The 404,267-nt window shown below is 33.5% G+C and overlaps 38 protein-coding genes, 1 long non-coding RNA gene, 6 other non-coding genes and 2 pseudogenes across 61 annotated transcripts; 20 read left to right on the top strand and 27 right to left on the bottom strand.

The window, feature by feature from the left end:
- Positions 1-12,620: 12,620 nt before the first annotated feature.
- Positions 12,621-16,585, top strand: LOC144852188 (uncharacterized). The gene is made up of 5 exons (XM_078709937.1): positions 12,621-13,482; positions 13,983-14,066; positions 14,402-14,524; positions 14,931-15,114; positions 15,678-16,585. Exons 1-5 carry the CDS (start codon positions 12,999-13,001, stop codon positions 15,682-15,684), a joined length of 882 nt encoding a protein of 293 aa, XP_078566063.1. The 5' UTR covers positions 12,621-12,998; the 3' UTR covers positions 15,685-16,585.
- Positions 16,586-39,576: 22,991 nt separating this feature from the next.
- Positions 39,577-42,056, bottom strand: LOC144852384 (uncharacterized). The gene is made up of 6 exons (XM_078710170.1): positions 42,012-42,056; positions 41,548-41,640; positions 41,310-41,376; positions 40,817-40,918; positions 40,225-40,404; positions 39,577-40,066 (listed from the first exon to the last, which is right to left on the bottom strand). The coding sequence occupies exons 3-6, from the start codon at positions 41,310-41,312 to the stop codon at positions 39,962-39,964; spliced, it is 390 nt and encodes a 129-aa protein (XP_078566296.1). The 5' UTR covers positions 41,313-41,376; positions 41,548-41,640; positions 42,012-42,056; the 3' UTR covers positions 39,577-39,961.
- A 999-nt stretch (positions 42,057-43,055) lies between these two features.
- LOC144851698 (uncharacterized) lies at positions 43,056-50,295 on the bottom strand. 2 transcript variants are annotated; one of them, XM_078709288.1, is made up of 8 exons: positions 50,063-50,295; positions 48,628-48,643; positions 48,032-48,127; positions 47,631-47,685; positions 47,210-47,314; positions 46,049-46,228; positions 45,510-45,731; positions 43,056-45,007 (listed from the first exon to the last, which is right to left on the bottom strand). In XM_078709288.1, the coding sequence occupies exons 1-8, from the start codon at positions 50,121-50,123 to the stop codon at positions 44,882-44,884; spliced, it is 861 nt and encodes a 286-aa protein (XP_078565414.1). In that variant the 5' UTR covers positions 50,124-50,295; the 3' UTR covers positions 43,056-44,881. The 2 variants fall into 2 exon arrangements, with proteins under 2 accessions (XP_078565414.1, XP_078565413.1); XM_078709287.1 differs by having other exon boundaries at positions 43,056-45,010.
- Positions 50,296-51,347: 1,052 nt separating this feature from the next.
- Trnal-uag (transfer RNA leucine (anticodon UAG)) lies at positions 51,348-51,429 on the bottom strand. The gene has a single exon. It is a non-coding gene; the product is annotated as a tRNA-Leu (tRNA).
- A 1,368-nt stretch (positions 51,430-52,797) lies between these two features.
- On the bottom strand, positions 52,798-57,772 carry LOC144852069 (uncharacterized protein C19orf47-like). The gene is made up of 7 exons (XM_078709763.1): positions 57,646-57,772; positions 57,102-57,304; positions 56,802-56,880; positions 56,368-56,484; positions 56,022-56,183; positions 55,008-55,087; positions 52,798-54,887 (listed from the first exon to the last, which is right to left on the bottom strand). Exons 1-7 carry the CDS (start codon positions 57,656-57,658, stop codon positions 53,967-53,969), a joined length of 1,575 nt encoding a protein of 524 aa, XP_078565889.1. The 5' UTR covers positions 57,659-57,772; the 3' UTR covers positions 52,798-53,966.
- Positions 57,773-57,838: 66 nt separating this feature from the next.
- LOC144853014 (tyrosyl-DNA phosphodiesterase 1-like) lies at positions 57,839-62,792 on the top strand. The gene is made up of 14 exons (XM_078711070.1): positions 57,839-57,934; positions 58,317-58,695; positions 58,824-59,036; positions 59,324-59,423; positions 59,815-59,946; positions 60,185-60,277; positions 60,448-60,621; positions 60,756-60,834; positions 60,990-61,160; positions 61,268-61,383; positions 61,496-61,603; positions 61,703-61,805; positions 62,144-62,252; positions 62,495-62,792. Exons 1-14 carry the CDS (start codon positions 57,890-57,892, stop codon positions 62,566-62,568), a joined length of 1,896 nt encoding a protein of 631 aa, XP_078567196.1. The 5' UTR covers positions 57,839-57,889; the 3' UTR covers positions 62,569-62,792.
- A 3,159-nt stretch (positions 62,793-65,951) lies between these two features.
- Positions 65,952-83,629, top strand: LOC144851861 (cell division cycle-associated protein 4-like). Its single transcript, XM_078709509.1, has 2 exons — positions 65,952-66,410; positions 79,042-83,629. The coding sequence occupies exons 1-2, from the start codon at positions 66,322-66,324 to the stop codon at positions 79,856-79,858; spliced, it is 906 nt and encodes a 301-aa protein (XP_078565635.1). The 5' UTR covers positions 65,952-66,321; the 3' UTR covers positions 79,859-83,629.
- Positions 83,630-91,181: 7,552 nt separating this feature from the next.
- LOC144852052 (uncharacterized) lies at positions 91,182-110,203 on the bottom strand. Of its 2 annotated transcripts, XM_078709745.1 has the most exons (8): positions 110,033-110,203; positions 103,728-105,417; positions 103,127-103,269; positions 102,420-102,549; positions 99,605-99,757; positions 97,898-97,958; positions 97,652-97,723; positions 91,182-93,882 (listed from the first exon to the last, which is right to left on the bottom strand). In XM_078709745.1, exons 2-8 carry the CDS (start codon positions 105,408-105,410, stop codon positions 93,635-93,637), a joined length of 2,490 nt encoding a protein of 829 aa, XP_078565871.1. In that variant the 5' UTR covers positions 105,411-105,417; positions 110,033-110,203; the 3' UTR covers positions 91,182-93,634. The 2 variants fall into 2 exon arrangements, with proteins under 2 accessions (XP_078565871.1, XP_078565872.1); XM_078709746.1 differs by lacking the exon at positions 97,652-97,723.
- Positions 110,204-110,888: 685 nt separating this feature from the next.
- On the top strand, positions 110,889-112,478 carry LOC144852348 (uncharacterized). Its single transcript, XM_078710132.1, has 3 exons — positions 110,889-110,958; positions 111,080-111,171; positions 111,315-112,478. Exons 1-3 carry the CDS (start codon positions 110,889-110,891, stop codon positions 112,476-112,478), a joined length of 1,326 nt encoding a protein of 441 aa, XP_078566258.1.
- A 743-nt stretch (positions 112,479-113,221) lies between these two features.
- LOC144852050 (poly [ADP-ribose] polymerase tankyrase-like) lies at positions 113,222-146,730 on the bottom strand. 2 transcript variants are annotated; one of them, XM_078709742.1, is made up of 46 exons: positions 146,521-146,730; positions 140,480-140,524; positions 139,963-140,143; positions 139,281-139,550; positions 138,745-138,984; positions 136,790-136,985; positions 136,040-136,336; positions 135,491-135,575; positions 134,917-135,036; positions 134,420-134,539; positions 134,088-134,168; positions 133,622-133,785; positions 133,192-133,301; positions 132,791-132,876; positions 132,364-132,520; positions 131,644-131,852; positions 131,168-131,392; positions 130,600-130,641; positions 130,065-130,358; positions 129,533-129,700; positions 129,075-129,204; positions 128,359-128,540; positions 127,928-128,010; positions 127,358-127,470; positions 127,034-127,265; positions 126,472-126,631; positions 126,198-126,274; positions 125,727-125,991; positions 125,169-125,327; positions 124,683-124,800; positions 124,355-124,472; positions 123,677-123,941; positions 123,395-123,542; positions 122,851-123,126; positions 122,327-122,586; positions 121,948-122,129; positions 121,581-121,686; positions 120,870-121,039; positions 120,572-120,719; positions 119,990-120,193; positions 119,630-119,807; positions 119,038-119,145; positions 118,503-118,702; positions 117,493-117,582; positions 116,977-117,112; positions 113,222-116,431 (listed from the first exon to the last, which is right to left on the bottom strand). In XM_078709742.1, exons 2-46 carry the CDS (start codon positions 140,513-140,515, stop codon positions 116,301-116,303), a joined length of 7,320 nt encoding a protein of 2,439 aa, XP_078565868.1. In that variant the 5' UTR covers positions 140,516-140,524; positions 146,521-146,730; the 3' UTR covers positions 113,222-116,300. The 2 variants fall into 2 exon arrangements, with proteins under 2 accessions (XP_078565868.1, XP_078565869.1); XM_078709743.1 differs by lacking the exon at positions 146,521-146,730 and adding an exon at positions 144,386-144,439.
- A 353-nt stretch (positions 146,731-147,083) lies between these two features.
- Positions 147,084-154,341, top strand: LOC144852051 (S1 RNA-binding domain-containing protein 1-like). Its single transcript, XM_078709744.1, has 18 exons — positions 147,084-147,191; positions 147,539-148,102; positions 148,227-148,344; positions 148,587-148,722; positions 148,870-148,966; positions 149,344-149,485; positions 149,701-149,906; positions 150,122-150,279; positions 150,383-150,473; positions 150,708-150,815; positions 151,262-151,353; positions 151,482-151,564; positions 151,826-151,932; positions 152,319-152,489; positions 152,828-152,965; positions 153,115-153,200; positions 153,789-153,887; positions 154,020-154,341. Exons 2-18 carry the CDS (start codon positions 147,552-147,554, stop codon positions 154,289-154,291), a joined length of 2,655 nt encoding a protein of 884 aa, XP_078565870.1. The 5' UTR covers positions 147,084-147,191; positions 147,539-147,551; the 3' UTR covers positions 154,292-154,341.
- Positions 154,342-154,685: 344 nt separating this feature from the next.
- Positions 154,686-155,233, bottom strand: LOC144852750 (histone H2A). The gene has a single exon (XM_078710711.1). The coding sequence runs from the start codon at positions 155,231-155,233 to the stop codon at positions 154,856-154,858; it is 378 nt and encodes a 125-aa protein (XP_078566837.1). The 3' UTR covers positions 154,686-154,855.
- Positions 155,234-156,483: 1,250 nt separating this feature from the next.
- Positions 156,484-156,978, bottom strand: LOC144852706 (histone H2B, gonadal). The gene has a single exon (XM_078710660.1). The coding sequence runs from the start codon at positions 156,959-156,961 to the stop codon at positions 156,593-156,595; it is 369 nt and encodes a 122-aa protein (XP_078566786.1). The 5' UTR covers positions 156,962-156,978; the 3' UTR covers positions 156,484-156,592.
- Positions 156,979-157,969: 991 nt separating this feature from the next.
- LOC144851535 (histone H3) lies at positions 157,970-158,828 on the bottom strand. Its single transcript, XM_078709049.1, has one exon. It carries the CDS (start codon positions 158,806-158,808, stop codon positions 158,398-158,400), a length of 411 nt encoding a protein of 136 aa, XP_078565175.1. The 5' UTR covers positions 158,809-158,828; the 3' UTR covers positions 157,970-158,397.
- Positions 158,829-160,555: 1,727 nt separating this feature from the next.
- Positions 160,556-160,952, bottom strand: LOC144851784 (histone H4). The gene has a single exon (XM_078709394.1). It carries the CDS (start codon positions 160,897-160,899, stop codon positions 160,588-160,590), a length of 312 nt encoding a protein of 103 aa, XP_078565520.1. The 5' UTR covers positions 160,900-160,952; the 3' UTR covers positions 160,556-160,587.
- Positions 160,953-162,650: 1,698 nt separating this feature from the next.
- LOC144852704 (late histone H1-like) lies at positions 162,651-163,457 on the bottom strand. Its single transcript, XM_078710658.1, has one exon. The coding sequence runs from the start codon at positions 163,362-163,364 to the stop codon at positions 162,783-162,785; it is 582 nt and encodes a 193-aa protein (XP_078566784.1). The 5' UTR covers positions 163,365-163,457; the 3' UTR covers positions 162,651-162,782.
- A 2,042-nt stretch (positions 163,458-165,499) lies between these two features.
- Positions 165,500-165,992, bottom strand: LOC144852705 (histone H2A). Its single transcript, XM_078710659.1, has one exon. The coding sequence runs from the start codon at positions 165,969-165,971 to the stop codon at positions 165,594-165,596; it is 378 nt and encodes a 125-aa protein (XP_078566785.1). The 5' UTR covers positions 165,972-165,992; the 3' UTR covers positions 165,500-165,593.
- A 5,973-nt stretch (positions 165,993-171,965) lies between these two features.
- On the bottom strand, positions 171,966-172,559 carry LOC144852349 (uncharacterized). Its single transcript, XM_078710133.1, has one exon. It carries the CDS (start codon positions 172,557-172,559, stop codon positions 171,966-171,968), a length of 594 nt encoding a protein of 197 aa, XP_078566259.1.
- An 848-nt stretch (positions 172,560-173,407) lies between these two features.
- Positions 173,408-177,630, top strand: LOC144851880 (cornifelin homolog). The gene is made up of 5 exons (XM_078709531.1): positions 173,408-173,558; positions 175,018-175,077; positions 175,373-175,430; positions 175,738-175,877; positions 176,613-177,630. The coding sequence occupies exons 2-5, from the start codon at positions 175,018-175,020 to the stop codon at positions 176,715-176,717; spliced, it is 363 nt and encodes a 120-aa protein (XP_078565657.1). The 5' UTR covers positions 173,408-173,558; the 3' UTR covers positions 176,718-177,630.
- Positions 177,631-181,446: 3,816 nt separating this feature from the next.
- Positions 181,447-181,848, bottom strand: LOC144851962 (histone H2A-like; annotated as a pseudogene).
- A 2,768-nt stretch (positions 181,849-184,616) lies between these two features.
- On the bottom strand, positions 184,617-192,904 carry LOC144852761 (uncharacterized). The gene is made up of 16 exons (XM_078710727.1): positions 192,810-192,904; positions 192,371-192,705; positions 191,924-192,134; positions 191,429-191,519; positions 191,200-191,282; positions 190,370-190,509; positions 189,854-189,953; positions 189,546-189,658; positions 188,987-189,139; positions 188,435-188,542; positions 187,913-188,035; positions 187,360-187,488; positions 185,880-186,048; positions 185,389-185,727; positions 185,014-185,273; positions 184,617-184,903 (listed from the first exon to the last, which is right to left on the bottom strand). The coding sequence occupies exons 2-16, from the start codon at positions 192,671-192,673 to the stop codon at positions 184,619-184,621; spliced, it is 2,607 nt and encodes an 868-aa protein (XP_078566853.1). The 5' UTR covers positions 192,674-192,705; positions 192,810-192,904; the 3' UTR covers positions 184,617-184,618.
- Positions 188,185-188,261, bottom strand: LOC144853065 (small nucleolar RNA snR61/Z1/Z11). Its single transcript, XR_013614382.1, has one exon. It is a non-coding gene; the product is annotated as a small nucleolar RNA snR61/Z1/Z11 (small nucleolar RNA).
- On the bottom strand, positions 188,859-188,935 carry LOC144853062 (small nucleolar RNA snR61/Z1/Z11). The gene has a single exon (XR_013614379.1). It is a non-coding gene; the product is annotated as a small nucleolar RNA snR61/Z1/Z11 (small nucleolar RNA).
- LOC144853066 (small nucleolar RNA snR61/Z1/Z11) lies at positions 189,387-189,463 on the bottom strand. The gene has a single exon (XR_013614383.1). It is a non-coding gene; the product is annotated as a small nucleolar RNA snR61/Z1/Z11 (small nucleolar RNA).
- LOC144853063 (small nucleolar RNA snR61/Z1/Z11) lies at positions 190,900-190,976 on the bottom strand. Its single transcript, XR_013614380.1, has one exon. It is a non-coding gene; the product is annotated as a small nucleolar RNA snR61/Z1/Z11 (small nucleolar RNA).
- Positions 191,660-191,736, bottom strand: LOC144853064 (small nucleolar RNA snR61/Z1/Z11). Its single transcript, XR_013614381.1, has one exon. It is a non-coding gene; the product is annotated as a small nucleolar RNA snR61/Z1/Z11 (small nucleolar RNA).
- A 98-nt stretch (positions 192,905-193,002) lies between the features above and the next one.
- On the top strand, positions 193,003-195,014 carry LOC144852056 (dynein regulatory complex protein 8-like). Its single transcript, XM_078709749.1, has 4 exons — positions 193,003-193,163; positions 193,617-193,854; positions 194,386-194,495; positions 194,652-195,014. Exons 1-4 carry the CDS (start codon positions 193,130-193,132, stop codon positions 194,765-194,767), a joined length of 498 nt encoding a protein of 165 aa, XP_078565875.1. The 5' UTR covers positions 193,003-193,129; the 3' UTR covers positions 194,768-195,014.
- Positions 195,015-195,135: 121 nt separating this feature from the next.
- On the bottom strand, positions 195,136-200,920 carry LOC144852054 (delta(3,5)-Delta(2,4)-dienoyl-CoA isomerase, mitochondrial-like). Its single transcript, XM_078709748.1, has 8 exons — positions 200,819-200,920; positions 198,779-198,941; positions 198,370-198,458; positions 197,968-198,092; positions 197,085-197,198; positions 196,657-196,799; positions 196,005-196,155; positions 195,136-195,573 (listed from the first exon to the last, which is right to left on the bottom strand). The coding sequence occupies exons 1-8, from the start codon at positions 200,859-200,861 to the stop codon at positions 195,478-195,480; spliced, it is 924 nt and encodes a 307-aa protein (XP_078565874.1). The 5' UTR covers positions 200,862-200,920; the 3' UTR covers positions 195,136-195,477.
- Positions 200,921-200,972: 52 nt separating this feature from the next.
- On the top strand, positions 200,973-202,589 carry LOC144852053 (retinol dehydrogenase 14-like). Its single transcript, XM_078709747.1, has one exon. It carries the CDS (start codon positions 201,065-201,067, stop codon positions 202,043-202,045), a length of 981 nt encoding a protein of 326 aa, XP_078565873.1. The 5' UTR covers positions 200,973-201,064; the 3' UTR covers positions 202,046-202,589.
- A 3,710-nt stretch (positions 202,590-206,299) lies between these two features.
- LOC144851818 (retinol dehydrogenase 12 pseudogene) lies at positions 206,300-207,406 on the top strand (annotated as a pseudogene).
- Positions 207,407-210,130: 2,724 nt separating this feature from the next.
- LOC144851732 (small ribosomal subunit protein uS14) lies at positions 210,131-211,504 on the top strand. The gene is made up of 3 exons (XM_078709327.1): positions 210,131-210,270; positions 210,986-211,085; positions 211,280-211,504. The coding sequence occupies exons 1-3, from the start codon at positions 210,209-210,211 to the stop codon at positions 211,286-211,288; spliced, it is 171 nt and encodes a 56-aa protein (XP_078565453.1). The 5' UTR covers positions 210,131-210,208; the 3' UTR covers positions 211,289-211,504.
- Positions 211,505-212,193: 689 nt separating this feature from the next.
- Positions 212,194-235,315, top strand: LOC144852848 (bifunctional glutamate/proline--tRNA ligase-like). The gene is made up of 31 exons (XM_078710868.1): positions 212,194-212,334; positions 212,869-212,953; positions 213,118-213,214; positions 213,789-213,945; positions 214,351-214,490; positions 214,943-215,031; positions 215,203-215,329; positions 215,945-216,137; positions 216,742-216,913; positions 217,063-217,296; positions 217,588-217,672; positions 217,939-218,109; positions 218,918-219,054; positions 219,259-219,313; positions 219,638-219,790; positions 221,213-221,325; positions 221,785-221,869; positions 222,231-222,419; positions 224,004-224,267; positions 224,407-224,676; positions 225,207-225,416; positions 225,668-225,740; positions 225,884-225,963; positions 226,144-226,401; positions 226,667-226,738; positions 227,132-227,257; positions 227,662-227,835; positions 232,814-232,974; positions 233,358-233,436; positions 233,556-233,620; positions 234,071-235,315. Exons 1-31 carry the CDS (start codon positions 212,292-212,294, stop codon positions 234,225-234,227), a joined length of 4,314 nt encoding a protein of 1,437 aa, XP_078566994.1. The 5' UTR covers positions 212,194-212,291; the 3' UTR covers positions 234,228-235,315.
- A 437-nt stretch (positions 235,316-235,752) lies between these two features.
- LOC144852350 (organic solute transporter subunit alpha-like) lies at positions 235,753-239,282 on the bottom strand. Its single transcript, XM_078710134.1, has 8 exons — positions 239,106-239,282; positions 238,535-238,651; positions 237,954-238,114; positions 237,701-237,774; positions 237,327-237,485; positions 237,052-237,163; positions 236,436-236,688; positions 235,753-235,952 (listed from the first exon to the last, which is right to left on the bottom strand). The coding sequence occupies exons 2-8, from the start codon at positions 238,638-238,640 to the stop codon at positions 235,753-235,755; spliced, it is 1,065 nt and encodes a 354-aa protein (XP_078566260.1). The 5' UTR covers positions 238,641-238,651; positions 239,106-239,282.
- A 741-nt stretch (positions 239,283-240,023) lies between these two features.
- Positions 240,024-244,878, bottom strand: LOC144852614 (2-Hydroxyacid oxidase 2-like). Of its 2 annotated transcripts, none has more exons than XM_078710527.1 (9): positions 244,740-244,878; positions 243,087-243,315; positions 242,512-242,666; positions 241,863-242,130; positions 241,503-241,627; positions 241,138-241,229; positions 240,643-240,804; positions 240,482-240,551; positions 240,024-240,162 (listed from the first exon to the last, which is right to left on the bottom strand). In XM_078710527.1, the coding sequence occupies exons 2-9, from the start codon at positions 243,221-243,223 to the stop codon at positions 240,101-240,103; spliced, it is 1,071 nt and encodes a 356-aa protein (XP_078566653.1). In that variant the 5' UTR covers positions 243,224-243,315; positions 244,740-244,878; the 3' UTR covers positions 240,024-240,100. The 2 variants fall into 2 exon arrangements, with proteins under 2 accessions (XP_078566653.1, XP_078566652.1); XM_078710526.1 differs by lacking the exon at positions 244,740-244,878 and adding an exon at positions 243,990-244,113.
- On the top strand, positions 244,785-261,948 carry LOC144852588 (serine/threonine-protein phosphatase 4 regulatory subunit 3-B-like). The gene is made up of 16 exons (XM_078710485.1): positions 244,785-244,926; positions 245,440-245,495; positions 246,437-246,535; positions 246,794-247,417; positions 248,140-248,283; positions 248,894-248,938; positions 249,643-249,765; positions 250,293-250,347; positions 250,733-250,809; positions 251,635-251,740; positions 254,024-254,182; positions 255,110-255,279; positions 255,590-255,735; positions 257,137-257,303; positions 257,727-257,941; positions 258,288-261,948. Exons 1-16 carry the CDS (start codon positions 244,785-244,787, stop codon positions 258,375-258,377), a joined length of 2,418 nt encoding a protein of 805 aa, XP_078566611.1. The 3' UTR covers positions 258,378-261,948.
- A 320-nt stretch (positions 261,949-262,268) lies between these two features.
- Positions 262,269-268,618, bottom strand: LOC144852606 (uncharacterized). 3 transcript variants are annotated; one of them, XM_078710516.1, is made up of 11 exons: positions 268,508-268,618; positions 268,012-268,076; positions 267,717-267,821; positions 267,112-267,317; positions 266,396-266,534; positions 265,784-265,858; positions 264,893-264,997; positions 264,356-264,509; positions 264,204-264,319; positions 263,574-263,757; positions 262,269-263,189 (listed from the first exon to the last, which is right to left on the bottom strand). In XM_078710516.1, the coding sequence occupies exons 1-11, from the start codon at positions 268,605-268,607 to the stop codon at positions 263,086-263,088; spliced, it is 1,353 nt and encodes a 450-aa protein (XP_078566642.1). In that variant the 5' UTR covers positions 268,608-268,618; the 3' UTR covers positions 262,269-263,085. The 3 variants fall into 3 exon arrangements, with proteins under 3 accessions (XP_078566642.1, XP_078566641.1, XP_078566643.1); XM_078710515.1 differs by having other exon boundaries at positions 264,204-264,509; XM_078710517.1 differs by lacking the exon at positions 265,784-265,858 and having other exon boundaries at positions 264,204-264,509.
- A 273-nt stretch (positions 268,619-268,891) lies between these two features.
- On the top strand, positions 268,892-332,753 carry LOC144852618 (CDK-activating kinase assembly factor MAT1-like). Of its 5 annotated transcripts, none has more exons than XM_078710533.1 (9): positions 268,892-269,097; positions 269,436-269,588; positions 269,819-269,892; positions 270,431-270,534; positions 270,969-271,109; positions 271,263-271,373; positions 271,716-271,843; positions 272,344-272,491; positions 332,709-332,753. In XM_078710533.1, exons 1-8 carry the CDS (start codon positions 268,997-268,999, stop codon positions 272,489-272,491), a joined length of 960 nt encoding a protein of 319 aa, XP_078566659.1. In that variant the 5' UTR covers positions 268,892-268,996; the 3' UTR covers positions 332,709-332,753. The 5 variants fall into 5 exon arrangements, with proteins under 5 accessions (XP_078566659.1, XP_078566658.1, XP_078566656.1 ...); XM_078710532.1 differs by lacking the exon at positions 332,709-332,753 and adding an exon at positions 311,258-311,423; XM_078710530.1 differs by lacking the exon at positions 332,709-332,753 and adding an exon at positions 292,557-292,585.
- LOC144852611 (fork head domain transcription factor slp1-like) lies at positions 312,455-314,710 on the top strand. The gene has a single exon (XM_078710523.1). The coding sequence runs from the start codon at positions 312,834-312,836 to the stop codon at positions 314,040-314,042; it is 1,209 nt and encodes a 402-aa protein (XP_078566649.1). The 5' UTR covers positions 312,455-312,833; the 3' UTR covers positions 314,043-314,710.
- A 974-nt stretch (positions 332,754-333,727) lies between the features above and the next one.
- Positions 333,728-337,310, bottom strand: LOC144852620 (uridine diphosphate glucose pyrophosphatase NUDT22-like). 3 transcript variants are annotated; one of them, XM_078710537.1, is made up of 5 exons: positions 337,024-337,310; positions 336,012-336,507; positions 335,443-335,651; positions 334,912-335,005; positions 333,728-334,407 (listed from the first exon to the last, which is right to left on the bottom strand). In XM_078710537.1, the coding sequence occupies exons 2-5, from the start codon at positions 336,474-336,476 to the stop codon at positions 334,315-334,317; spliced, it is 861 nt and encodes a 286-aa protein (XP_078566663.1). In that variant the 5' UTR covers positions 336,477-336,507; positions 337,024-337,310; the 3' UTR covers positions 333,728-334,314. The 3 variants fall into 3 exon arrangements, with proteins under 3 accessions (XP_078566663.1, XP_078566665.1, XP_078566664.1); XM_078710539.1 differs by having other exon boundaries at positions 336,012-336,537; XM_078710538.1 differs by having other exon boundaries at positions 336,012-336,532; positions 337,020-337,310.
- A 91-nt stretch (positions 337,311-337,401) lies between these two features.
- On the top strand, positions 337,402-340,313 carry LOC144852623 (radial spoke head protein 9 homolog). The gene is made up of 5 exons (XM_078710543.1): positions 337,402-337,745; positions 338,215-338,380; positions 338,711-338,840; positions 339,210-339,356; positions 339,800-340,313. Exons 1-5 carry the CDS (start codon positions 337,519-337,521, stop codon positions 339,961-339,963), a joined length of 834 nt encoding a protein of 277 aa, XP_078566669.1. The 5' UTR covers positions 337,402-337,518; the 3' UTR covers positions 339,964-340,313.
- Positions 340,314-340,413: 100 nt separating this feature from the next.
- LOC144852631 (large ribosomal subunit protein mL66-like) lies at positions 340,414-342,278 on the bottom strand. Its single transcript, XM_078710553.1, has 5 exons — positions 342,093-342,278; positions 341,733-341,764; positions 341,494-341,598; positions 341,190-341,313; positions 340,414-340,922 (listed from the first exon to the last, which is right to left on the bottom strand). Exons 1-5 carry the CDS (start codon positions 342,253-342,255, stop codon positions 340,834-340,836), a joined length of 513 nt encoding a protein of 170 aa, XP_078566679.1. The 5' UTR covers positions 342,256-342,278; the 3' UTR covers positions 340,414-340,833.
- A 58-nt stretch (positions 342,279-342,336) lies between these two features.
- Positions 342,337-353,950, top strand: LOC144852603 (ectonucleoside triphosphate diphosphohydrolase 5-like). Of its 2 annotated transcripts, none has more exons than XM_078710512.1 (11): positions 342,337-342,429; positions 342,953-343,341; positions 345,024-345,103; positions 345,626-345,769; positions 347,824-347,941; positions 348,089-348,260; positions 348,603-348,685; positions 349,797-350,066; positions 350,952-351,005; positions 351,312-351,418; positions 351,835-353,950. In XM_078710512.1, the coding sequence occupies exons 2-11, from the start codon at positions 342,960-342,962 to the stop codon at positions 351,913-351,915; spliced, it is 1,491 nt and encodes a 496-aa protein (XP_078566638.1). In that variant the 5' UTR covers positions 342,337-342,429; positions 342,953-342,959; the 3' UTR covers positions 351,916-353,950. The 2 variants fall into 2 exon arrangements, with proteins under 2 accessions (XP_078566638.1, XP_078566637.1); XM_078710511.1 differs by lacking the exon at positions 342,337-342,429 and adding an exon at positions 342,546-342,762.
- Positions 353,951-354,513: 563 nt separating this feature from the next.
- On the top strand, positions 354,514-359,393 carry LOC144852613 (2-Hydroxyacid oxidase 2-like). The gene is made up of 8 exons (XM_078710525.1): positions 354,514-354,712; positions 355,640-355,791; positions 356,397-356,664; positions 357,158-357,297; positions 357,677-357,768; positions 358,255-358,416; positions 358,620-358,689; positions 359,148-359,393. Exons 1-8 carry the CDS (start codon positions 354,564-354,566, stop codon positions 359,216-359,218), a joined length of 1,104 nt encoding a protein of 367 aa, XP_078566651.1. The 5' UTR covers positions 354,514-354,563; the 3' UTR covers positions 359,219-359,393.
- Positions 359,394-359,848: 455 nt separating this feature from the next.
- Positions 359,849-362,999, top strand: LOC144851741 (uncharacterized). The gene is made up of 2 exons (XR_013614219.1): positions 359,849-360,021; positions 361,547-362,999. It is a non-coding gene; the product is annotated as an uncharacterized LOC144851741 (long non-coding RNA).
- Positions 363,000-363,584: 585 nt separating this feature from the next.
- On the bottom strand, positions 363,585-374,330 carry LOC144852026 (placenta-specific gene 8 protein-like). 3 transcript variants are annotated; one of them, XM_078709705.1, is made up of 6 exons: positions 374,210-374,314; positions 366,147-366,197; positions 365,821-365,880; positions 365,449-365,506; positions 365,068-365,207; positions 363,585-364,693 (listed from the first exon to the last, which is right to left on the bottom strand). In XM_078709705.1, the coding sequence occupies exons 2-6, from the start codon at positions 366,159-366,161 to the stop codon at positions 364,589-364,591; spliced, it is 378 nt and encodes a 125-aa protein (XP_078565831.1). In that variant the 5' UTR covers positions 366,162-366,197; positions 374,210-374,314; the 3' UTR covers positions 363,585-364,588. The 3 variants fall into 3 exon arrangements, with proteins under 3 accessions (XP_078565831.1, XP_078565832.1, XP_078565830.1); XM_078709706.1 differs by lacking the exon at positions 366,147-366,197 and having other exon boundaries at positions 374,210-374,330; XM_078709704.1 differs by lacking the exon at positions 374,210-374,314 and having other exon boundaries at positions 366,147-366,300.
- Positions 374,331-379,570: 5,240 nt separating this feature from the next.
- LOC144852586 (mitogen-activated protein kinase kinase kinase 10-like) lies at positions 379,571-398,995 on the top strand. Of its 2 annotated transcripts, none has more exons than XM_078710481.1 (10): positions 379,571-380,775; positions 387,360-387,540; positions 388,991-389,139; positions 390,700-390,875; positions 391,382-391,604; positions 392,424-392,546; positions 392,906-393,103; positions 393,520-394,305; positions 394,560-394,667; positions 394,799-398,995. In XM_078710481.1, the coding sequence occupies exons 1-10, from the start codon at positions 380,031-380,033 to the stop codon at positions 395,029-395,031; spliced, it is 2,922 nt and encodes a 973-aa protein (XP_078566607.1). In that variant the 5' UTR covers positions 379,571-380,030; the 3' UTR covers positions 395,032-398,995. The 2 variants fall into 2 exon arrangements, with proteins under 2 accessions (XP_078566607.1, XP_078566609.1); XM_078710483.1 differs by having other exon boundaries at positions 394,566-394,667.
- Positions 398,996-399,721: 726 nt separating this feature from the next.
- Positions 399,722-404,034, top strand: LOC144851674 (tubulin--tyrosine ligase-like). The gene is made up of 8 exons (XM_078709253.1): positions 399,722-399,893; positions 400,155-400,643; positions 400,911-401,046; positions 401,503-401,635; positions 401,742-401,809; positions 402,231-402,324; positions 402,744-402,862; positions 403,655-404,034. Exons 1-8 carry the CDS (start codon positions 399,728-399,730, stop codon positions 403,758-403,760), a joined length of 1,311 nt encoding a protein of 436 aa, XP_078565379.1. The 5' UTR covers positions 399,722-399,727; the 3' UTR covers positions 403,761-404,034.
- Positions 404,035-404,267: the final 233 nt, after the last annotated feature.

Here is a 404,267-nt window from a genome sequence, read left to right on the forward strand (position 1 = left end):
AAGAAATAAAATAAGCAAAAAGCTAAATCAAATATTCTATGAATAAGCCTACAACTTCCGAAATAAAGGTAAAACGAAAATAACTTGTTTAATCAACTTTTTGACATAAGACAATTCTAATGCCAACACTTTCTTTCAAATTTTTGACTGCGATGAATTTAGATTCAGTTTCTAGATGTTTTTAAATGTTTTCTTTTATGAATACAGTGAAGATACCATGATATATGGCGATAATGATGATAATATTGCGGACATACAAATAGGTCGATGACAATAAAGATAATAAATATAAATGATCAGATGGAATTATATTCGTTGCCTACGTCAAACATAACACTTACTAATAACCAGCTATTCAATTACTGATCCGGGTTTATCCATGATGGTATTGGCAATATTCATTACTTTGTATTAGTAAATGCATTTCATGGTTATCGTTATCAGTAAATACGTTTTGGAATTTAGAAAGTATAAGTAATGGTAATAATATATAGTAATGATAATAAGGCCAACTGACGTATGTATGTCAAATATAAAAGCATTATGTATAGGCCTATGCCTATGTTGAAATAAAGCTCTGTCATGTGTGATGTTCCCAATTATGGTAGTGATATGCCCCAATAATGTTAGTGATATGACATCATCGAGTCCACATAAAGTTTGATAGTGCAGACATAGCTTAAGAAAGAAATTCCGGGGGTAAAGTAACACATTTTGAAAGACTTTAATCATTAATAAACAACACAGTTTAATAATCTATAGATATTTAGGACCTCTGATTTACAATAAGTCGTGTCACGTCAAACAATTGATTTTTTTTTTTTTTACGGAAGTATGAAATTGGATATATCAGGAAAGAGTGAAAGTATCACTCTTCACTGGTTATATTTTCCTTATGAATCGTTACATACTTACATTTAAACAGTCCTACTATATGCAGTGTGAAAAGTAACCTAGTAACGATACTCATCTTTCTGGAAAAAATGGAAATTTAATTTTTAAAAAAACTACATATTTTTAATCTTATCTGAATATAGTTCTAAATTCAGATTCTAAAATAGATCAACACATGGTTGTTCTTCCCCATTTCTATAAGCATTTGAAAATACTTTCCTTCTTGCACGTGAACAGGAAACCAGAGACATATTCGTGGTCTGTTGGGTCTGTTAGGCCTACATTTAGATTTAATGATTTTTTTAAAATTTTTCCAATGAACAGTGACGATTTGCGTTTCATAAATTGAGCAATGTACTTAAATGCATTGACTATTTTTTGTACCATTAGAGTCAAATCTGTACAAGCTACTATACGGTCTCAGAGCATGGATTCTCAGAGTATAATACAATACACTTGGAACATTATTAAGCCTAACCTGACGAGTGTAATCTCTTTCATCTTTTTTATTTCAAAGAGTGGTGTTACTTCCATACCCGAGGTATATAGGGCTAGCACATAGTAAATACTGCAGTATGATATATCGTAAATGCATATACCGTGTATGCCTATATCGTACGAACATTTCCATGCTGTCCCCACGATAGGCTACAGGCGAAAGTATTAACCCTGTCAATGACAATTAGTACATAACTATATAAAAAAAATGTCTTACCTTCTGTGTCCCGTATGTAAGAATGATCAAATTCGTATCTTTACCACCAAGACCTTGAATCTTGATACTTAGTTCAAGTGTTTCAGGTATTAACGTGCTTACGTTGCGGTTTATATTAGATTATTACACTCGAAAACTGGTATAATTAATGCAAATAACCTTTCGCATAAAATTCAGTAACTGGTATACGAGTTCAGATTTTAGTAAAAGTGTAATATCCTTCTTGAGAAATGTAGTTGTAGCTCGCCGATGCATTCAGACAAAAATTATTTTTATTGTTTACGTACACCCAACCGTAGCTTATATTACTTCATTTTCTAAGAAATATGAGTGTAATGAATTGGAAAAGACCGGAACACTTTTGTACCGATTTGATGACGTCATACCATGCAGTATAAAGTGTATGTTGGAAAACGAAACAGTTACCGACGTAATGTAGCCTATTTATATGATTTACGGATCTTGAATATGTTTTAATGTCGTCACGTTTAAGTTGTGTTTTCAGCGGGTGTGGTGCGGGTTCATCCGAGCGTAAATCGAAAAAACTGAAAACAATGACGCAACTTAAAAACAAATTAATTAGTGTCATATCCGGGTAGGCCCTGTAACGCCAAATGAAGTGACATTGCCAAATGAGGTGCGCGTGGTCTGTATCGCACAAGGCTAGGTCACTTAATTTGGCAGCACGTTTCTGGCGAGCTAATCGTGTTATTAAATATTGATATTATTTATTTCCAAATAAACACAAACTGAAAATGATTAACCTGAGTATTTCTAACCTAATAATCTTCATTCATTGTATGAAATTAAACCATTATAACTGAAACATACGACGAAAATTTACGATTTTAGTGTAAAAAACGAAAGGTACTGCCATCGAAAAATAATAGAAAACTCGACATGCATGATGGGAAGCCTACCGACCCCTTTCTAAGCAACTGGAAAAGAAGACTACTCGTTTTAGCGCCAAAGGGGAGGTATATTCAGAGCGTCATTTCGACGATCGAGCATTCTCTACTTTCTATTAGAGCATGACGGATTAATGAATATTCATTAATCCATGATCAGTACTATGGAGCGCCAATCATTCTTTTTTCTAGCAACCTAAAGAGCCATAATGTATCTTTATTCGGTCTTTTGATTGGTTACTATTTTTATTGCAGACACGTTGTTTCAATTTATTTAGAGATTTTGCTCCTGTTAAGAGTGTTAGGCCTAGGGCCTCCCTATTGTATATTGTAATCCTACAGCAGTAGGCTAAGTTAGAGAGGAAAGTTCGAGCTTGTGTCTGATTCTGTCATCATTATTGTTATTTATGGTCCACCTTATTTGTGTAAGTGAAATTTAAAAAGAAGAGTGAAGGTTTCGGTCTAGGCCTAGCTAGGCTAGGCTAGGCTAGGACCTAGAGGTAGGCTAGCCTAGGCCTAGTACTAGGCCTAGCTAGGAGTTAGAGCCTAGAGGGCCTACTTACTAGCCTAGCCTAGGCCCAGCTAGGCTTCTAGACCTAGCCTAGGCCCTAGCCTCAGACTAATGCTAGCCTAGCTAGGCCTAGGCTAGGCCTACCTAGGCCTAGGCTAAGCCGTAGCCGATGCCTAAACTAAAGTCTAGCCTAGGGCCTAGTAGTAGGCTAGTGGTACTAGCCTAGGAGGTGTAGACTAGCCTAACTAAGCTAGCCTAGGCCTATGCATGTTCCTAGAGTTTAGGGCGTTAGGAGATAAGCTAGGCCTAGCCTAGGCCTACTGTAGATTAGCCTAGCCCTACTAGGCTAGAGAGCTAGGCCTAGCCTACTAGCTACTACTAGGCCTACTACTCGTACTACTACTACTACTACTACTACTACTACTACTACTACTACTACTAGGACCTATACTATAATAGGCCTACTACTAGGCTAGGCCTAGTAGCCTAGTACTACTACTAGTTATCCTAGGCCTAGCTCCTCCTCCTATTCTATGTGTCTATGTCCTAGCCTAGGGAAGGCATTCAAGCTAGTAGTACTACTAGTAGTAGTAGTAGGGAGGCCTACCTCTAACCTAATAATAGGGCCTAGTCTAGGATTAAATTCACTAAATTCAAACTTCTGTTCATATTTTATTACACTGTGCTCTAGTGGACCCAATTTGGCACCAGTGGAGCATAATGATATTATAATAGGAATACATTCACTAAATTCAAACCTCTGTTCATATTTTAATACACTGTGCTCTAGTGGACCCAATTTGGTACCAGTGGAGCATAGTAATATAAGATAGGAATACATTCACTAAATTCAAACCTCTGTTCATATTTTAATACACTGTGCTCTAGTGGTTCCAATTTGGTACCAGTGGAGCATAGTGATATAACATAGGAATACATTCACTAAATTCAAACCTCTGTTCATATTTTAATACACTGTGCTCTAGTGGACCCAATTTGGTACCAGTAGAGCATAGTAATATAACATAGGAATACATTCACAAAATTCAAACCTCTGTTCATATTTTAATACACTGTGCTTTAGTGGACCCAATTTGGTACCAGTGGAGCATAGTGATATAACATAGGAATACATTCACTAAATTCAAACCTCTGTTCATATTTTAATACACTGTGCTTTAGTGGACCCAATTTGGCACCAGTGGAGCATAGTGATATAACATAGGAATACATTCACTAAATTCAAACCTCTGTTCATATTTTAATACACTGTGCTCTAGTGGACCCAATTTGGCACCAGTGGAGCATAGTGGTATAACATAGGAATACATTTACTAAATTCTAACTTCTGTTCATATTTTAATACACTGTGCTCTAGTGGACCCAATTTGGCACCAGTGGACCATAGTGATATAAGATAGGAATACATTCACTAAATTCAAACCTCTGTTCATATTTTAATACACTGTGCTCTAGTGGACCTAATTTGGTACCAGTGGAGCATAGTGATATAACATAGGAATACATTCACTAAATTCTAACTTTTGTTCATATTTTAATACATTGTGCTCTAGTGGACCCAATTTGGCACCAGTAGAGCATAGTAATATAAGATAGGAATACATTCACTAAATTCAAACCTCTGTTTATATTTTAATACACTGTGCTCTAGTGGTTCCAATTTGGCACCAGTGGAGCATAGTGATATAAGATAGGAATACATTCACTAAATTCAAACCTCTGTTCATATTTCAATACACTGTGCTCTAGTGGACCCAATTTGGCACCAGTGGAGCATAGTGATATAAGATAGGAATACATTCACTAAATTCAAACCTCTGTTCATATTTTAATACACTGTGCTCTAGTGGACCCAATTTGGTACCAGTGGAGCATAGTGATATAACATAGGAATACATTCACAAAATTCAAACCTCTGTTCATATTTTAATACACTGTGCTCTAGTGGACCCAATTTGGTACCAGTGGAGCATAGTGATATAACATAGGAATACATTCACAAAATTCAAACCTCTGTTCATATTTTAATACACTGTGCTCTAGTGGACCCAATTTGGCACCAGTGGAGCATAGTGATATAAGATAGGAATACATTCACTAAATTCAAACCTCTGTTCATATTTTAATACACTGTGCTCTAGTGGTTCCAATTTGGCACCAGTGGAGCATAGTGATATAACATAGGAATACATTCACTAAATTCAAACCTCTGTTCATATTTTAATACACTGTGCTCTAGTGGACCCAATTTGGCACCAGTGGAGCATAGTGATATAACATAGGAATACATTCACTAAATTCAAACCTCTGTTCATATTTTAATACACTGTGCTCTAGTGGACCCAATTTGGTACCAGTGGAGCATAGTGATAAAACATAGGAATACATTCACTAAATTCAAACCTCTGTTCATATTTTAATACACTGTGCTCTAGTGGACCCAATTTGGCACCAGTGGAGCATAGTGATATAAGATAGGAATACATTCACCAAATTCAAACCTCTGTTCATATTTTAATACACTGTGCTCTAGTGGACCCAATTTGGTACCAGTGGAGCATAGTGATATAACATAGGAATACATTCACAAAATTCAAACCTCTGTTCATATTTTAATACACTGTGCTCTAGTGGACCCAATTTGGCACCAGTGGAGCATAGTGATATAAGATAGGAATACATTCAATAAATTCAAACCTCTGTTGGTATTTTAATACACTGTGCTCTAGTGGACCCAATTTGGCACCAGTGGAGCATAGTGATATAAGATAGGAATACATTCACTAAATTCAAACCTCTGTTCATATTTTAATACACTGTGCTCTAGTGGACCCAATTTGGTACCAGTGGAGCATAGTGATATAACATAGGAATACATTCACAAAATTCAAACCTCTGTTCATATTTTAATACACTGTGCTCTAGTGGACCCAATTTGGCACCAGTGGAGCATAGTGATATAAGATAGGAATACATTCACCAAATTCAAACCTCTGTTCATATTTTAATACACTGTGCTCTAGTGGACCCAATTTGGTACCAGTGGAGCATAGTGATATAACATAGGAATACATTCACAAAATTCAAACCTCTGTTCATATTTTAATACACTGTGCTCTAGTGGACCCAATTTGGCACCAGTGGAGCATAGTGATATAAGATAGGAATACATTCACCAAATTCAAACCTCTGTTCATATTTTAATACACTGTGCTCTAGTGGACCCAATTTGGTACCAGTGGAGCATAGTGATATAACATAGGAATACATTCACAAAATTCAAACCTCTGTTCATATTTTAATACACTGTGCTCTAGTGGACCCAATTTGGCACCAGTGGAGCATAGTGATATAAGATAGGAATACATTCACTAAATTCAAACCTCTGTTGGTATTTTAATACACTGTGCTCTAGTGGACCCAATTTGGCACCAGTGGAGCATAGTGATATAACATAGGAATACAATCACTAAATTCTTACTTTTGTTCATATTTTAATACACTGTGCTATAGAATTTTGTCTAAAATGTCTTGGCCGCCTAACAAACTGGACAGAGGGTTTTCTGTGAAGACTCCATCATTCAAAGCAAAGTATAAGAGATCAAAAAGAAAACCCATTCTTTGTCGAAAGGTCACAAAAGTCTTAAAGTCTGCTGGTTTTCAGGCAGACATCAATGCAGCAAGCACAGAAAGTACTGTTAATGCCACATCAGAGGGAATTCCAGGTATGAAGTGCACTTTATTTTGCAAAATCCATTCAAACTAATTTTTTATACTGTTTATTTATTATTGTTTTTCAAATATGAACAGCAATCAAAAATGTTTATAAAATAAATAAATGTAAAACAAACTAATTAACAGTATGTTCTTTTCCTCTCATCTGCAGTCATTTATCTTTTTTAGCAAACATAACATCTAACATCTAAAATTAAAGTACTAGTATAATTTATCAATTGTACTGAAATGATAAATTAATACAAAAGTTTGTGTGGAGTTTAGTGCTGTATCAATATATATTGTATAATATTTTGTTCATTTATAGAGATGCCTACACAAAACGTTCCAGTTGAAGGATGTGAACCAACTACTGTACCACTACCAGATGACTTAACAGAAACTGTACCAAAGTTTCCAATAAATGTCAGTAGTTGAATTGTTTATTAATACATTAAGTATCAGTTGCCTTAATAGTATGCATGTTGCCCTCCAATCAATTTTGAAAAATATTAAAATTAAAAAACTATGGTACGCTTTCATATTCAATATTAAAAAGAAAAAAACAATAGAAATGGCTTTTCACATTTATAACAGTCCTCTGTTATTTACAGCTACGAAATAGTTATCACGAAGCATTGTGTGATAACAATGGCATCTCTGTGCTTGGATCGATGTTTAAAGTATCAATTATACAAGATTTCAATATTAAGACAAGAAAATTGAAAGTGAGTATACACATTAACATTTTAAATATTACTTTAATTATTTATTTATTCTGTTTCTTATATTTTCCACATATTTTAAAGTTTCTTATTGGGTTATTTATTTTGTCTTATTCAGATGTTGTACAATAGGTAGGTAAATTTGTGCATTAATCCTTGCTTGCAATTGAGCATTTTTTAAGTGACAAAAAATATCATATATAAATATAATATATTAATAATAATAATAATAAAATACTTTATTTTCACACGGAAACACTTGAATCACCCAAGGATGTTTAAGTACTGAAAATTAACAAAACGAATAAAAGAGGAAAATAAACATAAACTAGAGGGTACTGTAAAATTCCCCTACATAAAATGTCCCCAGAAAATATATATATTTTTTAAAATTTGTTTTTATTATTTCTAAGTGTAAAATAGGCTAACTGCACACTACAAAGTTTTGGATGAGAGTTTGGTGTATCCAGCCTCTCACAGTTGAGATCGCTAGTTCAACTCCTGCAGAGGATCTTATTTTTTTCATCATCCTTATTATTTTTTTTTTTAATATTTGACTATTATTATTCATTCATTATTATAATTATTCTTTATTATAATTAATAATATTTTATTTTAAATTTTTCTTTTTTACTATAAGGCTAGGTTTGGTGAGAATCAGATAAAAACTGTGGTCTCTAGGCAGTAAAATAGTTTTTGTTAGTTTTGACCTTGACCTGTGACCTTTCCCCCTCAAAATCGAACTCGTTCAAGCTTTTGGGGCATAGATCATTTGGCCAAATTTGGCCAGATTCGGATGAAAACTGGCCTCCAGGCTGTTCACAAACAGACCCACACACACACAAACATGAAAATATAACCTCCTTGGCGGAGGTAAAAAGGGTAAACTAAACTCCACCGGACACCAACCCGGTATTTTTAAACAATGTTTCGGGATAGCAATTGAAACAAGATTCATGTAGTTAAACTTAATTCTAAAATATGTACATTAGAAATACGTTAAGATTAGTTACGGCCATGAAATGATAGACTATTTTTCTTATATTCAGTTTTTGCTTTAGGAATATTAAAATTTCTACTATTTTCTTGTCTAGTGTTATAGTTATTTTCTGTGATATGGAAACGGTCAGAAAGATAAAAAGAAACATTAAAATTAAAGATTTTATACATAATTATTGCTTCTGTATTGTACATTCTTTTTTTAAGATTTAATACGTTAGGTTTTGCGAGGCTTGTGTGCTAGATTCATATCGTGAAGACCTAGTAATAATCTTGGCAGCACAGTTTTGAAGGATTTTGCAAGTTTCTCAAAACATTTTTTACTCAAAGCATTGCCCCAAACAACACTACAATAGTCAAAATGTGGAGCTATTAGTGTTTTATATAGGTTACATTGAATTTTTTGATTAACAACCATGTTTGCCTTTCTTAAATAATATAAACTTGGTAAAACCTTTGCCTTTACATGATTTAAATGATTTTCCCATGTGAAGTTTTCATCAATTATCACCCCAAGGTGTTTACAGCATTTTATTCTGTTAATTGTCTTTCATTTATTTTGTTACTAATTGCATAAAGGGTTGAATCATCATTAAAGAAGATAAAGATAAATTAATAATTGTTTCTGCAGCCAAACAGTCATGCATTAGTAACTAGACGAGTTCTGAATTTTACTGATGGTTGCAAATGGGTATATTCGTGCTCTTGCAATAAAGCATGCAGTCAGTTCACCTCAACTCTAGAAACAGACATTAATGAGACACACTCAGGTAAATGACATTATTTTAATTCTTTTAATGATTTAAAAGTTTTAGTGAGTAAATTTTACTTTTTAACACTTCTCCCATGCTATGACAAACCAAAACTGACAATATAAACTGACAAATAAACCAAATTCAGTATGCATCCCAAGTATCACATATATAATATACATGAATCAACATTTCAAAGTTTATGATAAATTGGAGTATATTTAGCTATTTTAAATTTATGTTATACGAGTAGTAAAAATAATTCTGATGAAATTCTATTCTTTGTTCTATACATACATGTCATTTGATATCTGCAGAACACCTAATTTGTGATGAATTCAGAATCTAGTTGATTATTTAACTCATTATTTATTATAGTTTCTTTTAATTATTATTTATTTCAGATTTTTTAAAATTACAATCACAATGTCTACATTTGGTAATTGTAGTAGCATATGTATCTAAATTGGATATTATGAATAATATTTTTCCTGAGGATGCATTAAAAGGTAATTTTTCTAACCAGAAATACATACAGATAAACTTTATTTCATTCTGGGCAGGAAATGATCTGATTGCAGTTCAAGATACAATAATGATGATGATAACTTAAATAATTTATTATTTGTCTTTTATTTTAATAAAAACCAATTTGTTCTACTACTAATACACATTCAAAAAAAGATAATAATATTTATTAATAATAATTATAATTATTTAACTTTGTATTCTAATAGACTTATTCAATGATGATCATACTTACGCTGATTGCTCATCTAAGGTAAAATCTTTGTTAAAATCATTAGTGATTCTTAGTACGATGTAATGTTATTTCATCTCCATTGATTATTTGTTTAGCTTCAAATACAATATGTATAACCACAACATCCGGTATTTAACCATCTACATTTTACTATTCATATGCTATGTCCTAAATCACCTTTCACTGTAATGTGTTTTATTTTATAGAATTTGTGTACTATTTACAAATGGTCATTATGTGTGTGTAAAGTTATTTTATTAGAAACTTTTTTTTTCTTTAAGGAAAATCATATCTATAAGTTGCAAGACAATTGCATTTGTCTCTATGATGAGACAACAATAACATATGGCGTTCTAATGGTTAAAAACAAGGCTTTTTGGTGCTCTATCTGCCATTCAACATATTGCTCACATGTGAGGTACATAAACACTTACAAAGAAACACCATACTTTGATTTACCCGATGAACTCCATGATATCTTTAATCAATTTCGAACCATCCACCAATCAAATTATAAAACACCTGTTTCCATATCAAAACTGATAATTCCTTTCAAGCGGACTGCAGAAATGGCACATAACTTTTCAAGTTTGCATGACAGAATGTTGTCGGTTAGTGTGTTACAACCAAGAGCGTATTGCCAAAAATGTTCTGCTGAAATTGGTGAATATATACCGGTTAATAAACTCTGCCCTGTCTTAGCTTCTCAAAAGATCTACTATGTCAAGGGTAAGTTAATGTTTTTAAAAAGGTTTGTCGACCTTACATAGTGTTTGTTATGTTCCACCTTACAGTCTTGTTACTTATTATGCCCCACCCCAGGAAAACTAATTCTGAAAGGGCATAATTATTGCTTTCACCATAGTCAATAGATTGACCATGCTTTCACTTAGTCAGTGTTGGTACTCTATTGTTTTGGTAAACAAATGTGGGTTCATATTTGTGGTTGAAACCTCTATACATTTATTTATTTATTTTTTTATTTTCCTACTTCGTCTGTTTCCTCATGCTCCATAAACTTGCATTAAAATAAGAATGGTTTAACTGTCATCCTTTCTACAAAAGCATACAATCAACATTTCTTAACTAGCGTTTATGTAACCTGATTAAATACATGAAGAAATTCCTTTTTTCACTTTGCTCATTCACTTACTAGAACAGCATACACTTACTTTATTGTACTTTACAAAATACTTATTACATTATATTTGTTTCTTATAGTAAACTCATGGAAATGTAAATCATGTTCAGAAATAAACTTATATGATGGACTTTGTGATGGACTTTTGAATATGGGCACCTACATAGTATCACACGAAATATTAAGAACTTATCTTCATGGATTTTTACACGGGAAGTAAGTTATTAATCCAATTTTTCGTACGCTGTATTGACTGTTATGGGGTATGTACAAACACACAAATACAAAACAGATTTCTTGTCCAAAACCTGGAAATTGTAATGCTCAGAGGTTGTGCCAACAAATTCAACTTGGTAGAACAAATTAGTTCCAACTCGGCCCAAAACCATCTCGGCCAAAATCAAGTTGGCCCCACGTCAAATCTGCCCCACGTCAAGTCGGCCTCAGGTCAGCTCGGCCCCACGTCAACTCGGCCTCAAGTCAACTCGACCTCAAGTCAACTCTGCCAAAAACTAATCGGTCAACTTGGCCCCCTAAAAGAAGAGCGAATTGATAAAATCATAAAATAATTTTAAATACATTATATATTTTTTATAAACATTTTTATTTTACTGTAGTAATCTAAGGCCTACTAGGCCTTTAATATCTAAGAATATTTCGAATCATTCTGTGAACATCCTTCTTGTATCAAAATATAGCGCCGGCCTATAGTTAAAAATTTTATGACTTGGGGCCGACTTGACGTTGGCTAAGACAGTTTAGGGCCGAGTTTACCAGCACCTGGTAGAACGAGTACTTGTACTGTACATGCACTTGTAAGTACAACCAAATTCATCAAGTAGACCAAGATTCCTTAAACAATAACGCTTGGTTTTTAACCTTTTATCAATATCAATGTTTATCTCCTAAATGTTATTAGAATCACTATATTTTGAAATGATTTAATTACAATATTTCATATTCATACTTTTTTGATTTTCCAGAAGAACTCTGTTTGCTTTTTACATGAATTTAAAGGAAGTGCACCTTGACTATGGGCATGCTGAATTTCCCAACCTATTATCGTACAATAAATTGAAAAATGCATGGTATAGTTATATGAACCTATTGGACATCAACTATACTGATGGATTTTGCTGTGAAATATGTGGCAGCAATCCAGACACTGTCATTTGCGATGGCACTTCTTTGGCATTCACAAAAAAAATGCTAAACACTTTGATACAACCTGAAGAAGATGGGAAACTTTTCCATGGGAGATAAGTATTAATTAATAAAATAATGTGTTTATTTATGGTATAACACAAAACAGTAATGTAACATAATGGTACAATGACATCTAATATCTAATGAAAATACTTTGAATCATGGATTTTTTTTTTTAGTTTAGTCATTTTTAATTGTTAAAGACAATTTTTGATATTTTGTAAATAATGTATATATAAATATCTTTCTTTAAAAACATTGAACCAGGTCATTCCTTGTCTTAAATGAACGTTTTAACTTTCCTATATAAACCTCTATTATTGATCGCATGAAGAAAAGAATAACCATAAGTGAAAATGTATTGCAATATAATGTTGAGGTAGAATCATCGCAGTACACATGAGAAGGAAAAATTACTTAACTGTAAAACTCTATAATATGCCAGTAGTCTGTATTATGCTTGCAATTTATAAGTCTATTTTTTTATCCGATTACTTTTTTCAGAGAAATTGTTCTTGTGGACAGTATCAAGACTCGGAAGCTGCTGAGGCAGTACTCCAAAGGCAAACCGTTTGCAGAGTTTCAAACTTTATTAACCAACTTGAAAGATGGCACACCTGAAATTTCTAATTTCTTACAAGAGATCAACATGGAAAACAATGTTGCTCCTTTGGGGTACAAAAAACTAATTGCTTCTTTGGGATCAGACTCCCCAGTGTGCACAATAATTCCACATGTCCAGACATTTCAAGAAGCCCTAACACAGTCGATTAACGGTATTGACATTAGAACTGATCCAAAATTATGGAAATCGGTTCAGGTTAACTCACCTGTTCTTTTTGATATTTTATGTAAAGATGACAACCTTCACCCTCTTCCGGATTATATGAAAGGTTTGCTAAAATTGTTATTGAAGAAATCAGTAGAACCATTTCAAGATAAAGAATCACCCAGTGAATTAGCAGTAATTGAGAAAGATAAAATTGCCTGTTTTCCTTCCCTTCCATCATTGCGAGGCAGAGGAAGATACTCGGCAGATAAAGCAGTGACAGGAACAAAGGAAAGATGCAAGAAGGACTTTAAAGGCCACCCCTCGCTTCTACCGGGGATTTTTACAATCTTCTGCAGTCATGGTAATTATATTGTAGATCTGTTATTTTCATCCAACTGTTTATACTGCTGATATTACATTTATTATTTCCTTGTGAAATTAACAAATATGTTGTATTACTGTATGTATTATGTTTGGATAATTTTTGTTTTTGTTTGGTGCATTTAAATTATCGATTATAATATATAAGAATAAAACCGACAATAGTAGAAAACAACAATAATCAATGAATTGAATAACCATAAATTGTTTAAAAAATACAATACTTATTTCTTTTAGGTCCTTATTTATAACACCTTTTAGATTTTTTAATATCAATTATTGTTTCCAAAGAGAATTGTAATCAAGAAGTTGAACCCTGCTGCACTTCATTCTCATAATAAAAATTATATATATAATTGTATCTTGTTTTAAATGAATATGTTTTTGACAATTAACATGCTACCATGGAATTATGATCATCTTACCACATGTTTTTAAATTAATTGTTTTTAAATAACTTTTGTATTTGTTATGTTTTAGGTATTTGTTATGGCTTCGAGGTCATGAATAATCACGAATCTGTAAATATACCCTTTACCATCTTTCGTACAAGATTTTCAAAAGGTAACTTGTTAATATTTTGATATTTCAAATTTTACCTTGTGTTTTGTACATTTAGTAGGGCTGAAAAAAAAACAAACTTGTCATACATATACCCTGGTAAATAGAAGTAGGAAATTCCATTCATCATCACAATACATACGTTTGAATATACAAAAGTATTCTACTGTGGGCAACCATAGACTGCGACTATCACATTCGGCGCCACCCCTATTCGGCACAAATTGTTTAACCTTAATTTGTTATAGTTTGTTTTTCTTTTGCTGTGAATTTTGTTTTGTTGTATTCCTTTTTTGTGTACTGTTATCTTTTCACTGCATAATTATTTTTTCCAACAGCTCCTAATGTAATCGTGTACGATTTTGCGTGTTCTCTGCACAAGTATTGTTTACGACGGGATCCTGTTTTCTTTAAACATACAAAGTTTTTCGTTGATCGTTTTCACTGGTACAATCACAAAGGTAATATGTAAAATGTATATGTATAATATTAAAAACCCCTTGCCACCTATTGTTACAGAAAATTATGATGTAATTTATGATTATACGTATAACAACAGCGTTATACAACAATTAAAATTGAAATTTACACAACAAAATCCAGTCTTTATAGTGTCATATTTATTTAAAAAGTAAAATTAATTTTTTGGTGTAAATTTCAATATTAATTGTAGTGTACAAAATAAAAGTATTGACACCGAAGAAACACTGATACTTGTATTTTGGTTGTAGTTTTGCCACATGTTACAGTTCAGAGTACAGTCACTCTTTTACTAATCCCAATTTAATTTAAACGTAACACCTAATGTCTATAAATAATAAAAAAAACATAATAAAATTCCAATTTTCATTTATTTTATTTTCTCAGCTTGCTCCCATGGATACAACTTAGATTTGTATCCACAATATACATCACTCAATACACAGATAAACGAGCAAGCAAATGCAGGTTTAAAGCGTATAAAGGACATGCTGTCATACATGACGCAGGATCACTTCATGTCGCATTGCAGATTATTTTTGTATAACAAGAATATAAACAAGCAGGACAGGTAATTAGGTGAAATATTTGCTATATTGTGCAGCAATAAGAATAAGTCAAATTTACTACATATACACTTCAGGTCAAGGGTCAACATAACACAAAAATGGAATGTGTACGCATAAAAATGTGTTTGCAAGCATGTGTCAAACTTCAAAATTGCTCAAAATCAACTTTTAGGCAAGTTAGAGCATGGTTTAGGACATTTTGAGCATTTCAACATTTTTAGCCACATAGTAATGCAAAAAGTCCGTTTTTAGAGTTAATTTTTGTACTTTTCCATGAATTGTAAATGTCAAGTAACTACACAATTGCACATGAAACTTAGAAATGTGTGCACTCTCCAAAGGGCAATTTAGTGCAAATTTTTGTGTAAAAACATAGGGCTACCCAATCTGATTTTTTCCACTTTTATCATAGATTGTCACATTTTCAAACAATATCTTATGGGCTATTAAACACCATTGTTATTTTGATGAAGGCAACGTTTAAAAATTTCACCTACAGCATATATTTAAATATTTTGCAGGAATTAAAGGTGATCTCTGTCTTTTTTTTAATTTCTGTTTATAGCTGCTGAAATATAGATTTGAATGCATGAAAAAATGAAGAGACCACCAAGAAGAGTTCATGAATCATTAAATTTTAATAATTAACGATGTATTGTTCCAAAAAACATGAAAATAAAGATTAAAATCAGACTTTGAATAGGTATTTTGCAGTTTTAGTAGAAAAACAAAATAAGGTATTGTTTTCATTTATAAGATAACATATAAATGGTTAAATTCAACCAAAAATCCATTGACTGGCAGCCAATTTGACCATTTTATGCTTTAAATTACAGTAACTATTATGTAACATTAAAATGGCATATTCAACAACAAAAATTATTTTTCAGGGGACAATACATCTTTAACTAATTAAATTAAATTTAAAATTGGAGCTGTATGCATTGATAATATTATTTGTAAATATAAAAATATGTAATTACTATTCTATTTAAAACACTGCAATTTTAAATTTGTTAAATGTGGTTTAGTTACATTTTAGTATTCTGATTTTAGCCCTATTTTAAATGATATAACACACTGATATTATAATTGTTTGTTTGAGCTTGTCAAATTGAGTTTGCAATGGTAAAGTAATGTTGATAGGAGGATTTTTTTTTAAACCAATACATTATACAACAACATAAACGTTGTTATATTTTATGTAAAATGTATCTTTTTGTTTAATGTTTTATAGATATTTTTAGATATGTGATATATAGAGATGAACGATTTTGTAATTGTTTTAAATATTAACAGTTTAAAAAATGTACAAATTCATAAACACATTGACAATGTAAGCAAGGAATTGTTTAAAATGATGATAAAGGATGATTTTTGTCAATCATTCATATACCATAACATTAACAGAATGTGCAGATAAACTCTTAAAATACAATAAACAATAAAAGAAACTCTTGTAAATAAATATGTATTTAGAAGTGGAATAAAGTGTTTCAGAAATAGTACCTTATCATAATGAAGTATCCATGTGGTTGTTTGCGTCTGTTATATAGGTGTGTGTGGGTACGTGAAATTTTGGGACTACTGCTGTATATAGTCAGGCTATGCATGACAACTACTGTAAATTATTATTATGTAGCGCCTTGTTACAATCGCTACTATGTAGAAAACGCCAGCTAATGTCGAAACAACCGTTAAAAATCCACACCAGCTAATGTAGAAACGGTCAACAGCTTATGTAGTAACGAAAATTGCCTCCCAGCTTATGTAGTTACTATCGCCAGCTAATGTAGAAAATGTTCTGTATTTTACAAAAATGTCTAAATCATGTGAAAATGCACCGATCTTTACTTAGTTATCAGCCTTTCCACCTCTCGTAAGTAACCAACTTTCTAAAACGACCACACACCGTAAGCAACCATCTCTATTTAAGAGACCGCTTCTCATAATCGACCACCTCTCGCAAGGAATCACCTCCTCTCATAAAGGACCGCTTCTCATAATCGACCACCTCTCGTAGGCGACCACCTCTCTTAACGACCACACCTCTCGTTAGTGACCACTTCAATTAAGGGACCACGACCTCTTTCTCTCTATCAAAGGACCGCTTCTCATAATCGACCATCTCCCATCACAACGACCTCTCGCAAGTGACCACCTCTAATGAACGACCAACTTCTCTGTTAAGGGAGCGCTTCTCGTCAGCGACGACGTACTCTTTTACAGGAACACGTCTCTTAACGTCCACACCCCTCGTCAGTGACGACTCTTTTAAAGGACCACCTCTCTTAACGGCCACACCTCTTGTTAGTGACTACCTCCTTTAAAGGATCACCGCCTCTATTAAGGGACTGCTCCTCATAATCTACCATCTCCCATCACAACGAGAGATAGTGGATTATGAGAAGCGGTCCTTTAATAGAGAGAGAAAGAGGTCGTGGTCCACCATTAAACGAGGTGATCTCTTACGAGAGGTGGTCGATTATGAGAAGCGGTCCCTTAATAGAGATGGTTGCTTACGATGTGTGGTCGTTTCACTTTTTGTAAAATATATAACATTTTCTACATTAGCTGACGATAGTAACTGCATAAGCTGGGAGGCAATTTTCGTTACTACATGTAAGCTGTTATCCGTTTCTACATTAGCTGGTGTTTATTTATATTTACTGCATAAGCTGTTGGTGTTTCTACATTAGCTGGAGATTTTACTACATTAGCGGTGGATTGTTCTACATTAACGGTTGTTTCGACATTAGCTGGCGTTTTCTACATTAGCGGCTGTAACACGCCTTCATAGTAATGTTTTTTAGTGTGTAATACATCACAAATAGGTTTGCGAATATTTACAATTATGGATGGGTGGGGCTTGTGATACTTCTGTATCACCATAAAACTGCTGTTGTAATAATTTATAATAATATGTTACTACCTATACTACCTATTTGCGAAATGGTCCGCTTTTTGGTTAAGGTTTATAAAAAAAGAAACATATATTCAAATCTTCAAGGAACTTTTTCATTATAAAATATCTTATCATATCATATTATAAGATAGTAATGGTAACAAATTAATGACAGAAGTATTAATTACTTAAAATTATACAACTGGAAATGATGTTGCATTATGTAAAATAAATAAATCAAAAAATCACATATTCGTAGTTACGTACATACACATGTTGGATTATAATGGTACCTGGATATTAAATATTGCAACATGGAAAGCGGTTGATGAGAAACATTCGCTTGTAGTTTTTTCAAAAAAATCTTCTCTTTTGTATATACATGCAATTACCTTAGTTATGGAGCAATTATTAGCAAAATACTATGTTGGAATAGCCTACAGAAAGGTTGTATATGTTTTGTACAAATACACTTTATTGCCAATGGATAATTCTTCTCTCGTGATGAACTTGAAATTTTATTTTATAATAATTAATACTAATAGCGCGCTTTTGCATTATATCCCAAAGAGAGGTAAATTTACTTTCGATGGAAACATTATGATGGGTCGCTAATGTTTAAACAACCATAATGTTGAGATTGAGGCTGACATAGAACGAAATGTTGGGAAAAAGTAGAATGATTTTTATTTTAATTGTATTTGGGTAACGGATGGTACGACATGGCCTGAGATACGTAGGTTGTGTAGCCTTAAATCGGCAAAAACAAAATTAAAATTTCCTTAAGACAATAACAAAAATGTTTTAATTTAGTAATGTTAACTATAATCTTTGTACTACTTTACGCAAAAACGAAAATAACAGTGCCTTAACCGCATTGGGTTTACTTAAATCGTAGCTCCGTCAGAAAAATGAGTTGAAATTTTAAGTTCGTTCATAGATGTGCATTCGTGAAACAGCAGAAGTATAAAACGCTTAAATATTGCCAACAAATTGAATATTTTTATTTATATAGATAATAAAACATATATTAAACATACTTACCTATTCTTATAACTTTTTGTTAACGAAAAATATTTTTATTTTATGTTTTTATTTAATGTTTTTTTTTTCCACGATTAAATTATCACCCTTTCCAGGTTTATTGAAGATATTGTTCAACATTCTTGGAATTTGTTTATAAAAATGATGGTCAGAAAGCATTTTGAAGGGTAGAACATGCTTACATTATTAAATTTTGAAAATATTTTAATTAGACCAATTAAATCGCAATTATTAATTAAAAATGTAACGAGGGCGCTGTTCATACATTAAAAGAATAGGCATATTCTGTGTGGTGATATTCCGCTCGAGGTGACATTAAAATACAATTAACATGTCGTTATCTTAACTTTTAGTATAGAATATCATTATCTGAAACATATTTCTCATCAGTGAAATAAAATATTAACAGAAATTAGAATTTATTGAATGTATTCCTATGTTATATCACTATGCTCCACTGGTGCCAAATTGGGTCCACTAGAGCACAGTGTATTAAAATATGAACAGAGGTTTGAATTTAGTGAATGTATTCCTATCTTATATCACTAAGCTCCACTGGTACCAAATTGGGTCCACTAGAGCACAGTGTATTAAAATATGAACAGAGGTTTGAATTTAGTGAATGTATTCCTATGTTATATCACTATGCTCCACTGGTACCAAATTGGAACCACTAGAGCACAGTGTATTAAAATATGAACAGAGGTTTGAATTTAGTGAATGTATTCCTATCTTATATCACTATGCCCCACTGGTGCCAAATTGGGTCCACTAAAGCACAGTGTATTAAAATATGAACAGAGGTTTGAATTTAGTGAATGTATTCCTATCTTATATCACTATGCTCCACTGGTACCAAATTGGGTCCACTAGAGCACAGTGTATTAACATTTGAACAGAGGTTTGAATTTAGTGATTGTATTCCTATGTTTTATCACTATGCTCCACTGGTGCCAAATTGGGTCCACTAGAGCACAGTGTATTAAAATATGAACAGAGGTTTGAATTTAGTGAATGTATTCCTATCTTATATCACTATGCTCCACTGGTACCAAATTGGGTCCACTAGAGCACAGTGTATTAAAATATGAACAGAGGTTTGAATTTAGTGAATGTATTCCTATGTTATATCACTATGCTTCACTGGTGCCAAATTGGGTCCACTAGAGCACAGTGTATTAAAATATGAACAGAGGTTTGAATTTAGTGAATGTATTCCTATGTTATATCACTATGCTCCACTGGTGCCAAATTGGGTCCACTAGAGCACAGTGTATTAAAATATGAACAGAGGTTTGAATTTAGTGAATGTATTCCTATCTTATATCACTATGCTCCACTGGTGCCTAATTGGGTCCACTAGAGCACAGTGTATTAAAATATGAACAGAGGTTTGAATTTAGTGAATGTATTCCTATCTTATATCAATATGCTCCACTGGTACCAAATTGGGTCCACTAGAGCACAGTGTATTAAAATACCAACAGAGGTTTGAATTTTGTGAATGTATTCCTATGTTATATCACTATGCTCCACTGGTACCAAATTGGGTCCACTAGAGCACAGTGTATTAAAATATGAACAGAGGTTTGAATTTAGTGAATGTATTCCTATCTTATATCACTATGCTCCACTGGTACCAAATTGGGTCCACCAGAGCACAGTGTATTAAAATATGAACAGAGGTTTGAATTTAGTGAATGTATTCCTATCTTATATCACTATGCTCCACTGGTACCAAATTGGGTCCACTAGAGCACAGTGTATTAAAATATGAACAGAGGTTTGAATTTAGTGAATGTATTCCTATCTTATATCACTATGCTCCACTGGTACCAAATTGGGTCCACTAGAGCACAGTGTATTAAAATATGAACAGAGGTTTGAATTTGGTGAATGTATTCCTATGTTATATCACTATGCTCCACTGGTACCAAATTGGAACCACTAGAGCACAGTGTATTAAAATATGAACAGAGGTTTGAATTTGGTGAATGTATTCCTATGTTATATCACTATGCTCCACTGGTACCAAATTGGAACCACTAGAGCACAGTGTATTAAAATATGAACAGAGGTTTGAATTTGGTGAATGTATTCCTATCTTATATCACTATGCTCCACTGGTACCAAATTGGAACCACTAGAGCACAGTGTATTAAAATATGAACAGAGGTTTGAATTTTGTGAATGTATTCCTATCTTATATCACTACCACTGGTACCAAATTGGGTCCACTAGAGCACAGTGTATTAAAATATGAACAGAGGTTTGAATTTAGTGAATGTATTCCTATCTTATATCACTATGCTCCACTGGTACCAAATTAGGTCCACTAGAGCACAGTGTATTAAAATACGAACAGAGGTTTGAATTTAGTGATTGTATTCCTATGTTTTATCACTATGCTCCACTGGTGCCAAATTGGGTCCACTAGAGCACAGTGTATTAAAATATGAACAGAGGTTTGAATTTTGTGAATGTATTCCTATGTTATATCACTATGCTCCACTGGTACCAAATTGGGTCCACTAGAGCACAGTGTATTAAAATATGAACAGAGGTTTGAATTTAGTGAATGTATTCCTATCTTATATCACTATGCTCCACTGGTGCCAAATTGGGTCCACCAGAGCACAGTGTATTAAAATATGAACAGAGGTTTGAATTTAGTGAATGTATTCCTATCTTATATCACTATGCTCCACTGGTACCAAATTGGGTCCACTAGAGCACAGTGTATTAAAATATGAACAGAGGTTTGAATTTAGTGAATGTATTCCTATCTTATATCACTATGCTCCACTGGTACCAAATTGGGTCCACTAGAGCACAGTGTATTAAAATATGAACAGAGGTTTGAATTTGGTGAATGTATTCCTATGTTATATCACTATGCTCCACTGGTACCAAATTGGAACCACTAGAGCACAGTGTATTAAAATATGAACAGAGGTTTGAATTTGGTGAATGTATTCCTATGTTATATCACTATGCTCCACTGGTACCAAATTGGAACCACTAGAGCACAGTGTATTAAAATATGAACAGAGGTTTGAATTTGGTGAATGTATTCCTATCTTATATCACTATGCTCCACTGGTACCAAATTGGAACCACTAGAGCACAGTGTATTAAAATATGAACAGAGGTTTGAATTTTGTGAATGTATTCCTATCTTATATCACTATGCTCCACTGGTACCAAATTGGGTCCACTAGAGCACAGTGTATTAAAATATGAACAGAGGTTTGAATTTAGTGAATGTATTCCTATCTTATATCACTATGCTCCACTGGTACCAAATTGGGTCCACTAGAGCACAGTGTATTAAAATACGAACAGAGGTTTGAATTTAGTGATTGTATTCCTATGTTATATCACTATGCTCCACTGGTGCCTAATTGGGTCCACTAGAGCACAGTGTATTAAAATACGAACAGAGGTTTGAATTTAGTGATTGTATTCCTATGTTATATCACTATGCTCCACTGGTGCCTAATTGGGTCCACTAGAGCACAGTGTATTACAATATTAAATAAAGTATTTTATGCACACTCTTATTAAATGAAAGCAATACAAAAACAAAGTAATTCAATTTACTTTAGTATTTTAACTGTATGTTTATTGCATTGATATAGTTTAGAACAGCTGAACAGTACTGTACAGTAAAATATTATTAAAATAATAAAAGAAATACTTGAATTATATTTGAAAATGTAACATGTTTATATTGTGCACAGCATAAGATGTTGACACAAAGATGATAGAGAATTTAATCATGAGAATATGTTGAATAATTGTACATCAAAAGTGGTTTTTCATTTAAAAAAATATGGAATAAATAACATTTTTTACTGTATGTATGAAAGAACTATGACTAAACTAAACTAATAACAATAAATATATATGTAATACAGCAGCAATATATAAAATAACATGCAAAACAATATGTTATACAGAAACTAATATAAAATTTTATATTTTAACAAACTAAAGCCATTAAATTAGTCTAACAGATTTACTATTTCATTTCCTGAGATAATCATGTAGAAAAGTATTGCAACATGATTTATATTGAGTTATAACACACCTGATTTTATACTTGGTTATTACACATCACATGTAATTTTAAAAAACATGGAATAAATAACATTTTTTACTGTATGTATGAAAGAACTATGACTAAACTAAACTAATAACAATAAATATATATGTACTACAGCAATATATAAAATAACATGCAAAACAATATGTTATACAGAAACTACTATAAAAGTTTATATTTTAACAAACTAAAGCCATTGAATTAGTCTAACAGATTTACTATTTCATTTCCTGAGATAATCATGTAGAAAAGTACTGCAACATGATTTATATTGAGTTATAACACAAATGATTTTATACTTGGTTATTACACATCACATGTAATTTTAAAAAACATGGAATAAATAACATTTTTTACTGTATGTATGAAAGAACTATGACTAAACTAAACTAATAACAATAAATATATATGTACTACAGCAATATATAAAATAACATGCAAAACAATGTTATACAGAAACTACTATAAAAGTTTATATTTTAACAAACTAAAGCCATTGAATTAGTCTAACAGATTTACTATTTCATTTCCTGAGATAATCATGTAGAAAAGTATTGCAGCATGATTTATTTTGAGTTATAATACACCTAATTTTATACTTGGTTATTACACATCACATGTAATATAAAATTAGCCCTACCTAATGAAAAAGTGATACCTAATACAGTAGTGATCATTTCACATTCAGGTTTAAGCCTATTTTTGTTATGAAATTGCATTGATTGATCAACTTGTTGTGCACGCCATTTGTAACTGGTCTACTCCGTGTCTAAAATTGGAGCACTGCTGTTTTGAATGGCCTAGATGCCAAGCCTAGTATTCGCTAATGATTTTACTATGAATAAATTTCACTCAATGAAAGTAGATTAAAATATAAAAGTATACTAATCATTTTTAACATCAAAACTTCACAACAAAGCTTTATAAATAAAAAAACATCCCTGTAGATAACAATAAGTTCTTTGGTTCACCTAGAAATGACATTGCAACATGATTTATATTGAGTTATAACACACCTGATTTTATACTTGGTTATTACACATCACATGTAATTTTAAAACACATGGAATAAATAACATTTTTTACTGTATGTATGAAAGAACTATGACTAAACTAAACTAATAACAATAAATATATATGTACTACAGCAATATATAAAATAACATGCAAAACAATGTTATACAGAAACTACTATAAAAGTTTATATTTTAACAAACTAAAGCCATTGAATTAGTCTAACAGATTTACTATTTCATTTCCTGAGATAATCATGTAGAAAAGTATTGCAACATGATTTATATTGAGTTATATCACACCTGATTTTATACTTGGTTATTACACATCACATGTAATATAAAATTAGCCCTACCTAATGAAAAAGTGATACCTAATACAGTAGTGATCATTTCACATTCAGGTTTAAGCCGATTTTTGTTATGAAATTGCATTGATTGATCAACTTGTTGTGTACGCCATTTGTAACTGGTCTACTCCGTGTCTAAAATTAGAGCACTGCTGTTTTGAATGGCCTAGATTCCAAGCCTAGTATTCGCTAATGATTTTACTATGGATAAATTTCACTCAATGAAAGTAGATTAAAATATAAAAGTATACTAAATATTTTTAAAATCAAAACTTCACAACAAAGCTTTATAAATAAAAAAACATCCCTGTAGATAACAATAAGTTCTTTGGTTCACCTAGAAATGACATTGCAACATGATTTATATTGAGTTATAACACACCTGATTTTATACTTGGTTATTACACATCACATGTAATTTTAAAAAACATGGAATAAATAACATTTTTTACTGTATGTATGAAAGAACTATGACTAAACTAAACTAATAACAATAAATATATATGTACTACAGCAATATATAAAATAACATGCAAAACAATATGTTATACAGAAACTACTATAAAAGTTTATATTTTAACAAACTAAAGCCATTGAATTAGTCTAACAGATTTACTATTTCATTTCCTGAGATAATCATGTAGAAAAGTATTGCAACATGATTTATATTGAGTTAAAACACACCTGATTTTATACTTGGTTATTACACATCACATGTAATTTAAAATTAGCCCTAACCTAATGAAAAAGTGATACCTAATACAGTAGTGATCATTTCACATTCAGGTTTAAGCCTATTTTTGTTATGAAATTGCATTGATTGATCAACTTGTTGTGCACGCCATTTGTAACTGGTCTACTCCGTGTCTAAAATTGGAGCACTGCTGTTTTGAATGGCCTAGATTCCAAGCCTAGTATTCGTTAATGATTTTACTATGGATAAATGTCATTCAATAAAAGTAGATTAAAATATAAAAGTATACTAAATATTTTTAACACCAAAAAACATCAAAACAAAGTTTTACAAATAAAAAAAACATCCCTGTAGATAACAATAAGTTCTTTGGTTCACCTAGAAATGACATTATCGATATCTTGCAACACAAATATCACATTCCCATTCAGTAGATGGAGTTTCAATGGTGGTGGTACAAGTATTTTGGTGGAACCACCGGCCACACACATCACATCCAATCCATGTGTCATCTGTCCCCAGACATGGTTCCGCATCACATTGTGCTTGGGTTCCCTTTTTGCCATATCCTAATAATTTCTTTAGGACCCATACCCTCATTGTGGTTGCCATATCTGGTGTGGTTAAAGAGGGATGCACCCCTTCACAAATGAAGTAAGCATTCTGAAATAAGATAAAAAAAAAAGATTAGTTCTATATAACAGTACATAATGTTTGTTGACATTCAGCTGGTCCGTTTTTCTAAAATGTCTAGTATGTCAACATTGGTTTACTACGGAATACAGTACTTTACTTGTAATGTTAGTCAATAAATAGCATATATTTTTATACATATAAAATGTTAGCCTTATTCCAATATAAGTTAACGCTGCAACCTATGTCTGCAAGAGAAATATTTCATTATATATAAGCCTGATATTTGCTCTCTTAATCAAAGAAACAAATTATTTAGCACATGCAGACACGGAAGAAAATTCTTATTAAGATATCAAGGTTAATAATTAAAGACACCTATAGATAAATAGAACGGGCGAATATACAAATTCTCTGTCGCTTGTATATATTAACTATAAACATTCTCTTCGTGAGTATTGTACTTCTAAATACTTTACTCAGAGCCTAACACCTGAAGATTGAGGAGGTATTTCATCTCTCTCATGAAACAGTCTGTAGTGTTAATAACTATGTTGAATGTATAGTTGTTATCTTGTTTAATTTAAATTTGTAACAATCTTCCAAGCAAAATGGTTTTCTGTGTTTTAAAGATAATAATTGTATCTTATAATTTACAGATGTTCACTATATATCTAAATTTTAAAAACCTAGTACGTACCAACATGACGAACGAACCACAGCTGTGGCCATCAGTTTGTTTGCATGTATTAATGCAAACTTTTTTCCATGGGCCACCTAGTTCCCCCGTCTCTGAAAAGCGTTTTTCCATGTAGTTGCTGAAATGGGATAAAAATATTACATATTATTTTAAATAACTGTGTAACGTTTAATTGTATGTAAATTATAAACAAAAACATCATGTTATATCAGAAGATTGGTTGAGATATTAATATATTGTTGGCATAATTATTCAACATATTTCAAAACTCTAAGGAAAATAAACTACCTGAAGTACTGGATATGTGCATCATTATTCCCATGTAGGGAATCCAGTACAGCAACTGATTTCGAAGGCACATGTGCCACAAGTAAAATCCAATGTTGTGGCACATGGATCGGAACCATAATCCAATCAAACTTAGACAGGACAACCTGTATACATTGAAAAAATGTATGTGTGTATAAGTAAGTATAATAGTGACATTGTACATTGATTGAAATTCTAATTACAGGTAATTTGCTGCACATTTTAAGCTTTTCACATGGAAAATAAAGAGAGTAAATGGGTTGAACAAAGATAAACTTAATTTACTGGTGACCTGTTCTCTAAAATGATCACTTTGAATGGAACATTGATTCTTCAATCACAAACATTAAAACAAAAAATGATACATGAACAACAAATAAGCTGAACCATATAATTATATATAATATATAAATCCAAAGGCAAATTAATGAAAAAATGACAATGCTGTGGGTATCAGTGGCTGGATCTCAATAGAGATACAAAAAAAAAAAGCGAAAAGCTAAATCAAAATGATAAGTAAAACAGCCAGAAAAATTAGCAGAGCTTTCGAGGCCTTCATCAGTGCAAGTGAAGGAATTTGGATATATATAATAATAATAATAATAATAATAAAATGTAAAAGAAATAAAAAATCATTTATTTGCAGTTGATTATATATTGTTAACATGACAAATAGATTTTAACAATGTATAATGGGCCACTAAGTCCAAATAATATTATTGTTATTCTAATCCTATCCTATGTCACAGAATTTAATCACAAAGTTTTCAGCAAATTTGCATTTAGAGTCATTCATTCATTCATTCATTCATTCATTCTTTATTTAGCCTTTAAAATCGAAAAAAAACAGGTGGAAATTTAAGGAGGCAAAGATAAGCAAAAGCAGTTAAAATCGCTGTAGCTCACAGGCTTGCTTATCCATGCTTAGACAGAGACATAACATTTTGTAGGCCTTAATAGTGATAACAACCATGAATGTACACACAAAAATATTCAATGTATTCTTGAATTAAAAATAATAATAATAATAAGCTGATGGAGATGGATGGACATTTTAACTAATATATACAGAATAATCAAAAAGAGAAAAACTAAATTGTAACTGACCATTGTTTAAAAAGAATAAACAATTCAATTTCGGTAGGTACAAAAAGCAAATAACTGTGAAACAATACCTTCTTTGCGAACCACGGTGTAATGTGTGGGTTATTCCACCTCGAGGCAATGTGTGTGGGCAACACGAACACATGCCCCGTATCGTGCAAGTTTCTTTGGAAGGCAATTAAGCCCAGATAGGCATTTATGATCTATAGAAATAAATAGTAAATGTTAAATATCCTTAAAAAAGATCCTGAGCGGGAATTTAAACAAGAATCTCAACTGTGTAAGGATATATAACCAAAAATAGCCTAATAACACTCGAGGGGAAATAATATGTAGGGGAATTATTTATTATTAGTTTTTGAAAATTATTTATTATTAGTTTTTGAAAATTATTTATTATTAGTTTTTGAAAATTCTTAGAAAATGAGTGCAGTGAATTGGCTGCTGTAGACAGGTGATTATTTGTGGTGTAAAAAAAAAAAAAATTAATAATGCTTTTTGGCATGTATTTATTAATTTAAGAAATAGCACATTTTTACCGCATCATTAATCCACCGTGGACTAATCAGTGTCATCAAATCTTGACTGTTGATACTAAATTTTGGCAATTTCAGCCACTCATTTTCTTTTAGTTTATTAATGCTTTCCTTTAGCTGATTGATTTCAGTATTTCTTGTTCGTAAAAAGCCAGTTAATACTGATATATCTGTAGAAAGAAAATAATAAATAATCCAATGTTGTTATTAAGTTCAATATCGGGGCTCGATTTTTTATTAACCTGGCACGTAATAAAAACTGCACTGCCTACTCAGGCTACCTTTACCTGGTTGGAACAAAAGTAACATAGCCTATAACAAATAATTAATAAACATAAGTAGGTAAGTAGCCAATAATTTGAAAATTAAAATAGCCATTAATTGCTCAAATACACAGTACAAACAAGTTGAGTCCTGCCTGCTTAAAGGAAAACTTAATAATGCCAAATGAACTATTTCACAGGGATTTCATTGGTTGGTTCAATCTGAATAAGATTTGATTTGATTTTATTCGTTTTCAACATAAGATTAGAAGACAATATGAATACAACAATTTACAAGCAAATAAATTAAAAAAGAAACCAAGGATAGCCCATAAAGTGGAAAGAAAAATCAACTTAATTTCAATGGGGTCCTTTAAACAGCATAGACTTACAGCATTACCCTAGAATATAGTATTTGTTATATTGGCATTGTATAGTATTTGTTATATTGGCATAAACAAAGTTTGTATAAGTTAGTTAAGTTACCTCAATAACATAATTGTTAACCTACCTAGCGTCAAGTTTGTTTGAAACTGTGTTGATTTTTTATTGTCTTCATTTTGTTTTTCTTTCTCATTCATGTTTTCTTCTTCATCTTCTTCCTTAATATCATTATTTTCTTCATCTTGTTCTTGCTTGTCATTATTCTTTTCTTCATCTTGTCCTTCATTTATTTCATTCTTGTCCTATAAAACAAATGTTTCATTTACATAATACATTTCCACACAATAAACAATAACATTTTGTTATTAGAAAACTGTAAATCATCCTCAGAAATTGTAAATTAAGCGCTTGCTAATGTTGTGTTTTAATGAGGATAATATAGTGTTGTATTAAGTAAAACAATAGGATATAATGTTATTGATCATTAAAATACTTATTTATAATTTATTTGGTTTAAAAAATTGAATTATTCTTTGGGGACCTTGTTCGTTTAAACAAAATTTATAATAAATATGACCCTCTTTTAAAAATAAGTCTTTTGTATTTTTTTCATTTTAATTTAATCCTAAGAGGAATAATACTTTTAAAATGTCTAGAACAAAAATGAATTTATATTAACATAAAATATTATTAAATACCTTAATTATACTAGCCTTAAAATGATCAATGATAGAGATCATTTCTTGCTTGCAAAGGTATTGTCCATCTATTGAAAACAAATATTGATGGTTTTAATTAAGGTTATGAAAGAATTGGCATAGTGTTTCAATACCTATCTAATAATTAGATTGGGATTTGGATTATTTAATATAATATAGTATGTGGAGGCCTAAATAAGTTGGGAAGGTATAAATAGTAAACCCTATTCTTTCATTGAGTTTTTAGGGATAGGGTGGGTTACATTAACTGTTAGTGTATTGGGTTACTATTACGGGATATCTTCTGGTAATAAATCCCACGAATAGAACACGAAATTGGGTTGACTTTGGGGGGTGGAACTAATACCCAGGGAAACCTGGTTCAGGAAAAAATGATTGATAAAGCATTTCATGTAAAAACTCAACTGAATTGGCTATTATGAGAGGCCTATATTCAGACCTATACCAGGGGATATGCATGTTTGTGAAATCAGAATCACTGGGTGGGATTAAACCCGAAGTGGGATTATACCTGAGGATAAGAAAGTAAGTAAATTTATTGTCATTTATAAATATATAAAAAACATTTACATTGAAATGAATTTCGACTAACAAGAAATAAATAGAACTTAAACTACTGTATATATATATGGTACTACTAAAATTAATCTAACCCACCCCACCCCCCCGTGAATTTAACTTTATATAATATAAACATACGTCCTCTTAAAAAAAAAACAACCATGTTTATCTAGATAATAGAATATTGGTTGATGAACAATCATATGTCATACTGAAATATTTTAAATTGAAAATTGTTGACTTGAATGTCATTTTGTGTACAGTTTTTGTGATTTTAATGGGTTATTATTTATTATAGACTACCTAATAGGATGGGTTACTATATTATCATTATTACATTATTTCAGGGCCTTCACAGGAAGTAAATCAACTACACAATTTATTTAAGGTAAAACTAAAATAATATAAGGTTGAAATGATGTTCAGAAAATTCATTTATTAAGTGACTTACCTTTATTAGGCTGGCAGGGTGACATAAACGGTACATTTATTGGCCACCATGATGGCTTGTTTTCAAAGAGGTAAAAAGTTTGACCTAACAGTGGAGCTAAAGTGAAATAATTAAATCATGTTATATTATATTTATATACTGTTATAAAAGAGAAACAATAAATGAACTAAAAATTCCCATTATATGCCATTTACAAATGTAATGTTTACTACAACATTTATTACAAAACTCAGACTGTGGGTAGGCCACCCTGTATGTTGATGCTGGTAAACTCATTATCTCCTTAAGGTTGTCTAATCTAACTAAACAATTGCTTTTTATAATGACCTTTAATAGGGCAATAAATTTTGGGTTTGGGACAGATAAATCTCCAGACCATCCTTGTGCGCATTCTTTAAGTAAGCTCATATGACTAATTGATTTTAATCTCTTGTTTTCCATTGTATGGAAACAAATTTATTTGGCTTAGGAATGGATTTTAATTCACAATTTATGGTTCAGATACACCCATAAAATATGTTCTGAAATAACATTTTTTTCTAAGAGATGAACAAATAAAAGTTTGAATGGCCAATTGCCTCGCATTTTTATACAGTAGCAAACTTCTTAGTGGTATGATATAGGATTCTTTTTAACACATACCATATAGTATGCACATACAAATATGGTGGCATTCTAGTTCAACCAGATTTTATCTTGAATTTTTAAGGCTCAAATAGGTCAAATTACAAACTGTAAACTTTTGTTAAAAATCATAATTATGCATGATGACATTTGAATAAATTTTAAAAACTGGAATTACAATTTGAAACCCACAATATATAACCCAACCTCTACTGTATTTTACATTTTAATTTGTATTATTCATTAATCTATGAAATTTGTATTCTTCTTTTCAAATTTCAGTAACATACCAGTTGTCCTGACAACTCGAACAATCATCCCACGTAATCTCATAACAGATAGGTTCGTTGTGTCCTCTTCTTCTATAAGCTCTTTTATAGTTAAAAATTCGTTGTCTGTTGTTATAACTATGAAAAAAAATATGAACTAAGTAAGTACAGTATGATTCAAATCCACAAAATGGGTTCTGTGGAGAGAGTAGCTCTTCCAGCTGCACCCATAGACCAGGTGATGTTCAGGGATCCTCTATGAAATCTGATTATATTAAATAAAAAGATATATTGATAAAATTCTTTTTTTTTTAATTTATGGGTTTAAATTATAACATAAAAGCATATCAGTATCTATCTTGTATTATCTTATATTTAAATATATAATTTTATTGCGATGTATCTTGTATCATATTTAAATATTTTATTACTTTATTTATTTTATTGTAAATTGCAAATAGGCCCTACTCTTAAAACACAATTAAACATTATTATTAACATTAGTTACCATCAAGGAAATAAAGTAAAGAATTCCATTTTCTAAAAAGTATAAATATTTCTTCCCAATGTCAAAGGACTAAATACTAGTAACAATTCGAGTTTGGTCTATATATTTAAACATTTTAGATGTCCCACATTCATTTTTACCTGGCTTGCTGTGAGTGGTAATAGCAGGCTGCTCTATTAAACATTCATTCATAGCCATTTCAATTTGTGCCTGTATTTCTGGCTGTTTAAAAACTGTGCAAATTTGTGGTGTGCCTGTGATAATAAATACAAAACATGGTCACTGCAAATAAAGCAGTTATTATTTACAGTTAATTAAATACTGGATGTTATGCAACCAAATGCACCTCCAAGCTGCTATACTAGTAACAATGTTTTTCTTTAGTAATTAATATGCAAATATTCAATCTTAGTGTACCCCCAGTACCACCAACCTTGTAACAAGGGACAAACTCACATTTTTTTTTACAATACTATTTATAGTAAATGTCCATAAATGTAGTGCTTAAATCCAATTTCCATAACAGGTAATTTGATTAAATAAAATGTTTTATGGGATTACTCTGGGAATTCTTAATGTAACACAAAACAATATACATCTGTAGTTCTACTGAAAAATATTATGTGTTTTTTATGTTAAATCAAGACTTACCAGCAAATTGAAGTTTACCATCAAAAAATGCTACAGAAGCCAAAGGAAACTGAGTTGACAATGCATTTGTCTAAAAAAATAATAGTTGTGTTTTGTGTCACATTAATTCATAAAAATACCAAATCTAGGAAGCTAAATTAAACAAAATTATGAATAACTGTATAGGATTCAAATGCTTTTTTAACAGACAATAGTTGTTATCAAGAAGAGGCTACTAATGATGTGCATATGGGAGGTCGATGGTGAGGAATGACTGATTACTAAGGATGTGGGCTGTAAGAATAGGTAACAAGAGCTAGCAACAGGTAGAATCCATGACAAATGTTAATAGCTGTAAAAGGAGAAAGTAATAATAATAATAATAAATGTAAACTTGTATAGCGCCGGTGTCCCCCACCCATGTGGATTGGAATGAAAACAGGAAAAGGTTATCAACCCAAAGGTAAAGAGTTTTACACTATAGCTTATTATAATAAATGTGTATAATCACGAATTAATAGATGCTTACTATACAACTTTACAATAAAATTTACTTACAAAAAACAAGAAGATCGACGTTTCGGAACCATCATGGAACCATTTTCAAGATCAAGTGATCAAATTATACAAAAACAACAAACACCAATGGGTGACAGGAAATACTAATTAATTGGTTAATTAACATCAAAGAAGGCCTACAATACTAAGAAATTAAAGATGTATTGCCCCTTGAAACACAAAAAATGAAGGTCAAAATTTTCTAAATTTAAATTGGCCATATCAAAGTAATATTAAAGTTATTCACTTTAAGTCGAAAATTCGAGCCAAAAACAACAAGTTTACATAATTAAAAGGTAAATTAATTTGATTGCATTTCGTCTGGAAAATCGTCGCGAGCAAAAGTAAACAAAGATTTCAAACCACGAGTATGCATGATGCTAATTAGGATTGTTTACAACTCGTCATGGTTGAGAAGGTGTTTTCACATAGATCGCGAGGAAGTTTTATGATTATGCATACAGAGTAGCCAAACAAGCGTGTTGCATTATGAGATATGTTTTGATCGAAAACTTTGACTGGAAGTCAAAGTTATTTTTTGAACAAAAAAACGTCTGTATTTCAGTTAAATTACTAATTTTTGGTGAAAGTAAATAACTATTTATTACTTTTTTTTTGAAATCTTTTTTTTTTTTTTTTTTAATTAGTCAAAGGGACAATACATCTTTAAGTGTGCCGCTGTTCTAAAAGCGTCTGTTCAATAAAGTTATTATTTATTATAAGTATTAAGCTCCTCCTTCTTAATTAATCAACACTATTTAGCTTTGACTGAATCGGTTTGTTTATTAAGTGTACTGTAGGCTTCAGTTGTTTGATCCAAAACATTTCCTTAATTAAACAATCAAATTTGGATTTGCACTCAGACAATATCCTGAAAATAATGATTAAAAGTTTCAATAGGACTTATATTATGTTGCTTTAAATGCTCTCCTATGGTGCCTTTTACTGTGTTCATCTATACGTTGATAAAGGTGCCGACAAGTATAGCCAACACAGCTTGCATTACACAAACCACATTGAAATTTATATACAACGCATTGCTGATTTACAATCATAGATTTTCTTTCCTTAGATTTAAGAATTTCACCTAACTTTCTACTAGTAAAAACTGGCATAATATTATTGTTTAACTTGCAACTAATTTGTTTGAGTTGTTTTGTCACAGTATTATAATCCTTATATATTCTATTTTAGACACATAAATAGAGTGCACTGTAGTTTCTTAAACCATGGTGAAATTACAAATTACAAAAAGTCTATTTTCACTGTTAGTGTTAATCATATTTTAAGAACTGTTATGTGGCGGCCGCTAATAAATTATCTGACCGCCAGCCACTTTCAATACACCAAACCCTAACCCAAGCACAATTAAGCCCTCTACCAATCAATATAAAGTGATATGTTTAGAGTGTTAGAATTGCATTTTCACCAATACAATCATACTTTTAGAGCGATTTTGCCATTAAAATTTTTGAAAATCTAAGTTTAAAAAATCATGTTGACATTGTATTTACCGCGCCATCATATGTCAACGCAAATATACTTGTTGCCACGCATGGAATAAAGTCAGATAATTATATGTCGTCCACCAGATTTAAGTGGCCGCGCGCCCACGGAATTAATTATAATTATCTGGCAGCCACGTGGCCTTCGGGTAACAGCTCTTAAAATATAATTACTAGCCTAGGTCTAGTTAGTGGCCCAAACAGGCTTCAATACAAATTGATTAATTGTGCAAATGAATGATCATCATGGCAATATAACTTTATTCACAATAGGCCTAGTAGGCTAGGCCTTAGGCGCCCTAGCCCTACAATGGCATTAAATTATTGGTGCAATACACATTTGGTGCAGTTATTAGCCTAGGCTTATATAGGCCTAGTAGGCCCTCTAGGCCTAGTTAGGCCTACCTTAGGCCTGGCCTACCTAGCCTAGGCCTAGGCTAGTACTAGAAACTAGCCCTACTAGGCTACGTAACTAGGCCTCTACTAGGCTAGAGCTAGGCCTAGCCTAGGCTAGGGGCCTAATTAAATGGGAAGTCCTCTCTATAATAAGGCCTAGGCAGGTAGCCTATTTCCCTACCTTAACGTGTAATCTTTTGAGAGATTTACGAGTGTTTCTCTTTACCCTCGGCATGTTGACCAAAAAAAAAACAACCTCTTTCAACGAAAGTCACGAGGCCTCAATGTTTGGAGACGGGGAGGAGGCACGGAGGGAAGAAGAATGTCGGAGAGAAGAGATTAAAACTGTTTAGAAGTTTTGACCAATCATACAACAGAACAGTTTTACACTTATGACTCCCTAGCTTCTCAAATATACCAACTTCAAGAGCTATTGTAAAAAACGATGACAGTTTTAACAATATTTATAATAGAAAATTCCACAAGTTGACACGCCTTAATTTGGATAGAAGTTATAAATGCACTCATTTTAAATGGATAGAGATGTGTATAAGTTTAATTAATTGATTAGAAATTTAAAAAAATAGGATCCGTTCATAAAGGCATAAATGGCGCTCCGTAAAAGTAGAGAATGCTCGATCGTCGAAATGACGCTCTGAATATACCTCCAAAGGGAAGTGTCTGAAGTCACGTCTGCATGTTATGCGGACATGGTCTGCGACAATTTGCTTTAGTGCTAAAACGTTGATTGTTTGAGTTATGGGACGCCATTTCTGCATTATTTCCTAGTAATATTTTGATTTGACGTTCCTTTCGTCGGTACATTATTCCCGTTACTATTTTGTTCGTTTTTATGAATTTCTATGTTTATGTTTTCAAATTAAAATGATTATTCGTTGAATATGAATGTATCCCGTTATTCTATTGATTATATTGTATATATTTTTTTGTTTAACATTGCTTAACTATACAGTTTCCTATCCTTTTAGTTTCATTTTTAATCAATTCCGTTTTTTTTAAATGTATAATGTTATTTATGTTTTTTATTTATAAGTTCTTTAAGAATATGAGTTACATGATCACATTTATTTCACTTATTATACCTACAGTATAACACTATATTTACTTTGATGTCTGAAACATTAAAACATAAATTCGGAATAATGGCGAACCTAAGTCGCAAATTGTTAGATATTTGAATTTCATCATCTCATTTGTTACACGTGTGTGTGTGACCTATAATAAATAAATAAGGGATGGCAGGCTACAGGTAGGCCTCTTCGAGGGGAAATTCATCAAATTGTTTCATCAAAACAATAACTCATAAGGTTGGAAACATTTAGAACATAAATAGATAATGAAACCAAATTTTGAGATATTGCGTTGTTCTCTTTTGTTATCAATCTTTTCATGTCACGTACCGTAATAGAAGGTAACAGTTGAACATGCATATCACAATAAATAAATAATGGTAATTAACTAATTAATTCACCAATCCTAATGTCATTTTCATCAAGTTTTAACAATCTTTGATGTCGGAAACATTCCCAATAATAGAGACTAATTTTGCAATATGTTAGATATTTTATTCAGCTGGTACTTTTTACCTTGATATCGGGAACATTTGAACATAAATTCGCAATAATGGATCATAATTGTGCAATGAAGTCGTGTCATCTTGTTCATATGATGTGGGAAAAAACTTTGGATGAGATATGGGGTGAGCGAAATTCTAAGCAAGCTAAATACATGATACTTATTTTGAGGTTGGAAAAAAGCACGTGAATTCGCAAATAATTGAACCTAATTTTGCAATGAAGTCGTCATCTCATTTGTTCATATCGATGTGAGAAAATGTTTGGACGGGAATGTGGTGAGCGAAATTCTAAGCAAGCTAAATACATGAGTTATTTTAAGGTTGGGAACACAACGTGAATTCGCAAACAATTGAACGTAATTTTGCAATAAAGTCGTTTGTTCAGATCATATTACAATGTGGGAAAAAAGTTTGGATGGGAATGGGGCGTTGAGCGAAATTCTAAGCAAGTATTACTTCGAAGTCGGGGGAACAACCTTAAATTCGCAATAATGCAATGGAACCTAATTTTGTTTGTTCATACGATGTTGGAAACACGTTTGGAGGGGTGGACGAAATTCTAGGAAGCTAAATACAGTTAGTTATAACACTAATTATTCTGAGGTCGGGAATATTAGAATTTATACTTAAATGGAACCTAATTTTGCAATGGAGATTGCATGCGTTATTTTCATCTCGGTTGTTCGTTCCATCAATTATACGTCGTACATAATGTGGAACATGCATGCACTGTTATACTTTGTGGGGTGATGAGAGTGGGATGCTACTGTAATCAAGTTAATATATTATTTATTGACATACAGTAATTTAATTAGCTATATCGATGGAATAGTAGATTAGGCCTATATTTACACATTTGCAGCCTTCACTATTTATAGAATAAATCAGCATTAAATAAGCCAGTGGGTAAATTTTTATGGAATTCATTTAAAAGCAATATGCTATATAACATTGAATCACGGTGAAACATATAACAATAAAGAAACAAGTATAGAAAAATGGGTAGCTTTAAGAAATACTATTATGCTAATATAATTTCTAATTTGCTACGATTATCAGAAAAGGAATTCACTGTGATACGAGTTACAGGTGGCACTGATCTGATTTTATTTCCTGTCATCTTGTATATAAATTACATTGTATAATCCGGGTTGTAAAATGAAAACAAACAAATGAAAATCTCACAAATTCTTTATGTGTAAAATATTTTAAAACGAGATATAGATGGTAATGATGATCATTGTCAAGTGTATAGAAAAATATGAACATTAATGAAATAGGATGTAATACGGAATTGATAAATGTAAAAATGTTACTGATGAATTGTAACGACATTGGGAATTAACAAATGTGTTAAATAATATGTTTGCGCCACAAAAGAGAGAAAAAAAGCTATCGATGGAATGGTGGGTACGAAATCCATGATAATTTAGCTACTTAGCTGAAATAAATTCGACGGGAACCTGATTTCACAAGAGGACCTCTTATATGAGTTTGTGAGGACTCCGTTTATAGAGGACATCTTAATATCTGTTCTAAAAACTCCTTAATATCAGTTCCAGAATTAACCTTAATATCAGTTCTTTTCTAATGAAGAATCTGGGCAATTTACAATCAAGCAACAACACCACATAATTCTACGTGAATTCTACTGTACGTGAACTAGCCTGATTACGGTATATAGGCCTACAGTATTAGCTTCAGAATAAATTACGACGCATTCTACAGATATTAAAAAAAATGAAAATATTAAATTGGCTTCGTCGAAATGTTGTACCTTGATAGACAGACCCCCAAGCACAGGTAAATCCTCAGATTCTGCTTGATCACAGACAATCTGCACTGCAGCACAACTAAAAAGCAATAAAAAGATTTTGGCACACAAGGCGTATCATATAATTTGCGGACCATGACCGAAGCACTTCCGCTTCGATCTATTCGACGAAAATCAAAAAAGGATAACTATTTTCTGCTTTATATTTAATTTAATGTAATGGTGATCTAATAACAGGCGTAACAACACATAATACATATTGTAGTTTAATACTGGCTTAAATACAATTGTTTTATATAAACTGTATTTAAAAAAATGACAATAGAACTTCATTTTGCAATAGTACCTAATTTGGCGCCTTAGACGCCAAATTAAGTGCGGTACCTCATTTGGCAGCGGTACCTCATTTGGCGTGACAGGCCCTATTTATTTTCTCCATGAATAGACACAGGGCTATAACTTACCGCAAGACCAACATCATGGTCTCGCTCAACACCAATCCCAGAATTAAAAACAAGTTTAATATGTATTTTGTAACTAATTTTTCCAATTAATTACGAACAGATGACTGAACCACCGGTTGCTATGCAGCAGATATGGAATTAACTGCTGAAATGCTTGTCGGATTATATAGGATTAAAACAAGTCCTGTTGCCATACTGGTACAGATATAGGAATTTAATTTATTTTCCCTAAATGGTTGTTTGTTGACGAGTGAGGGGGCGATCATGAAGGAAAACAATACCTAACAGCATTACTATATACAAAGTAACCGCAATAAAACAAATAAATGAAATTATAACATGTTATATTTACAGTTCTTTTTTAATGTTTCTTATGATTGGGAATAAACAAAAAAAAAGAATTTTAATTTTTCAGTTTTAGAAAGATTTGTAATAAATACCTAAAGTAACAAAATATCATACATTTGCCATTCTTGTCGTTGTTCTCATTCCTATCAAATATCACATTTCTCTTCTTCGTTGTTGGAGTAAATACTCAATTGGAAAATTCCAAATGTTATCATGTATTTGTAAAAAAGTTGTATACAACAGTCAACAATCCAGTTGCAGTAAATCAAAAATCTTGTCATCGACACGTGTGTGACAAAAGTTTACCACTTCGGAACGCCCATCAAAGTAATGTTTAAACCACCAGACAAAATATAATTGTGACAAATTTTTATTAGCAAGAAAGTTACGTGTTAATCACTTTTATTTATCCTCAACCTCTTCCTCAAATTGTAGGCCTACATTGGTGTTTTCGGCTGTAAATTCGTGGACGATGGGCTCAGGTTTCGTCTTGCGTCGTTTTGCCAACTGTAATGAAGAAATCCGAGACACATTGAAAACATAATTTTAATTCAACTTTTACAATCACGATAGAAGGCATCAAATCACAGAATTTGATGATTCAAGACTGTGCCAAACGTGTAAATTATATTGCATTTCTTTTTATAAAGTTAAAATACACTTACAAGATACCAAATTGCAAATGCAAAAATCGCAATAGCAACAAGCGATGCCAACACCATTATTGTAACACTGTGGATCATGTCGTGCCAGTTCTCTTTCCAGTCTTTGGTGACAGTCAGAGAACCTGAAACGGATATCATTTGATCGTCTTTGTACAAGAACTCATATCGGCCTTCATCCACCTGTAATGCAAAGTGAAAATACTTGATTTAGGTGTCTTATTTTCAACAATTGTTGATACTGTATTGTACAACTTTTCAGGCTCAGCTAAAGCTCTGTCTACACTATCAAACTTTATGTGACAAAAAAATGTGATTTGCCCATGATGATGTCATATCACTACCATATTTGGGCATATCACTACCATATTTGGGCACATCAATACCATATTTGGCCACATCACTACCATATTTGGGCACATCACACAAGTTAGATAGTGTAGACAGAGCTTAAGTAAAGCTAGTTAGGCCTAAGTCCTCTTGATTTCTTTGGTTGAAAATAAAGATTTCTTTTGCGTCATTAATGATGGAGGAAACTCAAGATTTTCTTTATTGAAGTAATTACATCTAATCTAAAAATAGTATACATACATACCTCTTTTATCATCGCTTCCTTAGCTTTGGTATCATCTTCATTGAAATAATCAAAACGTAATAAAAAAGATATGGTCAGGATCGAGTCTTGATGAACTTCAACCTAAATACAAAATAATAATGGATATTATAGTAAGTATCTTAATATCTTAAAATAGAACTTTCTGTATAATGGTCGGCATGAATCATTTTGGGATGTTGGATTTCATAAAAGTTTGTTAAACGAGAAAGAAATGTCAATAGAGTAAATCTGGTTTCAGTAAAGCTCTGTCTACCCTATCAAACTAGTTTGACAAAAAAGTGAGATGTGGCCAAATATGGTAGACCTAAACAAAAAGTTCTTCTTCTTCTGCATAAAGTATAAATTGTTGAGCTTGGTATTCCATATTTTTAAAACCTCTCTTTTTATTCATTACATAATGAATAATATCTTGTAAAAATAAAATTGAATTCCTAAACAAGCCAGAATTTCTTAAACTCTCTATTGCCCTTACCATTAGTTCATTTATCTCTGTTTCACTCGAAAAACTGTATTTCGTTTTAATATCATCTGATAGTGATCTGAAATTTAAAAACCAAAGATAAAGAAAATTTATTAAATAGAAACAAACATGGCTTGTATACTGCACGGCATTTTGAACATATTTTGAACATTGTATTAACATTCTGGATGGATGCAACACCTTCACTGTGTAAATAAAAGGTAAAATATAAACAAAAATATTACCGTACGTTTTAAACTCTCCGTCTGTAACCAATTCACCAGGATCATCTGCATACGAATTTAAACGAAATACTAACTCAGTGTCGACAAAAGTTCTCCCTCTGCAAGAAACATTATCAAGAATAACAACATTGTTTTTAAATGAATAGCAGAATCTAAAATTAAAGTCTAAAAATATAGGTCATTAATTTACAAATCAAAAGTTTGATTAAATCATATATTAACATAAAGCTCTGTCTACTGTACACTATCAGACTAGTTTGACAAAAAAGTGGCCAAATATGGTAGTGCTATGCCCAAATATGGTAGTGATATGCCCAAATATGGTAGTGATATGACATCATCATGTCCATATATGAGCACATTAAATCTTGTTGTCACAACGTTTAATAGTGTAGACAGAGCTTAAGACATATTGTCAAATACATAGTTTTAAATATAGATTACTGTATAAATATTCAAAAGAACTTACGAATTTGCTGTTGTGAGAACGGCAATCAGTTTGACATGAAAAAGAAACAAGGAAGTTCGATTAACGACAAGTTATGCTTAGTAAATAAAATATTGTATAGCCTTTGTACTAAATGTGTGTGATTTTATACAATCAAGTTTAGGCCCATAAAGCTTTTATTCAGATAAAACTAACGTCATAATAGGAAATACTTTCTCAATAATATTCTGCTATGAAAATACATCAGAAATAAATAATTATTGTAAATATATATTTTCTGACTATATTATTAATCATATGAATTATTATTAATGTATTTTATATAATTATTTCTACGTCTTAAAGATAAATAATTAGAATTAGAAACAATCGTATTCTATCATAGGCCTAGCAAACGCGTTGTCATGTCACCATTGCAATGGCCACACTCCTGACCCTCACCTGTACCCCTCCCAATTGAGGCCTAGGCCTAAGCGTATCCAAAACATAAAAGTACATACCTGTTGTGTAGCTAATGCAAATAGAGAACAACATAGATAATAACATTCCTCTGCAACTCATCATTTTCGAACGTTTACTACTGTCATGCAAAATGTGAAGGGAAACAACAAAACAACCTACTGTACTATCATTTTTGATGGTATCGCCTTGGCAAAGACGAGCTGAAGGTGTGCATGAGTGGATAACCTAAATGAGGCTTAAATATTTCACTGACTTTTAAGAATAGTGCTTTTTGTTGTGCTAATTCTTTTGTTTACTTACGTCAGTGAACTATGTGTACTGCACTAATCCTCACCCCTTGCTCTGTCATGATCTTAGTACACCTTTCATTTCATTTCATTTATTTCGTCTCACATACTTATAACAAAAAATAACAAACAATAGAGAGAGACAGGATTCCCAAAATCCTCATCTTGGACCAGTGGCCATATTCACCATTCACACTTAGGCTAAGGGAAACACTTACAATTTAAAAAATCTCCTATCTAAGTTAATAAAATTTAAGTGAAATACTTAAATATTTTTTGAGTTAAGTGAAATACTTGTATTTAAGGGAAATATCTTTCAAATATCTATTGTTAAATACGGCCACTGGTCCATATACACACCAATGGAAATAAGCTCTTATTACTCGGGCTATCCTGGGCAATCTTGTATAAATTCTTCTTTAAAATGTCAGTAATACAGTTTTTCATGGAGGAAATTTCCTCCATTGTTTTTAAATGATGTTTTTGAGGAAAATGGTTCCTCTAGGCCTATAAATAACTAGAAATTACGACATTTTCGTTTCAGGTTCTAATAAATTGCCATACAGCCTGCAAGTCTACGTTTTTTTATTTAATTCTGAAAAGGCAAAACGAAATAATTACTTTTTTTGCACTCACAAAATTGTTAAAAATATGTTTTATTAAAATCTATTTTAAACGACCAATAAAAATATGCAATGCTGATTCATCTCAATATATGCTATGTTTTGACAACAACAACAAAGCGACGAGACTCAACAAATCTCTTTTTGACAAGTTTTGAATATTTTTAAAAACTAGATACAGTATCTTTGTACACATTTTTTAACCTATAATACAGGGGCCTGGCCAGCAGTAGTTACGGTTGTTTTAGGACACACCCATTGATTATTTACTAGATTTATTATATACAATTTAACTTCTTTTAAAAAAAACATACCACCAAATGACCCACTTGATTGGCTAGATTCGTAACTGATATTTCATAACTGAACATAGTAGTTGGTGTGTACCATCCCTCATGGTACACCATTGACTTCCCTCACCCACATCTTCTCTACCATTACCACCAACAATTACATTAAATAAATATCTAGAATATCTTATAACTTGATATTACTTGTTTATGCAATATAATATAATATTTATACAGTATTAACAGTCAAGGTGTTTAAAATATTTTATATTTAAAAATTAAATTCGAATAATATGTTTTGCTCTACAGTCAGTTATTTACCATTAAAATTATCTACAAATATATAAATAAACACATTTATAATATGCATCATCATGTACTTATTGCTATTCGTAACGCTACGTCATACTGAAGGTTTGGTAGGCTAGGCGCGCCTCCTACGCCCATCAAATACGCATGCGCGTGTATTTATAAATAAATAAATGAGTAAATAAAAGCTATATAATTTCCTTTTACAGATATGTTACAAATACTATTTGTAAGTAAGACATTTAAAATTGAAACGTGTTACTGAAATGTACTTGTAGCGTCAAAGGCCAGTGTATGCCGTGTTCATACAGTTCCATTACGTTTCATTTTGGCTTCAATACAATTCATAAACAAGTTCACATTATTTTTTCATCATTTATTGTATTTTGATCCGAAAGCTCTTGTATTCCCTGATTTCTAAATGTTCTTGATACTAAATGAACACTACGTCTCTTACCGTACCAGTAATACTGATCACTCCCTCTGTTCTTCATCGCATGTTTACACCAAATCCAATCCGCCGTGTGCTTAAAAATTCCATTACATTAGTATCCACATGTATTTAAATAGTACGACGTCAAAGAAAACAAAGAAAATGGTGCAAAGAACCTTAACCAAAAGGTTTTTTAAAAATCAATCCGCAATGTGAATCCTTCCTGTTTCCGCGTTTCTTTTAATTTACGTTATGCATTCAATCATGGGCCTGCTAACAGTTGATAATGACATACGTTTATTTTGTTTAATAAAATTCATTTGTTGTGTCAATAATTCAGTATGGCATGCGCCGTATGAGGAGATTTCATCCATTAACAAGTGAATGTTAAACACATATTACTGAGCCTCAACTCTCGCATTTTGCCGAACAAGTAATCAAGTAGCCCCAAGTTGTTCTCGACACGTCACGTTCTTTATTAGCTGTATTATAAAAACTCATCTGAAAATTTAGGTGGCACTGAATACTCGGAATACACAAGTTTGGCAAACATTGAGTTCTCTTCTTTCTCAAAACCTTTGTTTTCTGTTCCACCGTTAGCCTGCGACGTTTCCTGCTGAAATGGAAGATAAAATGGCAATGTTAACACGTATCATTCGATGACTATGGACTGGGTCAATGATAGATCGAATTGAAACTAAACTGGAGAGGTCTATCTTGTCTTTCGCACTGTCAATTACCATCGACGTTATCGTCATTATCATTATAATGTCAAAAATCTATTTATCTTATTCTATGAATATTGGAGGAACAATTCATGACAGTTGTAATAGTATGATTAAAACATGTTAATGTACTTCCACAATCCAACCTACATCAGCGTTGGCGCAAATTGATATTTTAGGATATTGTAGGTTGTTTTTGTGGAAGTTTCTATTGTTAATTTCCTAGTGACATTTTTTGTTTTGTATAATTTGTATAGGGATGTAGGCCTACTATCCGAAATAAAGGAAATAGGCCTAAATAAATTAATTGTTTTCATTGTCGTCTTAGTTTTTATGGTCTCACATACACACAATAATTTAATCATATCCATAAAAACAATAATAGCTCACATTTATTCCCTCCATTTCTATATTATCCTTTTTTTCTGGTAGTCCACCATTCGATTGCGCATGCCCATTCATTTCGACAGTGGTTGTGAGATTATTTTCTGCCTCTTCTGACGTCATTTCCGGTGAGAAAGGGCTACCAGACGTAATAACTCTACTCGTGCGCGGGGTTTCGTTTAAAATGTATCGTCCTTCAGTGGCCGGTCGTCGTTTTCCCCATCGACACTGAAAGTTAAGATTTCAAAAATATAAGTATACTGTAACTGCGTCCTGGATTTGAAAGTAAGCCTATAGGCCTACTGGATCTAAAGCTCTGTCTACACAATTAATCTTTATGTGACAACAAATGTGATGTGCCCATATGGACATGATGATGTCATATCACTACCATATTTTGGTATATCACTACCACATTTGGGCACATCACACTTTATTTGTCAAACTAGTTTGATAGTGTAGATAGAGCTTTATAGCAAAATGATCTGTTAAAACAAATTCTCCTTCCATGTTTTGTACTGCAACAGTACTGTATTTGCACTTACCGTATAATAAACGGCTATGGCAAATATTGATATACTGACAATGGCAACGATGCAGGCGTAGAGTATTTGATGACCTATTTCGTACCACGTTTCTTTCCAAGATTCTTTCGTATTAAGGCTTTCAGTATCACTTTTAAAAACGATGGTATTATACAAGAATACGTACTCGCCAAGACCAATCTGAAAAAAAAACCATATTTATACATATTTATACATCATTAATTTGTCATATTTAAATGCTTAATTTATTTGTTGGAAAACGTACGCCCTGTTCGAGTCACCCCACATAGGCTACAGGCTACCTGTGACGTTTTACATCAATGCAGTGACTTTCTATCCATAGTTCATATAGTACTCGAGTAAAAAATAACCACCGTACTATTAGTAAGCACCCGTCCTCATATTTATAATACTGTAATATTACTATTATATAATATTATATTATCTTGAATATGACTCCATTACTACAATGGAACAACCCAACAGCAAAAGACTAAATCATTTGCGAGGGTCATTCTCTGCTATCATACATTTTTGTTCCTATAGCCTTGTCCACACTATCAAACTTTATGTGACAAAATGTGATGTGCCTATATGTGGACATGATGATGTCATATCACTACCATATTTAAGCATATCACTACCATATTTGGGCACATCACACTTTTTTGTCAAACTAGTTTGATAGTGTAGATAGAGCTTTAACTTGTTTTATTGATCTTCTCTACTTTGTTTATAGCAATAAATATTACATTACATGAGATTTATTTTTTAATATTTCGCCACTCTGCTAATTGTCAGACTATATACCATGATGTTTGCAACACTGATGTTTTCATATATTTCACGGAATTTCGGTATCTTTGATGGTAACATCACATTGAATCAGAACGTGTGAATTGTAACCATAATCAATGTGTAAATTGTCTGCTTGGCATTGTGGACACTAAAGTCCCTTTGAATCGAAAATCGATTGTTATCACGCGTTTACCTGTAGAGATTTTCTAATGTGGGAAAATAATGATAATTGTTAAATAAGTTGAATATATACAGTACCACAATGTAGAGTGTGTTAATACTGATATTTTTAGAGTGGTACATTAGCTCAGTGCCTAGTAAGCCCAGGTTCAACTCCTAGCTATTGAATGGTGAAATACTTACTACTAATTCCATATTATCTCGAACAGCTAACGAATACGTGTCATCTATATTCGTTACTAGATTGTAAGAAGTTTTCACTGTTTCCCATCTTGAGTCGGGTGAAATCTGAAGAAAAGCAATATATTATGATTATGTTGGTGTTGTTTCATGATAGTGATGATATGGTAATGTTGATTAATTACAATGCTGGTGAGTTAGTGTTGGTGACGATGTGGTCAGCTCTGATGGTTGTACTGACCAATGCTTTGTACATGGATGTTGGTCATTATGCTGGTGATTAGTGTTGAGGACGACGTGGTCACGGTGGTTATTGTAGTGTTGATGACAGGTCATGGTGGCAGCTGTTGGTTGTACTGACCAATGCTTAATTCTTTAGACATGTTGTTGGTTATTGGTGGTGATAAGGATAACATACACTTACTTTAGTGTCCTCTATAGTTGCGTTGAACGTTTTCATTATATGTGAAATAACAGACCTGAACGATAAAATTAAATTGTTATTTATGTCTAACAATTGGTTATTTTATAGTACATTTTAGGAACATTTAAGAACATTATCTCAGTATTATCTCTCACCTAATAAAAAAAAATACATATATGATGCATAAGTTGCTTGTCTCTCTCTCGCACGCAAAGGCAATGCGTATGTCAACTTCAGTCAATGACGGCCTGATGTTCTCAATCGAGAACGGCTAATAAACTACTACATCCTACAGGACGAGGATCCTTACCACTCAACTAATGCTTTAACCGCCAGACACAGTCATGTATCTAGGCGGCAGACCTACTGTATACTAAGTATACAATGAGTATGGTACTCACGATCGAAACCCTGCCTCATCGTCCACCATGGTTGGTTCGGCTGCAACGTACTCTTGGTTCAGATTGAATTCAAACGTCGTCCTCACATTCTTGTAACTGTAGAAATGATGCAACAATTATTCTTTGCCAAATGTATATATTGTCTAGTATCTGCCTCAGACGTATTGGCTTATGCCTCTCCTCTGGTTAAGGTGGGCACTGGACGAGAAAAGCCCTTGGTCAATGTTGGGACCAGCCAAAGGTGCTTTAAACAGTCCTGGCTTAGTCATCATTCAGATGAATGTAAGAATAATTGACATTGTCGTTTACGACAGAAGTCGGCCATATACATATACATTGTTTTAAAATTGTATATGTATTGTAAACTGATATGTTCTGATTTTTATTTTTATATTAATCAGACCAATAAAATATGAATTGAATTATCAGAAGTTCATCATTTCATATCAACCATTGACCATGATTTTACGGTAACAAAATCAACTTTGACACTGAAAATTTTTGTTGAAAATTTAAACTTTAATGTTTGTTATATTTTTGTTGACCATGCATTTATATAATTGTATATTTATTTAAAATTTCCCAAATTCACTTACTCTGTTTGTGCCGTTGCTACAATATTGAAGAATACATAAAATAAAAACAAAATAACATTTAGTTTATCACAATATTTTGACAGAATATAGTCCATATTTATTACATTAACTATTGTTTGACATTTTAATAGCCTAGACGTCGTGTGTTAAGAAAAGAGAAAATGAATAAACAAAATAATAAATATATTCATTAAAAACATATTGACGTATTATTTATAGTTACGATATATTCATTGCTATTGTGTTTACGTATTCACGTCAAATTCTGATAGCTGCCTTTATTCATAATGCCTGTCGTGTTTGCAAAATAATACAAGTTCTTTATCTATTATTACCAACTGGTACCGAACTAACCCACATTCTTTGTGGTTTTTTATTTAAAATTTTACTTTTAATGAACTCATCAACCGTATGAGAAATAATAAAAGGTCGGAATACCGAACAGAATTCGTTATACTAGACATCATTGTGTAGAGGAATATTTTTTTTTTATGACGCATATCCGCGGAACATTTAGACAATACTAATTGATTAGTCAATAAGGGAATACATACATTATAATACCAAAATTGTATTCTAATTGTAATATTAATTGTATATGTTTAGGGAATATAAATGCTACAATAAGAAACAGTAATGAATAACTTAATAATATAATGATGTTGCATTTTGTAATTGGCCTCCATTACTCTTACAGAGAAGATAAGATAATATACTCAAGTTCTGAATCTCGATGCTTTTACTCGTTTAACAGAAATATTCATCTACCCACAGAGATACAAGAAGAAGAAGAAGAAGAAGAAGAAGAAGAAGAAGAAGAAGAAGAAGAAGAAGAAGAAGAAGAAGAAGAAGAAGAAGAAGAAGAAGAAGAAGAAGCAGAAGAACAATTACTTCTAGGAGATCCCTTCGAGACTAAACACATGTCTTAACAGGGTGTACCTTTAATAGGGGTTGCCCATAGCGTTACTATATTACCCCTGTGTCCTGAATTATAGGGCTCTCAGCAGAAGAACAACTAGTAATAGTTAGGGTTAACAGGTTAACACTAACAGGGTGTTCCTTTAATAAGGGTTGCCATATAGCGTTAATATTACCCCTGATGTCCTACAAGGTTGTCCCGTGAAGGTGTGTCCCAAAATGAGGTTCTATACTGTTACTGTATGCACAGACACCTATCATTAGGGTAGTTAATTTAATTAATGGGCTCTGGTGGTCCTTCTATTGATCCTATCGGTCTGAGGCCTTTGGGAAATGGTACCTATTATGGTACACGATTTTAAACGAATTTACCTGAACCAGTACCGTAACTTACACCAGAACCAAGAACAAGTTTCATGTTTTTTGCAAATCATGACGCAAATACATTGAAGGATTACAATATGATGGATAACTAATACTAATGTGAGATCAATGTCACAACAAGCCTACAATTTACCTGTACCAACACCCCAAATTATCGTAACGAGAGCAACGGTTGCCGTACAAATAGAAACCATCACGACAGTCTTATATATCCCACTTCACAAAGATCTTCATCTTCAGAAATTTCTTCGAATGTAAAATGAATTTCACATTTCTTATATAATCATTCGATCATAAGTATTGTTCTTTGGTACATACACAACTAAGCATTCTGACTGTATCTCGCGTACTATTGTCTCGTCGCCCTCGAACTCTATGCTTCACTAGCGATATTAAATGGCTACTAAACATAATAGATTTACTCAACAATATAAAAGACTGTACAGTGGTGGTGGTAGTCAGCTTATTGTGAATGAACAGCTCCTAATGAAAGTTACTAATCAAACAAGTTGTAGGCGATAGAGGCAATTATTTTTTTAGAGAGTTTAAACAAGATACGTCAATATAGCAAATAAACAAAATAACCCAACAGATCACAGGCATATAAATCATAGAGTTTACACCACATGTATATATCATACAACCAATTTATTTATTTTAGTCGGAGTGTCATCCGCAAACCTTCTATTTAATGTATACAGTAATTGAATTAAACCATTTTTTACCTCCGCCAAGGAGGTATATGTCATCGATCGCGTGTGTTTGTTTGTCTGTTTGTTTGTTTGTTTGTTTATTTATCAAAAAGTAATTAAAAGATCTTTACCAAAATGAATATACAGATAGATATGTGGTCAAGGACCATTCCATTAAATTTGGGACCATTTTTCCCCCTATTTGTGGACAATTTTGAGTGATATGTCATATTGAGTCCAGTGCAACGATCTGTATAAATCTATTGTATATTGTATTGTATAGTACGTTGTTCGTATTTATGTATTATAATTAACACTGTGGCGATGTCTCTATTGTGAAATGAATGTAAATTATTTCTAGTCTGATATTTTTCTTTTCATTTAGTCATGCGTCTGCAGATCCATATTCTTTTATTGTACCTAGTATTTAATTTAAAGAATTGGATATACTTAAAATTGGCTTAATACTAAATAGCATATAACCTTTAGAAGGCTAGGATGATTTTGTTGTTACAATATTGAATGTTAAGTAAAAAAAAAACATTTATAAATTATAGGCTATTTCAGGTAAATAAAAAAAACCTTTTTTTTATTATATAAGTAAAAAAACATTTTTAAGAAAAATTATAAAAGAAAATGTCAAAAAAAAAGAATTAAAAAATATAATAATTTACATACATTTAAAGAAAGGAAAAAAATATTTTGTATTAGTAAATAAAAAATATTTGGCAGCGGTGGGATTCGAACCCACGCCATCGAAATGACTGGTGCCTAAAACCAGCGCCTTAGACCGCTCGGCCACGCTACCTTGTTGGGAATGTTATGGTTCTACTTTACGGCAATCTTGCTGAACAAAATATTTTGTATTTTCAGTTTATTATTTTGCGATTTTACTGTATTATTATACAAATTATCCTTGTTTAATGTCTGTAAAATTGTGTGTTACTTTATATAGCTGTTCTATATACGAAAACAAGATAGAAAACATGCTTTTCCTCGCCTACGCAAGCTTTTTCCTGTTTGTTATCTGGCGAATACCGGTCAGTGTGGCTGTGAGCGCGGTGCATTTGAATTACTAGATTAGAGTTTAGGCCTAGGACTATTCGGTAACGGGACGATTCGGCCCTGAGACGATTCGGCCCGGGACGATTCGGCCCTGGGACGATTCGGCCCGGGACTATTCGGCCCGGGACGATTCGGCCCTGAGACGATTCGGCACACTTACATTTATCGGCTTTGATAAGCATTTATAAGCATAAAATAAGCTTTTTTCCCCAAACTTTATTTTCAGAGAGACTATGGGGTAGCACTACTAGGGATAAAGATGCAATAAAGCAAACATTTTGAAAACATTGTCGAAAATAATCATTTTTTAGTCACGCGAACGATGTAAACAAGTTACGCCCTCTGTTGGCCGCTTGGCGAATGCACGAAATAAACAAGGTTTTCGAAGTAATAAATTGAATATAAAATTACGTTTTTTTAGTAATTTATTATATATATTATATCAACTTTGTCAATATCAATAAAATACGGATTGTTAAACACCTTTAAAAACTTGATAAATAAAAAAAAAATGAATATGAATTTGGTCTAAAGTGAGACGTTTCGGCCCACAAAGTGGGATGTTTCGGCCCAAAAGTGGGCCGAATCGTCCCACCAAAAGTGGGCCGAATAGTCCCGGGCCGAATCGTCTCAGGGCCGAATCGTCCCTGAACCGACTATTCAGGCCGGGTTAGAGTAGACTTTTAGCAGACGAAGTTCTAATATATTATTAAATATACAGTACTGTTATTATTCTATTGCCCATACCTTAGATTGGACGTAGGTTTGCATCTACTGTGGTTGTTACAATAGTTTATTAGGCCTCTACAGAGAACCAATAAAGTTCATGACAATAAATTATGGATGACTCACTCCCTCAACAAGTAAATTGGTTTTCAAATTTCTAAGATCTTTACATAAAGATATAGTCAAATTTTATGATGATACCGTAGGCCTAAATTAACTTTAAATTAAAATAATGTATTACTTTTTTACAATCGATATGTTTATCAAGAATAAATTAAATGCACCAAGTACTGCACAAGTTCCAAGAAACTAGACTAGATGATTAGAAAGAAATACATTTCTCTTATTTATTACATAAAATGAAATAAACACACACTGAAATAACTTGAGATTGCAATAATATATTTTGTATTTCACAATTTAAATCTTAAAATCTTACTCATGTTGTTTTCAATTCATGTCATGTTTTTATCCAACTTTATTTTATGTTTTGAAAAAAAAATGTTGTGTTCTTGTAGGACCATTCCTTAATTTGTTTGTTAGTCACCTCCTCTATAGGACTCAACTCCTCAACTGTTTGCACTATCAAACTTTATGTGACAATGTGATGTGCCCATAATGGACATGATGACATCATATCACTACCATATTTGGGCCTATCACTACCATATTTGGACATATCACTACCATATTTTGCATCACCTTTTTTGTCAAACTAGTTTGATAGTGTAGACAGAGCTTTAACTAGAAATGTAAAAACAGGAATTTATTTAATAACATTATTGGAGGTACTGTTAAATATTATATGGTAACTTTGAATACTTTAGATAGCCTATTAAATGGATCAATTGTATATTACAAGGAATGTTTGCATGGCAGACAGTAGGTAAACTCACTGGGAAATAGTAAACACAGTAGACCTACAACATCGATGATTTGTGAAATAGACATCTGAGCAAATAAGGTTTTAAATACTTGTTTAAACACTGCACATTAAAACAAAAATAATAACGATGCCAATATCATTGAGGTCGAGAGACAAAGAAGATATTTAGAGGCAGATTTAGGGGAAGTGCTCTCTCTATTGATATTACGTTTTAGCACTCTCCTGTTTAAAAAACTATTCGCAATAGTATTACATCCTTGCATAAAATAATACATATAATACATTCTATTGTAAACACCTCAGACATCAAAATAAAACCTTTACTATTACAACTTTAAATAGACAAATTTTCAAAGGAAAATTCAAAATATAAAAAGCGTAAAAATTAGACACAATGTAGAAATTATGTGTCAGGCCAGCCTTGACCAAAGTGGTTTATAACTTACTGGGGAAAAAGCATAAACTCATTTAAAATCTAAAAACTGAATCTATAAAATTTTGCCTGATAAGAAGTTAAAAGTAAAAGTACATTTCATATGCTACAATTAATTCCACAAAGTATGTACAGTATTTAATAAGTTAAAACATTAAGTACAGTATTACACACCAATGATTACTTGTGACAAGAAATTATACCATTATCAATCAAATAAATAATGGAATTTATTTTACTCTGATGAACCTAGTCGGCTAAAGACATTTTTTACTGCAGAGTTGGAAACAGTTCTTGTAAGGTTTAAATTTTTCATTCGCTTTGCACTTAATTTAGCTGATTTTAGGCCTGCCTTTTTCTGGTTGATCATGACTGTAACAGATGGAGTGGTTGAGCTAGCCTCGGCTTTCTGGAGCCCTAGCCTTTCCTTGACACTTGGGCTAGCTGCAGTTGCCTTTGCTGGCATACCTAAACGTACATGCATTCCCGACTGTCCTAGACTTCCTCTCGTAACTGTGCTACCACCGGTGGTTGCCTTTGCCCCGAGTCGAGCTAACATGGCCGTTGACTTGCCTAGTTTATTATTCGGGATGCGAACCGTTACTGTTTGTTCAGTTGATTTGAGTTGTGTCCCAAGCCTCTTGACTACACCACTGCCTTTTTTGATACCTAAACCTTGCTTAACACCAATGCTTCTTTTAAGACCAGACTTAGAGGTAGGCACATTTTGACTTGTACTGGAGACTTCTTGTTTTTGTTGCCCTAACCGATCTTTAATGTTCATTTTCAAGTTCATCTGGTCCATCTTTGATGTGTTTGATGTCGACGTAACTGGAGGTTGGATTCTCTTCGGGGTAACCTTAGCCCCAAGGCGAGAAGAGACACCAGAAGTTCCGGTCTGGAGTACCTTAGCCCCAAGACGTGAAGTAATGCCAGGAGTTCCAGTCTGGAGTACCTTAGCCCCAAGACGAGAAGCGACACCAGGTGATGATGTTGCTACCACTTTGGTTCTTGCCACTCTGGTGATGATCTTTCCGGTGCTGTTTGGTGGTGATCTTAACACTCCTTCATACTCACAAACTGAATCAGAAGTTTCTGACAATGAACGGACCTTTTTCTTTCCACCGAGTCTTTTGAAGACAGAATTTGGACTTTCCTGTAAAATCAATATTTTGGTAAAAAATAGATCATACATTCAATAAAATAAACAGTGTTATTCCTTTCTTTATAATTAATATATACAAATCAAAATATCAAACAATCATTCTAAACTTACCATTTTTTTAATTGGCGAAGTTTTTTGTTTGCTTTCATCTCCAAGTCGGTCAAACACTGTCTTTTTACCCTGTACAACAGCTAATTAAAAAATTATGAAAATTTATTTTTTAATTTCATTATGAGATATAAACATTAAATTAGAACGTTAAGAAGAGAAAAATTGGCCATAATATACCTATATTTCCAAAGAGCGTGTTTATCTTTCAATACTTTATGTACCGGTAAAGATTATAGAGAATTGTCAGAAGAGTCCGCTATATTTTAGCAGAAAAGATGTGGATGGGTTACACTTAGAATGAAATTGGCTATGAACTCAATTTTTCATGGTAATTTTGAAGTGTACTTTCCAATTTCTGTTCCACAATATCAATTTTGTAATCCTGCTTTATTTTCTATATCAAGAGGGAGGGTAAATATTACTAAAATGGTTTTGTTATTCGTTTGCCTAAGTTATACCACTCACTATGTAAAGTTGATGGATCTGTTGATATTTTTTTTGATTCACTTGCTTGTTTCCGTCACAAGGTTTTGTCTAATGTCAGTAATATTTAAATGTTGTCTTGTTATCTGTTGATTTTTGCTTGTATATATTATATTATATTTTATAACTAATGGTTAATGGTGACGTTTGGTCACTGTCGGGTGATGATGAAATAAAATTAAAAAAATAAAAATATTGAGATGACCCAATCATTTGGATGCATTGATTTGTAAAGCCTTGTCTACACTATCAAACTTTATGTGACAAAAAAATGTGATGTGCCCATATATGGACATGATGGGTCAACCGGCTCAGCTACAGTGATTAAGTTCACTTAGGTTGACTCTGGTCTCCCCAATTTCAGTTTTTTGTTTATGTATATACTGAAATAAATAATGTAATGAAATGGAAATGATGTCATATCACTACCATATTTAAGCATATCACTACCATATTTAAGCATATCACACATTTTTTGTCAAACTAGTTTGATAGTGTTGACAGAGCTTAAAAGAAAGTTAAGTACCATACCTTGTGCTCTCTGGTCTTCTAGTATCTTTTTAGTCTTGGCAGTAGTACCCTCTGGCATATTTATGATGTATTTGCCTTCTTGTTCCGGTGTAACACGTCGAACCTTCTTCATTGGCACAACTTCAACAGACTGAGGCATTGCTACAGCATTTTTCTTGGCACCTATAAACAAACAAAAATCTGTTCATACAATTCTAAACCACCCAATTATATACTACACATTAATTAATCTATAAGATCACATAGGGTAAAAAAGAGACAGAAATTGCAGATCTGTTTGGTGGTAACACTAACCCTTCCTCAGTGCAATGCTATTAACTAATCAGGTTGTCATTCATCTACCTACCTAATGCAGGCACAGCCCCCAGTCTTGCCGCCATTCCCGTCGACACCTTTACCTTGCAGTCACCTCCATCCATTACACCTTGTTTACGCATGTAATGTTCAAGCATTCGACTACCAGCTTCAATTAAGAAAACAAGTGAAAAGTTTTTTAACCAGTTTTTAGTCTCAAATAGGCATCTAACTGTGTTCCACTGTTCTATTGTTCACAGTAACACATGTGTAAATGTTAAGAGGGTGTAACAGTTGTTTTAATAGACTTATGTATTTTAGGTCATTGACTAATTCAATCATTATGTAAGTGAGAATCATTCTTTTGTTCGAATTGTGACACTTTATAAAACCACTTTGTTGACTAAAAACTAGGAAGATTGAATAAAAAGATAATATTATATAAAATCACAACAGTATTTTGAAAATATAGTTATTATTTCGTACCAGTTGTCTGTCTTTTCACCTCCACTTTTCCGTCATCTGAAACTGGCATGGCTGATACAGCTGGCTTATCACGTTCATACTGCATTGAAGAACAAAATAACAAAAACATATATTTATTTTTCATCCTAATTCAGAAAGAGGATTTATTGGAAAATATTTAATTCCTAAACCATACATTAGATGCTAATGACAAAGAATCTAAAAAGTTTATTAGCCTTTCACTTCTTAGTTAATGGTTTCTTTTTTTACTTGAAGTTAGGCCAACACCAGTTTTCTACCCGCAGAAGGTTTTTTTATTACCTGTGCATGATACGTTTTACAGTATTTCAAGATGGATATGATATCTCCCATAACATTGATACCCATTTCTTTAAGATATTCTTTCGTTATATCTAAAAGCATTGTTTTCTGTATACGGTTATCAATAAACGTGACTGCGTATGTTGTCGCTGCTCCAGCCGGTACGCCAGCACTTGTGAAAAACTTTATCCATTCCGACATTTCTAAAAAAGAAAATTAAATATAAGTTGGAGTGAAAGTTTGATGTAGACATTCATTCAATTTAAAAGAAAATCTATCTAGGCCTAGCTACACAAAGCCTCTAAATAACCATTTTAGCTCTGGCCTAGGCTAGCTACTCCTTTCCTACTCTACACGGCGGTGAGATAGGCTTCACTTGCTTGTATTTAAGAGTCGAGTCTACTAGCTAGGCTAGGCCTAGCCTGGTGTACGCCGGTACTGGCCTATTTCTTTATGCGTTTATTATGATGGATTTCAAACTTTACAGCATAAAAATAATAAATTGTAGAACTTAAATATAAATATGTATTCAAAATAGACTTACCGTTTGACGCCATGGTTTATGTAGCTAAAATACAGTGATTTTAAAAAAATTCCTAGCTAGTAGCCTAGATAGCCTAGCCTAAAAACAACGACGCGCACACATCATCACCAAAATCAACCAATACAAAATTAAGAAAGTATGTGAGCGCCCTCTATATTTTCTACAAAACCAAAACATTTTTTTGACAAAACAAAAAACCCAACAATATGTACGTTTTGCAATAAATAAAGTTTTGAGAGGAAAAATGCAAACTGCCGATGAAAAATATGCAGCCGAATTACAACGAAAGGTTACAATTGAACTTGAGTTTCTGCTAAACAGTATTGGATTCAATTCGAAAGATTTTTTAGGCATTCAATTGACTTGAAAATGTGCTCTGTTTCCCTAGGCCAGACTGTTGAGTGACAGTGCTGCAGCAGCACTGTAGGCTACATAAAATTGCTGCGGCCACCAGGTTTTAACTTCTGGGGCACCAATAAAATAAAAATAAAATATTTATTTAATTTTTTTTGTATAAAGTGATAACTCATCCAATAATTATTTAGAATAGTTAGGCTGAGTTTCAACCTTCTGGTAAAAAAAATAAATTTACAAATCAATTATTATTATTAATTACAATTTTAGATTCTATATTAATTATATATAAAAGTGATTTTCAATATTATTTTCAGTTTGATGAACAAGATAGGAGGCAGAGGGAGATGGAGGACCGAGACACCAAACTAGCGCTATCATTGTCACTGGGTCACGATATTTCTGGGTCATCAGAAGATGAAAATGATCAACATTCAACCAGTAAAAAAAAGAAACCAACAAAATCTAATTGCAATGATCAGGCCTCCTCTAGTCAATCTATTTTACACGGCACTTACAAAATTCCAAAAACAAAAAACAAAGCAAATGCAGAATCAAAAACGTCTCCTAACGATGAGAAATCGGACAATTTGCGAAAGAGTATGAAGGTTAAGCATGACCCACGCCCTCGTTGCGAATATGGACGAAAATGTTATCGTAAAAATGCAGTCCACCAACAGGAATTTTATCATTCAGGTGAAGCACCAACAACCAATTGTTTTGAAGAAAAAAACTTAAATTTAAAGCATTGATGTATTAATTTACAACCAACGACTAACCAGTATTTTACACTGACAATAGATTTAGTACTTTTCTATTTTTAGAATCTGATAGTGATGAAGGATCCAGCCATACAAAAGCAAAGAAAAGAAAGATGAACATGGATGATAGTGGACAATCGGTGAAGAAGAAAAAGGGATCTGAGAGTGCAAGAAATGTAATTGATGCATTACAAGTAACAGCGCCATTCTCATTTCTCATGACAAAGGTCACAGGAATTTCCTCAAAATTTAACAATGAAGCTGTGGATATTTCAGGTACTATGTGTAATGTATTCTCACTTGGTTTCCATCTGGTCTGGTTGTTTCCCGAACTCTGTAAAGTATATTTCAACAGTTTATAGTTGAACATGGGTCAGTGGCGTAACGGATGAGCGCTCACTGGCTAAACCCAGGAGCCCCAGAGCTTAGGGTGCCCCAGCGCATGAGGAGCCCCAATGCACTACCGAGCGTTCGAGGGCCCCTTAGGTGCTAAACCAGTGCCATTTTCCCCCTACGTTATGCCATTCCCAATCCAGCTGAGATACCTGATCTCTTTCTTTCAGAAATATTATCACCAGCTATGGGAGAGCTTGAAGCGTCAGCACAATTTAATTACTGCCATGACATCCCTTGGCTTATGCGACAATATCATCCCAAATTCAGGTAAATATGCAGTTGACAACCCAGACGAAAAAGCAGGCTTGTAATAACATTCCTCCAATGCCAGCCACTTGTAGACATCAGTAAGAATTCATCAGTGAGTGAGTGGCCGAGCAGTTAAGACAGTGGAAACGTAATTACATAGCCATAACGTCGGCAAGGGTTTGAGGCTCACACGCTCTATGCTTCTTGTGGTAGAACGAGTCTTCTTTGTTAAGGACTATAATCTGTGGGTCCAGTGTTACACATCTAGATCATGTGCACTTTAAAGAACCTAGTAAATCTTTCGAGACGAAGAAAGAAAGGAATAATAACAAACAAGCCCCTTGGCATAATACCATCAGACTATCTGCAATCTAGTAGAGCAATAAAACTAATGTTTGTCTTTCTCTAGGTCTAAGCCTCTGCTATTGGTACATGGCGAGAAGCAAGATAGCAAAAATGAACTTCATGAGGAGGCTTCGGCATACCCTAATATCCGATTATGCCAGGCTAGGCTGGAGATAATGTATGGTACCCATCATAGGTCAGTCACATATACTCCCTGTTTGTTTTGTACATAAAGCTCTGTCTACACTATCAAACTTTATGTGACAAAAAATGTGATGTACCCATATATGGACATGATGATGTCATATCACTAACATATTTAAGCCTATCACTACCATATTTGGGCACATCACACTTTGATGGTGTAGACAGACCTTTATAATTAATGCTAAACATATTAATTTATTAATATTTAAAATATATTTTTATTTTAGTAAAATGATGATTCTATTGTACCAAGATGGACTGCGGGTTGTGATCCATACAGCGAATCTAGTTGAATCCGATTGGCACCAGAAGTCTCAAGGGTATGGTTGAAGTATATAACGCCATAATGTATACTTTGTGAAATTCAATGAAAATGTTGACATTTTGATATGGCAATGTCTTTTCCTCAAGCTCTGTCTACACATCAAACTTTAGCATGGCAATGTTTTGTACTTGGGTCTTGAAATATTAGACTTATTTTCTGTTGCAGAGTATGGATTAGTCCACTTTTCCCAAAACTAAAACATGACACCCCTACTCCACAAATGGGAAACTCCACGACTAACTTCAAAGTTGACCTGCTAGAGTACATCGCAGCCTACAAATCAAAGGGGTTAACACAGTGGCAGGAGCATGTCTTACAACATGACATGACAGAGGCCAGGTACGTTTATTAATTTAATGATAGAATATTGAGTTCTCTATTATTTAATTTCTAAGTAATGGCTGACACGCTATTTGCGATACACAGGTAATAAAAACATACAAAATTAAATTGTTGTGTTCTTTTGTCAAAAGGGTTTATATCATTGCATCTGTACCAGGCCGACATCAAGGTGAAAGCAAGACAAAATGGGGACATATGAAATTCAGAAAAGTAAGAAAAATGAAAACTATTATCAACTAGTCTCCCTAAATACGAAACGCTCCCAAAACCCAAAATTTCCTTGGAAGCTCCCAAATTCTTTCCTACAAATGTAAAATTCAATTTACATCCTTTATAATTATGCTACATTTTTTTCTTTGTTGAAGCTGTTAAAAGAACATGCTAACACAGAAGCAAAGAACTGGTCTGTGGTTGGCCAATTCTCCAGTGTAGGCTCCTTAGGTCCAGATAAGAACAAATGGTTATGTAGTGAATGGTTAGAGAGCCTAAGTACAACACCAAAGGGAACAACGTCGAATCCATCACTTCTAAAACTGGTAAGTTACACAAGCATGTACAGAATTGAGAAAATAAATTGAATAAAACTTTTTACAGTCGCTCGAGTTCAGTAGGCCTATGCCTCAAATTTTTATTTTTATCATAGATTTTTCCATCAGTAGACAATGTTCGTGTGAGTTTAGAAGGTTACCCCGCAGGTGCGTCGATACCGTACAGTTCAAGGACGGCCATCAAACAGCAATATTTTAATACTTTTTTACAGTAAGTATGGTACTTTCCATTCAAATTTAAACGGCTAACTTAATAAAATGTGTTTAGGCCAAAGTTATGATGTCTTTCTGAATATTCCAATTTCAAACTTTTTTGTATCCAGTCAGTGGTCTTCCTCTGTTAGAGGACGTTCTAGAGCAAGTCCACATATCAAGACCTATGCCAGAGTTTCTCCTGACCAGTCCAAGATCTCTTGGTTTCTGGTGACGAGGTAAATTTATGCATTATATTTTAATTATCATTATATTCCAATCAACTATGGTAATTCATTGACATGTAATTTCTATTTTTTTGTGATTTTTATTCCTAGTGCCAATATGTCAAAAGCTGCGTGGGGAGCTTTGGAAAAGAAAGATACTCAGTTGATGATTCGATCTTATGAAATTGGTGTTCTGTTTTTACCTAAGAATTTTGTAAGGTTTTTTTCCAATTTATTGTTATAAATGGTCTTAAGCCTTGTCTACTACAAACAAAAAAATGTGATTTGCCTATATATGGACATGATGATGTCATATCACTACCATATTTGGGAATATCAATACCATATTTGAGCACATGTATTTGATATGATATATGTATATCATTTTAAAAAATTTTAGTTTCTGAAACTGATACAACAATACAATTCTGGAATGATTTTGCATTTACCAATTAAAAATTTACTTTTAAACCTAAAAATGTTAATCTAATGATAATTATTAAGAACAAATTAGAATTCGAAATTACTTCATTTTGTTTATTCTATTTTTAGAATCAAAACGGCAGTGGCCACTTCTCAGTTGATGACACTGAAAGTAGTCAACACTGTCTACACTTTCCACTCCCTTGGGATCTACCACTGAAGCCATATCAACCAAACGGTAATAAAACGTCTTATCTATATTGAAAATTATCGATGATTAAAATGAAAATACATACGTTTAATATCTGGTTTATTTTTGTGGTTTTTAGACATTTTAATTCATGGTAGAGTTGTCTGGCGTTGAACATTTTCTTAAAGTCAAAATTTCTACGCCAGCTTATAGAAAAATCTTAGTACTATACTAACTATGATTTAAATCATTTATTATTATTATTTATGTAAATGATTTTTTTTCTATAGATTCTCCATGGATATGGGATATTGCCCATGCTGAGAAACCAGATTCCCATGGAAATGCATGGATTCCATCATAACACAATAATGTTTTATCCAACCAATGAAAAACTTCGTACAATGAGCCTACAGTACTCTACTTCCAACACCTTTTAAGATTACAATACATAAAGAAACAAATGATTCTTAGAGGGTCATGTTGGACCGGAACTGAGTAAAAACTCGAGCCTCAACAAGTTTTAGAGAAAGTTTTGTTAAAGAAAACTGAAAGTAACAGAATAAAAATTATCTTCTTGGCAGCGTATCAATTTTTGTTTTTGAGGTTTTTTTGAACAAATGCTACATAACTTATGTAGCTTAATATTTTTAATAAAGTTGTTCGTTGGCATATACATTGTGTAGAATCATCAACAGAAAAAGTCTGCTATAACTCACAAATTGTCGCTGATGGCGAGCAATTACCACTAGAGTAAGAGGAGAGTGATTATATTTACATAAAATGCAAAATGGACAGAATAACCGAAATTAATTTCACACAGTTATCAGTGTTAATTATCATAAAAATATTGGGAAAAGCGCTGAATGTGTTGCATGTAATGTGGCATACTGTCAAGTGGCTTACCAAAATGGAAAATACATTAAAATCGTGAAGCTGACACGTGACACATCTGATCATGACGTGTCACGGGTGGGGGTTGTAATTGGTCCTTTCAAAATCCGCTCCTCGATACAGTTTAAAAATAATTTGTATGTAGGCTCTCGTGTAGGTTATGGTAATGTTGTAATTAACAAGGCCAACAGCCATTAAGTCGGGTGCTACAATGCATAGTGATACCGGACCGACAGACAGACAGACCGACCGACATAGTGAACTATAGAGTCGCGTCCACGCGACTAAAAAGATAAGGAATGTACTCTACAATAATATAGAGAAACAAGATAGCACAGTAAAGTACTATAAATATATAAAAGTATCTAAGGCCTAACGTCACGTGTATACTGCATGACGTCATCAACGTACCGTCACATTATTATGTCATCAACTAGCGCGTAGAATACTACGTAACGTCGACGACAATGACGTCACTTCTGCATTAGCTATTATATCTCGAAGAAGCCAAAGAAGCAGACAGCGTGTTACGTAGATGTTAAATAATATCAATTTAAGTATACGCCCCCGCATAAAGATAATTAAGATGCCTGGGAATGGAGGAGGATAAAGACAATGTGCAATGAAGCGTGCAAGAAATACAACATTCATAAATGATCATACTTGAGCCATGAGGGTAAAATTACTAGTTTTATCAACTCTTTTACGATTTTCGGATTCGATTTAAAACAGTTTTAATTACCGATTTGTACATTTAGTTTTAACACGATCTTTATACATGTATAATCATGTTTGAACATGTTAACAGTTTAATGCCTGATCATTCAATGTGTCACAAAAACAAACAAAAACATTCTTCTAAAATGTCGGAAAAAATCCTCAATTTGACTTTGTGAATTTGTTTTTATCTACGTAATGTAACTATTTTGTAAATTAACTTTTTGTATTATGGGTAAAACTTTTCGTTCCAAAGTAAGTTGAAAGGAGAGAGTCAATAAATAAATAAATAAAAATCGACAATCATAATCATAATGGCCAATTTCGGTGAATTAAATGTTTATTTGAACCTTTTTTTTTACTGGTATTAAAGCACGCAGTTTTATCGCTAAAGTTGGGCGGAATCAACTAACCCGGGTAAGTTTAAAGCCCTGAATATTCAGCAGCGTAAATGTTTCCCGAAATGCTTTCTAAAAATCCAAACGCAAATGGACACAATATTTTATTTACTTGTTCATAACAAATATCTACAAAGATGACATTGCATCAACTGGAAATCGCACATTTTGTTTTCAAAACATACACGGCCACCGGGTACGTAGGCTACTACATCTGCTACTTTTCAGTTTTACTCCAAAAAATGAAATTCTTTGTTATTATTATAAAATGGTCAGATTTTTTATTACAGCGAATTACAAAAGGGCTTTGTTAGCTATATCTAAAGCATAAGCTCTCACAAAATGATAGAATTCATAGTTTCTTTGTCCTAACATACTTGAATCAAAGCCAACATAAATATTCCTTATAAAAAAAAGACACAGATTAAGTTCAGGCACTTTGCGTTACCATTTACACAGCGCCCTCTTACAATTATTGATCGGTTTATAAAGTTCACACACGTATACAGCATTTTTCGTGGAATTTTTTTTTCTGTGATTGATTCCGGGATATTCCTTATTAATGTGCGACATTTAATTGTTGCCTGCAATCAACTTGAGGATGAATTATTTCAATTTTATTTAAAAAATATTGGCGAATAAAAAGTGTTATGACTATAAATGTAATGAATTTCACGTCCATTTGGTTAAACTTTGGAAGCATTAAGTTGAGATATTGAATCAAATAGAGCGTAACTTTATCAAACTGATATTCGCTTGCTCCGACTGCGAAATAATTTTTATTGGGAAAGATTTCACATCAAATTCTAAAATTAAAAGGTTTATATCGGATATACAGTACGAAGTCCTATATCAATATGTAGGCCTACGTACTTTTTTTAAAGGTTAGTCTGTAGCGAGGGTTATCATCGTTTTTGTGGAATCTATACGTCATAGGATATTTTTAAGTTTCTGCTTATCTTTCCTATGCATGAATTTAAAAACATCAAGTATTATGTGTGACACACGTACCTTCTGTTCGAGGCATCATATGGATAGGAGATAACTTAATAATTTTTTTTTAATTAAAGATTCACTTGCGCAGAAAAGGAACGCGCAAAATTGTATTTTAAAAATTGTAAAAATTAACTAAAGACCCTGGTTTACTTTTAACTTTTTAAATTACTGGATTTTCCGATCCAATTTTTGGTTAAAGAGAGTATACGTCCAGTACCTATATGTAACATTAAAATAGTATATAATATTAATTTGTTATCGCCTTTAAAAAAATTATAAGTATCATTCATATTGTGTGCTATGTTATGTTTAACCCCTCCACCCCTCCCTCCCCCCAATTCTGTCATGGCATCGGGAGCATATCTCGTCATCTTTTCACAAAGTCGGCTAACTACAAAAATAATAGTAGGCCTAAACATTTTACAATTAAAATCGTCATCAATTATTACCATCGTCAAAGTATTCTCAATAACGTTAAACGTCATTTAAAAGTTTTACTTTTATTATAATATACAATATTGTGGGATTACTGTACCATACTTATTATTGTACAACCCTTGACCTTAATATTACCAGCTCGCTTTGTTCACGTGCACACTTTCCTTATTAGGTACCGGTAGCCTTGATTTTACGTCACGACTTGCCACACGCTTCCATGATTGGTTGAGTAACCAACTAAATAAACTACTGAAGCGTATAGTTAGCAAGCTTTCCGTTTTTAGGGCTGCTTTGTATATACATTTCGTTTTGAAATATTGGCGTAACGATTCAGATATAATATCAATTCTTATGTTTATGTCGGGTTGCAGAAAATTATTTGATTTGTTGGGATTTTATGAGCAAAGCTTTGTTATCGTTTTCCCGACGTTGCTACTACTGAGATATCCAATCAAGTCGATTCATTGCCGACTTACTTGACAATTGCTGCTGGAACTGTGATCGAAAAAAACTGACGCGTGAAGGAGAGGGTATTTTCCCCTGAAATTTTAATAAACATTTTCTGCTGATGACAGTGACTGTAATTTCCATGGTGTTTGAAAGAAGGTAGAACCAAAGATAGTCTTTGGTAGAAACCTACCGCCATGTAGTTTGAGATCAGCATCCAAGTTGACATGCTTCTACCGTTGTCTTACCAAGAAATGAACTTTGATGTAGAAGTTCCTTCTACCCGTGTCTCGTTCAACCATTGTGGTCAAAAAAGGTAAGGACACCCGACTTAATAGCTTGATACCCCTATCCTATTTAGTAAGTAGTCAACCTATATTAAGATCGGTATATTGGTCTTAAGAATGGAATGGTTCCTACTTTTAAATCAGGGAATAAATATCTCCCTACCTAAATCGTTTATTTACAGATTATTATTATTATTTAATAACCATTCCTACATATTTATATTTCTGATTTAATACATTGTGTTAATAGTTCATTTATAAACGTTTTAGTTTTTTGTTTGAGATTTAAATTTTGATTGGTTTGTCAAAAAGACATTTCTAAATTCATTTACTACTACTTGTACAATACAAACGAGATGAATAATTATGTAAACTGTATAACAGTAATAATTAAGATTTGAGCAATTTTTATTTAGTTAGGTGTTCTTACCACCAGTAAATGCAACATATACTTCAATATGTAGATGTTCAATTTTAAAAATAAAATTTTACTGGATTTTTATGACTTCAATTTAAAAATCAAACATATTGATTATATTATATTCTCATTCTTGTCTGAAAAACGTGAATTTAATCTTTAAAAATTAATTCAAATAGCCGCTTGCAGTTAAACTACAGTGGGCTGCTGTTTACTCCAATACCTTAGATAATGGCTGACCTTATAATAACTGTATTCTTTACAGTAGTATTTTGTACTGTATTTACAAGGGCATAGCTATTGTCTGCCAGCAAACACACTCAACTGACCTTTAGGCCTTAAACTTTCTAGTGTCACCGAATCTAATGTGGTCAAGGCAGTCACATTTTTATACTGTAGTATAATTTTAAAATATTTATTGGAAAAATTGATATTAAAGTTGACAATTGGTATGGACATAACTACTTAGTAGATAACACTGTCTATGGTATGATACAATATATCGGACTGTAAGTGATGTCTAAAGCTTGGTTCTTACTGGAAACGCAATGTAAGGACGTAGACGCAACGCAAGCATTGCATTACGTCCTTGCATTGCGTCCCTAGTGGGAACCCAGCTAAAGAGCCCAAATTTCTGATGCCAAGAAAAAATTGATTAATAATAATAATATTTTTAAATAATCGGTTATTTGCCCGTAAATATAAGAAAGACAGATAAATTACATGAGCTTAAGGAAATGCTCATCCGACATCCAGACCCTCTCTTCTTTACTCCTCCCCTATATTACCTGCATTCTAAAAAACCCACAAATTTATCTGATACTTATAAAATATTGTTTTCTAATATTGTTTTTTATTTATTACAGTTCAAAATAAATAATTTATTTTGTGAATTTTGTAAAGTCTCTTATTGTCTTGTTATTTCAGCCTATTTGTTCTATAAATACATGACCTAGGGGTCATGGTTATATTGTTCATCAAGTTCAAAGTTCAATAATAGATTTTAGGTTATTAACAATGATATTGACAGTAGTACAATGACGGTTTTCCTAGAATATCTTATCTTAATTATTTAATCCAAATACTATGGGCAATTATACTGTACTTTGATTATACCATGGAGTAAAGATATTATTATACAGTGTGTAGCACCTATGTTGTACTCTAGTTTCCTCTATGGTTTTATCATGGTCATATATCCTACATTAACTCTAAAAATACAAAACATATTAAGGATATTAAAGCATATTTTTTCCTGGTACAGTAGCAGGTTTTAAGTGAAAACTAGCAAGTTACTGCACACGCTGCAGTCACTTACAAATTTGCTTAAAATGTTAGTATTGTTAACACATTCCCAAAACTCAGATTGTCTAATACTAATAGTAATGCATCTATCTTTAAAGTAAGTTGATCCATAAATTGTCCCCGCTTTTTTGGGTGGGTATACAGTACAGTAGAACTATCCTTTGGGACACCCCTATTAATTTACAAAGTTGAGCTCTCTGTGTAAATTGACTTTTAAGAGGACAATTTCAGTGAAAGAATATGTATACATATTTTTTAACCCCTATTCCCGAAAATCAGAGAAACCTCTATTAAGGGGCCACCTACTAAGGGGACAATTTGCTGGGTCCCAACCCTCTAATCAGTTCTACTGCAAGTACATAAACATCAGGAAGTGCTTATAATGTTTTAGTAATTTTAATCAATTTGATCAATTGGAAAAGGAGGTTAATCGCTCTCCCCCACCCCCAAAAAAGAAATACCACCCTAGACTTAGTACTGTTGTTGTCTCAATAAAAACTGTTTATTCATTGTACAGTCTAAACCACTTCCATAGTTCCACTGTATGCCATGTGTGTACACCCACTGTTACCTGCCTGTGACTCATCTTGGATTTTTTAACGTTGTGTAATTTTAAGCAAAACAATACACAAACAACCGACGAACAATAAATGCCTGTCATGGTATTATTAATATCTGTATACTCAATTTCAATTGAAAACTTTAGGAAACCCCCTTTACTTTGTGTTAAACTTGTTTTGTACTGTTACTAAGCTTTGTCAAGAAAACATATAGCACAGTAAATAAAATTAATTGTAGTATTTAGGTGGAGCTACATTTATTACTACTATACTATACATTGTAGTTTGTAGTATTTAGGTGGAGCTACTTTTATTACTACTATACTATACATTGTAGTTTGTAGTATTTAGGTGGAGCTACATTTATTACTACTATACTATACATTGTAGTTTGTAGTATTTAGGTGGAGCTACTTTTATTACTACTATACTATACATTGTAGTTTGTAGTATTTAGGTGGAGCTACATTTATTACTACTATACTATACATTGTAGTTTGTAGTATTTAGGTGGAGCTACTTTTATTACTACTATACTATACATTGTAGTTTGTAGTATTTAGGTGGAGCTACATTTATTACTACTATACTATACATTGTAGTTTGTAGTATTTAGGTGGAGCTACATTTATTACTACTATACTATACATTGTAGTTTGTAGTATTTAGGTGGAGCTACATTTATTACTACTATACTATACATTGTAGTTTGTAGTATTTAGGTGGAGCTACATTTATTACTACTATACTATACATTGTAGTTTGTAGTTTTTAGGTGGAGCTACATTTATTACTACTATACTATACATTGTAGTTTAACAAGTCATTATTCTGAATTATTTACGTTGTTAAATTATTAATTTATTTTATCCTGATTTTATTTATCCCTACTACACAGAATAAAAACCAATTTTTACAATAAATCATTGTCCATATTATTAATTGACTTTAAGAATATCAATAAAATACATACTTGTCGATGCTATCACTATTAAATGTAATTAAAAACAGTGTATACACTACATTGCGATTTAACTGTAGATTTTCACTAATTTCATTAGGAAATTAATGTGTTGCTCTTCGTAGATTACCTATAATAGGTGTAAGCTCTGTCTACACTATCAAACTTTATGTGACAAAAAAATGTGATGTGCCCATATATGGACATGATGATGTCAAATTACTACCAAATTTGGGCATATCACTGCCATATTTAGGCACATCATATTTTTATTGTCAAACTAGTTTGATAGTGTAGCTGAGCTTAAATGAGGTTGGTCAAACTTCTGACTAAAGCTGCATTCACACTTAGAAACAGAACTGAAGACGGCGCTGTTCAATTCGTCATTCTTCACACTTTGTTTGATAGTGTAGACAGAGCTTTAGCCTGTTTACACTATCAAACTTTATGTGACAAAAATATGTTATGTGCCTATATATGGACATGATGATGTCATATCAGAACCATATTTAGGCATATCACTGCCATATTTAGGTAGTGTGATAGTGTAGACAGAGCTTTAGCATGTTTATTTTTATAATTATGCACACATAATTGTCAGCTGCGTTTATAGTATATGTCTTAAGCTTCGGGTCATCAAAATCTACAGACTACCCTGGATATTAAATATCTACTGGTTGCATTTTATTCAGCGTTATTAGGTGCATTTTGATGGATAATAATTATGAAGTGTAGCACACAAGTACAGTACTTTAATTTGTCTGGCTCTGATACTTGTACATGTGTACTACATACACACCATTAAACCAGTTCAAACAGATACAGAGAGAGGGTTAGCGTACTTCTGACCAATAATGTACATGTTTAGTATAGCAACTGAATTGATACAGTACAGGCACTTCAAAACATATTATTGCTTTATACTGTAGTATAATTGTTAATTTCAATGCATGGCGCAATTTGAATGCCTTTTGGGCAGAAAATGAAAAGTGCATTATAGTATAATTTTGTTACGGTGTTTGTTGGTATTGAGAAGCCAGCTACAACAAGTACTTCAATTAAGAACACAGAGGGCGCAGATTATCAATGCATGAACAAAATTAAATTAATTAAATGAATAAGTAAGCACATTTATATATTAAAAATACATGGGGTACAGTGTGAAGTTCTTGAAGTTCTTAAAGCTATGCACTAACTAGCAGGGGTAGATCCAGAGGATAGTGCTAGGGGAGCACAGTCCCTATTTTTACAACTATGACATTGTGACTACTTTTTGATATACAGTAGGTTTAACAGCCTATATTATTATACATGTTAGTGAACTCCCATTTAAAAATCCCGGATCCTCCCTTGGATGGTTACACTAAATGTTAATTCATCTACAATAAAATTTTCATAAATTTTGTAGTGTATTTTGAGAATTTGAAAACAATAACTTGTGACCCTTTTGATGTGTCATTGTTGTTACTCAATAATACGCAATACAGTAATACTAGTGCCTAGATATAAGTCACAAAGAGATAGTGATAGAGTCATGGTCTATTAATAGAAACATGTGGATACCCCACCCTGATGCAATTGATAAAACATTCGATAGAAATGATACAGCGATACAAAAACAAGTTTTTACAGTTTAAAATCAAAGTTCAATTTTTAAAATTAAAATTGATACTGTATACGGTAATACAGTGATAAGTACATTATGGGAGAAACTTCAGTACCTAAAAAATGTCCCCTTAATAGAGGTTTCTTCCTTAATAGAGGTTGGTTGTTGTGTGTACGTTAAAGAGTCCAGGGCTATCCAATCGGGTTTGAACAATACCATGAAAGTCCCAGTGGTCTAATGGTTAGAACATCTGCATATCAAGCAGAAGGTTCCGGGTTCAAATCTTGGTTGGGGTGACTTTTTTTCATTCTCACAGATTTCCTCATCTTATCGTTTTAAATTAATTAAAACATTTTTAGTATATCACCTATTGTTAGATACAATACCATGGTAACTGTTAACGCCATGTATGTCTATGATGACGTATCTATTTATTATTTACATATTTCATTGCGTTATACTTCGTTTTGAAATTGATTACTGACGTTGTTCTGTAATCTCTGTTTAAGAATCTATTTTATATTCAAAAGAAAATATCAATATTACTGCCTTTAATACACATATTATACGTTTTATGACTGCATATTAAACATGTAAAAGTACATATTTATTATGACTGTAAATCACATTCAGTCAATAACAATAAACACTACAGTTGTTACTTATATCATTATGATTATAAATATATATACCCGGTAGGCCTATACATAATGAAATCATAATTTGGTTTGTATTATTATTTATAGTTTGCTGGTTTGCCATAGAAAGTTTGCTGACAAAAGACTAAAGTGTCCTGTTTGCATATATTAGTGAGCCTGTAGTAGACGATGATTCATCAATCTTTGAATCGGATAGGCCAGCCCTTCCAATGTCATGTTTCTTGACTCCCATTTGGTTTTTGTGCATGCATTCTACATTCAATGGTAAACACCAAAAAGGGACAGACAGGGGGTGGATTTATTTATTTTTGTGTGTGGGGAGGAGGTGTCAAGATTGTTTTCCGTCTACAACCAAGGCCGTAACGAGAGGTTAAAAACACACAAGGCAAAGATGCTTTAAATATAATTATTAATATAAAATACAGCGAGCTGTGCGGGGGATTGTGGTGGGTGGTGAAAACTGACTACTCCTCCCATCGCCATCCTGTTCTCTATACTGTAGTTTCTGGATCCAGACTTGAAAGTTTACTTAAAAGTTAGAGGTAGAATTAGAGACAAAACAGAGAAGAAAAATGAAGAAACTTTAAGTAAACATTAGTTCGTGCTAATCACTGGCCTGTTTAATTCTTATGTGCAAATAAACACTCCTTATCTTCTGCGATTTCTTTGCTTATAATTAAATTTTAATTGTAATTGCATAGAACTGTCAGTAAAACAATAATTTGTGCTGATTAAAAGGAATGATATGGGGTGGGAGATTGTGTAATCACGTTTGATTATTTGCCCAAGCGTAACACTGCTTGGCTTCTGGCTTCCTTTAATTTTTGGCTGGATTTATAAAATAGTAGTCACACTTCTGTACTTCCCAAAAAAATCTCAAAAAACCAGTGGAGGCTTTGTTTGCAGTTGTCGCAAGCAAGTAGCGTACATTCAAAACAGTTTACAGGAAATTGGCCACGTCAGAAAAAAAACAAGTTACTATCTTTTTAAACCACCACAAAATCATAATAATTTTAAATAAATAAAACATTATTCATTCATAATATTTTAATTTATTAAACATCATTATTTTGTTATTAATTTTTAATGTCAAATATTTTAAGTTAATTGCGTTTTAAGTGAAAAGGTTGCGATTTCAAATAATCTTATTATATGAGTAACATTATTTTGTTTTTGCATGGCCTACAGACAGGATACTTTGAGCCATGCCAATACGACTTCCCATATTAGGATAAATCACAATTCAGTGCTAAAACTCTCGCATTGCAGTTTTTGGTTATCTGTCTAGAAAGTTTTTCTATTATTATCGGTAGTTAAAATCATTGAGAGATACCACATGAGTTATTTTACCAGAATCTGTGTGCATAGAAACATTTGCACCTCACTGGAGTTCTATGGGTCGACTTATAGTTTTAAGAAGGCAAGTACACATTTAACTTCCTTTTATAATATTTCAAAACTGTATGTACTTCATTATACATCCTATTCATAAACTTTAACATGAGTCATAATTCAGCGAAATACAGTAATTTTATTTTATTTCTGCAAAACGTTTAACACTATAATTTCTGTTACAGCAATTTATGAATATGTTTTGAGAAATTAATTTCTAATCAATTTGATGTTTTTAAATAAAAAATATTGTTTTAATATTTCCGTTTATTTGTAAAATCAATTATTATCAATTATTTTTTGTATCATTGAATAATATTTTGTTGGCATCATACCTTATATTGTTTGTAACTTTTTATAAAAGTCATGTTTAATATTATACTTGCGTTCTTGAACCTGGTTTACAATGCTACTGTACATTGTATAGGACTGAAATTTCAAACTAAACAGTTGACTATAGATAAATTATGCTTTTATGGCACACTGGCAAAGTGGCCATCTTCAATATGTTCAGGTGTTTGGTTCATACTTTATATTTATTAGACATGTAATCCTAATGACCCCTGTTTTACAATGCTACTGTGTTTCTGCATATAGGACTTCACTTCAAATTATACATCATGACACAGTAGCAAAGTGACCATCCTCAATATGTGTATGTCTTTGGTTCATACAAAATATTATTCAAAAATTTGTGATGAAAAAATAATATCAAATTTTTTTGTTATTTATGAAATTAAATCAAAGTGTGGAAATGCTATAAAAGTTTAAAGTATTTATTCAATTAATTGTCGTCTTATTGGCAATTTTGTAAGGATGATCACCCTGAAATTCTATAAATCATGGTCAATTGTAGATCTATTAAACATTAAATTTTTCCAGTTGTGTGGATTAATATTTCCCACTGGAAGTTGTACTAACTATCTATAGAGTTGACTTGCTCAGTCAAGCATGTCATCTTTTTCAGAGTTTTAGCCACTGTGAATAAAACTCTTACACGTAAACAAAGAATAAGACAATGAAACACTGAGGTTTTAAAAGATTTCTTTTGTAAAAGTAATTGTAATATGTTTCCTGTTTTTAAAATTTCCTTTTATGTACAAAGGAATTGTGTAAACTTATGAATTAAGTTTTTTTATCATTTAATTTTTCATCATCTAAATTTTGAATCAGTTATCCATCCCTCTCCCCCTCTAAAACATTCCTGAACATTTTTTTTACTTAGCTCCCTGATGCAAAGCTGCTTTGTAGTAATTAAAAACAATTGTCATAATAATAGTATTATATTTATATAAACCAATAGAGACAGGATAAGGCTAACCATGTGTCCTTAATAAGTATTTGAATTCAACACGCCATTTTGATTTGGGATCTGAAAAAGCTCCTTCCCCACCTCCTACCTGTAGCACCCCATAGATTTCCCCATTGAAGGTATAACAACTATTTTTATTAATGTTTATATTTACAGTAATTTGTTTCTTTTATAATTCAAATTGCAACTTTTACGATTTAATGAATACAACATGTTGGATGTGAGTAACACATTAATGATGGTTATAAAGGAAGGAATTATTAAGTCATTTAATAAACGGGTCATACGTCAAACTAATACACGTTGTCTAAACGTGGCGCTCTTCCCGTGTTATGGACACGGGTAGCTGAGAATCGGTAATAGCTCGCACCTGAATTTACGCATTAAAAAACAACCTGGTCATCGTGAAATTAGTAAGATTTGTTAATTGCATTAGGTGAGTCAGGACTTGTTTCGGTATGTAAATGTTAAGAACAACAACAGCTGTAAAACACTTTAACGTTTAAGCCCGTTACCTTTGTTGGTTTTACAGAAGTTGGTTGACTACTGTGTAATGATCTTGAATTTGTAGATACTAGCTATGGTCACATGTCTTTAATAATGTCCAATGCATTTGATTTTAAAAAGTCAACATCTATCAATTTCTTTTTCTTTTATTGTGTATGGTATTTGTATTGAAACATTATGGTGTTTATCTTCATCACAAACAATAATAACATTTTACACATAGGCCTACAGCCTATAAAAACAAACTTTTAAAAAGATACGGTACGGTACTCTGGTTTGATCACCCCTGTTAAATAATGGTATTAACCGCTTCCTCCCCTGTTGTTAAATGGAAGAAACTTAACAAAAATTACACATTTTTCATGACCATCACGATTGTCAAGTTATTTTCAAATAATAGATAATAAAAACTAAATATTTTTTTTCTAAAAAAGGCATTTTTATCTTTTTTAGTACAGTACTTTATGGTTGTCTAATTTGGTTTTTTTTAAATTACTGTATAGTGCAAAATATTTTGATAATGAAAGTAAATAAAGTAGTTTTTTAAATTGGTTATTCAATTAAGTATTTCATAGGAAGTTATTATTTGTTTTATACAAGATATGAAAAGTTTATAAATATGTTTTCAAATGTTGGTGTACTGTATGGTTAATGGTTTTAAATTTATATAGCTCAAAATACAAATAGTCTCTATGCGCTGTTTAGCATAAGTGTAAAAATGAAAAAGTTGAAAATAAACCAGGAAAAAGCCTAATAAACCGAATAAATAATGTATTGTTAATAAATGTATTGTTTGCAATATACAGTAGAGGAATAAAATAGCAGTTTTTTCAAAACTATGAACTGTATTGAGGAGATTAACATACCCGATACATTATTTCAAATTACTAAAATGTATAATATAAGTTATTAATTTCTGTTATTACACTCTAGGCAAAATAGACGCCCTGATCCTTTAGGCCTTATTTTTCCAAGTGTATATTGACAATGAAAATATTGACAGCCTCTGTTATTTTATTATGACAAGTTATGAGTACGTCTAAAGGTATTCAAGTACTTTGCAGTAGGATCATAGAAATAGAACAATTAGTACTACTGTAGGCCTATAAACACTAACAATGGATGGGCCATAAGGCACCACAAGGATGTTTGTACAATGCTACGTGACAATAGACAAGCTTTTCCTGGTTAGATAGATAGTAGGAATTTTGTTTCCTTTTATTATTAAATTATATTAATTATCAATAACTGTACAGTACGTTAAACTGCAGAGAGTTCTTGCTATAAATTTAAATAAATTCAGTAAAAAGTATAAAATATTTTCATGGTGTAAGTCGGTGATTTGTTTATAATAATTATTGTGTTTTGCCAGGGTTTCCCTAATTTAACGGCAAATCATAGTTTTGCGTAGTTTTTATTTATTTCCGTAGTATTTATCTCCATTTCCTTGCGTTCGTAATTCGGCCGAATTTCTGTGTGTATTTCTGTAGAGTTTTTCACAGATTAAGAAGTCTTTAAATATTGATTAGAATCTTAATTAGCATTTAATTAATGTAATGACAAATGTAGACATCTTAATTAGGTTGATACAATCTGATAGAATTATAAACATTACACGACTTAAGTACTTGTAACAAATGTAGTTGCATACATCATTACAAAGATAGGGTGTTACAAATGTGTTGAGGTATGGAGCCAGCCAGGTTGTTGTGACCTAGTGTTTTAGCAGCATTGGTGTAATATTTGGGATTCCTAACTGCTAAGTCAAACATGTACATTGTGAATGAGCTCACAGCGGACGACTGCAAGTGTATTGGATGTTGTACCCTGTTACTCGCAAATTACTCACATCTCTCAAACCAACATTACATAACTGTATTAATTAGATAACATTGTATTTTATACTCTGTTACTCAAATTTCTCAAACATACATTACATAACTGCATTAATTATATAACATTGTTTAATCGCTGATTAAATGCATCACTTTTCAAGGAGTGCTTTTTCACTGATACTAAAGTGAGCCCAGGTTAGGATTTTAATTTCCATGTTCTTCCTGTTATTATGAAAATACAATAAGAGTATATATTATTTTAAAACTCTTCCTTTTATATTCAAAGCATGACAATTTTATTTAATGTTGATTGGTGATAAAAGAATATATTTTTCATACCCTGGACTTTTTAATGTTGCTGTGGATATCATTTCCTTCTATCCCCATCCTTCCTTAATTCCAACAATATTTCATAATGGCATTTTAAAATTTAAACCTATTAATGATTATATTTATTTGGTCACCCTCACAGGAGTAAGAGAATAAGGAGCTCAAACTGATACTGTACTCACTCCAATTTTTCATAATGGCATTTTAAAATTTAAACATATTAATGATTATTTATTTGGTCAAAGCTCACAGGAGTAAGAGAATAAGGAGCTAAAACTGATACTGTACTCACTCCAATTTTTCATAATGGCATTTTAAAATTTAAACCTATTATTAATTATTTATTTGGTCACCGCTCACAGGAGTAAGAGAATAAGGAGTCCAAACTGATTTCGTACTCACTCCCTAAATGCTGTAAAGGTGTTAATTGTAGTTATTTCAATGGTTTTTATTGTTATTAATTAGCATAATTGTTTTGATCATAAACAATAAACAATCATTAATTCATATGGATATAAAGGGCAAATATGTTTCTTTTGTCAATACAGTAAAATAATTCCTTACAAGGAACAATATTCTTAAGCTCTGTCTGGACACTATCAATCTAGTTTGACAAAAAAAAATGTGATGTGTCCAAATATGGAAGTGATATTCCCAAATATGGTAGTGATATGACATCATCATGTCCATATATGGGCACATCACATTTTTTTGTCACATAATGTTTGATAGTGTGGACAGAGCTTTATACAGATTTGTTAAAAAAATAAGCAATAAATGCGTATACTTAATTACAGTATGTATAACACTGTAATCTATAGAGTACTGTACCAGTAGACACAGTGCATACAGAATCTAGTGTATCTAAACGTACTGTAGTTACTTTGAATTATTCTTATTCAGTGCATTAGTAATAAGGTAGGTCGTAGATTGAGGTCAAGGCCCGAGCGCTCTGCTGTGTACCTAGTCTGTGCTCAATGTGCCATACAATTCACAGTGTTAAAATTTATTTTATACATCTTTTAAACGGAATTACAATCTGATGATAATTTTATACAGTTTTTTAGGTGATAAACAATATTACATACTTGTAATAAATCAACTATTTTAATGCATTGTTGCTGGACTATTTATTTCAATTTTATTTTGGTGACATTAATGATATCAGAAATTCAGACAGATATGGTTTAATAGTTTTTTTTTATGAAGGCTCACCAAAAAAAAAATGAAATGATATGTAGAACAAGTGGTCTATAACTTTTAATATAATAATCGTAATAACTTTTATTTCATAAACAAACAAGCTTTATGCTCTAGCTGTGTTTATGATACCAGCATAATAATTCACATTCAACCATTTTATTTGCCTGCAAATCTACTGTATTATAGCAGGGAATGGCTTAGTTTCATACGGCAATTCTTAAGTATATAAAAGATCTGATTTAAAATGTCAACAAAATTAGGTATTTATTTAGTATTTTTCGAATTATTAATATACTAATAATTTAATATTATTAATTTTTCATTTAGTACCGACAATGCATTCATTCAAGAATGAAAATTATTTTGATTTTTTTTTTAATTTGGTAATTTATTCGTAACTCTCTGAAAATCGAAAGTTGTATACACCCCTTTCGGCTAGAAAACACACAACCTGTTCGTCAACCACTGCGTTTTGTATGGTGTGCAGCCCAAGGTGATGTGAAAGGGGCACTGTATTAGTAATAAGAGTTATCATTTTTACGACTAATTATTTTTCTTCTTTTTTCTTACAGTTCAATGCCTGTCCTAGTGAATCCCAGATTAAAACGCAAATTCATTGAAGTAGACGAAATAGAAGGACGCGATGGAATCCATTATTGCGTCCAACGTCAGTCTGTTCTTAACATTTCAATATGCAAATTACAAATGAGCCGTGCTCTGATCGAGCCATGTTTGCGACGTTCTGTTCTTATATGTAATACGTTACGACAAATTGAAAAAGAACTCCGATCAGAGGGTAAATTCCACGACTGTAAAAGGCTCACAAATTTAATCGCTGCAAACCAGACTGGAAAGGAAGAAGAGGATGAAGCGAACCCAGAACCTCGAATGGGCGAGGACGGGTTATGTCATATCGTGAAGAAAGACGCAATCGGTGCCCTCAACTTATGCAAACGAACTGAAAACGTGTGTGCTTCTGACATACTAGATAACAGGACTTTGCCGACGTTAAAGTCGAACAACACTCATGGTGGTGCTCACCAACCAAATACTATACATAAACCTCAGAGAATATTCACTGACTCTCCTTCGTTGAAGGCTCACGACTTTAGCTGCGACATTCTAATGAATCCCGCTGACCAACTCTCACCGGACGATTTCTTCCGTGATATTGACATCACGCAATATGATTATGACATTACGGCGTCCGTTATACCGAACTCAAAATCTGTGACTCCAATGTGTACCGCCGACGACTTGTTAAAATCTGTGTGTTTAGACTTAAGTCCGTACAGTTTAGAATCGCCAACGACGCAAGGACTCTGTCGGACAGATCTCACAGACGAACTCGACCAGATAATGCATGTGCTTGTGGACGTGGGAATGTAAACGAATCCAAACTTGTTTTGTCTACCTAAAAACAAAAATCTATCTTTCTTATTCAAGACAATGAGGTTTTTATATGTCTTTTGGTATTCCGTCTAATTTCGTAAAAAATACATATTGTAAAATAATGTAAATATAATAGAGAAATTAAAAATAAGATATATAATATTTTTTATCTTTGTAAGTTTATACTTTCCCTTGAATAGAACAATAAGAATTTTGTAAAAAAAGAGGGTGGGTGGGGGCTCATACTTGTGAAAAATTTATACTTGAATAGGCTAGATATGTTTGTATCTCATCTAATGCCAAAATTCTTAGAACAATTTTAAAATTATTTAAAACAAATGAAAAAACTATTTTGTGATTTTTAACTATAAATATAGCAAAACTTAAAGATTATCCAAACAAAAGTATTTATGTAATTTATTCAGAAAACACATTCAATAATGATAAGTAAAAAATAAGTCAGTATGGCTGGGTCATGCTAATAAATTATGTATGCATAATTAATGAATATTTATTTAATTTTAAAACTTTTTAAGAATCAAATTTAGATTGGAGAAGATGAAAAATTTTAGACCCAAATATATATGATCTGTAAATTCAAATTTTAAAAGTTATTTATTTTACTAGTCTATTTCGTGCCTAGCTTTACAATCTCTCCTTCTCTCATTTTATCAATAATGAATATTTGATGAATTTATCATCGGTGCTCCTGTGAATCAATTAATGTATGTTGTACAAAAAAGTAGAATTTCGTACAGTACAGTATTAATATTCCTCATTTACGAATGATTTGAGTTTCAATATATAAACATAATAACCAGGCCTTGTCACCCGATTCTCTGTACTGTATCTCATTATATGTCACATGTGATACATATGTGACAAATTTGCCTATGATCTCACAAAACACTTGTTTAATAGCAAGTACTTGGTAAAATAGGATGTCTATAATTAAGAGAGTAACTGTATATGTTAAAAACCAAATCTAATTAATATCAATATTATTTAAATCTTTTTTTTTCATGAGCACTGCAGTTTAAACGCCTGTTAATGACTCTTATCAAATTGCTGCATATCTTTACAAATCAAAGATTATTTACAATTGTGATAAATTGAAATTAAGTGTAATACTCTCTCCTTAAAAAGCTGCGGAAACAGATTTATGCATTTTAAAATTAAATATAGGAGACAATCAATTTGATAATTAAGCTATTTATGTATTTATTTAAAGTGAAATGCATATTCATGATATTTATTCATTCATGAATATTCATGAATGTTTCATATGCATATTCTAAATGTATTAATTTATACTACTGTCTATGATACTGATTGTCTCATCCAATATTTTTCACAACATGCATATTCATATATTATGCTTTGATATTGATTTTAATATTTTGATATTTATTTGCTAATGTAGTAAGTTGTTATAGATACAGCTAACATTTTATAAGCTTTTTATACTGTACTTGTAAATGTAACATAGGATAAACAAAAGAAAACTTGTTATGCTATTCTGCATAGTAGACGTGTATGTTTTTTTTCTGCCTAAAAAAGCTGAACTCAATAAAAAACAATTTTTTTGCACAAAAACAATCACGTTTTACAATCAAAACACTTAAAAACAAGCTGCATTTTAATAATAATTTGTCATTTTTGGTATTTAATGTTGCACTAAGTGTACTAGGTTCTGCATTTGTCATTTATGAATTATACACTCATGTAGCATAACACATAATCATGGCAATTGTTTCTGTTTAAAATGTTTTTTTATCCAGACTGTTCTAAATGAAAAATGTCTAAACCGTTTCCATGTACTGTGTGTATTAAAAAAAAGTACTGTAAAACAGGCTATCGTATAAATTATTAAATCACAATTTTATTTATTAAACTTATGTTAAATGTAATCATAATTTTTTTTATAGAAATAATTATGGATGTCAGTTAATACTGAATTTTAACAGTGTTAACTGGTTTACAATCAATATGATTACGTCTGCAAAAAGACATCGTAAAATAAATTATACTTTTGGCCTTTGACCTTTAAAATGAGAATTAGAGAATGAACGTCCAATAAAGTGAGACGGTCTGATTCCTTAATTTATGCAATTTCAAAATTTATGTGAAAAAAAGATTTTTATTTATTATTTACTCCGAATAAGGTGTGCAAAATATCCCCCCTCCCAGAATCACCCATAAATATTGGGCAAATTGTGTATTTTTATATTTATATCTTTCTAATGAATTGAATAGAGAGAAAAAAAGTGTTTAGGTACAGTATGTGTTTTTTCTGTATGTGCAAAAATGGTAATGATTTTGACAAACACCATTTATACATTAATTTTAATATTATTTGCACACAATATCACATATTTGTTCATTTCTATTAGTTTATAACTTATAATAATATTTATTTTGTTACTTTTTGTACATAGAAATTATCACATAACCAAAGTAACGTTATGTAATATTTATATTGTGATTTTATAGCTCGCATTCTAACTCATCCGATTGTTAATTTTCAAATGAAATTCTTAGTTACAATGAAAATAAATTAAACAGAGTGTGTAAAATCTGTATAACATTAACGCGATAATTCACCGAGGGAAGAGAGATAAATACCGTAAGTAAGATTATGCGAATAATTAAACACGATTCACCATGACTACCAATATTTGTTTCTACACAACTATGCCGAGAAGCAGCATAGTTGTAAAGAGATATTCATATTTATATTAATTCTATTTGTAAGAGAATTAGATTTTGAAAAAATATATATTTAAAATTAATTAGGACATTCTGAAGGCCTGAAATATTATTTAAGAATATGATTATTGTTAAAAGAGTTATTGTAATTAAGTAATTCTTCAATAATTCAACTTTCGAACTGTGCTGTTGTTTTAATATTAATATCAATGTATGTAGGTTTTTATTTATATGACTCCTCCCTCATTCCTGTGTTTAATTTATTCAAAGACTGCTACTATTGTACTGGGCACATTACATTGATCCTGCCTGTGTGTTAGTTGCAATGATAATGAATTTCCAATTTATCATGGGTCAACTCATTTATCACGGGTCAGTGCATTCGTCGCGGGTCAGTGATTGGGGAAAGAAATCAATAATTATTCAAACTGATAGGATTGTTTAACATACAATAAATATTTTTAACAATCTGCAATATATTAATTAACATAAATTTTCCTATAAATTTTAAAGGAAAATTTACAGTGCTGCAAAAATAATTGATGAACAGTTTTTAAAACTAGATAATTTTGTTTGAGATACATAAAAATGATATTTTAAAATTGGCAATGACTGACTGACAATATTATGTATACTTTGTTTTAATAGTGATTTGTTATAAGTACTGTGTAAACCTAAATTATCATAATAAGAATCTTCCAAATTATATTTATAAAAATGTGTGTCAATGTAATTATGAGGGCGAAATTAAAGCCTCATAAAAATAGAAAATTAATAAGAGTATTATAAAGCTGAAAATGGTTCTGTATCTCAGGTGTTCAAAGACATTTGGAAGTTGGGTTAGGCGCCACCTTTTCTAAGCGTTATCACCTCCCTATTGGCCCAAACACTTTCGTTCTGTCCTCTTTCATGTACTTTTTAATACAATTGTATGTTCTTGCCAAAAAATGTGTATTGTTTCAACATTTATTTGGCAGAAAATGTAAACAATTAATTTTTTAGTACTTTTATTTAATTATCCCAAAATGACTTCAATTTGTATATGTTGTATATTTTGTTTAAATTTCAGAATAAATGAAAAAATAAAAATATTATTATTTGTTGCTGTGTATTATATTTTATAGTCAAAGTTGTTGTTATGGTTACACAAATCCTTATTAAGCTCTGTCTACACTATCAAACTAGTTTGACAAAAAAGGTCTGGTGTGCCCAAATGTGGTAGTGATATGACATCATCATGTCGATATATGGGCACATCACATTTTTTTGTCACATAAAGTTTGATAGTTTAGACACAGCTTTACAATTTTTGGGAAATACCAAAGACTTTCGAGCTTCAACCTCTTTCTATCTTTAGGCAGATGAAGATAAGCTAATGTCAGATGATTAATTTATACAATCTAACATATTCCTAATCAGTGGCGTATCATGGATTTCACACATTAGAAGCTGTTGTGTAACTGGGTCTAGAAATAGTGAATTAAGTGCTGAACTAATGTTCTATCTTTTGCATTATAATTTTTGCAAATTTTGGTGGAGCCGGGGTGATTGCCTCCTACCACTAGATCCACCTATGCTAATTCACACATAGTAACAACCATACTGTACAAAAAAAACCTTATAAAGCTCTGTCTACACTATCAAACTTTATGGCAAAAAAAAGTGTGATGTGCCCAAATATGGTAGTGATGATGTCATATCACTACCATATTTGGGCATATCACACTATTTTTGTCAAACTAGTTTGATAGTACAGACACGAGCTTAATACAGTACTACCTAACATCACAGATTTGACAATAGTTTTCATATTATGAACACGGTCTCACACTTTACTTTGTAAGGCATTGTATGGTACAATAACTAATATTATTACCCACATGATATTGTATTGTAATTTGTGCTTTTGTTTGAATTCATTCAGCCTGAATGTGTGATCTTTTGAAAACAGAAAGTTTAGATAACTAACATTCAATCAACAATACAAAAAATTAAAATCATTGAAGGTCATGTAGTAGACTACAAGTCTTTATAATTCTATTTTAAACGTTTAGAAGATTATAAGGAGCTTACAACTGACTACAAAAGTTATTCTTTTCGGCATTTTACTTTGCCCCATTGTTCAGTTTCTGACCTGATCACAGCAGTAGGCGTCAGTCTGAATTCGTTTTTGCCTCAGGAAGTTAAGATGCTTTCCAACCAAAACACAATTATTATTGAACAATTCAATTAACTTCAACATGATTTTAATTCCACTGTCTACACTATCAAACCTTATGTGACAATGTGATGTGCCCATATATGGACATGATGATGTCATATCACTAACAAATTTGGGAATATCACTACCATATTTGAGAAGATCACACTTTTTTTGTCAAACTTGTTTGATAGTGTAGACAGAGATTTAAGCCTTGTTTGATTATTATGTATTGGCTGTCAGTGAGTTTATTGATATAACAATTATTATTATGATTATAATATGTAACAAAATGTATACTTACAGTATCATTCCATTCAACTTTTATTTCAACATAAAGAACACATTTTGGTAATTTTTGGATTTTAAAAATAAATGAATAATTGTTTTATCATGTAATTTTTTTTTTAAATAGCTTCTTGAGCGTTTTCAGATTTTGGAAGAAGGTGGAGGGGAAGGGGGCTTTACAAAAAAATAGACATTGGGACTCTCATATTTTATTTTCCGGCCTTAAGCTCTGTCTACAATATCAAACTTTATGTGACAAAAAATGTGATGTGCCCATACATGGACATATCACCACCATATTTGGGCACATCACACTTTTTTTTGTCAAACTCAGTTTGATAGTGTAGATAGAGCTTAACGACAGTGTATTCTGGTTGTTCATATTTTCACACGGGATAACTAAACTAAACTAAATGTTAATCTATATAATGTGCTCAAACACATGTGAATTTACTAATTGTATAACCACCTACGGTTAATTTTTTTTTTTTCAAATGCGAGGAGGATAGTGAATACTGAATACCAGACCACTTCATGTTTGTTTAAAATTCAGATATGACTTAATTATTCAAAGTATAGGTTTATATTCATTAAACTATGATTAGGTTTTAATTCCTTGTATAATGTACAAGTGCATATTATACGTATAAAACAGTGCAAGTAGACGGACTTGCTTCGCATTGTGATCTAACTGATTTCCATAACAAACGATTTTGTGCTCGTGGCGTGAACAATGGTTGTGAAATGTGTGTGCTAGACCACATCTGCCATTCACTGCCATACTCAATTTCATGCTTTACAAAAGGTTCCTATTATAGATTAATACTATTTGATTCTGACTATCACCCTTTTTGACTGGTGGAAGCTATTAAGCAGATTATACATTGATTTACATGACTTTATATTAATTTTATTAAATATATATTGTCAGGGTCATTTAATGTCACATAATAGTTATTCACTTTGACCAAAAACTGGATTGGAAAAATTATTTACCTGAAAAAATATAATTTAAAGCAAAAGAAAATTAAATAATTGTCTGTCAGACAATGAGTTTTTGGTTAAAATTATTGTTTATAAGTGAAATGATTATTGTTTTTTTTTTTCTACAGAAGTGAATAACTTTATTAAAAATGCAAAATGGCCTGTTAAAAGTTTGATTTTATTAATCTTCATTTTTCATCATTTGGGGGACAATACATCTTTAATGTTTTATTTTTTTATATCATTTTCTCCTTCAATTATCCCTATTATTAATATGGAATCAATTAATTATTCTAAAAATATAGCGTAAATTGATACATTTTATTTATATTAACATAATCGCTTAGTGCTTTGGCGTGTCTCGCAGGTTAAAATGTGTAAATAAAGTTGCATTTATAGAAATAGAGCCTGACAATAATAAAACATCAATATTTGATAGATCATGGATTTTTTTTTTTAAATGTCTTTAGGCACATGTGGCCAAGGATTACCAATAGTAAATTAATCACTGTCCTATCAGATAGATGGTACAGTAATCCCCCTGAATAGGGACTATTTTGTGAACCAAATTCACCAGGGTAAACCCCTTTATGCATGTTTTTTACCTTTTATTTTCTAAAAAACTGGACCATATGTAACAGGTGCTACATCTATAACTGATATGTTTTTATCCTGTATGAATATGTTTTGAAATAAATAAAATAAATAAATATATAAAATTATATTTCTCGTAAAATTTCTACCTAAACTATTGATTATTATATTATATTCTATATTATATTATTATTATAAATCAGTGGTGGCTATAATGTAATGATATAAAATAGTATTTATAAAGTGCATATATTTACTACTGTAGGTAGTCTATACACTTTACCATAGTTGTTGGTTACTGTCTATCCAAACAGCTGGTTACACTACCAGCAAATTGAATATCTTTACCTTTAAAAGCCGATTCTGATTTAGAGAGAAATCTGCTAACAAAGTGTTATTTTATTGTCCTAGTATATTGTTACTTTGTGTATTTTTTTTATTAAATATATGAAATACAATTTTGTCTCTACCCAATTGTTGCTGATACACTAGAACGCAATTTGTTTTTGTTGGTTCTTTATGGAGTACAATGACTCCTTCCTTACAAATATTTTCCAAATTTTATTAGGTCTTTATTTTATACTGCAATGATTGTAACTTATTGTAGTACATGGACATTATTTCTAAAAGTATAAAAGCCAAACTTCAAAGCTGGTGTATTATAACTTGAGGAATTTTGACCAACACAGATATGATCAGGGGTGGGAGAAGGCTCTAAAAATATATGACATTATGCTTCGTCCACTCTACCCTTCACCATTCACTCTCTCTCACCTTTAAAGCTTGGGGGGGGGGGGGGTATGTATTTATATTGTATTGTCTGTTTATGAGGATATCTTTGCCTTTGATGGCATCAGTAGCTAATAAAATTGAATATATATTTGGTTATTAGGTTTTCAGTAAGTTACTAAATTTGAAAATTCAGGTTTCTAAAACGCTACACTATCAAACTAGTTTGACAAAGAAGTGTGATGTGCCCAAATATGGTAGTATACCCAAATATTTTTAATTTTTTTTATTTGGTAATCAAGGTTAAAAAACAATAATATATAATACATAGAAAATAGAAAAACAATGGTAGTGGTATGGTAGTGATATGACATTATCATTTCCATATATATATATATTCACATTTTGTTGTCACATAAAGTTTGATAGTGTAGACAAGGCTTTATAGAAAGACAACATCCTTCCTATTTAATACCCCTCCTAACTTAGCAGTTACCCTACAGGGTCCCCCATCTTTACAATGATTGATGTTACCTCTTTCTATGGCTATCAGCAGCCTGGTTCAAGGTTATCATTGTGACATCCTGCAGTTCACATCACGGAAATAGAACGTACACAGATATAATGAGTAGGGCAGCTACACAGAGAAATGTTGTCCCAGAGTTAAGGCTCTGTCTACACTATCAACAAAATGTGATGTGCCCATATATGGACATGATGATGTCATATCACAGAGCTTTAGAAAAGGGGGAAAGAGTGGTTAGTGGTTTAAAGGATGAACCTTAGGAGACTATTACAGTTAGTAGAACCTCTGTTGGGAAATAAAACTCAATAAATGAGTAGGGCTACACAGAGAAAGGTTGTCTGGAGTTAGACTGGATATTCCGAGGAGCAAACATAGTTGGGGAGATCAGCCTTTCAGTTAGTTTATTGCTGGACCTAGGCTCTCGAACCACCTACCTTTGAACATTAAACAAACATCATGATTGAGCACCTTTAAGTCAATACTCAAAACTCACATTTTCTGATATTTTTGGCCCGTGCCATGAGCAATGACTGTTGGAATGGCGCTATATAAATTGAACGATTGATTGATTGATAGAAAAAAAAGGGGGAAGAGTGGTTAGTGGTTTGATGGATGAACCTTAGGAAACTGCTAACATAAGGCACAACCTCTATTGTGGGAACCTCTATTGTGGGAACATCATCTCGACCAAAAAAAAGTGTCCCTTATATAGGACGTCTTTATGTCATTTACAGGGGAGTCACAATGGAGAGTTCTGTCATAACTTGGACAGAGAGGGACTTCCAAACCATTTGCTTGTTCTAAAAAAAACCAAAATAGCGGATAGATAATCAGTTATTTCAGGAAAGAGGATGCTATCAGGGAGGTTTTCACCTCCCTGGTGCTATAAACGATAATGAATATCATTTTAAACCGTCTATGGTGTTAAAAAATCATGTGATAACAATAAAAGGTAAACCAATATTTTAAACAATACAACTTCTAATATAATGCCATAATATTATTCAGTAATTAGTTTAGCAAGGTGTTAACATTATTACTCAAATGGCAGAAGTGGGTCACAGTTCATATCTCAATATCGAGGTTAGGCTGACAGTTCATATAATGTCCATATGTCCAGATTAATTGATCTATTATTTATACTCTATATTGTCCTGTTTTCTGTTAAAACCAATTCACAACTAACAAATATTATTGAAATTAAGATACCAATCTTGACAAATATGTAACAATCATATCTTACAATTACAATAAACACAGAAGATTAATATGAAACATCATTTATACATAGTTTCAGCCTTTTATACAACTCTTATTTGTAACAAATTCTCAGCCCTTCTGTCAACTAAAAATGTTTAAAAAAAATCTAGGTTCTAAAAATTCATAAACAAAAGTAAGCATGAGGGCGTGTGTGTTGGACGCTGGATTATCAATCGTGAGGTCGTGGTTCGAATCCAATTCTCGCAGCATTGCTTATATCCTTAGGCACGGCACTTTACTTACATTTTCCTCTCCCCAACCAGATGTATTAAATGGGTACCCTGTTAGATCAAGACACAACTTTGCGCTGATTTCAAGCTGCATTATGGGAGTATGTTTCCATACGTGTTTGAGGCAAAAAATGGCCGGGGTAATAATGCCTGTGGTATTATCATATCGGAAAAATTAAAACTGGATATTTAATTTGTTTAGAATGGTCACATGAAAAACGTTTAAAGAACGCAACCAGCGTTTTTGCAGTTGTTTACTACACCAGTGTAGGAAGTAACAGCTACTACAGCATACCTTGAGTTGTTTTTAAGCAGCCTAATTTATGACATAAGTTGCGAGAGTTGAATACTTTGGCGGGAGGAAGGAAAAGTCAGAAATCATTAATCAGCGTTCCAATTACTCACTGTTAACTTCAACCTTGCAAAACATTACAAAAATACACCCTTATAGGAAGGATGTTAGTGTTACAACAACAGAAACAATCTTAAACACTGAAAAGCCCAACGTAATCTACTAAACAAATAACTTATCCAAGAAAAAATTAATTGTCAATGACAGCATGAGAAAAACCTATGCATCTGAACGGGCCTTGCTACGATGAGCAAGAATTTGGTAGCGACACACATAGGCTTATCATGAGATGAATCCTGGTACTGCCACATACAGGACTTGAACAACTCTAGCAAGCAGGTAACTACCAAGCTATACTCCACCAAAGGCAAATAAAACAAATTAATTACAAAATACAATTCCCTAAACAAGCTTATTGGAACATAACGTTTGGCTGGCCAGGAATTTGCACAAGTAGTGTTAAGCGAACGTAGAGTGCTGTATTGTGTAGGAAAATTGGGTGGGAACCGACGACGCAACAGTGCTGCAAACATCGCTACATGAAATCAAATCAGTTTGATTTCACACAACGCAAGGCAAAAGAACACTGGAAAACATAGTACAGCGTGTACTCAAAAGTATGCGGGGTGAACCAGGTCAAAGTCTACAGCAACTAACGTATGTCGCGTTGGTTACGTTGCGGTGCGTGCTAGTAGTGGGAACCACATTATAGCGACACAGGCTCACCATTTCCCGAGATGTATCTGGTACTGCCACATACAGGACTTGGATCAAATAGCAACCTGGGGTAACCACCAAGCTGTATTCCGCAAAAGGCAAATAAAACAAATTAATTACGACTTACAATTCACTTAATAAAACAACAAATTTAGTCACTGGAGAATGAGATAAGAAGGATGGAGTGAAAAATAGCTTTGGGCTGGCCAGGAATTTGTGTGTGAAATCATATTAATAATATCGTATGAATACCCACATATATTTTTTTCTTTATTTCTTGTTCAATTACACAGAAAAAAAAGTGTACAATAAACATATTTTCTTTATATATCTCTCTTTCACCAGCATGAATACAAGAACATTGTATGAAAAAATTGATATTACCGTATATATGCTAAAATGAACCCGTTTGACAAACAAACTTTATTTCGCAACTTGATTTGACTAAATATAGTGATCAATTTTCATAATTTTATAGAATAAAAAGAAAAAAATGAAAAAGGATTTGAACATGGGTTCTTTCACCTACAGGGTAAGTGTCAACCCATTAGACCAGAGTCATACTGTAATACAGTAATCCAAGAAAATGTTTTTAATTAGACGCAGTGTTTAATTTTAGATATTAAGTTACCATCTTCTTGTTGAAAATCATCTGCTCATTTTTCACAAGAATATTACCTTTAAAAAAAAATCTTGTAAATTTAAACTCTCCTCAATTTTCAGAGATCATACATGTTTAGTGAAACTAATTTAATAAATAGCATATATTAACTAAAATTCCCCGCTTTCCACGCAAAAATAATTTATTTATATCTACAAATCTTGGAACAGTTAATGTAAAAAGACCAATTTACACAGACAAGCCGTAACGGTAAGCGGGAACGGTAGCTTGTCCCACATAGAATCTGTATCTATCCTCAGCGGAAAACCGCTGTCTGCTTCGCGTTCTGTAAATGGTCAAAGGAATAACATAAATTCTATATTTTTATTACCGTTTCCGCTCGTCTGTGTAAATTGGCCTTTAGTCTATATATATATATACTTATAATTATACTCTAGATTACAATAACAATACACATTGACAAACAATTAGAACATTTTATATAACATTACACTGAAAAAGAAAAACATTATGAATAGTTATACAACAACAATGGTGAATTAAATTTATATTATTATGAATTAAGTGAATAACATTATCACTAAACCAAAAAAAAGTAAATAACAAATTTGAATTTTTTAGTGCAATGTTTGTTACATGTGTGGTAGTTTTTAGATAACAGTGACAGTATTGTCCACATGGTTATAAATGAAATGCGAGGGAAAAAGAATAGACACAAAAAATGTTTAATGATTCTAATAAATATACACTGAATGTATTTGTTAATGAAGACAATGACAGGAAACAAATGTTTTAATTTGACAGTGGCAGATCCAGGATTTTAAAATAGGCAGGGCCTAAAAGTAGTAAACTTAATTTTGATGTCCTATCTTTTGCATTACAATTTGTGAAATTTAGAGGGAATCTGCCTCTGTTTGAAATAGTTATGAAGTGGTATTTAAAAAAATATGTATTGTCCTCCAGACCATGAATGAATATTATTATTATTAAACATTAATCAATTTGCATTTTTAATAAAGTTATTCACAACATCTATGATTTTGACAAAATAAATGGTTAAATCCAACCAAAAACCCATTGTCTGACAGACAATTTGACTATTTTTCTTTAAATTACAGTTTTTTTTAGCAAATAAAAAATATTTTCGATCCAATTTTTGGTCAAAGTGAATAACTATTAGGTGAAATTAAAATGGCATATTCAACAAAATTTTGGGGTTTTTTTCAATTATTTTTTCAGGTGGAATCTATAGTTGTCATTATTGTTGAAATTATGAAATAAACTACTGGTTTTTAATGATTATGAAATTATTTAATTTTGTGAAGAAGCTATTAAGTACAGTAAAATATATAGGTGTAATGTGAAAAAATATATTAATATTGATCTTTAGAATTAACAGATCTTATTATGCTAGAATAAAATTTCAAAATGTCTATTTAGTACGCAATAATTAAATCTATATATACCTAATTGGTAAAGAATATGTTCTTATATATATATTACAAGTATTAAATAAAATGCTTAATTTGTACTAACATTTTTAAACAATATACAATAATAAATTTATTTAATAGGAAAAAAGGAGTTGCTATTTTTAAATGGTAAAAGTTAACTTAAGTAAAAGTGACCAATAGATCTAAATCTCACAGATCGGCCGAGAGTATCCCGGATTTTGAATCACGACTACCGGGTACAGCAACTTTCTGAAGAATTCATCTCTACATGATAGATATAGAATAAACCAGAATTGAATTGATTGCATAACAAATTTATTGTTATTCTTCTTGTGACTATGCCAAAATTAATTGACAAAATCGGTGTACTTTTTTTTTTCACAGTTTTTTTTGTTTCGACATAAAATAATACACACATTGCAGTGCTTGTCTGCAATTGTGAACAGCGTTTATATGAAATAGAAAGAATTCTGAGACGTCTCAGTAAATTTTCAATACAACACGGAAACATGAACGCGAGAATGTAATCAATTAAGACTGCAAATATCATACATAGTATGTGTAAAATTACAGCAATAAAAATAAATATATTTTATTTGAAAAAGAGACTGATTTGTTTCTAGGACAAAAAAACTAAGGGATCGTAGAAATTGAGAAAAATGTCAACTAAGGATCAGTGTGGCACCGCCTAGCTTACGAGGTCACAAAAAAGCCAAATACTGTCCAACTAGTTAAGTGTTCCACTAGATCTGCCATCAATTTAGTGGTAGATCAACTGGTGTGTAGTGTCGGTTTTCTGGTGATGTTTTTCGTTAATTTTCAGAACACAAACTGATTACCAAAATGGACCAGGTATTCTACGATAATTTTTTTTCAATAAGGGACATGACCATATTTGTAGAGTCACCCTTTTTTTTTTTGAGTTGTGTTTTAGTCATGAATCATTATGTTTGGGTTTAACTTCTTTCTGCGAACGGCTCCACCCTATATTTGTGGCAAACTCCAAGACTATTGGTAGTTAGTATGTAACAAGTAAATATGATGGGCTGTAGTTAAATAATGGAATACAAGATATATAATAATGTGCATTTGTGGAATAGTGACATCATCATGAATCGTCTGTGACTGGGTGCATTGGAAACATTAACACCTTTGAGTGCATGAACGAAAGCTGTGCTAAGTTACTAAGTACATTGTTAGCCTCCTCACTTAGATGCTCATCTTTCTTAGGCTGTGCAACCATAGAGCTCTGCATGTTCTTCAAGATGTTGTCCAGGGGTTTTATACTGCTCGTACCTGGAGGCGGTGCCAATGGTGTAGACATTTCCAGGCCTAGAAACTCACTGTCTAATCCACCTACAAAATAAAAAATATTTTACACATAACAAATAAATAAAAGTAGTAGACAAAAAACCTGAAACGTCAGCAAGGATTATTTCATCCTTTATATTTAAACATGTAAAATAAATTCTAATATTTTTTGTAAAGGCTGGTTACTATTAAGATGTACCACAACGACGTACGCTCAAAGGAATTCGACCAATCACGGTATGGACGACAATCGCTGGTCATATTGGTCAATTTACTTGCTTGGGACAAAGCTGTAAAGTTTACAGAATAAATCTATGTAACTTATCACTTAATGTCTAGCGATTTCGCATGAAGGCGTCAAACATTTAGCGTGGCGTCTTTTACTAGATTTACACTATTATCTGCATATCATTTCCTGTATGGAAAAAGCAAGGTCCCAGCTGTGAACGTCTATCAACTTGTTATCAACATCTAACAAGCGATTAATTTCATTTCACAATCATTTGAACATGAAATATGTTGATGACACTTGCATATTATGTTGATAAGAATTAAACATCATGTTGTTATGATTAAATAACTCATCCATTGGGACATCCCTATTCAGGGGACACAGTGCGATTTAGGGGATAGGCCTCCTTCAATTCAGGGGACACTCCGATTCAAGGGGACACTCTGATTCAGGGGATAGGCCTACTTCAATTCAGGGGACACTCTGATTCAGCGGACACTCCGATTCAGGGGATAGGCCTACTTCAATTCAGGGGACACTCCAATTCAGGGGATAGGCCTACTACAATTCAGGGGACACTCCGATACAGGGGATAGGCCTACTTCAATTCAGGGGACACTTCGATTCAGGGGATAGGCCTACTTCAATTCAAGAGACACTCCGATTCAGGGGACACTCCGATTCAGGGGACACTCCGATTCAGGGGACACTCCGATTCAGGGGATAGGCCTACTTCAATTCAGGGGACACTCCGATTCAGGGGATAGGCCTACTACAATTCAGGGGACACTCCGATTCAGGGGATAGGCCTACTTCAATTCAGGGGACACTCCGATTCAGGGGATAGGCCTACTTCGATTCAGGGGATAGGTCTACTTCAATTCAGGGAACACTCCGATTCAGGGGATAGGCCTACTACAATTCAGGGGACACTCCGATTCAGGGGATAGGCCTACTTCAATTCAGGGGACACTCTGATTCAGGGGATAGGTCTACTCCAATTCAGGGGACACTCCGATTCAGGGGGATAGGCCTACTACAATTCAGGGGACACTCCAATTCAGGGGGATAGGCCTACTACAATTCAGGGGACGCTCCAATTCAGGAGACACTCCTTTCAGAGGACACTCCAATTATGAGAACACTTCTATTCAGGGACACGTTGTTGGGTCTCAATGCTGTCCCTTTAATACAGGTTCTATCATATTATGTTTGATACACTTTTTTTGTGATAAAAAATGAATCAATTTAAGATCTTTTGATAACAATTAATCATCTTATTGATAACAATAATTATGAATTAAATATCATAATGTCGATAATACTTAAATATCTTGTTACTAAACTTGACACAAGATTAGTTGCATATACAAACTGATACACTTTACATAAACTATCAAAACTAAAAACATAAAATCAAAACTTAAAATCTGTCAATCACAGAAGTAAAATTAAAAGAAACGATTGGAATTGTTTGTTACATAACCGTCTTACCCCTGCTGTACCTCCTTGATATAATTTCATTCTTTTAATTTGATAAAAGGTGATTCACCCTCCGGTTACATGATGAAGCATATTAAGCAATCTAAACATAATATCTGACCTTGAATATGTATTACTGTATATTGTTTTTGATCTAGATCTCTACACCCAAATAAGTCTCAACAGACAAAAAAAAGACATGCACTTTATAATATACACAGCTTAAAGCTCTGTCTACACTATTAAACTTTATGTGAAAAAGAATGCGATGTGCCCATATATGGAAATGATGATGTCATCACTACCATATTTAAGCATATCACTACCATATTTGGACACATCACACTATTTTTGTCGCTAGTTTGATAGTGTAGACAGAGCTTTCAGTAAATGAACTAATTGTCATGTGACATAGGTACTAATGCACTATACGTACAAAATATAGCGTACCAGTATCTCTAAAAGGAAAGGGTGGAAAAATTGTGTTTGACCACAATTATGATAAATGCTACCAAAGATAATTTTTAGATTATAACGTCATTCAAAAGGAAAAGAAAGGTGTAAAAAACTGTAATTATCAAATTGTTAACTTAAATTAATGAAACAATAAATCTTGTGTAAAGAATTTAAATAATGTTGCATGCAAAAGTAAGAAAAAAAAAAAAAAAAAAATGTTTTTAATCATGATGTATTTGCACAGTATACACTGTACAATTGCAGTGAATTATAATGACCATTGTTTTTTTATCATAAAAATGAACTTCTGTATTGAACTTTGTGGTGAACTGGAGGAACTACCAACATACGGTGGAACCCTTCCTTTAGGAAAACTCTATTCAGGGGATATCCTATTAAGGGGACACTTTCCCGAGAAACAAACAACAGTTTTATGTTTTAAAACTACAGCTAACTCCTTATTAAGGGACACTTCATTGGGTCTTAAAATATAGGAATCTACTGCATACACAATCTTTTATTATATCTACCTCAAACCTCCCAACTCTCCCGATAATTTTATCATCTCCCGCTCTCCGACTAAAATACAATCTTCCTGACATTTCATTTTTCCAAGTTGGGAGGTGTGCCACCTTCTCACACAACTCAAATCATAGAGGCATCCCGATTTTTTTTAAGCATTAACACACGCTCAAGCACGGTAGTCGAGTGAATAATTTACCGGTATTTGCTTTATTTCGTGTTTGTTCGACCCCTTAAACTTGACGTTGTGTAACAGTGTACTTGGCACAAACAAATCTTGAAATTGGAAACATCCTGGTAAGTTGAATTCATTTCCTTTTATATTTTGATGGGTGTGAATATAATTGCAATACAATCTGGTCTAATCAATGCTATTTTTACTATTTTAAGCTCCGTCTACACTATCTTTATGTGACAAAAAAATGTGATATATACGGACATGATGATGTCATATCTCTACCATATGTGGGTATATGATTACCATATTTGGGCACACTTTTTTTGTCAAACTAGTTTGAGAGTGTAGACAGAGCTTTATATTTGTTTTAAGCTTTTCAAAAAAACCCTTCTACATTCTGTACTTATCACTAAAATATTATAGTTATTATAGTAAAAAAATGTTAGTTTTTGTAACAACTCGAAATTCATTTTTAAAAAAATGATCAATATGAATAATGTTGATGAATAATGCAAGAACATTTACAATTAATTTTCAACAAAATTGTTGGAAAAGTTCTGGACATAAAAGTTACGGTAATTTGTATTCATTTAGTGAAAATGTTTTAGATAAAAAATAGATACATTTTTAAACAGTTGGTTAGTTACAAAATATAAAACAAATCTTTAACATCATCTCTATACTACCAAAGACAAAATTCACGACCATATTGATTAGATGAATTCTAAATATCAAAGAAAGAAGCATGAACAAACTATCATAAGTTATATATTCAGAAAAAAACTATAAAATTATTTAACAAAACAATGTAGAAGAAAAAAAAAAGATGAAAAAACCAAAACCATAAATTGAATTGAAAATTGTTAAATATGAAACCAATATCATGCTAAACAAAAGCAACAGTTTAAAAAAAAGATGAGGGCAGTATCAAGTTTGACCTTTACCTGTAAATGACCTTTTGCTTTTGAACGAGGACTTTGTCTCTATGACAAAGAAATCCAAGTTTAAACTGTTAGCTAAAATAAGTAGAAACAATTTTAAATGAATACATTTGCAATCACTTAAAAATCATTTTAAACAAAAAAAAAAGGTTTTGCACAGAAAATTAAATATTTCTTGTAAAACAATGACAAAATTAATTAGTATTATAGTCAACAATCTATGCATATTAATTAGTTAGATGTACCTACCATCTAATGGATTAGTTAAACCACTCCCAGACCAATCAAATTCAAGCTTGGTAGAAGATTCCTACAGAAATTAAACAGAAGAATGTTACAATGACATGAATAAGGATATTAATCATTTGATTAAGTAGCCTATAAAATGTTTATTGCTATTACTGAGGTACTTTATCTATACTGGGATAACTTACTAAAATCAAAACCTATTAAGCTCTGTCTACACTATCAAACTTTATGTGACAAAAAAATGTGATGTGCCCATATATAGACATGATGATGTCCTATCACTACCATATTTAGGCATATCACTACCATCATGGGCACAAATCACACTTTTTTTGTCAAACTAGTTTGATAGTGTAGACAGAGCTTTAGAATCAGAACACTCGCTTAAACTGGACACTCGCTTAAACAGGACACTCGCTTAAACTGGACACTCGCTTAAACAGGACACTCGCTTAAACTGGACACTCGCTTAAATAGGACACTCGCTTAAACTGGACACTCGCTTAAACAGGACACTCGCTTAAACTGGACACTCGCTTAAACAGGACACTCGCTTAAACAGGACACTCGCTTAAACTGGACACTCGCTTAAACTGGACACTCGCTTAAACAGGACACTCGCTTAAACAGGACACTCGCTTAAACAGGACACTCGCTTAAACAAGACACTCACTTAAACCAGACACTTATTTAAACAGGACACTCTCTCATTCAAAAAGGACACTCATTCAAAAAGGACAATCACTTAAACCGGACACTAACTTAAACAGGACATTCGCTTAAACAGGACACTCAGTCAAACAGGACACTTATTCAAACAGGACACTTGCTTTAAAAAATCAGACACTCAACTAAATTTGCAAACAAGATCCAAGCATAATTCCACCCCTTAATTTCGTACCCAGAACACCTTGGATTATACATCACAAGTTCTACAAACTTGTCTTGAGATTCGCACATTGTATACACAAGGTCAGATATGTGTCATTTGACCTTTAGACTAAGGTGTACGTTACAGATAATTCTTGTTCAATACAGAAGATATCCCAGAATCCCTTTTAATTTCTACTGTATTGCAGCACTGTACTTTACTTTTCACACTTTATCATTTTACAACTACACATGCATAGTTCCTACCATCTATCAACACAAAAGATTTTGTTCAATTGCACGTTAGTTAGAGATAACGATACTAGGACAACTACGGTTTCTGCTGTGTAAAACGAGGTGTCTCCTCTCGTTAGTCGCATCACGTCGAAATTAATTATGCATTTCCCTATGGTGTCGATGCCTGGCTGTCCTGGGATCATGTCCGATTCGCTAACAAATCCAAAGTCACATTATGCTATTTTGTTTATCAGTAAAAAAGCTAAATTATGCAATGTCTGATGAGAATGGGGCTGATTAAGCATAATTTAAATGTCTAACGTTTATTAATTTTTAACAGAAAACATTACTTGGGCTAGAAAAAAACACAACACCAGAAAAACAATGCATACGTTACATTCATGTCAAAGTGACACCCCTCCTTTGGGACACCCTTATTCAGGGAACACCTCTATTAAGGGGACACTTTCTCATGAAATGAACAAGGGGCAATATATGTTTTAACACTATGGCTAACCACTATTCAGGGGACACCACTATTAGGACCGATTGTTGAGCCCTAATGGTGTCTCTTTAATAGGGTTCAGTGTCTAGGCTCACCTCATCTGGAATAGCAGCAGGTTTACTGGTAGAGACAAGTGGTTCCTCTGGGACAGGCTCCTGTGGTTTTTCAAGTTTCTCTCCTGCTTTACTTGGAATCAACAGGCCTAAATCTGATGCAAAGATTGGCGTTGGTCTCTTCTTGGAAGACAGCTGAAATAATATAGTTTGAATGTTATAAATTAATGTTTGAAAAAATCCTGTCAGCATTCAAATAGTTTCTCTTTGTAAAATTGGCACAGTTTCACAGCAATTGAGTTTTTAATGCAAAACGAGGCTCCACACAGACTGGTGTGTGACGTCCCTATGTAGACTTGCGCATTTAAAAATTGTTTTTGGAAAATAGATAATTACTATAAAGTACCGAAAACACTAGCATCAAATAACTTAAAAGTATTATAGTTTGACAATATAACAATTTTAGTCGAGTAACAAAATTGTCATGTGTAATTTTGTAGTCTGAGTCTGAGTACAGCCTGGTCAATCAACACATATAGTAGTCAAGCAATACAAACTGTACAACACACTTGGATATATATATAGATATTAGAACATTCATTTGCAATGGTGCCTTGCTGTATATTAACACTACTGTTGGCCTTGCCTAAGTGTCACTCCTACCACCATATATGGTGTGGCTCAGGTCAGAGGTTATTAATACAGTTACACTAGTTAATGAGTTATTAATACACCTCATTGATCACCACAATTATGATTTTCTTGAAATATTTGATGAATTATGAATGTTTTTTTTTTCTAATTCATGTATAATTTCCTGTATTTAAATATATTCATGCATTCTGCTATAATACTATGAATCATAAATTTTAAAATATCATACTTTAAGTTACAGTAAACATTAAAAATGAAAAACTAGGTCAACGTTTTAAAGGTCACACTGTGCATAGTCGTCTAGGTTAGTTATTGTGATACAATTTGAACATACTGTACTATGAAAGGACGAATTCATGATTTACATTTTAGGGTTTTTCCGTAACAAGGCTGTCCTCTGAATAGTGATTGGTCGTAATATTAAGTATATTGCATGTTATTACTTTCAAGAGAAAGAGACCACCTGAATAGGGTTGTCCCAAAAGCGGGATTCTACTGTATTTGTAAAATTATTAATACTGTATTATAGAGTGTGAATATATATCAAACAGCAGGTTGTAAGAATAGTATATACAAGTGATCATGGAATTGCTACTTGGCTATGACAATGAGCCAGGCACTAGGCTTATTACGGTTTAACTCCCTAAGGTCCCACAGGACAGACATATCCAATAAGCAGATGTGTGAGGATCAGAGATAACCAATACAAGGGAAGTTCACATTCATCTAGCTTTCCATAACTCATTATCCAGTAGCAAATTGTCATTTGAAATAGAGGGCAGCAGATAAGTTTCAAACATTTATTAAAGCTCTGTCTACACTACCAAACTTTATGCGACAAAAAATGTGATGTGCCCATATATGGACATAATGATGTCATATCACTTCCATATTTGGGCACATCACACTTTTTTGTAAAACTAGTTTGATAGTGTAGACAGAGCATTAGTGTAGACAGAGCATTAGGACAAGTTCATATACATTATCTGTCTATATCGTTAATACAGTAATATTCAAAGTGGGTGAAAACGGCCATTTGCTATAGAGGGCAGTAGAGTAAATTTCTTACAAATGAATAAGGGATCATGTTAAAGACCCCTTCCCTGCAATTTTGGACGTTTTTTGGAAAATAATACATATATATCACTTTAAAAACATTAAACCATGTCATTCCTTGTCTTAAATGTACGTTTTATGGTAAATTATGATAAAAAGTGAGAAACAATGCACTACCTAAGTAGCTCGCGGCGATCGACCTCTCGTGGACGGTCTTAGGCCTAGCCTAGCTAGGCTTAGTTTTGTAGGCCTAGCTGGTAAACATCGGTAACGTACGAACATCGTACGCTAGCTATATACCTAGCCTGACGTTGTATAGTTGCTGCATTAATTGTCTTTCTATTTTTGCCAGACTCCGTTGATACAAGTTGGGGAAAACCCGGTATTTTCACTGAAAAGTTAGGAGTCTTCCATTTGTTTTTGCCTCACGATCGATCGAAAAGTGGGCGAATTACAGGTGAAAAACAAAAATATCAATCCGCGCGCAATGCATTTTGGGATTTATAGCGGGCCGCTATAATTATTAGAATCGACTTATTTTTCACATTTTTAACCGTTTAAAGACGAAAAAAATTATCGCAATAGGACAATATAGTATTATTTTTACATTAAATATAGTTTGTGATGTTAAATTAGATCTAAAAAACGTAGGGAAGGGGGCTTTAAATCTTCTAGCCAAGAAAAAAAAGAATCTTCTTTAATCTGGTATAGGTATGGTTAGGGACAAAGTCAGAATCATTCTACTGCAGTTACTGCAGTAAATAAATTTTGTACTGCAACAATGTATGATTCTAGTATATTTTAATGCAGAAGTTCATGGGGCTGTCACTTTATTAATGTGTATGATAGTGATTCTCACTGCACCAGAATAAAGAAGACTGTATTAGGTAAATACTTTTTATAAAAGACCAGAAGTATTGGTCTTTAAAACAAACAGACAAAAAGATTGATAATGCTACAAGACAATCGTATAACATTAAGCTGAGATTTTGCATAAACTAAGCATAGTACTGTCAATTGTAAGGAAGAACAACCAAAAACCAAAAAAGCCCACCATTAAATAGAGAAACTCAAACATATTAGCTTAAGTATACAGAATAAGTATAGATAAAAATAAAATAGCAGGCTTATTGTTAGTTATACTTACAATGTTTCTTGTATCTATGGCCAGGGCGGTAAGTAACTGCTTGTTATTACTCGAGTCTGCCCATTGGTATGTAAGTGCGTTTGTTTTCTCCATATTCTGGAGTTGATCCCATATATTTATAGCTGCAAGGCTGAAAGATAAAACCCAGCATTTAAAGTTCATTAGGATACATTACACACCTTGTACCATAGAGAAATAAGTTTACAAACACCTTGAAAGCATAGATGCATGTCATCTATTATAGAGGGCTGGAAAAAGCATGATGTACAAGTGCAATCAGAGGTACTTAATTGAATAATTGCTTGAAATTGCTAAAAAAATAAAAGCTTATTGTACCTAAAGCTCTGTCTACACTATCAAACTTTATGTGACAAAAAAATGTGATGTGCCTATATATGGAAACAATGATGGCATATCATTACCATATTTGTGCACATCACACTTTTTTTGGTCAAACTAGTTTGATAATGTAGACAGTACTACTACTAATTAATAGTAATATTATGTAAACCTTATATAGGACTTAATGCTCACAGTCTCTATATGCTTCACCTTACTACACTGGTCACTGTATTAAACAATGTATATACTACAGTACAATGTCTACTACAGCATATGTGCAAATAAATTGGAAATATATACTTATATGATGTATTACCCAGTTACAATAGCTAACAGGTGTAACTGTGTGTTTTATAATTAATTACCCTGTCTTGTTCCTTTTAAGCTCATCATTTGTTTCCTTTTTAATGACATCAAGCAGAAGGTTGATTGTGTTGTCTGTGTCGACGTCGCCATTGTTACACGGAAAACAAAAACGGAAAACCTGTTCCAACTTGTTTCCAGACACCTAAAAGAAAAAAGTTTTTAAAAATAATATTTATGCTCCGTCCAACAAAGAAATGTAATTTCAATTATCATATTATTGTTATTGAATACATTACATTTGCATTAAAATAATAATACAGGTATTGCATCTACTATAAATGAATTTTTATGAAAATACAATTATATAGCATGTTTTAATTCATATTTTATTATTATTTCATATGATAACACTGTCACTAATATTGATTTGCAGTTGCAATTGTAGAGAGTAATTATTGACTTTTTGCTGTGGAGTTCTGTAAATGTTGCAGTGTTAAACAAACTGTTTCTTAATGAAATTATTTGCACAGTGGCGATTGTTTTGTACAAATGGGAATTGAAGATATCATAGTAGTGTAGATAGAGGTATTGACTAAAAATGTAAACATCAAAAATAATATTTTGTAGTACTCTTATTATAATAGTATTAATTTTCTATACCTTGGGTATTTCTGCTACTTTTGGTTCACTTGGTGTGGTGCTAAACTTTCCAAAATCATCTGAAGTTTTGTTACTGGTTGAAAAACTGCCAAAATCTCCAAATTCGTCATCCTTTGGTTCCTTCTTTGATGATTCTTGAAATGTACCAAACTCCCCAAATCCAGTACTCTTTTTTGGGTCATTTTGAGAAAATGCACTGAATTCAGATGTGTTTGATTCTTGGAAGGTTCCAAATTCTCCAAAACCATCATCTTCAGTCTTAGATGTCTGTTGGAATGATTTGAAGCCTTCACCAAAATCGTCATCATCTTTCCTCTTTTCTTCATCAAACTCTTGCTTGTTAAAGTTTCCAAAATTACCAAAATCATCTGAAGAATTTGTTTTGGACTCAAATTTGCCAAAATCATTTGCTTGTTGTTTAAAATTGTCTTTCGACAATGGTGGTGGTTTTGAATCAAAATCACCAAAATCATCTGAATTATCTGCAGATTTTACATCAAAATCACCAAAATCATCTGATTTATCTGCCGGTTTAGAATCAAAATCACCAAAATCATCTGATTTATCTGCAGATTTTGAATCAAAATCACCAAAATCATCCGATTTAATTACTGGTCTCGAGTCAATTGCACCAAAATCACAATCTTTATCTTCAGAAACATTTTCAGATACAGTGTTCTGTTTTTTATGTAAAACAGTTTCAGATATATTATTTCTAATCGGTGATGTGAAATTTGCAAAATCATCATCTTGAAATTGAGCGTTAGCTTTTGTTAAACTTTGAGATTCATTGTCTTTCTGACTAGAAGTGGAACCTACTGGTGTTTTGTCATTCAGACCATCAGATGATTCTTGGTCAGTTTTACCACTCCTTTCTGAGTCAAAGTCTTCAAAACCATCATCGTGGTGACCATCATCACTCAAGGTATCAATTTGGAATGCATTGCTTTTGGGAACTATTCTATCTTTCTCTAAGGTCATTGCACTTTCAGAGTTATTTACATTTTCCAACTTATCGTCGCTTGATTCTTTTAATCGTGTATCAAAATCAATTTCTTTAGAGTTTTTAATTGGATTAAATGTTTTTGAGTTTTGATTATCACATTGTTCGTCTTTCCCCCTGGAAGGATCTTCCTCATCTGGAGAATTTCCAGAAGCTGCACCAGATGTAAAGGCACTGAAATCAGAAAAGTCATCATCCATACTGGATATTGACGTACTGTCTTTTGAAATGGCATCTTTGCCATCATTTGAGCTGTGAAATTCAGAAAATAAATCAAGTTTTTGTTTTGTACCATCTATTGTTTCAAATTGATTATGTTTATTTTGCCAATCATCTGGGTTAGACGAGTTTCCATTTGTCAGTTGAGTTTTATCAGTTTCTTCAGTAAAAGTATTAGAGGACCTATTTCCATTAGAGGCATCAGCAAAGTCACCAAAATCATCACCATTTTTTTCAAAAGAACCAAATTGGTCTCCATTTCCGTTATGTATACTATTACTAACAAATACATCTGGTTTGGATTCTTTGTGACCTTTACGAGTTGATGGTGTTCCGGCTAGGTCAGATGAGTAGTGAGAAAATGATCCAAAATCGTCCTCATCGTCATCAAACCCACCGTCGTCCATAGGTGGTGGTGACGCGGAGACCATAGGAATAAAAGGCCCGTCGGTTGAACTCATGGTGAGGCTGAAAAAAGTAAAACAATTGTTATTAATTAGATGTTCATCAACAAAAGATTCTTTCGTTTTTCAAATCCGAGACAAACTATATACGGTATATCCTCAGATTATGGACTAATCCCATCCCCTACTTTATGTCTGATTTCACTAACATATATATCCCTGGGTATAGTCCCAGACATTGACTTTTGGTCTGGATGTAGGCCTCTCTCTTGCCAGTTCAAAAGAGTCTTTACAAGAAATGCTTATCAATCATTTTTTTTCCTGAATCAGGGCGATTCCCCAGGTATAGCCCCCCTACCCCTCCCACCCAAAGTCGTCCCAATTTTGTGTTCTAGGGGGGGATATATATCAGAGGATATACGGTACTACTATAGTAAGTACATACTATTTATTTAATAGTATTCATTTCCTTTTAATGAAATATTCTTTTAATGATATTCCAATAATTGATCTCCCAATACGGCTATATGAATTCATAATTTAGAGTCATTTAGACATGGGTTAAACATACGATTACTATTAATATCAAAATTAATTTCTTTTTATGATAATTTATCTAGTCTGAAATAAATGCAAAGATGTTTCATTCTGATAATATTAATGACCTTACATTAGATGTTACATTTACAAATTACAGCATACACATTACTTCAACAAGATGTCTAAACAGATTAAACTTTTAACCCTATTTCCAAGATGGAGACTATAATACTCGGAACACAAAGCGTTTCTACAATCGCCACGATGGAGGCAATACACAACAAAGACCCATTCATCATTAACTACATGAGCATAAAACAGACTTTTGTGTAACTGCCTACATAATTTGGAACAATAAACAACAATGAAACACTTTGAAGTCTTAAACACCACCCTAGGGGTATCTTTTACAAATAAATTATAGTCCAATTAGCAAATTAAACTCTTAAAACTTTCGGATTTATGATGTACAATATACACCACTGTATCTTTTTAGGTTATTATAACTCTCTCCATAAGTGAAGAAAGCTTTGCTTTAATATTATATTATGTAATTTACTATAAAAAATGTCTACAATTAACATGTCAGGTGTTATACTATACACATGTCGTCACATAAAGAAGAGAAATGGAATTGTCCACATGGAGAGTAGTACCGTATATCCTGTGGTATAATCCCACCCCCCTAGAACACAAAATTGGGCCGACTTTGGGGGGTGGAACTATACAAATAAAAATTATTGGTAAACATTTTTTGTAAAAACTCATCTGAACTGGCAAGAGAGAGAGAAAGAGAGGCCTACATCCAGACCAAAAGACAATACTGGTACTATACCCAGGGATATGTCTGTCTGTGAAATCAGACATATAGTAGGGGGTGGGATTAGACCAGACATATTATGGTACTAGTAATGTTGGTTTTACCCAGCTTTAGTTTGCATACAGCAAAACTGACACTGGGAGCTACTTCAATGTTAAAATGATTACAGATTGAACTCTGCTGGAATAAAATAATTATAATCATATTAACAGATGAGGAAGTAAACCAATGCTAGAAAGAGGAACACCAGAAGGAACAATAAACACAAAATGTGTCCCATGAGGAAAATCACAAATTTCTCTGCAAAACATAATAATCTATAAATCTACAAACAATTTGATTTAGATATAGATAACTTTGTCAAGTAACATTCTAAAAGGATGAATCATGTCAACAATTATTTTACTGCAGTTACTGCAGCATTTTATTTACTGCAATATTATATGATTTTTCAATGGAGAGGTTTATGAGGCAGCCCCTGCAATAGTTTGAAGGATAACCTCAAAAAGTTAAAGAAAAAACAAAATGTAGTTACTGCAGTAAAGTAAAGAATAATTTAGAAATGATCGCTTTAGTTTCTGCAATAGAATTTTACCAAAAGAAAATATATGAAACCGCAACAAACAAAATTCAGTACAGTACTTACAGTTACAGTGATATACAGTAAGGCCAGTATTATGGTTTTTCTGATCACTAACAGTGTTACACTAACAGTTTGCAAAAATCCCATAAACTATCTTTAATCTACTACTGGAAATAATTTGACGATAATTACGACACAATCTCAAGCTTTGTTGCATAAAACACGAGTATAAGTGTATCGGCTTATTCAAGCGGAAAGCAGTATTAGAAATGTACATAACACTCACAAGACTATGCTCCAGAGGCTTTCACGTGGAAAATATGAATAAGACAATGCGTCTAAGGTCCGTAACACCATGTGAAAAAAAATTTGTATTGTATTTCAATGGTAAAGAAAGTTTTCTGGTTTTTCTCACCAGGTGTAAGATTGAGATTACAGATTTTGTGGTAAAATTCGTAACAAATAACTTTCTTTGCATTGTAATGTGTATACAATAACCAACAGTTACTGATTACATAATAAACAAAATTGCACAGTTCTATTATTATAAAATTACGCAGATATATTTCCTGAATAAAACTTCCCCCATTCCCCTATATTTCAGTTATGTTTTGTCCAAATTCAATACTAGTCTTTTTATAGGAGAAAACTATACAGTATGCAGAAAATTGTGTCAGCTCCTATGTAAAACTCTGTCTACACTATCAAACTTTATGTGACAACAAAATGTGATGTGCCTATATATGGACATGATATGACATCATATCACTTCCATATTTGGGCATATCAATACCATATTTGGGAACATCACACTTTTTTGGTCAAACTAGTTTGATAGTGTAGACAGAGCTTTATAGGTTAAATGAAATCAGCTTGTATGTCTTGATATCATTCATTTTCTTATAAGAGATTAAAACCAAAGGTCATGCAATAGATTTAGTTTTTAGACTTAAACAGTACTTATGGCAGATTTACAATAAACATACATTTACAAACATGCATAGAGTAGAACCATCACAATAGGACAGAATGCATGGCTGTTAATAAGTACCAGACTAAATGTTAACAAATACAGTACTACTAGATAAGCCAGCCATCAATGTCATTTGAATTATTACAAAAAGGGACTTTTTTAATATAAAGAACCATGGTATGAAAGACCAATAGAATTCAGTCATACCGCACATCTGCTAAAGCTCTGTCTACACTATCAAACCTTATGTGATGAGAAAATGTGATGTGCCCACATACTGTATGGACATGATGATGTCATATCACTACCATATTTGGGCATATCACTACCATATTTTGGCATATCACTACCATATTTTGGCATATCACTACTTTTTTTGTCAAACGAGTGTGATAGTGTAGACAGAGCTTTAAAGATAAAATTCTGTTGACATTCAGAGAAAACCAAGAACATAAAAAGTTGTTGGTGAATAATGATCTCATTAGGACAGTTGATCAACACAGAGGCCATCCTAAATCATCTTATAGCCACTCAGAGACATTGTTAAACCCCACAACCACCAACATGAACCCATGGTTTTTTATCTTTTTGTTCTGAAATTCATTCATTCTCATCCATTCCTCTTGACATCATTAATACTTACATTAACAAAGTGGGACTGATAAGTAATATAGATCTTTTACAAAACCCTTTAAAATTTCATAACAAAACATCAATCATTAATGGTAATTATAAAGATAAAGGGTTGTTAAAATAAAGGGCTGTTGAAAATAAAGAGCTGTGAAATATGCATCCTAAATAAGTATAGACAAACAAGCAAGGCATAATAGTAATACCCTGTATGATTGTTTGAAAGTGACCTGAGGTTAAATATCATATGGAAATATTCATTATTATGTTAATTATTTGTTATCAATAGGTGGTTTTAACTCAATAAGGATGTCTATTGTCATATCATAGACAAACATTTCATTTTTAATAATTACATTTTTGTATTCATTGTATGCTTAGTTTATTAAAATTGGTTTAATCTGCAGTATGTACTACTGTATGCAATGTAATGATGTGTGGGTGACTGTAGAATCAAAGATTATTTCATAAATATTTATCAAAAATCGCTGCTCAATAATGCAATCAGATTTATTTTTAAGCTTTTTATATTTAACTTGAGTAGAAATAAAATTGTAATTGAAATTTAATTTGTAAAAAATTGTGTTAATACATTTTAATGAAATTTATTCCATTTAAAGTACTGGTAGGCCTATTAAGCTTTAGGAAATATTTATCTAACATGCTTTTTTATATAAATTGATTGAAACAGAATATCATGGCCTAGCCTAGGCCTATTATTAAAAATAAAATGGCAACAAGAATTTTCCTCTTTTAAAGATTTTTTTTAAAAAAAAGAGGCCTCCCTATATCCTGAAAATTAAAAATCAAGAAAACATAATTACAAATATTGTCAATGTTTTGATAATTGAGTGTTATGTTTTACCAGAAAGATTAATAATACATCAATAAAAGACATTGTCAACACAACAGCAGGCCACTAGAGATCTTACCACTCTGCATGCCAGGAGGAGGGATGACGATATAAACACGGCAGACGATAATCTACCAACTGTCTCAGTCTGCTGCTGCCTCACCTACCTACCTAGGCTAGCTAGGCCCAGAACCGGAAGGAAGCCTGAAAACAGGTCCGTGATTATGTCAGATATACATGTAAATTCATAATGAAAACCCTTAACAATTAAACTACTTACTTTTATTGATAACAATTTTAAACACAACTTATCTCAACCTTATAAAAAGATTTTAAAACATAACTGAATTGATACTGATCTCATCATTAACACTCATCTCTTTTTCGCTAAAATCGCCATCTTTTGATAATGCCGTATTTATAGAGGGCGTTTTCAGGAGGCGTGTCAATCACACACGGCACGACTGATTTTAAAATAGTCGGATCTATGATCATGTTATTATATTAAATGTAATGTATATAAAATATAGTTACGTCTAGCATTATTATAATGTGGTATCGCGATGTACCTTACATCCATACCTCGTGTGCAGCGCAGTCGGGTAAACAATAATTCTTTCGACTGATACATACGGTCCGGGCTAATTTTATACCTTGGTCGGGTAAATAATAATTCTTTCGACTGATACATACGGTCCGGGCTAATTTTATACCTTGGTCGGGTAAATTTGTTCATAATGAATGCGACAGGATCATGTCTAAAAGTATGAAAGCACTTGTCACGAGATGACCTTTATATAAAAAAACATTTACAAAATAAAAAATACAAGAAATAAAAATATAATATAAAAAACGCAGGGTAATGTAAGTAACAAAAAGAAAATCCCCTCCATATCCCCCTCACTCACTACAGTAATTGATATAATTATCATAAAGTTGGATTGAAAATATTACATAAACGTCTAAAAAATTTAATATTATCACTCCATCGTACTCCAACCATGTGGTGGAGGTATGCTCCAACCAAGTATGACATCACAACGTTTGCAATTTGACGTAATTCATGTGCGCTACGTTGAGCGCGACGTACGCGCGCGCACCATTAGCGAACATAAGAACATTTCTGTTTTTTAAGCATGCAATTTAAGAAACGAAGACAAAAAATACAAATTTCAATATTGAAATACAATGCAATGGAAGAAAATGGTAATGATAATTTGTGTTTGACATAACAATTAAATAATTTCTAAATGTTACCAATAAACCAGAACATACAAAGCCTACCTAGGCCTAACTAATCTTATTGTTTTATGATTATTATCTTTAGTTTATGATGTGAATCAAATCAACAGCGACAGGAACCAGCTACAGGCACTGATTCTTGCGGCACGAGAGGTAGAAGAATATTATAAGACAACGGTAAGTAGAGTCACAATCAAAAATATTAATCTGCTCCAATTCTTGGAGGGCCTAGGCCTATAAAACTTTTAAAATATAGGCCTAGACCTAGGCTATACCATAGATGATTGGAATTAATTTTATTTGTATTTGTTCCTTTTCAGCCTCCGTTTATGTGGAGTGATTGTTATAAACATGGGCTACCAAATGAAAATTTAATACTACTAAACATGCATACAGACGAGATGAACAATCCAACTCGACAGAATTTTCTTACTGTTGCCGAAGATGTTGGTGTATGTCGTACAATCTGTAGGAATCTGGCAGACGAAGCAGGCGACTTATATCCACGAATTCGCGCCACTGCAAAGTTTCTAGCTCATGCCATTCTTGACCATGTAAAGAAGAAATTCACCTTTAGTTTTCAAACAGGTGACAGAATTTTATTACGAAAAGCGGTTAGCGTAATTACTAATATGGAAAAACACAAAAGAGCAAACATTATAAAGAAGCTTATTCAACGTCGACGCAAAGCAACGGTATATCTACTAGCTCTCAGAAAGAACCGCAAAACCAAACAGAAATTGGTAAAGTCACCAATACGAACGAACAAATGTACACAGACATTCATGACGTCTAATGAAACTTCACATCAAAAAATCATGACGTCAACACCAAATAAGTCACAATCACTACCCACATGTAATTTATTCAATTTAAATATATCACCTTGCAAACGATCACAGGCGGTAGAACCCCGTCACCCATCGAGCAAACGTCCTACGTCAGAAAGTGCGAGTGCACCAAGGCGCCTAGAGTTACCCTGTGACCCGTTGTCGTCGTCGGGGCAGACGGGTAATCCTAGCGTCAGTACAACTGGTTTGGTTTCAAATATGCAACAAGCCAGGCCTGCTCTGAGCGATCATCGCCAGCATTATTATCAGACTAGGCCTACTAATGTAATTTCAGAAAAAGTGGATGTCAGAACATGCAGAGTTACATTTTCAACCAATCATGATAAACATAAATTTACTAGGCATACAGTGTCGGGTAGTTTGGTGAACGCACTTAAAACTCCAGCCAATCAGGCGATATCGAGTAATTTATCAAACGGAAACGCCGTGATACTTTCAGCCAATCACAATCGAAGCCACGTACAATCTGCATACAACTCAGTACAACTTTTAACCAATCAAAATGCGTCTAAAAATGCATCCACGGTATGGCGTTCTACAAACGTCAATTTAGTCGAGCCATCAGTGAGTCACAACCCAGCTTTATTAATGGAAACAGTGCATGGATCTCCATACAGATGTTACTCAAAATAGAGGGAATGATAATTATTACATAATAGCATGTATCTGTCATTCGATATAAATAATATAATTAATTTTAATAACTGACCTGCCCTTTCTAGAGTTGATTTTTAATCTATCAATTCTTCAACTTTTATTAATTAATTAATCACTGTATTTAATTAGCCAATTGGGATGCTATTAACATAAATTTGCCAATACAATTAAATAAGGGTATCTTTTAATTAGGGCCGAAATAATTATTGATAAATGTTATCTTAAAATTGTTTTTTAGTACTCCAAATTAGGTATGAAAATTATAAGTAAGAAAAGGTTAATAATCTAGTCAAATATGTATTAATATAACTACCAAAAAACCCAAAACAATGATTTCAAGTACATACATATATGTAGGTTTGTAAATCATGAGTATGTCTATATTTTATTGAGTGTAAATTTATTAAAGGTTCTAAATATTACTTGCGCAATCACGTTTGTATTCTTTATGTAAATCAGAATTTGCATAAAGTTGGTTTAGTTAAATTATGAAGGTATAAAAAAGATGGTTAAATCTGCACATATTTTAAACAAAAGGAACGCAGCATCGATAAACTAGTTTTAAGAAATGTTGTGATTACTTATTAAAACTTTCCTTCAAGAAAAAGAGCATAATGATATCTATGCATGCTTACCGTACAACCCAATCGGCGTTGTAAATGCTTCCGCGAAAACGCCAAATTCCAATTTATTCAAAATAAAAGATGATGCAATTCAAGATATTTCTTTCAAAGCACTTTTATGTATTTTTCACCAGAATCTACTAAATAGCTAAATCATGAACAATGAAATGCTATGCCTAAATACAACACACCGCTATATAACACATGGAATTATGCAAATTAATCTAATACCAAAAATAATAGATTAAAACACATAATTATTTCTACATTCTTTGTAAGAAATGATTAGTTTACGATAACACTTCCTATTAATACATCATTGTATAAATTGGTTGATCAGATGGTGAAATTATTTTACATAAACTTGGGAAAACCCTTTTAAGCTCTGTCTACACTATCAAACTAGTTTAACAAAAAAAGTGTGGTAGTGTATGGTATTGATATGACATCATCATGTCCATATATGGGCACATCACATTTTTTTTGTCACATAAACTTTGATAGTGTAAACAGAGCTTAACATTGGTCATCCATGAAAATCGTACATAAACATACAGTGTGCTATTCCCCGTTCACACGACCTTTCAAAACACAGGAGTTTGTAACACCTTTTGCTTGGTGCTGTGTGTACACCCCACAGTTTTGGTAGGCCATGTGAACAGAGTATAAGCATCTAGTTAACTAAACACAATAATCAGCTAATCTACAAAATTGTATTCAATTAAAATGTCTTACATTCTGCATTAATATTTACAATTATTTTCAAACTCTCTGAATCTATTACACTTCATCATTAGGTATATTATGATACTAGTTATATATTATTATAAATACATGTTATCATTTTATGATATGAATTATATTGAATTACATAGGCTTACTTTTGTATTAATGTGAATACTACTAAACTTCAATTCAAAATAGTTTTTAATTTACATAACTAATGTCATATTTACCAAGCATAATAATCATAATTTAGTTTGATTATTTATCTGCTATGATTTACGTGCACTTTTACAATTTAGTAAAAAAAAAAGGTATTTTGACATCACAAATCAAGCAAAAACTAATGAATTTTTAGCATTGAAATAATCTACAGAATCCGAAAAATACTTCTATAAATGCATTTTACAAAAAGACAGAAATTTTAAATAAAGAGCTGTTGGTTTGCAAAGACCTACAGTAGGTTCTAAGTATATTATGTCATAAAGCTGGGATTACACTATCGTCAAACTAGTTTGAAAACAAATGTATGCCCAAATATGGCAGTGATATGACATCATCATGTCCATACATGGGCATATCACATTGTTGTGCCATAAAGTTTATAGTGTAGACAGAGCTTCAGTCATGACCTGGTCCATAGACAAATAATTGAGATGCATGCGAGATTTTTAATTACATATGTTTTGAATGTGCTAGAAAGAAATAGCAGAAATGAACCCACATTACATTGCGTCTTCAGCAAATGCAAATTAGCACAAAAAACTAAATATACAGTGCTCGATCTAAAATATAAATATACATGCAAGGTAAAATCTACATCATTTAAAACTAAACACTATTAAACAAAATTTATGAATTCCTATCAAACAATAAAATATACCATTCACTGATGGTTCATTAGTACTATTAATGCATCTTAGAATACTATTGCCATGCACTATTCTATAGAGCATGTTGTGAAAAACCACTAAGCATAATTAACTGATTTATTTTTGTGATCAGTCAAAATGAGATCCTGGACGCACCATCGTCATTGAACTCATAAAATAGAGATCAAACATCAAACAGGTAAGTGTTCGTTTAATCGTTCTATTAAATGATGTTATTTTAAAATGTCACTTAAAATGGTGAAAGTGGCTCAAATTTGATACATTGTATTCACAATTAAAAATGATTTTATTGGGTTAATTCGGCATACACCAGGCCTTGTCTTTTGAAAATCATAGGTGTGCTACAAATTGCACTCCTCAATACATTCAGGGGTGCTGTAGGTGTGCTGTTTGAATTTTCGTGTGTAGAAGTTTACCAAATTAAGGTGTGTTGTAAATCGCACTCCTTAAGGGTAGTTTAGGAGTGTGTTAGGTGAGTGATTGCACTCGCTCACCTTAAAAGACAAGGCCTGATACACTTTATGTAATGGCAATCTAATCTATCATTATAATCACACACTAATATTACTAAGTGTTAGCAAAAAAACTATTATGCAGCAATTGCAATAAAATGAAAATGCATTTTACAGTAAAAATCATTTTTTACATAACATAATTATAATTAATATTGAATATTAAAATTTTGAATGGATGTGAAATTTATTTATAAAAGAAAATAAAAAGAAATTAAATTTCTTTAAGAGTGACACGACTTATATGCACGGTAAAATATTAGCTTCAATAATTATGATAAAAATGTCGATAAGAATTTGTACAAACATTTGATATCTATTATTACATAACTCAGTTATATTTTTATCTTAAAATACTGTATTTGGTCTATTTTTATATTATTCAATTTAAATCATTTATCAATTTTAATTTTATATTCATAATTGATTTTTAATCAATTCAAAAATTCATTCATTAAATTTATACAACATTGTATGCCCAATCAAAAATAAGGGCAAACAGTTTTAAAATAAATGTATTCTTAAAAAGGTTTATTTTCAATGGTAAATTTATAAAACTGTATTATTAAATTTACAAGTTTTAAAATAAATTACATATTCACCATTTTTTGGCTAAAATGTTTCAATTAATGTATTTTCATTTGGATTTTTAAAAATGTGTGAAAAGCTTCTAAATCCTGATTTTCCCCCACCCTAAACTTTTTTTAAAACTGTTTTTTTTTAAAAGTTGGGTTCGAATCATATAAACATTGATACTCGATTCAACAAGGGATTTAAGGTTCAACCGTCTCAGATAAATTACCTACACTCACTGAGGTCAATTTTATACTGAATCCCTGTCCCCCTACACACCCTGTCTTGGCACACTTCCACCATTCTGCACTTGTATGAAAACTACCTTATCTGGTTATGGCCCTCACCAACAATTTATCATACAAACATAAGGTGCATTCACATGGTACTATTTTCCATTACTGAAAACACAAACTGATGACATATCCATGTATACAATTAGTACACTTATTCAAAGGGATTGCCGAGCGCCCTCTATGCATCTTTGAATTGGACCAGGTAGCGGAGACACACCTGTGAACTGTCGTAAACAATAAACTCGTTGTGATTCAGATTCAGATAGTAATTGCTTTCATCATGCATTTCACCCAAAGGAATCTTGGCACCTGTTAAGTGAAAAAGAATAATAATAATATATGTAAGTCTTTCACATTGTATTCCCATAAATCTTGCTCGGCAAAGTGTCTGTAACATAACAACATTTTTGTAATTTTATTAGGAATTTTTATTTAGGTATTGTATTGTGTAATAGTAAATACCATAAAACTCCATAAATCCCCCTAGGTTTGCAAAAAAGAAGCCCATCCCAGGGGCTTGCTTTTAACTTTAAGCATCTGCGTTATTCAGACTACATAGGGGACAGCATACAACTAAAGTTATCCATTTTTAAGTCATTCATAAATTGTGAATTTTGTATTATTATTTTTTTACATAGATATTGATATTTTTGTAGTAGCGAATGTCACTGTTTTTGTATGGTTTTTTTTATTTTAATATGTTTTTTTCTAGTATTAGTGTGTGCCATAATTGTATCGTTGCAAAAGATACTTTATTTCAGATTTTGGCTGCCACTGTATTTTAATGTTTTTGCAAATAAAGATACCATGAATAAAAAAAAACCCTTGGAGGGCCTACACACAAATATGATTACCTTCGGGTAGATGAATCGTCTCCATAGGATTTGGATATGACCTTCCTTTACCACAAACACTATCATTATTTTTCGTGTGTTTAGTTTCATCAAACTCGTAATAGTTAGTGATAGTACAGGACTTCCCTAAGGCAACCTATAACAAAGATAAAAACAATTAAGTAAATAAAATAAACACAAATTCACTATATTACGAAAACACTGATTACTACCAAAACTTCTGAAAAAAAAACCCATGTTTATAGTGTTGTATTTGCTTAGATATTTAAAAGGTTTTGGCTACTTAAAACTATATTTTACTTAGTGTAATGACTTGATAATAATTAAAGATGATGATTTTCAGAAGAACCATGTCTCTTTATTCAACAAGCTCTCAAACTGAGTGACTCCCACCAAGGAAGGTTACGAAACTGTGCATGCACTCACGGCATGTACTACATGGGTGGATAATTAGAAGTAAATTAATATGAATATCGCAATTACAACAAATTTTGGAAAATTAATTGAGAGGCTCACCTCACAGAGCAGCATCCATTTGCTGTTTTCCTCACCACGGGAGTGACAATAACCAGCACTCTTTGTAAATGTGTCTGCAAAGTAGATCCCCTGAAAATGAAAAAGATTATAATTAGTTCACACATCTAACAGCAAGTAACTGTAACAAATTACAGGATGAATTAACTATATCATGTCATATCATAAATAAACCTAACCCCTAAACCAAGTCTCATTTAAGGCTTAGGGATTGGAGTAGAAACAGTAATGTAATTGTTTGTAACTACTGTGGAGTAGCTTTGCGTCAGGGTGTTGAGTAATTGGTCAGATGTTTTTGCCCTACTCTGACGAATCTAACCTCTAGCCATCAGTGCAAGCAAGGTGGTCTAGAGGTATGAACGCCAGGCTAGTGATCTAGAGGTCGTGGGTTCGAGGCCCACCTGAGAATTACTTGCGTATTTTTACAAGTATTCTTAATGTACTTAGTATGAAGTACAAATTACGTCAGAGTAGGGCCAAAACATCTGACCAATTAGAAACAGTCATGCATGGCAGTAGGTCTAGGATTGAACCTTGGTCCTTGGGATAGGAAGGCAAGGATAAGCTACACTGGTACTGGTGCTGGTACTGGTTTAAATAACCGTCTCACAGAAACATCTGGTAGCCATTGACTTGAAGTTGGCATTTGGATGTGTTACTTTTAAATGTACAGTATGAGAGTGACTATTACCAAATTGCACAATCACAAAACAACTTATAAAACAGTTCATATATACAGTTAAACCATTGCTGGAAATAAATTTCTGTTGAAGCAGGCTCCAATGAAGTTGCATTTAGTAAGTTGACTTACAGCTCAACTACATAATAACGCAGATGCTTTTTCTCTTACAACCATACTGGATTTAGTTATAAATAAATTGAGCTAAGCATATATCATGTACATTTCTACACAAAAAATTGTCAAAGAATCTTCTTGTCGAAACTACTGCATTTATTAATATTACTATAAACCTATAAATATTGATACAAACCTTTCCAAACATATAACCTGTAGATGGCGCCTCAGGAGGTGCAACTAAAAGCCCCTTCTTTAAAATACTGATAAGATTTGCCGACTGCGTTCCGTGCCATAGTAACATATGATTACTAACGCCTTTGCTGTATAAACGTTCTTCCTCACCGCTACGATTTAAGCGGAATATGCCCTCTATGGACACGTTCCCATGTGCCTCTGTAGATAAGTATATAAAAGTAAAGTAGATATAAAATAGTGTGAATTTTAGTTACTCTAAAACTTTTTTTTTCTAGTGACAATGGCTGATACAGCACATTTGATAAAGTGGAACAGTTTGGCATTGAGAGAATTAAATAAGGATTTGGAGTATTATATCTGAGCAATTGATTTTAAGCCCTCTATCTACACTATCAAACTTTATGTGACGAAAAAATGTGATGTGCCCATATATGGCGACATCATATTACTACTGTATTTTGGCACATCACACTTTTTTTGTAAAACTAGTTTGATAGTGTAAACAGAGCTTTAGTAAATTTAAAATAACTTACGCGTATTGTGTATATATCTTAGAATACGCTGTGCTTCTCCGGATTCTTCATTTAATAGTTGCATTTGGCAATCAAGTGTTCGGTATACGTAGTCAAGTGGGTTCACATCTGTAAAAAAATACATGACTTGTATCTGCAGAAACTAAACATAGTAAAACCTAGGGGACATCTTCAGGACTCAATAAAGTGTCCCTTTTATAGGTGTGTCCCCTGAATAGAGGTTGGCTGTAATGTCAAAACATATATTTCCCCTTGTTTGTTTCATAGGAAAGTGTCCCCTTAATAGAGATATCCATGAATAGGGATTGGCTATAGTGTTAAAACATGTATTTATTTTTGTTTGTTTCACAGAAAAGTGTCCCCTTAATGGGTGTCTCAAAGTTCTACAGTACTAAATGACATTAAAAATCAATCATGGTGTTAGGGGGACTCTTATTTAAGCTCTGTCTACACTATAAAACTAGTTTAACAAAAAAGTGTGCCTAAGTATGGTAGTGACATGACATCATCATGTCCATAACATTTTTTGATCACATAAAATTTGATAGTGTAGACAGAGCTTAACAGAGGATATAATGCTATCTGTACACACCTTGTTGTTTGAAGCGTGCTCCCAGGATCACCTTACTTGCTACCTCATAGTCCAGTAGATTGGTGATCAGTTCAACAGCTTCTTTGAGCGTGTTTTCATCCGTTAGTGGTGAAATATTTTGGTACGAGAAGTCAATGTGGGGAATGAGTTCGTAATATTCATTGCTGAGATCATTAATCTAGAGATAAAAATAATATATAGAATAAGAAATGTACTTTAGAGAGGACTCAACGTCACTTAAGCATTATAGTATCGGATATATGTTTTATTTAAAAACTCAATTTAAATATTCTCAATAAATTTGCTTAAAAATACATATTGCAACCTATATTAAAATATTAAATAAAGTATATAATTTACCTCATCCATCAAGCGTTGGAATTTCTCGATTTCCTGTAGCAGATTTTCATCTCGTAGACGGTTACATTCTTTTAAGTTGTCACTTACTTTTGTAAGAATTTTCTTGGCTTTCATGAGTACGTCGCGCGAGATCATAGAGGTTGGTAAGTAAGACGTGTCAATGTTAATACCCCTCATGGAGGCTTCATACATCTTGTGATTTGTCTGATTAATAAAAAATTGATGTTTTTAAATAAAAATTGCAGACTATATAAAACTTAGTATGATCCAATTTCTTTTTCTTTACAAAGTGTGTTACCATATACATGGTTTGGAATTCTTAAGCTCTGTCTACACTATCAAACTAGTGTGATGTGCCCAAATATGGTAGTGACATATTGCCCATCACATTTTTTTGTCACATAAAGTTTGATAGTACAAATGAGATGTACAGTAACAAAACACAAAGGGAGACACCGAGTGTTACAAAGAGGTTTATGCAAAAGCTGCGTAATCTAAAGGGGAGAGATAGGATAATAATAATAATGAAATGGTGAAACGTGAGACAAATGAAAAGCAGAGAAACAATGATGATAATCTTACCAGACTCTTCATTACATCTATAACACGGCTTGGTAACTTTGATACAATTTTACTACTAAACGATGGATTCTTTTCTCCTTTATAAACTCTCTTAGATTTCAAGGGATCAGCGTTGACTAACCGATATTTCTTCGGTTGTTTTTCAAAACTGAAAACAAAAACGGAACAAAATCAATAATCAAGCTTTATAAACATAAAAAATTTTATTTTAAGGATATTTTATTAATATTAATATCTGCTTTGTAACTGATTTTTGTAGATAAAAACGAGTGTTATATTATTGCATCAGTGAACTTACTTCTTAACATTACTCCAACTATTTCCAGTTTTACTTCTAAATACTTTCAAAAACTCTTTGACTGCTTCTTCTTTTGTTGAGAACGGTGTACATTGGAACTGGCCACTTTGTCCAATCATGCCCCAACGTGTGAATAACGCATATACATCTTTCCCCTTTTGATGAATCACCTAGATAAAAAGGTAATTCCACATTTTTATTATTGTAGGGCTCTCCTCATTTGAGACACCTCAATTGAGGGGGCATATTGATTGAGGGGACACATCGATTGAGGGAACACATTGATTGAGGGGACACATCGATTGAGGGGACGCATCGATTGAGGGGACGCATCGATTGAGGGGACGCATCGATTGAGGGGACGCATCGATTGATGGAACACATCGATTGAGGGAACACATCGATTGAGGGGACACATCGATTGAGGAGACCCGTCTATTATTGGGACACTTTCCCGCGAACAAGGATTATTACATATGTTTTAACACTACGGTCAACATCTATTCAGGCGACACCCCCAATAAGTTGAACTATGTGTGTTCCCTCAATAAGGGTTCCATTGTAATTCTAAGAATCATAAACAATTTAAATATCAGCAATAATCTATATTTGTAGAGTAAATTATTACTAAACGGTTCTGCTTTTGTAGGGAGGAAAAATGATTACAAATTTATTACTGAAAATTAGTAAAAATTGTAAAATGATTATTACCTGCAGCTTGTAAAAATTATTCATTCCTTGTAAACCATAGCGAACTTCGACCTTGGTCATAACAGCATTATATGGAATGTTTAGTTCAGGATCTATTAGTACCACACTAAAAAAGGGCATTAAGTAATTTGTAAGCAAGAAATAGTAGACATTTGTTTTTCAATTTACACAAGTTAAATGCAAAAATGTCATGTCTAGTCTGCTTGTTTAGTTTGTACCAACTTCAGACAGAAGGTTTGGTCTGAGCTTTTGTAGATGCAGCCTCTGTTATTTGATGTGCCCAAATATGGTAGTGATAAGCCCAAATATGGTAGTGATATGACATCATCATGTCCATCACATTCAATATCACATGAACAAAACTCACCCGCCCTCAGTTAACCCAGAGTTGTCATCAACTTTCGCCGACGGTTTGTCGTCTGGGTCATCTCCACGGATTTCTTCTTCCAGCTTTTGCAGCATTTTCTTGGAATCTTCCTGGAAGTCTGGAGTTTCTCCTTGCCACTGGATGTTGTCTGACCACTTGACCTTCAGAGCCTCAGGCTTGACCTTACAAATGTAAACAAAAGGATTAATTAAAAAAAAATTAAAACTATTTAAACGTCAACTTAAAACTTTTCTTTTGAATTAATAATGCTAATATTGTTCTGTTCTTTGTAGGGCGGCATATAAAAACTTCTACATAGATAGATGTCATCACACCTTTTAGTATTAGCTGATTGCCGAAAATTTAAGGAATCACTCACCCGATTTTTCTCAGCTACCTTCTTTAACGTTTGAATGGTCGTTGTCATTTCAGTCGATCTGACATTCATAGCGTAGTCCAACGGCGTCTTGCCGTTCACGTCTTTCTGGTCTAACGAAGCCCCGACACTCACAAGGAGCTCTAACATCTGCACATTCTGGTATGTGCCTTCTTCGTTTGAGTGTACAACGTGATGGATCACATTACGCGCTTTTGAATCGGTTGCATTCAAGTTAACATTGCTTGTCATTTTAAAATCTTCTATAAAATATAATAATTCATTCATACCATGATTACATAATATATCCATATCAAATAAAGAAGCTTAATCTAAGAAATAATTGTACAGATAAAAAAAAAAAGAGATGAGGTAAAATTTGTAATAAATATAAATTTGTCAGTTGACATAATGTTGTACTTATATAAAATACATTTCAGAATTGCTTTAATATTTTTTATAGGAGAATAATATTGAATACAGGTAGTAAATTTTTAATTTTTTCTAGCAAACATGAATTTTCTTACCCGTCTTCTTCTTTGATTTCTTTGATTTCTTTGACTTCTTAGCATCTGTTTTTCCATTCTCTTTCTCTTCTTCATCGATACCATTTTCCATATCTTCATCTGCCTCTTCATCCTCATCTTTACCTTCGTCATCGTCACCTTCTTCATCATCTACATCCATCTCCTCATCTTCATTATCATTATCCTCATCATCGTCATCCATTTCTTCTTCTGATGAATTTCCATCCTCCTCATCACTATCATTGTAATTATTTCTAAATATGTTTTGTTGAAAACCTATGATAATTGAAAATATAAGCTGAATTAATCAGTGTTAAATAATTAACATTTAAAGGATATTGGCATTGAAATTATGGTAAGATAAATTTGTTGATATACCACATATATTTAGTTCTGAAAAGAACTGTTGAGTTTCTCGACGTTACGATCAATATTCTTTGATCGTCCTCAGGAGCGAGGTGGACATATATCAACACTTGATTTCGCCATGCAAACATTCAAACAAGATACATTTGAAAAAAAGAGAAAATAAGGCAGTGTTTACCTCTCGCCCTAGGCTGCTTCCCTTTCTTTCGTCCCCAGTTAAGGTAGCTTAATTTAGAATAATTTAGTTGAAAGCCTCGGATGAGTTCAGCCTTCTTTTTAATCACATACGAATGGTTCAATAATAACTTCACAATGTCAACATCATTCTGTAAAAATAAATTTCATTTTTTTTTAAATTTTAAGTTATCAGTGAGACAAACAAAATACTTTTTAGTAGAGAAAAACAGGAACAAATTAGTAGATAAATACAAAATATAAAACAGAAAAAACCTCTTATTACCTTTTTGACAGCATGCATCAGAGGTGTGACCATATCTTTGTCTGGGTAATTTGGATCAGCGCCATTCTTCAGTAGGAAGTCAACAGCTTTGAATAGACCATTACGAATACACAGAATGAGTGGTGTCTGATCAATGTTACGCTCGGACGCACCGTGAAAGACTTCACTGAGGCTCTTTGGTTGAGGCAAGAACTTGGCAAGTGCTGGGTCAACGTACGGCACTGGACTACGAATATTCAATGAACCTCCACATTTCAAGAACAATCTGAGAACAATTTGTAAAAATTAATAAACACAAATTTATTGTTTGTGGTTTTAAATGTTTTTTAATTGATGAAAATAAAAGTTCATTCTTATATAGCGCTTATAAGCAAGCTCTCAATGCGCTGCACATTATTATCCCGGCTATTTTTTGGAACAAACACGTATGGAAGCATACTCCCACAATGCAGCTAGTAATCAGCGCAAAGTTGTGTCTAACAGGATACAATTCTATACACCTGGATGGAGAGAGGCAAATGCAAGTTTCTTGCCTAAGGATACAAGCAATGCGGTGAGAGTTGGATTCAAACCACGACCTCACGATCAGTAAACGTCCAACACACTGCACCACACATCCTCAAAAGGGAATATAACATTTTCTGCTTTTTTCAAGAGTCAATATGCATTAGAACTCACTTGATAAGATTCTGTGTGTTGTTATCAAACATAGGATTGTAGAATAAGGCAGCCATTGGCAATCGACCAATAGAATCTGGAGTACTGATTGATGTCTCAAACTGATCATTGTCAGAATCTATCAAATGAAAAATTGTTATAATATAATAAAATGAAAATTGTATTAAAACAGGAAAAGCAAAGAAATTATGTATTAATTCTCATATAGGTTATTGGATTTCATGCAGATTTTTACATGATCATTAAATAGTATGTACTATTGCATGGCACAATCATCTAATCAAATGACAGGAATTTAATTAGCTGTTATACATACTGGTATACTTACTAAAGAAGAAGTCAATTAATGAGTTATTCTGTGAAGCTGCAGCGTACGTGATGGCTGTGCACGAGTACGAGTCTTTGCGAAAGAAATTTAAGCCACGTTTACCGAGCATATCAGCAACCTGACGAAAAATATTAATGCAACACAAGGTTTGATTTATTGTTTGAAGGTTTGCATGCCGAAATCAAATGTTGATATAAAGTTTGCGGTACACCATGTATATAAGTTCTGAAAATAACTATTGAGTTTCTGAAACTGCAAACTGTATATCAAGGTTTGATTTATTTTTAAACCATACAAGTACAAATACAGATAAAAATGAACAAAAACCACAATTATTTTGTATGGTATAGGGGATAGCCCTCTAAATCCCCAAAAGGGTATATACATCCTGAGGGGTCGTCTTGAATAAAAGAATAGCGCAACGCAAAGATAGCAAGCATGTGTACCATTTTTGTATCTAGTAGTAGAAAATAATGATGGTAATACCTGAACTTGTAAGTCTGTAGATTCGTCTTTCGGTGCATTCAAGCATAACAAATGAAGTAGGTTCTGGCCTTTGTTGTTAAGGGCCGTTAACCTCTGCGACTCTTTTTGTTTACGAATCATTGTCAATGCCATCTGGTACTTGAAAGCCTCAAATGCACACTTTAAAATAAAGATGTAAAATATTATTGATTTTTATTTATTTATATATTTTACTTAAAACTTATTTACACAGGTTAAAATATATATCTGGTATATGATGAGCATTGGTTGTAACTCTCTGTAAATGAAACTCATCTCTAAACTGAGTTACTTAAGCTCTGTCTATACTATCAAACTATGCCCAAATATGGCAGTGATATGCCCAAATATGGTAGTGATATGACATCATCATGTCCATATATGGGCATATCAAATTTGTTGTGATTTGATAGTGTAGACAAAACTTTATGTATATTTCCTAGAATTGTGACAGGATTAGAACCAAAGACCCTGGGATTGGTAAGCAAACATATAAACCACCAAGCCACAGTGCCACTAATTGTACAACCTTAAACCTACCTGTACAGCCTGGGTATACGACATCATAAACTTATCCAACCTATCCATGACAAGATAGCACACGCCTTGCCAGTTCTTCTCAAGGGCACTCCTGAAGAATGGCATTGTAGTGGGCGTATCTGGGGGTGTTTTAGTAGGTTTCCACTGCCAGTACTTCTTGGTTTTCTCTCCTTTGTCTTTCTTTGGGGGGCTTAGCATTTCGTCAGTAACTTCTGTGACATCAATGTTGATGTTTGCTCCCTTTTGTATGAGCATAATACACATGCTAAAATTAAAAAATGTAAAAACTTGACTCACCTAAATACATTTTATTCTATATCATTTTGGGACTGGAGTGATAGTAGTTGTTGGTGTCTAATAACAATCTCTTAAAAATAAGGAAAAACTGATATGTTTGTTTAGGCTGCAGAAAATAACTTTAAATTGAAAAGGGTCCTTAATTGGAAACTATGAAAAAAAAGATTAAACTACCTATCGTATCCTCCAAGCATTGCTGTAGCCAGTGGTGTGTTGCCAAACTTATCTCGGACTTCATAATTTTGTATCCTCTGAAAAGAAACATTTTTAACAATCATCCATAAAATTACTTTGTCAAGGAAAAACTGTTCATTTCTTTAAATATTCTCTCAGCAAGTAAACAACAATAGGCTACATTAAAAAAAAGCTTAACTTTATCATCAGCTCGGACTGAGCATCATATTTGTGATGGAAACCAGCACAATATAAAATTATTATTATGAATTACCTCAACAATGTACATTGCTGATATAGAAGCTCCACGGTATGCAGCGAGGTGAAGAGGCGTTTGTCCTCGAATATTTTGACTGTTAATTTGACTTCGTTTCATACTTTCAATGATCGTTGTAGCCATTTCTATTGGGTCCATTTGGGAATGATCACTCAATCTGTAAAATAAGAATATTTTTCAAAAGGTACAAATTTCTAGATATAAACAACTAGGTGTTACATAGCGATAGACGTTACCGGCCCATCATCTCGCATACAAATAGGTTTTGTAACAGCTTTATCCAGCTGGCATTCGGGCACTGAATGCTTGTCAGAATACCGTACGAGAGTGATGTGACACTTTGTAATTTTTTTGTTTTCATTTATCTTTTTTATGTATATCTCAGAGCACACATAATTTCTATGTATATTAGATATGCAAATGACAATAAATGGTAGTGAATGGAAAGTAATTTTCCACTGATGATTGAATGAATGAACTAACAATTCTATTAAAGGTAAGACTGCTTTTAAAGCAAAGAAAAATTAATCAACAAGACATTTTATCTCACTATACTTACTTGTTTATCTTTGAGAATGCATAGTGAAGAGGTAAACAATCGTCGGCATCCTTAGCAAACACATTGGCGTTGTTCTCCAACAAAATCTCAACTACCTCCGCCGTTGCATTCGTCCCTCCTTCATTAGCATTCACGGCAAGATGGAGGGGCGTTCTTTTATGTTCGTCCACTGCGTTTATTTGAGCTTTCTTCTTCAGAAGTGCTTTAACAATCGACACTACTTCACTGGCAGCTTAAAAAGAATATTATTTTTAAATATTATTTTAATGGGTTAATTTTCAGCGTCGCACCTCACAAATTTGCTTAACAAGTCTATGTACTTACTTTTTGAGGAGCTTGCAACGTAATGAAGAGCAGTCTTTTTGTTTTTCTCATCGATATCCGTGACTGATGCACCCTTAGACAACAAAGTATGCATAAGGTCTAGCTGGTTGCATCTGTGGATGGGGTGAAAAGAATTATAGTCATAGAGAGGCATAGACAGATGGTGAAAGGACCATAGAGATTGAGGGTTTAAGTGGCAATGAGAGATGGTCACAGTGGTAATGAGAGATGGTCAAAGTGGTAATGAGAGATGGTCAAAGGAACATAGACAGATGGTCAAATTACCATAGATCAGTCACTTTCTGCCGACCATAGATATAAAGTCAAAGGGGCAGAGATAAGTGGTCAACAAGCATAGATAGAGGGTCAAAGTGGTAATGAGAGATGGTCAAAGGAACATAGACACATGGTCAAATTGTCACAGATCAGTTAGTTTCTGCTGACCATAGATATAAAGTCAAAGGGGTCAAATGAGTAGAGATAAGGGGTCAAAGGGCATAGATAGAGGGTCAAAGAGGCATAGAAAAAATGTCAAAGAGGCATACAGAAAAGAATGATTTATTGGCCTACCTTGCAGCTAATACAAGTGGAGTGGCTTTGCCATCATCTTCCAAATCATCAGATGCAATTTTTATATTGGCTCCATGTTTAATCTATAAATTAATACATAATGTAAACACATAAGTAAAATAATAATGTTGCATCTCATGATATAGTATGTTTGGGTGTATCTTCAGTTTTGTGTATTATTGATTGCAAACAAACTAACTAAGCTCCTCCTTTTTGGTTTACCTATTAAATATCAAAACATTTATTGTGATCTTTCTTATGCTGTGTCTACACTATCAAACTTTATGTGACAAAAAAATAAATGGACATGATGATGTCATATCACTATCACTTTTTGGGCACATCACACTTTTTTTGTCAAACTTGTTTGATAGTGTAGACAGAGCTGAAAAAACAATTAAAAATTGAAAAACACATTGATGACTTCTTACAAGCAACTTGGCTGCTTCTACATTATCATTGAGTATGGCAATGATCAATGGTGTTCTGCCTTTGCCGTCTTTGCGATCTAATCCAGGTTTAAAACTCAGCAGCAGGTTGATCAATGTTTGTCCGCCGTCTTTGTTAGATCTTTCATTACAAGCAGCTAACATCTGAATTGGAGACTGTTTATCTGCAAAATGTTGATACATATAATGTTTGGTAGTCGAGTGGTTAGGACACTTGACTGTCATACAGAGAGACTTGGGTTCAATTCCCAACAACTCTCAGTTTACTCAGCTGTAAATGAGTACCTGGTTGGAAACACTAGGGAGGATAAGGTGGCATGGAAAGGAACTGGCCACCACATAATGCCGAGGCTTAAGTAAAATGAGCTCCTAACAGCTCGTTATCCTATGTTCAGAATTGAATATGGGACCCTTTTACAGTCAACTCTCCCAAAACCGGCCTTTATTTGAGGTCCAAAAGGCCCAAAATTCTTTGTTTTATCATTAAAAACACATTTAGAATACCATAATTTCTGGAAATCCAGAGATAATTGGCTGTTATTTGGCTTTGGTTGGTGAAAGAAGTTTTTGACGTATGTCTACATTGTTGTCTCTGCACAGCCTGAAACATGCCCCCTTTCAACCATTTTTCCATTTGTTCTAGGCCCGATGGTGCGATTATGGTAAATAATAAAATAGAAAAGAGAGATTTCACATACATTTGAGTGGTTCTTCTGTTTCCTCTTTCCCATCAACTACATCCTGAGGCTGTATAGCCTGGTTCACATCTGAGCTGCCAATGTCGACTAGCGCCTTAACCATGTTTGAAAACGATTTTATTGTTTCATCCTTCAACAAAACAGGAAGAAACCAATGAAATGCAGGAATAAACATTTAAAAGTTGAAAATATATTTTAAGTAGTTTTATAGTTTAACAATATTAATATGGCAAACATTCCAGAATTCTTGTATTGAGGTACTACTGTATTTAAAATCAATGCTGTATGATATCTAAACCTACTTTATATATTACTGTATACTGTATGCAATAATATTCAGAAACTTATGGAGAAAAAAACACAATAAATATGTATAGAATAATATAAATATATACACCACAGGCAAAAAACAAATTTTAAACCGTCCGGTGATATACTGAAAATAATTTAATATATACCTCCATTCGTGAATTTCGGCACTGGTAGTAATCATACACGCATTTGGTGAGAGGGGTAAGTCCGTTTTTGTCCGCCTGCTTGGCAATGGACTGTATACTCATACCGCCACCAACGCCATCTACTTTGTCCCCGTTGCCGTCTGTTGCATCCTCAGAATTTGTTTGCAACTGGAAAAAAATACATTAAATGATAGGGTCTGGAGTGAATGTTGGAATAATGCATGTTGGGATATAAGGTTAAAGTTCCAGTCCTCCTATATCCTTTAAGGAAGCCCTTAAAATACATCTTTATTCTAAAGCTCTGTCTACACTATCAAACTTTATGAACATGATGATGTCATATCACTACCATATTTGGGCACATCACTACCATATTTGGGCATATCACACTTGATTTGTCAAACTAGTTTGATAGAGTAGACAGAGCTTAACTGTAACTAATCTGATTTCCCGGGGAATGGAGCATCATAAACAACTGTACTACTGTGTATGCATATGTATATGTGAACATACATTATTAATTGTTTCTTACCCGATCTCCAAGAATCTGAATCAAACTTGATACGTCATTTTGTTTACATTTATCTACCATCGTATGTAAAATTGTTTCTTTTTCTTTATTTGTGCTTAGCGAGATAGTGCATCCTTTCTTGACCAGGAGCTGGATCAACTCTATGTTGCACTTTTCCTGTTCTATTGCTAGATTAACCGCTGTTTTGCCATCGTCTGTTTTCGCCGATAGAGGGCAGCCATATTTCAACAGCATTTCTGCCAGTTTTAAACTGATCTCTTGTCTGATCTGTACAGGTGTTCTATAGAGATGACCCTGTAACACAAGAGATGAGAAAGAAGGAAAATAATATTACAGAAAATGAGCATGTTATAATTTTGTGAACAATCTGAATTTAGATTGGATGAGTATCTCAGGTTTGGTTATCATACTAAATAAGTTTAGAATCAACTATTAATATAGGTATAGTGGTTCTGGAATAATGCATTTTGGGATATAAGGTTAAAGTTCAATTATGCATCAGGTTACACAATAATTCATGCAAAAGTATACTTACATGAGGAGGTGACACAACATCATGTTCTGTAAGGTGATGAAGCTGCAGTGATATATAGAGAAATATATGTCAACAAATGGTGACAATGATAAAAGGCACTTTAATAAGAAATATGTTGCCCTATGCTTTAAAGAAATTTATTTAGTTACATAGGAAGTTTCATATGGTTTTGTTAGTAATAGTAGCAGTAGTAGTATACACAAATATTGACTGAGCTGAGAAGCACAGTTCAAAATATATCCCAAAGTATTGATTTTTTAAAGGTGCCTCCTAGTCTAGGGAAAAAGTGAGTTAGGGGGAGTGGAATGTTAGAAGAAGTCAACATAGCCAGATATTCTCATTAATCCCTTCTGATCACTCTAAGCCCTGTTGACACTTTTTTGTCTTGTATTGAAATAGTGGCCATTTTTCAAAATGGCTGCCAATTTTATATAAAATGTGCATGAAATCAGATCTAAATAAGGTAGATCTTGTTGTCTATGTAACAGTAAATATTCTAGTAAGCTTCTCACTATTTTCTAAGGATAACACTGTAAGGCCTATATGAGTCAAGTTCAAATCTACTCACAGCTGTCCAACCTTTGACATCAGTCTGATCAACTCTAGCCTTCAAGTCTTCAACAAGGTGCTTCAAATCGTCCATTACGTTACTGCTAAGTGGCGCCGTGACGAGGTACGTGACCAGCGTATATCCATTATCGTCTTTGAAGTTTATGTCTACCTCATCTTGTTCAAGGAGAAGATCGGCACAGCCTCGGTTGCCAGTCATAATTGCAATACCTAGTGGAGGTATCTGTAAGAATAGAGTAGTAGGATTATATTTACTTAATGCTTGTTATTGGGACTATGTCTAAATTTACAATAAAATTATGACTTAATTCCTGAATTTCGGGTCAACAGACAAGCTTTGTAAAGCGTTCTTACGTGATTGTAAATCTCGCAATTGTTTTCAAATCATATGATATCCTGAATATGTTGTAAAAATATGATTCTTGTCTTGTTTTCCTTTAACAAATATAAATAGAAAAGAGACGTTGTACTAACCTTCCAATCATTTGGTGTGTTGGCGCTTCCACCAGCTTTTAATAAAACACGTAAACAATACCACCAACCGTAGGCCGCTGCGTAATGTACTAGAGTGTTGCCTGATGAATCCTTTGAATTTGGTGAGGCTCCCTTCCTCAACAAGAAACACACAATCTTGTAATGACCGTTTATAACAGCATGCATAAGTGCTGTTTTCTGCAGTTTATCTAGAAAAATAACAGAGATGTGTTTACCACTGTATTTTATACAAAAGAGTTAAGCTCTGTCTACACTATCAAACTTTATGTGACAAAAAATGTGATGTGCCCATAATTATATGGACATAATGATGTCATATCACTACCATATTTGGGCTTACTGTATCAGTACCATATTTAGGCACAGTTTTTTTTTGTCGAACTAGTTTGACAGTGTAGACAGAGCCAGCCTAAGTGAGGTTGGTCAAACTTCTGACTAAAGCTGCATTCACACATAGAAACGGAACTGAAGATGGCGCTGTTCAATTCTTCATATGATATTTCATTATTTAACAACACAGAGCAACAAGTGTGAATGAAGCTTAATGAAGATAAATGAAATGTTGCTTATTTTTCAATAGTGGGGATCTAAAAAATTGGTTTGTAAATCTATTGAATAACAGTATATTAATATTTCTGAATGTTATGGTGTATTAATATTTTAAATAATTGAATAATTCTACAATTTAATTATTTTTACCTTTCTTCTCAATGATGGCATTTAACTCTACCAGTGCTTTCACTGTGCCAAAGTGGCCAAATTTACAAGCCTGCATCAGCACTGTTTCTTTGTTATTTCCTGCATTGAGAATAGCCTCAATGTCTGCGCCATGCTTGATTAATGCTTTTACAGCATCCTATCAAAAATATGAAATATACAATTAGGGACTTGATATCGAGTAACAGTCCAAAGGGGCTTGGTATAATATTTGGAAACAATTAGGGGTGGGATTATAATCGGATCAAATTAACAATTGAATTGGTATATGTATTTGAAAAGAATGGCACAGAGCAGGGGTCAAAGGTATTTACCAAAGTGTTTAAATTTAGCCAAAATTAGGGGATGATATTGTACTTAAACATGGGATTATACGAACGGTAATATATTAACTTTTAATTGAACTCACAGTATGGCCATTCTGTGCTGCAAAGTGTAAAGGTGTCTTGCCCGCTGGACCTCTCCTGTGTAAGCCAGATTTCTCACCAGGATTGTCTGTAAAATATAACATTTATAACTAGAAACATACCCATATACAATGGATAATAATGTAACTAAAGCTCTGTCCATACTATCAAACTAGTTTGACAAAAAAGTGTGATGTGCCAAAATATGGTAGTGATATGCCCAAATATGGTAGTGATATGACATCATCATGTTCATAAATGGGCACATTTTTCTTGTCACGTAAAGTTTGATAATGTAGACAGAGCATAAGTAAATTAGTTACTATTCATTAGACATTTGTATTACAGTATGGTGGAAAATATTTAAAATAGATAAAGTTTGTTGCACTGGCGTTTGACATACTTGCTTTAATTTTGCGCATTAAAATTTCTATATTTTGAGTGCGGCCTGTCTGTGCTGCAATCATCAACGGTGTCGTGCCTTGATTGTCAGTTTCTTCCGGGTTAGCAGATCTAGTGGAAAAAACAACATTAACAGATATAAGTTTATGTCATTAAAAACACAAGCTACACAAAATCACAAGTACGACCACACAAGGCTGAGTCATGGCTACCAATCCAAGGGTTCTGGGTTCAAGTCCTGTCAGGATTTTTTCTAATGACAAATTACAACTCCACTCCCAAAGACTTGTAATAATACTTTGTTTATGTAGAGAATCTTGTGTATATCTTGTGAACAGGATTGCTACCTTTAAGAAGTATAGTGAATGAATTTGCTTATAAATATCCTTGGCAATTTGCCTAAATATATAAAAACAAAATGTCATACTTACTTGTTGAGTAGGAGCTCAAGTGGACCAGAGCCCTCACAAGCTGCTGCATAATGTATAGGCTTCCTATTTGTTTTGTCTGGCAGGCTGTACTCAGGTAGGCTATCCAGTAGTTTTGCTAGGATTTTGGGGTTTGGATTAACAGCAGCAAAGTGTAGCGGAGTAGCCTAGAAAATAAATGTACAATATAATGGTCATGAAAACTTGAATTAGACTATCTGGTGCTCCACAGAAACACTGATCAGTAAACACAGAAACATTCCCCCTACCGTCTCCAGCAAATGTGCAATTAATGGGCTTTAGGCCTTTATTCAATGAATGTAAATTACATTACATTTTTATTTCATTTACCAAAATCGCTGAAAGTGAACTTAACTAAAAGAAAAAAACATCATCGTGTTAGTACATCTCTGAGGTTATTGACAGCGGCACTATATATGCCTAAATTATTTGTAAATTAATATCTTACACAGTCATTATCGTAGGGCTTTTTCTTTACCGACACGGATTTAAACTTAGTTAGTTCATCTGGATGAGTGGCAGTCAAAACCTGAAAAGAAATAAATAAGTATTTATATTCTGGTCTTAGCAATATACTATGTAAAATAACTGAATTAAATGAAACAAAATTATGATTCGATTGTTGCATTGTATTTCTTTTCTCCACGTCACTGACCATCTGTTCCTCAGAGATTGCTGGCATGTTGTAAAGTTTATATATGTTAATATTAGCACTAATGAGAAATGAATTGAATATGCATTTTTTTCTTAACTGACTTTTAATCATTCTCCTTGAGTTACCTCATGGTGTAGAAAGTTAAATCCACAGCCGCCAGCTTTTACAGATTGCTGAATGAAGTAAGCTGGTACTTTACGATTCCCTTCACGAACACCTTTTGTTATGTACATGTTGAAGTCGGACTAAAGAGAATAAACAGCAAGATTTTAAAATTATTTGTGATTTGTGATACAGCATAAATTACATTTACAACAAAAAGTAGTAGAGCTTGGGGGTTAATGTGCTTGCCTTCCAATCTCAAGGTCCGGGGTTCAATTCTGACCTAGTGTCAGGGTTGCAACTCACGACTCTTTCAACTCCACTCCCTAAGCCTCAAATGAGACTTAGTTTAAAAGCATGATTAATTATTAAATAGTTTATCCATCCTGTACAATTGGCAAGTTACTCGCTGTTGGATGCATATGAAATATAAACAAATTTAAACTGTTTGAATCCTAGTGTTGCATCATATACTTTTACAAAAGACCCGAAAATTACTAGAATCTTGTGTACTACTAACCTGACAGTCAGGGAAAACAGCACATAAGACGTCCACTGTGGCTTTGCTAGCCCCACATTTCAGGGCTAGTTCAGTGTATTTTCTACCCAATACAAATGATTCTTGTACTTCATGTTTTTCCTGCAAATAAAACATTGATTGCTTTTTACTGATATTAAAACTTAATTTTAAAAACCTTTGGAGGCTTGGATCCACAACATGGATGAATACAAAAAGAGGAGAGTCTAGGAAATACAGAGATGACAAGGTTAGGATTGCTAATTGATGAATGGAAAACCAATTTTTAAATTGGAATGTTGTAATTTTATTGTATTTTAATTGTAAAAAAAAAAATGCAGCAGTTCAGCCTTTGTCTGCCAATTTATTTTTATTGTCTATATAAATAAAGATACCAAGATATAAAAGAGTGTATACTGTGGAAAGCAATAACATGGACAAACACAGACAGAAAAAAATCTCTTAAAATTATATTGACAAATGAGATAGGGCAAGAGAGTCTGACAAATATAAAGGGAGAAAGCAAAGTATTAGCCGTAACAAAATAGAGAAGGCAAAGGCAATGGTATGGACTAACCTTTGTGAAAGCATTATTTCCTTCTTTACTTCCTCTACTCATTGAGATTGATCTTGTAGCATGTCCAAACGTATTAAAGTCATACCTACATCATAGAAAAGTATTGTTAAGTTCTGTCTACACTATCAAACTTGTTTGACAAAAAAGGTGTGATGTGCCCAAATATAGTAGTGATATAACATCATCATGTCCATGTATAGGCAAATCTTTTAACTTTCTTTCATAAAAATAAATATTATTTTTAAAATTGTCACAGCACATAAAATTTATAAAATACAAAAAATACTAAACATATAGTATACAAATAATAAATGCTTATGGGTTAAATGGTGAGAATATTTCTTTGAACGCGGAGTAGAACAGTTATAGACGGCGCGCACAAGTTTATTATCGAACGTGATGTCGGGTGAAATTCTCAAATTGTTTATAAAAAGCTGAACGTGCATTAGAGCATGTTAATTATCACCATTAAATATCACTTTTTCGTTAGGTATGGCTAATTTTAAATGACATGTGATGCATAATTAACCAATCAAATTGCAGGCTTACCTTCCAGTGCCCTGGGTCTCCAAGATACTGCCTGGAATGTCGCACCTCCTTCCACCTTCCTTATCAACTGCTACGATTTCCTTGCCGAGGAGTTTAATTGCTGCATGGTTGTTATTCATGATTGCGTAAGACATAGCATCATCCTGAACGTTTACGCTTCTTGCCAAAAAGAGCGTTGACACCTTTTTGGTTTCGTCAATCAGCCGACGCAACAGAGCCATGTCGTTGGTGAGAACTGCTCGAATCGCTCGTTTTGCATAGACCACGTGAGAAACTTCAGGCATTTCATTTTCGGCCCTTGATAAGGATTAAACATTTTTTTTTAATTCTTAAATCTCAAATTATAAGAAAAATGCTTTAAAGATATAATATTTTAATGCCACGTAAAAATGTATATGTCATTTTAATGTCACGTAATAGTTTTTCACCGAAAAAAAAATGATTTACATGAAAACGAATGTAATTTAAACCAAAAAATACTTGTCTGTCAGACAATGGTTTTTGTTTAAAATTAAATGTTTCTTTTGTCTTTTTATAAGTGAAATAATTATTTTGTTTTGTACAGAAGTGAATAACTTTATTAAAACTGCAAAATGGCCTATTTAAATTCTGATTTTATTAATCTTCATTTATACAATATGACAATACATCTTCAAGTCTTCAATTATAAGAAAAAGGCTTTAAGAGAGAAAAGAATAACCACTAGGTTAACAAGATAATTACGCTTATTTGAATTTTAAAACAACTTACTTGATTTCAAAGCAAGGATCTTTCATAACCACCTCGATTTTTGTGTTTGGTGTAAGTAACTGGTTAGGATGCTTTTTAGTTTTTGGTTCTTTCTTCTTCTTTTCCTTCACTTTCTTCACAACTTTCTTCACTTTCTTTTTCAATGGTTTCTTTGCCTTTGACTTTGTCAGTTTGGCTTTTGATTTCGTTTTGGTTTCTAAATATTACCAAGTGAGGAAATTTGTGATTAATTATATAAAGAATATTATAATTATTAAATGTGTTGTTTTTTAAATTTTTGTAATGAAATATTCAACCATCACTGGTAGACAGTACAATTTAGTTTTTGAAGAATGAATATATATAAACAATAAAAATATAACTAGAATTTAATTCGTCACTTTGACGAATTATAGGTGATCATTTTTATCATTTTATTGAAATTAATTTTTTTAAACATGCACGTACGTTAACATACGATCGGAAAAAGTTGATGTATGCCATCCTATTATATGCTTATAGTGCTGAGTTGTGCCTATATGCCATATACAATATGTACAGTATATACTGTATATCTATATACAGTGTAGCATAGGTGAAATTACGGGACACACATGTTCTAATTTTTTGGCATGATGACGTTATCAAACTAAACTTTAAGATGACAGTTTCGAAAGATAATTAATTGAGCAAAAAAATATAAGATTTTGAAAAAAATTTGGCACGTAGAAGCGCTGTGCGCGCTCTTTGAATTGTGTATAACTTTGACAAAAAATATGAAAAAACTACTTTTTCACTTCAACTGGCCATATGTTAACGTCACAACATCCGATAGGCTTAATTTTTATATGAATTAATATCTACATTTCATCAGCTTTCATAATAAATTATAATCATCAAGGTAACCTTCAATTCTGAAGAGCTGTAAGATATTCAAATTTACTGCGAAGGTGAAATTACACGGCCTACGTTATTCAAGTTTTTACGCGTGATGACGTCATTAAAATAAAAATAGTGTCAACTCATGATAAAGATAATTAATTAAGCAAGCACATACTGAAATTTGTGCGAAATTCGAGCACACATAACCAAGATGCGCTCTGTTGAATGTGATAATCCACACAAAAAGATAACAAATCCTAATTTTTAAATTCAAGTGGCCATTTGATGACGTCAAAACATTTTGTACGTAAAATGTGTACATGAATTCATATCTACAACTCATTGGCTTCCAGAATAAGTTAAAAAAATCGGGGGTCATCTTGCATTCTGAAGAATTATTTTCATTTTAAAAAAGACCTATTTTTCACCATTTTCAGAACTTTTGTAAAATTAATGTGCGCATTTTGTCATTTTTAACGTGCTCGTATAGCGTTATTTTAAGTCGGAACTGACTCAAATTTGGTGAATGTACTAAGGATGGTGAGTAGAATGAGATTTGTTAAAAAAAATCATATTTTTTACGCTTTTTAAGTATCGCGCGCGCAAAAACGCATTTTTGCGCAGTAATTTTTTGAAACATGCAAATGGCCTAATTCATGCTCTAAATTGATCAAAACTTAATTTTGAGCGTTTTAAATTTTTAACGCGCGATTTCACGCGCATGACCCTACGTGCGCGTGCGTTTTTATTTGCTAATATTTTTACCCTTGATCTGAAGTTTACGTGTAGTGAATTTCATTAATATGTGATAATGAATTATGGAGATATGATTGATAATGTGATTTCGCAAAATGGCGTATAAATGTCGTCACGGATGAGTGATCACGCTGGAAAGCTTATTAGGATTAAGTTATATTATTTGAAAGATATTCTGAAATTTTTGTAATCATTGACATTAAACTTTTTGAGATAATTGTTACACAAAATAGTGTACAGAAACAATAAAAAGAAAAAAAATAATAAAGATTTTATACAATAACAATAGGTGATCATTTAGAATTCTAAATGATCACCTAATAAAAACAATAGCATACGTTTTAATGTTGATAGCCTCTGTCTAGCCTTATTCTTCAATCTGTCTGATACAAGGCTAACGGAGGCTTTTGGTTTCGGTTTCAACGCAGCTCTGGACTTTGCTCCCGCCTTCTTTTTGGCTGGTGCCTTTCGTGCGTTTCTCTTCTTAACTGGTTTCTTCTTTTCTTCTTCCTCATCCTCATCCTCCTCCTCTTCATCATCATCATCATCATCTGGTAGCAAATCTTTATTCAATACAACTAAAATTCAAAGTATTTTCAAATTACTGTATGTCCACAGAGCAAATCGAAACTAAGCAATATAGTATAAAAATTAAGCTAATAACTTCAGTTGTCTACCCTACAACTAGGGTATTATGATAATAACAAGTACATTACCAGAATCAATGGTTAACAAATTGTCAATTATGTTGCATTTCTGCAATGAGTCTATTGAATTTCAAGCACACAACAAAGGTGAACGCATGTTCAACATGAGCAATGGTAACCAATACACATGAACTATATAATATAAACTCTTTTATGAATTCACTCACCATCTTTTTCATTCAGTTCTCCATTTTCTTTCTTGATTGCTAAGTCAATAATCTTCTCCACACGTTTTATCTCCTTGGCCGCGATGATAAATGAGTTTTTATCCTTCTTTGTAAGTTTGACCTCTGTCAGCACACTCTCTAGGTCAACGGTGTCGTTGTAGGACAAGATGTAGAGGTCGGGTGATTTCTTTATCTCTAGCCAACGTATCTTTACACTTTTGGATGATGTGAATACATTCTGGTTGGTCTGGCAAATATAAAATGGTGGCACTGGAAAGAAAAAAACATACATACTTGTGATATGTAATCAGAAATAGTGACAATAAATACGATGTTCTTTGAAAAGCCTTTTATAATTTAACTTCCTTGTAATGTTTCTAAAGTAAAACAGCATTTGATAAATATATTTTATAAGCAATTTCTTAAAGTATACTGGAAAAACAGATCTGATTTATGTATTGTTGGTACATTTTTATATCCCTAAAGTTCTGTCTATACTATCAAACTAGTTTGACAAAAAAAGTGTGATGTGCCCAAATATGGTAGAGATATGTCCAAATATGGTAGAGATATGTCCAAATATGGTAGTGATATGACATCATCATATCCATATATGGGCACATCACATTTTTTTTGTCACATAAAATTTGATAGTGTAGACAGAGCTTTAAAAGTAATATACCTTCTGGGCTTCTGACAGCAAGGAAGGCTCCCTTGTCAAAGAACACTTGTTTTGTAGCAGTTGGGGTCCTAGCAGCTGAAGTCCTGGAGAAAACATCCACTACATCAGATTGATAATATTCCGCTTGAACTCGCTTACGTTTTCGCTCAGGGCTTCGACCGGGACTCCCAGCACCGCGTTTCTGTAGACAAAAAAATACAGTACACAAAAATGGATGTAGTAACTTATAGTACAAGATATTGGAAAACTCATCTCATAATAGATCAACAAATTGTTAAATATTTAGTACTGTATATAAACAAATATAGTCCTAGATGGGTCCTTGGTGAACATAGGGGGTGGGATTATAATCGGATTGCATTAAGAATGGATTTACCAAAGAAGTATTATACTCGAGCATGGGATTATATGCAGTGGTATTCAATTTAGAACATAAACTGTAAAAGAAAATGTATGCAGCCTTGTTAGTGTCAATTAATATTCATATTGGTTGAACATAAGTCATTGATAAGCTTACTTTTGGTGGCGTAAGTTGACTGTCTTCGTCAGCCATTTTTAACTTCTGTAAAAAAAATAGTTTAATCAAATAACCAATAAATGTTTAATCAATAAACAACTAAGGCAGCAATATTTAGAGTGCGACAAACCATAACATGACCTTGTCATAATGTATTGCCACTAATAGTCCAAGAGCATTAGGGTTTGACCCGGAAATTTTTGGTAACAAGCTAATTTTTTCAGGAAAGGTCGAGAACTATGATTGGAACATCATACTAAAAGTCCTGAAAAATCCTCCTTGTGCTCTCCGAGAAATCCAAGATGGCGTCCAAAATGGCTGCCATTTTAAATTGGTCTATAACTTTGTAACCGCTTGTCGTAGATTATCGATTTTGGTTTCAAATAGTTCACAATATATACATTCCTATTTGCTCTAACAGAAAATTTTGTCAAAAAATGGCCGCTACTACAGTTTCTGGCAGTTTGACCTTTGACCTGGTCTTATCATATCTCGGTAATGGCTTGTCATAGAGAATTAAGATTAGGCCCAAATTGTTCAGAACATGCATATTTTTATTTGGTGTAATGAAATATTTTATCCCAAAATGACCGGAAGTGAGGTTATTGACCTCTTATTGACCTATTCATATCTCTTTACCGTATCTCAAGAAATATTTGTCGTAAAGCATTACTTTTGGTGTCATATTGTTTGGAACATATACATTTCTATTTAGTCTAATACAACAGTTTGCCCTCAAATGCTCGGAAGTAAGTTAATTTATTGAAAATTTAAAAAATCAAAGAGCTACATAGGCAGAGGATATGAATACTGTAGAAAAAATCTAAATCAAAGTTTTAATTCTGCCTTAAAACATGTTTTGGGCATAGCACATCATCAGGTAAAGTTACAAAAAGAAAATATCAAGTCAATAACTTACAAAGAATAACTGTCATTGGCTAATCAAAGTTGGTTAAGTAAACAAAAAAATGGGTTATTCCGCAACATTTTATTGGGTAGTTGAAGAGTGTTTTGTTATTTTCAACAATAACCTTGAGGGTAAATTTTACTGTAATAAGGGTATGAACTATACAAGAAAAAACCAAAATAATCATTTATTTAACTTCGATAGAACAAAGAATATCATGGGACACGTTAATTGAAATTCTCATACTAGTATGGTTGAAAGGTTATTGCTACAAAATGTCACCTATATGTAGATGTCATGAATACATTTTAAATGCGTTATTCGTCTGTAACTCGCATTACAGTACATACGCGAATTAGTGCTTTTGTTGAAATCACGTCGTTATTATTATAATTTATTATAGAAATTATGATAATTTTTTTTGTTCAGAAAAGTAGAAATGTTATGTAATTTAGGAAATGTATAGACTTTATGATACTGTGAGTGTGAGAATGAAATGTTCAGGTCATATACATTTCGCATGGAAATGCTCAATTGGCAGGGAACACTATGTACATGGCATATATTATACTCCGGATTGTCAAAAACTTAATGTTAAAGACCATTTTATTTGTAAAAATAATGCATTTTGAAACATGAAACCAGGTCATTCCTTGTTTTAAAAGAGAATGCACTATTGAATGTTCTCTAACCTCATAACGTCATAACTTTTGGGCAAACATGCAACAACACCCATACAGATGAACATGATGATAATGATGTGAAAGAAGCAACAAACACCAAGATGTTGAAGATGCAACATCAGATGATGAATGACTGTAACAGAATGCTGCTGATCAATGTTGAAGTGATTTAAAGACCCTTATTTTGCATATTTTCAATATTTAATAAATCATATATAGGGCATATGAAAAATAAAATCTGAATCTGGAAAAGAAAGTCTATGCATGCCGAGTAAAGAGCGTTTGACGTGAAATACCTAGGGTATATTCTCTTTTTATCATAAATAAGCCATACAACGAACATTTAAAGCAAGGAATGTTTCAAAATGCATTTTTACAAAGTCAACAAGGCCATATACATGGCTGCAGTCGCGTGCGTAAATTTGAGTTATTGTTTATTTACCGACCGACCAACTGACCGAATTTGCTGAAAATGTTTAAAAATGTTCACATTTTTAAAAACATTTCCTCCAAGTATTAAATAATATCCAGTGTCAAAATAACGAAAAAATATGAATATGAGTTAGTGTTTACCAACTGACCGAATAACCGAAATTGCTGAAAATGTAAAAAAAATTGTAAAAACATTTATATTTGCCTCCAAGTATTAATATCCAGTGTCAAAATAACGAAAAAATATGAATGTGAGTTAGTGTTTACCGACTGACCAACCGACCGAAATTGCTGAAAAAGTTAAAAAATGTTGAAAAATGTTTAAAAACATTTATATTTGCCTACAAGTATTAATATCCAGTGTCAAAATAACAAAAAGATATGAATATGAGTTAGTGTTTACCGACCGACATAGTGAGCAATAGAGTCGCGTTTGCACGCAATTCAAAATTGCATATAAATGGTCGGATATGTGCTGTGTACATATGTATTTGCCAATTGTCTTTTGTTTACTTAACCAACTTTGATTAGCCACTGACAGTTATTCTTTGTAATTTATTGACTTCATATTTTCTTTTTGTAACAATTCACTTTACCTGATGATGTGCTATGCCCAAAACATGTTTTAAGGCAGAGTTAAAACTTTGATTTAGATTTTTTCTACAGTATTCATATCCTCTGCCTATGTAGCTCTTTGATTTTTTAAGTTTTCAATAAATTAACTTACTCCCGAGCATTTGAGGGCAAACTGTTGTATTAGACTAAATAGAAATGTATATGTTCCAAACAATATGACACCAAAAGTAATGCTCTACGACAAATATTTCTTGAGATACGGTAAAGAGATATGAATAGGTCAATAAGAGGTCAATAACCTCACTTCCGGTCATTTTGGGATAAAATATTTCATTACACCAAATAAAAATATGCATGTTCTGAACAATTTGGGCCTAATCTTAATTCTCTATGACAAGCCATTACCGAGATATGATAAGACCAGGTCAAAGGTCAAACTGCCAGAAACTGTAGTAGCGGCCATTTTTTGACAAAATTTTCTGTTAGAGCAAATAGGAATGTATATATTGTGAACTATTTGACACCAAAATCGATACTCTACGACAAGCGTTTACAAAGTTATAGACCAATTTAAAATGGCAGCCATTTTGGACGCCATCTTGGATATCTCGGAGAGCACAAGGAGGATTTTTCAGGACTTTTAGTATGATGTTCCAATCATAGTTCTCGACCTTTCCTGAAAAAATTAGCTTGTTACCAGAAATTTCCGGGTCTGCCTATACTTATGAACTAATGCTCTTGGACTATAAGCTATGCATAACACAATAGATTATTATTTAAATATCAAGAATGTAATTGTGCTGCTGGGTGAAGTTGGGTGGGATTACCCATCTTTTACCCAGTCAAATGTCAAAACAGCACCAACCAAACAACTTCTGTGTACCTGAAAATATGTATTTGCTCACCCACCCTTTACTTTTGACACCCATACACTAAACTACAATGGTGCAGTACTATACAGTGTATCTGGTATGTGTACTTCATGGTGAAATACATTAACTTTTAACACATCATATTACAAACCAACACACTCACAATACCACTATTTTATGCTTTACAAATGAAATGTATACAGCAGATGACCCGTGAACCATAACTTATCTCTTATATTAAAGAATGCTAGATATATTGTTTACTACATATATACAGTAGGCTTAACAAAACAAACACCCAAGAACTGTGTTATCTTACTGCTGAATATGTTATTGGTTAGCCTACTTATACCATTAATATCTCTATGCTTATACTAAGCTGTCACAAACTAAGCACAAATTCTGCTCAATAAAGAATTCAATGTAAAATGCTTACCAATGAAGTCCTATCCCTTAGTTTTCTACCAGCAAACCTGTTTCTAAGTCTCAAAGACATGGTGCTTAGCTTTGAACTACAAAATGACTATCGCATCGCTAAATACTGAATTGTAGAATATATAGCAATGTGTGTGTGCACCGATGCATGAAGGAAACTTGTCTGTGCAGGAACGAGTATACTATGATGTCATGAATATTATTAATACATATTCCCTATACGCTAATGATATGATTGGTGGCTTAGCATACCTTATGAATATTTATGAATAGAATTACTCAAGCGTGGACAGACAATGTTGTATTATTGTATATTTACTATCATACTTGTAGGGACAAGAACCAGCAAGTTTAACTAATTTTTATTTATGACTAACATTTATAAATATATTTAACAAATTGTGAAAAAAATATCTAACAAAATAAAAGTGTGATTTTTCACTAATAAAAATGTTATTTTGTCATAAATTTACTCCTTTTCAAACACAAATTGAGTTGCATGGTGAGCCATCTAACCAACTGCAGGCAGGATGTTGTATAATACTAGACTTTTAATGTTCACCACAAACCAGTGAATCATAATAGTACTGTGGTATGGTGGTTGTATGATTTTTGAACATTTGACGGTCTTTTCTTCAACCAATGTTTGAGGTCCAAGGAAAGATTAACTGTAGTAAAGTACTAACTATAGTATTTAGGTAAACCAAAGCTCTGTCTACACTATCAAACTTTACTGTATGTGACAAAAAAATATGATGTGCCCTTATATGGACATGATGATATCATATCACTACCATATTTGGGCATATCACTATCATATTTGGGCATATCACTACCATATTTGAGCATATCACTACCATATTTGGGAACATCACACTTAGTTTGATAGTGTTGTAGACAGAGCTTTAGTACTACTACATGGAAGAATTATAGTATCTAAATAATTCTTCTACTACAATACATAAATACTGTTATTTTTTTGTTGTTGAATATTTTACACAGAGGTGCCTCACAAAGTTAAACCACCTTAGCTTCAAGGCACCTCAGATACTGTTTATACATTAACAATTTTTAAAATCATAAGTATTCTTTTACTACTAGTGTTTAAGGTTTTTTTTTGCTACAGAAATAAAATGAAGCTAAACCATGAGAAATTCAACTGTTAAAATACATATTATTTTCTTTTGCAAAACTGTATCAAATACTACTGTATGTATAATATGCAAGTTTTCTAAGGAATAGTGGAATATTTTAGGCTCTACCTGCAATATGAGATGGACCATACTATAATCTGCATAGGACCAGGTAAATCCAAATGGTATTTACAGTATGATGTAATGTTATTTTAACTGCATATAAAGTAGTAGAAATTCAGCAGTTTTCTTACAAAGAGTATAATACATTATTAAACTTAAGAAGGTATGCAGGGATTAAAGTATATTGGTACGGGCAAGATTGTTATGGCTACAAACATTGCAGAAACGTCTACCACAGTGAACGGAATTGGTCACGTTAGTACAGTGGTTTTTACAACACAAACACAAAATTCTAAACACATTTTCAATTTTAAAGAAGGGGGTCATGACGCTGGTTCATGGCGCACAAGTTGGTGTAAATTTGTTCAGGATAAAATTGTGAGTGTACACAGTAACTTTCGCAAAAATTTATGCCATACAAAATTGGAGTCGATAAATGCATGCATGTTTTTTATGTTTGACAGGAGACAATTGATTGTTGTGCCTACAATACATACTATTACACTGTACACTACACACACAGGGGTTAAACATGTTAATGACTTAAGATTAAGACAATTTTAAGTTTAATTGTTTTTTATACATGTATACTGTAATACAGTGTATTTGGCCTAGACATAGGTTGTTGCTTAAAATGTTATCCATCCTTAGTCTACCGGCTATATCACCCACCCATACCCATTCATAAGGATCCTTCCTACACATGCTGGTCGAATCGTACCTCACCCGCCGGTGATTTATCGAGTACACACACCTCCTCCGGAAGAAGAAAACAAAGAATTTCCTTTGTGAATTTGCTTATAAATACAGCATATAAATGATTGAAAACAAACACTAAAAGCATCCATGGTTAAAATGATATCTTACACAGAATTCTTACCTGCAAAATGTATTTAAGTTATCCACTCTGGTGCACTAATCAGGCATGTATTTAGTAGGCTATGAGAAGTTCACGCACGCTAAACCAGAGAGAGTAGATTCTCAGCATCAGCTCCTCCGCGTCGCTCGTAATTTGGCCTACAATTTGAGCATCGTTTGGTATTTGAGTATAATGAACCTCCTCCCTCTGTTTCCAGTAATTTAAAATAGACCAGCATAGGGCGTAAGTTTACCATCTATGTAATTTATTTGATATCAAGGGTTCAGAGCTCTATTTTTTTAGACGACCTTGGGTCATTATGTATCTGTTTCAATAATTTTATTCGTCCTTTTATTTCTGATTAATAAACAACAACAACTTACAAACTTTTATTATATGAAACGTCAGTATATCTTCATTATTATTAGTTTTTGAAATGTATCAACAGATCGTATTAAAGTTTCACCCGACGTGCATTCCGGATGTGCGTGCGTAATATGGTGAAACGGAAGTGCGTATCGGAAGCGCGTTACGTACACACGCACGCGTACCAAGAAGTACAATAGTTTCTTGTTTTTTTAGGAGTTCAGTATGAGGGCAGTATTTAAAATTATGATTTGGACATGTTGCATGAATTTTTTTCAAAATAAAACCTTTGCAAACTAAAGTGGTAGTAATCAGCAGTTAAAAACGTAATACACAACAGAGATTTATTTAAAAAAATGTATTATTGGATAATTGATGTAGCAATTTTATTTATCAATACCTTGACCATACATTTCTTAGCTAGGCATGGGCCTTAGGCCTAGTTTGAGGTGTATAGATATGGGCCTAGGCCTAGTTGGTCCTAATTTTAATGTGCACAGTGACAGAGAGGCTATTGTACAATGTAATATATATACATGTACAGTACATGTACAGTATATGTATATATTTTATGTGACTGAAAGGAAGTGCGACCAAAGACGGAAAGCGATCAATGTTTTTGACTAAAATTACACATGCTTTTAATAACTTCTTGCGGTTTTTTGTATTCTAGGTAAACAAAAACAATGGCTAAGACAGTAAAGAAGGAACCGAGAAAAAGGGACATGAGTCCAATTGTAGATAAACAAGTGAAAAGAAAAAAACTTAGTCCAAAAGTCATACTGCACAAGATTGGGTTAGACGAGGATGATAATGAAGAAACATCTGGAATCAAGAAAAAGGAAATAAAAAGTGAAAAACAGGATATGAAGAGGTCAAAGGGCGTGAAAAGGTCAAAAGATGAGGACTTGTTACAACTTGAAGGATGCTCTGAAACAAAGAGGATAAAAAGTGAAATAAAGAAGGAAAGAAAAACAGTACAGAAAAATATCCCTGATAAGGATGTGAAGAAGTCATCAAACGATGATGAGGTGGATGGCATGTTAAAACTAGGAGATCAGTTGTATGAAATAATCGTGTCTCAGGTCAATGAACCTTTCTGGGCTGTATCGAACACTGTCAAATTGTTGGAAACTGATCACACGGTCCCTTTCATAGCACGCTATCGAAAAGAGCAAACCAACAACATGGAAGTTAAACAAATACGTGAAGTACAGTTTTTACTTGGTGAACTACGGTATAATGCGCATGGTGTTTATTAATGCAATATACTATCAATAAACTGTTACTGCATTTAATTTTCCATAACGTGTTTGCATACATATCATACCTAAAATATGTTTATACAAATTTATTTTCAGAATGGTAGAAACCAAAGCAAAGAGCATTCATAAGCAAATTGAAAAACAAGGTAAAATGTCGAAAGATGTTGAGAGAAGTATCCTACAAGCCCGTTCATTAGATGACTTGGATCACATTGTAAGTACAGTATCATTGGGTGGCTTCAATCTTTGCTGTTTTGGCACTTATTGCATTTCATACATATAATACTTGAGCTGGTAACAAAATCAAATTGAAACTAGTTTGACAAAGAAAGTGTGATGTGCCCAAATATAGTAGTGATATACCCAAATATGGTAGTGATATGACATCATCATGTCCAACCATTTAGAATACATACACTCATCTTCTAAAATTAATTAATTTTTTTTCTTGTTTAGTATGCTCCTTTTAAAACTGGAAGTAAAAGTTCATTTGCGGAAAGAGCAAAGAAGGCAGGACTTGAACCAGCCGCCACAAGAGCGCTAAATAATGCGCAACTTAATCTTCATGAGTTCTTAAACAACTCGATCGAAGGTAAGCCAATAATCGTCGGTATAGCTTATACAGTATACCCACTGAGAAGACTATATAATATGGTGGGGTGAGGTCCCTACTTAATGACTAAGTTATATTTATGGATGTTTTAATAAACAATATTGGATTTTTATTTGATTGTTTCAGGTTGTAATACAATTGAAAAAGTAAAACAAGGTGTACAACATATTCTAGCAGATGTCATTGCTAAAGATAAATACACCATGGATTATATAAGACAATTGTAAGTATGTTACAAAGTTGTTGTTAAAAATAGATATCAAATTTATATTTCACTTCAGCTTTAAAAAGGAGAGTATGATGTCCCTAGTTCTACATGCTAGATCCAGGGGCAGATCCTAAATTTAGGATATTGTAATGCAAAATATAGGACATCAAATTAAGCTCAGCCCTTCATTTTACCCTTTTTAGGCCCCCGCTCAACCCCCTCACCCTTTTTTTTTTCAAAACCTTGGATCCGCTACCCTTCCCACACTCGGTTTAAATTGTAAAAGAACCTAACAAAAAACATATAGCATACTAAAATATGTAGCTAAATCATTACCTACAATTTTGAATTGTTACAAGTATTTATTAGTATCAACAGTATATTATTTTCAGAACATCCAATGGTAGAACGCTGGTCACTTCTGAGAAGTCCAAATCATCCAAAAAAGAGGAGAAAGAAACTAATAAAATTAACAGACAGTTTGAAACCTATTTTAATTTTAAGGTGCTTGTAAGAGATGTTAAACCCCACCAGGTAACAAACAATAATTAAGTTGTTTTTGTAGTAGGAAAGATGATGTATTTTCCCCCAAAAACATGAACATTGAAGATTAACTAAATCAGACTTTAAATGGGTTATTTTGCAGTTTTTCTAATTTCTTTCCATATCATTTTTAGTTGCCCTATTTATACTCTTCTACTTCCAAATTTAAATTCCAAGCTCAATTCACTGGATCATTTTCGCTTCAGATACTGGCTCTCAATCGCGGTGACGCTTTAAAAGAACTGACGGTAAAGCTGGAACTGTCAGCAAATGTGGAACCATCATTTAAACAATGGTGCCAACGGCATTGGATCAGGAGGGAGACTAGACCGGATGTGCACGATTTGATAAAACTAGCAATTGACGATGCTTTTAAACGTCTAATACATCCACTGATCATCAGACAGATTAGGTTGGTATGTTTTTCAATTTCATGAGCTCAGCTGATGATCCCAACATGAGAAATTGCATAAAATTCCCATGACATAAAATTTAATAAAGGTAATTGGCCTACATATCTTTATCTATGCAAATAAGTTTGCAATGAAAATACTTTATAAATAGGCTTATTACAGTACTGTATTTACCCCACATTGGGCTCATATTCATAACATACTCATCTTCTAGGTCAGAGTTGACAAGATCTGCGGAGAAGGCGTCTATTGATGTCTTTTCTCAAAATTTAAAACGACTTCTTCTCACGCCCCCAGTTCGAGGAAAGGTCATCATTGGCTTAGACCCAGGCTTTAAAAATGGTTGTAAAGTGGCAATAATCTCTGAAACAGGTAAAAGATATAAATAACCATGAACCGATATTTAATATATTATAACAATTACACATCAGCAAGAATACCATGATATATTTTGATATATGTTGTGTTTTTTCAGGTTCTATTTTACATACAGATGTGCTCTATTTATTAAATAAATATGATACAAAACAGAGAAAAAAACTTGTAGAAATGGTTACACATTTTCGGTGAGTAGTAGTAGTACTTCCTTAAAAACCTCTCTCAATGCTAGATTTTCTGAAAACCGGAAACTCTCCCAATACCAGATTTCTCTATTCAAGCTTTGTTTGTTATTGGGAGAGTTGACTGTATTAATAGTTTTGACCTTGTTGTTCTATGAATTTTAAAGGATATGAAATAGGTTAAATTGTATTTCTGAATGATCGCCAATGTTTCTTAAATTTGATTTTTTGTTCTTAAAGATCTGATATGGTTGCTATTGGAAATGGCACAGCGTGTCGAGAAACTGAGAAAACAATCTCCGAACTCATATCAACTCGGGCGTTTTCTCCGTTGAATGTTATGTACTGGTAAGCTGAAACAGAATCTTTCTATCATGGTCGCACATTGCCAACACAGCGTAACAAAATTTGACTTGTGATTACAAACACATTGGTGGCATTGTGACCTCTACCCTAATTCCAGTATGACACTGACTGACCTGGTAAGGTCAACCCACAACTTTGTGCTGATTTCTACAGTAGCTGCATTATAGGAGTATATGTTTCCATAAAGTGACCGGGTAATGATATGTACAGTGCTTAGAGGTTTCACAGACAACATTAGGTGCTTTATAAACCAAGAATATTATTATTAGTCAATGGTTTATACTCAATAGATATGAAATAGGTTCAATAGATTTGGAGAGACATGTCCTTTGGCGATAGTTGTCTTTGACAGCTCTTGTCTCTCCTCAGTGCTCCCTTTTTATGTGTCACTGAAAGAAATAAATAAATATCTTTTATTATTGTTTCAGTATCGTAAACGAGGACGGAGCCTCCATCTACAGCGTGTCCGAGGAAGCTGAGAGAGAGATGCCAGATTTGGATCCAAATGTTCGTAGTGCAGGTTGGTAGTACACATTACGTTAATGGACAAGATTATAAGAGATACACAATGTATATCTTTGGTTAATATCTTTCATTAATATTTATGTGATACAAAGTCTTTCTATATACTTTTTGTTGTTCTTTTAGTATCCATAGCTAGAAGGTTACAAGATCCTTTGGTTGAATTAGTGAAGAACAATCCAAAAAACATCGGAGTTGGAATGTATCAGGTAAAAACAACATGCTCAAAGAACAATTGGAAAAGTAACTTACATAAACTAAGAATTGTTGGCTGGTACATGTGTGCCTTAAGCCCTGTCTGCACTATCAAACTTTATGTGATAAAAAAAAAGTGCCCATATATGGACATGATCACATCACTACCATTTAAGCATATCACTACCATATTTGGGCATATCACACTTTTTTGTCAAACTAGTTTGATAGTGTAAACAGAGTTTTACTGGAATTCTATTATTATTTATTTACAGCATGATATGCCTGAGAAATTAATGAAGACCGCTTTGGACGGAGTGATTGAAGAATGTGTCAGTTTTGTAGGAATAGACCTGAATGTTTGCAATGAATCTATGTTACGGTAACAGTAAACATCTGTAATTTATGTATCTATTTCGTGCTTAGCTTACCTGTATAAACCAATAATAGCCCCTCTCTCCAAAGAGAGGAATACATTCTGTTACACCTATTGCTGTTGATCCCTCATGAGCAGTAAAATAAAAGCATTATTTAAATGCCAACGTCACCTCTATGGCGCAAAAGACTCTATTAGTCACCACGGATAGACTTTCTTCATCAGTTCTTTTCTATGAATGGATGACTTTTGGGAGCAGGAACGCTAGTAGGCCATACTCAGTACCGTTTTGATTCCGATCATTCAGGAATTTTTCCTCATGACGTACATTCATCTATAAATCAGTTTATAATTAATTTAGATTTCTGTACGTTTTTATTTATTTTTTTTAGGAGAATAGCAGGGCTGACAACAGCAAGAGCAAAAAAGATTATTGAGTTTCGAGAACAAAATGGCAGGTTCATTAACCGAGAGCAACTTCTTCAAATAAAAGGTTTCGGAAAGAAGTCATATGAACAGTGTGCAGGGTTTGTCAGAATTAGTGACCCAATCAACTCAGTAAGGTAAGAATATACTTTATCTCTTAGTGTATGTGAATTCTGTAATCCGATTGGTCAATATGTATGAGATATAATTCCATATTACGCCCATTTACTCAGTCAAACGGATCAGAAAGGTAATATATCCCGTATTACCTGTTTGATGTTTCTACGCGCACGTTGTTTATGTATTGTATTGTATTTTTATCGTTGAGCGCATGCGTAGTTGTGATTTCAACCATCGAATATGAACTACTTCTTAATACATTTTAATAATTGTATTCTACAAAGAAATTATATAGGGTTAATTAATAGAGTAATTTCATAAAAAAGTAAATGTAAAATGCTATCTTTCATTACAGCAACAAACAAGAGACAAAGAAAGCTCCATCGGAGAATAAAGGGTCTAAAAAAACTAAACAGAAAAAGGACAAATCGTTGGAAGTGAATCCACTGGATAAAACGTGGATCCACCCAGAATCTTATACATCAGCAACTGCGTAAGTCTAACAATTAAAACATATTGTAATCAAGCTTCTCTAATATTTTCTAACATAAATAGTGTTGTTAGCCTCTTCAAATTTAATGACATTCTTAACATTTGCTGGTACTATGCACTTGACTTTCTATCTGTTTTTTTGTTCAAAAGTTTCTTAAATATGATTGGAGAAGATGCAGAATCTATTGGGTTAGCACAGATGCGAGACAAAATAAACAAGGCATTGAAAACAAAAGGTACCATTCTCAAAATAAAAATTCTTACCTACCTACCTCAGCCTCAACATTTTGTAGTCTTTGGTTAAACTTCCTTCCAATGTCCACACTACACAAAAAAAAGTGTGAGGTGCCCAAATATGGTAGTGACATTATGCCATAATGTCCATATATGGGCATATCACATTTTTTTTGTAACAAGTTTGATAGTGTAGACAGAGCTTTCATCCATTCTCCCCAGCTTGAGTTACAATAGAATCTAATTAACTTTCATCATCATTACCAACCGTAGCTAGTTACAGTAACTGCAGTAGTATGATTTAATCAGTGCATTTAATTATACTCTCCCAATACCGGACACCTTTGGGCCGGCCAAATATGTCTGGTTTTTCGGAAAGTTATTTGGAATGTGTTTTTAATGGTAAAAATGAATTTGGGACTATTTGGACTGGTATTGGGATAGTTTTCAGAGAGTCCGGTATTGGGAGAGTTGACTGTACAACAATTATTAAAAAATATGCTTTTTAGAATAGTTGTGACTGTCCCTTTAATTTATGATTTAAATCCGGAAGTAGTAAACTAACTGATATTGCATTTTCTCCTTTACAGATATACAGACACTTGCTGAAGACCTAGATGTTGGTTTACCAACAATGCAACTCATCATTGATGGTCTGAAACAACCATTAGGATATGACATCAGAGCAGGTATGAATTGTGGGTCAATGATGTCATATCACTACCATATTTGGACACACCACACTTTTTGATTTGATAGTGTAGACAGCTTTACAAATGATACTATAATACTAATTGTACTGTGTTTGTTTTAAATTTCAGAATATGAGAAGCCTCTTTTCAAGGTGGGAATAATGTCGATGGATGACCTCAAGTGTGGGTGCGTCTATCCCGGACGAATCACAAACGTCACTCACTTTGGTTGTTTTGTTGATATCGGCGTTCAGAAACATGGTCTGATACACACAAGCAGAATGCCAAATCACGTCTTAAAAGGACGTGAATTAGGGCCAGGGGTCAAAGTTGAAGTAAGAGTGTTAGGGATTGAGAAGGAAAGGCAGCGAATACAATTGCAACTTGAAAAGTTACCTTAAGAGCACCCAGTACACAGTGTTTTAAAGCATTTGTTTTTCTTGTTAGTAATTCTGTTACTTGTTACGTGTAAATAAAAAAAAAGAAATAAAATGTATGTAGTTGGCTAGTCTTATTTATTCATATTTATTGTAAAACACCCGATGTTATTGATATGGCGGTCAATAATCACCAAATACAATCAACAGAAAGGAGAGCACACTCATTACAATTCTTATATTTGAACGTAGCTGCATAAAAAATATTCGCACACCTATTTTATAATGGAATAATCATATAAAAAAAACTCCGGTGCCAATCGGCAGTTGATCGGAATTAATGACTTGAACACTGTCTACAGCAGGTACAGTACTATTACTTTACTAACATTGTACTGTATTGTAATTGTGTTGAATGTACTAGTACTGTACAGTATTCCTATATTTTTTTTGTATTATGTACACTTTGAAAATTGTTATATGGTGTCAATACAGAATGAAAAAACAGAGTCGCAAATCAAATCTCTTTTGTTTATTTGGTGGCTCTGAAAAGAGCCGTTTGGTTTGAGAAAATGTCGTTTTGATGATTTACTTGGCCTTGGCTTGAGTCTTCTTTGGTAGAAGTACAGCCTGGATGTTTGGCAGTACACCACCCTGTGCAATGGTCACACTTCCGAGAAGTCGGTTCAACTCTTCATCATTACGGATGGCAAGTTGAAGATGACGAGGGATGATTCTGCTCTTTTTGTTGTCACGGGCAGCGTTACCAGCCAACTCCAAGATTTCAGCAGTCAAGTACTCAAGTACGGCAGCCATGTAGACTGGGGCACCAGCACCGACACGAGAAGCGTAGTTACCCTTTCGCAAAAATCGGTGAACACGACCGACTGGGAACTGAAGTCCAGCACGGCTTGATCGGCTCTTGGCCTTTCCTTTAGCTTTGCCTCCTTTACCACGTCCAGACATTTTGATAGTATAATTCGGGTTCTACTTTCTAAATAGAAAATGATACCAAATTTAATTATATCGGGTTTTTATAGCCTATCCGAGACTCCCAGTCGGAGTGATAAGATTGAATTAGCCAATCATAGTCTTTCGCGCCAACGATAATTGGCTCCATTCACAGGGTACTGCTTTTGTTCTTTGGGCGGGAATTTGAGCTTTGTGTGGAGATAAGACCTTTGTTGAATATTAAATACTAACTGCTGTGTACTGCTTTTATCTCTTTTCTTTGTTGTTTTTTCAGGCGGGAATTAAACCGCCCATTTCAAAAATTACAATGTGTTCGTTATTCAGTTCATCGACCACTGTACATTTCATTTATTTGACCAACAAATAAGATAAAATATACAGAGATAATATTAGTCAAGAATTGCTAATGTAAATAAGATTACTGTAACTACAAGAGTCAGCAGTCCCATGATCTCAACTAAAATAAATTTATAATTTTATAAACAAATAACGTATTTAGCCGTGAATATACAAAAAAAAACCCAATTTATTATATACAAAAAAATTGAATTAAATATGCCAAAAAAAAGAATTAAAGATAATTATCAAGAAAGAGAGAGTCAATGGATGATAAAAGATGAGGAAGAGATTCAGTAACAGCTAATTGACGTAATGAGGAAGGTAATTGAGAGACCAAAGCCTGGGAAGCGGTTTATAGGAGAATTACGAAGTACAAGAAGTAGTTATATACTGTATTATATTATAATATTTATACATAGAGTGAAGTTCAATGAATATACATTATTATTGTTTGTAAAGGAAAACGTTTTAATATGAACGTATTTATGCACCACAGTGTGTGTCACTGATAAATATAAAACACAATTGATCTGAAGTTATCCATAATCTGTCCAATAATGTACATAGTACTGTAGTATACATGTCATATTCAGTGTATTCGATCGTATATGGAGCGCCATAGTTCCAATTATTAGTTAGTAGGTATAAATTGTAGGCCTACTGTATTTTCAAATTAATTTTACAAATTCCCCATCCCCCTTCAGTTAAAAAAATCGTATAAAAATAGCAAGCCCATAGCTCAAAGCAGTCAACAATAAAAAGGACCTTGCTTTATAATTATCTTTGATTCATAAATTTAAAAGTACAGTATAGGCTTGCCGATGCGATATTTAGAATAGGCTTGCCGATGCGATATTTAGAAATAAAATAGAGTGGGATATACAATATTGTGTGAAATGTATGTGAAATAAGAACAAATAAACGTACACACTTTATATAATGCAAATAAAATCTCTTTTGGACATGTGGTGGCTCTGAAAAGAGCCGTTTGGTTTGAGAATCAGCAAATGGTGTCTACTTGGAGCTGGTGTATTTGGTGACAGCCTTGGTACCTTCAGAGACGGCATGTTTGGCCAATTCACCTGGAAGCAATAGACGGACAGCGGTCTGGACTTCCCTGCTGGTGATGGTAGATTTCTTGTTGTAGTGAGCAAGACGAGATGCTTCTCCTGCAATACGTTCGAAGATATCGTTGACGAAACTGTTCATGATTCCCATGGCTCTGCTTGAGATACCAGTGTCTGGGTGAACTTGCTTCAACACCTTGTAGATGTAAATGCTGTAGCTTTCCTTTCGCTTACGTTTTCTTTTCTTGTCAGTAGTTCTTACAGCTTTAGCCTTACCGGCTTTCTTAGCAGCTTTTCCTGAAACCTTTGGTGGCATATTTTACAATTTTAGTCTACGATGAGAAAATTGAAGTGACGAATTGTTGAACAAGCTCAGTACTTATAGCCTTAGATATGCAAATGAAGGCTTGCTGGTAGGATAGTTAAGCTTACGTTTCCTATTGGCTGTTGGTTAGCGCGCATGTTTTTAAATTGGTATAAGCCCGAGGCTAAATTCTAAACGGAAAAAAGCTGTGAAATTTAAACAATGGGCGATTGTACAGTATTACTTGGTTTGTTCTTATAACAGTTTAAAATAATCCTTTGTAAAATCAATATTTATTGAAGAAATATAAAACCACTAAGCATGTACTTGTTGGTTGTATACTGTAAGCTTATGCATTTATCATTTCAAGTAGGCCTATGGCCTCAGTTCGTGTAGAGAATGAACGTTGAATATGACATTTAAAATGTTAAAAATAGTAAACTCAAATGTTGCCATAATTTGCCAAAATGTAGTTTTGTCCTAATTTTAAATCATTTTTTTTTCAAATTTCAAAACCAGATTAAAAAATCAATAAATTAAATGAAGAAAATAAATGTTTAAACGAATACGAAGTATGCCTATCTTCCTTTGTTAAATTCCATAATAAACTCATATTGAATTCATATTAAATGTACTGTATGTGAGTATACATGAGGAAAATACAATTTGGGATTTATGAACTACGGTATAACACGTGTTACGATTTAATGTACTGTATAACTGTAACGCCAAATTAGGTTCCACTACCAAATTAGGTACCGTTTTAATTATTCAATTTCATACAATAAGTAAAGATTATTGTGTTAGAAATACTCAAGTTTTAATCATTTTCAGTTTTTGGAAATGAATAATAGGCCTATCAATATTTAATAACACGATTAGCTCGCTAGTAAACGTGCTGCAAAATTAGGTGACCTAGTCTTGTGTGATACAGACCACGCGAACCTAATTTGGCAATTTCACTTAATTTGGCGTTACAACTGCAAGGTTGACCTCGTCCCCTACAACACGCTAAAAATATGTGATTTCTGTTGATTTCTTATCTTTAGGCGGGAATTGAAAAAAAACTTCCACGTGTAATAATAATGGTAGGCAATGAAATATACTGCCCAGACTAGTGGAGGATTTAGGCAAGAGCCTTTATTTATTAGGCTTATCCTAGTACTGTATAATATTGCTAGATGTGTGGAAACTAAATTTCTTATATTGTGTAGGCCTAGGCCCATTCAACCTTAGGCGGGAATTGAAAAAACGTCCACGTGTAAAATATATATGGTAGGCCAAGACTTTAGAGATAGCCTAATGGGAGTCTAAACATGAGCCTTTTTATTCATACTGTGTATAATATATAAAAAAAGAAGACATTTTGCTATATTAATTCTCTTTTGCTCAAGTAGTGGCTCTGAAAAGAGCCTTTTGGTTTGGAAATGTTAATGGAACGGCTTAATCTATGCACGTTCACCACGGATTCGACGGGCTAGTTGGATGTCTTTAGGCATGATGGTTACACGTTTAGCGTGGATGGCACACAAGTTGGTATCTTCGAAAAGACCGACTAGGTATGCTTCGCTAGCCTCTTGGAGAGCCATGACAGCAGAGCTCTGGAATCGAAGATCTGTCTTGAAATCTTGAGCGATTTCACGGACAAGACGCTGGAATGGGAGCTTGCGGATGAGAAGTTCAGTACTTTTCTGGTAACGACGAATCTCACGAAGAGCGACGGTTCCAGGCCTGTAACGATGAGGTTTCTTGACTCCACCGGTGGCTGGTGCACTCTTTCGTGCCGCCTTGGTAGCAAGTTGTTTTCTGGGAGCCTTTCCTCCTGTAGATTTACGAGCAGTCTGCTTAGTACGAGCCATTTTTAGCTTTCAGAATTCGGATGTCGAATAGAAATTGTGCTTAAATTTTCGATTGAGGTTGGTTTATAAGGGAGACGATTCATGAATCTAATTAAGGAAACGTAATGTGATTGGGCAAAATGTGTCGCTTATTACACGTCCGCATAATAATCTCTTAATGAGAGGGAGATTACGTTGGCCTGCCTGTTTTTATCATCAAAAAGAGAACAAAGAAATTGAGAATTTAAATAAAACAGATTAGAGACAAAGGAAAAGAAGGGCGGGAAAACAATTTTTATTTTAGGCCTATACAATCAATACTGTATAATAATAGGCTGGCCTAGGTAAAGTACAGCATCTATAGAAACCCATTTAAGACAGTGTACGTATCATTAAAACAAAAATTACCCTTATATATCACGAAAACTAAAGGCTATTTATAAGAAAAATTTACAGCATATTTATTAATATTATTAACAAAATATAAGATTCCCATGGCCTAGGCCTATATTTATATTCCTAAAAATTCCATATTTCTAAAATAAACAGGTTTTGGGATGTGCTCTCTCTTGGCAAAATATGTACGATGTATAAATTAAAAAAGATTGTAATGTATTATTCACACTGAATTGTCAGTATACCGAGCTGTTTGTTTTGACAATTAAATAGTATGTTGGACGTACAGTATCATTAAAACAAAAAATACTCTTATTTATTATATTATATCACGATAACCAATTTTATAAGAAACATTTACAACATATTTAAACAAATATAAGATTCCCTAGGCCTATATCAATATAAATTATATTCCTAATAATTCCATATTCCTAAATAAAAAGAGTTTGGAATGTGCTCAAGACACAAACAATTGTGTACACGCCGCCCGAGTACAAATGTATATATAAATTAAAAGAATGTCCACAATTTAATGTTTTTGACAAACAGTAGGCCTATTAAAGGCTTAATATAGAAAATGTTGTATTCTAATCTTGCCTGGAAAGATACATATACATTCTGCCCCATTATTTGGACAACTTCGTATTTTAGATATTATCTTTTAATTTAAGTTCATGTTTGAAAATTGTGTATCTGATTTATTGTAGGCCTAGATTGATTTTTGCTTTAATTTAACTATAAGAAACGCATATGAAAAATACAGTTATGAATCAGTTTCCTAAACGCTTTAAAAACACTCTTATTATAATTGATCGATTGATGTCCTGTATACTACTACAAACACGATGAAATAACTATGTATGTATGCTTCATATAAAAATAAAATGTTTAAACAGTCAGCCTAATAATATACTGTATTACTATTTTATAGAAATATAACCTGAAACTATGCTATCTAGCGCCGCGAAGTTACTTTATTTTTTTATTTAATATAGGCCTAGGCCTACAGTATTAAAACTCTAAGGAACACCCTCTGAATAGGGGTTGGCCTAGGCATTTTACGCAAAGCCGAAACTGAAGTAGCGAAAGTTAATTTTGGTTTGTAAATGAAGTTTCTATAGGACTATTATTATCATATGTGTGATGAGTGAGTATTTAATAATAGGCCCAAACTATTAGTAATAGTTTAATAAATTGATGTCGCCAAAAGCAGCTCACATTCCTCTCTTCTTCTTTTCTACTGGATCGATGATGAATATTATAACTTATTTAAATATACCTGTAAATAATATTATATTTTATATAATTTATGTTAATATGTTAAGAAAAGCAAATAAATCTCTTTGGTTCATATTGTGGCTCTGAAAAGAGCCTTTTGGTTTGAGTATAGTCTAGAATAGCTTATCCACCGAATCCGTACAGAGTTCGGCCTTGTCTCTTCAGGGCGTAGACGACATCCATGGCGGTGACGGTCTTTCTCTTGGCATGCTCAGTGTAAGTTACAGCATCACGAATGACATTTTCGAGGAATACTTTAAGTACACCACGTGTTTCTTCGTAGATGAGACCAGAGATACGTTTCACACCACCACGACGAGCAAGACGACGGATAGCTGGTTTTGTGATACCTTGGATGTTATCACGCAACACTTTTCGATGACGCTTAGCGCCTCCTTTTCCAAGTCCTTTTCCTCCTTTACCTCTTCCAGACATGTTTAATAATTGATTCTGATATGCGATTCGAAAACCGAAATGTACAGAAAGCTGTAAACAGCCGAAGAATTTATATACTTTATGCGGACGTGAGTCAACAAATCCAACGCTCTCAACTGACCTTTTCAGGTTAGTCAACAATTACCGACCGTGTGGCTGTGGTCATGTGATTTTTTTATTGGGCGGAAAATTTAAACTAACAATCGCCCTTAAATTTTAATAAAAGAAAAAAAACACAGGAATTAATTTTCTTCTTCCGCCGCGCGCCAAAAATACAAAGTGAACAAAGACCACTGTATCTATTGTTGGCTTGAATCCAATCAGTTCAGCCTGTTTTTTTTTTTTTTAATATTCATTTCAACCACGGATGAAAAATTAACTCACATCTTAAAATTATAATTCCCTTCATGTTTCAACTACAATATTATTATTTATGAGACGGTGGTCCATCCAGTCGAGGAAAATGAAATAGGGACGACACCCTCAGATAATTATAATTATTATTCATTCATTGTATTGTAAACTAAGAATAACTATAAATAATGTTTTAATTATAGCTAAGTGCAGATAAATTGTAATTGTCAACTCTTGATATTCTGCACTTGTACTTATAGTAAGGATATTTTTATGCTGCAAGTAGCGTTTGTCATGTTGTATGTATATACTGTATATAAATAGTTTAACCTTAACCTATCTGTGCAATTACTATAAAAGGACATGCACAAATACTTGGGTCAAGTCTGTACTAAATAGTACGAAATTGCAAACTGTTGTACCAGGGAAGAGTGCACAATTTCATGATACTGTAGTCTTTCCTGTTGTGTAATATTTGTTTCTGTTGAATATCCCATATGTTCAGTTATTCACTTTGACCAAAAAATTGATCGGAAAAGAAATGACTGTATTTACCTAAAAAATACATCAAAAGCTTTGTATTTTAAGGTTTAATTAATTATTTAAGAAAAAAATATTAATAATTAAAGCCCCCTTCCCTACGTTTTTTAGATCTAATTTAAGATCACAAACTATATTTAATGTAAAAATAATACTATATGGTCCTATTGCGATAACTTTTTTCGTCTTTAAACGGTTAAAAATGTGAAAAATAAGTCGATTCTAATAATTATAGCGGCCCGCTATAAATCCCAAAATGCATTGCGCGCGGATTGATATTTTTGTTTTTCACCTGTAATTCGCCCACTTTTCGGTCGATCGTGAGGCCAAAACAAATGGAAGACTCCTAACTTTTCAGCGAAAATACCGGGTTTTCCCCAATTTGTATCAACGGAGTCTGGCAAAAATAGAAAGACAATTAATGCAGCAACTATACAACGTCAGGCTTGGTATATAGCTAGCGTACGATGTTCGTACGTTACCGATGTTTACCAGCTAGGCCTACAAAACTAAGCCTAGCTAGGCTAGGCCTAAGACCGTCCACGAGAGGTCGATCGCCGCGAGCTACTTAGGTAGTGCATTGTTTCTCACTTTTTATCATAATTTACCATAAAACGTACATTTAAGACAAGGAATGACATGGTTTAATGTTTTTAAAGTGATATATATGTATTATTTTCCAAAAAACGTCCAAAATTGCAGGGAAGGGGTCTTTAATGTTTTTGGGGAACAAACATCTTTAAGACCCAGCAAATTTTGATGAGCATTAATTTTTATGAAAAAATAACCAGTGTACATTATTTACTAGAGCATTAATTTAGATTGGCAAAATGTCATTTGTATACATCATATAATGTTGAAATTGTAATGATGAATATGTATTGGGTGTGTATAAAAGAAAAAATAAACCACAAATGCAAATTAATCTCTTTTGTATATATGGTGGCTCTGAAAAGAGCCTTTTGGTTTGAAATGGATTTAGTAATAATTTACTTCTTGGCAGCCTTCTTTGGTGACTTCGATGCCTTTTTAGCTTTGGGCTTTTTAGGCTTCTTGGTCTTTGGCTTCTTAGGAGACTTGGTAGCCTTCTTTGGCTTGGAGGATGCCTTTTTCTCTGACTTCTTAGCCTTCTTGGGTGACTTAGATTTGGTAGCTTTCTTTGCCGCTGGTTTCTTGGTCTTCTTTGCTGCTGGTTTCTTGGCCTTCTTTGCAACAGTCTTTTCCTTGTCTGCAGCTGCTTTCTTCCTTGCCTTTTCCTTCTTTGCCTTGGCAGCTGCATCAGCCTTGGCTGCAGCCTGGTTCAGTTTGAATGAACCGCTGGCTCCTGTACCTTTTGGTTGAACAAGTTTGTTGCTTTCGACACCACGTTTCAAAGCCATACGGAGATGAGTTTTCATGGTGATTGGATCAACTTTGTAGTTGGCTAGGAGGTACTTAGCAATAGCCTGACGAGATGAGCCGTTTCTCTCCTTCAAAGCACCGATTGCAGCCGTAATCATGTCGATGTACGTTGGGTGAGCAGACGGCTTCTTAGCTGCAGGCTTCTTTTTAGTTTTAGCTTGATCAGCCATATTGAATGTAGAATACAATAACTTTTCTAAACAGTACGAATAACAAGTTGAGTTGGTTGGTTGAGTTAAGTGATGCAACGCACTGACTTAACTCCACTTTTATTAGCGTTATTGCGGACGTGGACGAAAACGTCATCTCACCGCCCTTTTGTGTTTGGGAGAGTTCGATTAAACATTTCATAAAATTGTGTTTCTTTTTGTGTTTAAATACACATTTAAAGCATTATTTTTCATATTTTAAAGGAAATTTTTGGAGTATAATATTCTACAAAACATTGTTATTCTATATGTAATGTTTAATTTGGATTATTCCGTTTTATTAAATAGATATAAGCATTGAAACTTGTCAGTTCATGTTTTCAAAACACATTATACTTACTAATTATTAATTTTTTTAATTACAGCATTTATTTTACATCAAAAAAATATCTAATATAGAAACTTAACAATATGTAATTGAATATTTATATGGGATTTAATAAATTTAGATACATTTTACATTTAGTTTTAAGGCAGTAATGTTGATGTCTTGAACAAATTATATGAACAAATAAAAAAAGGTAATGTATGCATTCGGTATGCTGTATACAGAACATTTCTTATAACAATTATGCTTAGTTTTCACTTGTAAGTTCAGTAAATACTTTTTCATAATAGATATTCAATTATTGAGAAGTAATTGTTCTATGTGACACAGCATAATTTATAATAAGTACGTTGGGTAGGCCGATTATATTATGTCACAGTGCATTTATTTTATTTTGCATGTTGTATCACTATAGGTAGGATGTGTTACAACTCCTAGAGTCTGATTGCATAGGTTTACATTCATTTATTTTAATTTTAAAAGAACAAAATCATGATATATACCAATGAAATAACTAATAATACCAATAAATGACCAATATACCAAATGTAAATAAATGGGATTTTGAACGACATTGCAGAACAAATTACAACAGCGCTTTATTCAGTAATTTATTAATAAATGGGGGTACCCTTCTGTATTTTACTGAATAAATTTTAATTTTAAAATGTACAGTCCGAATGTACAGTACACTGAGTATTTTATACTGTACATTCATAGTTATAATTATGAAGTAAACTTCAAAATCATTTGTTGTTGAGTGGCTATAGTTTGTAAAGTTGAAGCTTCCATCATTTGTCGTGAATATATTTATTAAATTATATTATTAGTAAAAATATGTTTCGATAGTTTGTGTTTACATGTTTTTATGGAAAAATATTGTTCTTGTAATTTTGTTTCAGGATGCACCATTGATTTAAAAAAATGCAGTAGTATAGAAATTCAATTAATATTACAGGTACGACTCTAGGGCGAGTGTATGTAGTAGGCCTACTTACTAGTATAAAGCTCTGTATCAAACTGTATGTGACAAAAACATGTGATGTGCCCATATATGAGCATGATGATGTGATATCACTACCCAGTACCATATTTGAGAATATCACTACCATATTTGGGCACATCACACTTATTTTGATAGTGTAGACAGAGCGTAAGACTAATGATTCAACTAAACTACTAGCTAGGCCTCTTAATTATTTCCAATTAATATTTGAAAACAGTATCCAGCCATAATAATAAAAAAATTAACACTCCCTGCAAAAAAATATTTTGTCTACATGTTTTTCTTGAATATCAATATACTGTATATGTCATAAGTTTGACCAACAATTTAATAGAAAACAAAATGTAATTTAAAAGCATTGTTAAAAACCAAGAACTAATATTTTGTCTAATGTAAACCATAATTATATGGTTTTAAAACACTAAGCATGCACTTAATGTATACTATAGGCCTATGCATTTATCATGTCAAGTATCAGGCTATGTTTAGGCCTCAGTTCGTAGGAAATGAAAATATTGCACATTATAATTAAATGGAAGTCAATGCGTTTTTGGTTTTTTATTAACTGCAGAAGTTCAAACATGTTTTAATTTGTTTTCTACGGTAAGTTACAGAGTTAATAAAACTGCAAAATGACCTATCCTGTATTTATAGTCTAGTCTTTTAATTTTAACTATTTGTTTTGCATTTAACATAAATATATAGGCCCATGGCATATAGACAAAAACTTGTTTAAAAATGCAAAAACAAACATATACAATACAGAGACAACATAGAGTAGAGTTGCAAATCAAATTTCTTTTGTTCATTTGGTGGCTCTGAAAAGAGCCGTTTGTTTTGAATTCGCTGCGATGATTTACTTGGCCTTGGCTTGAGTCTTCTTTGGTAGAAGTACAGCCTGGATGTTTGGCAGTACACCACCCTGTGCAATGGTCACACTTCCGAGAAGTCGGTTCAACTCTTCATCATTACGGATGGCAAGTTGAAGATGACGAGGGATGATTCTGCTCTTTTTGTTGTCACGGGCAGCGTTACCAGCCAACTCCAAGATTTCAGCAGTCAAGTATTCAAGTACGGCAGCCATGTAGACTGGGGCACCAGCACCGACACGAGAAGCGTAGTTACCCTTTCGCAAAAATCGGTGAACACGACCGACTGGGAACTGAAGTCCAGCACGGCTTGATCGGCTCTTGGCCTTTCCTTTAGCTTTGCCTCCTTTACCACGTCCAGACATCTTTTATAGTTTGCGTATTTCGGTTTACTAAATCGAAAGATAATGCCAAATGTAATTTTGACCGCGACTTTATAACCTACTCATGGCTCACTGTCGGGAGGTCTTTATTGAATTGGCCAATCACAATCGTCCGCGTTAACGACGCCTTTTCATTGATTGTAGCCTCTTTGTTCCTTTTGGGCGGGAATTTAAAATCGATTTTGTCCAGTAAATAATAATTGTAATCCGATAATGTATATTACTGTACATTGATATGGTACTGTATAGTTTAAAACAATATTAAAATCATAAATGGTTTAAATTAGACAAAATATTATTTCTTGGTTAAACAAATTTTTTTTCAGGGAAGAAAATATGTCTTTGAATACAGATTGTTCATTTTTTTTATTATTATGGCTGGATACTGTTTTCAAATATTAATTGGAAATAATTAAGAGGCCTAGCTAGTAGTTTAGTTGATGTAGGGGAATTTTACAGTAGGAGTATATTATGCACTCTCGGACCGCCGTTCTAGTTGTTCAAGGAATTGAAGAAGGCTTTCTCGTGGAAATCCTTTTTGAAGAAATGTCAACATAGTAGAGTTATGTTTTTTATTTTACTACTGCATATGTCGAAATTTCTAGTTTATATTGTACATTCGAGGTTTTACAGTAGTAAAATTTTAACTATAGTTTGACAAAAAAAGTGTGATATGCCCAAATATGGCAGTGATATGCTAAAATGTGGTAGTGATATGACATCATCATGTCCATATATGGGCACATCACATTTTTTTTGTCGCATAAAGTTTGATAGTGTAGACAGAGCATAACTTTTTACTATGTCAATATTTTGGCATAGTAAAATTGAAAAAAACTTGTGCGCATGGAAATGTTTACATATTTAAAATGACATGAAACGCGTAGTAGAAAGTTGATTAGAAATTGATTTTCGCATTGACAATAAAATATAATAATAATTTAATTGATACTGACATTTTAAGTGAAAAGAGAACACATCTACAAATAATTTTTGTTAAAAATATTTATTGTTTTTACTTGAAAGAAGACAATTTAACTTTGTAATTATAGTTTTTGAATAGTAACCCTAACTCTACATAGCCCATTGCTATCACCAATCTTGTATTTAAATGTCATTGTGTCTCCCCTGTGTGTATTCTCAAATGTGTTTTCAAATCCCCATTCTGTTTGAATTTCTTCCCACAATGTTCACATTCATATAGTGTCTCTCTCCTGTGTGTATTCTCAAATGTCTTTTCAAATTCCCATTTTCTTTAAATTTCTTACCACAATGTTCACATTCATATGGTGTCTCTCCTGTGTGTATTCTCAAATGTGTTTTTAAATGCTCATTCCGGTTAAATTTCTTCCCACAATGTTCACATTCATATGGTGTCTCTCCTGTGTGTATTCTGAAATGTCTTTTCAAACTCTCAATTAGGTTAAATTTCTTCCCACAATGTTCACATTCATATGGTGTCTCTCCTGTGTGTATTCTCAAATGTGTTTTCAAATCCCCATTCTGTTTGAATTTCTTCCCACAATGTTCACATTCATATAGTGTCTCTCTCCTGTGTGTATTCTCAAATGTCTTTTCAAATTCCCATTTTCTTTAAATTTCTTACCACAATGTTCACATTCATATGGTGTCTCTCCTGTGTGTATTCTCAAATGTGTTTTTAAATGCTCATTCCGGTTAAATTTCTTCCCACAATGTTCACATTCATATGGTGTCTCTCCTGTGTGTATTCTGAAATGTCTTTTCAAACTCTCAATTAGGTTAAATTTCTTCCCACAATGTTCACATTCATATGTTCTCTCTCCTGTATGTATTCTCAAATGCTTCTTCAACTTCCCATGTTCCTTAAATTTCTTCCCACAATGTTCACATTTAAATGGTGTCTCTCCTGTGTGTATTCTCAAATGTCTTTTCAACTGCCCATTCTGGTTAAATTTCTTCCCACAATGTTCACATTCATACAGTGTCTCTCCTGTGTGTATTCTCAAATGTATTGTCAAACCCCAAATCCGATTGAATTTCTTCCCACAATATTCACATTCATATGGTGTCTCTCCAGAGTGTATTCTCAAATGTGTTTTTAAATGCTCATTCCGGTTGAATTTCTTGCCACAATGTTCACATTCATATGGTGTCTCTCCTGTGTGTATTCTCAAATGTGTTTTTAAATGCTCATTCCGGTTAAATTTCTTCCCACAATGTTCACATTCATATGGTGTCTCTCCTGTGTGTATTCTCAAATGTGTTTTTAAATGCTCATTCCGGTTAAATTTCTTCCCACAATGTTCACATTCATATGGTGTCTCTCCTGTGTGTATTCTCAAATGTGTTTTTAAATGCTCATTCCGGTTAAATTTCTTCCCACAATGTTCACATTCATATGGTGTCTCTCCTGTGTGTATTCTCAAATGTGTTTTTAAATGCTCATTCCAGTTAAATTTCTTCCCACAATATTCACATTCATATGGTGTCTCTCCTGTGTGTATTCTCAAATGTGTTTTTAAATGCTCATTCCGGTTTAATTTCTTCCCACAATGTTCACATTCATATGGTGTCTCTCCTGTGTGTATTCTCAAATGTGTTTTTAAATGCTCATTCCGGTTAAATTTCTTCCCACAATGTTCACATTCATATGGTGTCTCTCCTGTGTGTATTCTCAAATGTCTTTTTAAATGCTCATTCCGGTTAAATTTCTTCCCACAATGTTCACATACATATGGTGTCTCTCCTGTGTGTATTCTCAAATGTGTTTTTAAATGCTCATTCCGGTTAAATTTCTTCCCACAATGTTCACATTCATATGGTGTCTCTCCTGTGTGTATTCTCAAATGTGTTTTTAAATGCTCATTCCAGTTAAATTTCTTCCCACAATATTCACATTCATTATGGTGTCTCTCCTGTATGTATTCTCAAATGTCTTTTCAAACTCTCAATCCGGTTGAATTTCTTCCCACAATGTTCACATTCATATGGTGTCTCTCCTGTGTGTATTCTCAAATGCATTTTCAAATTCCCACTTGTTTTAAATTTCTTCCCACAATGTTCACATTCATATGGTGTCTCTCCTGTGTGTATTCTCAAATGTCTTTTCAAATGCCCATTTTCTTTAAATTTCATCCCACAATGTTCACATTCATATGGTGTCTCTCCTGTGTGTATTCTCAAATGTGTTTTTAAACTCCCATTTTCCTTAAATTTCTTCCCACAATGCTCACATTCAAATGGTGCCTCTCCTGTGTGTATTCTCAAATGTCTTTTCAAATTCCCATTTTCATTAAATTTCTTGCCACAATGTTCACATTCATATGGTGTCTCTCCTGTGTGTATTCTCAAATGTGTTTTTAAACTCCCAATTCGGGTGAATTTCTTCCCACAATGTTCACATTCATATGGTGTCTCTCCTGTGTGTATTCTCAAATGTGTTTTTAAACTCCCAATTCGGGTGAATTTCTTCCCACAATGTTCACATTCATATGGTGTCTCCTGTGTGTATTCTCAAATGTGTTTTTAAACTCCCAATTCGGGTGAATTTCTTCCCACAATGTTCACATTCATATGGTGTCTGAGTCTCTCCTGTGTGTATTCTCAAATGTGTTTTCAACTGTCCATTCTGGTTAAATTTCTTCCCACAATGCTCACATTTAAATGGTGCCTCTCCTGTGTGTATTCTTAAATGTCTTTTCAAATGCCCATTTTCTTTAAATTTCTTATCACAATGTTCACATTCGTATGGTGTCTCTCCTGTGTGTATTCTCAAATGTATTGTCAAACTCTAATTCCGATTGAATTTTTTCCCACAATGCTCACATTCATATGGTGTCTCTCCAGTGTGTATTCTCAAATGCATTTTCAAATTTCCACTTGTTTTAAATTTCTTCCCACAATGCTCACATTCATATGGTGTCTCTCCTGTGTGTATTCTCAAATGCATTTTCAATTTCCCACTTTGTTTAAATTTCTTCCCACAATGTTCACATTCATATGGTGTTTGACCATGTACCATAAAATCATCAAAATGGGTTACACATTTGTTGACCTCTTCTGTCTGCTGAGACTGTGTATGTATTCCTAAATGTAACTTCAACTCATTGAAATCAAATTGATCTCCACAGTGTTCACATTTATATTTCATGATGTTGGTTTAGCAACCTATAGTTACACAGTTTGATATAGTATCTCTTATTCCTAGGCCTATGCTATAGTAGTCACTACGGGACCACCAGTACTCTAGTACCAAAGAACTTTATAATAACACAAGAAATCTCCTGTTCTTCAATTTACATTCAAAACAACAGGGTTAAATAAAAGGTCAAACTGGGCGATGCCATTTCACAGCATGGAGCAGCGCCCTCTCCAAACTAGGAAGCCAATACTCACAATGGCGCTACCCATTAGCTCTATTCTATCCTACAATGCCTTTCGAAATTGTTACCCGTTTTGGACGAACAGGAGATTCTTGTGTTATAAGTTCTTTGCTAGCTAGGCCTAGTACTTATTATTTTATTAGGCATTTTAATTTAAATTAGGTGACCTAGCCTTGTGTGATACAGACCACGCGAACCTAATTTGGCAATTTCACATTTGTAAAACCATGGAGCTATAAAATGGTAAAACATATCAGTATTTTATAGGTCAAAGATAGTGTAGTAGCCAGTGAGTGTTAGTGAGAGTTCATAAAATTGTTTCTTTTTTGGTTCAAATACACCGTTTAAACGGTATCGGGACGATTCGGCACACTTAAATGTATCGGCTTTGATGCATTTTAAGCATAACATAAGCTTTTTCCCCAAACTTTATTTTCAGAGGGACTATGGGGTAGCACTACTAGGGATAAAGATGCAATAAAGCAAACATTTTGAAAACATTGTGAAAATGATCATCACTATCTTCGGTAGAGCATGGAGGTATCTATTTTTATACCTCCATGGATAGAGTATCATCTTTAGTATATAATAAGATCTTTGACATCATGTAATTCCTTTTCATGGGGGCGCTGTGTAGAATCTGTACGTCATATTTTCTCCCGTCATGACGCTTAGATCTCAAACAAAATGGTATCGATTGATATTTTTGTTTTATGATTCTTTTTTTTTATTTCATTAAATCTTTTATCATTGCCAAGAGTTACTGGGATTCCATTTTCCCAACTCGATAGTTTGCCGATAAGGGCAGTAGAAGAGATCGCATGGGTAGAGAACCGGGAATAGAGAATAAAAGGCTGTTATTAAACGTTAAATACTGGTTATTCCTAGCCTCATTTCTGTTGTCTCTGTGACCATAATAATATTATTGCACAATACCGGAACGCTCTACCCACAAACGTAAATAATACATATTCATGTTCTTCGTGTTCCTATGGACTTTTCTATTGCGTGAAAAGAAAGATACAGATTAAGGTATTTTGCGGAACCAACAACAACATCAACATGTACACAACAGAAGGCAGCCGCGGCCCGGACAATTCTGCAGACAGTGAAAAAATACGATAAAAAGTTACAAATTATACTCGACGCGACGAATAATAGAAAATATTAGTAATCTTTATTTTCTAAGTTGACGACTGAGTCTTGATGGAGCGTGGTTGGGTGCCTTCTCTTACATTTGGTGCACATGTGGCGACTGTTGCAATGTTTAGCCAAGTGACCGATAGTTAAGCAGCAGTAGCATAATCGGTGTTCTTTGATGTAGGTTAATTCCTCTGGTCTTGGCAAGTTGTCGAATGTCCTGCATTCTTCGATTCTGTGCGTACTGCAGTAAAGACAGTCTCTTTGTACTTCGACTGCAGCATAAGCTCCCTTTGGTCTATGTGGTGGTTTGCGCTGAGATACCCTTAGTCTTTAATGTTCCCAAACGTAGGATTACTAAGAACCCTGGCCTGTTTTTCTACGAATAGTACGAAGTCGTCAAATTGTACCCTGGTTTCTTGAATAAGGTCTGTTTTGGTACTCCATTTGTCTCTCATGCGGTAAGGCAGTTTCATCGTGAGAGTGCTACTTGTATATGATAACATTCTTGTAAATGATCGAGACTGGACATAGAGTTCTTACATTCGATAAGTAGTAATGAGTATCTAGACAAAGAATCTTTATCTTCTGCCTTTATCGCAGGAAAGTCCTTTAATGATGTAATATAGGCATCCGCCATTCTGAATGGATTACCGTATTTATCCATTAGCGCCTGCTTCGCTTGTCTAAAGCCTTCTATGGGATCCATAGCTAAATAGCTCTTGACCAGATTGTTCACCTCCTCACCAGTTGTGTATTGTTCTAACAGTTCATCTCTCTCGCTGCGAGCCTTGCCTTCCACCTCGTGCTCAAAGGCTCTCTTAAATCGTCCATAATCCATTGGGTTGCCGTCGAATTTTGTAAGTCCCCTTTTTGGTAGACTTGTTTGTATCAACCATTGGGATAGTACTTCTCCCTGTTTTTCAATCAAATTCTGTAGTAGTATATTATTGGTCTGTTCAACGGCTGGAGTAGGTGTAATCGGGTAAGGTGCAGAGCTTAGGTTTAGGTGTAACTGTGGTCTGATCTGTAGTTGGATTTGCGCTTGGAAACCATGGTGTTGCATTTTGTGATAATGTAGGTGGGACTGGTTCCAAGACAGGTTGTACCCCTTCGTTTTCGTCTAATGAGTCAAGGTATTGACTAACCTTATCGACCGCATCAGTACTTGGTACCTGAGGTGTATCATCAGCCGTAATAGACAATCGTTCTAGCTCTTTGTCCAAGGCATCTGAGCGGGCTTGTGCTACGGCTAATTTACCCTCTTCTTCTGTTTGTTCAAGTTCTATAGCTCTTTGTTCAAGGCATCTGAGCGGGCTTGTGCTACGGCTAATTTACCCTCTTCTTCTGTTTGTTCAAGTTCTAGCTCTTTGTCCAAGGCATCTGAGCGGGCTTGTGCTACGGCTAATTTACCCTCTTCTTCTGTTTGTTCAAGTTCTAATCTTTTCTGTAAGGTCTTGTTATTATATTGAGCTCTCGCCTTAGCAACCGCCAATTCAGCTCTTGCTTCTGCTGCTGATATCTCTAATCGGCTACTTCCAGTCGAACTCTGTGTGCTCATGGATTAAAGAATAGAATAATAAGAATATTCTTTAATCCATGGTGTGCTTGACATTGTCAAGTTTCGAAATGTTAACAGGTGTACAGGATAAGTCAGGCACATAACAACAATCACGATGCTCAGTAATAAATCTGTCTATCTTTATTCTTTTCCCTTTCTTTCTTTAATTTAACACTAAGATAACGCAGATGAAGTTTACTTACTTATCTATCCATATTCATAAAAAAACCATCAATATTTTTAATTTACACACAATTTAAGTAAAAAATAGCATCATTCAATGTATTTTCACTCCGTCATGGTTCAGTCTATACTGCTCGTTCAGTGGATTATTCTAACGTTAGCTCAATCTCATGCATATTCATTAGCCGTAATCGTGAACGCCATACGCTGGATGTGTCCCCTGGCCGCTTCTCTCTGTGTTGAACTAGCTGCCAACATTTAAACCACGCACGGAGATCGTTAATCGCCTTTCATTTAAAGAATCCGAATTATCTAAACAAAGTAAGTTCTTGCTTTAATTCATCATTTTGAAATCAAAACCATTTTAGATATTTTGCATTTAATGAACTCATAGTTTTGTTTGCGTAATCGAAAAGTTTAGTTTAGGATTGTCAATCGTCCCAGGTATTGGATGAGTGTGAAGGTTAAAGATGTATTGTCCCCCTGAAAAAAATAATTCTTTTTTTGTGTTGAATATTCCATTTTAATGTAACATAATAGTTATTAACTTCGACGAAAAATTGGATCGAAAAAAAAATGTATTTACTTGAAAAAATGTAATTCAAGGCAAAAAATGGTCAAATTGGCTGCCAGCCAATGGATTTTTGGTTGAATTTAACCATTTATTTCGTCATTTTACAAGTGAAAACATTATTTTTGGGGCTTTTTTTCCGATTCACTTTATTAAAACTACAAATAACATATTCAAAGTCTGATTTAATTAATCTTCATTTTTCATGTTTTTGGGGGACAATACATCTTTAACAAGTTGAAAAAAAGTGCAAATTAAATGCACACATACGATCGTATTACCACACGCAGAGTGCAACAAATACGGATATATATAAATAAAAGGATGTAGAGAGGATGAAATGCATAAGATTATACATAAATTATCGTTTTGCTATATAATTCATATCCTACCGAAGTCATATGGGTATCTTTGTTGACATGATGATCTCCCAGTTTAAGACACCTTATTATAAACAATGTAGAAAAATAAGATTTATTCATTGTTTTGCATCTTGAATTCATTGATGTGTCCAGTTTGTCAAGATGAGCCGCAAATATTGTCTTTCTGTCGATATTAATGAATGATGAAATATGGTCTTAATATGGTCAAAATCGTTGGTTTTTTCGTAGAATTGCTGTTTTTGGTCTAGTCTTAAAATAAATACCAAGCCCTCAATTATGAGTTTCCTCAATTGTAACCAAGCCTTTTTAGAGCGAATTTGTTGTAAACAAATTCCTTATGTGTAAAATATTCAAAACGAGATAGATGATAATGATGATCATGATCTCTCTCTTTCAAACACCACTTTTATTCAAATTCATATTATCTCGTCATTACATAAAATCATATTATTTAACACATTGTTAATTCTAAATGTCGTTACAATTCATCAGTAACATTTTTACATTTATGAATTCCGTATTACCTCCTAGTTTCATTGATTTTCTTATATTTTTCTATACACTTGACAATGATCATCATTATCATCTATCTCGTTTTAAAATATTTTACACATAAAGAATTTGTGAGTTTTTCATTTTCATTTGTTTGTTTTCATTTAACAACCCGGATTATACAAAGTATTTATATACAAGATAAAACGAAATAAAAAACATAATAGATCAGTACTAGGTTAGAAATACTCAGGTTAATAATTTTCAGTTTGTGTTTATGTTAAATGTTTATTCTAATAATAATAATCATAAATTGTTTGTTTATATATTTCAGATGAATACCACCACTGTTATTACTCACCAACCAGTCGCTCCAGCCCCAGTAGTGGTAAAGGTACGTTCACAGTGGACGCGGAACTGGCCAAGCACATGCTTGAAGTCCGCGGGCGATTACGTAACACTAAGATAACGCAGATGAAGATAATTGGTATAGGCATGCGCAGTATGTTACGGTCTGCTGCTTCTGCATAAAAAATCTACGAAATTATGTGCGCCGGTGATTGGTTGAATTACTGTATTGTAATTGATTGTAGTGTTTTGCGTTTTGGAGAAGTTGACCCCCTTTTTGGGGCTCTCTCAAAGATGTAGGCCGACAGCAACACCCTAATTATTGTCTAATTTAATTTCAGATCACTGAACGTGATTGGAGCACTAGTCTCTGTGGCTGTTTTGACGACATGGCTTCTTGTAATTTATTTGTTACACAGGTTTATTTTATAATAAAATAATTATGAAACAATAGTACAGAGGCTGTTTTCTATCCACACAATGTAGGCCTATTCCCATTTAAACATACAGAGGTAGATGCAGGGGCTTGCACTTTGGACCACTAAAATAAAATTATGGACTAGGCTTGTTGATATCTATTTTTGGCAGACTATGAATATAATATGTTCTTGTTAAATTCCTGTATCTGCCGCTGTAACTGCTAGTCAGTGAAGAATTAAACAGGACATTAAAATGTAATTTTTAATTTATGTAAATTATTATTTAGGCATGTATGGTATGGCCTGTGCGCCATGTTTCGCCTGCAAAGTGTCCAGTAAAGCCGGTGAAAACTGCTGCGCACCATGTTGTGTTCCAGGCGCCATGATAGCCATCCGGATGAAGGTCCGAACTCGTCTTCATATCCGGGTATGTTGTGTACAAACATAGATAATTTCAACTGATAATAATAAACTAATTGAATAAACTTAATTGATTAATTAATAACAAATTCCTAGAAACACTTAAACAAAGGAATATTTTAATAATACTGTAGTACAGTAGTAGTACCTCTGTAGTGACCTTTTTGACAAGCCACGCCCAATTCCAGACCTACCAACCCCTGAATTATAAAAATTCTGGAGATTTTAAAAAAAATCGGGAGATTTCAAGATTAAACAACAACAACAACAATGCAAAATACTAAAAAACCAACTAATATTTGCTGCCCTCTATCTGTTCGCTTTTGCCTGTTCCAGACACAAGTAGTAAACTTTATATTTTGTTAAAGATGTATTGTCCCCCAAAAACATGAAAAATGAAGATTAATTAAATCAGACTTTGAATAGGTTATTTTGTAGTTTTATTAAAGTGAATCACTTCCGTAGAAAAAAAAAACGGAAAAAAATAATGTTTTCACTTATAAAATAACATGATAAATGGTTAAATTCAACCAAAAATCCTTTGACAATTTTTTGCTTTAAATTCCATTTTTTTTTTCAGGTAAATACATTTTTTTTCGATGCAAATTTTGGTCGAAGTCAATAACTATTATGTGACATTAAAATGGCATATTCAACAAAAATACTTTAAAAAATAATTTTTCAGGGGGACAATACATCTTTAAACTTATTGTCGCACTTTAGTACTTTCTTGTTTCCGCAGGGTTCGTTGTGCAGCGATTGCATAATAGATTCGTGTTGTGGCCCGTGCTCAGCTTGCCAGTTATCGCGTGAAATTGATAACTCGTGCAACGGTCACCTGATGTAGATCGGCGGAGACAACCAACTGGCACCAAGTTCAATTAATATTTAATTCAAAGACATTTTTTAAACAAACTTATTTTGATATGTATTTTGATATATATTGGTACTCTTGCCATCATATATAGGCTTCTAGTGACCGATTTTTTAATGTTTTTTAGATTTCTTAATCTTGATATTCGTTAAGTCATTAACTTCCAATGACTGGCTTTAATCAATATAATTATAAAAGCGTTGTTTAATACGCAGGGTATGTTCTTTGTATTTATGTCAACATTTAATATTTAGATTCGTATTACACTAAAATATTATATCTGTTTAGTACCAAATTCATAGTAACTCTAATGTCGGGATACCATTGCAAATTTAGCTTTAAACTTTCAGGAAATCTAGATATTCAAAGGACAATTAATCAATTTAAACGAACTACAATATACTGATGTTCCAACGGCATCCTTGGTATAATACTGTATATATGTTTTCTGGTATTTCAAATGCGTTTTTAATGTTTACAAATTTGTTTGGAATTTAAAAATCAGATCAGACAATCTGTTTTTGGGAGAGTTGCCGTTTTTCAGACAGTCCGGAATTGAATCTATGACACAGCCTGATTTTGAATAAAAACATTCCGTATAATACATTGATTAATTAATGACATGGAACTTTCAATACACAGACATTGACACATTATATATACAGTATTATGACATTCCTGCAGTTGTCTTGAAAAAAAAATTCCAACTACTACTATTCGGAATAAAAAAATCCTCTTGTTTCGCAATCCATATTCCTATTCTGCTCTATTTGTAAGCTGACTTACATTTGGCGGTAAATTTACACAATGAGGGCATTGGCTGTGAAATAAGAGAATTGTAGTCATGGTGTGTTAGTTAGTTGTAGTGATTATGTAGTGAACTGTTATGGTATTGTTTGTACATTTGTAGTTGAGATATTCTACAATGCATGCAGTAGTCTTTTTAAAAAAATCACATAGGCCTAAAGGTCTTTGATTATTCGGACTTATTTTTGTGAAAGCATTTGTTTGTATTATTGATGACCAAAAAGATAGTGTAACTGATGAAAGTAAAATAACATATATTACCTTATATAATTTGAATAAACAACAAGGGGCAAGTGGATATAATATGGTAACATCAAATAAATACCCCTAGATATTAAAAATACAATACAATTAATATCGAGGAGTGATAAAATACAGTAATTGTATCAAAATGCTTGGTAAATTGTAGATCATGTCAATGAATTCTACTACAACTAGAAATGTGTTATACAATACTGTGCATGTATACATGCATGTGACGTTTATTCGTGGGAGGCGTTCGAATAAATACGGTAATTCTTCATGACACACACTGAAATCAACTCGACTGAACAGCGTTACGAAATCTATTATAGGCTACGAACAAATTAAATAAATACAATGCATTGTTTACAAACAATTTAAAATAACTCTTTAATTTATAACTGCAAAATTAGTTAACATTAGGCCTAATATAAACATTGTTTATGCATGATTCTAATAACTTTCCCAACGCCAGTCAACTTTTCTCCCATGCCAGTCATCCTAAGAAGTCTGTCTTGCGCAAGTTTCTGCAACACTCAAGGGGTGATTATGAACACCTTAACTATCTACTTCATCTCGCTCCATGCTGTGCATTTATGCAGAGCGATGACGTGAACTCATCCTGGGATGGCTTCTTAGATATTGTGGACGCCGCAGTAAGAGATAGTATCCCTAGTATCTCTCGTAAAGCACGTAAGCATTCCAGTCCTTGGATCTCCATTGACATTAAAAAATTAATCCAAAAGAAAAACAAACTGTTTCGTAGAGCTCGTTCGAACAATTTACCTGAATCATGGGACAAATATAAAATTCAGGCCCGTAGTCAGGGGGGTTTTTTATTATTCAACAATAATAAAATGCCCTGCAACTCTGTAACTACTTTATGACTAAGCCTATCAAGTTCCGGGTCCGGATGGATATTGTATACGATGAAATGGAACTCAATTTTAATTTAGTGGCAGAAACAACATTTAGTATGAAATTAAGGCTGTTGCCCGGGCCACAAGGGAAACACCCCTGGGTCCGCCCCTGGCTATAATAAGCATTGAATTTGCCTTCTCACCCAAATTGTGCTTTTTTGGGGGGGAGGGGGGGGGGGGGGGGGGCTTGTAACTTGAACGCAAAACAAAATACCGAGTGAATGATCAAACAATCGGCGGTGGTTCCGCACACAGAGCACGCGCATCTAATTAACATACGGCGGCAACAAATGTTATCGTGAGGAGGAGGAAAAAAGTACGATCGTTTTGTTCAATCGTAGCATGCTGCATGAGAGTGTTTTTCCGGCCAATTAGAGGTGCCATTTATCATGAATGTTATGTACGAGAGTACCATTTCCGGCCATCAAGGGGTGTCACTAAATTCGCCTCAGACCCCACCCGCGGCGCAGTGACCCAAATACTTATTGTCCGAACCCAAACCCCCCCCCCCCCCCCCCCCCCTTGACAGATCCTGGCTACGGCCCTGAAATTATACGAAACAAAGTCAAATATCTTAGTTAAGAAGTCATACGGTCAGTATGTAAATGATTTATTCTGTTCTAACGATAATAAAAAACGATTCTGGCCCTTAATTGTTAAAGCTAACAGGTCCACTACTAGTAAATCTACCTTATTTACGGCATGTGATGGTAGAAAACTTAAATCACCTGCTGATATTTCAAACGGGTTTAACAACTATTTTACCTCTGTTTTTAACCAGCCTGGTCATTTACCTGTTAGTGCGCTTCCTTGTCCTTTTTCAGTTCTACTGATTTCCCCCCACTTGAACGTAGATATATTACACCCAACGATCTTTTTAAAGTTATTAACTCCTTTTCAGCCACTAAGTCCCCTGGGCGAGATAACTTATCCCCTATATAGGTTTCTGCAAGCGATATCTTCTGTAATTGCCTACCCTCTCTGCTCCTTTTTTAAATGTTCTATAAGTATAGGGCAGATACCAATGACTGGAAGCATTCCGTTATCGTCCCTGTTCTAAAATCTGGTAATCCGTCTTCCTTTACTAATTATAGGCCCATAGCATTAACTTCACTAATTTGCAAATCTATGGAAAAAATTGTCTCTAATTCCCTAAATCTCCACTTAACTAAGCTTTGCCTGATGTCACCTAACCAACATGATTTTATTAAACGAAAATCATGGTGTTACCCAGCTTACTAATGTTGTTCACCACTGGAACAAACTTCTGGATCAACGACAACCTCCAGTTATTGATGCTATTTTTCTAGATATGTCTAAAGCGTTTGATAAACTTCCCCACCACCTCCGCCTCCTTAATAAATTGTCATCTCAATACAATATCCAATTTGGAAATGGATATGTTCGTTCCTTACAAATAGATTTCAATCTGTTCAGTTTGAAGGTACGTGCTCTTAGAGCCTGCCCGTTACATCTGGTGTCCCCCAGGGAAGTGTACTAGGCCCTTTACTGTTCAACATTATGTTAATGAATTGCCGCTATTGTTAAAATCTCATTGTGTTCTCTTTGCTGATGATGCCTTGATTTACCAATACCAATAAATTCTGCATGCGATGCAGTGGCATTACAAGATGATCTTGATCACCTTAATATACATGGGCTGATAATAACCAAATGATTTTTAATGCCAGCAAAACTAAAGTTATGCATGTCACCCGAAAACGGGTATTTAATGAAAATATGTATTTTATGAATGGTCTTTAAATTAGATGCAACACGTGAGCATAAGTATCTTGGTGTTTTTCTTGACTGTCATGGAATACTCATGTAGATTACGTTGTTTCAAAAGCTAACAGACTTGCTGGTTTAATCTTCAGAGTTGCAGGAGGAGGTGCCCATCCTGTTGTTTTAAATTGCCTTTATAAATCTTTAATTTTACCAATAATTGACCAATAATTGAATATGGGCTGCCTGCGTGGATGTCCTAAACACAAAAAAATGCTAATAAACTATACGTATTCAGAGGTCTGCCACTAGACGGATTCTCAAGGTTAAAATGGGCGAAATACCATACACTGATCGACTTAGACGGCTTGGTCTGTTAACTTTGAACTCTTGGCGTGATTACATGCTGATTTCTTTTGTTGTTAAATGTCTAGTATAATATAACTGACTGTTCATGTATCGTCAAAGGTGTCTCGGTCAATGCAAGGCATTCCGACTCACTCTTGTTTAGACACCAATTCGGTTTTGATGTCATTACAGTTGTACAATTTGGCAAAAAATTGTTTGTCCATGGTAAAACCAAGAACTAATGTAAAAAGTAAACCATTTATATAATTTTAATATTATTTTAAACCACTAAGCATGCACTTAAATATATACTATAGGTGGCCTATGCATTTATCATGTCAAGTGTATCATGCTATGCTTAGGCCTCAGATAGTAGGAAATGAAAATATTACACATTATAATTAAAATTAAAGCAAAATATGTTTTAGGTTTTTATAATATAACTTCAGTTCAAACATGTTTTACTTTGTTTTCTACGGTAAGTTAATAAAACTGCAAAATGGTCTAGGCCTATTCTGTATTTATAGTCTAGTTTTTTTAAAGTATTTTTTTGCATTTAACATAAATATATACTGTATTAACAAAAATATACAATACAGACACAACATAGAGTTGCAAATCAAATCTCTTTTATTTATTGGTGGCTCTGAAAAGAGCCGTTTGGTTTGAGTTCGCTGCGATGATTTACTTGGCCTTGGCTTGAGTCTTCTTTGGTAGAAGTACAGCCTGGATGTTTGGCAGTACACCACCCTGTGCAATGGTCACACTTCCGAGAAGTCGGTTCAACTCTTCATCATTACGGATGGCAAGTTGAAGATGACGAGGGATGATTCTGCTCTTTTTGTTGTCACGGGCAGCGTTACCAGCCAACTCCAAGATTTCAGCAGTCAAGTATTCAAGTACGGCAGCCATGTAGACTGGGGCACCAGCACCTACACGGGATAGTCACCCTTTCGCAAAAATCGGTGAACACGACCAACTGGAAACTGAAGTCCAGCACAGCTTGTTGATCGGCTCTTTGCCTTTCCTTTAGTTTTGCCTCCTTTACCAAGTCCAGACATCTTTTATAACTTCACATATAACATCACCTTCATATGGTGTCTCTCCTGCGTGTATTATCAAATGTGTTTTCAAATCCCCATGTTCTTTAAATTTTTTCCCACAATATTCACATTCATATGGTGTCTCTCCTGTGTGTATTCTCAAATGTGTTTTCAACTGCCCATTCCAGTTGAATTTCTTCCCACAATGTTCACATATGGTGTCTCTCCTGTGTGTATTCTCAAATGTGTTTTCAACTGCCCATTCCAGTTGAATTTCTTCCCACAATTTTCACATTCATATGGTGTCTCTCCTGTGTGTATTCTCAAATGTGTTTTCAACTGCCCATTCCAGTTGAATTTCTTCCCACAATGTTCACATTCATATGGTGTCTCTCCTGTGTGTATTCTCAAATGTGTTTTTAAATGCTCATTCCGGTTGAATTTCTTCCCACAATGTTCACATTCATATGGTGTCTCTCCTGTGTGTATTCTCAAATGCATTTTCAAATTCCCACTTGTTTTAAATTTCTTCCCACAATGTTCACATTCATATGGTGTCTCTCCTGTGTGTATTCTCAAATGTCTTTTCAAATGCCCATTTTCTTTAAATTTCATTCCACAATGTTCACATTCAAATGGTGCCTCTCCTGTGTGTATTCTCAAATGTCTTTTCAAATTCCTATTTTCATTAAATTTCTTCCCACAATATTCACATTCATATGGTGTCTCTCCTGTGTGAATTCTCAAATGTGTTTTTAAACTCCCAATTTGGGTGAATTTCTTCCCACAATGTTCACATTCATATGGTGCCTCTCCTGTGTGTATTCTTAAATGTCTTTTTAAATGCCCATTTTGTTTAAATTTCTTCCCACAATGTTCACATTCATATGTTGTCTCCCCTGTGTGTATTCTCAAATGTCTTTTCAAGTCCCCATTTTGTTTAAATTTCTTCCCACAATGTTCACATTCATATGGTGTTTGACCATGTACCATAAAATCATCAAAATGGGTTACACATTTGTTGACCTCTTCTGTCTGAGACTGTGTATGTATTCCTAAATGTAACTTCAACTCATTGAAATCAAATTGATCTCCACAGTGTTCACATTTATATTTTATGATGTTGGTTTTCAACCTATAGATACCTCTATGATAAGTGATTTTTGTGTGGCGCGAAAACAAAACTATTGACATAGTGAAAAGTTAAGCTCTGTCTACACTGTTAAACTTTATGCGACAAAAAATATATAGACATGATGATGTCATATCACTACCACGTTTTTAAAGCATCAATGCCATATTTGGGCATATCACACTTTTCTGGTCAAACTATAGTTAAAATTTTAAAACCTCATACTTTCAAACCTTTAGTACTTTTGGGTAGGCTTCTTTTCAAGATGTTTTTTGCCAAGATGGGCTTCTTTTCTTTTCGAATGTACAATATAAACTAGAAATATACAGTAGTAAAATAAAAAAAAACAAACAAAAGATTATGTCAACATTTTCAACATAGGAGTCTACTATGTTGACATTTCTTCAAAAAAGAAGTTTAAAATCTCTTATAGTATTGATTGCCCTCTTCAATTCCTTGAACAACTAGAACGCCGCTCCGAGAGTGCATATATCCTCCGCCTACTTTAAAATTCCCCTACATAAGTATTCTCCGCAAAATATACTGTATACCATATATATTTTATTATCTTTGTTTCTTAATGCTGTGTGTGATTAGACTAATTTCACTACAACCTGGTGAATGCGAGTTTGGTGTAATGGTTTTGTATCCAGCCTTCCACAGTTCCTGCTGGTCCAGAATTAGGATCCTAGTCCGGATTGCCTCAAAGGAGTGGTCCTTGACCATGTACCTATCGGTGTTTTCAATTTGGTAAAGATGGCAATAACTTTTAAATGGCATTTATTGAAAATATATGGTATGTACAGTAATTGGCTATTAATACATTATTATATACACTGTGTGTATTAGATTAAACAGACCGCGCCTTTGACCAATGATTTAATGACGGTGTGTAGACTATACTGTCTGTGTCTGGTCTAGCTAGTCAAAATGCATGCACCCTTAATACTATTAGTACATAAAAACAATAATATATCACTTTGGTACTACAGTTTCTCTGTTTGTCAAGGTTGGAAATGTTAGAGGTAGTACCACGTACAGTAAATCAAACAGCGATAATTAAATGAAAAGTGTACATATTCAACTTGTGAAAAGAGTTTATTTTCAAAATGGGTAAACTTATGTTCCCCGTAACAAAATTATTCACTAATAATTTTCATCATCCCAAGATCTATCAATACATACATCAATTTAGTTGTTATACCGTCTAAAACCAAAGCACATTACATCACTATTTTAAAGAAAATTTAAAAGGGGAGAAAGATATAAAACGTCCTAATACTCAAATAATTACATTTAAACAGATAAAAACTAGTTTACTATTTTGAAACACACTTATAATCCCAAATGTGGTTATGGTATTTATTCAATCCTTAAATCCAAACATATTCAGATTTACATTTAATATATTTAAGAAGTTGATGTATGTTGTTATTTTAACAATTTCGGTGAACATTTCTTATGTTTTACACGTTCAACATTTATTGAGTACAAACTTAAGGAGATTTTGAGTCAATATTTACAAAGTGCACACTCTGCATGAGTACATGATTAACTAAACGAGATAACTTGTCGAAAACAAGTCTAACAATAAAACTGTTAATCATACATACATCATGATCAAATGCTAATATATAAAAACGGCAAACGCTCATTTTATGACGAGCCACTCTGGTTGTAGTTGTTGTAGTTTCCGTAATACTGCGCGTATTGTTGCGCATATTGAGGATTCTGTTGGTAGTATTGTTGATACTGTTGGTATTGTTGGGCATATTGCTGGTATTGCTGAGCGTAGTTCGATTGATTGTACGAGTCGTAGCTTCCACTGCTGCTGCCGCTGTGAGCTCCAGATCCGTAGCCGCCGCTGCCTTGATTGTAGCTGCCGCTGTTGTAGCTACTGCCGCCACTTCCAGATCCATAACTTGAGCTACCATAGCTTGACTAGAAGAATAAAATGAAAATTAATTTAAAAAAACAAGTCATTGGCTGTATATTTAGTTCAGTTTATTTATTACCAACGATGAGATAAATACAATTTTTGAATACTTTACCTGGTTCTGATTGTATCGGTTTCCGGAATCACGTTTCTGGTAGCTGCCACCACCACTACCATAGCTCGATTGGTTGCGATTACCGCCGCCACCATAACTGCTTCGGCCTCCTGAGCCACCACCTCCTCCACTTCCACGGTAACCACCTCCACTTCCTCCTCGACTGCCTTGACTACCTCTGTAGCCACCACCTCCTCCTCCTCCGTATCCACCACCGTAACCTCCTCGGCCCCCATATCCACCTCCTCCTCCTCTCATTCCTGCGATACATTTAAATATAATCAATCAAATCAACGAAAAAAGATGAAATGACTAAATAATTTAGATTTGTGAAAGCGAGATTAATCTTGGTACAAACAATAAAAGAAACTTTACCTCCACCTCCTCGTCTATCTCTGTTGTCTCTGTAACCGCCTCCACCACCTTGTCGGTATCCACCGCCACGTCCACCACCACCATAACCACCTCTACGGTCATCACGATATCCACCACGCGGGCTACCACCACCTCCATATCGATTGTAGCCACCTTGGTTTCTGTTGTGACCGCGATCTCGATCACCACCTCGGAACCGCTTATCAGGCGGTGGAAGAGCGGCGCGTCCGTCCTTGTTGAACTTGTCTACAAGTTTGGTTGCTTCTTCTTTATCCAGTTCGACGTAAGTCACCTCATCGAACCCACACTTTTCATCGTCAATTGGCAACACAAAATTCGCTGATTAGAAAAGATAAATTACTAAAATGTTAAAATCTTGTAGTGGTAACAAAAGTAACACCAGTTCCCCTCCTTCCCATGGGAGAGCTTGGACCGTTAACCCATTCAGTTACTCCCCATTTTTAGTCCAATAAATGGCGATCACTTCCTACCTTTCATTTCATTTACAGCGCTCTCAGGAATTTCTTTGCCTTCTTCCTTAGTTCGTTTTTCAGTTCGCTCTTTTAGTACCTCCTCTGTAGGGACAATTACGATCGCCTTTCGTGTGAAGCCCTCAAAGGGGCGCATTTTTCTTCTTTGGGCTGAAGCGTACACATTTGTCTGACAAGAGCATATATGGGAGAAATGATCATCAATATTGTTGTTAAGTTTTTTTTTCTCCACTACTTTTCTTCAACTTTATTCTCAATTTCTTCAATACTTACCAAAAAACCTGTGAAAAAATTCTTGTCTATTGTTAATTTCTAAATTTTTTAATCTATCATAAAAAAACAAATCTCATAGTTGCATACTGGAAGATGACAATATAATAAAGCAATCATAATTTTAAACTTTACGAGCACTATTATTAAAAAAAAGAAAAAAAAAAAGAGCAAAATTTAATAGCAATGCGACAAGGTATGCTACGTTATCTTATCACTGTACAATACATTTGGTCAAGCAGGAGGATTTATAAATAAATTTTCTTATTTTCATTATTGCTGGCTACTACAAATATGTTGCGATAAGCTGATCTTGATATATGTTCACTTGCTATTACAGTTCCTTGTTCGTTGCTTCTTTTAGATATCACGTTTTACATCAATATTATCCTTATTAAGTTTTTTTTCTGATGAGAAATATCAATCGCGATTTCCATTCATGAAGCTCTTAAGGAGACAGGTCTATGCATTTCCTTCCATCATTAAATGTTTCGTAATTCCACTTTCCAAGACGTTAATAATATTGTTATTGTATTGAGATGCAAATAGTTACAGATCTTCGGTTATCTCACCATGATAGGGAGTATGTTATCTCCGTATCTTTAATCTCTCCAGATGCAATACTTGTATCCTAATCCTTTCCTAACATTATCTCATCTACAACAAAATAAAAATTGCATACCTACCTGTGTTAACTTGATTGGCCGTTTTCAGTACTTAACTACTTAAAACTACAAATCACCTACCTTTATTTCTACTTACCTGTTAGAAATACATCCTCATATAAAAAACAAGTATAAATTTAAAAACCCACCTCAGTATTATACATTATTATTACATATCTACATATAGTGGTTGACTATCTTTTTAAAGTGAATGCTTTCCATAGTGTTATATCATTATTTAATCTCTCTTCATTATTTAATTGTTTCTTCATAATATCTTCAATTGTTGCATTATTTCCATTGTAATATATCCTTCAAATTCCGGCAGTTTATTTTTCAACATGATGTAGTAAAGTTCGCGTAAAGCATTTTTTTTCCTGGCCGATTCAGTCAATATACAGTACTGTACTAGTATTTGTTCTATCAAATAATTCTTCATAAATTGCCAATTATCGCAATTCTATTAATATCGGATCTAATACTTTGTTCTATCCCTGAAATGAAGGAATGATTAGTAAGAGGGATATTTTGACCACTTTCTTTACCTGATCCAAAATGTAGTTTCTTCGTTTCCGTGGTGCAATCTCGAACCATCGATTAAGACACTTGGTTGCAGTTTGGATCAGAACATCCCACCGACCACTATAGTTCTTCTTTCGTGGTAATCCCATCACCTAACAAATTAAAATAAAGTGTATAGCAAGGTATAAACATAGATCTTGGGTACACCAGCAGTGAAGTCAACTGATCTTAAGTATCCGTCAATGACGGCTGTGTGTCCTCAGAAGATAGCTACAAGAACAGTAACAAAGAACATTCCAACTAAAATAAAAACCACAATAATTATTGATAACTAATCCAGTTGAAAGGACAGGAACAAAGCGTGTACAAACATGTACTCAAGTATTGACTTTTTGTCTTCTATATGCGTGTTATATATCTAATGCAGTATTTGAAGCACTAGAAAAAACAAAATACCAATTCATAATATAAACATTTAGAATATTGGATATTCCCCACAGTTGGTATTACTGCAATGTACAAACAACACTAAAGCATCAACAAAAAATAATAAAAACCAAATTTCTGAATACCAACCTTCATCTTTTCCATGATAAGATTCGTTCCCAGCACATAGAATTTTTTCTCTGGATTTTCTTTGCAATGATTCAATGCCCAGTAGGTTTTACCAGCTGCTGGCAGACCACACATCATAAGAATCTGTACAAATTAATGTTGAAAAATTAATAACAACTAGACAATGTGTATGCAATATACAAATACAGTCAACTCTCTCAATACCTTGATAAAATTTGACAATAAACTACACGATTTTTAACTATTGCAGTATCGAAAATAAAACTTTTTTGTCCTCAGAAAGTTTGGTAAGAGGGGTAACATCACAGTCATTCAGTTGCAGAACTGGAGTATACTTTCATCATTGGAGTATTTTAGTACTGACACTAAGTGTAACTTTAAGTAACAGACTCAATTATGAAACTACTATAAATATAAACCTCCTTACCAGACAAGTACCAATCACATCGGTATATAAATAGATTTATTGGTCTGTTACCCAGAAAATGTGTACATACACACACACTTGGAAATTGATCTTACCTCACACTCTTTCCTTGAAGCTGGTGGTAAAGGCCCTCTTACTCGATCTTCTACGTCTAATTTACCAATAAATGTAGCATCCTCTGGTGGTGCAAAGTATGGTTCCTCCTGTAATTAAAAAAACAATGATATTAATGTATTTGAACATACACTGAATTGCACAAGCCTCTTTGAACACAAAATCAAGCCAAATTATGGTACAGTCAACTCTCCCAATACCGGACACCTTTGGGCTGGCCTAATATGTCTGGTATTATAGTGGCAAAAATGAATTTGGCACCTTGTTGAACCTCCTGAAAAGTCTGTGTCTTGGGAGTTTCTGGTTTTCAGAGAGTCCCGTATTCAGAGAATTGACTGTATCATCATAACAGGACTAAAATAATGTAGCTGCTTTCACTATGGACAGCTCAGTGACACCGTAAATTCCTCAGAAAGTTTGGTAAGAGGGGTAACATCACAGTCATTCAGTTGCAGAACTGGAGTATACTTTCATCATAGGAACTGCATGCTTGAACATGTTAGGAAATCAAAAAAAACAAGTTATGTTTTTACCTTTTGGCCATAGTTGACATCAATAGCAGTGTTCTTGACCAGAAAACTTGGGAACAGGGCTGCGTCACCTAGATCTTCTTCAATTGTGAATGCGACCCCAAGATCAGTACCATTCTTGGTGTATGAGATAGTTGGTTTCTCTCCAGTGAAATCCTACAAAAGCATTAGAAATATTATGTCTTTATAACTTTTTGGACAAAATAACCACTAAATTTTACTTTAACAATACTATATTTTGATTATTATTACTATAAAGCAGTCTACACCATCAAACTAGTTGACAAAAAAGGTGTGTTGTGCCCAAATATGGTAGTGATTTGACATGTTCATGTCACAACAAGTTTCATAGTGTAGACAAGGCTTTAGCTACACAATGCACAATCAAAATAAAACTTGTTTGTCCTCAGAAAGTTTGGTAAGAGGGGTAACATCACAGTCATTCAGTTGCAGAACTGGAGTATACTTTCATCATTGGAGTATTCTAGTACAGACACCAAGTGTAACTTGATAACGGACTCAACCATTAAACTAATTTATATATAAATATAAACCTCCTTACCAGAACAGTACCAATGACATCGCCTTCTCCAAACTTCTCGCCGTAATCCGAGAATTTGCATTTTGTGGAGATCTTGGCAGTTCCTCCATACCCATATGAAAATTCTTCTTCACCTGTAATACAATTGAAAAAAAATAAATGGTGTTTTGGATAATACCCATAACTTGTAGATCACTAGCCTGGCGTTCATACCTCTAGACCACAGAGCTTGTGCTGCTGATTAGGTCAAACATCTGACCAGTTAACTTCACAGCAATTCAGTTACAAAACTTTCATTGTTATTGATAAATAACATTAAAGTGGCTTACCTAGTTGTAGAGATGTACTGTCCGTTGACCAACCAATTCGGACCACGGTCCTGCTAGTTTCTTCGGGTGGCAAATGTTTTACATCCAAATGTTCTGTCAACTAAAAAATAATTGTACTTCATTTAATAGAATGGTTGGAATAGTCCTAACAAAGACTTCTATTTTGATAGTAAACATATGCATTTGCTGGCCTCAGATGCGATACAACAGACACATATTTTGATCAGACTCACTGGTATTTTGTAGGTTTGGTCTCTAGAAAGCATACATATGTCTTGTGTTTAACTGGCCAAAGATCTGTAGTCTAAAGCTCTGTCAACACTATTAAAGTTTACGTGACAAAAAAATGTAATATGCCTATATATGGACATGATGATGTCATATCACTACCATATTTGGGTACATCACATTCTTTTGTAAACTAGTTTGATAGTGTAGACATAGCTTTACTGAAATGGCCATCTAAATAATATCAGTTAGTGTAAATAAAAATGAGGGGATTGTGGGTGTACTCACCTTGATTTCAAAGTAGATCTTTCCCTTGTTGACCCCATGAGTTGCTTTGGCACCTGCCCAGAGATAAGCAAAGCCTTCGTTTGTCAGTGGAAACATTGAGTAGCCATCCTTTGCAACCTTTAAGTTCAAATCGGAAATATCTAAAAAAAATATATAAGTATTAAGAGTTTATTATACATTGGTCATCATTATAGTAAGTGCAACTATAGTAGTTTAAATAAGACCATTAACGATTGTTAGATCAAATCAACTGTAAAGCTCTGTCTACATTATTAAACTGTATGCGACAAAAATATGTAATGTGTCACTACCATATTTGGGGATATCACTACAATATTTGGGTACATCACACTATTTTTGTCAAACTAGTTTGATAGTGTAGACAGAGCTTTATGTTAATAAGTTTTTCAGTACCATCATAATTTAGCATAATGATAATTGCTATAATAGAAGGCACGACCTTCAATTCAGCATAATCATTTAATCTGGTCATTTTACAATATTCCAACATACAAAACAATATTTTTTTGTCCTCAGAAAGTTTGGTAAGAGGGGTAACATCACAGTCATTCAGTTGCAGAACTGGAGTATACTTTCATCATAGGATTGTTAAAATATCTAAACTAAAAATTAATTAAACTAGATTGGGAAACAATTTTACATGTGAATTAATAACACCCTACTTCCTCCCTGTATTATTTTAATTTAAATGAACAGAGCAGAATATTAATAGCATGTTAAATATAAAGTTATTGAGTGATAACATTACATGGTATACCACAAACCATTTATTTGTAATGCAAACTTTTAATTAAGTAATGCAAACTTACATTTACTAGTTACACACTCGGTTTCTGGAATACCATCCTCCTCTTCTTCTGGGGGTGGAGGAAGCGGTGATTTTGATCGAGATCTATCAAAAAAAGTAAGGCATTTATTTACATATTATTTTATCCAGGATTGTTATCTTCTTTTTGATTTATGTTGAAAAACACACTATAGATTACATCTGTTAATAAAATATACATTTCAATACAGCAACATTGCAAAAAACTTTACCTTTTCCTTCTTTCACCCCTGTCACGTCGCCCCCTATAATCGTCACCTTCCCGATCCCTCTTTACACCTTTAGATTCGTCTTTATTTTCATCTGAAATGGAACAATTGTTAAAGTCAAGAAACACAAATTTAAATCGTCACAAATTAGATATTTTTGTAAAATATACTAAATTAAATCTATAGCAGGCACAGAATTTGTAAATAATTGCAATTTACAAAATAAAGGCATTGTCCTCAGAAAGTTTGGTAAGAGGGGTAACATCACAGTCATTCAGTTGCAGAACTGGAGTATACTTTCATCATAGGATTTTCACAATTCTTTAGAAAGGAAGTATTTAATTGAAAACCGGAAACTTTCCCAATTTGTCCAAACAGTCCCAAATACATTTTTACCACTAAAAACACATTCTGAAGACATATTTGGCCAGTCTAAGGGTATTCAGTACTGCAAGAGTTGACTGTATTATACTAAACATAACAGAATTGACAACCTACCCTCTGTTGGTTTTTCACCCTCAACAGCCTCCTCGGCTGTTTGTTCTTTCACTTCCATCTCATCAGTTTCCTTTTTCTCTTCTGTTGTTTCTTCTTTAACTTCTTCAGTCGATTCTGTGACTTCAGCAGGTGCTTCTTCAGTTTTGGCTCCATCCTCAACCGTTTCAGATGTCTGTTCTTCCATTGGTTCTTCTTTCTCTACATCTCCATTCTGTAAAAGAAAATATTGAGAAATTATTTAGATATTTTAACAAAATCGCAATGCAGTGAAATTATTTAACAATCTTTTTTGAATGTTTGTTTAAATCTTAATTGAAAAATTGTATATTTTGTTGACATGAAATAAATAATCAGCTAATTTTACTATTAATTGTATGAAAGAAGACATAAAATAGACAGCAAAATTGTATAGAAATTGAGTGATATTTATAGTAAGCTAAAATTTACCTTTATTTCCTGTTCTTCAGGTAAAGGTGCTTCTTCTTCTGCATTATCATCTTCTTCTTGTTCAACTTCGGCTTCCAAAGGTGGTTCATCCTCTGTAGCCTCTTCTGCAACTTCAGGCTCTTCAACCTCAGCAGCAGCTTCCTCTTCTACCTGTTTCTCTTCTGTTTCATCCTCCACCTCGACAAGAGATTCTTCCAAACGCTGTACCAACACGGCCTTCACTCCCTTGCTATCCAAACCACGCGCTTGCAATTCTTGACGAAGCTCTGCAACTTTCATCTTGCTTGGCGTAATGTCACTCATTTTGAATGGTTATATTTCTAGTCCACTTTAATCTACAAGCATTAACAAATATATTAGTACAATTTTTAGTGCAATAATTATAAATTAAAATGCATAAATTTAAACAAAATATCAGACCGCTCTAAACCACACTTACCTCTAATCGAAAACAAAATGGAGGAAAGATTAATGCAAAGCGTGGGTAAAGTGGTTGACAAAGCCCTTTTTCTATTGGTCCACGACTATGGTGTTAATGAACGCATTCACAATTGACCAATAGAAATTGTCGCTTCAAATAACTTCACGCTATTTTTAGGGCATGGACTGGTAATTTCAATGAAAAGCATTTTGAAAACAAAAGAAATCGTAACGACGTATGTGGTGGCGTTTTTTGTGGGATAGAGAGAGGGCGTGTGACCGGCGCTAGGCCTCGGCCACTGCCTAGCTCAGCCTTAGCAACAGTAAATAATTGGTGTGATGGCTACTCAAGCTGATGAGAAAGAAAGTGCTGGTAGGCCTAGAAAATACAGTTTTTATTTGAGTACTGTTTAAAAAAAACCTATGGGATCAGTCAATTAAACTTGAAATTATTTTATTTCATAGTAAAATTGCCTTTGATTTGTTTTGTAAAATAGATAACAGAAAATCCAGTCACAGCACATACAAAAAAGTTGTGCTTGATTGATTGTATTCATTGTGAAAAAATTCAGCTTTCAGTATTTTATTAGGGAAAAGTGAATTCACTGTATGATGGAGCACTTCTAGACCCGAAATACACTTTCAAATGCTACCGATCAAGTCATCGTTAAACCAAAAAAATCCTAATATAACAATAAACATGTTTTAAAGTCAAATTTGATTCTTTTGGCCAAATATACTATGCGAACGTGCTTTGTTTACTTCATACCTTTGTATATACTGCATTCATTATTGTATTTACTATTATTATATTGTTACATAACAGAGTCATTATTGGCTGAAATCCAGAAGAAAATAAGTGATGCATTTGACATTTTCGATCATGAAAGTAACAAAACAGTGGATGTTCGTGAAGTTGGAACTATAATTCGTTCTCTTGGATGTTGTCCTAGTGAAGGCGAGCTGCACGATCTGCTAGCAGACATGGAAGAAGAGGAACCAACAGGCTACATCAGATTTGACAAGTTCTTGCCAATTATGACAGGAATTCTTATGGAAAGAAAGTAAGGTTGTCAACCAATCAGAGTCATTGGTTACATATCGTCATTTTACTAACTGTACCCTGTATAAAATGTTATATTACAATTAGCAGAGACTTGTTTACATTGGGTCTTGGTAAATTATTATTGTTAGCAGGATTAGGTTTTTAGCAGATAGAAAAACTTCTACCAGTTAAATCTGGAATCTCTCAAAATCATGCCTTCTTATACACATCGCATTGGACCAGAACTGTGGCGGAACAGGTGTGAAAGACACTTTACACTCTCACATCATACAAATAACCCCAGTGTGTGTCACAAACTTCAGATTTTCCTAAAGCTCTGCCTACACTATCAAACTTTGTTACAAAAAAATATGATGTGCCCATATATGGACACGATGACATCATAGCACTACCATATTTGGGGATATCAATACCATATTTGGGTACATCACACTTTTTTAGTTTGATAGTGTAGACAGAGCTTAAGTGATTCTGAAGTAGTAGTTTTCTGTGGCCTATACAATTCTGAACTATTGATTTTTCATCATAGATACAAACCTGCTCCTGAAGATAAATTATTAAAGGCGTTTGAGGTTTTGGACAGTGAACGTAAAGGTCATCTAACTACCGAGGACATCACAAAATATATAACAGAGGAAGGTGAGGTGCATTTGTTATAATGCAGTTAAAGGGGACAGTAAAATCGGGTTCAAAATTACCCCACTTATTCCTGGAGCTACCCTTTAAAGTTGTATAATCAATGAATGTATATTTTATGTAAGTTATTAACTTTTATTTCTATGATATTTTATACAGGAGAACCGTTTACACCAGAAGAGCTGGAGGAAATGTTGTCCGCAGCAGTGGATCCAGATAAAGGAGTCATCCTGTACAGAGACTATGCCTCTTTGATGTCAGTTGACGAAACATAAGGACCTCCTCTGGCAACCTATGTTGTCCACATCAAAGCTCTGTCTACACTATCAAACTTTTTTATGACAAAAAATGTGATGTACCCATTATATGGACATGATGATGTCATATCACTACCATATTTGGGTACATCACACTTTTTTTTGTCAAACTAGTTTGATAGTGTAGACAAAGCTTAAGTATTTTTTATTTGTGTGTTAAATGAATATCATTTCCCTATAAACAATAGCGTTTTTTTGTAATAATATTATAAAGCAAACTACATAACTGTAAATTTAAGAAATAATAATACGACAGACAGATTATCGCAAATCCTGGTTTATTTAACAATCTTATTCAGACTGACTACATTCACTTTTTTTGCTATATTAAAATTTATGTCAAGTTGCCTAATTACAGCAACCATATATTTTCACAATGTAATTATGTACATACTGGTTTTAGAATTAAATAAAGTTTACTTTAACACTAAAATTATAATACAGTATTTAATTTTGTAAAATTAGTATTGTAATGTTTGAGCTTTTTGCCTGTGCATTTATGTTATTGATACAAATATTTATTGAATAAATATTCTCTCCTGAATATCCTCTTGTCTTGTATGCTCAACATAAAAAGTGTGAACATTACTTGTACTATAATTTAATCACTGGAATTATTTGAGTCCTCTGTCGCTTTTTAGAACCAGTGCCTCTCTATGGTGAGAAATCTAAAGTTTTGAAAACACGGGTGTTTCTTTCTGCATTGCTGCCATGGCTGATTTCATGACATCTTCTGACTGAAGCATTGAAGTGTTCCATATAACCTGTTAAGATAATATTATATTACATAAGATAAATACAAATAAATAAATGTGATCAGCCATGGGGACCTAACCCTAAACAACCTTTAAAGTCACGGTTACCCATACTGCACAAGAAGTTTTCAGTTCTGGTAAAAGAACTCAACTAACTGCATATTATGTCAACATATTTTGTGTTAATTTTAATTGCTTGAAGCACTTATTTAAACACAGTTGAGTTGCATGTCGACATAAGCCCACCTTTAAACAACAAACATCTACAATAAGCTCTATCTACAATATCAAACTAGTTTGACAAAAAAAGTGTGATGTACCCAAATATGGTAGTGATATCACCTAATATGGTAGTGATATGACATCATCATGTCCATATATGGGCACATCACATTTTGTTGTCACATAAAGTTTGTTAGTGTAGACAGAGCTTTACATACCATACTATCAAGTCCTTCTTTAACAGATTTATCTCTAGAGTTATTCAAGTTAATCTTTGTCCCCTGTACGGCCACTGGGCTTTTTGATGCTATTGTTTCAGCAACTGTCATAGCCTCTTTAATCATCTCTTCTCTGTCGCCAAATATCCGGCTGAAAAAAAAGTATTGATGTTGTTTTCCTACAGAACTGTATTTGTAATTAATTTTTTACTTTTACACTTTTTGTCATTTTTTAGTCCATTTATGTATATGTATCTTTTAATCGGATTTGCTGACAACCGACATTTCTTTGTTTTTAATGAAGACAAATAGTGTTGTGTTGTGTATCTTGTACTGGAGTAATAATAGTCAGTATCCCTTTATCCCCTAAAGGTGGTCAAACAGCTTGTTGTCCTTACTGTTGGCTGACAATTTTCATATAACCTCACACCTCATAATGTAACACAATAAGAGTGTTTAAGATGCTCCGCTACCGATAACAGGGTCTTGGGTTCAAATCCTGTCAGGTGTCAGGAATTGTTCTCATGAAAAAAGACAAATCCACCTCCAAAGATGTGATTAAGACTCTGTTTTGCAGAGCATCTGGATTGCCACATTCCAGGAGGATAGTGAATTAATTCATCATTTTCCTAAATTATAAAACAAAACTTACCTCACAAATCCAAATTCTTTGGCTTCATCCGGAAGGAATTTACGTGCTGTTAAAGCAAGTTCTCTGACCCAGCTATGGCTTCCAACAATCTTGGGCATCCATTGCAATGTACCCAAATCTGCGGCTAATCCTATGTCAATTTCCTGAAATAGTTCAAATAGCCACCTTTTAATAATGTACCCGTCTTAAGCTCTGTCTACACTATCAAATTTTATATGATAACAAAATTGTGATGTGCCAATAATATGGACACGATGATGTCATATCACTACCATATTTGGGCATATTACTACCGTATTTGGGCATATTTTGTCACACTAGTTTGATAGTGTCAGTATGCAATTCAATATCGTTTGATAATAACCTACCAGCTAAAAAAATCACCTTCTCAATGGAAACAAATTCTTAAGTGCCAAAGTAAAACTAACCTTTATTTGAAACCATGCATCAGAAGTACAATATCTCATGTCACATGCTGATATCATATCAATACCGCCCCCAACGCAAGCACCATGTACTGTCGCAATTACTGGTTTGGGACACTGAAAGAGAAGATACAGTACACACATTTGGTTATCTGCTATGTATAACTATAATGTATTATAAATGTACAGATTTCTCAACCAATCCACTTTAAGATTTATAAAACCGGCAGATGTATTGTCTCCCAAAAACATGAAAAATGAAGATTAATTAAATCAGACTTTGAATATGTTATTTTGTAGTTTTAATCAAGTTAATCACTTCAATAGAAAAAAAACCCTTAAAAATCATGTTTTCACTTATAAAATGACAAAATAAATGGTAAAATTCAACCAAAAGCCAATTTGACCATTTTTGCCTTTAAATTACCCTTTTTCAGGAAAATACATTTTTTTTCGATCCAATTTTTTGTCAAAGTGGATAACTATTATGTTACATTAAATATTAAAAAAAAAATTTGTTAAATTATATTTTCAGGGGGACAATACATCTTTAAAGCAATGCATACAGCGACAGATGTTTCTCTCAATCTTAGTAAATTCAGACATTTTGTAGAGATGTTCCAAAAATAGATGGACTATGCATATATACTTTACATTTGCCTCTTTCCACCCAGGTGTATAACACTATAAATGGTTACCCGGTTAGATCAAGACACAACTTTGTACTGATTACTAGCTGCATTATGGGAGTATGTTTCCATACATGTTTGATAAAAAAAATGACCGGGGTAATAATGTGAAGCGTTGTGAAATAAACGCTATACAATAATTAGCAAAGTGAGAGTATCTGAGATACACAATGATTATAATAACATATGCCACTTACATTTTCAATACTTAAAAATGTTTTTTGCAATTCTGCTACAGTTTTCCTTATTTGGAAAGCTGCCCGTCCAATATCAACATCTTCATCTCTTGTTAGCAACTCAGAATGGTCCATGATATCAAGACCTATCAATATATAAAAAAATAGTATTCATATAGTAATGCAGCTGTAATTAATATACAGTCAAGTCTACCAATACCGAACACCTATGGGCTGGCCAAATATGTCTGGTTTTCTGACAAGTCTAGTATTCTGAATGTGTTTTTAATGGTAAAAATGAATGATTGGGACTGTTTGGACTTCAACAAAAGTTGTCTTTGGATTTATATCGCAACATCAAGAGTGCATTAGCACCTTAACCTAGGCGAGTGTGGTAATATTATGTATTGTGTATAACTGTACCTGCAGTAAAAGCTTTGCCTGCACCAGACAGGATAACTACCCTACAGTCAGGATCGTGGGCTATCGTATCAAAGCATTCTGTGAATTCTCTGTAAAAAAAAAACATTTTTATTAATATTTATGGAATAAATCTGTGAACAACATCAGTAACTTCTTCCTCTGCTGCTGGTCGTTGTTTCCACATAACCAATTTGAAACTCCAACTGAATTTTGATCCTGGTCAGAAAATGGAACCGTTCACACTAAACTTTGGATTCATTACAAAACATACTACAGCGTAAAAGACATGGCGCAGTGTGAACACAGGTTTACTTGCAATATCTCTTGGTGTATACCCAGAGTTTTTCAACCACCACCTGACAGAATTCAGGTACAGTGTGAAAGTAACTTTATTCGCAATATCTCTTACTTCCAGAACAATCTGTTCATGGCATTTCTTTTTTCGGGCCTGTTGAGCTCGACTTGGTAAACAAAATTGGTTGGTTGCGACACTGCCAATGTGTTGAACTTGTAATTATCTAAAGACGACATTTTTCTTGACATACTTGTAAAAGACGGGTTCAAAGTTAAATCTGGAAAAAAATATTTTGTAATGATAAAAATTGAAAACAATATGAGTAGATTTGGTTATCAGACGATCGGGACCACGGACGATCGGGCCCAGACGATCGGGCCAAAATCGTGAGACGATCGGGCCCATCAAGGGTGAAAGACGATCGGGCCCAGAGACGATCGGGTCCAGACGATCGGGCCCAACAAACAAGACGATCGGGCCCAAAACATTCTCGGAAAATTTAAAAAAAATTAATACTGTACGCGAATACAAACAACACAATAATAACAATTAAAATCAATCACATTTATTCATAAATCGAGAGTATTGGTAAGAAATTCTTAAAACCAGCAGTAGGCCTAGGCCTAGTCTAGTGTTAATTAGGGGAAAATTATGATAAAATCAAAAAAAATCTAGGCCTAATTAACCTTTTTATTAATTAAAATCTTAATTACGCAATTAATAATTACGTTGACACTAGCACTAGGCTGATGAAATGTGGCACATTATTTTATATAACACAAAAGACTATCGGGCCCAACGCTAAGACGATCGGGACCAACTGCTAAGACGATCGGGACCAACTGGTAAGACGATCGGGCCCAACGTGGTTCTGAAAACTCTGGACGATCGGGCCCAACTGGTATGACGATCGGGCCCAACGCTGAAGACGATCGGGACCACGTTATCTGGGCCCGATCGTCCATGGTCCCGATCGTCTGTTCCCCGTAGATTTTATTAAAAATATTTTAATAATTATTATAAAACATTTAAAAGGTAAGATTAAAAATACAATTACAACAAAATATAAAATGCTTATATTTATTAGCAAAAATACACATTTTATATTTTAAACAAGTCACAAGTTTGTAAGTGAAAGTTAATATTAAAGTAAATTTTAAATATCATTACAACACACCACTTAGTATAGAGTATTAAGGTACTGTAAGTAAGTTAAAAACTCTTTTTAATCTCTAATTATTATATAATAAATAATGAATAGGCCTAAATGTTAATCATTTTCAGTGTCTTTCATTACAATGCCAAGCTAAATAAATGCTGCAATCTCGAATAAAATGGTTTTATATGCTGGTACTGTAGGCCTAGGCCTAGCCTGGAAGAGAGACAGTCCCACTAAACAGAGTCGATTGGTCATCATGTCATTGATTAAACGCATAGGCCTAGCCTAGACTATTTTCAGTTTATTTATATCTCCCTCCTTAGAGTACTAGAAGCAAGGAAAGTTCACAGCGAGCGAGAAGACGATCGGGACCACGTTATCTGGGCCCGATCGTCCGTGGTCCCGATCGTCTGTTCCCCGTAGATTTTATTAAAAATATTTTAATAATTATTATAAAACATTTAAAAGGTAAGATTAAAAATACAATTACAACAAAATATAAAATGCTTATATTTATTAGCAAAAATACACATTTTATATTTTAAACAAGTCACAAGTTTGTAAGTGAAAGTTAATATTAAAGTAAAGTTTAAATATCATTACAACACACCACTTAGTATAGAGTATTAAGGTACTGTAAGTAAGTTAAAAACTCTTTTTAATCTCTAATTATTATATAATATAATAAATAATGAATAGGCCTAAATGTTAATCATTTTCAGTGTCTTTCATTACAATGCCAAGCTAAATAAATGCTGCAATCTCGAATAAAATGGTTTTATATGCTGGTACTGTAGGCCTAGGCCTAGCCTGGAAGAGAGACAGTCCCACTAAACAGAGTCGATTGGTCATCATGTCATTGATTAAACGCATAGGCCTAGCCTAGACTATTTTCAGTTTATTTATATCTCCCTCCTTAGAGTACTAGAAGCAAGGAAAGTTCACAGCGAGTCCTAACATAATATAGTTCTTTAGAAGTATTAAAGTCATCTTACTTTTTTTACAAAAACGTACAAATAAAGAACGTAAATACATCATATAAAAAGTGAAGTGTTAGTTTTGTTCTTTTTTATCTCTCGATGATCCTCATCGCACACAATGTGCATTCTGGCGTGACGCCGACGACCCTCGACAAGGTCAAAGGTAAAATGATAAGGAAAGAATAGCTGAGAAACAAAACCGTGTACAACAATCTTTTATTCTAAACTTATTTTGGCTCTTTTTTATTACATACTTTAATAATGTCGTCGTTAAATGAATCTCAGAAAACTATTGCAACCGTGGGAATTGTTGTTACCCTGACTGTATATCTTATTCGCCGAAGATTTCGTGGAGCAACGTGCAAAAGTTTAGCCTTACTGAAAGGAAAAACCGTCATCGTGACTGGAGCCAACACCGGTATTGGACGTGAGACTGCCCTAGATCTTGCCACTCGAGAGGCTAGGGTGATTCTAGCCTGCCGAGATGTTCAAAAGGGCGAAAATGCAGCTAAATATATTCGGAAGTGTACCCCAGACGGAGAAGTTGTTGTTAAGAAACTTGATTTGGCATCAATGAAATCAATTCGATCATTCTCGGAAGACATTCTAAAAACAGAAAAACGGTTAGATGTTCTCGTAAACAATGCTGGTGTTTTTCGTCCACCTCTTCTACGCACTGAAGATGGTTTTGAAATGCAATTCGGTGTTAACTACTTGGGACAATTTTTATTAACAAACCTATTGCTGGATTTATTAAAAAAGACTGATTCCAGTCGAATTGTGATCGTTGCATCTGCACTTCTAAAACGAGGGCGTATCAACTTTGAAGACATTAACTGCGAAAGGAACTATAGTAAAGCAAAGGGATATAGCGATAGTAAGCTAGCTATTGCTATGTTCGCCAGAGAACTACACAAGCGTCTCTCTGCCGATGCCGAGTCTAGTTCCTATGGCAATAATCCTTCAGTTTACTGCCTGCATCCAGGAGTAATTGACACAGAAATGTCACGCTACTTTCCGATGCTTGTGCGTGTGCTTATTTCACCGATTAGATGGTTGTTCTTTAAGACTCCCAAACAAGGTGCGCAGACCACAATTTATTGCGCAGTTGCTGGAGAGCTAAAAGGTGTAAGTGGCCGTTACTATGGTGATTGTAAAGAAGAGCCATGGCATAAAGTCGTACTTGACGAGGATGTTGCCAAGAAACTTTGGGAGGTCAGTGAAAAAATGACAAAGTTGTAAACAAGTATTAACAATGGACAAACAAACACGTACATATTTGATAAACAACCAAATTAAAATATATTATGCACAACATTCTTTGTAAAAGTCTCTTCCGCCATTCCACAATAGATACTGTACCATATACAGTACCATAGCGACCGTGATGATCACCGCGTTGTGATTGGTCAAATTACTTATGGCGCGCTTACGTCCTTACGTTGCATAGCACCGAAAGTAATTTGACCAATCACGACGCGATGGATCATCTCAATAGCCGCCTGTGATTGGTCAACTCATTTGCATTGCTGCCAAGAAACTTTGGGAGGTCAGTAAAAAATGACAAAGTTGTAAATCAAAGATTAAAGATGGATTAGGGAAATTAAAATACAATTCAGTTCGGGGAATGTACTACCTTATTACTAAGTATTTCTCCTAACTCGGATTGATCAGCAGTTATTGCTAATAATGCAGTAATGAAGATCTTCCCTGCTTTCCTGCTAACGTATTACGCATTGTTTGTAATTGAGTGTCAAGTTTCAATAAAGATTATACCAGTAAATAATTGATGTCGCATGTATAGTGTTACGTTTTGAAATTTCCAAAGGGTACCAGTACGATGGCCAGTTCACAAAAAAAAATATCTAAGATAAAAACATTATCAATAGCACATTTTGGCATCTTCGCACATCATTTGCTGATTACAGCAGTTGAACTTCATTGTGTTAAAGCTACCCGTGCAGTTTAAGTAAGTTGTGTTTAACTGATTAAAATATTGGCTATATATACTCGGTGTCTAAGTTTGGATTATTGTACAGGTGGTACCGTAAAGTACGTACTAAGCGCAACTCCGAAAGTAATTTGACGCAAAGGATCATCAAAACTGTCGCTTGTCATTGGTCAACTAACTTGCGTTGCGCCTAAGTGTCTCATTACAGTCCAAACATTCAAGGAGTTGCAACAAATTAGTCTGTTATGCACTGCTAATAATGGTCGCCAACACATTCATATTGACTGCATACCTCTTGCGTTTGAACTCTCGATCATACTGGCTGCTTTTGATGGGAAGTATAGAGTGATACGTCATGCGCGCGCGTGCGGGGAGGAATATCTAGCTCTCTCTCCCGGCGCGCCCCAGAGGAAGCGCGCCAAATATCACACACCCAGCGCACACACACACACACAGGGTGTAGGGAGGATCGGATCGAGAGGTTGTGTGGCGTGTGTGTTGGTTTTTTATTTGTTTTATACAGTATAGTTTGTAGGCCTAAATATAAGGACATCCCTATCTATTACTGTATAATGTATATCAACATCTTCCAGAGGAATACGATGCAAAGTGTGAGTATTGACTTTGACATTCAACTGACTAGCTAGGACCTAATAGGTAGCCTAACTAGGCCTATATAAAAAGCTGTTTGTTGATGAAATGTCATTTCTTTCTTACCACCCGCCGGACCCCTCTCCCCACTTTCTCGACACACACAGTGTGCAGTGGGGGTGGGGAGGAGGAGATATAGGCCTAGTCGTCAAAAGTGTCGTGATGTGTGTCATAAAAGAGAACGGTTGGTAAAGCGAAATTACATTTTCATGATTTAATCTCAGATACTCAGTGTTTCGGACGAGAACTTGTTCTTATCTCCTCAGTAGGCTAGTAGTAGTAATACTATTAATAATAGGCGCAGCCTGTAATACTTAATTAATACTAATAATACAAGGCCTAGGCCTAGTACTAGGCCTACTTGGTTTATATTTTGTCATTTTGAGGAAATAAATACTTTTTTGTTGTTTATATAATATAGGCCTATAAATCAAAACGTCAAATAAATGATTATAGATAAGCATTAAATATATGGCCTGTTTTTGTTGTTATCTCAGAGTACAGGAAAGTTCCAATACAACTAACCATACCTTTTTCTAAATACTACAGTACACTGACTTGGAAACTTAACATTCTGAATAGTAATATTTGTCCATTATATATTTTTTTGTTTAAATTTCGTTTTTTATGCTCTTTATTGCCCTTTAAACCAGAGCTTCCTTAGTCACTGTGACCTAGACGAAAATAATAATAATATAGCCAATGCCATATTAAATTATACCGCCATTTTATCATCAACATGCGTAAAAATCCCCCCACCCCACTTTCTTGAAATCAACAGTTAATTGGATTACAATTATTCTTTGATCGGAGTTGATTATTATTTTTAGTCTAATGTGTTTGTATATTGTTTGGTATCGATCGATTAGTAATCGATTTATTGATAAGTGTCACTAAATGACTTAAATCATGGAGCTATAAATTCTAATTTATAGCTCCATGCTTAAATCATCAGTTTTCCATGCGCTAAAGTAAAATAATAACACTTCACGCACGTGAATTACAAGTAGTTCATTAAAAGTTAAAAGGTCAATAAACTATTAGATTTGTCTTCTTATGAGTCACCAATTACGACGTGTTCGTATAAGTCATGTACCGTGCTTCATTTATGCTTAGTATAGGCCCCGAAGAACACACAGTGCCAATAATCAACGGGGCTTATACAAATCTGTCTGGGTAGACATATGTGTTGTGAATGATTTTTGTTCTGTACATCTTCTTCTTCATGAAGTAGCCTATCTTATTAGTGAATAAGTTATATACAAAATGGATTTCGGTAAGATCACTTTCTTCATTTTGAATTGTTTGAATGCTGCTTCTTGGCATACTCCTCTATAATTAGACAGGAAGTAGACGCCGGTTGCTTTGTTTTTAAACACACTCAATACTGTATCCCATTGAGCTCTGTTATCAAACTAGTTTATTATTTTGATGCCCAAATATGGTAGTGATACGCCCAAATATAGTAGTGATATGACGTCATCACGTCCATATGGACACATCACATTTTGTTGTCACATAAAGTTTGATAGTGTAGACAGAGCTTTAGTGTATGAACGGCGTAATGTTCAATACATTTCTAATTTATAAGGCAGGCCTACAGTATGAACAAAATAATAATTTAGTAGATTCAAAGGATGAGAGCCAACCCGCCGCCTCTCAATTTTGAAAATTACATTTAACTTAACATTATAATAATAAACTAGTTTAACAAAAAATGTGTGATGTGCCCAAATATGGTATTGATATGTTTAAATATGGTAGTGATATGATATCATGATGTACATATATGGACACATCACATTTTTTTGTCAAACTAGTTTGATAGTGTAGACAGAACTTTAAGTTAAGCAGCATTTAGTATCACAAACATGTTTCGGCCCCTCCTCGAGTTCCCCATTCCACTATTTCAAAATCTTGGATCCTGCACTATTAATGTTTGTGTACATTCTCCTGATAGAGAATATAGGCCTACATAATCCCAACTAGAAATGGCATTAAAATAAGGTAGTATTCACACAGGAATGCAAATTAAAGGTAAACATTGTGTTACCACTGAACTTCTGTGTATTAAGACGCAGCGCTTACTACGCCAAACGCGCGCTAAACATACACGAATAGCAACGAGTAGGCCTACAGTAAATTAACCATTTTGACATATCAAATCGAGGCCTCCTACAATTTCATTGCGTTTTCTATTTACCATTGCTACCAAGGCCTAAATAGATACCCGGAAGAGTGAGGATCGCCCCCTCGTAATACGCGTCAGTTTCTTTATTTGCTGGTATTATTAATATCATATTTATAATAATACTTAACTCAGATCGTGTAAACATCCTTGTAATGAATAACTTTACCGTATTTCAATAAAATTATACCGTCCGTCCATGAAGAAGGGTAATTACAACAAGGTCTTTAATAACAATTTATTAAATTCTCAGTCGTCTGGTAAGTGTGTCTTGTAAAACAATTTCTCTCTTTATTTGTTAAGCTGGTGGGTATGGCCCCGCAACGTTAACACAAGACGTATCGCGTAGCGTTTACGTCCGTGCGTTTGATAGTGTAGACAGAGCTTTATTAAAGGTTTTTCAATAAGTTTTATGAACGACGTTATTAAATACGGTACTAAATATATTATATAGGAAATAAATAACAAAAACCTTCGGAATTCTGCGGTAAAAATGAAGGCGGTGTAATTGATTTCTGCTGGTTAATGATTTCCTTCCTGCTCTGTCTCGTTTTAAAGATTGAGAAACCAAGTTTGTCAACGCGTGTTTCTTTTGGTTTTTTTTTACGTCATGCCTCTTAATTTTCGTGGTTATATAATACATTAAAAAAAAATCTTACCTTCTCTTTTTCTTTTCAGAAAATATAATAATGGAACAAAACGAAACCTTGATGGTTGGAAGAAATACCGACAAACTTCAAGATGACGTCACTATGACCATTGCTGCCACTATGGGTGTGTGCTTCCTCTTGTTGGCCTTACTCAAGTACTATCTTGTCGGAGGAGTTTGCAAGAGCAGTAGTGACATGACCGGAAAAACGGTCATCATCACCGGAGCCAACTCCGGAATCGGAAAAGCAACAGCAATGGACTTAGCACGTCGCAACGCGAGTGTGATCCTGGCTTGCCGTGACGTCATTAAAGGGGAAACTGCAAAGAGGGAGATAGTGAGTAAAACAGGCAATAGTCAACTGAAAGTCAAACATTTGGACTTGGCTTCGTTTAAATCTATTCGACAATTTTGTGAAGAGGTTAACAAAGAAGTCACACAACTAGATGTTCTTATCAATAACGCTGGCATATTTTTCCATCCGTTTTCCAAGACAGAAGATGGGTTTGAATCACATTTCGGAGTGAATCATTTAGGTCATTTTCTTCTCACCAACCTACTCCTTGACCTCCTAAAACGGTCTGCACCAAGCCGAATTGTCATCGTCTCGTCGCTAACCCACGCTTATGGATCGATTGAATTCGATAATTTGAATTCCGAGAAGGGGTATAACCGAGTTGTTGCGTACAATCGAAGTAAGCTTGCAAATGTGTACTTAGCGAACGAGTTACGCGAACGACTAAGCAACACCGGCGTGACGGTGTGCTCGGTGAATCCTGGTGGTGTCAACACGATGATCGTGCGACGACTGTTTAGAGATTGGGTATATCGTCTCATCTGGCCTTTTATTTGGTATATCCTCAAGTCCCCGATGCAAGGAGCGCAAACATCAATTTATTGCGCAGTGTCTAATGATTTAGACGAAGCGCATGGCGGTTATTTTAGTGATTGTATTAAGAAACAGGTCGGAACGTCTGCAAGGGATGACGGTATAAGAAAAAAATTGTGGGATGTCAGTGAGAGGTTTGTTGGCCTAGCATAATGATTTAGTTATTTTAGTTAGTATCGCGGAGGCATGTTGATACCAAAGAACTTTGTTTTATTCAATTGCTTAAATTTAGCGTAGCACTGAATGACCAATCGTACTGTGCGATTGTGACAGACTTGCCGCGCCGCCGCTTTATTTTTCTATTTAAAAAAAATTAAAATTTTAGAAGTATTATTTTTATTCAGTCATTTTCAAATTGATAGTAGGCCTATTTGCGTAGGATAGTATTAATTTAATATTGTTTTGGTTTATATGACCAATCGTAAGCGATTGTGAAAAACTAAGACTTTCAGGCAATGCGTACTAGAAAAGAGGTTTCTTTTGATTTTGTACAAACGGAACGGTGTGGATACAATGTGCATAAGAGCAATTTAGGACGATATTGTCGATTCTAAGGTTCTGGGTTCAGGTCCATGGTGATGATGACTCCATCCATAAAGCTCTGTCTACACTATCAAACAAGTTTGACAACAAATGTGTGATATGCCCAAATATGGTAGTGATATGACGTCATCGTGTCCATATACAGTATGGGCACATCACATACAGTTTGATAGTGTAGACAGAGCTTTAGAATGGTCACCTGATCTGGTATTGGTCGTATTCTTTACCTTTGTAATTACTAATAGTATCGACAACATGTTTCCATATACACGATATGCAATATAGTCGACAGTCGATGTAATGGTATTATATTCCTTTGAAGCTCTGTCTACACTATCAAACTTTATGTGACAAAAAGATGTGATGTGCCCACATATGGACACCATGACGTCATATCACTACCATATTTGGCACATCACGTTTTTTGTCAAACTAGTTTGATAGTGTAGACAGAGCCTAAGAGTGAGATAAATGCAATAAATTTACAGAGAATTCTACATGACATACTATGACATAATAAGACAATGTTCTTGTATTGAGTGGTCTGTAGTAATATAAACAAAAGGCAATATTTATATTGTTCACAATTCTATGCTTATAATAATATTTTAAAGAATAACGGATAATATATATATATATATATATAACTATAAAGAGACCATGTCAACATTTCATCTACTGCAGTTACTGCAGTAACTACATTTTGTTTCCTTATTTAGCCCTCATGCAATTATTTAGCACTGGCTTTCTTTAGAACTAACTAACTGATAACCATTTATTTCCTCCAGGGAAACCATTACACACCGTGTATTGACTTCCTCATAACCTCTACATTGAATATATATATATATATATATATATATATGTTATTACAGAAAAAATGTCATGCAGTAACAGAAAAATAATAAAATCATATGTTAAATATTTTAAAAGAGCATGCAGTAACTGAAGTAGAATAATGTTGCCATGATCCATAAATGTTTGCTGCAATATGACAAAATAGATATTTAACTTGAATGCAATATACCAGATATATTCCAGTAACTCATAATTAATAATGATATAAAACCATATTTATGTAGTACAGACATTAAATAACTCAAAAATACAGAACGTACTCATGTAACTTAGTATAATAGTTTAACATACATATGCAATTTTGACTTGAGGTACGTGTTTTAGATACAGTAGAACCATGCCATATTAAGGGGACACCTGAACACAACAGTGTCCCCTGAATAGGGGTGTCCCAAATTAGAGGTTCTACTACTAACTATAACCGTTAATGATAGTCTTATGGTATAGTGTGTCAAAAAACTATTTATTACTAATTACTGATGATAAGCATAAGTCTAATATAGTTTAAAGAATGTAGCGTTATTATTTATTATTAAGATATTGGTGCTTCAAAAATGGTGCTAGAACAGGGTGCTAAAATATTTAAATTTACAGGGTATTTTTATCGCGACAAAATATGGGTGCGCGCACACTCAATGCCGCATTGTGTGTGCGCGCATCCATATTTTGCCCGCACAATTTTTATCATAATTTAAACGCTCGAATTATATGTCTCCTCGTTAATGTTTTAGATCAGTTGCGTAAATAGTATTAGTAGTAATGTATACTGTGTGTATGCCCAATTATTATGTGTATAGTCAATGCTGTTTTTCAATGTTCTCAAGGAGGATGAGATAACACGCCTTCAGCGGATGTAACCGGTCATATCTCCTTCCTACTGTTAATTAGACATGGTAATCCAACGCTCACAACAAGTGCATAACCGTAGCGCGTGGCCTATAAAAATGTTGCATGTTGATTATGTAGTAGTAGGCCTACACAGAGTATAGTAAATATTGGAAAATGATACAAATCGAGAATGCTTAATATTAGTGTTTTGTGACGTTTGTTGATAACCATACTATTACGGTACACAGTTTGTAGGCCTACATATTTTATGATTTTTTTATGAACCATTGTGAGGTAAAAATAAAAACATTTTATTAGAAGTTATTTATTGTGGTGTAATGTCATTTATTTTTTTAGGACTTTAATGCGACTATGATGCATGAATGTGGTGATGATAAAATGATATTGTACACAGTATATTGAATAAGCACCATACGATCAATAAAGACAATTATCTTCTTGCCCCATAGCAGATAATAATACTAGGCTAACGTGCTTAGCCTTTGACTATAAGAGTAAATGCATTTTCGGCGTTCCATATGCAATTAATAAAATCGCCGGGAACCAGAGTACTCGCCGCGAATGATCTTACCCTAAAACCGACACCCATCAATAAGCCACCATATCATATAAAACCGCTAAAATTGCTAGAAAAAAATTTAGAATAAGCCAATTTAACTACTTAGACTTTAATTAATAAGAAATATAAGTATGTTGTGAAACATATCATGCAATTTACACCATTTATGATTTAAAAAATCGTGAACAGTTGTTATTGAATTGTGGGTAATTATTTCAACCAACGTTGTGAGAATAAGGTATATCGCCCTTTCGCATAAATCGCCATCATGGGTTTCGATAATATTTGGTATTCTCATCCAAGAAAATTTGGCCCAGGCTCTAGGACATGGTAAATTGATGATATTTATGGCTAGGAATGTTTAATGTTTATTTTACTTTGTGAATAGTATCAATTCATTGAAACTTGCTCGCTGAAAATAACAAATTTACCGGTTTATAAGTTAGCCGCATGCAGTGCGGTGTGTGCGCGACGACGGACCATCATCCAATTCATGAACATGTGTCGCGGCGGGCAATTGCGATTGAATGATGGACGATGGGCCTACAGTACATGGGCTGGGAATCAGAAGTTAAATATTTGATGATGACAAGAAAAAGGAGCCAACAAATAATGAAATTAGTTACAATGTTGCTGCAATCTACTCCTAACTAAGCGTAACTCAATTTCAGACATATTTATATTTATAATCTAAATAGAGTTAGAGAGAGAGCTACGTTTGATAATGATATAAATTATAAAGACTAGCATAGTGTGTACTTACTGTAGGTTGTGTCTATACTATGCAATCGCTTCGTCCTATCCTAAGCCAGCCGAATGTACAGAGGTGCGCATTGGTTTCTCACCATTTTGGCTATTATTATTAATTATTGCTCTTGATGGGTATAGAATTGTCTGGATTGCAGGACGGCTAGCGTAATGCAGACTGCGAATTAAATATTACTTAGTTTCCCAGGCCCCAGTCAGGGCAACCCTATTTCACAACAGTTTACCATGAAATACGGAGGTGAATTACTGTAGATTATTGTATTTTTGTATCTTTCAGCCGTGTATGTGGCAATAGGCATGGTCTTATCCGAAAATATGGCTTAAACATTTGTAGACAGTGCTTCAGAATGTACGCTAATGATATTGGTTTCCAGAAGGTAAATATTTTCATTTGTCATGTAATTGCAAGATGGGACAAGATACACAGTTTCCGCTTGTCTGTGTAAATTGGCCCTTAGGTGATTCAAGAGGCTTGTATCAGAAACAAGCCCATGTCTCATTTTACATAAATTTGATTAAACAACTGTGAATTATTATATTATACTCAAGAAACTTTGTTTTTTATTTTCAGTTGGACTAACAGATCAAGCTTATGGATTCTCAGGGAGTAGCGCTGTTGTTAGATAAGAGAAGATGAAAGACTGTAAAACAAACAACATCTTAAAGACTAGAAAGAAAGAAACCCATGGATATGATTGTGCAAACCATTTATACTAATGCTAATTAATGTACATACAGTATAACATTCTGGAAACGCCTATGAGGATTCCGTAATAAAAGATCTTTGTTCAGAAAATGTGTTCATTTTGTTTATTAATTGATTTGCACATATTTTTGTTGGTATTACAAAATAAATAAGTCAAAGCGATGTCTAGAACCAATATATATATATAAGTTCCTCCTCTTTTCATCATCCTTCGAATATCATGGAGTAATTCTCTTCCTTTAGATGTAACATCATCGCACACACAGACTTCCAGTTTAAAGCTCTGTCTCCACTATCAAACTTAATGTGACAAAAAATGTGATGTGGCCAAATATGATAGTGTAGACAGCTTTAGAATACAATATTTACCAAAGTTACAAGCAGACAATTGGCCATATTGTTTGCACAAGTCACTAGTAAACGTCCTATTTTTTGTTTCACACAGCACTTTCTTTATCCTTTTTCCTTTTGCTTTTTCCTATATCTGAAACGCATTGATCAAAACTATTTCATGCGACGAAATGTCAAGTTGGCTTGGAATGACAAACCGTAGTACAGTATTACTTGACAGCAAACGAGTGTAAAAGTATTAATATATTATATTAATATAAAGCGAGTGTCACAATAGAGTTTCATTATAGTAAAGTGATGTAATTTAATACCAGACATGAACTAAAAGTGTGGGATCTTGAGGTTAAAGTCTTCATTGAACAAAAGTTCAAATAATTATGATGTAACAGTTCGAAATTTATTATAGAGGGCAGTATACAAAAAAATCTTATAAATACATTTCTGACTCGAGCGAAACCGTATCGTGCGGCTGCTGTGTGTGCACACGTTGTCAGATTCTGTAAAAAATATTAATTTAATTTGCACTATGGCTTTGAAATTAACTGTCAACTCCGTGAATCCTCCGGCTGGTAAGTTGTTTTTTTCCATAAATTACTAGTTAGTGTAGTAGTAGTAGATCCGTAGGCGGCCAAGATAGCCTATATGAGGTATGACCTAGGCTAGGCCTGGCCTAGATTAGTTTTATTTTAGAATTCCTCCGGCCATCCATCATCATGGCATGACTGCTGAGAGAGCCGGCCTGGGAACCTCCAGCCATCTCCACAAGATGGGAGTAGGCTTACTGTATACTACTACTATTAATAGTCATTGCAGGTTGAATGATGTTATGTATTTTCTCCTTGCGTGTTTGTTTAATTTTTGTATTTGTATTTATAATGTGAAATGTATCTTTTGCCTGAATAAATAATAATTAATGTATGATTTGAACAATTTATTGTGCAATATTTAACGAGTCCGTGTTCTAATTTAAAACAGCCTGTCTCAACTCTATAACCAACCCCTCCATAGATAACAAAGTGTGGCGGATGCAGTGTGATTTGCTATCGAGAAAATATTATATTTATTAAAAAATATAATTATATACTTTTTTTAAATTTTAAAAGTGGTGTTGCTCACTGCTGAGTACCTAAAACCATCAGTGCAGGTTGATGTGGAACTTGGACAGCGAAATGTCTTGAAGGTTTCATCGTAAGTAGGACTACAGGGTTTATTTTTTAATTAGGCTGTACTAATTTTTTAATGCTTATTTTTTGTTCATAATATATTTTTTTAACTTACTGTAAATGATATAATTAAGGTATTGTTATTTGTGTATCAAATTAATTACCATTTTTCAAATTATATTTTTCTAGGTCTACAAGTTTTACTACTCCAGTGTCAATATGTCGATATCTAGCACGCCTTGCTTCTAATGGGCTGTATGGCAATAGCACCCTGGAAACGACAGAGGTAGATTGTGTTTTCCTTAGCCATTTTTCAGAAAAAAAAAAATTGCATAATTTTGTTTTATTTGGCATTTTGTCATTATTTTGTGGGCAGCAAGGATACATTTTTGCGAAAACTAAAATATATGGCAAATATATGATTTTGTGGAACCCTGGAATTAAAAGTAGTATCAAGGAATTCAAAGTCTGATCCAGAAATTGAAAATACCTGTAGGACCCTGGAATTGAAAGTATTGTAGGACCCTGGATTTGAAAGTCTTGTAGGACTCTTAAATTTAAAGTCTTGTAGGACCCTGGATTTGAAAGTATTGTAGGACTCTAGAATTTAAAGTCTTGTAGGACCCTGGATTTGAAAGTATTGTAGGACTCTAGAATTTAAAGTCTTGTAGGACCCTGGATTTTGAAAATTCCCTTAGGATCCTGGAATTTAAAGTTGTATAGGACTCTGGAATGAAAAATATAAGATAAATTCTTAGCTACAAATAAAATTGAAAGTAAGAGATCTGGGACTAAGACATTTTTCAATTTATTAATATCATCTTTACTATTCACTGTTTTTCTCCTAATTTTATTTATAGGTAGACCATTGGCTGGATTTCAGTACTGGTAGACTTGCAAGCAATGTTGAATTTGAGGGCGCCCTTTCTTACCTTGACCGTATACTGTCATTGAAGACGTACCTCGTCGGAAACAATCGGTCATTGGCTGACTTTGCTGTGTGGGCAACATTGAAAGGTAACTATATGTGACTAGGTCATTTTGAAATTATAGTCCAGCTTAATGTAAAAGCTTTATTATATAGTTTAAAATAGCCATGCAAAGATGTATGCTATTAGTATTGTAAAATTGTTATGAAACTTTGAAGTACTCATCAGCTCAAATGTCTTGTTATACAACGGTTGCTAAAAATCCTTAATACACCCCAACCCTCCTTCCCCTCTTTTAGCTTATGCAGGACAGTGAGACAGAATATAAAGTTCTGTACACTATCAAATTAGTTTGACAAAGAAAGTGTGATGTGCCCAAATCTGGTAGTGATATGACATCATCATCTCCATATATGAGCCCATCACATTTTTGTTGTCACATAAAGTTTGATAGTGTAGACAGATTATAAAACAAATGTATTATTGTTACCAGGTAGTACAGTGTGGAGTGAGAAGCTTAGAGCCAAGAAGGGGGGCACAAATGTTACCAGATGGTATCGATTTTTGGAGTCTCAGGACAACTTCCAGAAAGTGTCATCTCAGTTACCTAAAGTTGAGGCTCAGCCGCAAACTGTGAGTAGGAACGAGTATTATATTTAACTAATAGGCAAGAGAGGAGAGGAGTATGATAAAATGATTATAGGCAGACCTAACCAATGCCATTAAACCAGTCATTTGAAATTAGTCTTTTTCTGCTGCCATGTAAATTGAGATAATTTAATCGCACTATTTAACCAGCTGTTTCTTCATAGCAGAAACATACCATACCGGTTGAAATTAATTTTAAGTAGAGAACTTGAGCTGAGTGAAGACATATCCATCTTCATTAAGCTCTGTCTACACTATCAAATTAGTTTGACAAAAAAAGTGTGATGTGCACAAATATGGCAGTGATATGCTTAAAAATGGTAGCGATATGACATCATCATTTCCATATATGGACACATCACATTTTTTTGTCACATAAAGTTTGATAGTGTAGACAGAGCATTACAATAGATATTTCTGTGTTTTATAATGTTTAGAGCAAGAAGGATGATGTTGGTAAATTCTTTGAGTTGCCTGGTGCAGAGATGGGCAAAGTTGTCACCAGGTTTCCACCAGAAGCTAGTGGGTAAGTCCAAGTGCTTTATAATCAAAATCATTATCAAATCATGTGCATAGGCAGAGATCTAGTACTAATATAATTGTAAGTATGTATTAATAATTGATGTATTATTATGGCTTGTTGATTGGGTCCCTGGTTCAAATCCTGACATAATTATTATTTTTATTTATATAACAGGTATTTACATATTGGACATGCTAAAGCTGCCCTTCTAAATCAGTATTATCAAGTGGCGTTTGAGGGTAGACTGATTATGAGGTTTGACGATACCAATCCAGCTAAGGAGAATGCACATTTTGAAGAGGTACAGTACGCTAATGCTACCTACCATGGATGGACTTTCAATTTTTATTTTTGCACATCATTTATTTTGCGCATAAAATTATAGAAAAACTGTAGATAATTAAAATGTAATAGCTTTGAAATTATTTGGATTATAAACTAAAACTAACACAAAAATAATCACTCCAATAAACTGAAGTATTTGTTTTTTCTTTGTCTCAAAGACTATATGTTAAGCATCTTGAGGGAGGTGACTTATCAGTTCAGTGACCCTACTTGTCCCCTCCCAAGAGCTGGTATATTAAGGTCCCACCCAAGTAATTATTAGATACCAATTTCATCAAATGAGGCAATTAATTATTAGGAGTTGACAACTTAGTGGTTACACTCCAGGTCTATAGTCTACATTAGTAAGTATGGTCAACTACATTAATTCCAGGAAAGTGAGTGACCAGTGGCTGTGGTCACCATTCACAATTGGGCTAAGGCCCGGCTAAGGGAAACACACAAAAATTTAAAAAATCTCCTATCTAAGGGAATTCAATTTAAGGGAAATACTTAAATATTTATTGAGTTTAGTGCAATACTTAATATTTAAGGGAAATATCTCACTATTTTTATGATTTGCTTGTAATAGGTGATCTTGGAAGACATCAGAATGCTTGGTCTCAAACCAGACATCTTCACCTTCACCTCGGACCATTTTGATAGGTGCTTGGGACTTGCCATAGACCTTATAAAAGAAGGTAAAGCATATGTCGACGATACCAATCCAGAGCAGATGAAGAAGGAACGAGAACAACGCATAAAATCACCAAACTGGGACAATTGTAAGTCGGTATTATTATACATTTGAATTCAGTACTAACACTACAGTTTTAAAAGCTACTGCATGTGATTACAAATTTCTTTATTATTGTATTTACAATGACCACAAATGGTTGATATTTTTTTGTATGTTTTCATTAAGCTCTATCTAAATTATCAAACTTGTTTAGCAGAAAAAATGTGATATTTATTTTTTTATGCATATTGTAAATTTTTCTCTATTTTTTTTCACTTTTTATTATATGTACTACAATAATTTCAGACTTGTTCTGCTTTTTGTAATGTTTTTTTATATACCTGAATAAAATAAAAAATAAAATAAAAAAATGTGCCCAAATATGGTAGTGATATTCATTCATTCATTTATTTGGGCAAGATCACACATTTCAATACAAATACAAGAAATCAAAATATTTAAAAAGTATAAAAATGCTAAAACAGAGTAAAAAAAGTAAAATCTGTAAAACAAGTGTTAAAAGAGTAAAACACTCGAAATTGTAAAAATATGGTAGTGATATGACATCATCATGTCCATATATGGGCACATCACATTTTTTGTCGCATATTAAACTTAAGAGTTTCTATTATGTTATGCTATTTTTAAAGCTATTGAAAAGAACCTTGAATTATGGGAGGAGATGCAGAAAGGAACTGAGATTGGCCTCAAGTGTGCATTGAGAGCGAGAATGGACATGGGCTCAGATAATGGTTGCCTACGTGATCCGACCATCTACCGATGCAAAGACGAGCCTCATCTAAGGACTGGTTATAAATACAAGTCAGTTATTAAATATTCGGATTGAACTAATTAAAAATACCTCATGCACCATAATATGATAGTTTTAATTATACTGAAAATAATTGATTTTCTTCATTGCTAAATAATTTAAAATATTAAAACAAATATTTTTCTGATTTTCCGTACAGGGTCTACCCAACGTATGACTTTGCTTGTCCAATAGTTGACAGCGTAGAGGGCGTAACACACGCGTTACGTACGACCGAGTACCATGATCGTAATCCTCAGTATCATTGGTTCATTGAGCATTTAAAGTTGAGACCAGTGTTTGTGTGGGAGTACAGTAGGCTAAACCTGCAGAACACAGTATTGTCAAAACGAAAGCTAACTTGGTTTGTGCAACAGGGACTAGTGGACGGCTGGTACGTTTATATTTTCTTTCTTTTCTTTTTAAAAACAATTTGATCTTTCATTGCATCTGTTATTGCAGAGAAATTGAAAAGAAATCTGTTCACTAAAAGTTTAATTTTTGATATATGAAGTCAGTGGTGTAACACACAGGGCAAAGGCCCCTGGTTTAGCACTCCTAAAGGACCCTAGTTGCATTGGACTTGAGCACTGGGGCCTCTGGGTTTAGCCAGTGAGCGCTCATAGGCATTACGCCACTGATGAATCTTATTTATTTAATTAAACTTTTCTTGTTTTTTTTGTAGGGATGACCCAAGGTTCCCAACAGTCCGAGGAATCTTACGGCGAGGTATGACGGTAGAGGGATTAAAACAGTTCATTGCTGCACAGGTATAAAGCTCTGTCTACACTATCAAACTTTATTCAACAAAAAATGTGATGTGCCCATATATGGACAGGATGATGTCATATCACTACCATATTTAGGCATATCACTACCATATTTGGGCATATCACTACCATATTTATATACTAGTTTGATAGTGTAGACATAGCTTAATATTATTATAAATACTCATTCTATCTGTTATCCTTTTAGTATTTGACTATAATGCTTTATTTGGGGTTAAAAATACATTGTTATTATTTCTTGTTAGGGGTCATCTCGTTCGGTTGTTATGATGGAATGGGATAAGATTTGGAGCTTTAATCGTAAGGTCATTGACCCCATTGCTCCTCGTTTCTCTGCTGTTGTCAAAGAGGATGCAGTTCAAGTTAACGTAGTTGATGCTGTTGAAGAATCCAAAGAATATCCCAAACATCCAAAGGTATATTATCGTTTTTACATAACTTATATATATTATGTTCAGTACCTCGTATGCCTTATGTATAAATAAAATAAATATATATCTTTAATCTATAACTCTGACGGAGTGTTCTAGATGGCATATAATAAATAAATGCCGATTCAAAATAAGCGGGCCTTCGAGTTGTTAATGAAGGCTTGTCTGTCCATTCCAACATTATCGAGAACTTGTTTGAATAACGTGTTCGTATTTCTACCACGCTTCGAGCATTTGTCATCTTGGAAGAATAGCTTTTTCGTCATCCTATCATTATCGGATCTAATCAGATGTGCAGCATAATTTTGTTGCTGGGTTTTGATGAATGTAGATATATCACATGTCTTAAATATATTGTGGATGTCAATGTTGGTGTAATACAGTTTATAACATTCATCATCAATTTAGTACTCGGATATGCCCTATTTAATACCACATATATGCCCTATTCAGTACCACATATGTAGCACCACATGCCCTATTTAATACTCACATATGCCCTATTTAATACCACATAAGGCCCTATTTAATACCACACATGCCCCATTTAGTACTCACATAAGCCCTATTTAATACGACATATGCCCTTTTTATTACCACATATGCCCTATTTAATACCACATATGCCCTATTTAATACCACATATGCCCTATTTAATACCACATATTCACTATTTAATATCTCACACTGTATGCCATAAGCTTTAATTCAAGAAGTTCCAATCAAGAAAGTAGTAAACTAGTAAAATCAGAATTTTAAAAAACTATAATGTTCTTATCAATTTTTATCCAAGAATCCTGAAGTTGGAACTAAAACTGTGTGGTACAGCAAGAAAGTGTGGATTGATCAGGAAGATGCGTTGATGATCAAGGAGGATGAGAATGTCACTTTTATTAATTGGGGTAACATTATCATTCAGAAGATTCACAAGTAAGTTAATTAATATTCATTTTAAATGAACCTAATTAATATTTAAATAAGCTGAATTTTAATGACACCAAGCTACAGTAATACTACTGTACGGTGCCAGCCTTCAAATATAACAGAAATTGCGAAAAGCAAAATAAATTATTAATTGTAATATTTTATTAGAAAAATGAAAGATTAACAAAGTTTACTGTTTATTTGACACAGAAACGGCGATGGTAAAATCACTAGTATTGATGCCAAGCTGAATTTGGATAATAAGGTATATATAAACTTATGTTTTGTAGTCCTCACATACTTTTATGCTAAGTGTCTCTAATTAAAGACCAGTAGAATTTTAGTATCAAACAAGATGGAACTTCACCCATTGAAAAAAAAGTGTGATGTGCCCAAATACGATAGTAATATGCCCAAATATGGTAGTGATATGACATCCTCATGCCCATATATGGGCACATCTTCATGTTCTTGTCACATAAAGTTTGATAGTGTAGACAGAGACTTAAGCATCCAAGTGCCTTGGTTCTTATACTGCAAAGTATCCCTAATACAGTATGGTAACAAATATATGATCTGATATCTGTAGGACTTTAAGAAAACTACAAAGCTGACTTGGCTAGCAGAAACTGAAAAGGCACCGTTCACCCCAGCTTGTATGTTCCATTTTGAAAACATCATCACAAAAGGAATCCTAGCAAAGGAAGACAACTTTAAAGATTACATCAATTATAATTCAAAGGTTTGTATAAAATGCTCACAAACACATTTACAGTGTAGTATATCTATTAAAACCTTCGGTACCCAAAAAAGTGTCCCCTTAATAAATGTCTCCCCTGAACAGGATGAGTTCTATTGTATGTGATATCATTTACACTTACAGTATAAAAGTATAGTTTCAGGAAGCTTTGTATATGTATGGCTCTTAACCCCTTCTCTGCGTATACCCGGTACTACCGGGTATAAACAAACGTCGTTGAAATACGTATACCCGGTAATACCGGGTATGGGCAAAACAATTATTTAATCGTATTTGCCTATAATATATAGCACCCTCTATATTCTTTCGATGAACTTGAATATTTTTGCAAGTTATTAAAAAAATTTTCCAGCAAAAAAAACGGCCCTCTATAGTTGTATTATCGTCTTGAAAATAATGCGCCCTCTATAGTTAATTAATTAATTATATATAGTATAGTATATATAATAGTATTTCTATCTTGGAAAGTTGTTTTGAGTAGCGTAATGGCGGCAATTTTGAAAGTAACAAAAATTTACCAGCCCCAATAGGGCAACATCGTGTTTATCACAAAACCCCCAAAAAAAATTCTGAAACAATAGTTAGATTTTGTACTATAGTGAATTTTTGGAAACTGTCATTATTTTCACGATTTTGCCCCAAAACTTTGATTTGTGCATAATTTTTATAAAACAATCAAAATAATTCAATTTTTTTTAATATTTTTATTTGTTATACGTATCTTCATCAATATCCAGTTGGAAAAACGTATTCCATAAGAATTCTTATAAAAAATAGAGTTTTTATCATTGATTCGATAAAAAACAAGAAATCCAAAATACCTGTAATGACGTCACATGACGTCATCAATATGCAAATTACTTTTTTTTTTTATACCTAACTGTAGACTAACCCTTTGCCCATCACACACCACAAAAATAATTACACAATTATCTCAATTAGTATTTTTTTGCAATTTATTAAAATATCATATGTTTTTCTTAAATATATATTACGCACAGAGGTAGGAATAATGCTCCGCAGTGAAAGGGTTAAACCACTTTACACATTATTCTAAATCTGAATTCACCTGACAGAGGGAAAGCTTTGATACCTGCTTTTTTAAACATTTGTTATTTATTTATACTGGGTAGCCCCTTCAGTCAAAAACTGGTCTTCCAAAGGGCCCAGTTATGATCACTACTCGTCTTTAAAGTACACATGATCTCGATGAATACACTAGACCTACAGTTTATAGTCCTTATCCGAGAAGACTTGTTCTACCATCAGAACCATGGAGCGAGTGAGCCTCGAACCCTTACCCATGTTATGGCTACGTAATTACGGTTCCACTGTCTTAACGGCCCGGCCACTCACTCGCTGCTTTTTTGCCCTCGGATATTAGAATGTCTTTATTTTTTGCAGAAAGAGGCCATGTTAATAGGTGATCCTGAACTGAGGAACTTAAAGAAGAAAGACATCATTCAGATACAGAGGAAAGGCTTCTTTATATGCGATCAAGCTTATGAACCACCCAGGTATTCAGTCTTTCTTTTATTTCTCTTTATTTTGAATTCATATCCATAAAAAAACAACAATACAGTTAGGAGAAAAATGGCAACATCAGCACTGTGGTCATGTTACAGATTTGTGAAAACAATATATATTATTTGGTAAAACTTTTAGGAAGCCTTTTGCCATTTTTCCTTAACTGAATACATAAAAAATGATCTAAAAACTATGATTTCATATTGTTTAATTCACCAGAATAGTTTAATCAAAATTGCTACACTAGTGTTTAGCAAATTAACAACGAGCAGTAATAGTAGCAATATTGATGTTTGTAAATGTGTTAATAATCGTTCTCAATTTTACTGGAAATTGAGGACATTTTATGGACCCATAGCGGCCACAGTGTAGCCCTACCTTGAACAACAATATTTATACCCAAATTTTGTTGATGTTGTGATATAAAAGATATAAATGTTTAATTTTAGCACATATTCTGGTAGAGCCGCACCTTGTATTCTGTTCCATATTCCTGATGGTCACTCAAAGGCTCCAAGTAAAGACACATCTAAGGTAAACTTTTGTTGTGTTAAGCTTCAATATGTTTTAAGATTATTTTATGGCCTTTATAATGGCCTTTTTGACATGTACTTTACACTGCAAAAGAAATGTTATTACTGTACTGATTTGAATATAAGCCCACTTCCTTTACAGGGCTTACACAGAAGAACCAAAATATATTGAACAGTAGGCTTGTATCTATGTATTGCATAATGTGATGATTTTTAATGGGAAAATGTATAATGTTCTTTCTGCAGTGAAAAACATCTCAAAGCATAGTGAACTAGTTTTTTTTGTCACATAAAGTTTGATAGTGTAGACAAGGCTTAAAAGTCCCTTCATGCCTGTATGTTAATTATTCATATTTTAACAGGAGTCATCAAAAGCGAATGATAAGAAGCTGAAATCTGTTGAAAGTCCAAAGAAAGAGAAGACATCTAAAGCCAAACCAGAGGCATTAGCAATGGATGTAGATGAAGGTAAAATGCAAGAGCTAGTCACTAAGATCACAGCTCAAGGGGATCAGGTTCGAGCACTTAAGACAGCCAAAGACAAAGACAAAGTAAGTTGTTCATTTGTAAATATATACCACAATAACATTTGCACTTGATGATATTTTTCTCACTGTTTTACTTTATCGTTTTGATTTAACCTTTTGCTTATTTTATTTTGTATCTCCATTGAGATCCAGCCACTGATACCCACAGCATTGTGATTTTTTCAGTGCTTATTTTATTTGTATCTCCATTGAGATCAAGCCACTGATACCCACAGCATTGTCTTTTTCCAGTGCTTATTTTATTTGTATCTCCATTGAGATGCAGCCACTGATACCCACAGCATTGTCATTTTTCAGTAATTTGCCTTTGGATTAATATACCACAATACAACATAACAATACAATACTGTATGTAACATACTGTGGGATATAGAACATATTGTGTTTTTAATCCTAAAAAAATAATTATGAATTTATATTCATTATGATATTGACAGATTGATTGATGACATAAATACATAAATACAGTATTGAATGTATTTGTAGTATGGCATTGCTTATTAAAATTAATTTTAACTGTTTACTTGTAATTTGCATATTATTCAATTAGGACTAACAAACCATATGGTACAAATATAAAGTGTTATAGGAATTGGTTGAATGTGCAACAGAAAGACGGTAATAAAATAGCTAAGTTAAAAAAGTACATGATTAATACCAGGAGCAAAGCCCAAACAGAATAAACTGCTCTAAATCCAATATTAGCACCAATGAAATATATGAAAATACATAGAAAATAGTAAAATTGTAAGAAATTTGAGAAAAATTAATGTTACAGTATCAACCTATTTTAGAGAAAACCCAGTGGTCTTAGAGAAAAGCATCGGTATATCAAATTAAGCAGATGGGTTCGAGTTTGAATAACCTTGGCTCAACAACTGGCTCTGAAGGCCATTTACAATATTTGAAATCCCTCTACTTTACTTCCTATTGAAAACTGTCAACGTGGAAACAAGGGATCATCTCACAAGTTCTATTGATAGGTTTATTATCAATGAAAACTAGTGTGTCCATCTCCGACTGGGAGCAGTTGTAATTATTTATTTGAGGGCATTTACCTTTATTGTAACCAGGTTAAACAATTATTACTGCAACTAGGGTTTGTTTAGTTACTCAACCATGTCTTTAGATTATTATATAGTATAGAGTTGTAGTTTTAAAATAGTAGTAATATTTTTGTAGGTGTCCATGATCATATTATTAGTTCATTGCAACTGGCTGAGTTCAGTTGATGTTATACAGCTAATTTAAAGTCAACTGCTAGAGTCCTGTGGTCGTATTCACCATTCACACTTAAAATTTAAAAGATCTTCTATCTAAGTGAATACAATTTAAGGGAAATACCTAAATATTTATTGAGTGAAATACTTAATATTTAAGGGAAATATCTCACTTAAGTGTGGTTGGTGAATACGGCCACTGTACTTTAGTATAAATTTAAAGTTTTAGTAATTACAGTGGTATAGTTTTGTAGTATTCATTTTCAGGTGTGTGATGTTTTATTTTATTTCAGAATTTGTTTGTCCATTATTATTAATCAGTATCTCTTATACAATAATATGTGTTTCTTGTATTTTTAAATTGTAGTCAAAAGTAGATGAGGCAGTGAAGGTACTCCTAGCACTTAAAAAGGAGTACAAAGATCTGGTAGGCAAAGAATACAAACCAGCGTCGAGTGCCCCAGCCAAAAATACCAAAGCTGATAAAAAGGCCAAGCAAGAAGACACCAAAGCAGCTAAACCTGAGCCTATCGCACAGGCTAGCATGGGTGAGGTTGTAGATGCCATTGTTCAGAAGATTACAGCACAGGGAGAGAAGGTTCGAACCCTGAAGGCTGGTGGAGCTGATAAGGTAAGATTAAAGCCTAGATTTTGATTTTTAATATTAACATTTCTTATTTCTTTGTTTATTTCGTAATTAAAAAATTTTGATTGTTGATTGTGTTTTTGGAAATGAAATAATAATTAAAAAAATAAATATAATATAATAGGACCAAGTTACGGCAGAAGTGCAGGTTCTTTTAAAATTAAAAGCAGAGTATAAAGAAAAGACAGGAGCAGAATACAAGCCACCAGGAGGAGGTGGAGGAAAGGGAAAGAAAGAAAAGAAGGATAAAGGCAAGAAGGAAGAAAAGAAGAAAGAAGAAAAAAAGAAAGATGAGAAGAGTGCGAAACAAGAAGTGGTGACAGATGATAAGAAGCAAACGCGACTTGGTTTAGAGGCAAAGAAAGAAGAGAACCTATCAGACTGGTACTCACAGGTACATTTCACAATTATCCATTATTACTATGAAGTATCATTTTGCTTGTGGTATTCTACCGTAACTGAAGAGAATAAATTGACAGATTATTATTATTAATGTTAATATATATCAAGGGAACTGTAAGGGACACCCTCTATAAACATTGTTAATTTAATATTAAATATTATTAATTCAGTTTGTTCATCATAATAACCTTATTTAGTAGCACATTGAATCCCCAGCTACCCCATCATCATGTATAATTTTGACTATGCCTTAAGCTCTGTCTACACTATAAAACTTTATGTGACAAAAAAATGTGATGTGCACATAATTTATATTGAAATGATGTCATATCACTACCATATTTGGCCATATCACTACCATATTTGGGTACATTGCATTGTCAAACTAGTTTGATAGTGTAGACTGAGCATTAAATAAATTGTAGAATTGTGAATAGCCTCGAAACCTTGCTGATGTTATGGATACGTAATTATGGTTCTTAACTGCCCAACCACTCATAATGCTTATTTGTTTGTGAATAGGTAATCACAAAGTCTGAACTAATAGAATACTACGATGTGAGTGGTTGTTATATTCTCCGTCCCTGGTCATATAGTATATGGGAGATTATTAAAGACTTCTTTGATAAAGGAATTAAAAAGCTTGGCGTCGAAAACGTGTACTTTCCAATATTTGTATCGCAAGCGGCGTTGGAAAGAGAGAAAGATCATATAGCGGATTTTGCACCTGAGGTAAGTCTTGATTTTATTCTGCTACCATTTAAGTATCTCATCTTTTTTTATATATGGCTTCTTTAATAAAGTCACAGATAATTTATTATTATTGCCAGTATGTTCATTTGCATTACATGATGGGAGGATTAAAGAATATCCTAGTTGTTTTCTTTGCATTCTTGCAAAAGTTATATAATATTTGCTTTGTTTCTTTGTGTACCTTGAGTATTATTTCAAATTTGTTTTTAATTTGAATGTTTTATTGGCAGGTTGCCTGGGTAACACGATCCGGAACATCTGAGCTTAATGAGCCAATTGCAATTAGACCAACTAGTGAAACAGGTAAAATATTTTCTTCAGTATTATACCGCTGGTAGTTTAGATTTTCTTACCAGAGAAAATCTAATCGCCATACATTAAATGTATAATTTGAAAGTGTTCCTATTACCTTTTTCACTAATAATTTTAATTGTTTTTCATTGCAGTAATGTACCCAGCTTATGCAAAGTGGATAAAGTCACATCGTGATCTTCCTTTGAAAATGAACCAATGGTGCAACGTTGTTGTAAGTAAAGCTCTGTCTACACTATCAAACTAGTGTGATGTGCCCAAAAATGGTAGTGATATGCCCAAATATGGTAGTGATATGACATCATCATGTCCATATATGGGCACATCACATTTTTTTTGTCACACAAAGTTTGATAATGTAGACAGAGCTTAAAAAAATAATTTCTCTTTATAGAGGTGGGAGTTTAAACATCCTCAACCTTTCTTACGCACGCGGGAGTTCCTCTGGCAAGAAGGTCACACAGCGTGGGCTGACAGAGAGGGCGCTGTCGAGGAAGTTCACACGATTCTAGAGCTGTATGCAGATGTTTATGAGAAACTCTTAGCCATCCCTGTTGTTAGAGGGCGTAAGACGGAGAAGGAAAAGTTTGCAGGTGGTGACTTTACAACGACAGTGGAGGCATTTATCTCAGCTAGTGGCAGAGCAATTCAGGTATTAAAGAATCTGTATATGACTATAACTGTAACTTTAATTATTTGATACAGAGTGTAAACGTAAAGATGATCAAATCTGAGAAAATTCAGATTAGTGGGCCTTCCATAAGAGGTCCAGTTCCAATGGGACTCTTTTCAAAGGAAATTGTTTTTCTTCAGATTGTTTAAATATTATTGCTAATTCTACCGAGGAATTAGTTTTTAACTTGAATATAAATTATTTTCTTGCAATCAAATAAGCTTTAAATTTGGTTTACTTTAAGGGCGCAACATCACATCATTTAGGACAGAACTTCTCTAAAATGTTTGACATCACATTTGAAGATCCTAAAATGGTAAGTTTAATGTAAAGTATATTAATAGGATTAATATTGAAATAAAAAATTAAGTCTGAAATAAAAGAATAGAATTATATTAACTCACTCACTGGATCATTGCTAAAAAACAAGACTGTTTGTGACTGGTTGTAGTTGCAATGCTGGCTTAAATAAAGTTCTGTCTACACTATCAAACTTTGATGTGGTGTGCCTATATATGGATACGATGATGTAATATCACTACCATATTTGGGAATATCACTACCATATTTGGGAACATCACTTTCGTTGTTAAACTGGTTTGATAGTGTAGACAGAGCCAGCTTAAGACAATGATAAAATACAGAATCATTCTCTCAATATCTTCTATTTTATTGCCTGTCATCAATTTTTTAACATTTATTTCAACAGCCTAGCAATCACTTACATGTCTACCAGAACTCATGGGGTTTGACAACGAGAACAATTGGGGTAATGTGCATGGTACATGGCGACAACACAGGACTCGTACTGCCTCCAAGGGTCGCATGTGTTCAGGTAAACTTATCAAATAAGTAATTTCCTAATGTTTCTCCTTATTCTTCACTTATTTTAATTGAAGTGAAGCTGTAGCTTGGTGGTTAACGTGCTTGCTTTCCAATCCCAAGGTCTAGGGTTCAATCCTGACCTAGTGCCAGGGTTGAAACTTACGACTCTTTTAACTCCACTCCCTAAACCTTTGAGACTTAGTTTATAACCACGATAAATTATAAAATAGTTTATACATCTTTAAAAAACCAGATACCATGATAATGAAAACATCTTGGACCAGCTAAAGTAATATTTGAGTTAAACAATGCTCCCTTCGTGTCATACAACTGCCACCAAACGACTCCCATTCGTCTGTCCACAATTAACTTTTATGGAAACATTTCCAAACAATATTTCTATTTTGTCGTTAGGTTGTGATAGTACCATGTGGCATCACAGCAAAGACAACAGAAGAAGAGAAAGCAGCGCTTCAAAAGAAATGTCAGCAATACGTTGATAGCTTCATTGACAAAGACATCCGCACTAAAGGAGACTTCCGGGATAACTACTCTCCTGGATGGAAGTTTAACCATTGGGAATTGAAGGTAATAATGGAATTAAAGTTAATGTGCTGCTTATCTATTTTAGTACTTGTAATCTTACTTCAGTTTATTAACCCACCCAATAAAAGAGTCTTGTACAAATATGAATATATGATAGTATTCGATTGCTTTCGGGTCAAAGTGAAGAAATTCAACGAAGCACTGTCCACCACTCAATCTTACTTGAATCTTACTTGAATATTCGGGCTCATGATTAAGGCAAATGCCTTTTAAACGCCCTCCATTTCTTCTGTATTTACTAGAATTGGTAGCAAAATTTATCTCCCATTGCTCTGTCATTGTTTAGTTGATCTTTGAATGCATTTATGTTTTCTGCTTGTACTGTAGTGTGGTATAGATTGTTCCATGTGTTGACGATTCTACTTGAAAAGGAGTGGCTTCTGATTTTCAGTCGGGCTCTTGGCTTTCTTAATTTGAATTTATGGCCCCTTGTTCTACTGTCCTCTCTAAAATCAAAAAAGATTTCGGCTTCAATATCATCTAAGCCCTTGATAATTTTAAACACTTGTATAATGTCCGCTCTTCTTCTTCTGTAATTCAGTGTAGGTAGTCCAAGCTCTTTTAATCTCTGATCGTAAGATTTATCTTGTAACTTTTTGACAATTTTAGTGGCCCTACGCTGCACTCTTTCAAGCTTATCCAAATCACCTTTTAGGAGAGGGTACCATATACAGCTTGCGTATTCCAGATGAGGTCGAATTATACTTTTATAAAGGGGCAGGAACATATCCTTATCCATGTAAGCAAAAGATCGCCTTACCAGTCCAATGAGTCTATTTGCTTTATTTACAGCTTCATTCGTTTGTAGTGAAAATTTTAAAGACTGATCAAAAGTGACTCCAAGGTCCTTTTCAGTATTGGCATTTGGCAGATCCTCGTCACCTTCCTCTGTTGGCATAGTGAATTGCATTTGTGGATTTGAATTTCCATAATGTATTACTTTACATTTTTTGATGTTGAATTTCAGCTGCCATCTTTTAGACCAATCGGATAATGCCTTGAGATCATTTTGAACAGTATCATTTCTGTTTTCATGCACTACATTAAACATCTTAGTGTCATCTGCAAACATCCATACTTTAGATTTAACTGCATCAGGTAGGTCGTTTATGTAAATTATAAATAATAAAGGGCCTAATACGCTGCCTTGAGGGACTCCACTTTTAACCGTAGACCATTCAGAAAATGCTGCGGCCACTCTAACTCTTTGTCTCCTCCCTGTCAAAAATTGATGTATCCATCTCAGTAGGTTTCCTTTTATTCCGTACGCTTCCAATTTTGTTATTAATCTCTGGTGGGGGATAGAATCGAACGCCTTACTGAAATCCAAATATACAGCATCAAAGTTTTCTCCTGCATCCAGCAATTTTGTCCATTCTTCCATCACCTCCAGCAATTGTGTGACGCAAGATCTACCTTTCCGAAACCCATGCTGTGCTTTTATAATAAGGTTTCTATCATTTAAAAACTGTATAATTTTGTCTCTCACAATTGATTCCAAAAGTTTACATATGACAGATGTCAAACTTACTGGCCTGTAGTTTCCAACCTCCGTCTTGTCCCCTTTCTTAAAAATTGGTACTACATTGGCACATTTCCAGCACTCCGGTAACTGTCCAGTCGATAGTGATTTGTTGTATATTGATGTCAATGGAGTTGCAACAATTTCTTTAAGTTCCTTCAGTACTCTTGGATGCACGTCGTCTGGTCCAGCTGATTTATTTGAGTTAATCTGCTGAAGGCATGAAAGCACTTCCTCCTTTGTCACTTCAATTGAATCCAAATGGTCATCCACGTCAACTCTTGGTGTAACTTCTGGCAATGACTCGAGGTCTTCATTTGTGAATACACTTGTGAAAAATGCGTTGAAAATTTCAGCTTTATGCTGATTGTCATCAGCCATATTACCCTTTCCATCCTTCACCAATCCAATAGATTGAGATGTTTTGGTTTTCTCTCTTACATATTTCCAGAAACTTTTAGGATTAGTTTTTACTTCATTGCATATTTTCCGCTCAAGTGCAATCTTTGCTGCCCTTTTTTCACCTGTTACTATATTTCTTGCCTTTTTGTAACTGTCATAATCTTTCTGTTGTCTAGACCTTGTAAACTTTTTCCATGCATTGTGTTTCATTTTAATTTTCCTCTGAACGTCACCAGTCATCCAGATAGGTTTATTTTCTTTTTTTATGTTTGACTTGGGAATACAGATCTGAACAGCATTTCTTATTGATTGATTTAAAGCTTCACAGGCCTCTTCAACATTTGTATTTTCAAATTGGTAGTCCACCTCAGTAATCAATTCTTTCATTTTAATATAGTCACCCTTGTTGAAATTTAGCTTGTATTCCATTTTCTCTTGTATTTTAGTTACACAGTCATATGAAAACAAGATTGTTACGTGGTCGCTTTTTCCTAATGGTGGACCTATCTCAATATCACTTATTTTGGTTTCATCCATGGTGATTACTAAGTCGAGTATGTTAGGTGTTTGACCATCTCGAAATCGTGTTGGTTGCTGTATACACTGGCATAGAAAATTATCTCTAAGGCATTCTATAAACCGATTACTTTTATGTGTTTCATTTTTATTAGTACTCCAAGAAATCCAATCAATTTCAGGAAAATTGAAATCTCCTAACATGATTAAATCAGAAATACCATTTAGTTCACTTGCTTTGTCGATAGCAGATAGTAACGCTTGATTATTTTCGTCAATACTGTTAGGACTTCTGTAAATACATCCGCATAATAGTTGTTGCCTTTTATTTGTTTCAATTTTGATCCATAGTGCTTCCACAAAATTTTAATTCAGTAACTCGTTACAGATACTGGCATTCAGCTCTTCCTTCGCAAAAATAACCACACCTCTACCACTTCTGCCAGAATCAAATTTTGTATATCCCTTGATGCTTAACTCAACTTCCAATATGTCTGTACAAGTTTTGTTATTTACTTCTGTTATTGCAACCACATCAGGTTTCCTTTGATTTGTGACATCACGTAACTCACCTATTTTATTTCTCAGGGCATCTGCATTTGTGTAAAGAAATTTCAACGACTTCTCATAAAAATCAACAATGTCATCGTTTCTTAAACTAGATTTATTCTGCTTTAATCCTTCTATAAAAGCTTTAAATTTTTTCTTGTCCTCTGTACATTTTTTTCTTCTTATAAATTTTTGTTTCACTTTTCTTTCTAAGTTAAAATAATTTTCTTCCAAACAAAAAGATTCTGTATTCGAAAATTCTTTATGCTGATGAACTAGGGCCTCGAAAACGATCAAACGCCAGTTCGCTATCCCGCTTCACAATTTTACCTCTTCTTATAACAAGATCAATCTCACCGTTATCTTTCCTTGTTCTTAGTTCCTGTCTTAATTCATAGTTCATTTGCCTCTCTTTTTTTGATCTATCAGGATTAATATAAATGTTCTTTAGAAATGCGTGATCCGTGCTTCTAAGTTTTTTTGCATTTACCATCACTTCCCTTTTACTTTTCAGGCTATCCAAAGAAACTCTTACCATTCTACACCCGTCTTCCGTGTATTTCCCAAGCCTGATCACTTCTGTTATTTCAACTCCCTCTATCTCCAGACACTCTTTGAATAATTTTTCAATAGCAACCCTGTCTTCCTTCAGTCTCTGTTGAGAACTTTGGTTATCAGATTCAGGTAGATTTTCAATCACAATATTTAATTTACGAGATTCTCTATCTCTATATTCTTCAATGCCTTCCTGAACACTCTCCTTAATTTTCCCATCCATTTGATCATAGCTCTCTTTTAATTCTATCAAATTATTTCTTGTGTCGACCTGGATTTTTTCAATGACTTCAATGTTTTTATTGGTTATTGATGCTCTAAGCGCCTGATCTTTTTGCGTTTTTTCCATAATATTTAATCTCACATTCATATTTTCCTGCAATTCATTTATCTCCGCAATTTTCTTCAACAAAGGTAACTGCACAAGGCATGTATCACATGACCATAAAAAATTCTTTATTTCGCTGTCAGAGAGGAGAGCATACATTTTATTTGAGAGTTTTGAACATTTCAGGCAGAAACACCTCTTACAAATGTCACAATTAATGCCCTTATCCTTATCGCCTATGATGGTTTTACAGATAGCACAAGCTCCCCCAACTGACTGTGGAGTTGCTTCCTGTTCAGGTTGGCTAGGCCTAGGCCTAGCATCTGTAGGCCTAAATCTAGGTTCCAGTTCCATATCCTTTCTATCCTTAGCCTTCCCTCTAGTAGTAGGCCTACCTTCAGCCATGGTTGTTAAGTTCAAGGAACACTAGGCCTAGCCCTAACACACTGCCTCCAGGACTCTATGTTCCTCTGTATGGATACTGTAGGCTTCAATTGGGTCCAGTTGACTTACCCCGACTTAGCAAAGACGCCTCCAGAATATCGCAAAATATATCCTTTTTGATACAAATTTCTTGATACTAGTACATATTATCAGTTAATATATCATATCATCCACTTTGATGAAACAAATTATATCCCGATTTCAAAGATTTTAGCAGATTTAATTCATGTGGTTCAGAGCAAAATAAAACAACATATAGCCATATTGAATAGCGCCACCAAAGATGGTGAAAACCTTTAGGGCACAACAATATTGATAACTGTGCATTAGAGTATGATATAATTTCCATTAAAATTTGTGTATTTTTACTGGGACTTTGATGTGTATACCATCATAAATCATCATACAGTTTAAATACAATAGTGTTGTTTACTTTTAAATTTGTTTTATATTTATTATTTAGTTATTAATTTTCTTTATACTCCTTACTATGTACATACTTATATTAAAAGTATTATAGATGTGTGGTCTCCCAAAAACAATTATGTGACATTAAAATGTTATATTCAAAAAAATGTTGTAAGAATTATTTTTTTCAGGGGTACAATACATCTTTAATTTATGTGTTTTTTTTTATTTATCAGGGAGTTCCAATCAGAGTTGAAGTTGGTCCAAGAGATATGAAAAATCAACAGTTTGTTGCCGTGAGACGAGACACAGGTGAAAAACAAACGTTTAAAGAAAACGAAGCAATATCAAGTATTACGAACCTTTTGGAGACAATACACACATCCATGTACAACAAGTAAGTATAGCTATTATGTTTGAAAATTATTAATTTTGATTTGCATAAATCTGCCAAAAACTATTATTAAGCCGATTTTCCACTAGGCGGATTTTTTCCCGCGAATCGTAGCGACAGCTTATATGCATGCATATTCATGTTTTCATCTTCATAGAGAAGGATTTGGAAGATGAAAAGATGAATATGCATGCGTATAAGCTGAAGCTTTCTATTGACGCGAACAAATTCGCCTAGTGGAAAATCAGCTTGAATGAAGTTATTCACTAAATCAAACTAAATTCAAACTTTATTCGTCCAAAAAATTCATGGAAAAAATCTTTGACAGAACATACCATTATATAAAAGCATAATATTATTTGTTTATTTATCTTTGTGTTATAAAGGGCCGGTGAAGAACTTGCAAATCATTTGAAGGTAGTAACTAAATGGGATGAATTCTGTAAAAGTCTTGACAACAAAAATGTAAGTAAAAATGTTTTACTTAATTGTATTAAATGCAGTATGATCATTAGCTAATGACTATTTTATCGTGTCAATTTTGTTCCAAAAATGAATTGTTTTATCATTTTATTTATCTACAGTTGATTCAAGCGCCATTCTGTGGATGCATTCCCTGTGAGGAAAAAATTAAAAAGGACAGTGCGAGGTAATTTATTTATATTATTAGCAAACTCACCTACTAAATGTTTTTATTTATTTATTTATACTGGATGACCTCTTTAGTCAAAGACTGGTCTCCCAAGAGGGCCCAGCTATATCAGTGACAGTGTGTGTACTAGTACAGTTTAAAACCTTTAGGGCACAACAATATTGATAACTGTGCATTAGAGTATGATATAATTTCCATTAAAATTTGTGTATTTTTACTGGGACTTTGATGTGTATACCATCATAAATCATCATACAGTTTAAAAACTTTTAGTGCACAAAAATATTTATAACTGTGCATTAGAGTATGATGTTATTGGTATAGTTTTACGGGGGTCTTGATGTGTACTGTATACCATAACAAATCATTGTGCAGTTTAAAAACCTTTAGTGCATACAGTTATTTTAGAGATGTGCATTAGAGTATGATATTGCTGTATTTTAACAGGGATCTTGATGTCGAGCCTGGAGCGCCATCTATGGGTGCCAAGAGTCTCTGTTTCCCGTTCAAGCAGCCGGCCGAGGTTACTGCAGACACAAAGTGCGTCTACCCTGACTGTGACAAGCCTGCAGTTAGCTACTGTATGTTTGGACGTAGCTATTAAGTCAGGTATTGCACCTAAGATGTTGATGAAATCAGTGATAATTATGATATTAATATAGTATTAATATGTTATCGATTAGAATATAGGAAAAAATTACATTGGCCAAATTGCTTAAAGATGTATTGTCCCCCAAAAACATGAAAAATAAAGATTAATAAATTCAGACTTTGAATAGATTATTTTGTAGCTTTAATAAAGTTAATCATTTCTGTAGAAAAAAAACTGGAAAAAATTTATGTTTTCACTTATAAAAGTACAAAATAAATGGTTAAATTCAACCAAAAACCCATTGGCTGGCAGCCATTTTGACTATTTTTTTGCTTTAAATTTCATTTTTTTAGGTAAATACCTTTTATTTTCGATCCAATTTTTGGTCAAAGTGGATAACTATTTGGTGACATTAAAATAGCATATTCAACAGAAAAAATGTTAAGAATTAATTTTCAGGGGTACAATACATCTTTAAAATTGTAATTAAAATTATTCACTCTTTGAGACTTAAAACAGTAATATGGAAATATTAATTTTAATCCATAATAAAATAGTTAAATCAAGTATAGAATTAATTCCCATAACTTTAGATACATTTACAAACATTTTAAATAATCTATAATAAAATAGTTAAATAAACAGTTTTTAAACTGGAAAAATATTTATAACCAACTTGAAAATGTAGCTACGTCCCAGTCTTTTTATTTGGGAGCTTTGTGGTGTCTAGTATGCAGTATGCTTCCTTTCTTTAATCGTTTTATTTATACCCTATGATTTGTAATATCCAAATTCCATAAAACAAAATGTCTATTTAATAACTTACTCTTAAATAAATACCACAGTACTAAAGAATTTTACAAAAACTATCGAGACAAGCTGTTGGAATTGTTTCTCTACATTTATTTAACAAAAACACAGCATATAAATTATAATATTAAAAAAATATTACCATTTTTTACTTGTGTAAATGATTGGATCAATGGAAAATGAATACAAAATATATAATTGATTAATTAAATGAATTTGGTTGATTATGATATATAAAACCCAAAGATAAATATACCAATTAATAAACATAGTTTCTTTTTCATTTAAATGGCTTAAATGACACTTTTGTAAAGTTGAAAAGGCATTATATCTTCATCTTTTTACCAACCACTTTATCTATAATGTATATACAGTACAATGTTATTTTTAGTGTTTTTAGCCTCAACAATTAGTCCTATAATAAGACAGTACCCACAATTAGAATGGGCATTGGTCAAGTCATCGTAAATACCGACGTATCCGCATTTTTGTCGAGGTCCATTTTTTCGGGGGCCGCACGTACATGCGTTCTCCCATCTCTGGATGAAGTCCAGCGTGACGTATGCCGTCATACGTGACGTATGCCGTTAAGCATAACGTGTGCCGTCAAGCGAGACGTACGCCATTGTGACCTACCAGATGCATAAACTATACTGAAAACTAGTACTAGATTCATGACGTAATTGGAACCGCGTTAAAAACACACCAGCAACAATGACGTAAAGTTTCATAGTGTGACGTATGTATTTCCGTATACCATTGAATCCGTACTCTGACTTCTTCGCATACTCGTATGACCGTTTCGCACCTCTTTCACGCGGTCATTACCGAGTATACTAACAACGTTTCCATTTCTTGTTCGAAAATACTTCAAGACGAACGGGAAGATGATGGCAGATTCTAGCGTTAGGATTGTGCATTGCCATTCTATGAAATAGAAAGATGATAAACAAACAAATATTATGTTTATAGTCCAATAGAGAAAGTTTAGAACACACAATTCAGATTTATCGATCGTTTGAAACTACCGTCCTTTTTTCACATTAGATTTTATCGTTTCCACTGGATGCAACGCCAAGGACGTAAGCCCACCGTAAAGCTTGGTTCCCACTAGGACGCAACGCAAGGACGTAAACGCAACGCAAGCGTGTTGGCCACTGGCAAGCGACAGTTCGAATAATCCATCGCTTGTGATTGGTCAACTCACTTACATTGCGTTACGTTCTTGTGTTGCGTCTCTAGTTGTAGGAACCAAGCATTAGTACCTCGACCAATCACGACGCGAGAGTCGTCCGAATTGTCGCTTGTGATTCGATTGGTCAACTCTCACGCTACGGCATTGCATTGCGTCAAAGTAGGAACCAATGGTCTGGCCTAAACGCAAAATACTGTAATGGGTTTCATACTTACGATTGTGACGAGAATCAGACGGGAACGGGTCCTCGCACGGTATGACGTCAGTTAGGGCTAAAATTCCTAGTAAAATGATTTGAATATTGCTGCAAATCAGCGCCATCTGAACGACTATAAACTTGGGGGTGAGTTTGTAACCATGCAACGGCTCACGTGACGCACGATAAAACATGATAAAGGCGTAGATTGCAATGATTGTTGATATCAGTGTTATTATGTTAATCCATAAGAACGCCTCGTCCGCACTTAACTGGAAAAGAAATAGCAATGACATTTTAGAACGTTACTAACCTATCTTAAGCTCTGTTCACACTATCAAACGTTATGTGAAAAATGTGATGTGCTCATATGAACATTGCGTTACGTCCTAGTGAGAACCAAACTTAAGTGTTTGACCAATCACAAGCGATGGATTATTCGAACTGTCGCTTGTCATTGGTCAACACGCTTGCGTTGCGTCTACGTCCGTCCGTTGCGTCCTAGTGGGAACCAAGCTTAACATGCAATGTTCACAAATCCGATACATACTTTCAGTCAGTCAACGTCACAATCGGTTGTCTTTGTATAAATCTATACCACTTAAGATGGTGATGATGTATTAATGGTAACTCACCGAGCCTGGGACGTATGTACCGTTTAGCCATAGCACTTCAGTAATGAACAAAACACTTGGCCTCAACAAGGCGCACTGGAACACTGCTATTTTTATACGAAGGAAATTCTTTCTGAAAAAGACAAAAAGTTATGTGAGATTATACGCGTCTCGAGCAATACAAACTGCTGAAAGAAGAAACTGGAGATTTCCCTGCCCCTCCCCACCAACGTTTACCAGCAGGAATATACTTAACTGTATATAATATTTTGTGACGTCATGACTGTCGTACTTACTCTGTCATTTTAAAAGTTGGCAGACATGGAAAGAAGCAACCAATCGGTGGACTTCGTAGCGACACCTCTATATGACTCATTTGCATAAGAATTGAACTGTGACCTCCGTAATAATCGATAATCAATATGAAGAATTGATAAAGACAAACCGAAAAATATCTGATGATGAAAAAAATAAACATTTGAGTTAAGCTCTGTCTACATTATCAAACTTTATGTGACACAAAAATGTGATGTATCCATATATGGATATCCATATGGATGATCTTTGAAGTGTTTGGCATGTTTTATACTTGATTTTGAAATGTCATACTGCATTTGCATCATGCTATCCTTGATTTTTAACTGCGCTCGACACTACAAGCGCTACTTACACAGACGCTGTTAAATTACATAATACTGCTGACCTAGGGATGTAGAGGCCTAGTAAGGACGACAAACAGAAAACCTGACAAAAAAACAATGGAGAGAATTTAGAGGTACATTCAATGACCATACCTTACAATGTCGGTTGTTACAAAAGTGTATGTTCAAATAAATTACGGTATATTATATAGGCCTATTATTATTTGTGTCAATAATACGATTAACCATAAGTTATAATTTGCATATTATTTGCATACTCACGGGGTAGATACCTAAGATCCATATTATACAATTTCGTCTGTCCGTATATGGTATTTTGATTGATACGTAGTGCGCAGCCTCACAAAATAATACGCACTCGACGACTGTGATGATGGAGCATACAACCAAGATTGAGAGAAGTCCGGGGTGGTCACCAATTGCTGGAAAGATACAATACATTAACTAGTCGTTCTCTCCCGTGGTTGTGATAATTGTGTGGTTTTGGTACGGGTACCACCGATTTTGGTAACAATAGTGTTGGTGTACCAAATGTGTTGGTAAGGCGTGGTCCTCACCAGAGACACAACGCAATGACGTACGCGCAAAGCAAGCGAGTTGACCAATGACAAGCAGTTCGAATAATCCATCGCTTGTGATTGTGACGTTGCGTAGGTTGCGTTACGTTGCGTCGCTAGTGGGAACCAAGCTTTATGGCATGCGGGTTGTGGTGCTTTCGAATTAGTATATGGGTCGGTAATGGTTTGCATGTAGGTATGGCCCTAAGGAAGAACAACCATGTGTTGATCTGGGCCTCCGTGGTTAAATAAAGTTGAATTGAATTGACTAGACGTCTGACTTACTTGCAAAAAGTTCCCCAGCCGTCGGATCAAAATCAGGACATGTGTCGTTTATTTCTTCCTGGACAGAAAACATCATGCTAGTTGTTGATCCTCTTATTATGTCCATCGTTAAGAATTCTATAATAAAATGTTCATTAACTCGACAATTGTGTTTTGAGATGAGGATTTGGGACGGACTGAGAGCCTATTTAGCATCTTCAGTTCAATGGTGGATCCAGTGGCCGTATTCACCATTCACACTTAGGTTAAGGGAAACACTTATCCTTAAAATTAAAATCCCCTATCTAAATGAATACAATTTAAGGTAATGCTTAAATGTTTATTAAATTAAGTGAAATACTTAATATTTAAGGGAAAATCTCAGTGTGATTAGTGAATACGGCCACAGAATCTTTATAAGGATTGTAAAATGAAGTTCTGAAATGTAAGTTCTGTCTACACTAGTTAGACAAAAAGTGTTATATTCCAAAAAATGGTATTAATATGCTCAAACATGACAGGGAATTGTACTCGAATAAGCCAACGTTATTGATAATATAACATTATAATGATAGCAGCAGCATATACTTACGATAAAGTTATTTTAGTGTTGTATGTCGTTAACAGGTCATCCTTTATGAAAAGTCGTTGATGGTACGACGACGTCCAAACTATAAAATTATTGCGAAAACTAAGCGTGTACCACTAAGAGTATCGTAGTTTCGGTTGACGTGCAATAAATTATTATTGATAATAAATAATTAACAAAAAGCCTGACTACCGGTGGTGTATCATCCACATTCACATGATCCACATTTCAAATAGTTTCCAATAGTTTCAATTTAGTTGAGCATATGACCACTGCTTATAGTTCTTCACAGAGTGAAAACGACCTTTATACCCTTAGACACGAGTGGATACTATATTTACCCCATATCAGGTAACACTGTCTATCTTCAACATCCGATAACTAATGTTTGTATTGTTATCAACAACTATTTCACAGTCAAACGCGGTCGTGTCCAAAAGCGTTTGTCGTATTTGTGATCCGCAGTGTCTGATGTTACACAGGGGAGTCCCTTTTATTTCATTCACCTTTTCAAAACCGAAAGCTCTGTACACACTATACAACAAAACTATGATGTGCCCAAATATGGTAGTGATATGACGTCATCGTGTCCGTATATGGGTACATCACATTTGTTGTCACATAAAGTTTGATATTGTAGACAGAGCTTAAGAATATCGTTGTTCCCAATAGCGACGCAGTGCAAGGACGTATACGCAACGCAAACGAGTTGACCAATGACTAGCGTCAGTTTGAATAATCCATGGTTAATTCAATTTCGTTGCGCTTACGTCCTTGCGTTGCGTCCCAGTGGGAACCAAGCCTTTCTGATAGTAAATAACTTTACTAAAAAGATTTATTCGTCTTAATTTGTCATGTTTTAGAGTAGGCCTACAATACCGTATTAGTAGTATAGTATACGATGTGGACACAATTTAGACCACGCATCTTTTTTTATTTGTTATTTTGGACAGATCACATATTTTTGTCACATAAAGTTTGATAGTGTAGACAGAGCTTTAGTAATAGTAGCTTTCATGTACAACCATAGAAGGCGTGATGTCACTGAGTCTAGAGCAACCTATAAGAAAAAAAAACAGTATTTTTTCGTTTAACGCACGCGTTTTTGATGAAAAGGTTAAACAATTCGTCAAAATTATGCCTTTTTCTAAACAGTCATAGTTTCTATACTACATAGTATCGTTGCTATTAATATGAACTCATCCATAATAAATCGTAAAAAAACCGTTGCTGTTTAAAGTTAATATACGTCATGCGTTCTGATTAAAACACGTGACACATTTTAATCAATTGGGTGATTTGAATGCTTTTGGTCACAACGTTTTTGACACCGGTACGTAATAGTATGATAATGGTACCGATCTGTAAATATCACTTACCGATTAAACACATACTTCTTCTAAACTCCTCTTTGAGAATGTCAAGAACTTGGGTAACACCCTCTTCGCCCTTTACAAGATGAAATACTATTATGTAAGTGTTGCTAGTAATTATATTAAATGATTAAAATTAACCAAATTATTTAAGTTACGTTACTTACGTTGCATGCAAGGCCCCAAAATATTGGTCGTCCAATAAAAACCGCTCTTGCACCGCGCGCTAAAGCTTTAAGGACGTCAGTTCCGCGTCGTACTCCTCCGTCCATGTATACCTCGACGCCAGATCCCTCGACGGCAGCAACGACCTCAGAGAGTGCGTCAATCTATACGGATCACATGATATTAACAACAACGATTTATTATACGATCTTTTACATTCCCTTCATGTTACAAACAACCGACCAAGGAAATCTAACAACAGGACACTGAGGTCGCCTTGCCAAGATAGGAAGAAGTAACAGTCCTTTGATCTTATGCCTGGCTGCGACAAAATACGGTACCGGTAGTATACCAACACTACTGTACTTTATATTCTCCGCGGCGCGCGTTGTTTGTCGCAGTCACAGATAAACCCTTTGATCTCCGGAGCTCAGCATCCTGTTGTTAGATTGCCTCCTTGATTTAACTAACAAGAAATACAGCGGCACTACACTTACGGTAGCTGGTAGAAATTCTAGCTGTCTCCCACCGTGATTTGAAACCAATATGGCGTCGGCACCATATTGTACAGCTATCTTTGCGTCAGCACCTGGTGGTCAAGATTTCAAATACAGTACTTTAAAGATGACTTATTTACTAAACAAAAATATTGAATCCTATATTTTGACGGTGATTCCTTTCCATAACTTTAAGTTTATGATTTTTACAAATTGTTGGTCTATAATCAAAATCAAGGAATTTTACTTTTATGGAACTGTTGGGTCCAATCGAGATTTGGGCTTACTCTTTTGCTAAATATACAGACGACCCATTATACCAGAGGTTCTGGTTCATGCAACAACTTGTTTTTTTCATTCATTACCTGTTGTAATACCTTTGACTACGATTGGTAATTTAGTGATAGTTTTCAACCATTTTATATCTTCCCAAGTTTGCGCGTCATCGATTTGATATTTTTCCAGGCCTGCGTATTCTAAATTGATAGATCTGAAACAAAAAGTATATATTTATGCGTATATAACAATAAATATTACAGTATTAGGAAATTGAATTAATGTTGTATTTAGTTACGTCACAACCTTTAACGAGAGATTTATTTTACACTGCGGACGTGTGTGAGACCATCAAGATATGGTACCGGTACACGAACATGTTTTGATTTATTCGTTAATTGGTATTTTTACAGTAGGCCCTACTGATTAACGTATTCATCAAAATTAACCTTAGGAGATCGGGATGATCTTCCAGGCTGATATTGCTGTAAGCCGAATCTCGGCGGTTTTTCCCAAATACTGGTTGATCGGCTGTGAGAACTAGCGCTTTAAAACCGGCTGCATCTGCTCTTCTCACAACGTTTTCTGTGATTCTTTTGTCTTTGAAAAACTGAACCTGCATCCAGTAAAGACCGTTAGGTGCTGCTTTTACGACGTCTTCAATTCTGGTGTTAGAAAAGGAACTCAACACCATCAACGTGTTGGCTGAACAAGAAGCTGATAAAGTATAATATATAATAGATTAGTATGTCTTACATTCAAATATTAAACTTACAGAATATATAGGCATCTTTTACAATTCTCAGTAGAAATGTGACTTTATTATCCGTACCGGGTGATCATGATTAGAAAACTTGTTCTTATATAGATTTCACAATATTATTTATTTTTAGCATTATTTTGGCTTGGGTCATTTTAATCGAATTTATTGTATTTTAGATGATACTTGTATCAATGAAATATAACAACAGGATGCTGAGCTTCAGAGATCAAAGGGTTTATCTGTGGCTGCGACACGATCAGCCACACGCCCTTGCTATCTTAGAATGGCGAGCTCAGTGTCCTGTTGTTAGATTGGCCTGTACCATAAAACTATACCTTTAGCTGTTGCTTTCTCGCCCTCGTTATAGTCTGCCAATCTATGAAAAGCAGTCGGTGCTATAGCAATAGGAGAGGCAATTGTATTTCCAAGTAACGTGGTACTGGTATCCAATTTAGATACATCCTGGAGAAGACGTGGTCGGAAACGGTACCTGTTGAATGACCGAATTTGGAAATGTTAATAACAATTATGTTGTAGGCTGTGAGAGAATTCGATGGTACACTATACGTCAATACCCTGACATAGATGATGATGTATTATTAAGCTCTGTCTACACTATCAAATTGTATGTGACAAAAACATGTGATGTGCCCATTGGGACATGATGATGTCATCTACCATATTTGGGCACATCACACTTTTTTTGTCAAACTAGTTTGATAGAGTGTAGACAGAGCTTAAAGCTCTAAACGATCAAACTTTATGTGACAAAAAAATATGGTGTGCCCATATATGGACATGATGATGTCATATCACTACCATATTTGGAAATATCACTACCATATTTGAACATATAACACTTTTTTGATAGTCACGTCACGTAGACAGAGCTTTGAGAATATGATCCTACCTGTCGAACGCTTTCTTGTTATCTGTGAGTGTCACCATATCGTCACTGCCACCAGCTATGTTCTTAAAGCGGGCTTTTTCCAAAATGGTTTTTGCTAGATTTTCAAAATCTTCCAGACAATCGAACTTCTCTGTCATCGTGTATGGCTGCTCTACCTTTTGTACGCGCGCTTTTAAAGTCTTCGTGTTGCGGTTTCGTTGTTATATGTAGTACTCTCAGAAGTGTGTTTCTGTTCAGATTTATAAGTTGTTTATTATGCCTAACTCATGTATAATTCATAAAATGAACAATGGATTTTAACATATAATATTAATTTAGCCATGAAATTTAAAATTGAACCGTTGATATAGGCTGCCTACAGAATGGTTGGTTCTCAGGACGCAACGCAAGGGCGTGAGCACAACGCAGGCGAGTTGAATTGACCTTGGACAAAGCAGCTGATATAAATCCATGATTGGTCAAATACTAGTCTGGGTTTCAGACGGAGTTTTGACTTAACATTAGTTAACGATAAAAATGTTGGCACATATGGCGTTTCATACGTATACTACTTGAGCTTGTACTCTTCAGACAAACATAAAAGCCTCGAAATTTACTGTCAGACTTGGTGCAAGTCTATAGTAAAATACTTGCGCTGTTGTGTGATACGCTAATTGCGTTTAGTTTCCTATAGTGGGAACCAAGCTTTAGGTGGCATATTGAAGAATAGCCTACTCTCTACTAAAATGTAGCCAGCGCATATTGCATTTTGTATAGGCCTTATAGTGCGAAGAATAGTCTAACACTGCGCAACTGCTTATAACTAACAGTATGAGGTACGACTGACTTGATTCTGAGCCAACACGTCACAATTGTTCTTACCTTCAAAATACATATAGTTTTAATGAAAGTCTCATTACATACCCATATTCGTCTTGGTTTGAATAGCTTGAATTTAATTATCGTCTAATAATACTAAAACTACGATGTGGTGTAGACTTAGTCATATAATAGTGCTTTATTAGCAGCCCTTGCTGATCATTCAGTGAAAATAATTATTCAAGGATATTCCTATCATCCAATTAAATTTTATGTTTCATCATCATTCGACTGGAAGGGATTTTTACTGTCTAACAAGTCTAAGTTGTTTGAATTTGTACCATCGTTTTGAATTAGTTTCTTTTAGTGTAGGTCCTACTACTTAAGTAGAGAAAAAGTCATCGGTCCCGATTAACAGGGGACCGCCGACTCAAACTGCCGTATCGTATTCTGGTAGAATGGTAGGATTGAAGTAGAATGAAGTCGATAAACAACAGCATAACATCTCTTCTGACGGTCCAGATATGCAAGAACCGCGTCTTTGTCAATGCCAATTTAATCGAATTGTGGTAAATTCAATCCATCCGGATTGTACGCTAATGGACCAGAATAAAATGCATTACCGATAATTCAATTTTGAATACAAAATTATGAATAGTAAACTATTATGCGGCCATGGACTAGAGGCCTTGTAAATTTATCTGAAAAAAAGTTTTTTAAAAGGTTGGCGGAAGTTGACTCCGCTTTTGTAGATCGTGAAACCCGTCTGTAATTTGCTTTGAACCAAAATGGCCGCCGGTGTAGTAGTGTAAACTGATATAAAGAAAGAAATGTTTTGGTAAAAAATAAACTTACAGTGGTTCGATTAACATCAAAAACTGCGCATTGGACGCAGCAGTTATGGCGGATACTAGGCGGAGGGTAAAATTGTATGTTTTAAATGACGAAAGACAGTGGGATGATCGTGGTACAGGCCATGTTTCTTCTTCTTACGTGGAGAGGCTCAATGGAATGTCCCTGCTCGTCCGGGCAGAGTCAGATGGTGAGACCTTTTAAATTTACCGAGAGAGTGGTAGCCTAGGACGCCTAGACTATACAACTGCTTTTATAATATTGATACAGTATGGTTAATGATTAATCAAAATATTTTATGACATGTATTTAATAACTGATTTGTATATGTTACAGATTGTGTTAATTAGTTTAAAATTTGAAATAAAATCTTAATCTGGGCCAAAAAAATCGTTCTCGAAATATTTATTAATTGAATACTCTCGCTAGCAGGTAGGCTAGGCCTAGCCTAATTCGCCTATACTATAGGCTAGGCTCTAGCAACTAGCATAAGAAAGTCTTACTACTACAAATCTAGGCTATTTTCGTTAGGCCCTATATTAAAATGTATTATAAAAAGAATGAATAGGGCCTCCTAGGCCTAGGCTAGCCTAACTAAGATTGAGTTTGAATAAATTAAAAAGAAACATTAACTGTAATAGGCTAGAACTACAGACTTCAAATGTAAAACTAAAATGTGGCTAAATAATGTTTTTTCTCGCAGGATCAATTTTATTGGAATCTAAAATAGAACCAGACACAGCATATCAAAAACAACAGGTAAGATTTGCTTCTGCTGTAAACAAATAAAAAGGGTTAATAAATCAGGATCTAATCTAGGCCTAGGCCAAACAAAAAATTACTCACAAAATATGTAACAATGTGTGTGTGTGTTTTAAAAAATGGATATACACTAAGAAAAGTGACTGGTCTAGTTCTCAATTGACATGCAAAATAAAAATGGCATATCAAAATGTAAATAACCAAAAAGAAATACCAATACAATACAATAGAGATGATTTAAAGATTGAAAGTATTTAAAGATCTACTGTTACAGTATTACCCAAACAAAATTAATTTTGTATAGACTCCCACTTAATAAATAATAGTATTAGTAACCTTTTGTTATTACAAAGAGAAGGGTGTCAGTTGTTTGGCTACGTGCCATGGTAAATTGTATGACTTACTGTAAGCTCTGTCTACACTATCAAGCTAGTTTGACAAAAAAGTGTAATGTGCCCAAATATGGTAGTAGTATGCTTAAATATGGTAGTGATATGACATCATCATGTCCATATATGTATGAGCACATCACATTTTGTTGTCACAAGACATAAACTTTGATAGTGTAGACAGAGCACTGAACAGATACAAATTATAGAGTGACTGGTGGTAGTCATAATTTTAACAATATTGTATAACAAAAATTATCTTCTTGTAGTTGGAATTAGTAATAAATTACTGTACATTAAAACAAATATTATTGTAGGCCTATAGATACAAATACGTTTATTCATCAAATCATAATAAAAATACAATGCAATGTTAAAAAAAAAATAATTATGAAATCGAGTTTCAGGAAACCAGATCAGAAGGTTGGTATGATAGAGACCCTACAGTATATTACTTTAAAAAAAATTAAAATTGGTTTATACAGAAAAAAAGATTTATATAATGATATAAACTATTCTACTGTAATAATATTAATATTGTAATTGTAGGAAACTTTAATTGTGTGGTCTGAGAATGAAACTTGTGATCTTGCACTTAGTTTCCAAGAAAAAGCTGGTTGTGATGAAATATGGCAGAAAATATGTGAGGTATGGTATAAACATAGGTCCGAATTAAAGATATTTGTCTTAATAGAGGTGTCCCCTGGATAGGGGTTGACTGTAGTGTTAAAACTTATACTTCCAATGTTCGTTTCACAGAATGTGTCCCCTGAATACGGGTCTCCTAAAGCACTGTATGTAAATTTCTCTTGCTTCTAATCTGATGCTGTTAAATGGGCCTGGTGGTACAAAACTTAACATTGTACAAAGGAGTGTTACTAAAATAAGTCGTATATGTCTTTACAGGTACAAGGAAAAGATCCTTCAGTTGATATCACCCAGGACATAGTAGAAGAGTCTGAAGATGAACGATTTGATGAGATGCCCGATGCCGCGCCCCCTATTGAACTACCTACATGTGAACTCAGCAGACTAGAAGAGATCTCCGAGCTTTTCTCGAGCGTGCTTCCGTCACCGATAAAACGTGAAAAGCTGGCGCAAGCCATCGAGAGCGGAAACTACGTAAAAAGACTCCTGGAATTATTCCACATCTGCGAAGATCTGGAAAATTTGGAGGGCTTACATCATTTGTATGAGATCTTTAAAGACATATTCTTATTGAATAAAAACTCGTTGCTTGAGATGATGTTCTCGGAAGACTCCATCAACGCGATGCTTGGGGTGCTGGAATACGACCCCTCGCTCGCAGCGCCTTACAGACATCGTGAATACTTGAGTTCTAAGTCTCGTTTCAAAGAGGTTATTCCGATTACGAATCGAGAACTGTTGAACAAAATCCACCAGACGTATCGTGTCCAGTACATACAAGACACTATTCTGCCCACTCCATCCGTCTTTGAAGAGAACATGTTGTCTTCTCTTACTTCATTTATATTTTTTAACAAGATAGAGATAGTTACCATGATTCAGGTAAACTTTAAAGATATTTTGTCCCCATTTTAATGTCACATAATAGTTACTGTATTCACTTTTACCAAGAATTGATAAAAGAATTAAATAAAAACAAAAATTATTTACATGAAAAACTGTAATTTAAAGATATATTGTTGTCCCCCTAAAAAAATAATTAAACATTTTTTTTTAATATGCCATTTTAATGTCACATAATAGTTATTCACTTTGAAAAAAAATGATTTACCTGAAAAAACTGTAATTAAAAGCAAAACAAATTTAATTTTGCTGCCAGCCAAGGGGTTGTGGTTGAATTTAACAGTTTATTTTGTCATTTTATTAGTGAAAACATTATTTTTTTCTGGTTTTTTTTATGGAAGTGATTAACTTTGTTAACACTACAAGTACAAAATCGACTATTCAAAGTCTGATTTTATTAATCTCCATTTAATGTTTTTTGTGGACAATCATTCCAGTAAAACAGAACAAGTTTTTTTATATTTAAGCATAATTTCCAAGGATAACCATAATTCATTCACTATCCTTTTTAAAGGTGGCAACATAAACAAAGTCTTATTACAAGTCTTTGGAAGTTGAGTTGTAATTTTACCTGATATTATGACAGGACTTAAACCCAGGGCCCTTTGGATTGGTACCCAAGCATCATCATCACCACCACTATCACTGTATTATTTTGTAAAACTGCATTATGATATTTGCATGTTGACATTATGCTTTAGGACGATGAGAAGTTCCTACCCCAGCTGTTTGCTCAATTAGTGGACGACAACACAGATGATGAGAAACGGCTGGATCTTGTCCTATTCTTGAAAGAATTCTGTTTGTTTGCTCAAACCTGTCAAAATAGGGATGCCTTTTTTAAGGTAAATAAAATATTAGTGAATATTCTAATGGCTTTAATTAAGATCTGTCTACACTATCAAACTGTATGTGACAAAAAAATGTGATGTGCCCATATATGGACATGATGATGTCATATCACTACGATATTTGGGCAGATCACACTTTTTTTGTTTAGTTTGATACCTGTAGTGTTGACAGAGCTTTAGAGTGGGTGGAAAACAGTATTTTAGGTTTCTTGAGCGAATGCTGTGTTAAGATTAGGCTGGATGTAAGGCCTTAGTTCCTTCTACACTATACAATATCAAGTTTGACAAAAAAGATAGTGATATGGCCAAATATGGTAGTGATATGACATCATCATGTCTATATATGGTGTAGACAGAGCTTTAGAAAAGCTATAGATTGTGCTGGAAGACTTAAAGGTCTGTATCTCTCTTTACCTCCACCCAGCAAAAATTGCATCCATCCTATTGAGACATTGATACCTAAACGTAAATAAATTATTAAATGCCAGTATGTTTCTGCTCAAAATCTTATAGAAGAATTTAAGCTTTTGATTAGATAATAAATGTGGAAATATTATTGAATTATTTTTGTTTATTGTGCGTATTTTTATCTATTATTTATTAGATGCTGTCAGCCCTAGGTGTTCTGCCGTCACTTGGATATATTTTGGTAAGAGATCTCTTTACCTTCTGCCTATACTGTATGTTGTACTTTAATTATTACATGATCTACATACTGAATATTTATTTACATCTCGGGAGCAGTTGAATTTTAGCAGACTCACTTATTCCCTTGAATTTTTCAATATATTGCATTACAGAATTAAAACGTACATGGAGATTTTAATTAATTCACCAGCCACTGTCTTTGTTCTAAAGTCATGCTACCGTAAATCTTCTAATTGTAACCCTGGGTTATTATTCTTTGATTGTTTTTTAGGGTGGGTTACTATTAAGAGTAGTGGGTTACTATTACTAATCTTAAATTAGGCACCTGAAAATAGTAACCCACCCCCAACTTTTCTGGTCAGCAACTCATAGCAAAATAATAAAACAGTACGAATAAACAAATTTGGTTGAACTCTAACTTTATTTTATATACTCAAAAACACTCAATCCTCCCCCACTCCCGAGTTCAACATTAATTATCTCCTTATTTTCAAAATACGGCTGCATCATAAGTTTTTGTGACTCTAATAGTAACTCCCATGGGTTACTATTAGAGTAGTGGGTTATTATTATAGATTGAATTATAAGGTGGGTTACTATTAGAGTGTGGGTTACTATTAGAAGATTTACGGTAATAAATTTCCTATTAGACATTTAATTAAGGCTTTTTTTTAATTACACTTTTTATTTCCTTTGTACTTACAGCAAAATATGGAAGAACCAGTAATACGGCAATCAGCGACGGACATTCTAGCCTATATTGTAGAGTTTAACCCAACCCTTGTACGCGAGTTTATATTGGACCAACGAAAAGAACAGACTGAGGACGTGAGTTAATGGTCTTTCACACCTGTTCCGGCACAGTTCCGGTCCGGCGAATCGAACATCAATGTTTCGTTTTCACGACGCTCTACGCGGCTATGCGCCAATCGATATGCGCGTAGCCGCGTGAAAACGAAACATTGACGTTCGATTGGATTTTCCGGGACCGGAACTGTGCCGTGAAAGACCCTTTAGACATTCCTTAAAACTCTGTCTACACTATCAAACTTTATTTGATGTAATGTGCCCATATATGGATATGATGATGTCATATCATTATATTTGGGTATATCACTACCATATTTGGGCACATCACACCTTTTTTATCAAAATACTTTGATAGTGTAGACAAAGCTTAAAACTCTTTATCTTTTTTGACCTATGCACTTTTTTTTGCCACAATATTTTAAAAATTTTGAACAGGCCATATATTAAAATTCTAAAATCATTCATTTAATAATTTATTGATTTTGTAGTGTATATATACTTTTTTTTTTTTGCTTTTTCAAACATTTCCATTATTTACTTTGCAGGATATGTTGCTAATGAATGTTTTAATTGAACAAATGATTTGTGATACCGATGAAGGTAACATATACTCTCTTTTTAATAGTTTTTGTATAATGCTCTATCAACACTATCAAACTTTATGTGACAAAAAATGTGGACACGATTATGTCGTCACTACCATATTTGGGCACATCACACTAGTTTTAAAGTGTAAACAGAGCTTTAGAAAATGTCAAGGAATCAGGCTAGCATTTGAGAATGAGTTGCCATCTCGTTAGTGTCCTTGCACAAGATTATTTACTTTCTGTGGTTGGGCCAAACAAGTAAAACAGTTTGTAAACTATTTATTTTGTGGTCCTTCATTAGTACATTAGCCCTTTACCCTTATTTTCATTTTACTTTTAAAAATCAAAATTATTTTTACTTGTTTTCAGTAATTTATAAAATGTTGATTTATATACAGATTTGGGAGGTGCTATTCAACTTATGAACTTAGTGAGAATATTATTAGATCCTGAAAACATGATGGGATCTCTCGCAGTAAGTGAAACAAATCACAGTAGATTACACTTTAAGTCTTGATTCTGTTCAGTAGTATGATATTAGGGAGCTTTCGAATAACAATAATCAATAGAGCGTGATGATTATTTTGAGACATAGTCTGCAGACCCTGTACACGCAGGCTTGTGGACCGTGTTTGAAAAGTTTCTGCATCAGCCAGCCTAGGTCTTAGGTTAGCGAAGTTCAAATTAAAAACACATGATTAAATGAACGTGAAGCAACCATTTATAGTCCAGATAAGAACGGAACTGAGTATACTGGGCTTGTACACATTCGCAGAATAATATTTATTAGTACCGTATCCATAGACATAGACATCGCTTTATTCATCCATAAATTTGGAAATTACAGTGTTCTTAGCTTTCTCTCAATAAATACAAAAAACAGACTTAAATAAAGACAAAAGAATATAACTAACGAACATATCTTCTATTGAAAAGGCCAATACCTCTTGGAATGAAAGAGTTGGGATATCGGTTCGTGTTAGCCGCCGGTACCCTCAGTCTACCGCTGCGTTGTACTATGCAACTGCTAATATTCGAATGCAACGGGTGACTTTCGTCAGACATTACGTCATCAAACTTACCAGCTAATCGCTCTTGGTAGACCGAGTGCACCGACTGCAGTTCTGTACCAATAATCCTTTGATATCTACTGTCCCCTTTTGCTTACCATCCCAATGCGAATGCTCACTAGTTTAAGAAGTCACCGTACCTAAGAATTGTTGTAGAAACCGTATGACAACATTTTGACACTGTTGAATATTTATTGATAAACAATATTTCCATGTTTTTCTATTTATAGTTGAAGACTGAAAAGACAGAGTTTTTGAATTTCTTCTATAAGCATTCGATACATGTTTTAACGGCGCCTCTGTTGGCAAACACTGCAACGTTAAATCCCAGTAAAGGTAAGAAATGGCATGGTGATTTTAATTGATTGCAGTTCTGAAAGTTACTCTTAACAAACATGACTAATTCATAGACGATTGTCATGCTTTGGAAGCCATCTTGCAGAGATGACCAACAGTCACGACCAGCCGAGCATAAAAAACAAAATAACAACGTTTTTACAGGATTTCAAATGTTAATTAAAAAATCGTATTCCTGAACAGAATATGAAAAAAAAAATTCTGTAAAATATTCTTAAAAGATTGGCCTACATAACTGTATAAATGAAAAAAAACATTTTTTTCACCACTTAAAATCCACCAATAAAAACACCACATTGCTGCATAGGCACCGCAACTTTAAACTGGATGTCCAGTGTACACATCTACCTTATGTGAACTTAAAAGAACCCAGTAAATCTTTCGGAAAGTGTTCTGGTCTATTTCGCCAGTTTAATCACTTGTTATGTAATCCAGAAATGTAGTCTTAATGTTTCCAAAGGGACTATTGCCTAACTCATTATGTTAATTATATTAATTGTAATTGTATTTTTAGTTATCCGCTTGGTATACCAAGCGGATAACTCCTTGTAATTGTATGAGATCAATATTTTTTTTCTGTATTATTCTTCTTTCCTTCCTTCCTTTTTGTGAGTCGTGTTCCTCTAAAATGTGTAAACATAACATTTCATAACTTTGACAACATATGGGCATTTACGTGAAGTTGTGCACCTCCTATTTTTGAATGACGTCATAGTTGCGCAACGTGACTTATGCGCAATTTTATGAATTTCAATGATTGATCATAGATTAAAAACCAAAAGTCATTTAGTATTGACACTTTGACAAAATTTAAGTCATATCAGGGGCAAACTTTCTACGGATTAAAAATGGCATGTTTGACAAGAAGTTACGCGCGCACGCGCATTTAAAATTTCAAAATGCGCAAAATTAATTTCTAATCAACTTTTTACGCGTTTCTTGTCATTTTGAGCATGTCAAAAATTCCCACGGGCGCGCAATTTTTTATGCGCGCGGTGCGCACATAGCGTTAAAAACATATTTTTTTCTCTTGAATTATATTTTTCAAGCCTTTCCCAGTGATTTTGAAAACAATTTAGACCTTTTCCAGTTTAAATAACGCCATACGAACACGTTGAATTAGACAATTCGTGCGCGTTTTTTATGAAAAAGCTTAAAAAATCGTCAAAATTATGTCTTTTTTTAAACAGTCATAGTTTCTAAAGTAAACCGTTAACCGTTTATTTTTATTACAAAATCTAGAAGTTGATGAGTTGTAGATATCGGATTATGCATCAATAAGGCTAAAAAAACATTGTGACGTCATCGTATGGCCACACGAATGTAAAATATAGGATTTTTGTCTCTTTCGTTATTGCTCATCACATTCAATGGAGCGCATCGCGCTTATCTGTATTCCTTTTTCTCCTACATTTATATATTGTGTAGGTCAATCAACTTTCTTTAGCATGAGATAAAAATATTTTAATTTTTATGACGTCATCATGCCTAAAAATTTTAATTACGTGGGTCATTAATTTCATCTTTACAGTAAATTTTAATCTGTAATAGCCCGTAAGAATAAAAAGTGATAATCACGATTAAAACGTTTTCTGGAAGCTATTGGATTGTAGATACGAAATCATGTGAACTTTTCGCCAATCGGATGTTGTGACATCATCATATGGCCAGTTGAATAAAAAAAGTCGTATTTTCATATTTTGCGTAATAGTTTATCACATTTAAAAGGGTGCGCATCTATATTTTACGTATTCAAATTTCTTCTACACGTTAATATGTTGTTCCTGTGATAATTTTCTTCTGAAATTGCTATCTAAGTGTTTCATTTTGATACCGTCGCCATGTTAAAAATTGGAATAAATGGCGGGTCTCGTAATTTCACCTATTCTACACTGTATGTAATATGTATACAGCTTATACTGTTTGCATGTATATACTATATGACACAAAATTCAGCACTAACAGCATGTCATATTCTTCAGTTCTTGTCATAATGCCATAATCTTTATCTGTGTGCAATATTCCAACGTATGACGTGCACGTGGCGTTTGTCGTGGTGCGGATAACTAACTCGTCAAAGTGACGAGTTTCATGTCTAGTCTGAATTTATTGTTGTATTTTTATAGATTTTTTTTTTCAATATTTTTTGTTGTAATACAAACATTATTAGCTGTGTGCTATTGCTTTTGTACATTTTATATACCGTAATAAATAAATAATGTATGCAGAAACTGATTTCTAATTATAAATGTTTTCCTGCAGATGATTATCAGACAGCGCATCTTCTCAGTATTATCATGGATTTGTTGACGTTTTGTGTTGAGCATCACACATACCACGCAAAGAATCACATCATTGGTAAAGATCTTCTACGAAGAATACTCGCTCTTCTTAAGTCTCAACATGCATTCCTTAATTTGTGTAAGTACATATGGATTGATGGTGGCGGATCCAGGATTTTGAAATAGGTGGGGTGAGGGAGGGGTCAGGGCCTAAAAAGGGTGACATGAAAGGCTGAGCTTAAATCGATGTCCTAATATAGTCCTAATATAATTTCTCTTTATTCATCTTATAAACAAAACAAAAACACAAAAACAAACAAAGAGTAAAACATATTTTTAAAGAGTAAAACATCTTATCTATCTTTTGCATTACAATTTGCAAAATTTATGGAGGGCGGCTGGGCTGGGTCCCTATTGGATCCTCCCCCGATTGATACAATGTTCATACTGACATACTATAATGCACTGTACTCAATAAATTTGTGCTCCAGACCTAGATAGACATTAAAGTTCATTCATATTAAAATTGTTGGTGTACAATTTACATACTAATAAATAATAAATTGGTGGGGTGGGGGGCGATTTTTTAGTGTACAATTTACATACTAAAAAATTCAGAAATCATGGTTTTTCTTATGCATTTAATACCTATATATTAGAGTATCCTACAGCAGCTTGTATCACCTTAAAACTTGGTTCCCACTAGGATGAAAAGCAATGATGATCATTTCCTCATGGTGTTGCGTCCAAGCTTTTTTTCTTAACACATTTAATACCTATATATTAGAGTATCCTACAGCAGTATAACAGCTTGTATCACCTTAAAACTTGGTTTCCACTAGGACGAAAAGCAATGATAATCATCCCCTCATGGTGTTGCGTCCAAGCTTTTTTTCTTAACACATTTAATACCTATATATTAGAGTATCCTACAGAAGTATAACAGCTTGTATCACCTTAAAACTTGGTTCCCACTAGGAAGAAAAGCAATGATGATCCATCCCCTCATGGCGTTGCGTCCAAGCTTAATTATAACAATCATAATGTTTTATCGCCCACCTTTTAGGTGCTGTCCGTTGCATGCGTCGTATCATCACCCTTAAAGATGACTTTTATTATCGATACATTGTGAAAGGCAAACTTTTCGAGCCTCTTGTCACTGCATTCCTATCAAACGGCAGCAAGTATAACCTTTTGAACTCAGCAATCCTTGACCTTTTTGAGTTTATCAGAACGGTAAGTTAGTTTAGCAGTTCTTGTATTTAAATTGGCAACTCGATAGCCACATGACTCATTTTTACACCTAATATCTAAATTTATTTTTATTTAAATTGATGTGTAAAATAGTTTGCTAAATGCTAAAACAGTAATGAAGCCGTGGTAAAAAAAAAAATTTGCATTTTCTTGTGCTTGCTCATGGATTGCAAAACAAGAGAATCGTTCATGCATAACTTATTACTCGTTCATGCATAACATATTACTCATTCATGCATAACATATTACTCATTCATGCATAACATATTCTTGGTATGATTTTTTGTCACAGGAGGACATTAAACTTTTAATTGTTCATATAATGGAGGAACATGGCAGTGCCTTTAAAAAAGTAAACTATGTGAAAACATTTCAGGGACTTCATACAAAATATGAGCAACTAAAGGATAGGGAAACAAACAAACCAGATATCGACGGGTAAGATATTCAATACAAGACAGAACGAAATCTCAATTTGATTTTGATTTATATAGCGCCATTCCGATCGTCGTACGATTATTGCTCATGGTGCTGTGGACTTAGATGTTACACTTTTCAACTACAAATTTCGATTTGTTTTTAATTTATATAGCGCCATTCCAATGATTATTGCTCATGGTGCTGTGGACTTAGATGTTACACTTTTCAACTACAAATTTCGATTTGTTTTTGATTTATATAGCGCCATTCCAATGATCATTGCTCATGGTGCTGTGGACTTAGATGTTACACTTTTCAACTACAAATTTTGATTTGATTTTAATTTATATAGCGCCATTCCAATGATCATTGCTCATGGTGCTGTGGACTTACATGTTACACTTTTCAACTACAGATTTTGATTTTTAGTAGCTCTAAAAAAGAGTAAAATTGTAAATGGAGGGTGGGGCAGGGGGTCACTACCTTTGAGCAAAAGTAATTAAATCAGTTGCATATAAATTTGGCCAAATTCACTTGCAATTTAACAAGTTTATTACCTTTTTCACATATGCAAAATGTAACAACTTGTAACAAGTGTTAATCAGGTTTGCATAGGGTGAATACAATTTGTGGACTCCTGTGAAATCTCGGTAGAAAAACACCGATGAGAGGCCTTTTTCCCCCCGAGTTGTTACTGCGTGCCCTGGTATAAAACTGACCAATCATAGTAATCAAAACACTGATGAGAGGCCTTTTTCCCCCGAGTTGTTACTGCCTGCCCTGGTATAAAACTGACCAATCATAGTAATCAAAACACTGATGAGAGGCCTTTTTCCCCCCCGAGTTGTTACTGCGTGCCCTGGTATAAAACTGACCAATCATAGTAATCAAAACACTGATGAGAGGCCTTTTTCCCCCGAGTTGTTACTGCGTGCCCTGGTATAAAACTGACCAATCATAGTAATCAAAACACTGATGAGAGGCCTTTTTCCCCCGAGTTGTTACTGCGTGCCCTGGTATAAAACTGACCAATCATAGTAATCAAAACACTGATGAGAGGCCTTTTTCCCCCGAGTTGTTACTGCGTGCCCTGGTATAAAACTGACCAATCATAGTAATCAAAACACTGATGAGAGGCCTTTTTCCCCCGAGTTTTTACTGCGTGCCCTGGTATAAAACCAACCAATCATAGTAATCAAATAGTGCGCGACTATGCTTTCCTCCCACGATTTCACAAGGTTCGCGTATGCGTGTGTGAAAACATGTAATAAGTCGGGAGGTCAAACCGTATTATAACTTGTTACAAGTTTAACAATGTATGCAGGTGTGAAAAGGGTATAAGTTGATCAATAACAACAATTGTAAATCATCAATTGATATTTACTTACATACTTTAAAATTACTCTTTCTGAATTCCAGTTTGCGACAACCAAGCTCGTTTCAAAACAGTCGGTATCGTCGCGATGCAAGGGCATTGGACGAAGAAGAGGAGATGTGGTTTGACCAAGAGGATGAGCCTGAAGCACCTCCAGTCGCAGAACCAGCTGTAATATTTGCTGATGGCATTGTAATGCCATTAGAAAAAGGTTTGATACAATTTATTGACTTGGATTCTTAGTATATAAGCTAATGTATTTAATTAATATGTAATTTATTGTTTAAAGGTTTGCCTGGCGAAATCAATATGTTGTTTGGACTTTCTGCATTCTCACTCCCTAGGACTATCAAAGTATATTGATCGAAACGTCGAGAAACTCGAGGCCACCATTATATTAATTGTTCTATTGTAGATTAAAAGTAACTCGCTGTATTTTTTTTATAGATTTGTTAAAGAAATCTTTTTGCCCAGGCTTATATATAGTCATAATTCTTTCCATTTTAAATTCGAAATTTTATTGTGCATTTAATCTGAGGTGATTGCATACTATAAGCATTCAAAAGCGCCTTGAGCACCTTTGGTGGCGAAGTGAGCTCTAGAAATCTGTATTATATATAATTTTTTTCTCTAGAAGAAGAGTCAATATTAGAAGAGCCAAAGGAAATGGATAAGGAGAATTTTGATAATAGTAACACAACGAATGGCAGACCTGTCAGTCCTGCCAAGTGTGTCCAGGTAGAATCCGAGGCTACAACGCTCTCTCCAGTACTGACGAGTAAAACGATTCCCACGCCGCCGACGACGACGACATCTGCGGAAGTGAAATCAAGTAGTTTAACAAGAAAGGTAGGTGATTTAAGTAAGAAAGCAAAATAACCCAGCTGTGAGAGCAATGTAATAACATTATGCTGAGCTCCAGAGATTAATGGGTTTATCTGTGGATCAGTCCCACACACATTAACAGACACTGCGGCCAATGGAGAATATGTACATAGTACAGTACTGTTGGTATTTGTCGCAGCCAGACATAAGATCAAAGGACTGTTACGAGTTCCTATCTTGGCATAGCGAGCTCAGTGTCCTGTTGTTAGATGGCTTTAAAAAAACCTTGGTTTTCACTAGCAGGAAAATAAAAAACTTTTCAAATTACGATCTATAAGGTAAATCTTATGAAAGTTGTTATTCATTTTAGGGAGGACTTGTTGATTACCCCGACGAAGATTCAGACGAGGATGAAGATGATGATTTACCTGTTTCCAAGCGACCACGCCTAGCAACCTAAAACATTACAGTTATTGAACTTGTAATGACGGCTCAAAATTATTCAAAAGGTCATTTGAGGTCGTGTAAACATGAACATATGTTGTCATTCTTGTGTGAGTGTTCACCATCAATCATCAGGAAAATATGATGGACACACTTGATCATGGACCTGTTTGTGGACCTTCCACAGTATACACTGGACTTCACAAACCGGTTGTACGCCGGTGAAGAAGATTGTTAGCTGAAGGGGGCGAAACTACACACGCTCTTAAATCATGATGAAAGCGACTGGTGTTCATTGAAGCGTAGAAGTTAAAGGTGTGCATAATAATACTGCAAACATTCCGAAATTCCATCTGGCATTGATTTCACAAAAACAAAAGTACCGGAAAAATGTGTTGAATCAAAAATACCAATTGGTTTTGTTCAGAAGGAATATTATTTTATCGTAGAATGTATAAAGGAAAAAAAAGGGGGAGAGTGTGTAGTGTTGCGGAGTGCAAAGCAGAAAGCTGGTCTTGCGATGTGAAATATCGGGATTTATATTATCTACACCAATGTTGAAATCAAAGGAAGCTGATATATTCATCTTTTCTTTGGTTATTAATATTCATGATCAGTTGATGAATATTCATTATTTATTGATTCCTGATTTGCATAATCTAAAATCACATTGTAAATTATTTTTTTAGTAGCCAGGTCGTCATTTCATTTATCTGTAAATGTTGATTATTTGTTGTTTAATAATAATTTAAGCCCTTACTGACCAGACACAAGACTTTCAAACCAAAACACTCTTGCTATGTGACATGTGTTGTACTATATTCATTCACCTGCCATGATATTCCCGTTTCTTACATGGGCAGTGCAATTAGTGATGATATATCAATGAAACTAATTTTATCAAATCATTTCTTCAGATACATGATGGGTTATTATTTATGTTGACACTGTCATCATTTATTGATAACTTGTATATCTTAGTAGTAGTTACTAGGCCTAATGGTCAACCTGTTTATTTCATTACAAATCCAACTGCACTACTTGTAAGCAATTCTTATTGGGGAATTAATTATCTAGTGTTTACTGTATTTCAATCCAAGTTTAAAACAGCTGAGTGACGATCTTTTTTAATGTTTTTTTTTAATGATATGGCTGATATACAACAACTTTTACATCGCACGAAAAACGGCAGAGTTTTTACGAACGCACTCGGGACTTCAACACCTTCATTTTGTAGGGTGTGCACTCGGTGTGTGTAAATTCTGGCCGATGTGAAATGGGTAATATTGATAAATTTTGTATAATATTCCGAATTCAATGAAATTAGAGGCTATTTTCATTTGATTACTACTACATCCAGATCTTAAGGACTTGTAACAGAATTCTTCAAATGAACTGTAAAATTTTTATTTTTACAGTAATATTGTTTACTGCGTTGCTGTAAACTCTGTCTACACTATCGAACAAGTTTGACAAAAATAGTGTGATGTGCCCAAATATGGTAATGATATGGTCAAATATGGTAGTGGTATGATATAATCATGCCCATATGGGCTCGCATAGAGTTTGATAGTGTAGACAAGGCCTTACTGCAGTAATTCATTTACTTAATGCATACTAACCGTGTCAGCGACATAACTCCAATCATGATTTCTTTAATTGCATTATTGTTCTACTTGACTGTGTGTTGAGGTAGATGTGTATATTATTTATATATTAGTAGGTTTTTTTTTTTTAATATTGTGCAAGTGTTATGCTTTTTGTTATATATTTTGTTTTATGTGATAAACCAATGCTGCCATATATAATCTGTGTTTTATGTGTACATTGTAGAAGGTAGTCTTGGGTTTAGATTCCTTACCATTTTAGGTAGCCGATTCTTGTTACTGTACATATAACTTGTTCAGTGTCATGGAAATTCTGTAATATATGACACCTGTATCATAGGCCATAAACCTTAACATAATACGGTGGCACATGTGAGACATGTGACAATTAAATTTGCCTATAGTATACTGAATAAATTATGCCATATGTGGAGAGACAGTACAGAGAATCAGGTGTTTTAGGAGACTACCTGACATAACATAAAATTGTAACTACCTACAGTAAAACAAAACATCACTACTTTTTTAATATGTAATTTTGAAACTGTAATTGTACCCTTTTTACACTTGATTATCATTGCCACACATTGAGACACACACACACCCAATATGACAGTCAATCCTTTTGAACAGTAGGTGTTTTCTTCTCGTTGCAATTATATTAACTGAAATTTATAGTATATTTAAAGGTCATAGGTCATATCTTTAAAACATATTGTTGATATTTATTTACTCAGAATAACTAAAAAAGAGTTATTATAATCTCATTCTTTTCTGGCATAACGCAAATCTAAAAGATCATATTTTGAATGGATTTTTTAAAAAACCATGTGTGCTAGTCTGACCAAAGACTTTGATAGCATATTATCTAAACACCACATTTTGTTTGCTTGTTAGTGTTAATTTGAAATTTCCATTCTCTTGGTTCTCAATAGCCTTATAATCTTTGAGCACACTCTTTTGAAAGTCCTAAGTACGCCACTGGACTACTTTCTAGTAGTCGAGATTACGGATAGTTAACTTTGCCAGTTACTTCAGAAGTGATATTTTGTTCCATAAATGTACCCACTTTTAACACCACAATTATTATCCTGCCACACAATTAATGTTCTATCTCAAACAGATTATGTTTTGTTACAAAACTACCAATATTTTCACCACTTGATTTCTGTGTGCCAAACGCCCATTTACACTAAATATATTAATTATAAGAGTACTACTAACAAAATTGTATGGAATTCTAAATTTTGTAACACTGTTTAAAAGAATGAACAGTACAAAACAAATGTGCAGGGATTTTTGTCCTAGTCTGTCTGTCTGTAAATATTTAGTGGTTATGTGAAAAAAATACAAGCCAATTGAGCATACCAGGACAACTTGAAATAACGCCTGGTTTCTCTATCAAAATGTTTTAATTTTTTAAGTTGTTTATTTTTAGATGCAATGAATGAATGGGGGTGGGGTGGGGGAAAGACGTTTTAATTTAAACTATTTAGTGAATATACCCATTATGTCCATTATGTATAGCAACTGCGATGAATATTTGTTGATTATGTAATTCATAGTAACTGAATGTTATTAAGAATTGTTATTAAGATTATTTAAATCAATTTTACATCCTGCGGAGACTAGAAATTGATTTTACAGGGACGCATAAAATTCTATGCGCGTATGCTCGTAATCACTGTATGCGCGAATGCATCTAATGCGCGTAAAATCAACGACGGAACTGTAGATTGGTTGTTTTAGTCTATTTTTTAGTTGGAAGCTTGATCATAATTGCCTCATTTTATATGTAATTTCTTAGGATATTTGTATGTGTATATGTGTTTTTTTGATGAATTGTTGTACAAGGTGGACAACCAACGTGAAAGCAGAGCACACACCCCAACAGATAATTTTGTAATTTAAATGTCATAGTTCAAACCATGTCAAACAAGTCAATTGAACAACCAATTAAATTTTTGAACGTGAAATTTACACTTGATTATTGTTCCAGATTTTTGTGTTTTCGTTAAACGAACAAAATGTTTAGGATTGTATTGTCTCTTAAGAGACACCACACGCTGTGGAGAGAATACGTACATACTACAGTACTGTTGGTATTTTGTATTGTCGCAGCCAGACATAACATCATGGCAAGCTCAGTGTCCTGTTGTTAGATTGCCTTGATCAAAAGGTAGTCCATAATTTCATTTTAGCTGTAAAAAGGGAGCGTTCCCCTGAAGTGCAACCCCCTAGTTTAAACACAACAACTAACCTAGTGTCATCTTCCTTCATATATTTCCCCAAAACAAACTAGTGACTCTTTAAACTGCTTTTAATATTTATTCAGTACAACTATAATGACAACATAAGCACTAGGTTTTACACAATACCAATTTTCAAACAATAATCATAATTTCTATTTAATCATGGTGATTAAGCGTATATTTTTGGAAAGATTTTAGGACAAAATATTGTAAAAACATTTTATTTTCTTGAGGGGGATACAGTAGATATCGGTCATCGTACTTGCCCGAAAATCCCTCTAGGAAATGGAAAGTACTGTAAATACACTTTACATACAATAACTACAAATACATTTTAAAATTATACATCTACAACAAATAGTTACAACTACGAATTCAAGGTATTTCATAAACATATCGCATTATTCACATATTAATAAATTCTTAATTGAAAAATATCAATAAATATTGTAAAAACTCATGTACAGTATTTTAATATAATACTTCACACATACATTAGCATATCTTCCACACAGTATCTGACAAAATACATCTATAAAGTCCATGTTTTTATTAAATAAAATAGTTAATATTTTAAAAATATTTTCATAATTTTCAATATTTGTTGACTATAGTTAAACATTGCATATAATAGAACTAAACTAAATTGTTAAAATATACATTATTATAATTTTACTGTCGATTTAGAAAGATATAGCCAATCAATTTATATTGTTATCTTGAATTAACAATTTAAAGACAGGCTAGTTGATCTTTTGATTTTCACACATACAACATAATTGCCATGAAATATAAGTAGTTTCAAAGAATATTATCATTAAGTAGAGTGAGTGATATTTGCAACTTCCCGACAACTTCTTTGCAGCTATTTCTGAATTACCTCCTGTTTAAGCCTCTCTGCTAACGCCATTCTCATCTTCAGTTTCTTATCTTCGGATTCTTGGTTACCACTTTTCACTTTAACGTCACCTAAAAATAGTTTGATTAATATTTAGTATATTAATATTATACAACAAATTAACTACCATAGGTGGATGTGAGGTGTGGATCAGCCACTGACTACCATTAAGCCTTATCTACACTATCAAACTATTTTGACAAAAAAGTGTGATGTGCCCAAATATGGCAGTGATATGACATCATCATGTCCATATATGGGCACATCACATTTTTTTGTCACATAAATTTTGATAGTGTAGACAAGGCTTTAGAATTGTTGCTGTTATTCCATGCCTAAATGTGAAGAGACTTCCTAAGAAATTCAACTTTCACGGATACACATTGTTGGTTTTTGTCTACTTTAGAAGAAGTTCTTTAGACTATCTAGGATTAAGTTTAAAAATTAGCATTTACCTGCTGTGGCATTCTTTGCAGCCCTGGAAGATTGTGGCCTAGCTTTTGACTCTTCTTTCTTTGAGAAGTTTTTCAACGATTTCTCACGTTCTTTCTTCTTCATCTCCATTAGCTGGTCACGTTGTTGCTTTAGGTACGCTTCTCGTTTTTTCAACTCTGCTGCATCAGATGCTTGTGAGCTATACTGTTAAAATCAATCAAACAATTTTACATTACAGGGATACAGTGAATTATACCCTGTTCACATCTGCAAAAAGTAACAAGTTGTAACCAGGTTTGCATAGTGTGAATACAATTTTGTGGAAAATCACAGAGATCCCCTGTAAAATCTCTGGAGAAAAACACACTGATGAGAGGCCTGTTTTTGTTCTGAGATATTCCGAGTTCTTACTGAGCGTGCGTGTATTGCCCTGGTATCAAACTGACCAATCATAGTAATCAAATAGAGCGCAACTACTCTTTTCTTCCAAGATTTCTCAGGGTTCGCGTATGCGTGTATAAAATCGTGTAATAAATCGGGAGATCAAACCTGGTTACAAGTTGTAACAATTTATGGAGATGTACTTTAAAAGGGTATTACAGTAGGATTTACCATGCCTCATCCTTCATTTAACATGCATAGAAACTTACTGTATGCACCGGCCTAGTAGATTCACTGGCTGCCTCAGCCCTAGCACTGTCCAACCAACTTGCCGCAGCATCACTTCCGCTCTGTACTTTACTAGGAGCTGATTTGCTTGACAGTGGTGGTGGTGATTTGCTAGTTGTGGGCGATTTACTAGATGCGGGAGATTTACTAGATGCGGGAGATTTACTAGATGCGGGAGATTTACTGGATCCCTGTGCAACCTGCTGTCTTGGTGAACTCTTAGAAGAACTTGCTTCTGTTTTTATTCCTGAGCTTGATTTGCTTGTCTTTAATTCAGTACTGGATTTCTGTAGTTTGCATAATAACAATAAGTATTTAGTAATAGGTCCTGCATAATATTTTGTTAATTTCCCAAAGTTTTTCTTATTTTATTTATGTGTAATTAATTTTATGTGAGTATTTCTATGTGGAGAGCCTCTCGACGGTTATTTTTATTTGTAACTTTTAGGTGATCCTGCCTCATTGATTTACCTTTGTACTGTTTTTATGTCTTACTTGTATTTGAAATTTGGCAAAAAAAAAGAAGATATATATGATATGATATAAGTTGGCATACACATCCTATATTGTTTTGCTTTTGTCTATTGTTATAGTTAGCCTTTTACTACACAATGAAAACAGTTTATATGGCATTACCACCCTTGGAAAGGATTTTTTAAATAGTGGATACCTTTTCACTTGTTGAGATATCTGGAATGCCTTTCAAAGAGGTCTGCTGAGCTGCTGCTGTCTTTGCCATCATCATCTCCTGTTCACTGATAGACATCTTAAGAACCTATAGTAGACAAAAACCAACAATATGTATCCGTGAAAGTTGAATTTCTTAGGAAGTCTCTTCACATTTAGGCATGGAATAACAGCAACAATTCTAAAGCCTTGTCTACACTATCTAACTTTATGTGACAAAAAAATGTGATGTGCCCATATATGGACATGATGATGTCATATCACTACCATATTTGGGCATATCACTACCATATTTGGGCACATCACACTTTTAATTTGATAGTATAAACAGAGCTTTACACAGTGATTAATTCAATAAATGTGATGTTATTAGCTCAGTCAATCGTGTGTGCTTGTTTGTTTCTATATTTGTTAGTAGGATTACTCAAAAAGTTATTGCCCGATTTTCTTAAGATTTTAAAGGATGGTTTCATAGCTGTATGGGAACACATGATTCAATTTTCATATGCCTAGATGGAGGTTTGCACTCTTTGAGTGCCCTTCTAGTTCTTTGTTCATACATATAAAAACAAGAAAAATAGCAAAAGAATTTCTAATATTAACTCTATTTGAAGATATGAAAGAATAAATAAAAAAGAGTGATTAGTTTCTCAGCACCAAAGTATTATTTTACCATGCTATAGTAAAACATTATTAGCTCAAAATAATCATGTTATAAGAAAAATTATTTGGTAGGTAAGGCCACCATTTACCAAATACTCAGGTTTAGGAAGGTAGGATAACCACAGCAGAAAACTAGAACATGCCAGCTTGGTTGATTGTAATGCAGTTAGCCAATCTCATGCATTTTAATATTGCATGCTATGCTGAATACCTTTTCTAAATTTTCCGCTTCCATTTGTTCAATTGATTTTTGCTTGATATGTTCCTCTTTACTGTTCTCTATTACCTTACAAACAAGGTTTGAATATAAAATAATGTATTACTCCTGATTATATAGAACCGATAGTTTAAAATAAAATTACCAATATAGAGATAAAACCACTTCATTCAACAGCCAATAGGATATTAAAACAAGTTAAGCTCTGTCTACACTATCAAACTGTATGTGGCAAAAAAATGGTGATGATGTCATATCACTACCATATTCGGCATATCACCACCATATTTGGGCACATCACACCTTTTTTGTCAAACTAGTTTGATAGTGTAGACAGAGCTTAACACAAAATTCAGATTCATATACTGTATGCATAGTTCCTAAATAACAAATAAGGTATTCTAAAAATCTGCCCATATCCAGGAAATTGCTGAAAATAAGAAATAGTAGATATACAGTTATTACCTCTGTACAGGAACTGGAATAAAATAACAAAAACAGTGAAAACAAAACAAAATACATTAATAAATAACCAACCAAATACATAGGTTTACTAGTATAAAAATATTAAATAACTGGTTGTAGTAATATCAAATAGTATCTCACCTTTTTCATCATATCCTCCTCTTTTTTCTTCTCTCTCTCCAATCGTTCTGCTTCTTCTTTACTTGTTGCTAAAACCTTGTCGAGATTCTGATCGACAGTTTTCTCTGCTTGCTGCCTTTTATACTCTGCTTCTGACTGCCTAAAAACATTTAATATTAAACTATTTTGTTAGGCTAGGAATCGAGATTAGCAATTATAACCATTGCATTCATTAGGTAGCAATTTGTTCACAATCATGCATACAAAATGCTGTACATAGAGAATAAAGCATAGACATTACCTAATATCAGCATCAGACAGCGATTGGTAAACAAGCATTATATTCACCGATGGTTATGCACTTTTCAATTGTATTACCCACCCCAGGCAGAGGTGCATCATGGTCAAAAAACCTAAATTGTACGTCACATTAATGAGCAATTGTGTGTCAATATCTGTCACTTTACGACCCACCATATCATGAACAACATGGTGTGTGTCATGGTCACCTAAAGGTAAGTCACTTTTTTGATGCAGGGGTGCATCATGGCATTCATAATGTATGACACACATAGGACAAATGACGCACCTCTCCCGGGGGTCGTATAGTGTGGGTCATACAATTGACATTACAAGTCCATTATCCATAGTTAAATTAGTATGCGGTTAAAAAGCAGTCCTTCATCTGAAATTTCTTTCACTGTTTAACCTATAAAATGTTTAATTGTTTAACATACTTGATAACTTTCTGTAAAATCTCTTCGTCATCTACATAAGCCTGTTCACAATGTGTTGGCCTACTAGGGCGCATGGCAGCAGGCATGACGCCATTTCGTTTTTGGATCATCCTAAGCGCCTGCAGTTCTAACTCAATATTTCGCTGTACCATCATCGTCTTGAATATAAGGAAGTTATCTGCAGCCATTACTTGCTCAAATAAAATCTATACACAAAAAAAATTGATAGTTACTTGATTATAATTGGAGTGTCAATTTCATTAGAGTACCAGAGGACTTATAAATTGAAAGATGAATTTAATTAGAGCACCAGAAGAAGTCCTACAATTTCATTTCATTTATTTGTTTGACAAAAAATGTCTAGGGCTTCTAAAGAGACAATGAAGTTCTGTAGCTCGTAAGACAGAAGTCCCAGCTTAAAATTTATGTCAATATATATCGTGAGGTGGTTTCCTGATTAATCATACGATCAAAACGGTACTGGGTATGACCAACTAGCGATCATGTTCCCAACTAATCATCCATTCATAGAAGTACTGATGAAGAAGTCAATCTGTGACAACAGTGCAGGCAAAATGGTTTTATTAATCAAGCTAATAAAATACCACAGTGGATTCTGATGCCTCAGGATCGGTGGACTGGCATGCCTTCACAAATGCTGTTGCGTCGATCTGAAGATCTTCAATGAAACTTTCCAAAAGATATTCCACCTAATGGATGACAAACAAAGTTTAATAATAAAAAATTATTTTAAAAGGAAGGAATTTTAAAAATACAAGTGCACTCACAACATGTCTTTATTCTATAAATAACTTTCCACCATATAATATTTGTTCCTACAGTTTAATATGAATATTTATATACACAGTATAAAATATTAATTATAAAAGATATACTTACCAATTGTTTGTATCTGTTGTGTATTGCAGTATATTCAAATTTGTTCTCTTCAGATGTATCAAACACTGAAAACAATAATTAGTATTTATAATAGGACCTAGGGCTACTGTATAAACTATAATAAATATTAATGAATGAATTTCAATTTGTTTATTTAAAAAAAAGTATAAACATTAACACTAATTTATTCACAATATAATCAGATCATGCTAGCCAGGACCATTTGCTATTTTTTCTTCAAAATTGGTTTTTATTAGCAATCGGTTTGGTTAATTTCGGGGAATAATATAGTAATTTAGGCTAGGCCTGTCCTAGACCCGGCATTTACAACAACAAAGTTCACCAGAGAGCGGAGAGAGGGCGATATGGATTCACTACCCAATCACAAACAAACAACACGACGACGGGGGTAGCCTGCGATATTCAACTCTTCATTAATACTATTTTAAAGACATTTAACACCAATATAAATACATAGTTATTTACTACAACATACCAATACAATTTTCTTCTATAAATGTCATAATAGGAACCGTCCATACTGGACTATGCAGGAATCCTACAATAGTATCTGAAATCCAATCTTCTGACGCCATTGTTTACCAGGGAACTAAGAAGGCTTAAAGACAGATAAACCAATGAAAAGCGACCTACAATCAACTATTAACTATACTTATATTATAATATAATACGCATTAAAATATTTAAAATTATTTTATTTTAATAATATATTAGCATTACAGAAGTCGGTAACATTTTTCAATAACTAAATTAAAGATAATTTATTAACGTACTTTCTGTGTTCTCAACCTAGTTTTTGCAGTAATAGTTGTCTGTTTTGATCTGGTATACTGTGGTGGCAGCAGAGCAGCAGACGACACATGGCAAAAATCACTTTTTAAAAAGTGAGCCCAGGAGGAGAGAAGTCCAGCAAGTGACATGAACCACCTTTCTTTTGCTGTTTGTTTTCTGTCTTTTATACATAATGGTTGATATTGAACAAACCAAGGGTTGCCCTCGGTGCAAAACTACGAAATATTTAAACCCATCATTAAAGTTGATGGTAAATGTCTGTGGACATTCTTTGTGAGTTAATGTCCTTGTTTGTATGTACGTTTCTACTACTAGGCCTAGTATGCCTACTCTACCAAAGTAAGCTATGCCTAGGCCAAGGCTAGGGACTAGCTAGGCTAGGCCGTACTGCGCTTATCTAGGCCTAGCTATACAAGGTCTAGATAAGGAGTATTCTTCCTAGTTTTTATATTAGTAATTATGTAGTTATATAGAAATGTCAAATAAATTAATATTTTATTAATTATATAGGCCTATATTATTCCTGTTTCGGTTGTTTTCCTAGTAATGTTAATGAAAAATAATGTTTCTTTTTAATGAATAGGCCTATTGATATAATATTTATTTTTTAGATGTGAAAACTGTGTTTCGTTGTTGTTTTCCCGTCAGTCTGGAGTATGCCCGCAGTGTAACACTGCCCTCAGACGTAATCAATTCCGACTTCAGCACTTTGAAGATGCTGCTATCGAAAAAGACATTGACATCAGGAGAAGAATTCTAAAAGAGTATGTTTGAATTTCAGGGTGTATTTAAATAAGTGGTGTGTAACAAACAGGACCGTACTACAAATTCCATATTGGTCAATTTAGAACATCACATGCTTCATAGAATGTCTAGCTGCTTGGTTTTACTTTAATATAATTTTTTTGTACTTAGATACCGAGTTTTTGTTTAATAAATTAAGATTAAGAAACTTTAATTGGGGAACATGTTCTCTCAAAACTTATTTCTTTAGTTTTAATAAACAAGAAGATGACTTTGACGATCTAAGAGAATACAATGACTATTTGGAAATGGTTGAAACTATTAGTAAGTTGTTGCTGTTGTAATTGGGGTAATACTCTTTTGTCGCCCATTGGCATTTGTTCTCATTTTCATACACAAATATACTAACTGTAAAATATATTAATCATTAATTATTTATATACCAAACAAGGGCTAAAATTAATACACACATGTTCACAATTATGTCTGATATATTTGCTTGTTATATACTTAAATTCATTACATTATATAAATAAAGACTATTATAAAGATGTAAGCTTATAAAAACAATAAAAAATACCAACAACAATTAGTTAATAAGTTTAGGAATTTCAAAATATTGTTAAGCACTTTCTCTTAGCTACTTCTGACAGATTGAATGTAATTGTCTGTCTTCAAATGTTGAATCATTACAAAATCTCCCATTTGTTTATTTATTTATTCTTTCTTTTGACTGGATTGCATTTTCAGTAACGTAGTACTGTACTGCTTTTCAAAATGGTTACAAGGTTTAAAAGTAAAAAAAAGTGATAATTTCCAACAATTAATACTACCACCAAACTATATTTCATTTATTTTAAAGTTTATAACTTAGTAAATGGAATTAATACCGAAAATACTAAAAAGCAAGTAGAAGCATACAGGCGGGAGAACAAAGAATTAATATCAAAGAATCGTACAAAACATGTAAGTGTTTTTTAAAAACTAGCTAGCTTTACCTATCTACGAAATCTTTGCTATGTTACTTTTCACTAAATTCATCTGATTATGTCCAGAATAAATCATAAAATAATTGGTGGGTATGTTTGTATTGATCACTGTTTAAGTCAAGTCTTTATGGCACAAATTTGTTGAAAACTCTACATTATAGTATGGTATGGTAAGGGTTTGTAATGCAATATATATATAGTAAATCACAAATGAGACGAGAGTATTAAGCTCTCTTTACACTATCAAACTTTATGTGAAATGTGATGTGCTAATATATGGATATGATGACATCATAGACACTACCAAATTTGGGCACATCACACTCTTTTTGTCAAACTAGTTTTGTAGTCTAGACAGAGCTTTTGAGTATTGTTTTCATGAGTTTATGTATTGTTTTATCTTTTTTTCAGAGCAGAGATATTACAGAATTAAACTATCTTGTGGAACAAGAGAAAGTTGAAGAGGTTGAAAGAAATCAACGACTTGCAGAAATTGAGATTTCAGAAAAAAATACAAAGAAAAAAAGCAAAGAGGCGTTACTTAATGAACTTGTAAGTTTTACACATTTTTTTGTCACATAAAGTTTGATAGTGTAGACAGAAAGTGTATTAGAAAACTGTACAAAATCAGATTCGAATCTTTGGTTTACACCTTTTCAAATTGTTATTATAATTTTTTAATAATAATATTATTTTTTTTTTCAGACATATTCCAAAATGCCAGCATCCCAAGTTATAAGTTCACACATGGCTAGGATAGAAAGTGAAAAGGCCGTCAAAAAACCAGTTACTCAATTCTCAACTGGAGCAAAACTGGTAATATTGATATCAATTCCTAGATTGTGTTATATTATGTTTCATGTATCTTAATCCAATCATAAAAATATAAAGAATATTTTGAAGAAGAAGAAGAACCTATATCAGGAATTTTTTCTCATAATATTTCTAATTAAAATCCCATAAAACTTTTCACAAGAAATCACAAAAATTTGATTATTTTCTATACTTTACTTTCTAACTACAAAGATAAAATATTGTATTACTATCTTTTTAGACATTATTGAAATTGGAAATAAATGTGTGTTTTCCCACAAAAGAGGAAAAAAAAAGATTATTTAGGTAATTATTTTAAAATTTCAAGATGGTTTGTTTTATCAGGGTGGTGGTTTCCAGACTGACTTCATGCCTATTAAACAAGTCAAAGAGCCTCTTTATGTGTATGAGCAAGAAGAGGTAGATTTTCTCGGCCCAGCGCCACCAGATCCAGAGGAGATTGAAACTGAAGGGTTTGTATTGACTGTTGCCTTTTTTCCCCTATATCCTACTTATTTGAGATTTAAGGCCAATTTACACAGATGAGCGGCAACTCTATCCTGAGTGGAAACCGCCCGTCCAGTACGGTTTGTGTAAATGGTAAAAGGAATAACATAAATTCTGTATTTATATTACCGTTTCTGCTCGTCTCTGTATATTGGCCCTTAAGCTCTGTCTACACTATCAAACTTTATATGACAAAAAAATTGTGATGTGCCCAAAAATGGACATGATGATGTCATATTGCTAACATATTCCGGCACGTCAAACTAGTTTGATAATGTAGACAGAGCTTTAGAGAGTTGAGTAGAAAGGCACTAGGTCAGGATTGAACCCTGGCCCCTAGGATTGGAAGGCAAGCAAGTAATAGGTCATTTTTAATTGTTTAAAAACAGAACAGAGAAACATTTTGTTTTATTCTGTATGATCCTCTTCTATGTGTTCATCTAATAATTATCTTCCCTATTTGTAGGTTTATGGAAAATGTACGCTCAGCCACACCTACCAGTTTAGCAGGTGGATACACTCACCGTTTGGCCTGCCAACGAGCACTCCAAGAAGCCTTTAGTGGCCTGTTTTTCTTCCCTGCCAAATTTATGGACGCTATGGATTGTAGCTAGGTAAATTTTATGATTTCAAATTTGTTGACATTGTTCACTACATACAGCTGACTGAAATCTGCAATGGTACTTTCTGTCAGAAAGCTGATTATAGTCTGTCTGTATGTCCTAATGAGTCGGTGATCCTCATTCTCTCTCTTGAGGATGATCAAAGCATATTGATCGAAACATCGAGAAACTCAACAGTTCTTTTTCAGAACTAAATATCTGCGGTTTACATTTTATTTAGCCATGCAAACATTCAAACAATATAGATCCTCATGAGCACATAATTGAGCTGCAATATCATCCATATAATGATGAAATATTTTTCGACTTTAACTCGAAAACACTCAAGAACACAAGCAGAGGTTTTTATAAGGAATTTTGTGTAGGTGTTAACAAAACTAAATGTTTGCACCCATGATCATTACAAATTATACAGTATTTATATTTATGATGATATTTGTTGTCCGGTACCCATTAGTACTCCTTCCTAAGCGATGCGAGAGATGACAAGGATGGTGTCCCTACCTCTTTTTTGATGAAATGTGCAAATATGCGGTATACAGCCGAACATTTTCACATTAAAAAGGCAGTAGCGTTTTTATGCTGTAGCTCAAATATCGTTGATTTTCTACGGGAGACGAAGTCCAACTGATGTACGAGGTTTAAACTTCACTAACGTTTTTTATGAAGATCTTGACGAAGGTGGAACTAGTGTTGTTTTTATTATCAATGACAGAGGAAAGTTTTTGCGTGTTTCGCAATAGAATCGCAGCGCTTATTTTGTTTCGACTTTAACTCGAAAACAGTCAAGAACAAAAGCAGATGGCAAGGTTTTGAACAGTTGTGGAGTTTTTTGTGAGGAATTTTGTGTGTCAGTAAAACTAAATGTTTGCACCAATAATAATTACAAAAAATTATACAGTATTTATATTTATATATTTTTTTATCATCAACTTTTTTCGGTAGCGTTTATTCCTACTGCTGTTGCATTCAAGAAATGTTGAAACTTTTAACATTAAACAAAAATAAAAACTTTAGTAACGTTTGTAGTGGCGGATTAAAATATTACTGTATATTTCGTTGTCCAACTTATTTCCCCAATGACGTTTTAATGTAGGCCACTATGTAATTTCGTGTCATTTTTTTGTTAAAAGCAAAATTCCAGCTGATTTAGTGTCTTTAGGATGTAAAGTAATAAAAAAAATATGTTGCCATTTTTTTTAAAAAGCTTAAGGGTGTCAAATCCAAGATGGCCGCCAATACGTAAAATATCCAATAAATGTGCCATATTGGACAAAGTAACACCCATTATGAATAATATTTTAAGTTCATATGGGTTCTCTGCTATATAAGAATTATTATAAACCTATATTCATTAGTATTCTAACATTTTGAATTTCAAAATGGCCGCCATTTTTAAAAAATGGGTTAAATTTCTTATTAAAACGTGTGTAAGTTAAATAAAATTAGATTGATATACACAAAACGATATGCTTATGACAACAACATGGTGATTAACACAAAATGTTGACCATCAGGAGGTCTATAGTACTGACAGTACACTTCTTCATATTAAAACATCTCATAAACTTCTTCAGTTAAATGACAACTAACTCTGCCAAAGGCCTTCAATGAAATATTTCTAATCTTGAATGCGATACAGTAAGTTAACCTTCCTTCGTTTTCTACTACTGTATCCATCAAACTTCCACAGACTGATCTGCGATCCCAACAAGCTTGTTCAGAAACAAATTGGCAAAAGTACTGCAATACCTCATTTCACCGTCAAATAATCTCTATAGGAGTCCTGTTTTACTTTGATAAGTTTGTCACCTGTATTCACCGTCATATATATTTTTTGCCATATTCGTCTTTTTCTTAGGATCCCATATAGACAGTTTGCCTTACAAGACTTTTACCAATGCCTCAAACATTTTCTGTCCAATTTCATCATGCCATGGCCAACAAACACCTTTGTGCGAATTGCAGCATTCTTTATTAATCGGGATATTATCTCTCTTTAAATGTTGGCTTTTAAACTCATCAACTAGATTTAATTTGCCAGCTCTGATGAAATCATTAATTTGTGTTGTTCCAATGATACCACACTCAATGAACCTGATCAATTGATGTAAATACAGCAAGTCCCACACATACATGTCCTCTCATAAACTCCAATATCTGTAATTTGTTTCAGTAATCTGTTGAAATTGATACAGCGAAAGTAACCGGTCGTAGTTCAGGTGGTCAGGAGCGAAGAAATATTTGATAAAAGCATGCGTACTTTCCATGTGGTCAGATATCGTTTCTTGTGTCTCGGACATATATAGGGATATAGTTTAACCACATCTTAGATTTCGTTGACTCTCTGTATTCAAGTTAATATCTTTATGATCAGCCTCTTTTAAACACAATGATACTTCACTTAGAATCTCTTTCTCTGTCTGCATTTGTAGAAGCAAGTTGTAGAGAGAAACCAGAATTAGTGTGCTTCTGTCTTAAAGATGTTTTCAATTTAAGATATTTGTGTCACTGGTTGTATAGGTAATACAAGTTCAGTTTCAACAAAAGCACTGGCATCAACACTATTTTCACAATGCTACATGTCCAAAAGCCATATAGTTCACCGGGTCGACATAATAATTGCTTCTTGATGTCATCTCTGTCCACCTCCACTCATCTCGGGTAAGAGTCATCATCAGGCATTCTTGTATTTCTCTAGTACATGAGTTTTTATACCACAACCATGTGCACTCATCAAACCAGTGTATAATGGTGGTCTATCTGTAGGGGTTACATATCTAATGAAATCGGTTGAGATGAGAAGTAGGAGTTAATGCTGCCTATGAATAATTTTGCGAATGAGCTGTATCTGTATTTCCCTGAAGCTTCTGCCAAAAGTTGACAGGTTGAAAACTTACCAATCATACTAGTGACTATGGCCCTGAAGGTTCAGACATTGAATTACATACCAATAACGCATTTATTATTTAACATCATATTTATACAGGATTTCACAATAAGGTATAAATGCACTTGTTTTATATTGTGGTACTGTCTCCTGTCAAGTTTCAGTTTCATGAAAAGAAATGAGATCTGTAATTTAGAATCTATATATAAATTATGGTTAATTCTGACATAGGCGAGCACAATAGAAAAACTTTGGAACAAATCTCTGCCTTGGATACCTACCTGAACTATCTCAGATGTACCGCGAAATGTAAAACAGTTTTCACTATTACAATATTGTTCCATATTTCTATCTTAGGAATATATTATAAAGAGTTTTAAAACAAAATTTCTGATTTTATCGGTAGATTTTCAACTCAATTTCAATTGTACGTGGTCAAAGTAATTTCCGGGTTCATGATGAGTTCACAGGTTCACCTTGCAACTACCTGGTTTCAGTTAAGTTGGTCGTTAGTGGCTATAGCCATTTTAGTTTTTTGTTTATTTTCGGATCGGACCGCGCGTGTGAAGGTACAGTAGTTAAAAAATAAAATCCCGATAGCCAAGTTTTATTGAGTAAGCTGGCAGGAATAACTGTAGGCTATCTGTGTCCCATTAGGGCCCATATTGCAAGCCATTTAAAACATCTTCGTTAGTTTCAAAAGATGTTTAAATTAAATAATGTATTATGATGGTATTTTAATTTATTTGAATAAACGCCTACCCAATAAAATATCACTTTGAATAATAATCGCCTTCACCCACCTACCCAACTATCTAATAAACGCCCATCCACATTTATACCCACAATATTGTATATACTATTTGTAATAGAATTCATCACACTGTTAACTACAATTTACAAAGCATTTGTTATTATTTTTTACCACTTTTCATATCTATTAGAGGATTTTATTTGATTATAAATGTTACGATATTATTCAAACTAAAAAAATCCCTCGAATAAGCATCTCCCTCAAATGAACTCTGCCTCCCCCACCTCCGCCCTATAAGGGCCCTACCAAACAATAAACACTATACTTTAAAATGTTATTAATCATTTAAGACACTGTGGAACAGAGTAGGTTTAGTTTTTCGAATGTCAAGCATTTTCAATAATGGTAACCGACAGAAAACGTACAAGGAGGACGTCCTTCTAAAACCTTTTTACCCGAGTCATTATCATTCCGAGAACCATCGTTTACACTTCCTAGAGGGGAGCGAGCGAAGCGAGCTCACCCTCTAGTTAGACGTAATTGTTGTTGAATATTTGATATAAATTGGTAAGTTGTTCCATACTTTTGCAACTCCAACTTTGAACGATTATTTAATTTAAGAGTCATAGTGGGGTATTATATATCTGTTATATAGAGAACATTGACAACTTTAGACAGCCTTATATTTAGACAATCCTGTGAGAAGTGACAATTTTAGAACATTGTGTACAAACAACAATTTATTCACACATATTTAAAAAAAATTATTTAAAGAATTAAATTTTTAGTGGCGGCCATTTTGAAATCCAAGATGGCCGACAGATTATCGCTTTACATAGTTAAGATTGTATAATGGGTACAGTAATACCATCAAAACGGACCATATTCATATTTTGTATTATTGGTGATATTCTGATTTTTAATAGGGTTATTTGAATGTTGGCGGCCATCTTGAATTTGGTCCTTTAAATGTCTTTTGAAAAAATGGCAACATATTTTTTTTCATTCCTTATATTATCAAGATATGAAATAAAGTCAAAGTTTGCTTTTAACAAAAAATATACACGACATTCATATAAACGACATACCAGCCTACACTATTTTCTTTTTCTACACGCGTTAAGAAAATGTAACAGCCCCCTCTATAATTGGATAACGTCACTACTTTTACGTAACTTCTATGACTACAGATTTGATAAAACTAATGAAATATATATTGACAAACAACGTAAAGATTGAAATAATATTTGTACTTTGTAATTGTTTTATCCCTGATATTTTTGTTATAGGCATACCATGGAGGTATACTATTTTATACCTCCATGGCCAACAATAGGCCTCTACCCGCTCTATTTATGATATTTAAGCGAGAAAAAAGCTTTGTAAGTTGTAACAGGGATAGTGTGCCATTGACGTTTGAAAGGAATATGCATAGAAAAGCCAATATTTGAATGAAATTAACAATTTACTAAGTATGCAATTTGCATCTACTGGTCGCCACTTTTATTCCGCGAGTTGTTAATTTATTTTGTAAATGTAAATAAAGTTTATAAAAAAGAAGTTAATTTTTTGTTGTTCCATCGTCCACGCGAGTGAAAAGGAATTTGCTATTTAATCAGACTTCAAGATAACCATGTACCATAGTGATGTATGATGAAAGGGTCTTTGTAGTGCGTTTTTAACCAATTGCATGACAAACGCTTAATACCATTTAACCCTAATTTCTCTTTAAAATAAGTAAATATAAAATTACATAATTTGTATATTTTACAGTTTAATATTTAATAAAGTATTTGAATAAAAAAAATGATATAACACGTAAGCGTTTTCAAGCACTTTCTATGGGGGTCAAATAATCCGCTCTAGTTTTTAGAAGGAATTAAGAATCCATTAGCGCTCCCTTAGGAACCACAAACGACAACTAAACTACCGTGTGTACTTTAGCTTAAACTTAGGAAACAAACAAAGAGGTGAATTTTGTGACCGCTGAGCCCAAAACGAGGTAACACTTTCTGTACCAAATTCTGAAAGATCATTTCAGACAACACGTGGTTATTTTTGGAAGTAAACTCGTAAACGTGTACCTTAACAATTGTATCTGGATTTTATCCATCAAACTTACAGCCTGTTAATTGCCCAATGTGACTTTTATTTCTGTTGACGTTTAATTGGTATGGAAATTATTTGGGTCGAATACGGCCGGTGGTTGAACTGATATGTTGGAATAAGTTTCGGTCCAGTTTCAATGAATTCACAAAGGTCTAAACAATGTATAACTCTTCTTTTGTATCAAGGAATTTGTTGTATAAAACTCATGTGTGTGGTCATTTTAGTATATCACATTTATATTATAAAACATTCCGTTAATAAAAGTTTATATAAACACAACAATTTCAGGTCGATAGAAATTTATATTATTATTTATTTTATTGCCGGTCCGCCAGGTAGTCTGATGACTTTTCCGCCTCGGCTGCTTTTCTTATATCTCGGATTGCTTTTCTCCAGTCCTGTCTGTTTTCTGCTATTCTCCGAATCGTTTCTATATCTTTTATGCTATTGATCCTAAGGGGTTTTTTGTTTACCGTAGGCCCTGCTTATAGTATTTATATTTTACTTTTGAGTTGAGCTTAAGGGACACACATTGTGTTCTGCTGGTTACTCGTAATTTTGCATTCAAAGTATGTGAGAGTATGTATAGTAATAGTACAAATAGGACATAACCTGGATTTTACGGATCCTTTATTTTTATTAGTACTGTACGACTTTATCGTGGTTTGGGTAGATTTTTAAAACGTTATTGTTTCGGTGCGCTTACGCAATCCGTTCGTCTTGGTCTAGCCAGGGAGATTTATTTTACATCTCCCTGGTCTAGCGTTTGATTTATATGAAGGCGTAATGCTGATTGCTATGCAGTAGTAGGCCTAGAAAGATAAAATATGTAAAGATTAATAATGCAGTATAGAAATTGCATTTTGATTACCGACTCCTGTTTAAATCTACGTGCATATTGACCCCATTCTGTGGCCAAATAAAATTAACGTGAAAAATGCGTGTAGTGTTTATAAGGATAGAACCACGTTCACACTAAATTAAAACATTATTTATTCCGGATTCCATTCACAACCTATGTGTGTGACCGTTTTGAAATTAATTTGGTATAAAATTCAAAGATTACATTGGTTGGAAAAAAAATCGGAAAACGTAAAGCCTTGTCTACACTATCAAACTTTATGTGACAAAAAAATGTGATGTGCCCATATATGGACATGATGTCATATCAGTATCATATCTGGGCATATCACTACCATATTTAGGCACATCACACTTTTTTTTGTCAAACTAGTTTGATAGTGTAGACAAAGCTTAACTCAGCCCAGAGTTTTCGCTGGCCACCGGACCAAATCCAGGCGTAGTGTGAACGTAGGTTAATTAAGACACCGCCCGCTGTGTTATAAACCAATTGCATCAATTACACAAAAATACATCGTATGCTTAGTCCAATACCTTGGCGGATATTATCGATTTTGTGACACTCTGTAACAGACTGATCCCTTTATTGTTTTTTTTGTAAAAAGAGTCTTGTCATGTTCACTTATCAATGAAGTTGTTGATGCATGTTTTGTGCTTGTCACTATACAACTCGAATTAAATTCCGTAATCCGTTGATAATACACGATGAATCTGTATTTGTTCTGCAGCCGTATGGGGTGCCTGGTCTTCGCTGGTATTGTTAACGTTTCAAATTCAATTGGATCTCAATCGTAACAATGTTGTATGTTATTAGCTTGCTACGTCTCGCTTAATGCTCGAAATCACCCCTATAAGACCCACATAACAATCAATAACCCACTTCAATAACGACCCTAATTAGTTGTTGATGACGAATAATTATCAAGCGGACACTAAAAAAACTTGTCTAATTAGATGCTGTGGAATCAATAGATACTTGAAAAACAAGGATAATTACATGTTGATGACGAATGATTACGAGGAGGGTCCTAAGAAAGTTGTATAATTAGATGTCGCTGGAGAATAATTAAAGTAAATAAAGTAAAGAAGAAGTACAAAAACGTGTGTTAATTAGATTTTGTAGAATAATCATGAGGATAAAGTTTGTTTAATTACACGTTGATTAAAGTTTAATTATGAACTAGAATAAAAGAAATGGGGACTTGATACTTTTATTTGTTGATAAATAATCATTGGTAGGCACGCAGTGTTTCTTTTGATGAATAAAATATATAGACCTATTATAGTAAAAACATAGTTGGTTACATAAATATACATAAATCAATTTTATCGTTAAAAAGTACAAAATATTTTTATATAACAAATCCTATCGAATAATAATAATAATAACAGCATTTATAATGCTTCATATCCAATCAATGATTGCTAATAGGTGCAGTACATGTACATACATGTATAAAACGATTATAAGAATTCAAACAACTTTAGAAAACAAGTTAAAATAGGCCTACCATAGGCCTAAAGTTAAAAAAATAAATTTTAAAAAGTACAAATAATATACTTTCAATGATTCAAAATACAGTTTTCATTATTAACATCATATACGCGCCCTTTCATGTATGTTTTATGTAATTATTATTAGTATTAGAATATCATTTTTGTTGTGGCACAAAAACACATTTATTTTTGTGTTTTGTGAGCTCGTCCCAATTTTATTTTATTGTTTCTTGTAATGATTTACCATTTTTGTACAAAATAATGTTTTTATCATTAATTCTGTAAAAGGCATGAAAACCATAATTCGATATGTTTATTTGTGACTTGAGCAATTTTTTATTTTTGCAATCCAGTTCGTTTTATTCGTTGACTGCCATTTTATGTATTTTTTACCAAATAAAATAAAAACTAAAATTTGTGTTAAGGAAGTCCGTGCAACCATGAAGAAATAACACCATGGTGCAATAGAGTTTGCATTGAATGTATAGAATGTTATATTGAACGTTGTTTTAATTTTCTAATAATTCAATACAGTAACAAACATTTGCTTTATTTAGATTACTAGTTGAATAATATTTTATTGTTAGAAATTGATAGTTATTCTATTAGTATTAATGTAGGCCAACATGTCAATTATGAAAATCCACTCAGAAATCTGATACAATATCCATAATTTCACGAACAACTTTCGAATTACTGACCCAGGCCTAGGGCGAGGCACGAAGCCCTGCTAAGCGCACTGAGACGACGAACTAATAATATAATGACCGCTACTTAGAAAGCATAAGCTGTTTACATTAACTTTCTTCTCTTGTTTCTTGTGTTTTTGTACAAATAAAAACTCAAAAGAAACAGAAGTACCTACTAATCAGATAGATTATCCCGGATTTCAGTATTGTGTTGAGACGTCTTTATTTTGCAATAAAGCGATTGAATTCGACTAAAACAAAGGGACCCCATACGGATGGACTTATCCCCTGTATGAAAGCGACCACTGGTATTCAAAGTGGGTCCTTATCTCAATAAGAACACGATCTTACTTGCACACTAGGACCACTTCAGTGACTTTATTCAACCCAAGAGGTGTTGTTGTCTACCTCGAGTTTTAAACAAAAAAACATTTTTTTAAACAAAGCTAGCCCCACTGGTCCTCATCGGATCGATTTTTGTAAGGTGCTAAAAGAAACTAGATTTCAAACAAGGTGACAGATTATCTCACATTATCTCATCATTATAAACTTATTAGGAGTTTTTGATTTTTATTTTGATGTAGATTTAGAACACTGTAACCAGTGAAGAGTACTTTTTTTCCATTTTTAATAGATCCGAGGCCCAGAGAGTTTAATCAAAAGCATAAGAGATTTAGGGCCTAAAGTACCGTACAAATATTGTAACGGGAGTAGGACGTATGTTGGGCCTGGGGAATATGAAATTCTAAATGCACTTAAATAAATCATAAATATGGCTTTTATTTTCGTTATACATTATGAAGATAAGAAATATAAATTAGTTTATTTTATCAGTCCTGTTTTAAATACTCTGTACAAAACGGGTTACATTAGATTGTTTCGTCTTGTTGACTGCATACGTCTCAGTCTGTGCTAACACAAATTATTAGAGAATGTCATGTCATTGCATCATATTTATATGATTCGTTATACTATGCAGATAAGAAATATAAATTAGATTAGTTTATCAGTCTTATTTTAGATATTATAGGCCTACTCTGTACAAAAAGTATTACCATATTAAATTATTTCGCCTTGTTGGCTGGTCCCAGTCTGTGCTAATAACACAAGTTAGGCCTATTGCAGAATGATGTTATCGCATCATATTTATTATCTTCAACGTGTGATTCATTAGTGTAAAGTTATAAAATATACAACAGGACAACTAAACACAATTTATCTGGTTATCAATTAGTATCAATCATCAAAACATTTTTATACCGCTAAACAAATTTCTAAACGTAGATTAGGTACGGTAGAGAGCTAGGCCGCCCGCCGAAGGCCCTGCTTCGCGAGGCCATATACCACCCCTAGAAACATGTGCGGGACAGTGCTTAACGTAGGCCCTGCTGGTTCTACGAGTAAACGTCCACTTTCACAATGGTAACCACCGTGCCTTAGGTGTTTTCGGCGATTCTTTGGGTGGTATTACAGTCATTACCTGTGTTTAGTTCACCTGTAATGATAAGACAATGAGTTAGACGCATCTTAGACAGGTGTGTTCTCACTAAACTCCCAAGGACCAAACGTGTGTTTTAGAGATAGCGAATCGTGTGTATATTTTCTTTGAAAAACGTAAACACAAAGAAAATTAATTGTGAGAAAAAAAAGGAATTCAAACAAAAGTGATTTGCTAGTAATTTGATTAAGATCCACGACGTAAATTAAACTAAATTTGTTTTTATAATGTTTGGTATTCTTTTCCATCATTCTTCAAATATGAATCGTGGATTTTGAATTAAATAGAGGCTTCGGATGGCCTGGGCCTAAAGATTGCTTAAATTTAACTTTGTAACTGTTTGTCTGTATAATGGGACCTCTGTTTCCCCAGTATAACTTGCGTAATTACTTATCCTCATCGACAAGAGTTCCATGTATTTCTCCGCCTGGGCTACCTTGGAGATACACCTTTCTCCATTCGGTTTTTTTTTCTGTGCAATTGCTTTCATTTTTCTAGATCCGTTGTCGTTTACAGGGTTTTTTAGGAACTTTAAGTCGTTAAAGATGTGAAAGAAGAAATAAAGAAATAAAATATTCTGATCCTAATCTGTTCATTGCGTCGATCCACCTATTCCAAACCACTCTTTTTAAGCCTTGTCTATACACTATCAAACTTTATGTGATGTGCCCATGGAGACGATGATGTCATATCACTACCATATTTAAGCATATCACTACCATATTTGGGCACACTTTTTGTCAAACTATTTTGATAATGTAGACAGAGCCTTATATCCAACAATAATGTATTGTAATTTCAATTGCTGTCACCCGAGATTTATTAAAAATTACAGTTTATATGCCTATTTGTACTGGGATGCCCACTTTTGAGAACACAGGAATTCTTCTGTTTGTTTTTGTATTTTAGGGTTCATTAGGAATGTACTCTTTTCATTGAACGAATCAATAAATTGACTTTTTTCCTTAAACTGTCAGAAAGACACAGAACAATCATTAATACTATCCCTCATCATCGTCCCGATGTCGATAATAAAGCATTCGTATTATTTAAATTGTTGTGACAAATCAATTCAATTGATCCAGACAATGTTATGTCCTTATCGCTAGCATTCGTTTGCCGGGTTCGATCGATGTTTTAACCCTAAAAAAGATGTACTTAATTAACGAAGCAATCAAATTAACAAGGTTTAGGTATGTATCTTACAAACTGACTGCCATTCAGCTTATTGTAGTCAACACCACCAGGTCGATTCGGAATGTTTTTAAACTATGCACTTAAGAATGAAATTAAACCGACTTATGTCAATAAATGTTTTTAAGAAAGGCCTAAACATTTCTTTCGGGATCGTATGGGGCGCCGGATAGGCAATAGTTTTTGTTGTATTATTAACAAGCACTACGACAAACCACTATTCGGGGTAGTATAGACGCATTTAGGGAGAGATTGTTGAGTCCCGAACGTCACCCATTAGGGGTTCAACTTTATCTCTGTATCTTGTAAAATAATACAAATAGAATACACGGATAGGAAGACATTTTCGAAATGATTATTCTTTTATTCATCGGAACGAATAAAAAAAGATGACGGTTGTTGACTGTTGTTTTTACCCCATTTTATTGACCCCTGTCGTGTTGCATCAATCAGCATATTTATTCAAGTCTACAATTATGTTTGACAGCGGAAGGATATGAAACAAGTCTTTTTATCCGATTCACTCCTGTTTATTTCAAAACTACACGTGATAATACTGCACTTAAAAAGAAACCCTGCGTCATATTCAATTAAACGCTTCACTTGCGGAACCATCAACGACTTCTTAAGTTTTTGCAACAATTTCTCGGCCAATGCCCGTTAGGTCATAGGGTCGAACGTCACACCGCTAGCCCGAAAGCTAAAATATTGGTTTATCGCCTGCTTTTGAACACGATCGCACGATCGTGCCGCGCGAAGGGGAATATCTTTGCAGGTTAATACATAAACATGTCAACATAAGAAAATAGAAAATAAACAAACATATGAAATAGAAGCTGCAAACTAAAATTAGGCAACACTAACCATCTGTGTTAGAATAGGGTATCTGGTAGTGGAATGTGCGATCGGCTTTATTGCTGAATTCTGTATTTTCAATTGTTTTAGATCAACAAGGGAGATCATAACATAAACTAAGACCTATATTGTTGCGGCTCACCTTTCGAAATCTAAAATTAATTGTGGCACTGAGTGTGATAGGGCCTACCTAGTTTTAAAGGGTGATCCCCCAAGGACCCCCAAGGCAAGTTTGGATGACCCCATCGTTGGTTATGCGTTTTCCTTGCGTTGCGTCCATAGAGCCGCCAAATTTAAATCATGACTTGATTTTTATTATTTGGCCGTTTTTATGTTTTTTCGTCGACGGCACAGCTTTCCGATATTTATAAGAATAATCTTAATATTGATTAATTTTTTTTATTTCTCCAACCGAAGTACTAAACAATAATTCAGGTACGTGAAAAATACCAACAAGGGTGTGGTCGATCTTACAGAACTCATGGGTGTAAAACCATGTGAGCAAACGGGTCAGTAGAAAAGGTCACAAAACGAAAGAAATATTTAGTGTTGTAAAAATAGGCATGTAGAACCTTAAAACAAAGGGGTAGTGTGTAATTGATTTTTTTTACGCCAATTGAAAGTGTACTTCTGCCCACAACAAATCCGTGCTGACAGACGGATAGTTAGGCCTAGACCACCAGTAGCCGTGAGTTTTAAGCGACGACAAATGTCTATTTGGTTCTCTATAGATGGCATTCGACTAGAGGTCGTTCGCATAGTGCTACCTGGTAGTACAGTTATTATAATTAACAATTGAGTACCCTTAATTAGAACGTAATTGTCGCTAAATTTGACTCGACCCCATTTAGGAAGCATCCACTTTCCCGGGCGGTTCCACAACTATAACATTTAATCAAACTGTTTATAGTTTGTTAGCAAACCATGACAACATAAATAGAGTATTACGAACATATTTTTTTGATCAAACAATAACGTTAATGTATTGTTGTGAAGTTGTTTCTTCATTGACTAATTCAAAGGTTAGATAAAACAGTACAACCCGACGACTATATTAGAAAATCAATCGCTGCGACAACTTGAAGTAAAACAAAACCGTAACATTTTCATCATTTTTGTACAATTCACCCTTATGTGCATCTACCTTTTAATGTTTTTTAAGAGTTAAAGAGGTATTGTCCCCCTAAAAAAAATATTAAAAATTAAATTCCCCCCCCCCCCCCTTTTTTTTCTATAGGAGTGATTAACTTAAAAACAAAATGGCCTATTCAAAAACCGATTTTATTAAACTTAATTTTTTTGGGGGACAATACATCTTTAATGCTAAAATAAATAAAGTACAGTACAAGATTCGTGTGAACCAATATTGTAGGTTTGGTGCGCAGTATAAACAATGTTTTGCGCTTCCATGCCATGCGCCCTCATTCAAGTGCAAACTTTCTCTAAATATTTTTACTGTTTGCATGAAAAATCAAATCAATGTTTGTACCAATATTTAGTGCGATTACAGGCCTTGTTATAACAAAGTTACCCATAGGTCTGACTAGGCTTCGGTGTATAATATAAAATACCCATATTGGCCTAGTACGGAGAGATGTAACGGTACTTGTACAGAAATCTCGGCCATAATTATGCGTCACATTTTCACTGCTTCTTCACCCTACTATTACTAACCTTTAAGTTTTTATTTGTTTCATGTTTACCCCACAATTGTTCGTCCACCTCCGCATAATATTAAGGGAAGTTTATAACACGGAAAGAAACATCGTGTCATTGTTATTTTTCAAAGCAAGTTATCTGTCGACATAATTAAAACTAAGTGATCCATTGACTCGTGACGAAATGTTGGTTCTTTGCCGATAAGATGAGTACATTTATTACAAGGGAAGATTGTTTGTTAATTTTATTATATTAAATTATAATTGTATACTGGCTAGATCTGGCCTGTTCGAGTTTAGTAATCGTCACATAGGATCTCGTTTGATTGTATGGGTGACACTTTTATATCGTTAAATATGTTATGTGTTAGTAGGAGATATACGTACATTATTACGACATTTTGTATATTAGTTATTATTATGTTTATTTTGTTATACATTTAGATCTTCTCTTAGTTTAAAAATATTAAAAATTTATAATACAGTATTCAATACGAGAACTATATTATTTTGAAAACCGTGGTTTTCTTGTCGTCGTCTGTTCACCACGCGACTCGTGTTAAGCTCTGTCTAAAAACTAGTTTGACAAAAAAAGTGTGATGTGCCCAAATACGTTAGTGGTATGCCCACATATGGTAGCGATATGACATCATCATGTCCATTTATGGGCACATCACATAAAGTTTGATAGTGTAGTGTCGTTTGTAAGTTAAATTTTAATATAATGTTAATTCAATTTTCAAATCTTAAATATATTAAGTTCGCAACACTAGCCGCGTTGTCCGATGACCGCCTTAATGATCGATTAAAAAACCCGTAAAACAATAAATATAAAAATTATATTCATCTATTATTTCATATTATTAAAACAATCTAAACATCTATGTCTATATCAATTTAATATTACTAACATTACAACGCCAAGATGTCTGTTCCTATCAACATACCGACACTACGTTTGACCGCAAGGAAAACGGTGAACGCGTGTGCTATTCGGGAGTATTGTGAGGAGGCCAGGCTTAAAATCACCAGGGCTGCAAGTCACCGGGGTTCCCTATCAGTCAGCCTGCAGTGATGTGAGCTAGTAGGCTGAAATTCACCGGGTTTCCCCTCGCAGCAGCAAATCTAGCCTGGCGCCGCCACGCAGGCTGCGTTTTACAATACCCTTGTGCATTATTGTCAGGCTTTGACGGCTTTTCCAATAATACGGACAAACAATCAAATTCCAACAGGTAATATGAAATAAACCGCTAAATTCCAATGTTTATAATCTGTCCCTGTCAAATAGTGTTAATATCACTCTCCTTCAATGCGCTTCTGTGGATTATCACCACGTAGTCAAGTTTCCTTTAATTTTATGATTTCTTTCATAAGTCTGCACATGCAAAAATTATCTGATATTTTTAAAACGATACAGAGAAAATGTGCGCGTGTGTAAGTGTTGAAATTGCCCGAACCGTACCAAGACTCGAACATAGAATCTTTATTATACATATAGTAGGATCGTAGATTAATTAAATCATACATTCGACTCAACTATTGATATTTTCTTTTGTTTAGGCTATCTTTATTTAAATTAAATTAAAGAAATATTTGTAATTGTTTTTTGTGGACTTTTTCGATGTTGTTTTGTCTCGTGTTTTATGTATTCCAGTGGGTTTCCAGTATGTAAATTGCGGGGCCCCCGCTGTTGATTGTGAATTAAAAATAATAATAATTAAAATCAAATTGTTTAAAACATCCTTGAATAGATAAATTTCAGGCATATAGCATATCAACAAGGTAGAAGAAAAGAACTGCAACAAAATAAATAGGAAAGTACTGTAGATACATACATTCCAACAGAAACGTAGCCTAACAAATCAAAAACGTAATTAACAGTATAAAACAAGTCACAGACGCCTTACAAATTATAAGAGACAAACATGTTGTATAAGAACGCATCTGTAAGGTATCTCTGCAATGTAAACTCATGTCTTAAATATGTGTTATTTATATTGTTTATTTTATCAACAAAATCTTGCTAATATCCACTCTTGACCCTGTGCATACTTTTGAGCACCACGATGTGTATCATCTGTAACTGTCAACAGGTCGTTCGGTGGTGTAGGGGTGCTTAGAACCAGGGAGGGCAGCAAAGTCCATCATGCCATGATTTATGTCTTAATCTATATTTGGCAATATCGACGATAGTTATACTAGTGGAGCTTAGCTTGGTGGTTAACGTACTGTTCCTTTCAATCCTAAGGCGGTTCAATCCTGACAAGTGCCACTCCACAAAAAGCATGATACATTATAAAACTGTATCCATCCTGATGTCATTGGCGAGTTACTCGCTGTCGAATGCGTATGAAATTATATATTTTTAAAAAGTAAGCATTATATCTGACCAAATGCGTTTCATATGCAATTATTCCGTTTGTACCGGTTATAGCATACCATGATTTATGTCTTAATCTATGTTTGACAATATCGATGATAATTGTAGTGGATCTGTAGCTTGGTGGTTAACGTGATAGCTTTCAATACCGAGGGCCAGGGTTCAATCCTGTGTCAACTCCACTCCTCAAAAAGCATGCTACATAAGCCTATAAAAGTTTATCCATCCTGTAATTGGCGAGTTACTCGCTGTTGGATGTGTACGTTCTAATGAAATCCCGCTTTATGTTTTTTTTCAAAATTCTCAATGTATAATTATGTTTTTGATGTTTGTTTGTTATAACTTTTGATATTTTATTCATTTTATATATCTTATAAATGTAAATATTCTAACAATTCAGCTTTTGCTGCCACTATAATTTTAATAAATAAACCTTGTATAATAAAATAAAATATTAACTTTTTTTTTTTAAAGCATATGCCTATTATATCTGACCAAACGCGTTTCATATGCAAATATTCCGTTTGTAACGGTTCTAGCGTCGAATTAAAACTATAGTTCAGTTATTCACCACTCATACCTATAGGCCAAAGACAAAATATATGTTATCAGGCGACAGGGGTTGTGGAAGTGGTTGTGGTATAGCCTATAAAAGTGGTAGGCCAGATAATCCCGGCCTGAGTCCATGAACAATTAGAAATGATTTACTATCAACGTTGTAAAACAGCTAAACAACTGTTGTTAAAAATAGTTTTAACTCATGTACTGTAGAATAGTTTTACGCTGAAACAGTACAATTATTTGAGTCTAGATAGACCTAAACAATGTTGGCATAATCCTAGGTATTTTTTCAGAGAAAAAAAAAATCAATTTTAAAATGTATAGGCCTTGAAAAGAGAAGCAAAATAGAAATGGTAGATGAAATTTGTTAAGACAATTGAAATAAAAATAATCATTCATTTGTTTTTTTTTTTTCTATAGGGTTGCCTACCTGTTATCTTTTTACACCCGTATCTATTTGTCATTCTCATAAGTCGTCCTTGTTGACTCATGTAGCCCGCCATGGAGTACCGATATCTTAATATACATATTAAATGTTGAAAATCGCAGTCCCTTATTTTTCACAATAAACCAATCGCCATGGTTGAATCTATGGTTGAATCAACAACATTCACTGCATATCTATTTACAGTACCGTATGTTTATGAATTACAGAAAATATATTACCTAATATTTGTGATAAGTTTATCCAAAAGATAACATGACCTGTCAGTCAGTGTGATTGACAGATATAGTTTGCATACATCACCACCAATGTTCGCTGTATTATATTACTCCGCATGATTACAGATGCTCGTGGTAATAATAGTCAAAGATAATGACGTTTATTAAATATACAATAATTTACACAAACTTGAATTATTTTTTTCTTTATTTTTTGATTAATCGATGAAGCATGCCAATCAATGGTTCACACCATGGAGAATTATAATGTACACATCGTTCAAGAATAGCTCGGGATTTAAATAATTACAAATAGGGGCCTATCTACAAAATAAAATGTAAATCTTTCCAACAATTATTAATAACCCGATTTGTTTTATTGTAAGGTAAAAGACACGATTTTGTAAATTTCAGTACAATGGTACAGTAAATTAACGAAAGAAAAATCAATTTTACATAGAATTATACTATTTTTTAAAAGCAAATTGTTACCCAGTTAACGATTGTACTTGTATGATAGGCCTGAAGCTCTGTCTACACTATCAAACTTTATGTGACAAAAAATGTGATGTGCCCAAATATGGACATGATGATGTCATATCACTACCATATTTAAGCATATCACTACCATATTTGGACACATCACACTTTTGTCAAACTAGTTTGTGTAGACAGAGCTTTAGTAATTGAAAATAAAGTGACATTTTTGTAACATTCTATAAATAAAAGTAGCTTTATTTTACGATGGTGGTTCTGCATGCTGGAAAAAAATTATTAATATTATCAGTTACCCCAATTATAATTTAAACCCGGAGCTGCCCTTTAAGTTCTCCTTTTGATATTTTTAGACCACAAGTCCTGCGGGATTTGATATTCGAACAAACGTGATGTACAGGTACACTGCAACACAGAAATGTCGGTAAACAGTCACTTCGGTGTCTTTTATCTTCAAATTTAAAATGTTTCGAAGAGGTCCTACTTCGACATTATGACCTTCTTTCTACAATACCTTAACCAAACTCACGTGCCGCTGCCTGGATAAAAATGTTATAGGCCTAAAAGATGACCCAATTTTTCCCCTCTGCTCCTGCATGCAATGTATCACAAACCAGTGGGCCTGAGGTTAGAATTCGTTTCATCCGAAACGGTTTATAGAACTCAGAACGCATACTTTTAATATTCTTTAACTCTTCTATATATTTTTTCTGTAACATTATATATATGCGTGTGTGCGCGTGTGTATACGTATAGGCCTATATAATATATACATACGTACGGCTTAGTATTTGTTCTGTACCCCTCAATTTATATAAGTGTCTGTATAGGCCTATTGTATGTGTATATAAATATGAACTTTTAAATATTTTACAGAAATGTACTGAAAATATTCAAACAATCATCTAAAGTTCTTTTTATCATATATAGGCCTACCGGTATAGAGAGAAAATTGTAAATTATATTTTACAGATCTGATATATTACACACTTCAATTTTGATTTTACATGTAAAATTGAAAGATTGTACAATATGAAATGTAAATGGGTTGCCCCTACGAAGGAGAAAAAATGAATATTCATGTGTAGGGCCTACTGCGTTAAGATTTTATACATAGTTATACCCTCGATTAAGATTATAAATGATTATGACGCAGATGATTATGAAATGATGATGAGGCTATAATTCATTCAAAGCTAGATACAGATCTCAATTTTTTTTCATAAAACTAAACTTTTTTTCCCTGAATTGTTTGTACTCAAGACAGGACCACAATGCAAAACAGGTTTTCTTTTACCTGATTGTGTAATCCTGTATAAAAATGTTGCTAAATAAATAATAATCATGGACGAACAAACAATATCGGCGTGGCTGATTGTCGAAACTAATTTTTAACTTTATCAACAAGGGTGATATATCACCTTATAATACCACACGGAAAGTTACCATTTGTTGTAAAATTTCTCGAGTTTTATCGTTGTCTCGTCGCATACCGCCAGAATGGTGCTGCTGGGCGTTGAAAGACTTCACTCTACGCCGTGCCTCAGGGCTATAGTCGGGGCTAGGCGAGCGAATATAATCGTTGAATTCGGTACTGAAATATAATCAGTGCGTTCAGATCTGTTTCGTCAACTATTTATTTTAATTGGCTTGATGGGTTAAGCCATTGGCCAGTCATCAATAACACAGCTTTGTTTTTAGTCGTTGTGTAAACAGTTAGTTTTAGTAATGAAGTAATGAGAAGTAAAAGGATTTTTTATGGACTATGCGCGCACGACTGGCTACGTTAGCGGCGACTAGACTCCAAGAAGTGATTTGTCGGTCAACTTTCTGTGTAATGTGGTTTTATTGCTCTCTATTCTACCAAGGTTGCGTTTTCGTCGGTCAGCACTTTGCGCACCACAACAAAAACATGTTATCAAAATTGTTTATATTTTTCTTTGCCATTATAGGTTTGTGGGTGGCGCAACTTAGTACCGTGTAAACTTATCATGATCACTCATCGTCACTCTCATCTGCTAAATCCAGGTCACTTAAAGTCCCTAAAACCACTGACCCTAATACTTAGCATACCACTTTTACATATAAAAAAAACTAGGCTTTAGTTTAGCTTGCACTTTAACACAAAATGTGTGACTTGATTTACTTAGGCCAATTAAATTAAAGCTCTCTCTACACTATCAAACTTTATGTGACAAAAAATATGATGTGCCCATTATATGGACATGATGATGTCATACCACTACCATAATTAGGCACATCACACTTTTTTTGTCAAACTAGTTTGATAGTGTAGACAGAGCTTTAGGACCTTAAAAACCAGTCTCAAAATAATTGTCCTAATCTTAGTGTGATTTTCCGTTTTGTATTGTTATTTTATATATGGAATTTATTGTGAAATAAAGTAATCAATCAATCTATTGTAGGCTTATCAAAATGTTCACAATTCTGATATGGAATATGTATCCCTACAATGCAGTGCATTTGGTCACTATAACGTACGTTATATTACCATGGACCTATATAGGTCCATGGTACTACAGTACGACAGTATTCCTGTAATATACTGTAGACCTATGTATACATTTATTGTAATTACTGGAAAATCAATAAAAAGTATTAATAGTTATAATAATATATAAATAGAATACGTCATCTCGATTTGTATGCATTCATCACGTGGTCGTAAACCAATTTCTGACGAAGACCAGTTTCTTGTGTAATTTCCTGGCGTGGCTACCTGTCTGAGGCGGCGGTCTATGGGCCTAGCCATAAGTCCTAATACAATACAATAAAATAGCGTAACACGAGCCCCTGGAAGCCCGCCCGGTGTCTCACTTTTACACCCGTCTGACCTCCATCAGCAGACTCTGTTCCGTTTACCGAAATTGTTTTGTTTTGGCCCTTAATTAGTTCGATTGATTACCTCTTAATGACTGTTCTTAACTTATATTCCGAGCATTCAGTAAAATAAACACTTGTTAGCTATGAATCTGCAGTATAATGTTTTTACAGTTATAATACCGATTACATTTGACGTCTGTTTACCGTTTCTTTATAGGTCTAATTAAAAAGTTTTAATTATGTGCGTGTCGCCATCGGAAGTAATGACCCCATGTTTGGTATAGTAATTAAGTTTTATTGCAATCAGAACTGTAAAGTGTACTAAAATATTTAAAAGAGGTTTGAGATGACAAGAACAACTTATTTCAAAATCACTTCTTTCTTAATTAACTATTTAAACAGTTAAACTTCATTAACTATTTATTTAAACAATTAAAAATAAAAGTTACCGATAAAATGTAAGGCTTATATTTGACTATTCAATTGAAACTTTAAAATCTATTTTGTTTGCTTTCTTCGGTAGTTGAAGTTGGCGATGTAAGTGTATGAAACTGACAAAAGCAGATAATCAGAAAATTCGATACTGATCATAACGAAGGGGATCAAAATATGTGACAACAAATTTTGATGATTTTATATCACTACCATATTTGGGCATATCACTACTGTATTTGGGCACATCACACTTTTTTTGTCAAACTAGTTTGATAGTATAAACAGAGCTTTAGATATTTTGGTAGAAGTGTCATTCGAGCTATTAATATACAAATAAACTAGAAAAAAAAACACATTTAGACATGTCACCACCTTTGCCGTTTGCTATTGGAAGAATAAACAAACGGAAGTATAATTAATCAAAATATTAATTTTGATTGAATATAAAATTGCGACGATGCGTAAGCCAAAGTTTTGGCTGATTTACCGATTTTTGATTCGCTGAAGCGTACGGCATATCCAGCCTCAATACCCGTCTGTGATTATTAAAAATCAACGTAGCGCAGCAAGACATACTGTTTATAACGCGTGCTATGGTCGTAAGAAAACAACTACATACGGTTATTCTTTTTACTTATTCCAGTCTAGATTGCACCTAAAATCAGTCACAAAGGGCAAGGCCATTCCATCACACCCTCTGATTTCAACTATTATTATCAATTATGTCAATAATATTTCACCAACGTCTGCAAAAATCGCTTTCATGCAAATGTGTTTACTTTAGAAATATCAATTTTGCTGGGGGTGCAAGGTCTATTAATCCGCGACACGGGGTTTAAGTATGTATGATTAAGCACAGGTAAACACGTTGTTTTTGTTATGCTACATATGCACCTATATCATATTACATGTTTGTATTTTTATATTTAGTCAGTTTAAAAAGTTAAATGTAAATCCTTGTCGACATAAAACCAAGACATTCCACAGTATCAGGCAAATTCCGTAATACAGCATCTCATATGCATCACATATGATACCTGTATCGCGGATTGCATTATACTGTAAATCATAAAACCCAGACATTCACCCAGTTCTTCCACAGTATCAGGCAAATTCCGTAATACAGCATCGCATATGTATCACATAATGATAACTGTATCACGGATTGCATTACTGCATACTATTTAGATACATACATACTAAGATTAAGAAGCGAAATAATGTGATGGTAAATGTTCCAAGAAATTCGAGTTCGATAGTTTCTTTATAAACCATAATTAGGTGATCATTTAGAATAAAATGATCACCTATTGTTATTGTATAAAATCTTTATTATTATTTTTTTTTTTATTATTTTTTTTTGGTTTTCCGCAACGAAGTTGCAGGAAAACCTCTTGTGATTGTACGAAATCATCATCATCATCTTTTTTGTCATCTTCTTTCTTTCTGTATGATTTTTGTGTAACGCTTTTCTCTGAAACTTGCAAACATAACATTTTGTGAACTATGTTAACATTTTGACATTTATGTAACGTCGTCAAGCGAAGCTTTTCATGATGTTTACAATTGCGCAACGTGACGTACGCGCGATTTAACGATTTTCTCGTATTTAACATAGGTCAAAAACCAAATAACATTTTAAATTGAAACTTTGCACAAGTTTAATTTATATCATGCGCTAACTTTCTGTTGAACAAAAATTGCGTGTTTTACACAAAGTTACGCGCGCACGCGCATTTAAAATTTCAAAATGCGCAAAATTAATTTCTAATCAACTTTCTACGCGTTTCATGTCGCTTTAAGCATGTAAAACATTCCCACGCGTGCGCAAATTTTTACGTGTGCGGTGCGCACGTAGCATTAAAAACATATTTTTTTCGCGTGATTTATGTTTTTCCAGCCTTTTCTAGTAATTTTACCAACTTTTAAACAATTTCGACTTAAAGTAACGTCATACGAGCACGTGGAATTGGACAATTTGCGCAAGTTTTTGTTGAAAAATTTAAAAAATTCGTCAAAATTATGCCTTTTTTTAAACAGTCGTAATTTCTAAACTGCACGGTCAACTTTTTGTGGATGACATTTTCTGGAAGTTAATGAGTTGTAGATATCGGATCATGTATTAATATGGCTAACCGGACATTGTGACGTCATCGTATGGCCACGCTAATATAAAATTTAGGATTTTTGTATCTTTCGTCATAGCTCATCACATTTAATAGAGCGCATCTCCACTTATCCGTTTTCCATTTTCACCCAAATTTTGATATTGTCTAGGTCAATCAACTGTCTTTCGCATGAATTAGAAATATTTTAATTTTTTTGACGTCATCATTCCTAAAAATTTAAATTACGTGTGGCATTAATTTCATCTTTACAGTAAATTTTAATCTGTTATAGCTCGTAAGAATAAAATGTGATAATCACGATTAAAACGTTTTATGGAAGCTATTGGATTGTAGATACGAAATCATGTGAAAATTTTGCCAATCGGATGTTGTGACGTCATCATATGGCCAGTTAAATGAAAAAAGTCGTATTTTCATCTTTTGCGTCATAATTCATTACATTTAAAAGAGCGCGCATCAATATTTCACGTATTCAATTTTCTTCTAGACGTTAATATGTTGTTGCTGAGATAATTTCCTTCCGAAATTGCTACCTTCGCATTTCATTTTAAAACCGTCAACATGTTAAAATTTGCAATAAATAGCGGGTCCCGTAATTTCACCTATTCTACACTGTGTGATATGGATACAGATTATACTGTGTATACTATATATGAATCGAAATAATAGAATTCAGCAATAACAACATATCATATTCTTCAGTTCAGGTCATAATGCCAACGTGAACACTTCCTTTTGTCCTCAACCTATCCCTTAATGTTAAAAGGTACGTCGTTACACGTTCATGTTGCACCACTTGCGCGGCGGAAAACCAAACTCGTCAAAGTGACGAGTTACATGTCTAGTTGGTTTTCCGCAACGAAGTTGCAGGAAAACCTCTTGTGATTGTACGAAATCATCATCATCAACATCATCTTTTTTTAGTTATCCGCATTCAGCGGATAACTCCTTGTAACTGTCCTGTTTCATCATCTTTTTTTTTTTTTTTCTGTATTCTTCTTTCTTTCTGTCATTTTTGTGCAGAGCGTATCTCTAAAACGTGTTAACATAACATTTCATAACTTTGTCAACATATGAGCGTTCACGTGAAGTTGTGCACCTGCTATTGTAAATGACGTCAGAGTTGCGTAACATGACTTACGCGCGTTTTTACGAATTTCGCGTATTTAACGTAGATCAAAAACCATATAACAATTTAAATTGAAACTTAACAAAAGTTTAAGTTATATCTTGCGCTAACTGACTGTGAAAAAAAAATGGCATGTTTCACACGAAGTTACGCGCGCACGCGGGTTTAAAATTTTATAATGCGAAAAATTAATTTCTAATCAACTTTCTACGCGTTTCATGTCATTTTGAGCATGTAAAAAATTCCCAGGTGCGCGCATTTTTTTACGCGCGTGGTGCGCACGTAGCGTTGAAAACAATTTTTTTTCACGTGATTTATGTTTTTCCATCCTTTTCTAGTAATTTTATCAACTTTTGAACAATTTCGACTTAAAATTACGTCATACGGGCACTTCGAATTGGATAATTTACGTGCATTTTTGATGAAAAAGTTCAAAAAATCGTCAAAATTTGTCAAAATTATGCCCTTTTTTAAACATTCGTAGTTCCTAAACTAAACGGTGAAAGTTATTTTTATTACACATTCTGGAAGTTGATGAGTTGTAGATTTTGGATCATGCATTAATATGGCTAACCGAACATTGTGACGTCACCGTATTGCCACGCGAATATAAAATATAGGATTTTTGTATCTTTCATCATAGCGCATGACATTTAATAGAGCGCATCTCCAATTATCTGTTTTCCATTTTTACCCCGATTTTTATATTATCTAGGTCAATCAACTATCTTCCGCATGAGTTAAAAATATTTTCATTTTTATGACGTCATCATGCCTAAAAATTTTAATTACGTGGGTCATTAATTTTATCTTTACAGGAAATTTCAATCTGTTATAGCTCGTCAGAATAAAACGTGATAATCATGATCAAAACGTTTTCTGGAAGCTATTGGATTGTAGATACGAATTCATGTAAACATTTTGCCAATCGGACGTTGTGACGTCATCATACGGCCAGTTGAATAAAAAAAGACGTATTTTCATATTTTGCGTAATAGTTCATCACATTTAAAAGGGTGCGCATCTATATTTTACGTATTCAAATTTCTTCTACACGTTAATATGTTGTTCCTGAGATAATTTTCTTCTGAAATTGCTATCTAAGTGTTTCATTTTGATACCGTCGCCATGTTAAAAATTGGAATAAATGGCGGGTCCCGTAATTTCACCTATTCTACACTGTATGTAATATGTATACAGATTATACTGTTTGCATGTATATACTATATGACACAAAATTGACAGAATTCAGCACTAACAGCATATCATATTTTTCAGTTCTTGTCATAATGCCATAATCTTTATCTGTGTGCAATATTCCAACGTATTACGTGCACATGGCGTTTGTCGTGGTGCGGATAACTAACTCGTCAAAGTGACGAGTTTCATGTCTAGTTTCATCTTCTTTCTTTCTGTATGATTTTTGTGTAACGCTTTTCTCTAAAACTTGCAAACATAACATTTTTTTAACTATGTTGACATTTTGACATTTATGTAACGTCGTCAAGCGAAGCTTTTCATGATGCTTACAATTGCGCAACGTGACGTACGCGCGATTTAACGATTTTCTCGTATTTAACATAGCTCGACAACCAAATAACATTTCAACTTGAAACTTTGCAAAAGTTTAATTTATATTATGCGCTAACTTTCTGTGGAAAAAAATTGCGTGTTTTACACAAAGTTACGCGCGCACGCGCATTTAAAATTTCAAAATGCGCAAAATTAATTTATAATCAACTTTCTACGCGTTTCATGTCGTTTTAAGCATGTCAAAAATTCCCACGCGTGCGCACATTTTTACGTGTGCGGTGCGCACGTAGCATTGAAAACGTATTTTTTTCGCGTGATTTATGTTTTTCCAGCCTTTTCTAGTAATTTTACCAAATTTTAAACAATTTCGACTTAAAGATACGTCATACGAGCACGTCGAATTGGACAATTTGCGCGCGTTTTTTATGAAAAGGTTAAAAAATTCGTTTAAAATATGCCTTTTTTTAAACAGTCGTAATTTCTAAACTAGACGGTCAACTTTTTGTGGATGACATTTTCTGGAAGTTAATGAGTTGTAGATATCGTATCAGGTATTAATATGGCTAACCGGACATTGTGACGTCATCGTATGGCCACGCTAATATAAAATTTAGGATTTTTGTATCTTTCGTCATAGCTTACCACATTGAATAGAGCGCATCTCCACTTATCCGTTTTCCATTTTCACCCAAATTTTGATATTGTCTAGGTCAATCAACTGTCTTTCGCATGAATTATAAATATTTTAATTTTTTTGACGTCATCATTCCTAAAAATTTAAATTACGTGTGGCATTAATTTCATCTTTACAGTAAATTTTAATCTGTTATAGCTCGTAAGAATAAAATTTGATAATCACGATTACAACGTTTTCTGGAAGCTATTGGATTGTAGATACGAAACTATGTGAAAATTTTGCCAATCGGATGTTGTGACGTCATCATATGGCCAGTTAAATGAAAAAAGTCGTATTTTCATCTTTTGCGTCATAATTCATTGCTTTTAAAAGAGCGCGCATCAATATTTCACGTATTCAAATTTCTTTTGCACGTTAATATGTTGTTGCTGAGATAATATCCTTCCGAAATTGCTATCTTTGTATTTCATTTTGATGCCGTCGCCATGTTAAAAATTGCAATAAATAGCGGGTCCCGTAATTTCACCTATTCTACACTGTATGTGATATAGATACAGATTATACTGTGTATACTATATATGAATCAAAATAATAGAATTCAGCAATAAAAACATATCATATTCTTCAGTTCAGGTCATAATGCCAACGTGGACACTTCCTTTTGTCCTCAACCTATCCCCTTAATGTTCGGTACGGTAAGGTACGTCGTTACACGTTCATGTTGCACCACTTGCTCGGCGGAAAACCAAACTCGTCAAAGTGACGAGTTACATGTCTAGTCTTTTTATTGTTTCTGTACACTATTTTGTGTAACAATTATCTCAAAAAGTTTAATGTCAATGATTACAAAAATTTCAGAATATCTTTCAAATAATACAACTTAATCCTAATAAGCTTTCCAGCGTGATCACTCATCCGTGACGACATTTATACGCCATTTTGCGAAATCACATTATCAATCATATCTCCATAATTCATTATCACATATTAATGAAATTCACTACACGTAAACTTCAGATCAAGGGTAAAAATATTAGCAAAAAAAAAAGCACGCGCACGTAGGTTCATGCGCGTGATATCGCGCGTTAAAAATTTAAAACGCTCAAAATTAAGTTTTGATCAATTTAGAGCATGAATTAGGCCATTTGCGTGTTTCAAAAAATTACTGCGCAAAAATGCGTTTTTGCGCGCGCGATACTTAAAAAGCGTAAAAAATATGAATTTTTTTTACAAATCTCATTCTACTCACCATCCTTAGTACATTCACCAAATTTGAGTCAGTTCCGACTTAAAATAACGCTATACGAGCACGTTAAAAATGACAAAATGCGCACATTTATTTTACAAAAGTTCTGAAAATGGTGAAAAATAGGTCTTTTTTAAAATGAAAATAATTCTTCAGAATGCAAGATGACCCCCGATTTTTTTAACTTATTCTGGAAGCCATTGAGTTGTAGATATGAATTCATGTACACATTTTACGTACAAAATGTTTTGACGTCATCAAATGGCCACTTGAATTTAAAAATTAGGATTTGTTATCTTTTTGTGTAGATTATCACATTCAACAGAGCGCATCTTGGTTATGTGTGCTCGAATTTCGCACAACTTTCAGTATGTGCTTGCTTAATTAATTATTGCTAATTGTTTTCTCTCTGGAAACAAATCATTTAGGCCTATACTTTGAAGACGTAATTTAAAATGCAATTTCGAAACGGTAAAATAACAAACTTAAATGGTAATCATCGTGCCCCCGAAATTCCGTCGGTCACATAAAAAGTTTGTTTTCCCAGAACCAGTACATTTCCCCCAACAATTAAGGACTGGTGGTGAAGTTGTGTACCAGTAATCGGTGGTTTAAGATATCCCATAATATTAATTAATGTCTTTTCTTTTTTAGGTCTGTGTTATAAAAATAGTATTTGAAAAAATAAACAGTTCATTCAATCATTTAAACTTAGGCCTAAACTTAAGTAACCCTTATATTTTTAAATGTGTGTATTATTTTGAAGATTGTATTTAGTTAGGCCTACCTTTGTTGATCTGGGCCTCTGTGAATAAAATGAAGTTGAATTGAATTGAATTGTTATTCATATAAATAAAATTTAAGTTGCCAAGCTAACTTGTATAGCTATTTGTGTGTAGCAACACTTTTACTATTGGAATGGGCCTAAATATAAAATTAAAATGCTTAATTATAAAACTAATAAAACTCCGGAAGATAATAATTAGCATTTCTTTTTTTATAATCTTTTTAAAACCAATGACTAGAAGCGGTCAAATTGTTTGTTTTCTCAGATAATCAAGAAACCGCTTTTAATGTCGATGTTCAATGAATTCACAAAACCACTGTAACCACGGCGGCCGTCCCGATTGTAGAAAGAATAACATTATCATTACACAAACAGTAACGTTTGTCTGAGTTGATTTATAGACACGAATGAAGGTCGTACGAGCCCAAACTAGGTCAAACAATCCTAATTTCTAATTTAAGAAAATAAACAATATAAATAGAGACAATAAAATATTTTACCATATCATAAACCGATTTAAAGTGATTCAGTTGATGGTATAGACAGGTCACATCATTTCTACCAGCTCTGAAGTATTTGTTATATACTATATTGTCATACTTATAGTTTGGCTGATTTCAGTCTATTCTTCCTGTTTTCTTTAAACAGTGTATAAAAAGGTATTTTAAATATACTGTATTTAATTCAGATTCTGCGATTTTATCGTTTGTTTGTTCCTTGGATAAAGTTAAGAAATAAATCAAATTGTGTATTTTTTTTTTACTAAAGCAGGTGAATGCACAGTTTAGAGGCCTATATAAATAGATGTATAAAGGCCTATAGATGGAAAAACATAAAAGAATTTTTTTTTTTTCAAACTTCGATTTTAGACTCTTAATAGACGCAATCAACAGTATGCCTGCATTATTCAAAATCATATCGTCATCATATAAGTCTTTTTTCGTTTAACTTCACCATGATCTTTAATTTAACTACATTTCAATTTTGTTCTTTATGGAAAGTTTAATCAAAAGAAGGGAATCCCTTTTGTTAAAAATGTTTCTATAATACCGAATTGAAAGAATGTTGAGATGATTATTGACTTTTATTATTGGAAACTTACAAAACATGGCAAGGTCAATTATTGGTTCACAATTCTTTACTCCACTTAACCACCGTAATGATCACTGCGTATTGTAGTAGATAATACCTATTTTGTAACCCTGTGCGTAAAGCCCAGATTTATGTGTACAGAAGTACAACGAGTAAACAATCGAATTTTAAGTGTATTTGTACCCAATAAAAAAAAACCTCTTTGATTTCGAATCTTGTAATCCAGAGATTGTGTTTGAAATAATCTACTGTACTGATGCAAATATACTTCGGAGCAGAATTCACCCAATCCTCTTTGTGTCGTAATCTGGATGTAAAACTTGGAAATCCGTTCTAATTGGGTGGGAAAAGGTTCGGACAAATGTATAAGTTAAGAGCCCACATTCTCCACAAGTTCCCTTAGTGCATTTCAGTACATCGCTATTGTCTTGTACCGACCACAGTGTCCATATGAGTTTAGGCTGCAGTATGCTTTAGGCCTTTAAGTGCATTCGCTATTGTTTTAGCACTCAACAAGCAACACAGACCCTTTGTGAGACGGGTTACCTCCCCAGCCTAAAGTACATCTTCCTTGTTTAAAAGATGTGTTCCTTCATACAAACGCATTATGGAACGACTTATCCAGAATTAACTTAAAGCTTACAATTGTTTCAACAATTCTTTTTTCTCTTATCCCGAATTATCTCTACTAATTGAAGTAGATGATTGAAGAAAGTCGGCTGATTGCTTCTGTGATTAACTATTGTTTCAAAACACTATTGTTATTAGGTACTTGAAATGTAAGGTAATTTGTAACATTTAGCCGACTTATAGGACCTTATAAACCTTAATTACATTCGGCGGACTTGGATAACAAGTTAATTAAATTATAATTAAGAGTTCGTTGTGTAATTACGGATGGGGTTCTTGCTGTAACTATGGAAACAGGATAGCTCCACTATGTACCTATGTATGGTCTATTTACTCAGACTGTGTTATAATGCAAATTATATATGGTTTTTTTTTTTTTATCAAAGATCCCATTTGAAAACGCAGCATGTTTTCACCAATAGGCCTACTACAAATAAGAAATTTACTTAAATGTTAACTCTATAAATAAAAGCTTGAAAATATTTATTCATATTTTAAAATACTTTGGGCAGGCATTTTCTTATTTATTTTCGATTTCACTCTGATTATTATATTGTTGCTTACACTTTTGACAACCCTCCTTCTGCTGCATGCTCGTAGTGAGTACCAACAATTTTCTTTTTTCTAAAATTTGTTGATTTCGTTTTTTTACTCAAATCGTATGAGTCTCAGTATTTAAAGTTTTTATTTTTATATTGTTATAATGACTGTTTCAGCATTTTTCGCCTATATGTTATATAGCTTTTATTTACTATAAAAGTTATTGTAAAACCGTCAATAGAGAAAAGATACCGTTATATCAACGTTCTGAGCCTTCGTAAAAGTTTTCAAAACTCTCGTAAAAACTATCTGTTTTTATTTTAAACCAAATTTTCCTTTATAGTGAAGGAAAAGGTTACGTTGAACTTACCCAACGTTTCATGCGTTATCATCGCACTTTTTCAATATATATACTTTTTTAAATATATATGTTATATAGGCCTATAGCTGTATTTACTGTAAAAGTTATTGTAAAACCGTCAGTAGAGAAAAGGTATAGGCCTACCGTGTTGTTAGTGTTAAAAGCACTATATAACATTTAGACCAATATTGAATAATAATATTTCTAATCAATTAATTAGCATCTTTACGATAAAAAGTAAATCGTATGTAATCTTTTTTAATCATCATGTTCCCTAACGGCGACAGCTATCATGAACATTATCACCTTCTGTTACGTATAAGATGGTTAATTTTTGTTAATCCCGTTACAACATCTCTTACCATGAGAAACAATCCAATTCCTGTCCAGATTTTGAATTCATATTGTTTCACAGACAGTAGCAAGTGTTTGAGTTTAGATGGGTTTATCCTTCCCAAGGACTAACAGTGAAATATCTAAATCCTTAAACCAATATAACACAATCTTAAAAAGTGATTCGTTATTATTAAGTAAAGTAACTAATCATAGATTAGTGGGCCTTCGCTGTTTGGGCCGCAGCAATGATTTCGGTTTGGTATAGGCTTAGGATAGCCCCTGTGTAGGCCTGTGAAAAGGCTTAGGATTTTTCAATAGCAAAAAGGGGTAATCCATTCTTTCTTTTTAAAATCTTATTAGTATCATAATACACGTCTCGCCAATTATAATCAGAGAATTACATTTCATGGTTAAATCACTACACGAAATAGCTTATCCAAAACTGCCCCATCTAAACTGGAACAAAAGTAACTTATAGCCAGAGGTTCATTATATAGGATTTATATGATGTAAAACCAAATAATGGCCCACGACAAGATTAAACTTAATTCCATAAGTCCTGGACTTTTAATTTTTTCACTCTTACATTTTCCCTGGGTGGATTGTTCTACTTTCTAATTCCAGTTGGTAGCTTTTGCCTATCTAATGTAAGAATTACAATGTTATGGTCCGTTTTTCGAGGGTTTAGCCAAGTACCTCATTTCAGTAGGCCTGTGTAAAACCAAATAATGACATTACATTCACAGTTCCACATTCCTAATTTCAGCATTAATGCTTAGTGATTTTTGCCTTTCCAATGTTTAAGAATTAAAATGTTATGGTCCGTTTTTAGAGGTTTTTACCAAGTACCTCATAACAAACAAATAAATTTAGCATAAGTGTTTGCAAAACTGTGAGAAGACTCTTCATTTCAGTAGGCCTATGTAAAACCAAATAATGGCCCACGACAAGATTAAACTTACTTCCATAAGTTCTGAACTAATTTTTTCACTTACAATTTCCCTTGAGTGTCCACACTTCTATAATTTCAGCATTATTGCTTAGTGGTTTTTACCTTAATGTAAGAATTAAAATGTTATGGTCCGTTTTTATAAGTTTTTGCCAAGTACCTCATAACAAACAAATAAAGTTACCATAAGTGTTTGCCAAACTGTGCGAAGACTCTTCACCTGATGCGATTAAAAGTTTCATATAAATTATCCCCCACTCCAGATATTGTAATTATTATAAATAACCGTAATTAACTTTCAACTTTTGTATAACAATTTAAATCCGTCCCAATAATATTGATTTACATCAAATAAACCTATGGTCACAGCTTGGCTAACATTATAAACAGACTTATTTTAAAAACATAAAAACAATTGGCATTGATATGGTACAGGATGGCGCATAATCCTGAATAATTATACTCAATTCATCCTCAACAAATAACTATTGGAATATCAGGAAGGCTTAAATTGTCCAACGAATTAATTATCTATGTGTATAACAAAACAGTAATGATATTCAACAAGATGTTACAAATCGCTAATTAGTTACTAGATGCTAATTGTTCATTAATTATTAGTGTAATTACCAGCCGCGGTCACATAATAATATAAATGGCGACGCTTTGAGGTCTAGTTTCTCATCATTTATCGAAATGATTAGTGGTTAAAAATATGCATATTAGTGTAATTGTTTAAAAATGTGTCTGCCAACTGGGCCGCTTGTTATTCCAATATTTGCATATTGTTTTAATATATTATTGTAATATTGTAACCTGGACAAACAAATACAGCGTATAGTGTACTACCAAATTCAAATGCCACATCGTATATAGATAACAACCCCATAAGAAATGGAGGTTATATAAAGGGGTGGGACCATGTATCTTCTTTCAAAAGAGAAGACACTTTTATATAAAAAAATAAAGCACAAATTGAATCTAGAATAGCACGTACATATTTTTAAATATTTGTTTTAATGTAAAAAAAAAATGAGCTAGCTATACTACAATACGTGTTAGGCTCTGACTACACTATCAAACTTTGTGACAAAACAAAATGTGATGTGTACATATATGGATATGATGATGTCATATCACTACTATATTTTGACATACCACTACCATATTTAGGCATATCACTACCATATTTGGGCACATCACTCATATTTGGGCACATCACGCTTTTTTTTTTTAAAGTGAGAACTTTCATACGAGACTGAGGAAAACTAGACCTACTCGTTTTAAAATTAAAAGTTTTTATTTTGAAGGCTATCTTAACAAACATTTGCTTTTCAAACACTAATACATCTGCAATGAAACACAATAAAAAAGACATCGTAGTTTTTATCTTAAGGCCTATTGTAATAATCAACTATGAAGTACCTTCGAGTAGTTCGTCAAGTGGTAATTTGGTATAATAGATTTACGTCCTATTTCATTAATAAAGCATTTACTTGTTGAGGTCCATTAATTAATGTGTTCTAATAAATGGTTAATCATTTTATAAAGACCCTTATTAATTGAAGAACAGAAGTAGTTTGGTAATTTTAATGGTAATCATGATGTAATTGAGTGCGTTAAAACACTCTATAAACACTATGAACGTCGTTTGTAAACGACATTTTAGCCTAGTCTTTATTGTGTGTTATTACAATAGTTTATGGAGTATTGCCAATTAGTACACTTTTAAATGGTTTGGCAATATTGACCTTCTGTTCCATTAGAAAAATGTTTACAACGAAAAACAATTTTCAACAACTCATAGGCCCATAGTTCCTAGAAAATGGAAAACACTTACTTATGAATTTCTCACACATTCGGTGATGTTTCGGTAAATTTTACTTATAGAATAAAATATAAGATCGTCGAGATGAACATACAAGGTCTCTTTCGACTACATCGCAGTCTGACGACATTACTCCGTCAAATAGTCTTTCGGCAATTGACAACACAAAGCCCTTGATAATTATCTGTAATTCATTCAATTAAAATAATTCATAAAACATTCGGGTTAGTATTACAGCATTTAGGAAAATAGACTTTCATGTTTTTATCATGACATCATCAATGTTATACACCTAAATCAATAAATAATGATATAGGCCAACAATTAAACGTACCTACAACAAATCATAGCTCTAGTAAAGATTGTTCCGTCACAGAAAACATATAAACGGTGTCTATTGCTTAGATATCGGCGTCTTAAGTCTAGGCTATTCCGCCTACTATTCCTCAATTTATGCGTCATGTCATGACCCAGCACTATGTAAACCCTTCGTCATCACAGGCCACCCTAAACGATTTCGGGAGAGAAAGTAAATAGTATAACGAAACTGTCACCTTACTGATTCATCTCTGAGAAATTACAGTCTAAAATATAAATATAATGACGTTTAATGCATTCATAATTACCTGTCACCAAGCAGCTGATAATTATACGGTATATAGTTAAACATATTGAAAAGCCCACTTGTTTTGTTGACGAAATAAAGTTATCTTATCTTAATATTGAAGTACAAAAATATTACGGTACCCCTCCCACTATCTAATGTTGGCCTACATCGGCCCCTACATGAACCTCTATCGGTTCAACCAACTTTCTTCTATTTCAATAAACGAAGCCCTCCGGCCCATTTCACCTAATACAATCTATTTCGGACATACATAGTTTTTCTTTTTTTCACAAGCGTTAGACCTATAATAAATTGCAAAAAAAAACTAGATTTATACATTTCTCTGTTTTTTTTTATCATGTATACATTTAAATCAGACATCTATTTTTATAAAATTTTATAAAATCTATTTCGGACATAGGCCTACAGGTTTTTCTTTTTTTGACAAGAGTTAATAAATTGCAAAAGACTAGATTTTATAAATTTCCCTGCTTAAAACTACATTTTTTTAAAATCGTATTATTTAAATAATATTTTTTCCTAGTAGGCCTACTGGTACTTTAAAACGATTCGATATCCCGCGTGAAATATTCACCGTTAATAACGAAATTAATTTCGTTTCGCGCGAACATGAAAACAATAAGTTGTTTTGAAAAATTATCTAACCCTGATTTTAGTATCAAACTGATATGCATAAACAGACATGAAAACTTTGTGAAATTCCAAAACATATTACTAATGTTGTACAAATGTTGTAGAACTATGTTTAAAATATTTAATGTCTTTTGAAAATATTTACAATTCGGCATTGTAAATATTGAATCGGTATAATAACATAACAGGATTTGTTATGTCAAAAAGAATCAAACAATAATGTTATATAACTCCCAAGACGCCAACAATGTCATAAAAATCGGAAAAACATATTATTTGTACCTTCAAACATTGTTTCTCTCTTTTGTGGGGATTTAACCCACAATTTATTGAATTCATCTGTTATTGGTCTAATTTAGGCCTATACAAATAAAAATCAGACAATTTATGTTAATATACTGCAGTTAACAATGTTAAAAACAGTAAAAAAAAGTACAGACAATAAACACATTTTTAAAAAAAAGTTTCAAAGCATTAATTAAGCATAAATTCAATATCGTTTAAATGTGTATTTCCCCCGAAAAAAAAGATTATTTTTTAAAAAGAATGGGCCATTTCGCAGTTTTAATAATGCTATCACTTCCGTAGAAAAAAAAATGTTTTCATTATAAAAATACAAAATAAACGGTTAAGTTAAACAAAAAACATCAACTTTCAGTCAATTTAACTACTTTTTGCGTTAAATTGGTTTTTCCGGTAGGCCGAAATATTTTTTTTTCGATCCAATTTTTGGTAAAAGTAAATAACTATTATGTGGCATTAAAATGGCACATTCATCGAAAACAATTTGACATTTTTTTTCAGGGGGACAATATAATGATCTTACCAAGTTGGCTTTATGCACCATTAATAACGTTGGTGGATATAAGGTAACCAAATTACCTTGTCTACACTATCAAACTAGTTTGACAAAAAAGTGTGATGTGCCCAAATATGGTAGTGATATGCCCAAATATGGTAGTGATACGACATCATCATGTCCATATATGTGCACATCACATTTTTTTGTCACATAAAGTGTCATAGTGTAGACAGAGCTTTACCCTTTAGCCTGACAAAAAAATTGTATTTTCCCCCAGAGTCATAGGTCAAAAATTATATTTCAAAATATATATTGTCCTATTTATCGACAGAAATACATTTTGTTATGCTTCAGTATACTTTCACTCAATCACTCGGCTCCAACCCCGCTATTTGGAATTGTTGGCATCTCATTTCCCCGTGTTCGTGCGTTGTCGGAACATTCTTAGCACCTGAGGTGAAATTGTTCTAGTCAACCATTTCAACTTGTAATTGTATAGCTATTTATTTATAAATGTTTCTAACATTTTGAAATCCCAGCTTCTTGCTCCAGTATCAGTGAAGAATCTATATTTGTTGTTTTTCTAAATTAATTAATGCATCGTAACTAAAAATGATACGGGTTGCGAGTCGTGTCGCAGCGGCCATCAGACTACGGGACACGGGTGAAGTTACTGTCTGTTGTCTGTTGTTGGCAACAGGCTTGTATGGGGCTTGCCGCCAGATCTGTCTGCCTACTGCAGGTAAACGTGATGTTATATTCGTTAGCTCAACATCTATATTATATCAAAGGTGTTAAAATCGTGATATATTTACATATTTACGCACATTATGCATGATTCGGGTTATGAAGATGGCAGTGGTACATAGTTAAAACAGATTTTCTTTTCTAACATTTGTCAAAATACATCAATAGTATAATTGTAGTTTTTTTTATGATTTATCAAAAAATATTACTAAACATACTGTACCAAATGAATTTTCATAAAACTCTTAATTTTCTTTACTATCCATTACAACCTATAGCCCTAATTGTATTTTGTTTAAGAAAGCATATTTAATGTTTATTTATGTAAAGCCTTTTATACAAACGATAAATCTGTATGTGACCATATATGGACATGATGATGTCATATCACTGCCATATTTGGGCATAATCACTACCAAATTTGGGCACATCACAATGTTTATGTGAAACTAGTTTGATATAGTGTAGACAGAGCTTAACATCTATAATGTGTAAAAGAAAATACTGGAATAAATTAATCAAGAAAGTTGAAAATATGTTCGTATTAAAATTCCATACATTTTATTTTTTCGTGTAGGCCCATTTATAACATCTGAATATAAATATATAAGAACTAATAATTAATGAATGATAACCACAGAAATATTGTGCATTATAATAATATGATTTCATTTATTTCGATACCATACAAAGTTATTAAACAGAAAGCAAAAGAGAGAGATAGCACTCTAAACCCCAAACGGAAAACATAAACAATTGCCTTCTGATAAAGATAGGCCTACTATTGATTGTTTATACAATAATATTGTTCCTATCAACTATTTTTAGTATTACGTCATATTAAAAGTAGACTATTTTTGTTGAGGCCTATTATAATATTTATCGCAATGACTACAAAGTAAAATTCTTTTTGATCTTTATATTTGTCGGGACTCCGTACAATGGAAAGTATGATACATATTGCTTTATTGTGTTATTATTAATAGCTTAATAACGTTGTTTATTGTCATATCACATTTAGTAAGCAAGTCAATGACCTTATTCTAAACTAATACAAGAATTCCCGACAGTTTCCTTTAGGATTCAGGAAACACTCGGCAAAAACATTTCAAAACAATCTATCCACGCACCACCGACTTAAGGTGTTCAGAGTGAACTCAACAGACTAAAACTTCCTCAATTGCGAATATATTATTACCATTATGAGTCATTACCTAATTTAGAGGCACCATCCAATTCGAAGACCATTACAATTTCCTGTCTAAAATTCAATAACCGCAGTTTTACTGTCCATGGGTCAACAAAGTGTCCTATATTAATTAAACTTAGACCTGTTGTTAGTATTTCTTCTTCTTCTTCTTCTCCAGGCCCGTCGCTAACCAGGGTGCTAAGGTTCACGACCGCGTTCTTAAGCCGCCCCAAGCCACTGGTCATGCCTTACTCAAACATTCCCGAAGGCATAAACCGAGATGAAATATACTGACGATTTGTTTGCTTCTTCGTGCGTACACCAGATGCCTTCACTTGTCCCCAGATAAAATGACGTAGTTGTAAAATACTGCTTAACGAGTAGGCCTACATTTTTTGTGATGGATAAAGTATTTCTATCATTCTTATGTGATCTTATATGTGTCTTCTTAAGTTAAAAAATTGGCTCAATACTAGGAGAATTGTCTAATGTATTGTATGACCCCGTGACCTTGTTATACCATACAATTATGAGTAATATTAGCAACCATAAACAAATACAAATACACCCTAATGTTTTTATAGTCTAGAGTTTATGAAAACCTATATATCGTATGTAGTGTTATGATGTATAGAAGTCAGGCCTCGACGGGCGTGATGAATTCTATACGCGCGCGCGCATTTAATGATACTTGTTTCTCCACCTTCCAAAACCGTAATCCCAATGACTTTTGTGAGTTCATTTGGTTTTGTTCGTTTTCATTTCTCTGATTGTTTTGTTGTTGTTAAAAATAAGTGAAAACAAAACTAAAATTTATTAAGTATATCTAACCATCAAATACCCTGTTGTTTTTTTTAATTGAATTCACGACCACACCCTTAAACAAGAACCTTTCACTGTTTAAACTGACTATAAATAAGTGAGAAAAACATTTTCGATCATATAGATAAGATTTATAAGCATACAATATGCTGAAACCCATCAAAATCACAGCCTATAACCGAAGAGTTCGTCTCAGACTAGAGCTACATTGTCATGGGCTGAAATCTGATTATTCCCACAGAGAGGGTATAAAGAAGGGGATGATTGTAAGATAAGATGGAAACTTAAGTCAGGCAAATACACTATATGTGGTGCCTACTTAAAATAACTACTCCAGCAGGGTAACTGGGTAATCGTTCTTATTCTATTGCAAAAAAAGAATACTTATTATATTGTAGGTTTGTGGTCAACATACCTGCTTCAACTCAAGGGTACTCAACTCGCCTCCATAGCCCCAATACTTAAGTATTTACTTAACTAAATTCTAAGCTGATGTTATCCAGACTAGGCCTGATTAGAAAACAGAGAGGGGGTAATCTCGGTGTAAACCGTGTGTATGGAAAAAAGGATTACCCAACAAAACGAATTAACATCAAAGGCTTACATTGTTGTGATTATAAGCCTTCAATTACAGCCACTAAAAAAAAGTTTAAACAACTGCTTGTTGCACCAATGTCAATCAACCGTGAGCTTTGCTATGATTGGCTGGATTTTATACATGATCTGAGGCGCGGTGCTGATTGGCCAGTAGGCGGAGCTTAATATGTGACGTGACATTTGACTTTCGAAAGTTGTGACAGAGGTAACGAGTACAAATAACCGGTTGTTCTTATCGTGTGAAACATAATTTGTAAATTCTTGATCGAAGACGTAACAAAATACTGTATTGCGATTCTTAGTACAGAATATCGTTATTTTGACCAAGATTTTCTATGTTGTTTAAAGAGGAGAAACCAAGTATGGACAACGAGAGAGTTACTATACAACGATCTCCACCAAAGCATCCGTTTTCGATTGAAAGGATGCTAGGCCATACCACCGAACCTACAACGAGGCAATTGACACCTCCACCTGTCTCTCCGTCTGTGAGCCGATACACCGATTCACCTCTGAGTGACATGGAACCAATCGCTAGAACTCCTGATATTCAGGTAGACGAAGAAGAGAATAAAAAACTTGATTCTGAAGGAGAACCAGAAATTAAGGATAACAATAACACGGATAAAACCAACGGTGCAAAGCAAACAAATGTTGTTCCGAAAAACAAGTTTGGAGAGAAACCGCCTTTCAGTTACAACGCCTTGATTATGATGGCGATCAGAGAGAGTCCCGAGAAAAGACTAACATTAAATGGAATCTACGAATTCATAATGAAAAACTTTCCGTATTATAGAGAGAATAAACAAGGCTGGCAGAACTCTATTCGTCATAATCTTAGCCTGAACAAATGCTTTGTAAAGGTACCTCGACATTATGACGACCCCGGCAAAGGTAACTACTGGATGTTGGACCCTTCAAGCGATGATGTTTTTATCGGGGGTACAACTGGAAAATTAAGAAGACGTTCTACCAGTGCTTCAAGGAACAGGTTAGCTCACTTCAAACGCACTGGACGACTGGCACCAAATGCTTTTCCACATTTCCCGAACGATAGACCTTACCATCCATTTTACTGGCAGAGTTCACCCGTTTTTTCGCTACCTCCACAAGCTGCTATGTACAGAACATTAGACCCAAGATCGGAGCATCCATCGCATCATGCCATGCACCCAACATTACCAGCGAATGTTGCATCGGCATATTACGAATCTATTTTATCAACGAACCCTGCATTTGTTAGGCCTGTTCCCGTTACTACAGTAAATGGTTTTTCTGTTGATAGACTCCTTCGCTCGGAGCTTCATTGCCCGACACAAGCGAACATTGCACCGACAACAACTCGTGGACTACCATTATGCAGCCCATATGCTAGGCCTAGTAACACTGGAACATGTACACCACCCTGCCAATGTGGGCCAACATCGCACGCAACACACCTGCCGTCTGGTATCTATGATCCATACGCCAGCCTAAGGGGTGCAAACTCGTCTGTTCTCTTACCGAGTTCTTTTCTTCAGCCTCAACTTATTCCCGGCAAGTAGAACATAAACTCTTTAAAAATAAGCAAATATATTTAAACTGGATTCGTGTATTGGACTATTAAGCAAATTAAATATTATATAAAACGTTGTAATTGTTTTGGAACTTCTATTGGTAAATAAGTAAATTGCAAGATTTAAGTAACGAAACAATTTTTTTTTTATAATATACAATAATGAGTTTAACATCGTAATCACGTCTTTGAATCTTGAGAGTGCAATATGTATAATTAAGTAGAAACATTTTAATATTTAGCATTATTCATTTTAAAATTTAATATAATCGCTTTTGTTTGTATCTTGTTTTTGTACTGCGGTTCGTACAACGATCAGATCTTAAATTGACATCGAGTGTTGTACAGACTAAGCCCTTAGAAATATTGTTTACGGTATTTAATCGTTTATTGTGAAAAAGCGAAATCGGATGATTTCACTATACAAGCTTTCACTTCTAATAATAAATACATATGCTGACTTAACACCAAAAAGTCAAAGGCAGTGTTTGCCTTCTGCTTACCGTCCTGTTAAAAGGATATACATTTAAAGTTTGTTAAAAAGAAACATACAAAATAACATTTCTAAGTATTGTATTATCGGGCTAAACATTTATTAATTTACTGATTACAACCTACCATTTATGTTCATGTACGATAATTTCGTGGTAAAAATATTGATACAATAAATATTGAAAAGATTACTTTGGTATATATTTTTATTTATTTCGTTTATTACGACTACGGTACCTTTTTCTTTTTTTGTAGACTGTTTTGTTTGTTTTTTAAATACCAGATGTTTTTAAAGAAATCCACTCAACGTACGCTCCGGTATTTTCAATAATAATAATATAAACTGTATTTCCATTAAAGATATATTTTGCTCTAAAAAAAATAAATTGAATTATGGCATTTTAAAGTTTTTCACATAACTTGACCAAAAATTGGGGATCTAGAAAACTAAGACCTAAGATATCTAGAAAACTAAGATATCTTAGGTCTTAGTTTTCTAGACACCCCAAAAATTGGATCGAAAAGGAAATACATTTATATACCTAGAAAAGTGTCTGTCAATCGATGGTTTTTGAGTAAATTTAACCATTTATTTTGTCGTGAAGTGAAAACATCATTTTTGTTCGTTTTTCCTTATGGAAGTGAATATTGTAACTTTATTAAAACTTTTTTCATGTGTTTGGGGGAGACAATCATCAAAACTACTGCATATACCTTAACAAATCAACTTTCTCTAAACGTTTTGTAGCTTATCCTAGGCCTATAGGTCTCCTAAATGGGTGTCAACGACGCGCACGTCCCAGATGAATGTAATGAGACTGATGTACACTCAAGTTCTCTAGCTTCAACTCCGTTTTTGTTAATTTAAACCTGTGAAATTGTATACTATAAAATCTACAGTAAACAAATTCCGTCCACATCGGCACCCCAAGCAAAGATACTGTACACCGTAATATCACGACTCCTTAAAATGTAGTGATGGTTTTCATATCAATTTGTTTAGTATACTCTTTATTTGTTTCTAAAATCAAGATCGAAAGCATACAACGTTGCAAACAACTGGAAGAAAATTGCCGTAAGGCGTTTACAGTTAAACGAACCAGATATCTTAGTTTATTTAACGTTTAAAAAGTAAATTAAAAATGAACACAGAGAGACAACAAACCACCCAGAAAACGTATCAAATTAATTAAAGAAGGTGGAATAAGAGATACAGGAAGTTGCCTCGCCTTATACAGTATTTCACAATATTATAGCAACATCGTATTTAATTAAAACAATTTCTTCCGATAAGGCCTATATTTTTTAAGGTAGATTTACATTCATGATCGTGCTAAGGCAAAACAAATTTGCTTCACGTCCCCTTTCTCACCAATATTGGACCTTTTTAAAACTATTTGCTATATATATAATTTTTATTTTTTAAAGAAATAACCGTAGTTGTTATTCAGTAGAATAGGAAAACATAATTCCATGATCGTCATATAAAAACATGCGAATGATAATAACAACAGTGCTTGTCGAAAAAATAGCAATACTGTATATAGGCATTTAGGCCTGCTATTTATTAATTATAAAGCCCTTATAAAAAAAAAATCAAATCTTGAACGTGAAACCAACAATATCTGTTATTTTTACTCAAGTTTTACGAAACTTTTTTAATGTGTGTATACAGACGTGTGACTCTTACATTAAGCTCTGTCTATACTATCAAACTAGTTTGACAAAAAAAGTTTGTGATATGCTCAAATATGGTAGTGATATGACATCATCATGTCCATATATATGGGCATATCATATTTAAATTTGTCACATAAAGTTTGATAGTGTAGACAGAGCTTTGCGCAACGCAAAATGATTGACACTTTTATTCATCAGTTAACAGTGGATAGGTTGTAAGCCTATTTGAAACTGATATTTTTGTATTGAGCTAAGGCTTTGTGAATAATAAGTTGTTATAACGGTGTAAGCCTATTTAAACACTCTGGTATCGAATTATCACGATAGTGCTATATGGGAATGTTTGTAAACTAGAGTTCGGCTTGAATCCTTAGTAAACAAGATTTTTACACCAACTATTGTTTTTGAAATGTTGCGATCACTTCGAAATGAATTTAAGCCTTGTACTCATGTATAACTAACAAAAGATGTGTTAATAAGTTAATACGACAGGGAAGCGTGTATACCTCGCTCTTCTCTGTACTGTATACTAAAATATAAATTTTCCTTTTGATTGTTTGTGACTTAAAATTGTTTTTTTTTTTTCAATTTCACTTTCAATTTTTTGTCACAGTATAACAATACATAATATACAATAAAATAATGATAAACTAGTTTGTTAATAAGTAAAATTGCATATAAATACAATGAAAAGTAGTTCAGTCATGTGGGGAGGGGGGGGGGGGAGTCATATAAGTTCGACCCAACCCAACATCGGCATTAAACACGAAAGAAATTACATAAACTAATATTATATATAAAAGAAAGCAAAGCAACAATTTCTATTTAATCACTTTACCCGATCTTAACTTATGAAATATATATTTAACGTTCATCATATCTAGAAAAAAATTGTATTGAAATTCAACCAATAGCGGAAGTATAATTATTGTATAAATCTGTACATATTCAGTATTGAGACATCCATACACATTCTTCTCAATTTATTCTTCAATACAACTAGTAAATATTTCGCTGAATAAAAGGAAACATTAGGCTGTGTAAAAGGTTTACCAAGCAACTACCGATTATGTTCGTCGCGGGCCAAATTACATATTCCGGGGTTAGTAAAATGTTGTCCCTATGCATTTTCAAACTTCTGTATAAGGCTAGACGTTTTATATACAGCGACACGGCGGATTGCGCTTGGATGAATTTAAGGAATGAAAAGCATTGTTGTTGGATATTTTATTCTATATATATTAATTAATTCCAATGTTGTTATAATATTGGTGTCATTTTTGGTTTTTATTATGTAAACGCATTAACCAGATCAACTGGATATGATGTTTTATAATAACTAATAAGCTATATCACCAAAGTACTGTAACACCATCAGATATATTGAACTTGTAGCTCAGGATTTCATTGTCGGAGTTTGGTGTATAGTCAATGGTTTTGTTCACACCTTTTCTTCACAGACTTTTTCTATAGTTAATTATTTAAAGATGTACAATTGCATTTTTCAAGTAAATAATTTTAGTTGATTATTTAAAGATGTATAGGCCTACAATTGCGTTTTTTCAGGTGAATAATTCTTTTTTTCTCGATCCAATTTTTGGTTAATGTGATTAACTATTATGTGACATATCAGCATCACGGGGACAATTATCTAACTAATTTTTAATACAGTTTAACTCTTTGGTCTTTCGAAGTGTTGGGTTTTATTTCAAATTCGTTTGTTTCGAATGTAACACATCCAGTATCAAACAAATAACAAAATGGCCTACAATAACTATATCCTATGCCTCATATTTAACTATAGCAGAACTTATGCATACAAGATTTCTTTGTCTAGATAGGTTTAGATCTAGATATAATTGATTTTGATCGATGTGATATACCATTTCTGTGTAATCGTGATATTAATTTTTTTTATCTATGCCTATTATAGAGCTGACTAATGTTTTAAAGTTTTGTCTGTAATGGTCTCTATAACACAGTACATAATAGACAAGAACCCATAATAACATTGATAAACTGTAGATAGTAGCAAATGAACCACAGTCCTGACCTCCGTACGTATTTAAATGAATATTGTTAAATAACTTCAACGAATACAAATTGAAATCGAGCGAATAAATATGATTGTAGGCCTATACGAAACATATTAATATTTTCAAACCCGTTAAATTCTGAAAGAAAAAAATAATGTTAGTATTCATCTGGTAAAACAATGTTTTTTACAAGTTATTTGCGGATTTTTGTTAATACATCAATATATTTACATTAATTAATATACAATTGGTTTTGTAAATAGATGATTTAACAAAAAAAGAATGTTAAGAAGTAAATACTTCGTATTAATGTTTAGTAATTCAGACAACAAAAATGCTAAATAAATTAAAAGTGAATGTGAATTGACACAAATAATGTTCAGTAAATAATGATACTAAAGGTTAAAATTATAAATGATATTAATGAGTAAAAACCCCAGAAAATAATGAAAAAAGGTAGAACATTTTTAGAAATTATGTAATGAAACATTGAATGAATAAAGGTGGTGGTGAACCACAAAAGATTAAAACATGATGTCTGCAGATGTCTACAAATAATAAAATAAAGGTTTTTTTGTGTTTTTTAGAAAACAGTTTCCTAACTTGTATTATAGATTTAACGTATGTTATGTTTTTAAGTAAATAGGTATATTTACAAGGCCATTTATTTCTTCCGTTTTTTTTCAATGCAATTATTTCAGTTAGTTTAACACCCATGGTAAATCAACCTTTGATAGAATTATGGTTTCTTTATTTTCATCCAAGACAAACCAAACCAAGTGTTTACAGTACAAGCACAATCCAGTACAAAACATGCACTAATAATCAGTCTAGGTCTTAGGCCTGTCTCCTGCCCCACGATATGTGCTGGGAAAGCAAATATAAGCGGCACCGTGATGGCCTTTAGAGGCCTTATGTGTATCCAATACGGGTGACGATTGAGACTACCCATTTTGTTTGGGCTTATATCTAATGGTGCGTGGCATAATGTTTCGATGGAAAGAAGCCGGGTTGTCGATAACTGTTTTTCGTACAATTTTAAATTATAAAATTGTCTTTTAAAAAAAGTTCAGGAAATGTGTAGGCCTATGAACTGGTCTGGTAAATAAACTGGATATTGTCTTGACGTAGTTGAGTCAAACGTCTTTATGTTCACGTTGTGATGACAGATTTGTTTTTTGTTTTTGTACATTGGAACTATGATTTAGCATGTTTATCAAACAAAGAAATGTATGTGTGATTGGATCACGTTTAGCACCCAAGGTAAATAAAAAACTACTTTTATTTTCGTTTTACACAATGATACATTTCTGGTTAATGTTTATGTTTCTGTCGATTGATGGTAAGATCATATTGAACCGCAAATTCACTATTTACCATCACCCTTAACAAATCATGACTATTTCAACGGAGAACAACAAATATATCAAGTATTGTTTAATGAGACTGATATGACCAAGTTACCAATGACAGTTGCCAGCACTGGGAAAATGACAATCCAATGCGGTTGAAGATTACCGATGAGGGCGCCAATTCATTAGGCTTTGATAAGTGGGTGGTTCTGATTGGTATCCACAAGGGCGTGGTGGGGTGAAGTAAAGGAGGGAGAGAGGTCCATGATCGCTGAAAGTAGTATTATAATTCCATCCCGTTGAGTATAATAATTTTCATCTCTTTTCATCAGTTTGTCATATTCATTTACAGCGTATAATGTCGCATTTCTAGCTTAATTTTTGTAATATCTTGTTGTTAAAACACCATTTTTTGGAACAAATGTTTAATAACGAAGATCACCTATAATTTGTCAACGCGACGATTTCAAATCTAGTTTACTATTATTAGTTTATTATTTATTTTTCGTCGGCCAAATTGCCTCATTTAATAATTCTGATTTTTAAATTTCTATTATCGATAGTTAAAAAACTATTAAAAGTTGTACAGTACTTTCAATGCTAAAAATCCAAACGTTAACATTTGTTCAATATCCACTTACTACGGTATATTGAAATGATTATTGAATTATTATCTAATGTGTCGTGTTGAGAGTTATTTTACATGTGTTGTTAATACTATATTGTTTTCATTTAATTGTAACAAATCTGTAAAAACTACATTTATTAGTTTGTGCATTAATTTTGGAAGGATAAATGCCATGTACTTTACTTTGTATAGATGCTTATCTACAAAGCGGTGTGGTTTGTCAACATTATTTACAAAGATGTTTTTCTCGAGGCAAATCTACCATGAACGTATGAAATTATTTAGAATACATAATGTTTAATGAAGTTAGGCAAAGCTATTATCTATTTCAAATATGCTACGCAGACATTTGACCTTCGCCGCTATGATGCCTAAAGAAATAATTGGATCAAAAAATAACAAAAGTTAAGGTGTTTAAGCATACTTAACTCATTTCGTATTGTGTTTTCCCGTTAGCCAGATTTTTAAAGATACGTTGTGATACTGTACTAACTTTAAAGGACGCGCGCGTACAAATAACCATAATATTTGACATTTGTTGTACGCGCGCGTTTAAACTATGATGTAACGTACAGTTTTTGTACGCGCGCGTTTAAACTATGATGTACCGTACCGTTTGTACGCGCGCGATTAAATTATGATGTACCGTTTTGTACGCGCGCGTTTAGACTATGATGTAGTACCGTACCGTTTTTATACGCGCGCGTTAATTTGTGTGTGTTCTTACTGACGATATACTCATTTTATTAGAGTATCCCCATGATGTAGCATACATTTTGTACTATATGTAATATCCAATACTTTTATTTGAAAATGAACCAATACCTCAAAATTCTTGTAGGGATTAACTGTTTGGCTGCTGTATTTTTTTTATTTGAAAGGATTCGCAGTGGCGAATAATACCGTGCGATAATATTCTTTTTTATAATGCAACTTGTTACATGGCTGCGGGCCTAAACGCTACATTCATGGCAAGATAATATATTGATTGGGTGTAAGCCTAAACCAAAGCCTAAACATCCGATCAGCTTTATTCATTTTCTCATCCTCCACTTATAGATAAGAAGATGAAGGCACTTAAGGGTGTCTTTTTAGAGATAGCTTCTGGTCAGCCACCTGCAACCGATCTTGTTTCGGCCCAAACATGTCGATCGATATCGATAATGGGTCAATCTTCTGTTTAATATCAAATATAGTTATAGGTTATATGCGGGTCACAATATCGTGACCTGTCCGTGATCTAGTTTTATAGGCTCATTTAGTTTTTAATTTTTGAAAATCCGAATGATTTTGTATATTATATTAAAGTCCAGTCACCCATTCTTCGAAGTAGAAATGTTCATCAATTATTGTTTATAAAATGAGCACCGTTTTAATAGTAAGCTAAATAGGCCTACTGTAACTTCAAAATTAAATGGAAAATTTTATGTGGTTAACACTTTACAGAATTAACTTTAGACCTATAGCATTTAAAATACATTTTAGATTTGAAATCAATGAAAACTATATGAAAAAACCCGATAATTTGTCATACATAAAAAGCAATTTAAATTAACGATATAATATTTGCTTCATTCAAAGCTAGATATCGATCTCATTTTTTTCACAAAACTTTTTTCCCTGATTTCTTGTATTTAAGACAGGACCACAATGCAAAACAGTGTTCCTTTAAACCTGTTAATCCTGTATAAAGATGTTGTTAAATAAATAAATAAAATGACTTGAGAGGACAACAAATTAATTAATATTTTTTATCGTTTCTTTTTAAGTACAAATACATTGAAATCATCATGGAAAAAAAGTTGTTAAGCTTTTGGTCGATTGCGTATTCTGTGCATACGGGTACACATACATTAGGGTGAATTACTTTTAAAACCGTGAAGTAATTATGCTATTAAACCTACTTAGGGCTTGTTTTCTTTATCATACAACACCCAATAACTTTAAAACTTTTAAAACTAAGACGCTAAATCCTACCACATTGTTGCCTTGTTTCTCTGTTATTAGTCTTATTAACTCCGGTTTGTTTTAGTACTTCTAACAATACATAACATGTTTGAACCGCTCTAGGCCTCATCGGCTTATTTTGCTCGACAACTTGTAATCCGTGCAAGTCCTGTTTTACCCCATTGTTTCCAACATGTAAGACCCCTGTAAACAACGAACACCGTGGCTTAGCTCATAACATATAACAATGAGTTGTTTTTCTGGATTTAAGAGCGATTTTCTGCTGTCTTTGTTAGCGTCTTAAACTTAGTTTTATGTAACTTAACCGAACCAGAAAACGTCATTTGCAAAAACAAATAGGTGTAAATGCAATAATTTAAGTGCTTTATAGACATCATTACATCGTAATGGAATAAATTGTTTTGTTTTCTGTTGCCAAATGGATCTTCATCGCATAAGAACATCCAAAAGTCATTAGACGAAGAAAAACATTTTTACGATTTTAAATCGCCTTATTACTGTTCATGGAAAAACAAATGAAATGTCAAAAATCTTTCAGAAGAGTTTCTAAAACAAATCAATTTAAATCATTATGAAGAAACTTTGTAATATAGTCTAATATTAATGATTGTAGAAGCATAATAATTTTCATAATTATTTCATTTTTTAAAATATATCAATTTTAATAATTATGAAAAAATTGTAATATAGTCTAATATTAAATATTGCAGCAGAATAATAATCTAAAATATATCAATTTAAATAATTATGAAGGAACTTGTAATAGGCCTATTACAGCAGCATAATAATATATATACACATTTCGTTTTGATATTTATTTTTGCCTCAATATATTGTCCTTTAACTATTTTTCTAATTTTTGGCGACTTTTGCCTCTGAAGTTTGGTTTTCTTCTTATAAAGTGTTCTTAAGTATGAAAAAATTATATGTAGGATAATCATCGAAGGTAGGCCTACATTTAGAAAAAAAAATAGGCCTAAACTTTTAGCCATCTATTGTACATTGTGAGCACAATTACTAATTAGTATATTTCTTAATAACGTACCCCATTATATTCATGGGGCATCTTATTGCAATCTTAAAGTAGAAGCTAAAATGCATAGAAATCGAAGATTTTAATACGCTTATAGGCCCTAATCGAATTTACGTTTGTCAGAATAATTATAAAAAAAATAGATTAATAAACAACTATTCATACAGTCTAATAATATCTTGCATAAAACGTGCGAGGCATGCACGCGTTTCTCAGCCTGATTAACTGAGGCATGGTTAGAAAGCTAGTACCTATTCAAGCAATCTACTAAGGCGGGCATGATTACGATTCGAGGGGTTGGTCTAAGCCACGCATCTATGACTCCAAATAAGAGACTTCTATTTGATTCCAAGGTCTCATTTCTCGCTTGTTTTGTCAATATTTATGCTATTTTTCTATTTGGAATATACACAAGTAAATAAAAATTGTTTAGAATCTCAGCTGGATAATGCGCGGCGTATAATGACGAGGTGTGAAGTTTACAGGTTCTAGTTTTGCGACGCAGTATTCGGTGTATTTAACCCGTGCTTTCGCCGCGCCTCAATTACCCACACACGGAATGTTATATATTTATTTAGGCCTACAAAACATACTGAAACTTAACAATGAAAAATATTATTTCAGTAGTTAATTAGGCCTGTCGCTAAGCTATTTTGGTTTTCAAATTAATTATAGGCCTAACTTGTAGTTTGAAAAGGAAGACGTTACGGGTGATGACGAAAATGATGAGACGCTTACAGTATTTTAAATCTATGTTGTTGGCATGCTCACGAGATTGTGGGTTAGAAAGTTTAAATAAATTCGTGTTAAAAAGTATGATATTGAGAATGTTGTCATTCGATTGTAGAATTATAAAATATTTTACTTTAGTATTTACACTAAAAAGTAAAATTCCAAAAAAGCATTACCCTCTTTGCACTCGCTTACGATTGGGCATGACTTTTGTAATGGAATTTTGTTTTGTACGTTTGTATTAATGTTTATTTTTTCTCTATCTATATTTTTACTACCAAGCAATTCAGTTTTCTCTGTGATTTTTGGATATTTAAATAAATAAATAAATAAATGATAGACTATATAGGCCTACATTTTTTAAATTTTCTTGCCATTGAAATGTATTTTGTCGCTTCTGTTTTGCACCGTCATACTAAAAAACCAACGTTCGTAGTTTACTAGCATAGGTAGCATATAATTATAGGATGCTGATTTTGTTAGCGCTCTGATAATCCGTTAATTAACCCTAACGTCTTAATTACCGAACTGTTGTGAAGATTAAAACACAATAGAAAAATAAAATATATTTTTAGGAGCGCGTCTTCCTTTTTGGCTATAAGTTGAGTTTCCGGAGGCTTTAGGATCGGTTGCAAAAATGACAAGCCGATCGTGAATTGAATGAACAAAGTTTGTTTTTACTGGTTCAATTAAACTGACAAAAGTTTTACATAAGATTATATCATACACAATAATCCAGTGACCGCCTGCTGAAAACACTAATATTATGATTTGCGAAAACGTGGCTAAGTGAACTTACTCGTTAGGTACGATTTATTTCGCTTCAACGCAAAATTTCAACAAGGCTTCTTTCAATCCACTCAGATCACGATTTCCAGCGCATTAACTAGCCGGTATGAGGTTCATGATAGCCAAAATTTAGCAACTTAAAATAAACAAACAAGGTTTTTATAAAGAAGCCAGAGCAGACAAAGGAGTCAAAAAGAGATTGTTTCTTTTTGCCCTAAGCCCAATCAGTTTGCTTGAGCACGGTTCAGTTAAGTGTGGGCACGGGAACAATATCGCACTACTCCCCTCGACCTCAAACGCATTGTCGCTGGCTATCAAACCGCAAAGTTTGCGCCTAACTCAATTATTCTGATTCTCTTATAAACTTCACGATTGATATTAATTTCCAAAGCGTGTAAATTTCATTACCGTTAGTTTTTAGGACAACATAGTTCACAGATAAAGTTACCGTCAATCATTATATGAGAGAAAAATAACAAAACTCGATCTATACTTGAATATGACAAGTGGAAATACCACAACGTTTGATAACCTCTGTATCAAAATTCAATTTGAAATAGATTGGTTGAAGTTTAGTCACTTAAAAAATATTAATTTATTTAACAACATTTCCTTATCCGGTAGTAGGACCTAGACCTGAGCACAACATTTTGTAACCATCGAGACACGGGGAACTTATTGTACAGAAACGGAACTTCTAAACTTAGCTGATTTATCGAGAACTTTTTCAAGATTCAAGAAATTTTATTGGTCCACTTAAAATGGAAATTCATAATATCTAAATTTGTTCAGAGTTATACTGAAATACCTATACTAGTATAGATACAGCATCAAAATGTATCCTGTATAGCATTTAACCTATTATGCCTATGATAATATGATACAAGCACCACATGTGAAACACATGGGTTCCTGTATTACGGAAATGTCCATGATACCGGGAAAATATTGTCATACGTTTAAAATACAGCACAATCGGGTGAAAGACACCAACTTTTAGCAAATTAAAGATACACTGAGCGCGTGCAACACATAGTTAAACTTAATTTGCAAGCATTTCATTTAATAAACAATAATTTGAATAACTATATAGGCTTGTATCTATGAAAGGTTTCAGATAATACTTACCACAAAATAATGTACTTTGTACCTAAAATTCACTGTTTTTGAAATGCAGTATTTAAGACCGATATCTGCTTACTTAATGTATAGTTTATACACTTTTTGTATATCATAAAGCTACCTAAAGGCCATGTGCGGTTGTTTTAAACGTAAACTTAGATAACGAAAATGTAAATAAAGGGCTAAAAAAATCACAAGTCTGCTGTGTGCATATTTATTTACTATATACTGTACTGTACCACATTTGTAATGGCTTGAGAACACTTTCTGAACTTTGTAGAAAGAAATTCAACAAAATTAGTTGAGTACAGTTTAGGTCAAAAAAAGTTGTTGAAAATGGGAGGGAAAATGGATTTTTAAGGCACCAAGGGACAACAAAGAGCAAAATGAGGTGGCGTTAAACATCCTAACATTTTGGTACGATTTTTTATTTGAAATAGGACAAACTTTTCCAGTTAATTTTGACATTTCAGTTTCATTTTTTTACATGATCTTATGATAAATATGTGTCTATTTACCTAAATATACTTGGGAGCATTTATTGTTTATTAAAACTTATATTAAACAAAAAGTTCTGAATCTTGAAAGTTGCTTGCTTTTCTTTTGCTCATTTTCGAATGATTATGCTCATCCAATTTTTTTGGAATAATGGATGAAAAAAATGTCATCAGATTTGTAGCCGCATGGCATTTTATTATTTATCATTTTTATTTTATTGTTCTCTAAAACCATCAAAATTGCGATCATGCAAATTTGATGGACATCATGTTTTGTCGATACCAACCAATACAAAATAAGAATGATGGTTAAATATCATCAATCACCATTTTTAAGTTTTTCGAAAATAAGTAATATAAGCTATTATTAAAACCTCTCATCAAAAAGAATTCAAATACAACGACCTTAGAGTAATGCCATACCCTGGAATATGTACATTATAGTTTAGTTTATATGATTATATTTTGTTCTGTACAGTAGGCCAGACTATATTTACACAAAATGTTTGCTAGTACCAGGGAGTCATTTCACTCCTTTCTGCTAGTACTACTGATTGTTGAACAAACATAATTTATAATAAATTATTATTTCTGAAGAAAGAACAATAATTAAAACTTCTACGTCACAAAGTCGAGCGGCGTTTTTTGTAAGAAATATTTCTTGTTTTATTTAGCCTCAAATGGATTATTTTCCATATTCTTTAGGCCTATTTGTACCCACGAAGGAGAGTCGACCACGTTACGACGCGACTGTATGGCGTGCCAAGCTGTCATTTATTCAATCTATAGAGATATCTTAGTTTTTAATAGAGATAATTATCTTAGTTTTAAATAGATATATCTTAGTTTTAAATAGCGATATCTTAGTTTTAAATATAGATATCTATATTAATAGAGATATCTTAGTTTTAAACTGAGATATCTAAGATATCTTTATTTCCGAATAAATGACAGCTTGGCGCGCCATACGACTGGGTTGTGAGTGACAGGATAGCCGCGATCTGATGACGTGTTGCCATTGGCCTCATCTAGGCATTATAAAACGTTCATTGACTCAAAGCAAACAAACATGGCATTCTTAGCAGGCGACAGATAGGGTTTCCACTCTCAGTCGCCTGATTTATTTACTATTTTGAGATGAATGATATTTCACTCTGGCCAATCACGGTGCTGAGTGTTGCTAATATAAACGGGTCTAAATGTTTTAACTTTGCTTCTTTGGACATATCCTTCGCTTATGTTTACATAAATTACCGTTTTCTAATTAAATTTAAGATAACATGAGAATTGATTGGTCCTCTCTATTTCCTCAAATAGGTGCGTGCAATTTTGGTTACCAGCAGACAACGAATTCTAAATTAAAACGCTTTCAAACATGATGTACGTAATTTACGTCATCACGGCCCATCGTTGCGTTGCACAAAATATGATTATACTATACCAATCGAAATGGTCAGAAAAACCCACTTTTCAAACGAAAACAATTTTCTCTGGAAACTTTGTTACAGTACAGAGGGCGCCAGTTAAAAAAGTTTTAATTGCAATGTTTATGTGTACTTCAAATTAGAATGTATAGCTGGCTCTTTCTTTTATCAATTACTATGCATACTCTTAATCAAAAAAGATATATCTGATGAATACTCTATCAACATCGATTAGGAATACGTAAATATCAGGCTTAATGTCATCACAATTTGTTTTTACTTTATAAAATACTCAAATTAAGAGCAAATTACGTCATTTAATAACAGTTTTTTTTGTCTGAACCCATATTATGAGCAGTTGAACATCCGTATAAACTTGTTTATTATCAACGTCTTTTGATGAACGAGTGCAGGGCAAAAGCCAAAACTAATCGTTCTATACTATCGATCAATGGTGCCAGACTGTGATTCCGGTGTTTTCTTTTACTTATGTTTTGTTTTTGTTGTTAAATAATCTTTGCTTTTGTTTGTTCGTTCACTCTAAGTCCTGAAGTATGTTGAGCGATATTAACTGTAAGAAATGTCCAAAGAACTCGCCAAGTATAATAATGAAGATAGAACGAAGGATGATTGACATCGCGAAGCGCGCGTACAAAATGTTATCACTGTTTAGACGCGCGCGTACAAAACGCGTACGATTAACACCGTTTGTACGCGCGCGTAAACAGGAAACCATGGTTGTCGCCGTTTTTGGACACGCGCGTACAGAAAACGTACCATTTTATCAATGCCTGAACGCGCACATCGAACTATTGTATGTGACGGTCACATTGTCAACGAAATTTAACTAAAACCTTATACTTAGGCCTATAGTTTAGTTGGTTTAGAAAATTAAGACTTTGTTTTGACAGATCAAACATTTTTGCTGTGATATCAACGTACCACCAAACATGAGGCATTTCTCCTCTAATCTAGTCTCTTTAATCATAAGGTTAATTACATAGTTTCAATCTGCATCATCGTCAAAATAACATTAATCCTACTGTAAGGAGGTTTACATTTCCATTAAACAAAAGCATTAACGCCGTAAAGTTAAAAGATATGAACTATGCTGGCGCGGAAGGTTATTATACCACCGTATCTATCCATGGTGGAAGTGAGTTATCTGCCTATTGTGTTATGTTCTATTCCAAAGACTGAAATCTATTAGTTCGTTGTAAATCAATTATTTTAGAATAGCAACTAATATATTGTTGAATAACAAGACCCGCGGAAAAGCCATTTAAGTACATGACCCGACCTCGATATGTCAGTGTTTCCAATTGGATGACATTATACTTTATTTGTCGTCGCTTTCCATTAGTAAATAGAAAATATTTTTTAAAAATAAATAAACAATCTAAAACTGGACGCTAACCAAAGTGACGCTAAGTCAACTAAAAAAAACATGCTTATTAAATTCAGATAGATAAATAACTTGCAAGCAATTATCATAGTAAGATGTTTTGGAATGATACTGTGACTGTAAGCTACAATACAAAATTTTTTAATTCTACTGTTTTTTAACGAAAAAATATAAACGTGTAAATAAGTATGTACTATGCCTATGTTGTTGCGCTAACTCAACACGAGCGATGTCAACTTAACATAGTTATGTCCGTCCTGGCGTGCCATACATAAAAAATATCGACGAAACTATAAATTTTCAACGTCGAAAAAAAGTCAAGAGTTTGGATAGAAACCAGGGCTAGAATGACATTTTCGGTTGAGTCGTGGGTGGCTGCTGTCTCAACGTGCCTCAAACCCGTCTACATCGCGTCGTAAACGTCGCAATTCGTTCAAAATCAAGTCCAAAGCTCATCCATCTTCGTCCCAAGTTAATATATTCCAACCGTGCCATATGCCTTGTACTCTTACTTCAACTCACATGAAAATATTGTGATTCATTAAAGTTTACGAACGACATGGCTATCGTTTAGGAATGGTTAATTTGGTCTTTCTTCGGAAAATTATTTATACTGTTCAACAATTACCATTTACGTTAGATCATAGATGTCAATAATATGATTAGGAATCGCCTTATTGGCGACAAAATCGCCAAGATGTTTAGCCTAATAATTTAGACTGTCTGTGTTTGTAGAATTTTTAAAACAATAAACCTACTTTTCTTAATTTTGGTAATTAAGTTTGAATGATAAATAGATTCTCCATTGTAAGATTTACAACCACGTGTGACATTCCTTTAAACATAATTAAAATATTTACAGTAAATAATATATGATTGAAAATGTGTATAATTTCTGAAATAACACGTACTGAAACGGCAATTCCAACTTTTTAACCCTTACATATTAATTCACAGTTCTCGAAAAAAAAAACTCTTTCAAAACATACATACATTAATAATTGCTGACGGGGCTATTTTTTTTTATGGGAAAAAAAACTCTTTCAAAACATACATTACATTAATCATTTCTGACGGGGCTATTTTTTTTTAATGAAAAAAAAAATCTTTCAAAACATACAGTACATTAATAATTGCTGACGGGGATAGTTTTTTTTAAATGCGGCATAATTCTAAGTAAAATTATATGTTGAAAATGTTTATACTTTCCGAAAATAACACATACTGAAACGGCGATCCAGCTTTACAGTTATCAATTCACAACTCTCTTTTTTTTGTTTGACTATAAAAGCAACTCTTTAAATGAGATGGTTTCTGACTTAATGTTTTTTTAATTTGTTGGCCTAGGCTAAATAAAAATTATGTATATTTTGAAATCAGCGATTCCAATTTACCCTCTATAAAAAAAATCATAAAGGATAATTCTGACTTTGTTTAATTTAGTACTGCATAAGGCATAGGCCTATTTGGAAAATGAAATGGAGATTTGTTGCATAAACTGGGTTTTTAATTTGTTCAATTTAATACCGCATAAGCATAGGCCTATTTTGAAAATGAAATGGAGATGTTGTGTTGCATTATACAGGGTTTGCTCTGAGTGAATGTGTCACATACAGGAATGTAACAAATGTTAGCACTTAATTCTTTCATGACAGTGGTAGTAACATTACCTCTTTCTATGAAAAAAGACAACCGAGAGTTTACAGTATGTATGTACAATATTTTGTTACAATTCGTCTTTTCTTAACAATCTAGTAAATCAATCGGATTGTTGTACAATCATTTCGTTGTTTCTTTGTTCTAAAATGTCAAATGCAATTTTTCTGAACCACCAGACCACCATCTTATCTAACAACATTGAACTATAGCCTACTCCAAAAGCTATATTTTTCGTCAGGCTCAGATGTTCCTATTTTTCTTATAATTTCTTTATATTATTTTATTTATTTTTTATTTTATTTCATCAAAAATTATATACTATAACTCATCATTACAATCCTTTTTTGGTTTTAAATATGTTGTTTTTCTACAATTAATTTCTCTATATACACAATTTTACAAAGTTTACAAAGACTACAATCCTACATAATTATTTTCGTAACGAGAAAGAATTATTACTTAAAATTGTAATTAAGAATGATGAGTTATTTATAGTATATACTTTGTATACTCCCAAAACTTTTTGTAGAAGCAATATTTTTTCTTATTCGTTTCATGTATTTTAGTATAATAAATTATCTTGTTCAAAGATGTGGTATTGGCTCAGATTTCACAGTATTTTGTACTCTAAAAACTATTGCAATTTTCAGTGCAGCCTAGAAACTAGTAATTTTTCGACAAAATCCCCGCCCGATGGATCTCTCCAAGTAGACCTTTCAGAACCGCCTTAGGCCTAACCCGTTTGTGATTATGTGCATTCAGTCATTTTTCGAAAAAAATCGCCGCCCGATAGATCTCCCCAAGTAGACCTTTCAGAACCTCCTTAGGCTAGCCTAACCCTTTTGTGATTTGTGTTCAAGAACCTCTGTTTCACCATCACTTGAATCGTGCCTTCTTGCGAATTTATTCCTCGTAGACTGAAAACCAGGAATCTCGTTAATAATTTACGTCTAATCTGTCCATAATGATTTATTATCTGAAAATATGGCGTAAAAAGCATGTTTTGACCTCCTTTAGGTCAAACAATGCACCGGTAAAAAAGGTGTAAACTATCTAAATGATACATTTGTTGCACGCGTGAGTTTTGGCGCCTTTGTTATTCCCTATGCCAACTATAGTCTGCTTACTTCGTTCCAGATGAAAGCGATAGAAAAAGCTTACAATTTGGGTTTCATCAGTTTGCGTTCACCGTAACGCAAATGAACCCTAGAGAACGCAAGGTAATTAAAAGCGGCAATTGTCATTGTGTTCTGCGTGAAAGAGAGTCCTACAACACCAATCTGCATGGGGTAGATCATTCGTAACGGGTGAAAAAAGTTCCACAAAACCTCCGTAGACCGAGAAATGTACAAGCATGAAAAACCGAAATCTTGCGGGAAATCTAATTCCCACGAGTTTCCTTTGTAACGCGTCGGCAAAGTTTGGCGCGTGGACAAAATAATGAATTTGCGTTACGGTGTGAAATCATGTCGTTAACGCCTATAAACATGAAATTGGCAATAAAAATCACCGTCAGGTGAGAGGTTACAGCGGTACATCTAACCTTAATGTCATTTAAGTTCCAATAAGATATTCAGCTTATAGCTTTTCTGGATTCGCCGCTCGACTAATTGAAACTATATTTTTTCTTTAAAGAATTCATCAAACGACAAAATGACAAATACTGTAATAATAAACCATATAAATGTGGGTATAGGTGCGCCTTAACATATCAGCGAACGAACCCAAAGGAGGCCCACAAAAGACTGTGTTCTTGACCGAATTAATAAAAGAAAATATTTTGGCAGATATGACGTTTCATACGTATAATACGTGAGCTCATAATTTTGTATTTTCAGACAAAAATCGAAACGCCGACTGATGGACTAACAAAAGAAAATAACTACAGACTTGGGAAATGGGGCAAGTATATACTTGTACACATACACATTTTATTGTGAATGTATGAGGGGGTGATACAAGTAACTGTGATTGGGAATTCGGTCCGTCATTTGATGCTACTTACTTTTTGCACTATATTTAATTTCCTTGGCAACGTGTTTTAATAGACGTACAACAATTATCTAAAAATTATTACACGTGTTTCACCTTGGATTTAAAATCTTTACAGCTCTTTATAAAGTAATTAATAATGATGTTCTTTTTAATTATCATTCCCTGTGAACCACAAAACAAATCATAGTGCTCTTGAACGATGAGTTCTGCTGCGTAAAGAGATACATCGTTTTATCGCGCCATATCGCCGGCCATATCGGATTCAACAATTAGCCACACACCGTCTGGTTTTATTTTTCAGAGTTGGCGTAGGCTAGGCTAATGTTTAGTGGCACTTGTAGCCCATTAGTTCCAAAGGAGTTGCCGCGGGCGGGCTCATCAAGTACCAATTAAAACCAACAGGTCGCTGATAAGATGATGATGAAATTTAAGCTTGATAGGAAAGTGACAATTTTCATTTAGAATACAAAGCTTTGAACTGTGATTGATGGATTCACGAATCTTGTATGCCTAGATGTTTAAAGTATTGATAATGTTGTGTTTTAATGGATAATTAGGCCTACTTAGGCTTAGATAATTACTTATAATTTTGTTTCAGTTTAAAGAGCGGTTTTTTTTTATAAGGCTTAAGAATTCCTACATTTTTTCACAGGCTCATATTTGTTTTTGTTGGTTTCAACTTCAAATTGTTTGTATTTTAGAGTCTACATTGATGTGACCTTTTTAACCATAAAACAAGTTTTACTGCCGATGATGGCGCTAAACAGAATTCTTTTTGTAGATCACCAATAAGGAGAATTAGAGTATACATGTCACCATATCATTAAATTTCTCTTTATTCCAAAAAATAAATACATAGTTTAGACGAATAAACGTTTTCCGATATAACGCTTTTAAATCTTGGATGCAAGGACATCGTAGGCAATGCAAGTGAGTTGACCAATCACACGCGACAGTTCAAATGACCAACGCGTCGTGATTGGTCCAATTACTTGCGGTGCGCTTACGTCGTCGGAGAGTCCAGATGGACGTGACTACATCATAAAATGTATAAAATATTCAATGGATTATTATAGGCTTAACTATATTTACAATAACAGTGACTTTCATAAAGTGTATTTATTGTAGGATAATCAAAGTACCGTGTGTGTCAGCTTGTACGAAATAAATAATTTAATTTGTTAAACGATTCGATTTACCCACCACCGATATATTGTTTAAATTAATACTTTAGACACATAGTCCAACTCTTGGTTCCCACTTAACGACGTAGCGCACGCGAATGTATCGACCAATTACGGCGCGATATGATTGGTCAATTCACTTGCGTACGCCGTCACGTACGCGTTGTGTCCAGGTTTGAAGTAAGTTTACGTTAACACTGTAACAGTTTATGGAACGCTTTCAATGCATTACCATTTTATTGTTGAGGCTGCTACTACTGGCCGATCATAGCGTTGTCTGGTTGTAGACAAATACACAGCCTTTTCCAGATGGGGACATTTGTTCCCAAAGTTCAGATTCAGGTAGCATTTTTACGTTCTTAAAAAGAATAAGAAAGAAAGATGATTTCTAAAATGCAACAAAAAAGTAAGTAGCCTCTAAAGGCCAACTAAGACAGCGTCGTACGACGAGGCCCGACTAGTCGTCTCGTGTGGGGATAGAATTAAACACGCTATCTCAATCTCGTCTCGTCGGGATTCAACTCAGACAGCACTGACGAGTCAAGACGTTTCGTCGGCCTCGTCGTACGACGCTGTCTGAGCCGGCCTTTACGAACGTAGTTCTGAACCACCACTCAAACGTACGACAGAGTAAATACAGGAGACACAATTGTTAGCCCACCCCAGAATGAAGATTAAAGCCAGGCTAGTTTACAGTAATTGAGTACAATGATAAATAAGAACATTAAAACACTATACGCACACAATACGCAAAGACGTCGTAGTAAGTTGACCAATCACAAGCGAAAGTTCCAATGACCAACGCGTCGTGATTGGTCCAATTACTTGCATGCAGTGCGCAAAATATCCCACTTTTGCTCACCTTAACAGGAATAAACTTAATAGATGTTGATTCGTCAGCTTCTAAACCTCCTGACTCGTAAAGTTGTTTAATTTCTTGAGAAGACAAAGAACACCTTAAAAACAAAACAATCACATAACATTATCAACCAGCATGGACCAACGCCCGTTACGCGATATTTGAAACGTCACAAAATAAACATGAATAATTCATTAGTCATATCCATACGTAAGAATTGACCTAACCACATTCGCTAAATGAAAACGCTTTCAATCGAGCCGTCTTTGAGTCGAAATGATTAGACTACATGTTGATGTATGGGGTTCGAATCTCATAAGCAACTACTTTTTACTTTAATAATGAGAGAGAGCTTATTTAGATTGTTAGGTTAAGTTATATTTAGGAAGTAGGTCGGATATCTTCACATAAGAAGTTCCCAACTTATGTACGAAAACAAATCGCGCCGGAGACGCGGCTAGTATTAATTCGTATGGAAAATTACTGCGAGTAGTTATATCACAATGCGTCGTTATGGCACGCTATAGTACTAACCTCACCAGAAAATCCGCACTTGGTCTAAAAGCACTAGTATGATTTAACGAAACACCCATCAGAACTGGTTCAGATAAAGACGACATCGGTACATTCACTTCGTCTCTGATCTCCCGAAGAGTCGAATCAAAAATCTCATTAACTACCGATAAAGGATCCAGATCGTCTATACATATGTCTGCCGGATCTTTAACAGTTCCAACCAATTCCTAAAACAAACAATTAAATACATTAGTAAGAAGAAATATTTATTTATTCCTGACAATGTTAATAAACCCTTTTTTAATATTTAATATTAAAAATAAAACAAAATGAACCGACGCTAAAAACAATTCAGAGAAAAAAAATATTTTTCTATGACACAACCCCCCAAAACCACCCCCTTCTCACTCTCTGCAGCAGAACTACAGTTGAACATGAATGAATAGTTTTAGATATTTACCGTACGTATTCGACAATTTGCATGCGTATGAAATAGAAATAAAAAAATTACGATTGATAGATATTCAATATTCTAAACCTGCTTGGTTCTTTTTTTATTATTTATTTATAATAACCATTTTAGTTACCTCTGGTTCTGGATGTCCTCCCGGAACATCCCACAATCCCTGAGCCTCTCCTACGTGCTGACTCCTTTTAATAAACACCACGAAACCATCTTTAGTGTGAATAAAAGCGCCAACACCGAGCGCGTTAGACATGTACCCCTGCGAGTCTCCGTGGTCTGTCTTCCCCAGGCGTAATAACTCTTTGGCATTTTTTGACCAGTTGGTACCTAAGAAATCTTTGTAACCAGTTAGTCCAATCTGAAGGTGCATGTCTCGATTCTTCTGTTGTATCAGGTGCAATCTGAACTTTGAACCGTTGAAGAGTCGGGGATTCTCTTTTAGCTTTTCCTTCCATATTGCGTCAATTGACGGTTCGTGTAACGGGTTAATTTTACGATTAAATTCGCTTGACAAGGCAACGATTATTTGGTTTCTTCGTATACCACCACTAGGTGCCTGGTAAAGGATAGATGCTTCCTCGTCCATTGTGTTAACCACAGTCGTCTGCGACACAATTCTAAGCGATCAAAATCATTTATAATCTATCCTACCGTGAGAAATTTAACAGACATCAATTTACAATGATTTGTACGTGATCTATCAGCATTAGTGATTTATCATTAATATTTGTTTACAACAAAAGAATTACTGTATTTAAATATTTTGCCAGTTTTATTGTCAAGATTATCATTCTTATATTATTTTGACCTTACTATCTTATTATAATGGTAATTAACGATGTAGTATATTGTATATATTATACACCCTTAATGAATTAAGTATTATATTATTAATTCATTTTAATAAACAGCGTGTATGCTTTCAATTTTATTTCAATTATTGATATTTATTCATTTATATAGTATTCAGATGTATATATTCTTCTACATACGTATTCTGGTCCTATTACTACTGTAAAATTAGGCCTACGTTTTTATCATTGATTACAAATGTAAATCATTTATTTTCTAGTATTATATGATCTAATAATATTTACTAATTAAACAATAATATGTTTACGAGTTCGACGTACCATTATTTACTTCTGCATTGCGTAATTTGAAATAGGGGCGAATCGACTTAAAAACGTCGCGACCCTTTAAACCTTACATCGACGAGACCTTGCATAGACGTGATTGGCTCGGCAAAAGTATGCTTAGCTTTCGGAACTGCAAACAAAACTCTCTCTTTAATTAAAAATTAACAATTAAGACTGTTTTGTAGAAATTAATTTACTTTACAGATCATGTAAATTTTTTCAGCTAAACACCAGTTAGTGGAAAATAAAGCAAAAAAAATACAATCGATTCGATAAATGTTTACTACGTGGCCATTATGCGATGTTTACATGTCAACCGGAAGTTCAATATTTGAGGTCATTTGTAATTGGGAGCATGCGCAATCACCTTGACAACAACCATAACAACCACTTGGCCTCAATCTGCCAATTTTTAGTCGTTGTCCGTGTTTCTGCTGAGTAGAATCCACCAAATTTCGTTGGAAAAATTCGTATTCTTTATAGTTCATTATGAATTCTGAAGGATTACATTTACACATAAACTATCTTGGTTCAAGTGGTGTAATTTTAAACCCAGAACAAGCAGCAACACTTCAAAGTTCTCTTGTCATTTTACAACATGATCACAAGTTCCACCGTGTTTTCTTCTGGGGAAAAATCATGGGAATCAAGGGCGACTACTTCATCGTGCAGGGATGTGGAAATGATGAGATGGTTGATAGAAAAACTCTCTACAGGTAAGGCCTATTGTATCTGTCGTATTATTTCATTAGACTAATTTTATATGATGATGATTAATATTTTATATATTTTATTTTAAAGATAGGCCTAGCGAGGCCTATTTATTGATACAAACAATGTATCCTACCTAGGTAGGCTAGGCTAGGCCTATTAATTTATTATTAATCAATCAACTAGAAAAAAGTTTCAGTCAGTTTGTGTCTGACTCTGTGATATTTATTGTCTGATGTTAAAATAGGCCTAGGCTAGCTAGGCCCAGTATTATTATTACTATTATTAATATTAATTATTATAATATAGGCTACTGCTGTCCTGTAGGTTTATTAATTATAGCCTACTATGCCTAGCTAGTAGGTCTACTACAGACTACAGTAGTTTTAAGAAGGAAGATGGTAGCCTACCTAAGGCCTAAAGTAGTAGAGATGGTTTATATAATAATGTAACTTAAATTCTTTTCGTCAACAGTTCAGATTGCTTAACATGGGGTTTGTTGCCGCATGCAACGACAGCAATGAGGGAACAATGCTCAGTTGTAAAAGGAAGGTTCATTGGAGATCCATCCCACGAGTATGAACACATCGAGATAAAGAGAATCGGTGAAGGAGATGACGCCACGGAAGAAGAAAACACAGTACGTCATATTTTCGTTTTACAGTAGTAACCTGCATTGTCGGTTCCCACTAGGACCCAACACAAGGATGTACACTCATGCAACAACCGAGTTGACCAATTAGAAAAGCGACAGTCGAGTAAATCCATCGCTTGTGATTGGTCAAATCCCTTACGTTGCGTTACATCGTTGTGTTGCGTCTCTAGTGGGAACCAAGCATTAGCAATGACACTGGTTTAATATTGGTATCCAGTGCTTCCGTCTGAGAACACTTTTTAAAAATTGCCTATATATTACCAAAATATGAAAAAGATGTATGACTTGATTTGATTGTTTACTTTTTGTTTACAGATTATGATAAAGGAGGAGGATAGACTAGCATCAGTTGTTGTAAATATTGATGAAGATGTTGCCATGGTACCAAGAGGAGCTTACTTCAAAACGCCTCATGGCACCGTTCAGATGAACAGAATGTTTGAAGGTACAGTACAGTTAAAAACAAACTTTGAATACGATGAATTAAATTAAATGAAAATATGGGAAGTGCAGGTGTATGAAAAAATTAAAAAAAATTCAAAGTGACCTCAGGTCACTATTGTTGCATATTTAATTTATATTGTTTAAATTAAATTTTAGAGCGAATTCTCAATGAGTTATTTTGGTAATTCCTCTTACATCATTAGATAAAATTCAAAGTGACCTCAGGTCACTATTGTTGCATTCAATAATTTTGATAGAGGGCGCTATAAGTTTAAACAAAGAGAGATTTATATTGTTTTAAATTAAATCAGTTTTAGAATTCTCCATGAGTTATTTTGGTAATTTCTCTTGCATCATTGTTTCATTACAGGTCTCAGTGTTGTGGAAAGTGGTAAACTTCAGAATTATTTTCATTTTCGTGAACCACAGAAGTTAAAAGAGAAATCTCTGCTTGAAAAAGCAGACATGGATCCTTCAATAGATTTCCTAGACCCCATAAGCGAAGACATACCACAAGGTAAATTTTACATTTCAACTTTAGTTATTTATCTGGGTGGCAAGGTGGTTCCTACCCACCAAAGTTTTTAACTGTGCCCATGAAACCAACTTACGTAAATAAAGCTCCGTCTACACTATCAAATAATGTGATGTGCCCATATAATCATATCACTACCATATTATTTGGGCACATTTAAATATTTGTCAAAGTAGTTTGATAGTGTAGGCAGAGCTTAAGTCAATGTTATCCTTTAAGATCTGTCTACACTATCAAACTAGTTTGAAAAAAAAAATGATGTGCTCAAATAATATGGTAGTGATATGACATTATTGTGTCCATCTATCACATTTTTTGTCAAACTAGTTTGAGAGTGTAGACAGAGCTTAAGCCTATATTATTTTTAAAATCAATTATATTAAATTTCAATTATTGTAACTTTATGTTTTTATATTTGTTGTCAGGGCGGTCGTACAGTATTCAGTTTGAGCGTGGAAGTGGTCTATTGATAATCCGCAGCCTCCTCTGGCTCGGTATGATGTTCTATCACGTGCCTTCGTCCAAACAGTTTGGATACGTCTATTTCGGTACTGGAGAGAAAAACAAAGACCTTCCGTTCATGTTGTGAACACGGAAACAAAACACAGTTTACAGTTAATTCTGTTTTTATAACTTTATAATATAAAGTAACATGAAATGAATGTATATACTAAATTGTAAATACATGTTCACAAATATGTGTTGAAATAACCAATTTACACTCGTTATTTATTGAAAGTTTTTTTTTTCAGTCATGTTGTTGATGGGTAGTATTTTACCACTGTTTTGTAACCAAAATGTTTTGGTTATGTAATATTTAAAAAAAACTATTTTGTTATTTTCTTCATTTAAACACCATAGCAGCAGTCAATTACAAACACTTCATCAATAATTAGAATGTTTTCTGCAAATAAAGTGTAATTATACTTTTCCGATAAATACTATTCCGAGTACTTTGTTTTTCACATCTTTCATTTTGAATAAGTGTTTTGCAATCAATTTCTCCAGGTTTAAAATGTGTGTCTTTTAGCATAGCTCATCCCAATTTCAAACAATTACAGTACAGCTGGTTTTTTTTTAACCATTCAAAATAGATTTGTTTCAGTACTTTATTATCACTATTATTCATTTGTGGGTGGTTAATTGTCACCAACCTTCAAAATGGGACAATTTAGATAGGCCCAAGTACCTTACTACTACAAAATGTCACTAACCAATATCTACTTATGGCATAAGTGTAGTGTAATGATGTGCCCAAATATGGTAGTTGTATGCTTAAATATGGTAGTGATATGACATCATCATGTCCATATATGGGCACATCACATTTTATTGTCGCATAAAGTTTGATAATGTAGACAGAGCTTTAGAATCCATTTACTAGCTAGGCAACCATTATATAAAAGTATTTGTTTCTGGTGTATTTGTACAGTCTTTCTCCTTGAAAACGATTAAATTATTAGAATCGTGGTAAACGTATTTTCCTCTTTCCTCTGACCCCTGGCGGCAAAATCATTTTTTCTTTTGGTTTGTGATCGGGTAATAAACCTGAAAAAAAAATAGATATGTGTCATGACATGTTTGTTTTAGCTTAGCAGTGTAAAGCTCTGTCTACACTATCAGATAAACTGTATGTGACAACATTGTGATGTGCCCATATATGATGACATCATATCGACACTACCATATTTGGACACATCACACTTCAAACTAAATATGGTTAGTGATATGACATAACATTTTTTTTGTCACATAAAGTTTGATAGTGTGGACAGGAGGAAAATGTCAAGTATGTAAGAATCTGATTATTCATACCCGACTTATTAGCTCTTTTAATGCACTCTACAAGAATGTTATGTTGTTTGTTACAGACGCCGGTGACGCGCTTTGGCAACATCGAACCGTCTTCTTTTACGAACTGTTTTAATATCAAAACATCCTGAAAGAAAGAAATACAAGAATCTAATTTCAAAGGTCAAAGAGAGGTTGAGACTTCCAGAATGAACTAAAAGGATTTAGTTCATCAGTTAACACCCCGCCCCCTCCCCAGTTTTATTAATGTACTGACTACACAGCATTATACAGGAAAAGCATCTGACCAATCGATATATTAATTTACCTTGTATGTTACTCGTAAATTAAGCCTACAGATTGGACATGCATCTTTATATTCTTCTCTAAGAGGCTGGGTTCCTGCTTCTGGTATTGCATATTCTGCTTCTATCTGTAGAGTGCAAAGAATAAATAAACAGAAGTTACATGTAACCATGGTGTAACATAAAGCTAGCTGCAAATAGGTAAATACAACATTTTAAATGTGTTTTTCCTGGATTTAATACATGTTTTAATAATACTCACTGTTGTAACATCGCCATCTGTGGTTTCAATAACTATAATAAAAGGTAAAATTATTTTAGATATTAGATTAAAAATGGTAATAAAATATTGATTAAATGAAACTCATTTTAATTTTAACCTTTTTTATACAACTTAATAATTTTTCTGTAATAGTAGTAGTGTATTGACTATGTATTGTATATTGGTACAATACTATTTATATTAATTTCTTTGAAGTATAGAAAACAGAATGAATCGTCTAGAAATTGCAAGTTAGGCACAGGCTCACAAGCAAATAGCTGTTCCGCCCTCATGTCATGCGAAGTCTGGCCTACTCTAGACTATAGCCTATAGGCCTAACACTTTTCTTTGTTTACCAACCTTTTCTGTATCTTTTTGTGCAATTTAAAAGAGCAGCAGTATGTAATGATGGCCTAGAACACATGTACCAGTGACCAATTCTACTAGCTTTAGAATAAAATGTGTAATTTGAACACATTCTGTAGAAATTTGAGAACGCAAGACGTCCCATGGAGGCCGCCATCTTGCAAAATAAAGAGGGCGCACTGTCAGCTTAGGTTGAAAAACAACAACAAAGTAACAACTTTTGCTGTACTCCTGCTGTGGGTGTTCTCGACGTGTCAAGTTTTTGAGTTACTTATTAATTTAGTCTAAGTTATGTCGAGTGGTTCTATCGATAGAATAAAATAAATAGCAGGTATGTAATTTAGCTTATTATTAACAATAAACTAGTTGATCCGGAATATGATTATTATATATCATAAATGATTAAAGTGTTGGTGATGATGATGACGATGGCTAGCTAGGCATCAGCAGTCACGCAAACCAACTGTCTCATGACATTGAGTGGGCAAGGAACCCGTTCTGACCTCTCTCACAAACAATACAACTCGGGCTAGCTTAGGCCTCCTACAGAGAGTAGTCCAGGCGCGCTGAAGTTTTCTAATTCAATTCGGTCGTCTGTTCTCAAGATGATGTGTTCTCACAGCCATTCTGGTGCTGCAATGTCAAGCAATGATCATTGTGTAGTGTACGAGTAAAACTTTGTTTTTATGTTTATCTCCTTTCATTTTTAATTAAAAAATAGATCAGGCATAGTAGGTATACTTTAGAAATATGAATTTTCTAGGATATTTTTATGAAGGAATTTTATGTTTTTTGGAATTCATTATTTTTTTTTTTTTTCACTTTATTTAAAAGTTTTTTTACTTTTTTCTCAGAAACTTAATGTACCGTAACAATGGTAAAGGTAAAGGAAAACCAGTACAGACTTCTGCCACCAATAGTCCCCTACTAATCGAGATTGTGGAAGATACATCGAAAGATCACCGAAAAAAGATCATACAGATGTCGGAAAAGACTCGTTTTCTCGCATTTTTGTTATTATCCATCATCGTAATTTGTGGAATTTTTTCCATGTTAAATTCTAAAGATGTTGTGCAGGAACAACATAACTTGGATAATATAATATTGTTTGATCCAGATAGTAGTTCAAGCGAAGCAGATTTGAACGATTCCAATGAATCTACAGACTTCTACACGGTTATATTTGATGGCGGCAGCACAGGTTCGCGTGTTCATATTTTTCACTTTCGCAAAAACCCACATGGTAAGTTGTTGGTGCTGACAGTGTTTAAGCATTTCTTCATAATTTCATTTTCAGCCCATATTGCAAAGATAAATATTTTAGGCTGATTAATATTACTGCATTAAACATAAAAAAATAAATTAAAAAAAAAACAAATTAAATGCAGACTTTCTTTTCAGAAATAAATATTTTTTATGACTTCTGATGTATGTACAGTATTTATTTCAAAATCAATACTATTATTGTGATATGAACGATTTCTGTATTCAAATTCAACCATATAAATTTACTTTAAAATATTATTTTATGTATTGCATTGCAATGTATTGATTAAATTATAATCTATTATACTACTACTAATAAGTAGTCAAATAAACACCTATGCATAAAATGGTATTAGCATTTAACTGCCGCAGTACTTATTCATACCTATTTTTAGTATTTTTTATAGTAAGATATATTGTCCCTCTAAAAAAATAATTGTTTAAATTTGTTTTGTTGAATATGCCATTTTAATGTCACGTAATGATAATCACTTTGACCAAAAACTGGATCAGAAAAAAAATCCCCTAAATTGTCTGTCAGACATTGGTTTTTGGTTAAAATTAATCGTTTCTTTTGTCTTTTTACAAGTGAAATAATTATTTTTGTTGATTTTTTTTTCTACAGAAGTTATTATTAAAACTACAAAATGGCTTATTCAAAATCTGATTTTTTTTAATTTGTCATGTTTTTTGGGGACAATACATCTTTAAAATGGCTGTATTATTAAAAGTGGTACAGTAATAACTTGCACAATTGTAATCATTCTATTCCAACCATTGGATTGTGGTAAAAATATTTCTAATTTTATGTTGTGTTTATTAGATTTTCGTTTTTTTATTAGACTTTCTGTGTTGTTTTTATTTCATCATGTTACATTTAAAAACACATATGGTGCATTCTGTATTATTTATCCTCTACTGGTTAATAATTAATGAAATTGAATATTCTATTCTATTCTAAGTATAATAGTGTTTTTGCCACGTTGTCAGTGGTACTCTGTAAAAGAATAGATGAAAATCAGGGTATTCTAATTTATTATTTTTTATTCACCAATGGAGCAAAAAAGGGTTTGCCACATACATACAGTACAAATACATTGTATACAGTACGAACAATAGCAATACATAACAATGAAATTAACATAATAATAATCGACATTTAATAAAAATATATAAAAGAAAACAAAAATCATAAGAGATGGGCCACCATAAATCATTCTCTTGATAATAAAAGTTCTTTTATTTTTTTGACATATTAACATTCTTTAATCTAAAGGCAGGTTGTTCCAAAATATATGTATGTTTCCTGCAATAGAAATGAAAAGGGTGTGTTTGATATTGATTGTTAAAGGCCATAGTGCCAAATTACATATGGTAATCCAGCAAAATAAATTTTTTTTTAATATAATAAAATAAAAATAACCATATTTAAAAAAAAAAAAAATTGTTCGATATGAAGTAGAAAAAATGATTGGCCATTTCGTTTCATTTTCAGAATATATATTAAAATAAATTTTAAAATGAGTTTGGAACTGTAAGGAAATATTGGTTTTGATACAGTTGACTGTATATTCTATGTTTAAATACTGAAGTTTATTTAGTTAGTTAGATAGTAATAATTTAAAAAATTAATTAAATATATTATTTTTTTCCATTCAGGTTTGTTGCCTTATTTAGTAAAAGAAACATATAATTTTACAAGGCTTGGATTATCAGCATACGCACAGAATCCAGTAAAGGTAAGCTATCATGGTTATTTCTAAGGTGAGGAGGACGAGTCAAGTGTACAGTAATACCATACCATAATGCCCAGTTATCAAAGATCTCTGCCTAAATGGATTTCAATCTTATCTACAGCTTTGTTACAATAACTTAAACATGAACACCATAAGTAAAATAATCAAAGGCTTGTTAAAGTAATATTTATTATCATACACTATATAATGCATGCTTCTCAAAGGTTTGTGCTCAAAAGGCTTGCAATGGATTTGGAATGATTACAAAGTAATGCGAACAGAGCAGAAACAAAATGGCCACTGTAATCTGTTCATAAATTGTATAAGTGTTTTTAAAAGTTAACCTAAAATATATAATATAAATAATATGAAGAACCACATAAATATCTTATCTGATTGGTGAAATAATATTTTTCAGCTGTGATGTGATTGTAATGCATCGGACAATCCATTAAAGTACTGTATATATCTGTGAATCTTTTATACACTCTAATAGAAATTGGATTTTGTTTTTCTTTTCTGTAGGGTGGCATAAGTCTACAAGGACTTTTATCACAAGCATTATCAACTATTCCAGAACAACTCTGGAGTAAAACTCCAGTAGCCCTGAAAGCGACTGCGGGACTTAGACTGCTACCACAACAAGAGGCAGGCAACCTCCTTAGCGAGGTAAGTAGTACTCAATGCCGGACTGGTTGTCAATCTTTGTAACAATTTTACAAAATTGGATCATAATATCTAGTTGAGTAATTGGTCAGATGTTTTGCCCTACTCTGACGTAATTTGTACTTTATACTATAAGTACAGTCAAGTTAAGTGTACAGTAGGCCTAATACCATACAATAATGCCCAGTTATCAAAGATTTCTGCCCAAATGGATTTCAATCTTATCTATAGCCTTGTTATAACTTAAACAATATTAACACCGTAAGTAAATAATACAATAAAAAGCTCTTGAGAATACTTGCGAAAACATTTGGGAGGACTCGAATATCTAGTTTTTTGTTTTTGTTTTGTAGGATTCTGTTTAGTAGCAGATTTAGCCATTATGGGGTATCCAGAATTTTGGGAAAAAAATTTTTTTCTTAAATTTGGAATTTATTGATCAACCCTACTGAATAATTTCTAACTTAATTAGTTGATTGAAATATGTAATAATTAAAAAACTATGGTAAACAATTATATTAATAACTAGAGGGTACTCCGAAAGTACAAACCTCCGCCTACTGTAAAATTCCCCTACATAAAATGTCCCAGGAAAATATATATATATTTTTTTACATTTTTTTTTATTAGTTCTAAATGTAAATAGGCTAACTGCACACTACAAAGTTGTGGATGAGAGTTTGGTGTAATGGTTATGTATCCAGCCTCTCACAGTTGAGATCGCTGGTTCAAGTCCAGCTGAGGTTTTTTTATTATTTATAAATTTAATATTTCTTTTTTTGTGGACCTTGATCTTTGACCCTGACCCTTCAAAATTTAACCACAATTATATGATGAGTCATTGATCATTGTGGCTAAGTTTGGTGAGAATCGGATAAAAACTGTGGTCTCTAGGCAGTAAAATAGTTTTTTGTTAGTTGTGACCTTGACCTATGACCTTTTCCCCTCAAATTCGAACTCGTCCGAGCTTTTGAGGCATAGATCATTGTGTCCAAATTTGGTGAGAATCGGATAAAAACTGTGGCCTCCAGGCTGTTCACAGACACACACACAAACACACACACAAACATACAGGGGTGAAAACATAACCTCCTTGGCGGAGGTAATAATTCAAGTAATATTTAGAATACATAAAAATATATACAAACCTGATTGTATATTGATATTATTTATTTAATATTTAATTTTGAAAAATTAACATAATATATAATAATCCAATAAATGTTTTCAATCAAACTGAAAAGGATTAGCTGTACAAGCATTTGATGGATTGCGTGAAAATAAATACTTCAATTTAAAAAGCTTTATACATTAATGTCACATTTTAGTGAAATGCATTAGACAGGCTACTTACTATAGGAATACATGCTAATTTTGTATCAAGATATTTATATTTTGTCAAGGTTTATTACTAGCAATTACTTCGTTATTGATTATTAAATCGAATTTGTCATCTTAGTATTGCGATTTTCTTGCCGTTTATCTTTACTAGAAACAAGTTGAATGTTAATTACAACGCTACAGTTTAGCATGATGTTTATTGCTTTGCTAATTTTGAAATATGACCGTCAATTTGTGAAGAAAATTAAAGAAACTCTTGATAAATGTTCAATACAAGACTTGTTATACTCTCCAGTATGAATAAATCTTTGCCATTGATCGTTTATTTGTTTACTCTCAAAGGATCATGTTGAAATTATTCTACTCAGACAGAAGTTACTGCAGTACAAAAATGTTTTACTCATAATCCTGCTTTTTTTGGGGAGGGGGGGGGGGGGGAGGGGGGTTAATCATATACTCTGTTCATTTCAGTGACTACTGATAAACTTGTAAATTAAAACAAATTTAAATATTATGTTATTGCAGTAAAAAAAATCTAGTTACTGCAGTAACTGCACAGTAGAATAATTTCCTAAATTTTGGAATTTAAATTGGTATTGATTTTTGAATGAGTTAATGAATTATTATCCCTGGTCATATCGAACTTAGCGCGAGATAAATTTACTAGATTAGATTATGTACAGTGCGGTAGCTAATATTGATTTTTCTAATTTCAGGTATATCGATTGTTTTTAAATTCTCCACTCTTTGTTGAGCCTTTTGACCAATCAGTAACCATCTTAGATGGTGCCTATGAAGGTATTTACTTATGGCAGGCCATTAATTTCTTAAAAGGTATGAGCAAAATAATTATTAATAATTTTTGTTAAATTTATAATGCTTGAATTCAAGCAATTATTTATCCTATGGTAATTTATTTTTGGTATAGCGCCCTCATCACAGTTAATTTTCATGAATATCATTATGTATCGTTTGTTGCAGGTACATTGTATTCTCAATCTGATGGTACGTCAGGGGTCATTGACCTAGGTGGTGGCTCAGTACAGATCACATATTCACCTCAAGAGCTGAAATCAGTAATTGATAAAGTTGACGATAGGGATATCAGAGAAATTAATATTTTTGGAAAATCATATTTTCTCCTTGTTCATAGGTATGTTTAATGTGCGTCATGTCAGTCTGTTGTACTTGTCTATCTCAGCCACATTCATGGTAGGCTCTGCACTTTAAAAGGCATAATCCAAATTTCCTCAATTGAGGATGAATAATATATAAAAAAATAAACATTAAATATATAAATCCAAAGGCAAATTATTGAAAAAATGACGATGATGTGGATATCAGTGGCTAGATCTCAATGGAGATACAAAATAAAATAAAAACATAAAGAAAAACAGCCAGACAAATTTGCTAACACTAGCCCTTTATCAGTGAAGTTAAAGTTGAATTTCAGCTGAATAGATCTATGAATAAAAACTACTTTTTTCTTTGGCAGTTATTTAGGTAATGGCCTACTTGTTGCCCTACAGGGAATTCTACAAATTGAAAGTGCAATACATTCCAAGTCAGCAAATAAAGGTTTGTTTTTATTTTCATTAAATTAAAGTATTTGATATTGTTTTGATTTGATTTATTTTCGATACCAAATTACATATAAAAATGAAACAAAAAACGCAATAATTTTCTATGGTACCGGGTATAGCTCCCTAATTATGGAAAATGATATTTACATTTTAATGGAATAAGTACACTACACTGTGCCAAAATAGACACCATTGGGCTGGCTGAAACTGTATGGTATCCCATAGAGGTATTATAAAACTAGATAGTTGACTCGAACTCAATTACACCACAAACTCGCTCTTTGTGGCTGCATTATAATAAAATATAAGACGTGTTCTAATACAGCTATGAAACCATCCTTTAAAATCTTATGAAAATCGGTTAATAATCGGGTAATAACTTTTTAGAGTAATCCTGCTAACTAACAAATATAGAAACAAGCATCTCTCCATTCTGGCGGAGGTAATAACAAATAATATGGCTCTGTATCAGTTTGCTGTTGCCTGGTTACCTCACTAGTTTATTAATACTTCTATGGGTTTTTCAGAATTTGTGGTTTTCAGTATTGTTTGAGATATATTATGACTTTTCATAAAAATGTATATCTATATTATTATATAACACTTTTTACATAATTGTTCGTAATAACAAATAATGTGACTCTGCATCATTTTTCTGTTGCCTAGTTACCTCACTAGTTTATTAATACTTCTATGGGTTTTTCAGAATTTGTGGTTTTCAGTATTGTTTGAGATATATTATGACTTTTCATGTATATACTTGTTACTGACGGAGGTAATAACAAATAATATGGCTCTGCATCATTTTTCTGTTGCCTAGGTTACTCTAGTTTATTAATACTTCTATGGGTTTTCCAGAATTTGTGGTTTTCAGTATTGTTTGAATTATATTATGAATTTTCATACAAATTTATATATTATATAACAATTTTTGCTGGTGGAGGTAATAACAAATAATGTGGCTCTGCATCATTTTTCTGTTGCCTAGTTAACTCTAGTTTATTAATACTTCTATGGGTTTTCCAGAAATTGTGGTTTTCAGTATTGTTTGAATTATATTATTAATTTTCATATTTATATATAACACTTGTTACTGTACATTTCAGATAAAAATCAGGGTTTTTACAAAAGCATCTGTCTTCCACACACATTCAGCGGCAAACTTAAATTTGGAGATAAAGACACGATAGTAATGGGTTCACCATCATCGTCCGAAAACACTGTATACGAGCAGTATGAACAATGTACATCTTATGCTAAAAAGTTTTTAGATTCAAAGTCTATACAGCCATTACCCGAGGCCACGCGTTCAAGTTCGTTCGTTGGTGCGGGATATTTTATAAGTCGAGGCACTAAACATAAGCTGGTAGATGAAAGTAAGTACTTTGCTTTGATGGGTATAATAAAATGTTTTAATTTCAAATTATTACTTTCATTTCATTCATAATAATATTTATTTCCTTCATAAATATATGTTATATAAATAATACAGAACAAAGTTCTTTCTTAAATGAAAATTGTTGCTTTGTAGTTGTTTGTTCTTGGTTTCTTTTTCTTTTTTTCTCTTTCGTGGGTTTAGCCCACTTTTATTCATTATTCTATTCATGACAAGGATATACAAAGATTACATATTTTAAAAATGTGTTTATAACATGTATGTACATAACATATTGTTAAAAGAGATATCTTTTTTAAAACATAACATACTTGGATATCTTTTAAAACCTAAACATAATTGGTTATATTGGCACATACCCTCTTATAAAATTTGGCTAACGTATTGAAGCGTTGTTTTTCTTTCTATATTTCTTTCCTTCCTTTTCATCATCTTGTTATCTCCTTCTTTGGGATCCTGCATGTGACAAGAAACTTGTTTTCTTCCTTTAAAGGATCCTCAATAATGTCTTAATTATATTATATATATTATTGTGATTTTGCCATCATTGAAATTAATAAATGTTCATGAAATGAATGAAATATTGTCCCCCTGAAAAAAAATCATTTTCTTAAATACAGTAAAACATTTTATTTCAGTTTTTTCTACAGAAGGGATTAACTTTGTTAAAAGTACAAAATTGCCTAATCCAAGTCTGATTTTATTAATCATTTTTTCTTTTTGTCAATTTGTTTTTTTTTTTTGGCGATGGGGGAAGGGACAAAACATGTCTTTATATTACATAAACAAAAGATTAAATTCACATAAGTATACAGTAGATCCTATCCTTTGCTTATTAAATCTTTTTTTTCTCTCTATAAAATAGCAATTGGAAAAATCAGCATCACAGTTGGTGAAATCAGAGAACATGCAAAACAAGGTATAACAAAAAACTTAGTTTTAGCGTAATTTAGAAAACCGACTAGCCCATCTTATTTAGCTTTTACGCTCACGTGTCTGCTGAACTCATTTCCTGAGCTCTGATTGGTTGCGCAATTTGTAGAAGCTATTCTACCAATTTTGCTGAAGTGAAAACTTCAAGGAACTAAAATTCATCATATAACAGATGAAACATGAATACGTATGTGTATAAGCTGACGTTTTTTATTCGCTTTTATTCAAATAAATTGTCCTAATGGAATACGGTATTAATAATAATTTGCATATCTCTTTTCTCTTTCCACAGCTTGCAATAATATGAGTTTTTCTAATCCATTTGAATGTATTGAGCTAGCCTACATATCCTCACTGTTGTCTTATGGATTTCGCTTAAATGATAATGCTCAGATTTTGGTGAGTTTCATTCATCATATCAATATAGTGTAATTGAGCTGTAGCTTGAGCTTCCAGTCCCAAGGTCCAGGGTTCAATCCTGACCTAGTGTCGGGGTTGGCAATTCACTTTCTATTCCACTCCGTAAAGCTCTCTCTACACTATCAAACTTTATGTGGTAGTGATATTCCCAAATATGGTAGTGATATGACATCATCCTGTCTCTATATGGGCACATCACATTTTTGTCACATAAAGTTTGATAGTGTAGACAGAGCTTTAGCCTTTATAATTTATTATCCTATTGGTGAATAAAGTAGATATGATAAGTAGATATGATATGTAGATAAAAAGTCTAAGGTGAGAATGAACTCTGAGATCTAGTTAAATTAAGATTCTCCATAATTAAAATGATAAATGTTGTTGTTTTTTTTTAGATTCAAGACAAGATAAACAATGTTGAAACCAGTTGGGCATTGGGGGCAGCATTCCATATACTTCAAAATCACTGGAAATAACAAGAAATAAACTTTATATAATATTGATAATATTTTGTAAAAGTTGTACATATACCATAAATGGAAATTTAACTTATTTTTATAGTAGTAGAATAGTCATTATTCATCATAAAGCTCTGTCCACAATATCAAACTTTATGTGAAAAAGAAATGTGATGTGCCCATATATGGGCATGATGATGTCATATCACTACCATGTTTGGGCATATCACTACCATATTTGTCAAACTAGTTTGATAGTGTAGACAGAGCTTAAGGTTGTATAAGGTAGTTTCCAAATTGTATAAATCAACTATTTATTCCTTAGCCACAGTACCTCAGTGTGGGACTACTACTATGCATGTCAATAGAATTTTTGACATCTCTTTTCTTTTTTGCCGAAAAAAGGGTTAGGGTCAGGGTTAGGATCCTAGATCCTAACAATGACATATGAAAACGAGGGGGTCATTTATCTTATGGTGTCATCTTCGCCTATAAGTTTTGAAAATTAAAAACTTTCTGTTTCCAGTTTAGTAACGCATAAATGCCCCTTTACGCTAACTAGCTCTTCTCTACGTCCATTCCTATTTATGTTTGGCTGTTTCAATGAAATTGTTTTAAAAGTGCATGTTTTGGGGTAAATCACCAATCTAGTGTCACAGGGAATTAAAAGGTACCCCAGCTTGAATATTGTGATTTTTGGTCACATGGTTTAGGAGGAGATACAGTTCAAGATAGATTTTATGAATAATTATTTTACTAAAATAAATATAACAAATTTAAAATGATATGAACTCTTTGAAGATGTATTGTCCCCCTGAAAAATATACTTGTTTAATTTTGTTTGTTCAATATACCATTTTAATGTCACATAATAGTTACCCACTTTAAACAAAAATTTAATGGATAAAGATTTACCTGAAAAAACTGTAATTTAAAGAAAAAATAGTAAAATTGGCTGCCAGCCAATGGGTTTTTGGTTGAATTTGACTATTTATATTTTATATGAGAGAAAAAAAGGGGGTTTTTTTTACGAAACGGATTAACTTTATTAAAACTACAAACTAACATATTCAATCCTATTAATCTTTATTTTTTCATGTTTTTCAGAGACAATACATCTTTAATATTAAGTACAGTGGTACGGCCTACTTAAGATGCAGTATTATTTAATTAGACCTAATTATTTTGTTTCTAAACTTACTGGTAGGTGTAATTAATATTATTTTCAATAAAAGCTGAAATGTCAATAATATTTTATTAAAGTACTGTAGGCCCTACTTATATTTTGTAAGTTTGAATTAAGATTCTCAGTCTTTGAAGATTGAACTTCATACAAATTTTATTTAGTTACAATTTTGTTTATAAGCAAAAAATAATTATATTTTTTTTAAATTATAAGTATGCAGCTTATGTGTAGTAGAAATGGTTGCAGCAGAATGTTGCACGCGGCAGCCAGTGGTTGCACATCACAGCCAGTGGTTGCACATAGCACATCCAGTGGTTGCACATCACAGCCAGTGGTTGCACGAGACAGCCAGTGGTTGCACGCGGCAGCCAGTGGTTGCACATCACAGCCAGTAGTTGCACATTGCAGCCAGAGGTTGCCCGCGGCAGAGATGGTTGTACATTGCAGCCAGTGGTTGCACATCGCAGCCAGTGCTTACACATGGCAGCCAGAGGTTGCCCGCGGCAGAGATGGTTGTACATTGCAGCCAGTGGTTGTACATTGCAGCCAGAGGTCACATGCGGCAGCCAGTGGTTGCACATCGCAGGCAGGCAGATGTTGCACGCGGCAGCCAGTGGTTGCACGCGGCAGCCAGTGGTTGCACGCGGAAGCCAGTGGTTGCACGCGACAGCCAGTGGTTGCACGCGGCAGCCAGTGATTGCACGTGGCAGCCAGTGGTTGCACGCGGCACCCACCCAGTAGTTGTATGTTGATATGCTAATTTGCTATCGTTCTTTTAATTTTTGTATACAAAAATGGGGAAAATATATAGCTATTATGATTTTCTTTGGTTTATTATATAATAAATTATTATTTTGCAATACAATATACACACAATCGTTACCTTTACCTCTTCGATATCTGCCGATAGTAATAGACTTTATAGGCCAGGTCAGCCTTTGCGTACGACGTAGTGACTGCCAATTGGGGCGGTGTACCTCATTGGTCATTTCGATGCTGGTACTGTATGGCCACTAACCAACGGACTCTACCATTGTTTGAATAGGGTGGGGGAAAGCACTTGTTTTGGCTAGACCTACAATAGAATGATGTTACTATTAGGCCTACTTTTAATAGTACTGTACTTAATAATTTAGTATTATACGCCTTTTATGTTTCCCTACGAATAGAGATTCGGTGTAACATGGTAGTTTCTTTTAGAACAGGAAGTAAACTTGTTGTCAACGCATAATATAGTGTATAATATAGGTTTTGAATATCTTTTCTTCCTATATCTTTGATGAAATTGTCCAGATTATATATCTTCTTACATTAATAATAAAGCACATAATGTCGACCCCACTCTAACAATAGCTGAATCCAGCAATGACACAGTCCTTGGTGGTTTAATGTCCGATTTCGACAACAAAAAGGTCACAACGGTAGCGGATTTGTTTGGGGGAACCCTGAGTACAGTACATCGTTGTCGACAACATCTGAAATGGCTAGGCCCCAGCAGACCAAGTATGCTTCATTGGAAGACTTTAAAAACGGAGCTTCCTCAAAAATTAAAAGTTCTTACAGTGGATATATTTTTGGTGGTTGTAACGAAATGGTCACAATGAGGGATAACGTAGAAGCTTTTCGAAGGTTTTTATGAAGTTTTAATTGCTTAAGCTTGGTTACCACTAGGACGCAACGCAAGTACGTGGACGTAACGCAAGCGAGTTGACCAATGACAAGCGACAGTTCGAATAATTCATCGCTAATGATTGGTTAAATCAAATACGTTGCGTTACGTCGTTTTGTTGCGTCTCCACTGGGAACCACGCATTAATTCTGGCTTGACCGCAACACAAGGACTGTACGAAACGATTGACCAATCACAAGACATGGATTATTCGAACAGTCGCTTATCATTGGTCAACTCGCTTGCGTTGCGTCTCTATAGTGGGAACCAAGCTTTACAGTTGTAAAAATTGTGGAATTCTGTTTTTTTAATGTTGATCTCGAACTTTTTTAGTTGAAAAAACTCCGTCTATTTGCATTTTTACCTTTTCTTGGCGGTGAATGAACTATTGTGGTCATCCGTTAAGCTTGGTTCCCACTAGAACGTAACGCAAGGACGTAAACGCAACGCAAGCGTTTTAACCAATGACAAGCGAAGTTATAGACAGTTAGCAATCACAAGCGAATAAGCCATCGCTTGTGATTGGTCAATTCACTTGCGTTGCGTTACGTCGTTGCGTCGCTAGTGGGAACCACGCTTTATTTTTGTTTACGTCGTTGCGTTGCGCCTACGTCGTTGCGTTGCACCTACGTCTTTGCGTTGTGTCTACGCCGTTGCTTTGTGCATACGTCGTTGCGCTGTGCCTACGTCGTTGCGTTGTGCCTACGTCGTTGCGTTGTGCCTACGTCGTTGCTTTGTGCATACGTCGTTGCGTTGTGCCTACGTCGTTGCGTTGTGCCTACGTCGTTGCGTTGTGTCTACGTCGTTGCGTTGTGCCTACGTCGTTGCGTTGTGCCTACGTAGTTGCGCTGCGTTAAGCCAATAACATAGCCTCCGTACTCTTTCAGGTATCGTTTTTTACCCCAAGTTCTTCGTGACGTATCAAGTATTGATGTTAGCACCACTGTGCTCGGGCAACCTGTGGCGTGTCCCATTGGCATATCACCAACTGGTTTCCTCAAAATGGCACATGAAGATGGTGAAAAGGCCTTAGCTAAAGGTATGATGTATTGTTATATTGAAGAATGCCATAAATCGTTAAGACTGGTTCCCCCACTAGGACGTAACGCAAGGACGTAAACGCAATCGAGTTGACCAATTCGAATAATTCATCGCTTGTGATTGGTCAACTAACTTACGTTGCGTTACGTCCTTGTGCTTCGTCTCTAGTGAGAACCACGCTTTAAGCTTGGTTCCCACTAGAACGTAACGCAAGGACGTAAACGCAACGCAAGCGTTTTAACCAATGACAAGCGAAGTTATAGACAGTTAGCAATCACAAGCGAATAAGCCATCGCTTGTGATTGGTCAATTCACTTACGTTGCGTTACGTCCTTGCGTTGCGTCGCTAGTGGGAACCACGCTTTAGTAAAGTAACGTATACCCACCTTTAGCAAATTAATATATAACATGTAGTTTCAAACCTTATCAGAGTACATCCCATCTATTGTACCTCTCGTCTGTGTAAATTGTCCTTTGGCTTGGTTCCCACTTGTTGGACGCAAGAGATGGATTGGTGGTCCAATTTGGGTTGCGCCTCGTCCTTGTGTTGCGTCCAAGTTGGGACCAGACTTAGGCCCTATAATAAGTTTCATTAATTTTCAGCTTCAATACCAAGCAACATAGTGATGATTTTGAGCATATGGTCAACAAATACAATTGAGGATATTGTAGATGTGGCACCAACCGGTCTTTACTGGATGCAGATTCAGTTGTTGAAGGATAAACGAATCACAGAAAACATCGTAAGACGAGCGGTTGCTGCTGGTTTTAAAGCCATTGTTGTGACCGTTGATCAGCCGATACCAAAGAGAAAATTAGCAACCAAGTACGACAAGCAGGGCCTAGGAATTCAACTAGAATCACACTTGAGGTTGTTTATGCAATTTATTCATTTTGTTTGTTGTGTCGCCGTTTTCGATGCGACGAGGTTCACATCACTTCAGTCATATTGATTACTGTTATACAGGAGAAAAAACTGACTATTATCGTATACGATGGTCATGGAGTACGGGCGCCGTTCTGGACATTACTAATTTTGTCGACATAATACAATTATGGGACACATAATTGATTCTATAAGTTCGGACGAAAAGACAATTCTGTGCAGACTGACGACAAATTTAGCAATGTCCCGAACGGCGCCCCGTACTCCAGGACCATTAACGGAGATATATTTTAGTAATGTTTTTACTGCGCCCCGTACTGGAGGTTTAGGCAATGATGAAGGGCGCAAATTGGTGACGCATTATTGGTGAAACTGAGGGAAACGAACAATTAGTTGATTCCGTCTTCTAAAAGACCACTGAACTACGACATTAAACATTTTTTTTCACACCCTACCATTTCTTGTCTTGTATTTTTAGACCCATAAATTTGAAGTATATAGACACATCAGACATCCAAGTTATAGACAGCCAAATTGACGGTGCGGCTACCTGGAAAGATCTTAGATGGCTGAAATCTATAACTAGTCTACCGATAGTCGTCAAGGGAATTCTCACCGGTATGTTATCAAAGATCCTGAGATCAAAGGATTTATCTGTGGCTATCTTGGAGCTCAGTGTGTCCTGTTGTTATGCCTTGGTTCTATTAAGGCGTTTTAGGCCTGAATTCAAATTCTACACTATCAAACTTTATGTGACAAAAAAATGTAATGTGTGTCCATATATGGACACGGTGATGTCATATCATTTCCATATTTATGCACGTCACACTTTTTTGGGAAACTAGTTTGATAGTGTAGACAGAGCTTTATATTTGAAACTATAATCTTTAATTTTCAAAATGTCCGGGTTTACTTTACGGTGGTTTCACATGGTAGATTTTCTTGAATAGTTTATGGTAATAACTTTATAACTTTATGGTTGAATTTTCTATGGCAGGTGCTGATGCAAAACGTGCTGTACAGAACGGTGCTGATGCAATTCTTGTCTCCAATCATGGGGGCAGACAATTCGATTACCTACCTGCTACGGTACGTTATCTACTAATCAACGAACAATAAAGTACAGGTGGTCTAATAAAGCTTGGTTCACACATAGACGCAACGTCTGAAGGCGGTCCGATACAGCGACTGTTTCGTGTGATACAGTTCTTCTTGATTGGTCAACTTGCGAAGCGCTTACGTCAACCAAGTGGAAGTCAAGCTATGGGGACTTCCTAAAGCTTGTAGTTCCCACTGGGACGGAACGCAAAGACGTAAACCACAACGCAAGAAAATTGACCAATCAAAAGCAATGGATTATTCGAACTGTCGGTTGTGATTGGTCAAATCGCTTGCGTTGCGGCTTACGGCGTTGCGTTCTAGTAGGAACCAAGCTTAAAGTTTATTGTCTTTTATGACCATGCGTACTTAGCTTTACTTTAGGTGTTAAGTTATATCTCAAAATTAAAGCGATGATTAGATGGGGGTAGAATAACAATACATTTTTAATCGATTGAACGGGTTCAATATTTATAGATTGATGTTCTTTCTGACGTCGTTGCTGCCGTCGAGGGATCTGGCGTCGAGGTGTACATGGACGGAGGAATACGACGCGGAACTGACGTTCTTAAAGCTTTAGCGCGCGGTGCAAGAGCGGTTTTCATTGGACGACCGATAATTTGGGGCCTCGCGTGCAACGTAAGATTAAGAAAACAGTAGTTTTATATTAATATGTTTGTTCTTTTATGTTGTTATTCACTCATTCGACACTAACTACCTTTTATTTTTAATTCAAAATTCATTGATCTATATTGTTTAGTACTGTTATTAACACAGTTGCGATTGAGACCGATCGAAATCAAGTACGGAAAAAAAGCTACACGTTTCTTATCCGTTTTTAGGGACATGAGGGCGTTAGACAAGTTATTGATATTCTCAAAGACGAGTTTTCAACAGCTATGGCATTTATGGGTAAGTTGTTATTAACGTACCGCCGTATAGTATTATTATTAAAGCAATGGTTGCCACTTTAGACGCAACGCAAGGACGTAAGCACACCTTAAGCTTGGTTCCCACTATAACGTAACGCAAGGACGTAAACGCAACGCAAGCGTTTTAACCAATGACAAGCGAAGTTATAGACAGTTAGCAATCACAAGCGAATAAGCCATCGCTTGTGATTGGTCAATTCACTTGCGTTGCGTTACGTCCTTGCGTCGCTAGTGGGAACCACGCTTTAAGGAATTTGACCAATCACAACGTGATAGACGAACCGAATGAACGCTTGTGATTGGTCAACTTACTTGCGCGCGTCAAATTGAGAACCAAACGTTATCAACACGTACACGAAGCGCCTTTCGAGCGCCATACTGTTAACCACAGTACATTATAGTATTTCATTTGTAAGCTTAACTTGTTATCATTTCTAGGTTGCTCCACGACGAAAGAAATTGTTTCGCCTATGGTTGTGCACGAGAAGAATATAGGATCAAAACTGTAGTAGGCCTGAACAATTCATTCTACCGATTGACGACCTACACATTTCCATTCTCATTTTTAGAACCAACATTTTATAGACCTGATTATTATGCACTGGAATATTAAATCGAAATATGGGATGAGTTTTCTATTGACAATCGCACGTTTACAGTACGTAAAACACTGTACAAACGAAAGTAATCAATTATGTACACAATAGTAAAACTAAAATTCAAATGCTAGCATGTAAAAACTTACATAATTGATTTTAAATAAAAGATACACATAACAAAAAAAATATGTAGATGTAGATAGATAAGTGTGGACATATATATATTGTACAATTAAATGAATACGAAACATGCATAATATCAATAATTATTAGTAGGCGTACATTGCAATTTCAACCATACTTTATAAATTCTATTTATTTCAATTTAATTTTTATTGTTACATGTTTATGTCTCGTCATATTGTATTTTGGTGAGGGTCCCTAATGATCAGCTTCGGCTGGATGGACCACCCTCGTAAATTGAAAAAATAAAAATAAAATAAATACTTGGGTGTTACCCATGGATGTAATAGCCGAAGTTGCAGACGCCACCTATTGAAGCTATGAAAAGGATTTTTTTTATTAATTGAGGGCGCTCTGTTACAAGCATCCATTTTTTTTCTAAAAAGAAGTTCTTTCCACTTTCCACCACTTAAAAAATGTCTGGAATCCTAAGAAACGCTTTCATGCGGGTTAGCCCTGCTATGAGAAACACGATGCAACAATCTAGATCCGTACATTTAACTGCTCCAACAAGACCGAACAAACCTTGGGTGAGTATATACCGCAAATTATAAAGGCCGGCCCTAGCCTAGAGAGGCTAGGCCTACTAACGGACGTATGCAGGACCGGTATTTTATCTGGACAGACCAGTCGCCGGGCGGCGACAAGGCCAGGTATCGGCTAGCCTGTTTACTTAGTATAGGCCTAGCATAGTTCTCCTACAGTACTATTTGATCTCACTGCTATTTAGCCTAGGTCCAGGCATATAGGCCTAGGCTACGTCGCTAATATTTTTAGATTTGCTTGCGGCCTTTTGCCCTTCTTGCTTTTTTGTAAATTGTATAGTGCAGAGGTAGGCCTATAATAATAATTTATATTTGTATCTAGGCCTAGTAGTAGTATAGGCATAATTTTATTGTATAGCTATCTAATTTTCTGTTGTAGACCTAGTTGTAGTCTAATCATTTTGTTTTCCCATCATGCCGTATTATGCACTTGTCAATTGTATGACCCACTATACGACCCCCGGGAGAGGTGTGTCATTTGTCCGATGTGCGTCATACCTTTGAATACCATGACACACCCGTGCGTCAAAAATGTGACTTACCTTTAGGTGACCATGACGCACCCATTTTGACGCACTGTGACCATGTTGTTTATGATATGGTGGGTGGTAAAGTGACGGACATTGACACACCTTGTTCATTGATGTGACGTACCATCTAGGTTTTTTGACGCACCCCTGCGTCAGTAATTATATGTAAATGACGCACCCATGACGCACCTCTCCCGGGGGTCGTATAGTGGGTCATACAATTGACAAGTGCATTACACACATGCATGTTGAGATTATTCTTCTTGACATACCGGTTTGACTCCTCCAATATGTTGATCCGACTTCAGTCAGTGCTCATTATTTCCTTCTCTAATCATTACGTGCCCTTTTCATCTTCCGATTCATGTTCACCTGAGCTGAGGCATGATAACAGATTTGGCGTGTGTTAAACATATTTGCACGTTTAACAGATTTGACACATTTTAAACAAATAAAAATATACAGTACCTCGTGTAATCTACATTTCTAAGTTTACCTCACATATTCTCTCGCAAAAAATCAGACTTGTGTATTAAATACAGAAATTAATCTTTGAAAAAACTGAATTCAGACAGTAAACGTTTGAAAAATATTTATATCTAAAATCGGAAGTATGTGCAGTAGTTAATTTATTGCATTGTCTTCAGTGCATTCACTGGTTTAAACCGCCCACATAGTCTGTATCAACAACACTCTAAAACCTAGCCTACACTTCTAGTGTAGATAAGTTGGCAAACTTTGGCAAAAGTCTAAACTAGCAATATTTACTGTGAATTTGCAAACACAAATTGTGTAATATTTGCTAGTGTATTCTAGTGGTGTCTACATGACCATGCTGCCCCGAAAACCAAACACAGAAACAATAAACAGTTTTTAAATATAAAAATAACAATTTTAAATAATCACCAAATGTGCATGGAAACTAGATAAAAGAATTGATTTTTAAGGCATTATTTTAGTTAAACTATATTTATCTGCAGGAAAATTTTGTGGCTTTGGGTGTGTTTTTTGTTGGATTTTGCACCGTACCAGCTTACATCCTAATGAACGTGGAGGAATACAAAAAAATGGAATCTTAAGAAATTATAATAGAGGTTTACAACAGAATGCCAGTGGACTGTTTTCTTAGTGTGCTTCGCCACAATACAACAAAACTTTAATAGAAATATTCAGCAACCAGAACCAGCCATAGAACCCATGGATATTGTCCCTATGTGATCTAGAATAACCGCCAGTCCCATTCTGGAATATCAGCTCCCTATTCCACAGGTACAACCACAAACTTCCATAAAAATATTCTAGAACTATGATGTATCGATTAAAGCTGATATTCATGTAAATGTGACAGAAATTGCAAGACTATACCTAGTGAAAATACATGTTAGATAAACATACTGATTAACACTGAAAATAATGTGATATGGCATCGAACAGAGTGACCAATCAGGACTAATCAAGAGCTCGGATAAACGGCTACTTGGTCGCTACAACACGTTCACGATCAAAACAAACTTAGATAAATTTACTGCTTACTGAAAATAATGTGATATCGCATCGAACACAGACGACCAACCAGGACTACAACAATTCTAATCAAGAAAACGGCCGGATGCATGGATACGGCTACTTGGCCGCGAAAATACATTCACGAATCAAAACAATTTTAAAGTCTGTTTTCCATGGTTTATTATTACTAGGATTATTTTTTTTAATGGAGTGTGAATCTCTTGTTTGTTCATCATGGAAGCTCAAGAAGACAATTATAATCATGTATGCCATATGGTGATTTGAATTTAACAATTTAAATAATATATTTATACCTTTAATATTTTCATAAATGGTTATTGGCTTATAATATTATATATGTAAGCTCCACAATAGATTAAATTATTAAGATCATGAATAATAAAATTAAATGATGCAATCAATTATTAAATCAGTTAGATTAGAATTTAAATCATGAAATTTTAGAGTAAGTTAATATTAAAGTAACATCTGTTTGTTAACTTGTCTGTCGCCCTCTATAATTTTAGTTCTTGCAGATCTATGTTCATATTATTAATGCTGATCATTGACCTCAGTGTCAAGGTCAAACCAATAAACACATCCATCTAAGTTGAATTATGTTTGGTAACTTCAAGTCTTTAATCTCCCTCTACAATGTCCCTCTCTATTCTATACTCTATAGTATAAATTATATTTGAGAATTTTGTTTGTAGCAACTTTTCTAAATTATGAAGTGATTGTAACAGATCATTTGTTATGGTATAATTATCAGCTTTTAATTTATTAAAATCATGCATAAACAATGTTTATATTAATGTTAATTAATTTTGCAGTTATATATTGTATTTACTAAAGTTTAAACATTCAGTTCTCATAATAAATGCATTAACCATATGTGGAAGCCTGGCAATAAAGAATTATTTGAAATTGTTATTTGTAGCTTATTATAGATTTCGTACCGCTGTTGATGTCAGAGTGTGTCATGAAGAATTACCGTATTTATTTGAATAAATGCCTCCCTCGAATAAACCCCACCTCCCCAAGAACATCATTTTTCATAACCCCCCCCCCCCCCACCCCCCTCGAATAATCACCTGGGTCTTTATTTATTTCCTTGAATAAACGACTGCCTTATGCATGTATACACAGTATTGTATTACAACACATTTCTATTTGTAGTAGAATTAATTGATTGACATGATCTAAAATTTTATTTCAATACATTTTTTAAAACACAATGTATTTTTCATATCTAGGTGGGGTATTTATTTGATTAAATACATGTTACCATATTACATCCAAAAAAATAAACGCCTCCCTCGATTAAACGCTCCCCTAAAAGCCCTCCCGAGTTGTTTATTTAAATATATAAGGTAACATGTCAATATGCCATTTTACTTTCATCAGTAACACTATCTTCTTGGTCAACGATATATTATTATGAACATGATATCTCTGGTTTTGCCAACTGCTTTCACAAAAATAAGTCTGAATAATCAAACAACCAAAAAGTTCATTATTATCAAGAGATTTATTAAAAAGACTACTGCATGCATTGTAGAATTTCTTGACTACAATTATGTACAAACAATACCATAACAGTTCACTACATAATCACTACACTACAACTAACACACACACCATGACTACAATTCTCTTATTTCACAGCCAATGCCCTCATTGTGTAAATTTACCGCCAAATGTAAGTCAGCTTACAAATAGAGCAGAATAGGAACATGGATTGCGAAACAAGAGGATTTTTTTATTCTGAATAGTAGTAGTTGGAATTTTTTTTTCAAGACAACTGCAGGAATGTCATAATATATATAATATGTCAATGTCTGTGTATTGAAAGTTCCATGTCATTAATTAATCAGTGTATTATACGGAATGTTTTTATTCAAAATCAGGCTGTGTCGTCATAGATTCAATTCCGGACTGTCGGAAAAATAGCAACTCTCCCAAAAACAGGTTTTTATTGTCCTGATCTGATTTTTAAAGTCCAAATATTTTTGTAAACACATTTGAAATACCAGAAAACAGTATTATACCAAGGATGCCGTTGGAACAGCAGTATATTGTAGTTCGTTTAAATTGATTAATTGTCCTTTGAATACCTAGATTTCCTGAAATTTTAAAGCTACATTTGCAATGATATCCATGAGCTACTATGAATTTGGTACTAAACAGATATTATATGAATCTAAATAATGTTGACATAAATACAAAGAACATACCCTGCGTATTAAACAACGCTTTTATAAAATATATATATTGATTAAAGCCAGTCATTGGAAGTTAATGACTTAACGAATATCAAGATTAAGAAATCTAAAAAACATTTAAAATGAATAAAAATCTAGTGCCTGAATCGGTCACTAGAAGCCTATATATGATGGCAAAAGTACCAATATATATCGAAATACATATCAAAATAAGTTTGTTTAAAAAATGTCTTTGAATGAACATTAAATATTAATTGAACTTGTTGCCAGTTGGATGCCTCCTCCTCCGATCTACATCAGGTGACCGTTGCACGAGTTATCAATTTCACGTGAAATCTGGCAAGCTGAGCACGGGCCACAGAACGTCTCTAGAATGCAATCGTTGCACAACGAACCCTGTGGAAACAACAAAGTTTATACATATGTTTGAAAAAATATAAAGTTTACTACTGGTGTCTGGAACAAGCAAAAAGCGAACAGATAGACGGCAGCAGATATTAATCTTGTGTTTTCGCATCGTTATTGTTTATTTTTTAAATCCCCAGATTTTTATAATCTAGGGGTTGGCAAGTATGTCAATAGCTGGAAATGGGCGTGGCTTGTCAAAAAGGTCACTACAGAGGTACTACTCTACTATTATTAAAATATTCCTTTAAGTGTTTCTAGGAAAACTTTAATTTATTATTAATAAATATTAATTAATCAATTAAGTTTATTCAATTAATGTATTAATTATCAATTAAAATTATTTATGTTTGCACACAACATACCTGGATATTAAGACGAGTTCGGACCTTCATCCGGATGGCTATCATGGCGGCTGGAACGCAACATGGTGCACAGCAGTGCTCACCGGCTTTGGTGGATACTTGGCAGGCGAAACATGGCCCACAGAACATACCACACAGGCCTAAAAAATAATTTACATATATTAAAAATCATATTTTAATGTCCTGTTTAATTCTTCACTGCCAAAAATAGATATTAACAAGCCTAGTCCATAATTTTATTTTAGTGGCCCAAAGTGCAAGCCCCTGCATCTGCCTCTGTATGTTTAAATGGGAATACATTGTGTGGATAGAAAACAGCCTCTGTACTATTGTTTCATAATTATTTTATTATAAAATAAACCTGTGTAACAAATAACTTACAAGAACCAATGTCTTCAAAACAGCCACAAAGACTTGTGCTCCAATCACGTTCAGTGACCTGAAATTAAATTAGGCAATAATTAGGGTGTTGCTGTAGGCCTACACCTTTGAGAGAGCCCCAAAAAGGGGGTCAACTTCTCCAAAACGCAAAACACTACAATCAATTACAATACAGTAATTCAACCAATCACTGGCGCACATAATTTGTTGATAAATAAACAATGATTTAAGCAAATGCAGAAGCAACAGAGCGTGACATACAGCTGCGCATGCCTATACCAATTATCTTCATTTGCGTTATCTTAGTGTTACGTAATCGCCCGCGGATTTCAAGCATGTGCTTGGCCAGTTCCGCGTCCACTGTGAACGTACCTGTACCACAACTTGGCTTTGAACAACGCCTGGTTGGTGAGTAACAACAGTGGTAGTCATCTGAAATATATAAACAAACAATTTATGATTATTATTAGAATAAACATTTAATAACAGAGTGCTGACCAATGCTACCAATATTGTAGCGGTCGTGCTGCTGGAGACGATATCGTGTAAACTGCCTCAACCAATATCATCAGTCGGGCCTACACCTTGAAACACCCATCCACCAAATAAGCCTGTTTTTTGCGAATACCGTTTGCTATAATCTTCAAGTTTGTGTAACACTGGATGGTGTAGACAGCTTGACTACAATCTAGCCTTACCTTATTATAATCCATCTTTAATCTTGCAAGACGTAAGACGAAGATCGACTCCTTTAAATAAGTAAATTAACACAATAAAATGGCAACAGCAGTACGTACGGAGAACAAGTGTTGTATTGTACTACTGTATACAGTGTGGCCAGCGATCGAAATCAAATTATGCTAGGTGGCAGCACAAAATTATGCCAGATTATGCCAGGCACAATTAAGGCCAAAATAGCACAAAACCAATGTATTAGAGGGCGGTGTATGGATATGTTTTATTTACCACAAAGGTTGGAAGCCAAAAAAAAAAAAAAAAAAAAAAAAAAAAAAAAGGTCTTCATGTTTTTGGCTAAATTATGCCAGATTTTTACAAAATTATGCCAGATTTTTTCGAAAATATGCCAAATTATATGCCAATTCGCTGTAAAAATGCTTTTTTCAAATTATGCCAGATTATGTCAGATTTTCTAAAATTATGCCTAGCATAAATGCTAGATGCCAGATGGGTCAAAATTATGCCAGACGGCATAATTATGCCAGATTTGGCCACTATGACTGTATAATATTATGAAAATGCTGCTGGGTAATAATGTACGCATGCGGGGAGTGTTTCCGGTGTAGTTGTTGCCGATATCTCCGCCATCCCGATTGAAGGATATATTGCAAGTATTTTGCGTTTCAATTACTTCCGGGTCACCGGGTGATCTCAATCTATTCCCTGGGAATTCACTCTTCCTTGATCTTATATTACTACTCCATAGATGTACGGTATCAATCTCAAAGAGTTATTATCGGTGATCCCTGAAAGCTATCCAATCGGTGCGCGGTTTACAATTTTTATTTGTTCTATAAAACGAATATAATGAATACTCTGACGTTTTATTTTTCTATGCACGCCGCCGCTCCCTGAAATGAATTGATCTATTATTCATGGCAATTCCCTCGTTTGCAGCAGGTATGCGATTAATGCTTCGTAGTCATTAGTTTCGTCTTAATTTATTCCCATTTTTTTTTATTATCAAAATGCATATTTCGCGACGGGTCAATGATCGTATTACGGTCTGTATACTGTATATTCATTACTTTAATATATACCGCTTTTATACATTAATATAGTAACTCCTTGATCTATCTAATTGATAACAAACAACCACTCGATATTACTTGCGAATTGTTTCGTAATAAATACTCACTCATGTAGAGTTCACTTTTGTTACTTTTACTTTGTATTTTTATTTGTACTTTTATTGTTTTATTTGCTTATTAGATACGGTATTATAGGGTAATGCGTTTAAGAGCTTCGGTTCATTGCATACGTACCCGTTTTGTATCAAATACGTTTTCCGTTCATTATGATTTAGATTAAACTTATAGAAATATTCTTGTAAAAGAAATACTGACTGTATATTCTGTTGATACAAATAAATGGTACGTACTATAGTAGGCCCTACCGCGAATAATAAATATCCGATAACGAATTGATAATTGGCATTCCAACCTGAATTCAGAATTTACAGGACCTTTTTTAAACAAAAAAAAGCCACTTTTCCACATTAAGGCCACTACACTTTATTCCTATAAAATATGCAGAAAAGCTAGGTTTGTAAAGAATTTATACGATAACCGTAAATTCGTGAACTTAACGCAGGCTTGTACCAGCAACCGGGAGTCACAAATTAAATATTCACACACATTTAGAAGCATCTACACATTATTACAATTCATAATAATTGAATATCTTTTATATCAAAAAACACGATTTTCAATGAAATTTGTGTAACAATGTGAATAAAATATATTAAAAACTGGACGACATTATTACCCCTAATATTCTCGCATCTCGTAAAAAAATCCTTAAAATTCAGTTTTACCGGTATCTCCTTTTCTTCTTTCCATTCTCGAATTGATTTCATCGGGGTTTTAAAAAATAAAAATAAGTAGTCGGGGAATTATTTCGCCAGAGTGCATAGCTATACAACAAAACAACCTTATTGCTACACATTTCTAAAATTTTATATCAAAAAAATACAATACAAAACTATGTTTCTCAACTTAAAAATCAGTTTGATTAGCAATAATGCTAAACAAAATTTTTTAATGAATTTTTTCCCCAGATAGTATAGCACAATAATTAAAATATTAAATGTATGGGTCAAACACGAGTTCAAACGAAAAAAAAAGGAAGCAGTAATTGTCAACTCGACAAGTGTGAAAGTAAATCACATTACAAGAAAATTCTTTGCATTTATAATTTGTCGTGATTACGTACCATTTCTACACTATTATATTTATGAATTTAAAAGCAATAACACATTCGATTTTTCTTTAGATCACCACAACAGCTGTGTATGCATTTTAGAATCAATAGATATTGTTATGATGGCCGATGCAGTTAACAATGAACAACAATACTGGTTCCCACACTGATATCCACTACTCGTTCGAAAACATTTTCATCATCGGATGATAGCCCTACGTCACCATCAGAATCATCTTCAATATTACTGTCATCATCGTCATCTAACCAAGCACCCCCCCCCCCCCCCCAAACGGCATCGACAACCTTTATTTACTTCACATTCGCAAATGTTTCATCGACCTCTCAGTTACCACTATGACACTCAACTAATCACTACTGAATCGTTCTATACATCTGTAATGAAAGCTTAAAATATCTGTGGCATTTTGAGGAGTGTTATATTGCACAACAGTGCTTGTATACAGAAACCTCTCCCAGGATGTAAAAAAGAAAGAACAAAATATACGTAAACAATCTTGTTTATTGCGTTTAGCTTTTTCATTTTTTTTCATTGACTCATTAAATCATAGGTTTCAATATTAAAGATTGTGTAAACATATGACCAAAATGTGTACTTGAAACTAGGAAACAATAAAGAGATAGAAGGCTTGACAGGTATTATATCATATTAATTGAACACTGCTACCTGAAAAGGAAACTATAACCTAGTTAGGAAATAATATCATTTTGTTATAATCATGTAGTTTTCAACAAACTGATATGAATCGTGAATTATTTTTCCTTTTTTTTTCAGTATTATAGGCCTACAGGTATTTAAGTCAGAAAACAAATAGTTTGTTGTTATTCATTTTATACAGTTTATAATGTTAAATAATTACCCAGGATGCCAAGTTAAAATGCAAACCTATAACCAGGATTGATATAAAAGGCAGCGCAAAATAACCGGTTAAAAACTTCCACTGAATTCGGTGTATTTAACCGTTTACTGTCTCTCACATCGATTGCTTATAAAAGTAGAACTCTCCTACAGTATATTGAAGAAACTCACTCGAGATCATCCAACGAAGTGGTCCCTTGTATGGGTACTCCCATGCATAAGAGTTTATCGTAAAGGCGGCGAATTTACACAGACGAGCGGTAAACGGTAATATATAATACAAATAATATAGGATATTTCTTATGACCATTTACACACAACGCGGAGTGTGGACGGGCGGTTTCCACTCAGTATAGATACAGATTCTACGTGGGACGACAAGCTACGCGGTTTTCCGCTTAACGTTACCGCCCTGTGTAAATTGATCTTGTGCGTCAACGACCTCCATAGTTTAATTCAAACAATATTTCCCCTCGTCGTCGGTTCACAATTGAAAACAGTGTCTTCACGGCGTCTGAATAGAGATGCCCCAAAGGAGGGTTCTACCATTATTCTACTGTACTGACAATTTGGCTATAGAAATAAGCTCGAACCATGAACAAATATGATTTCTATCAATGCTTGCATGTTTTTATTCATCGTTTCTCATGAGTAAATAATTCTCTAAACGTTTAGTCGATTTCAGTGACAATTGCTGGTATTTTTCTTCTTTATGTTAGTGAATTTCACTTTTTAGGTTTCTTGTGACAAAACGAAAGGTTTAATGACTGACCTGGGGAAAAACCGTAAACATCAATTGTTGTCTTGTCACAGATGAATTGATGATCAGAATACCTACATTCCTCAAATAAGCTTATGAAGAATGTTATTATTATGTCCAGTAAGATGTTGATAGGAATACTTTTTAATTTGACAGTACTTTCCCCATATTCTTAATTCACTGTATTTCCTCTTCACGAATTTTGCCTTATATTATTGTTACCGATTTTAAGTATTTCCTGCTTATAATGATTTCCACCTTAATTGGTTGCTCCTCCTAAGAATTGCGGGCAAACAAAATTCTATTGATCATAGTACATTCCAATAAATATCGATCTATAGTTTCCCCTGTTTCATACTTTTTGGGATTTTATTTGTGTTACACGAGCTTATTGAAAATAAGCATTTTCTTATCAGTGGGGGATAGTTTAAATTACACAGTAAAATCTCTATTATTTTGTACACAATGTTGTAAATAGAGAGAGGCATTTCCTAAAAACTATGAAAAATAAACGGTGTGGTAAAAAATGTTATCAGAATCAGATGACTAAATATAGGTATTTTATAACTTGAATTTTACGTTTCTAGTATTTTTATTCAACTTCAACAATAGCAACAATTATCCACCCTATATCCACCATCTTTTTTCACCTTCTAGGGAGTCACCAGACATGTTATTACATTAGGTTAAACTACCTAACTACTGAAAAAAGGTCTTCCTGGTATTTATAGCAGAATTTTGCCAAATTTTGTATTTGACCATTTTAAGGGAAATTAATGTTTTTTTCGTCTTGATTTCTATTACAAATATTTGATTTATGTACAATTAACCAGATATCATATTTAAAATCCATGCCTGTACCTGAGCTTTAACAAGTGTAAATGCTACAGTCGATGTGTTGCACTGAATTCTTTAGCTTGTTCTTGCTTAAGTTATTTTATTTATATGGCAACATTAGATTACGTTCTTAAGCCGATTTTCCACTAAGCGAATTTGTTTGCGCGGATCGAAAGCGCCAGCCAGGATTTGGAAGATATATCACGAATACGCATATCATCTGTTTTGTATAAGCTGACGATTTTGATTCGCGTTAACAAATTCGCTTAGTGGAAAATCAGCTTTAGACCATGCAGGAAATTTATTTTTTCCTCCATGTTTAGACCGTCGCAGTAGCAGTTAAGGATGGCTTCTCATTAAAATATTTCCTATTCTGTTACAACGTCAAATAACGCGTTTATACGTTAGTTGACGACGTATTGGTTGGGAGTCTGGATGGCTTTATTTTTATGGATGAATGAATAGATGGTATGAAGTGAAAATATGCATTTTCCTGTTAATGCCTGCGATTTGATTGGTTCATTGTGAATCGTCTGAGCAGCGGGGTCAACACACCTCAACCATGGATTAAAGAATAGAAGGATATGCATCGACGGTGACATCAAACGATTTTACAACGCGCTTGCCTATACTAAAGCACTGCTGTCAATCAAACAAACACGCTCATTGAACTCCGTGTCTCTAACCGCGGCCGTCTGTAAAACGCTGCGAATCAACTGTTACATTTTTTGAGACCAAAACGTAACCATGTAGAAATCGTATGCGCAGTCTGAATGTTCTATTGACATGTCTGCGTCGATGATTAATTGACAACAAAAATATATTGCTGAACAATTCTGTTTTAGTTTCATCACAATCGGACTACGAAAAGTTCGCTTTCTTACGACTGGTAATTTTAAGTAGTTGGTAATATTAATAAAATATGCAATTTTTATATTTGAATTATCATTATTTGCCTGCCATCTTCTGTCATTAAAAAATGCGTTAATCTATAGAATATTAAATTATGCATTTGACTATGTATGTTGTTAGCGTGGCCGGTGTTCACACATACAACAATCGTGTTTTTAATATATGGCTAAGCAGTGGTTTCTTCATAAATCTCCTTAATTATCGATGTGATTATATTTAAATTGTAGTGCCTGGTGATTGGCTAGTGGTTATGTCATCCACATCACATCCAATCACCGGGCCTAATTGAATGAAAACAGCGATCCCTGATCCGGGATTGGCTGGCTATGTATAGTTGCGATACGTTACCTAGCGGTCGTTTTGAAAAGTACACGCAGGGCAAACTTAATCACGAACAAACGAAGTACCTATTATTATTCACACAAGAAGTAAGACAACGGTGAGTATATAGATCATGATTAAATGTCGTATCTACTACACTTAAGATTAGCAGTATCAATGTCGGCAAATCATATGGTGCACTAGTAAGCCTAGAAGGCCTAGGCCTAGTATTCTTGCTGATTTTGTAATTTTACATGTAGGCTGAGACGACAAATATTTATTGTCTCAGATGTAGGGCTACTACAGGTCATAAAATGCTACTTTAATGTCATAAAAACATTAGCGAAGATCAATCGCGGCAGAAACCTATACTAATTACAATTATAGCATCTACAATTCTAAGCCAATAACAATATAGTATTGTTTTTATCTGGTATATTGATGAAGTAGGCCTACACTAGGGTCTTCACAATAACATACAATGTAATTTAATAACTGTTTTCAATAAAAATTATACTCAGTGGCGTGAGGCAGAGGCCTGAAGCCACTTGTTTAGGAAACCTAAGTGGTCCTCCAAGTTTCAAAGATCGAGGCCTGGGACGTTTTTAGCATTTTCGACATATTTTATGCCTGTTCCTCTGGGCACTGCTCATGGGCCCCAAGCTTCAGGGCCCCTGGGTTTAGCCAGTGAGCGCACATATTCGTTACGCCACTGATTATACTGTTCAAATATGTATGAATACATAGGTGTAACAATATTTTCTATTTTCTAGATAGAAAATGAGCAATCACCAGTTGTGTCTGCAAACGATTTGTAGGCTATGTGGTAGCAGTAAAGTTTCTATGAAGGACCGGAAACCAAAGAACGCGCGAAAGAAGCGTAGCCAACAAGGTTAAATGTCGTTGCACATGTGCAGTAAACAATATATTAGGCATGCGACCGTTTCGTTGTTACCATGCGGTTAATTAAACTGTAACATTGTGGGCGGTCCGCGGTCTGTCGGCGAGAGTCAAGGAACCCTTGATCTCACGTCGTTGCATATCCTTCTATTCTTTAATCCATGCCTCAACACTCTGCATACCAGAGTTTCATTAGTTCCAAATAAACACTATTCAGTGTGACATACAAAGATGTCATTACCTTCACCTTTCGAAAATCGTCCGTTGGTCCTTTTCATTCCTTGTGTGCACCTCCTCAATTCATACAATACACTTTTGTTAACGTAGGGATGTGTCTATAAAAACTCACAATAAGTGCAAGGCCTGCGTAATCTGCTTAAGCCTAACAATGTAAGTTGGTTCCCACGAACATTAAATGAGCATTATTATTATTTATGTGTAAGTTGTAAAACAATTTTTTGGGTCCTCCTAAATACCAACCAAGCCCTATCACTAATTATAACCAAGCCCCATCATCAGTATAAAGTGTAAATTATATAAAATAGATCATATTTAGAGTGTTTATCTTATTATATTCATCAATAACGACACGATTAACAACAATTTTCAAATTTTTTTTACAACAAAATAAAAAGGCTTGCTTACAATTGAGAAAACTCATAATTGAGGGCTTGGTATTTATTTTAAGACTAGGCCAAAAACTGAGCAATTCTACGAAAAAACAACGATTTTGACCATATTTTAGGCTTGAAAACGACACTTTCATCATTCGTTAATATCGGCAGAAAGACAATATTTGCGGCTCATCTTGACAAACTAAACACATCAATGAATTCAAGATGCAAAACAATGGATAAATCTTATCTTTCTACATTGTTTATAATTAGGTGTCTTACTTAAACTGGGAGATCATCATGTCAACTAAGATACCCATTGACTTCGGTAGGATATGAATTATATAGCAAAACGATAAGTTATCTTATGCATTTCATCACCTCTAGGCCTATATCCTTTTATATATCCTCTTTTTTGCACTCTGCGTGATCGTTTGTGTGCATTTCATTTGCTCTTTTTTTTTCAACTTGTTAACCTTCACACTTGACAATCCTAAACTAAACTTTTCGATTACGCAAACAAACTATAATTTCATTAAATGCGAAATATCTAAAATGGTTTTGATTTCAAAATGATGAATTAAAGCAAGAACTTACTTTGTTTGAATAATTCGGATTCTTTAAATGAAAGGCGATTAACGATCTCCGTGCGTGGTTTAAATGATGCCAGCTAGTTCAACACAGAGAGAAGCGGCCAGCTAGCGACACACCCAGCGTATGGCGTTCACGATTACGGCTAATGAATATGCATGAGATTGAGTTAGAATTCTCCACCATACACTGAACGAGCAGAAGAAGTAGTAGACTGAACCATGACGGAGGTCGAGTGAAAATACATCGAATGATGCGATTTTTTTTAAATTGTTGGAGAAGAATGTTAGGCCCAATTCGTGCACTTTGGGAAAGCAAGAGAGTGTTTCAATGAACCCCTTTTTAAACAAGCTTAACTGTGACACGTGACAAAACCCAGCATTACCTAAATAACAGGACAATTTAAGTTTCAAAAATAAAATATCTGTAACCAAGCAAAATCGAAACTAAATTGTGTGTGGTTTTTTTTACTGATAACGATGCCATGGTGGTTATCATATATATGGATAATTCTAAACGTTCGGAATAAGATATAACATTTTGTTTTGCTGCGTTACTGTACAGTATTCTTATTCTATCATTGTTTTGAATTCTGTCACATAAAGCTTGGTTCCCACTAGGACGCAACGCAAGGACGTAAGTCGCAACGTAAAGCTTGGTTCCCACTAGTGTAACACTCTGACCATCAGGTCAACAACCCTTTTTCACTATTTCTCCCTACTCCATCTATTAACATTCCTAGTGGTTTCTTCCTATCCCTAGGTACTCTTTGTTCACTACCCTATAACCCACATCCTTAATAAATTACTGTTTCCTCATCATCAAGGAATGTTCCCTTTACTAAATAGTCCCCTCCCAGTACATGCATATTAATTAGGACCGTTCCTTAAAATATGGATGTACTGGTAAGAAGAGAGAAGAGAAGGAAAAGAGCTTGGTAGAATAAAACATAGAATAGAGAGAAGAAAACGTATGTAATATAGCCAGAACAGACTGTATTACATTGCATATTTAAATAAAACTGTATCTGACCATAAACCATATTTGCTGTTGGTACATTTTGTGACTGTGTGAAATCCTGCCGCTGAGACTATATGATATAGTAACGGGTACACTAAAATACCACCGTTACACTAGGACGCAACGCAAGGACGTAAGTCGCAACGTAGCTTGGTTCCCACTAGAACGCAACGCAAGGACGTAAGTCGCAACGTAAAGCTTGATTCCCACTAGAGAGACGCAACGCAAGGACGTAATATAGACCAACGCAAGCGGGTTGACTAATGACAAGAGAAAGTTCGAATCATATGAATCTCTTGGTGCAAATTTTGCAACCACACAGTGATTTTTAATATGTACCTAAGCGAGCTGTTTATCTACTTATAGGTTCATACCAAGTTCATGAAACCCAAGTCTTGTCATCGTCCATTATATAGGGGGGTCAACCATTAGAAAAGAAACAATAAACTTGATTATGACTAAAACTGAATTTCCACAATTATTGATTACATTTTTTAATCAAAGAAATTAAAATGACATAAACTAGTATAGTATGAGCATTTCCATACTTTGTAATAATTACCATCTATTCATTAAACAGGTCACAGAAAGATAAACATAACCATTACCCGAGTGATAAATGGTAGATCCCAGCTTCCTAGCATTCAAACATAGGTATCTTAATTTGGCAATTGTGAATATAAAACACGATATATAGAACTAAATAACACCTAATAATTGTTCCTTATATATCAAACATTAGAATGATATAAAAATTAGAATGCTACTTACAATTATAATAATAAAAAATTAACCCCAAACTTAGCTATAATCCAACGGTTTGCCAACTGAATGCTTGATAACACAGGCAAACCCTATTTGAATTTTGCCGCGTTTTTGAGGATTTTTTAGATTTGTTCAAAATAGATTTTGCTATTTTGACACAGTCTATTTTAAGCCAATGCTCATAAGAAAAGTATGATCTTATAAATTGCAAATAAAACACTGTGGTGCTTTAGAAAATAGGTAAAAAATTGACCTCACACTGTCAGCGGGCAATGGATGGTGAGTTTTAAAACGTAAAATGACACATACTTTTTGTAACTTTACAATTTTAAACATATATCATAATGTTCAGTATTGTCTACAGTTTATTTTGAGCTACTATCCAAAAGAATCCGATTTATATTAGCCGAGATATTTAAGTGGGAACATGAAAATCAAGTGTTTTGTAGAATATCACGATGCGAAATCAGTGGTATTCATGTCCCAGTGGAGTGTGTTGAGGCAATTTAGCTATTTCGTTGCTCAAGAGATTCATATGATCCATCGCTTGTGATTGGTCAGCTCACTTGCGTTGATCTTACGTGTTGCGTCTCAGTCTCAAGAGAGTGGACAAGGTATAAGCGATGACCAATGACAAGCGATTCAAATCCATCGCTTATCGTCAACTCGGTTGCGTTTGGGTGGTTTGTTTTAGTTTATGTTTATGATTCGTTCTTCTCTTTCATTTTTTCCGTTTAATAACACATTTTGTGGAACTTCGAGGAAAATGACTAAATACCAAAAGTATTGACGTCGAACTGTGGCAACTATAGAAAGAATATAAAAGCATGCTTTCTTTTGTACAAAAGTTGGGTTAATCCGTTCGGGTCGTTGTCAAACCATGGGAGAATTATCGCTATTGTATTTCAATGTGTTGTATGCCTTTTGTTGACTGCGGCTGTTGAATTATATGGCAAATTTAATTTTCAAGATAGCTAGTAGGCCTACACGGTGCATTGTAATTTCCATTATATTGGATAATAAAAGGAATCTGTAACTCTGAAACAATGAAAAGAGTTTTGAATTAAAACACGTATAGAGGGCGCCATTGTGATTTAGGTTTCCTTCGTAGAGAGTCGGTAGTACGTACTCAAATAGAACATTTGGTTCATATGAGCAATACTTCATGGTTATCAATATTTTCCGTACCTCTCGTGTTCAAATTCAAAATGATAATAGATTTAACTTAACCTGGTAACTTAACTTAGGAAAAATATATAATGTATTGATTGTTTACAATATTAATAACTCCAAATTCAACAAACATTTATTTCATCAAATGCCATATACAAATAATACTGATCATAAAATGAGGACCGACCTAGAAGTAAACTTGTTTCAGTTGGCCCTTTAACATGGTTACAAAAAATAAAAAGAACAAGTGAGAATAATGAAGCACGAATAATAATATATAACAACAATGGAATGTGTAATAATGTTAGTAAAAGATATTTCTTTACTCATAATGATGATAATGATAATCCGGGTGTCTTTTTTGAATTAGCACCATCTACTGTAACTAGAGGCCACAATTTTAAAATTAAAAAAGTTCATAGTAAATCGAAACACAGACAGAAATTCTTTTCAATATCTGCAGTAAATGATTGGAATAGTTTGCCATATCATATAGTAAATACATCCTCTATCAATAATTTTAAAACCCATCTTGAAACACACTGGAAAACCCACAACCTAAAGTTTGAGGAAGATGTTCAAAGAGGGACTCACAAACCTTAACAGGTTTATAGTCTAAAGGTCAAGGTAAATCAAGGTAAATAATTATAATTATTAACACTCATAGAATGTATATGGGTCATCTCCAGAATATTGTTTTACCATTTTTAGTATTACTTACTCATTTTATGTATATATTTTTCTTGAGCCAATACTATTTATTGTATGTGCCTACTTATGAAATTAAATGTATTCTAAATCTGAATTTAAATACCGATACTCTACTAGTGGGCGGATGAAGGGAATTGCACTAATGGACGAAACATTTACGGCCGGTCCATGCACTGGGTATGCACGAAAGGTTGTTCAAGATTTTGAGACTTTCAAGTTGGGAAAAAGGAATTCCAGTAACTCTTGGCAATGATAAAAGATTTAATTTTCATAAAACAAAAATAACGCATCGATATCATTCTGTTTGAGGTCTGTGCGTCAGATTCTACACAGCGCCCCCATGACGGAAGAAAATATGACGTACAGATTCTACACAGCGCCCCTATGAAAAGAAACATGATGTACAGATTCTTTGATACATACAGGATACACTCTATCTTTGAGGATACCTTTTTTTAAATACCAGAATACTTTAGTTCCTAAGTTGTGTATCTATTGATAATGACAGTTATCAAGTTATGCACGGTTCTACGTGACACTTTTCAACCACTTTTTATCAAACAAAAGAACTTTCTAAAAATTGTTGATTCAAAATTATAATAAGCCGGTGAACAAATATTTATTTTAATCCTAGTCCAAAATCAACCAAACATGAACATTCATCCATGGTACATGAGTAGAGAATGAGGCAGTTTGACCCTAACTCTACACCCACCCACAGTTATGAGATTATAATATTTAGTTGCTCAAAAACAGTAGGTAATGTAAAGTTGAATATAACTTTGGAGTATGAAGTTAATGACTTAATTTTTTAACCAAAATAATCCACTTTCAAGATAATCTGTTGTCCTCTGCAGTGGAATTTTCGGATAAAATGTAACCCGTGATTTGTTGTCGCATTGAGAAATAATCGTGCACATATTGGTAAAGACGAACTGAACCAAATCGGTCAATTATGTCTAGAGGATAGAATTTGCCAACTCAAACTTAATCATGTTCATAAGATTTTTTATGGAAAATCAGTACCTTATTTGACTGAAAAGTTTCAAAGAGTTTCATCTAACCACCATTATATGACTAGAAGTAGTGTCAATGGTTTTTCAGTTCCTAAATCTGATAGTCAAATATCTAAAACGTTTTATTATACAGGCATAAAGGCATGGAATAACCTACCTCATTCCATTCAAGAAATAGAAAACAAATTTAATTTTAAGAAAAATGTTAAATCACATTTCTGTTCTACCAAATAACTATATAAGTCAATCATAGTCTCTAATTTAACTTGTTTTTTTTATATTATTGTTATATTTACGTGTTTAATGCTATACTTTGTAATGATTATATTTTTTATTTTAGATTGTAAAAGGATCCCAATGGAAATAAGCTGATAAGCTTTTTGGGCTATCCTGGAAAATCTCTTATAAATGTATTATTTGTAATGTCCGTAATTTATGTTATCACTTTGTATGTTTTTTTTATGATGATTTTCCAAATAAATTCAAATCAAATCAAATCAGTCACAACTCGATCTATGAAAGCTACTGCCACCCTCTTATACGACGTCTACACATGCGCAGTACTACGTCATTTTGTAGATTCTTATTTTTTTCGCTCGCTCGACTCGGCGGGGTCAAAGTACATTGTCAACGAAGCTCCAAGTGCTACACAGCTATCTCGCCGCCGAGTCGAAATGACTGGACAAGGTAGATAAAGGAGACCTGTCCATAAATTCGATTTTAATTTGCTATTGTTGTGCTTTTTCAACATCGTTGTACTCGGGCTTTATTTATTAAGTGTTATATATTCGTATGTGCTTTGGAAAATACGTTATATGTGTGTTCCTTTGTAGTAGTTAACTATCATTTATGCTGTATTTTTGACACGTAATTGTTCTAGCCTAGAAAATATGATCGCGAGAAAGAAGCCTAGCACTACGATGGATAGGCGTTGATCTCCCGTCAGTTCTGTTCAGCTGAATGACTTTGTTGTTGGGTACGTAGGGGCTAGGTATTTTATTTAAATGGAAATATTGTATCCAGTTATTGGAGGGCAATTGCCTATATTACATACTAAATTATTATTCATTTGTTACCTTTCAAATCTGGATTATAAATAGAATAAAGTAAAAGCTGAATTTAATGAATATATCAAAGTCTGAATGCCGTGTTGTGAGTGTGAAGTCAAAACACTTTCCGTTATGGAATTACCAAATTATCAGTCTACACTTACAAGATCTTTTCTTGGTAATGGGGTACAAAAGGACGAAGGGTCAAGCCTTCTGTGTACCGCCATGTACGATTTTGATGCATCGAATGACGACGAAATATCCCTCCGTCAAGGCGACCTTGTAGAAGTTATATCTCAAGATTATAATGTGACGGGGGATGATGGATGGTGGACTGGAACTGTGAAAGATAAAGAGGGACTATTTCCGAGCAATTACGTTAGTCAACCGCATGTTATACTACGCAACCAGCAAAACGTCGCCCTGCAAGAGATCGATTTTAAGGAGTTAATATTATCGGAAGTTATCGGTGTAGGCGGATTTGGAAAAGTTTATCGAGGGTTGTGGAAAAGCGAAGAAGTTGCCGTGAAAGCGGCCAAGTTTGATCCAGATGAGGACGTTTACGAGACGATATCGAACGTTAAACAAGAGGCGCGACTATTTAGTTTGTTATCTCATCCAAATATAATTTCTTTGAAAGGAATTTGTTCAAAAGAACCATGCATTTGTTTAGTTTTGGATTATGCAAGAGGCGGTGCCTTAAATCGGGCCTTAACTGGCCGACAAATTCCGCCAGAAGTTTTAGTTGATTGGGCTACGCAGATAGCGGTTGGAATGAACTATCTTCATAATGAAGCAGTCGTACCGCTCATCCATAGAGATTTGAAATCCAGCAATGGTAAGTTAAATTTTAAAATAATTATAAATAAATGAAGTTTATTATATACTAATTTCTCTCTGTTTAATTTTGTTTTAATTGTAAAGCGCATTGGGGCTATTATTAGCATAATGCGCTCTATCAAGTCTGATTTATTATTATTTTTACAGAACCATTTATAACTTTGTACTGTTTTAATTCATGCTCAACAATGCAACAATCTAATTTGTGTTTACCATCGAGGGGTACTGTAAAGGCGCATACTGTACCCTTCTAATTTCTACACTTTACATTAATTTACCAATTCCTTTTTATGAAACCTCAAATTTTTGTAGTCATTGTGACGCGTAAGAGCAGAAATACACTTTCCACATGAAGCTTGGTTCCCAATTGGACGTAAATGCAGATATTTTTATACCAATCACTCACATTTCTTGCAATGCACTTACAGTACACTATGTACTATTACGTTCTAGTGGGAACCAAGCTTTAGCCATTATAATACTGTAAGTTAGTGTACATACCAACAGCTATTTTATTGTCAATTTTCATTACATATAAAATACATACTACAGTACTGTAAACAACGAGAGGCTACAACTTACCACTACCCATGCAAACCATAACAAGACCGTGCTGCTGACAAAATTCATAATTGGATCCATATTTTGATCCAATACATTAAAAAAAATCAAGGTTAGAAAGCAAAACAAGATTTAGGTCCACTGTAGCTAGCATTATAATAGTTTCCAAGAAATCATCAAGCTGTTTAAAACACAAACAATAGCACTGTAGGCTAATTAATTAAGTCGTTGAACCTACAGTAAACATAGACAGTACATATTTTCCAAGTATTCTATTTAACTCTTATCTATTAGCATTGATCACTTACTGTTGAAACTCAAGAAGCATTCTGACACTTGGTTAATCCCCCTGGGAGTTGTTGGACCAGGGTAATAACATACTGTACCCAGAGGCTTCGTCTGCTAATGTCGACATCGTTAATTTGCTAAATTGAGTGGATTTCAATATCATACTAATTTATGAGTCGAGACATTCTTTTTAGATTTAGCTAAATGGATCGCTAGTTTAATATGCTTTAGTTGTTTCTGTTCATATTACTAATTATAATTTTTTTATATATTAATATGAATTGTTTATTTTAAATAGTATATTTACATTTTAAAATTACTAAAAAGTAATGATGATAATGTTCATTGTATTTGGAAATTGTATTGTAATTAATATTGTACAGAGTAGTATATTAACCTTCTGTACAGTAGGCCTACTGTAGGATGTTCAGTAACCAACATTTTGAGACTGAATTAATGCTGTGCCTGCACTATTAAAGTAGTTTGACAAAAAAATGTGATGTGCCCAAATATGGTAGTGATATGCCCAAATATGGAAGTGATATGCCCAAATATGGTAGTGATATGCCCAAATATGATAGTGATATGCCCAAATGTGGTAGTGATATGACATCATGTCCATATATGGGAACATCATATTTTTTTGTCAAATAAAGTTTGATAGTGTAGACAGAGCTTAAGAATAAGATACTGTATCATAGTTGAATATAAAGCAGGGGTTGAGGAACTTGCAATGAACTTAGGCTGGGAGACTGCCCAACCCATCACTTATTATAGACCATTATAGTACAGTTGCCTCGCTGCCTCCTGGGGCTGGTACCATTCAAATCTTTTGACGTCAATTTAGTGTTTTCATGTGTAAAGTACAATCACCTTTGAAAAGCTATTGATAAAATATTAGTGGAATAAATCCAATAATATTATATAAATTAGTTATTTGGTTTTTTTTAAAATAAAATGGCAAAAGCAAATTGATAAAGAAATTAGGCTTGATGATTTACTAATTCTACTATATTTTTCGGTTACCGCAGTTCTTGAACGGGTCCAAAAAAGAAACTTATGTTTGGGACTTTGAATTGAAAATTTTTCTTGATAGCAAAACAAAGCGTTATAGTATTTGTGTAACAGAGCTTAATATTTGAGTTAGTTCTGCATGATAATTTACCATATAGTACAATAACGTTTTAGTGGTGGGCAGTATCCTAGTCACGCTCCAGCGATTGCATTCACGATATCAGCTGAGTTTGAACCCTCTAACACAGTGTATTCTTGCCTTTTCTGATTCCTGTTATAATCACCCTATTTGCATTTGAATAACTTTATGGTTTTGTGAGACTATAGACCTTAAAGAAACAAAAACTTGTTTATGAAAAAGGTGAATATGTAAGGCATTGTTATATATTTGGAGGACAGTCATGACAAAATCTACTTAAACGGCTTCCTTTAAAAATCTAATTAAAGAATTATACAAAATAAATATCTTTTTAAATAACATGTCTATATTTGGCGATCTATTAAAAATCAAATTTTGCCAACTACCTGTAGCCTCCCGATGCGTTCAATTCTTCAAGTAAACAATTTGAACTTTAAAATCCATAGTATAGTAGTAAACATTCCAAGCATATTTTGTTTGTAATCTTACTAGTAAATGTTTTTTTAATGCCTACAAGGTCAGCTATAATATTGTACAAAACATTGTGACAACAACAACAATAATGACATTTTTTTACATGCTTTTTTCTCTATTGGAGTAATATTAATAAATTGCGGTTTATCAGTGGTTTTTATTTTATCACAAGAGAACCTACCGCGGAAGTATTTAGCTTAAGCTTGCATAGAACGCAGGTTTAACTCTATAGTACATGGATAAAACATTGTAAATTCAATTCAATTATAAAGAACATTTTTTTTTCATTTTACAGGCTATAGGCCTACTACATATTATACAAATAATTAATGTTTATGAGTATACTGGTACAAATTCTGTAATGGAACAAAAAAAATGGGGGAAAAAGTACCATTGAACGACCGTTCAATAGTGTGTACTATTGCATGCCATGTGACCCACAATCGTCCAATCAAATGGCAGGAATTTATTTAGGTGTTATATAATGTAAAATACTGATAGTGAAATTTTACATTTTTTGAAAATCAGTAACCGCTTGTAGTGTAGACAGCTGTATTTGGTGTGGTCTGTTTTGCCAGTTTCTTCACCGTCTTGGGTCAACAGAGTAGACCTCTATACTTCAAAAAGCCTGGTGGACTCTGAACTGTTGTAGAATTGTGTCTTGTAGTAGATAGAAGTGCAAACAAGTATAGTGAAATATGTGTGTACAGTATATTTGTTTAATGTTCATAATGTCTGTATAGTATAGTATTAAACATTTCACGTTCATTTACTTTAGTATAGCAAACCAATCATACAGCCCTGCAAACATGTTAGGGTGGGTGGTGTAATTGTCGGTACTAGATTTAAAATAGTTCGGACATATTTTTAATGGAAAATATTCTCAAAATACACACGTTAATTTCTCACGAGTCACATTGCATAAACTTTTATTTATTCGTGCACCTCAAAAATGTACTCGTGATATGGTAATACAAATGATTGAGATTATTAGCCCTCCATGTTTTCAATAAGTTAAGATTGAGAACTTAATTAATTAAGTACTTTCATTTGCAGAAAATCTATTCTATTTAATACAGTATCTCATCAGGTATAACTTAGCAAAACTGCAGACCAATTAGCGAATAATTTTTTAAAATTATTTTATCAAATTTAGCATTAAGCAATAATACATTAAAATATCTTAATTAAATTGTTTCTTTATTTATGTTTTATATACTGTGTTTACTTACATGGTGGTGTATCCACATGCAGTAGATATATTTTATTTACAATGGTAATGAACAAAACCAGGTCAGTGAACTCGTTTGATTGTGACCACACCCTATTTCAATGAATACATTATAATTATTCCTAGTTGACAGAAATGTCAACAACAAGATTGCTAATTTAAATAATAATATGTATAAAATTATGAAGTATTATTTTTCTATATTTATATTAGATTTATTTTTTATAAGAAAACACTTAAATTACATGTGTCCTGCAGTACGAATATTTTATTAATGGAGAGCGATAATCGAGTTTTGTATAGCCGCTATCGCCATTCCAATGAACGGATCATCATGGAGCTGTGGGCTTCAATGTTATATTTTTCAACTACATGCTTCTCCCCTAAGGATCACGTCATGCAGCCAAGTAAGGCACTCTCTCATCTGTACATGCGGATCCAGCATTATAGATTAGCGAGCTAAATATTTCATATGATAAAACCGATTGGGTTGCAGAAAAATAAATATAGTCATTATTTTATTTTTAAAAAGGCTGTTTAATTTTTTGGTGGGGGTGGGGGACTATAAAACATGTTTATCCCCCGCCTAAATCCATGCCTGCAGTGGCTGTGTGAACTAGCACACTGGGGTCAAACCTTCTCATCTCGAAAAATGCGTCCTAGCACCATGTATGCTCATTGTTGCCACATACAGGAAAATAAGACTTTACACTTTACAGTTAAAATAAGAGATATAAAGTATATAAATATATATAGTATAAATCATGTCAAAATCTTCAGATTCAAAGATCTACTGTACATTATAAATAGGTCAATTATCCACTATAAGCACTCAATTATGACCACACCCAACTAATACATTGTGATTTGAAATACTGCTAATGGAAAGTTCACTAAATGACAGATGTCAATTGAACAAAGCCTGTATGTAAGATCTCAGCAGCTAACCTGCACAAATGGTCTATTATTTTAATTAACTGTCAGAAGATACAAATCATGGGACCACACCCAATTAAATTTATTCAGGTAATTTTAAGTCAACAAGATCTAGATTTGATTTGCATAAATGACAAATTGATTTGCATAAAGTAGTGGAAATTGCTTGGCATGAGATAATAATATGATAATGAATCTTTCATAGTACTTGTATCTGTACAATTACCATAGTATAAATTAATGCACTGACGGCAGGAGAATATGCATAAAGGGACCACACCCAACATTAATTCTATGACAGATGTCAAATCAGCCTAGAAAAACAACCTTGATTCGTATTATTGACATTAGTACATATTTCACTATAATATAAAAATGTTAATGACTTTGCTGAGACCTTGGAAAGTGAGACCACACCCATTTCAAGTTGTATCTAATTTACAGAGAGAACAATGTCTATATCATGATAATCAGCACTATGTTTTTCTTTCATTTTGTGATAAAATTGGAATTTCCTAAAATTAATATAGCTATTTTAATAGCATGATGAGTTTGACCTTTAAGTCATATAATAGGCTACTTTCAAACATTGTTATCCACCTGGGTGAGAGAGAGAGTGAGAACAATAGAAGGAATGTATGTTTCAAAATGATATGACTCATAAATAAAATTCCATCGAAATAAACTTGCACCACTGGATTTAAATTACTCTTTAATTACTCCATGGTTGCAACATTACTGTGATTAGTTAATTCATTATTAATATTACACATTCCATTAAAAATGATCTTCTGAACATTTATTTAATGGTTTATCAACGATTGCTTTTTATTAGTTGTGGCAATCAGTTTTTGACAAATATTTTTTGACGGGTTATATTGTTATAATGTAAATACTACAAAGCTGGCAGGGCATACCGCCTTTATTTAGATTGATGACTCATCTCCAGGCTACTGTACCCTGCCCTCCGCCAAGTAGCCATTGAGCGTGCTCCATCAACATACAATTGATACGATTGGTTCTTTGATACAGTTTATCAATGGGGGATGACTTTAAACATGAGTCATGTTCTATAAATAGAACATGACTTCATCTGAGTTTGTATTGAAGTGCTACCTAGACAAGGTAACTTCTAATTGAACACCTGATGTGTTTATACACTGAGTGATTTATTTGCTTTATGCAATTTTGATGGGCAAATATTTAGGCATTCCATTCCACTTGTTTTTCAATGCCACCAGCCAGACAAAAATATTATTTTGCATTAGCTTATTATTATGCAAACAAACACGCTTGTAAGTCCTGTTTCTGCTGGATGGAAAAATAAACTGTGTGAATAAATTACCCCCAATTTCTTAGCAGCAAAAACAGGAGAAATTTTCAATAAAAACTCTCAAATTTGAGGTTAGAATGTCATTTAACTTTAGGTCCTGTTTCTGCTGCATAAAAATAACCAGTTAAAAACAGTGTGAATAAATTAAATTAACCCCAATTTCTTCAGAGCAGAAATAGGAACATTTTTTAGTAATCGGTTAAATGGCAGCACAAAAATAATGGTTAAAAACACCCATTCAATTCAGTGTTAGAATGCCATTTAACCGTTTGTTGCTCGGCAACTTTTAGCTGCAACACAAAATAACGATGATTAACAGCTTCTGACCTTAAGTCAACTACACTGCAGTAACGTTTGAATTAACCCGCCAGGACCATTTGCATTTTGGTTAATTCTAACAATTTTTTTTTTTTTGGAGCAAAAATTGAGTACATATAAAAATTAAATTTTAAATCTATTTTGAAATAAACGTTATATTCGGTGCTATGCAGCAGAAACAGACCCTTAGCTGCAGCGCAAAATAACGGTTATTTTATTGACAGCTGTAGTATCATTTGTAATCTCATTTAATTTCACTTTGTTTTCAACACTTTTTATCATCCACAGTATTGATTAGTGAGAAAATAGATAATAACGATTTATATGGAAAGACCCTGAAGATTACGGACCTGGGTCTTGCTCGTGAAATGTACAAAACGACGCGAATGAGTGCGGCTGGTACGTACGCATGGATGGCTCCGGAGGTCATAAAATCCTCAACTTATTCCAAGAGTAGTGATGTCTGGAGGTATAGTATTATTTATTTGATAAATTTTAATGATTGGTTTTGAAAGCCTACTTACCTGGATAAACCAACATTGGCCCAAGCCTCTTTGAAGAGAGACCTACAAGCCAAAGTCAACTTTGGTTCCATACCCCTAAAATAACATAGTGATGCACACAGCCATCAATATTTTGCGATGTCAAAACCTTGCACACAAAATTTAATGAAATTGCACCCAGGACCAAACATGACAGGTGGCTACAGTACATACAGTTAGTACTGCAACTCCAAATTTGGTGGGAGAATTATTGTAGAGTGTAGTGTTGTGAGGATCACACAATTTTGTTTGAAAGAAACATATTTGGTAAACATTTCTCCATATTTGGTGAAACTCTCTCCATATTTGGTGAATCTTTCTCCATATTTAGGGAAACTTACTCCATATTTGGTAAAACTTCATGGTACTGGTAGCCATTTACCTATAGATAGGTAGACTTTAAAACCAAATGAATGCATATTTTATCACTACACAGTGTTGATATTATATGAGTGGGCCTGAAAACCTTCACACTTTAGCATCCACATTGTATTATGGGAATATAATTGTGAATTTGAATAGCGTGTGTGTGGATATGCGTCTCCAAGGTGTGGTATTATAACAATTGACGAGATAATTTGTTTAAATACCATAATCCGCTATTATGTAAGGAATGTATTGATGTATACGCCATATTATATTTTGAAATTAGAATTATATTAGATAGTGGTATAATTAGCACTGTTTTTAATAGTTTTTTAACTTCTATAATTTGCTGTTGAAAGAACGTTCCTGAGAAAATTGTCATTGATTAGCCATATAACGGCTGATCAATCAGAATTTGGAGTAGGAAATAGATTTGTATTGTTAACTACCATTTGATAAATTATGCGTATTGTGTAGCTTTTGGCTATGCTATACTAGCAAAAATTCCCCAAGTACAATAACATTTTATTCTAAAAGGAAATAATAGAGCAAAGAGCAACTAAATAAAAGAAAAAACCATAATAAATATTAATAATAATTGTAGAGAGATAATAATAGTGACTGGTTTGGTTTCAGTAGTAGTAGTTTCTGTAGTATTTCTAATAATAATATTGTTTTATTTAGTTAATTTATTAGAAACAAACCTATTTAATAAACTATGAACACTGGGGATACATTTTTGTATGATTTCACTTAGAGAAGTAGTGGTGCTGTAGTTAGCATGCTTGCCTTCCAATTCCAAGGTCCAGGGTTCGATCCTAACCTAGTGTCAGAATTGTACCACACGACTCTTTCAACTCCACTCCCTAAGCCTCAAATGAGACTTTATAAGCATGATAAATTATAAAAATAATTTATCCATCCTGTAATTGCGAGTGTTTAATGCGTTTAAAATTTAAATTAAAACAAGTTTCTGTCACGGCCAATTATTGTTGTATTTTGTCTTTACAGCTACGGTGTTCTTTTATGGGAATTGCTTACTGGTGAGACGCCTTATAAAGGTATTGATGGTTTAGCAGTAGCCTATGGAGTAGCAGTGAATAAGCTAACTTTACCCATTCCAACGACATGCCCTGATGAATTCGCACAATTAATGGAAGGTAAAGCATAATACTGTATATTTTGCATATTTGGCCACTGCTTTTAAATTTTAACTATCCAAAGATTATTGTTAATGTTATTGTTAATTGTATTTATATTGCATATTCCAATAACATTAACAATGTCGTCTCTGCGCTGTGGACCTAGATGTTTGTTACACTTTTTATCTACACGCTTTTCTCCCCCAAGGGGCACGTCATGTCGGTGCTGTCAACCACGCACTATTTTGTCTGTCCATGGCAGTGACTGTGTGTGTACTAGTACACCGGGGTAACCCCCGACCCACTCGAAAAATGTACTAGGTTCTTTAAAGTCCATATCAGCATTATTATTATTGTTTATACATTAAAAAATTATTATGTTGAGGTAATTTCTGAATTGAGGTCTATGGTATTTGAAATAACCGTTGATTTTCAGAATTGAATTAAAGACTGTCAATTCAGTGTAGCCACACTTAAAATTGAGCATAAAATCTACACAAAATTGTACAGACACGACCAGAAAATATAGCTCAACTTTTTAAAAGGAGAAACATGCAATTGTAGCATTAAAAGAGTTACATTCTATATAAATGTCAGAATTTAAAATTTCAAAACACGAATTAATAGGGACTTACGGCTGTATAGTGTAGAGAGAAACACATTAACAAAATCATAAATAAAATATTATGTTAGATATCCTCATCTGTCATCTTGAAGAATTTAAAATTACTGTATTTCTTTTTTTTATCGAAAGTTGATATTAAACTATAATACATTACTTGCAATGTTGCAATTTATTTTAAATGATTTATTGGATGGAAAATGTGAAAATATGTGAGTTTAAAACCAAATCAATCTTAGAAAATACAGTATAGCAAGATTAAGATTATATTATCAGCCAAGAAAAACAGTTTGATAGTTAAAGAAGATTAAGTCATACATTAAAAGAAGTTTAACGATAATGTCTTCTTTCAGTTTAGACCACTATAAAAACATTAAATTCACAACCAAATGAAAAAACTAGTCGAGTCGAGTGGCCGAGCGGTTACGGCAGGGGTGCCGCAAACCATAGCTATACAATCGGCACAGGTTCAAGGCACTCCTCGACCATTGTTCTGGTGGTAGAACAAATCTTCTCGGATAAGGACTTAAAACTGGTTCGTGTGCACTTTATATGATGATACTTTGATAACCAGTGTCAGGGAGCTTAGTAAATCAATCAGATGTTTTGCCCAATCAGGTTGGGACTCGAACCCATGACCTCCAGATCACTAACCTGGCATCCAAACCTCTTGACCAACACGCTTACACTGATAGTGGTTAGCTTTGAGTTCAATAAAGCAGCGGGTACTGAAACAAGTAGCTTTGCGTCAGGGAGCTAAGTTCTGATTCATTTTAAAGCTCTGTCTACACTATCAAACTAGTTTGACAAAAAAGTGTGATGTACCCAAATGTGGTAGTGATATTCCCACATATGGTAGTGATGTGATATCATCATGTCCATATATGGGCATATCACATTTATTTGTCACATAAAGTAAAGAACTTAACAAAAAATATTACTTATTTGATGGTTAGATTGCTGGCATGAAGACCCACACCAGAGGGTGACATTTCCTGAAATTCTTGATCGACTACAAAACGCATCCGAGTCCTCGTTTATGGACACGCCACAGAATTCATTCCATCAACTTCAACAAGACTGGAAGTTGGAGATCAAAGAAATGTTTAGTGTTATACGGTCTAAAGAAAAGGTAATTTGGAAAATGAGATAGGGTTCATGAATTGTAAACCAGTAAAAGTAGTAGAGTTGTGGCTTGGTGGTTATGATGCTTGGCTACCAATCCAAGAGTCCTGGGTTCAAGTCCTGTCATGTCAGGATTTTTTCATAATGACAAATTACAACTCCACTCCCAAAGTGTAGTAAGACTTTTTTTATGTAGAGCATCTTGTGTATATGTTTGTCTTGTGAACAGGATTGCCACCTTTAAGAAGGATAGTGAATGAATTCGCTTATGGTTGTCCTTGGAAATTTGCCTAAATATAAACAAAAATGAAAAAAAAAACTTGCGTGTTATGACAGTTTCGTCAAACTGTCAGCTAGACTTTGTCAGTTGTTGAAACCAGATGAAAATCTTTTCATAATTTTGGAAAACTATTAACTATACCAAAAGTAGAAAGTGTGAGAAAACATACACCATTGACTCTTGTTATTTTAAAATTGAGGAGACTTAGTTATAATGATTTTTGTTTACGATAGGAATTAAGAAGTAGGGAGGAAGACCTGAGGAGGGCGTCCTTACACCAGCGTGAGCAAGAAATGGTTCTTAAGAAACGAGAGCAAGAATTAGCACAAAGGGAGATTGATCTATTAGAGAGGGAGCTACACATTGTGTTCCAACAACAAAGTGAAAATAAACCGCAGCCTAAGAAAAGGAAGCGATTACCTAAAAAGAAGCACAACAGAATAAGCATGCCCTCTGGTAAGTGGCACAATAGAGTTGCATTAAGGTCATTGGTTCAAATCCTTAGTAGGGGGTCACCCCTCGGTAAACTAGTTCACAAAATAGTCCCTGTATCAGGGGATTACCGCATATTTTTTAGGACAGTGATTAATTTACTGTTGCGAATCCTTTTTCCACATGTGAGAGTTGCATTTAGGTCTTTGATTCAAATCTTTAGTAGGGGGTTACCCCAGTGAACTGGTTCACAAATTAGACCCTTTATCAGGGGGATTACCACCTATCTGTTTAGGACAGTGATTAATTTACTATTTGTAATCCTTGCCCACATGTGCCTAAAGACATACAATAAGAATAAAATAAACAGTTTTAATATTAAATCTTATTTAGTAAACTGAGCTGAAAAAAGACCATTTAAATAGAATCAATCAATCAGTAAAGTTTGGTATTGTTAATAAGGTTTAGTGGCTGTTTGTATTGAATTGCCAATTTTGTATACAAGATTGTAATTGAGTGGTATATATGTGGTGTTTGTGGTTACTGGTGCAGAGGAGTTCCCTATTCATTTGGTTTCTATGCAATAAAACATGCTTCCTGTCTCTTGTATCTCAAAATTGACATAATCATTGTCATCATTTTAGTATTCACACACCGGTGAAAGCCCACTATTAAAATCTAATGTCTTGACTGCACTAACCATCAGATCTGAGCCTAGACTATAGTTTATAAATATTATTATTATCAATAAACAAGCCTTTTAATACGCTGTCCCTTGTTTTATGTAATTATTAAACCATTTACAAAAATCTATTAATTCATATTTATTTTTATTCTTCTCAGATTTTCAACACAAAATATCAGTACAAGCGACGTCGTTAGGTTACAAGAATGACCCTAGGTCACCCACTAGTCCTGAAAGTCCACCAAATAGTCCCATGCCAAGGTTACGAGTAGTTCTCGCATGTAAGTGTTTCCATTTTATTGCATAAAGAAATGAAATTTAATTAATTGTTTTTTTTAAAGATATATTGTCCCCCTAACAAAATTGACATTATAATGTCATAATAGTTATTATGGATCGAAAAAAAAATTATTTACCTGAAAAAAATGTAATTTAAAGCAACAAAATACTTAAATTGTCTGTCAGACAATGGTTTTTGGTTAAAAATAACTGTTTCTTTTGTTTTTTATAAGTGAATAACTTTATTAAAACTGCAAAATTTCTGATTTTATTTATTTTGTTTTTAGGGGACAATACATCTTTAAACTGATCATTTTATATTTCTAAATATTTTATTTTCAAATATCTATTTTTTCCACAGTACCCAAAAAACCAAAAGGGAAGACATGGGGGCCTAGCTCTGTACACCAGCAGAAGGACAGGATAAAAGAGAAAAAGAACAAGGCGAGGTCATTATCTGTTGCTACTGGCAACAAATTCAGCAGTACACCCAACTTAATGAAACCTATTCATACGCACTGGCCAAAGATCTCAAGTCTAGACAGAAGCAGAGATCATTGTAAGTTTTTTTGTGTTTTTTGTTTGTTTTCAATCTTTCATTTTAATAATACATTACAAAAACAATTAACAAAAAAAAATTGCAATACTAATCACCAATCACAATTAAATGAGATATTTCACTTAAATGTTAAGTATTTCACTTAACTCAATAAGAAGTATTTCCCTTAAATTGTATTCACTTAGATAGCAGATTGTTTTTTAATTTTAAGGGTAAGTGTTTCCCTTAGCCTAAGTGTGTGAAAACTTTATATATTATATACTTTTTATTTACGGTGAAACACAATAAATATACAAAGGTAAGAGGGAAAAAAGAGGAGAGTAATATTTGTATGTGCCCTAGGAGATAATTGTCTCACCCAGAACAAAACGCTTTTTTACTGTATAATGACTGCATTATTTTATTTCTCTTGTCAGCTTTTGGAGAAGATGGATGGCCAGAAGAGCTGTTTGCTCCTAAACCTCACTGGAAAGATGTTCGCAAAGAACCAGAATCAGACGAGGGCAGTAATGGCCACTCAAAACTTTCAGGCCGAAACTCCGCCCGCGATGAGAATCGTAAAAGGACTAATATAGGCCTGTACGGTGCTGCCACGATTCTGTCGTCCGTCGCGTTAGGATTTGATATCAGGCGGACGAATTTATCAATTTATCAGTCTGGAATGTTGGACCAAATGAAGGACAATAATCAGCGTACGCGACATACAAGTGAATCGTCTGATCCTGGTCAGTATGGATATTACGATGATGACGACGAGTCAGACTACACGTCAGATTTTTCCATAGCTTCCACGGTTCGACTTATACCGTCTGATAATCAGTCATCCGGTAGAAGTACGCCACACCGACAGGATTCTTACCCAGTGTTTAGTCCTACTAGTTCAAAAAATAAAAACATTCGGTATTCGATGGGAGATTTTACGATAGGCAAACCGGCAGAGACAACGTCGTCGCGCGAGAATAATAGGTATTCTATGAGTGACGCCACCATCCTTCAGCAGGAGCAAAAGGCGGCAAAGAAGACTCATAGGAGAACTGCATCGGCAGACGATAACCTCAATACGATAACGCCAACGTACAATAGAAGAACGTCATCCAATGACTCCATTTTGACCAATAAGAATGACCCTTGGACAAATAATCATCCAGAGTTAACCAGGCTTCCAACTCCTCCTCAACCACCCCCTCGTAGGACCAGTTTTGGTTAGTACAATTGATATTCCACTTGTTGTTATTCTTTTTTCGGTTCAATTAAACTCTGTCCACACTATCAAACTTTTTTGACAAAATAAGTGTGATGTGCCCAAATATGGTAATGATATGACATCATCATGTCCATATATGGACACATCACATTTTTAGTCACATAAAGTTTGATAGTGTAGACAGAGTTTTATACAAAGCATAGGACTGACTGCTATGAAGCTAATATATATTTTGTTTTTTTCAATTGACAGTCACAGGTGTCGATGGTCAAGCTGAGCGTCCTAAAACCTTGGACATATCCCCACGACCACGCCCTTCAAAAGGTCAATACCATTCTCCAGGCACCCAACCATCCATAGGTACTTTATTTCAAACATTAATAATGTCTGTATTGTGTATGTAATAAGGGGTAGATTTGTTTAGTGTGTGTTTGTGTTGGGCTTAGCTATGTTACAATTGTATTTAATATCACAATTTTATTTTATTACAGGTTTTGCTGATTCTTTTACCCCCACCCATACTCACAATCAATCCCGCAACAACAGTTGTAGCACGCCCTCTTCCAGTCTTACCTCATTCTCGCCGGAGAGTCAATTCACTGTAAACAGAGCAACTCTTCTAGATGCAGACATCGAAGGTCAACGCAGGGACAACACAAAACCGATGTTAGAACCGCGACCACGACAATTATCCATATCTGAATTAGAAAACGAGTTTGTATGATGATGGGCTATGACGATTTACGCAGACGTTCCAACCCTCTAGATATATCCGGGAGCCTCCCGAAATTTAATCCAAACTCCCGATCTCCCAAATATTAAAACGATATTAGTTTAAGATAGAATCGTTTTTTTAAACCCATGTTTACTGTTGTGATTTTTTAGAGGTTATTTCTGTCTAATACATAATTATATCCTCTTAGTTGCTAGAATAGCACGGTGCATCACTGGTAAACATTGAAATACCGATTTAATGGTATTTTAGTAATTTAGAGGGCACAAAAACACATTGGTACTGGTAAATGTAAACGCCCCAAAATTGAGGGTTGGAACGTCTGTTTGTGTCAAACCATTAACAGTATTTCTGTGTTTCTTAGGCTGAGGAATTCAACAGAAAAATTTACATTTATCATGTTTTTAAATTTATACAAGTATTTGTAATGCAAGTCTATTATAAATAAATGAAATAAAGAATAAATAAATTATAATAATGTTAATAAATTGTTGGTAACTTAATATTTTTAGTAGACAATCTTCCAATGTTTGTCTCATGATTTTGTACGAAGTCACAAGTTATGAGAGGAAAATAATATTTACCAAGACAAACACCATTCCATATCAATGTTTTATAAGTAGATCTGCAGAAACAGTATGTAGAATTCTGTTTTTAAATTATTGTACTTTCAACAATGCTGTTACTTATCAAGCAGTTAGTTTATTGTAGTCTTATAATTATATTATGTGAAAGTAAATTGGCTGTTATTTCAGTTATACATTTGCCAAATTTTAAATTGGTGAGACAGTATATCTCAATGTATAAATTAGTACCAATACATCACCGTTGATTACACAATGATGCGGCGGCCTGGTAGCAGCACCCTACATGTGAATTTACAGTCTTGTTCTGGTTCGTGTCACATTTTCACAGACACAATGTCAAATTGGAGATGCATTGTATGTGAAGAAACACATTTGTTTGGTGGTTTGCATGGCGAAATCAAATGTTGATATAAAGTTTGCGGTACACCACGTCTGTTGAATTTCTCGACGTTTCGATCAATATGCTTTGATCGTCCTCAGGAGTGAGAATGATCAAAATGATCACTCCTGAGGACGATCAAGGCATATTGAGCAAAACGTCAAGAAACTCAACAGTTCTTTTCAGAACTAATATACGTGGTGTACCGCAAACTTTATATCAACAGAAACACGTTCTTACGTGCAACATTTTGTAACTTTCGGTGATAATATTCAGGAAGCATGTCGGCTGTGATCCAATATGAAGCTATATTTTAAAATGTAATTATTGGACACTTGGTGATACGCCATATAATTATGTCTAATATAGAAATAAAGATGCAAAAGATAGCAATAACAACAACAAAGACAGGTTATACCTACAGTACATAGCTTGATGGTTACAAAAATTAAGTATATTGCATATTACTTGTTGCATACAATTTTTTTCGATATAAAAAGTATAAATAACCTTAATGGTACGTTTTCTGTTTTAATACAGTCTGCTATCCCACTACCAGAAAGCGCTTTATGCTGGTAACTAATATGTCCTGTTTTTTCAAAATTGTTATTAAGAGTCCAATTTGAGATAGTTAACCACTTTATTATTATCAAAAACATTTCTTTTTTTGGATTTTCCACCAAAAAATGGGTCGAAAGTATAATATATATCAACCTTGAAGGAAAACAAAACTAGCCAAAGATAATTATGTAGGTTTAATTTAATAAACATTCTGTGTTATCAAACTAATTTATTACTGATAAAAACAAATTGTAAATACCGTTTGAGTATGATCAAGAACGTAAAGCTCTGTCTACACTATCATACCAGTTTGACCAAATGTGGTAGTGATGTGCCCAAATTTGGTAGTGATATGACATTATCATGTCCATATATGGGCACATCACATTTTTTTTCAGATGAAGTTAGATAGTGTAGACAGAGTTTTACTATATTTATAATTACCGAAAGGTCCACTATGAAAGTATATACATGCACAGGTAATTATCCAATCTGCAGACAGTACTGTTTCGATCTTATTAGATCTCGTCAGTGCAGCTCAGGTTTCGAAATGAAATGTACCGCAGAACTGGCACAATATATAGGCTGAGCCAGGTATGCGGAATTAGATATTATACAAATGTATTACCGCCTCTTCCTTCATAGTACTCCTTTCTTATAAATAAGTTAAGAATATTCTCTAAGAATTCTATAAGAAATTCTCTGATTTCCATGGAAATGCAATTTGGGCTGGCTAATAAGGTTTTGTATTGCCAACCCCAACGTAAGAAATATCACAATCATATTTATTAAATAAATATTATAAATCAAAATGAAAAATAACTGGAAAAAGTGATGAATTGAAACGGCCAGAAAGAATAGGCCAAGCTAATTAAATATTATAAATATTTGTGTTCCCAATTGTTGGTTAAAAAGCATTAAATTTCTTCTTCATATTTACTATATACATTAAGTGCTAGATTTTACAGCCAATCACAATATGATTAGCTCAGGATTTTAAAATTTACATGTATGCATACTAATAAATACATTTCAAGGCTACAAAAGAATAACTATAACATTCGTACAGAATAATGAAAGAAAGTAAATTTATGTATAAACAATATCCTGCTAAAATAATTGCTTTATTGGGTTTCTTATTTTCGCTGAATTTTATTATTGTTATTAATATTCATAATTACAGAAGTCTTTATTTTCGTGTACCTTTTAAATTTGACAATTTTGATACACTTTGATGAGGTGACACCAGTGTTTCTTGTAAATCTGTCTTTCGATGTTTTCTTTTTATCTATTTAACAACATTCCAGCATTTACCCATTTCTAATACTCTTACGTAAACTTAAATATTACAAATTAAAGGGACATTGTTGCTCTACCCATTACTAATACTCTTCTGTGAACTTAAATAATACAAATTAAAGGGACAGTGTTTATCTACCCATTTCTAATACTCTTCTTTGAACTTAAATAATACAAATTAAAGGGACAGTGTTGCTCTACCCATTACTAATACTCTTCTGTGAACTTAAATAATACAAATTAAAGGGACATTGTTGATCTACCTATTTCTAATACTCTTCTGTAAACCTAAATATTACAAATTAAAGGGACAGTGTTGCTCTACCCATTTCTAATACTCTTTAAAACTTAAATAATCCAAATTAAAGGGACAGTGTTAATTGGAACCCGATTTCTAAAAACCTTTATCTCACATGCTCTTTAAACAGTTTTTACACTCAACACTTTAATGTAATTCAATCCAGTATGATTTCAAAATTACATACGGCAGTATTCATGGAAACTAATCATGATTTGCACATATTTTTTTTCTGTAATTTAATTCTACATCGCATTTGAACAATTATTTTTAAAGTTTTGTTAAAATGCTTACAATATTTTTTTTAAATATGTATAGAGAAGAAACATAGATAAATGTTGATATTGCGTGAATTTTTATTTTAGAATATTATATTAAAATATATTGTTAAACTATGCCAGTAACATTCCTAATGTATATTTTTGATTTAAATGCTGGAGGAAGATAAAGGCGAATATGATAAATGTTTTGTTTAAAATAGGATTATTTTAATATTGTTATCATTGTTTTATTTTTTTTTTTATTAATATATCATTGTTTATTTTTATTTATCATTCTGATTACTATTACAATTTATATTGTTTTTATGATATTAATATTAAAGTATTATTGCCACTATTGTCGTCATTTGTTAAGTAAATACTTATATCGTGGCAATGTATTCTGTACCTACTTCTTACTGTATAAAGTGTCTGTAGATATTTTGCCACTGTTGAGATTGGCGAGTTACTCATACTATTTGTAAAACCATGTGGGAAAGGGGAATGAAATTAAAAGTTGTAATCAAGATTTTGTATCAAAACAATAATTAAATATTTTTCATGTCTTTGATTGTTTTATTTGTTCATTCCATGGAGGGAAAACTTACTCATTCATGTGTAAATATTTTAAAGCTCTGTCTACACTTTCAAACTTTATGTGACAAAAAAATGTGATGTGCCCATATGATGATGTCATAACTAGTTTGATAGTGTAGAAAGACCTTAAGAACTGATTATTAAAGATGTATTGTCCCCCAAAAACATGAAATCAGATTTGTAATAGGTCATTTTGTAGTATTATTAAAAATTAATCAATTTTAAAGAAAAATAAAGTAACACAAAATTTAAATGTTTTTGCTTATAAAAAGACATTCAACCAAAAACCCCATTTGCTCTGGCAGCCAATTTGACTATTTTCTGCTTTAAATTACAGCTTTTTTTCAGGTAAATCATTTTTTTTCCCGATCCAATTTTTGGTCACAGTGAATAACTATTATGGAACATCAAAATAGCATATTCAACAGAAAATTTAAAGAAAAAAAAATGTTTAGAGGACAATGTATCTTTAAGTGGTCTACCATTCAATCAGCATTCAGTAATCATATTAACCCCCTAAGTTAACAAAGTTGTGGTGGACGTCTGTGTTTAGACTATGCTACAGACGTACTATGGTTGAAAAGTCAACCATTGTGAACGTACCAATACGGTATATTTTATGCACTTTGCTGCAATGAGACTAGAAGGTAATGACGTAATGTTTGTTATGGTTATTGAAAGAGCGGTTGTTTTGTTTATAGATAAAATGGCGAACTTAATATTTGTTGTTAGAGACGATGAAAGTACTGTGTATGCTGCAGTATCTGAATTGCTATTAGAAAGTGCTATATGGACCAAGGCTAAGAATAAAAACACACCAAAGTTTAATTTAATGTTGGGGGAAAGGAATGGACTTAAGTTTGGTACACTTGGTAAGTGGCTAGCTAGAGAGAGGCGTACAAGTGTATTAGCCACTTATTATATCATTGTTTGGTTAGGCCTCTGCAGCCTACAGTAAAGTATTTAGAGCCTACTATTTAAATGTTATAGTACCACTCATCCAAGGCATTCTCTCCTATTCATTTTCTCAGATTTCCGCGCCAAGTACAATTTGGCTTATAATTTTGACAAGGGCGTACTTGGTTACCACACATTTTTTTTAATGATTTTTATGTTTTCAAATTATTAAACAGGGCACGAACCAGGACTTTTACAAGCTGTCAACTATTATCGAGGAAATGGACTTATATGCAGAAAAGTACAACTGACAAAAACATTGAGGTCATGCTCGTGTCATTCACATGAGCAAGCACGTAGTCCATTAGAGCGGGAACCAAGTGATACTGAAGAACATGAGCATGAGATAGACACACATGAACAAAATGAGCGTAAAACACAAGAGCACTCCGAGCATGAGAAATTACTGCATACAAATCTAGATGGAGTTGAATTGGACGAGCAGTATGTCTGCAACCGCAATTGGTACCCAATGACTTTCGTGATCCACTCAAGAATGGAGGAGAAATCGGACACCAGTAAACCTCTTGGCATCAAAGAGAAGTTGATGATGGCTCATAGACAGAGGGAAGATGAAAGAGAGGAATTCATTAGAGTTCACAAGGAAATGAAAGAAAATGGAAAAGGTTCTCTGTGGATAGGGAAATCAAGTGCCGGAGCAAAAGGTCTGTGAAAGCACTTACCAAGTTGACTACTTTCCTGGATAAACATAAACGCCATCCTGTCTTTTTTTTTTCTCTTCCCCATTCAGTCCTCTCTCTCATTCACCAATTTCAAAACATAATGTTCGAGCGTAATATGTGAACTTCATTTTATTGTTACCTTAAAACAAATGATAATAAATGATACTTGACTTGACTTGAAACAACAATCAATTAAATTATTTCATCTCAGATGTTTCTAAGTTGAATAGTAAGTTTTCTTTTTTTTAGGCAAAGGTCTGTTTGTGTCGGACAATCCAGAAGAATTACTAAGCTTCATCGATGCACAATCGTTCTTGTACGTTATACAGAAATACATAGAAAGACCACTTCTGCTACTACCAGGCTCAAGAAAATTTGATATCAGGTTTAGTAAATTTAATTTATGCTGAATTGTAATCCTACAACAACAACAACAACAACAGGTCTTTCAAATCATTGGTCCTCAGTGGCAATGGGGGCCTAAAAATGGTATGATGTGCTAAACTGAACATAATGTCCTATAGGCTTTTGCCTCAATTTAGAGGGGCTTAGGTTCACTCTTGGAACCACCTCCATCTCTGTAGCATGGATGTAATTATCTTCCAGTCACCCTAAAGTTGATTTTATTTATCTTCCACCCATTCTAATTTCAAGATAGCACCCACTCAAACATCTGGGTTCCTGTTTTAGTTTTTGGTTTTTGATACACCCACCTCTATACTTTTCTAGCTACATTCGTGTGTGTGATTAGAACATCTTACTTTTGTTGACATCCATTGCTTATGTCCACTATAAATTGAGGATCTACAATTGAATTTCTTCAATCTTTACTTTAATTTAGATGCTGGGTATTACTAGACCACACTTACACAATTCATTTGTTTAAAGAAGGCGTGTTAAGGACTTCTTCTGATAGCTACAATTTTGAAGATGTCACAGATACAGTTAGCCATATTACTAACCACTGCATACAGGTACAGTACTGTTTGAATTTTGATGAAATTTCGGTATATCACCAGGTGGTTTAGAATTTATTCTGTGCCTGGGATGTTTATATATATTTATATATATTTTTAACAGGAAGAACATTCTGAAAACTTTGGAAAGTATGAAGAAGGAAACGAAATGTTCTATGAAGAATTCAACAGGTAATTATATTCAAGGCGTTTTCACTTTTTTTTTTATTAAACTTAAACTTACTACATCGAAAAATGAAAGATTGGAAAGAGCAGATCCAGGAGAGATAACATATACTATAATAGTCTTTCAAAAATAGATATCAAACGTAGTTTATAATTTCATTGTAGCTGTCAGAAGGGCTGGGTTGGTAAAAATAGGGGTGATGTCGCCATATATGGACATGACGATGTCATATCACTACCATATTTAAGCATATCACTACCATATTTGGGCACACTTTTTTGTCAAACTAGTTTGATAGTGTAGACAGAGCTTTTAACCCATTCGAGATGAAGTATTTTGCTTACTTACCAGAACAATTGTGTTTCATAAACCGCTTACAAGTTGTGACTATTATCTTTTTTATATACTTTTTTTTTCTGATTTAAGATTTCTTTGTAAGCACCACAAGACATCACTTGAGTCCAGTATTCTACCTCAAATTAGACGCATTACAAAACACTGTCTACTGACTTGCAAAGAGGTAAAAGAAGTTGAATTAGAAATTGGGAAATGTGTTACTAACTACACATGCCCTCACAATCAGTACTTGTGTAATTTCTTTTACAAATAAGTATATATTATTCAGTAAACTCTCCCAATACCGGACAACTTTGGGCTGGCCTAATATGTCTGGTTTTCCGGAAAGTCTGGTATTCGAAATGTGTTTTTAATGGTAAAAATGAATGTGAGACATTTTGGCCCTCAAGAAAAGTCTGGTTTTGGGAGAGTTTCCAGAGTCCGGTAGAGTTGACTGTACACCACCTATTGATTTTCATGAAAATCTATATAAATACTTGTAACGCCACAAAAGCTTATTACCAATTTGTATCATCTTTGTCTTCAAGACGCTCTGCACGACATTTTATTTTTTATTTTATTTAATATTTATTTATGTTTTAGAACTTGGACACGCATGACCTGCCATACCACAGTTTTCAGTTATTTGGTTTTGATTTCATTTTGGATGACACGCTAAGGGTGTGGCTGATGGAAGTGAATGGGGCGCCGGCTTGTGCTAAGTAATCGTTTTTTTAAATTTTACAGTTTTGTCTTCATTTCAACTTAAAGGGTCGCTCCGGGTTTTATAATTTCTATTGTTTATTAAGTTGTTCTCATTCACCGCTGTCCAAAAATAAGTGGGGTTTAATCATCAATGATGTGGCAAAGGTTTATATTTCATAATAAAATAGAAATAGAAAAATAGAAATTTTAAACCCGGAACCACCCTTTAAGGTGTATAATATATGAAATCTACTGACTTGCTTATTGAAAGTAACTACCACAAGTAAGTAAGTCCAGTTGATTAGAAGTGTTATGTTTGTTTATTAGTTTTCCACAAATAATACATATATTTTCTTAATAAATCCTCAATATTTATAAATGTTGATGGTGGTCACAATAAGTCTATAAGTAGACTTTAAGCAGAGGCCATTAACAAAATAGAAAAAAGCATTACAATAAGATTACTGTACAATAATTAAATAGTACATGGATGAATGATAATATTCATAATCGTATTCATTTCAACTTTTTTATAAACATCAAAAAGCTCTGTCCACACTATCAAACTTTATGTGACATCAAACTTTATGTGATATATGGACATGATGATGTCATATCACTACCATATTTGGGCACATCACAGTTTTTTTTTGTCAAACTAGTTTGATAGTGTAAACAGAGGTTTAGGTACCTTTTTAAATATTAAATTAAATTACTTTCTAGGATTACAATGGAGACAATAGGATTTAGACGTTTAACATTGTTGCAGAACAAAATTAATTCATTTTTAGAAATCTTTTTTTTTTCAGAAAGCTTTTGCCAAAACTTGCCAATGGTATTATATCGATAGCAATACAACCAATATTCAATGCTGATGAACAGAATACACAGTGCAAAGACTTTGAAATCTTATGACAAGCTTCAAGTGAGTTCATTTTAGTTTCAATACAGAATCGGAACAAATTAAATACGATAGAACTTGATTGTTTTATTAACCGCTTTTATGGAGGATTTATGAAATGAAAATTGTACACAATGCAAGCAATTTGATATGGACTAGGCCGACACTTCGTGGCTAAAATTGATGTGGATATAACGCAAAGTAAGATCTTCAAAGAACGCAATAAAACATATAAAGCCATGATTTAAAAATAATGACAAAGGTGCTGTACAACAGAAACTTTATTTTGAATCAAATTAATTAAGAGTCTACTTAGATGTTATATAAAACAAATAAATGAATGTTTTTATAATTGTACATTTCATTCATGGCAATGTTATGACCCTTTTATTTTTTGACTTAACTAGTTTCTATGGCTCTATAAGATCATGATAACACAATATATGCGCATATATGGCAATATTGTGGCATAATTATTGAATTTTAAAAAGTCGATATTTTGGCTATTTTTCGAAAAAATT

Source organism: Antedon bifida, chromosome 9, assembly GCF_963402885.1.
Source record: "Antedon bifida chromosome 9, ecAntBifi1.1, whole genome shotgun sequence".
Lineage (NCBI taxonomy): Eukaryota > Metazoa > Echinodermata > Crinoidea > Comatulida > Antedonidae > Antedon > Antedon bifida.

Coding starts and splice junctions, on each gene's coding strand:
- LOC144852614 (XM_078710527.1), bottom strand. CDS start 243,223: ATGACAGAGAAGTTCGATTGTCTGGAAGATTTTGAAAATCTAGCAAAA. Junction 240,805..241,137: donor TAGAATTTCTACCAGCTACC/GTAAGTGTAGTG, acceptor TGATCCGTATAG/ATTGACGCACTCTCTGAGGT. Junction 240,163..240,481: donor AAGAAGTATGTGTTTAATCG/GTAAGTGATATT, acceptor TTTTTCTTATAG/GTTGCTCTAGACTCAGTGAC.
- LOC144852050 (XM_078709742.1), bottom strand. CDS start 140,515: ATGGCTGACGAAGACAGTCAACTTACGCCACCAAAA. Junction 131,393..131,643: donor ACACACCAAATGATTGGAAG/GTTAGTACAACG, acceptor CTATTCTTACAG/ATACCTCCACTAGGTATTGC. Junction 117,583..118,502: donor CAGGTTATATGTTTGGAAAG/GTTTGTATCAAT, acceptor TTTCATTTTCAG/GGGATCTACTTTGCAGACAC.
- LOC144851861 (XM_078709509.1), top strand. CDS start 66,322: ATGCTTCTACCGTTGTCTTACCAAGAAATGAACTTTGATGTAGAAGTT. Junction 66,411..79,041: donor AACCATTGTGGTCAAAAAAG/GTAAGGACACCC, acceptor TTTTTCTTACAG/TTCAATGCCTGTCCTAGTGA.
- LOC144852623 (XM_078710543.1), top strand. CDS start 337,519: ATGAATTCTGAAGGATTACATTTACACATAAACTATCTTGGTTCAAGT. Junction 337,746..338,214: donor GATAGAAAAACTCTCTACAG/GTAAGGCCTATT, acceptor TTTCGTCAACAG/TTCAGATTGCTTAACATGGG. Junction 338,381..338,710: donor CCACGGAAGAAGAAAACACA/GTACGTCATATT, acceptor TTTTGTTTACAG/ATTATGATAAAGGAGGAGGA.
- LOC144852704 (XM_078710658.1), bottom strand. CDS start 163,364: ATGGCTGATCAAGCTAAAACTAAAAAGAAGCCTGCAGCTAAGAAGCCG.
- LOC144852384 (XM_078710170.1), bottom strand. Junction 40,405..40,816: donor AGGAAGCGATGATAAAAGAG/GTATGTATGTAT, acceptor TTTGCATTACAG/GTGGATGAAGGCCGATATGA. Junction 40,067..40,224: donor CATTTGCAATTTGGTATCTT/GTAAGTGTATTT, acceptor TCTTCATTACAG/TTGGCAAAACGACGCAAGAC.
- LOC144852026 (XM_078709705.1), bottom strand. Junction 365,208..365,448: donor TTTTGAAGACATTGGTTCTT/GTAAGTTATTTG, acceptor ATTATTTTTTAG/GCCTGTGTGGTATGTTCTGT. Junction 364,694..365,067: donor GAACTCGTCTTAATATCCAG/GTATGTTGTGTG, acceptor TTGTTTCCACAG/GGTTCGTTGTGCAACGATTG.
- LOC144851674 (XM_078709253.1), top strand. CDS start 399,728: ATGGCGAACTTAATATTTGTTGTTAGAGACGATGAAAGTACTGTGTAT. Junction 399,894..400,154: donor ACTTAAGTTTGGTACACTTG/GTAAGTGGCTAG, acceptor ATTATTAAACAG/GGCACGAACCAGGACTTTTA. Junction 400,644..400,910: donor ATCAAGTGCCGGAGCAAAAG/GTCTGTGAAAGC, acceptor TCTTTTTTTTAG/GCAAAGGTCTGTTTGTGTCG.
- LOC144852350 (XM_078710134.1), bottom strand. CDS start 238,640: ATGGACATAATAAGAGGATCAACAACTAGCATGATGTTTTCTGTCCAG. Junction 237,486..237,700: donor TGTAATTTAACAGCGTCTGT/GTAAGTAGCGCT, acceptor TTTCATCATCAG/ATATTTTTCGGTTTGTCTTT. Junction 235,953..236,435: donor GTCTGATTCTCGTCACAATC/GTAAGTATGAAA, acceptor TCTATTTCATAG/AATGGCAATGCACAATCCTA.
- LOC144852611 (XM_078710523.1), top strand. CDS start 312,834: ATGTTGTTTAAAGAGGAGAAACCAAGTATGGACAACGAGAGAGTTACT.
- LOC144852761 (XM_078710727.1), bottom strand. CDS start 192,673: ATGAGTGACATTACGCCAAGCAAGATGAAAGTTGCAGAGCTTCGTCAA. Junction 188,036..188,434: donor CTTCAAGGAAAGAGTGTGAG/GTAAGATCAATT, acceptor TAATTTGTACAG/ATTCTTATGATGTGTGGTCT. Junction 185,728..185,879: donor CGCTGTAAATGAAATGAAAG/GTAGGAAGTGAT, acceptor TTTTCTAATCAG/CGAATTTTGTGTTGCCAATT.
- LOC144852188 (XM_078709937.1), top strand. CDS start 12,999: ATGGAAAACAATGTTGCTCCTTTGGGGTACAAAAAACTAATTGCTTCT. Junction 14,067..14,401: donor TCGTACAAGATTTTCAAAAG/GTAACTTGTTAA, acceptor TTTTTCCAACAG/CTCCTAATGTAATCGTGTAC. Junction 14,525..14,930: donor TCACTGGTACAATCACAAAG/GTAATATGTAAA, acceptor TTATTTTCTCAG/CTTGCTCCCATGGATACAAC.
- LOC144852603 (XM_078710511.1), top strand. CDS start 342,704: ATGATGTGTTCTCACAGCCATTCTGGTGCTGCAATGTCAAGCAATGAT. Junction 347,942..348,088: donor GGCCATTAATTTCTTAAAAG/GTATGAGCAAAA, acceptor CGTTTGTTGCAG/GTACATTGTATTCTCAATCT. Junction 351,419..351,834: donor ATGATAATGCTCAGATTTTG/GTGAGTTTCATT, acceptor GTTTTTTTTTAG/ATTCAAGACAAGATAAACAA.
- LOC144852631 (XM_078710553.1), bottom strand. CDS start 342,255: ATGGCGGCCTCCATGGGACGTCTTGCGTTCTCAAATTTCTACAGAATG. Junction 341,314..341,493: donor ATTTACGAGTAACATACAAG/GTAAATTAATAT, acceptor TCTTTCTTTCAG/GATGTTTTGATATTAAAACA. Junction 340,923..341,189: donor TAAAAGAGCTAATAAGTCGG/GTATGAATAATC, acceptor TTTTTTTTTCAG/GTTTATTACCCGATCACAAA.
- LOC144851698 (XM_078709287.1), bottom strand. CDS start 50,123: ATGGTTTCTATTTGTACGGCAACCGTTGCTCTCGTTACGATAATTTGG. Junction 46,229..47,209: donor GAGATAATATGGAATTAGTA/GTAAGTATTTCA, acceptor TTTTTTTTTCAG/ATTGGTCTTGGCGAGTACGT. Junction 45,732..46,048: donor CCATAGCCGTTTATTATACG/GTAAGTGCAAAT, acceptor CTTAACTTTCAG/TGTCGATGGGGAAAACGACG.
- LOC144852705 (XM_078710659.1), bottom strand. CDS start 165,971: ATGTCTGGACGTGGTAAAGGAGGCAAAGCTAAAGGAAAGGCCAAGAGC.
- LOC144852613 (XM_078710525.1), top strand. CDS start 354,564: ATGGCTAGGCCCCAGCAGACCAAGTATGCTTCATTGGAAGACTTTAAA. Junction 356,665..357,157: donor CAACTAGAATCACACTTGAG/GTTGTTTATGCA, acceptor TTGTATTTTTAG/ACCCATAAATTTGAAGTATA. Junction 357,769..358,254: donor TCGATTACCTACCTGCTACG/GTACGTTATCTA, acceptor CAATATTTATAG/ATTGATGTTCTTTCTGACGT.
- LOC144852053 (XM_078709747.1), top strand. CDS start 201,065: ATGTCGTCGTTAAATGAATCTCAGAAAACTATTGCAACCGTGGGAATT.
- LOC144851784 (XM_078709394.1), bottom strand. CDS start 160,899: ATGTCTGGAAGAGGTAAAGGAGGAAAAGGACTTGGAAAAGGAGGCGCT.
- LOC144852848 (XM_078710868.1), top strand. CDS start 212,292: ATGGCTTTGAAATTAACTGTCAACTCCGTGAATCCTCCGGCTG. Junction 221,326..221,784: donor CAAGCTTATGAACCACCCAG/GTATTCAGTCTT, acceptor GTTTAATTTTAG/CACATATTCTGGTAGAGCCG. Junction 233,437..233,555: donor AAAGTCTTGACAACAAAAAT/GTAAGTAAAAAT, acceptor ATTTATCTACAG/TTGATTCAAGCGCCATTCTG.
- LOC144852348 (XM_078710132.1), top strand. CDS start 110,889: ATGCAATTTAAGAAACGAAGACAAAAAATACAAATTTCAATATTGAAA. Junction 110,959..111,079: donor CAATGCAATGGAAGAAAATG/GTAATGATAATT, acceptor TATTATCTTTAG/TTTATGATGTGAATCAAATC. Junction 111,172..111,314: donor AAGAATATTATAAGACAACG/GTAAGTAGAGTC, acceptor GTTCCTTTTCAG/CCTCCGTTTATGTGGAGTGA.
- LOC144852054 (XM_078709748.1), bottom strand. CDS start 200,861: ATGATGTATTTACGTTCTTTATTTGTACGTTTTTGTAAAAAAA. Junction 198,942..200,818: donor TGTACGTTTTTGTAAAAAAA/GTAAGATGACTT, acceptor ATTTTTTTCCAG/ATTTAACTTTGAACCCGTCT. Junction 195,574..196,004: donor AAGAAGGACTTGATAGTATG/GTATGTAAAGCT, acceptor TTATCTTAACAG/GTTATATGGAACACTTCAAT.
- LOC144852052 (XM_078709745.1), bottom strand. CDS start 105,410: ATGAGTTCAACCGACGGGCCTTTTATTCCTATGGTCTCCGCGTCACCA. Junction 97,959..99,604: donor CTGCTGCTATTCCAGATGAG/GTGAGCCTAGAC, acceptor TAATTTCTGTAG/GAATCTTCTACCAAGCTTGA. Junction 97,724..97,897: donor TTTAACTAATCCATTAGATG/GTAGGTACATCT, acceptor TACTTATTTTAG/CTAACAGTTTAAACTTGGAT.
- LOC144852618 (XM_078710533.1), top strand. CDS start 268,997: ATGGTTGATATTGAACAAACCAAGGGTTGCCCTCGGTGCAAAACTACG. Junction 269,893..270,430: donor GGAAATGGTTGAAACTATTA/GTAAGTTGTTGC, acceptor TTTATTTTAAAG/TTTATAACTTAGTAAATGGA. Junction 271,110..271,262: donor AGGCGTTACTTAATGAACTT/GTAAGTTTTACA, acceptor TTTTTTTTTCAG/ACATATTCCAAAATGCCAGC.
- LOC144852588 (XM_078710485.1), top strand. CDS start 244,785: ATGGCGGATACTAGGCGGAGGGTAAAATTGTATGTTTTAAATGACGAA. Junction 250,348..250,732: donor GATTTGTGATACCGATGAAG/GTAACATATACT, acceptor ATTTATATACAG/ATTTGGGAGGTGCTATTCAA. Junction 257,942..258,287: donor CAAGTAGTTTAACAAGAAAG/GTAGGTGATTTA, acceptor TATTCATTTTAG/GGAGGACTTGTTGATTACCC.
- LOC144851732 (XM_078709327.1), top strand. CDS start 210,209: ATGGGTTTCGATAATATTTGGTATTCTCATCCAAGAAAATTTGGCCCA. Junction 210,271..210,985: donor GGCCCAGGCTCTAGGACATG/GTAAATTGATGA, acceptor TGTATCTTTCAG/CCGTGTATGTGGCAATAGGC.
- LOC144853014 (XM_078711070.1), top strand. CDS start 57,890: ATGCAAACTGCCGATGAAAAATATGCAGCCGAATTACAACGAAAG. Junction 59,037..59,323: donor TGAAGCTGTGGATATTTCAG/GTACTATGTGTA, acceptor TCTTTCTTTCAG/AAATATTATCACCAGCTATG. Junction 61,806..62,143: donor TGTTTTTACCTAAGAATTTT/GTAAGGTTTTTT, acceptor TTCTATTTTTAG/AATCAAAACGGCAGTGGCCA.
- LOC144852620 (XM_078710537.1), bottom strand. CDS start 336,476: ATGGACGAGGAAGCATCTATCCTTTACCAGGCACCTAGTGGTGGTATA. Junction 335,652..336,011: donor GAGGACATCCAGAACCAGAG/GTAACTAAAATG, acceptor TGTTTGTTTTAG/GAATTGGTTGGAACTGTTAA. Junction 334,408..334,911: donor TTAAGTTTATTCCTGTTAAG/GTGAGCAAAAGT, acceptor ATTCTTTTTAAG/AACGTAAAAATGCTACCTGA.
- LOC144851880 (XM_078709531.1), top strand. CDS start 175,018: ATGAATACCACCACTGTTATTACTCACCAACCAGTCGCTCCAGCCCCA. Junction 175,078..175,372: donor CAGCCCCAGTAGTGGTAAAG/GTACGTTCACAG, acceptor ATTTAATTTCAG/ATCACTGAACGTGATTGGAG. Junction 175,431..175,737: donor TTTTGACGACATGGCTTCTT/GTAATTTATTTG, acceptor ATTATTATTTAG/GCATGTATGGTATGGCCTGT.
- LOC144852606 (XM_078710515.1), bottom strand. CDS start 268,607: ATGGCGTCAGAAGATTGGATTTCAGATACTATTGTAGGATTCCTGCAT. Junction 265,859..266,395: donor AGGAGGATATGATGAAAAAG/GTGAGATACTAT, acceptor CTTGTTTGTAAG/GTAATAGAGAACAGTAAAGA. Junction 264,998..265,783: donor AAGCGGAAAATTTAGAAAAG/GTATTCAGCATA, acceptor TGTCTACTATAG/GTTCTTAAGATGTCTATCAG.
- LOC144852069 (XM_078709763.1), bottom strand. Junction 56,881..57,101: donor GTAAAACGTATCATGCACAG/GTAATAAAAAAA, acceptor TCTTCAATGCAG/TATGAACGTGATAAGCCAGC. Junction 54,888..55,007: donor CTTCGCCAATTAAAAAAATG/GTAAGTTTAGAA, acceptor TTGATTTTACAG/GAAAGTCCAAATTCTGTCTT.
- LOC144852349 (XM_078710133.1), bottom strand. CDS start 172,559: ATGCAACACCATGGTTTCCAAGCGCAAATCCAACTACAGATCAGACCA.
- LOC144852056 (XM_078709749.1), top strand. CDS start 193,130: ATGGCTACTCAAGCTGATGAGAAAGAAAGTGCTG. Junction 193,164..193,616: donor TGATGAGAAAGAAAGTGCTG/GTAGGCCTAGAA, acceptor GTTACATAACAG/AGTCATTATTGGCTGAAATC. Junction 193,855..194,385: donor GGAATTCTTATGGAAAGAAA/GTAAGGTTGTCA, acceptor TTTTCATCATAG/ATACAAACCTGCTCCTGAAG.
- LOC144852706 (XM_078710660.1), bottom strand. CDS start 156,961: ATGCCACCAAAGGTTTCAGGAAAAGCTGCTAAGAAAGCCGGTAAGGCT.
- LOC144852051 (XM_078709744.1), top strand. CDS start 147,552: ATGGCTAAGACAGTAAAGAAGGAACCGAGAAAAAGGGACATGAGTCCA. Junction 152,966..153,114: donor TCTTATACATCAGCAACTGC/GTAAGTCTAACA, acceptor TTTGTTCAAAAG/TTTCTTAAATATGATTGGAG. Junction 153,888..154,019: donor AGGATATGACATCAGAGCAG/GTATGAATTGTG, acceptor TTTAAATTTCAG/AATATGAGAAGCCTCTTTTC.
- LOC144852586 (XM_078710481.1), top strand. CDS start 380,031: ATGCCGTGTTGTGAGTGTGAAGTCAAAACACTTTCCGTTATGGAATTA. Junction 390,876..391,381: donor TTATACGGTCTAAAGAAAAG/GTAATTTGGAAA, acceptor TGTTTACGATAG/GAATTAAGAAGTAGGGAGGA. Junction 391,605..392,423: donor CAGAATAAGCATGCCCTCTG/GTAAGTGGCACA, acceptor TATTCTTCTCAG/ATTTTCAACACAAAATATCA.
- LOC144851535 (XM_078709049.1), bottom strand. CDS start 158,808: ATGGCTCGTACTAAGCAGACTGCTCGTAAATCTACAGGAGGAAAGGCT.
- LOC144852750 (XM_078710711.1), bottom strand. CDS start 155,233: ATGTCTGGACGTGGTAAAGGAGGCAAAGCTAAAGGAAAGGCCAAGAGC.